Raw genomic sequence first — 494,292 nt, 5'->3', positions numbered from 1 at the left:
CGAGGCCGCTCCACGCTGGAAGCGCATCAACACAAGCGCCCGGTCGGCGCTTTGCCGATGAGTGCGGGCACTCGGGGCCCTGGAGGTGGCGCCCGAGGAGCGCGTTACAGAGCACCGCGGACACCGAGACCCGGGGAAGGGCCGGGGCGCAGCCGACGGGCGACCCGACAGCCACGGCCCGGCTGGAGCTGCCCGGCGCGGCACACGCTGCCCCGTGCTGGAAGCAGCAGCTGCCTCTGCGTGCCCACAGGGGCTGCTCCGGACACCCCTCTCTGCTGCGCGGACTTCAAACCCCTTCCTGCATTCCACACCTCGGGCCCTCCTCCAGCCCCTCCCCAGCCCCAGGCCCTCCACTTCGCTTTCAGAGGGACGGGGGCCTGCAGCCAGCCCCGAGAGAAAACCCGTGTCAGCCGCGGGCATCTCCTGGCCCTCGGCTGCAGAACTTCTTGTGAGAGCTTCATCATTTCTGATCCATGTTTTATTGGAGTCCCCTGTGAATTTAACAACGCCCTTTTCTTTCCAAATTGTCCCACGCGCATGCACCGCTCCGAATGCATGCTTTGGAGCAGTATAAATGGCGACTCTTTTTCCGCAGCTTAACTCTAAGGCTCGGGTCAAAGCTATTAACTCTGCCTTTTGAGCAGAAGCATTACTAGGCAGTGCTCTAGTTTCTCATGTTTGGGTATTTGTTACCACTACATATCCAGCTCTTTGCTTTTCTTGCACTGTGTAGCTGCTGCCACCAATGAGAATCTCCGCATCTGCACCAGGCAGGGGAAATTTCTTCCAATTTCCGGGAATGTACTCCAGTACTTTAGGTTTGTGTATGTCTCACAGAGCCCTGGCAGCTTTGTGATTTCATGACAGACAGTCTGGAGAGCCTTGCTAGTTGGGCATCCTGTCCAGCGCATACCCAGCCAGCAACTGTGGCAATGGTGCGAGCATGGATGGATCACTTCAGACACTTGAGGCACTAAGCAATGCGTAGGGAAGGAAGATTACATTTCCTCTTGCAGAGAAGCATGATCCTTGATCCGTGCTCTCTCTGCAGAGGTATGCCTTAAATTCAGGAAAAAAAAGACCCATGGAGAATGTCTGGAGGAATGAAAAAGAACAAAATAGTAGTGGTAAGCCGCATGGATAAATGTGCCCAGAAAAGAAGGTTAGGATGCACAGAAAAGCATGTCAAGAGTGCAGGAATATTGGAAAGATCATGTAATGCAGTCAGACAGAGGGTGGTGGTTCTTCTTTCTCCTTTCTCCTTTCTGCTATCTCCTTTCAGATACACCCTGCATTGCCATTGTGGATTCTCTTCTTTTGCTAGGCACCATATTCCAAATCTGGTGGCTTTGCAAGATTTGACTAGAATCCAGATACATGACGCAATCCATACTTAGATTTCTAGCACTGAGCAGCTGACAGGACCCACTGGTTTTGGGGGAGCAAACCACCACAGGAGCAATCCCCAACATTCAAGGACACTGGTGGGGAGCTGAATGCTCTGGGCAATTGTAGCCTCCCACAATCTTGTCATCCTCAGCATCCCCAGGAAGAGCAACTGACAGAAAGAGGATCTGAGTTTCACAAGCACAATTTAATTTGCTTGGGCGTGAGCAAAAGAGGAAGGAAACTCTGGCAGTGAAGAAATGAAAGACAACATGAAGGCACTGCAGAGTTGGCAGCTGATGTTATAACAGAATGTAAGAAAGAACATGTAAGGTTCTTGTTGAAACTACTAGAACAGTGGTCTGCAAACATTTCTGATTAGACACCCCCATCTTTAAGCTATTTTTGAGCACCCACCTTGAGTATAGCTTTATTTAGTAATTGAAATTATATGCATATAATACTGAATTATATATGCATATAATACTGAATTATATGCATATGATACTGAAGTTCTAATGTTTTCTATGTAATACTGAAGTTTTCTATGTAATACTGAAGTTGTAATGTTTTCTTCACACACCCCAGTGGATTGTCTAGTACACCCCCATGGGCATACAAGCTTTGTCAGCTTTTTCATAGACTTTCAATTCCAGTGCAAGTTGGGGTTAGTGGGAGTTAAAAACAGAACCCAGGAATCTCTCTGCCCTTTTGACTCTTCCAGGAAATTTAAGCAAGCCCATTATGACCAATTAACTGAGAAAAAAAGTATAGCCAGCAGCTGCAATGGCATTGACACATAAGGAGAACAAGCCCTAGCGACAGGTTGTTTCATTCCCCAAGTAGAGCTTTCAGGGAGGTTCCATTAGGGAATGTTAAGTCATATGATTGGAAGTGGGAGTGGGGGACAATGGGAGCATTTGTGTTGCTGCCTGTGGTTTTCTACAATAGGTGTATGCTGCCTGTGTGATTCAGGGTGCTCTCTCAATGGTTTTTGGCAGTTTTATAGCACTGAGATGTGCTGATAAACAGAAAAGGTGTTCTGCTCTAAAAGCAGCTGCATGTTACTGTCTGAAACTCCTGAAGATGAGTCTACAAAACGTTCCGAGATCGTGCTAGTTGAGAGGTACTACAGATATTAAATATCTTCCCAGAGTGCCATTCCCTGCCCCTGTCCTCCATATCACAGCCTATGGGGCTACCCACAGAAATGCTGCACAAAGAAGGGGTGCTTGAAAGTCTTTATTTCTTTATAAATTTTGCATGCCCAGTCCCAAAACAGAAGAAAATGTTGAGGAGAAAAAGCATATCACATAGAATGGGAGTGTCTCAGTAGGCAGCAATGGTGTCTTCGATCCAGGAGACGTAATTGCAAACCTTAGTGTAAACCCCAGGATAGCCTCTCTGTGCACATCCAATACCCCAGGAAACAATGCCCTGGAGCTGCCCGTTACAGGCTACTGGACCGCCAGAATCCCCCTGTGCACATAAAGAATATGGATGGTCAGTAAGTGGTATCAGTGTAAGTGGTGAGCCAGAGATCCCAAAAATCACTGACGTCTGAGGGAGCTCCATCGTGGTTTTTCTATACACAAGTTCTACAAAGGTCATTTCTGATTACTACTCTACATCTGATGCTACTGTGCCTGCTTTAGCTCCAAGCACACCACAGCTAAGGACGAGTAAGCTGCCTATTTTTGACAGATGCAGTCCTTGGCAGACGGTTAGGGTATGTGTGTCTTAAACATTATTCTGCCAAATATGTCCAGGGAGCTAGGCCCATGTCAAGTGCAGGGCGATTGTCAGGTATGTCCATTTGCCTGACTGCCTGGCATATTGGCTAGTTCATTTTTGGTAAGTCCAAAACTAACATTTGTGCCCTAAGCTCTAAAGTCACCATGATTACTATTCACTCTCTAGTGCAGTAGTCCTCCATTTTTAATAGCCTGAGGTGCAGGAGGCAGCATAGGCTGCTTATGGAAATTCAGTGCAGAGGTATTGCTGTCTCAGAAAGAGGCAATGACTGAGTGTTAAAAACCCAGCCTCACACAATAAGCAACTTTCATCCTAAGCCTCTGCTGCTGTTAAAAAAAGCAATAACCTTCAGACATGACAATGCAGTGACTATAGTAGATTTTCTAATATGAAAGCCTCTTCTACTGGAAAAAGGTAGGAGAGAGACATAGGGGAAAGGAGAGGCAGATACTTTACCTGGCAGGAGTCTTTTCCTCCCTCCAGGTATCCTACACATATCATGTTGCTGGTAATTTGCCCAGGGTAGGCTCTGCTGCAGTCCTTTGAGGAAAGTACAGGAGCGTCCAGGCACTGCAAGGTATCTGGATACAAAGCTGCAAGAAAATAGGGATAGATGGTTAATAACGTCTCTGAGTTCATTTCAGAGCCTGGAAATGAGCATTCTGAGCAGAAAAGTAACCACTGAATGTCCTGGTTCGGTAGTTGTCATTTCTCCTCCGAACAGTAATCACAGCATGGATGGAACAGGTCTACCCATGGGTCCACTGTTCTACATTGCAGCCACACTGATTTTTCTGGCACTGTATTCGGTTTTCATGGTAAAGTTTTGGTAGCGGGAGGACTACAGGAGTGGCTTCTGTGAGAAGCTGCTAGAAGCTTCCCCTGTGTCCAATAAAGCCAATGCCAGCTGACTCACCACTGGCTAAGGCTAGGCCTATCCACAACAGTGGTACCTCGCCTGTACCCACGGAAGGAACAGGCTGGAAAGGACCCACGCTGGAGCAGACTGTTCCTGAAGGATGCACCACGTGGAAGGGACCTACGCTGGACGAGTTCATGTGGAACTGTAGCTGGTAGGAAAGACTCACACTGGAGAAGTTCATGGAGAACTGTCTCCCGTGGGAGGGACCCCACGCTGGAGCAGGAAAAGAGCATGAGGAAGGAGCAGCAGAGACGTGTGATGAACTAACCACAACCCCCATTCCCTGACTCCCTGTGCTGCTGCGGGGGAGGAGGTAGAGAATTTGGGAGTAAATTTAAGCTCAGGAAGAAGGTAGGGGTGGGGGGAAGGCTTTGGCGGGCACCTGGCATCCAGCTAGGATCAACCACCACAGTCTCCTAGAAAATCATCAGTTGGCAGGTCTGGAGCTAAGAGCTACTTTGAAGCACATATACTGGAGGAAACCTGCTCTTCAGGAAAACCATCCTCTTGCTGCTGCAGGTTTAGTTGTTGCCAGTGGATTAGACACCAGTCACCATCCACACCTCTGACCATTGGTGTAAGAGAACAGAGCTCTCTTGTAGTGATTTTAGATCCACAATCACATATTTTTGTCTTGTTCTCAGAGAAGAGACAACTCTATTGACATTAGTTAAGTTGCTAGTGCTTGGCACTGCACAACTGATAGCTCCAGACCACAAAATCTGTGGCACTGTGAACAGCACATGGATGACTTCAGTGGTTCAACGTTAATAACACAGAAACAGAGGAAGCACCTTATAAAGGCTTGCCTTTAAAGTAGTTACAGGGTTACTGTCCTACACGGACTGATCACTCAAAAAGGCCTGTCCCACAACACTTCTCTGTTCTTTACCCTGTACTATTAACCGTAAGGTAAATGTCTCCCAGGCCCTTATGATGCTGTACGTTACCACAGGGTACTCACTAGAGGTGCTGAGTAGGTTGCCCCAGCCAGAGATGACACATGTGGTGCCTTCAGACACACAGCTGGTAGGCAGAGAAACTGTTTGGACAGCGTCGTTGAGCTGGGCTGGTGTGGAAAGCTTGATGAGCATAATGTCATTGTCCAGTGTTGCAGAGTTGAAACGAGAGTGACGGATGATTTTAGATGCTTTGATCACCTGCTGTGTCGATTCTGTGAGTGCCAGGTTATGTTTCCCAAGCAGCACTTGCATGGAACTGGAAAAGAGAAGAAATGGCATATACTTTCTGGCTACCAACAAGTTACGAGGAGCCTCCCTGTCACCCTATCCACTCCCTTCAACATAGCTGTCGTAATAGGTGTTTTCATGCAGGTTATCTTTCTTGTGTTATCTATTCGTGTCCTGGGAATCCACACTGAGATCTTACCCATTCCCAGTGCAGATGGTGAATTTCTGCAGGTTTATTTTGTTGAGCTGAGACAAGTTGAATACATAACAGTGCTTTATACAAACATTTAGGGAAAAGACAAACTGTCACCCTGAACTCATTTCTCTCCCTGTTCTCCAATGCCTAAGTTTTAGCAAGATTAATGCAATTCATAAGAAATCACAGCCTGTAACTCACTGCTAGATTGTCACATTGTCATTTCAGAAAGGGCTCTGCATTCACAGAAACGTTTGCAGAAGTGGAAAACCCCTTATGATGCTTCAGCCCAGCTTTCTGAATGAGATGCCCATTCCTTGAATGGCGTCACTTACATACTTGAATCTCACAGGTCAGAATTCCTGCTAGAAGTGAACTGGAAGAAAGAAGTAGGTTACAGAAGATTATATTTTTTCCACTTACGACTGGTAGCAGTGAGCTGCCGACACGACCCACTGGCTGGTGATAAGGGAGCCTCCACAGAAGTGATACCCAATGTTCAGGGACACTTGAAATGGGACAGAGTTCTCTTTACAGGTGTATCCTCCGACAATCTTATCATCATCATCATTGCTGACGGGGAAGGCAACTGGGAAATAAGAAATGGCGCATGTCAACATCTAGCATAAGGAATCTCGTGCCCCTGTGACTGAAGCATCTCACTTGCCTGTAGTCCAACAATTTACTGCAACTTTAGGACTTCCTCGGCCAGAGATTTTATCTTTATACTTCATAGACCTTAACAGAGAGATAATCTATTTTTGAAGCTATGGACACATTTCAGTATTCCTGGGCCAAGAACTCCTATGAAGTCATTCATTCCCCATTTTGTGACACAAGCAATTGTGATCAGACAGCAGACGAAGTTGCAGCGCTCTGCCTTAAAACTTTTGCAAGCTGAAACTGGGCTTCACTTTCCCCCAATAGAGTATCTTGCAAAGTTGCTCAGAAAATGAGCTTCCTAAGAAATTACAAAGACAGAAGTAAAAAATATACTCACCAGCCACCCCAACAAAGGCAACAAACAGTAGGTACTTCATGACGGTGACACAGGCCCAAGCTGAGACTGGTGGAATGGAAGCATGAGCTGCTAGAAATACGTTTTTTGAAATGGCCTTATCTCTAGCCCAAGGTTTTCTCCACACAAAAAGTACACAGTGGAAAATTTGAAGATCCAAATGTGGCGATTAAGAGGCATTGGTGGAAAGTACAAACCATAGATCGGTTAATCATAAACCTTTCCTAAGACAGAGAGCTATTCTAAATCATTGCAGAGGGCGGCCTTCAATTTAAAAATACATTTGGGCTTTGGAAAATGTGTAGTTGTTCGTTTGTCTCATTCTTCTATGCAGCAACTGTTGAGAGCAACCCTCAAACCCCTTTGAGATTCCTCTGTGCTGATGGTGTCATTCTTAAACATGCATATTTTTTCTGGAAGCTGAATATTCTAGATAATGGACAGTAATATACCATGCATTTATTTGAGAAAAGCAAGCAAGCAAGCAAACAAACAAAAGAAACCCACAAAACCTCCCAGTGTTAAGTGTGTTAAGTTTATTTAGGAATTTCCTTTTCTAGAGTAACGCATGTGTGTTTATCCCATAGGACACAAGGTTTTCCCAAATAAAATGATTCAAAAGTCATTTCAATAAGTTAGTACAAAAAGCCTATTATGTGCCCCTCACCATCTCCCAGGTTAAATAGTTCAAATGGAGGAATGTGCACCATGTGGCTTTGAAAGCACTACTCTCATCTAATCTATAGGATAATATAGGCCTAAGTACCAAACCATGTTTTCATTTAGCTTCGGAATGGTTTTGCCACAGTAGAATTTCAGTATTACATTGACGTTTATGGCTGTAAAGTATATGAACAAAAATACTGGGAGCACAAATAATGAGACCTGCTGAAACTCTTCTCTGAAAGACTGATAATTCCTGTCATGGTGCTGAATTTGCTAAAGCTTAATGCATTTGACGAATAATCTTTTTTCCAAGCAGCTGCCAACTTCATCATGTTAGCTGCTGAGAGACATGGGATACCCAAGTGACTGTAAACAGAACTTGTATATTCTGAGATGCTGACATGGCATGAGAAACTAAGGAGCAATCATTTTTCTTGATTTTTCTTGAAACTCCATTTCTTGATCATTTTTCTGAGAGCCTTGAGGACAGGCACACAGTGCCACTGTCCAGATGGGAATTTTCCTTCATGGTAAAGGACAAGCCCAAGGCCAGGGACTCCACCAAGGAGATGCATGAATTGTCTTGGGCTTTACGCTGGTATCAGAGTTTTGTTACAAACATGATTTATCTTGAGAAACAAATAAAGATTAGAAGCTTTCTGTGGAAAACTGAAAGATCCGTAATAGGACTAAGCATGGAAAAAAATTACCAAAGATATCTTATCCCACCATACCTATGCAGAGCATGAACAATTCCTGATCTACAATAGTGTTTAATTTGATCTCCCTGTGGATTTATAATTCCTTTGTCCACAACATGCCATTGGCAATAATATTTTTCCTGAGATATAGCTTTAACCTATTGCATAACAATTAGGCTATGAAGGACAGCTTCATTTTCCTTCATTTCAGAGGGTTTAATATTTGGTTAAGTATCCACCCAAATTTCAGGAAAATTCAGTAATTCAGAATACAAATTGGGAAGATCAACCATACCTGCCTTTATCTTGGCACTTGGTTTTTGTTTTCCCTTGTTACTTATTTAATCTACTCTGATATTTAATTATCAGTTATTCTTAAGAGCACAAAAGACATTATATGGGGGTGTCCGGTAACCTCCTTGAAGGAAAAGGTCTTCCTGAGTCTCTTTATGCTACTTGCTTGAATCAACAAGAGAAACTCTTCCCAGGCTACTGCCAGAGCTCACAGCAAAAGTCTTGGGACATAGTTCCCATGGTACTAGTGTGCCTAAGTTCTTGATGGCAGACAAATAGTGAACACATCTCATCCAAGTGCCCCTCATTCTCCTATCTGCCTCTCAGGGACCTCTTCTAAAGGACCCCATGAATCCCAGAACTCCAGGGTGCATGCCAGCAGGGCAGCTCATGGGAAAAACTGATGTCAAACAAAGATAAATGGGGCATTTGTGATACACAACTCAGAGGTCATCCCGCACTCAGAACAGCCCTTCAGGCCTTTCAGTGAGAAAGATAAACAGACTCCTTTGCATTCAGGCTGAAATTGGAACACCTCTTCCCGCCCCACTGTACTTTCTTTATGATGACAAATTACTAAATAGATGTAAATACCAACTTCTGCTCAATGATGCTAAACATTCCACAGACACATTGTAAAGTCTTTTCCAGCGTCTTTCAAAATATACACTCCAGGAGGTACACCTCCTGCTGCAAACAAGTCTCTCATTGAATGCAGTGATGCTGCAGCAGGATGCTGGCAGCTCCAGGGGCATAGGAAAGAGAAGGATTGGCGAATGGAAGGCAGCTGTGTTAGATATTATCAATGGACAAGGAATGGCAGGTTGCATTTCTAGAAAGCTCTGTTCCTAGGTCAAGCCGTATCGTCATTGGACTCAGATAAACTAAACAAATTAGCCCAGGCTGATGCAAGATCCTGGGAAAGGGGCACATGGCGAGACCATGGGCTGACAAAAGCTTCCCAGGAGCATGAAGCAGAGGAGTTTCTGAGGCCAGTCCCTGTACATCGCACCAAGCTTGGTGGCGGAGGCATCACTGATTCTCTCCTCCCAGATCTCTGCTGCGCAGGAGGAGCTGGTTGAAAGACATCCCACCTGACCCAGAAACATCAGGTCCCTCGTTGGTGGAGGCCAGCAGAGTGTCTGGGGAAGGGTTTTGCGTCTTTAGCTCTTTGTTTCTGCAATCGACGGTCAGAGACAGGCTCCTGGTTTACGATTTTCCAGTGCAGTGGTCTCCAAAGTGGGGTACAAGCCCACTTGTATGCCCATGGGAGTGTACTAGACAATCCACTGGGGTGTGTGAAGAAAACATTACAACTTCAGTATTACATAGAAAACTTCAGTAATACATAGAAAACATTAGAACTTCAGTATCATATGCATATATTTCCAATTATTAAATATAGCTATACTCAGGGTGGGTGCTCAAAAATAGCTTAAAGATAGGGGTGTGCAATGAGAAATGTTTGCAGACCACTGTTCTAGTAGTTTCAACAAGTACCTTACATGTTCTTTCTTACATTCTGTTATAACATCAGCTGCCAACTCTGCAGTGCCTTCATGTTGTCTTTCATTTCTTCACTGCCAGAGTTTCCTTCCTCTTTTGCTCACGCCCAAGCAAATTAAATTGTGCTTGTGAAACTCAGATCCTCTTTCTGTCAGTTGCTCTTCCTGGGGATGCTGATGATGACAAGATTGTGGGAGGCTACAATTGCCCAGAGCATTCAGCTCCCCACCAGTGTCCTTGAATGTTGGGGATTGCTCCTGTGGTGGTTTGCTCCCCCAAAACCAGTGGGTCCTGTCAGCTGCTCAGTGCTAGAAATCTAAGTATGGATTGCGTCATGTATCTGGATTCTAGTCAAATCTTGCAAAGCCACCAGATTTGGAATATGGTGCCTAGCAAAAGAAGAGAATCCACAATGGCAATGCAGGGTGTATCTGAAAGGAGATAGCAGAAAGGAGAAAGGAGAAAGAAGAACCACCACCCTCTGTCTGACTGCATTACATGATCTTTCTAATATTCCTGCACTCTTGACATGCTTTTCTGTGCATCCTAACCTTCTTTTCTGGGCACATTTATCCATGTGGCTTACCACTACTATTTTGTTCTTTTTCATTCCTCCAGACATTCTCCATGGGTCTTTTTTTTCCTGAATTTAAGGCATACCTCTGCAGAGAGAGCACGGATCAAGGATCATGCTTCTCTGCAAGAGGAAATGTAATCTTCCTTCCCTACGCATTGCTTAGTGCCTCAAGTGTCTGAAGTGATCCATCCATGCTCGCACCATTGCCACAGTTGCTGGCTGGGTATGCGCTGGACAGGATGCCCAACTAGCAAGGCTCTCCAGACTGTCTGTCATGAAATCACAAAGCTGCCAGGGCTCTGTGAGACATACACAAACCTAAAGTACTGGAGTACATTCCCGGAAATTGGAAGAAATTTCCCCTGCCTGGTGCAGATGCGGAGATTCTCATTGGTGGCAGCAGCTACACAGTGCAAGAAAAGCAAAGAGCTGGATATGTAGTGGTAACAAATACCCAAACATGAGAAACTAGAGCACTGCCTAGTAATGCTTCTGCTCAAAAGGCAGAGTTAATAGCTTTGACCCGAGCCTTAGAGTTAAGCTGCGGAAAAAGAGTCGCCATTTATACTGCTCCAAAGCATGCATTCGGAGCGGTGCATGCGCGTGGGACAATTTGGAAAGAAAAGGGCGTTGTTAAATTCACAGGGGACTCCAATAAAACATGGATCAGAAATGATGAAGCTCTCACAAGAAGTTCTGCAGCCGAGGGCCAGGAGATGCCCGCGGCTGACACGGGTTTTCTCTCGGGGCTGGCTGCAGGCCCCCGTCCCTCTGAAAGCGAAGTGGAGGGCCTGGGGCTGGGGAGGGGCTGGAGGAGGGCCCGAGGTGTGGAATGCAGGAAGGGGTTTGAAGTCCGCGCAGCAGAGAGGGGTGTCCGGAGCAGCCCCTGTGGGCACGCAGAGGCAGCTGCTGCTTCCAGCACGGGGCAGCGTGTGCCGCGCCGGGCAGCTCCAGCCGGGCCGTGGCTGTCGGGTCGCCCGTCGGCTGCGCCCCGGCCTTTCCCCGGGTCTCGGTGTCCGCGGTGCTCTGTAACGCGCTCCTCGGGCGCCACCTCCAGGGCCCCGAGTGCCCGCACTCATCGGCAAAGCGCCGACCGGGCGCTTGTGTTGATGCGCTTCCAGCGTGGAGCGGCCTCGCGTCTCCAGCATTGCCGGATGATCCTCTTCTGCGTTGTCATTCCAGGCTGCGTCAGCAGCTCAGCTCTCTGGGCATCCAGTCTGACAGACGGGGGCTTCTTCCCCGCACCCTTACGTTCTTTGGTCTTGATGCCGGGCTTCTTGCGCATCCGTCCCTCGGTTTTGACAGGAACTTCTTTTAACATATTGTATTATTTTGATGGTGTGAAGCAATGAGCAAAGCAGCAGGTTGGCACTGGAGCTTGCTTGGGCAAGGTGGGCAATGGCTTGTGCCTGAATCAGCAGTTATTTGTCAGTGTCATGCTGCTGCCAAAATTATAAAGCATCGCTCATTGTTGGAGACTTAGAGGTGCTGTGCAAGCCTCCACACGGCAACCTGCTATTGGCAGAGGCGGGACAGGGTAGCAGCCAAGGTAAAGGAGTGGGAGATGGAGGCGGTGTGGACAGGCCCCTGTTTCAGGAAGGATTTCGGTGTGTGCCTCGTTCTTTGGCTTCTGCAGGTGCTGCATGTGGCCTCAGTTGCCTCCCTCTTCAGGGCTGCTCTCAATTCAGCCTCCACCCAGCCTGTATTTATGCTTAGGATTGCTCTGACCCACGTGCAGGACCTTGCACTTGGGAGACAAAGGGAAGGAAATAAAGGAAATATACATAGCATCACTATCCGTATAGGGAAGTGTATTGGGTATTCACATGACTATCTTTCCCTGTATTGTCTCAGTGTGTGTTGGTACACACAGCCTCACTGGCACAGATCTTGCCCTCTTGGGAGTTACATCAAACAAACCTGACGAGTGGGAGATGGAAGCGGTGTGGACAGGCCACAGTTTCAGGCAGGATTTCAGTGTGTGTCTCATTCTTTGGCTTCTGCAGGTGCTGCATGTAGTCTTGGAGGCATGCAGCCATTTGGCAGCGAGCAGCCCGAGAAGGTGAGGCAGTTGTTGGGCTGTGTTGGAGTCTCATAGCAAAGTACTGTATGGCAGCTGAGTGAAGTGTTTACCATTTGGTGTTTCAGGTGCTCTGCAGGCTCTCTTTGGATATAAATGAGCATTTCAGGGGACTGGGGTGGTAGTGAGGGGCAGCGTGGGACCAGGAACTTCTTCTGGAGCGATGGTAGTATTTCGTCTCTTGGTATGTCAGATATCAGGAGCAATAACAGCGGCAGCATCTGCCTCTGGAACGAGCACCTCAGTGGAACATGGAGGCACTTGTAGAAGACTTTGGCATTGGCCCGTGTGAGGCTTATTCCTTTCAGTGCTGGGGGTCAGGGTCTTGTCTTTTCAGGTGGCGAAGAGGAGCCTGGCGCCTGCGGGACTGTCCCAGTTTGCTGCTACAAGGACTGCTTCAACCCATGGCACTCTGGCCTGGCTGAGAGCTAGTGTGGAGGGACCAGAGCTGGGAGGTGCGGATGAGCTTGGGAACTGCCAGCAGGGATTTTGAATGGAATGTTAAGGGGAGGGCTCCCTGAGTCTTGTCCCAGCCACATGGTGGTGGTCAGCAGGAACAAAGGTGAGGAAGCTGGAGTCCTGATGACCATATTTGAGCACCGATCAGATTCAGCTGGGGTATGAATGGAGCTCTGCTGGAGAGCCATTGTAAGCTGGTCCTCCTGGGAGCAGTGAGCCTGCAGTCAGGCACTCCCCCCTTGGTCGGGATGCCGTCCAAGCTAACTCCTCCAATAGGGAGATTGAGAGACCTCCCTTTAGTAGGGGAGTGATGTTGGTAGACCTTTACTTGAGTTTGAACACTAAATTTCATTTAGCCTCAATTTATTTGTTCTGTGCCATTTAAATTGGTGTAGTCGGCAGGATGGCACTAGAGGAATAGTTACAGGGGCACAGATGAGCCCCTTCTCCCGCAGGGGTGTAAAATGGGTGAAGAAGAAGTGGTTCGACCCACGAGCAGTCCTAGAGAGAATTGAGCAGTGCTGTGAAAATGGTGGAGGTGGTAAACAGAGCATGTGTGCCATCTCGGCACATGCGTGCTACAGGCACAGAACTATGATCATTATTTTCAGAGGTTAGGAAGGGGTGGTTTGAGAGAAGCAGTGGGAGGCAGACTGTTTAAAAGAAGAATTGAAACAGAGAAAGAGAGCTGAGTCAGTTCCAATTAGGAACAAAGAATTGAAATTATTCTGGCACGAGAAAAAAAGAGCCAAACAAACCCAAAACAGCGTTGTCCAAGTTCAGCAGTCAATTGTGGTCACAGGGAAGACTGGGATGAGGATATCTGGGGACATCCTAATGAGAGTAGTTCTGAAGAGGTGGAGGAGTTGGAGGAAAGGAATGTGTGACCTTTCACTAAACAGCAAGGCACAGGGGCCCGCAAGGCGGCAAACCCCTCAGCACAGCCTGCACACCTCCCTGCATGGGACCTCAACACAGTGTATACGCCTCCATGCTTCTTCCTCCTCAGCCTCTCCCTTATTGACCTGGGTTCCACGTCAAGCACCATCCCCAAATCCCTGGCCAATTCCTTTTGTAACACCAGGGCCATCTCCTACTCAGGATGTGCTGTCCAGGTCTTTCTCTTTGCCTTCTGGGCAGTAGCAGAGTACTGTCATTTTACCGTTATGGCCTGTGACTGCTACATTGCCATCTGCAAAGCCCTGCACTACGGGACCCTCCTGGGCAGCAGAGCTTGTGCCCACATGGCAGCAGCTGCCTGGGGCAATGCTCTGCTCGATTCTCTCCTTCACACTGTCAATACATTTTCACTACCACCGTGCCAGGCTAATGCTGTGCACCAACAGACTTCTGTGAAACGCCCAAGATTCTCAGGCTGTCTTGCTCAGACTTGTGCTACCCCAGGGAAGCTGAGCTTCTTGTGGTTACTGTGGTTTGCTTTTATTGGCTGTCCTATATGCAGATTTTCAGGGCCATGCTGAGGGTGTCTTCTGAACAGGGAGAGCACAAAGCCTTTTCTATGTGCCTCCCTCACCAGGCCGTGGCCACCTGGCCCTCAAATCCCTAGATCTGGTAATGACAGTTCTGGACGCAGTGGTGCCTGCAGAAGTGAGCCCCCTTATCTGTAGCGTGAGGAGCAAAGAGATAAAGGATACCCTAAGGAAAGAGGAAAGTATTCTAACACATACTATTTCAGCATCGTTAAGGTACACACAGACCTTGAAAGAAATCTAGGCTACCTGAGGAAAAGTCAGGACTATCTTTTGTGACAAGCTTTTTGTGAAAGCTTGGAAAATTCACTGCCGAGGTAAGGCTGGAGAGCTGGGACTGGCTGGAGTCAGAAGTAACTGCACTACTGGGAGATTGAAAGGTTAATAGGAAACCAGCTGACACTGAAAGGGAACCATTAGAGAGGTTAAGGGGCTTGATATTAGCTTAGCAGTTGCCTGGAGGAGCAAAAGCAGAGATTTCAGGAACATGGGAGAACAGTGTGCAGAAGGCTGTTTTTTCGTGGATGGAGAGCCCCCAGGTCTGCCCCTTAGATAAACTGGAAGAAGGTGGCTCTGTCATTCCTTGCCAGTCTTGCTCAGTCTCCTGTTTCCTCTTCTTCTTCCATTAGTCTCTTGAAGTCCCGTGGGGTTTGCTCTCCCTCCACTGTGTGGTCTAGTCTTAGTGTCTTCCTTGTGTTCTTTCTCCATCCTCTCACTGTCTTCTTAAAGGTCGTAATAATAAAATGATGCTCAGCATTCCCATGGCTCTTTCATTCCTCTACTGCGTGCCACTCTCCAGAGGCAGGGTTGGTGGGGATGGACAGTTTTATCTGCATTGCCCATAACCAGAAGTCAAAGCTTCAAAGAAAGAGAAAAAAACAAACAAAGAGTTGACAAAGATGAGATGACAGGTCTGTTCCCCAACTAGATGGACAATACTGGCACTGGTAAGGTCCTTAACTACCAGCAGACATTTTAAAAGACTTTTTAGCAAGAAGATGTTGGACATATTGCAGAGTACTGATGTAGCAAGATAGGAACTGCCGTGGATCCCTGGCATCTTGAAACCCAAAAGAGAGGTTGAAGATACTAAGGAGGGAACATTCAGCATGAGGAACACAGACCTAAAAGACGAAGGGCCATACTTTTGCTGCTCCTGTGTGGTGGGCTGAGCATTCAGCAGGCAGATGGTTAAAACACACCTCTTACAGGAAGACAACCGAAGAAAGGAGGATGTTCTGTAGCTCAGAGGTGCTGGATGTTCTCACAAAACCTTGTGCTGCAGAGAAGAGATAAGCTGTTCTCCCTTCCTGCACAGTGTAAGATGAGTAGCAAAGGATTTGGGATGGACTCACTGCACCTCTACAGTGCAAGCTCCCCAGCCATAACCTGGCCTGTCCCGTTTCCCCATGGTCACTGAGGTTGCTAACACAGTCTGTCCCCTGAGAGTCCCTGTACCTCGGAGCCAGGAGAGCTTTGTCACATAGCACCTCCAGCTGCTGCTTAGGACAGCACTGGGAGCATTGAACTGCTCCCTGCACCACCCTGAGGGATGTCGGGATGTGGCTGAGGGATACACAAACTGTGTTTGCACAAGGGCACTTGGTTGCAAGTCACTGGGCACTCCCAAGGCTGCAATCCAAGTCAGTAGGTAAAAGCCTTTCCTCTGTTTTCCAAGCTGTTTGAAAATCCACTCAGGTAGTGCCTCCAGAAGCCTCCAAGCACAGGCCATTAATGAGTAATCTGTTAAAATCACCTCCCTCCTGACCAACTACCTGCCAGTAACACTTCATTGCTATAGCTGGGTGTACTGAAACCCAAGAGATGTCCAAGAACTGCCTGCAGTAACCAAGTGCAAATCTTGTGGCCACCTCTTCCCTGTGTCAGGAAGCGTGTAAATACACTCACTGCCCAGCTTACAGCCTTCTCGGGCCGTTCCTGAGCTTTCCAAGCCAAACTGGTGCCTTGAGCTACAGCGACACCGTTCCCTTGTAAAAGGGAGCTGGAAGGGACTGCGAGATGCTCTTTGCCAAAGAGATGCCGCAGCAGCCAAGCAATTGCTGGTGCTAGAGCGGTGCCTACTGGCCGCTCATCAGAAGCTCTTGGAAATACTTCCACAGAGGACGAACTTACAGTCAAGTTCAGGAAAATATTCCCAGGGAAGAGCTGCATGTCCACACAGCTGCACACACGTTCATGCACATATACAGAACATAAACATTTGAACACACATAGAATCATAGAATGGTTTGGGTTGGAAGGGACCCTTAAAGCTCATCTAGTGCAAGCCCCTGAAATGAGCAGGGACATCTTTATCTGGATCAGGTTGCCCAGAAACCACATCCAGCCTGACCTTGAATGTCTCCGGGGATGGGGCATCCACCACCTCTCTGGGCAACAACCTGTGCGAGTATTTTATTTGCAGATATCATTAGTCTTCACCTAACAAGCCAAAGCACCACCTTGTACAGCTCATTTATAAACTACTCTTCTCCTGAATGCGCTGTTTCTCTCTCCAGCAGAAGGGGAGGGCAAGAGCACAGGGGACACCATCTTCTCTGCTGCGTAAACACATGGAGTTTCACCCAAACAGAATTTATACATGTCTTGCCATGCTGAAGCTGGTTTTGTGTTCCCTGTTTCCCCATGTGTGCAATGGAACATCTTGCTAGTACCTTGAAGCTGCAACTGGAGGTGAACAGAGCTCTATCTCAAGCACATGAAGGCCCCGAGACTATAGAAGTGTTACATTATAACTCAAAAATATCTGAAAGAAAGAGAAATTACTTCAAAGTACACCTCAGATTATACCTAAAAGAGAACGCGAGGGGGCTATGCAAAGTTACTGCAACAAAATCAAACTAAATGTTGAAGCTGGAACCATATACTAGCAGTGACAGCAATCTGCTGAAAGTACCAGTCTATTTTCAGAATGCATTAAGTACAGGGGGAATACCAAAAGATTGCGCAGAAAATCTTGAATTCAGCATTATCTTTCAGCTTTTGGTTTTGTCACAACAACGAAATTGTCACAATTTATTTGGCTCCAGAAATAGAGAACTGAAAACCAACCAGATGATGACTAATTATTAATATGGAGCCTATTACTAATGATTCGTGTTTCAATTCACCATGTACTTGTGTGATACCACAGTGATTAGAAAAAGCATATTAAATGAGTTGTTGCAGAGTTGGGCCAGAGGGCTCTCATATTTAATCAGCACTGTTGAGCAAAACTCATGGTTCAGAGCCAAAGGAAATAGTACCCAGCAGAGCAACACCACCCAGACACACAAAGCTTCAGGCTGCCACTCTACTACCAAGAGCTTCTCTCCTCCTTTTGAATCGTGGTCTTCTTGTCCCAGTTCGCTGGCTTGAGTGAAAGACACCACCACCACCACCAGGGACTTTCCTTAACTAGTTTAGTTAAATTAGTTATTTAGGTTAGCTTAACAGTCACTCCAAACTGAGAACTTGCAACTGGAAGTGAAACCTCTGAATATGTAATTCTCAACCAAAATTAGCAGGGAAATTCGTATCAATGGAAAGGCATGGCTCCTTTTTTGCCAGGACTACAAGATACAGCCTATTGCAGCAAAAGGCAAGCATTTCAAGAGATTATTCTGGGATGAATTTCCCCTTGGAGCCCTAAAAATCCACTGTTTTGCAGCACTGTACACAGAATTTCTGGTCCTTATTTGCACTTACCTCCAACTACCATTCATTGCTCAGTTCCCCTCAGTTCCATCTTCCTGGTCCAACTCTACACTCTCCTCTCCCTTCTCTTCCCCAGGAACCAAACAATAACCAAAAATGCATTCTTAAAGAGCACTGAATCCCCCAGTGAAGAGAAATGGCAAACAAGCATGACCAGATATGGCAAAGAAGAAAACACAGCCTAAATGGGAAAGAAACTTGAGATTTATAAGGCTAGGAATTAATTTTTCTAAGTAGAGAGGCACAGTTTGTCTCTCTAACTGCTAGGGAAAAAAAAAATGTCAAGTTTTGGGACTCTCAGGCCCATCCTCAGATATCCAACAGGGATAAAGCAGAAGGTGCATTATATAGTTTTGCCCTAAGTTTTATACTTGGGTTATATAAAACTTGACGAAGTAGAAACTTAAATACACCCTTGAGCATAGGATACACCGATTTCTGCTGTGACTGCACTAGATAAGGCACAGCGGCCCACATGGTGCCCCAGGGTCAAGTTTACTCACCACCTTTCAAGGAAGAAAGTCCCCTTGAAGTCAACCCTAAGGCAAAGTTCCTCAGAATTGCATTCATATGCTCATTAGAGCCCATAGAAACGATTCATGTCCTTGTACCTAGGCCACAGTTCATACTGCACCCAGAGACGCTGGAAGCACACAAGCTCACCTCCCCTTTACTGCTTCAGTGTTAGTGAATTAACCTGCTACTGCAGGTTGCAAGGCTGTGTTCTAGGAGCAGTGTGCCACATTGGGCATGCCATCAGCCCCTGGCTTTAAGGCATAGATACAAGTCTGCTCAGGAGACAACCATGCTGTCTGTTAGTGTTCTTCTTGTCTCCAGCTTTTACTGCTCCTGGAAGCCAGTCCTCACAGCTCTGCCTGCAAGGCTCCACATGAAGTTTTAGCTCTTGGGCACCAATGAAGTTTCTTTCAACTCACACAACTGCTTTCACACTGTAAGCTGCTAAAGATTGTTCCCAGCAGTTGCTCAGCCAATGATAAAGTGAGGACGGTGTAACTTTCCAACCAGCACAGCTAGATCCAGAACTGGGTGTTTGCAAACAACCAAAAGTTACCCTGTGCACATCAGCACAACACAAACCTGCCTTGACAACTGTCGTTTGAGTTTGATGCCCCAAATATATAACATCAATTCTACACCAGCACTTGAGCTCTGATCTCGTTCATTCTGGGGTTAATGAGGAGCAACATTCCTTGCAGGCACTGCTTCTGAAGGTTAAAGACAGTATAAAAAGGAGAGTAAGTAATCAGTTGGGGTGTGTCTTGTGACCACAAGTACTCAGCAGCAGCTTCTACTCACTCTCAGTTTCTGTTATTTCCAACAATCAGGTCTCACTATCAGCATGAGCTGGGACTCTGGGGTGTCGGAGGACAGGCTCACTTCTGGAATACAGTCAGCATTTTCTGGACTTAAGTTGCACACAAGACACAAGTAGCTGTTTGCATCTCAAGTGAGCCTCTACTCTTTGCTGTTGAAAGCTGCCTATTTTTACATTTGCTGCAAGGTAAAATCGGACACACATTTTTCACAGAAAAAGCATTTACTCTTCTTTAGTTACTGAGCAGAAGACATCTGAAGAGAGGGACATATGAACAGCACTGCAAATGCTGTTGCCAGAGCTGGCAGGAAGTCACATCAGTTTATTCTCCCAAATGTCTGCCTTCACATCCCAGTGTGGAAAAAAAAAATCTACCCATCACAAAACCCAAAGAAACAACAATGCCACAAGATCCCTAAGCTTCACCCTTGCTTTGAAAACTGCAAAGGACAAGAGGAAACAGCCCCAGGCTGCACCAGGGGAGGTTTAGATGGAGATTAGGAACAATTCCTTCCCCAGACGCTGGTCAGGCATTGGAAGAAGATGCCCAGGGCAGTGCAAGAGGCTGCCCAGGGCAGTGCTGGAGTCACCATCCCTGGAAGTGTTCACACACCGTGCAGATGAGGCCTTCAGTGACACAGGTTACTGGTGGCCTTGGCAGTGCTGGGGAACGGTTGGACTTGATGATCTTAAAGGTCTTTTACAACCAAGCTGATTTCATGATTCTATGAATACCTGTATTTCTACCAGTGGGTAGAAGTTTCTCACACACAGCAGATGTTGTGAGTTGTAGTTTAAGCCAGGCCGGTAAGTCAGAACCATGCAGCACCACGCGGCTCACACCTCCTCTTCCCCTTCTCCTCCAGGCAGAAACATTGAATGAATGGAAACCCCACAGGTTGAGATAAGAACATTTTAATAAATAACAAGGGAAGAGAATATAAAACTAAAAGGGGAAAGGAAAAACATCAATAAACACAAGTGATGCACAATACAATTGCTCACCACCCACTGATCGATACCCAACCCAACCTAAGCAGTGATTGTCCCTTCCAGGTGACTCCTCCAGTTTATATACCGGGCATGATGTGCTGTGCTATGGAGTACCCCTTTGGCTAGTTTGGGTCAGGTGTCCTGTCTCTGCTTCCTCCTGGCTTCTTGTGCCCCTCCTCACTGGAGGAGGGGTAAACATTACTGAACACACTGATGTTTTAGCTGTTGCTATCAGCATTATTCCCAGACTACAGTTGAAACACAGCACTGTACCACTTAGAGAAAAAAACCCACACCTGTACAGCTGAAACCAGGACACTGTGCAAAGGGAGTGGGTGAAAGCATGCAGTGAGACACTGTAGAGCCTGTAGTTTTTGTTCTTATGTCAGCCCGGGCTTTTCTACTTTGGATAAAGCTCCAAAATTCCATGAATCATGCTAAAAGATTTCCAGCAATGGTGGTTAATTAACCCAAATCACTTACTATTTTTGAAGGCTGTTGCTTTTTGATTTGGAAACAAAGTCAACGATATCAAGTGTCAAGGAATTTTCAAAACCACACCCTGTGTAAGACTTCTGCATGCCTTTTAGTTTTAAATTACACAGGAAGAATGATGCATACTAGAGGAACTGGTAGTTTCTGGGAGCAGTTTTAGCCAGTTCCTCCAAACAATCATTTTTTTCACCATTATTTTTCATATTAATAACAGAAAGCAAGCCTTTGTCCAAGCAGGAAAACAAGCTACAGGTTTACCCTTGCCACAATACACATCACAAAGGACATCTTTGTGTGGAAACTTCTTACAAAGAAGTAAACAGTATCATCCTGATAAATCCATTGAAGGTGCAGTGGAAAAAGAGTTGTGACTTAAATATACAAATAAATAAATCACTTCAAGTTAATGATTAGTTTTGGGGATCATTTACTAAATTTAAAGGTTAAGTAAGTGTAAGTATGTATTACAAAAAGATATAACAGGGGTTTTTTAGCTTATTTAATAAATATAGCTCCATCCCTGGCAGTATTCAAGGCTAGGTTGGATGGGGCTTGGAGCAACCTAGTCTAGTGTGAGGTGTCCCTGCCCATGGCAGGGGGTTGGAACTGGATGATTGAACTCTAACCATTCTGTGATTCTATATTATGTGTACATGTAATATATATCCAGCTCCAACCCCCCTTCCATAGGCAAGGACGCCTCACAGTAGACCACGTTGCCCAAGGCTCTGTCCAATCTGGCCTTGAGCACTACCAGAAATGGAGCATTTACCACTTCTTTGAGCAAGCCATTTCAGTATCTCACGCTCACAGTGAAGAACTTCTTCCTTATATCTAACCTGAACTTCCCCTGTTTAAGTTTGAACGCATCACCCCTCGTCCTGTTGCTACAGTCCCTGATGAAGAGTCCCTCTCTGGCATCTTACCAAACATGAGCCAGCAGTCTACCCTGACAGCAAAGGCAGCCAACAGCATCTTGGGCTGTATTAACATGGTATTCTTTTCTCTTTGGCTCTTTTTGAGCTTCAGTGTATGTATGACTTCAGTTTTCAAGTTTTCTTTCCAGTCACAAGCAGCCTAAAAACATATTGTTCTCTGTACAGCAATGGGTAGATTGACATACTTTTAGAATACTGTGAGCAGAAGCTAAGACAAAAAAAAAAAAGAACCTTAAAAGTGCAAAAAATATCAAAAGTTCTAGAAAAAAAACCCAGAGACGAGAAAAGGCATCTGGGTTTGCTGAAGGATCAAGTGTCCTTTTTCTGCCTGTAAACAAGTATTGACCCAACATTGCATAGAAAGCTAATTAGTTTTTGATTTATCTACACTCATGCAAGTGGACACGTCTTTGTTAGTTTCTAAATATGATAAAAAAGACCTTAGCTCTTACATTTTGTGTTAGTGTCATTGTCCCTTCTAAGAAAAGAAGAGCAGACACTCGAAACAGTTCAGCTGGTCTTCAAAGCATCCACTTAAAGGATGACTTCAGTGCTTCTAGGAAAACCTTCAAGAGAAAAGGTGGCAGCTCCTTCACTGTTGAATTCTACAGCTTCTCTTCCATTCTTCTTTGTTCCACAAAGCAATTACTTGCTTATGAATTAACAGCTGAAGCAAAAGAAAAGCACACAGGTAAATTATTATGTCTTCTCCTCTGGAAACTGAACTACTTATACATGAATACTGCAGGCTTTAAATACTAATAAAGTGTAAGATGAATTAAGACACTATCACATGATCCAAAGCAATCCAATTACAGCAGGTAGGCGACCCATGGTATCTGATAGCCACTAGGCATTTTACCCAGATTATCTGTATATGGTTAGACACATTTCCCTGCAACTGGAGCACATTAAGAACATTTATCCACTTACTGCCAGCCACCTGCTAAGCAGCTGGTAACATGTGAGGCTGTCCTGACTCCATGACTTTGGATCACTTCACTAGGCATTTAAGACACTGCTTTTATGCAAAGGTTCAAGTACAGTCTTAGTACCAGCTGTGTACCACCACACATGCATGTGATGCTGCTGTTATTTCTTCCACACACTAATGCCAGGTGCTTTTTGAGTTTTCTCTTTTAAGGACTCCAAATAAAGCTCTTATTTGACAAGCAAGGAAACTGAAAGTAAAGAGAAGTTACAGTCCAGGAAGCTAGAGCCCAGCAAGTTCAAGCCTATGTGCCCTACATGTCAACTTAACTCGCTGCATGCAACATGCATCAACCTCTAAGCAGGCTGATAACCAATAAAGCATACACAAGGCTCACTTACATCAGTGTGTCTGTCTTGGTGTACACAGAGAAACAATAAAAAAGGAACCAATTGGATGGGCCAAGGCAGCGTCATTCAGTCTTTGCTCCTGTTTTGATAGCACTACCCCTCCCTTCCGCTAGTCTCTAGCTGAGCATCACTCCAATCTAGGATAAGATGCCAGCAGGCAGTCTAGGAGAGCAGCATATGGTGACACATGGTACTCATCTCTGTAGATACTAAGAAAAAGAATTATGTCCCTAGTCTGGTTCTCACAAGGTTCCTGTATAGGCCTGAGGTATTTTTTATGATTTGTATCTTTAAAATCCAAGCAGATTCACTGCTTTACCTACGGTTGATTTATACCAGCTTGATGGCAGGACTGAAGAAGGTGATTGAGAAGCCAGCCTGGGGGGAAGCTGCTATTTGTTTGTGTCTATGCAGTGAGGGCCTGAATATGAAATTAGCATCCTCCTCATTTTATAGCTGTGGCAATAAATATCAGGTTTCACACTCCCTACAGAACATGCAAAATGTTCTGTCCCCACAGAGCTTGCAAACAGCACCAAAGAAAGCACAGTTACATGTGATGTCTTGACATTACATAATATAACCATTTCAGATGCTAAACCTAAGTGTGATGTAGGAGCACAGTTTGGACAAGTGTGTGCCTGTGCAAAGCAGCACATCACATAGGTCAGGAATAATTCGCTGACTTACATCATTTGGTCTTCAGTATTACCCACTGGCAACTAACAGGATTTGACTTGGATACCACAGCCTCCTCTCCAGCTCTACAGCCCTGTTTTAGGTCTGTTTCCTTATTTCCTGACAGTTTCATTGGCAGTTTCATCTGCATCACAGTCAGGTTTCTTATAATCAGTCCTTACCCGCTCCCACCCTTCCACTCATCCATGTTTTCTCACATTTGTAGATGATTGCTGGTCACCAGAGAGAGGAGATCAACACTTCCCCCTCCACTGCCCACTTTGAGCAAGGGCAAGACTCTGATGAGGACACCCTTTTCATTTTGCAAACAACAAAACCATTTTTTCCATCCATTCCTCTCTTCCCTCGCCAAGTTTATTTGCTATAGCTAACCTAATTTCACATCCCTCCAAAATTTTATTTCTTCACAGATGTTCTATTTGTCAAGTACTTTTAAAGTAGCTATGCTCTATGTAGAGCAGCCAGTACTGTCAAAGACTTCAGCTCTGGGAAATGAGCATGCTCAAAGTGCAGCAAATCTTTACAGTGCGAGAATGTAACAGCTTCATGCAACACATTTCATATGCACATCTCAGCCTGTCCTGCTATCCCTGCAACAGCCTCCCTCACCCCCCCAGCCCCTCCTGTCTCCTGCCCTTCCTTCTACCTTTGGTTCCACCACTGACCAGCATCCCACCCCTCCAGTATGTCAGCCCAGTGCTCTTCAAAGCCCTTCATGATCTGATTTAACCTATTAGTCTCACAGACAACTGCCCAGATTTTTCTGCTGGCTCAGTTTCCTGGTACCTGACTTAGCTCAACTGGCTCAGAGGGGTGTGATGGACATTACAGCTGTTCCAAAGAGCAAGACCTCCACTTTTAGCGATAGTAAGTAGCTAGATTGGCTCAAGCCATCCTACAAATTATAGTCTCTGTGGCACAATTTTCATCCATCTACAGGAAAGACAGAGCTCCCTAGAATAAGTAAAGCATGCTTGAGCTATGGTAAACTACAGCAAGCCTCTCAAACGTAGAAAAGTTGATTGCCATCATTAGATGGATTCAAAGTTCAGCAGCAGTTCTCAGTTATTACCTAATCTACATAAGCTTTGCAGACATACCAGCAATGAGAAAGTTTTATTACATATTTACCTACAGTTTTACATCTGAAAAATCTTATACAACTCCAGTGAAATTCTTTCCAAGCAGATCAATCTGCACTTCAACTATGTCCCTTGGGAATCAAGGGATTCACAATTATTGATGGCAGCTGATTTCACTTCATGCTGCCACTGAATCTGCTAGGCTGGGGAAACTACTTCTATCTCCACCACCTCACTGTCATGCAGACCAAAGTCTTCGAGATACAGCACTATGCTTTAACTATTCCAACTAGTAGCTTCCAACTAGTAACTATTCCAACTAGTAGGAGTTGAGCATAGCAAGTTGTTGGATCAGACTCAGCATAAGCTATTCAAGAGGCCTTGGTATAAGCCTGTCCCAGCAATAAATAGATCTTGTGGGCAAGTTTCATGCTGCTATCAAAAAAGGCAGTGAAAGAAAGTTGTGTAGGAATGGGAGAGGCCATAATACTTGGTAAATAGAAATACAGAGCAAAAGAAATACCTCGTCTGAAGGAGAAATATGCAAATATAAACTACATTTCCCAGTACACAAAGCCCAGTGTCTGAATACAAAAAAGTTCAGTATATTACTTCTTTCAAACCTACTGCCCTTGCCCAAGTTGCACTTGTTTCTTCTGCTGTGTTTACAATACATCCCAGAGTCGGAAACTTGCTAACATTCTACAGAAACTTGGTTCAGCAATCTTGAAGCATGTCGAGCTCCATTAGGAAGTACTATACATACCTCTTTTGTATAGAAATACTACTATTGCTGCAACTGCCATGCAAATAAAAGCTGCAATAAGACCATTTCTGCTTCTTTCATGATGGCTGCCTCCTTTAAACAAATAAAATAAGGATTGGTCAGTTAGAAAGTAACTGTGTGCTACATTACTTCAGAATAAATACAACCCTGAGTATGTTTATAGGTATTTCTTTTTTAAAAAGCAACCTCAAGAAATTAATGTACCAGAGTCAGTTATTAGCAAAACCCTACACCAGCTCTAGGAAAGTTAGACAGTAAGTTCCTTAGTACAGTGAAGGCACATCACCACTTGAAAGGCGGTGGCCATCCCATTTTTTGGCCTATGAAAGGCTGAGCCAGAAATCAGCCAAATGAAATTTCATCAAATATCTTCTATTGGGTTTGCACGGCAAGGTTTTGGTAGCAGGGAGGCTTCAGGGGTGGCTTCTCTAAGAACATGCCAGAAGCTGCCCTCACGTCAGAGCCAATGGCAGCTGGCTCCAAGATGGACCCACCACTGGCCAAAGCCAAGCCCATCACTGACAGTGGTAGCACTTCTGTTTAAGAAAGAGTAAAAACTGACATGCAACAGCAGACAGAGAGGAGTGAGAATGTGTGAGACAAACAACCCTGCAGACGCCAAGATCAGTGAAGGAGAAGGAAGGAGAGGAGGTGCTCCAGGCACTAGAGCAAAGACTCCCTTGCAGCCTATGGAGGTTCATGTGAAGCAGATATCCCCCTGCAGCCCATGGAGGTCCATGGTGGAGCAGATATCCCCCTGCAGCCCATGGAGGACCCCACACCAGAGAAGGGGGATGCCCAAAGCAGGTTGTGACCTGTGGGAAGTCTGCACTGGAACAGGCTCCTGGCAGGACCTGTGGCCCCATGGAAGGCACCCACACTGGAGCAGCCTGTTCCTGAAGGATGCACCCCATGGAAGGAACCCACACTGGAGCAGTTCATGAAGAACTGTAGCCCACAGGAAGGATCCAAGTTGGAGAAGTTCATGGAGGACTGACTCCCATGGGAGAGACCCCATGCTGGAGCAGGAGAAGAGTATGGGGTGGAAGGAGTGGCAGAGACAACACACAATGAGCTGACCACAACCCCCATTCCCATGTGCTGCTGAGGAAAGGAGGTAGAGAAATTGGGAGTTAAGTTGAGCCTGGGAAGAGGTGGGATGGGGAGAAAGATGGTTTAGATTTGTTCCTGTTTCTCATTAATTTAATTAATCAAAACAGGATAATTTTCCCCAAGTCAAGTCTGTTTTGCCCATGATTGTAACTGCTGAGTGATTTCCCTCTCCTTATCTCAATCCAAGAGGCTTTTGCCATATTTTGTTATAACACTCCCCATTGAGGAGTGGGAGTGATAGAGCAGCTTGAAGAGCACCTGCCAGCCAGCCAAGCTTAACCCAGCACATGCCTCACTTCTAACAAGTCTAACACACAATTCCAGTGAAGGAGGAAAAATTCTATACTGGTAAACCATAAAAATTACTTTTGCACTGAAGTGGAAAATCTTGCCAGCTAGGGACTGCCTTAAAAAAGAGCAAGCTGAGGCTGTCCCAAAGAAATAAGCAACCACAAAAAAACTCTTTTCTCCTTTTTTATATGTGTTTGTGAAGGAAGAAAATAATTATGCTGACTCATGCCCATGCTATGTGCATCTATCATCTACTATAATATGAGAAATTATTTTAACTAATGGCTGTTAGATGACTCACCTGAAATGACTGAAGAGTTTCGCTGCAATTCATGGAAAGCAATACAGCACAATAGTCATTAGCACTAATTAGACAAGATCAGAAGTTTTAGAAGAGATATTCTGTGTCTCTCTCTTTATTATTACTCATTTCAAGTCATAGCTGAAGGTTTTATTCTATCGTGGTCCCTGCAAAAAGTATCTTTTGGGGGGGATCAAACTGTCAACCTCATACCTTTCACCAACCTTAACCCCACTTCTAGCAGAAAAATAACCTCCGACTTCTCAGGAAGTTGAATTTAAAGACTAAAAAGCATCAGTCAAAATCTTACAGTCAAAGCCCATGCTGCTTCCCAACCTAGCCTCTCAGACTTACATATACAACCTGACCCATTCATTACCTTTTTCATCTGACAAGCATTCAGTCAAAGAGATTTCAGAGCTCTTTTCCGTTTGAGAGAATTTAATGAAGCACACAGCTTTCGTGGAAGCACCAACATCCTTCTTAGGGATGAAAACTTCTGGCACGTGATGAACAATTTGCGGTATGCTGTTCAACTTCCATGTGTAATTCAGTGGCTTTGGGAAATCTGCTGTACATTTCAGTACAAAGCTATCCCCACTGACATTGCAACTTGTTTCAGGTTTTGAAGGGGGAGCTAGAAAGAGGAAAAAACGCAAAAATCAGTCTATATTACTTTGGTTATAAACTGCCTTAAATTTTAGCACAGACAACAAAAGCAGCAGGAGGGTGCATAGATAAAAATGTATGTGTAAGGTGTGTGTGCACAGGCACATGTGTGAAAAAATCTATTTCTAAAAGCAGCCCTGTTCATGGTTCTTCTGTGCCTGGTTTGAGACTCCTCATGGTTCATTGTCAAGAGGATTAATACACACACTGGTCAAATATATTTCCTAAAGACTACTAGTAAAGCTGTGTAGATCTGCACAGCATAATACCACAGATATTTAACCATGTACAGTATGCCTGCAGGAACATCTTTAGTAGACATCTAATGCCTGGGATAACTTGGGTCAGCTTGCTCAAAGAGTTTGGTTATATACCTGAATGTACAGAGTGTGCCATCTACACCCATTCTAGAAGTCATTCCAAGGTGAGTAATGACAGGCACACGAATTAGATGCCACCTTTGGAAATTTTTTTAAAGTGCCTAAGCAACTTAATAGAGCCAAAAGAACAGCCTCCCTCTGTTTCCATTTGCTTCTCTGACAAATAAACAACCCCCTTTCTAGCCTTCTTAAAGTGAATAAAGTGGTGCAAGTTCTTTATGCAGTTCTTCCACTACTTACGTAGCACAGTAAGTGTGAAGGTTAAGAGAGAACTTTCTTTCTGAGTACTCAAGTACTCTAGTACGTATATGCCAGCATCACTGTTCTGCAAGTTAAATATAGTCAAGCAGCCATTCTCCTCATTAAGGAAGCTTCTGTTACGGAAAGAAGTAAAATACGTCGTCTTTTGTCCTTCCCATTCAGCCACTTTATCCTTGTTTTTTGTCCAAATTATCTCCTCTGGGTTTTTTCTTATATTTACTGGAAAAGAAAAATTTTCTCCCACAACGCCAAACAGGTCCCGGCAGCAGATGTTTGCTAGAGGGGAAAAAAAAAAAGGAGAAAAAAGTTACTTTAACAATTGTTTTATACACTATTGCTTGACTAATACTGTATGCACTACCAGATACATTCAAATTTAGGTTAGAAGCACAACACAATGTTGATAAATGAGGCATGTGTCAGTTAAGAATTACCCAAACCCAGCCTTTCTGCACAGTCATGTGAGAGGCACCACAAAGGGATCCAGTTTCCACATAATGGTCCCAGGTAGAATCACCGTCCAAACCTTCTTCCCTACCCTAAGCTCCTCTATCCTCAGTACTTTCCCTCTATTCACTTGAATTAGGCCTCCTGCCCATGGTCTGATGAAAAAGATGAAATTAAGAGTTGTTGTCGCCAGCAAAATCTATCTCAGCATCCTGTTGCAGAATGCCCAGACTGAAGATCCTGCTGAGCAAATAAACTGCAATTTTTCCAGCATGAGTATCCACAGAGTTAGTAAAAAGCACACTTCCAATACAAAGTTGCTACTCTGTTCAAACCATCTGCTCTGAAATCATGGGGACACTAGGGACTTCCCTTGGAAACCTCACTTCATCAATTTTGTGTTAAATAACTTCCCAACCAAGAGAAGGGCGCTGTCCAGAAACCTTTCCTGCTATGAGTTTTGAATCAATTGTATTCTGCTCAAAAGGCCTAGACATTCAATATAAACAAACAAACAACAAGAGAAAAGAAGAACAAGAAGAGATTTTTCCTAGTTTTTATTAAGAACAGCTACATGTGCTAAAAAATCTACTCATCTAACAGATGATACATTCTGCTGTGGGGAAGGGATACTGTAAACCATTAGCATCTCTGTGTCCCTCCTCTGGTTTTCAGCAACCACCTCCTACCTCTCCTACTTCTGAATGGCTCTAACACAGAAAATCACAGACTACTGCCATGGCAGACATGTCTGTGGACACTAACAAAAACATGGCAATACTGAGTTCAAGTTCAAGTTACACTTGCAATAAGGACTCGATTCTACTCCACTACTAAGTTGAAGGAAGGGCATGAGTATAAATACAGTAACTGCACGCAGTGAAAAAGAAATATTTCAGGAGCTTATTCTTCAAGACAATTGCTCCCAAGTGACAGCTACTATTTTGGGTTTGCTTTGCTTTTGTGTTTTTGGGGGATGTTTATTCCTAAATGGCATTAAGTCAAGAACTCATCAATCCCTGTATCATTCTGTGCTTCCCTCCCTTCTCATGCCATCTTCATACGAAAACTTACTACTGTTCATAAAATCAGTGTGGATACTACAGCTTTATTGCACCAGAACAAGTCACTTCACTGTGTATGAGTCCAGAAAACAAACTGTAGCCCATCTCACTCCTCATCCTAACTCCCTTCCACAGGAAAGCAGCCAGGAGGTCAGCAAGGCCAGTCATTACGATTAGGTTTCCCATGGGCAAAGAGCAGTGCTTGCCAGCATACTAGAACATTCTGCTCTTTGGCCTGGTGCCACATCACAGAAACTGTCTCAGACAGAGAATGAAGGCAAGCAATGAGAAATACACTTCCGTGTGCTCAGGTAGAGAACTCCACACACAGAAGGTCTCATCCGGGCCTTACTTCTTATGGACTTATACAACCTGTTTGCAGCGAGTACTGTTCTCATGCCATTACAGTTTCTACTTTTGTTGTCTGCACTTACACAGCAGCCTTTTCCAGGCACAGGAACTGGAAAAGTAAAGAGGAGAGAGGGCTCAGCTATCACTCCCACATCTTTTCATGACAACTCTGCTGACTTTGTCTTCTGTCCTGCTCAGATAGATTTCAACATTCCACTTGTTCCTGCTGTTCCAGTATGAGTATGTCTTTCCACTCATCTCAATTAGCAATTTCCAGAAAAGAACAGAACCAAGGATCTCCAAACATTTGTCTTCGGAGACCACAAGGCAGCAGGATGCTGTGCAAAATGAAACACTGTTTTGATGTGATGAAGCTTGGTGTCTCATTAGAGATTTGTTTCAAAAAGACAACGTCTACAACTGCATTTTCCTCAAGAAGTCCTTTCTCACTGCCCAGGGACCTATAGTGTTCCTAGCATGGATAAAAACTCCCTGCTCTACCAACTGTGAAACTCTGCCTCTCATTAACTTCAGCTCACAGACCCACAGCCAAGCTGAGGTGGCTTAATGTAGCAAGCCACAGTGGCTGTTGACAACAGCAAGGTAATGCAATTCCCTTCCGGAAAGAAAGCAGCCATTTTCCAGATACTAAAAATATAAGCAAGGAGAGCCATCACTGCTCAGCCCACCACTAATAACTTCCTAAGCCTGAGTGGGTACCGGTGCATGTTAACTCTCCTTATCTTTGCTCTCAAAAGTCAGTCATAAAAGTTAGGCTGGAGTTACAAGAGCAAGATTGTTTCTTCTTCAAGCCCAAAAATGAGACTGGAAGAAAGCAGAGCTAAAAAGAAAACACATTTTCCCACCACAGCTGCTGCTTGGTGTGGGGGATCGCTGTCCTCTTCAGTTCACTCTTGTTTTGTTGGCTGGTGAAAAAATGGCATGGCAGCAAGGAGCTGAAGAGTTCCTGACCAAGGACACTCAGGGTTCCCAGGAGTAAGACAGGATAAACGTCATCTCCTCCCCTCTAAAACCAGGGATCAGACACTCCCTTCCCTGCTATGCTGCTCTAATGAAAGTCTGAACAAACCCCTCACTCAATGCTGACAGCTTCCTTTTTTTCACGGAAATGATGCATAAGGTCTCCACCACTGTTTCAGCTTCTAAAGAAAGCAAGTGTCATCACGTACTTCCTAAATTTCCCAGGGATTTTCCCCCTCTTTTCTACTTCATTTTATAAGGGGACAGATTTCCCATTCCACAGCAGTTAACTTCTCTGCTGGACGAGCACCTTTAACCACACTTGTCAACTCTCAAGATCAAAGAAGCCTGTGCATTCAATCCGGAGATGATCCTGGCTTTCCAAGGACTAAGACCATTAATTACATTAAGCTAAGAAACTCTCAAGTAACATTTTTCACTCTGTGTCCATCCTGTAGTGTTAAATATCAATGGAAAACCATGCCTATTTGTTTCTTTTTGGTATTAATATGATATAACAGCCACAGCTCTGGAGACAAAGATTTATCAGGAGTTTTTAAGCAGGCAGGAAAAGATTTTTTTTTCCCTTTTGGGAGAAACTGGACAGGGCTTTGAGCACCTTGGTCAAGTGGACGGTATCCCTACCCACGGCATGGAGGTTGGAACTAGATGAGCTTTAAGGTTCTTTCCAACCCAAATATTCAGTGATCCTATTAAATTCAGGACTTCCTCTTTATTTAGGAAGATTCGAGAGTAAGATAACAAGACAACACAATCAGGTGCCAGCTTTATACAGCTGATGACTAATCTTTCAATTCATACCATTTAAAACTATGTTTAGCATTTCTATTAGCAACCTACTGAACTAACCACATTCTACAAGCAACCCGAATTTGTGAGAAGTCCAGATTTTTCCCCATTCATCAAAAAGGCACTGGAGCTGCCCTAAGGTCTCCCCGCAGCCTTCCCTTCCCCAGGCTGAAAAAGCCCAGCTCCCAGCTTTCCTCACAGGAGAGGCGCTCCATCCCCCTGTTCATTACGCAACTCCAGTGCATGCGAAAGGAACTGGCTCTGCCAACTACCCCCATTCAAACGGACTGGAAGGGAGCAGGAATCGCCCTTCGGCGCCGCGCTCCCAACGCCGGAGCCCACCGCAGCTGCTAAGCCGCCGCTCCCGGGGAGGCACAAGCCGCCCGGAGGGTCGGTAACGGGCGCAGAGCTCTTCCGCAGGGCGGCCGCTAACACTCACTGCCCGCCCCGACCCCGGTGAGGGGAGCCGGGCGGCAGGGAAGGAGGGAGGAGAAAACGCGGAGGGCTCAGGAAGGGTCCGCCACGCCGTCCCCCTTAAGACTTACCTAGGAAGTCCAGGAAGACCAGGAGCCGCAGCAGCAGCGGCGGCGGCGCCCGCCGCCGCATGGTCTGCTATGGTGTGGCCTGTCCTGGTCTGACCACGCCGCCCGGCCGGCTGCTCGTTCGCCCTGCTCTCCCTCGCTGCCTCACTCACAAGTGCCGCTCACCCTCACACCGCGCAAGAAAACGTCAGGAAAGGTGGAGATAGCTCGGCCGGCCGGCCCGCCCTCTCCCTCCCCTTTCTCCTTCTCTCCCTATCCCCTGCTTCTTCTTCCTCCTCTCTTCCTCTCTGCATCTCCCTCTCGCCCCCTCTGCTCCCCGCTTCCTCTCCCTCCCTCTTCCTCAGGCGATTCGTCCCAGGAGCTGGGGGCGCCTGCGGAGCCGCCGGGCCAAGGTCAGCAAAGGGGATTTCACACACGTTGCGGCTCTTTCCGGTGTCTTGGTGGGTTGCGGCTGGCGGAGAGGAGCTGAGGGGGAGAGGTGATGCTGCGAAGGGAGGCTCTGGTTCGTGGGGTGCAGCTCCAGCGAACGGTGGGAGCACAAGTTGTTGCGTTGCTCGCACAGCAGGGGGAGCTGCAGCTGTGCTGCCTGGAAAGCTGACACGAAGTCACACAGAATCTATTCGGGTCGGAAGGGACCTCTGCAGAGCATCTAGTCCAACCCCCTGCCGAGGCAGGGATACTTACAGCAGGTTACACAGAAACGCGTCCAGGCGGGTTTGGGAACCCCACAGGTTGGAGGGAGGACAAATTTCAGCAGGTAATATGCAGCTCGCTGCCTCGGAAAACAGTCGTCATCCAAACCTAGTACTTCTTGCAGTCTGGCATTTGACACCGATGGTCCACAAAAGCCTGCTGTTCTCTTCGAGGGACACCCCAGCAGTATCTCCATCTGAGGGGTGGTCTCGAGGCACAGTGCGTTGTCCTGGATGAGAAGATTCCAGCTGCCAGCAGGTCCAGCTTACAGCCTCAAAGCATGCAGTTCACGATCAGCTGCCAGCCCTGGAGCCAGCAAAGCACTGGTACAGGGCACCAAAGCTCTCACTGCAGTTTTATTTCTTGGCTGAGAGAGACCAGATTGAAGCTGGTTGCTGGGAGGATGCCACCTCCCACCTTGCACAGGTCAACTTTCCTGTAGGTTATGAGATCTTTGGGGTTAGCAGAGAGAAATCTGAGGTAGGGACTGACACTTTCACTTAGAAATAGATTATTTTAAAGTGGAAGGAACCCCAGGAGTTCACCTGCATGCATTCAAAACAGGACTAAGTTCTTCCTACCAAAGAAGAACTTCCACATTGTAGAGGGTGACGAGGGCTTCACAGGGCAGAGAAAGTGAGGGAAGCAAGAAAGCAACTTGAGCCTGGTGGTTGGTGCCCTCACCTAGGCTCCTCTGGTTTTGGGAACTATAAGAGTACTTGGCAAGGATACATTCTTCCCTCTTGTGCATAATTATACAGTCATACTAGGTAGCAGGTCCCTAAAGTACTCACGAAAGACTCGCGAAAACAAAGATTCTCCCCCTTTCCTTACTGAGTACCCAATGAGACTTGCCCATGTTTTCCCTTCCTCAGTTGCTGAGTCAATTTTTAACGTTTTCTTCCTACTATGTCATAGTTAGAACACTCTTCTGAAAGTCAGGAGTTTGAATGGCTTTTTGTTGAAGTGAGAACTAAACCCTGTTCCTCTGTCAGTCCTGGAAACAATACGCTGGAGCCTCCATGCTTCTACTCCATGGCTTCTACTCCATGGGCAAAGGACAGGAAATACCAGAACTGTGATACCAACTATTCTGGCAGTAGAGTAGATCCAGGCCTTAATATACAGTGAGCCAAGCTCTGCATGTATTTCATGCCCTCCCTTGAATGCAAAGACCACAGAAAGTAGTTTTAAATAGTCATCATTTGCATAATTCACACTTGGTTTCCTCCCAGGTCCCACGCTGCCACCCTGATGGCATTGTTTCTGGTATCAGTGAACAGTTTTCCAGGATAAGTGAATTTTCCTGTGGTCGGATATCCACTTGATTACTGGGCACTTGCAGTGCTTATATGCCTTGGCCACCTTTGTGGGCGGGAGGGTGACACTCCCAGTTGAGTTGGGCACTTTCAGCATTTGCTTGAATGTGCAGACATTTTTTCCTGAAAAGAAATCGTGCATAAAATGGAGTTTGTTTGCTTTCATAATCCCTGACTCATTCTCAAGTGAATCACACTGTAAGGAACTGTTAAAAGAAATGCGATGCAACGTCTTTGTAACTTTGCCATTATCATCTCTTCCATAGGGGGGTAAAATGAGTGACACCAACATTAAATTTCTGAACTAATGTAACTGTAGTTATTGAGTAAATAAGTCCACAAACAAAAAAAAAGAAAACCCTTCTTACCAAAATAGTTTTCACTGGCAAGAGCATTTCAGCACAGGAAACAAGTGGCTTTCGCTGTTTGCATGAGGAACCACCACAGTGTGCTGATACAATACAGAATTTCTTGGAACTACTAAACCTGAGATTACAGAAGAAAAAGAAAACCCAAACAGAAAACAAAACACAAAAACGCTCAGGAAACAGATTTTTCCATTTCATGAAAATGTTGGGGGTTTGTTGTTTTGTTTGGGGTTTTTTCTTTCTAGCATATCAGGATGTTGCTTAAAACTCTACACATACACATAGCAGTGTAAAACTAAATCAGATGTGCACATCTTGGCTGTAGTTTTGTTCTTCTCTCAGCTGTGATACCTGGTGCTGCCTTATATTACATGGCATTTCAAAATGTCCGTAGAACTTGGCAAAGAGTAACAGCTGCATCCTGCTACACAGAGTAGTGCTTATTGCCAGAATTTTAAATAAAAAAAAAAATGGAAAGAAGTGTTTACTGGTTTTCTTTAGGGGCCCTGATTTGTTTTACCTTAACAAATTAGTCATTTACACAATTATCCTGTTGCCCTGGAGCCTTGTATGGACATATCACTGACTATTGGTATTTCCTAAGTTTATTTCCTTCTTTCTTGATTGACGGATTATCCAGATCACTGGAATTTGTGGGTGTAATGAAGAAGGAGTGGGCCCATTGCAGTCTATGGGCTTTTATCTTACAGTCTGTGAAACATCTTGAGCCTAGTGCTGGGATTGGAAAGATGAAGAGCATGCTGGAAACCAGGATTTGGCTATTTGTATTGCAGCTTTCATTCTTGGAGAACTGACTGGGATGACAAACTCAATCGCATATTTGAAGAGACATTAAGAACCTACTTCTCTGACAATAAGCCAGCTTAATCATGGAGCCAAGTATTTCAGGATCAGAATGTATCTGTATATGTGTCTCTGGGATGATACAGATGGGACAGGGATTCAGTAGCCCACCAGGCCAGGCAGCTGATGCTGCCTAACTTCCCTGTGAGAACTGGACAAATTTCGCTCAGGAGTGACTTGGAAAGAAAAAAGCTCTTCTGCCTAAAACAGCCCCAATGCCTTTGGTTGAAGAAAACTAGGGCAAGGAAATGACTGCTATTGCAAATAATTGCAAAGGAAGATAATGTTTGATGCTTTTGGAATCAGCCTGATGCTGATCAGACTGAACCAATTTCTTGATTTTGTTGTTCAAATAAAGCAGCTATAGAATAGTGCCTGGACAGATTAATGCTCCTTCACTCACAGAATCACCGAATCACCTAGGTTGAAAACCACTTTTAAGATCATCAAGTCTAACCATTCCCCCAGCACTGCCAAGTCCACCACTAAACCATGTCACTGAGGGCCTCATCTACATCATTTTTGAACACTTCCAGGGATGGTGATTCCACCACTGCCCTGGGCAGCCTGTTCCAATGCCTGACGTTCTTGCCCTTTAACAATGTCAAGGGCAAAGCTGCCTTGCTCTTCTGCAGGAAGGACCAACATGCACCAATGAGACTTAGGAAACAGGCATGCCCTTACCTGAAAGTTTTAAAGCAACCAGGGAGGTGGTGCCACCACCTCCTGAATGTCCTGTGACTGACTCCCGGTTACATATTTGGTTCTTCACTTATGCTTCTCCGTCTGTTTACACCAAAGCAGTAAAGTTTTTTATTCTGAGATCTGTTTGAAGTATTTGCATGCTTATGATACTGGTGCATTACTGAGATCATGCTTTTATTTCCTGTAGTATCTGAAAACGCACTCTCCAAAGGAAAAGTGAAGAGTGTCCCCAACCTAAGAAATGTACAGTCTTAGTGTATTGTGGTGATATGGCCACCAGTTACATTTTAGCCTGTCTTTCCCCTCACTTTTCAGAAGTAATCCACTGCTTTGTGGTCTTTTAGCAGTTACTGCTGAAATTAGAAATACAGGAAATAGACAACAATGCAGTAGGAAAGTACGGAGATGCAAAACTGATATGAATCTTCCCAGCACAGACTTACTGTGAAGTCTTGGAGAAATTACTGTTCCTCGTCAGAATTTAGCAGACAGGTCTAGGTGGCAAGGATAAAGCCCTGTAACTCTGTCACTTGTTGGCACTGGTTTCACTAGCTGATCTCTGAAATGAGAAGCTTGCCTTGAGGAAAGGGAGGTGGGGAGGAAAGAAGTGTCAGCACGTTTTTTATCCAAAATGCAAAGCCCTCTGTTGACATAGACTATGGCAAATGGCCAAATAAGAGCAGAGGTAATTGCCCCTACCCTTTTTTCCCCAAAAGAGCACAGGCTGGTTGATCATTAACACAGTCAAGCTGATCAAGCAACCCATGATGGCTGTTTTTCCCTGGTACTTGGAGTGGACTAACGGGAAGATGGTTGAGGATCCAAAGAGAAAGCTGCTCATTGTTCTTGCTGTCCTCGTGCTGCTCAACTCAGCAGAAGCAGGTAAGAAAACCAGGAGTGCCTGGCAAAAGGATTGAAGGTTTTACATAGAAGGATTTGAATTCAAGTCTCCGTGAACAACTTGTGTGTCAAAAGATCCTTGCTATCATCTAGTTAGGTGCCAGGAGAAAGGGCGGTGCAAGAATGGTACTTTCTTCTCCCATGCTTTCATTCAATCAGTCTCAGTGATTTAATTCCACTAACCTGATGTAGAAGAATGGTCCAGGTTTACTCGGAAATGTAAGGAAGCACTGGCACCAGCATCTCATGCTTTGAAAGTGTAGCAAGTGTAATCTGCAGTAGCTGAGAGAAAATAAACAGACGGCATGCTTCTATTTCTTTCTTCAGTTGTACTGGCAATGACTGCTATCACTGCAGTCCCACAATACCTGCACCACACTGCTTCACAGTGTGCCTTATCTTTACTCACGATCCCCCTCATCTTACACCATTTCTGACACACACAGTGCTTGCACTGAACCCACCCTTCCTAGTTAAGCTGGCTCAGGAAGCTGCGTTTTCTCCAAATTGATCTCGGAGAAAATGTCTTTCTCTCTTGCCTTCAGTACACAGGAAGGCCAAAATAAACAACAGCAAGGGATTGTCACTTCCCACAAGAGGGAATCTGAATTTTGCATCTCATTCCTGTGAGATTGTGCTGACCCTTAGGCCAGTTCTGCCTAGCTGGTGTAAAGCATCTTCTATGGGAACAACCAGCAGTTAGGAACATGGTTGTCTGATTTTTTATCTATTAAACCATTGTATGTGCAGATTCAAGGCTGTTTCGCTTCCTCCAGTCCAGAAGCAATCCTGCTGCATTGTCATAGCAGCAGGATGCAAATATACTGGTTCATAAAGTAACACTTTTTAGGTCAGAAGCGATCATTTAATCATTTAGCTTCCTGCTCATTGCAGGTCAATAAATTTTACCCCATTACTAAGCCTACCAGTATTTGAATACAAATATCCCCATTCAGTGGTGACTATCTGTTGGCAACCTTTTTTTTTTCCCAAAGATCTAATAGCCAGCTCATAAATGTACGCAGTAGCTGGTGTGTGTGGCTGATTTGAAAAACAAAACCAACCAAAACCAACAGAATGTCATTCACATCTCGGTAAAACCACTCTCAAGTCAAAGCTACCGTGACATCTACAGTTATGTTGCCCCAAGCAGTGCTAGAATTCCATCGAAAGACAGAAACAACTTTATCAGACTAAGTTTCCAGAATAGGCTGATTATAATTTATATTCTATCCTTTTTACCAATAGAAGTGAGAATGCTACTTTCATTTTCCTGATGAATTAGAATGAGCTTTTATTTTTTCCATTGCACAGATGCAGATTGAATATGCTATTCACTCCCTTTCATTGCAGGGAATACAGACAGACTCTCAGGGCATCACTGTACTGATTTCCAGACAGCAAATTTCCTTCGGGGCAGTAAACTTAAGGTCCAGTTTCTTCTGTTCACCTCCTCAAACCCCAGCTGTGGGGAGCTAATTTTAGCTGACGATGGTATCAAGAACTGCAGCTTCAACAGCAGCTTGGACACCAAGATTATAATCCATGGCTTCAGGTGAGAGAAAGAAGAGCACTGTGACTAAGCTTTTACTGCTAAATTAAATGCTGCTGGGCCATTCCCAAGCACTGGGTGGGGCTGGTAGGGAAACTTCCTGCTCTCTGACTTTCTTAGCCTCTCAGAGGAGTGGCAGCATGCAAAACATCTAAAAATAGTCTGGAGTGCTCTGCCCCAAACTGGACCTGGGAATTGTCTGGGGATTGTTGGTGGGCCAGGGCAGAGGCATGGAAATTGCTGCTGACAACCCTCATTACAATGCAACTTGAAGTCCTTTAGTTTGTGACCAGCTGCCTATTTTTTGTGTGCTTCACATTTTTTGGAGCCTAAAAAAAAGGAAATTAAAATTTCTTTATTTCTGTCTCTCACTCTCTCCTCATTTACCTCTTCCCTTTCTTTCTTTCCACCTTTTTATTTAAGAAGTCTTTTCCTCAAGATTCTTGCCCCTTAAAATTGTCTTCTTGGAGCTCACATCCTTATTTATCAACAGCCTGGCTTAGTCAGCTATTTAGGAGCCCTGCCAGACACATTATACATTCTTGAAATGGTAGGGATTTGAGTTGGGTTTTTTTAAGCTGCCACCATTCTGCAAGCTTATTTTACTTTCCCGTTTTTCAGCCAGGTGTGACCATATAACATTATTTTGATGTGCAAAAGCCTGAATAGAAAATGCATAGAAGACCAGGATGAAACCACAGAAGATGTTGCAGGGTCTTTTCAGAAAACCAGCTTTTGCCCTCATGTGATATAGCATGCCTCTCACCAGGTGGTTATAAGGGACGTGGGTAGAACATAGCCTACTCTGTTTTCCTTGAATTCTTGTGTATAGATTTTATTGGTTTTGGGGTTTTTTTTTTTAACTGTCTACAGGTGAGGAAATGTAGCAGTGAAAGACTAGGTGATTTGGCCAAGGACTTCCTGACAATTGATAGCAGAGCAGGATCTAGATGTTCCTGGTCAGCTCACGTACTTGAGGTGGGCTCTGTGGTGGCTAACTGAAGCACCACAGCAAGACTGAGATCTCAGGCTGAGCCCTGCAAATGTTATCTCATTCATTAAAATATCTGGTTCCCTTCTGAATCAGTATGTTCTGGAAAGTGTTACTACACCACTGAAAAAAAATGCCACCTGTTGATGTCCGGACCCACAGAAAACTTTCGACAACTGTCTGGCAGCCTCCTCTAAGACATGTGAAGCCCCAGCACCTGTGAACAACATATGCCCTACTTTGGAAGGCACCTAACATACTCATTTCTGATGACTCCACAGGGCTTTGGGCACTAAACCTTCCTGGATTGAAGGGCTTGTCCATGCCATACTGAACACAAGCCTGGTGAACGTGATCGCAGTAGACTGGGTTTATGGGTCTACAGGAGCCTATCCCTTTGCAGTGGAAAATGTCACAGAGCTGGCCCTCTCCATCTCACAATTCATCAGCAAGCTCCTGGTAAGCTACTGTGCATTTCCAGTGTGGGGGGGGAGCATGGCCAAAGAACATCATTCATGCAAAAGATTCGGAGAGCTGCTCCCAACCTGCTGTCTCCAGGAACTGGACAAGCAGACTCTTTATTCCAAAGTGAGCACTGTGTAACTCTGAAGAGGTTTCTTCTTTTCCCTCTCAGTCCAGACTTGAGCATGCCACTGTTTTTCATTTTGCTCTTGAGTTTTGACATTTTCTGAAAACACATCCCTGTTGCCAGCTGCCTCTCCAGCCCAGGACAAACCAGAAGGGTGCCCTGGGTTTTCTCAGGTCCCTGCTTCACTGGACAGTCATCTTCTGCCCAGAAATTTTGTCCAGGGAGATGGAGGGGGTGGTATTTAAAGCTATTTTATATTTGCTTTGGGCTTCAGATATACTTCCCAGTAACTGGAAGGCCCCAGATGTGTCACAGTTAGTTTGTGCACAGCACAGCTGAACACCCCTTACACACTGAATGTGATACATCTTTGTGCTAACCAGCTATGCATAAATGCACCATGTAATGTTTTCACTGCAGACCCAGGCTGCCCAGCATAGGAGTTCCTGGGTATCTACACACCTTGCCGTGCCGAGTCACACTTTTCTAACCTGTTGCTGTATGGCAACCCTTGGAGCCGCTGTGTCATTAGAAGGATGGGGATGGGGTGGAGGGGGAGAGGACTGTCACACCTCATTGCTGATTAGGTCACAGAGTGAACAAGTGACTAATGGACAGTGTCCCCACTTCTCATTCCATATCTGTGCTGAGCTCTAGTTTAGTTACTTGAGGACTTTTTCAGTCTAGCCTCTCCTGCAACACTACACAGAAGACTATATTCTCCCCTCATAAGTCTCAGTACTACTCCAGGATATAGCCTCATTTAAAAGTCAGGATTTTTCATCTTCCCCTCATGCTGTCATGCACCATAAGCTCTCCCATTTTATGGTACTACATCATGCAGGCACCTGAATTCCTGTAGATGGAGTTATCTCACATCAGGTGTAAGTGGCTGTGGCAGATCAGCTCATGGATAAATCCTTAATCTCTGCAAATATAATCTGAAAGTACTAATCAGGATATTGGCACAATGGTGGTATAAAAGTGAAAAAATTTTCTTAGCTTTACCAAGAAAAAGATTATTCACATGGTGAACATGGATAACTCAGCTGAGAGAGGGAAACTCAGCCTGAAACAAGGTGTGGGAAGAGAAGCTACAGGCCATGTAGTTATAAACAGGAACATCTGACCTGACCAACTTGGTTAGGGTTGAGTTTGCATCTGTGGACCTGAATAAAGATTGAAAAACAGAAAGGGCAATACCCATCATTCCAACATCTGTTTAGTTCTCCACCATACACCTCAAAAGCAATCTTATGTTAGAAAAGTTACAGAACTGCTGTATGGATTGAGACGGGGTATTTCACCTTTCTGCTATAGAAACATTAATCTGAATTATCATCAATCTGCAGGCCCTGGGAGTCTCAGGGACATCCATCCACATCATTGGGGTAAGCCTTGGTGCGCATGTTGGGGGCCTGGTGGGGCACTTCCATGGCGGTCAGCTGGGACGCATAACAGGTATCATAAAACTGAGTTTTGGGTCCTTGTCTGCTCTTCAAGGGAGACAATGAAAGACCAAGGAAGGGGAATCATTCGTAGTGGTCTTTTAATTGCATAAGGGCTCATTAGAGCCAAGTTTAAGGCTTATTCCTAGCTTCAGAAGAGCCTGACAATCCCTTTCCAGCCATCGGTCCCCTCCACACTGCCAAAGGAATGCATGTATTTGCAAAAGAATCCTTCCACCCCTGCTCCACTCTTCAAATTGGTTGCCAGCATAAAAGAATACAAAGCCTCATGACTAATGAAAACTCACAACACCCACATCCTTTGCTTCCCCTTTATATCAGTGTGGTTCTTACAATTAAAGCCCACAGTGCATGTCATTGTGTGGAGCAGCAAGAGTCAGCTGCTCTGCAGGAAAAATGTGAGTTGAGAGCCAAGGGGACAGCCAGGTAGGCAGGGGCAGTGGCCTCACTGACAAGTGACGCAATCCTACCGTATCTGGGCAAGAAGAGCAGAGCAGGTCCAATGACAGGAACTGGGGTTGTCCACAGTTGAGTGATCACCAGGCAAATCTGTAGTGATGAGGCAAGCCCAAGGTCAGCCAAGAAGTCACATCAGCAAGATAAAAGCAGGACCAGCAGGACACTGGGCTGGACATGGCATCCCTACAACACAGCTCAGACAAGGACCAAAGGCAAGAGCCTGAGCCAATCTTGGGAAGCCCCAGATGAAGATTCTTGCTGTTCTCTCCCACAAGTCAGCTGTTTCCACAGTAGACTGATCAAGGCCACTCAGCTGTGCCAAATCAGAGCTGACATTAAACACAGAAAGCAAGACTCCTGAGTGTGGGGAACAGGTTGCAGTGGGCAAATTGCAGAGAAAGATGGTTAGAGCCTGATCGTGGCATTTAGAGCTTTTTGGCTCAACTCAGCCTTTTGGTATGCAGCGTGAATAGAGCCACAGAATGATTTAGGTGAGAAGGGGCCTTAGAAGATTTCTAGTCAACCTCCCACCACCGCCATAAAAAACAATCCAGAGCTGCCCTCTCAGATCAAGTTGTTGATGGTCTTGCCAAGTTCTGGGAATTCCCAGGGATGGAGATTTGTTTTGATAGGAGGCAAAATGTCACCCTCTCACAAATGCAGACATGTCAGCTTGTATATTGTTGATATTGCCTTCTCCATAGAGAATTAATGGGACTGAGTCCAAGGCAGTGAAACTTGGCCAGCTGGAAACTGGCATGTGAAGTAGAGCTGTTTCTTAAACTATTTATGTTACCTGGGGTGTGAAAAAAAAACTTGTGAGATTACTTTTCTATGAAAAGTGAATAGGGTAAACCTCAGCTAGGAAAAACAAACAAATATCTTTAACCTTTTCTGTGGCATTGCCAAGGATAATTTCCTCTGTATTCCTCTGACTGCTCAGAAGCTGCTTCAGGAGCAAGTTCTGGGCAAAAATGTAGATGCTTAGGGACTCAATTTTATTTGTGGGAGAGGGCTCAGAAGCCTCTTTGTTTTAAGGATGTTTGATAATATCAAACCTCTGTAATGCTTGGATTAGTTAATACCTGGGATGCTGGATTCATCACCCAACTGATGACCTTCAGTGACATTTCTCAGACTATAGTGCTAATACAAATGATAGTACAATTAGGGAGGGTTTTATGAGTTTTATTCTCTTTCACTGAAAAGCCAAAAGACACTCTGTACCCACTCTGTCAGAGCTATTGGAAGTTCAGTCATGGCTTTACGGCCTAGAAACTTGAGGTACAAAACTGCTAAGGGCAGTAGAACAGTGGAGGACACGGTAAGGAAGCTGTAGTGGGGGGGGCAGAAACCATTCTGGAGCCCGATCAGTGCAACCTGGGAATAATTTATCACTTCTGCCTAGCAACATTTTAAAAGTTTTGATAAAATAACTGGTCCAGAAGTAAGAAAGAGAGGCTGAAGAGCACTATTTGTTGAGGTGTTTGATTTTGTTACAGGCCTGGATCCTGCAGGCCCTAAATACACCAAAGCCAGCCCTGAGGAACGCCTGGATCCTGGGGATGCCCTCTTTGTGGAAGCCATTCATACCGATGCTGACAGTAAGCTGTCTTCCATCTGCTTTGGTCCATGCTTCTCTTCATCCTGCCATAATTATTGCTAAGGAGCCTGTATGTCATTGTCCCTTTTTTTGCCAGATTACCAGAAATGCAGGCCCATCTGAGGAAGTTTCTTTGTGAGATAGGATTTAATGATTAATTCATTGGCACGTACCCATACCCCAGAGCACTTCAAGCAACAGACAGGAGGAGATTAAACAGAGGGCAATCCTTCAGCAAGTTTTTTTCTTTAGCCCTTCCTCAGCAAAGTGAGTTTATGCAGAACCAGCTCAGCATGGCTTTTACCATCTGGAAGGAATTTACATGTCTAGTCTCACTTTGCTTTTTCCCACCTGACGTAAGAAAGGTGCCGCTGCGAGTGCAGAGGGAAGGTAACAGAGTCAAACCAACAGCTCCTTCAACAACAGAGTAACTTTTCTAAAGCACTTGGGGTCTATGTCAGCAGAACATGTGCTGAAGAATAACACGGTGCCTTTGAGTCACACCTCTTGCCTGGAGATCATGAAAACCTCTACCAACGTAACTCTCAACCATGCCACATTAATGTTGTGGTCAGTTTTGTTCTCCTTTACACAGAACAAAGGAGTTTGTTCTCCTTTACACAAGAGCCTGACTCACAGAGGTGGTGATTAAGCTGCAGTTCCCAGTCATTTCGGTGGCAGGGCCTGGGGCGCTTTCTGTTCCTCGCAGCAAACCTGCACAATGCAGGTGTGTAGGAACAGGAAATCTGTCCTTGCGGTCTCCAGCACCGGAGCTGTGTCCAGCACTACTACTGTTCAACCAGTTATTGGGGCTTGTCATACACCCTGTAGGGTAAAGCCTATTTAAGACCAAGTGTAAGAATGAAGTAGCATTTCACCTCCTTTCAGATTTCGGGATCCGGATCCCTGTAGGCCATATCGATTACTTCGTCAATGGAGGCAAAGATCAGCCAGGATGCCCCCGATTCATCTCTGCAGGTGAGAACACTCTGTGGCCAAGAAAAGGGCTTTCATGGCCATTTAGCAGCCTGTGAAAACGCTGTTTGGCAACCAGCTCCTGCTACAGTCTGGGCAGATATCAAGGTGATACGATGTGTATTTCTAAAGCCATACAGTGGCAGGGATTCATAGCCCACATCTCCTCTCAGCAGTACATCAAGCAGCTGAAATTAAAACCACATACAGGCCAAGTGTCTTGACAACACTGCGGTCAAGAGAGAGATGTGGTTTTGGTGACACTTCTGTATGAGCCAAAACCCTAGAATCAGCAGAGTTTGTATCAACAAAGAAAACATTTTAGCTAGAAAGGCTCTTAGGTACCTCTGGCAAAAGCTTATTTTTGTTGTTCATGCCGCAAGCTGTGTCTCTATTTAGAAAGACAGCTTGTAAGAGTACAGCCCTTTGAGAATGGGACTTTACATAGTAAATAGGGTGGATAAATATTCAAGTATGTTCTGCACTGGGGGCCAGGTTACAGGGGACACCTATGGCACCTCGCTTCCATAGCTGGGGTCCCAGTGTAGGTGAGAGTCAAAGTTATTGTACCCCCTTGCAGAGCACTTGGGGCCTCATCGATGGTACACTGATGGAGACATGGCAGCTCAGCAGTCCCCTTCATCTCAGGGACTCCATTAGCCTGGGAGATGCACTTCTAACTTCCTACCTAACTTCTTTTGCAGTGGGGATCTGGGCTTGTCACAGAGATGCTCTGCAAAATGTTATTAACGGGAAGGGGATTGCTGCAGAATCAGTAAGAGTGTTTCTTGGGAACATGCAAAAAAGGCTGAAGCCAACTGAAAGGCTCATGGCTGTTTTTCTCTGGGTGCATTTTTTCTTGCAGGCTATAAATATCTGATCTGCGATCACATGAGGGCAGTACATCTCTATGTCAGTGCCTTGAAAAACTCCTGTCCGATCGTGGCTTTCCCTTGTGCAAGTCATCAAGATTTTTTAAATGGTCATTGCCTGGACTGTGTTGACCCCTTCCTGTTCTCCTGTCCCAGAATAGGTACAGTACCAGCATGAGACCTTCCTGGAGCAGATGACAACACATTCCTGATGGGTGCCAGTGCAGAGCACAGTACTCAGTTCAGATTTCTCTGAGTAGGATTTGCCTTGAATCTCTTTGGGGATAGTAAGAAGCTGTTTCGGTTTCAGGCTTCTATAGAGAAGCTCTAAAAGCTCATATATTGCCCAAGATAGAACACCAAAATCTTGAACTTCTGGTCATTAAAGGTTTCATTTTCACAAACTAGTTGAAAGAGAGTTTCCAGAATCACCTGCCAAACAAGTGGGCAATTAACTCAAAAAGTGTCTTGTTTAGAGAAGCAGCTGGAAATTTTAGCCCAAGTCTGAAGTCCCATTCTTCTACAAACCACTCACTGTTGCTGTGTCACCGCCTTCCCATAGATTTGTGCCATGGCCACCCCAAAGATAAACTCCCTGGACTGGGAGAAGGTAATAGTTACCTCTTTTAGGCTTCTGAAACTGGGCTGTAGCACAAGGAGAGGAAGCGTCTTCTAGTGCTATTTGCAGTCTGGTACAGAGGAACATAAGGAGAGGCCTCTTCTGGGATAGGTGCTCGCACATCAGCTACTCCTTCCCCATCTCACCAAGCCACATTGTCAGCTAGTCAGTGGTGCAGGCCTCACGTTATAGTGGTCTTCTCACTTGACCAAGGAATTCAATTTCCCAGTGTTTGCATTGTCATTTACATTTGCGCTACGTTTCCTGACTTGGTAGTCTTCAGTCTTCCTCATTTTGCACACTGATAACAGTCTGTTAGCAGAGCAATGAAATAAAGCCACCAAGAAGTATTCTGATGATGATTACCTGGGGTAGCCAGAATAAGCTTTTTGAGGGAACATTAACCTGCCAAGCAGAAACTACAAACCTCTACTTGCTCTGATTTGCACTGGTATAAAAAAGGGTCTATCCTCCAAGACAGTGGGGTTAGGTGGGGTGAGTGGAGGAGAATGGGGAACAATTATGTTTCTGTTCTGGATCATTCATGGCTTTCCCTGCACTGGCTTTATTTCCTCCTGCAGGCCTGCTGGAGCAGGCAGGTGTCAACATGACAAAGCTTCCCAAGGAAGTAAAAGTGTATTTAATGACCAGTCCTTCAGCTCCATTCTGTGGTGAGTAGTATGAGAAAAAAAGATTAGTCAGAAGGTTGTTGACCAAATGAGGTAGATCCAGGTGGTTATAACCTCCCATCCCTGTTAGAATCAGCTCTTGTGGCCCAGACGGTCTGAGACACACAGCTGAAGAGCAATAACCCTGCACATCTCCCCTATAAAGCCCTTTCCAGTGGCTTTATCAGTGTGGGCACAGCCCTGGATTAACACAGCCACATGGCTTCAGGACTGAAGGGTAGTGAAAATGCATGTTTACACTGGACTGTGGAGACCTGCCCGCTGTGCTTCCCATAACACAGAGACTAGTTTCTTTGTTATGTGTGTTTGTTTCTTTCTACTGGTGGGGCCAGGGAAAGAGTGCTAGAAGACTTCTCTTGGAAGGAATAGGTCTAACTGACAATACCAGCCCTCACTTCCACATACTTTGCCTTTTGCTCAGTCCACCACAGCCTGGTTGAGTTCCATTTGCAGAAGAAAAGAAACATAGTCACCAGCATTGAGGTCACTTTCTGGAGCAACAGCACCAAGGACACAGTGAAGATCACCATGTGAGTGACAGCGCATGCTTCTGGCCTGGGGTTTTTTTTTTTCCAGCTCTATATGTAAGGCTGTTTATCCCAGTCCAGGAAAGGCACAACAATAGCGAATCTCCCTGTGGGCAGTCACTGTGTGATGAACCACAACCTTTCTTCTGGAGCCTCTCCACATTTACGTTAAGTGCTCTCAAGAATCAGGCATGTGCTGCTATTACCCTGGGTAGGCCCACCTCCTCTCTGAGTGCAGGAGGTATACTCTAGGATCCCCAAATTTGCACTTTTGTGTTGCTATGCTGCTTCCTTTTCTACACCATCCACATGCCTGGTGCCAGTTCTAACCACAGTCAGACAGTTATTACTACTCTGCTAGTCAAAGATGGCTACAGCAAGACCCCATCCATCAGAGGTTCCAGACTGATAGAATTAGTGGCTTAGACAGCTCTCTTGATGCCCGACAGGACAGCAGTTACAAAGAGGAGACAAGTGCATCTCTGCACAGTCAGGAATGTGTTCAATAGCTTGTTTCCTCTGCAGTAATGCAGCAAAGCTCTCAGGCTCTCACTGTAGGGAAACGTCCAGGAGGCAGAGGATGAAGACCATGTGTGCAGACAGACAGATCTCTCTTGAAAGCACCTCCCTTCTCCAAACTGTGTCTGAGTTAAAGGACCAGACTCAGATTCCTGTTCCACAGCCCTTGCCACAGGGTATCTCTCCACCACAGAAGTTCCCCAGAAGTCTTTCTCACTTCTTCCTATCTCTTCTTTCCCACTGCTGTGGGCTGGGAACCGCAAGGTGGACATGCAGCTAGCACACGCTGCTGGCTGCCTCAGGAAGCAGGAAAACTGTCTGCTAAAGAGCCCCAGCCAGCACTCCTAGGATCAGAGGGGTTCCAGCACTGGCTTCCACACAGTCCTTAGCGCTAAGCCAAAACACTGTGACCTGAAGCTAACTGTTCTGCTGCTTCAGTCCTGGGCACCAGGAGGTAGGGATGAGAACCAGGGAAAGGGAAGCCACGCTCCAGGGTGCTCTCCAGATTGACATAGCTGGTTGGTCAGAGATTTCCAGCCAGGCACTGCAGTCTGGATTAGTGCTCCAGCCTGGTGCAGCTGAGTCTGTTCGACCCTCCCCAACTTGGAAGCCAAATCCGCCTTTCCCAGAGATGAAGAAAGGGAGGAAATAGGAACACCCAGGTCAAGTCAGGACCTGTGCAGCACTTCCCATTTGCAGCTGTGGGACACAGGGTTTGGTGTCCAGCAGGAGTCATGTGAGCACTGGAGGGAATGGCTGCCTGGAGAAGTGAGACAGGCAGGCAATCCCCAGGCTTTGCTGTACCCTCAAGTTTTAATGAGACACTAGAGTTACAGCAGGGTAACCTATCCAGAGACACCCTCACCCTGAGAGAACAGCAGTTGTTATCTCATTTAAGTGCTTTCCCAAGAAGCACAAGGCTAAACTGAAAAATCAGCTTATGGCAATAAACCTACAGATTTGAGAGCATAAAATTGAAGATATCCCTTCTAATTCACACTGTAGCAAACAAATTTTCCCACTCCAGGGAAAGCTCAGCCCTCCAGTGCAGTCAAGCTCAGAGTGTCTAATGGGCATAGATTTTCACATAGCAGTCCAGGCACTGGTGAATCACTGACTCATTTCAGGCCATCTGACCTGCATGTCATCCTGCAGTTCCCCAGAAGTGCACAGGAACTTGGGAGCGTTCAGCCAGTCTCATACCTTCAGCAAGTGACTCACGTGGCTGTGTCTTGCCTCACATTGCCCTTCTCCTCCAAACATCAATTCCAGCCTCATTCCTTGAGGTGCCATTACCCCACTGGTTGCTCAGAGTGCCCCAAGAAACATGTCCCCAAGCCCCATAGCTGCCATGGGGCTGGCAGAGTAAGGAACTTGTTACACAGCACGCTTCTCAGCTGCACTGACATTGCTTACGCATCACACAACATCATCCCCCGTATCCAAAAATCATAGAATGGTTTGGGTTGGAAAGCACCTTAAGATCATCTAGTTCCAACCTCTTGCCATGGGCAGGGAGCCAGCAAAGAGTCCTACATCCATCCAAAGGTTGTGTGGGATTGGAGCAAATGTCAGTCCAGGAGTGACTTTCTTTAACCTGCTTAACCAACCCTGCCCTGTTTCTGTGTCCTAGGGCAGGGTTGCATCCTGCCCATGGACAACACAGTAGAGAGATGCATGTTTGTTTTCCAAACCCTCTGTTTGTTTTCCATTTGCTATCTATTACTCACTTTTATAACCACAATTTCATGATGCTTCCTATTTTTGGCAGCTTCAAGCCAGACACAGTCTGACACACAAAACCTCCAACATCTACCACTGCAGTTTAAGAGAGGGATTGGTTGTGCTGGTTTGGGTTGGCCACTCTGGCCTAGGAGGATGCTGAGCACAACTATCAGCTCACTCCCAGGAGCTATGCTAGTTAGCAGAAATGTAGGCTCTTCCTGACCCTTTTGTCACCTCTCCCCTTTCCCTACCATCACATTTCCAATCAGGCACTCACCCAGGTGCTTCTGGGATTGTGCTGAGTCAGTTACACACATATTCTTCATGAGCACAAAGAAATCTCTGATCTGCAGGCTCTTAGAGGTGCCAAGAAGATCAAGCATAAGGCAGCCCATTGGATTGACTCCACAGGAGCGGGGTGGCCCACCTACATAGAATGGCTGGCCTGTACCCCTTCGTAGCACATGACTGACTGGGCTCTAATCACTGGCTGTTTACCAAACCTCTGGTATTTCTCAGTTCATGTTACCTGGGTAAGAGTATCGGGACAAACATCCCTCTATCCAACCATCACACCTTCAACATGGTCAAAAGCAAATACCTAGGAAAAGTATAAAAAAAAAGGCAGTGTAAGCATGTAGCAATACTTCCTCAAATAGTTTCCCAGTGTCTAGTAACTGTATCTCAGGGACTTCAAGAGCCAAAGGTGGATCTTTGTCCTTATTAGCTTTTGTCTTCTATGAGCTTGTCCCATCCCCTTCCTGTGACTTGTACAGTTAGATAAACTTTCTAGCACCCACAACATCCCATAGTAAGGATTTTAAGAGCTTAAAAGGAATAGTACTCTGCAGCATGCAATCTTTCTGAGCCTGCCACCTCTTAACTTCCTTTGGTGAGACCAAGTTCAGGTACTGGAAGACATGGTGAACAACCGATCCCCATCTGTATCGTTCATGATTTCACAGATGTTGACCTTATCTACCACTTACCTCTCTGTAGCCATTTGGGCAGTGTTTCAATCTATGTGCAACAGCAAAAACAGTTCTTTTAATTGTGTGATGGAAGGAAGGGTATTTATCTATAAATATTCTTGACTACAGAAATAAATCATGGAGAGACAGCCAGATGAGTCTTCTCACTCCACTGTATTGTGTGAGGCCTTCCCAGTAATATCCCAGGTTCCTCCAGTGTTTCAACAGCTCTGCATACGGCCTGCATCTGCACATTGATTGAATGCTCTCCCTCACATTTCTCACCCTGCCTTGCAGACCTAAGCACGAGGAGGTGGGCAAACGGCTGCTGGCCCACAGAGTTCCCCTCTGCCAGATAAACAGTGTGACACTCAAGTATCTCCCCAAGAACCACTTTTGGAGGAAGGACGAGTCGTCCATTGTCGGCAAGTTCTGTGCAGCCCCACTGCCTCTTGATAGCAAGTAAGTCACTGGAAAACCTTACAGGGACCCACTGAGCCTGCAGCCTGTGGTTTGAAACAATGCATTCTCTCCCCTGGTTAGATAAACATGTAAAGAGGTCTCTCCCTCTATCACCTCGGTGTCCCTGTGTAAATCATTTTCTACCTGTGAGGGAGAAAAATTACCAAGGTAGTTTTCTAGGAGCTTTCTACACTTCTTCCCCAAGGATAAAAACACCGTGCAAGGAAAGTGGCTGTGACTCACATCACCCTGAAGATGCTTAAGTCACAAACCACAGTAAAATCTTGTACTAACTGGAATTTATTCCTTTTGTCCCTGATTACTCTCTTCATCTTTCCCCTGTCAACAATGGGCCCCCATCTGAAACATGACAAACAAACATTTTTCAGGATGAGGCAACAGAAGACCAGTAATATATTTCTGCTTCTTATACTGCACAGCTTTATAAAGCACTAAGGCTAAAGATAATTATTTGGGGATTTTCTAGGCCATGCATTGTAGAGTATATGCCTTCAGCCATGATTACCTTACCCAGAGTAGAAGCAACCAAGTCCTTCTCATCCTGAGAGAAATAAAGGTCTTCTCAATAGTACAATATTCTTGCCAGGAGTTTTGCAGATCCGAAGTTCCTGCAGGCAGGGCAAAGTAGCTGGGTCTATACTGACACATTAAACTCTGTCCATGTTGCTTCTGAGTTGAATGGTACTGTGGGGGTGGGGGGGGATGTGGAAAGAAGAAGGACACAACCCCATACAATTCATCCCAATTCGCTCTCTAGCCAAGTGATCCCAGCAAGGGCACAGCACCCTGTTCATCGTGCCCTTGCAAAGCAGCACAAGGTCCATCTGCATCTTGCTTGCCTCTGTGTTAGAATAGCAGCCACCACCTGCTAATGCCCAGCCTGATTTCCCTGTGCTCTTCCCACAGCAGGATAATGTCATGCCTGCCCTGGAACGTCACCCTCCCCAGCAACACAGACATCTCCTATGAGCTGCACACTGCTTGTGCCTAGCCACTGCCTTTGGAGCATGCAGGCATACCCCAAAATGGAAAGGATCCCTAAACCTGTTGCTGCTGTCTGCTCACACATGATGCTTTCACCATAAAACTGGATGGGTTATTTACTTCCTGCATTAGGGACAGGATGTCAAGGAAAAGAAGTGTGCGGCAGATCGGTGAGTACAAGTCTGACTGGTTACGGCAAGACTTCTCAGTTAAAAGGCTGGATTTGGACTTCTATCTCACGGGTTCTGTACCCAGCTCTGAGTGCAACTATCAGCCCGCTCCCAGGAGCTATGTTGGTTAGCAGAAATGTGCTAAGTGAGTACTGATTGAGTGAGAAGGGCAAGTAATTTAATCTCAAGTTTTGGATCTGTATGAAAGAAGAGATAATATCATTCTTCCTACAACAGGAGTGTTGGAATGATTCATTTGTGGTTTATATTAAAGTGTCCTGAGCTCTTCATATTAAAGGTGAGAGGTATTATTTTTCCTCAGCATGGAGAAATGATGCGGTTCAGGGAGTTATTCTTAGCCAATGCTCCAATGGGAAACTTAGTAGGCCCATCTATAAGACACATTCAGAGTGAGACCCTATTGATTTCATGTTAGCGCTCCTGCTAAGTAATCAGAATGGATCCCCTTCCCTGACAGGCCTGGAGCAGCTCTTCTGGCTGTTGGCTTGTTCTCTTTGAAGCTTACATAAAGTTAAACAGACACCAGGAACATGGCAGTGCTCTTGCATCTTATACTGCTTCAACCAACTGCCCAGAACAGAAGGTAACAGTAGGAGGACGGAGCATCATAGTTACAGGGCCACCTAACACAAATTACTCCTAGGAACTCAGCACAGCCTTTCAGACCTGGAAAAGTAGCTGAGGTCTGGAAGGAATTGGCGATTACAATATTACAACACAATAGGATTACAATATAAGACACATGTACATAGAAATAGCCCTTACCCATCCACACCTTTTCCACCACCTTGATGCATATGTAAATTAAAGAGGATACAAGTCTTTCATCACCTCTGCCCATAAATCATATCTTCTATAGGCTGTTTTCTCTGGTTCTCTGGACTGGCTCCACTGGGTGAAAGAAGTGCGCCAGGAACACCATGAAGAAGCCTCAGTCATTTGTCACGAACTGTCACTATTGCTCCACTAGACATTGTCACTGCAGAGTTAGCTCCTGCTGTCAGCTCATGTCCAAGCTTTTGGGCCCTGAAAGGCCAGCTAACAAACACCATCTCCAGCTCACACTCAGGAGGGGTTGGAGCTGGATTCTGACAACCTGACAGAGATCCAGGTTAGCCAGTGCCATGACTGAGGAGTTTCCAGGGAGCTCCTTGTTGAAGACTGGAACATAACCTCAGCAGGCACCTGTGGAGGGCAGCATCTAATTCAGCCCAGCCCATTACTTCAGGCAGGTGTATAAAGTAGATGGACACAGCTTCATTGAGCAGTGCAAGGAGCCATTTACACCATGGGTCCCACATACCCACCACTTCAGAGGCCTCTCCAGACCTCAGCAAGAGTGCCAGATGCCAAGGGCAGAGATCTCACCCAGCTGAAACTCGCAAGATATGCAAACCGATCTCTGGGCCACAGCCCCTGTGCGAGCAGCACAAGGCAGGTAGGGCTGCCTCCACCAGCCCAGGGCTGACATAAAGCCAGCCCCACACACAGAATGGCCGTGTCCCCACACATCTGTGCCAAGAGACACAAAGAACACCCTGCCCTGAGTGTGCTGATGGAGAGACTGATGGTCCTCACTCCTTCCCTGGATATCTGCCCTGGAGAGGCTCCTACCCTCACCGCCCAGCTTGGCTGCACCAGGCTCTGTGGGACAGTGGATTCCTCCACCAGCACTGCCATCTCCAAATCCCTGACAGAGGAGATGGCTGGGGAAGCTCATCAGCCAAAGCCCGTTGCAGCTGAACCCAAAGAGGCTGCTTCTCCATGCTATTTTCATCTAACATATTGCACTTCTTGCCAGTGGCTGCTCTCACCAGAGGTGTTTTGTACTCACTCATTTCTTCACTCAGTATGTGCACCCTGAGGTCATCCCCTGCCGAGCACACACACTCAAAAATAAGGGGGGGTAGACAGACACACACAGATTCAGGCTCTCCTTCTTGCCTACACCTGCCCCCGTCTCAATTCCTCCCCTTTGTTACTTCATATGAATTGACTCAAGCAACCAACCATTCACCAGAAGTCGATAACTTCTTTGAGAAGTGGTGTTTGTCATAAATGAGAAATCCTAACCCCTGGAAAAGTAATTTCTGGTCTTACTAGAGTGGATGCCCAGTGAGGTGCATGATATCAAATCTCCGTATCATGCTCTCCATTGCAAGCCCATTACCAAAACCATCAGGCAGCCCATCTTCCCCTGTCATTTCCCTCTGTGCCTTAAGATCACCTCAAGCTTTTCAAAGAGTGTCACCTCCCTCTCCAAATCCTCAAACACCAGTAGTTTCATCTCTGACTTTAATGAGAATCATTAAATCAAAGGGAACACAGATTCTGTGAGCAGGCTGGTACCGCTTGCAGCGGTACCGGTGTACCTTGGTATCAGAGCTGCCGACACACCTCAGAGATGCAGGACTTGAAAACAAACTGTGGAAGCACACTGGGGCAGGCAGCTCTGGTGAACAACCATGGGGTGGGAGGTGCTGGAGTGTCACACTGCAGTCTCATGCGTGTAATTCATGTGCTCCTGAGTGTACATGTCTGCAGGCAGACGTCTCTGTGCGTGCTAAAGGTGTCTCTCTGGTCAGAAACCTGTGTGAGCATACGGTCCTTTGGAGAGGCTTCGGGATCAAAACAGCTTGTTGTTCCCTAGAGTTCGGGCGTCTGAGTGGGAGCCAGAGGGGCTCGTCCTTTGCAGAGAGGGTGAGGAGAACTCCGGAGGAGGTTTCCAGATGCTGCAGAGAGAAGGAAGAGAGGAGGGAGGAAAAGGGCAGGGAGGGAAGGGAAGAGAGAGAGGGAAAGAGCACGCCATTATTATCACAGGAATAAATCTTACTTCCAAATTTTCCCAAGACACAAACCTCATGGAGCCCACCATTACCTGTCTTTCTCCTCTTCCCTCCTAAATCAGCACACAAAATGATTCTTCAACATGTGATGTATCAGAAAATGGGGCTATGCACCCATCCTCAGACAGCAAATCCAGCTTCCTCCAAAGCACCTTCTGTGGTATCAGTGAAACAAACCCCACAGGTCCTTTGATTTTGCTCTCAAAGCAGGTGTAAAATGATTCCTGCTAACTTAGAGTTAACAAGCTACAGGCCATCAAGCATCCCTCCCTCCATCCACCTCCTCACCAGGTAGAAAGCCAGCCCCAAGATAAATCCATGCAAAAATAGCACTTGACAGCAGCAAACTAGAACAAATGCAATATGAAAAGAAGAAAAAAGCAGGTGGCTTTTGCTTGGTTGAATTTTCATGCAAGGAATAAAGCTTAGTTTGCTATGGAGCATTGAGCTGTACAGCAGTACACTGTTCAAGCAAATTTTGAACAGAACCTTTACCTGCCCCTTTCAAACAGGCAGCCTGTAAGTTATTGAAACCTCTCTCTTCCTCAGAGAAACCATGTGCTCATCAGTATGGTATCACCGTCTTGCTCATAAGCAGACTAGAAACTCTTTCCAAGAACCTAGATTATAAGAATAATAGGCCAATATATGTCCCAGGAATATTTTCTTCTGCATAACTTTTGCAGCACTTTGGGCATTCAAGAATTGCCACCTGCATGTGGTATTGCAAGGTGGCCACTGCAGTGCCAGAAAATGGAAAGGAATGTGATCTATAGAAGCACTTCAGCACAGGGAATTTTAAGAGCTGGAAGTTGATTACCCAGGTTGGAAGCTGCTGGGGAAGGAGATGAGGGCATAGACCAGGGGGGAAGCCCTAGGGGAGCTCTGTTCTCTGGGACTGCAGCTGTCACTTACTTCAAACGACACTGCAGGGAATATCCCTGTTTGTTATGGACGTTTTCACCACTTCCAAGGGAAAAGTTATGAAAGTGCTTTCCCTGGGCCATGGTAGACCTGCTCAGATCATCCGCTGAGCTGCAGCACGTGCCTGGCCAGAAGGGGAAACTGCAGCCTCTCTGTACCACTGATTTTTGTGGTTAGGCACCCAAGTCACTGTGGAATACTCTCTGGATGTGAGAACTGCTGTTGTGCTGCTGGGGCCTACAAGGATGCTGGAGAGGGACTCTTCATCAGGGACTGCAGCGATAGGGCAAGGGGTGATGGGTTTAAACTGAGACAGGGGAAGTTAAGGCTAGATATAAGGAAGAAGTTCTTTACTGTGAGGGTGGTGAGGCACTGGCACAGGTTGCCCAGAGAAGTGGTAAATGCTCCATCCCTGGCAGTGTTCAAGGCCAGGCTGGACAGAGCCTTGGGTGACATGGTCTAGTGTGAGGCGTCCCTGCCCGTGGCAGGGGGTTGGAACTGGATGATCTTAAGGTCCTTTCCAACCCAAACCATTCTCTGATTCTATGTGATGTGACTAGGATACCCAAGCAGAGTAACAAGGAAGCGCTTGTTCCACTGTTACAAACACTAAACAGTTCGCGTTTCCTTGCCTAATTACCTTTGAAATTAAAATACCACACTGGCTCTTGTCTCCAAGGAAGATCATCCTCCTCTCCCACCCCAAACACTGGCCTCCGAAACATGCAGGCTTTTATCACAGGTCTACTGCAAGTATCAGCACACCTTGATGTCACCTCACACACAAGATCTAGAAAAACAAAAGCTACCAGCTTCCAACATGTTTTAAAAGGGTTGTGTGAAAGAAAGAATAGCTTTGTGCTATGTGGCACAAGCTTGCCCTAACATACACACACGCACACACCTCTTGTGTGTATGTTCACAGGTTTGACTCATTACTAAAAATGGAAACAAAAAAACAAAAACCAAACAAAGCTGTGGTGTTCCTTGCCTCCTTCCTTCTTAAACTGCACCTCACATTCCAGTTTTACTGAGCTTGATCAGCTAGGAGAATTCTGCCAGTGACCTGAGAATGGACACCCTTTGAGCAAAGCACAAAGTAACTTCACCACGTTTACAATACAATCTGCGTTCATTTTTGACTGCATGTATCCAACAGACACGCCTGACAGGGATGCTTGTCTCATAACTGACTCTTGCCTCTCTAAGTAAGGACTGTAAAAAAGCTAAGCTGCAAATCCCTCTCTCCAGCCATGTACCAGCAAGACCAGGGACTTCACATTCCTGCAACCTCTACGCTAGAAAAAAATCATCTTTTTCTCTCTGTGCCTCCTTTTTTTTAAAACAGATGAGCAAACAAATGAAGAAAACCCGAAGTGAAACTCTCGCCAGCTTTGTATCTGATTTGAGCAAAACCAAACTTGTTTTTTCCTGGCCAGTTTTTCGTATCCCAGGTTTTAAGTTAGGAGGCACGGAAGCAGTGCAGGAACAGGCACGTGACTCAACTCAAAGCAGAACTGTACAAAACAGGAAGATCTTCCATTTCCGCTTTCAAAAGAATAGAAACTGATGAAACAGGGAGAAGAGCCTTTTCCAGCAGAAGCCTACTGCGGACAGCAAGTGCAGTCTGACCCAGGCAGCCTTACACGGAGAGCACCGACGAGGGCCGGTCCCGTTGCCGTCACAGCAGCAAGGCTTGCGCACAAGCATCACAGGGTAGGGAAGATGACTGCAGGAAGTCAGTGTGTCCTGCTACCCGCTCCCTGCTGGTGAGTCCACAGCCCCAGCATTTGCAGCTCAGAAGCAGATCCAGGGAAGTGCCAGGGTGTGATGGTGCACCATGTTCATAGGTGCCTGCACCCAGCCCTGCAACTTCCTCCCTGCCACGCAGGCCCAACTGGGACATATATAGTGGTCACTTCTAGGACAGAAATCCCTGTCCCAGGCCTGGCGTCTGGCTGCTGGATGCCAGAAAGCAGCTATTATGGGGTGGCAGTAGGTCTGTAGCTGGCTAAAAGTAATGGAGTGTGGAATTTCTCTCTAGGCCACTTGGATCTGAATTTCAAGCACAAGCCACCCTCTTGCCTATTTCTGTTTGCCTGCATCGCTCCTCTACCCTCACATCCACCAGGCCAGGGAATTTTCCCTTGCAGAGTAAAGAGCGGGCATTTTGGAAGAGAGCATCTCATTCCCACTCAGCAGAAAGCAGAGTTTGGGGTATGTTAAAACTATTTTTAGCCTGTCAGTCCACTCAGAGAAATTGCAGGCAAGAGCTGTGCCACAGGCAGTGGTAGAGCTCAGCACCCTGAAAAGACAGGGCAGTCTTTTCAACACCTCACTGATCTGACTGAGATGCTCAGCAGACACAAGGGCAGAGCAAACATGGGGATGCGCTGTGGTGGGCAGGAGGAGGAAGGACTCTGAGCTTTCTCCCCCTGCCCAGACTGAGCACTTGCAGGGTGAACAGCAGCTCCTTGCTCTTTACTCCTCGTAAACCCTGGAGCTGTTTCTACCCCTGTCAGCATCTCCTGGGTTGTTTGCTCTTTCATCTGTAGACATCTTCCTCAGCTCAATACTGATGTGTCTCTAGACACAGCTCTACCTGATGGCAAGCCAGGTCAAGCCCTGTGGGGTCTCTGTAGGCACTCATGTACCACCCGCCAGCCTGGGCACCATTTCAGTTTCTCTGCCTCTCCTTTCTCTGATGGAAGAGCTTCCTATGGCCAGATTACGGGCCCTTCCACCCCACGGTGTAGCTGGAGTCAAACCTCTACCCTGCTGCTTTTCCTTGAGACAATCCCAGCACTCGAGCCCACCTCCCGGGATTTCCTGGGGCAGGAGGCAAAAAACGGCTACAGACCAGCAAACCCATGGCAAAAAAGGATGAGAGGCAGAGGCTGCTGCTCTGCCTGGGCAGCTGCATCCCGGGAAGGACTTGCTTCCACAAGCGGGTACTTACGCGGGGGTCCCACACAGGGTGAGGCGTGCCCATGCCGGGAGTGCCCTCATTTCATATACTCCCCTTCGCTCACATAGTCCATAAAAGACCCCGGCAACTCAGCAAAATCTTCCAAGACAAGACTGGTGGAATCCTCACCCAGCAGGTCACTGTCAGGCCGGGATGGACGGGGCCGAGGAGCCGGTCGCGGCAGCGGTGGCTGCGGAGGGGGCTCAGAGCCATCAGCCTGGCCAGAGGCAGGCGATGACTCCTCGCAGTCCTCCGATTCCCCCTCGGAGGAGGCTGGCCCGAGGACATGGTACAGGCTGGGCAAGCGGATGTCAAAGTGGAGGCCAAACTTGGCAAAGAGCTTCTCATTGAGGGAGTAGAGCTTCTCCGAGATGTCGTAGCCCAGGTGGGAGGAGAAGAGCCGGGCAATGTAGCGGTCCTTCCTCAGGAGGAGATACAGCTTCTTCCTCGGCCAGGTGATGAAGCTGCAGTCAGTCTCAGCCGTCAGCGTGACCTGAGGGAAGGAGCAGAATAAGCCCCGTTGTCTGGATGGGGGGAACCCACCTTGGAGCTGCATGCTTCTCTCCAGTGAAGGCCCCCAGCCCCTTCAATGCCTGCTCTCCTTGCTGACGGTGGGGCTGGAGAGCCAGATCATCCAACCTGGTCAGATACATCCTCGCTTACCTGTTTGCCTCCCCAAGAAGCCTGAGGACAGGTTTTCCTATGCAATTAGTGGCATGCCCTTGCTTAACCTAGCCACATGGCTGGCTAAATATCACTCTCTCGCTTTCAAATCATGCTCCCTGTTGACACCTGAGTGATACAACTGAAATGAGCAGGGCAGCACAGACTGGGTCTGGAGCACAAGTGTGATGAGGAACGGCTGAGAGACCTGGGGGGGTTTAGTCTGGAGAAGAGAAGGCTCAGGGGAGACCTTATTGCTCTCTGCAGCTACCTGACAGGAGGATGGAGTCAGGAGGTGGCTGGTCTCTGCTCCCAAGTAACAAGCATCAGGGTAAGAGGAAACGGCCTCAAGCTGCACCAGGGGAGGTTTAGGCTGGATATCAGGAACAGTTCCTTCCCGAAAGGGTGCTCAGGCATTGCAACAGGCTGCCCAGGGCAGCGCTGAAGTCACCGTCCCTGCAAGTGTTCACACACCGTGTAGACGAGGCCCTCAGTGACATGGGTTAGTGGTGGCCTTGGCAGAGCTGGGGAACAGTTGGACTGCATGATCTTAAAGGTCTTTTCCAACCTGGTTGATTCTATGATTCTATGATGTCCTCATCCCTCCACAGACAGGCTGCAGAAGGGGTGTTCTGCATGCCCAGCCAGTCCAAGTCGCCAGCCCTGTGGCAGGCTGCCAGCCCATCCTGAAGCTGGATTGCACAACCCCTGTGCTGAGAAGGCCCTGGGAGTGGGAAGGGCCGCCTGGAATGCTTGCCTAGTCACGCTGCACCAGAAGGACAGCCTGTCTCCCCAGCTTTGTTGGGCACTGTAGGGCTGGATGGCTTTGAAGGACGTGTGGCACAGCTCAGTGAGAGGGGTTTACTGTGTCTGCATTTAGGTAGGGAGCTCACCTGAGGCTTTGTTGGGTTGATGTTAGAGAATATTTCATTTTGCTTTGGGTTTTGCCAGTGCAAACAGAGCGATTTTTCCCCCTAGCTGTAAGACCAGACTATTAATAATAAAAACCATTATAGAATACATGAGTATATTGTTATATATAAATACAATAATAATGATAATAACAATAATAGATAAAAAAGACAGGGAGGGTCAAGCTGCTTCGGGCTAAAGAAGAACATCCGAGTGTAATGAAGACACCAACATGCGAACAAGTGCCAGAGCCAAAATATCCCAGGGGCTCCCTTTCACCCTGTATCAGGGGTCTCCTTGGCCAGCCACCATGGCAGAGGGCCACTGGGAAGCTCAACACGGCCTGGCTGCATGTGTGTGTCCTTGGGTTTGATATTTAAAGCCACTGCCAGGCGAGCAGCTGCCTTATGAAAGAAATATAAGAGATAAAACCTGAGAACTTTCCCGGGCTGAGGTGAGCAAGAAGAAGGGTCACACGGAAACTGAAGTGACCAGATTCTCATTTTCCTAACCAACTTCTGGCACAGCAGTCGAAAGCCTCCACTTCTCATGAGAGATTGAGATGTAATAAGAAAACCTGCCTCCTAATCAGGACAGCAGGGCAGATTCCACTCGTGATTCCCCTCGACACAAGTGCTCTGGCATTGGCAGAGCCCATAATTCAGTCTTCTGGGGAAAAGTGCCAGCCCTGAAACCCAACTCCTTCGGGCTCTGGGATCCAGCAGTTCTGTGGGAAGAACACATAGCCAGAACAGAAAGCTCAAGGAAACCGGCTCTCCTTGTAGACCACATCAAGTTTCTGCCATTTTTTGATGTGTTCAGGATTGAAACTGCTCAATCCAGACAGCCATGGGGTAAACTTGGGCAAGAAAAATCTCCCATGTGCTCCTCCAGCAAAGTCCCAGAGTCAAATATGCACTTTTGTAACCAAATGATTGTGATGCTAGGAATAAGGGTTGAGATATACCACAGAGTATTAGTACTTACTCAGGTAAGAGGGACTAGTGGGTTAAACAGCTGCCAAAAGCACCGCATCACCATGGCTAAGCATGGCCATCAAAAGTAATGTCCTGTCAGGAACATGGGCTGGTCAAGTCTCAGATGCTGAATGCTGGTCTCACACAGGCTGCTACTTCTTCAAAGAATCCCACACTAGTTCATGTCGGAAGGGACCTTAAAGCTCATCCAGCTCCAACCCCCTGCCACAGGCAGTGACACCTCCCACTAGAGCAGGTTGCTCCAAGCCCCTGTGTCCAACCTGGCCTTGAACACTGCCAGGGATGGGGCAGCCACAGCTTCTCTGGGCACCCTGTGCCAGTGCCTCAGCACCCTCACAGGGAACAACTTCTGCCTGAGATCTCATCTCAGTCTCCCCTCTGGCAGGTTAAAGCCATTTCCCCATCAGTAATGCTCCTCAGTGAGCAGCCGCGGGTTTGGGGCATTTCCAGCACATGGCTGCAGCCTCTCCCCACCAAGGGCTCTGCCTCCCCATCCTGGTGCCAGGCAGAGCCGACCTCCCTGACCAGCCCTGTCTCACAGAGCAGGAGAAGAGCCAAAAGCGTGGTGCTGGCAGGGCTGGTGCAGCCTGGCACCAGCTTGGTCCTGAGCTGTCTCATGCACTACCGATAAAGACACTCAGGAGGTTTGGGAACATTCAGTTCCACGGAAATTAGCTCAGAAAACGCTGTGGAGGTCTTTGCAGCTTGCGTGCCATCAGACAGCCATTTCCCTCCCAGGAGCACCAGGCAGCCATTGGTCTCTCTGCTCAACTCTGAGGCACATACAGTCCAGGAGCTAGCAGCAATCTGCTGCTGGATTTAAGCCCTGTGCAAAACATGAGACACGCTCACCCCTAGCACAGCCATGCTGTTGTTGCCCTCTCTACCCCATTATCTTAGATCGACATCACTATTTCTGCTCACAAGCTGTAGCCCTGTGACACAGTTGCACCACCAGTCATCTCCTGCAACTGCTCCTCTTGCAAGGCCATCATCACTGGCGATGGCAAAGCTTTCAAGAGCAACCACCATGACCCTTTTGTACATGGGACAAATTCAGACCTGAGGAAAGCAGGTTCAGAGAGCTGCCCTGGTTTAACCAAGTCAGAACGTGGCTGCCCTCATGAGAAAGCCTCACTGTTCTCTCATGACTGTGCCATGCTCACAAGGGATTAGCAAAACCCCTCCTCATATATCCTAACTGATTTATTCTACATAAACATCCTGACAGGGATCAGCCTGTCTTAGAATGCGAGTTAAAGGCAGAGAGATATGGGCTTAAGTAACCTCCTCCAGAAGGAAAGACAAACAAATACTGTGGGGTGTTGACAGCAAGAGCAAAATCCTTTCAATTGTGCAAATCAGAATTGGTCTGACCTCTCAGCACGGGATTCTTCTGCTCAGAAAGAACCATATTCGGGTGTGAATCATCCTTTCTGCCTCTCCACCGAAACACATCACCATCAGAAACTTCTGTGAGGAAGAGGATATTTATGGGTTTACATCACTGCTGCATATTGCAGTGGCTGCCATCTGATGCTGGAACGATGCAGCCTGCTAGCAGTGTGCAGGGCAAATGCATCAACACAGGTACTAGGGAATGCTGTAATGGAAGAGAGCCAGCAATCCAGCATCTCATCTCCCTGCTAAACTAGAAGGAGCACCATGCTCCACCATCCTGGCTGTCAGCTGATAGGAGCATGCACTGAGCTCTTCGGAGGAAGGTAGGAATCAAGGTAACACAACTGATCACACCATACTGTGCTGGCCAACCCACGAGGAAGGGGAGGAAAGCATTTGTGATTAGCTTTGAATTGCATCATGAGCCCCCTCCATCCCCTTCTCAGACACACAAAGAAGCAGCAAGGAGCAAAGCTGGGTTACCTGGAAAGTTCCTTCCTCAGAGGGTCGCAGCGACTCCCATTCTGGAGAGTCCAGGAACTGGTACGGAAAGACGTAGTGAAGGAATTGTCCGTCCTGGCTCACTCGGACCCTGCAGAGAGGACAGGCTTAGGCCACAAAGGAGATGTCACACAAACCTCATCAGCTCACACAACATGCAGGCAGCCAGTCCCACCAGGGAGGAAAAGACTTCTCCTTATCTCATGTGTGTCTCATACCCTCTCCAGGACAGCTGTAGATGCTCCAGTCTATGAGGCTGTCGCTCCTTTCTCTGTGGGAAAGGATATTTGCTGCCACTTCCCCATATTCCTTCTGTTTTCCATTTCGTAGTACAAAGCCAGCCCTCACGGGTGCAATGCTTGGTCCTAAACCAGCCCTTCTCACTCTGCAAGACTGCTGCTGCTTTTCAGGTACTTGTAAGCCAACCTGGGGCTCTTTGTGCTTGCACCTTCTTCCTGTCCCCAGGGTTGCACGAAGACGTTCCCTGACTTGATGCTGTTACACCCAGAATCCCCAAAAATCACACTGGTCATCATTCCTGACAGATCACACTGCCAGCTCACAGTTTGCTGCACATTACCATTCAATCTCTCTTGGTGTCCCAAGTATCCCTTTCCCCTACTTCTGCTACAATTGCCTACCAATGTCAAGGTCAAACCCGCACCCAGCCCTGGTGTGGGAGCAGAGAAGAGCTGCACAGGCCTGGGACAATGGCAGGGCATTCTGGAGCTCTGTTCATAGGTCTGCACCACCAGATCTGGGGCCTATTGCCTTCCTGTCACCATGTTCCCCTGTTGTACAATGCACAAAGGCAACTCAGCAAGAGCAATTCAGAAGTTACAAGGCTCAGTTCACTGCTGGCTTCCAGTCAGCTGGGAGTGCTGCCTGGAAGGGTCAGGGATCAAAAGGCACATTTCTTGATCCAGGCACATTCTGCATTTCCAAGCCCCCCTTGTCTTGCTATTGTTCAATTTCAGAGGGGGCATCTTAATAGCAATGCTCTGCTAGGTCAGCAAGGACCACACAAGGCAACAGAGTGGATACCAGGAAATGCAAATCCAATCCTGTCTCCATAGAGCATCCTGTACCAGCCAAGATACACACTTCCCACTGCAAAAGAGCAGAACAGCTACCCCACCAGCACCAACTTACTTTCCATTGCAGCACCTTCATGCCCACAGAGCAGCATCAGATTATCCAGCGGAGGGCAAGACAGCACAGACTCTTCCCACTGACATTATTTGCAGATAAGTAAACGTCAGAGCAAGATGCTCAGCACAGACGTTTGGTAAGGGGAAAGACACCTCATGGAAACACACATACCCCATTTTCTCCCAGTGCTTTGCCATTCAGCACTGGCCAGTGGTGCCAGGATGCTCTTAACACATCCTAGAAATGGGACAAACACCAAAAAAAGGAAGGACAAGCCTTCCTTACACATCCCCTCACCAGAGAGGATGGACCACCACAGTAAAACGTAAATCCTAGGGTGATGCTGGGTTTGTCTTCCTAAAGGAAAATCCTTATGAAACACACCTCCTACAGCTCAGCACTGCTCCCATTTACAGATCTCCTTCCTTTCCCACTCTCACTTGACATTCAGTGCCAAGTGCCTGGCAGCAGCTGGGAAGCCAATATCATTACTATTTGTATGCATTTGGGTTTTGCACATCATGAAGAGAAATGCTCGTAAAGGCATGCCACAGGGTCTCCGGGGAACAAATGCCAGTACTTACTCAGCACAGTTCACTCAATAATCAAATCCCCGGTGTGACTATCTAGAGGTCCTCCTCAGTGATCCAGAGGAAGGAACATCATGAATGCATGACAGCACAGGGAAAGAAAGAGGCCTGGTGAGGTGGGATCCACCACAGGAAAGCGTGCTCTCTTTTGACAAAATGACCCTCAAAGTGAGACATTTCAGAGCTCTGAGGGTTGAGGTGATGTGAACAGGGGTGGGACCTCTCCCTGAACACTGCTGTCTGGGGCAGCAGGTGGACTCAGCATACTCCGTGCACAGCCGTTCACATCACAGAGGTGTGTCTGGTACCCCCAGAGACCACAGGTCCAGACGCACTGCCTTCCTGCCTTGAGAAACACTCTCTCACAGCCAGTCTGCTCCCACCAGAAATGAGATAACTTTAAAATGGCAGAGAAAGAGGTACAGATTCCCCAGCAGTATCACAGCACGGCTGAGCTGGGTGCTTCACTGCACATAGCCCAATTCTGCAAACCATTCCCTGAAATACTCACATTGTCCCCCTTCCCAACAGATGCACATCTCAAAGCCATTTCAGAGGAAGGAAGCAATCCTCACCCCAGTTTCTACAGCGGGTGAAACCACAACAAAAAGCCATGGCACTTTGCTGCCAGACTTTGCTCAGGAACAGGAGAGCCTTTACCTGCCAGACAGCAGCAACGAGAGGCGGTCAATGGGCGTCTTGCCCTCCACCGCGTAATTCTGGTCTCTGACGAGCGACTGGACTTGCTCTTCACAGCACTTTACAATTTCTTTGTAGACTTCCAGGGGCACCTGCAAGGGCAGGTACATGGTCTTGTAGAGGAGGTTAAACTCTTCAGGGATGGTGTCTCTGCGGAGCCGGTAAGCCAGGTGAGCCAGCTGAAGCAAGCAGGCGAGGACGAGCAGCATGTTCCAGATGAAGATATCCAGCCCGCAGGCGCCCAGCCAGCCCCACAGAGCATAGCAGAAGTAACCTGGGGCCAGGAGGCCAAAGATATAGAGGGACCCAAAGATGCCACTTCCCCCCATGTAACCCAGGAGGACAATGCAGCTGGCCAGATGATAGGCTGCCCCCTCCAAAATGTCCTTCCAGGCATCACACACCGGAGGCTGGAGAAGAGCCTGGTCCCAAGAGAGGCTGCTTGCACTCATCCTTCCCCACTCTCCACCCTCCCCGGCTGTCCTGCGCTCAAAATGAATTGTCATACACAAAGGGTGCTGCAGAGGTCTGAAACCAGAGCTGCTGTTCCTCCTCCTCCTCTTGAGCACCAGCTGGTCCCACAGCAGCACGCTTCAGAGTGACATGGTAAAATGCTGCTGAACGTTTCTGCGCCCAAAAAAAAATCCCAAAAGGGCTCGTTGCTCTTTGTGTCTCACAGACTGGCGGCTGGCCCCCTCCTTAGCCACAGCACTGAGAAAAGAAACTTGCAAACAGGAGGCCAAAAGAGCTCAGTAAAAGAAAGAGTAGAGGCCATTAGCTGGAAAACTCACGAACAGGACAGAGATCTTGCACTCGCTGCTCTCTCGCCTGCCCTCCGGCGAATGGAAATAGCGACCGTGAGGGAGCAGCAGAGGGAGCTGGTGTTGAGTGTGGAATGTGTATCACTTGGCAGCGGAAAGGAGAGAGACCCCAAATGGATAACCATGTTTGGAATTGAAATCCAAGGAGCAAAAGCAGCGAGGAGAACAGAGAGCAAGCATGCAGCCGCTACTTAACATAACTCAGGCACCCAGATAAGCCCGGTGCAGCGCGAGGAGGGGAAAGGAGAGGGGAAAACAACCAGCTTATCGCAGCAAGCTCCGGCCACACATGGGGCTCCCCACCGCTCTGTGCTCCTGCAAGAGAGCGACTTTCACCCAGCACAAAAAAGGAAAAAGGTCACCCCCTTCTCCTGCTGTGGCTTGCAGTACTTGGCAAAACAGAGAGGCTGGTTCTCAAGAAATGCTTTCCAGGCATGGCAGCAGAGCCTCCTCCTTGCCCCAGGGAGCTCCATCTCATGTGGCGTTTTGGACCAAGGGGCACAAGGTAAAGCTCTGCACAAGCAGACAGTTGTGGTTGCAAGGATAAAGCTACGGTAAATGAGCCATTGGGACCCAGCTTCATCTATCACGGAGACTATCCTGCCTACAACTTTGAGAGTGTAACGCTTGGAAGCATGTTTTGTGAGGAAACCCTAGTTGAGGGAGGATTCTTCCACCCCACAGATAACAGGCTCTGTGGTGAAAGCATCCTCGGGAAACGTCATCTCACATTTTTATTTCTTCGTAACTATTTCAGACCTTCATTCAATGTGAAAAGCAAACAATTTCCAATTTGGTAACCCAGGACACAGGCGTGAGGGACCTGCCGAGTCCAGTCCACCATGGTCAGCTACAGAAAAGATGCATAAATGCAATTTCTTCCCTGCTTCGAGTAACACGTTGTCAGTCGTACAGGCAGGATCTGCCCTGTTGCCTGGAAGCAGTTACATTTCAGGCATTGACGCAACCTGCACGGTCAGTGAGCAGTGTGAAGTCAGCCTGCATGGGTCAGTGGAGTAGAGATAAGGTTTCAAGGGTGGTCATGTTTCAGGCCGAGCTTGCAGCTGCCCTGCCTAACATGCCATTCCCACTGGCACCATTCACTTAAAGACACACTAATCGCCTCTTCTACTAATAGTGCTCTGGAATAACACTGTCTACTGGGCAAGGCTGAAGCAATGCTTTATGGCAGCCTAAAAGAATTCATCACGTTCTCGGGCAGTATAATCTACCTCTACAATGATTAGTCCACATGCAACACAGAGTGGTACTACTCCTAGGAACAGCAAAAGCTGTGCCATCTTGACAGGTTGCCATGTGGAAAGAAGACAAATTAAGCTTTGCACAGAGGGTGAGTACAATCCACTCATAAAGATGCTTTCTGTTAAGGGTCAAATGAAACAGGGAACCTTTTCCCCAGTGGTCCCTTATAAGTGAAGAAATCAATCCTACAGACTGAAGCAGAACAAGGCTCAGCTGCAAGAGGCATGAGGAAATGAAGAACCTAATTTGTCTTGACCTTCGCTGCAAAGAGGAAAGGATGATCTTATAGCTGAAGCCCTACAATAAAAATCTTGGGAGCCAAGTTCTAGTTTTCATACCATTGCCATGTACTTGCTAGATAATCTCAACAACAACTTGTCTACCTTTAAGCTTCTGAAAAAAGATCAATATTATAAGGGGTCCTCTTTCTGAGATAGGCTGACATTTGATATAATGGGGAGGTGGGATATCAAGACCGGGAACACTCAGATACTTCACATAAGACCTCTGAGACAAAACTGAACTGCTGTGAACAGCAGTGTAGAACAACATTAAGAGGAAGCATTCTGAGAAGCAACATTGCAATTTCTCCCCCCTTTCCATACTACCAAGAAACTTTTGCAACAACACCAAAGAAAGAGACCAAAAAAAAAAGTTACTAATTTCACTCCCCAGGTAAATTCCTGAGCTAGAAAATACTCTGGAACACAACTTTAACAACTTGTTAGGACAAAGAAGGCACTTCCTCTGGCATCTTTCAGAAGACAGAGAGTGGTGCTCCAGTAACCCCAGAGGCACGTGCTGGGGCCGGAGTGCTGCCAGGGATGAGGACAGCCTGCTGTGACCTCCCTACAGAAGGCAGACAGGAAGCTTTAGACCCACAGCAGTAACAGCACCAAGCTCCCATTGGAAACCATACAGCTTTTCTGCTGGGGCCGAGCGTGACCTTGCAGAGAGAATGCTATAGCCTTTTAAAAGGTAGATCTCTGAGCACACAGGAGAGATTGATTTAGGTGTTTTCAGGCCCAGCTTCTTTCAAAAGAAAGATTTGTAAAGTGGTTGAACCACCAAGGCTCAAATCTTCCTTTCTTCCTCGAGAGTTCCATGGCCATACAGTCTCCACAGTGCTTTCAGTTTTCCACCCAGCACGAGTTCAAAAAGCTCTTTATTTTCCAAAGAGAAACTTTATTTTCATGCCTTGCCTTAAATTAGAACACATGCTTTCCCTCCAGGGAAGCTGGGGTTCATTCCAGATGAGTCTTCAAATGCCGATACCAGTTCAAGGGGGAAAGCCGCACAAGTATTAAAAGGGAGGTACCAAGGCTCAAAACAGTTTGCCATCAAGAGAGCAAGTGCACAGAAAACACCTAAGCAGATTAACACTCTTCCCTGGAAGAAGGCACATAGGCATTACAGCAAAATGAGTCTGTGAAGAAATAAAATAGACATGTTAAGCTTTCCAGCACTGAAACTGGCAGTCTGTAAACAGATACTCCACTGGTTTCCCCACTTACAACGAATTCGACTAGTACCATATAATACTTAGCCCCATGAGATGATGCGATCCAGGTGCAGGCTGCACTATGTTTGGCAAACAAATCCTCTGTTCTGCAGCACTTCACTGAGAGTTTATCAGTCCCAAATCTCACAGCAGCTGGCTATTTTGCCCATCCTCAGGAAGTCTACAGGTTCACTACTGATCCCATAAGCTGAAAATGACTAGTATGATCACCTGTGTTGAGGACAATAAGGCCTTGATAGCTTGTAGTAATCAAAATCCTTTTTGATTTATTATGTAGTGCATCGCTGGCATTAGTCTGCAAAGCTGTTACTTACACACTAATAAACCCTGTAGCTTCCAAATATTCACATATATAGCCACATTCGATTTACAACTGCTGGGAAAGGTCTAAAGCCTGCTCCAGACTACCTCATGGGGAATCACAAAGGGACATGTACTGTATGTACCTGAACTACTACACAGTTTAGCCCCATTTCCTACTACTGCCACGTTTCACACCCTCGCGGGTACACCAAATACCCTGAGCAGGGCAGTGTCTCACCAGCTCTATCAGTAAGTAGTAACACAGTGCCAGTAACTCCCACTCCCCAAATCAAGCCTTGAATCCTCTCTACAGGAATCCTGTAGCAACAAATTAAGCCACTCAGCAAGAAATGTGATTTGACTACAAGGTTTTCCCATTGTTGCTTTAAGTATAGAGTTGTCCAGTACCCTTTCTGTCCATGTTACATATGGGTATCACAGCATCCCACTCGTCATCTTCCTTCCAAAAGCTTTCTGTAGTATCTTACCATGCTTTTACTTTCAGGCAGGCCAAGATGTTGCATTTCTTGAGCTTACAGAATTTGTAAATTCTGTAAACCCATTTTTTCCTTTTCTTGACCCGATTTAATAGCACTGCGTTCTCACTTGACCGCTTCCGACCCCTGCCCTGCTCTTTACTCTGTAATACCATTTCCACGGTTTACCCAGACTGGACATGCTACCACAAAGCTAGTGCTTGTCCACCTTTTAATGTGCTCTTCAGAGCAAGCTCTGACAAGCATTGATTCAAGAATAAATAACATTATGTAAGTTTCCATGTCAAGATAACAATCAGTCAAGAGGAGTGCCGGGTCCTGCACCCCAGCCGGCTAGAGCACCACAAAAGGCATTCATAGAATCACAGACTGGTTTGTGTTGGAAGGGACCTTAAAGCTCATCCAGTTCCAACCCCCTGCCACAGGCAGGGACACTTTCCACTAGAGCAGGTTGCGCCAAGACCCTGTGTCCAACCTGGCCTTGAACACTGCCAGGGATGGGGCAGCCACAGCTTCTCTGGGCACCCTGTGCCAGCGCCTCAGCACGCTCACAGGGAAGAACTTCTGCCTAATGTCTAATACAAATCTCCCCTCTTTCAGTTTAAAGCTATTCCCTCTTGTCTTCTCACTACTTGCTCTTATAAAAAGTCCCTCTCCAGCTTTCTTGTAGGCCCCCTTTGGATGCTGGAAACCAGAAACTTCAAACACTTTTTGCCAGAGCTCCACCTACGTGTCTTCTCATAGGCTGGAAACCAACATGGGCACAACTCTTACTTCAAGACAGGAGAGTAGATGAGCAGCAGAGAACTAAGTCTTAACAGCCCAGCCTGTCCCCTGCAGGCATTTTAAAGTGCATTTCCTCAGTCTCCGGGACCTCCATGAAACATTCCTGGAAGCAGTCAAAACTTTCCTCATACAACTTGTGAGTCAGCAGAGACACCACCAAGCGTTACACACTAACCATTCCCAGCCTATTCATTGCTAACTCAGAACATGCAGAGCCCAGCAGAGAAACGATGACTGCACCCATCCCTCCAACAGGATCAAATCCAAGAGAAGAATCAGGACAAAGCAGAGATTTTGTACCTTCAACCTCTGAAAAAAAAACTTGGCTGGAGAAGGAAGCAATCGGTGACTCTGTCTAAGCAAAGTCAACTTACCAAAGGAAAACCACCACCACTAGGGTTTTATAGCAACATAGTATGAAACCAAAGTCCCGCCACAGGTGTAACAAACTACCAACTGCACTCTTTTGGCTCGATTGCAAAAAGGAATCAAAGGCCACAACCTCCTTCTCACTGTCCTATCACACAGGCAAGGAAAAAAACATTTAGAAAACAAAAGCCCATGCACGCCTAGCACAAGACCTCAAACACAACAAATATTGGCATAAAAAAGCTTGTTTTTCAGGCAAATTTACTGTACATACATCTGTAGTCCTCTGCTCCCTTTCCCTTTATGAACCACTGGCTCAAGAATTTGAGTTCGATAAAATTATAAATAATGCAGCTTGAATCCTAGGGTAAAGCTATTCAAAAGAAGTTAGAAGAATTCTAACAGGGGAAAGCAAATCTAGTTTTGACTCTAAGAAAGTTCATTTCATAAGGCTGTGGTCATCTTTTGGTACAAATATAGTTACACCTACCATCACAAACAGCACTACAAGCTCCAGCATGGCTTTGCAGAAAGCAGTAACAGGTCAGTGTTAGCATGATTTAGTTATTAGCATGATTTCTCAATTTGCATCAGTGGGAAAACCCACCAAAGGCCCATATGTTCAACTACAACACCGGAGGCATCAGTGTTCTCACGTCAATGAGTAAGCAGGCTTTTCTCACTCCCTCCACTCCTACAGCACGCTGTTTCCCATGAGGGGAGCACTGTCATTTCTCTACTTAAAAAGAAACAGAAGTCAGGAACACTGGTCATTTTCAGACTTTTATTAAGAGGAAAAAAATATATTTTCTATAGCAGTGATCAAGAGCTAACAGTGGAAAAGCTACAGATGTGATGCACAGTCTATTATTATTAACTCTTTATAAATAGATTCTTTGTTTATATTTGTTCTTTGAAGTAACTTGCAGAAATAATTTATTTTGCAGCTTTCCAGAACACAGTCACACCACAGACATCATCTAGAAGAGAGAGGAAAGAGAGCTTCACAAAATATGGATTTCCACTGGATATTGAAGGACAGTTCAAAGATAAAAAACAACCCCAAGCAAACTAACCACCACCAAACCCACAAAACCCAACCCCCCAACCTCAGCATTAGAAATCCAAGGTGAAATCTGGATCTACTGGAAGACAACAGAGGCAGAACCATACTCTGCTGCTGAAGAGCTACTCACAAAGACTGTATGCTGCCAGAAGGCCTCCCCACCCTCATGAGCACTCCAGTGTCAATAAGGAGTACTTTACCTTCCCTCTCACAAGACACTTTTGCCATCACAAACAGTGCTCTGGGCCTTCCAGCAGCACCACCTGAGATGCCAGGGCACTTCAGAGGCAGAGGTCCTGCAGGCTGTACTCACCACATTCACAGTCCTGCTCATCTCATATCTTGAAGCCCAGGGCTCTCATACACTCTTTGTGAGCTTCAATTAGGTGCCCACAATTTTCTTCACCTTTCTCAATGATGCTGCAAAACAAAATGGTTTCCAAGGTTCAACATGAAAATGGTTGCTTACTATTGTCAAAGCCACAGAACTGACAAGCTGCTGGGGACAATCAAAAATACCTGTTCAGCTCCAGAGATCTTTTTGCCTATCCTGTACACGGCAGTATTATACTTGCCAAAAGCTTTATACCTCTCAAGAAGTTGCCAGGGTCTGGAGCTGCATACTTAAAAATATGATGAAATGTGTAACAGACTTTCCTATTAACAGGCCAGTGTCTATTCTGGGCAAGTCTAGACAGGGATTTGTTATACAACACAAGCCTGTCACATCACTTCGAGTATGCTGATCTCACCAGCAACCAGGTTCAAATAGTTTGGTACAGAAGCAACAATATTTCTCCAGTAAGAGACCAATACAGAACAGAGTGACCAGTAAATGATGTTTTAGTGCAGCTTCAGTTGGTATTTAGGGAACCTGAAGGAAAAAAACCCCTACCCAGCTAGTGCTAAAAGAAATGTTTACCACATATGGTAACTTTTGATGTTACTCATCCGTCCAAGTGTCTAACACATATTCAAATAATGGTAAGAGCCTACCGCCACTTATATATCACGTATACCACAAAAGCGGTTCAGACTCGCTCTTTGACTGACCACCAAAGTGCTCCCTGTCCCCAGAGGCGGGGATTCCAACACTCTGCAAAGCACAGGTCATGGGCCTGATCAACCCTCATGTTCCATGTTATGTCATTCTTGCTGCCAAAGGAAGAAACTACCAAATTGTGAATAATTAAAATATCATATTTTCTAAATCATTTGATCACAGACTGGTTTGTGTTGGAAGGGACCTTAAAGCTCATCCAGTTCCAACCCCCTGACACAGGCAGGGACACCTTCCACTAGAGCAGGTTGCGCCAAGCCCCTGTGTCCAACCTGGCCTTGAACACTGCCAGGGATGGGGCAGCCACAGCTTCTCTGGGCACCCTGTGCCAGCGCCTCAGCACCCTCACAGGGAAGAAGTTTTAAGCTTTATTACAGTAAGTATGGACAGGTCTGCTGGCTGCCCTGGACAACACCATCTGACCTGGTACTTGCATCCTACCGCCCTTTTCATAGGGGTCCTGGACTCACCTTCACTCTACCACCTAACTAGACACACACCCGTAACTTTAGTAAAAATACAGTGTCCAGTGTAACCTACCGAACAACCAATGTACCACCCATCATCTTAAAAATTACAAATGCAGCTATCTACATAATTGTCAAGTTTTCAACACTATGAGAAATGTCACCCTGAGACTTCAAACCCAAAATATTTAAGAAAACGGCATTTATAATTAATTAAACAATAAAAATGTTACTACCTGCTGGTACTTGTTGCTTTAGTCAGTTAACAGTAGTGAAGATTCGTAAGCAGCATTAAAAGCTAATCTCTGAAACCTGTTTTAAACTAGGGCTATGAAATACTAATCTCTTAATTTCTAATTTATCCTTTTGAAGCATGTTCTCCTCCTCCCTCTCCCATCCCTCTTGGCTGCCCCAGCACCCTCCGCCCGGTGTGGGGAGGGCTCCCAGCATCACCCCAGCACGTTGTTAAGGGCAGGAACGCCTGGAAGGCAGCAACGCGCGGGGCAGGGAGGGGAATGCACCGGGCCAGGCCGCGCACAAACGTCGGGAGCAGGCTGAGGACGGCTTAAAGTTAAAACGCCCGTTCGAGCAGCTCGGCGACGGGCCGCGCCCCCGGAAGGCAGTACCCGCCGCCCGCCCCGCGGTGTGGGGCCACCACAGCCCACACCACCCCCCCGGCGGCGGCTGGGTGCCTCACCAGGCGTCCCGCGCTTTCTTGGTCTCCGGGCAGGCGCAGCAGGGCTTCAGCGGCTTCTTCTCCGCCCCCGGCTCCCCCGCGCCCTTGGCATCGCAGGTGGCGGCGGCGACCGTCGACATGGCGGGCGGCTCCCGGCGGGCACAGCCTGCGGGGGAAGAACGGGACGAGAGCGGCCTGGGGCGCTCAGCTGGTTCCGGGTGCCCGGCCGCGCCAGCCGCCCCTTCCCGGCCCGCCTGCGCCCCGCGGCACGCTGGGAGATGTAGTGCGGCAGCCTCTTGCCGCCGCTCCCCGGCCCCTGAGTCGGCGGTGTTGTCCGTTATCCCAGGGAGGGATCCCAGTTTGGGATCCCAAACGTGTCACCCAAACGGATCCCCTGTTCTGCAGCAATAAATGAGGTGTCCAAAGCGGCGTTTCCCCAGGAACACTTAACAGCCAGATAGAAAAGGGAAAGGGGGGAGCGGGCAGCAGGGTGGAAAATGGCGTCGGCAGCTGAGGGGACCTGTTACCAGCCGCTGTGTTAGCAGGAGCAGCAATAGAGAGGATTTCGGCTCTGCCAGAGCCAGGCTTCGTGATCAGAACGTACTAGCCAGCTACCTAAAGCTGTTTTTCCTCTATTCAAGCAGTGGGGAAAATGGGCTCAGTTCTTCATCGCAGTTGTGCACAGAAAACTGGAGCTCTGTGGGAGTGAAGGACACATGGCTAGGCACATATCACACAATTACAGGATCACAGAATAGTTTGGGTTGGAAGGGACCTTCAAAGGTCTAGTCCAAGCCCCCTGCAAGGAGCAGGGACATCTTCAACTAGATTAGGTTGACCAAGAACCACATCCAGGCCTCTGGGCAACCTGTGTTAGTATTTTACCACCCTCATTGTAAAGAACTTTTTCCTCATATGATGAGGAAAAAATGATCATAGTCATCATCATTAGCAACATGAAATATTGATGTTTCATGCCTGGCTGGTCCCTGCCATGGGCAATAAGGGAAAAGATACAGAGCTGCTTTCTTTTTGCAGTCTGTCCCAAACCAGGCATCAGCAGCCAGTCTTGCCTTCCAGGTCTCTGCCGTATAGAATCCCAGACTGGTTTGGGTTGGAAGGGACCTTAAAGCTCATCCAGTTCCAACCCCCTGCTACAGGCAGGGACACCTTCCACTAGAGCAGATTGCTCCAAGCCCCGTCCAGCCTGGCCTTGAACACTGCCAGGGATGGGGCAGCCACAGCTTCTCTGGGCACCCTGTGCCAGCGCCTCAGCACCCTCACAGGGAAGATGTTTTTCCTAATATCTAATACTAAATCTACCCTTTGTCATCTTAAAGCCATTCGCCCTTGTCCTGTCACTACATGCCCTTGTCCAAAGCCCCTCTCCAGATTTCTTGTCGGCCCCTTTAGGCACTGGAGCTGCTCTAAGGTCTCCCTGGAGCCTTCTCCAGGCTGAACAAGCCCAGCTCTCTCAGTCTGCTTTCACAGGAAAACCTTGACTATTTTGCCACAGTCTGTCAGCTCCCTAAGACAGCCACATGCTCTACTGCTTGCAACCAGCCCTGATGAAGGTTACACACACACAGGTATACACTGGCAAGCATGTTGCAGAGCAAAGCGACATGCCACACAGGTAATGTGGGAAGGGCTGCACAGCAGTGGATGTGACACTGCTGAGAGCTTGGAAGGGAAAAGGACTATGCCCACTGGGATACAGCTGCTGTGCCTTTTAATGGGGTGTACCAAGAGCCAAAGACTAACTGGCAGCTTGTATCAGATATTAAGGGGATCCAAAATTGTAGGAACACTGACAAGAACATTTGGAGGGACAGAAAGTATTAGGTATTTAATTAATTTCTGACTTTTAGGATGAGGTTTTTACACCTTATGGGCAGGTGATCCTATACTTGTCAATCACAGAAGTGATGAAGAGCAAATAGCAGTAGCTCCTATAAAACAGGTTACATGCTCTCAGACTCAGCAAAACTTAGGAACTCAAAATATCTGCTAGGGATCAGAACACTCAGTCAGGTAAAAGATTGAAAGGGGCCCTGCAAGGCAGGAAATACCAAGCAGCTCCATTGTTTTCAAGAGTCCTAGGCAAGACATAGAATTATTTTCAGTATCTACTCTTCCAATAAGCCAGGCCAGTAGCAAGATCATTCTGTTGAGAGATTTTGGTTTTCTATTTCACTGGATCACCAAGGTGAATGCCAACATCACTCACTTGTGCTACCTTAATGAGTAAATGATAGGAGAAGATACTTTTTTGATCCCCTCATTCGCACAGAGAATTCCAGAGACAAGAGGCAAAACCTAGCTCTTTTGCCAGAAGTCCAAAGCTCCACGTTTTCCTCGCACAGGTAGATGAGGCTCTCCTGTTTTCACCACCGAGGCATCTCTGTGGCAGCCTGACAATGTGACGCCTTGAAACACAGGTTCCTGAGGAGATTGCCATCCTACTTCTGAAATGGTGTCATGTAACACTCACCTAATTAGCCACCTACTTAATTATCCACAAAACTCAGCTCAGTAGCCTGTCCCCAGCCATCCCCTTTGGCTGGGAGGGTTGTTCAGACTGACCGGTGCCCACGCAGCCTCCTGGTTCAGCATGTGAGGCCAGGATGAACTGGAAGATGTACAGGTTGCATATGCTGACCAGAATATGCTTTTCCCACATCCACGCAAACATGCCTCAAGATGGAGCTTATAAAAAACACAAATCGGCTCTCCAAAGCAGTGCCTTGGTACAAGGGGGTTTTTTAACGTATTAGGCATGTTTTTCTTTCAAATTAACTAGCTTTGTCTTTTCTTCCTAAAGCTTTATCTGCTGGCCACTATCCAATGGCTTAGACAGACCTAGTGACAGCAACAGAAATTCTGAGGGAAAGTGTGTGGTAAAAAAAAATCCTCAAAGGGGGTTTCCCAAGTCTGCAACTGAACAGTATCTTTTATTTAACATCTTTTATTTAAAGAGAGAGTTTGAATGAGATTTTTTTGGCCTGTAGAAACCAGGAAAAGACCAAACAAAGCACATTTTATTTTTGCGCCTAAGGATTGATTGTTAACTTGGTGCTTTTTGTTTTCCATTTGTTCTCTGCCTGCTGACAGTGGCAGAAGAATTATATTAAAGAGTATGCGTCAGGATGAACAGATTTATCTACCAGTCAAAGAGGAATAGCTAAGGACAGGTTACTGTGCTGAGACTGCTGGAAAAATTGTCAGGTGCAGTACCCAGGAAAGGAGATTCAGTGAAAATATTGGTCTGTGAAAGAGATAATGATAAAAAGACCCTCCCTCAATCTACTGTGTCACTTGGTAACCTGGTGCCACATGTGAGAGTACAAGGACTACAGATAGTACTGGCCATTTACAGGTCTGGGGTTTGAGGAGTCATGGGTGAAATAGGAGGACACTGCCCAGTGCCATGGGGTTCTGTGCAGGCCTTTATCAGAATTCAAGAACATCCAACAGTGACTCATGATGTATAAGCATCACAGAAGCATTGCAGTCATTGCGTTGCTTTCAGTTACACCACTAAAAGAATGGTTGTCCAAAAAAAGAAGTACTTATCTGTTAAACTCAAATGGACAGACTTTTCAAGAAACCTCAAAAATATACTTCCATTCACTGTTCTGTTAGGTAGGGTAAGCCCCGATCACTGACAGTTGACAGTAGCAGTCTGGGGTTTTCCAGATTGCTTACACTTCTGATACACTTGACAGAAGGTAAATGAAGCTGTGGAAAATCTGTGTGGTGAAACAGAACTATTTTGATATTTTTTCATGCAGTGCCTATTCTGAGAACCACTAATCTGTTATCAACTTGAAAAAAGGAAACCTGTTTAATACTGGTCTGGAGAAATATTTTTGCCTTTGTCTTAGTATAAACAGGAGACAGCCACTGCCCCAGCAGCCCAGACAACCATATGTTGTGTTTAATTGTCAAAGAAGTAGCCTGTGTTTTGGGGAATAAAAGGACTTCAAACCTCTGAGCAAGACGACTTGTCAGGCCCCTGTTGCCTATTATGTTAACTGCCCAAGTACAGCACGGAGTTTCTCTTTTTGATCAGAGTTGCAGACCTGCAACTACCAAATACTATCAGCTCAGCAGTGTGACCTGAGAGAGAATCAATGCTGGGATAGAAGGGCCTTTGCTCTGGTCTGGTGCAACAGAAGAGACTCTAAAGTCATTAATTACATCTCCTCTAAGCTTCAAACTCCATCTTTGGCTGAAGGCAAGTGGTTCACTGGGATAAAATCACTTCAAGAAGTGATGCAGCGGGCCCTTCCCAGGCTGAGAAGCGAATTCCTATGTTTCAGAACTACTGCATGCAGAGATGCTCTACCTACCACAGGACTGAACCATCCCCTCCTGGTAGATAACCACAAAAGGCTGTATGGAAAGAGTCTCCTTCCATACTGGCAAGCAAGCCCTTAAAGAAACAAGCGTAGAATGAAGATGACTATTAAGGCATTTCTGTCTCTTTGAATGCCCTACAAGCTAGTACTGCAAACAGACCATCTCTTGCCACATCTTCAGAGCATCAGAGGCTGAAGGTGGAAGGTAGTTTGCAAGATTGCAGTCACTTTCCACTTTAGAGCCAGAATTTCAGTCTCTGACATTGCAGGGCTCGGCCCACTGCATCCCAGTAATTCTGGGATCTGATGCCAGAATCAGGACTGTGTGGCCTAGACTTCCACAATAAAGACTCTCTTGCAACAACAGGCAGAGCAGAAACTCTTGGCGCAGCCAAAATTTGCAGCAAAACTAATTTAAAGAATTGCACTGCTTGGTTTTGCTAAGAAACCATGGTTTTTACAGTAGAGTCAAGACACTGTTTTCTGTACATCTCCAGTTTGTGCTAAGACTGTGACTACTATCACTTTCATGTTATGCCTTTTCGCTGTCTGCTGAAAGCATTTCAAACGTATTAGTAAAGATTATAGACTTGCCATGCATGCAACACTGCAAATTCAGCATGCAATCTCCCTGGGAACATGGCAAAACGAAGGAATTTTGAACTCTGCCACAAAGTAACCTGCCTGTTCCACATGCATTGGAGGCAAAACCAGCCGAGCCTTTGGACATGTGTCAGCTTTTCCACAATGCAGATAGGCAGCAGCTAATGTGGGATGCACGTTTCAAGCCTGGCCAGGCTTACTTCAGTGCTTGCTGATCAGCTGCTCCTGTCTGTGGGGGAAACACCCATGAAAATCCAAGCATTCTGCAGTAGATCCCATTGCGCAGACTGGTGGGAAAGAAGGGCCAGGTGTTTGTACTCAAATGGCTGCATGTGCTACCAACACAAGAGAAAAGCACGGCTGAAGAAGACAAGTGTGTATTGTCTGATAGTCTCTATGCTTAGTAACTCAAGGATCAGAAAATCCTAACCTGCATTTGGAAAATAACATCACTAATCCTCCAAAAGACATGAATCTGCAAAGGTCTGTCCCTCCACTGCACTCAGACTCTGTTTTCAGTTAAAAATCAGAAAAAAATAGCCCAGGTTGAGAACTGTTCAGGCGTGAAGAAGATACACACTAGTCACCCAGGGGGAAGTTTTGCTATCCTCAAATATCTTTTTTTAGCTCCACTGCAGAGTTAACCAAGACAGCTGCCTGTATAGTTCTTTCCAAACAGGAACCCTCTTTCATTCTCACTTCTCATGACTTGAAGGAGTAAGACTTCCAAACTTCTGCATAACCCTGTATGAATTGTCAGAACTGATCAGAATGTGACCCCAAGCAACCAAACAGCTGCGCCACTGTTAATATGTAGCACCACGTGCATGAATGGATGATCTCCAATTAGTCACCCCACAAAATCAAATGCCACCTAAGGTCTGTGCTTATGCATTATACGAAATGTCATTCGGAACCCAAGTCCACTTGTCTGTGTATTGAAGAAAAATGCCTCACTGTAGTTCCTTAAAATACTCCAATCTTCTAAGCTTGATCAGTTCTGCAGCAAACCAGGCAGTGTTTCTGCGACTCCAGCAAATGATGTTAAGCTGTCAATCAACTGAGAAGCAGCAATATTCCACTTCTTTTCCAATGCACGCATTCCAGTTGTCCTTTTTTTCCCCCTAAGTGTTGCTGCTGTTAACAACTTTATTCTGCTTGGTGGCATGCCATTTTGATGTCTGTGTCTGTAGCAAAGCTGGCTTGTTTGAATCTCTACAAGTCTCTCTTGATTGTGTTTTATGAAATGTGAAACTCCACTGCAGAAAATAGTTTAACATTCACAACAAACTGTGGGAGCTAACTGGCAGCCTGGAAGGAATCATTACTATTTACAAATACATGAGTCATTCCATTTTTGAGATGCTACTGATTGCAGCTGCATAATTCTATGTGCTCACATCCCAGCATCTTGCTCCTTTTAAATACTGCATCAAGACATACACTGTACGGTGCTGCAAGCTGCTTGCAACCAGCCTGCAACATTACATATCTCCATTTAGATATCCATTTAGACTCCCTGCAGCTGTTACTCACAAAGTTACAAAATAATGTAGAAAATTCACTCTTAAGCTGTTTCTTTTACATCAGTGGTCAAGCCACGTCTCGACTTCGAACGCCAAGTTCATTTACACTAGATTTCTTCTGCTTTTCGTCTCGTTGATCTAGGAGGAGGATTTCTAAGTAAATCTAATAACCATTATTGTCACTTTCTCAAGGTCATATTTAGAATCCTTATTCCCACCAAAAATCAATTGGACTCGACTATCAAATGCTTAAGGGTCAGGTATTAAGAATCATTAGAGCATCTCCATATGCAGGTGGAGGGATTCTGAAGACAGCCTACTTACACTGACATCTTCCTAAATACATTACATAGCTGGAGTACAATTATTTTTCAAAACATGACATAGGAATACAAGTCATCTACACGGCAGAAAAATTCAACTAAACCTTCACCTCAAGCCCATACCCTGACCATTTTGCCCTAGTTTTCAATATGCTCTACAGTATGCTGTGCAGTATCTTGGGGTGGTACTCACTCTGTGTAACAAACACTAAATTTTACTCAACACATCCTGTCTGGACTGGCACATCATTAACTTCCACTACTCTAGTCCCTTATTTAAAACCCAGAATGGATTCTTTCAGGTTTGATTCTCCTAGGGGTCCTTCCAAAGACTTACTTCAGATCAAAGAGGGGGTGTTTCCAGATCAACATGCTAGATGCCAAGTTCCTGTTGTGCTCTCATGGTTGATATGTCAAGACATGAGTGATGTGCTCTAGATCCTGCACTGTGTTCTGTTCAGTCTCCACCATCTGAGAGCGGGAAGTGGTGTAGGAAGGGCAATGTGGGTGGGAGGGGAAAGCCAGGGGAACTCTCAAGAAGACAGCACAGGCTTGTTTCTTACACAAGGGAAGTGATAGTTATGCATCCTTGCCAATCCTTGAAAGGGTTCTCTTGAGCCCCCATCTTCCTACGGCCTGAATGTCCTGTCACTGCTGGCTCACCCTTTTATTTCTGGTAGGCCTCCCCCAAGCCCCTGGCTGTGTGCTGGCCCTCAGCAGACCTTCGTCTAGTGGATTGCAATTAAGGATGTTAAGTAAATACATTGGTTTTGAAAGGTTTAATAGACAGGATTCAGATCATGTTGTACTAATTGTTTAAGAGGATTTAAGAATGTTGTGCAATATAAAATGAGTCTCCATAACACTTCTGTCCAGCTATTTAATTTCCAGGAAGAGAGTGACTAAAACGGTCAGAGAAAATCAAGGGCCCTGGTGCTCCCTTTAGTTCAGGCAAGTATAAGCATTCACTCCCTGGAAAAGTCTTCCAAATAGCTGGAAGCCAGACTTGACCAGGCACCTTGGCAAACAAGAGGAGAAAGAGCAAGGAGAGGAGAGATGCTGCAGAGGTCAGCAGCAAGCTACTCCATTTCATAATTTTTGACACACCAGATAAATACATACTACATGTCTCCCTGTCTGCTGAACTGGTAAGCTGCCCTCTGCTGCTGCAGGCTTTAGTAGAAACCATCCATCAAGCAGCCAGTAAAAACCTAGCTACCGAACTCCTGAGCTTCTGGGTAAAGAGATCTCCTCGGCTCAAGGAGACAAACTTCTCTCTACAGTCCTTGACACTCTTAATCATGCTGGCCCCCTGCCTAGTGTGGGGGAAGCAGGATGGATTGGCCAGGCCAGGATGGCTGTTGCTGGTGAGAAGACCTTCCCTGCACCCCTGTAGGCTGAGCAGGCACCAGTAGTCCAGTGTTAGGGAAATCAGTACTTCAGTAGGGCCTCTCCTCGGGCTAGGCTGAGAAACACAGGGCAATTCACATCTTCCCATTAACAGGCTTCAAATGGTTTTTAGGATTGACCTTTCTTTAAGGAAAGAACTGTTCTCTCTCGGCTTAGCCATTCTGTCAGCTCCATGCTGTCACCAGAGCTAGAAGTCAGTAGTTGCTGGAACCCCCTCCACCCCCTGAAACACCTCCCATCCCACCTCAAGCTCCTTCTAGTTACAGCTGCCTCTTGCCTTCCTTCCTTCCCTCCCTCCGTGCTCTTGGACTCCCTTTTCCCAGTCAGTAGGCTTTCTCTCTTCTCCCCATTCAACTGGCAGCTACCAGCAAATACAGTTGTTAATTTATTTACTTTTTAAATCGACAGATAAGGCTGGACCCAAACTTTCATGAAAAGCAGACATGGAATCCAGTCACAACCCAGCTATAAACACATTCCTCATCCAGATGTCCAAGAGCAAGAAGTAGTTGGACTGCTTTGAAGATACAAGTTCATCCCAACTTCACCAGAAATATGGGATGAAATCTTGTCTGCTAAGTCAATGTAATACTCCCCTTCCATTAGTTGTTCCTCATGTTGTTCTCTTACCTTTTGTGCTCTGACTAGGATGTAGCATCTCCTCTGCTGATTCAGCCACTGATTGGTGCAGCAAGGAACAGAGTGAATGTAAAGTTAATTTTGAAAAGAAACATCTTAACACACTGGAACTTGAGAGCTGCAAGCTAACGTGTTGGCACTGCCATTTATTCCTCCGAGTATTGCACGGGAGGAATGAGAACATTAGGAATTCACTAGTTCCCTAAGGAATTCAATCCAAGATACTTTTCCTACCAAGGCGAGTAGGAAACAACATTCCTGACTTCAGCCCAGCAAATCATCCAAATGTCATCCCTGTTCATTAAGAAGCTCATCTAAAGCTCATCCAATCCAAGTGAAATTAAGTATATGAACGTCCTTCACAGGATGCCTGAAATGTTGGTAAACTTGCGGTTTTGCCACAAACTGGACTTCTCTGAACCATGGGCTGAAAATGTCCTTAATTCTTGTTTTTAAAGTGCAACTCAAAGCCGTTACTGAAATCTTTCATCAGGCTTTGAAGCAAATCCTTTGAACTGTTATCACTGAGTATTTTCTCTGAACTTTGACTTTTAGGCTATCCTTATCTGCAGATTGCTTTTAGTACTTGAAATGGGCCAACAGTCATACTAAGAAATGCAAAGCAAGAGAGAACAGGTCTCCTGTTAAAGACTTTCATCTGGTTTTTCTGTTTCAGCAGTTGTACCCCGAGATGCTTCTCTTAGCAGAGCTCTTAGTAAATAACAGCACAAAGAAACCAAAGATTACACCTTGGCAAAGCTCCATTCACCACATCAGTATTCCAAGGACATTTTTACAAAAGATGTTGCAAGTTACACGTGAGGTATTCCACAATGGATATGATGTCTTACTATAGCCAAAAGCCAGCAGAGAGACAAGGTCTCGATCCACAAAACATTAGATTTCACAGCATCTGTCTTCTCACACCTTCTGGAGACTTACCTCTGCTTCCTGCCAGAAGAGCGACCACGTCTTCATCCTACTCTCTTCCACACTCTCCTTCACCACCTCTTCTGGTGGGCTGGGAGGAATGCCCCCTTCTTCTGGATTAAAAACCCAGCAATCACACTGACTGCAGCCTTGTGCTGCTGCTTTCCCACTCCTTCTGAATGACACCTCTGGAAGGAGTTGCTTATTGTACACACTAAACCATGTGGGCTTACCTTGGGTGGGTCCAAGGGCCAAATTAATTTTACTTCATTTCACATTTAGTAGAAGCGCTGAACTGGTGCCACCCAGGTTAAAGACTGTGATGGACCACACATGGAGAAACGGTGACATCCTGTGGCAAGTATGGGAAATGGCACGCTAACGGTTACTAATTTTAATTACATTAATTTTGGCATTTCCTGCCGTCAAAGCCTCAACAGTGCTTTTAATACTATAGCTTGGTTGCTTGTAATGTCGATTTTTTTAATAACTAGGAAAAAAAACCACCACGAAGCATCACATGCACCCAGCACCACGACAGTGCTGTCATTTGACAGAGAGTCTAAGAGGACCATCAGTGTAATTCAGTTTAAAGCCAGACGGATTACATCATGCCAGGGGTTTCACAGGTCCTCGTGGATTACAGGGGGAAAATCACATTCAAGAAACCCAGTTCCCTCCCAGGCTTTGGAGGACAGAAGGAAGACACAAGTAGAGAGACTCACCATCTGCTTAGCTCAACTTCTTTGCCTTCTCCCCTCCTGTCCTGCCTTTCCACACCCCTCCCCACTTTTTCAGCTCCACATCTAGGTCTCTCATTTTCTTGTCCAGATTACTTCTGCTCCACTTTACTGGCTGCTCACTTTGTCTCTCCCTCCTTCCCCTGCACACTGCTACCACCCCGCTCTCCTACTCATTTTTCTTTGCTCAGCCAGCCAAGTTCTCCTCTAAAACTACACTTTCACATCCAATCCATCTTCTCTGTCCAGCTCTTCTGCCCTTAACTAATGCCTAGTCCTACCCTCCTTGCCTAAATCTTCCACTTCTCTTTGTCTAATTTTACAGTTCAAACACATCAGCAAGTCATCCCAGCGTAACAAGTCCCCCAACAGAGCACCAGTAATTCATCTTGCAGCAAATGACACCATCTTATCTCAAGGTTAATGTGAGGTAAAATGCATTTGGCTCAGCCTCTTTCACGGGCAGCTAAACTAGTGCACTTCACCACAGTTTTTCAACATGCTAAGCCCTGGCACAGAGTTACTCCACTCGGTCACTGCGCAGTAACTCCCAAAGGTGTGGATAGTTTGCTCATACATCTGAGCACCTGGTGTCCCCTCACAGCCAAGTGGCTATAAAAAAAATCAGATAGATGGCACCCCAGCTCAGCTACACAGTCTTGTTCTGGAAAAGCTATTACTGGGAAGAAACCAACCAAGCAACCAAACAAAAACACCCCAAAAAATCATGCTATGGCCGCAGGTCTGAGGAGAAAGCTCATCAGTCAAGTTCTTTGAAAACTGTAGCAAAGATCTTCTTTTTTGTTGGAAATAGCTGATCTGCATTTAAAAAACAAACAAGCAAGAAGACCAATTCAGACCAAACCTCACCACTTGGCCATTGTGGTGTATTCCACAGCACACACCAGCATGTCCTGGCCAGGTTTCACTCCAGCTGCAGGTCCACAGGAATATAAAGACTTCACGCAAAGAATATTCAAGACAGTAATAATCAGCACACCCTTCAACACTTGTAAGGCCATTCACTGTTCACATCTGTTATTCACACAGATTTCTCAGAAACGTTGATTAAAAATAAGCCAGTATTTCACAAACAGCCCCCCTATCTAATCTAAGCAAGCTCCAGAAACCTAAACCTTGAGCTTTTAGCTCAGCCACATATACCTGCCACCTCCCATGAGTAAGTATTGGTCTTCAGGCAGCTATGCAGTGACCTGAAAACCTTTATCTTTTCTTTTCTGACAGGTTAGTTTTCAGCCACATCAGTCTCCCAAAATAGTTCCCCACATAGTCTTTCAGCTGCGACACCAATAGATCAGAGGCAGTGGGGCCAGGCAGCTCACGGTGAACAAAGAAGGTAGCAACTAACATTGAGTCCAATTTAATGTGGTTAAAGTTAATAGTGGGACTACAGCTTTTGGTCTTCCACAGCTCCAGAGAGCACTCGTCTGTTACGCTATGCCCTGGCATTTTGTTGTGCTCTGTTCAAAAACTCATGTAATTGTTCTGTTGTTCTTCTCTATCTGGCTTCCATCGGGTTCCTTTCCCCATCAGAAAGATGAAAGTCCAGGCCACCTGTACCCAGTCAACTCTGAAAGCCTTAAAGTGGAAAAATGTGAGAGGGTGGAGCCCACAAAGGATAATTTTTTGGCCAAAGTACAGTTTACACACCTCATTACTTCAAGGCAGATGTCCAGCATGGAAAAATTTCAGCTTGGAAATTACAGAGTTCTAATGAAATGAGATGCAAAAAAGGAAAACTCAATCATGAGAAATTCTGGGCAACTCTATTAAAAAGTGACGTTTACTGCACCTGTCGATAATTATAATAAGGTATCACTCTGTAAAGTTCTTCAGTAAAATGAGGGCCTTTACAGCCTGCTGGGTATCCTCAGGGAATGGATTAATCCACTGTGGAAAGTAGCATCCTGCAGATGTCATTCAGCCACAAAGCTGTGACAGCATTCCTTAGTCCAGACCCACATCCGAATATTCCATTGACCCATTTTGATCAACTACCCTGAGAAAGAATTTGTTGCTTCAAACAAGTCATGGGCCTTTAAGAAGTAAACCAACATTCAAAGTTGAATTAAATGTCTATGTGTAAACTGGCAGAGCCAAGGAATTTGGAACCACAGTCTGCACATTGCTCTCCTGTGACTAAGACTGAGGGGCCAAATTTTACGTCAGGCATGACAAGCTGTGAATAATCCTTTGGTATACAGAGTTTTATACACAACTTAACATGAGAGACCTGCTTCAAGGCTACAGGCAGAGGAGAGGGCCCACTTGCAATTCTGCTTTTTAGGTCCTATTCCAAAAGAAGTCGCGCACCACTGCCTCCAGATCTCCTCAGGTTGACAAAAGTGTTTGCCCCTCCTGTTTTAACAGCATAAAGCAGCTTCCAACTTTGTTCCTCATAGAAGATGGTGAGCTCCTCCTTGCAAAAACAGCAACGTTTTTTGAAGCATGATGCTATTTTGCAATGCTTTGTGCAGGTGTCTCAAGGCACTTTACAAATGCAAAACCACCTGCAGTCTCTTTGGGCTGGTAGGTAATAAACCTATTTTCACCAGTTTATGGCAACAGAAGTTGTAAGCAGTAACAAGCAAAGCCAGGAATAAGAACATTTAGGCCTGAATCCAATCCCCAGCTGTAACTGCTAAACCAGTTTTCATAGAATCATAGACTAGTTTGGGTTGGAAGGGACCCTCAAATCTCATCTAGTCCAACCTCCCTGCAATGAGCAGGGACAACTACATCTGGTTGCCCAGAACCACATCCAGCCTGGCCTTGAATGTCTCCAGAGATGGGGCATCCACCACCAATCTGGGCAACCTGTGCCAGTGTTTTATCACCATCATCATAAAGAATTTTCTCCTCACATCCAGCCTGAATCTCCCCTCTTTTAGTTTAAAACCATCACCTCTCGTCCTGTCACAACAGACCCTGCAAAAAAGTCTCTCCCCATCTTTCTTATAGGCCTCTTTTAAGAACTCAAAGGCTGCAATAAGGTCTCCCTGGAATCTTCTCAAGCACTAAGTGAAGGCCCAGGGGAAGTGGAGAGCATCACAGCAAAAATACCTCCGCCCTGTTTCCTCCGCCGCTCCCCGTCGATCACTCCCCACCCTCCTCTAACCACAGCCAAGCCACCCCACACCAGCTCCACTGTAAAGCCCAGGACACGGGCTCTCCGCAGCTCCTCATGTGGGACACCTGCGAGACAGGGAGTGAAGCAGTCCCGGGGCTGCTAGGCGGTAGCGGTGGGGTATGGCATTAACCTGCATCCCCACCGTGCACACCGGAGCAGGGCAACGCCGGGCACCCTCGGCTCCTTCCCCGCCCCGCCTGCAGTACCACAAGATGGAGGCGGGCAGGCCTCCCCGCCCTTGGTGCCCGCGGGGGACAGGCAGCCGCTGGGTGCGGAGGAGCCGCGGCAGCATGCCGCAAGCGGCGGAACAAAACCCGGGGGTGGGGAGCGAAGCCGTCCCCGGGGAAAGGCCCGGGCAGCCCCCAGCGGGGAAAGGGGGCGCCGGGCCCCACACTCACTTCCCGCCGTAGGGTGTGTGTCATTCCCCGGCCCCGCCCGCCGGTCGCCATGGGAACCGCGGCCGGAGGCGCCATGAGCCGCACGGTGACCGGCGCGGTGCAGGCCCCGCGCCTTGGGGACGGCCGACAAATGGCCTCCGGTCCGACCCTCTATTGCCCCTACGGTACCGGGCCCGGCCGGGAGGGACAGCGGCCTCCCTGCGCTGAACGCAGCCCCCGGGGCGGGGTTGTAGGTGCTGGCGAGGGGGGGCGGTGGGAGGGTCGTGAGGCGACTGGTCTGCCCGAGCAGGCCTCTCGCTTCTCGCCGGGCCGAAAGCCAGAGCTGGTCCAGGCGTTGTCACTGTCCGACCGGCAACGAGCTGAGCCTAGAAAGCGGGTTTGGAGCGGGAGGATGGAGCAGGGCAGAGCCGTACAGCGGTAAAGCCTTAGGGTTGGCAGCAATAGCGAAGTACCAGAGGCGAGGAGAAGCTTGGGACTAGCTTGGGACTAGCTTTCCCCCAGCTCCCCCAGAATCTGGGAGCTGGGGGAAAGGCAGCACTAGCTCTTTATGCTAGAGGGAAACATCGTTTACAGTGCATTTCCACTGATTACCATGCTTGCTTTTTTCTGTGTCATGTCTTCCTTCACTTTAAGTGATTCCAAAGAAATTTTTCTTCAGTCATGTTCCACAGAACAGCAGTAGTTCAGCTCTGAGGCTTATTTGTGTGATGATGGAATTTCTTTGATACGGAGACATGTATTTCAGGTTTTTTTCTTTCCTAGTTTGTTTTACACTGTCTTATGGACAGACTTTTATAGATGGAAGTAGAGCCTGACCGTTCACACAGATTCCTCAAATATGCAACTAGTTCCATTTGTTCACTTATCTTTCAGACCCTCCGTACACACTGTCGAGCAAGACGGATCATTCAAAGTCAAATGCCCTGGTTGGTGGTAAAGTGGTAGGTGTTGGCCAAGGATAGCTCACTTGTGCACCTTTTATTTCTGTGTATATGCGTATACACATGGGTAGAAACTGTCTCAGTTCTAAGCTGCCCCCTTAAAACCAAACTACAAAACAAAGTAAGCAGTTTTATACAAAACAAGACTTAACCCAGGGAGTTACCAAGTGTGCTGGGCTAGCGTGACTCTGCAGCAGCAACCTAGAAATGCCCAGTTCCATGTCCTGAGTAATTTCCTAAATTGCGTGTCAGTATTAGTGTGATGAGCAGGTCAAGGGAGGTGATCCTGCCCCTCTACTCTGCTCTCGCGAGACCCCACTTGGAGTATTGTGTGCACTTCTGGTGTCGTCAACATAAGAAGGACATGGAACTGTTGGAGCAAGTCCAGAGGAGGCCACGAGGATGATCAGGGGCTGGAGCACCTCCTGTGTGAAGACAGGCTGAGAACATTGGGGCTGTTCAGCCTGGAGAAGAGAAGCTGCGTGGAGACCTCAGAGCAACTTCCAGTGTCTGAAGTGGGGCTGCAAGGGTGCTGGAGAGGGACTCTTCATCAGGGACTGGAGTGCTAGGACAAGGGGTGATGGGTTCAAACTTAAAAAGGGGAAGTTCAGGTTAGATATAAGTAAGTTCTTTACTGTGAGGGTGGTGAGGCACTGGAACAGGTTGCCCACGGAAGCTGTGAATGCTCCATCCCTGGCAGTGTTCAAGGCTGGGTTGGACAGAGCCTTGGGCGACATGGTCTAGTGTGAGGCGTCCCTGCCCATGGCAGGGGGTTGGAACTAGATGATCTTAAGGTCCTTTCCAACCCTAACTATTCTATGATTCTATGATTTATAATAGATTATCTCCAAATGCTGTTAACAGCAGCTGTTACTAAGATCTAAAAAAGAACTGGACTGTTGTTCAAGCAGAGCTGTTAAAATGTGTTACTTCACATGGTGCCTCCTCAGCTTGGAATATACTTAAACTACAGCTCAAGGTAGCATACTTAGGCAGTTTAAAGTGAACTAGGTAGCAACAGCTAGGCAGCCTGTAAAGATTGCAAACCCATCCTGATTCATGCTAACTTCCTCGCTAAGCCCTTAGCTAGTTAGTCCCTTCTTTAGCTCCCTGCTGCATTTGCTGCCCTGCTATCAGTATTCACCCTAGCTAGTTTAAAACCACCTAGGGCATGTCTGTGGGAGTTGCAGTCGCACCATTAGCAGCGGTGATTGGTGGCTGGACAGGCTGCATATAGGTAGAGTGCCAAAGGAAAACAGTCTTGGTACAACTGCATAATGAGTTGGATTTTAAACAGAGTCCTCTTGAAACCATGCAGTTGACTGAGCCTGCAAGGCAAGATACTCTGAGCTCTGAAACTCCATTGTTGTACAGTGAGGGGAAAATCCACGAGCAACTTCCCAATGATCAAGTCAAGAAACATTTTTAAGAATATTTCTGGATGTCTCTTACCCTGTTATCTCAGTCCCTTTCTTACATCTACATGGAAAAAGAAAAAAAGTGTGTTTGTCTGCCTCTCTGTAGAAAGATATAGAGCTGGAAACATTGGTTGTCATCACGGACATCCTTGCAACAATATGGCTGTGTTAACAGTGGAGGCCAGACAAAGTAAGGTGGCATACTGTCACTAATGTTGTCATGTCACAGGTGTAATGTGGATGGGTATGGTGACAGACTCTGACTTGCACGAAACATGTTTTAAGCATATGAAGCAGCAAGGGCACAATGTGCAATTCGAAACAATGCAACTTTGAATTCTTAATCTATAGGATCACAAAATGGGTGGACAGAGTTTGGGATAATATTAGGTTATAGGATTTTCCAAACTCCTGAGGTTGAACTCCCATAGAAGAGAAATGAAACAAAAATGCAGTCTCATGCTCAGCAAGCAGCTAGTCAGAGTAGGGAGTCCAAATCTTCATCATCTGACACTCTCTTACACTCAGGTGAGTTAGTGTAGTTAGTCACTACTACCCTGTATGCATCCAAGTTAGCACCAGATGAAACGAAAGGGGCGATTCACAATTCAAATCTGATTTCAGGCTCTAAAGAAGCTCAGGCCAGTATAGCTACATCACTCCTACTGGAGTCACGATTGCAAAGATTTATTTGCAGTAATAAATCTGGAGATTTAAGGCATATCTACCCAGGGAAATTAGTACTTAGAAGGAGGGGTGTGGATTTTTAATGTGATCGTTTTTGTGTGCTAACTCCCATCCAGGTATTTTTAACACAGGCTAAAATTGTTACCGTGTAAAATAATGCAAGTGGAATACGTTACTTCATTCCCAGAGCCCACAAAATAGGAGGAAGTTACATGGGGTAATGTGCTAGAAGTTCACATTGCTGCACATTCACAGTTACTGCACACTAACTCTTTTATGTAACAAACCATTAGGTCCTCAGTTTTAAGTGTGAGTTTAGCACTGGAAAATAGCCAGAAGACATATCTGTGTGTCTGCTGCTAGTCTGGCATGCTCCACATCTTGAGAAGTACCATCTAACCAGCTGACATCATTAACATATGTATGCCTCCTTCTTTCCCCATCCCAAATGTGTAGTTCTGCAAATCACAGCAAGCTGAAATTCTGATCTCTTCACTGCTGTTTGAAATCACTTAATCACTGCCCCTCTTCTTTGTGTCCACACAAACATTAGGTAAAGGCACCAATGCTCAGAAGTATGTTTAGTACCTTGGTCCATTTCCCAAGCTATGGTGTGTGGTTGGAAGGCAAAGATCCAGTGCCTCCATTTATTGACCGAAGATGGAGAGGGAGCGCTCAGCAGCGCCTGGCGGCTCTTCAGCAGCTTGCTGCGTAAGTGTTCTATGGATGATTTCAAAAAACCATACAAACCAACCCAACAAAACCCCATGCACACTGAAGTGGAGATGACTGCAATTTGCTCCTACTTATATTTCCCTTGAAATGAAGAGATTGCAGCTGTTGTGAAGTATGGTTGCCCATCTGTTTCTTACAGGGTGGATGTTGCACATTCCTTCATCCCCATGCTATCCGCTTTGCAGTGGTTGCTGAGAAAGAGTTATTTCAATCTTAAAGATCAGATAAGTTATGAAGACTTCAATGACTCATGTCATGTGTTACTTCAATGGGAGCTGTTTCTTTTTAGTCCAGTGCAGTTTTTAACCGGTGCAGTTGCAGCTGGTTAGATTGCTTTTGCTGCTCATTCAGGGGTGTATGGGGCCTGAACCAGGACACCACATTTTTAGTGCAGGGGTGTCTTAGTTGAACTTTCTCCTGGCATCACAATTTGGGCTTCTGATTCTGCAGATGTTTTAAAAAACTTCTGTGTGTTTTGCCACACCATGTGTTCTTTGGAATCCTCTAGTAGCTGTGCTCAAGATTGCAGGCATCAGCCTAGTTGTTTACAGAGGTTTTTGCTGCATTAACAAGCTAACTGTAGACCACGGGCTTTTCAGATGATGCTTGCTCTGGGGTTGCTTGTAACTGAGTTCTACCACATGTCAGACAGTAATCAGAGATGGTTTCAAAGTGATACAGCACCTGGTTTTGTTCTGTTTTGAGAGCATATTCCTGTAATTTCCGTAATAAAATAAGAATTTTTGAGCTTTTTTTTTTTTTTTAACTAGTATTTTCAGCATTTCAAGCTATCCCCAGCACATGAAAACCTCGATGGCTTTTTATATGTTGACTGTTATTCTGTAACAAGAACTAATTTGACACCTGCACTGCTTTAAAATTGATTTACATTTCAACAACATGTATTTGCAAAATGTCTTGTAATTAACAAAAAAATGAGAAATCCATCCCCTCTGTTTCAACCTGCATGGATTGACAGTGTTGCTGATACAGGAGATAGCATATTTCCCAGCTGTCTTCTCAGTAGTTGCATTGCCTCTGCAAGGTTACCAGGAATAAATGCCCATTTATTTCAGCAAAGTCAGCAAATACAAGTCAAGGACATGCAAGAGGCAGGATCTGTGGAATAAAAAGGGCTATTTCACTGGGTTCCCATTGTGCCTATAACTATACCATAATAGGATGAACAGCTTATGCTAATAAAGTTAGATCATAAGAATAAGTGCCCACCTGTGCTGAATGAAACACAAATCCATCTGGATGGAGCAACAGTCTGATCTGTAAAGAGTCAGCTAGTGGAACTAGCCATCAGCTCCATTATCTCATTTGAATTACAAACACAACTTCACAATAACAGGTTGATTAGTGCTGAGCAAGTATCTCAGGTTACTGCACTGCATCCCAAAACGTTCCCCTCTCTTTTGTTACATGATAGGACTGAAAGCATTGGGAAGAGATGACTTTAAACTTACCTTGGCAGTAAATTGTATGTCACGGGAGGTTAATGAAGCATATTTCTGTAGGCTTTGCTGTAGTGGATGGCTATACAGTGGCTCCCCAAGTTCCACAGTGCAGCTCGCAGGGCTTAAATGAGGTCTTTGAAGGCAACCAATCTCAACATGCAATCCTCTGGTTTGATCCCAGCTGTCAAGCAATGTTATGTATTGTTAATTGTGTCTCTGTAAATATGTCTCCGTGTTTAAAATTAGGCAACAGCAACCAGTTCCAGCACCCACAATCCTGACGTCAGGTTTCTTAAAAGCTGCCCCAAAAATGGTCTTACAAAAAACACGACCTTCAGGACTTGCCATATATATAGCCTAAGGAAATTACTTATCTCAATGGCATGGTGTGGGCTTTTGGGTTTGGTTTGGTTTTGTTTTTAAAAAAAGAACTCCTGTTTCTTGTCTTTAACCACCTTGCAGGTTGAGAAGAGAGTAAGACTGGAGTATAAAGCGATTGTGAAATCAAATAGCAGTCCTGATGCATAGCTTTCAAAGAACTCAATTCTACCTATTCTCTCACTGAGTGCCTTAACGAGGTCTACCTCATGGTCCTCTAAAGCTTTAAAATAAATGGCTCCAAGATGTTCTAGGGAAAAATTTAAACACTCTGCCTACTTTAAATTCAAAAATGGGGTAAAAAAATGAAGAAAGACTGTTCTTGCAAAAGATGCGGTTGTTCCAGCATAGGTTTTTGAAGCATTCACATGGTCATTATTATTTTAGTCCTTTATTAGAGAATTCAAGTTGAAATTGCTGATTCTAAAGTTTTCTACATTTGCTCAAAGTCTCTTCAGCTACTTTTGAAAGGTAGAAAGCGATAGTCTGTCCCTTTGTTCATTCTACTCCTTTACACAGATTTTCTGTTATGGAAAGTTCTTTACTGTTAAGGAAATGAGCTTGCTCCCCCCACTCCCAACAAAAGTAGTTTACAAGGCCAAGCATTTACAAGTGGCAAATCCTTTTCATGACAAGCACATAAGAAAGTTTTATTAAAGGCAGCAAATGACCATTTCTTGCTCACTCTTAGTGAGAAATATATATTAAGTGTCAAACTGATTTGTTATTTAGGTATGAAAAAGCAAAATATAATAACTTCTCATATTATTATATGAGAAAATAATAATAGAAAATAATTATAATTATTATAATAATCTCACAATATAATGAAGTAGAAAGATAATTAAAAAAGAAGAGCATAGTAAAAAGATCAGAACTGCTCTGAATGTACTTAAATGATATCCTGTACTTTGTCTTTTAGAGCTCAATCTTCTCTTCAGATACCTCAGATTGTGTATGAAGATCCTGAAGTTAGTGGAAGGAATCGCTACAAGTATTTTGCACGGTAAGGAATGAACTGATTTGAAACAGAGTTCAGAAGCTTGCTTTTGTGCAGTTTCAAAAGCACCTAAATAAATGCCAGAGCCTTATTTGTTTCTGTCCTTTGTGTCAGTTCTTTGATTGCTGCTATGGAAAATCTAAATAGTAACCAAATCTTAAATCACAAGGTCTTTTTAAATTCATGCTATGCCAGAATTTTCAGACAATGTTCAAGCAGAGCTGTTAAAATGTGTTAACTTCACATTGTGCCTCCTCACCTTGGTATATATTTAAACTATAGCTCAAAGTAGCATACTTAGACAGTTTAAAATGAACTAGGTAGCAACAGCTAGGCAGCCTGTAAAGATTGCAAACCCATCCTAATTCTTCATACTAACTTCCTCACTAAGCCCTTAGTTAGTTAGTCCATTCTTTAGCTCCCTGCTGCATTTGCTGCCCTGCTATCAGTATTCACCCTAGCTAGTTTAAAATCGTCTAGGTTTTAAGTTCAGATAATGAGTTACCATATAAGCACATGTACCAAGCATTCTGTACTTCATAATTATTTGTAGAAAGCTTTGGGCTGTAGATCCTCCTACACAAAGGAAGAAGATGCTCACAAAGCCCTTGTGGCTCTCCAGACTCCTACAAAGGTGCCTTCTTAAGAAGGAACCTTTTTACTCCCAGTTTCTGCCAGGAATAGAAAGGCAGCAAAGAGAATCCATAATTGACTTTCCATCAATGTCCTTCATTGCAGGACTGCTCTGCTCCTTCCAGAGTGGCACTGCAGATCACCAATGGGCTCAAGATCTGAACCAACAGCTAGCATATAGACATTGTCAACTTAGTCACATATTCTTTGAATCACATTCACTATTATAGTCAGCAGCTATTGGCAATAGGTCCACTTTAAATATAAAACAAATTGCCAAGTTTAATAAACTGAAGTTCTGTACGGCTCCTTTAACAACAACAAAAGAAGGACAAAGATGATGTTATCTTCTGCAATTTGAAATTAAAGTCTCTCAAAGGCTAAGGGAAAATGATAGCGAACTGCAATATGCAAACTATAAGAATGCCTAAGAAGGAATTATTAACATGTCATTGAGCCTATATTGCTTTCAAGATAATTCATAAAATACTGCAAAAAAAAAGAGGAAACAATCAAATTAGACAAGTTCAAACCAGCTTACCTCAGCAGCTGACTGTAGGAATTCATTTCAGGACTTCAAAAAGTTATAAAAAAAAAACCCCTCTCAAAAACTCAGAGTGAAAAAAAGTAAACTAATCAGTGAAACACACACAAAATGTTGTGAACACACTCAAAACTAACTTCTTTTAATTATTGCCTTGTTCTGCAATTCCGCTTTCTGCTTGGACAGCAGAATAACACACAGACCTCCTGGTGAAACTTCCTCCGTTACTCCTTAGCTGTGAAAGAATTATTTAATATTCAGGCACAGTTCATAAACATGCAACTACAGAACCTGAGATGTGGAAAAACAGTGTAACTCCATTGAAATTTGTGGACTGCAATTTTTCTAAACCATAATGATCTTTTACGCTCATGGTTGTTGTCTTACATTTGCATTCTCTCTCTTTCAGACCTCTCATCATGTCTTATAAGCTGCTTCCACTAAACGTTACTTATTCAACGGCAAAGTAAGTAGTGAGTTCTGGAACATTACTGTTGTAATGGGTCACATCTCACCAGAAAAAGATTGGGGAACTAGTTAGCTGGTGACCAATATTTTTCATAATGAACCAACAGGAAAAACCTGTTAAGAGGTAAGAGTTTGTTCACTGTTGAGAATTCCTGATGAAACAGGTGACTGGCTGTTTCAGAATTTGCTTGCAATACATGAGTAGTACTTTGTGTAAAGGTAAAGCACATGTGCCTCAAGTGTATTACAATTATGTGGCCTGAAACAGAAAGCCAAGTGTGTCTGAATACTAGTAGAGATACCAAAGCAAAGAAGATTCTCTGCTACAGCAATATTGTTGGAAAATCTTCTGATATTTTATTAAACTCTCTGTGATAGTTGCTATACTGTTTAGTGATGTAGAGCAGCCATGAAGGAGTCTGATGTTGTTTTCAGTGGGCATCAAATTTTGAGGAGACATAAGAAGATTTAGTTCTTAAAAGAGTCAGGGACATTGCACATGCTTACATCAGAACTGACTTTTTGTTCTGGAGTTGTTGGAAAGAGAATTATGTAAGCTAAATTGAAGCAGTCCTACTTCATTTTATGCTCAGCCATTAGTTACTTCTTGTGCCCATTAAAAGCAATGCTTTAGAATGCATACATAGGAAAGATTTGCATGTGATAACTTGTGAGAGCTGAAACAAGAAGATTTCTGGATTGTTTACCTAAGGAGGGAGGTTACAGGGACTCAGTGTAGCCTCAGTCTGCTTTTACTAAAGATAATGGAGTTAACATCAACGGGAGCACAAACACATTTGGATATCCTACCTTTGACTTAGTGTTTCTGGTTTTTTGTTATTGTTTTAAATGAATGTGACTGATGTTCTTCCATCTTGCATCTCTTTTTAGGACAGAGCCCTATGTTCATTCGGTTACAGGAGACAGCAAGGTCTTTAGTCCCATGTTACGAACTTTGGGCACACAGACAGATTACAGAGATGGTGAAGCCCAGACGGATCCCTATTCCCCAGAATACATAGTTCCTAGTGGCTCAGTCCCTGAACTTCTGACACTTGCTACACTCACTTGGGGTGAGTTGTGAAACTGAGATAAATTATAATAATCACATCACCTCTTTAGCAGGAGGTTCTTTGCTTTTTCAATGTCAGGTTTCAAGTCTATTGAAACAGCTTTGACAGCCCTTTGTTGTCTTCCCTTGGGGCACATCATTTTATCTATTTTTAAAATAGGTATGATATTTTCCTACTTAATAGCACTGTTCTGGGGCACTTCATAAGGGGTTTTGAGATCACTCAATATGAAAAGGTTATATGTTTTACAAATACAAACTAGGAGCACTTTTTCCATTCACCTGCCATTCTTCAGCTGTTCTGTGTTAAACATCAGTAGACATCAGTAAAAAACAGTATGAACACTACTGCCCCAGAATATACCTGTGATCCTCATCTCCCAGTGTCCCAGTGATGGACACTGGACATGCCAAAGAAAGTGCTCATTCTCAGAAAGTGCCTTCTTGGAAAAGTTTTTCCTCCTTTGCTGCCTGCAAATGAAGTGCTAGTGTTAATGTCAGCTAAGCTACAGCAACTGCAGGTCCTACCATTCCTCATACTGTAGAATTTTACTGGCCTTAGAATTATTTACTTGGGGCTACGGACAGTTCTTTTTGTGTTTAACATGTGAGCTTGTGCCCATCCAGCCCTCTCATACTTTTTGGTGGTGGTTATTTGCTGGATTCACCATGCGCCTAAAGAGCTACTGTTTCTTGTCCCTGTAAGGTCGGGGGCTACCAGCAGGACTAGCTGAGGTGGAGATGATTGAACGTGCCCGGGAAAAACGTGCTTGGGAAGCAACTCTTCCAGCCATGGACAGTGCCTCAAATATCGAGAAGAGGAGGAAAATGATGGAGGATATGGAGAGGAAGGAGTGGGCCTTTAGAGAACAGGAAATAAAAAAGTAGGAGTCAAATTTTGCTCTTTATTTCTTGAAATTATTGGCTGAATAGAAAAGGAACAAGAAGGTTTAGGGGATTGGCTGAAGGGTACAAGCCTTTTATTTCTGTGCAAATCCCCTGATTTTGGGAAGCGACATATTTGTTAAATTTAATACAAGACACTGCTGCCACAATACTTTTCACCAGTACTAAACTGGTGATTAAATACAAGATATGCAATATGAACTACGTGTAAATTAGTCGGTGTGTAGGATTTGATGATGACAGCATTGCAGAGAAGACTGCAGAGTACAGTAGGTCATACCTGGCCTTTCCTTGCAGGTTGCAGGAGGTTCGACTGGAAGTCTTAAAGAAGATGCTGTGGAGGAAAGAGGAGAAACAGAATGAGCTGGTTGCCATGCGCTTGGATGCCCACTGGCAAAATCGTCAGAAGGCTAAAGAAGAGAAAATAAAGAAGATTTGGAGTGACTGTGCATTGAGTGAGTCTGAAAGATGGGAGAGAGTAGTATGAGACTTAGTTTTCAGACAAGGCATTTCTATTTTCACAAGGTTGCAGTATTTATTCAAGATGAAAAAGGTTGCATCCACAATGTAGATCTGCATGGCCAGCATTTGTTCTGGTCAAACAGGTCACGTTTTTATATTAACTAGAAAAAGCTCTTGGGAATTTCCAAAGATAAGGCTGGTTCAGAATGATTTGTATGAAGAACCTTCTCACATTTTTATTTCTTTTCCAGTGCTCAGGAAACTGATAGCTAAGAGGAAGAATGTGATGGGGAAGCTGGAGAGACGAGATATCATCAAAGAGTATGCTGACTTTGCATCACAACCATACGCTCCTTTGTCTAGAATTGGTTATTTCCCAGACAACCACTCTGAACATTATGTGGTAAAAAACTTCTATCTTAACACCTTTGCAGGTAAGGCATTTTGGAAGACTTAGTTTCTATGACATATTTAGCTAAAATATTAACAAAACTCAAATTTCTCTCCCCACCACTCCGTTATTTAATCACTGTTTATATTTCTTAGGACTGTGTGAACTGGAAGCATCTCTCCCAAATTCTGTCACCCAGGTCAAGATTAAAGCTCCAAAACCTAAGCAAACTGTCACTAAGACTGGATATGTTAAAAGATCAGCAAGGCTAGAGGTGGCACTGGCACAAGTTCACCAGGTATAGAGCTGCATCTGGCAGCATGTCACTTCCTCTTAGATTTGAACTGCTCAAAAATGCAATTGGGAAGACACATGTATAAGATTTCTCCCAATTTCCTGTGCTACATTCATACTTTTTGTAAGACAACTTCAAGGAGAGAATGGATCAAACATTCAGACTGTTGTAGGCATGAGCAGTGCTGCTCTGCAACTCAGTACTCTCTCTGTACTTCTGCTCCAACCCTGTAGAAAACAAGCATAGCTGCTTCTGTCTTCCTACAGATCAGTTGTTTGTATCAGAACATATTATGTCAGTTAGAAATTCTCTCCTGCCATTTGCTCATTCTCATTTCTCCCTTCATTTTATAATGGACAAGTGGCAAGCCTACTGGTTACACTGTCAGAGTACTAATAATTAAATGAACCAAATATGAATTAATATTCTAAAAATTCTGTCCATTTTTAAAAACATCCATTTTTAAGTAGAGATTGGAAAAACGCAGCAAAACATGATTAAAATGACCCCACTCATAAAATTAGATGAGAACAGTGGATGCACAGGACTCTTGTTCCCTAACAACAGCATCTGATTTCCAAACATGCTAATAGTGTTTTGCATCTTAATTTGTCACAACTGTTCATGCAGATGAGGTGTCCATATATGCAATTAACCACTGAGGAAACAAGTGCCTCATTTGCATCTACAATCACAATACTTGTAAATTACATGTACTTTTAAGTATGCTTCTTGTGATGCTCTCGAGGGCTACCGTTTTTAAAAAATCAGGCATATTCTTGGCTGGCTGCTGCATCTCTGAAAAATATTGAATTTCATTTGAAAAGCTTGGCAACTTCTGCTTCATTTAGTGAAGAAATATTTCATCATTGGAAATTATGTGTATAGCTTTCTTGGTTTAGTGTAATTAATAATACTCTCAATGGTGACAGTTACTTTCTATTAACAAATTTTAAATTGAAATCTTGTTCCAAAAAATCAATCATATTATCTCAAATTGAAATTCCATTGGATCTTGTCAGAGAAACATTGCCTCTGATTATGATTCACAAAGAAAACTTTCAAAATCTTGAGTACTACAGGAGTTGTTGAAGAACTAAGGGCATTAATTCACAACAGATTGAGAGCGGAAGACACAGTAATATTGAAGGGGTTTGAGTTTGGCTGCGTTTTACATAAAGTTCTAGTAGTGACTATGTATAATCTGGATTATGACACAGTTCTCATAGGCAGCAAAATGTTAGCCCGAGCTTTCAGAGCTGAATTCTGTTTGCTCAAAATGCAGCAATTGTATTCTGTTTGTTCAAAATACTTCTTGTGGTTTGAAAGACTACAGTGGAGTGTCTGAACTGTAGTCAAGGAGAAGTATGCCCTAATGCTGGCTGCCTACACAATAATGTCTCTTCAAAGAAAAATTGGTGACCAAAGGGAGATGAAATGCAGAACAAAAGCAGACAATTCTGCATATTTCTTTTCTCAATCAATGTAGATCACTTGGTCTACATTGATTATACCAGCTGAGGGGCTAACATAACTAATACTCATTTCCCCACCATAAAAAGGCAAAATGTATATTCTTTTAAAATGACAAAGCATTTTCTTTGCAGGAAAAGATGATAAATCCACTATGCAAAAATCTAACTGCTGCTTTTAGATACGCAGAAGTAGACACCAGACCAGTTGGTCCAGACAAGAAGAAAGTACTGACACTGTGAAACACCCAGACTGCCTCAGCCACTGTTAGGTTTAAACAAACTTTCTGTTCAGAGCAACAAGAAATTACTGCCCTAATTAGCACTTGAGCTCTGTGGTGCTGTCACTGGTCACTTCGCCCATCAGAGTCTTTTGCTTCTTAAGTTTGGTGGCTGTAGCACGTTCTGGCTTAGCAGGGCCTCTCTGACAGGTCCACCTCATTAGGTACCGGAGCTGTTAAGAACAGGGCAGTAAAGGGTGCAGAGTACTTGAGTTAACAGAATTGAGCAGAACCCTCCTGGAGAGGACAGCTGTCTGACAACTTGGCATAAGCAGTCCCAATTGTGCCAACAACCTCCATCAAACACAGTATGAAGGAGGTTTAAAGCAGGCAATTAGGGATCATCTTAGAAGAGCCCTGTGTTACCTTGCATTATTTCTATAGCTGAGCAGCTAGACCAGTTTTCTCTTCAACAGCCTCTATTTAGTGCTGTCCTAGCACGCTTAATCTACATGTTTTCTCCCATAGTCTTCGAAATAAAGCAAAACTCTAGAAAATTCAGAGAGTACACAGTGATCTAGCACTGGAATTAGTTTATTTCATTTTCTCTGGATAATCTCTGGAAGGAGGTGGCAAACAGAGGAGGAATGCTAGATTTTGGCCTCAGAAGTAATTAATAAAGGCTTGCTTCTCTGGCCAAACGAGTGGCAAGATGGACTAGTCCTCCTCATTGTGTTCCTCTTGGTTTGCCATACTGAGGGTTTTCCTAAGCTTAAAGCTTGTAAGAAGGGATAAGCAGTTATGCAAGAAGTACAAAAAGGACCTGTGTCCTCTTGAGAATAAGAACAGCTTCTTTCAGACTTGAAACTAAGCCAAAAATAAGTGAGTTTAGAAGCAGACTTCTTAAGGACCATCCTGAAAACTTTTGCAGTATTATGTACACTCAGAATTCAGAATTCTCTGAATAATTCTCTGAAACAAGAGAACATGGCAGAAACAGGAGTGACCCAGGGGTCACTGTAAAAACAATTATCTGTATCTTAAGCCAGATCTGTAAAAGGACAAGGAAAGCTAGTTGCTAGCCAGCACAGATGATAGTGCTTTAAGGAATGTGAGCCATTATATAGAGACCCTTCTTTGAAAATCCAAGGTATTGAGGAGATAGCATACTGATGTAACTAATGACTATAGGAAAGAAATGCAACTAGGTAACTGAATACACCAACGAACAGAGGAGGTGCTAGAAGAAATCCCACTGCAGAACAATGCGTGATTTCAGGCTGACCCTCTATGCTCTGGTGTCTCAAGAGGGGTAAAGGGTCAGGTAGTTTCAAAGTGCTGGATCAAGATGATGTCAGAACAAAGAACCTCTCACCTCAACATTAAGTGCAGCTCTCATCACATCTGTTTTCCTTTATCTGGTTGCTAGAAGGAGGTGGAGAAGTAGGAGGAGGGGCAAGAATGTCTCTGGAGAAAATCTCTGTCAACTTCAAAGCATAGGAAAACCTGTTCAAGCAGTTATTTCATCAAGACCAGATCTCCACACAGCGTTAGCTGGCTCCTGCTCAGACAAAGCTCTAAGAGCTATTGTGTCAGTGTTGATCATCTGAGATGCAGCAGCCATGCTGCATTGCAAAGTAGGTAGTCAGTCCGTCCTTGATGATCTCACTGTCTTCACTCATGGGGAAAAAGGAAGAAAGAGAAACATGACTGTATACTTTGTGCTGTACATGAAATTAAAATATCCCCAGTGTCTTGTGAAAAGGAGAGGATCACAGAGAAGATACGGAAGGAATCTAAAGAATGATTTCTTTGAACAGAGAGGAGTTTCTCAAGCCATTATCTTGTCAAGAGTTCTGCTTCTATCAGAAGCTAGCAAAGAAGCTAAGGTGTATGGCCAAAAGCATGGGTGCCATTTGTTCTTCACTGCACTTACCAGGAAAAGGAGGTGAATTGGGTGGTCCTTCGCTGTCCAATCCAACCAGGCTATACCATGACTCTGAACCTACTACCTGCAAAAACCAGTGTAGTCTATCTCAGAAAAATTAGCGTGTGATATGTAGGCAGTAACATTTTAAATATGTTGTTCAGAAATTTGGCACCTTTTTCCTTTTAAAGAAAGTATTTTACAGAGCTTCTTGGGCCCTGGCCTCCCCATTTTGAAAAATGGAAACTTGCTAAGTTAGGCAGAACCAGTTCATGCAAAACCCCTTATTTTCTTTTTCTTTTCCTACATTAAAGTCTTAAAATAACTTAAAGCCTCAGATTAGAGAAAGCAAATGGTAAGCATTTTCGACTTAGTAAAGATAGCAAAGTAGGCAGTAGACTGTGCTGACGTGAAAACATAAAACTACTTCTAGGAACTGCAGTATTTCTCAAATCTACATTAACAAGGACTCCCTCTTGTCAGAAGTGCTCATAGATTTTTCTGACTTTAAAAGTTGTTATTCTGGTTGTATTTTGTTGTTCTGGTTAGCAAGAAATATTTTGGGAGGCTAAGGTTTTGTTAGGAAAATACTTATGAATGCAACATTGTACTAACAAACATAGGAGCCATTATTTTCAGAAGAACCACAATTACAGCAGCTTTTTTCTTTCAATTTCCACCCCCATCATGCAGAACACCTTATGAATCATAGCAAGCACTGTTATAATCTTCATGCCAGAGAGATCCAAGGTCATCAAATACAAGAAACAGTTCAGAAGATCTCAACATTTTTGAGCTATAACCATTTCACATGGCTTATAAGCAGTTTATAGGCCTTGATTCTTGCATTATTAACATGGTCCATTTCAGAAGTTTTTAATAATAAAGCATTTTATGCCCTCCACCTAGAAATCTCTCTCCCTTTCTGGAGCAATTAATGATTCTGGCTTGAAAGGTCAGATCCAATATGCAAGAGGAGTTCTGTACAATGACCACTGGAGTTTCAAAACTTCATTGATTTCACTATTAAATTCTGTGCAAGTGCCATCAATTTCCTGTTACTGGAGAGAGAAATTCAGCATGGGATTTTTTTCTTAAGGTTTTCTTTGGTTTTCCTCCCTAGTAAAATACTGTGTTTGAACATTTGAAAGAGAGTGATAAAAGTAAAAGGGAGCATTTTTCTTTGCTGGAATTTCTCTGTTCTTTCAGTAGTAAAGAAAGACTATAGATCCAACCCATATAGAGTAGGATTATAATTTTGAAGTAGCTTTAAATGTACATACTCGATTCCCTTTCCTTTATGAGCAGCTGTGTGATGTCCTACAGCAGGCAAGCGTTGCTGTGCAATTAGAAATGATTATCTGAATCTCTTGTTCTGAGCACCCTCTGATGGGAAGTTGGAGGGACTTTGGCTCTCTAAACAGTTTGGAAATGTCTTGAAAGAGTTGAGCCTGTGGTGGCATTTCCACTCCTAGCCTGCTTTGGCTGACAAGGTTTGGCATCTGCCACCAAATAGCTGCAAGCGAGAGGAAACCCACTCTCAATAAGCTTGTGGAGTTTCTTGGGAGAAGGAAGTTCTCTGGCAAGTTAGTTTCCTGTTCACCCTTAGTCCACTTGTACAACTGCTGTGGGTGCCACTGGGCTGCTAGGCTGTTGCAGATGAGCATTTCTAGCTTACAGTAATAAGCGTTATACCTATAGTTAAAGGCAAAGAGCGATAACCATCTTGTAGAGACATGTAAACTGTAATTAAATTGTGATATTCCTACCCATTTTTCATGTTCTGAAAGCATCTCTATCTTATAGGAAAATAATTAACTTTTTTTGTCATTGCATAAGGAAAGTAACACAAACAACTGCTTCTGCTTGCATATGGGTCAGTGTTTGATTGGTTCAATAAGATTCCTATTTTAAAATGAAAAAAAAAATCTGAAACATGCTTTTACTTAAAAATTACTTAAGAATTTACTTAAGAATGTATTATATCAGAGAGTAAGTTCATACCAAATTTGGATTAATTTTAGGTGATTCACCCAGTGCAACTGCTGATGACTTACTTGTAAATATAGTAAAATAATTCTCGCTTCCTTCTTACATATGATTTTGAAGTTCCCATCAGTATCTTCTGACCAACCCATAGCCTCATCTACTGACCATATTCAGTTTTTCAGTTGATGTGCAGTAAGAAATAGAAGCCACAAGCCTGCAAAGTGCAAAATACTTGTAGCTCCCTGTAGTGAGTGTGATTTGCAACAGTCAGCATCTAGAGGGCTGGCCTTATTGTGGTGTGCTATCTAGCCCAGTTCTGATTAAATCATATGTCTATTCCAGGCACTACTGGAGAAGAAGGAAGTCAAGGAGCAGAAGAAGCCCCTCCTTTTACTTCAAAAAGTAGAAAAGCCTGTTCCTCGACCACCCACTCCAATCCTGGAAAAGCCATCAGTTGTAAGTGGGCTGGTTTTAGCACTTTTTTATCTTATTGATACCTGATTGTTTCCTACATAGTTGTTAAAGGAATGCCAAGACAGGGAAAGAAGGGAGCTTCATCTTTTTTGTGTATATTAATGTTAGAAATAGCCATCGCTATTTCTCAAAACTCTCGTAGTTTCTCTTTCTTCTATAAAAATAATAGCAGCTAAAGAATTGAAAACCTTTTACAATATCTGTGGTCAAATCCTTAATAGACTCTATTTTATAAAGACATAAATTAATAGACATTATTTCCTTGTTCTTGGGGAACAAAAAGGCAGATGATGATGTTGTTGATAGTGATGATGATGATTATTATTATTACTATTACTACTCAGTGTATTCCAACCTTCTGATCTAACAACACTATCATACTCCACTGGAGCAATTAAGTTTAGTCCCACTGAAGTCAGTGAGACTTTGGGTGCTTAGCACTGAGCATGCACTTCGTTAATTTGCAGGATGCAGTCTTTGATGGGCCTGCTGCAGTTCACAGAAAGGGATTCTTTTACAGAGATTGAAATAGCAGTAATGATGTGTCATGGGGGATGTGATATGCTGTAGGAAAAAACCAGCTTTTTAAGGCAGCTGCAACTTCTTTTCCTTTCTTAAAGTAACGTACTTAAGAGGTGGCTGCCCCAGTGGATTGCTTTTTCTGGTTATTAACACCATTTTCATGATGTAGTAAGAATCAGACACAGTTACCAATTAAACTTGTGAATTTAAGAGAGTCAGACAACCATGAAAGTGAGAAAGAGAATGTCTTACTAGATCATCCATGCTGTCTTCCTTTGTGCAGTATGGTGTCCTGTGTTTTATACAGTCTATTTTAAGATGACTCAAACAGGAATACCTCTTTGGGAAGAGCTTTCCACAGCTTGACTACCTCCTAGGTGTTAGATATTGTATTGCAGTGGTAGATTTACACTATTCAGATTTAGCAGTTTAGCAGATTTTTGAGTACTTCCAGGTAGCATGAAAAGAAATCAGAAAGATTTATCCTCCAGTTGTAGTCATTCTTGAGTGTGTTTACAGACTAGGGGGTTTTAAAGTACATATGATAAGGGGTTTTGTTCCAGTACAACAGAATTCTACCTAAATGAATTCTGTCAAATTTGGTTTATTTTCAAGTATCTTTATGTGTGAGCACATGAAAGAGTAGAGCTCTCCAGTGAAGCTTCATCTGTAAAATCAGGCCACTTCAGCCACTGAAGAGCAGCACTAACATCTCCTGCCTTGCAGAATCCAACTAGGGTTTCTCCTACCAGCTGGCTGCAAGGAGCTCTGAAAGCAAGGCTCTCCTCTGTTGTTAATGCTTTTCTTCCTGCCATACACGCATACAAGTACCAACTGCTAAGTGCAGCAGGCTCTTCCCACTGGAGTTGAGGATCTCAAAAGGAAAGTGTGCCAGAGTGAGAGGCGGGTGACATGGACCACAAAGGATATAAAAGAAAGTGGAGATAATGGAGGCACTACTGCAGGCCTCTTCGACTCCTCTCCCCCAGTCATTTCTTATGCACTTACTAGCCACAACAAGCTCACAGAGTGCCTCTGGATTCCTTCCCTGCTTTATCACTTTCTCCCAGCCCTCTCTGGTTTTCAGCCTGCTCCTAGATCCTTCTATATCCTTAATTCCCCTTTTTTTAGCAATTTTTTTATTTTTTCCCTGCAGGGCATGATAGGCTTTCCATCTCCCCTCCTTCTCTCCTGCTGGTCTCTAGCAAGCAGATGGGCAGATGGAGAAGCTGATGATTGCCCTTGCTAAAGGCATCATTTGCAGCACTGAACAACGGAAGTACAGAAACATGCATCTCACAAAAATTAGAACCAAATCTTAGTTTAAATCAAACCAAGCAGTTTGGCTTACCTGTCCAGTATATTGCCATCTCTGTTTCCAAAACTCTGTCCTGCAGGGATTTCACACTGTAGCCAGGTGATGTGGTACTATTTAGCTCTCTAAGACTGGAAATTTATCCCTTCTTTCCAGTGAAAAAGAACATACCAAATCGTATGGCAGTCCATAGTTCTGTTTTGTTCCTCCTGGGTGGTGGGGGGAAAGGCAGGAAAACTTAATCTTCACCACCTAAGAAAAAACAGATACTAAGATTCAAGCCCACAGCACTTCTCTCATCCCACGCTCTTCCCTGTTTTTCTGACACTTCTAAAATACCAAATTTCAATGCAGACCTCATATGCTCTTTATTAAAAAAACTTCCTTGCAATTTTTAGATTTCTTTTTATCTTTTTTAGCCACCCAATGGGCTTTTGCTTTCTGCTCCTGTCAACTCCAGACTAGAAGACCCCTCAGCAACAAAAAATGTTGCCAGCTACTCTTCGTCTATTTAAAATAAGCTTTCTTTTTTTCCCTTTCTTTCTTTCTTTCTTTCGTTTCTTTTCTTTTTCTTTCTTTCCTTCTTCCTTCCTTCCTTTCTTTCTTCCTTTCTTCCTTCTTCTTTTTATTTCTTCCTTTCTTTCTTTCTCTTTCTCTTTCTTTTTTTCTTTCTTTCTCCTTCCTTCTTTCTTTTTTTCCTTCTTTCTTTCTTTCTTTCTCTCTCTCTCTCTCTTTCTCTTTCTCTCTTTTTCTTTCTTTTTTCCTTCTATGGTCATGTTCCCTTTTCCACTATGCTTCCATCATTTTTCCAAGTTGGTATCAGGGGAAGCTCAGTTTAGATATAAGGAAGAAGTTCTTTACTGTGCGGGTGGTGAGACACTGGCACAGGGTGCCCAGAGAAGTGGTGAATGCTCCATCCCTGGCAGTGTTCAAGGCCAGGTTGGGCAGAGCCTCAGGCAACATGGTCTAGTGTGAGGTGTCCCTGCCCATGGCAGTGGAGTTGGAACTAGATGATATTAATGTCCTTTCCAACCCTAACTATTCTGTGATTCTGTGATTCTATGATAAGTCACACAATGCTAGGTGAGTAAAGCTCTCAAAGAGACAAATCACAATATAATGTAATTAATTTTACTTCCAAACTATCACTTTCTGGGTCTTACGTTTACTAAGTTACTCTGATAAATGTCACCACTGGAATAAATATAAAAAAAAATTGCATATCTTCCCTTTTAATTTTATCCCTTTATTTATGGTTAACAGATCTCTTGCACCTCCTTCAACAATAGTTCTATACCCTTAGTGTCTTGACCTGTTAAATTAAATTACTGATGCTCATTTTGCAAACTCAGTTTCGGTCAAGTTACAAATAGTACTTGTAAAGCATATGGTAATTTTCTCCATCAGCATCTCCTGATCATTAGTTACTAATCTCTGAAGACCCTCTAAAATCCCAAATTGAATCTAATTATACAGCCTTTATTCCCCACCTCTTGTAAAACATGGAAGTACGTATTATTCTGACTCACCTTCCTTTTCGTAGAAATTAGAAGATTGGTGTTCAGAAACAACTGAGAAAAAGCTGGATATAAGTTAGACTTTTTGATAGTCAGATGGATAATCTATAGAAATCTCAATCTCCAAAGAAATGATTAGTTACTGTGTGGATATTTGTTGTGTTTTGGCAGGAGGAAGAGGAAAGAGAACTGGCAGTGATCTGTCTGCAGAAGTTGCTCCGAGGCAGGGCTATTCAGAACATGGTATTCTGTGTCTCTTTGTTTATGTGTCCCTTCAGAGTGATGGAGGGAATGCTGGAAAGCATGTTTGCAGTCTTTCTTCCACAGCACTAATCAAGGGTAATGAGGCTTCTGCAGCATATCCTCCTGTATGTTTTCTGGAGTCCCTCAAGGCTGAAGTCTTTGCTCTCCAGCCCACATTTCTTACAGGAACTTCTACGTTCCTACTCATGTCTGTGAGTGTCTCCCAGTTCCTGCCATTCTGTACACTCAGCTCTTTAATTAGATGCTTCATAACAGAATTATTCAAATGGCAAATTCTAGACTAGATCTGGACCATGAGTACGTTTTGCCTTGATTATGCCAAGATCCCAGGCACAAGAAGCCCCCCACATCCCAGCAGGGCAGTTTGCCTTTCATACCATCTTTCCACTTTCCTGTGATGGTGAGCTGAACCTTAGATGAGGAGCAATTGAAGCATACCACCATGATTTCCAGCAAATGCAGGACCTGTCATTCTGCTTTCAGTGGAGCAGAAGGGGATCTAGATAAAAGTTAATTGAGTAGCCATGCTTCGTGGGCTTTCTGTTAAGCAACTCTATAACTTTTGATCAGACCAGTCCAGAAGGTTTGTTTTCATGCCTGCTGAGAATATAACTGATATTCTCTCTTGCACTAATTATTTAATGTTTGTGAAGTGTTCGCATGTGGGACCCTGACCCTGAGCTTTAGCTAACAATGCAATACTGTGAAAGTGGCTTGAGGTGGAATAAGGACTTCCCAAGTCTTCTCCAGTTCTGTGGTGATGTATAAGAAATATGTTTGATGCCATTGCAGGACTGTTGATTTTCACATCATGAAACGTCCCATCATTTTAGGAATCTCCTTCCAGCTACTACTGGATCAGAAATATGTGACTCGGAAAATGATGCGAGCAGGGTTGAGTGATCCTTTGTTGCTGTTGGAAGTCCTGTTGGAAGAGAGTGGGAATGACAGTGTCAGGGAAGGGCCGGGCCACATAGCCCCAAAACAGCAGCAGTTTCAACAACCTCCCCGTCAATTTATTGCTTTGAGCTGTTGCTGGACTCCCTGAAAACAAAGGTCAGAGAATAGTAGATATTGAAACAGGAGACATCTAATGCTGGACTGAGGAAAGGGGCAATGTTCATGCTGGGAAGCTTTGACATTGAGGCTGATGTAACAGGATATCCAGAAGGCTGTTGCTCTTTTCACTTGACATTGGTGTTGCTGTTGTGCATTCCAGTGGTTTGAGTTCTGGATGAAGCCAAACAGAATTAAAAAGAAATAAAAACCATAAAGTAGCAAGGGGTCATCTATACTCCACAGCAGAAGGTCTCAACTTTCATATTCCATGCAGGAGTGTTTAGGCAAGGTTTACCTGACAGCTGTAGTGTTTGCCTAAATGCAGCCACAAGTTCATTACAGAGAGCTAGGTCTTGGAAACAGCTGACCTCGCATCTGGGAGAAAAAGGGCAAAACATGTAGATCTATATTCTCCATTTAATATGCTTGGTTGTTTTACTTGATTTTAAAGATGTTTGAAGGGAAGGAGAAGCAGCTGGGACTGATCCGAGAGCTGCGCACCACTCATGCACTCCAGGAGGATGGGCATCTGCTTTTGAAGGCAGAGGAGCAAATGACATTGGCTCTACAGCAACAGCATGACTTACGTATGCACAAGGTTTGCCTTTATTGATGGGAAGACTGATTCACAACAGTGTCCTGACCAGGGACTCTCTGCTTGCAGTACCACCAACATTCTCACATTTAATTTCTTTACGTTTCCTATTATCCACAGCACAGAAAGCACCCATAAGTAACAAAAATATTCTCCTAGCACAGGCCAAGCATCGAATGCCTGAGGGGCTAAAATTGCTCTCTCACTGCTGTGGGGGCTCTGGGGAATCTCAGGAACAGACTGAGGCACCCTGACCACAGCTGCTGCCCAGCTGCCCTTTGCTTTGTTTGCAGACAGAGCACGCACTTATATATACAGGACTCTGAACAAACTGCATTGTCAAACAAACCTCGTTTTCCCCCCATTTCAATCCATTTGACTGGTGCTGTGACCTGGCATCACAATAGACACTTGTCACTCTCATCTGTCAGATGTTTTACTGAATGTGTATTAGTGCTCTGTCATTTCCCTGTTCCTTTTCTAGCTTGACACCCTCCCAGGCTCCTCCTCGAGCATAAAACATCACAGAAAAAGCCAAAGCAGACTTACCTTGTGAATCTGGCTGGGCTCAAGACTTCTAGGACCTTAGCAATGGTGTCACATTGTTGTACTTGCCAATGTTATGGAGAGCAGAGAAATTTTGGGGCTCCATCCTCTGTCAAGGATCAAGTGAGAGCTGGGGATGCAAATTCCCATCCTATTTCCTTGCAGTACCACAACCTTCCAGAGCAAAATGAATCAAATGGCCAGTGCTGGTCTGAAAATGGGTCATAAGGACATTTTGCCCAGACCTCACTGCACCTCAGACATACAATATCTCCCACATTCCTGCAGGTTTTCTGTAGTTTTTACCACTCTCCTGTTTTTTCAGTGACCAGCTGGGAGGCAATTCTGCAAATAAAATACCAATTATGGTAACAGCATCCACTGGCCTGGTGGAGATGAAGCCAGACCACCGCTTCCTGCTGGGTGGGCAGCGACCAAATTCCCCTCAGATCTCAGTAACAATTGAACTGGGTGACTGCGTTTATAATTCCCACATGCTCCCTCATAGAGAGGGAGCCCAGGTGTGGAATGCAGGAATACAGCAATACAGAACTTTTTTTACTGAGGAATTCAGAGAAAAATAAAAGCTTGAGGCATTAGGAGCTTGGAATGCTCCATTTCTTCTGGAAGCCCAGGTGAGGGAAGGAGAGAGCAGCTCACACACCATAATGACATTCATAGAGAAGGAGAGAGAAAATAAATTATAAGGATGCTGACCTCTGATCTCATAATTTCCTTTTGGGAGAGCCACTATCCCCCCCTGCTGGTATCTACCTCCAGTACTCTTGCTTTATGGGGTTTTTTTGCTATGTCTCTGAAGACTTTGGGACTATCTCACACGTCTCCAAACATTTTGAACTTTAAAGCTCTCTGGAATGCATGTGCAGGAGCTTTCTATGTTTGTGGCTATTTTAGAAAGTCAATGATGATTTGAAGTTCTATTGGTTTTGGTGGTCACAGGTGGGGTTTTTTCAGGTTTTTGTCCTTTCCAGTATAAAAAGAGGCATTTTTCAAGAAATGCTTCCTGCAGAAAGAGGACAGAAACTCCAGATAAAATGGTCAAGGATGAGTGGTGAAAATTTCCAACCTTGCATATAACTAAAGTCTAAGGCAAGAGTATTCCTACATTGTTTTCGTCCATTTCACAACAGTTTTAGACACAGCACCTAGAGCAATAAAGACAAAGCAGCATGTTAGTTCCATGTTATCCCTCTCTGTGAGGTGGTGCAGTTGCTGCATTGCTGTTCTCCATCTGAAACACCCATGGGCTGGGCACTCTCACTTCCAGATGCATGCAACGCTGACAATCCCACTTTCTTTGAAACACTGCATGAGCAAATGACACAGCAGTGTAAGAAAGGTGATTTATTACTAATTGTCTTGGATATTTCAGCTCCATTTCGAGGGTTTTGGTTTAGGTTTTGGTTTTTTGGTTTGGGTTTTTTTTTTTCTCTACTCTATTATTGGCTGTTTATTCCAACAGAAACACAGCATCCTAGCCAGTTCCACCCATTCCCTCCTGCCAAGGACTGTGGCTTCATAGTCCATACTGGAGATAAGGAACTTACCATAGATTTTGTCTGTTTCTGAATTGCAATCACACATACTCAACCCATAAAACATGATATGCTTGGAACAAAGAATGAATGGCACAGTAACACTGAATACCTGGAATCTAGTCTCAGTTCTGTCACAGACTTTCTGATTTTCCTTTACCTGGAATTCTGAGGCCTTGTTTGTGCTTCTGCGAATGCATTATAATAACTGTTGATTTGAATTTGCTAGCAGTTAGTAACTTGTACAGTTTTGGGTAATAACTCGATACCTAAAACTGCAGGGGCTCATGGTTGTTGTATTATCTCAGCAAGTTGAATCACTTTGGTTGCATATGAATGTCCAGCCAAAGATGTACCATTTCACCAAGGTGGCTTTGAATTGTACCAAACATTTTGTATCCTTAGGAGAGGATAGAAATGTGCCTGTACTCACAGTTACCTAAATCTCAAGCTTCCTCCTCATAAAGATTGAGGGTTTACTTTCCAAATGCTGGAAAGAAGCTTCATTTGCAACTTTCAACCCTATTTTTTTGTTCTGGTCTAGCTAAGCTTGGCACAGACATACGGAGGGCACGCAGCTGAAGTAATTTCATTGTCACTTTTATACCTTCCCTTTCTTGGTCCGAGCAGTGGAGCATTCCCCAGTAACAAGCAGGTAGCCTCAGCACTTACTGTGATTATACTCACAGCCACAAAAGCAGTTCATAATACCTGCAAATATGGCACATGTAGTGCTTTATCTCCTCCCACCCACCCAAGCATAGGGGCTGCTTGTCCCAGTGTGACAGTGTTAGGGTTATTCCCACCCTGACTAATTTTGCCATCTTTTAGCCTCTATGCCATCAGAGCCTATATACAGGCTTATTATACTATGCAGAATCCAAGCCAGTGCATGTAAAACAAGAAGAATGCAAAACTCCTAGCGTTGTCCCATGGCTGGTCTGAATGTTGCAGAGCTGTTTCACATGCCTGTGGTAGTCCTGGGACTTTGGACAACATTCCAGGCATTTGTAACACAATTCTTTGCTTTTGGTTTTTTTTTAAAGCTGTCATCAGTGGAAACCCAGTTGGCCAGGGAAGAAGGAAGGGTATTGGCAAACATATTTGATTTCCTGTCCAAAGAGCTGGTGAGGCTGCAAGAAGAACGCAGGATCCATGCTTTTGTCATGCTGGCTGAGAGGCAGAGGCGCATGCGGGAGGCGGAGGAGAGCGGACGGCGTCAGGTGGAACTGAAGCAGCGTCAGGATGAAGATGAGGTTTTCAGACAGGCAAGAGAGGGAGACTGGTGGGACTGTGGGCAGTTTGTAGGAACTCCCTCCCTGTGGAAGGGTCCAGGTGAGATGGAGGTGCTTCAGCTCTGACTTCTGTGGTGGCTAGTTTTAAAATTGAGGGGGAAAGCTTCATGAAGAGAGTGCCCATTAAAGTAAGGATGATCTAAATAACCCTACAGACAGTCCTGTTAAGCATATAATGGACGCAGGTAGGTTTCTAAATTTCCACAACATAAACCCATGGAGAACAGATATACCTAGATCATCTTTAGGAATAACATTTTGTCAGTACTTGGTCTGTCCAGCAGAACTATTAGGTGCTCTCCCAGGAAGGATGCCATTAAGCAAGGTTTTGGAAAGATTTTGCCCTCCAAAAATGGACTGCAAGTAATAAGAGGTACAAAAATTATTCTGAAGTAATGATAATGGATAACATAACCTCCAGAAACAAAAATCCTGAATTACCATATTCCATAACCATTCTATAGTCCTATTCCTATTCCCTAGCTCCTGACTGCATGAAACATATTTCTCCCAGTTGAAAGGAATGAGTGGGAGCCTAATTGACTAAACCAGTAATTTTCAGACTTTGTGGGAGGAGGTTAATACCAAGAGAGTCTGGCATCATGTTTATTTTTCTTTTAATTTTAGCTGCTTCTCTTTTCTGCTACTCTGAGTGGGAAGCAAGGATGGTCAAAGTGCTATAAGCCTATATACCCTTCAGACTAGCAGAGTGAAAACACCTAGGTTCTCTGCTCTACAACCATTATAAAGAAACCAATAATTTTATCTTGGTTATATTTATGTTACTTTGACTGGCTTGATGGAACCTTTTTCTTCAGGATTTGCTTGAATGAAAGCTGATTAATTTACTGAAGTCAATACTGATGATTATTATTTGGCCGTTGTTGCTCCGGGGACCATGAGGAGACCAGAGAACTGAGGAAGCAACTGCTACTGCATTCACCAAACTGACCTGCTGCAGCAGAACTGGATCTGTGGATAAATTTTTCTTCCACCACTGGTTCTTTCCTGCTCTTGTTTCTGTTCAATTAGTTCTTAGAAAGAATTATTTGAAAATACATTTTTACACAAGTTGTTCTTCCCAGAAAGCACCTCTGAAAACAAGTCTCGGGCTGGCCTGCCTGAAGTTAAGAATCTGATGGAAATCTGTTGTTCTTGCTTCTTTATCTGCTTCCACCACACTCCTGGCACAACAACAGGCAGAGAAACAACATGTTGGTGTTCTGTTCCAGGTGGTGAAAGTGCACCAGAGCACTATTGACTCCTACTTGGAAGACATTATCCTGAGTAGCATGGAGGACACAGCTGAAGAGCAAGCCAGGGAAGAGATTCAGAGAATGGCTGTAGAAATCAATGACATTGCTTATGAAATGGAAAGTCGGTACGTTATTAAACAGCTGTTCACAGCAGTTTAGAACCTTCCTGCCCATCTGCATCTGTGGTTACATGTATAATCTAAGACATGGGAAAGGCAGAGCAATACTGTTCATGATGGCTTTGTTAGTGTGGCTGTTGTATGGGAACCACACTGTTACTATCTGGTACATACACATAAAAGTCCATCAGAGCCTTATTTCTATACAGCATGTGCCAGATTCTCTTTGCAAATCACTTGTGGGATCTGTGAATCACCCTTTTTAGGTTCCTCCATGCCAATGTGATGCTGTGACTGAGCTTTAAGTGAATCTGGGAACTGCCTAAAGCAATTCCCATTCATACTGGTCTTTTCATTTATTTACACTACTACAGAAAATCCATTTGAAAGAGATGCTAAAAGATACAGCTATACAGGAGCCTTTCATTCTGGGGTGGCTGTTCTTTAAGAAACTGCCAGTTTCTGTGGGGGTCAGTCATACTGATGGCTGCCTGACAAGGCATTTTGAGTAGAGTAAGTTGTTGAGAACTCCACAGTGTTTGGCTGGGGCATCAGCAGTGAATACTTTTTGGGACCTGCCAAACCTCCAGTTCAGTTTCTATGCTATTTTTCTGGAATTGAGCCATAAAAATCCCAATGACACAGTGACTCTCCTATGGTACAGCAGCTGTGTATTTTGTAACTAGATGAATACAACCAGAATGTTGAAATCCTTGGGGAGAATGAAGCGTAGATAATGCATGCAGCCCCTGGGCCAATTGGGAACCCACCAAACACTGGCATGGAAAAGAGCATGGGGACCAGCCAAATGCAGAGTCACAAAAGGGAAGAATTCAGCAAACTCAGCAATGGGCCAAAGACTAAACTGACAAAAAGACACAAACCCTCAGAGGTATCTGCATGTCTAACTCAGTTTGTCATCAGTGAGAACTGGGTTCCTAAATACCTTTGAGCATAAGGAGTCTAGGGTGTTCTTCTGCCTGGAAATACTGCTTTCCAATGCAGTACTGACAGTGCAGCACAAAGGGGAATAGTTACTGTCACCTATTTGTAGGATAAAGAGAGACCCAGCTTACAATTACTGTCATGACAATACACTCCCTTGGAAATAGTGAGACTATTTGCAAGGGAGTCTCATATTTGCAGAGGTGATCTGGAAAGAAAATCAAAATACTAACACCACTCTGCATCTGTTCTGTAGTCGAACTCACCTACAATCAGAAGAGATTGTAGCAGAGATGGTTTATGATTTCCTCATTCCAGAAGCTGAGAAAATGTCTATCAGAGAAAAAGGTAAGGAGTCCAGTAACTATGTTCTCTTTGTGAACTGGTTCACCCTCCTCACTCTAGCTCACCGAAAGGAAAGATGCAGTGCCAAGAGTTGTCCCATTTCTCTGAGATTGCTCTTTTGCACTCTGCAGGTAGAAAGTTAAGCCCTTTGACCCTTTTTCACCAATTTCTCATGAGCTTTAGTCTTGCGAAATAATGGTCTGACTTCAGACCTGATGTAAGGTCTAGGCCATGCTTTTCCCAAGAAAGGTTGGACCAGATCATTCTTGAGGTCCCTTCCAGCTTGGTAATCCATGGTAAGTTTGGTTTATCTGCAATAATAAACTACATGAAGAGCAGCAGCTCATTGCATCTTCAAAAACAAACTGGGAAGTGTCTTTAAGTAGCATGGCTGTGAATTGTCTATTATATGGCAATTTCTAAAAACTGTAGAAGTCTTTAACAGGCAGATTACTTAAATATATGCCACGTGTGGAAGGAAGATAATATGCTTTCCTATGGTCTGTCCCTTCCCCACACTGGTTGAGAGCTAGAAGCAAAGGTAAGGGTTTAGGATTGGCTGTAGCGGTGTCAATGTTTTAAGTAGATAATCTTGCAGTTGTAAAGGATGCTTCATTTAGCCAAAATAGAATATTATCTGGCAAAACACAGAGAGGAAAGCCCTGGAAAGCTGTGTATTACATTAAGTATAATGAATAAATGGCTGTTCTTAACTGGGATGTGTCCACTGACCAGCACGCTCAGAAGACCATGACTGAAAAGTCACCCACAGAAAGTGGATATAACCTAAGTAAAGCAGTTGTGTCACAATAGGGTCTGAAGTGGCCCTTGCTGCAGTGTACTCCTCTGACTTGAGAACAAAGGCACTTCATTGTTTTTTTTTTCCTTGCTTTGTGAATGAAAACACAAACCCTGCAAACACATTTTGTGGTATCTGAGTTGTGAAAACTCTTTTTTTTCTTCCTTGTTTGTGTATTTGTCACAACAACAGTGTCTATTCAGCAGATGGCAATTCTGCATAAGCTTAAATCAGCTCCCTCCTCCTTAGCCCTGCTTCTGCAAGCCTACCAAAGCAGGTGATGTAATTTTAGTCAATGAAGCCTGCAGCCCAGGCACTAACACGCACAGGTTAGCCTGTCTCAGAAGGAAAACCAGAGAAGACCTGGAGATGGCCTGGGATTCTGGACATACAGAGGTACCATGAAGGAAGAAGATATGTACTGGGCTTAAATGCAACAGCAGCTAATGAACAAAGCACCTCAGAAGCACTCCCAAGCAACAGAGGGGATTAAAAAAAGAAAATTCAAAATCTGTGATAACTACAATGGGTTTGCCTGGAAAGCAGAGCTAGACCCAGCCAAAAATTAAAGCGAATGCTGACTGAAGAGCCAGAGCAATAGGTGGCAAAGCACAAGAGCTCCTTCAAACGTGATCAGATGAAATTTGCCACAGTATTCTTGTGACAGAAGACATCAAATGTCAGGAAGAGACCTGGCTCATACTCTCTTCTGCTATTGTTGCATGGGGTGGAGGGTACTCCATACACTTAAGAGATAGCTGGTCTATGAAATGCACGCTGTGATGAGCACACCCTGCGATAAACCTCCTGCACACCTCCTCTGATACCTTGACAGAAGCAGAATTAGTAACTACTCCATGTAAATCCAGAGGAAATAGTATCAAAGAATGGCATTAGATATGAGCATATCAGTGTATTGCATTTCTGTGGCAGCTTTTAAAGCTTTCCCCAGTGAGACAGGTTATTCATTACAAAACCATGTTTTAGCAACCTGGGACATGCTTGAGAATACACCTTCCTTGAAACTAGCAGAGGTGATCTGAGAGCACAGTTGTCTGGCCTGCCAGAGGAGCAAATCCACTTGTAGAACAAAGATTTGCAGGCTTGCAAGTTCAGTCTTTGCCTACATTTTAGCTTCCCCTTAAACATATCTATTTTGCCATTACCTAGTCTTTTCTTATTTTTTTATCCTCTTTTTGTCATATTCCTATGCATAAAACCAGGGATTATCCAATACTGGCTCATCTTCAAACCCCTCTGCACCTCACTTCTGAAACCTCCCTCATTGGAAGTACAAGTCAATGTGCTGATGTGAAAAAACTTGCATTTAAAAGGACAATCACTCACCAGTTTGAGCCTGCTTTCTTTTAGATGGAATTCACTGTGCATGGAGGAAGGGACTGCAGCAATGGCAGGAGAGTATTCCTAGTATAGTTGATGCATGATTGAAGCCAAAATGCTTTGGGTAGAGAAAGCTTTCCTGGGAATTGAGAGTTGGCTGGTGAAGGTCAGCTTTTCAAATGCAGGTGAGATCCAGCTGCATTCATTGTTGACAAAATGGACCTGGGAGATGGATAAACATAAACAGGATGGATTAGTAAGGTTGAGCAACTGACTCAGTGACAGTATGCAGAGCTGTGTGACAGCATGCAAGGCACCAGTGGTTCAGATTCACAGTTAAAGTACACCTCGGCCTTACGACACAAACAGACCAAAGCAGCAAGGAAGTCTTAGACTTTTGCTGGGAAGTGACATAATGAGAGCCACAGCTCATTCCTGCAACATTCCCCACACCCCACTTAGCAGCATGCAGTATTTCCGCATGATTTTTTACCAGCAGCAAGTCTAGAGAGAGAAAGAGGGAACAAAAAAGAATGGAGAGCAGTGAAGAGAATTGTAGGATGAATGCTTTGGCGTGGGTAATTATTTCCCAAGAGGTGGGCTGGAAATATATACAAATGAGATTGGATGAAAACTGTGAAACACAATAAAGAACAATCCTGCAGTAGAAAAAGGGAGATGATAAGGTAGGTGACTTAATGTGTCTATCATGTCTCCATGTCTTACTCTGAACTCAGTAAGGGTTTCTCAGTGCAGGCGAAATCATAACACAGGAGAGCAGATGTCAGCTCCAGTTTTGTAAAGGTCTGCTGCAACTAACAGACACTGAAGCAGCACTTATTTTAAAGCCTAATAACATATCCTGGGCAGTTCTGCCCTAAGCCGGAAAGGAAAACGCTTTGGCTGTGTTTCCCACTGGGGGGGTTTGTCTTCAAAGTGAAATGCAAAGTTGGTTGCTGCTATTAGGTGGCAGTAGAACACTTTCAGCCAAAGTTAGAAGGGCGTGATTTCGTTTTCCTGAGATAGGCTTTTCCACAGCTGCAGGAAGGCTAAAAGCTATCCCTCCCTTCTTCCCCCCAGAGAACACTTTTCTGCACATTGCCAAGTAAAAACCTTACCTCTTTTTATGCACAGTGAGGCAGTGTCAAAGAAAACACATCTATGCTGCTCATCAGATCATCCACAGGGACACAGAGAGGGTAGTGGCTGATCTGGCACTGCACCAGGAGACATCTGCCAGCAAGATAAAGAGAGACCTTCCTGCTGGGACAGCTGCTGGCCTGAGTGCAGCTGACAGCACTTGCTCTGCCACGGTTGCAGAGGAACTAGCTAAACCACGTGAAGAAGGCCCAGGCCAGACAGCAGCTTACCCTCCCGATGGATCAGACAAGGACCCCACAGCCTCCTAAAGACAGAAGATGAGCAAGGTGAGTTTTCCTTCCCCCCATCACTGGAGCTTGGAGCATGCTGAAGGAGAGGAAGCACATTATATTTACTTTCTACAGGGTAACCGGAATGGAAGATCCTCTCCCCACCTTGGGCTGTCTCTCCTGCTGTCTGCTGGCAAGGTTGTCCTGGAACCACTCTGTATACATTCTGGTGTGGCAGTCCCAGTCCGACCCCCTCCCCAACCAGCTTTGGACCTCATTAGCTGTTTTTCCTCTTCTAGTTTTTAAGAGAAGCTTAAGTGAGAAAGCAGTGTTGGCATTCTTTCTTTGTTTTCCTGGCACAGACCAATAAAGATCTGCACCTGGGCTTTTGATGGTATATCCTTGCATCAATAACATTAAATGAAACAATATTCCAGAAATGGGAAATTTTGAGTTAAGACCATACACAGTCTTTTCTCAAGCATGTCCCACTGATTCCCTTAGTGGAGTAAAGCCGAATGGCTTCCTGCATTAGCACTGCTATTAATGAAGTGTTAAAGTTGAATGAAAACAGTCAGATATCGCATCATCTTTTCACATAATTAGTTCTTGCTTAAAGAAGAGGCGCCCTTGACCTCACCAGAGTGGTTCCTGCCAACCAGGCAGTGTCTGGCACTAGTAAGTAAGGCCAGGTGATAGCAGAATGGTGTGGTGGGGGCTGATGTATCTTGTGTAAAGAACCCATTAACCAGTGCTTATGGCTTTTCCTGAAACTTTAACCTTTGGGCTTTAACCTTCTTGCTTTTTATCATTCCAAAGGAGGACAATTCTAGAAAGAATCTTATTTTTCTTAGAACAGTGTCAGTCACCCTGGCTTTCCAGCTCCAGAGGACTGATTTTGCCCTGTTTGCAAGCATCCAGCTCAGGATGTCAGAAATCAGCAGGCTGCAGACAGGCGCAGAGCATCTGATCACAGAGCTGTCAGGGACTAGCTCAGCTCTCCAGCACTCACCTGTCAAAATTCCTGAGGTCTGTGGGTTTAGCATCTGAAAGGTACAATTACACCGATACCAACATCAAACGCAGGAGCAAGCACAGCCACACCACCATACCCAAAATGCTTACTCACTGATGGCTACAACTTCTGCAACAGATAGCTGTATTAGCTCTTAGTGCTAAGGTGGTAATGGGCTGATCTCTGTGTACTTCCATCATTTCTCTGGAAGAGACTGTCCGCTCTTTGTGCCGGGTCTGTGAAGCCTCAGGTGTGGAGGTCCAGCTCACTCATCCTGAACATAACAGCACTGCTCCTTCAAAACAAAACCAGCAGCTGGTCAAAAAATCAGGCTCATCAGTGCATTCCTGGGAAAAAAATGTGTCAGGTTTTGTTTTGTGGATCAGGTTGGGGAGGGAGAGGAAGAGAGGAGAAAAAGAACCTGAGTGCCCCTGTATTCCACTGAGCTGTGAATAAGAACTGGAGAGGGGAAGCTGAGAGCTGCACCAGGAAACCACTGCTGGTCTCCAGGTCACTAACCAGGGGGGAGTCAGAGATGGGTGATGAGTTCAGGTTAGGACTCTGTGAGGATGATCCCGTTAAGGTTTGGGGATTTGGGAAAACCCACATAGCTCGTTGTTAAAAAGGGAAGGTAGCAAATGCAAAACACAGAAAGAAACACTCCTCGCAGTGTGGGAGGAGCAGCTGTTCAGGGATCAGCTCTTTTGCCTCAGGCCACCCTGGACAAATTTAGCCTGGTTGAGAGAGGGGGGATAACACGAATCACAAGGTCCGGTGTAATAAGAGAGACATGGAAAGCTTGATGCAGCAGAAGAGAAGAACAGGAAGACCGAGCCATCAAGGCATTTACTGTATGTCTGGGATGGCATGTCGAAATAAGCATTCTCCATGGGGCTCGGTGTACAATTTGATGTGGTTCTAGAAAGACAAGAAGTATTCCAGCAGGTGTGGGAGTGGATGCAGGTTGCAGCATTCTGGTATGCTGGGGGACACAGCCCTCTGCACCAGAGCGAGAGTTCAGGGGACTCCAGATGCTATGCACAGGCTGAGCTATAAATGTGTTGGCTCCTGTTATGACTTAAGGGACACCGTCAGGCTAAAGCCATCTTTTCCACATGACATGCCTCGCGTGTAAACTGAAGGCAGGATTCCTGCAGGAATCCATGGCAGGATTCCTGCAGGAAGCTCTGCTCTAGAAACTGCTTTCAATCAGCATGGGCGGGTGTTTTTTTCAAGCTTTACAGAATGTGCTTTGAGAAGGAAAACGAGCGCGGTGAGAGGGAATTGGGATCATAAATCAACAGCACAAGAATGCACCATTCCTTCTCGCAGCAGGAGCCAGAAGAACCCTGGGGAGGAGCCTGTACCCAACACAGGCACAGCAGATGCCTCCAGAGCTGCACCAGCGCAGTGGAAACACGGAAATTCTGCTCATCCCACTATTCTCTCCCCAGCTGCCGGCCGGAGGGAGCCTGGCTGTGCCACCCTGCAGCTTCTGCATCCTAACAGGAGCGGGAGACCAAAGCCTGTGGGGTCGCTGCGCTGCAGGAATGCTGCGGAATCGGCCTCTTGGCGGGGAATGAACAAACCAACAAACGAATGAGGGAATGAATGAATGCGGAGTGTCCCAGGTCTTCCCTGCTGATATTCCCCCTGATCCTTGCTCTTGCAGTGTGGAAGGAAGAAATCCTGTAGCAGTAACTGCAGTTCAGACCAACAAAAAGGACTTTCAGTAGGACAACTGGAAACCAACACACCTTTTTAATGGAAACCTAGACTGGTTTGGGTTGGAAAGGAAGCTTAAAGCTCAGCCAGTTCCAACCCCCTGCCACGGGCAGGGACACCTTCCACTAGAGCCGGTTGCTCCAAGCCCCTGTGTCCAACCTGGCCTTGAACACTGCCAGGGATGGGGCAGCCACAGCTTCTCTGGGCACCCTGTGCCAGCGCCTCAGCACCCTCACAGGGAAGAGCTTCTTTCTAATATGTAATCTAAATCTCCCCTCTTTCAGGTTGAGGCCATTCCCCCTTGTCCCGTCACCACACCAACAAACCCATGCTCTCCCATCTCTCCTGCCTCCCTTAAAAGCAACATGACCATCATAAAAGCAATCACCATCTGCCTCCTGAGCACTTTTGCCTGGCGAAGGTTTTGGTTACAAGAATGAACTGCAGAAGGGAGGAGGAGGAGATGCTTGCCATTATGCTGTAGGAAACACAGAATCATGGAAACATTTAGGTTGGAAAGGACCTTTAAGATCATCAAGTCCAACCGTTCCCCAGCACTCCTGAGTCTACCACTAACCCATGTCACTGAGGGCCTCGTCTGCATCTCTTTACCTCTAGGGACGGTGACTCCACCACTGCCCTGGGCAGCCTGTTCCAATGTCTGACAATCCTTTGGAGAAGACATATTGTTCCTAATCTCCATCTAAACCTCCCCTGGTGCAGCTTGAGGCTGTTTCCTCTTGTCCTGTCACTTGTTACTTGGGAGAAGAGACCAACCCCAGGTTCTCTCAGCTTTGAAGAATGCTTTCAGGAATGATAATGGGGTGGCCAACGCGTTGGTGACAGGAGGGTGAATACATTTTGCTTCCTCTCAAGCCCACATGCCTTTCCCACTCCTCATCTGATCCCACCTCGCTCCCTGCAGCCACGGTCTCCCTCTGACAAGACCTGCCACACATTCCTGTGTCAGTGGCTGGCTTCTGGATGCTGCAAACGCTCACCACGTGCAGGGCCCGTGGCTCCCAGCTCCGCCAGGCACCTCTGCCTGGGGATGAGGTTTTCTTTGCCTCCAGCCACATTTCCTCACCATGCAGCAAGTGAGGGGGCTCTGCAGCCTGCCCCGGGCTTGGGCTCTCCTGACAGATCACCCCAGCCACACATAGTCTGCTGCAGCCAGTCACAAGCTTCCGCAAGGGAAGAGGTTGCTCATTCCCCACTTACCTTGTCCTGGAGGACCCAGCCTTGCCTCTGGAGAGCGCAGACAGAGATCAGTGATGCAGAGAGCAGGGAATCCCTGAAAGAGAGAACTTTAACTCCATCGACCGCATGGGAGATCTACCTGGCTGCGTGCAGACTCTCAGCAGGCAGTAGGATATACCAGGAAGAAAACATCCGTGCCAGGACACTGGGGGTGAGCTGGGTGTGCAACAAGGTCAGGACTGCACCTGCACCGACCAAAGCCTCAGCATTGCGTGATGCTCACACCAGGACACGAGCGCGGGTTTCCTGCCGTGCCCCATGCGGTGCTGCTACCTACGCCCCTTCCTTTCCCGCCAGAGCCTGGGTTCGGCAGCAGGTTGGGTCTGACCCTGCAGCCTTTGGGCAGAGTGGTTGGGCAGAGACAGCAAAGAGCAGCCCTGCCCTTGCCGGGAACGCCCCAAGGCTAGCAAGGGAACATTGGATAACCCAGCCAAGCCCTTCCCGGGACCAAAGGGAGGGAAGTGAGACTGGAGACCGGCTGGTGAGGGTGTGTACCATCTGCTGGGCTCGCTGCCTCCAGGCAACTGGGCTTGGTGCTTCAGGCACAAACGCCGGCGCTCCCGCTCTCCCTTCCCTGTTTTGAGGCTTCCCTCCTGCTCTGTGGCTCTTCTCCCACCGAAAGCGACTTGGACCTTTCTACCAGCAGCCTGAAGGCTGCCACCTTCCAAATAACAAACACCAGGAGCCCTGACATTGACTTTTAATTCCAACGCAGTTTGGTCGATAAAGACAAAGCATGTCAGTGGAGCAGACTTTTGTACCGCATTCAGCGTGGTACCGCTTTGCATTTGGATTAGCATTTTAAGTCATTCAAAGGTGTCGGTGACTGACAGCTCAGTGGATTTGAACCTGGTTTACAGGCAGATCTTGGGATGTATTCTCACATGGGGAACAGTGACAGGATAACTGTTCCCTGGAAGGTTGCGTGGGAACAGGTTCTTGATGCTAATGTGTTTCATGTTATGTTTTAAAAGGATGATTGGAATGAAAATACAGAAGTCCCATTGATAATGTTCACAAGAATTACAGCTGGAGGGAGTAATGGATAAAGTGGACAACTGCAGCCTTCACACAGAAGGGCGAATGTAGTCCTCAGGTAAGGAGACAGTGTCACCAGGTGCAAGATGCTCTCTAGTGCCTTTATTTGGGGAGACTGCTGTAGGAAACCTCTGCCTGGTTTTGGTACCTGCTGCTTAAGGAGGGCATTAAAAGCTGTTGTAGAGGAGATGAGATACAATCGGAAAGATTAGAAAGAAGTGAAGGAGCTGAAAATCCCCTTCCAGTCAGCTTAGCAAGAAGTTATGTGGTGACTAGGTCCCGGTCAAGGAGCCCTGACATTCAGAAGAGATACCTGAGACTGGAGCAGAGGGTTCCTGTGCAAAGACAGTGAAGAAAGGGAGCCCACAGCTTGCATTCACCCTGAGAAAAGTTCAGGAGAGACAGGAGGCCTCAGTGCCCGTGTGTCTGGAAGAGAAGTGCCCGAGGATAACTCACCACCACGCCGAGCTCCTGAGGATTGTGATGAGGAGTGGCAAACTTTAAGTCAACAAACTCACTTGGCGAGGTGCTGCAGTTCAGGCAGCGATGCCTTTGCCGACGTAAGTGGCCACCCTTAACACCAGCGACCAGACTGGTCGAGCAGAGCAGCTCCGGTCTCAGCACATGAGGTCGTGGGACTGCTGTAAGTGAAGCGATGGCAGTGCTGCTTCTGGTGCTGCCAGGCTGCGCTCAGGTCCCTGGTCCCCTCGCCCAGGTAACCCAGTGCAGGCCAGAGTGGTGGAGGCTGAACAAACCCAGACCCGTGCCCCCATGGGTGAGTCGGGGCTGGCATCTGCTCTGGGGGGCGCAGCTTTGCCTGGGTGCAGGCAGCACTGCCACCACACCAAGCTCTCCTCTCGGTGCCGTTTGCAGGTGGCTCTCCCCATGCCCCAGCAGCACGCTCCAGCCCCGGGCACGGCCGGGACCCCCCTTCCCACCCTGCTCCCACCTCTCCAGCCGGGAGCGCGGTGCCGCAGGGGGTGTCACGGGGAAGCGCGTGTCGGGCACGGGAACAAACCAGGAGGAGGCTCTCTGCAATATAAATCTGTTTTTATTGAAGCAGCAGTCACATGACCTCGCATCTAGCCTTTAGGATAGCGACAGAGCGGCCCCGGCCGGGTCACACAGCCCAGAACAAGGAGGTTTGTTTTATCTTTTGCGCTAATAGACACGTCATGTTGAACACACACATCATCCAGTACCGGAAACCCAACCCAGAGAGAGCTACTGCTGATTTGCTGGAGGAACGGTCCACTGGACGTGGTCTCGACAAACTTTACAGATCACCACCAAAGAACATTACTAATGGGATCAAATGAGAAAAAGAAAACCAAACCCAAACAACCATGAGTGCAGGATTCAAAGCCAGCGCTTTACACAGGTTCTTAAGTTCGTATCTATAGGTGGACGGGGAAGGAAGATTGGTTGGTTTTAATTTGAAGTTATTTGTGTCCCAGGGTTCCTCTCTCCATCAAATCAAACGGTATCAGAGACAAGCTGGCATCTCTTGAAAACCAGCATGGAATAACACAGCTCAGTTAAGAAAACATGCTTATTTCTTGTGGTTTTTCCTTTTCATTATCATTACAAAGATTCATGTCCACCTAATTCTTGCGGAGTGGAAAGAGGCGTGAGGGCGAGGAGAAGGGAAAGAAGGGAAGGAGGAGGAGGAAAGAAAGGGGCAATTGTTTTGAAATAAAGACCACACACTTGGTATTTTTTAAATTTCATTTCCAGGCTAACCTACGTTTTATTTAATGCAAATTACAGTACCAGGTAACTAGTTCCGAACCGAGTCACACAGAACAAAACGTATTTACAAGGGGGAGTGGGGCAGGGGAAATAATAAAACATTGAGCATACTTTCCACAAAAAAAGTTTATATTTCAAATGAAAAAAAAAAAAAGAAAAAAAAAGAAAAAAAAAGAAATAAAATAAAATCAGTCACAGAGGCATTCAAGTAGTAATAATGTTATACAGGTTTTGCTTCTCCTTTAAATCAAGACAGATTTGCACAAGTGTATGCAATAGTTTGTATACAACCCACAGTCCTTAATATATATATATATTTTTTTTTTTAGATTTCCGTTTTTTTAAGATGGAAGTGGTCACGCTAATTGGTGTGTACAGGCCCAAGTGATCCATCAGCAACACATGAATGAACGCAAATTTTACAGGCAAGCAAATTATATATATATAAATATATTTTTTATATATATATATTAAAAATAAATGGAGAAAGACCAACACAAGGAAGCTACTTTTCTCGAGCTAACCCCTTAGGTACTGTTTTCCTTTCCTGTCCGTTTTGCTGTTATTGCGGGGTTGCAAAACGAAGCCAACTACGACCAGAACCGGCCGAGAGCCCCGTGGAAGTGAGCGGCCACCCCGGGGTATGCGCTGGCAGTGCCCCAGGGGCAGAGCCCGGACCGAACACCCTACTGTGCTTTTCCTCATCGGCTTTTCCTTTTCCTCTGCGGTGGCTGAGGTTCCCAGTACAGGAGCACGAGTCTGACAGGCTGCTTGGATTCTACTTTTCCAAGTACTGAAAACCAGGGGTGGGGAACTTTAAGTTGCAAGTTACAGGCGCCTGCCGTTATTTTAGCTAAAGCTTGGCTTCGAAATAAGAGGACAAAGTGTTGGGGATCTTCTACCAGCCAATTTTCTTTTGAAGGTCTTTTGTTTTTTTCCTTTCCCTAGCAAGGTAGGTAAATGTAAGATTAAAGAACACCAGCGTCTCGATCAGGCGTCCACTGGGGCAGACGGACTGCGATCGAGTCCGGCTCAGAGACCCACGCCACAGCAAGGCTGATGTAAAGGGCAGATCAAGACCAGACTGGGTTAAAAAACAAGCCCGAAAGAGAGTAACAGAAGAGAGGGACAGCTCTGAGCAGACTGTCACCAACAGCTTGGCATCACTGACCTTCGTGTCACCAGAAAGAAAGTGCAGCCTCTGCTTCACTGGAATGAACACGAGATGCTTCGAAATAAAACAGCAACCTTTGGTTTGGTAAAGAGTTAAGTGTTTTCCCATTCAAGACAATCTTATGTGGAATACTAACAAGGTAGTAAAACACAAGCAAACTAGTTTTAGAAACAAGGCCTTCGTGCTGGGCACAAGAAATCAAGAGTCATGTTAAACTTATCTCAAGAAAACAAAAAGTGACTTTGGGGAGGGGTGGGGGGGGGGGCAGGAAAACAAGGAGAAGGAAGGGAACACAAAGTGCCCCTGGGCAGAAGAAACCACCACAGTCTCCTACAGCGATGCCCCCGCTCCCGCTGCGGCTGAGGGGCTCCGAGCGGAGCATCCCTGCGGGATGAAGGGGGTTCCCTCGCTGGGGGCCCGGCCGCTGCCCCCGGCACAGCCGCAGGGAGGGTGGGAAGGCCGAGCCTCCTGGAAGCTGCTGCCGCCCGGATGAGCCCCGGGTGCAGAACTGGGGGGGGATCAATGAGCAAAGTCTAAATGAGCTCTGGGGCAAGTGTCCGAACGGAAGCGGTGGCTGCTAGCGGGAGGAGGAGAGGGCAGGGTGGGCAACTTGGAGACATCCCCAAAGCCACGGCTCCCATGAAATGGATGATGGTGGAGACGGTTTCCTCTCGTTCCGCTACTGATCAGGGTATCACCGAAACCTTACAGCACTCAAAGAGTTAGAAAGCAGAGGGGGGAGCAAAGATGCGGGTTTGGGGAGGGAGGAAGGGGAGAGACATCATTAATAAAGGGGGGGAGGGGGAGGGAAAAAAAGGGAAATAAAATTCAAAAAATCATGGAAGCGAAGGCACTCCAAACTATATAGATACACTATACATCGCTAGAGTTATTGTTACAATAATACAGGCCGGTACCTACTGTACAGAGTTAAAACTATATGGCTTTAAAAAGCTCGTCTACATTTTGTCTGATTATTAAACAGAATCACTGCCCTGAACGGTAACTTTTTGCTCATTAATAACAGTTCCTGGGTCCACATATTTACATACAAAACAATAAAACTCAAAACTCAAACAACAACCAAGAGTACGAATGTACACGCTTGAATTTGGTGAGGAGCTTTCGGGGGATTTTTTTGTTGTTGGTTTTTTTTTCCTTTTTTTTTTCTTTTTTCCTATTTTTTTTTTTTTTCTTTTTCTTTCTCATTATTTACAAAAAAAGGTTGTTCAAAGACCTGGATCTGACATGTATAAAAGAGTGTGTGATCCTGCCATGATCCTTGAAAAGAAGAAATCAAACCAGAGGGGCACCCCTGACCCTCCCCAGCCTAACACACGCACGCACACGACACACACAGACACCGGCAGAGTCACCAAACCAGAGAGGAAAGCTCTGCGCTCCCCTTCTCCAGCCTTCAACCCGAAGGCTAAAGGGAAGGGAAGAGCAGCCCCATTTCCTGGCACAAGCAGCAGCTTCTCTCCATTATTTTTATTACTGTTTTTAAACGCTGTGTAATTCACTACCTCCAAATGACAGCGCCTGCGGCCAATGCCTCAGCAGTGTTGCCTACACAGCGGATCCGTCCCCCGCTGCTGCCCTGCTTTTGGAGTCTCCCGCATCTATCTGGATCACTGGGTCAGCCAAGCCCTTCCACTTACCTTCTGGGACACTGACTAGCCGAGCTCCCGCGTTCAGATGCTCTTCAGCCCTTCCTCTTCGGTTGCAGGGAAGGATTTGGAAAGCTGCCTGTTTCTAAATGTGGGTGTGCTTTCCTATGCAGCCAGCTGGGATTTAACAACAGCTAAAGAGCTTTAAAACCCCCTTTTTTTTCATGTGTGTGTGTGCGTGTGTGTGCCCGACAGCAAACATAACATGTAGGTGGTCACTCACCTCTTCAAACAGCTCCTGCCTCCCCGGAACCGCGCTGCGTGCCGGGCGGGGGGAGAGGGCAGGCCTGTTCCCAGCTCCAGGGCTGCTACGAGTGACCACAAAACAAATCCCACATCAACAGTGTAAAAAAGTCCAAGAAACGCACCAAGCTCGTGAGCAAAAGCCCTGCTGCTGCCGCGGCCGAGCGCGCCGAAGCCGCTACTGCCGCCTACCCCGGGGCCGCGCAACGCTCCCCGTGCTCCCAAAAAGCAACCGCTTGCCTCAAGAGATGCCCGGGTGGGATGGAACAGCTCGCTAAGCACCAGAGGTGACGGACTACAGCTCCTCTGAAGGGGGGTAAGGCCGGAGCGGACACCCACCGCAAGCCTACGACAAGCTCAGGTCTCCGCAAGTCCCGTTTCCACGCCGCGGCTGCGTCCGGCCGCTCACCTGACCCTTTCCCGAGGAATATTGCTTTGACTTCAGGAAGAGAGACGTGGATGCTCGCGCCACGCGCCGCCGCAGGGAGGAAACCCGGGCCCTGAACAGATGGACTAGAACAAGCATTCACCTCGCGCTCCGGGCAGACTGTTTCGAGATCGTAGACAAAATAAAAAAAGCAGTATTGTATCTATGTATACATGTATATATTTATATAATATATATACACACACACTCATATATAGCCAGCTTTCCTACAAGTCAGCAGGTACATATTACTGTCGAGAGCACTCGGATGTGTATTTTAATATTCTACCCAATGTAAAACCATAATGGCAACGTGGCAACACGCATCAATAAATAGAGATCAAAAACAAAAAAATAAAAGAAGCAAGAGGTTAAAAAAGATGAAATTAAATACAGATTCTAGCTGTGGATTTAAAATCAGAACTATCGGAGAATGTGGCATCCTGCGAGTTAAAACTGCAGTTAAAAAAAGGAAAGTATTACAAAATAAACCAGTAGACTGTTAACAGTTCACATTATAAACCCTGGTGTCCTTCTCCTGTACGCACCTTGGGAAAGGGCAGCCTGTTCAAACCGAGAGCCGGGGAAAAGTGGGGGAGAAAAGAAGAGGAAATGAAATAAACCCCGAAACCAAACCCGCTTTCACAGCGGCCACTTCCCAAAAAGTCCCTTAAACATCCCCGGCTGGGCCGAGGGTTTTGTTCGTCCGCTCTTCTCTGCTGAAGACGGGAGCTGACTGGGCGCCGGCACCGGCCACGGGGCAGGAGCTCCGGCGGGGCAAAGGAGCTGCTTCCAAAAGCTATCGGGCTGCGGTCGTGCATGTGTGTGTATTATATTATATAGAACCCACTGGGGTAAGACTTTTCCCTTACTGAAGCTGCAGGTTTCTTCATCGCTAGCACTGGTTTTTACAATGAAAGGCTTCCACTAGCGGGTCAAGCCTTTGATACACGGCAAACCCTCCCCCCTCCCCCCCCCCCCATGGCAACCTATTTTCCTACCACGTTGCCCGCTCCCCATCCCGAGCCGGGGCAGTTCTTCAGACAACCTGGGATATGGATTCGCTGACACGAAACGCTGAGCTCTGTTGCATGACCCCTGCTAAGCTCCCGACCAAATTCAAGCTGTGCAACTACATCAAAGTCCGAAACTTCACTTAAAAAGAAAATAAAAAAAGAGGTTAAAAAAAAAGAAAAAAAAAAAGAAAAAAAAAAAGAATTTCAGCAGAGAATGAGGTTTGGGTTTGTTTTTTTTTTTTTTCTTTCTTGGTTTTGGTTTTTTTTTTCCTTTTTTTCCTTCTTTCTGTTGTGGGAGAGGGCATGAGGCAAGAGTCCTGGTTCTGAAGTACACAACAGCAAACTTCCAACATGAAGAGATTGTCGAGGGGAGAGACACTGGTGTGTTGTATTGCTCCGCTTTCCCTCCTCCCCCCCCACCTAGTCCCCTGCCCCGGACACCCTGCAGAGTGAGAATACAATGAAACTGGTTTGTATTTATAGATATTTTACAAGGTTAAATAAGAACAACAATAATAATAATAAAAAATTGAACACTAAAATGAACAGGTTGGTTGGTTGGTTGTTCTTTTTTTTTTTTTGTTTTGTTTTCTTTTTTTTTTTTTTTTTTGGGTTTTTTTTTTTTTTCTCCTCTTTTTAATTTTCTTTCCAAATGTGACCAGTGTTGCTGAGCAAGACTCAAATTACTGGTGATTTTTTTTCCTGTGCAGCTGGCTGCTTGGTACTGGTTCAGGTGGAGTTGGAGGCTGATGCTGTAGCTACACTATTGGTCTGAACTCGTTCTCCTGCGTTAACATCTGCAAAACGACAGGCGAGAGGAAGGGAAGAGAGAAAAAAAACAAGCAGTATTACCTCCAAAATACAGACACATCTGGAAACAACAGCCACGACATTCCGCACAGCGAATCCCACAACGCCCGCTCTTTGGTTAGGGTGCTCTCCTGGCTTCAGGGGGTGCGGGTGGCACGGTTCGGTCTGGGGAGAGGGTGGGAAGGTGGCCTTCAAGCTGGACAAAGGCGACCTCAAGGGCTGAGGGGTGCAGGCCCGCATGCAAACACCCCGCTGGGCTCTGGCAGGCTTTGTAGGAGGTAACATTGCCCACGTTACTTTCCAGTAACTCCAAGTGCATGACAAGGCACGCTTGCATCACCAAAACTAACACATCGAGTACCCGTGGCCACCACAAGGTTTCACTTGTGGTGCTGATGCTCTACTGTCGGGCCTTCTTGTGACAAAGCTGCCCGGAAAGGGTGTGAATGAGTGCAGACAATGAAAGCTACAAGCCTGCTTCCCCGGCAGAAACAGCTTGCATGTTCGTGTGCGATCCATGCACTTGTTGCCTCAGAAAACTTCTTTCAAGTGTACTGCTTTATTCCATGTTGCTCAACCAAAGTCGGACCTGCCACCCTCCGAACTGCTGAAGCAGATTAACATCAAGGCCTGAAGCCAGTACGGAGGTTTACACAAGCAAATGACACTGTTAGAGGATCAGCTCTCTGCAGTAAATGGTCTCTAACACCTCCTCTTCTCTGGGAGTGACAGTGCTCCACAGAGAAACAAGTCACAGGGACACATGTCAAAGTGCATCTCAATAAAGCACAGGGTTTGCCAAGAGATACCAAAAGGAAATTCACTGTAACTGTGTTTTCACAGGCCACGTGCATCAGGTATTTTCTCTAAAAAAAAGTGTTCTTGGTATGTGAAAGGAAAAAAAATGCACCAACTTCACCTTAAACCACTCTACACAGGATCTAATCAGTGCGGTCACAAAAAGGTAAGTGGACGAAAGGTTAAACACATAAAATACTCAACATGACAAATAGATGCGAAAAAGATATTAAGAGAGGCTTTCTGCAAGAGACCGTCACGCATTTCTCCAGCTTATTTTAAGTAAGGTTAACTGCAAAGCCACCCATACTGCACCAGGGGAAAAAAAGGGCCAAGACTTATTGTCTTAGTGCAGAGGAGGGCAGGCTGGGCAAACAGTGCGTATGAAAAGACATGACAAAAAGGAAGAACAGGTTTAGTGACCTCAGACTGACGGACAGTCTGACTGGCATAAATAGCAGACGTGACAAAACACAGCTGGTGGGCAGTGGGGGTGCAGTGATACTTCTCCAGCACAGAAGAGCTCGTGAGGCAATGCAGCCAGGCAATGCTCCAGCACCACCTGCTATCGAAACCCTCTCCTCTCTTGCCACACTGACCTGGCCGTAGCTGGAAGCGCAGCCATGAGCAAAGGCAATGGAATGAATGAGAGTCTAGAGATGGGCAGCACTTGCTGAGTGACAAATTAAGTAACACACATAGACCACGGCAACGACAATAGGAAATCAAACAAACAGCAGCATCCAGGAATACAAGGGGCAAGTGGGAAGAGAGGACGATGCCTATTTGAAAAGGAAATGCTGCGAGGAGCGTGTGGGAAGAAAGGGAAATCCTCCTGGGGGCAGAGGATGCCAGACGATGCTCTGGGAGTTTCCCGTTCCCTTTCCTCTCATCCCAAATGTATTGCAAACCCTCCCTCATGAAGGAACGACCACCATGATAAAAATCAGCTCACGCAGTTAAAGCACCAAGGCAGTGTGACAACAGTGCCAGTGTTATTTGGAAAGCCAGCCTTGCACACGAGAGACGCCCTCCTATGTGGAGAATTTCCCTGAAGGAGTAATACCCAAATCCCATATGCATGCAGACCAACGATGACCATGGAAATCAAAAGTGACCCAGCCAGACAGCTAATAGTTACCACACTTCAAACTCTCGCTGTGCCTGTTCTAGATTAATTTTCAGGTATGGATAAGGTCCAGTTAATGCAACATCTGCCATGCCTGATGCGAGCAGTCCAGCTGGAGTCTGTACTGCTGGCAGAGGATTTCTGTGTGTGTACGGAAAGTGCTTTTATTCCGTTTGCTGAAATGAAATGTGCCTTTTGATCTCCTCTTCTTGAAGACAGCAGAGGCTGAAATCGTTATCATCATTGCTACTGAGCAGAGATAAAGAAAAAAGAGGAGGGGATGGAGCTACTTCATGTAAGGTATGTAACATATGCTCCTTCTCTATCATCACTAACGGGGGAGTTGCTGAGAAATATATAGGCCACATGTTAAAAAGGAAATAAACCAGGTGAGGCAGCCCAAGACCATTTACATGGGGCTTTTCACAACAACTTATAGAAGCCCACCTGGGCTGGGACAGAGCACTGAGCCTGCTCAAGGCTTTAGTGGCTCCAAACCTGCAAGAAAATGCAGCATTTTGATATTCCACCTTGTTCTTTGACTCTGCATCAACAAGACACCTGGGGAACCAAGAGAGAGACTTTTGCTCTTTGCTGAGGTGCCAGAGGAAGGAGCACAACTCAAGTATGAGGGTCTCTGGACATTGCTTTACTCCTCCTCACCATGAGGCATCAGTATTTGGGCACTGGAGAAGAAAATCTAGGCCTCCAGCAGTGCTGCGAGAACATCTGCTTTGCAAAGCAGTGGCCCGTGCTACTGCGGAAGCCCTGCTGGGGAGCAAAGCTAGGAGCTTCCTGGTATGGGACAGATGGCTGTGGCTTGAGGTCAGGGCAGCCTCATCGTCTTGTCACCTCTGCCTGTGCGGGCAAAGAAACCACATCAGGGCTTGAGTGTCAGCCACCTCCAAAAGTTCTTCCAAACAGAGGGCAAAGTATCTCTCATCAGTGTAGAGCACCTCCTCCAATTGAGCTTTTCCCTCTGAGGAATGCCTCCGCTTTCTTGGAGGATTACTCCTTAGAAACCTCCCGGAAAGATGGGGCTACAGTTCAAGAGAGACAGAGGTGCCAGCTCAGTCTGAGAAAGCCCATTAGCACTAATGGGAGCATGAGCTTGTTTGATCTGTAATGCTGATGGACTGTGCTGCTCTTCTGCAAGGATACAGAAACAAAGCCACCACCAGCCTTGGAGTTCTCAAAGGACAGCTGAGAACATGAGAAGGAGGAGGAGAAAAGCCTGGTTTTCCTACTGTGCCTGCCTATGAATGTAGAAATCCCAGGCCCAGAGCAAAACTGGAACATAAAAGCCTGAAACATGCAAGTTTTACTCCTCCAACTGTCATGGACTCATCCGTGTGCTGAGCTTGCTGGTGCCTGAGCTTGTCCCTCTTTTGCTTAAGGAATTAAAGTTTCCCAAAACTCCCTCAATGGGAATACTCTAAATGCACCAAATGTTGTTTTCCTGAGCACTGTGGCCTTTTTCACCTGCACACACTGGCAGGTAACACTAGCTCTAATCTGCTTTGTTGCTGAAAGTTGAGGCACACTATCGCATTTGGGATTACAAGGGATCAACGCAGTGGGATGCCCACGACGATGACCCCAGCATCCCTGCTGGCGCAACTCCCCTGCAGGTGGCAAATAAACTCTTCCCCACTTAATGCCGACTAACAGAGGTAACTACTGCTGCTGGCTGACCCAGGGAGCAGAACACGTAGTCACACAGGCAGATATGCGTTTGGCTTGGTGTGCATGCTCCTCTCGCAGATGCTGCGGCTGCACAGCGAGGAAACCATCCTCCAGCAGCTAATCAACCAGCACCCACACAGATAAAGCTGCGCTGGCATTTCTAATCAATGGCCAGTATAATTCACAGAAAGCAAGCACACCATTTCAAGCAGAGGCCAGTAACTCCCATCTTCCTTTTCCTCTGCTTTGCTTTAGACATGCCACTAATGTTTCTCAAAAACCTTCAGGTAAATTTACTAACACTGGTGCAGCAAGGATTCATCCTACCACTGCAAAACCAGGTTCTGCTAGTACAGCAAATCCAGCTTTATCACTCAACAGAAGAGGAAATTTACAACAAAAACATTTTAACACTTAAAAATAAACCTACAGCAATTCCCCTGCATTTAAGATCATGATCCCAGGAATACTGTTGCATTGGGCTGTTGAAATTACCAGTGTGAAACTATCAGTTAACAAAATGTACTCGTTTTTGCTACGTTTTAAAAATGCAGATGTGTAACATATTGGTTAGCACAAGGGCTAGTACTGCTGCCTTGATGAAACCCGTTAATGTGGTATGTTGAAAAGCCATTATTTCCCATCTCTTAGTACCACACCACTGCTAAATGTCCTGGCAAAGCCTACCAAGACTTGGGACAAACAGATCTCACTTTTGAAGTTATTCTGTAACTATGACCCTGCCTTGGCGCCTGATAAAAAGCTGTGCTTTACACCTTGTCAAAAAGCAGAGATTCTGACTTGGCTGCAAACCAACACAACAGCTCTGAAACGGAGTAACTGTCTGCAAGCAGGTAACAGCCACCCACCTGGATTATCTACAGCGATGAACTAGTACACTGCACTCCAATGTACGTGCACCTGTGCCTCAAGTTTATGGAGTAGGCAACTGTAAGAGTGAAAACTTGGACCTCAGTATAAGCTCTGCTTGCTAGAGGGAGATGCAAGTTACACACTGATAACGTGAATTACAGTTACATGTAGCTTGCTTTGCCCTTTGAATTGCCTTGAGAGCTACATCTTGTTGCTCCATCAGCACCATTGTCGTTTCTGAATTTGTCCTGCTTAGTCACATTTTGCAGAAATGTCTCCTGCCTATCAGGATGCCCTTGGTTAGGTGAGATTGCTGCTCCCATGCTGCTTTAGCACTTACTGAAGAAGTAGAAATCTACCGCTCTGGGATGTGCAGGGGCTATAGGGAAAGAAGGGACCCCTTACTTGAAAATCTCTTGCTAAGTGTGGCATCAGTATGCAAAGCACAACAGATTAACATAACTGCAGGCAGGACCTAATCCTAAAATTCACAGCTCCGATGGAATTCCCACTGCCCGCTGTGGGAACCCCATGTGAATAACCAACCAGCTGTGCTGCAGAAACACAAAGCTGCAAGTTGCCCAATATTGAACTGAATTTTGCAACTTCTTTTCCAAGCTGCAAGGGTATTTTTACGGGTTTTGAACTATGAATAACAGGTTCCCAACTCGCTGCAGTGCTTGCAAATAGAAGATTTAAACATGTTGACATCAATAAGGTGGGGGTTTTCGTTGTTCTTTCTTTGGGGTATACTTCACATTTAGGACTCAGTTTAGGACTCAGCCTAAATGCATTTCCCCCCGCACATGAACTCTTGGAAAGTGGGGGGTGAAAACAGATCTCTTAACCCCATTAATTCCTCAAGACTTGTATCCTGGCAAAGAGAACTCCTTAAAAGTCATCAAGGGGACATTAAGTGAAACAATATTTTTCAGAAGGGCTTGAAATAATTTCCCATGTGTGTATTTTGCAGTTTTTCAATCACTTTAACTACTTTATCTGCTTTTTTTCTCTCACTTGTTGAGCAACAGATGCACAGAAAAGGGAAACAGAGAACATGACTATTTGCAAAATACTGCCAAGTGTATGAAATAAACATACCAAATTTGAAAATAGCGATTTTGCTTTCTCCTAAATTCAGAGGACATACGATTGTACAGGCTGTATGTTTTGTCTACTGCTCCTACATTTTCAGGGAGGCCTCATCTTTCACATCTGGGTGCATCTGACTGTCCTGGAGTATGAAAATGCTCTCCATACAGCACAGGCTGGACCAAGCGCATCAGGTATCAGGTAACTGTCCAGCACACCAACCTGCAAATGCTTTCCTGCACGTTTCAATATTACCTTTTTAATTAGGGCTTATCAGCTATTTTACACTGAGTAAGCGTCCTGCACCTCTAAATGGGGTCACAGCCCTTCTCAGATGGGACTGACGTGCACGCAAGCTACGTAGGGAAGCACACCCATTCTGCAGCCTGCCTTGGGTTGCCCAATCCCCAAGACAGCCGGCTGGTGTGCTGACTCAGGGCTGACTCAGAGGAAGGCTGCCGTGTACTGAATCACCTCTGCCACATCCTGCAGCACCTGGGATTTTCTTTGGGAGCCTCCAAACTGATATTAGCAGGCTTTTAAGCTTTCACTGGAAACGGAATACAATATGGAGTGGCTACAGGCCAACAGTGAGCTTTTATAAGGTTTCTGACAGCAACTTGAGAGAGAGTGACAGAGGCAAGAAAGAAATTCCCTCAGTGCTGGCCAAAAAAGCATCTGCCTCATACCCAAAGATGACACAAGCAAACCCGGTAAGAAGCAACTGCAGCTGCTTAGACAAGGCAGTGAGCACAGTGACTGAACACCCTAACTAGACTTTTAAGTGCTAATGCCGTTGGGGAAGGCATCCGAGCTCCACAGAGGCCATGTGTACTGAGCTAGCTGTTTCTTCTCTTCCTGGGCATCTAGCGCAAACTCATGCTCCAAGTCAGTATTAATTCCAGACCGGCTGAAAGCTCAGAACTTAGGTGCAAACCAACCCAGGAGGATTGCTAAAACACAACAGGTGATTTTTTTAACAGTGGAAGTCTGAGCGAGACTCACCTTATAGTTTGACCAACAAACTATAAGGTAGAATGCAGAGTTTAAGTGCCCTGGGTTAGGATTTGGGTTGGGGACCACTGCTAGCACCCAAATGACCACCCACCAAAGACAAGTTTCAGGTGATGCTGGAAGGAGTCCTTCCTCCCCGTTCACCCTGCAGGCCAAGGCAGCTCATGGGCCTCAGCAGCAGGAAGGTGCCTGGGCAGGGGGAGCGAGGGTGGGGAGGGAGGCAGGCGGTTGCATGTTCTCACCTGAGGCCGCTGTAGCGTTTGTAGGGGTTGAAGCAGCTGCTTGGTTCCGGGCATGAGCAGGGATGAGGATCGAAGCCAGAGATGGGTTACTTGACAGTTCTGGAGGGGAGGTGGAACAAAAAAAGTTAGCTCATCTTCCACGAAGAGCCCTGCATGCAGTTCTGGCTCCTTGGGTTCCCCCCGTAACAGCAACCTCGGGTGAAATGCATGCCCTTACAGCCAAAGGTCATGTTACGTTTTCTTCTTTGCCAACCAGCAAGAGGAAACCACAGCGATATTCGGCAAAGCAGTCTCCAGAGCAAGACTGTCAGAACTACAACTACTACTACTACAGAACTGCAGTAGTGGTGCATGGGAATTGTTTCCTAGAGAAAGACAGCAGCTTGGGAGTTAGCAAAGAACCAGCCAAGCCTGTTCCTTATCAGCAGCCTGATAATGCTGTTTCCTTCTAAGCACTGGAAGGATTCCCTTCCCAAACCCACTTGCAATCAGTCTTAAGAAGGCTGATAACAGTGGTGCTGCTTTGGGCACAGGTTCAGCAAGCAAGCAGCTCCAACAATTGCTCCAAGAGCTTCAGGGATTTAGTTCTTAGCATCACTTTCTCGAGGACCCAGGAACCCAAGACCAGTCTCCTTGAGCGAGGCCAAGAAGAGGCACAAGGAAAAGCAACAGGAATTGATCATCAGGGCAATTTAAATGGACAACAAAATGATGCAACCATTCTTTCTGAAGACATTAACCAAGGCAAAAATAGTCATATCTTTTAGGCTCCAAATCTAATATAGCTTCAATGTGTATCGGAATGAAAAATAGGCATCTTATAGCCACAACTGTGGGAGGATAAGGGCTACATATTGCCAACAAATGACAATCTTCTGGCACCCTTTCAAGAGAATCTAATGCCTCACAGAAGGTGGAACTGAGCAGACAAGACAGGTCCTGTTTGTTTCAGAAACAGGAGTGACTGGCTGCCTTTTGAGAACGCAGCATCCAGTGAGAAGGATGTGAACAGTCACCTCACAGAAAGGAGACTGACGAATTTTGGAGCTCCAGGAGGTCATCTGGAGGAGAAATGAGAATAGACAGCTTTTTACATAAGACCTCCAGATAGCAAGGGCTATCCAAATCATACCATGTCTTCAGTTTGGTACAAAGTCTTCAATTATTTGTGCTTATTTTCAAGAGCCTATTGCTTTTCTTTAACACAAGCTTTAAACTTAGGGCCTAAAGGGATCAGAAGTCTACTCAGCAATTTCATTTTTTCCTCTGTTAAGTTACATGAAGTTTCTTTACTGCGAGGGCAAGAGGCAGAAGACTCTCACCTGCTCATTACTACACACTTTGAGACTGTGTTTCAGCACTTATGAATATAAGCTCCAGTCTAGAACGAAACAGAAGTTGCTACATTACCTGCAACCCATCCAATCTATCCTGTAATTCTCCACTGATGTCTAAACAGACCTAGCTAGTCCATCTAGAAAGCCCCAATACTCACAACATTTGTACAAATACTCATCCTCAAATTCCTGTGGGAATAATTCACAATTCATATGCCCGTAATATAGTTCAGCATTTGTAAGTCTCTATTTTAAATGGGAAAATAAACTGAAGAAACATGACTCCTCAAGTGTCAAAGCTGAACAGCAGTGATAAACCTATACTTCAATACTACCTTGGGTATTAGCTGCTCTGTGCTAGAAAATGTTGCTCCTTTAATATATTTTCCAAGCTGTTTCTCAGATCTATTAGTGGGAATCTGCTGCTTATCTCACTTTTTGAAAGTTTTTATCATCCCCTCATTATTTTCTGCTCATCACTGGTAGCTATGACCCAAACAAAAGCAGAGCTAAACCATCAAGGAAACCAAATGACATCTGCTACCTTCCAGTGCTAAGCGGTGCCTTGAGGATGCAGCTATAGACTGTCTGAACTACTGTAGCCACAGATGCAGCTGATCTAACAGAACACCATCTTTGCAAGGCACTTCAACCCCATTCTCATTCCTCCCATACATTCACCCAGTGCCATCAGAACATCACCTTTTGCAGCACCCATTATGGCACGCATACCGAGTTTTGTTGGTTTTAAGGCAAATGCAACCATTTCTCTGAAGCTACCTTAAAGAATGTGCATAGAGACTACAAGACTCATCTTGTTCCCTTCTCAAGCACCACATTATCTTTCTTGGTATGAAGTTTCTTGAAATTCAGCATGCTCTGAATGTCTTGATGCTTCACTTAAAGGAGCAGGTTAATTCAGACAAGAAATAATGTAAATTGAACTCTTGGCTGAAGTTTAATAGCAGCTTTGCTTGAGAACTTGGTTGAATTTTTGTTCTATCATATTTTGGCTCCTGTCACATCTGCAAGGATGACACATGTCAATACCAAGGAAGAAGCTTGACCTGTGGTACCTGCAGTTGATGAAGTACTGAGAAGGACAAACTGTTGAACTGTAGCTTGCTTATCTAATCAAACTTGCAATTCAAGGTTAGGTTAATTACAACCAATACTGCTGCTGCAAGAAGGTATTGTGGTCAAGGCAATCCAGACAAAGCTTTCAATACCATGATGTGAACAGAGCTGCTATCCCAATTCATTTACAAGACCCAAGCCCCATTCACATCAGCTGGGAGAACACCTCTGGCTTTCTCCTGATCAAATCATGCCATTTGCAGCCAGTTTACATATCCAGTAAGGAGATGTATGCCTGGGATGGGAATGAAAATGTCCACTTTACTTAGAACACCAGAACATCATCATCATTCCCCAAACACAAGAAAATGCTTGGTCTCAGGAAACAGTGCAGTGCTCTATCACCACGGTTAAATTTGATTTATCAACATTCCCGTAAGCCCCTGGAAAAATTAGTCTTGTATCAGTTTGCTTTGTCACGATAACAAACTTTCCATGTAACTCAGGTTGTTCCAGCAGTTTCTCCTTTACCTAGAAGAGTGCTGGACTCAGTGCAACTTTCGTTGTGTCCCACTGTCCCCTCTATGACCTGAGCAGAAATACCGTCTAAAAGAAAAACCTAGATGGCACTCAAATATTACACTGAAACAGTTTGGTTAGAAATGCACGATAACCATTCCTAAGTGCTGAATCACAGAAGAATTTTACAGTGTTTAATGGCCAACATGGAGTGACAGTAACATTTGTGACCCAGCTCAACCACCGACATGTTACAACAAGTTTAGGAAATGGGAGTCATTTCACAGATTGTTTCAAAAGTCAGCTTCTAAGAGAAAAAATGCTTTCTGTGCTTTCTGTCCTGCAAGACTAACAGCCACCGAACTGCAGCTCTGTGGCTAGTGGAGATACCTCTTTGGCCAAAACACTTTCTTCAAACCCCAATTAATGTATAATATTTGATTAAATAGCAATAGGAACTTACAGGTAAGTTACATTAAGAATGACCAGATAAAGCTCTCTTTGAGAGATCCCATCTCTACAATAAAGTAAGCACCAACATGTCCCACAACTACTGCTGGCAGCCAAAGGCCATGATCTTTATCTTCCATACACTCTCACTTATTTTTCTAGACTCTATCTGAGCAGCATATCATATGAGTACTCAGAACAGCAGATCTGCTGTGACACTCAGGTTCTTTCTGAAAATCAATCCAGTGCATTAATGGTCAGATTTATGTTGTTATTTCTAACAAACAGGTCTGCCTCCAAGCCTTCTGCAGCTACCTCCTACTTCATGGGTTTCAGGCAACTGGATATAGCCAAATAAAACACTTCTAAAACTTAATATTATCTGTTGAAAACACATGCACCTCAAAACAAAAGGATGTCTTTCATCACGTTTTAAATTACCACAGATGACTTAGCATGATTCATCATTTGATTCCAATAACTGGATCTATTTCCCAGTTGGGGTTTCTGCTCTGTACTAGCCAATTCAACAGGACCTTGCAGTCTGGCTACAGAGCAAGGATTGCAGAGTGGTCACAGCAGGAGCAAAAGCTTCTTGTGTATCTCAGAATCACAGAATCATTTAGGTTGGAAAAGACCTTTAAGATCATCCAGTCCAACCATTAACCTAGCACTGCCAAGTCCTCCACTAAACCGTGTCACTAAGCACCAGAGCTGCCTCTTAAACACCTCCACCACCTCCCTGGTTGTAATGAGGACTGCTGCTACACGAGACTCACTGATGCACATTTATTAAATACAAACGTCTTAAAATCACTGTGCTAATGTAATTACTTATTAAAAAAAAAAACCCAAACTCTTGTTATCTGAGTTTGGCTGGTCACCTACAACAGTGCTTATCTAAACATGTGTTCATGGCCAGCCTCTGTCCTGCCTTCCCTTTTTCAATGGTGAAACCAGCACCTGCCCATGACAGAAACGTGCTTTTTTGAATCTCAAGGAAATTGCTCCATGAGATCTGATTTCTCTTGTCATTTCCGTGAGTCACTGTGCAAGGGGAGAACACATCAGCTCCTTCGGAGGGCAAAGGAGCTTTAAATTTGCTTAAGCATTACGGTAGCTTTCCCAGCAGTTTCCACATTGACTAGGGGGAAACCAGGGACATGTTCCCAATACATACATTTATTTCTCCCCTAAGGATTTTTAAAGAGAGTCACTATAAAGCTTCCCAACCCTTTCTAAAATCCTGGTTTTCATGTAATATATAAGCCCAATCTTAACATCACTAAGAAGCAAGAAGAAAAAATGTCAAAAAGAACAGGGGTGAAGCGGTATTACGATACTGGGAACAAAACCATCTCAGCTATTGAAGATGGCCTTCAAGTGGGCAGAAAAGGCAATTCATGGGTACTGTGAGAAGGAAGGACCTGCAACGTAGCTACTAAATTCGTAACAGCAGATGCAGAAATCAGCACAGAGGACAGTGACCTGGAAGAACAAGCTCTTTTCTTGATCGCTTTAGGGTGTTTGTGCTCTGGAAATGTTTTAGCATATTCAATAGATTTACCTTCTGCAAGGCAGCCACCCAAAGCAAGTTAAAAGTTTATTTCCAGGCAGCTTAAAATACTACTCTGTACAGACATAAAACTTTTTGGCTCTCTCCCTGCTGCCCTTGGTTTTTGTTTTTTAATGAAAGGGTCCACATGTTGAAGGAGAGGGCTCTGTTGCACAGTTTGGCAGATGGGCACTGCATGCACTAAAGAGTTTGAAAAATTACACTGATGCTAACTGAGGCAAAAGGTGTTTTAGACTTTCAACAGAAAATGCACATAGATCTATTCTTGCTCAAAGGATGAGAATTGGCAGCTAATCGCTTCAAAAAAGCTCCAAAATTAATTACTAGCATATTTGTATGCCATACTTCTCACATTCTCTGTCTTGGCAGGCAAAACTGTTCTAGGGGGATATCAGTTTTACATTTTTCACTTGCATTGAAAAAAAAACCCCAAACCACACATCAATGGTTTTAAGAATTGACACTGGTCTGGCTTCAAAAAAAAAGTTAGTTGTCTGTCATTTTTACAGTTTCTAAATGACTGAGTCAGTGTGATGCCAGATGAACTGTATAGAACATAAAATCAGGACACTAACACCTCTGTATTTATCTCGTACCCAGAACCAAAATGGGCAGCAACACTACAAACCTCCCTGCCAAATCTAATATGCATTACTCCTCGCTATGGCATTTCAGGTACGATGGAGCAGGATTATCTCCAAATGATAATCTAATCTCTGTGGTTCGCTGACTGTGATACTTCACACAAAGCCAGCAGCCAGGCGGCAGACACTGAACTGCAAATGTAAGCCTTCTTGATGCAATCCAATAGTAACAACCCTTGATATCCCGCATGAAAACTGAATTGAAGGCACCAGGCATCTGAAAATCCCATAACTCTTTTCTCCAAAGTCCCTTTCCTCTCTTTTTGAAAGAGACAGCTGGTTATGGAACCACTTAATAACCTTAGTCCTGCTCAGAGACTTTTACTTCTGGGGGAGCGACGCCTGCATCACAGCAAACATTTACGCAAGTGCTCCTTCCTAAAGAAGGGATCCTTCAACGCTCACAGGCTACCTTGAGTGGTGAAATTGAAGAGTGCAGGTTTCTCTCGCCCATTTGGTAACTTGACATTTGGGTCCCGTAGTTCATCGAAGAAAGAGTGCGCACAGGCCTCCAGGGGAGTCAGGCGGGCAGTGGGGGTGTACTCCAACAGACGGCTACATAGCGCGATTGCTTCTGGTGGAGTGCGGGGCCGGAAGACCTAAAACAAGACAAAAAGAGAAAACAAGCCAGGAGAAACAGGTTGTCTGGGTATGTTTCTTTTCCGTGCTGACCAGAAGCAAGTCAGAGCAATTAAACCTCTCATTGCCCAACAAGCTGGAACAAAGCTGTGGTTTGTGCTAATCAAAAGTCCTCCAGTAAGCATGGGAAAATCCAGTTCCTGGGGTTGAGAAAGGGTTAATTGCAACGTCTTGCGCTAGAGTGAAGGTGCAATGCCAGCAAGAGACTTCATGAGAGCGCACTCAGAAAACAACTTTAAGAATGAAGGGGAAACTCATTCAAAAATCATGATAAACACACAGAGGTGCTTCCAGCCATGCACATGGGGTGGAGTGGAGGTGGGGAGGAGGGTTCAAATGAGCAGGATTCACTGAATGTAAAAATTGAATAAGGCCCCCGCTATGGTTTCGGGTTGGGGTTTTTTTCGGCTAGTGAATGAAGTCTTACTAACATGGACTTTTGCAGGCAGGCAGGTCAGATTGTTGCTATGGAGGCTGCTGTTCAACTTTGGAGAACAACAAGGAAAGCACGGGTGGGGTGCAGGAAATGTCTTAGCTCTAATTTACAAGTTACTTCTTCCGTGACCTTATTCTGGCAAGCCATTCCCATAAGTTTATCGGGATAATTCCTGCACATTTGGTATTTGTAAGGACAGCTGAAAATTGTGTCAAGAGAACCAACTATTTTACTCTAACAGATTTTTACCTTGAGTGACTACAAATAGGAGTTCTTCACTGCAGCTTTGTTTTAATCCTCTAAGAACAGTCCTACCCACCGCTAATCACACCCCCGTCTTCCTTTCTCATTATGTCAAAAGCAAAATATGAGCTAACATGACGTGGATGGTCCCCTCAAGTACTTCTGCCTTGCTATGTTGCAGGTGATATGCAGGCTGGGGAAAAGGGAGTGGGGTGGTTGCAAGTGTTAAATTCTGATGCCAGCATTTTTGGTAAAAATGGAGCTAATCCAAAATGCTTTTGCCCCGCTGCAGGTGAACCCAAGCCACACAGCATCGAGGAGCAAAACAAGAAAAAAATACAATTCAGTGCATGACATGCTCATTAATCACAGATGAGGAACTTGCACAGGCACTTCTTAAGTAGGTTTTAAACCAAAGACACATATGCTCTCTTGAACGAGAATCGAACACAAATGCTAAGGTTCTCCAGAGACTGAAATTTTATCCCCTTGGTGCCCAGCTGCCTCGGGAGCACTGCTGCAGTGTGTGCTGTACTAACTGGTGTGGCAGAGAATCCTGACTTGGGGAGCTAAAGAGCCAGGTACCGAAAAAGCACAATTTATTTCTACTGGGTTATTGCAAAATGAACCAAAAAAGCTTTCACACGAGGCCTATAATGACAAAAAGAAAGGTATTAGCTTAACATTGCTGGCAAAGAACTTGGGCTGACCACTGTGCTGTGAATGTACGGAGGGGCAGCAGAAGCTGCTTTTGCACGCTGCTGGCAGAGCTTGGACTGCTGACCACAGCGCACAGTGGATGCCAGCATCACTCCCAAGCCCCAGCCTGACCAGAACAAAATCTCTAGCAAAAAAACCCCCAAAACATCAGCTCTTTTTATTTTTTACCCCTCACTAAGTAGCACAAATGAGTATGTCTTGAGGTAAATCCACAGAAGAGAAGTAGCTCGGTATTTAACATCAGGGTAAAACTACCGAGATCTCCCTCATGAACCTTCACGCTGATGTTTTAACAGGCTTGATTTACCACAGCTTGAGACTGAAGTACTTGACTCTTGGCTGTGTTTTCCCTCAGGACAGCTCACATATCAGCTATTATAATGATTTTAAAAAGGAAAAAAAAGTAGTATGTTTCCTTAAGGCAAAGATGACAAGTACCTTGAGCACATTAGAAAGCAGTCACCAGTCTGCCATCTGTAGGAGGAGTGCTCCTTTGTCCACTCAAACTCATTTTCAAGCCAGTGAAACCCTAGCGCCTGTTTCCTAAACCCTGTTGAGAATTGTTCAGCCTTCCTTTGGCTCTGACATGAGTTACATGGGCTTGGCAATTCCTGAAGCCTGCCCTGACTGCTTCAAACCAGGGAGGTGGGGAAGAAATAAATGGAAAAGGAAGGCCTCACATGGCCTCCCCTACAACAAGCGGTGACTAACATGAAGTGAGTTACGGTCGGTACTCATCTCATCTCTGTCACCTTGCATGTTACAACATTTGCCTGGCTGCTGCCTCAAAGATGTGGTTTGAACTCAAATATTCCACTTTTTCAAGGCTAGGCCTAGTAATTTGAAAAAATGTTTAAGTACATACCCGTACTCCTGAGGTGAAATGTCCTGTTCCTGACGAGTCCTAAAGATGATAATGCAGTGAAATAATCCAAACAGGGGGAGTCAATCCAAAAGAGAATAGTCCAGCAAGGAAAAATATAGCCAATATTATAAGAAATCCATGGTGTGGGGGACATAGAAAATGTTTATACAATTAGAAACTTTAAACATCAGTCTCCATAGCAGCAAGTCCAACTTCACCACAGTGTATGCCAAAAAATCGGTTGTGCAATGGTGAGGCATAGTATAGAAACATTTCTATATTAAATTTATGTTCCAATGCCAGTGCATTTACTAAAAAAATAAAAAAAATTGAAATCAAAACTCTAACTTGAACTAAAAGGGTAATTGAAATTCCCATCATAAAGAATTTTCAGTCCTCGGTCCTGGATATAAACGTCCACAGACAAATGGGGCCAGGTTAGTTTGTCCCCAAAGGTGCACCCACTGGTAAGTCTGTCCCAGAGACACAATGTAAAGTCTTGGGTGGTTTTGGTTTTTTTCCCAAAAGTACCCAAACCCCTAGCAATTTGTAATTTGTGCTGAAGAGAAAGGAAAAATCCGAGAACTCTACTTTTGAATTTGGATGCTTTTAATTTGCGTGAGCTACGAGTGCCTCAGGCCGCCGCGGATTATTCTCCATTTTGGATTGACTTCCCCCGCCACTGGATTTTGTTTGCTGGCGTTATCTCTTTAGGATTCTTCAGGAACTGGACGTACCACCTCAGGAGTGCGGGTATGGACTGAACTGCTCTCTATTGCGGGTTTATTCCCCCTCATACCCGTCGCACCCGTTACTTAAGGAATTTTTTCCCCTCAATTTGTCCCCTCCCGCCTCCCTTTCGAATAACACCCTGAGAAATAAAAGCAAAACCCCCTGCGGTCTTCTAGCTCTTCCCACTCAACGCAGTTCCACCAGGAAAGCTGTCCAATTCACCCACGGAGAACTACACGAGTGGCTGCTGCCCGCGGCAATGGGTACACCAGCACTTCCATGCCACGGAGTGCCAATGTCAGGGCAATGCCGGGCTGGCGCTCCGTGGTGGGAAGGGGTGGGAGGACAGGCAGACAGTGGGACCTGTAAGCCTTAAAGCCCCTTGCATGTACGGCTCAGCAGGAGTTTTGGGTCTCTGTAGTTCTCAGTGAGGGAATTGATTCAGTAAATAATCCGCGGATTATTTTTAGTCTGCGGACTAAAATTTAGTGCACGGACTAAAATCCGGCCCATGGAGCAAAGTCTGTCTCGGTCTAAAATACATCTGGGTTAAACAAAAATAAAAATAAAAAAAAATAAAAATAAAAAAAAAAAAAAAAAAAAAGAAAAAAGGAGAAAGGAAAAATAAAGGAAAAAAAAAAAAGCTAAGTGCACAAAGTAAAGTGTTTGGGCAGACTAACATTTAGTATGCAGACTAAATATGGCCGGGCAAAAGGCACAGCAAGTCCACAAACAAAAGAAAAAAGAACCAAAACTAAAACACTGACAGGAACTTTTAAAGCATTCAAATACTACCCCACCGGCGCAGCAATTCATTTTTCTAAAATGAAACAAGACCTTGGGTAAGGCTATTTGTCCACAGGAGGGACCGAAGGCTCAAGTTTTCATTTTAAAAAATGAACCTGTTTTGGAGATAAACAAATGCAAAAAAAAGAAAAAAAAGAAAAAAAAAAGAAAAAAAAAGGCTTTACATACAATATTCTTCAAGGAAAATTTGCACTTGCATAACTCAAACCCTCTTATTTCTGCAAAGCAAATGGATTTGAGGCTGAGACCCAGGTCACTGGTTGTTTTGGTTTTTGGTTGGTTGGGGTTTTTTTTTGGATGAGTTGCAAAAATCTCCATGATTTGATCATGTCAGATGGAAATGCTGACTCACCAAAGCCACAGCTTTTGGGTTTGGGGTTTTGATTTCCATTATTTTTTTTTTAACCTTTTTCCCCTTCAGATCCCAATAAATCTATACCTCACCAAAAGGCTGAGGGACCAGTGCAAGTTCTTTCTTTGTTCAGGCATGCTGGTGACGCAGAAATACTGACAGACCATATCAGCTAGACAGCAAGGCCAGACACACTCCTCTCTCCTTTCTACGTTACGCTGCCCTCAATGCCATTTATTTTACGCTACTCCTCCTTCATTTATCTGGAACTACCACCTTCAACATTTCAAACACGACTGCCAGGCTTAACTGCCCCTGGTGCACTATGTAGCTCTCAACCCCAAGCGACTTCAATTTAGATGAAGTCTTTGTGCACTAGCAGAGCGGTCCCATTTTATCTTGCTAATTTGAAATAGTTCCTACCAGTGTAGCAGAGTTCACACCCCTTCTGAATTTCATTTTATTTTTTGCACGCATGGAAAGATGAAGGAAAAAGGATAGAAAGCAGAGGATTCTCCTATTTCACTTCACTCACATCAGCATTCAGCTCTCAAATAAAACCACATGGGGCAAGAGCTAAGTATTGTTTTAACAGAATGGTTGCTCTGACTTTCAGTTCATTGACATTCTTCAGACAGACTTCCCATGCACAACACGGAGCTCCGTCGTCTTGGTCTAATTAAGCCCCAAAGCCAAAGCTTCACAATGTTACACCAAGGTGCTCTTCTACCCAACGTGTATTAAAAGACACGATTTCATGCCATCAACCACTGTGCGCTTTGCATGCAGATTGTGAATACTGCTCGCATGCTGTGCTCCCTAAGAAAGCAGAGGCTTCTGAAAATGACATCTGTTGCTAACGCATCAAGTTTGTGACACCATGGTTAAAAATTTCCTCACCAGCTTCAGAGACTCATATGCTTTGCCAAGAACCACCCACACCACCAATTCAGGCTGACAGTCTGTGCACATCTCCTTTCCGTTTGTAAGCACATTTTTGATGGCACATGAACATTAGGTAAGAGACAAAGCTCCTCCCTTCAACCAAAAGCTTGTACTGTTTACAAGTGAAGTTGTCAGATGTAGGACACGACCCTCAAATCAACTTTTTAAATCTGCAATCACACAATACGATTACCACAACTTTATGACACAAATTATGCAAGTTTAATGTAATAAGGCTTATGATAAACATGACACATTCATAAACACAAAAGGAGAGGGAAGAGACACATACAAGACAGTTCTGAGCTCTACCTGACACAAAGAAAGGCAAAGCTGTGTCTGCAACTCTGCACTTGGGACTGGTCTTGTTCCAAGGGCCTGAGAATTTCAGAATGGGATTTCTGAAATACACCGTTTGGCTATTTTGAAGTGCCTAAAACTCATGAGATACGAATGGAAGTTAAAAAAAGTCCATGACAAGAGGCACTGGTGTTGGGAATTATTTCTAAAAAGCAGCTGAGAAACAGCAAATGCCTTTTTAGTTAAGAATGCCTGTCAGATGGCACTTAGATAGGGGAAAATGAAATAAAGACAGAAGGGTTAAGTGGCTTACAAATGAGCCAACAGAGAACTGGGAACAGCACCAGGAACCTGTCTCCAAAGCTACTTCTTGTTGAGACCACACACTTGTTATTGGGCTTCTTCCACTGAAGACCCGGCAGAGACAGAACGAGCTAGCGTTTATTACCCAGTGCATGTGCTCTGCTTCTATCAAGCTCTAAAGGAAAGCAACAAAGCTAAGCAGAACAGAACAGCTCCCCTTCTTCCCAGAGAGAACCCTTGAAAACAGATCTCTGGAAGCAGTCTCAGCCTCCATGTGAGAGCCGCTATGAACAGCCTAGACAGATGTGTTGCAATGGGACAGCTAAACAGATGGTACATTGCAGAAGACATGTTAAACATAGCATTTGATTTCCATAGTTGCACTGATGCAAATCACGCCTTAATGCTACATTCGTACTCACTCTTTTCTTGTTAAGCAGTTCTTTCTTTACTGCATGTAAATTGGGCAGAGGCAGGGTAATTTACCACCCAACAAACCTGGCTTCTTTTCTCATGCTTTAGACGGAGATAAGAGATTTTTTTGTCAAAAATCATTGTTCCTACAAAAGGATCTGGGAAACACGAGCTTGCCAGAAGAACTTGGGTCCTTTTTCTTTTAAGTTAGTCTCCAGCAGAGCTGTTTTCACTTTTTGCTTGGAAAGTCATTATACACCAAGTGAAAAACAGAACTGTACTCTTCAGAAAGAGGTCAGGGCACGGTTTCACAACAGGCACAAATCACCTCCAGTGAGTGCCCTTCTTCTGGCCACACACGTCTGCCCTGGTCCCTTATCCCAGTGCTTGCAATCTGGGTTGAATGGTCAGCCAGGTGAGAAAGGCAATACAAATCCTGAACATTCACGTTATTCAAGAGGTTTTTGCTACTATATGAACAATAATGCAGAAGGAAGGCATCAGGAATATACAGGTGGGAGGTGGAAAACTGACCTTGCTCCAAGATGGACTTAGGCCATCTAACTGCCCCCAAAGAAACACTGCATCTCCACTGTACCTGTGTAGCTCTACAAAAGATCGGACCCCAATCTCAGAAAGAAGAGTTTGCATTTTCTGCTTTAATTCAAATGCAAGTCCACTTACCAGATTTCTGACAAAAGAATTTTCGCTTTCTTTTGTCATCAGTTACAATTAGAAGTGACAAAATGAGCTGTCTATTTCTCCATTTTACTGTTTGGTATTCTTTCTCGAATCTACAGTATGAGCAGTCACTTTGGAAGCATTACAAGCAAAACAATCTGCTTAAAAAACAGACAAGAACCAGGAGAGCAGGAGTAGGACAGGATGAAGACATAAAACTGATTCTGGAGGGTGGAAAAACATGGTCATGAGAGAGAGACCAGACTCTTTACATCCCAGTCCCAGAGGGTGGGGAAGACAACAGGACTGCCTGCTACAAGCACAGAAAAAGTCAACATTCAAAGTAAAGTGATTAGTATGGTAAACGTATACAAACAATACACACACACACAGAGAATATTTACCAATTAAAATATTTACCAAGTATTTTATAATATTTGCAGAAATTATTTAATAATACAGGCAGAAATAGGGATCCTAAAGTCAATATCCAGAGCTACTGTATCATACAACCAACTGTGGTTCTGCAGAACTTCAGCTGCAGCCAGGAGTGGCTGGCCAATTGCTTTGGAAAAGTGCCAGAAGTGATGAGCTAGAGCCTGAAGTTTCATCTTAGACACTGTTCTCCTCTGCTATAATCATTTAGCTTGAAGACACAGACAGAAGAGCACCCTGAACAGTATAAATAGAGAGGGAATAAAAAAGAAAGAAAAAGGAAGCACTTATAAAGCTGGAAGAGACCTTGTCCTAATCTACTGCAACTTTATTGTGACGGCAAAGTGCTGCAGAGAAAAGTCTTTGTGTGTTCATCCACAAGAGTGCACTGCAGAAGGGCAGAGATGCTCAAACCCGATGTAGACATGACAGTTTCTCTCTCTCTCTCTCTCTCTCTTCCACTGTTAAACAAATGACTCCTGTCTTTTTCCATCTCAACACTGACTTGGAAATTATGATTCAGACACAAGCTCGCTACAGATTTGGGGATGGTGAATGAAGCCATTCCTTTGAGTACACTCAAGCTTATCTCACCAACCGTATATTTTAAAATGCCTGCATTCTTAAATAATCTTGTAAGTATCTTCAGAACACGAGAAACGAAGGCCACTGAACTACAGTATGTTTAAGAGATGCGCTGTCTATTTTCAAGAGCTGCCTGCAGTGGAAACTCCTTCCATGTCTACACAATGGAGCCAAGGCAGAGGTTATGATTTGACTAAAGAAAACAACCTTTGCTGATATACTCTGTTGAGTTGTTCTGCCATCACGAACCATGGACATGCTTGGAGCTCAGTAGATAAGTCAGTTCATTCTACTGCCATTAACAACAAATGTGGAAGTATCGTTGGGTGGGGAAAAAGAAAGAAATCCACATGAGTCATCTCCCCCATGCAGAAGAGGCCTCCACTACATAATTATACTGCATTTGCTATAATCTTACTCAAATGAGATCCTTCACTAGCTGGATGCAAGGAGAAAGGCGGGCCGGCACACACATTTTTTCATATTTCTGGAAATAACCACAGCACTGTCTTTGTTTTTCAAAGCCCCAAGGATTTGAGATCTGAAGGTAGCATCTGAGTAATGCTAGGATAAAGGCCAGCTGTACTGGGGCCATGGTAAGCAACGCCTATCTAACACAAGCTTATGAAGCATGCATTTAGACCTTTTGTCAGCCACCCTACTGTCCCTGCCCCTCTCCAAAAGGGCTGAAAAAGGCCTCAGAGAAAGCTAATCTCCAAAGCTGAACTTCCACAGCCCTGCGATGTACAACCTTGCACTTGATCTCAGATTTTCTTCTTGGCTTTCCAGTCACACATTTATAAGATATAGATGAAGCTTAGTCAGAAGACAAACAAGTATAAAGATAAATAGCAGAAATCAGACTGAACTTCCAGTAAGAAGGAAGGCTCAAGCAATTGAGGTAGCTGAAAGACACGGAAGGAAAGTTCTGACCTAGTAAAAACAGCAGCAGCAAAGCCTCCAGAAAGGGTAGTAACTTTTATTTGGTGATGTTGTGGTTTAACCCCAGTCAGTAACTCAGAACCATGCAGCCGTTCCACTCACCCCCACTCCGGGCAGGATGGGGAAGAGAATGGAAAGAATGTAAACCCCACGGGTTGACATAAGAACAGTCCAATAGCTACAGTATAATATAGTACTACTACTAATAATGATAAGGGAAATAACAAGGGGAAAGAATATAAAACTTAAAAGGGAAAAGGAAAAAAAACCCATCAATAAATCCAAGTCATGCCCAATACAACTGCTCACCACCCGCTGACTAATATCCAGCCTGACCCGAGCAGCGATCTGGGCCTTCTGGGTAACTCCCCCCAGTTTCTATACTGGGCATGATGCGCTGTGCTACGGAATACCCCTTTGGCCAGTTTGGGTCAGGTGTCCTGGCTCTGCTTCCTCCTGGCTTCTTGTGCCCCTCCTCACTGGCAGAGCATGAGACTGAAAAGTCCTTGATCGGGGTAAGCAATACTGAGCAACAACTAAAACACTGGTGTGTTATCAGCATTGTTCTCAGACTAAAGCCCAAACACAGCACTGCACCAGCTACTGGGAAGGAGATAAATGACTGTTACAGCTGAAGCCAGGAAAAGTGAGCTGATACAGTTGGAAAAAATGGACAGGTAAACGACTGTGTGTCTAAAAGCCTACCCATTTTTTTTCCTGACTGTATCAGTCAGTCAAAAGATATTCTCAGCCCTTGTAAGACAAGCCCTTGCTTCTCTTATAACTTAATGCTACTTACTCGCTGACCAAGGCAGCCAAGTAGTAGGATGTACCTCCATGAATACAAAATATTCTATACTAAGTGAAAACAAAGGAAGGTCCAGATGAAAAGAACAGCTACATTGCTGAATTAAACATTCTGGTATACTGAAAAGAACCAAAATGTTCCAAATTCCTCCTTTGGGGCTGGAGTTGTGGCGTGGGGTGCCAGGAAAAGAAGAGAGAAGTCCCATTTTGGAAGAACTATTTAAAAGATTCCTGGAAAGTTCAGATTCTCTCTTCTTTTGTTAGCCAGGGACATGCTGAACTCCCATCATCATCTGCATCATGCACAGATCTGGTATAAAAACATGCATGTGCTTGAGCAACACAGAACTATATTGGAGAGAAGACAGAGAGGCCTCTGTATGTTTTGTACTGAGACATTCCAGCTCTTAAGTTGCAAAAGTACTTCAATTTCAAATTGTCAACAGATTGTAAAACCAGTCCAAGAACAGTCTGCACTGTAAACTCGCGTTATTGCTGCAGCACAGAAAGATATTGAGTGCTAGCTTGACTTCTCTCCTAATCTATGAAGACAGACCATAGTTAATTTGAAATCTCTGTCTTCATACTACTACGTCACACTGAATATCAATACTGTATTCGGATAATACCAATCCATTTCTACTGAAAAATCTAAGACACATCTATGAAGGCAGGCTTCAAATTTCCATAAAACTTCTGCTCAAAATTTCAAGTTAGGCCTGAAACTGAATGAACCTGAGAGACAATACTCCTAAGGACCAGCCAAGGAATACTGACTCATCCTTATTCAGTCTCAAATAATTTGCTCAGTTCTTTGAAAAAGCCAGAACCTATTTCATTCTGCTGCAGCACCAGCCGCCATTCCGCTTCACCTAGCACGTCACAGCAAATGTAGCAGATCACACCACCAGATGGTAAAGACTTGTGCTTTTGAGGCTGAAACCTGAAGTTCAAGTCCTATCTGTAGCACTCTAGTTACATACACAGTTATAACAAAAGAAACGTGCACTTTCACTTCCTCAGTCATTCCTTTTCTGCTCATTAGAGAGCCGGGTCAGCAGTGCTTTTTCTCCCACGCTACAGAAGCTGCAAGAGGATGCACATGCCTGCTGATGTGCCATCACATGTTATGCCAATACAGCTGCGTAAGGCAGGGTAATGCTACCACTTAAATCTTTCACAGCTCATCATGCTCCAAGTGTTGGAAAGAAAGGATCTTTAGAAGTAACACACTGAGAGGATGAGTACCATTACCAACACTATGCTGGATAATCCATTTTGTTAATTTAGCATTTGTAGAATAAGAAAAGTACAGGTCTCATAAATGAAGTATCATGTAACACAACTGTAGTAACTGTTTTAAATGCTATTCTACACCCAGCCAACGTCAGAAAGGAGTTGTGTGCAGAATGACTCAAGAATCAGGAGCTATGTTGCAAGCACAACTCTCCAAAACTGATTCTGCCCTAATCGAGTATGCAGATTTGATCTTCTGGCAAGCTCCTCTCAATTCTTTGTAACTGACTTAGTTTCACTTGTGATCCTTTAGAATGATCAAAAAAACATTCCTATGAAGGAAGAAAGACTCTAGAAGGAAGTCTCATTTTCTTCTTGAAGCTTCCATTTGCCAGATGATCTCTGCTGTAGTCTAACTGACCATCATGTGCATAGAGATTCTTAAAAGATGATTCATGCAGAAGATAAGTTGCATAGCTAGCTTAGATGCTTAACTCTGTGTCCTACAGAACATCTTTGCACTCCTACTCCATTGCATATAAATTTAAACCACTCCCAACCCAAACACCTTAACTGCAGGAATTCAGATGTGCCCCTAATATTCAGTACTGTAAGGCTTTTGGACTTATTCTCATGACTTTTATGATGATGCAATTCAAAACTGCAGAGACCACTCCCAAGGATTTCATTTGCCCTAATATTTTCCCTTGTTAACATATGGTATTAAAAAGCCTTGCTGGATTTACTGACCTCTTATACTATTATAAATCACTTAAACAACTTAAAGAAACTCTGATATGGAAATGCGAATGAGAAATCAGTAAGTAAAAGGAAAATTGAAGTGGCATGTAACTGACTGGAGGATCTGTCACAATAATAGTGACTAGCAGTACCGGGCCTGGCATGTACCTATCGGGTACATGGCCTGCTATCAATTAGCTCTAATTAATTTATCCAGAGTTTCTACCACCGCAGAGCATTTCGTCCAAAAGAGTCTGACCTGGAACGTGTGCTCAACAAGGAATGCAAGCCTTCCACATACACACACTGCTTTCTTAGCAGAAGGAAACCTGAGTCTTTAAGATATGACAAGAATATACTGCTACTGTATCAGACATTTCTCAAGCAGCAAAGAGAAAATGTTAACTACTGCTTAAACCTCTATATTTAACTTATTCCACAGCCAAGAGGCTAATTAAATCATTAGTTTCAGTGTCCCAAGTCAAATATTCCTCATTCCTTGATATGTGGAAGATGGCTCAACTGTGTGGCAATGTATTTGTTTCAATACTCTTTAGTTTACTAAAAGTTTACTCTTTGATCATGGAAGTTATAATATTGTTTGCATATATTGCAATAGTGTCTCCTTGTGAAAGCTAGTTAGTCTTAAGAAAGCAAAACCAACCCCCTCAACAGCACCCCTATAGGAGTACAAATATAATAATATCTATGACACAACCATTTAAGAAAGTGACTGTCAGCCCTTGTCACATTATGTACCAGCATTATGAAAATGTCACACGTTATCACTGGAATATTCTCTCATTTGTAGGTGACTTTTGTGAATATCAATTTATAGCATGACAGGATTTAAATATATTGCAATCTGCTATAGACACATTGCTTAAAAATAACCCCTCAACACCTATAGGCAACCTCAAAAAACCCCAGACCAACAGATATTATAGTGCACTGCTTCAATACCTTCTTCTCCTTTTCAACATCAAAAGTTACCGGGTCCCCAGCTTAGTTAAAAGTGCCCAGTTTAAACTGAAAGCCAGCCACCAAGCCACCGAACTCCTTCAATTTTTACTTTCAGCCCACGTGTCTTTATTAGTCAGTTCATATAGACTCACCTTAGTCCATGGATGTGCCTTAATCTGAGGGAATTTGAATTCAGTATAGTTCGGATTCATTTCTCTAATTTGCTCCCTTGTAGGCGTTCCCAGAACCTAGACAGGAGAGAGGAAGAAAGGCAAATCATTTAGATATGCTTCATATTCATACGGTAATGAAGAGCTCAGTATAACCTATCATACATTGAGACAACTGAAGTCAATCTGTGTAACTAGTAAGTTAATACAGTGTTTAGAACAAAACAACAAAACTTTTGCAGAACTGGTGAAATTGGAAGGAGCCTCCCTCTCCTGGGAGCTTCTGATCCAACCCCCCTGCTCAAGCAGGGTCAGCTGGAGCCGGCGGCCCAAGACCATGTCCCATTAGGTTTTTAGCATCTCCACAGAAGGACACTTCACAACCTCTACGGGCAACCAAGCTCCACAACGTGCTTTGACCTCCCTCACAGGAAAAAGAGTGTTTTATAGCATTCAAATGAAGTTTCACTTGCTTTACTTCATGCCACTGCCTCTTGTCCAGTCAGCCAGCACCACTGAGAAGAGCTTGGCTGTTTCTTCTTCATTCCCTCCCACCAGGTATTTTATACACATCGATAAGACCCCAGGAGCCTTCTCTGCTTCAGTGCCAGCTCCTGCAACCTCTCCTATGACAGATGTTCCAGTCCCTTAATAATCTTTGCGGCCCTTGCTCCAACCTCAGTAGTCTATTGCTTGCAGTTCAGTTCATACTCCAAGCCTAGTGCCAAAAGGTTAATTATCTTCCATAGTCTTTCACGAAATTCAAGCACCTTTCTCAAACTTAGTGGTATTTCAATGGGGAAGAGAGTTCACTCTAATTAGACTGTTACAAAACAGTACTGACAAACACATTCTGGGACTGCAGCTCACTGCATATGGCTGGTTAAGGATCAGACCAGTAGCACAGACTGCATTGTACAAGTCATGAACCTCTGACGAGCTTAAAAGATCAGCCACTTACTGCTGAGGGGAGCCAGACAGGTTCTCCCCCCACCCCAAACTGTATGGTTTTGGTTGTGGTTCCCCACTCCAGTATTTCCATGTGGAAGATAAACTTGTTTAAACCTAACCTGGAAGCATCTAAAATGCATACCAGCCCTGGTCTACTTTCACAACGTTGTATTTCTCATTCCCAGAATCTGCACAATGTTATTTTTACATGCAAATGAGTAGTTGTATGAGAAGTAACACACAATCGCACATTTCTTTGTCAGGGTGGATAGATTTTGAAAGGATTTCGGAAATCCCTTCAGGGAATAAGCCAGACATATGGCAGTAGTGCTTTCTGTTCAGTTAGCACTAAGCATAAGAGAGCCATTGCCTTCTACCTATATATAAAAACTGCAAAACATGTTCAAGGAATCCTGTTGTTTTCTGCTTGCACCCAGTTACTGGATATCCTTTTGTTCTGCAGAGAGAAGTGAGGAGGGCTGCAGGCAGAGGAGCCACTCCTCTATGCTGAGCTCAGGTTCATCTTCCTATTGGAACCCTGTAGCCACGCTACTCTCACCCCGTGACAAATCCCTCACCATAGAGATTAGCATAATGTTACCACCTCATGAGACTGCACTGTCACCAGCAGGAAACGAATGATCTACAACATGACGTTAGCACTACCTTACTGCTTGATAAAGAAGTATTTGGTTACATATTCTGGTACCAAACATTTTCATTCTGTTAGAATAGTGGAGATTACACAAATGCACTCTGAAGACTCAGGTAAAGGGCGAAAAGAGCAAGTTAATTGCTGTTTAATTAATTTGTGCAACAGAGGAACTATCATCAGGTATTATGAAAGGAACTTGGCATCTATTATTTACAACACGAGCTGTACGACACAAACTAAAATACCTGCACGCAAAGTAGTCTTTTGAATAAACAGTAGCAGCAGAGGAAATAAACCCTGCAGCTTGTTAAGGCAGTTGCTTCTTGGATAACAGATTTAACTGGCTAACTGTACGAAATGAATGATCACGTAACTCTTACCTTCCCATTGCTAACCAGGAGTTAAGTCCCACCTACTCTCTCTAAAAGCCAAGGGTTAACTTCAGAGCTGACAAGAGTTTTCTGTGCATGTCTGAAAATGCTGCTTTTCTCAGGTGGTAGAAAAGGGGGTGTTTGCAGGGTTCTGTATATTTCGCTCAACTTCCAAAGGAAAAAGAGTTGACAGGAAAACATGCCCTTTCCCTGCTGGTTTTCTGCCTGGCACTGGCCACCCTGCTGCCAGCCGTGCCAGGAGGCTGCTACTCTCAAAGCTTTGATGACCACCAGCCTCAAAGTTTGCCAGTTGTAAAAGATGAGGAGATTTCACTCCTGCAAATACTATTTTCATCCTGGTTCAGGACAAAAGCCATTTTCAAAACCTTGGACGTATTTTTGATTAGTTAAATTAACTTCCTGAACCATTACGGATAACTTGTATTGGTCTCCCACCATTTCTAAGTTTTAGGCCTCCCTAGGATAAACAGGACTTTTTAAGAAGCATTTTTTACCTTCTTTACCCTCTTCCTCCTCCTCCAAAATTCCTTTAATAGCCAAAATTCAGCAAACTGGCTCAGTTGCCAAGGCTGCTCAGAACAGAAGCCTACGTGGTGCAAGTATCTGGATTTAAAGCCTGCCCATAGCACTAGAGAGAGCTCAGATTAGATAGGCAAGGGCAACTTCACGGAAGGACCCACGGACAATGTCTCTTCATACACCATTTCACTAAAAACACAGCTGTAACTCCAGATGATGGAAGGGAGCAACTCTTAAGCTCAAGCACAGGCTTCTAAGCAACAGTGCTGAAGGTCTCATGAATGCTTAGGAAAAAAGGTACTGAAGAGGGATCTTGCTAGCTGAAAGAAGGGATCGCCTGACCTTTCAGTTACATTGCAGTCTTTGACACACAAAGTAACTGTACAAAAGGAAAAGCGACTTATATTAGCCACTCGGTGTATTTACCTTATCCTCTGTGGTTTGTAAAGTCAGATTCTGCTTTCAATTTGTACTGAAGGCAGATTAGAGCAAAACCAAAAAACCAAAACCCATCAAAAACCAACCAAAAAGAACTCCCAAACAAAACAAAGCCAAGGAAAAAAAAAAACCAAGCCCCAGCCCCCAAAAAACCCACAAAAAAACCCCAACCCAAACCCAAACAAAAACCACAGAGTAAATGGGAATAGACAGGAAGAAGAATGGAAGTCTGTGTCTAATTCAAATCGCAATCCAAAAGAAAAATGTGGGATGAATCAACTGACAAGCTATAAAATTGTACCAGTACTTGACATATCTGGCAGGGATCCTGTAGTGGACCTTTCTTCAATGCACCAACACTGTCAGCTGCATGATTCTGAAATTGTACCTCACTTATTCACACTGAGTTTTCAGTATATTAGGAATACAAGTAACCTTGATGAGTAACAGCAATCATTTAAGCTATTGCAAAATTGGGCAAAACTCTCTTCTGAAAGAAAACCCTGTCTGTATGTGACTGCTCTTTCTGTTTGAAATGCAAAGGAGAAGCATAAATTTGCACATTTTGGGCAGAATTACTCCATGAAACAGCTGCTCTTGCTCTACTCTGAAAATACTATGGAGCTGATGTTCCTTGGAGAGAGGTTTCACAGTATCACAGAACTGTTGAAGTTGGAAGGGACCTCTGGAGGTTCATCTGGTCCAACCTCCCTGGACAAGCAGCGACAGCGAGAGCTGGTTGCCCAAGACCATGTCCAAGGACAGAGATTTCACAGCCTCACTGGTTGACAGGTTCCAGCGTTGGACCACCTTCACATTAAAAAAAAAGTCGTCTACTTGTGTTCACATTGAATTTCACATGTTTTAACTTGTGCCCATTGCCTCTTGCCCTGTCACAGGGTGCCAAAGCAAAGAGCCTGGCTCCCTCTTCTTTGCTCCTTCCCTTCAGGTATTTCTGTGCACTGATAAGATCCCTCTGATCTTGCAGAAGTCAGAGAGCTTTTAGGAAATGCAGAGTCCAACACTGAGGTCCATGCAGATTAGTACATGCTATTCTGCATCTTGGAGTCAGTCTTTTGAAAGGGGATATTGCCAAGGAAGAAGTTGGGTTGTTGCTTTATTTTTTTCTATTTAAGAGAGAACCAAAGCAGATCAAGTACTAGAATAATACAAATGTAGTTGTCTGATGGAATCCACCCTAGACTTTTGCATCCATGAAGGGGGTCTATGTGACATTAGAAGGGATTTTCCTGCAAATGAAGCCAACAGCTCAACTAGTTTTGCTCTTCCTTCCCAACTGTCAGAACCATCTCTTGAGTAAAAATAAAGAACCATTATCTACCACAACTAACTAGAGAATACACTTGCTGAGAAGACAGACGCTGCTCTGGTTCTTTTATGACAAAAACGCAACGGAAAAGGTTTCTGAAGTATTTTCTGGAAAGTTTTCCTTTGACTTACTTTCCTTACAGATTAATATCTGTAAATGGATGAAGCTCCCCAGATAGTTTTTATTCTAGGAACAGGTTCATGAAGAAAGGGTAATGATATGTGTATCAAGCAACTAAAGAAAAGCTACCAGCTCCAATAATGGCATCCTAACCAAAGAAGAAGCAGAGACCTATGAACCTGGAATAAACCCTGAATTTGATTACAAATAAAGATCTTCATTTTATGTTCTTCCAAGCAAATTTTCATAGGAGAAAGAGATGGATGATATTCAGCTCCAAAAGACACCTTAGTACGAAAAGATACCCCAGTACCAAAGATAGTTGCTGTCCACACCTGGTTTCACTGTGCAAAACTGCACCGAGTTATTTATGACCATACCCACACCACTGGGCAACACCAGAGGAAGGGGCAACTGCAATGGTCTCAATGAGCCCCACTGGAATAAAAGCCCTTTCTGACAAACCATCATTACTGCTAAACCTTTGCCAAAATGTAAAGACCAGTCAAAAGCACAGGGACACCAAGGGTTCAGAAGCTCCAGTTGGTAATGACTGAACTAGAGAGACGGGAAAGTGGTTATTTAAATCAGAAACCTCTAGAAAGCCATGGTTACGGTGGTACAGTGATCTTCCCTGGGAAAACAGCACAAGTTTATGAGGAATCGTGCTCCAGGAAGCCTGGTGTGCGTGGCTTACCAGATGGCATAATTAATACTTCCACAAACATGTCTGCACCTCTTCAGAAAGTTGGGAGAGGTGTGCCAAATAGTTATTGAAAAAATTCACAGTGTAGACATCTCAAGCAGTAAACACGGGTCAACTTTCAAAGTAATACGTCAAGAGGACTGCCGTAGAAAACAAACTTACCCATTTTATATACACTTTCTCTCAAAACACTCTCTTGTCAAACCAAATGAAAGCCAACTAAATATAGAGATTTCTTCTATTCACAAACACGAGAGCAGCTATACATCAGGAACAGGAAGAAACCCATTGTCACTGCTGACATGACTGTAATTGCTCATCAACGTTTTTACACTGCCTGCCTGCAAGCACTGGAAGTGACGAATTACTTGGAAGTACAGGAACAGCCAAGTTGTGATGTGGGGGGACATCAGGGAATTAAAATGCCAGGGGTCTTCCTTAGGGGCGAGGAGAGAGGATGCATGTGAAAGCCTGCTGAGACAGGTCCACATCCAATAAAATGAAAGATGTTCTCCTACTGCTTATTCTCCCGGAAGAGACAGCTCCTCTCTCCCCATTAACTACTGTGACTGAATTTATTTTATTTCAAAAACTGAGCCCAAAATAGTACCTTGACATTTGAGCATGAGCCATATATTATAATTGCAGTTTATACTTGGCATCTGGCTCAGTAAAACTGTCAGAGACCAAAAAGTTACACATGGATAAGATTCCTGATACTATTGAGTTTGTCTTTTAATACTTTTTTTCCTCCCTTCCCCCCCAACCCAGAGAACTATGGGAGAAGATTTTATTTCTCCTAAATGACCATGAAATGCCAGTTTTGGTGCAAGGAATAATCACTCAAGTCAAGGAGGAACCAAAAAACCACAAGGCAGACACCCCCCAAATCCTTTCCTCTCATTTTCACAAGTCAGTTGATGCATCTCATACAGCATATGGAAAAAATATTTCTGGTAAAGACAACACAAGGCAGATTGGCAGTTCCTGTCCTCCCCATGTCCCAGGGCTGCTCAGACAATTATTGCTGCTTCCTTCTTCTGACAGATGATCCTTTATTTATTTTCCATTTTGAGGGGAGGAGGGGAAAGATACTAAACAGAACCTTTCAGAAGATAGTAATTATCGTGGAAACAAACCCATTATGCTTTCGAGATTCCCTTTTTGCAAAGGGAATAAGAAAGTAACCACTGCCTACAGGAACTGTGGTTTAAGATGCTTTAGTTTGGCGGAGGGGGGGATATCCCAGCCAGATTTTCTTTGATAGTTTCAGGGTGCTGTAGAGCTGAGGGGGGCAGGAATGCCCCCAAGCTTTCCCAGGGGGCATGGCAGGCGTGCAGACACCCCTGCTGCACTGCAAGCTGTGTGCACAAGGTGGGAGATTTATGAAGGAGTCTGCCCTGACCGCCTCTCAAAAAACCCCTCTCGTGCTTGAAGAGATCCTTCTTTCCAGCTGCATTCAGCTCAACTGAGCACATTTCTGAAGGGGATGTCATGCAAAAGCCAGTAGGGGCATGAATTTTAATGAATGTATTGGGTTACCCACTTGAGATATTCCCAGCAGTGGGATAACCTAACATTGGAATAGCTAGCAAGAGCTAAAAATAAGAAGGAAGAGTCACCATTCGAGATCAAACTTCAGAAAAAGCACAGCACATGATTTCCCTCCTGTAATAGCTTAAGTATTCAAGAAGAATGCGCTTGGGTTAAATTATTTCTTCAGATGGAACTCCAAGACAGTATTTCCCCGTATCGAGTATCACTGTGTCAGGGTAAGTGGTCAAAGATCAATCTCTCCCAGCCAGACTGAGAACATCTGGAAAGGCTGTCTTTAAAGAAGAACAAACAAGAGAAAAAGAAGCTAAGAAGGGGACTGTCTCTTGATTCATATGAACGTGATGCTGTGGTTCTAGAGGGGCACAGTTTTTCAGAGCAGTTTGCAAATATGCCATAGGCCTGGAGAAGCTCCGGGTACAACCAGATGGAGAAGATCTTGCAAGACCATTTGAAATGAAACTACATGAAGACTGCTGAAAGTGATTCAAAATCTGACAAAAGCCAAAAATGCTTCTGACGCTGCAAGGGACTGTGGATGTTGGGCATGCAGTCTGCAGGAAGGACAAGCCATACCAAATGACACAGACCAAGAATTCTGTCTTCATAAAACACAGCTACCGAGGGGATGTCACCAAGACCTGCACGAGGAGGAAGGACTAGTTTAATGTGATGGCATTTGGAAGTTCTTCTCCAGCCTAACGCAAAAACTCCATACCCAGGTGTAACATCCAAGTGCTGTGTTGTGAAATGAATCCTGAATAATCAAAGCTGAGTAAGCAACTGAAGAGACAACTGGAATATTTATGTTGGCTCAAGTTCTATGAGAGTGACTGTGACTCAGTCATCCTGAATTGACAGGAAGCGAGAGAAAAGTTTCTAAGCTGACCTCTCTTGCAGTGGAATTAAGTAAATTTAAGGGATGAAAATCATGTTTCCAAATGTGTGGATAAATATTTTACTACAGCCCTTCTGGGGAGTTTACTGCATTTTCTCTGCCCTTCAGTTTCAGACAGTTCCAAGGAAAGCATCTGAAAAGCATGACTCCAAAATAGTCAAACAGCAGCTCGCAGGTTCCAACCTGCAACCTTCAACCAATGAACAAAGTTCACTGCTGTTCTACAACTCTCAGATCAAACAGCTCTGCTCCTCCTACAGCCAGCTTGCATTAAAATAAGTCTGTGTAACATTAAAAGCTTTAAATAGTAGTATTCTATGGCAGCAAATGGAAGAGGTGGTCACCATCTGTAAAAACATTTTTTTAAATGAATCCTAAATGAAATTTTATACAACCTCATGTTTTACGTTGTGCCCAGGACTTCACATTTCTGGCAATTCTTATGCTGCAGAATTGCATATGTCTTCAGATGTACTGAGGCTACAAAAGCCAAAACTTCGTCTTCAGTTTTCTTGTAGGCCCCCTTTAGGTACTAGAAGCATGCTATTAGGTCTTCCTGGAGCCTTGTCTTCTCCAGGCTGACCCAGCCCAGCTCTCTCAGCCTGGCTCCAGAGCAGAGCTGCTCCAGCCCTCGCAGCATCTCCGTGGCCTCCTCTGGACTCACTCCAACAGCTTCACGTCCCTCTTGTGTTGTTGCCCCAGAGCTGGATGTAGGAGTGCAGGGGGGGGGTCTCCCCAGAGCGCAGCAGAGGGGGACAATCCCCTCCTCGACCTGCTGCTCACGCTTCTTTTGATGCAGCCCAGCACACGGGTGGTTTCTGGGCTCAAGCACACACTGAAGCGGCTCATGTTAAGCTTCTCATCAACCAACACCCCCAAGTCCTTCTCTGCAGGGCTGCTCTGAATCTCTTCTCTGCAGGGCTGCTCTGAATCTCTTCTCTGCCCAACCTGTAGCTGTGCCTGGGATTGCCCCAACCCAGGTGTAAGACCTTGCACTTGGCTTGGTTGAACTTCATAAGGTTGGCATTGGCCACCTCTCGAGTGTGTCCAGGCCCTTCTGGATGGCATCCCTTCCCTCCAGCGTATCAACCAAACCACACAGCTCAGTGTCATCACAAACCTGATGAGGGTGCATCAATCCCACTGTCCATGTCACCGACAAAGATGCTGAACAAGATCGGTCCCAATTCTGACCCCTGAGGAACAGCACTCGTCACTGATCTCCACTTGGATATCAAGCCATTGATCACAACTCTGTGTGTGGCCATCCAGCCAATTCTTTACCCACCAGGTGGTCCATCCATCAAATCCATGCGCCTCCAGTTCAGAGACAAGGATGTTGTGCAGGACACTGTCAAATGCCTTGAACAAGTCCAGGTAGATGACGTCAGTTGCTCTTCCCTTATCCACCAACACTATGACCCCATCAGAGAAGAACATCCAACTGATAACAGCTTCTAGCAAACTTTGAACCCAACCACAGTCTTTGCTTGGCAAGCACGTCAATAATGAGAGGACATCTAGTTCCTGATAATTTTACTTCCACATTGTGGAAATCAAAGCAGTGGTATGGCAGAGCGCTATGGTTTTGCTGGTAAGTCCTCTCTACTCTCACATTTCTGATCAAGCCACAGAAGGACCTACAGAAATGTCACCATTATACAAACAGTTGTAATTACAAAAAACTTAATGGATCTAATTCCTCAAGATTGCAGAGATTAATAAAGAAGCAAAACAGGACTTTTTGAATATGTTGGAAGACAAACACCACAGATTATTGCACGAACTCCTGAGGAACTCTGGCCACCTCTGAAGTGTTCACAGGGACCACCTCATATCTTGCAAAAGCAGCGTAGCAGAAAGCAGTGCACTGCTCCAAGACACTTCTCAAAAGGGTAAAAATGGCACTTATGCCATCATCAACCCTACTTCTGAGAGCAGCTCTAGTTTTCCACTAATATTTCCTATGTAAACTGACCCAACTTGGATATGCTGAGCATACGCTGGACAGAAAGGCAGTAATAAGAAATCAAGAAATTCACAGAAGTAGATGCAAGACATGGAACCTCTGGAGGAAAGGTGTTGACTGGAGGATTTCCAGCGGGACAGACAGAAACCCTGTTTCTGTTAAAAAAGCTAGGTGTCAAAGGGTAGAGGATACACGGCAAGAGACTAGAAAGGTCAGAGCACACCCCACTGAGAACACAGAGCAGGCCACAGAAACCTCACCAGCCCATACCCTCTGTGCAGGAGGAATGACCATTTGGTTGGTGTCACACACTGTGAGGACAGCTACAAAGACACCAGCAGCTCTTCTAGTAACACAGACAGAAGTAGGAAGTTCTACTCTTCCACTCACATTTTGGTTTTGAGAGGGTTTTCCATGCATGCCACAGAGACACATGCATCAAGATAGCATTTAAGTGGCAAAACCAAGAAGGAAATTCTCTTAATACAGTCCCCTTGTGGTGATGAAATCGATAAAGCCAAACAGCACGTGCACACATCTTACCCCAATACTCCCATCTTACTAAGTGCATAGTATGGATTCAGAGGAAAACCATACTGTGTTCTCTAGAAATCTTTTCTCCTTCATTGTAGAAGATGAAGGAGGTGGCAGAGACCAGGGTGCTGCAAAGTCAGGAACCAATCTTTTAAGCTATGAATTAGTCTTCCCTGCCTCTAATTTGAGAATCACAGAATATTCACAGCTCACCAAATGAAACAATCAAGATGTGTTCAGACATAAGTGATATACAAACGTTACGTATTCTGAAACATTAGGTCTTTTTCACTTGAAAAACAAGACTCTTCAGGTGGAAGATCCCTTTGCCCTAAATTTCCTGATTCTCCATCTGCAAAAAGGAGTGCCCTGTCTCACCTTTCACCTCCAAGAGCTGGAAGGAAGGAAGGAAGAGAAGAGAAGAAGGCTATATACCTGGCACAAGGAGATTTAATAACACTGTTTTCAAAGCCAAGTACCAACTGCATGCAACAAAGGAAAAAGAGCCAGATTCTTAAAGAATTAAAATCACACATTAATAAGTATTGGCTCAGTATGCAAGCACTATTTCCAAGCACACTGGAAGTGCAATCCTTTAAGAGAATAAAAAACCCCTATATAGTTAAAAGACGATACATCATTATCATGACTGCAAGAAGTGCAAACAAAGATTGTCAAGTTCTCAAAAAAAGCATGAGAAGTGTTCTCAAACATGGTTTACGTACAGCACCCTGTACAATGGTGACAGAATAAGTATGTTGACAAGTTTATAACAATGCATGCTTTCATGCTGATTCCCAAGGAATAAATGCAGTCAAAACAACACTTAAAATTCCATACCTTGATTATTTCCACCAACTGATCCACACCACTGTCACCTGGAAAGATTGGTTGTCCTAGTAACAGTTCAGCCAATACACAGCCTGCTGACCACACATCTAAAAAAGGGAAAGCAGAGGGAAGGGAAAGGTATCAGTAAAAGGTACATATTAGGCAATTTATACAAACCCCAGCAATTTTAAGCTACTTACTTCATTCTTTGCCATGTTTAATAGAGTATTTAACACAGCAAAAAATAAAAAAACATTCCTCTCCTAAATGCTAATCTACAATACAGATACCTAGCATAAAGCAACGGTAAGCAGCCTTAGAAATCAAATCATGAGACAAAGAGAACTGGGAAAGAATGTTAAGTGCCACAATGTATTGACATTAAAACTTACACATGTAGGGAAAAGACCTGAGAACATTTGCCATCTGAAAATTAGGAATCTTCCCAAACCCTGTGTTGTTTTTAGATCACTGCTCAGACAATGGCTGATGTTTTTACTGTTTCTGACTGCTGAATAGACTCAATTTTTTATCCATACACTGAAAGCATGTCTACAACCAGCAGATGAACTAGTGCCGCAAGTATCACTTGTATCCTGCAGTACATGATCTGGGAGACAGTCTCTGTAACTCAGCCACACTAAGACCTAATCTTTATGCTAATTCCATTTGCAGGGTTGGCTGGACAGCAGAAGTGCAAGTCTAGATCAGGTCAACAGCATCCACAAAAGAAGCCATCAACTAATGTTCATACGTACATCAAAAGCCACAAATAGTCATTAGCAGCTAGTCCTCTACATGAAGAAAATTTGCATTAACAATTACAGATATATCTTATATAAAAATAAGACCATTACATATTACAACAGCAACTTTAGAATGTATCTAAATGCACTACAGAATACAGCATCTTATTTTTGAAACACAGTTCATTTGAATGAAAAATCTAATGAAGCAAATGCAGTAAACGCTGCATAGCAGATGTTTGTGAGAATGTGCTGGAACTGCACACTAAATACTGATTTTTAAGCTGCTCAATACTGCAAAAGTATTGCCCCTAGATGCAGAGATAACTGCTTCTCCAAAACCAGGTTGACTATTATGCTTTCTAAAGAGTCATCATTTGTTCAATATACATCTGAAGCCTTACACTAAAATCCAACCTCAAACAAGCCATCAGTTTAATGGAAGATTTGTAAAGATACTGTAATGCCCCTAAAGAGAAAAGAACAAAACCAGTCCCCCTCCACCCATCTTTCTCTGATTCCATTTGGAATCCTTGCCTACTTTTATGAGCTAACCTTCCCCCACAAGACAACAGTAGCATCACCACTCAAAACCCAGAGAATTTACGTCCTGAGGCCTGTTCCAGCCTGAGATAACTCACACTATGACAGAGATCCTTATTCCCCTACTGTATTTAAACTATGCCACTGGGAAGCAGGATATACATAACACTGTCAGTTACGGTTAAAGGCCTGTGTAAGGAAAATGTCTCTGACAGTTCTCTAAACAGTCTATTATCACTTTGTCATAACCACTAGAGACTGAAGCAAATAATAACAACAACAATAATTATGATTATTGTAATATTAATACTACACCACCAAACTTTCAGGATATCAAGACTGATAACAAAATAATCTGTTAATACAGACTTTTCCTTCCCCCATTTCTAAGTGAAAGAGAGAGGGACTATGCAAAAATACCTTCCCCTTTTCTCAAGAAAGATATGGTTCAATTGGAACATAGAGTGGACAAAAAGCACTGCTCATAACTGCAGCTTACTTTCTTAAGGCTACTAATGCCTTAGTACAAACATCGCATAAGGGTTTATCCTAAAACGACCTACAATACAAACAGCAGTCAGAAATAATGCAAAGTTTGAGTCTTGAATATCAAAAAACCAAACAGACCAGATTACGCTTTTTGATCTTTTAGACATATTTAATAAAAGCTGATATGGTCACTGATGTGATCTCTTTCAGACAACAAAAGAACATTTAATTGCATCCGACTGCTAAACGTTTCTCCCTGACAGCTCCTGCTGTTGGAGCAACACAAACATGAAGCAAAGAATCACTTTTTATGTCATCCCATGCACACTGGGTTTATAGGAAATTACACAACAGTTCAACAGGCAGCACAGATTTCTTCAGAAGTATTGAAGAAACAGATTAAATGTACTAAGCAGTCAGAGTACTGTAACTCAGAAGTCCATTTAAAGGCACCTTAAAGGGATTGGAAAGAGCGAAGTCCTTTACACTGAGTATACAAATCAAATGGTACCCCAAAGCTATAATGATTATTTACAACTTCAATCCTTATTTTGCACTGAAAAAGAAACAATATATGGGAAGGAAAGTATTTGTCAGCACATACTCTCAGTGTCAGCCCTGGGTTAGTGTAAGTCAGCATTCACAACTCACTCCCTCTACAAATGTTGAAACTATGCTAGCATGAGTTTTTTTAAATTAGACTGTGGCTTTTTAAAACTGTTTTAAATGACCTTCTGGTCTGGCTGCTCCATGAAGTTGGCTTTCTGCTGGCTTATCCGTTCCCAGGCTCCCTAAATGTCTTTGCACTCCCCCAGTCAATTTCAGCCAAATCTGAAAGGCCGAAGACTCAAATCCGTTACTGAAGTTTTGTAAAAACAGCAGGGAGAGCGTGCATCAGTGCTGCTGCTGAGGAGAGGAGGGCTCATCCCTGTGCGATGTGCCAGGCTTGCCCCCACCCTGCCAAACTGCAGCGGCCAACAAGCTGAAGGATGTGCATGTCCTCGCTCAAGCAGGAAGGCCAAGCAGAAACAGCAAAAGGTACATGAGACAGCTGAGGGCATCACAGTAGGACAGTGGAGTAAAAGAAAGAATGCTGGTCATGAGGGAAGAGGCAGGGATGTCTGAGGAATACTTGCTGCATTTGCGATGGGTTTAATCCATCAAATTTACAACTCATCCACTGGAAACCTATGTAGTTTTACCTTGTGCAGTGACACTTTCCAAACTGGGTAACCTAACTCCTTATTAAAAGTCTACTTAATTTTCCTTGCTAATACTTTAAACACACACTGAAATAAGCTACAGGCATTCCACAACTCCCAACTTTTTTCCCAGGAGTGTAATTTCACCAACTTCCAAATTAGGACTTGGACAATGTTCCCTGGGCAAGGAAGTGAACAAACCCCTGAAGCATCCTCAACAAACGCCAGAGAGCAGAGGCTAACTGCAGCAGCTCCAAGCAGGGATAGCAACAAAACACCATTTGCATAGGTGTTTCTACAGCTCTGGTGAGCTATGTAAAATAAGGAAGAAACTGGGAAATTTCAGCTCTGCTGAAACTTGATGGAATTTATGCCATTGGCTTTAAAAGGACTAAAATTTGGCTACAGAATGGTAACATTTTTCTCAAGCTTGACATAAACAATGTACTACGTTCTGTATTTAAAGACACATTACTTAAGTGATAAGGTAGTTCATATCAGTTTTTGATAGCTCCTTCCCAGATCCTTTTCTGCCTTAGCACAGTCACAGCTAAAACTATTACAGGTTAATAATCTTTCAGAGCAAGCTTGTGGTGCAACTACCTACTCCCATGGTTCTGAACTATTTCTTTTTAATATGCGCAATTTAATTAAGGCACAATATGACTATCATTCACGTGCTTTAAACTAGTTTTAAACAAGGTAAGAGAGAACCTTAAACATTGATTTGTTGATTGAAAACAAATCAACAAATCATTCTTATGCCAAACTAGTTGGAACAATGTGAAATTTTAGGACAAAATGCTGAAAACTATTAATTTTAAGTAGAAGAAAGTAGGCAAGGCTACTTCATCCATACCTTCGGTGAGATATAGTCTAAACAATATGGACAGTAAATGCAACTGCCAGCCAAAAGCAACCTTCAAATAAGCTTACTGCAGATAGCTGTCACACACTGTAGTAGCAGCTAATGGCATCTCTTTTGTAGACTGAAGAACACTTAGAGAAATACCATTATGATGTGGCCTGTCTGCACTAATTTAAGCACACAAATTCATGTGGCCTGTTACACTATAAAACTTAAGTTTCTATTACTTTCTTGATTGTCACAGTTGTGAGGTGGACATTAACTTGTCTAATAATATAATCTGTACAATGCCCTGGTTTTCGAATGCCATTCCAGCATTACAGAAGGTAAAAAAAAAAGGCAATTTCTCTTTAGTTCAGGAAGAGGCATCCAGCAGGACAACCTGCAAAATACACTCCTTAGCTTTAATTCTACAAGTGGCAATGGCCATTTCCAGTCGTCTGGGACAGAATACCCTATCTGCCAGTTTCATTTTTGTGATCTCAGACTCTGCCTTTCCAAGCTGAGAAGCTGGCCCTCTTCATCATGGCATGAGCGCCATTCATTGTATTACATTCCAGCTCCTCTAACTTGTTATCTGGAGAAGGACAGAAGCATGGAAAGAAAAAGGAAGGAAAGAAGGGAGGGAAGAAAGTTGAGCCTGCTCTCATCTCTTTCTTTAGTACAAATTATAACCTTTCCTTTATCTGACACTTTATTGGGCACATTTACCTATGTTTTTTTCCCCTCACCTATTTATCTCTGTCTCACTATTCCTTGGTCTTGATAGAATTCCTCCATTTTGGAGGTAACTCTGGAAACTGCAGACACAAACTAGCAGGGAAGAAACCAGGAGTTCGAAAAGCAGCCCCAGGAGGTTGCCAAATGCCAAAGCCCAAAGTGCTCCTTACTGCTGCTTGTTTGGAACACTTTGGGGTGTCAGAACAAGAACAGAGCTCTGGATTATGGGCATGCATACTACATCGGTGCAAGTTCTGCATATTGAGCAACCACAGATTATGGAGACAGAATTAGGCTGAAACCTGAAAATGCTTGGAAAGCCATGCTTGTTCCAGTGTTTGGAACAAAAGCTATACACATGTGTCTCTATTCTGCAATGAAGAGATGAAACTACAAGGACAAGTGACAGAATAGTTCAGTAAATTAACACACATGCTTATTTTTAGCACTGGAAGTTGCCATCCAAGACAGAGACAAACCCTTTTCACTGTTTGGCGACAGGTTTTGAACACGCCTTGTGATGGTTCTTCCCCAAGAAACTCTGAGACAGCCCAAGTACACACGCCTCCAGAGGAGCTTCTGCTCCAGACTGCTGAGATGAAATAATCCCTCCCTACATCTCAGTGCTCGCTACGAAAGTGAATGAATAACTTCATGATACCTATTTTTGGACACCCCAAGAAAAGCCAGCAATACATCCACGCAGATCAATCTTTCCCTGCCAGTGGCTATAAATGTTCTCTCTGGAACTCTCTCAACTCCCGCCAGCACAGGGACAGAGAAACACACAGAGACCAGCAGACTTTTGTTAGCCAGAAGCAGTGCCACGTTCTAGTGAGCCCTCCCTTGCCCCATCACTAACCCAGGAAAAAAATGCACGTTATGGATGTAAAGCTTAAACTGTGCAGCTTCTTTTTATACAAAAAGATCACATAGCAACAGAAACATCTGCACCCACCCCTGCTCCAGCGCCTATGTTTGTCCCAGAACATTGCAGGGGAATGTGGGCAGCTATCCCATAGTTTTTCAGCAGGCAGCAGCACCCATATGACCAGTGCAGCCAGCAGCATGCTAGCAGCGTACTCTGGGATGGCATAACACACACACAGACCTACAAGGAAGAAGCTCCAGCCAAAATGCTGTCAAGGGATAGCCGAAGGGCTTGGTTTGCAAAAAAAAACCCCTCCTGCAAATGAGCTGCTGGAACAAAACTGCGTGCCATGCCCAGCAAGCCTGAGGGACACACAGACACTTGCAGAATTCATAGTGAAACGTGAATGAAGGCCCAAACTGCACAAGCTACGAAGGCACCCAACTGACATGAATGCTTATGCCTAACCACTGAAAATATCATAGAATCGGAGTGGTTTGGGTTGGAAGGGGCCTTAAAGCTCATCCAGTCCCAACCCCCTGCCATAGGCAGGGACACCTTCCACTAGAGCAGGTTGCTCCAAGCCCCTGTGTCCAGCCTGGCCTTGAACACTGCCAGGGATGGGGCAGCCACAGCTTCTCTGGGCACCCTGTGCCAGCGCCTCAGCACCTTCACAGGGAAGAACTTCTTCCTTATATCTAACCTGAACTTCCCCTGTTTCAGTTTGAACCCATCACTCCTTGTCTTATCGCCACAGTCCCTGATGAAGAGTCCCTCTCCAGCATTCCTGCAGCCCCCTTCACACACTGGAAGCTGCTCTGAGGTCTCCACGCAGCTTCTCTTCTCCAGGCTGAACAGCCCCAACTTTCTCAGCCTGTCTTCATACAGGAGGTGCTCCAGCCCCTGATCATCCTCGTGGCCTCCTCCAGACTTGCTCCAACAGCTCCATGTCCTTCTTATGTGGAGGACACCAGAAGTGCACACAGTGCTGCAGGTGGGGTCTCACAAGAGCAGAGCAGGATCACCTCCCTTGACCTGCTGCTCACGCTCTGGGGGTGCAGCCCAGCACATGGGTGGTTTCTGGGCCAAGCACACGCTGAAGTGGTTCATGTTCAGTTTCTCGTCAACCAACACCCCCAAATCCTTCTCTGCAGGGCTGCTCTGAATCTCTTCTTAAATCCCTGAAGTCGGAAGGCAGGTAGACAACAGAGCTGCTATGGGCCTGGGTTTGTAGCTATTTGGCAACGGGGATTATTTAAGAACTTGAATAGGTCATTTCCCAGATCACTATTTTAACGATAGTCCCAGGTCTGCCGGATGGCACACACAGAGGCATCAACTGCAGTAAATGTGTTTTGATGCTGCTTTTACTATGGTGTACATTTAAATGCTGCACCACTGCAGTACTTGACAGAAAGTGCAATAAACACTACCCTGGCTCTGAGTTATTTTTAAATGGACCTTTTGGGTTAAATTTAAGTCATGCACTTTCATGAAATCATCAAGATCCTGAAAGTTAAATGCCAGTTGACAGTTCTCTTGTGACATCCAGGATGAAAAAACACATCCTGGAACCAACTTTAGTTTCTGCTAATTGAAGAGCAAGTTATGTTGCAAGGACAAATTCAGGTGCTAAAAGACAACCTAGATGAAGCCAGACAGCCTAATGCAAGTCCTGATTACAGTGCTAAACAAGATGACTAACTACTGAAAGGGTCATGATGCAAGCTGGCTGTACCGTCAGTCTTGGGCCACCACAGTGTCACTGCCTAGGCTTAAAAAGCACTTCTTGCTCAGAAACACTTCCAATAATTACTATATTGCAGTGTGTTATTAATCATAAGCCCCACAGTAATGTTAGCAGACAACAAAAACATTATGAAAACAGTGGATGCCTTGCAGATAATGTACACAAAGTTCTATGTAGAACACTTTTTGGCATCGTATTCTTCACTTATTTTTCATGTAGTTTTAAGACAGTATATTTAAACAAAGGAGTGAAGATCCCTACCTTACATGTAAGCTCAGTTTTTATTACCACACACAAGTGGATTCTTATATAGAGAAAGAGACTCAATAGCAGGAAAGGGCTGTTGTATTAACAATTCAGAAGAAAACAAGAACTAGAAAACACAAGCATGTCCATATTTTCAAGAAAGGAGACTAAAGAGTTTCGCAGTTCCCTATACTTTGAGCTATGGATAAAGTACTGATAACTAAATGCTCCTTTCTCTCCCTCTCTTGTAAAAAACCTATCAGTGCTTGTTGGTTGGTGTAGAAATAATGCTGGTTGAGTTTGCATGAGCAATCCTATGTGAAACAGGGAAGAGTTCTCACTAAGTGCTATTGCTGCCTACTTAACAAGAATGAAGGAATATCCTGATATTTACCACCACTGGAAAGAGCAGCATCACAAAACTAAACCCCTAGAATCTCCAGCATATTGCAGAAGACTGGAAAACTGCAAAGCTTGTAATAACATTTTCTTACTTCTCAGCTCCCAAATGCAAAGATTCTGTTGAGAAGGAAGAGGAAGGAGAAAAGGATACGAAGGAAGGAGTACTTGCTGAATCTCATTTTCAAGCTATTCTGTGCAAATTCTAGGCTTGAGTGGGGGAATCAGGGTTTTTTTTTGGGAGGGAACACAATGAAGTCTGAGCATGGACTGAAAGTCATGATGTTCTTGGCAAATGGAAAATGGACTCCTCACTTCAGAATCCTATTTTTATTACAGCTGTTTCAGAGACCAGCAGATAAGAAAAAAAACAAACAACTGAAAGAGCAAAACTGAAACAACAAAAAAACAACAGCTGAAAGAGCAACTTTAAAAAAGCTTTGCAAAAAAGTGCAGGATTAAAGTCATTATGCCTTTGGAGTGAGAGCAATTTACAGGCTTATCTACAGAGCAGTTGCTTGTGCTCACCTAAAGCACTCTTTTATGCAGTTATCCTCAGGAACAAGTTGTCTCAGTGCATTCTGATAATGCAGCTGAGCCAATCTATTCGCTTTCAGCTGGCAAAACGATGTCAACCAGGATCAGCCGCCTTCCTCTCACTTTGCTTTTACCTGGGCTCTGCTGCTTATCGGATGACACAGTAATGCTGATTCAACTCACTCCTGTAGCAGAACATTAACCTAACCAAACATCTCTTGTCAGCTGAAGTTGAATTGGTGTATTAAACAGTAAACTGGAAGAGCTAGGGTATCCAGAGGGAAGAAAGAGTAGGGCTGGGGCTGTCACTTTTGGCAGCAGCCAACCATTAAATAAGTTCTGCCCTTTTATCTTCATTGTGCCATTACTTTTCCCAGACTTCTTAAGGTTCTGCCTCCTTTTTCCTACCAGGGAGACACACAAGTGTTACTACAATACATACTGAAGAATAACTAATGGAAAAAAGCCACTAGCAAGAGAAGGTAAGTCTTCAGGAACACTTCTTGTTTTCGAAGAACTGGAGTTGGTATGAGCCAGCCAGCCTCTAACACTAGTTAGAATAGACAAACTCTAAGCATACTTTAACTGGTTATAAACAATATTCTGCCAAGATTTAATCATGATCTTCAAATCCTTTTGAACATATTAAACCTTGCCTAAGTGACTCAGGTCCATAAGCAAGGCAAAAGCTTAGCACAATACTGGGGAACTTGAGAGCCAAACCTTGTCTCTTTAGCCCTAGCACTCAGAAGGAGCCTGGGGAATATCTTGACTAAACACCTGAGAAGTTACTCACAGCCACCCAACACACTGCTGCTAAGTTTTATGATTCATTTTGCAATTCAGTTTTAGGACTCCACTGTAAGAAAACCTGGCTGCTCCCTGTCCTCTGCCAAAACCTCCAGCTTCCCTAGTTACTTCCATGACACAGCTATGTGCCAGGTATTAGAAAGTAGTCTTCTTTGTGTTCAACATTAACAACTAAAGGACAGTAGAAGTTCACGGAGTAAGTCGAATCAGAAAGACTGCTGCACACAATACATTTAAGCTGTCAAGATCGTTTAAAGCCAATCATAAGGCCACATTTCCCCCCACCCCCTCTGCCACTAACAACTCTTTGCTAAAACCCAAGTAAGTAACATCACAGAATTATATGTGTCTAAATAACAGCATATCAAGAGGCATTAGCTGGTATTTCTATAGTAATTCTTTACAGTTATTTTAAGTCATTGAAGTGCTTTTCTGGCTTGAGATCTCATAGGGTTATGAGATCTCTCCACTTCTAAACTACATGGCAGAATTACCTGGATTTTTTCTTTCTTGTTTGAAATCAGATTTCTCTTAAATACATTAAAAAAGCCCCTTTCCTAATGTAACTGACATGGAAATCTAAAAAGGCATAGAAATCACAGCAGCTGTCTACAAAATGTACTTCATTAAGAAGTGGTAACTGACCATTTACAATAAAATTCTGCCTCTGAGGATTATATCCAAGATCTCTGGAAACCTTAACCCTTAACTACAGAATACAAACTCATGTAGTTGGTATAGATTTTAACACACGCACATACATACCTATACTGGAGGTATAATCGGTGGCTCCAAAGATCAACTCTGGTGCCCTGTAGTACCGAGAGCAGATGTATGAGACATTAGGTTCTCCACGAACCAGCTGTTTTGCACTGTAAAGAAAACAAAATAATAATCTTTAAGTATTTAATAGTTGTACAGTATTGCAGTGCAGACCCACATTAAGCTGCTTTGGCACTCTTCACCCACTCCAATTCCTAAATACTGAAGCACCATGTTCTTCCAAGCTGATGAAAGCTACAAACCCAAATGATTTACCATGAAATCAATCCAATCCACCAAGCAGCTACCTTACACTGGACTTAGCCAAGGAAATTGTGCCTACAGATCAGGTGATAAATAGGGTCAGATTTTTGGCTGGCAGTTGTCTTTTGCGAGGTACAAAGGTTTGTTTACAAAGAAAAGGAGGACAGAATACAGTTCAGTTAAACACAGTTCCCTTTTAAGGTTCAAAAACTCTGGATACTCACCAGAACTAAGAGTGGGGTTTGTTTTGTTTTGAACATTCCATCACAATATTCTAACTCTGCTGTTTAAGAGAGTGTGTTATGAGGAGACAAAGGAAAACAACTTTGCCATTGCAGTCACATGTTAATGTGCCACAATTAACATGAAGGCTTCATTTATACTGCAAGAGATCAGCCGCAAAGGATCTAACTTACAATATTGGCCCAATCACTAACTTTGGAGTAAATAAAGGAACACAAGAGCACACTACATTCAGAACATGAGTCTATGAACACATTATACTTCTTTCTTAATCAACACCATGTGTTAGACAGAAAGAGCTGGAAGACAAAACTGCCCTTTCAGAAATATGACATTCAACTAAGTAGCACCAAACCCAGCAGAGTGGCAAGCCAGCCAGATCATACGTCCAACCTTCCAGACACTCCTCTCAGCCTTCAGGGAAGAAAGACTCCCACCACCCATTTAGCCTGTGTTAGAAAGTCTCAGTTTTCCACTTTCTATATAGAAACTACAATTAACAAATTTCCACTGTTTCTGTGTTAACACAGAGGAGGTACCACCTTTTTATGCATTGTTACTTTTGAGTTTCAGTACGATTCCTATTTCATTCCAACACTGGTGAGGTAGAGCTGGGGAGGAGATTCCCAAGCCACGAGGCATGACAATGCCCTGCTTGAATAACCACCATCTGACATTCCCAGTCAGTATGGGCAAACTAGCATAGCAACAGCAGCTTCTGTGACCTCTCATATGTATGCCCTAACTATTTTAGTCTGCAAAGTTATATCACAATCTGAAGACAGACCCTTCCCAGAGAGAAATCTGTCTCCTGTCTCAATGTGGACTCCCCAAATTTCTCTATCAATTCTAAGACGGGGGTTGGACTCTAAAGTGATTGACTTGAACAGAAACTGGAAATAAATGTGACATTGGAAACTAGGATACAGTCCACCAAGAGCTTCAATTAGAACTGTTGCTTCTGATCTTGAGCCTTTTATGGTATTTGAAATATTAAGTCAACTGGTGTACATACAAGTAGACTAATAAAGTGTAACCTTAGCCTTTTTAGGTTACTATGCCAATGTGCCTGTCCTCTTTTCCCCAAACACATTTCACCCTAATATTTGGTTATATTTTTCCATGGTGCTGAATTTCACCTATGTGACAATGTATTTATTTTTCTAATACCTTCATAAATAAAAGGCTTGAACTTAAATTCCCCCCTTCTTGATATCCTTTTCTCTCCCTTCTCTCATATGAACTGATTTTGAGAGGAAAACAAGAGTATCAATAGTTTCTCTTCCAAAACTACAGATGAAGACGTCCTGGGGAACACAGAGGATTGCTTTGCAAAGTTGTACCCAGGTTCACTTTGAAGGAAGCTCTTTTTACCAGGTTTCAGGCCACAGATGTGCTTACCTTCCGAAGTCGCAGAGCTTTAGAACAGCTGTATCAGGGTCCAGCAAGAGGTTCTGTGGTTTTATATCCCGGTGGCAGATCCCAAAGGAGTGGATATAGGCTAAACTCCGGAACAGCTGATACATGTATAACTGGAACAAAGCAGCATCGTGTAAGGCATGCTTTCCCAGCCAAAACCAGGTGAAACAGTTATTTTAACATAAACTCTTATGAGAAACAAAAACCAAACCCAACAAAACCAAAACCCACACTAAAAGACGACCCTACTGAAAGCATGTTAGTGCTATGAAGATGATCAGGTATTTGCATACCTTGCTCACCCATCCTTTGCCACATACCCACGCAAGCGGTTCAAATTTGTTCCTTTGCCCTTTTTCCAAAATGAGCACAATTCAAAAAAGAGTAATTGTGCAGCTTTCCACAGTTATAAATAATGGTTGTCATAGAAAACATACAAGTGTTTCAGTTTGCTTTTTAAGTGTTTCAGTTTGCTTTATAAATCAGCTTCTTCACAGAAATGAAGGATTTCAGCTTATTAAAGAGGAACTAAAAAACCCCATTAAACCCAAACATACAACTAAAAAAACCCCAAACAACCACCACCCCAAACACCAAAGAAAACCCTTTTGTTGATGAAGTTATTAACAATATACTAAATGTTGCCCAAGGAGTATGGTAGTGTCTCAGCCTGGCTCGAGTGAATCTCCCTGTTTCTATTGGTGAAGAGACAGACTCATTTTAATTTCAAATCTCTGGGCAAAAAGAGAAGGCAGATAAAACCAACTGTACAGAATAATCTCATGGAAGGCACAGCAAACAAGTATGCTGAGGGAAAGTTTTCTCTTCCCCCTTTCTAAGGCTGACTAATCCCTTAGCAAGGATGAATACTGCAAGTGGAGATGTTACAAAGCCAAGATAGCATCACGTGGCAAGACCACAGGACAAGGGGAGGATGTCCAGCTGCTTGACCTACATGCATTTGGCTATGGAGAACACAGAGCTGCTGGATACAATTAGGGCCATATAAGCATATACCATCATAAAGGCATGGGAAGCTCTCTTTCAAGGTTGACAACAGGCTGCCTGGTTATTTGTTATCTTTGTTGTGTCCCCCACAAGGTTCCATTTAAAAATCAAGCTACACGCAGGACACTGTGCTGGAGATGCACCTCCACACTTCCCTTTTCTAAGCACATTCTCCACAGTTCACCTTTAACAGTCTGTAAAACCGGGTGCAATTGCTAGATATTGCTATCAGGTCATGTTTGCCACACTTCCACCACTATCTTTGTCTTTACACTTTTTCTCTCCCTTGTTTTTTGCTGTTTGGTGGGGAAAGGAGGAGCGGGAGGAGAATCATCTGAATTTTGGCTCTAGGTGTTTAGTTTTCATATTTGCTTCTAAAACCCACAATTTTGCATAAAGAAAAGCAAATAAACATGTTTTCTGACGTTACCTATGTATGTGCAAGTGTATTGCAAAATAATGCAAAAGATTGCTCTAACTTGAGGAGTGAAGTTGACACATGCGGGATTTAGAAGGTATGTTTTCCACCTCCCCACAGCAAAACCAACATCTCCAAGAATTTCTTCCAGTATGTTAGAAGTTACAAATAAAAATTAACAAGAAGATTACTAGAAAAGCTTCCCTGCATTTCTTTAACAGTTTCTTTGTTACCTGGGGAAAGCACCTCCCTGCCTGCCTAGGTACCAATCAAACGTGAACAAATAGGTATGATCTGCTCTTTGCGTAGCCAAGATGGCTCAGAAATTTCAAAAGCTTTAATGACATCAAGGTAACACGATCTTTTTAAATACAGAATTATGAGAAAGGCTTTTGCTTTGCCAGACAAATAGGAACAGCCTTCCAGGTTACTTGGAATGGGAAGACCAAGCATCCAGGAAGATTAAAGAGCCGAAGCAGAATTTTCTCTCAAAGAATAAGTAAGGACAGTTTTTCCCACATTCTCATAATGAAGAGCAATTAGGACAAGAGTGCTGACAGACGTTGTATGAGCAATTTATCAGAAGCTAAGCTAACAGATTTTGGGGTACATATAACCTGAAGACACGCTGTTCACCAACAGATCGAACAGTGTGACCCTGCAGTAGGAACTGGATGATATTCTGTGCTTTCTTAAAAGCAGGCTCCAGTGGAGGCTACTGCAGGGACAAGCCATTCACAATTTATGTGTACACAGGTGTGGCACAACACTTCGTTACTGGAATAATGACTATTTGTAGCTTTCACCTCTATAACTTTCATCTTCTTTCAATCACATTCATGTTTTTTTCTTAACCCCACCATCATGTTAATCATTAGACTTTTAAAGAGCAGTCTGGAGGAACCAATATGAATCAGGAATATTTGTTGCTTATTTCCATTTAATGTTACCTTGGTGCCATGTTAACAAGTTAATGCCATGTGAAAATGTGATCATTCGCTAGCATGTGGATTGTGGTCACCACGCTATATGAAATGGAACTACAAGACCTAAATAGGTCCCATTTTTACTGAGAAAAAGGAAGTTTTATTCATTAACTACTTTGTAAAAGACAACAAAAGATGCAGACAACTTAAATGAGGTTTTGAGGCTACAATGCACATACAAGCTCCAAGTGAGGACAAAACTATGACTTTCATGCCCACAACAGAAGCGCATGAACTCTTACTCATATGCCAGGAAAAGGGGAATACAACAGATAAGAGAACATTATTCTTCTTGACGTCCTCTTTCAGTTCCTGACCTTTGTACTACTGTATCTTCATTGCCTCAGGAAACTGAAGCTGCTCATCTGGCTGGTGTCAGTCTCTAACCTACTTCAAAACCCCAGAACTCTCCTCATACTCAGCCTCCCTCACCCAATCCAAGATTTAGAGCGTGCTTTAAGCTTCCATCCTTCCTTTGCCATAACAATCATTCTAATATCTTTTTTTACCCTTGCCTCACAATGTATATGCTCCTAAAAACTTCAGGAAACCATGTCAGAAAAGAGATACCCACAGAGTTTATTCTTGTAATATTCTTCTTCAACTGATGACATCTATCAGTTACCTACCTTGACATAAATCATAGGGAGTGTCTGTTTGGCCCGACTATAATGTCTGGCAACTCTGTATACTGTTTCAGGAACATAGTCCAGCACCAGGTTGAGGTACACCTCATCTTTCTGAAAGAAAACAGAGAAGGAAAAAAAAAAGAATCAGCAATAGATTTGAAGCATGAAGTACAATTAAAGCACTCAGAGAAACCAACAGGGATGAGAAAGCTATGGACATTTTAAGTACATGTCTTCAGTGGGAGCGTGAACTGCCACCAAACTGTTTTTCCTTCAGGCTTTGCACTTGTGCACTAATACTTAAATCAAACATATGTTTAAGGTCACATTAATTAATATGGTCTCCAACACGAGGCATTTTCTGATTATAAATGGGGACAAGGGTATAATTATTCTGCCCAGTCAATATTTTCATTTGGAGATATTTCAAGGTGACATCTGCATCATTATTTAAAGCAGTCCTTTAACTCGTCAGTCCCTTACCCAGCAAAATCCAACAAGTTGCAAATTTAAAGATACCAAACTCACCCCTCAACAACTACGCAAACGCATGAAGTTTAAAAACCCTGCATCTTTTAGAACTGTTACTTAGATCTTAGTGAATTCCTAACTATTAGGGATTAAAAATACATATTAACCATTTGTAGAGCATAAGTCAGTGCCAACACTTTTACCTATTCTGTTCATGCATATTTTGACGTCCCAGTTATCTCCAACTTAAACACATGAACTTAGCCATGGCAAAAAAGAAAAAGCCAAAGGCTTGAGTATCAATTTTGATACCAATGATCAGGTTAGACCATGTGAACGTAAGGCAGAGAAACAACAAAAGTAGCTTTATTAAAAGGTACTTTGTTACAGAATACATCAGCAAAGGAAAGAAAGAACAAAGAGGAATTAAATGACAAAGTACCATAATCACATTGCCTAACTGTGGAACTGGGAATTTTCAGCAGTAAAACAGGTCTTAAAAATACTTCTGGTATTTTAATGCAGTCTTCTGTGCAAATCTCATCAGGACTGTGAATACATTTATGCTGAGGGGTGGCGGGGGGGTGTGGGTATAATTAACTGCATCAACCTGAAATATTATTTTTGAAAGCTAAGTGAATTAACCAGAAGTAACCTCTCCTGCACTTGCTGTATGAACAGCTAGATCTTTCTGTAGAGGAAGACAATACATAGAGACTTTACATGGACGGAAACAGTACAGAACTCCTAGGTCTTCAACTGAAGTCCCTTGTTAGCAGATCCACTGCCTAGTATCTTAGTACCAAACCTCATTTAGCTATAGCAATTTAACAATATTACTGTGACTTTAACATGCCACTTCAAGCATGGAGTGTGGTGTGTTACTCTCATAGTGCTCTTGTTTTCCTTACCTATGTCTGTGCTGCCTCAGCAAAGAGCAGCAGTGTCCAGCGAGTAAAGACATGGTAACACACAGAAAAATACACGCCTTGAATAGACAATATGCAAAGAACTGATGGTTTCGTGTGTTGTTGAAGACTCAGAATTCAAGATCTCTGTTCACCATTATTTGTATTTTCGGGACATTTTAATAGCTCTTACCAATACTTCCTAATAGGCCAAATCCCCTTGCAAGTCCCTGCCTACATCACTCTTCCCTACAGAAACATGCTCTTTCTTAACATCATTGCTTAAATGACTGTGGTAACAGCACCAGTACTAAACAAATGACAACGACCCACTAAGTTACATCTGTTTTATGGTACTCCAGCAACATAGACAAGGAACAGCAGCCTCCAAAACCCTGCCTATGCTGCTGCCTCTCCCAGTGCCATCCCAGGAACTGGGTAACACATGAAGGAATCTGGGGACAAGGCTGAAGAGCAAACTTTTGGAAATGGCTAAGGAAGGACAACTACCAGCAGTGCAGATGGAATACTGGATGGCTCTGGAACTCTGCAGATGTGCAAATGTATGCTAAAATACAAGTATGTAGTTCTCTTGCACTTACCCTCCTGCAACAAGAGAAGTTCTTTTTTCCCCTGACTCTTTTAGCCAATAAAAATCCACCACCACCTCTTCTTAGGTCAGAGCTTTCAAGGTATTAATTATAAAATACAGAAAACCAATGTCCTGAAAAATCAAAGTTAACTTATGCCTGCTAAGGCAACCTATTCACAAAGAGAGAAGACAGTCTCAGGAATATGAATTCTGTTTGATCCACTGTAGATACAACCTGATGCATATGTTGAATGTTTGCCTCTTAGAGGATGGGAAACTTACTGGTAACAAGTCACTGCACAGAGTACTTTGTTACTGAGGTCAATTTCTTTCATGCAAAGGTTCATGTTCCATGTATGAAAAAGATTTACATTAAAGATTAGAGAGAAAAATGAGTAGAAGTGGAATTATAGTGGTTTCATTTTCCTTTCACAGTACAAGCAAAGGGAGACATGTAAAACAGTAGTACATCTGATCATTAAAACATCTCTACATTACTTCACAACAGTGAGTTTTGAGAATTACAGAACTCTATTTAGTTCATACCACCTTTGCTTTGCTTCTCTCTCCTCCATTTTTATTTTTATGTTCTGTTGGAAATGGGACTAGTTCAATGGCATGACATAACACAAGCACAAAAAACCTCAAGGCACCAGAATGGCAGAGATGGAGGTTTTGCACTCACCCACCAATGCTTGTGAGTTTTGATGCTACCCACAGTACTTGAACAAAGAACGTGGGTTTTGCATGGTATTGCTCCAGTGTAAACGTGTATCGCACATTATCATCTAGAACATGAAGGCACACAAATACCTCTCCCCCAGTCAACAAACACAAGTTTTGGTGTACCATTTGATGTACCCAGAACTTTAACACACAACTCTAAAGGCAGGGCTTATGGTGTGCGCTATACAAGTAGCTGCATATTCCAGTCCTACCACAAGTAACTGACACTTCAGAAGTGCTCTAAATGCCCACTTTCATGAATTAAAGATGATTCGAGTGTTCTGACCTACCTCCTCCTGATGTCACCTGGTGCAAATCTGATAAACACTCGGAATACAATTTTCAAGAGCCCTCATTCTTCTCTGTGAGCATGAACTGGATGAAAATAGCATCTGAGTTACCTGGATTCCCCTGAACAAGATTCAGGACAAGCTAGGAAGCAGTCGCGGCCTGACAAGCTCTGAGGATGATGTAAGCTGGTTTGCCTACCTCATGCATTCCTCCTAAACACATATTTTTCCAGTGACCCAGATGTACTGCAGTAGGAAACAGGGTTAGCTCCAAGAGCTTGCCAAATGAGGGCAACTGCTTGAGGATCAAGCAGGAGGATCAAGGTTTATCTTTCCCTTACAGGAAACCTCACCATGTATTCCTCACAACTTGTTCCCACACTGCTATTTCAAAACTACTGGGCTGGGAACAAATCAAGGTAACCTCGGTGTCAGAAGCACCTCTGAAACACCTCTACAGAGAAGAGAAAAGTCCAGAGGAGACTGCATCATATAAATAACAGAAAGCAAACACAAGATGTCATTAAGTAACTCGCTTCTCCTTACAGACTTTGGGATTGAATAGATCCCAAGGAAAGAGCTTTACTCAGCAGGTCACATGTTTATATGCATCCATGTTCTCATATGCTTGCTGCTAAGGTTACTATAGAATCATAGAGCAGCAGGTCGGAAGGGACCTCAAGGACCACCTGGCAAAGCTTGACCTAGACTATATGCCCCAACATGCTGTCCAGCCAAATCTTAAGACTGTCCAATACTGGGCAGTCCACCACTTCCCTGAGAAGATTACTCCAATGGTTGATTGTTCTCATTGTGAAAAGTTTTCCTCTAGTACCCAACCAGAACACCTGCAGGAGTATCTTGCACTCATTACCCTGGTGTTTCCATGTGACTCCTTGTAAAAAGGGAGTCTCTATCTTCTTTGCAGCCATCCTTTAAACACTGGAACATGGTGATAAGGTCCCCCCTGAGCTTTCTTTTCTCTGGACTGAACAAACCCAGTTCTCTCAGCCTTTCCTCATGTGGCAGGCTTCCCAGTCCCTGGAGGGTCTTTGTGGCCCTTCTCTGGACTCTCTCCAGCCTGTCCGCATCTTTTTTGTACAGTGGGGACCAAAACAATATTCCAAGTGTGGCCTAACAAGTGCACAGTAGGGTGGGATAATGGCTTCTTTATCTCTGCTGGTGATGCCCTTCTTGATGTAACCCAGCATGCTGTTGGCTTTCTTTGCCACAGCAGCATGCTGTTCACTCCTACTGAGTTGTCCACCAGGACCCCCAAGTCCCTTTCCACAGAGCTACTCCCCAACTTGGGCAGAGCCAGCCTGTGCTGCACTCTTGGATTGTGCTTACCCAGGTTACAACCATGTACTTTTTAAAACAGGGCCAGATCCTGAAATACAGGATCAATGTATTTCAGTAGGATTTTTACTTCAGCAATGTGGCTCCAGTGTCTGCAACTGTCTCAAATGTTAGAAGCTGCTTTTTGTCACTTGGCAGATAAATCCTCAGCTGATAAACACTGCTCCAAAAGAAGCGACAGCAAAATAACCACTCCCTTGGCACTGAACTGCTCTGTGCCTCTCAAGAACCAATAATTCAGGCACCACTTCACTTTGGTTGGAAACACTGTGTGTAAGAAAATACTAATACAGACTATGCCATAATAAGAAGCATGAGAAAGTCTAAGACGTAAGAACCAAAACATTCTAGGAACTTCATTTTTTTCTTTGTATCAGAAATTGGAGATGAAACAGGCTGCAAGTAAACTACTCTTGAACATCACACATTACATGTCTGAAGACTGAGCGAAACTGAAAACATTATCCTACTGACACAGGAAAGGTTGCACAGAGGTCTTTAATTCCACTTCCAAAACTCTTCTCTCCTTCAATCCCCACAAGTAATCTGTTTCAAGCACCATCCATTTGAGCTTAACTGTGCCCAATATAAAGCAACAGATACTGAATTCAAAGATTCACTCTTCTGGATTGTTCCTTGCAGGCAGAGTGCAAATATTCCTTCTTTATGACCCCCTCCTGCCTCAACAAACCCCAAATTAATCCTGAGTAGGTTCTACCGGCTTTCATTACTTTTATTCATAGATCTCACATGCTACATTTGTAACTTGTATGTATAAAATTCCAATCAACATTAGTCAGGCACAGTCTAACTACACCCCTATTTACCGCTAACACAATGCTAGACCCCAGGGAGGTCATACATGCAAACACTAGATTGAGGGCAAAAGGAAAAAACAACAACAAAAAAACCCTATAAAACCCCAAGGCGTAATCTGAAGACTATGTCAGCATCTAGTAGAATGTTAGAAGTTCTCCTGAACTCCTCCTACCTGGAATCTAAGGAAAATTTCTCTGAGCATCAAGTAATGGGATAAAAAGGTTAAGAAGCTATTCTGGGCACTCCTTCTTCTAGGGTGACTAAATTTACTGGTCAGCATTTGGGCAAAGTGATGAGCATGCTCATCCAGTTTTCATCTCCTGGCAGCTCAGTAACAGTGTGGTTGCGGTTCTGATGTGGTTTGCAGATGGTTTTTCACTTTTATACTTTTTTGTTTGGTTTAATCCCAGGTCATAATTTGAGTTAGTTTTCCGATGGAGTCTGTGTGATCTGCTGTGCCAGTGCAACTGAGAGGAGATGAACAATACAGAGGTTTCTTTAACTCTGCAGTTCACAGAATCCCAGAGTGGTTTGAGCTGGAAAGGACCTTGAAGCTCGTGTTGTTCCAACCCCCCTGCCATAGGCAGGGACACCTTCCACTAGAGCAGGTTGCTCCAAGCCCCTGGGTCCAACCTGGCCTTGGAGAAACAAATGTGGGACTGCACTCTGAACAAACTCACTTTACTTGCCTATTCACGCTGAAAGCACACAGATAAGCAATAAACCTAAAATTAAGGAACAAGTCTCCAGAGTGCACTTCTCATTGAAATTATCTCAAGGCATCAGTATTGGGGCTATATGAGGTAAATAAGCCAGTCAGGTTACTCAAGGGGACTCAAGTGTTTTCTTTATCATATGACAGCAGCCCACCAATGATGTTTCAGAGGTAGGTGCTACACACAGAGCTGTTACTCACAGGATGGCAGCTACACAAGGGTTCTGCCAAGAAGCGCTAAAGGGTTTAACTTGGGAGTTGGAAAGCAAGAAAACGGATTGTAGTATTTCACGTGGATTACGCCTTCTTTCAGAGTGCATTATTTAAACACCAGTGTCAGCATGAGGTAAGATATGCCCTTCACCCTGGCTTAGCCATCTAGATTCAGACAACATACAAGGTTCAGAGTCACTCAGTTTTGGCCTTAAGAATAAAACCTCCCATTATTCCACTTTTTCTTAAAGCTACAACCAGCATGTGTTTCACACAAGCTCATCAAGTGCTTTAAGACACCCATCCTCCTTCTCTTCTCTTGAAAGCTGACACAGTACGTCAAAGATACTAAGGCTTTGGACCTGCTTTCAAAGACAAAGTGAGAATTTGCAGCCTTCCTACTCAAACTACTGAGCAGCCATGATACACTGAAAAATCTGAAAATTCAAAAAATTTTGTAGCTGACCTTATTTGTACCCAGGAATGGTGACATCCACTGACCACAAGTGCCTGTTTTTACTCACCGTTTACAACCACACCTATTTCAAAACAGAGATGTGGCTGCCACCAAAGTAAAGGAACCATAAGCCTAGAAGTAGAGCAGATAACTCCAGGGGCATAAAAGCAGTTGAAGACTCAACTTCAGTGTTTGGAAAGATACCAATACTTTCTATTAGTACTACAAAAGTTGAGCAAAATATCTCCTTTCCTATTCTCTGACTCTTCATGACCAAGTTTGAGAACTGTCCCAAGACATAACTTTGTTCCTATACCTACTTGTCAAAGCTTACAAACTGTTCTCTAATGCTGGCTGCTTCTCAACATAACACAGTCTGACGTAGGTAGGAACTGCCAGCTGGGTCAGCTATGATGGTAGTATAAGGGCAGAAGTCAAGCTTCCCAATGTAATTCAGATTTAAGAACCTTCCCAGGTCTTGTTCCAAGACAGTTGGTTTGCATTGTCTACCTCTGATCACTGGAAAGCCTTGGTTCTTAGGTGATGCACTAAGCCTTTCCCCTTCATTAAGAAAAAGACGACAGACATTTCCTGTCACAGTTTTCCCCCTCTGAAGAGAGTATAGTAGAGAAAAAGAGAGTTTACGAATCCTTGCTGATTCTTTTTTATTTTATGCCCTTCATAAAATAACTGGCAATAACTCTGTTGGAAGATGGAAATTAACGGGTAAAGTTGGGATCATGGGGCTGTCCTTCATACCTCACCATCAAAACAAAAAGCAGAGCCTCTGGAGATCCACTATTTTCTTACTTTCCAGACGCAGTGGAAATTTCTGAATCATGATATATCCACGACAGCAAACCAGGCAAGACAATGCACAACAATGGTTCAAACTGTATGGTTGCCTCAGGACGAGCAACACAAGCTGCTTTCCTAATGGCCACTCAACACAGGAAGATGAGAGCAGTGGCTAGAGATGCTACTGGAACGACCTAAGAGTGACTAAGCAGATGTACTGGACAACTCACTGGTCTAGAGCAAAACCATGGAGCTCCCCATTTCCACTGCACACATCTACCACATTGAGGATCTAGCTACTGCTGCTTACTCTGCTCTTGCAAAGCCCCACCACGAGCAGACAAAGCTGCTATTTCTATTAACACAATCTACTGAAAAACCAGAGACTGCTCATAACTACAACTAAGGAAATTCCCAGCATGTTGCAAGCCCTAAGAGCAGTAACTGATAATCATTATCTAATGACTACTGCCCTTCCTGAAACGAGCCTGGCCGGCCTCAGGCAAGGACTACAGAGATACCAACATCACAAAACTCCTCATAATTGGCATTAATTGCTCCTTTGTCGACAGCACAGCAGATCTGCCCAGGACTGAATGGAGCATAGTGACTAAATTCATCTCTAGTGCTGGCCCTTCAGCACATTACTAGAGTGGTGCAAACCATTCACGCAGGCTCTGGCAATTCAAAACTGGGCTCAAGGCTCTGCGGATTGAACTTGTTCTGCTTCTTCATTTCTTTCAATGAAGAAACCAAATCATCCAACTGCAAATACCCCATTTTAAGAGGGAACACAATAAATGGTCCTTGTGCGAGGACCTGTTTGAACACTCCTGCAAGAAAGGGTAGCGATATATCTCTTCCTAACAGGGATACGAACCTGGAGAAACATCAACTATTCAGCAAAGCCCAACCTGCAAATCAACTAGTTGCTCTCTTTTTAAATCCTACTCATTCTATGATTCTTGTAAATGTCTTCATTGCAGTTTAATACACTACTGTTAAAATGCATGCAAGACAGTGCACAGCAGCTTCTACATGCAGCTCTGCATTTATCTCCTGCGGGTTTATTTTAAACCTCAGTCTAAGTCTATTGGAGTAAATTTCCATCCTGAGTCTGCATGGACTTTTGGCTGCATGCCCTTACAGCTAAGGCTAAATAAGACTAGAAATCAATTAGAGCATGCAGAAGGGCCAGCTCAGCCTCCAAAAGAGTCAGCATATTGCCTATCTGTGATCTCTCTGTGTTTCCATATATGCTTCCTTTGAGTTCCCTGAATACCAAGCTACCTTAAAGGGGGGAGGGAGAGGGGAGGATGAGTTACATAACCAGAGATGCAATTACTCCATAAAAACTACACTTACTTTACTTTTTTATGATCTGATGTAGGAACAAATCTCTCCGGTGACTTCTTTTCCTCTTTTGGGCATGGATATGGATTGATCAGACTATCAGACACTCAAAAGCATCCACAAAAGAAAACCTGACAGCTATGAAATATCACAAAGAAAGAGCTAAACCAGAAATAGAGGTGGAAGAAAAATGGGAAATAGGTTCTCATTTCAGGTTTTGCACAGCTGAATAATTTTACTCAGCAGCCACTGATTTAAGAACTTAGGTCATGCTATAAAACATCAGGGAATACTTTCAACAAATGAACTAGAGGAATTACTGGGTATGTCCATGCCTACCCTCCCTTGGAGCATGACTTAACAAGGTCCTCAGCAGAATCAGGTTAAAAAAGACAGGCAGCAAGACCATTTCCCCCTGCTTCAGTAACTCAACATTTACATAAATATACCACGCTAAAAATTAAGGAAATTAAGGAAAAGTAGCAAAAATCAAACCAGAAATGCATGCCTTCCTAATACGGCCTGATCTCCCTCCTAGTGGCAAGCTGACAGGCAAAGCAGGCATCTTATTCAAGACAGAATACCAAAACTATCAAACACAGCAGAGCTGGCTAGCCCTGTAATCTTGCTTGTTTTCTCTAAGGATTACCAGGGAAACCACAAATCACTGAAATACAGCATGGAAAAGACTTGTGACTACTCCCACCAAGAGAATCTTCCATATGCAACTCAGCCCATTATTTGGTTGTCCTTCTTTACCCTTTCGTTCATTCCACCAGTTATAATTACATGTTCTGGACTACTGAGAAGCACATTACAGCTACACAAGTCAGTGCCCTGCCATCAAGATATCTCACACAGCCTCAGAAAAAACCTCATTAAGGAAGAGTCTTTTGAAAGAACTGTTATCCAACAGGTAGGTCTGACAAATGTCTGTAAACTTAGAACAAGGAAAGAACCAGGGAGCAACTAGTTTATAGAAGCAACCCGAATGCCATGCCTGCCAACTGTCATATATTAATATACATTACATGCTCTCTTTGAGCTCTCTTCAAGTAGAAATCATTAGCCAAACATGACTGATATGTAGTCAGTACTCTGAATAATGTTTTTATATATACACACACACATAAAGGCGTAAGTATGTATAACACCCACCTCATACAGGGCATACCTACATAAAGGCAATGCAAATTCAAAGATGCTCATATAAGAGGGAGTTATCCAATCACAGAAAACAAAGGAGCAGAAATCAGTCAAAGCTGTGTTTGGTACAAGAAATCCATGCTACTAAGGCTGGATTGCTTTTGATAAAAGCAGGAAGGAAGTTTAAGTGAATAGGAGACATAAAAAGGAGAGTTCATTGTAGGGAAAAAGAAAAGGAGGAGCTCAAATGCTTCAACCAGTTCCACAGATAGCCCCCAGGAAAAGCTAACAGGGAGCTCCAAATCTCTACAAACTAGCTACAACTGATGCAGCTAAGGAATAGTCTTACTAGCAAGTGTTATTTTGAATTCTTTTTCTATCTGATGCTATTTTATGTTGTGTCAAGTTTCCTAATCATGAATTAAACTCACTGTTTTGCTAGAATAAAGCTAGTTTTAAGGTTGCCCAGTGCCTAAAAAAATGCCTAGCAATTAAAATGAAGTGGCTGTTAGGCACATGGCATTCAAAGAGTGCCAGTCTGACTGGATTTGGAGAAATCCTTGGAAGTACCTCCAAAATCAAGACAGACTTAAGCTTCTCAGGTATTGGCCAAGAAAGATCCAAAGAAAAGTCTTTGGGCTTAGAGATGCTGGTGTCAAGCACCAGGGAATAAGGGGGAAGCCCAAGGAACAGTCTAGCTGGAACAGGTGGAGTGATCGCAGCAGCATGAAAACCATTATGCAACAGAATGCTTGATCTATACTGGTATCAAAATTAAGTTCATTGGTGAACTATTTCACTAAAAGGATCAGAAGTATAACAGTTATGTATTGAAATCTTCTCACTAATGCTAGACTTGAGTTAATTAGCAGAAATAGAGACTAAATGGCAGTGGACTGTTAAGTTCTTCATGAAGACGGGCAACAACTGCAAGCCCCACTCATCACTATGCTACCGCATAGTTATTTGGATTTTTACACTACTCTTCCCATTGGACTTAGCTTCAGTTTATATAAAGCTCTGGGTACCTAGCATCTAAATCTACAATTGCTTCCTACATGTCCTTCCTGGTTACCTTACACTTTTCTCCCTTTTTGTCCACTGCCCTAAGAGCCAGCTTCATTATGAGGGTAATATGAAGAGAAAGATGTTATTGCTTCCCAAACTGACAAAAACATGAGAAGAAACATTATTCTTCCTTCCCAGATGAGCTTCAGAATACCAACTTGCTCCTCTCTAGAGCTTTTCTCAGCCAAATCCATACACAGTTACATTCACATGCTGCAACCTATGTGAATCACAGAATCAACTCAGTTGGAAAAGACCTTTAAGATCATCAAGTCCAATTGCTACCCCAGGCCTGCCAAGTCCGCCACTAACCCACGTCACTGAGGGCCTCAAATTGGAAAATTTGGAAATTCTCGTGGGCCTCAAATTGGAAAATCTGGAAATTCTCGTGGAAAGCCTCATGGAAATTCTTGCAAGCCTATTATGTATCATTTTGTATTGAACTGCAAAGAGACCTTGCAACCTGAACTCCAATATTACAGCGCTGATGTGTGCACCTTTGCCCTAGGGACTGTTTCACATTTGTCCTATTTTGCAACAGGGCAGCAGTGGAAATCTCAAAGGCACAGAGCAGAGGCATGATGAGAGAAGAGGCGGAAGTAATGTGAAAGAAAACTTCCTACTGAAGCATTAACATTTGCTGCTCATGGATAGGGACTGCAGTTTTAAAAACAAAGCAAGTGTTGCCAAGAATCAGCCACGTGGACCTGAAACAGCAAAGTAGAAAATCCAGTCTCAAGCTCAACATCAAGTTAAAGATTCCCAAAAGAGGTTTACTCAAGTTACTGTTACACAAAGGATCCCGATTCAGTGTCTTGAGAAGTTTTAACACTTCCACTGTCTGCAGGAGGTTTCTGAAAGCCACTAGATAAGGCAGTGGTCTTCTGCTTGTTTCATTAAATTCTACTTCACCACAGCCAAATTACAGGCTGAACCCAAACCCTTCTTGATGCTATTTCCCTTCTTGTACTCATGCTGCTCGAAGAATTTCTGGTTATATGCTAAATGAGCACAATATAGTTCAAAAAACCTCCACTTTACCAACAAAACTGCAAGGGCCGTATCACATTGTGAATGCTTGCTATCACCAGGCAAGGGCTGAGCCAAACAAAGAAATCATAAAAACAGTAAATCACATTTCTCCTCGGTTCCTGCAAGGTGGCTTTGCAAGCTTCCCACAGGCACAGGCAAAGGGCAGGGCGAGGTCCCCCCGTGCAGCTCTCAGAGAGGTTAACAACAGAGCTCTTCTGATTATCCCTCATGTCCTGCACAAGACTGCAGCAACCTGCCACCAACAACTTGTCCACCTTCAAAGACCATGAAGTGGGTGGGTTGCTGCTCCCATTCTGCTGGTGGCCTTTTAGTAGCTATTAGCCTTTTAGTAGCTATTAGCTCTTGTATACAGCCCTTTACAGCACTGTGCACACGTTTACCAGCATCTGAAGAGAATGGAGGATGCAACCTGCTTTAAAAAATGAGAAATTATAAAATTTATAGAAATTATTATAGAATTTATATAAATGGTTATAACTACCTATAAAAATACCAGAGGAAGTTCAGAAGGTCATTTAGCCCATCCTAGAAAACACATCTGCACATGTGGAAAGGTAGTGCTAGAACGTGCAAATGAAGCATGGCTGTGCTCCAGTAACTTAAAAAGGAGGCCGTGTGTATGCGAATCTGTTGTGTTGTACTAATAACACTACTCCTCATCGACCACACACTTCCATACTGAAAAAGATGTGCTCCAACACGATCTGCTGGGCACCACTGCAGCATTTTCTCCATGTTATCATGTTTACTATCTTCACACTGCTGTCTCTAGAAATACAAACAGCTCAGTTATACCCCAGATGGTTGCCAGGAGGCATTGCCTTGTTCTTCATTCTTACCTTCTCTCCACTAGAGTAGAAGAAATAACGCAATCGGACAATGTTACAATGATCCAACTTTCTCATAATCTGGAGCTCTCTGTTCTGAAACAAGAGAAAAACAATCAATTAAACTCTTTTCTCACAAAGTTAGAGTACTGTAATGAACACACCTTAATATACAGCTACAGGAGCTGACAAACCAAAGAACAACTGAAGTTGTAAAATATGTCAGCCAGAATGGTTGGAAGCCTATCCCCCTGGAATACGGTAAAAATTGAGTAGGCAACTCAGTTCCCACTTTTGTTCAACCAAGGTTTAACCAGGTTCAGGCAGGCAGAATAAAAGTGTTATTTTCTCATTTTATATCAAACCTGAAAAAGCTGTTAAAATAAAATCAGTTTGTTATATGCATGATAAACTGGGGACTTTACTGCAATATCCATTGTAACACAGCCCTGAACAAATGAAGGATCTACAGCCCAGCAAATAAAAATGAGTGAAATGTTGAATTGCAGGTGTGAATAAAAACAAGCAAGTAAAATTAGCACAGTTCTGTTTGTTACACTTCATTCCACAGCTGTTGCTACAATACTCCTTTCTCCTATGGTCACATTTACACTTCACTGTTTTTCCTTCCTCAATTACTATATGACCTGCAGCTTCAAAAATAGAAGGTATTCCTATTTTTACTTGGATCACGGGGTTGGTAATCGCGCATCCTAATCACCTAGACTAACACACTGGTCCTAGTAGCATCATGAACTCTGGCCAACTTCAGGAATATTTGGGAAGAAAATTCTTCACCCACCACACATTTTCATACTCAAATGCACAAAGCTAACGCCTACTTTAGGCAGTGCTGCTGTCAAAATAAGGATTTCGTATTCTAGGTATCAGAGGGTCACACACTTGCCTATCTATGATTAAAGCTTAAGGAACTCCACAAGAACCACTCAGAGCTTCTAATGTGAACATGGCTACAAATGCCACTTTTAATTCCTCTAAGCCATGTAGCCTTAAACAAACAAAAGAAGAGAGGTGTTAGATAGGATGCAGTATCATTAATCCTACCATCCCCACCACCCGCTGACTGAAAAATACTTCAGTATATTAGCCAGCTCTTTACAAACATGAGTGACATCTCACACAGATATCAGTTGGCAATTATCCAGCTAGTAGTAAGGAGAAAGCAAGTCCTTCCCTGAGCCTGCCCAGCTTCTGAACAGATTACAGCCTAAATCTGTTAGGTACACATCAAGATAGGCTTATTCTATCCCAAGGACAAAGAAATAAGAGAAAGCAGGGGGGAAACCTTTGAGACTTTCATATATCTCCTGAAATCCTATGGAGTGAATTGGTGAAAGAGGAATACAGGCTTCATGACATAACCGTGTCAACATACCTCCCATCTCACAGAGAAAAGCATTCTCCTGGTAGGAACAGGAGCTCAAACATTCTCCACTTACTCATTCTTTATTAAATACCACCAAAAAGAAGTAAATTTTCAGAGTCATGGCTGAGGTGCCTGTGACACATGGCACAGTTCAGATTTCAGACCAACAGAAAGACCTTGTCCTCTTGCCTTGCCTGAACCACACACCACTGCTGGTGTCTCCCTGGACCTTAAACCTGGGGCAGATTTCAACTAACAAGCCAAAATAAGGATGGCTCTAGGTCCCATCAGTCAATGAAACACCAATTATGACAGGAGAGTAATTTCTCCAGATGGCTTTTACTACATCATTTAACAGTGTTACTACAAGACTGAACCTTTCACTGCATGTTCCAGCACCTCAATCAAATTCCACTAGCAATCCACAGCTCAAAGTAGGCAAGAAGTTTCTTCCTCCCTTTTTCCACTAGCTGTGAGATGGAAATTATACCTTTTCTCTCATGGAATTACTGGACAAAACATGAATACACTAAGCATTAATGTGCAAATATTATTTTGGCACTATCTCTACTAGCTCCTTAAAATACTCATATATACCCTAAGTCAGGTTATCACTTCATGTTCTTTAGATAGTATGTATATGCTGATTGGATACACTCAGCAGAAGTTGTTCTAACACTAGGCTGAAGTTATATTTATACTCTGGTATCTCATCCCAGCACAAGCACAGTCTGTGCCCACTTTGATGCCTTCCACTCTGATCCATCTCCTTCGGCTCTCATCCTGACCATCTGCTGCAGCTGCACAAACACTGCTTCAAGAGGTGCTAATATCAGGAATAACTCATAAACCAGTTACACAGTAACCTACATCTCGCATCCAGTGACTAGACAGAAGGAAACAAATTTAAACCGTCATCTTATTCAATTAGTCACCTCAGCCATCTTAAAACCAAGCTGACTTCTAATCACAGCTCCCTGGTGGAGTTCAAACTGGAAATACTCGAACAGTTGCAAACACTCGAATTGCATGTGGCGGGGGAACAGACTGATGCTTTGAAGAATTCATCTTTCCCTCAGATGAGTACATCAAGTAGTGTCGCTTTAGCATGTATTCCCCCGTATACATCTTAAATAACAGCCTTTTCATATTATACTGTGGGATATTAATTGCCAGTGCACAAATGCAAAAGGAGGGCAGGAAATGCCGGATTATAAGCAGGGAACCTTTAGCGAAGCGAACAGTGACAGATGTCTTGCTCTGAGTACAAGAGAGAAAATGCATGTCTAAATATAATGCAAACTAAAACAATTCCAAAACATGCTGATGAGAAAGGCTGACACTGCATGGTCAAAATACAGGGTGGATGAAGACATAAAGCTCGTGCTTATCCTTATCACTTTTGTCTTCCAAGAGACATGGCTGTAAAGTCAAAGACTCAAAAGGAAAGTAACTCTTCTTTTCTGTTCTCCCACCTATTCGTATTGAGCGAAGGGTTTAGTTGTCTTACTGTATGAGAGTACCAGGCCTTGTAAGCACTGAAGAAGCAATATCCTTCAGCACCAGCCTCGCTGCAAGAGAGAACCCAGCAGACTTCTATTCACACCAAACCACAGAGCTCCTGCAGCACGTGTTCCTTTGAGAAGCCGCAACCCAACGGGACTATGAACAGATTACTCAGCAAATTTCTCTTGCAGTTTGATTTCTTTATCTAAAATACATTTCTTTATCCAGGAGGCAAGGGGCTGCTGACACACAATTCCAGAAGACTGCTTTACAACTGGTGAATGACCCTTTCACTAACTACTGAAGCAAAACCAGAGTGACAAAACCCTCCCTGTTCACCACTTCTGATGACAACCTTCCTAGCCCAGACTGCCTGTATCTGTTCATTATATTGAAGAAATTTGGTTGTTCATCAAGGTTAAAGACTGCCAAGACCAAATCAGATTTATAACTTCAAAGCATAGCCAATAAAGCTCATGCATGAAGACTCATGCCTTCTCTCCAAAGTTACAACCCCAATTCCTCGTAACTGTGCTAATGCTGCAGTTGATATAAAACCACTAAAGAAAGATCATTTCTGCCTCACTACCCTAATCTGCTATTACAGAGGAGGATAGCCATCACACACGCACACACCCTTCCCTCCCCACCCAGAGATTTCTAGAGCTACGCCAGTCTGCATATTCATCACCTCTAACCTGGATCATTTTTGACTTTCCCCCTTCCTTTCTTTCTCCCCTGCCCTTTTTACAACAGGGGATAAAATGACTGGATCATCACAGATGATGCTTTATGGACTTGTAACTTCCAGAACAGGACCAGAACAACAAACGAAGGTGGAAGGTTTTGTACAGCTCAGCATGATGTTATCAATATATACCCAATGAAGTGTAGAAATACCACTTGGATCCAGTTCAGAAGAGAATTCCTCAGAGTTTCCTTAGCTAAAGGGCACGCTGGGCTTTGCCTTTTTCTTGTTTTTTCTTTTCTTCTGAAAGGCCTGTTTAAAGTCTCAACAAGTTTCTTTGAGGATTATGTTCAAAGCAGATGAAATGGGAAAAATCAGAAATTTGTATTTTTGCCTTGTGCCACACCAAGGACATAGGTGAGACTCCAAAGGTCTTGTCCTTTAAAGAGAGAATAGCTTTTTAACAGAAAGGCAAGATAAGCTACCAATCTATCTCAAGAAGCAACTTCAGCATCAGTCTTCTTGCTTAAATCAAGTAAGGCCAGCAGCTAAATTTTGTTCTCATTTTTTGCACTTTTGGAATTAATTTTTATTCTTCTTGGACTAATACGTTCAAATGCTGAAGCTTTAGTGTCTTGTGTTCTTCTATCAGGTTGGCAAAACAGAGAATGGAAGGTAATTGTCACATGGACTCTGGTATTACAGATGGCTGGAAGCAGCACACGTACATCCCAGTTTCTCAGTATACACAATCCTCCTCCTCTTGCACGTCATGTTTACAGCTTCATCCTTTCTCCTGCTTCCATCATAATCTTCTCCATTCTACCACACTTCTTACTCTTCGGTAAAGGTTTTCCCACCGTGAAGAGCCAAGCAGGGAGCCATGGGCAAAACTGGGGAAGAAACTAGTTTCAGCAGGAGGCCTGAAAGCAGTGATGGAGCAGCAGAGCTTGTGTTTTTTCTTCTCCTCCTGCTTCCTTTCACTTGAACAGCCTGAAGGACCATTCACCTCTACCCTCCTTCTCCAGCTGCCCTGCTGAGCCTGCCCAGAGTAAAGGCTCAGGCTGAGATGGTGAGAGATTTAAAGCATTTTCGTACAGCAGGAGGAAGCCTTTCTATCCTGACCATCTCCCACCACTAGAAAAAGGCTGGACCCCAAGCACAGGGCAGCAGGCACATGTTGACAAAGGTCTTTCAATGTGATCCTAGCCAGCTATGCTCAATGCTGTGCAGAGACATCTGCTTGCCCAACATTTGAGCCATACCTCCTAGACTCAGCTTTGTAAACTGTACAGAGACAAAACACTCCAGACCACAGAGGAAGAGATCATACTCACCACCAGCTGCCTCTGGTACTGAAATAGCACCTGACAGGTTACCGAGGGGTAGCGAGATCACCGTGATCAGCGTATTTTCACTAATATCTTTACTAAAGCTCCACTCCTAGTATATGTCTGGTTTATCCTAAAGCTTAGTGAGACAGACTGTAAAATAAAAGCTCTACCTTGTCTTCTCTAAAAATTCCTGAAGCTGCCTGACCTATTCCTCCATAGGTGGATTTCCAACATCATCAGTTGAAGGCTACTTTTAACACTGTCTTGCTGTCAGCAAAAGTATTACAGAAATTATTCTATGGCTCACAGAACCAACTGCCTTTCACAGATACAGGACAATCGAAGCATTTTACAGAATAAAGGCTAACTCCTACATTCTTCTGTGTTTGCCCCAACATATCACTGAAATAAACAGTGCTTGGAGGAAAAAGAAGTGCAAAAGGGGCTTAACTACAGAAGTCTGGGCTGGGAATCTGCCCATTCCAGTCATGAATAGCTAGCCACCTATGACAAGTCCATGTTGTAGGCAAGCAATTTCAAGCAGAGATAAGTGTCAACAGGGATCACAGTCTTCCTCATTTACATCTGAGGTGTGGATAAAGACAAAGCCCCGGTCTCCCTCCCCTGTCAGTCATGGCATATTTCCAACACCAGCAGATCTAAGTTGCGAAGATCTCCATTTTTAACATACCTGTTAGTCTCAAACTCATACAATCAGGTCCTTTAATGCAGTAAGAGAGGACAATACCAACAAACGAATGCTACTTACTAAATATCTGTAGCTATGACATACCAAGAGCTGTAATGCCACAACAATCACCGCTCAGTTAGTGCTGGTCCATTGACGATTGTTAAATACTTGCAGGCCAGCAGGCCTAACACACAGGTCAGAGGTCCAGAAGGACCACGTCCCGCTTCAACCTCTACCAATGTGTAACACATGCATGTGCATAGAAGTAGCTTTGAGGGTTTGCATTTGTAAAAGTACTTTGACTTCTCTCATCCAAAAAGTCCTAGAGACACAGATACGATACTAATGAATATAGTGTTAACATTCAGGGCTTCCCTAAGGGAAAATAAAGAAATCTGTGATAGCCATCAGCAGTTAACAGTATGAACATAAAATTGCTGATTTAAATACTCTCACCCCCCAGCCTTTCCTTGCACCTCTTCCTGCCTGCCACTCACAGGAATCTCAACCCTTATACAAAGGAAAACCCAAATACTGAGTGCCAACACAACATGAGAATAATACGCCAGCAGGGTGAGCAGAAGCAGCTGATGGGGGTGGGTCCAAGATACAGAATACCTGTATATGCATTTCATTGCAAACTGGTGAACCGTAGCTGTGGCACGCTCTGGTTTACTCCTTAACTAAAAGCAGTGCAAAAGCTCCAAACCCCAGCTTCATTTTGCTACTAAGTTCCACGACATTGCCAAACTCTCCACTATTCACCCTCATGTAAAAATCTGATAGTTTAAGACCCTGAAGCAACAACTGATGGCGACACACAGCAGGGTTGCACTGCAAAGTGTTTCTGAAACACTGGCCTGCGAACACTCAGAAAGAGTCAGGCACAAAATGCGTGCATCAGCTGTATTCCAGCCAAAATTTATTACTGAGCACAGCGACCTTCAGTCCCGGCACGGGTACAGATCAGGGCAAAAAGCGTCAGCTACGACTGCGGCAGCAGGCAGGACCTGCCTGAAGAGGTCACTGGGCAGAGCAAGCTGGGCTGGAGCTGGGGCCAGGCCAGGGCAAGCCAAAGGCACAGGGTTCAGGCAAGTGTAGGTGGGCCCATCAGCACGGTCCCTGCCTGCAAACCCGTGATTTATTACAGGTCAACTGAAATTAAATAGCAAACAGGGGCAGCAAGAGGAAAAATGTGCTTGAAACTAAAGCTCTAGAATAAGGAGTGGAGCAGAAAGTCATGCAGCCACCACAAATGGGGGCTGGACTCCATTAACCCCTGGAGAAGTAGGCAGATTTGAACCTCAACCATGCAGTAACGAGTGAGCTGACAGAAAGACATACCGGATGAAAATCTTGAGATAAAAGCACACATCTTGTTCCTACCCTGTTAATTCTTTTTATTGTATTACTGCCTCCAATAAACTCGAGCATTCACTACACCCCTTCACACAAAGGGACCGTGCACTTTGAACTTCCTAACCCTTCCCCGAGGCAGTCAGCAATGGCAAGTGCCATCTTATGTCATCTGCAGCCTGCTCTTGCCAATGCAGGACACAGTGCCTAAGCAGAAAACTTAAGCTTCATACAGCTATTATACATAGTTTCCTATAACTGGAGGAAGAAATGGCTTGTTTGTGTTAAGAGAACATACAACAAGCCTCAATCTCTTGGGAGGACAGAAGAATTCTAACTCTTCTTTCATTTCTTCCACATATCTCAGCAGTTAATCAAAAGGTGGAAGCCAAATCCTTCATTAGGTTGCCACTGCCTCTGAATGGAAGCGGAATTTGAGAGCCTCTCAGAGACATAATACCATCTTCTAAATTCCTGCCAGCTCAGGAAGCTCGAGACTAAACTTGGCACACAAATGGATTTCCAGCATCATGCCAGTTCTACACCACAACCTGAAATTTGCTTCATAATTCTCACGTGGTTGTTTCAAATATCATGATGTGATGAACAGCTCAGTTCTACAGCATCTTCTGTGCTCTGCAGCGGCGAGTCCAGATGCAGCAGGAATTACAGTGCAACCAACATAAAAGCTAGAAAAACAGAACTAGGTCTGAAATGCAAAGATAGTTCAAGTCCATTATAACACTGAAATAAAGCGCAGGAAGGAGAATAACTGAAAGGCAAAGTATTTTCTAAAAGGCAGCCCTATGCCTTCATGGATAATAGCCATTCTTTTCCAGTGGTAGCACAGAGGACCTCTGTTGAGAAACTCTTAACAGCAAAAATCATTTTCCTTTCAAACAAACAGCAGACTTCATGTTTTGATTTTTAACTCTTTACCTAGGAAGAAGAAAGCAAGTATAGGAATGCCTGCAACATCAGTCCTTAGGGAGTCTGCAACATCCATGGAAACTTACACCTGCAATCACAACCAGAACAGGTTGCAATTAATCTGTTAATCAAATAAGTTCCAATCTCCCACAGGCATAAGACATTTGCTGGGCTGCTAATCACTATGTTATTAAACATTAATGAAATGCTTTATTACTCTTGGCCTTCATTTCTTACATATGATGCAGCAGATGTTTCATGCAGACAAATTCCAAAGGACTTGCAAAACAAAAATAATTCATCCTCACCCTCCAAGAAAATAATTACTTATTTAGGCAACAGGTAAGTGCTGTCTCCAATGTTTAATGTTCCTTTGTCTCAGGACTGTTGCTACATGACATGACAATGTCTGATGCTAGAAGTCATCAGGGGCTTTCATTTCAGTCCAAACAAAAATTTCTGACTTCTTAAGATCTTAGAGGAAACATCCAAATTAGAAGGACACAAGAAAGGGCTGAGGGACCTGGGGGGTTTAGTCTGGAGAAGAGAAGGCTCAGGGGGGACCTTATCGCTCTCTGCAACTGCCTGACAGGAGGTTGTAGTGAGGTGGGGTCGGTCTCTTCTTCCAGTAATAATTGACAGGACAAGAGGAAACAGCCTCAAGCTGCACCAGGGGAGGTTTAGGCTGGATATCAGGAACAATTCCTTCCCCAAAGGGTGCTCAGGCATCGGAACAGGCTGCCCAGGGCAGTGCTGGAGTCACCGTCCCTGGAAGCGTTCACACACTGTGTATATGAGGCCCTCATGACATGGGTTAGTGGTGGCCTTGGCAGCGCTGGGGTAAAGGTTGGACTTAATGAGCTTAAAGGTCTTTTCCAGCCTGGTTGATTCTATGATTTTATGAACAGGTGAGGACTGAGCAGGGAGCAAAGTGGGAAAGGAACTGGCAAGTGGCATTAACTGCCTGCAGATGATTATTTGCCTAGCAGATTTAAATCTTCCAGAAGTACAAGTCTTAATGATGACCAAGCTTTTAAAAGGTTAAACATCCCCTGCTGAATTCAGGAGGAGACTGGGCAGCTCCTCCTCTGAGGGTGGGGGAATGGGAGAGTAAATTGGCTTAGCTCTAGCAGTTAGGTTAAAACAGGGACTTACACTCCTTACCTTATGCACATACACAGTAAGCCCTTCTCCCCAAATTCGTAGCAGGTTCCCCACTCCCTGGTTTAATAAGTTTTTCATGAGCAAGTATCAGCAGTTACTAGTTACTGCGATAATTTAAGAGCACACATGTGAGTATCAGGTCTGCAATAAGCCTAGAATAGTAAATACCCTACCAAATTTCAGGTGATAGCCACACGCATGTAAGAATGTTTCAACACTTGTTCTTCATAGTTTTATATACACATATATATATTTATGTATGTAAAAAGTCAAGCTTCCCTAAATATGTATCTTCATATTAAAAGGCGGCAGCACATTCTTTCAGTATTTGCATAATAATTTCACCAGTTGACCTTTGCTAGATACAATCATAGAATCACAAAATATTTTGGGTTGGAAAGGACCTTAAAGCTCATCCAGTTCCAACCCCCTGCCACGGGCAGGGACACCTTCCACTAGAGCAGGTTGCACCAAGCCCCTGTGTCCAACCTGGCCTTGAACACTGCCAGGGATGGGGCAGCCACAGCTTCTCTGGGCACCCTGTGCCAGCGCCTCAGCACCCTCACAGGGAAGAACCTCTGTCTTATATCCAACCTGAGCTTCCCCAGTTTCAGTTTGAACCCATTACCCCTTGTCCTATCACTATCTACCATACACTTGAAAGGGAAAGCCACCTCTGTCAAAGTGCAAGTCTGCTATAAGCTACTAGAAGACTTAGTGTTCAGGTTTGATAAAAGAGGTTATGAGACTTCTTGCTTGAGGGTTTTTTCCTTAGTCAGCACTAGCACTTTCCAAACACTGTCCCATTTTCAAGAAATCACTTCCTTAGGCTAAAGGGTGTCACAGCACTGAAATGAAAAGATTAGGAAATCTTTACATTCACTTCTAGCCTAAATTGCCCCAAAAGAAAGAGTACAGAGAAGAAGAGTAAGTTTTAGTAACTATTTGCACAGCAAAGTATACTTTCTATGACAAATTTTAAAAGCAATGACACAGCACTACGGTTCAATTCACCAGTTAGTCACACTAAAAAGTAAAAGGGATCTCTAAAAGAAAGAAAGGAAGAGAGAGAAATTATTTCATATGCCAGGAGAGCACCATGAATTCCAAGTGGCACGCCTTAACCACATTTCAAAAGGCTACACTACCACCTCATGGGCTTCCAATCTCAGTTTCCCAAAGGACCAGGTCCAGCTGGACCAATATAAAGAAAGGTTACCTAACTTCCATGACACCCTGTCCTTCTGTTGGTATCTGCAAGGATCTAGTAATGTTATCAACTCAGTTGCTCTCTTTTCTGACTGGGATAAGACAGCTCTGAATTTAAGCCTACCCCAGGGTAAGTGTCACAACCAACAACTTAGGACTATGTTGCAATGAAAGCCAGCCTTCAGGCCCCAATCCATCAACAGCAGCAGCTTAAACTCGCAGGGCAGAGGTAGCCCTCCACACCCAGCTGCCACCCCACTTCTCCTGGGTGCTGCTGTCCCTGCAGCTAGGACACCAGGGTGACTCACCAGACACCACCTGATTCACCAAGCCTGCCACCCAAAGCACAGAGCTTACCAAGAACCAAGTTCAACACATACACTAGGTTGCAAACTGTGTTGGTTCAAGAGCCAATTTGAAGCTTTTGCTGCAGGGGCAGCAAGTGCAAAAGCCATCCCATCTGCCACTGCCCACAAGTCCTCTCCCTTCAGCTCTTTCAAGCATCCACTTGCTGGCCCCACTGTCAGATGTCTGGGCACAACTACAGCAAGTTTTCAGGAAAGGGAAACCAAAAAGCTGAAGCTATAGCTGGGAACTTGGGCAGTAGTGTCACTGCCACTGTATAAGAGAGGGGTAGCTTCAGGAGCATCCTGGCTTCTACCTTGCTTCCAGAATAAAATGAGAACTTGCACATAACCCTGTAGCAAGTAAAGAAATGGAGAACTGGTGAAAACAAGGGACTGAGTGAACAAAGACGACTCAGTCAGGCCAATCATTCTGGCACCAAATCACCCAACAGTTCAATAACAGCCATTACCAGATGCTTCCAAGGAAGGCTCAAAAAAAGCTTAGTTCCTAGCCATCAGCTAGGAAGCTGAAGACATGGACGTTTAACCTCTTACTGAACTTGTAAATAGTTTTCAAAAGTGCATTTGTAAAACATGAGACTCGGTGACTTTGTGACACTGTGTGCCCGTTGATCACAAATTATGTCAGAAAGCGTTTCCTGCATCACCTACCACCTTTTAATAGAATACACATTCTTTTGTGTTTAACATGGAGTACTTCATGCAGGTAACTGCATTAAAACATCCACTGTTACTAGTAGTGCAAATTGCAAAACTCTTCACTGACCTTGCCACATACTTTCCACTACAAGATCTTATTTTCCATTGTTTAAGGAGGTCTCCCAGTGCATGCACCATGCAGAACAGATACGCTATGGGGGTAACCTGGAGTTCAGTAATGAAGAGTTTGTTTTTAGGATCCTTGCCTCATTTGTTAGAAAAGGGGAAAGCTCTGCAGTGGATAAGGTAAGGAACTGCAGAAATGGCAGAGCAGCATTTTCTCACTCATAGCACCTCATAATGTTGCACTGTGCAAAAAAAAGGACTTGAATCTACCACTAGTAGAAAGAATAATCCACACTAACAGGTTACATCTGTAACTTGGTATTCTGAAATACTGAGTGACCCAATATACATGACATCAATATCACCACTGGTGTTCACACCTGTCAAAAAGCCAAAATTGGCCTCTTCTGTCATTCCCCATGTCTGCACTTCAGAAGTCACATCAGGAGATAGAATGCGAGTTAACCAAGACAGACAGGGCACTTGCCTTGGCCCAAGTTATCTTTCAAACACCACCAGTAGTGAGATAAGAGCGGCTTGTCCAGGCAAGCCAAGAGCCCTTTGCATGCTAGCCTATTTCTCATCAGTTGCTCCATTTGTCCTCCACTGAGCATGAAGTTTTATTTGCACCAAATTCAAACTATACACAATCAGGTAGAAAATGTGCATTTCTGACTAGAAGGAAGAAGTTGTTCAGTATTTCTGCTCTGTGTTCAAACAGCTAAATATATTCTGAGGTACAACAAACAGCAGAACTGGTGACATCCAGCTGTCAAACAAGCTAGGCCCTTTGTTCCCCCCATATTAAGCTTCTGAAGGGCCCTCACTAAGCCCACAAAAAAAATATCAAGTATCTCTTGAACACTTGGTAGCTTCCATTGATATCAAAAACCTTTTAAGGACCATTATATCACCTTCAAGATCACAATGGTCCACGAGGGAGGAACAGTGACTCACTCCACAGGGAAGCCTTTGCTGCCATAGCAATGTTAAAGCATATCTTTGACAAAATTTATTCACAAAGAGGAGGACCTGAAAGACTAAATGCACAGGTTTTAAGCCACCAACCTACTGCTACCTAAAGCAATCAAGATAATCACAGTTTTCAGACCCTAATACAATAGTGTATCTCTATGCTAAAGCTTTTTTCCTCAAGACTTTAATTCTCTGGTTGATAAATTCTCACTCCTGCCCTGATATTGAGGGCAGGAAAACCAGCAAATCCTATCTCTTCCCATAATTTGCTTAGTTTTTTGAAGAAATGTATTTCAGAACCACCAAAAGGCCTTAACATTTAGAATAGTAACAGCAAAACTTAGCTTATGACCCCTTGAAGAAAACAAGACGTACCTCTCACCTTTATCAAACATACTGGCTCTTTCACTGGACTAGAAGTTAGGGCCTATCTTGTTCTGCGGCACCTCTTAAAACTAGGGATTAGGTGTTACTTAATACTCCCATGAGAAATCATAGCAAAGGCACTGAATTCAATTTGAAGCAGCACCTCCCAGGAGTTACCCGTCTATGGCAAGTCTTTACTGGGTACAGAAAACACTGTGCAGCTTTCCTAAGAACTACAGCACTAAAGAGGATGCTCACAAGTTCCAGCACTTTCCTAAAAACCAGGTGCCTTCAAAAGCACCCTAATACACCTATCCAGATGAAGTGATGGAACCTGCACAAGACCATCTATGATTATGTTCTCCTCCTCAGCTCAGGAGTATTACAGCTTTAGTCCATAGCCAAGAGATAATCGATAATTGGACAGGAAGGCAAACCCAGTAGGTCAAAGCACGTGTGAATCAAGATGGATTCTATGCTGTTTCTGAGAAGCTGAAATTTTTCCTGTGCTAGAAAAAAACCCAACCAAAAAAGCAAGTTTAAATAAATTATTACCCATTTCCCTACAGAATGCTTGTCATTGCCAGTTTTATGAGCTGGAAAAACTAAACTTGCTCCATAATGTTTTACGTGTATTCCTCCTGAACATTTTAAAATACAAGTCTGAACTTTTCCTCTTCACATTGAAAAGAATTACAGAATTGTCCCCCCAAATGACTACAAGACAATGGAAACGTAACTGGTCTCAATATTCCTTTAAGGTTTTGTTTTATTTCATGGACTACCTGTAATTGTCTATTTTAGAAGTGGGGACCAAGGATTGAATGCCAGCAGCTTCATCTCTCTAACTATCCAGAGTTAGTCTCTGCAGATCAAGATCAACAGTCACAAGAGCAAGGTTTGCAATATCGTTCTTTGTAGCCAGAGCAGACCTAGATTTTGGCAGGAACTTTTCAGGATAGACCCTCCTGACAGAAGCATTAAGCAGCAACATTCTCACTGAAAATGCAAAGAAATACTACCGGGTGCCTCCTGTTTTGACAGAATTGTGCCTTCCGAGTTGAATTCCTTTCCTTGCCCCACTCCTGACCAGTGCACAATGCTCTTCCACATTTTCCACATTTCCACACTACACATTCTAGTGTTTACCCCACACAAGGTTAACACAGAGCCACTGCATCTTGAGCTGCACCTACCTATATTCAGGAAAATGTAATTCAAATAAGCTTTAAAGGTGAATCAGTTAAAACTTCCAACAGTGTTCAGCTGGACAGCTGAATTCAAAAGGGACTCAGCTGATTTTAATTCCCCTCTAAAGCCCATTACCTACTCAAGAAGTCACCTATGGAATCATCACCCACAAGCAAATCCATGCAGACAAGCCAGTAGGATAGGATGCCGCAGCTTAGTGCTCCACCAGGAAGGGACTTTCTACTACCACCTGCACACAGCGCTGTGCATTTGTGCTGGGTACGGGCTGTTCCTACTAGCAAGATGGACCCTTTCCAAGAGATACTCATCAGGTTAGCTCCAAACAAGAGTCCTTGCACTGTTTATCCTTCCTGCTAATTGATGGCCTTCGTGCTGCCACAGAAATTGTTCGATGAGTACACTGACTCTGTTATGCCTCCAACACTCCAGGCAACCCTCAACGTGCCCTAGTTTTCCTGTGTCTCATGCTACTTTCTTGTTCTACTAGATCTGTTAGCCCTGTGTTAAAGCAGATAACCTTTATGCCTGTTACGCACAGCTAAAGAAGCAGAGTCATTGCCTATCAGGAAATCTATTCTATTATCTGTAAACCATGTCCTTTTTTGCCCTTTCCTAAGTTATGTTGACTTTTCAGAAAAAAAGAAGTAAGCATTGTACCAAGTTCTTGACTATTTGCTCTGGCTCTTCAAACACTGACTCCCATCACCTACTGTGGTTTCCAGCACACTGGGGGAAAGAGCATTTCTATTTTGTATTTCATGCTGCTGCTTTTGCAGGTATCTAAACGACAAATGGATAGAATTAATAACCCCAGTTTAATCAAGGAAGCCCCAGGTCTCACAGACAGGCAGTTCTAGTACGGGTTACTGTGATGCTGCACTAACAGAAGACTATAACCTAAAAGGAATAGAGCACTACTTAAAAAAACCAAAACCAAAACCAAAGCACCAAGCTTCTAAGATCACTGCCTCAACTAAAAATTACCAGCTCTTACCCTCTTCTAATTTTATAACTCAGAACTGCTTACTATTTATAAAATACATTCGGAAGGGCACGACAAAGAAAAACAGTTAAGTATTTATCCTCATTTTTAGGAATTCTTCAGAAATCTGAGCTCACCTATGGTCTCCTGCTCTGCACCCCATTAATTTCTGTCAGACTTCATCTTAAACGTGCTCACACAGTTGGCTCAATGTCAGAAGCAAAGCAAATGCACCCATGTAAGACACTGAATTGAATCTTTCTAATGTACCCTAGCCCATGCACTGTCTTTTAGAGCTGCGAAATCCAAAGTGCTCATTTTCACACCTGCACACTTATTGATTCCCATGTTGGTCAGCAGCACATCTTCTTAAAGCTTCCTCTATTACTTACCAGTAAAACCAAGCTTTTCCACTAAGGTGCCTTCTTGGGTTCACACAGGCAATGTGAACATCCACTATAAACTTTTACTTTGGGGGGACAGAATCATTCACTGTGTACTTGCGGCAAGCGCAATGCGACTGGTGGACAGCATGGAAGCTCAGGAAGAGGTATGCAAGTCCCACCACAACACCCAGGTAAGTTGCACTGTCCCATTTCAAGGACTAAGTAGCCCGCAACAACTCATTTCACTCTTAATCAACCAACATACTTGCACTGTTACACTCATCTAGTATAAATGAGATACCTGTTTTCAAGCCCAAAAACTAGGTACAACCTTTATGACTCATATGTCTGGTGATACTAAACTAGAGATGAATGTGCAACGGCCTGAAAACTCAGTCTGATGAGCAGATCCTTGGACAAATCTTCAAATGAAGAAACAGAAGCGGGTGAATCTTTAAAAGACTGTCTTCAGCCTCAGTGATAAACTTTAGGGGGGGAGACAAGGAGGGAAAACGTACTCTAAGTCTCTGTGACAGAGTGCCTTTCGAATTAAAAACTAAAATTAGACTCAGCTGTTCTTTTACATATGCATTGTTACGATGATTCAGACTGGATGTTTGTATTTTGACTAGTTAGCTCAGGCCTAAGCAGTCTAATCACGCTGGCTGGGCTTTCAAAGGAACATCACAAATGCAGAGGTGAAATGAGCACCTTTGTTGGGCCTGTAACAATTAGACCTGGCTTCAAATTTTAGAAGAACTACAGAATATAGGTGTATACAGTCTAGGTATTTGCATCATGATTACTCATAGGAGCCTTGATTACTCATCCCAGCTCACTACATAAAAACATAAGCCCATCCTGAAGAGAGCAGACTGCATTCCAACACATATTCAAAAATGCAATAAACACCACAGCTCACATTTCACTCTGGAGCAGATCCCTTCCTTGTTCCTGCCCAAAAACCAGTATGAATGCATGACAACCTCTTTATTGACATCACTGCTTGTACTTTAAAACAAGTATTAACATAGTACCTAAACATTAAGCACCATAATTGGAATTTTCCTCAATGGACTGTTTCTCATTATCTTTCCAAAAGGATTTCTTATTTTGGGTTACTGCATGATAGAACTCTTACAAGCCACTGAGAGAAAATCAGATTGTGTTTTAATTCCTGCAGTAGAGCATACAGCAGTCTAGGTCATCCAACAAAATCTGTCTCCATCATCCTTTAAATTTAGTCTTGGGCACCATATGCCAAATTTCACTGCATAACGCAGACAGAAAATGTGAGGGAAAAACTGAAGTGTGACATGAAGCCAAAACAAGCTTTTCTCAAAAACATGCAATGTAAAGTAGCAGAAAAGCAATTCCTTGTACTGTGTAGGCTAAAAATAATTGTGTTGGTCACTCACATCTCGCCTCCTCAGTCATCCCAGGGACCAGGAAGTATCCAAGTCACAGGAAAAACCAGCAGTGTTGCTAATTCTAGAATATGCCCGACAGTCTGAAGTGCCTCCCTCTGCAATATAGATGCCTCACAAAACATTTAAAGTGGTTTCCTTTTATTGGGTCTCTATTATTACTTACCTAGTCTTGGTACTACTTTTTAAAGCAGCAAGGGGCAGTGCATATTGCCCTTAGCAGCAAAGAAAACAATCATCAACTCCACAGCTCTCAAAGATTTGACAACTTCCCAGAAGGAACATGCTGGTTGGTTCTAAAACGCAAGGTCTACTCAAGAAAACGAAGTAGCAATCCAAAATTATTCCCATTTCCACATTTCCTTAAACCTTCCTCATTTTGTTTGCTGAATTTGAGTTACTCTCTTCAAGGAGGAACCAGGAATAAAAAAAGCAGCTCACTGACAAGGTTTTAAACAAGGGGCTGACTACAAGCCAGTGCTGGAGGGCACAGAACAATGTCTTCATGACACAGGAACTACAAGATCTGTCCCCTCTCTTTGTTTGAGGAAGCCTCTGTCGAGCAGCAGGTGGATCTCTTCTGTCCTTCCTATGTCTTGCACTTCATCATTTATTCCTTCTTTCCCCTCAAATGTATAGTGACCACAGCAGAGTATTTGCAAAAAACCCAAATACTGAGTTCAAAAGGACAGTTTGCCATGACCTCATTTAGAAGCCCAGTATTTTAAAAATAAAGATCTGTGTTTAATAGCAAAAGATTGAAGCCGAATTATTTGACTATATAATCCAATCATGCTCTAAGATGTGCATGTTGCACCAAAGATAATTTAACCAAGAAAGAATGAAGTAAGCAAGAGGGAGCCACAGGTACTTAATGTTGCTGGATATAAAGAGTGTTTATGCTAAATCTTCCGTAGCCAGACAATCTCCTGCTGTGGGACTTCTAAAAGAGAATACACAATGGTACAACAAAAAGCCTTAAAGTAACTGCATGCACCAAACATTCAAGTACTCTCAAAAGCACCATTTTTATCTAAACAAGTATCAGCTAATGTTCTATTTATACCTTACACAACACTTTTCTCCCTAGCTGAGAGACAGGTGTAGAAGGTTCCCACTGGGACATCATTTCCACCCAACATCCTCTTCAGTACCCAAGGCTCGCTCTCAAGAGCATTAGATGTGCTATTCTCTGCATGTTCATCTCAGCTAGAACTGCAAGATGAAAACAATAAATCTAGCTTAGTACTTATGTATGAGCTCACACAGCAGCGTGTGTGTTTGGTCTTCATGGCAATGCTCCAGAAAGGCTATCACAGATCTTTCCGTAAAGCACCACGTCCACATTTTTCACAACTGCTTTTGAACACCAACACAACACCCCAAAAATGAAGACTGTTAAAGTCAACCTTCCCCTCAGGTACACAGACCTGTATGTGCCATAAACAAGGCTCCCTCTATGCAGAAGGTATGACCAGAAAGTAAAACCTTCATTTACAAATGTGAACGATAAAGAGGTTATCCTGTCTGCATGCAGAATTCCTGCTTTTCTACGCCAGTCCTTTGCAGGCACAGAGGCAGCAAAGCTGAAAAGTCTAAGGAAAGCGTCTTTTAAAAATGGAACTTAATTTGACTAGGATTAGCAAGGAATTCTGCAGCATCTTCAACCATACTCACACAGCTACAGTATACTGATGGTACGTGGCAGAGTAACAGCTATTTATGTGCTTTAAACTACACATTTCCATACCTGAATGGGTTGGAATCCTTTTGAACTGTAATCTTCACTCTGAATATCATTATTTCAGAATAGCATCCCTACAATGCTACTCTTTTTTAACCTCTCTAACTCAAAGCACTCTCCAGCTTAATTTAGGAGCATATATATGGAATACATATTTCATGGAATGTATATAAATATATGTATTTCATGAACATCAGACATATGAACTCACTCCCTTCAGTAGATGTGAAAGACAACAGGAAATAAAGCAAAGCATGAAGAGAGCAGCTGTATGAATTATCTGGACCAGTAGAGCAAAAGGCCTTTTATAAATTTAATATATCTTAAGGTTCTTTCTGTTGGTCAGTAGATTCACATAGTCTCAGGTTACCCACTAGAAGTGGATGCGAACAGGAAATTGACCACAAGCAGCTATCTTGTTTTAAAATCCTAGCTTTGGCCCTAGTCCAGAAGAACTTATGGAAATAGAAAAGCTCAAAATCTAAATCTGAACTGCAGCATGTATCTACACAAACGCCTCATGCCAGCATCCATGGGGTAGGAGAAAAAAAAGCCCTCAAGCGCTCTTCTGATTCCTCCCTTTTCAAGGGACACATTCTTATGGCAGGTATTTCCCTACTAAGATGTGGGTTTCTACATGGCAACATGTGGAAACACATTTCAACACACACACAGAGCCATGTCTGCAGATGAAGAGCACTTCCTTGTCTTCTCCAGGCCAACTGCCTGCCAGAAGACAGATCTGATGTTCTGGGTGCTTTCTAACTATTCAACAATATAATTAAGGCATCCTTTTAAGAGTACCACCTCCATAATGGTCTTATGAACAGTGATTCACTATTCCTCAGATCTTCAAAGCAGGTAAGCTGTGCAAGTCCTCAAAGACTTAAAAGAAAGATCTTAAAAATTATTATTTCTCATCACCATGTCTTTCCTTTGTGACTTTTTATCCCACGGATGCTTCCAACTCAACTGAGATAGGGTAAAAAAATGACAGAGTAAATAAAAACAGGCATTCTTTTGAGAGAAGGTCTTACAGATCAGTGTTTGAATATTCAGTGATCCTTAGATGGAGATATGAGGGTGCTCAGCTAACACACACACAGGTTACATTAACAAAGAAAGTGCAGTCCTTAGTTCAGTGGAAATTTGTGCAGATGACCAGAGGTCACAGAGGAAGATGATCATGAATACACTGGAGCAGGTCCAAGCTCTACACTGTATTCAAGACTTAAACCACTGACTTGAGATGAAGATGGCGTTTGTTCTAAACCTCAGTGATAAGGGGTAAAGTACTTCCCTCAGATACTCTGTGCTTGAAAGAGTCTACAACTCAGGCATATGCAAAGGAAGTCATGATTTCTATGTGGTAATCTCAGCTTTCAGCAATAACTATGGCTTCTCTTAAACTATACATTTAACATCCTCATGGATAAAGCTACAATACAAAGGCACAGGAGCCTGAAAGACCGATCTGCTAAAACCTTAAAAGGCAAAATGCTTCTTGCACCCTGTCTGAACATGGTGAAGGGAGACCAAACCTACACTGAAGAGACAGCGATACTTTTTCCCTTAAAACTTTCCAACCAGGTTCCCCAACAGGTATGAACAGGCTGGGTGTCAAACTCCTGTTTGTTTGTCAGTCTATAGACATGACTGACTATAGCCCAAGCTTACAGATTAAAAAACACCCCTCGTTTCCGTCGGGTTACTAGGTATATCTCTCCTCAAAACAGAACAGCTACACCAATGGTGATCTTAGCAGCCTGAAGCCCTCTGAAAATGCAGCCTTTTTTCAATATAATGTTACTACCTGCTGTATCTTCAATGGCCAAGGATAACCAAGAGCCAAGAAATAAGCCAAGGTCAGCCAAGAGTGGAACTAATTAAACATGATTTGAAGTCGGATTCTCAGTGGTCTGTTAACTACTGAGATTCTGAGAGCAGAAGATACAGATCTCATTAGTCAACAGGTTCATACTTTTTGTACGTGCATGTTTACAGAATGGCACATTCCACCACAAGCAGATGCACAACCTATTAAAAAGAAAAATGCATCAGCTTTAAATTGTTGAATCCTTTAAACAGAAAAGCCTCTTGAATTCTGAAGTTAACGGAAGAACCTAATCACCTACTCATTTTCCAAAGAGAAATCTTCCTTGTGGATTTATATTTGTCATGTGACCTGCTACGATCCAAGTTGCTCTAATTAACACAAACAGTGGATACAGATTACTTTGAAAAAGGGTATTTTTATACTTAGCAGCTTCATATATTTGAGGCAGAAACCATAGGAAAGCTGTTCCTCTTCCAGAAGCATTTCAAATAGTTCACAAAAGTACACGTACCCAGCAGAGAAAGAGAGAAACCAGAACCTCAACGCAGACTTGTTTTTCCATCCTCTTGGTTTTTCAGGTTTTAAGGCTCAGATTAACACTGAGCTTCCATATATTAAAAAAAATAAATCATGCAATTGGTCACAACACAGATTCCTCCCACAGCTGAAAATAGGAAAGAGCACTGCCTACTATTTAGTGGCGTCGGCTTTATCATGCTTATGACCATCAGGGCCCTGATATCCTCTCACACGCCAAAAGATCAGAAATAATTCTGGCAACTAAGCCACAGGCACACACAGTTGCATTACTGAATGATTTGACAGACTGGATAGCATGAATGGCTGTTGTAACAGAATTTGGCTTTCTCTTGCTGCACACTTCGGGTCTATGTGAGCCATTAACAAGAAATGTTAATGCCCGCTCTAGATTGTCTGAAAAGATGCAGGATTATGAAGAACTCTCTTCATCATTTAGATGAACTCTCTTCTTCATTTCTACTCGAGCGCTAAAGCAGAAACATCAAGTACTGCAATTCAGATACAAAGGGTTTAAGTATTGCCAATGAGCTGAGACATTTTTCTAGCTATTCACACATTCATTCCAATGGATTTCTCAAGAATGACAGGAATAACAAAAACTAGACTAAGATAGTCCTATTTATGCTAACATACCTGCTTGCTTATTATTTCTTCTTCCAGAATGAGACAGCAACATGACTGACTCTTACTCTGAAGAACATCCCAATGAACATGCCAACAAAAGCAGTAGAAGAAAATCTATGCTACCAGTGTTTTCTTTTCAAGCACCACAATTAGGCTGACAGACGTGGATGACAATAATCGAAATATTATAAATCAATAATTTAACTGCACCTATCTTTATTAATGCTTTGCATGAGGACCTATCCTTACGCATCTGTGGGAGGCAGAAACAGTAAAGATCTGTGAAAGCTGGGACAGAGTCTTCAGGGAATTTTGCCATTTGAATGGATTTTGGCCCCCAAACCTTGTGAAGAGCTGTCTTATGTGTTTTTTCAAAGAGAAACATCTCTCTCTTACCCTTGTTAAACTTTTAACTGAAAAAAGAACCAAAACCAAACAAAAAATAAAAGCTCAAAGAAAGCATGATGTTCCATACTGACTAGAGAAAAATTCAATGGTCCAATGGATGAACAATAAACAGCATGTAGTTTGTGAGCTACTCACATATCATGTAAGTTTGCAAAACCACATTATTTAAACTCCTCACACTTAATATGGAGATCTAGTTTAATGGAGGCAGGAGAACTACAGACCAAAATTAAGCAGAAGTCTATAGTTTAGTTTATTTACCCCCCTCAGCCATTTGTCTCTATCCCTAGTGTTCCAATACTATTGCTCTAGGTTACACTGAACTCTAGACAATGCTCATTTAAACCCCAGAACGCTTCAGAGACCCTGTTTAAAACCCAGCCATGCAGGAACTGCACTGCCAAGCTGCAGAGCCACTAAACTGCAACAAAGGAGTAGAAAGAAGTAGGAGCATTGCAGACTATCTTTACCATCACAGAAACTGTAACATTCAACTCTTTAGGAAGGATTTTACAGTCACTTTGTTCTGGCGTAGTCCAATGCTGCTTCCACTTCAGTGGAGGCTGCCGAGAAACCCGTCATAGTAATGGAAAAGGAAAACAAAGACAACCCCCCTCTGGTAATTCCAGCTTTCAAGCTAGCTTTAAACCTGGGTAAGAGTATCTCAACTTCCTGTCAGAGATCTAAAAATTGGCAACTGTCATGCATTTTCCAGATGTTTACAATAAACTCCCTTCACATTCACAAGATGCAGAAGGAGCCTGTAAGTTACACTCTCTTGGGCCTTCCTGAAGCCTCTGAATCATGATCTTGCAGTTCCAAGACTTCCTGCTGGCTTTTCTAAAAGCTTCTTCTTTATATTTTTTTTGTAATTATTTTTAAGACCTAAATCGCAAAGGAATTATACTGCATGTACCAAGATAAATCCATCAGGATATAGGGATAACCAGGCACCAACTTGAAGCATACAGTTGGAAGTTCTGTTGATGATCTACAGTTCAGGAAGCAACTCCATGCATTACTTTCCTCTTCTTGCTTCCCCACCACTGGGACCACAGTGCAGACAGGTATTTCTAAAGTGCCCCCTCTCTTCCCTCAGAAGTTGATTACCTTGATTTAAATCAAACAAGCTCTTTGCCACCCTTGGCTGTCTACACTAGGGTTTTCCTCATCATTGCCAGAGCAGGGATGTACATTTTGAGAGGTAAGTGGCAGATTTCTCAAGGAAATCCACTCACCAGGACTTGGATCCAGACTTACACAGCCATGCTGGGGTGGCAACAACCCAGCTGAGTTGTACACCACAGCTGAGCTCTCTGAGCAGAAGAGCTGGTCCACTCCTACGCTGCAATCAAAATGTACAGCCAAGAGTTCCCCCTTTAACTGGCATAGTATCTCGTCCAGCATTTACAACCAATGAGTAGCATACCCCGAAGTAATTGTATGCTATTCCTGATGTAAGACACATGCCTCTTCCAAATCTATCCAGGCAGAGGCTTTCATCCAGCCTGCAGGAATTTACACCTCCTGCCAACAGAACATACACTTCCAGATCAGAATGTGAAAAGAAAGGCAGGACTAAACTGATGAATGATGTCAAAAACTAGGGAGCTGAGAGCGAAGGTAAAGGATGTTGCACAGCTGGGATACAAGTTTGGGATAAGACCATAAAACCAAAATGTGTAACTTGAGTACTTCTGCAGATCTGTGCAAATTAGGAATTTAGAAAAAGTATTTTTAAATTAATGCTATCTATCATAAATCTACATATGCATCTACCATTAATTCCACCTAGATTAGGGGTATAAAAGCCTCCAGGTACTGGATGTTCTCAGCTTATGTCATCATACATAGGCAACTAGTTCAGAGTCCAAACTGGAAACACCCTACTTAGCTTTTTAGTTTGGTGTTTTTCCTTAAACAAAAAGAGGGCTAATATTCCAAGATACCATGTTTTTTGAAATCTCTCTCCAAAATAAAGACATAACCAAACATCTCTGAACCAACTACTGCCACAAAACCAAAGCCCTGCATTTTGTTGTAGATGCCCAATACAGATTTATTGGGGAAAAACAAAAAATAAAAATTAAGATGTCACAAACTATTAGTATCTGATGGGCAGAAACTAAAATGTTCAACCAAGTTTTCATTTTGACACCCTACACACCTCAGCCATGAGACTAAAGAAATCAAAGATTTTGGTCCAAAGCACTAGCTGACATCCACCAAGCATGACATGCTAAGGGAAATGTCCTGGCCTCCCCCCTAAAACTGTACAATGGGAAGAGACCAAAATGGTCTTTTAAGCATGACTAATTTTAGAGCTTCTGTTATGCCATTGCCTCTTCCATTCTTCTAAAATAATCCGCTCTTGCATCACATTGCATGCTTCCCCAGTACTAATTGCCTTCCACTCATAATACAGTCCAGAAATAACTCAGATGCAAGAACAATGTGAGAACTTTACACACCTTTCTCAATTAGAAGTTAAATAATGCTGCATGATTAGATTAATTTAAACATATCTTTCCTCTTTCATTCTTCATCTAATGCATCTGTGATATGCTGATGCCTGTGGTGATGACAGCATTAATTTCAAGACTCAGGAAAAGGCATATACCAGTTCCTTCAAAACACTTCAGACGAATGGTTTTGCTTCAAAAACAGGACATGAATTTAAAACATGAACAGTAAAGCTAGCTGTGCTTGAAGTCTTAGGGAAAAAATTGAAAAAACTGAAGAGATTATAACAATGTCATCTAATTGCCTTCAGGATTTCTAAACCTAAGTATTGAATTGCAAAAAAGAAGTTTCAAATCACTGATTTTTCTTAAATATGTTTCAACGTCCTATTTTTAAGCTCAGAAGATTTTGTATCAAAACCATGGCAAGAAGATTATCTGTGGCACTTTCTCTATTAATTATCTTTATACTTCTATAGCTGTGAAGGCTGTGGCCTTCAGATCTCAAAACCCACACCACTGATTTCAGACACTAAAAACAGTACCTTTGCTACCATTTACTGTTTGCACAATTTTAGCTGCAGGCCACCTGACTACAAGGGAAGCAGTCAAGCACACCAAGTACCAAGCACAAGACTAACAGCAGTGGTGGGGTTGCTGATGGTCCTTGACTTTTATTTGGTTTAAACATCACCAGATAAAAATACAGTTTTTTGGAGGGCTACTTGTGCAGAAGGAAGAATTTAGGTCTAGTAAAACCCACTACAATAGATCACGTTTATAAATGGGGTAATGAAGGGAAGTAACTCGCTCTCAGTCCAAACTGCCCTGAGCTCAGTATTTGTTATCCTCTTGCTTGGCCTGAGGACTTCCTGATTTACTCAAATACAGCCTTCCACCTGTATGTGCAACAACCAAGAACAAAGCCTAAAGGCTTCTGTTTCTTCCAGCAACTTAATTACTAATGACTGGAGAAGAGTCTACGCTAGAAAGAAGTAAGCATAAGAAAAGCCTTTCTCTTGTTTTCGTCGCTTGTTGTCTGAAAAATCTAGTCTACAACCTGGAAACAGCACATCAAATCAGGATGTTTAGCTTCCTGTTTTGCACTACTCCAAATAATCATAACAAAATCAGTGACTCACTGATTTTCAAGTTAAACTATATCCCTTTATCATAAAACATCTATTTAATCTTTAGTTCTTGAAATTTTTACATGCATTTATGAACTCCAATGAAAATAAATTAAAAAGTAAAAATAAAAATAAAAACACTGCCATCAAAGACATGGAAAATGAGTTAACATTCATAAAAACATTATGAACTTATGCATAGGCTCACCTTAAATCTTTTATCCTGCAGGACTTTCTTAATGGCCACAAGCTCTCCTGAATCACAGAGTTTGGCTTGATACACAACACCAAAAGATCCATTTCCGATAACCTTGGTGTCTGTGTAGCTAACTTCTTGTGGTCGGTCCGGACCTTGTCCAGGAGTTGCCACTACTGTAGTCACTTTGCTGCCATCTTTGTCTCCTGGGAAGCAAGAGAGACATAAATAATCAAAATACATGCATAAACAAGATGAACAACAAGTACTTATTTCTACATCTGATTAACATAAGTGGTATTAAACACAGTGTTGTTTATATTACCAAAATGAAGCATTTCCCTGTGTTTTCCTGTAACTGAAGAAACCAGCCTGTCAGTATGCAAAGCAGCACTCTGCCCTTTACAGGCATGTACGTGGCAACAAAACCCAAGAACTGACAAAGTTTATTACAAACCCACTTACATGCAAAGCTTCAGCTTGCATGCATTAGGAAGCAAAACCTTTGTCAAAGCTGGCTGTGTGGACCTGAAGCAAAACCTAGGCTGCGTCCTACGGCGCGGTCCTGCTCCTCTCTCCTTCCTTGTAAAGGAAGCCATGCACTGGGGTGGGGAAAGGAAGGGGAAGGAGGATGATGATGGCACGCACTTAGCTCGCATCTCAACATGAACCAGAATGCAGTGACGTACGCTCAAGATGCAAGATCATGGTGGATGCTGCACAGGTGAATGTGCTTTGGGTTTTGTTGCCACGTACATGCCTGTAAAGGGCAGAGTGCTGTGCAGATGCAGTGGCTGTGGGTTTCAACAGTCCACTGCCAACCACAAGAGCACTTTCCATCAAAAGACAACATCGCTGTCACCTACTCTTAGCGCTACTGCCATCACCAACTGTGCTTCCTCTTGTTCAAGGCCTGATTTTGTTTGCAATAGGACCAAAGTTACAGATGTTTTGCAGGCACACACTAGTCATTTATTGCCCTTCAGTTATGACAGCTCAAGTTACAGAATCCAACAGGGCTGCAAGAAAATACACTCTCTGCTGTTCCACAGCCGCCACTCAAACTCTACAGAGACTCCACTCAAGTGCTCACAAGGCCACAGCATCACCATTACTGTTAGTGAGGTTTGTTCCGCACTTTCTCAAAAACATCAAGACTACCAAAATCTTAGAGAGAAAAAAATATTGTCCCTGGCAATACTGGTTGAGATTTGAAGTACTTGGTCTCAAGGGATCTGCTCTAAGGACACTCTTCAGAGCTGCAATTCCTTTAGCAAACCCTGAATTTCACGCCATGTCAGGTGGTTCTTCCCAACGTGGCGCTGTGACAACCTGGCCACCTTCTCCAGAGCCATCAGTTTTACATGCTTTCCTTTCAGTCCATGGAAAAACAGGTCCTAACCAAACTTAACATCTTCAGATCTTAAAAGTGTAAGCACTGACACTGTGTGCAGTTCCGGTGCCCTCAATATAAGAAGGACATGGAGCTCTTGAAGCAAGTCCAGAGGAGGCCACGAGGGGCTGGAGCCCCTCCTGCATGAGGACAGGCTGAGAAAGTTGGGGCTGTTCAGCCTGGAGAAGAGAAGCTGCGTGGAGACCTTGGAGCAGCTTCCAGTGTCTGAAGGGACAAAAACACCCTTTTCCAGCAACCTGCAGTACCTCCAAATTGAGACTCCTAAAAGACAACACCAAGAAGCATTATACCACACAGCAAGTCTTAATGAGAAGCCTAGGCAGTTTATGTCTCATCCCTTTCACCTCTAATTCTCTTTTGGACTGTGAGACATAGTGTCCCCAGTGGATAAGTAGACATTGTCAAACACACAATACCCTCAACACCTTCAATTGTAGGTCTACAATAGAACTAGAACATTAAATTGAAAAACCAAGGAAGGAAGGAAGGACCAAACATCAAAATACTAAACAGCTCTTACAGCACAGCTCACATCAGAAGGTCATTAGTATTTGTCCAGAAGCTGCTGCTTTCTGGGGCAATATGACCTAGCTTTATTGTAACAAAAACCACATTCACGTGCCTGCACAACCACCACCTGGGCAAACCACCTTTGTAACATCTAGGACAGTAGCACAAGTGAAAATAAATAGCTATCACTCTGTAGGACGCTTGGTACATTTCATGCAAACCCTTAAAGCATTTCCCCACACAACGTTGATGTTTAACAGCCATGGTGTGCTATTAAATGGATGGGTTTTGATGATAAGGTTATTGTAGTCTGACGTGCAAACTGAAAACAAAATCCAGACATTTTAATTCCCAAATGCTCTGATCTTTCTAGCTCACTTTCCACCTTTAGCACATGATGACTGTATGGGACAAATCATGAGCATTAGGTAACGTCAGTGGTTTGAAAGCAGAGAATACTCATCAGTTTGTGGGAAGAAAAGAACATACTCCACTTACAAGAACAGTTTATTAGAGCATCAGTGCCAGTTCTAACTCTATTTTCCAGTATGTTCGCATAACTTTAGAATGGCTCATGTCATCATTTTACCTAATGCCAATGGCCACTTACCCTTTCAAGCTGAATATAAATGCAATGCTGTACACTCAGAAAGAAGCTGAACATATTCAATTGTGTTTTATTTATACAATTCAGCAATTAAACCAAAACTAATATGGAGCAGTATTATTTTAGTGAAAGATTTGTATGGTTTGGGGAAAAGAGGCACGAAGCTCAGAAAAAATGCTGGTAGGTGTTTACCCAGGTGAGACAAGGGATTCTGCTACTGGAACAAGCACTTTGTCTCATCAGTACCCCACCAGCTGCAGATTCCTACACTAGGTCAAAGCTGACTGTTCAACAAGTGCACTGCACGTATACTTTTTGCCAGTGCCTAAACTAGCTGCCAGGAAATTAAATTCTCTTCAGCCCTCAGAGACCATGAAAGACGTCCTTTGCTATTGATCAGAATGCACCCCACGCTTTCTACTGAATAGGCCTGGAAAAAGTCCAAGATTATGTCTGCCCTACATCCCTTCAACTGTTTAGCTTCTGACCAAGCAGTACAAGTGCACATTAATGTACATGTATCTATGATTCGTTTTTCTTTCAACTACACACACACCCTCTTCCTCCTTTTCTATATGTTTTGAAGTTGAAAAAACAATGAATTAGTAGGATGTTTACAGCTGCTTCCTTCCTACTTCAAGTGCAATCTGTCCTTTGCACCATCTACAAACTCCTTTTCTTCTTTCTATTGGCTTTACCCATCTACTCTTACTTCCCTCCTCCTCGTTGGCATGCACACAGGTCCTCCATTAGATGTTACTTTGGTTGTTTTGCAGTTCTAAACCTACAACACACTCTCTACAATGTCTGAGGTCTCCACTCAATTCAAATATCTTTACTGATCTATTCTAATTCTCAGTGTCTCCTCCCTATTAAGATATGGCTCAGTCTTAAGTCGACATTGAGTACTTCTCCCTCTCCCAAGTCTAAGGCTTCTCCACACTCCTTCACCTTAATTTGCTCAATGTTCAATGCAGTCAACAAGTCACTTCCATGGAAAACTTACACTGCTGGAACTAGCCCCTGCCAATTTGAACAGATCACAACCAGCAGGTGACACAACTACCTATAGAGAAACAATTGACCAGAAGGGGATGGGAGTCGATCAGAGTTGCACTGGCTTTTTTCAGTCATTGATAATTGAGAAGGTCAAAAGATCCGAATACTTTGTGAAACAAATCTCTTAATAGAAAGCACAAGAAAAGTTATCTGCTGGGATCTGATGCTGACCATCTGATTAGGCTATGAAATAAAACACCTGGCTTCTTAGATATCTGTTCATGGCATGCGAAGGAAGAAGGAGGTCATCAGCTGCTCTGAGAGTCTTTGATGTGAGCAACATGCTTGAGGCATGCTGTCAGCAGGAGAAGTCACAGTGCTAGATGACATTTTTCTGATTATTTTGGCCTACATTTCTAAAAGGTTAATTTCACAAAAAGCGAATAATTATGAGCCCCTACAGGGGAGAAAGTAGAAAAGTGATATTTATGAGCAGTTTCACTAGACAACTTCCTTTCTTCATCAGTGAACTGCATGAGTGTTACCTAATGGGAGACAGTACAAGATGGAAATGAGCATTCAAGGATCAAATCAGAAAAACTCAAGGAATCTAAGAAAGGAGTCTAACAAAATACAGTGTGGTTTGGTTTTACATTTACCCCAAGCAAAAGGAGTCCATGAAACTGCAGAAACAGTTTGGGTCAAACATTAAACAAAACCCTGTAAGTGTGCCAATCATCACCCAGAGAAGCAGAAGTATTCACTAAATATGTATACAGACACACACACACACATACTTGTTTTAGACAGGAAATGTTGGCTGACTTCTTGACTGAAACCGAATACCACAAAATAAAAGAGCATCCATCAGATGTTATTTAAGATCAGAAGAATCTCACAGTTTGTATCCAAGGATTTTGGAAGAGCTAGCTAAAAAGCCTGAGAAGTGATATTGATTTCTGAAAGGAATCAGAACACTCAGAGAATAAAGGTAGACAGAATGATCCACATGATCCTGTAAGTTTGACAACAATTTCAGATTAACTACCATACCAGCTCCTTTGATAATGAATAAAGGAGTAAGGTGATTTATAGAGACGGTTACAAAAAGAGATTACAGGTTCATGTCAAAAAGAGGCAAAAAGAAGTACTGATGCAAAAGCACTGTGACTTCTGAAGGGTTTCTGACTTGCTATCACATCCTAAATTAATGGAAAAACATGTATACAGAAAGAAACATGATTAGTCATCAAATTATAATACTTTAGTCTGTAAGTTTCAAGACAACTATGATCTAATAAAATATAGAAGGAGGCCCCACTGGCATTAGCTTTTGATCTCATGCTTACTGCTTGTATCAACAAATGTGAAATAATTGCTATGAATCATAGAATGGTTTGGGCTGGAAGGGACATTAAAGCTCATCCAGTTCCAACCCCCTACCATGGGCAGGGACACCTTCCACTAGACCGGGTTTCTCCAAGGCCCATCCAACCTGGCCTTGAACACTGCCAGGGATGGGTTATGAAGCTCTCAGATACAAGATTTAGAGTTCTGCACAGGGCAGAGATCAGTGAAGAAGCAGCTGGCCTTTCTTCCTAACCCAGGCACGAATCAAGCAGAGGGATTCAGGACCTAAGGTGACAGGCCATACAGCCAAACCAAGTAAAGCCATCCAAAGAGTGGAGTCATCAACTCTGGCTTGCAAAACATCCTGGCGCAGACATAAGTGCCTAAGCACAACATTGCTACTGAGATCTAAAGCAATCCTTAGATGTATAAGCAGGGGAACATCAGCCAGAAAATAAAAACCAACTAACCAACCAAAAATGCAAAAAACCCCCACCCCAAACCAAACAAAAACCCAACAACAATAAAAAGCGGGGGGGGGGGGAGGGTAATATTATCTTTCCTATTTGGCACCCATGCAACAGCTACTGGAATAGTAGCACTCACTTTTGATAGCTAAAATTCAGGAGTGATGATTCAAAACACTAGAGATTCAGAAAGAAGCCACAGACATTATAAGGTCAGAAAAACGCATTACTTTGAGTGAGACTTTAAGTGCTCAAACAATTTAAGCCAAAGAGAGAAAGCTAGAGGATTATATCTAAAAGCTACCCATTTCAGGAACAGCCATTTCAGAGAGGGCTCTGATCTGCAGGTGGAAAAGATACTGCCCATAATTACTATAAATAGAAACTGCAGCAGTTTGGGACAGAATGTGGGTGGACAAAATTAATAAGGAAATTATTTTTTCTAAAAAGCCTCTGAAAGTTAGGGTTATTTTTGAACACAGATTTTTATTTTAGATGGGAATCTTTTCTAAAGCATACAATATAGAATCATAGAATGGTTTGGGTTGGAAAGGACTCCAAGATCATCTAGTTCCAACCCCCTCCCATGCGCAGGGACACCTTGCACTAGACCATGTTGCCCAAGACTCCATCCAACCTGGCCTTGAATGGAGCATTCACAACTTCCTTGGGCAACCCATTCCAGTGCCTCACCACCCTCACAGTAAAGATATATTTGAACTGCAACTGGTAGGCTTGAAATAAGAAAGCCTGCACTGGATAGACATGCAACTTTGGGTATTAAGAAGGTCAGAAGAGGTTCAATACTTACATAAACCATTTTTTTCTACTCAGCACTAATGCAGTGGTGTCATAGCTCAGCACCAGATATGCTGCTTTGCACAACAGTCAAAATCTGCATCCAATTTAAACAAAACTGTAGTAAAGTGATAAATGATGAAAAGGTGAAGCAGTCATTCAGAGGCTTTATTGATAGTGATGAAATGATGGTCATGGTTATTTATGTATCAATTCAGTTCAAGCCAGAGACAAATAAATCAGGACAAATTTCAGCAACAATTGCCAAGCCAAAGACCACTAAGTTAAAAGGCAGGAGGCATTTTCCAGGAGGCAAAATCTGTAACCCCAAAAAAATTTTGGGACCTCTACTTTTTGCTCAACAGCTTCTAAAATGGTAATACAAATTCTAAATACAAAAAGTGCTAAGAAGTTTATGCTGGAGACAACTGGAAAATGGAGTAAAAAGTAAACAAATAGCAGTGACTGACTCCTGCCTAGTAAAACAAACTATACCATCAGTACAGAATAAGCAGTAAGAGGCCAGAAAGGCAAGAAAACTTTTGTTACAAAGAATAAAATAGTGTGTAACTCAATTGACCTCTGTCTTCATGCCTTTTTAAGGTCAGTATGTCACAAGGAAGAAGAAATGAAATCTATTTCCAGGAAAGTGTGACAGGTAATGGCATGTCTCACATGTCTACATTTGATATAACAAACGTAAAATAACATCAAGATGCAGGGGCTTTTTCCTTCTCTATTATTTATACTGGGATAAACCCCCTAAAATTTAACTAAAGGAACAGCATGTGGATTTACTGCACCTCAGTTCAGTCATTCCAAATGCCATCAGAGCTTTACATGTCCTTTAGAGGTAATCATAATTTTTTGGAGGGGGCATTCAATACATTCTCTTTGAAAGGTTAAAATTAAATACTATAAAGAAGCCTTTAGAAAATGAACAAGGTACTCAGCAGGTCACAGAACATTCACATCATAGGCTTGTTAAAATGTCCACTACAAGGTCACATAAAGCTCCAAGGCATTACTTTCTGCATGTTTTCAGATCTTAACTAAGGAAACCAAAGCAAGCACAGCGCAACACTGACAGTTGTGCTAGTCTACCTCGGCACAAAAGCAAAACAAAAATACCAGAGGAAAAAGGATGGGAAGAGCCCTTTCGATCTAGACTGGATGCCTATCACATTGGCCATCAGACAACCTCCCATGGATCCAACGGTGGCAGATGAGATTCCAACAGCCAGCTGCTGGAACTGGCCATCACGAAATCCCAGCAGGTTACCATCCCGCTGACTTATAACCCAAGCAGCTGAATCCAAAAGGGATGTTTACTCGCAGCATCTGAAGAAAAGATTCATTTTACTAAAGCCTTCCTTTCTACCGCTGGATAAGGTGGTCTACCTTTCAGAGGCACATCTAGGGCTTGTATCAACCATCCCTGCCAGTAACACATAACTTGCTTCAAGTAGTCTATCTGTCATGGCAAAGATAGACCAAGACAGTACATTTCCAAGGAAGAGAGCCTTCTCAAGCTGCTGTTAACACCAAGGCGGGGAGGGAAAACCCTGCCCTATTACCTTAGGGAGCAGCATTAGAAGAAATTTTTTCTGTGACTACAAAAACTCTCCACCGGAATGCTTATACTTTAATTTCTGCTTTGGAAAAAAAATGCAGAAACATACAATTAAGGTAATCTAAACACTGGCTGCCAGTGGGGTTTCATAAGCAGTCTCATGCTCCTTAACAAGTTATTTTTAGTAGGCACTCTTTCTGTTCTCCTCTCTCCTCACCCACATGCAGACGAACCCACCCCACAAAAGTTATTTCGATATATAAATCAATTTTAAATTTAGATAAGATGATTCCACCGATTAGGAAGAGAGTACTGAAGCGAGCAGAACAGCATTTGTTTTTTTATAATCTCAGGTCAGGTCATTCCTACCCCCAAAGAGCTTACAGATTATACGCAGCACGAGAGACAAGGACAGAGATACGGAGTGAGCAGAAACAGTATGACAACATCACTTTAGCATGAGACTGTAGCCTCAACAGTATCCCCCTTCACTATATACCTCTGAGTTCATTTCTAGCTGAGAAATTCAGCTATACAGTACTAGGATTTCTTCTCTTTTCTTTGGTTGTTCCTCCCTCTTACATTGTCAGGGAGCATGATTTCACAAACGTTTGCCAAAGACGACTACAGCAGTTCAGCTGACATGTAATAACTTATAAAAACGCTGTAACTGAGCCCTGACAGGGCACCGGAGAACCCCAAGTTGCAAACAGATCGTATTTACCCACTTGTTCGTGCCATTCAACAGCTGACCGTCAACGAGTCTATCAGCGTCTTCTAGCAAGGCCCACCATTGAGCACCTACTGACATGCCTACTTTAAGAGCACCGTCAGAGACTCCAAACCTCCCTCTTCTTGCGGACTAACAAATGAGCACATCTGGGGAATTCCTAGGAGGCCTACAATCTTCCCGTCAAGATGACTGGTATGACCTGTAAACCCTTCGCTTAAGTAGTTTCTTGTAAACCACTTAAATAGAAGCCTTTCTACTTGCTGGAGACCTCCCTGGCTCAGTTTTAACTGCATTTGTTATAGTTTCTGAATCCACTTAAATGTATATACATCACCTAGCCAAGTACATCTTTGATCGCTGAGAACAGAGATTATCACTGTTTTTTTCCTTTTCATTCTCTCTGCATCCACTAAGAGGTTCCCAATGCACCAGCCCGTACCATTAAGCATAACCCACAGAACAGCCACCTGCAGTAGCTGCAAGTTGCCAAGACCCTCCCTACCACACACTTGCACAAATTAAGAACATCTTAATACATCTGAGAGGGACTCTCCATTCTTGCACTAGGGTTTAAATAAGAAATCTTTCAATCGTGTTTATTACAGTGCTTAAGTACCAAGTGTGAATAGGACCCCATAGTGCTAGGCACAGCACCAGGAATAAGAGACAGCTCCTGCCTGGGCAGGCCTGCAGCCCAGCCTAAAGAGCAGAGAGACAGAGAGACCTAGGCTGGAGACAGCACAGCCCACAGAGGAAACACTATAATGGGCAGTTGTTTCAGGTGAGTGCCACAGTTATTGGAAATGGAAGGAAGGAAGGAATGGAAAAAGAAAACACCTAAAAGTGAATAGACTAAAAAGAAAAAAAGGTGAAGAGCAGAGAGAGGGGGAAAAACGGGAAAACCCCACAATACCCCAGCCCCCAAAACTCAGAACAACATCAGAACCATACTAAAAAGAGAAAAAGCAGAGAGAAGCGGAAATGAGCAGAGATTCACGGAGCGAAGAGAATTTGGAGCAGGACTATTATCAGATTAACACTGGACAGAGTGAGCCCCCAAATGAGTTTGAAGCATGAGCATAGGAAGCACTTGCTGTCACCACCGCAGGCAGCGCAGGCCAGCAGCCTCTGAGGAGTTCTCTGTGGCCTCTGTAACTCCTGCCAGCCCATGGAACTGCAGAGGAAGGAGCAGGGCAAAAAGCAGGTAGCTCCCTATCTGCTGGGCTCTCTTTGGCAGGGTCCCTTCTGTTACACTGCTGCGGGTATCTGCCACAGCTTCCAATCCTTGTTGCAATGCTGCACCCTCAAACCTCCAATTTTTTGCCTAAAAAAGAGCAATTTCTCTATTTATAAGTAACATACGTAGCCTCGAAAACCCAGGTGCAATGAAAAGCAACACCCACTTGAACCTGCAGAGTTTCCCTGGGAGGATGAAGGACCAAGCTCTCCCCCCAGCCAGAGCCCTGGGTTCCAATACATTTTTCTCCTCTCCGGGACGTCATAAGACTCTGCTTTTTGCTTTCCGATTTCTCCCTTCTGCAAGTACCCCGCAATTAGTTTGTGTCCTACTAGGACTTGGTATGTTTTCTTACTCTCCAATTTCACTGAACACAGGGTAGAAATAGAGCATGGACCAGAAACAGCATCACAGACCCAGCATCCAACCTAGAAAGTGAATTGGACTGAGTGAAATCAGTGAGAAGCATTAACTGGAATCTGATACAGCAGCCAAAACCCAAAGAGAAAGACAGATGAAGCTGGTTAGGATAAGGCATTCATTTGATGCCTTTCTTCTAATGCTGTAGAAGGAGTAAGAAAATTGCCAGCTGTTCAGAACCAGTATCCACCTCAGGTGGGAAAAAGTCAAAGAGTGAGCAGCAGCTTAATCCTTAATCTGAATCCCTGCGATGAATCATGTCCTGCAGTTGAACACCATTCTAAGAAGTGAAAGGGGCATTACAACCATTTCTACAGAGGGCAAAATCAAGTTGTCCTTGTGTGTTCAATTCATACTGCAGAACACAGACCAGCTTGAAGACACTACACGTCCTCTGCATCCACCCCAAGTTACTGCTCGAGATGATGACACAGAACTGCACAGAAATGGAACGAGTCAGTTTAGGTAATAGACGGTTTTGAATTCAAGGAGAGCATTCTCTCAATTAACATTAAGAAACTGCAGGCATGCCGTCAGTGCAATGCAGATATTTTCCATGGCAGGAATAGCTATCTTGGTGAAGGAGCTCTTATTACAGATGAGGCAGCATTTTAAAAGCTAGATGTATAAAGCTTTTCATCACTGGCAAGTCTTGCTTTTTAATTTATTTTTAAGAGAATAAAAATAGTAGGGCAAGAAGAGCAAGAGAACTACATGCTGGACATCTTTAAACAAGAGCGACTACAGCTCATTTTCATGTTATACAAATCTGATCAAAGTGAGGCTACTGCCTAAAAGGATGGTCTTGTTTCCCACCTTCGTGCTCCCGCAATGGTAAATTTGGCAATCTTGTAGCCTGAGGATGAGTCAGTTTAGCTTACTGATCTGACAGACTAATCCATCTCCAAAATACATCAAGCCTCAAGTCAGCAAGCTGAACCGACTCATCCTGAGGACAGGCAGTTGTTTGTTAGATGGGACAAGGGGAAGAACGGGGAACAAGTGTGTTCCTTACTGCCTATACTCCCAAGTAAGCCACGCAACGTGTAACACAAATCCACACCCTTTGACTCAGCGCCGTGGTGGAGGTGCAGCCTGCAGAGGAGGCCGCCTTCAGAAGGGCAATGCTAGTCCTCTCATCTCTCCTTGTGTCCTGACACGGCTTTGTGCTGGTACTAGGTATCAAACAGCTGCTATCAGAGGGTGAGCTGGATCAGAACTGCTTCTGGAGGAACAAAACTCCCCGCCCTAATTCACCCCACAGCACTGTGAGTGCTCCGGATGGCAGAGGAAGGACATGGAAGCAGGCAGAAAGTCCAGAGACATTAATAAATAAAAAACAGAAAGTGTTACATTATACCAGCATGGGCATTTTTTATGGACAGTAACTATCTTGCCTTAAAATCCATACTTTAGCCAGCAGAAAGTACCATTTTCTTCTAGGGCTTCTTAAACCTATATATTAGAGTTTATTTTTCCTCTCTCAGAACAATAAACCTACTTCAATAAGACTGTTTTCCCCAGTAAAAGGACAATAGTGTAATTCAAACTACAGAAGATGTTTCCAAATATTTTATTGCAATATACAGACCTTACTAAAACAAAATCCTACACAATGGGAATTAGTTTTCTCCACAAAGAACAAACATGAACAAAAGGAATATTTCTCCTTGTAAGAGTGAGCCCAGACATCTGGGAATTTAATTCCCTTCTGCCAGCACATGAGCAGACTGAGGCTTTCAGGGCCAGTCTCTACAAACAGAGCTGAAATTCTCAAAACTGTTCCTGTAATTGTTTGTTAAGGAAGACTGCTGGAGCTTGAAATCCTAAAATAGAGACAGGTATCTGGAAACAGGGAAGAGGAGGGCAGCACTGCTTTAGCAAAACTTCCTCTCAATTATGGGGGCAAAAATAACTAGCAAAATCAGACCTTTCCCAAATTCTGCCGGTTTCCATGCCAGGCAGAGCGTCACTTTTGAAGATATGACAAAGCAGAAAATGATACTACCTAGTATCACTATCACTACTAGGTAGATGCTAAGCCTAAAAACACAGGAGTAAATTTTGAGACGTTAAATTTTTCTACATGCCTGAAAAAGTTGTATACTTATCCAGAAGAGGAGGCTTTTCAAGGGCTGCTGTTCCCAATCTATGTAGGTTTTGAAAGCACCAGCAGTGCAGCAAGTTTTCTTAACTAGAAGCTTGACAGTCTTTGAGAGAAAAGAAAACAGACCAAGGTCTTAACACTGCTGGCTATTCCTTCTCTTCCTACATATGTCCTCATCCTAGGAATCTCAAGCAAGATAAACCAGGCATTATGAAGCCAAGACTGTGGGTACATGCAAAAGATTTTCATTTCTAGAAGGGGATAATGGAGCCTATTATTTATCTAGTGCTGCTGTGACTGAAGAATAATGGCAATGCTTTATCTTGGTCCAGGTAAGGAGGCTACTTTCAAGACAGTACGAGACATCTTTCTCAGAGGAGAGTAGATAGAGGAGCACTCTAATGTTCTCCTGCAGACAAGGGTTTATTTACCTGGTTTATTTGCCTAGACAGTAACTAACAAGCAAAGCATTTCGAAGAATATGATTCCTTTATTAGAAAGGCTCAGATAGAGGAAAAATACTCAAATGTGGTAGCTATCAAGATAAAGGAAGCACATAAGCGAGAAAGCACAGCTTCATCCACCCCGTTCTCCCTTCTCTTACAGAAGCCAAGAGGAAGTGTTTAAGGGAGAGTATGAAACAGGACAAGCTTGCAGGGACAGCTATCCCAAGCCAGAGGCAGTACTTCTGGATTTTTCTTTCTGCCTTTGCGAGCCCAGCCCAAGATCTAAAGATACTACAAACAATAAACCAATCAACCCTTTCTTTGCAGACCTGAGAAGTGACATCTCTAAAGCATATTAGCGTCACAGCTACCTATTAGGAAGATGAAATTTTATCTCAACATCTACAGCAGCAAGTAGTAACAATTCCATTCAAAGTCCAGGATGGCTAAGGCACGTGCATACGAGGCAGCACCCAGGCACTTTTTACTATGCGGGATTAGACTTCACCTTGATAAGAAATTCATCTTTCACCTTGGGATTGGATGGAAACAAATATAATGTAAAATTGACTGACATCTTTAAGCAGACTAAATAAAATAAGATCAGAAACACATAGCATGAGTTTGGAAACGAGAGAAGATCACAGTAACATAAGATAAGTATCAAGTACTGTTGACTTAGAGGTGAGAAGAAAGTAATTCCTGGAAAGGAACATATAGAGTGCTTGAATGTTTGCATTTCGGTGGAGATGGGAAGTGTTGAATAAAAGTTATTTGCCACAGTAGCAGCCACTCACCTGGCAGCCTGGCATTGCATGAATGCATAAATCAAACTTAGCACAGAAGGATTTCGGCAAAGGCAAGATGAGGCTCATTATCTTAAAAAGCTACAGCAAAAAACAACAATAAAGCAGAAAACTCTGCTCATGTTCCTGTTTATCTATAAGTTATTATAAAATATACCCTTTATTCTTCCTTTAGTAAAAAGATTCTTCTGAATAAACATAGAATAGAATCACAGAATGGTTTGGGTTGGAAAGCACCTTAAGATCACCTAGTTCCAACCCCCTGCCATGGGCAGGGACACCTCACACTGGACCATGTCACCCAAGACTCCATCCAACCTGGCCTTGAACACTGCCAGGGGTGGAGCCTTTACGACTTCCCTGGACAACCTGTTCCAGTGCCTCACCACCCTCACAGTAAAGAACTTCTTCCTTATATCTCACCTGAACTTCCCCTGTTTAACTTTCTTTACGTGTTTCTCTAACAACCAAATCCGTAACTGTTCTTTATCTGCCAAGAAATGAACCTGGAATTCTGTTTTCCTTTACACTTGCATAGAAGAAAACATCTCCTATCACTTTAGATCCTTGACAAATCAAACAGCACTACAATTCAGTGTGCAATGAAGGAGAAATAGCTCTTTTCCCAGTATTTTCTTTGAAACACCGAGTGAGTTGGTACACAATTTTACATGTGTGTGATTATTTTTTCGAAACACTTATTTATAAGATGAGCTGAAAATACAATCTGCTTTTTAAACCAATTATTGCCCTTTTCAGTTTGTTACAACCAAAAAGTCTGATAGGGCAAATATGCATGCTGCCTCCATCACAAATGAAAGAACAAAGAAAAACCTTTAGATACTTTTATATACACTGCTCGTCATCGAAAGGAGATTAATATGTGGGTTCATCAAAATTAGATGGCTGGTAAACGTTAAACTCAATCTCATTGCCTTTCCAACAGCAAAGATTATGGCAATACTGACATTACTCAGAGAGGTCTTTTAATCTAATGATTGATCCCCATCTATCCCAATGATGGATCTCCATCTACCTTTATTCTTAGCTGATTTGCCAAGGCAGCAGAACTATTCCTCAGAAAGTTAGAATCAGATGAAGACGTGTACAGGAGGCATCGTACTTGTGCAGACACTTGTACATACGCTTGGTTTCCTCCATAACTCCAAGTACTTCAGAAGTTCTCTTCATCACTAAAGAATCTACACAAAATTATACCTCAAGAGTAGAAAGCCAGGACATTTTATTACAGCATTAGAAATTGTATCCTGAGGAGAGAAAGCTGTTGTTCATGACAGGGACTTGTGGACTTTAAGACTAGGAAGCAGAAAGTTGCTTATGCAACAAGAAAGCACTGACAAATTAATTATACTGTAATTTCTTAAACAGAGAAGTTCATTATCTCCTTAATATATTAGAACTGAAAGACCCACAGCTAAGATAAGAACATGCTCCCATAAAGCACCTCAGGTCTTTGCACTAGTCTAAGAAACATCCCTAGGTAAAACCTCGGTCAGCAGAACTAACAGGATTAGCACTGACAGGTTTTCACATAATGAAAAAAAGGCATCCCAAGAATACCACTTTGGTGGTTTTAAACATAAGAACCACATTATGTATGCACTGGTGTTTAATAGTTGTAAACTACTCCTTTCAATTTCAATCCATCCTCCTATCATTTGCCCCACCAGATACAGAAGTCCCCACAGAAGCCTCACAGGACAGACCAATGCAACATCATCTGCAAAATACACTCTCATTAACAGAAAAATATGTAGTCATGTTCACACAAAAATATTAACTCAGACAATCCATCTTTCAAAAAACACACCATAAGCAAGTCCAATTATGAGAAACAAAACTTCTAACAGGAATTTTCCCTTACGACAAGAATTGTTTCACGTACAGATGCTTATTGGCTTCCAACAACCAGGCTGAGGTCCAGAGTTTTACAGCCATCATTCCCATCTCCAACATGATGCAATGGCTCTGCTTCAGAACTAGGATATCTCTTGCAAGTATGCAATCACACACTGATTCAATGTATTTCAGTTTCACAAGTACACATCCTTGTACTTTCCATTTTTTCAGTTTTACCATCAGCAGGGACAATCTGAATGTAACATAAAGGTTATTTCAAGCAGAAAAGCAATTTACTATCTTCCATACTTCCTATTAGGATTCACAAATTACTGTCACCAACGCAAGTCTTTCTAGATCAAAGCAATGCCACAGGAGTTCAATATTCTGTTATTGTACCTTATGGCCACAAGCCAACATTTGCTGCCTATTACACATTTGAACTTAAACTATGACACTGTACCAAAAAAGGTAGCAGTGGGCTTCATGGAAGTACCACCACAATCATCACAGTAGCCATAACTGCCAAGTATTGTTGTGTGAAAAACCTGGTTAGGACTCCCAGCTTCCTGGTTTTACATACAGTTGATTGCGAAGCTGCACGTTGCTCTCCTCTGGTAGCTCAGTCAGATTAAGAAGTCTCCCACACACCGCAGCAGCTTAGTCCTCTCCCTGCTACCATAATTCACCACGCACTAAATCATGCTGATGAAACTGTGTGGCTATGCTATAAACATCAGTGAAGTAATGTGGGAAGGAAACCAAGCTGTGTTTTTTATTAAAAGACATACACTTGCAAGTCTGGATCATCTCACCGATTGGGTTCACAGCACAGCTGTGGAAGAAACTAGCAGGGGGACTGAATAGCTCAGGGTCAGGCAGGAAATTAAACGAGCCCTCCCACTAGGAAGGTGAATACAAATCTGTACTCAAAAAAAAGCAGCAAGGGGTAAAGAGGTTAGTCAGCCTTAACACAGGTATCTGCCACTATCAGAACAGACTTACCACGTGCCCAATTTGGGTCTAATACGGCACAGAACATAGTACAGTTAAAGTTTGCAGGACTGTTCTAGCTATAATTGAGTCTTCACGCTATCCAAACCCGTGGTTTTGTGTGTACTAGGTCAGGAGAAGATACTTCTCATTACTTGCAGGTTTCTTTTCAAGTTCTTCAATAATTGGCCTGGTGGGCTCTCCATAAAAAAAGAAATATTCCAGTGGGAACCTTAAGAGCTACCTGGTAAGTGTGATCTCCATCCATGGCAAGATTGCAGATATAGAGTCACAACAAACAACCTGCTGGGACAAGCTGAACATGGCTTTGGCAAAGAGAAACCCTGCCGGCACTCCAAGCAAACAGGTAAGCATGATCCAAGGAAAACACATACTTGGGCTTTCAAAAAGCCCAGGCTGCATCTTTAACAGTCTATGACAAGAAGTCAAGTTGCCTCGTTATAGAGGAAAGGCCCATTTATGGACTAGGAAGCAAGGCTAAGACTTAATAGTTGACTTTCCACTATAGAGAAAAGTAATAGTGGAGCTGACCTGGCAGCATTGGTAGGACTCATGCTATTTAGCATCTTCAGTGACCTGGAGAGAAGTGAAATTCTCCAAGTCTGCAGACAAAGCTAACCTTATTCAGGTCAGCCAGCTGCAATGGCAGTGACTATGCATTCTGGAACGACCTCTCTAAACTGAGTAAGCGAAGTGTGGTACCTGAGCTTCAATGCAGACATATCTAACACAATACATACAGATTTACAGCTGGAGTTCACCATCCAAAAAAGTGAAGTCCTCAGAAATTACTGGCTCAGTGCACAACATTCACTGAAAACACCATCTAGATGTTGGACATCAACAAGAAGGAACTGAGCACAAGGAAGAACGTCATTTTGCTGCTATGTAAAGACTTGGAGCGCTACAGTCATAAGAACCAAGATGTGGAGACAAGAATGGCATGCAAGCAGGGCAGAGGAGAATTCAAAAAGGTAGAGAAAAGAAAGGAGACAATTAAAGGAGTAAAGGGACAGAGCAGCTGCCTTGGGGGAAAAGACTGAAGAGGCTGGGGCTGTTCAATTTGGATGCAAGATAAGGGGTGGGATAGTGTAATATATGCAAAGCTTATAAAAACCTGATGGCAGTAGGTAAAATCAACATTGCTGGCAAGGAACTTTAGGAATCTGAAACCACAGGATGGTGAACAGACACTAAAGGGAAAAGACAAGGATTTAGCCTCTAATGCTGCCAGTCTGATGACTGGATGCTAGAACAGTAGAAGGACAGCAAGCCACAGAGTGAGCACGGTCACATGTTCTCCCTAAATAGCAATGCCAGTGCCAGTATAGAAGACCACTTATGTGGCTACTACATGAACTACTGACCTGAGCCCGTAGGGTACTTTTTACCTTCTAAATCAAAACTGGAGAGAAAAATGTTAATGGGAAATTTCCTGACTTAACATCAGGAAAGCTTTTTAAAAAACAATTTCATGATCTAATTTCCATTATATTCTTACAAGGAGACCCATTTCGAAGAATGAAAGTGCAGATGCTAAATAAGACGTAGTGAAGAACATGGCTCTCAAGATGGAGGAGAATGAACAGGAGGACAACAAGCTTAGGTATCTCAATTATACATTACTCTGGGTACTTAAGAGTCAAGAATAACTTGCTTCCAGAACAGCTACACACCTCCATGCCACAGGCTCCATCTCTGAAAGCTTCAATGTCAGCAAAGGCAGCCCAGGTTAGAAGTGGTCTGCCTGCCCCTGGCCGCATGACCAACCGTAGTTACGGTTCCTTGATGTCATCTCGAGGGAATTCCACCCGGAGTAAAACACCCCTTTAAAAGGCAACATCTATTTCTCCGTGAAGGCCCATCCTCTCCAGGCAAATCTTAAATTAGGAGGGACAGAAAAACAAAACAACTGAGTCACTGCCCTCTATCTCAGCTGCAGATGTTTCTTCAAAAGAGACAAGGCCAAGGTAAGCATTTGTACTTGGCTGGTTTCAAATACTAGCAAATATAGCAGTCTCACCAGTATTCCTCTCTGCCTTGGAAACACCATGGAAGTAGGAAGGTAGCGAGACTGTCATTCTAACTTCTGCTGCTGCAGCTACACAGTCTGCTGCTCAGACCCAGGCCTCCTGAGTACCCCAGATGCAGGTGGCTTATTTCCTTCCCATGTTTTCCTCAAAGCAGACACCTGCTCTGCTTCACTGCTTCCTGCTCCTACCACAGGGGACGGCAGAAGTGGGCAGAGACAGGCTCTGAAAGCACTGGGACTGACACAATTCTGGAGAAATACCTTAAGGTGACGAGAGATGTGCTCCATTACTGGGTCCTCCACAGCTGGGCAGAGCTGTCTCCTCCTTGAGCTAAGCTTCAGGGCAGCAGAGGTATAGGTCTCAGTACAGGACCAGTATTCCTGGGGAATATGCCTTAATATTGCTTTGGTCTCTTGTTCTTTACAAGATGGTCTGGAAGGAGCTTTTGATGCTACATGAGGTTGCGATGGACAGCTTGTAAGACGGGCATGCAACCTCTTCGTACCTCGAGAAAGAAGCTGCACAGAATAAAACTCTTATCCAGTGCTCAGAGTCCCAATCACAGTTGAGGCAAAATGGTTCAGGAGCACTGGATTGAGCTGAGACCTGGCAACACAAACACACCCTGAGCTGGTACCTGGTCTGATCAGCCCCACTGGACATGCAAACAGTGGCACATGTAGGACCAAGGGATCCAGTGCAATTCTTGCCTTGGGTCAGCACCCCGAGCCCCGCTGCAGATGGGGCTCCAGGACCCTGTGAGGCTGTGCGGAGATCAAACCAGCCACCAGCTGTAACTGAAGCACTGTAAGAACAAAGCATGGTTCGGCACTTGATCAATCAAATATACAGCAATGTGAATACCCTAAGCACTACAAAAGCACTACAAAGACCAATGGCTTCATCCCCACTTAAACCATTTCAATTGCCATTTTAAGCCATTAAGAACACATCCACACAGCTTGCAACAAGCAGGTATAAAAGCAACAAGTTTTGTTTTACTAACAAACTGAGATTAAGAGTATTTTTTAAATTACTAGTCAGTTTCTGCCCATGTATTTAAATTAAGGTACGGTAAAAGTCAACACTTCTCAAATGTCACACTTCATATAATTAAGACAAATATACATTTAAATGTTCAAAGCAGGAATCCTGGTGAATATGAAGAGTAAAAATCCTAAACACATGAACTTCTTCCTCCCATCTCAAGCTAGGGCAGTGTTGTAATTCTGGGCAGCACTGTTTGGGAACAGTTGACAATTACAAAATCAGGTACAACAGGCAATTTTTGTTTGTTTTAATGCAAAACACAGCCAAGTAGAGCTCAGCACATTTTGGTTTACTCGGAGGGCAAGCACAACTTCAAATCCCTGTAAAACTGCACAAATCTGGTGGAGTTACTGAACTTAAACTAAAATTAGTTTTTCAAACATACTTATACAATGTTTCAGACCAGTTACTTCCATCTGATAGAACCTGATTTTGCCTAGTTTCACTATATCTCTTTCCTAATTTGTACTCCCCTATTCTTTCTCTGTTTACTCCAGTTGCCTCTTGACATCTATTTTGCTTCTTTCAGCATTTCTCCTGCCCTGCTTCTTCCTTGTCTGTGACTCAGAATTATGGAAGCAAGCTCTAGTTTGCCCCCTTCCATGCCCTCAAATGAGAGGAGTATCTCTCCTTGTACTTCACTGTCTATTCGAACCTTGTATTTCACTGTCTATTCACTGTCTATTCGAAAACAAGAAGTGAGTGATGAAGTCCCTGGCGTTATTTTGGCCTTCCTTGCAGCTATACAGCCTCCCTGCCATTAAAAGCAAAGCTGAATTTGTGTACAAATCATCACTGTCCAGATACATGCACAACCAAATACTGGTCTACACAGCGTTTATCCAGCAAGCAGGGAAAAAAAAACCCAAACTAACACATATGTCGCGACTCATACTCCCACCCTTCTGCATGCAGGTGTGCAAACAGAATGATGCTTTTCCTAGAGGAGTTACTGAACATGCACCCTGCTCTACTGAAAAGTCATCAAGAAATGACAGATAGCCTGTGGTGTGCAGACACCAGTTACTCATTTCAGGCTGTAAGTTCCCTCAGAATTTAAATCCATCCCACCTAAAGCCTGGGGTGTGGAAAAAAAATCAATTCCCAAACTGCAGAGCACCACAGAGTTAAAATGAAAGTGTAGGTGAAGAGGCTGCAAGCACTGACAATGCTGGGTGGCTGAGCAACCCCTAATAATAAGAACTGCCTCACACCCCACCCTGGTAACAGCTCAGCCTTGAACACACACATATGCACGAAGGTTTGTGCCCCCTCACCTAGGCTGGCAACTCCTGAAACACAAAGGCCAGAGATAACAGATCATTCTATACCTGCAGGAACCAGTCTGATACCAGGACTGCACAGAGGGCCACAAGCTAGCAAGCTAGAAACTGCTTTCATAAAGTTAATTATTAGCCCGCCATTACAGTCAAATCCAAGTCAACTCACTTAAAAGAGCTGGACTTGGGTTTAGCCTCTGGCTACCTTTCAAAAGGTGCTTCCAGCCCCCGAAGGCAAACCACCTGAGAGCCGACATCCCATTTATACTGGTGAGTTTGGTGTCCTCTCCAAATGGTGGTATCTCCGGGTACATCACCCACTGTGTTGCTTCAGTATTTTTATGTGTTTCCTGCTCAAGAACATTTTTCTTTTTTTTCTTTTGCAACATATTTTTCCTTCAGAGGTTGAGCAAGTGCTTGTAAAGTTTCCAGAACCCATAGGGCACTTAAAAGCTCCTAATCCAACTTTATGGAAGCAATTAGAGCAGCTTTCAAATGTTATTTTCATTGCCTTCAGCATATATGCTTTTTGAAAGTATGGACTAAAAAGCCCTGAGTAAACTGTGTGTCTCTCCTGAAGAAACAGACTGAAAACAACTCAAAACATTTATTCTTGTACAGCAGAACACATTATCTTCTCTCAAAAGGGATACTAAATTCTAGAACTATTCATGTGAAGTACTCATACACACTTCTTACTTTACCCTGTAATTCACATGGCTGTTTAAAATGGCTTTATAATACAGAGGAAGTTTTAGAAAAAGACAGGCTCAAACACCACGCTGTCATATCGTGATTGCACATCTCCTTTCCACTCATTGCAGCGTTCAACACTATGTAAAACACACAAATGTGCATTTTACACACCTAAGAATACCAGGAGAATGTATTTTAAAGGCTTTTTTAAACTATTTGGGTAGAAGTAGAAACGAACAGAGCGTGAGCAGAGAGCTCAGACCTGTGCCCAAGCACTGCACAGACCTCAGTCAAATCAACTGATTTCATGCTGGAAGATTTATGTAGGCAGCATCAAGAAACTGCTAAGGAACAGTATTACCCAGCACTGACAAACTCTCCAATCTCTCGCTACTCACACAGAACAAACACTACTACTTACAGAAAACCACTTAATTTTCATGCTTGCCTAAACTAAGACAGCTTTGCACTCTTAATTGGATTCCCACATCTCCAAATGCCAGTTTGGAAGAGAGAAGCCGTTTATTTTGATGATGGCAAACAGCAGAACTGATTGTGCATCATTTTTGGAACTGCTTGCTTCATTTCAGAAATCAGCTTCTTTCAAATGATTTTTCCAAGCTGAGTGTAGTGACAAGAAACACTAGAACACTACTAGCACAAGCTGAAGAACAGCCCTCAGTGATACGGTTTAGTGGTGGTCTTGGCAGTCCTGGGGTAACGGTTGGACTTGATGATCTTAAAAGGTCTTTTCCAACCTGGTTGATTCTGTGATTCTGTAACAGGAGCGTTAAGAAAGCTAGGCTTCCCAAGTCCTGCCTTTACGTGCAAGTTTCAGCGGATAAGGCAAACTCCTCATGTGCATACAATTACTCTAAATACTAACTTACAACTGATCTGCACTAGGATAGACGTCCACCTTGCAAAGGAAAAAGCTGAAAATCTGAAGTGTCTTTAAGCACCAAAACCACTTCCTCCATAAAAATCATTCCCAATGATAATCTGCACTGTTATAAAAATAACTTAATATTGGTGTCCAGAAGTCTATCAGACTTTAAAATGCTGTTCATTTCACCTTTAAACTAGTCATAAAATACAACTAGTATACACAGAATATGAACCACATATTTTTCCATGTCATACATACAGACAGCAGTATCTGACTAGACATCACGTCTGTATTTACAACAATCCCTAAATACAAAACACGTCAATTGCTATACCAGGATTATTCTTCCAGGTACAAGAAACAAGCTGCCAACTACAGCTCCCCACATACCAGGGCTTGTCTGCATTCCATTATCTTAAAAAGCAATGGTGAGGCCAATGAACATCTTCAGGTACTGCCAGTGTTTATTTAGCAAGTACACCCATCTCTCATCCCCCTCCCTTCCTTATATTTGACACAATCTGCAATAGAAGCAGAAGCTTCATAGGCACAGAGAAAAGCACCTCACCTTTTAGTTTTTTGATTGTCAGTAGGTTGAGGAGAGATGGAAGGAAAGAGTGTATATATGTGTGTGTATATATATATGTATATATATGTAAAAGTGGTACTAACTGGATGAAGCCAAAGCCTTGCTGTTTTCAAGTCATAACGATACACTTTCACTTGCAAAAAAAACCCCCAAAACCCAGCCTTTGCCGTCTCAGGTTTCTTTTTCAATTCACTATCAGCAGGAATGCAATAGTGAAAACCCTGTTTCAGTAGCATTTCCAGCCACTGTCACGAAAAACCTTACGTCTAAGCACAGGAAGTTTCAACCTGCTCTCTCCGCCTTATGAGAAGAGTGATCTGCACACAGACCTGCGTCTGGAAATCTGACTGCAGGTTTCCATCTAAGGAAGGAAACTGCTACTCAAGGAGGGATGTCTGCCAGCCCTCCAGGACAAACATGAGAGTGCCTTTAGTCTTTAACTATGTTGTTATGGGTGTGGTTAGACAAGGCTGCTGAGATGACCTAATACTTGATGCTGTGTTGTCATCAAAAGGGACACTCTTTTCTGCCCCCTCCTCTCCTGCCAGCCATACCACCTGCCCCATCCCTTGTCATCATATCTACAGAAATGAGCCAATTCAATCTGCTACCCTGGCAGAAAAGTGTTTACTCTCATATTGAGTGAACTTCCTGATGAATAAGCAAGTTCAACTGGCTCGCGGTGTGGTCACGTAAGCTCCAGTGCGACCGCAGATAGGAAGCAGTAGGAACACGGCCTGTACGGAACCCCATTTTGATAGCAACAAGACAATTCTGCTGAACTAACAGCTAAATGCCATCCAAAGTTGTGGTAAAAGAAATAATATTCAAGAGAAGTACCTAATTAGATTACAACCTAGGACTTTCAAACAACCACCAAGTCCTCGCCCAAGACTTTTAGATGTATGTATGCACAGACACTATACATTAGTGCAAATATAAATATACCATATACAAAAATATATATCATTTACTTCAAAGAGTTTAAAAACCTGTAAGGGCAATTCTTGACCTCACGTACAAGTTACTGCTACTATTTGCTGTTTGTGAAATATCATTAAACAGAAAACGAGGAAGGTGATTCAATATCTGTGACAGAATTTCATTGACTTCTAAGACTTACTCTTAGGGGCAAACTCAAATAAGACCTGACCCGAGTACTTCCATTAGAAAAGTCATTTCTAGACCTAAAATACACTGGAGGCACAAATCTATGAGTAGAAAAACATTAAGACAATGCAGTATTCTAATTCCAATGCCTTCTTGAGGGCATCCACTTACCTGGTCAACACTTTTCAGAAAAAGAAAGGCTGAGGATAAACTGCTGTCTCTCTCCCATCTTGTGAGCAAGGCGCTGACAGAGACAAGTAGCTCATAGCTCATTGTTGTAACTTATTTCATTAAAATCCACTGATTCCTGTGGGATCTGACCCATCAAAACTGACTTTATCAGAAGTTACAGATATTATAACCAAAATTCATTAGTTCATGTGATGAAAAACTGTCTTTATGTTAGGTGTGAATATGACTCATCCTCACCTCAGGATAGACACCATGTCTCATAATCTTTACTCGCAGTGGTAAACAAGTAGCAACAGAAACAGAAATTACAGCCAATGTATCACAAACAGGCTGCCCTGAAAATAGATGGCATCCCACACACTTAAATAGAAACAAGAAAGGAAACTTTGTTAGTATCAACATAACCTGATGACAAGTCAACAAGGGAAAGCTGAGTAGCCACTGAAGCAGATACCTGAATTGTGATACTGACTGAAGGAAAAAGTGTTATCTACCCTGAGAGGGAAAGAACAATGTGGAAGACAGGCAGAGGACAATGAAGAAAAACAAGGAGAGTCAATGTGCCAAAAAGGAAAATGAAAGGATGCTTACAAAGTGAAAAGGAGAAAAACAAAACACCACGTCCTTTACTAGCATTTTAAAGTACGTAAATTATTTCCAATTAACTGGTAAGAACAAGTCATTTAAACAAGGAAGCGGGTGTTCTATGTGAAAATAGTAAGACAAAAAGGTCTAGAATCTCATCTTTTGGGGAGTTTGATGGGGTTTGCATGCTTCAGTTCACAGCATTCACAATCCCCAAAAGCACCTGCCTAAAAAAACCCCACAAATCACCATGTTTGGCAAGATGGAACAGATAAAAGGGACTGAGAAGTCAAGCTTTGAGTTCAGATGCTTTCTATTGGCAAATGTGAGCAGGCAGGACCTTTGCTTTGAAAGGAAATCACCCAAACTTCTCAGAAGTACACTCAAAAGATTCCTTCTCTTCATAAACAGATTAAAACTAACAAATGTGGGAGAGAGCAGGGGAGGAGACCACAGACACAGAATATGAAATACTTGTACTCAGCAGGGATTCAGGAGCTGGGGAGGAAGAGGATGTTTAGTCAGTACCTTCCAGAAGTAATGACATGCCCTACCTCTTCCTACCTACATTACTTCATGCTTGTATGAAACAATGCATATTGCACTACAGTGCCTCAATACTTAATTAAAAAGACCAAACAAAAAAGCTTTGTTACCACATTCATATTATTTATAAATTACTCGCCAGCTACATGATGACCTTTAGTAAAAGTAGGCCTGTACGTATTTTAAGCAACCCGTGGTGGCGTACCCTTGGTTGCACGGTGATGTCCTGTAGAGCTATATGTGCTGCAACCAGTATCTCTGTGCTCAAGGGGAAGAATTGGAGCACAGCCCCAGAAAGGTCTATAGGCCAGGGGTGTCCTCATGTCTAGGTGCAAGGGACCCCTTCCTCCCCTCACATGCATTACTACTGAAACTGGGTCCTGATGTACAAACACTTGTAGTCTTCTGCTATACTTCCCAAACCTTTACAAAGGAACAATCTCAGGTGGTCTGTGACTCTCTTCCTCACAATATGGACATGCAAACAACCCACTGCACAGAAAACACGTGATTGAACGTACTATGGAATAACTACTGTACTACAGCTTTCCATCTGCAGTCACCCTGAGGTAGTTTCGCTGTAGTTTATTTCCTTGTCTAGACTCTGAAGGAACACACACAGAGCTATCAGAAAGCAGTTTCAACTCAGCTGACCTGCAATGATTGTCCATATGCCCATACGCTTGGGTCCATATTACTGTAATACACAAGGGCTTCATAATCTGTAACTGCCCTCAGCATATCTGATAAGACAGCAAAAGGCCATTAATCATATTTTTGAACTGAGGCACTGCACAAAGCAATATTTGCCCATATCAAACAGCAGTACTGACTGAACAATAACAGCCCCACCATGGACACAATCACGAGGTTATAAAGCCATTTTTACATTGGTATAACCATTTCCACATGGAATAAGAACTGCACATAACGATAAAGAGTTTCTCTATACCGGTACAATCCATCCACACCAGAGCCTTCCGCAGCATAAGCACTGCTTCTTATAAACTCAGAGCTAGCAGGATGGCAGCGAGGCATACACAGCTTGCTCAGGGTCTCAGGACAGCAGCAGCAGGAGATGGCCACTCAACCCAGAGCTCCCAGCTCCCACATTTCCTTCACCTGTAAGGTAGTGCTGATGCCCTTCACCCTGTTCTCTTTACTCTGTTCTCTGCCAGTACTGGCAGAACCCAAACTTGCAGGACCTCTGCAACCAAGCGCTTGTTTCAAGCTCATTTCACACAAGACATCATAACACAAGAGTGGTACAAGCCAAATAGTCTCCCCACTATTAAGGAAAAACTGTCCTGTGACTAAAGAAGTACAGGAAGACTAAACACTGGGATACACCATGGGACTCTACTGAGAACCTCATATCATGGGCGAGTCTTTCTGGCTGACAGCTTCTTTAGACGGTAATGCTCCATGATAGCCTCATTAGGCAGTGCTTGCAAGGCACTCAGTGTAATGACAGGGATTAGGGTATGACTTGCAAATTGATATGCTGGGGAAGAGAAAAACCCCAAACTTTTGCCTGAAGGGACAAATTATAAGCAAAGTTCATCCCTACTTCTCTCTGGTTTGTATTCTACTCCGTTTCCTCTGCACATTCTTTATCTCAACTACCACTGCTTTTAAATTAGTTCCCTGAGCTAATTAAGCTTACGTGGTCACTATTTTGCCCAACTGTTTTTCCTCCCCACCATCAAAATTCCTGAACATCGTGGGCCATTATCAGCCTGGTCTGAAAGAGCAGGAATCTCACAGACATTTTGGACCCCGTCAAACCAGGTCATGGTCCCCCGGCTCTTTCACACTGCTTGGCAGCAGGAAGCCAACTGATCCACACACACATACCAGACATTAGCAAAAAACAGACAAGCCAGAATCCATATCTTCTCTGCCTGTGAGAGGAGGAAACCAAGGTCACCAAGTTATAACATATAAATAAAAAAAATTGGGCAAATCCTTAAGAAAGGAGGCATCATCAGTTCCACTGATGTGTGGGCTGACTCTGGGTGGACACCACGTGCCCACCAAAGCTGCTCTATTACTTCCCTCCTCAGATGGACAGGGGAGAAGTAAAATGTTACAAAAAGCTCCTGGGTGGAGAAAAGACAGGGAGAGCTCACTCACCAAACACCATCATGGGCAAAACAGGCTCCACTTGGGGAAGCAGTCAATTTAATTTATTACCAGTCAAATCAGAGTTGAATAATGAGAAATAAACCCAAATCCGAAAAACACCTTCCCCCCACGTCTCCCTTATCCCCAGGCTCAGCTTTACTCCCTGTTTTCTCCTCACGCCCAGCAGTACAGGGGGATGTGGAACACGGGTTGTGGTCAGTTCATGACACGTTTTCTCTGCCGCTCCTTCCTCCTCAGGGAAGGACTCCTCACACTCCAACGTAGGTCCCTTCCACAGGGTGCATCCTTCAGGAACAGGCTGCTCCAGCATGGGTCCCTTCCATGGGATGCATCCTTCAGGAACAGGCTGCTCCAGCGTGGGTCCCTTCCATGGGATGCATCCTCCAGGAACAGGCTGCTCCAGGCTGGGTCCCCCATGGGGTGACAAGTCCTGCAGCAAACCTGCTCCAGTGCAGGCTCCTCTCCCCACAGGGCCACAGGTCTGCCAGGAGCTGCTCCAGTGCGGGCTTCCCACAGGTCACAACCTCCTTCAGGCATCCTCCTGCTCCAGCATAGGGTCCTCCATGGGCTGCAGGGGGATATCTGCTCCACATGGACCTCCATGGGCTGCAGGGGGACAGCCTGCCTCACCATGGTCGGCACCAGGGGCTGCCAGGGAACCTCTGCTCTGGTGCCTGGAGCACCTCCTGCCCTCCTTCTTCACCAATACTCTCCCATACATTCGCACTCCTCTCTCTGGCTGCAACTGGCTGTTGCACAGTAACCTTTTCTCCTTAAACATGTTATCCCAGAGGTGTTACCATCGTTGCTGATGGGCTTGGCCTTGGCCAGCAGCAGGTCTGTCCTGGAGCTGGCTGGTACTGGCTCTGTCCAACACAGGGGAAGCTTCTACAGCTTCTCACAGAAGCAACCCTTGTAGCACCCAGCTACCAAAATCTTGCCAGGCAAACCCAAAACAACTGCTCAGAAGTCTGTGCCATAGGTGTCCACAAACTTCCCAACCTCTGCTCTAAAGCATTTCAGGGCTCTTCTTCCACTGACCTTCGACTTCATTTCTTTACCCGCCCTGATTCAACCAACCTGCTTTAAAAATCTTGACAACACAGCCTTAAGAAACTTGTAATAGTTAGAGCTAAACTCTTGTGTTTGCACCTACATAGGTGCATATTTGTACATATTTGGCCGTGAAGTAGATTCTTTATTCGTACTATGGATACTCAGACTGCAAACCAAATTACAACCACAACCCACATGTGCTTTTGTTACACCACTGGGCATCTCTGTCACCGATTATTACCTACATCTATGCATGACAGGCCATAATAAAAGTGGGGATAGACAAAAATACTACAAAAACCTTCTAAAGCTGTAAGGCCCTAAAGTCTTATTAACAGGCAGAATATTGGTTCTGGAGAGCAAAGGTGCAAGATAAATTTAATTCCAACATGAGAATTTATTTCCAAACCATATCATCATCTTTGCTTTTTAAAAAATTATTGGCAACAACCTGGTGACAGCTTAAAGCAGACCCATCTAAATTAGATACGCAATAAATCTACCTCAATTCTGTGCCCTATGGAGAATTCAAAATTCAGCTGCTGAGGGCTGACTGCTTTCATTTTCTTAATGCTACTGCCATCTAACAGGCTTCAACAGCGAAGCCGCTAATCCACCGATGCTCATGCTTTTCTGGGAGAAGTACTTCAGAGACAGGCAGGGACCAACACACACACAGCTTGGGAAATTAGCATTCACACACAATCTTGCTGAACACCACTAGAAGGGAAATAGCTCTAAATGAGAGAAGGAAATCTTTAGCAACGACTCTTAAAAAATAAAGAGAAGCCAATTTCTTCTGATCAAGAGGACAGCAAGCAGAACAAATGGCTTTCTAACCTTTACGTTTAAAAACAGACTGCTGCTTTAAGCACACAAAAGCTAAGCCAACATGTATTAAAGTGTTTAAGACCTACAGAACTGACAATCCAGTTTTCTATTTCTGTCTGCTTACCCTGCTGCGCCTGCCTGTAAACATTTTGTAGGAGGATGTGAAATTCAACACAGAGGACTCTGAACGATGAATGACTCCACAGTGGCACATTCTTAGAAGTGCGTGGTGGTGCCTATGAGCTCACTCACACATGCTAACGTCACCGGTCAGGGTCAATTCAAGCCAGCTACAGCTCTACTTGCTTACAGCTGAATGTCAGGTCATTAATGTGATGGTGCCTTTTCCCCACCCCTAGTGGTAATTTGAAGACAGAAAGAAAGGAGAGGAGGGGGTTGAGGAAAAAAAGGGGTGGGGGGAAATAAGTCAGTATTTTAGGGAAATGAGGTTAACAGGACATCTGGTAACAGCTTCAATTCTTTGCTGGTCTTTAACCTCTAGCAAAAACATGCACTGAACACTGGTTTATTTCATTAGGCCCAATAATTTCATTTACCATATTAATTTGGATTAACATGATGGCTTGAAAACCTATGGGGCGTAATTTACCCCAAATGCCTTCATTCTGGATTCCTCAGCTTGTGAAGCTCCTTTGCAACTGGTATGAAGGCACATCCCATTTTACCCACCATAACATATATAACCAGCTATGTAACACCATAACCAGCGATCTGAGCTAGTAAAACACAATACAAAAATCATCCTACAGTCTTATCTACACCGGGCTGAGGAAAGAGTAAATTAGAGAAGATTAAAGTGAGACATTACACATAGGTATTCTTACTTCAAATTAGGTATGCACAACTTGCCTTTAACATACCTTGACCTGATCAACCAAGGTCAATGTAACAGGGAAAAAGCTGACTTTAATAATCACAGTTAAAAGACAGAACTTAATAGTTGAGTAGAACATTGCCTAAACGTACCAGAACAACCATTCATTTCATAAACACATTGTTAAACAACTTTTCATTGCTTCTTCAAAACGAAGTCTTAGTTGATTCACGACATTTAACTATATCATATCTAAGACTTCTATCAGAAGAACCTACTATAGATGGCACACCATCATTAAGTGTCTGAGGAGAAGGACAGATGTAGGTTTCTACGCCACCATGGTTTCCATCAGCTACAGACAATGCACAGGGCTGCCAGTAACAGAATGCAAACTATAATAACAACAAGGGACTTGAAACCTCAACATCCCAAAAGGTGGTAAAACTGTATCTTCTTTTTTATAGAAGCACATGTGAACAGATGGAGGGGAAAAAAAATTTATTCTAAACCAAAACCAGAACCAACATCTGCTTTTAAACAAAGATGCAGTTTTAATCAACACGTCGCAGCTTTAAGTCAATTAAAGCAGGAAACAAAAAAGATCATCACCTGATCTTTTTAATTCTAAAAAAAGACCGTTGTAACAACTTCAGTACGCCCTGGAGTTGGGGTAAGTCACACCCCCCAACCTTCATTACACCATTTAGAAACAAAACAATATAAAAACATAGACCACATGGCATGAAGAGACAAAAACAGTACGAAACACAGCATCTCAGACAACCTTGCTGTCTTTTCCTCATCAGACACATACACACTCAGGCAGGGAAGTTGAAACTCCAATGTCCCCCAAATGAAACCAAGCTGAAATATGCACAAAGCTGTCGCAACACCACGAGCTGATTTTACCACAAACCTGGGCAGAACACTGGGTAATGGTTCTCACTATCAATCACCACAAGGCACAAAATTATTCACCATGCAGAGGTTTACTGGAGCTGGAACCTCCCCAGTGTACAGCACTCTGCCAACCATGGATCAATCCATCTAGCAACCCAAATTCGGGAACAACTGGTTTAGACTAAAGATACACAAGTCCAACCACTTTTCTCCTGCCTGTAGCAGGGCTTGACCAAACTGAAATAACATTGTCACTGCTGAAACAAAGCACATTTATACGGAAAACAAAATTAAAGAATTCAGGACCAGAGCCTCTTCAAGAGATAATAGTTTCCAGTACTTATGAATAAGGTGTTTGCTGTCTACACAGCTTCCGAATTCTATAAACTCTACTTTCAGCCTCAAAGTAAGTACTACCACAGTGAAGTAACACTAACTTCTGCCAAAAGAGAGCATTCCCACCAACTCCATGCAGGAAACAACACACTTAAGCATCATCCAAAGGCTTGCAGCTACTGTACAGCAACCCTAGAAATGAAAACCAAGTTCTGCATTAAAGACTCACCATGCTATAGGACAACTCTTTGAATAAAAGTTCTATATTTTACCTTGTTTTGACCTCAGGCTTCCACATACAGAGATCTAAGTCACAAGACAGTGAGTCAACAAGGCAGAAACTTGAAGTCAAGATTTTATCAACCATTAGATTCGGTATGTAGGTTGCCATACAGAGGCTCACCGAAAATTGGGCAACACTCTGATACTCCAGAGGCAACATCTTTAGGGCTGTTACCACAACACAAGAAAGAACTCTTAAAAAGCAATGCATACTTTAACACCTCTTTCCATAGTAGAAAATTAAGCATGTCATTATTTTAATATTCCAAACATAACAGAAACTCACCATGTTTATTGCTGGAATAAAGCATCCTAAGGACAAGCTAAATATACCGAAGATCTTTTTAAAGTTTAGAGAAACACCATTTGTTATTCCACACATTTAAGTATATAGCCAAATTTTTACCATTAAAGCAAGGATTCATCCACTCTGCTGTGTAAATAAACTAGTGTTGCCTCAACAAATTAACAGTGGCTTTCCCTAAGCACACTGCATGTTCTGAGAATTTCTAAGTGGCTCTATTATACATACGAAAGCAAGAAAGTCCTCTGAGAGCCCTCAAAAAGCCTAATACCACACATCAGCCAGAGTTCCCAACTATCTTGGCTCTTTAAGACAGTTTATAGAGTTTAAATATATTTGTGTTCTTTGCTAGTTACACTGAAAGACCTGAAACCTTTCACACCCTCAGAGCAGTAATTACAGCCGTCATTTAGATAACTACATTTCGAACAAAAATCTCTTCATAGGAGACTCCGTAGATAAATTACTGACTTTCAAAATGACTGTTTTTCCCCGTAAATTAAAGTCTGATGTGAAGGCGAATGCAAGGTCCAACATGTAAGATCTGATGGCAATCTAACTGTACTTCCTTCGGGAAGAGAGGAAAATGAGACATTTTGAAAGCAAGCATTTCTATTTACGTACAGTACCAGCCTCACATCCAGAACAATGGATGGCAGCCACATTATATTTCAAGGAATTCTGTGTAGAAAGGGGAAAAAAAAAAAAAAATGTTATTTTCCGGGAAAACAATAAAATTCTGAGCCCTGGATCCCAGCCAAAAATAACAACTGTAACTTGGGTGTGTATTGGGGGAAGTGGGGAGGTAAAACAGAGGAGTCTGAACACACATGGAGAAATGAGAAAGCCAAGATGTGAAGGTAGAGGGACTTACGGTCCATGTGCTCTGTGTTTCCAACTGAGATAAAGTAGCTAGCTCTTACTGCAAATGACTCAAAACCCAAAATGTTTCTCTAATATTTTAAAATATCAACCAGGAACATTAGAGTTCACATTTCTTTAATTATGATTTTTATATAATCAGGTGAAGAGCCCATTTTGTCAGTAATTAAAAAGCAAACATGTTTACAAAAGTTAGACCAAAATAAGTATTTCCAGCGTAGATGAACATTTAATTTGAACTCATGTGTTCAAGAGAGATACAGGTAAAACAACATTAATTCCTCCTTCTGGACCCACCAGCAGAAAATACACGTAGCGGTTAGGGGAAACCAAGGAGAGCCATGGTTGGCCACATGCAAAATTCACATGCAACGTTTTACACCTTCCTTGTAACTGTGGTTATTTTATGGCCTCACTACAAGGTGGAACATCACCCTCAGATACATGCAGCAACTTACATGTCTCAGCACCTCAGATTCCACCTGCAGGTTTGGTGAACCAACCCATACTCAAGTTCAAGGTTCTACATCAAAAAGGGTAAGTATTTTGGTTTTCAGGAAAAAAAATAAAAATACAAATGAAAAACCACAACAAAGAAAGAAGTCTTTAAGCCAGGGTTTAGAAGTTCAAGCCTATTTACATCCGTTTATATATGGCATGCATGTGACAGCACTGAAAGAGGCTGACACCTCATAGCCATAAGACATGACTTGCCTGGCTTTCAAGAAGTTGTGGAAGGGTTGTGCCAAGACTTGAGCCTGCTTCTTCTAAACCCTGAAGTGATCAAGCTACCAAAGAGTGCGGAAGATACTCCAAACAACCAAATGGTTACTTTGTAAATACAATTAATTTCACTGCCCAATATTGCACTTCACAATAACCAATTGCAGAAGAAACGCCCTCAAAGAGCATATTCAACTGATACGTCATTTTTATGTATTGCAGTTTCTTTTTATCTGCTACAAACAAAGTGCACACACATTCTGGACTGCTTGATAGGAAAAAAAAAGCATGTTATTTTCATTTCATGGATACCCATGTTCAGCAAGAGTTCAGCACTGATGGCAGGTCTTCCCAATGCTATTTATCTGACGTATTCTGTAGGATCTTGTAGGATGTTGAAAGAGGCATCAAGCAACACTGTCACCAAACTGGTTAAGGCATGAAGCTCAACTGTCCAAGGACAATACACCCCATGTTACTGAAGGAACGTAACAGCAATGAAAAGAAAATTCCTTGTCTTCCTCTAAAGCTGTGTTTATCCAGTTCAGAAATGTCAATTGGAGGGGGAACAAAAAAGCACAACAACAAAACAAAAACAAGAGTTTCACCAAAATGTTCGAGGCAGAAGAACGATGGCAGGAGAGTGAGCAGGGAGAAGAAAACATGCTTTAAAGAGAACTAGCACACCTCAACGGAACATGAATAATAAATAACCCGTGATAAGCAGACACTTGCATGCACTTTTATCAAAGTCCAACAGGGCTTCAAATAAAGAAAAGTTTAGGAAGTCATGATCCAAATAAAAGCTCCTCAAGGCTATCTAGGCTTGGAAACATAGCACAAACTACACTGATGTGTTACTAATTGCTTAGATTTAACTCCCTGACAAAATGAAGTTTTTCTCATCTTATTTGGGTATACACGATGCTGAACCTCCTCACTTGCAGGAGCACTAGCAAACAAATTTCCGCAATCAAACCACACTCAACACTGGCAGTCTTTAACTTGTCCAGGATTGCTGCCCAACGGCTGGAAATAAAAAGCTCTCAAGAAAAGGGTTTTGTTAGGAGGTTAGGGACCTGAGAACAGTAAGTGGAAGTAAGTGTGGCACGCTGACTAAAAGCAGGTTTTGTTTGCCATTTTTGCTTCTTCATAAAATCCTTCGAGAAAAGAGGTCAAAAAGATCAGAGAAAGAACTCTTCTCTCCACAGCTAAAATACAGCAGCTTCGCTAAAAGCAAAAAGAGACACTTAGAAAATTAGTAAATATATATATAAATAAATAAAAAGGAAAAAAAAAAAAAGAAAAAGAAAACTGGATGGGAAGGTAAAATTGCACCTTAATTTGAACTCGTGTAAGTTAGCCTGGCTGCCTTCATTATAAGGCTTACGATTTTAAGGGTCTTCTACACAAAACCTGTCCTGTACTTCCTTGCTGTATATTAAAAAAAAAAAAAAGCAACCCTAAATATGATTTAAATAGTTTTCCCACATTCTTCTCCAAGGTATTAGGTTTATACATAAATACGGCTGTCATGCTGATGGCTTACAGAAAACTGTTCTAACAGTATAATCCCATTCATCTCAAGATGAATTCCACAGTAATTTAACTGTACCTTAAGTTTCAGGCCTACAGTATGTTCAAATGAACTTGGTTCCCACTACATCTCAACGTGCAGTACTCGTTAGTACATTCTCTCAAGTCAGACATGACACCCAACTCCCTTCTAAATATCAAATAATCCAACTACAAACCAGGCTACACAAATGGTGACGGCTAAAAGCAATTTAAACTTCACATGAGACATAGTTCATTGCGTAATACTCATTCAGTCCCTGAACTTGGATTACAACCAGAACATTGGTAGTTATGGACTTTAAAATGAGAAGGGGAGTCCTTTAAATAGTCTATAAGCATTCCTAATATGCTACAGGCTACAACAAAAAATATTAATGCCTCTTAAATAATGGTGGAAAACTTGGACAAATCTGACAAATTCAATACAGAGAAGAGTTTCTTTAACTTCTTCTTTCCTCGTGGAAAACATTCAGGAAAAAAGTGGGTTTATCATATAGACAAAATACTTTTTTATACCAGTCTCAAATCTTAAAGAGGAGAGAACCTGGAAAACAAGTCTGCTCGTATAGAAAGTTCCTAAACCCAATGCAAGTCAAGACAGCTCAACATCTGATAAAGCTACATGGCTGTTCTAGTTACTGCTAGCCACAAAACGTTCCATACACGTTCATGAACAACTAAATTAGTATGCTTCTATTTATTCATTTTAGCTTTATTCCAGCCACTTTAGTGGTCTGGATGAAGACGCACAACTGTTCTTTCATGAGAGCAACCAAGGCTTTCTCTTCAAGCCACAACAAAGGACGTCTCCGTATATGCCAGAACATACCCTTCAGCATGGCTGAAATTGAGTTCTTGAGGGTTTTGTTGGTAGTGTTTTAAAATCATGAAAGTTTCTCAGCTTTAACTTCTCATATATGTATCTCATAATAAGCAGAATTAACTTATATATATGTGTGTGTGTATATATGCATCTCTCTCTATCTTGTAATAAGCAGAAAAATGAAAAGGATCTCTTAGGTCCCAAAGTCCAACTTCCTTATACTGAAGGAAACTGTATTGTACAGCCCTGAGTGTGTACTCAATCAAGGTAAGTCTTTAAGGTGTTTACCTTTCTTGAGGAAAGATATTCTAAAAGACTCGTTTTCTTTGGGTGGGGAGAAGAGAAAACAGATTAAGGCAGAAAATACATCATTTTATAACTTCAGCGTCCTTGTTTTTACACAAGCATTGCACTTGAGGGAAGTAAAAGCAATAATTAATGTTTGCTCACTCTGCCTTCAAAGTATTTACAGAGATCAACATCCTCTCTGACTATCTTGCTGATGTCAGATTATCATCAGTTTCACTTCCAGGTTCACCTTTCCCATCATAATCCTGGCTTGTGCTTCAGAACGAATTCCCCTTTTATGGAGCCCAAGTGATCAACAGGCACGCAACGCTCCACATGTGACCTCAACAGCAGCAACTATGTGCACTCATTTCCCCATCCCCACTGGAGCACGTTACCCAGAATCACTTACCACATTGACAGCTGCATTGTTCAGACGTCCCAGTCACACCAACGTCCTCATACAAAACCTTGCCCACACACGCTCCCAGAGGACAGGCCTTCAACATAGGAACTCTCCATGTTAAAGCATGCTATTTCTAAGACACCTGTATTCATGGCCACTGAAGTATTCCTGTACATTACTGTACTCTCATATTGATGAAAGTAAGAATCTGTCCCATTTTAAGAGAGGTTTAAGACTAGAAAAGGCAAGATGCACCAAAATAAGTATAAATATTACTGCTGATACTCAGATTTTCTTGAGTGACTTTAGACTTCATGTTCTTTTTCCACTGGCAGGAGTTTGAAGGGTGGTACAATGATGTATTTCTCCTTCACTCACAGCCAAAGCAACTGTACTTCTCCCCTGTAACCAAGCACTGCTTTTGGGTGCACCACTTCACTAACTAGCGGTGCTTCATTAAGAACCTTCCCAGCTGGAGGCACTGATCTGCACATGAGTTTCAGTCCACATCTGGAAACTTAGGCCATTTGCATGTACTTCTACCGCCACCTTTAAAGAGCTCCAAAAGCCAGCATCAAAAAAAGTTATGAAACATTAAAAAAAAAAAAACCAAACATATTTAAGACATTAGTAAGATCAGAAACTTAAAGTTATCACTGCTTTCTTTTTTTAACCTAGAGGTACATTGCTGTGGGTTTTGTAAACCCAACCTATTTTCAAGTTGGCCATTCCACTTACTCTTTTTCCTCAAAAAACATTTATATATTTGTAAAACATATGTGCATAAAACTGAAACCCACCAAAAAAAACCCCAAAACCAAAACCCACAAGCCCTGCGAGTAAAACATCAGTTAAACTCCAGCATTACAAACAACAAACACAACATTTCCCAGTGATAACTCCATTCCAGAGACGTGGTTCCATGCAGTTTCAAGCACAAATACTGACTAGAACCATGAGAAAGGAGCAAGAAAGTGAGATGTGATCATTTAAACCAGAAGAGTCTTTTTATGTGAAGTTTTGACAAATACGGAAGGAATGAGTACAGGGAAGAAGGGATTATTTTTTTCCATTGTTGTCATTATTTTAAAACCTCTCCCATTTTCAGAAAACTCCATTAATCTGAATGATTCCAATAAGCCAAAAAGACCACTTGGTTAGCCTCTAATTTCCTTTTTCTAGCAGACAGTTCTGAGTTCTGACAGGTTATTCTGTTGACTTCTTGCCACCATCACAGCACTGAAGCTGAAGAATGTCAGCAGAAGCACCCCAGTCTCTCACAGCTATCAACAGGGAAGAGGCACAAGTTTCCACAATACCCAAGTTGTAAACTCTTCCATCATTCAGATGATGACAGCTGCAGACAAAAAAAGAACTGTACGCCCCAACAGTCTAAGCCATCTAAGAGATGGTCTATTTTGTGCATGACAAAGCCAGAGCAAACACTAAGCAAAGCCTTAAGCAAAGCGCTGCCTAGAAATGAAATATGTAAGTCTCAAGACAGAGCCTCTTTTACAGCTAAAGATCTAATCCTTTCATCAGCCAAAGGTTTAAAATGGAAAAATAAAAGGCATTCTGAACTACTTCTGTACCTTAGGAGGCCTTTGGCATAAGGCTTCAGGGTTATCATGTCTTCTCTCTCATCTGAGCAGGTTAGAAGGAAAAGAAATTAATCTGACATCTAGTTTTGCATATTCAAAATCGCTTGGAATATGGAAGCCAGGCATCAACAGAAATTGACAAAACCAAATTATAATTTTAAAATTAGCTGTATTAAGGGTAGATCAGGATTCTAGCCTTCCACAGTAACCTCACAAGTACACTAAATAAGACTTGCTTTGAGAGGCACAGAAAAAGCAGCAATTGTTAGTTCCAGTCAAAGTTTCTGCACCAAATGGGGAACCAAGTACCAGTACAGATGATTGTTTTTTCCTCTAAAGTATCTTTAGAGTTTCTCATGTGATAACTATAGACTTAAGTTTCACACATCCCTCTTACTTGTGTGTCAAAATACTAGGTATAACTCACTTAAAATCCCTAAAAAAAAAGGAAAAGAGAATAAAGAAGTTACGAAAGCCAATGCTTTGATTTTCAAGGTCCACATCAAACCTTTGACCTTTGAGCCAGGGCACTAATAAAAATGAAAATAATCTCTCTATATCCATTCCACAGATGTACAAGACCAAGAATTTATTTTCTTTCTTGGCTCATATTCTATGCAACATCTGGTTTCTACACACAATCTTCAGACACTTGCCCATTTATGAAGTAAATCCTAAAGTAACTCCTGTGAATAGACACTTATGTATTAAGGGATGAATATTCTTCATGCACTGGCATTATATACCAAAATAATTTACTTATACTGCAAGTTCTTTTGGGCAGACACCCCCCATCAGAAGCTCGGTACTTACACAGCTACTGCAGTATGGTCCTGGACTATGCTTGAAGCTCTGAGCAGTTCTTCACTTGCGCTAAATTCTTTTGTGTTGAAGTAAGAACCACAGGAGCAAAAACTGAAGAAAAGCATTGTTTTTCCCAGGACCCACATGAAGCAAGCTCTGAAGATCCCCCCCAGACAGTCTGTGGTTCTCAAATGCAGCACAATGAGGCCGGGAAGACACTGGAACAGGATGCCCAGGTAGGTGCACTGTCCCTGGCAGTGTTCAAGGCCAGGCTGGTCGGGGCTCTGGGCGACCTGATCTAGTTGAGGATGTTCCTGCTCATGGCAAGAGGGTTGGACGAGATAACATTTAAAGGTCCCTTTCAACCCAAACTATTCTATGATTCTTCCAACATTAGAGCTACATGCCAAGGCTAGAACAAGCCATTGCATGTGCTAAATTCCCAGGCTGTAGCTAACTAACTTCTGTAAGATAACGTATCTAGCCTTTAAGTGTTAAAGCTATGGCCAGTTTCACAGATACTCATCTGCATATCCAGTAACTGCCTGCAAGCTGCCAGTAGCACGAGGTTACTTCATCCCAAGAGGAAAAGGAACAGAATTAGTGAGCTATAACTGAAACTCATCACAAGGCCACGCAGAAATAACCAGAATGACAGAAAATAATACCGTAAGGGACCACAGGCTGTCTTAATTAAAACCTCTCCAAACTTCTATATATAAACTACCTGGCAAACTTCTTCATTTTTAAAACAGGCACTACAGGGAATCTGACAGCCTTCCTAATCCATTCCAGTGTTCCCGTCGTTCTTAAAAGTTGACTCAACTAACTTAAAGCATGTTTGCTGCAGTTTAAGCCCACACATTGTTTCATCTCCAGCGGGGAGGACAACAGCTCAGCCTTTTCCTTCCAGCTATCTTTAACGTATTTAAAGAACATTTGGTCTCCTCTAAAAAAAAAAGAGAGTCATCCAAAGTGCTTTCAGCTCTCCCTTAGAGCACATTTTCTAGATCTCTGACCATTCCCCTTTGCCTGCAACTATTCTTCTCCCAGTACGATACCAAAACTAGGTGCTGCATTTTAACTTGGGACTTATTAGCATGCCAAGAAGTGAGAAGGCTAACTTCATTTTACGTATCATTCCTGTTAATACATCCCTATCTGAGTACTTTCTAGACTTGTGGATTGCATTCCCATCGGAGGCACTCCAAGGACTAAAAAGCATGTGTTCAAAATGATCTTGACAAAGCACTGGTACCTGGGTGGGATGAAATTTAGTAGGAACAGATGTAGTCCGTTAGTCCTCAGGAAGACTTGGCTTTGCCTCCGATGGGAGCGCAATCCGAAGGTCTAGAAAGTTCTCTCAGATCAGGTGCAAAAAACTTATTACTACACGTAAGAAAACTCAGCAGAACCCCCTTGACCTATCCTTCTAGTTTGACCACGAGTCCTGGCTAACTTCAAAGGAACATTTACTTTGTAATAGCTGCAGACCCTTCTTAAACAAACAAAGGCCTGAGTTTCTGCCAGGATATACAAAATAGTTAACACTGTGAAAATGAGCATAGACAATATAAAGACATTTCATGTGTAAGAACAGACATACTGTGTCAAATCAAGGCATTGCCTAATCCATTTTCCTGTCTTTGAGAGCAACCATAAGCAAACACCTGAAGAATAACACCACAGCAATTAACACGAGTTATACATAGATATACACCTTAAATTATATATACATGTCATATTTTAGGCACATTGAGTAACTAACAATAAATTACATCACTCTCCACCACTGCATCTTGTTGCCTATGTCCAACATCAGTCTACGGGAACAAAGAGCTCTTGGCTGCACAAAGCCAAAAAAAAATTGAAATGATGCTGTGACTGGATTACTAGAGGAAAAGATTAATAATATTGCCTAAAAGTACAAATTGAAGTTTTTAGTGGATGATGCGTTTTAAACAAGCACTTCCATGCCACACAGTTGACTCCATGTATCAGCATGTTCCACGGCTGATCTCCTTTTAAGCGGTTTCATTTATGTGGTCACATATCTTTTTCCTCAAGCAGTCACAAGGTGGGTCACTTGGTAAGAATCTGAGCACCATATTTTTTAAGAGGGCAGCTTTGAATAACTTCTAGAGGATTTCAGCTATTTCTCCTTCAGCAGCACAAAGGAATATTTTTTTCTTAAGAGTATGCCAAGATGAAGCAGAAGTGATTCATAACTGCACCAGTATTCCTGCATTCTACAGAGGAAAATACACTCTTGAACTTCCATCAGCATCATCAACTCACAAATCACATCACCCAACTTCCAATATGGCACTATAGTTCAGCTTCATTTGTCACACCATTTGAAGAGTTACACACCACATAGTTTATCTCAGGACATCCAAAGAGGTACATTTTACAGAAGAGAACATTTCATGTATCATTTACAAATCTGGTAGGATGCTAGTATTATTGCATTCGATCTTTGCATTTTCATTTAAAGATGGGGGAAAGTACTATCAGGTAGTTGTATGTTTAATGTTTAATGACTTACTTTCCATACAAGCACATAACTAGTAATAAACACGGCAGAGCTGATTCCACACACACAGAATAATTCTAAGTAGGGTCGAAGAAAATGGTCAGAAACAGCAATGGTCAAATAATCGTTACCTGACTTGCTGCATGGTTTTTAACTATGAATGGGTTTCATATCAATACAGGCAGCATGCGAAATCAAAGTAAAACAGCACAAGAGATGCCCAGAGCAATTCGAGGGATGTCAACAAGCAAATCTGCAGGAGTTCAGTAACATCTGCTCTCTTCAGTGTCAGATGAAAGCTCATTATTCCTCTTCATCTGCAGACAAATTCCCCACCCCTTTATTAACGATCAAAATCCTGGATGTTATCTGAATTTTTAGAAATACTCACCTTTGTTCTCTGTTCAGAGATAACAGCTCTTTCGAATATACTACAGCCAAAAAAAATTGCTTCTATAGGGTATTACGGGTTTGCTTTGGGACTACGTACAACAGTCTTCTAGAAAGTCTAGTCTTCCTTGCTGACACTGTTCTCCTTACTGCATAAACACCCTGAATCAGCTCTACAATTTAATGGACTACCGACATATTTCTCATATGCTGCTTCTCATGTTTCCCAGAAAAATATTTGCCATACTAGCCCAGCAGAGATGCCACTCCTACCAGCCTTCTTCTCTCTTCCCCCATGCCAGAATTGCTTGCTCCATTCACACAGACTCAAGGCATACCTGCTGCTCACCTCCATAGATGAATCCATCCACCAGCAAAGCCCAGTGCACCACAACTTTGGGACTTCACTAGAAACACAGCAGTACACAAGAATGCTGGGAGAGGTGAAAGCACCACAGTACAGAAGACACCAGGCTGCACAATAAGTGTGAACAGCCAAAATATGCAAGTTAAAATCTACATGTTACCAGTCTTCCCAAAAGCTCAAACAAGAATACCACGAGCAGCTTTGAAAGTTTTGTATTTTTGTACTCATACACCACTAAGGTGCAAAATCAACCTGCCCAAAATTTAGAACAAGAAAAGGCTGCAAGTTTGCAGCATTCCTGTGAGAGTATATACTGCATTAGCAGAAATCTAGCTTGAAATATCAACAGCACTACCAAATCCTCATGCTTTTTCCACATTAGTCATACCCACACTACAGTAAGAATGGTTCAACATAATGCTTGAATCACCTAGTCAAAAGAAGTGTCAGAGATTACAATTTCCTTTAAAACAAAACCCCCACACCACCAGATGTACAAGATGTACAATAATATCCTGAAAAACCCATGGGTATTGAATCCTAGTGTTCAGTACACATTGTTACAGGTCCACTAAATAGTGCTGCAAATACTTGCAAAACCCTTAAGTATGTCTCAAGCCTTCCACTCTACCAAAAACTTTAACATTTCTTGAATGAAAATAAAATCTTACTTTAAAGTCACGTAGTAACTATGTCCTTACCTGAATACTAACCTCTTAGGAGTTTTAAAAAACCCTCAATTTTATAGCCACGTACACACAAAAATCTTGACACTGTATCAGTCAGAAATCCCATTTCCTACCTTACCAGTATGTTATTTAACAATTGGCCAACAATCTAAATGCAAAATCTGCAACCAGGGGAAATGTCTCCCCATCAACACTCAAAGGGAAAAAGGCATTTAGAGTGATAGAAGACAGCACAATAGGTTCCAACACAGCTTCCTTCAGGGCTCCCTTAGCAGCATCAAAATTAAATGTTAATGCTAGTGCGATAGGACATTCCCAAGTCACAGAATGCATCACGCGAAGTCAAATGAGAAACAGGTTCACTGTTTCTGACAAAACAATTACTGTTGAAGTCTTAGAACATTACTCCCAAGTCTGGGCTGCAGAAATGTAATTAGTCAACCCGGAGCTGGCAGAACATTTTAAAGCAGTCTGTAAAGGCTTTAAAGCAGAAGCTCTAAAGCTAAGCCTTCACACATGGTCTAGGTTTAAATTCCACATCTCAGAAACCTCCATCATCTCCTCCCCTCCATATCATGTTTCTGACAACACCTATGTGTCTCTCTCCACTCACAAATACATGTAAAAAGCAATAGAGTAAAAGGAGCTGCGAGGACAACTTATAATGATTTATTCTCATCTGGAATCTACTGATTTTGGCCTTGTCTGCCAGAAACCCCTTCCCAATTGCAGTGTTTCTTCAGAGACAAACAAACCATCCCAAACACCCTGTATCAAAAAAAAAAGGACAAAACAAACACACACATACCCCCGCAGTGTCCAAATAAACTCAAGGGTATTTGCAGCTACTACGTGCCTGAAGCAACTCCAGAAGAAATGTGTACTTGTAATTATGACATCAGGTAAGAATAAAATCAAAGAGGCTTCCACCAGATTTTTTAAATGCAGCAGCATCATTGTCTCAGTATGAGCATTGCTGAAGAATCAGAATTATGAAGAGTTGTTACATAGCAGAAAGATCTCTGCACTGCTCCCTTTTAGAGTTGGTTCACCATAAAAACTTAGTCAATCCTGGACTGCTGAAACATTACCAGTGAAAAAATAACCTAGTGTATTATTAAATAAAAATAACCCGCAGGCTATTGCATAAAGCCAGAGCATTGACACCTCACAGAAACCGTTGTTTGTTGCCTCATGAATATCTATACCTGTCTGCAAAATCCCACAGGCATTTCAGATGTGCCACCTGGGAAAACAACCACTATTCTTTTGCTGTCAGATAGCAATGCCCTTGTCAGCAATGCCCTTGTCAACTTCCATGGACACCAAAAACCAGTAACTCCAGCCAAAGAGAGGTTCCAGTTCATTGAAATTGAGTCTATCATGAAATAGAAAGAGACATGCAGATTTGGTAGTATTCATTATGCTACCAAAGCAGGGTCTATTAAGTCAACTACATTTCTAAAATACCCTCCAACTGAACGACACTCAGAGAATTCCCTGGAGAACTTCATTCCTCAGACATGTCAAGAGCCCAACAAACTCAACTGCCATCCTCATGTCACTTGCATAACAAAAATCCATACCCAAACCCCAACCAACTCATGCCTTCCGCACTGACCAAGGAAGAGCAAGCTCAGAGGTGAGCTCAATCTCATGCCAGCAGTACCTTCTCTTCTGGGAGCTGCAATGAAAGCTCTCCCTGCCCTCCCACTCAAGAATATCATCTGGAGTTCAAGCCCAAAACTTCTGGAACAGTAAAGTTCTCCTGCTCTGCACAAACCTCATGCTTTTGTCCCCAGTACATTCACTAGTTGATCCACCAGAAAACAAAACCAGACAAAGGAAAAAAACCACCTAGCTTTCCAGGGGCCTTTAAAGCACTTCCACAAGGCTCAAATCAACTCTTCAGCCCATCGTGGTTACTAAAATGCACCATCCAAAATTACCGATTTTTGTAAACCTACCTCAGTCTCTAAAACTGAAATTTGATTAGTAAGGTTTCTCTATTCTCTGAAGAACACAGGAAAAAACACCTTAACTTGCAACACTATACATACCCATGGCTCCCAAGCCAGCACATACAATCATGAGTAAGATTGCAAGACTAGGAGTGAAATGGTCAACAGATACAATCTTCTCAAGGATAACATTATTTTCCACTTCTTTAGGTTTCAATTGTGCAATTGTATATATAAAGAAAAACCATTCCAGAAGCCTTACATCTACTCACCTGCAAAAGTATGCCTTGCCGGCAAGCTTTTATTCTCTCAGCAAGGCACAAAACATTCTTTCTGATGCTGATACTCAACCTCCCACAAATGTGGGGAAATTCATTTATGGCTGTGGACTTCATTCACAGGGACACAGATCTGTGCCAAATGATTCATGTGTACTTGGCCAACAACCAAATATTCTGCTTATTTAAGCTGATGAATTTGTGTCCCCTTCCTCCCTCAAGCAAACCCACTCACACAGGTCAATTCACTATGTTACTTTTTTTTATAGATACTTAAAACAAATGAAGCACACCAGAGATGGGATCCAAATAATAATAAAGGTTCTATGAAGCTGTTTGCAACAGGGTGTGAATCAAGAAAACCAAACAGATTGGCACTATCAACTGTGACTAAATAGTTTTTCCTCTTTCTACACTGCACGAAAAATCACATTCTTCTTTGCAGCAAGAGTCACATTTTAGTTTATCTTTCTGCAAAGCTTATTTTTGGCCTGTCTGAAAATTAAACAATTGCCTGCATTCCTGGCAAAAGTTACTTCTTTGAACTACAGGGCTCGTAGCCGACAAGAATTACATTCCTACTAAAAAAGTCAAAAGAGATGATGTTCTACAGTTGTGGCTGTAAGAAGTCTTGGTTGGAAAAATTCAGTGGCTACTTCCCTTCTGGTTATAACTTCAGAGCCAACACCCAACTTCTCTCCTTCTAAGTGCTCTGATCCAAAAGCCTGTGGTAACTTTTGCCACTACACATGAACACTTATGTTCATGCATGCACAGCAGCACAGTCCCATGCACCCTCTGCAGCATTACTTATCCAGTGGTATCAATCAGGAACATCTTCCCTTCCCCTTCTGACCAGTAGGTCTCTTATTACGATCATCTACTTTCATGCACTTGGACTGCTAACAGGTTCTTTCAAATCCGCCCAAATGCCTGAAGAGACATGCTGAACCATGTAAGTACGCATTCCTGTGATATATTATGTTTAAGAGATGCTTTCCAGACTCAAAAATAAAATCAACAAAGGCTATCTAAACAAAGGAAAAATACTAGCAGCTATTCTAAATGATTCAACTCAACCTTATCATAATGCCAGCATAACAGTTATTCACTACTTTCAATATGACTACATTGGTCATTGTAACCTACGAAGCAAGATACTTGAACCTAATTCAGACCCAACACAAAGTTACAAAACTATATTTTTCTTAGCTCTAAATTCTTACCTACAAGCAGGCTAAAGTGAATTTCCTATGGCAGGCCCTCTGCAACCCCCTAGCACTATTACTTCAGCTAAATTGACTCCATGTTATTGACACAGAAACCTTGCAAATCATCGAGAAAATAATCACATGGAAGATACTTGGCAACTCCCTTTAGCCCGGTTAATATTAACTCACTAGTCCAGTGCATGTGAAGGCAGCACTGCTAGAGACACCAAGTTAACAGCCCCTCAGCTGGTGAGGCTCAGCCAAAAAATACTGTGTCCACCCTTATGGAGAAGTGGCAATACTCTTGGCAAGGACTGGTGTCATCCCTTCAGAAGGAGCTGTTGCTCTGTATGCCTTTTGATTAAAAAGAAAAAGCCGCCAGTGCTTGACACTGACAAGCTAGCTTACCACTTTCTTCCATTACAAGACACTAGGTGAGAACACAAATTGCCTTAAATGCTTAGATCTACTTCCTGTCTGCAAGAGATAAAAGTACAGAATGAACTGCTTTGCTTTATTTCCTTTTCTGAACAACAGACAAGTCATCTGTGGCAGAAGCACCTAATGAAAAGATTCTTTGATAGCACTGATCATAAAAGAAAAAAAATCACTGTCCGCTTCTGTTAGAGGCACATCAGTCTGACTTCTGGCATCCACGTTTTTGACAGTTCTCAGAGAGTGATCTAGACATGCTTCCAGGAAGGTCTCCAACATCGATTTCTGTTGAGATCACCTCATCTCATCTCTCCTACCTCACAGACAGAACATCACAGAGCGGCACTGTTAGAGGATACAGGACTGAGTCGCACGTGTGCTGTTACACCAAGGTAACTGACCCTCTCTCTATGGCATGGTAAGCCAGTACAATGGGGACAGGAGGGATCCTGAAGATTTGGTGAGAGCAGTTCTTCTACCTATAGCCATTATCCAAATCTAGTTTGCTAAAGCCTCAGGAAGAGCTTCATTTTAAGCTTCTGTTTAATGAGATACAGCAGCACTGACCGCGAACACCTCGTCTGAGCACGTCTATGATGTTTTAGCCATTTCTCACAGGGGTGTATCTTGCTACCATGTCTCACACCTTTCTCACCTTAAGACCAGATTGCTGCAATGCACTCAATATATGGTTACACTTTAATTCAAAATTACAAAGTGGCATAGACCAACACATCTCCAAACTTGTATCTTCCCCACTGGCAGTATGCAGCAGTCCAGCAACAAGCTCCATCAGATAAGAAGTGCCAAGGGGGTTCATGGTTCTAAAGAGAGGGGGTTTGACCTGCACAGCACTCTATGGGTTTGAGCCTTTATGTCTGAGGGAATATCTTGTAAAAGCTGTAATTAGCAGGTTTTTTTCAACATACATAAATAAGAGAGCATCTAAAATGCATCTAAAAGCATGGCTTAGTGAAGGAAGAGCTGACAAGACAAAATGTTGGGGTTTATATGGACTTGGGTCAAAGAAAAATGAGGAGAGCTGTACTGCAAGGCATTTAAACTTGCAATAAGCTCCTTTTCATAGCTGCTTGACTTTAAAAGTTTTGTTCGTCTTTCAAGGCTGCACTGATCTGATGCTCATTAAATTCAGAAAGCAGCCAAGTAGCTCCACCAGCCATAGAGCTTCTGTAGGAGACAGCCACTTTAGCACTTCCCACACTAGCTATGGGTGACTAAAGAGTCCTCAGAGTAAAGTTAATTTTCTTTTTTTTTTTTTTTTTTTTTTTAAACAAAAACAAGAGGGAAAGAACTCCAGGAAAACGTCTTAAGTCTATAGAAGATTCTGGAAACTCAAAGACAACAGAACTTCCGATTTAAAATGGAACTCATCAAGTCATTCGAAACAAAGACTCCAAAAGCTTGAACCAAGAGGCTGCAAATGTTGTCCAACCACTTTGCATATTATTAGCTAATGTGCTCAGATAACTAAGGGGTCTAGCATTAATTCATTTCATAAAATGCTAGCGCTGGTCACAGCACAAAGCTTTAACTGCCTGGTTTTTGCAGACACAGATATCCTGTAGGTTTTCAGAATCTTCTTTACATCACTCATCCATCCAGTTCAAGAAAGAGCATGGGGTGAGGGAACAGCAATAGCCAATATCCCACAGATTTGTATCATTATGAAGACCTGTGATGAGAAAACTGGACATCAATATTGGGGAAAATCCTTTATGTTCTATCTAAAATAGCGCTTAAAGATAGATCAAAATTAAAGAACTCCTGGGGCAGTAAAGCAAAGTCCTTCAGTAATATATGCCAAAGAACTACTTCTTATCCCCCCAAGAAAAAAAATCAGAGTACATAAAGCACCACTGCTCTGCGATACCTACAAGACCCTATCAAGTTAACAGACAAAGCAGTACCACAACTTCCAGAGCCAGGATGCATACACACGAGGAATATGCTCCATTAAGCCATGTAATTTACAGCTGTGTAAATATGTGAGCAGGATAGTTAAATACTGCTAAGAAATACAAAAGGTGAATCAAGCAACACTACATAGGGGATCACCTCCAGGAAGCACTGTAGGGAAGAGGAAACATGCTGAACAGTGATGGAATGAGAAGAAAAGGTTCAGAGTAAACCACCGACCCACAGAAATAAGACACGGAGGACACAGCAGAATGAGTTAAACCATCATTTGACAGGTTCCATTGGCAGGCCTCACTTTTTTTATTCATTATTTTTCTGCTCAACTACCCCTAATAACACGAATAAAGAGAAAACAGTTTGTCAGCATTAGAATTCAGTACAGCAGACAGCCTGTTTAATCCTTTTCAGACTGCAAGGATGACTTTGGGGCTCTATAGCATGAGACACTTCTCCCTGTAGCGCACGTGGGCATTAGCTGACCCCGGGAGCGCAGTTTGTTCAAGTTTAGGCACAAGGAAATCTGTTCAGCCAGCAGCACTCAGAGAGCTGCACAGGGCTACAATCAGTGACGGCCAGACACAGACCATGCAGCAGGCTTCTGGAAAGGAATGATCTTCCTCTCTCCAGCAAGGAGAGCGAGATGGGCGGCTTCCAGTTTCTGAAACCAACGAGGCAGAAACTGCTATCAAAGCAATAGGGCCCTACCCTAACTGGGTTGAGAAACAGAAGGTGGCATTATCTCAATCGTTTCACCAGTTTCAACAGCCCCACTCATTTCTTCTCACTGAAGTTGGCCACAGTGCTCATCCCAACGTTCTTCCATACACCTACCTGGACATCGCAGTGTATTAAACTGTCACCTAGACGTCACATGCTACCTAAAAAGCAGCCACTTTTATGTCCTGGCTTGTGCAGTGGTTACCAGCAGAGCAGTAAACTCCCAGGCTTTACTCCTTCATAAATCACTTTTTAAAGTGCCATTACACTGATAAAAGCAGCATCACACTCAAATGCCAGCAACAGAACCATGTGTGAACAATACCCAGCAATATAGGTTTACCAAGCTATTGTGCTTTCAGGAGATCAGAGAGTACAAAAAACAGTGAACCCAAGAAGGAAAAAAAAAAAAAAAAACCAAACAAGGAAACAAAAAACCACCAAAACTTTAACAAAAACCATTGGCACCACTGAAACATTCTTCCAGAGTCCAAAATGAATTATTACAAGATTGTCCTTTAGATTTTGCAACCCAGAATATGTGTACAACATCCAAATTAGCTAAAGCAAACCAAATTGCCTTCCTCGCCCTCCAAGTTAACAAATTCTGCATAACCAATTACAGAGCCACGACACTCACACACAGAGCAAAACCTCTTCATGGCAAGCATTAGCCATGACATTATTTACTCAGACTAACAAGATAAATGGCTGCAGTTACAATAAGTATTGCTGTCTACAAGGACGTGGTGTTACTTGAAACACTCATTTTCCACAAGCTCAGGGAAGGGGAAAAAAAATGCTAAAAAAAAAAAAAAAAAAAAATATCAATTCCACAGTCATTAGATGAAAATCCTCAAACTGCAAACTTCAAAACTTCTATTTTTATACAGATATTTTTGGTCATGTGTTGCATGACTACCCTTTATATTTCAAGATTATTCTTCCCCACTTGGGAAACAACATACATCTGGAAGCAATGCAAGAACAACTAGGTGAAGAACAAAAGAAAGCTTTAAGCTCATACCTCTTCTCTTATACTACAACCAGCTGACTGATAGTATCAGCAAGGGGAAAACTGGAAGCTCAGCTCCCTCCTCTTGAGGGACAGTCTCAACACGAGGAGTACATGCACTTCTTTTGTGTGCAGGGAAAGCCTACAAACCCAGCAATACAGACCTGCACAAGAATAACCTACTCGAGAATACCTTCAATGCAGAAATCCATATGGTGGGCTGGAAAGAATGGTGGAGTGATTTCAAAACCACCAAAATATTAATAGAGAAAAGAAAAATAATCAGATTTCAGAAGGTACTCTTGATGCTGGTATAGCTTGAAAGAGATACAAGAAGGCCACAGGGTTCCTACTCTTGCAGAGATGTTAAAACCCTTGTAATGTCTATTACAGAGCAGTGAGAGCAGCATGCATGACAAGTCATCTTTCCCAACAGCCAGAAGAGAAGCAGCTGTAGGTTATCTCCCAGCCTTTCATTCAAGGCTCAGGCTTTCTTCCCAACTTCTGAGAACAAAGTCTCATAAATTAAGTCTAATAAATTATACAGGGAAGAGATGAAAAAATCCTTGCTCACTCTTTCTCCCCCATATACTTCAGTGAGAAAAGCAATCACCATATGGTTCTAGTACTGCTCCTCCCAGGTAACACAAGCATCAGTAAGCCTTCCTCCACTACTTTATCAATCCGTTCCTCCACACCTGGATCCGTCCTTCCCAGATAACTGTTGCAGTGCTCAGCCAGGAGCAGCAATAGCTGCAGAGACATCACAGCAAGAGTGACCTCATCATTTAATTTCACCACTACTCTGGACTTCCAAATAAAAGCAAAAAGGTTGGCATCAAACAAGTCAGGTTTCGTTCCCTAATGACTTGGAGAAGACCTGTACCAAGAAAGAGGTACTAAAGATGCATGAGAGACTCAGAAGATACCAATCCATCAATTTTCACCCACCTCACAAGGACTCTTTTGTCACAACTTCCACTTAAAAGGGCTCAGAATGTAACTAACTATCTGTAAATATATAGCAAAATGAGAGAGCCAAGCAAACTCCTTGTTCACCATACAAGTGATCTTTCCTCACACCCCCCCCCCAAACACTCAATACTGGTAATAGATAATTTGCTACATCATTCCATAAGATGCTATTCATAAGAATTCATGGGAACCAGACAAATATAACCCTTTTTGACACTCAGGAATTTTTTTCTCTTACAAAGCAAAAGGGGAAAAAAAAAACCAAGTTAACTTTATGGCCTGTCTTGCATAGATGGATGAACTGAAAATTTCAACTGCATTTCCCCCAGAGTCCTTGTATGTGGTTCTCTTGCTTTGTTCTGGTATCTTTTTCCAGACAGCAGAAGGACCAGGAGCACATGACTAGAGCGACTGTGGGGGTTATCGCACACGGCCTTTGTTTCTCCCTCGGTGTTATACACTTGGGATTGAATCATATTTGCAAACTTGTTAGTCTGCATCAGTTAGCACCCTCTTCACAGGCAAGCATCTGTCTAGTCTTTGACCTCAAATAAACGGGAAAGGAGCATCAATGACCTTTCAAGAATCGAGCTGTGGAGCTCGAATAAGACAAATACGGTTGCTGAGCATGACAGGTCTAGGTCTCACTTGGTTTAGACAGCTACCTGCAGAAATACTGATCAACAAGACCTGCTTCCTATTCCACATGCACATAAAGTAAATCAGTAAATTAAAATGGAGTCACCCACGGGTTTTCTCCATACAAATCAAGAATCTTCAATAAATGCTAATGCTGGACCCGGTCAAACCTATGCCTTTATGCTGCTAACATGGGTTAACTGCACCCATGTTTTCCGAATGCTGCAGGCACGCTGATCATGCAGATACAAGGTAGGCTACAGACCCCGAGCCAAACGCTCTCTTCAAGTCTTCAACCGCAGTGGAAGACATTTCAGTGCAGAGAAACAGGAGAATTTCTGATCTGTCAGAAAGCTCACAACCTTACAGCGCTTTGGCATGGAACACATAAACCGATGGGATATATCTGCACACACAGAGCCATGCCAGGTGTGGCTGCACGCAAGGATCAAATACATCAATCGAATGCTCATACATATCAAGCGTTCTTGATCCCATAAAGATGCCACCCTGCATTTCTATAAGAAAAAGGAAAATATCCCTGAAAACTACACTATTAGTAGGAATCTGGAAGAACAATTAATGTGAACATACTCAAATCAGGAGTTAAGAAATTCCCTATTATAATCAATTAGCCAATCTTTAGCAACTCGGAACAGGCCCTATTCCATCTGCACTGCACGTTTGTTCAGATTTAATACATATTTTTAATTCACACACACCAGCTAATCCTACAAACTCGGATACGAAGGAGGGGCACGTATTAAACACCATTTCCAACACACCTGTGCAGAATAAAGCACAAGGCCTCATTCTTAAATATATTCCTCTGATCAGAAGGCTGGAAAAGGCATGGGAAAGCCTGAAATAACTACTCCATAGGCTCACATGTCAAAATAGCCATTTTTTTACCCCCGCGATTGAGCATTTTACCAGAGCCTGGAGGATATTAGAGAAACACCTTTTGTAAGCTCCCCTCCCCCTCCTTTTTTTTTTTCCCCCCTCTTTTTTTTTTTTTAATAAATGGGCTGGACTAAAAGGTGCTCACACCCGATCTCCGGGTGCATGCAAAAATCTTCCAAGCTCTCTCCTTCAGAGCCAGGAGTGAGTAAAAAAAAAACAAACCACATAATGAACGTGAATGTCACGGCCATACCTGTGTGCCCGCAATTCGCTTCCTCCTTTCAAGGGGGAAATCAAAAGGAAATACATGCTACGGAGCTGCCAATCCGTTTCACAAAGAGGAGGGGGGGGAAGGCTTTTTAATTAGCCAGAGGCTGCTTACAACGCTGGCAGCGATCGGGGGCTACGGAAGAGGACAAACCAGCCGGCATTTTTTTTGTCCAACAGGCCCCAAACGAAGCGGCGGCGTGCGCCTATTCAAGGTTAATGGAGGGGGAAGGGGAGAGAAAGGAGCTGCCTCCGCCGGGGCTGAGGCCGAGCTCTCGATCGCTCTCTCGGCCCCCGGCCGGGCTCCCGCCCGCCGCCCTACGGCCTCGGCGAAGGGGAGAAGGGGGGGGGGGGAAAGCCCCGGCAGGGCCGGCGGGGCAGCCACCCGCGCAGGGCGGCAGGATACTCACGGCTAACTTTCATGCTGCCGAAGGCCGAGGGCTGCTGCACCGGCTTGCAGCTCTCCGCGAAGGAGGTGGTCCTGGGCCGCCCGGACATGGTTCTCCCGCTCCTGCTGTGCCCCGATCACCGCTCTCTTCCTGCCTTTCCCCCTCCTCCGCCTCGCCCCGGCGGGCCCGTCTGCCGCTCCCTCGCTCGCTCAGCTGGAGGAGACGGGCGGGACGCGCCACATGAAACGCCGGGGTCCCCCCTTCCCCCCCCCCGGGGAAGCCCCCTCCCCTCGCGGTCTCTGTCGCGCTCAGCGGCGGCTGCTGCTTCTCCTTCGGTCTTCCTCTTCTTCCTCACGCCGCCCGTTCCTCACAAAACCATCCTTCCCGGCAGCGCCGGTGGGTCCGAGACCTGCCTCCGCCCAGTCCGCAGCCCCCCCGGGCCGGCGCCGCTCCCGCTCCCGGCCGCGAGCGAGGGGGGTTGGCTAGGCCTCGCTGCCCCCACCCCGGGCGCCAGTCACATGGGGCGGCGGCTCACGGCCCGGCTCCTCTGATCCCGCCGCTGCGTCCCTTGTTTTTCTTATCCCCCTTTTCCTTCTTTCTTTTCCCCCTTCCCCTTCTTTTCCTTCCTCCTCTTTCTCCCCCCCCACCCCTCTCCTCTCCTTCCCCCTCGCCTCTGAGGGAGGCGGCAGGGAACGGGACTATTTTTTTCCCCGGCGGCGGAGGGATCTCTGTGCTCCCGGATCCGCCGACTGGAGGTGATGCGGCCGCTCGCAAGGGGATCCGGCAGTGGCGGCGGGATCCGCGGCGGGCGGAGCAGCGGTGAAGCGGCCCGGGCGGCCTCGCTCAGCTCACGAAGGTTTCTCAGTGCGGCGCTGAGGCGGCGGCTCCGGCCCGGCTCCTCATTGCGCCCGCAGGGGCAGCTGGCGGCGGATCAGGCTGGGGACGCTGCACTGCGGGATGCGGCCGGCGGCGGTGGCGCAGGCCATGACGACGGCGACGGCTCCGCGGTTCTTCCTCAGCCGGCTTCAGAGCGCTGACGGCGGCGGTTAGTGCTGCTTCCCCGGGCGCCCAAGGCACATGGGACTCGCCCGCCCGGCTGAAGCCTCCTGCCGCTCCCTCCCGGCGCCGGCTGCCTCCTGCCGGGCCCCCCCTCCCCGTTTGTGCCGATCAGTCCCTTTGTCCCCGCTGCTGCCTCCGCTGCGTGCCGGGCTCCTGCTGCTGCGCTCTGTGTGTGCGCCAAAGCCGCGCAGCCGCCTATGCTTGTCGCCGCCCTACGCTGCGGAATGGCCCTAAACGCCTTCAGTGAATACCCAGCCGAAGAGTCCGACGCATTCGTTAGACCCCAGCCCGAGGCCCTCACGGAAACATCCGAGCCTCCTCGGGACCAATCCCGAGGCCGTTACGGAAATGTCTGTAACCAATCATGAAGCCATTACGGGCGCAGCCGAGTCTCCCCGAAGCGAAACAGAGGCCCAATCGGAAAACGCTGCCACCGCCCTAGCAGCGCGTTCGGGAGCCAATAGGAAAGAGGCTTCTCTTCCGGCTATTGCCGGGCCGAGCCGAAGCTCCGGAGCCAATCAGGGAGCACGCTGCCTCCGTCACACAGCCCTGGGACGGGTTCAAGCTGCAGCCCGAGGCGGAGAGCGGGCGCGGGTTCCCATTGGCTCGCGGCGATGAGGCGGCCCGAGGACGCCATGTAGCTCTCCGCCGCGGACCAATCCGGAGGCCCGTTGGGGCACGGCCGCTCACCTTTATGACCTAACGGGGGCGCGCGCGGCGGGGGGGGGTGCGCATGCTCAGTGCTGCGCTAAGGGCGGGCAGCCACCGCCCCGCCGGCCCTAACCCCACCCCCGCCCCCAGCGGGCGGGTCCCGGCGCTGACGCGAGGCCGCACGGGCAGAGCCGGGCCGGGGAGGGGCGCGGAGCCGTAGGCTGGGTTGGGTGGAAGGGAGCTTAAAGCTCATCCAGTTCCACCCCCCTGCCACGGGCAGGGACACCTTCCTCTAGAGCAGGTTGCTCCAAGCCCCTGTGTCCAACCTGGCCTTGAACACTGCCAGGGATGGGGCAGCCACAGCTTCTCTGAGCACCCTGTGCCAGCGCCTCAGCACCCGCTCGGTTTGTGCCTGCAACCGTCAGGGGCTGAGGTCAGCCCCTCATCGAGTCGGTGTCAGGGTTCGGTGTTGTTCAATGTCTTCATTGAGGATCTGGATGAGGGGATCGAGTGCACCTTCAGTATATTTGCAGATGACTTGCAGCACTGTGTGCAGTTCTGGTGTCCTCAACATAAGAAGGACATGGAGCTGTTGGAGCAAGTCCAGAGGAGGCCATGAGGATGATAACAGGGCTGCAGCACCTCCCGTATGAAGACAGGCTGAGAAAGTTGGGGCTGTTCAGCATGGAGAAGAGAAGCTGCGTGGAGACCTCAGAGCAGCTTCCAGTGTCTGAAGGGGGCCTACAAGGACTCTGGAGAGGGACTCTTCATCAGGGACTGTAGCTATAGGACAAGGGGTGATGGGTTCAAAGTGAAACAGGGGAAGTTCAGGTTAGATATAAGGAAGAAGTTGTTTACTGTGAGGGTGGTGAGGCACGGGAATGGGTTGCCCAGGGAGGTTGTGGATGCTCCATCCCTGGCGGTGTTCAAGGCCAGGTTGGACAGAGCCTTGGGTGACATGGTTTAGTGCGAGGTGTCCCTGCCAATGGCAAGGGGTTGGAACTGGATAATCTTAAGGTCCTTTCCAACCCAAACTGTTCTGTGATGACACCAAGTCGGGTGGGAGTGTCGATCTGCTGAAGGACAGGAAGGCTCTGCAGAGGGAACTGGACAGGCTGGATCGATGGGCTGTGGCCCATGGTATGAGGTTCAACAGGCAAAGTGCTGGGTCCTGCATTTGAGCCACAACAACCCCATGGAACGCTCCAGGCTTGGAGAAGAGTGGCTGGAAAGCTGCTCATGGAAAAGGACCTGGGGGTGCTGAGTGATGGAGCTGAACTTGAGCAGCTTGTGCCCAGGCAGCCAAGAAGCCAACAGCATCCTGGCCTGGATCAGAAATAGCATGGTCGGCAGGACCAGGGCAGCGATCATCCCCTTGTACTGAGCACTGATGAGGCTGCACCTCAAATCCTGTGTTCAGTTCTGGGACCCTCACTGCAAGAGAGACATTGAGGTGCTGGAGCGGGGCCAGAGAAGGGCAACAGAGCTGGTGCAGGGCCTGGAGCACAAGTGTGATGAGGAACGGCTGAGGGACCTGAGGGGGTTTAGTCTGGAGAAGAGAAGGCTCAGGGGGGACCTTATCGCTCTCTGCAACTGCCTGACAGGAGGTTGCAGTGGGGTGAGGTCGGTCTCTGCTCCCAAGGAACAAGAGATAGGGCAAGAGGCCTCAAGTTGAGCCAGGGGAGATTTAGACTGGATATTGGGAAGAAATCGTGACACCAGGAGGGTTTGCACTGGAACAGGCTGCCCAGGGCTGTGCTGGAGTCACCGTCCTGGAGGTGTTCACATACCATGTAGACAAGGCCCTTAGTGACATGGGTCAGTGGTGGCCTTGGCAGTGCTGGGGAACGGTTGGACTTGATGATCTTAAAGGTCTTTTCCGATCAAGTTAATTCTATGATTCTACGAAAGACAATGGCATTGAACTAGCTGTTGCTACCATGTGCACTGTTGTCCGAAGGCCTGTGGAGTGGTTGGTGGGAAACCTCAGCAGCTGTAGGAGAGGGGCACAGCGTGGTGAGCTGGCTTGTTATAAAAACACAGTGACAGCACACTGGAAGTGGCACATGAAGTGATGGTAAAGCTGTTCTTCAGAAACTGGGCAGAGCGATGGAGACAGAAGATCAAGACTCCTAGAAAACTCTCCCGATTCAGCTGTTATCAGCAAGACCTTCTTAAAGGAAACACGGTTTGTATTAGAGCTACTACACTGGCCCTTATATCCAGTGCCACCACAGGTGGATTGAGCTTGGCCCTGGCCAGAGTCCCAGGCACTGTTCTGGAAGAGCCTGTACTTCATGGCTCCGAAGCATCCCTGGGGCATCAGTTCCCAGCCCTGCCAAAGCAGGCGCTGGAGTACTGCTCCCTGCTGTGACCTCACTAAAGATACTCAGGAGTCCTCAGCAAAAATCAAGCACCACTTGCTTTTACCATTAAAAAAGTAGTTTATACCAGAAACAGTTTATACCACAAACAAACTACCTTGGACTAGCAGAAGCACTTCTTGACCGTGTTAGGTTCTAAGAGCTGCTGGCATCAACATATTGCCAGATTTACTTTTTTGACTTCTTTCCACTGCCATTCTGAACCACCTTGCTATGTGAGCAAACTAAGATAAAGTTTACCCTTTACAAGAGCTGTTTTCCAAAGCAGAAAACAAACACAGCCTCTCTAAATGGTCTTGTTCAGCAGTTTGCTTGCCCCAGGGTGCTCAGTTTGCTGGAAACCTTTTTTCCTGTCAAATAAATTATTAATATCTTTACCTACTACAAAAGACCTGGGTCTCTTTAAGGTTTGATTCTCCATGAGCTACCTGTGCAGCTCTGTACAGCTGGAAGCTTGACTCTTGAGAGTGGTGTGCCCTAACAAAGACTAAAGACACAGTCTGAAATCACAGTGTTGGAGTGGCACTGCAGCCACCCCAAACCACCCCACCACAAACATCATTCCACCCCCGCTCTGAGACGCCACTGTATCAAACATTGCTGAGGCACAGACTCAACTGGCCATCAGCCATGACAATGACATCTTCTCTCCTGTTTCGGTACAGCTGTTGACTCCTGCCATGGCTATTTGTCAAAAATTAGGGCTACAGATTGGATTAGTTCTGTAAAGGATGGTCTTACACAAAAAGACAAAGTAAATATGCAACTAGGCAGTGGCTAGCTCTCCTCCACCTGAAATGCACCACTAGACATTCCACTTATAAGCTTAAAATTCCTTTTTTTTTTTGCCCTGGAGCACCAAAATGCCAATGCAAATCACATCATCTTATTTTCTAGCCAAGTTCTTTCAAAAGACCACATAAACAGGAGAACCGACTTAAGAGAGACAGATGAGGTTTTGTTACTTGAAAAAGTTGGTGATCTGAAAAGCAGCGGGGAGGGGAGGGGGAGCTCTTTGCTTTAGCATTTGTTGCTACTCATAATAGTAGTAAATAAAAATCAGACCAATGCATAATTTATACTGACAGTGTCTGCTTGAAAAATGTCCCTTCAAGCTTTATAACGAGTCTACAACCTGATAATAAACATGGGAAATCAACTTCATTCACTTACAGAGAACAAGTTTACCTCGGGAAAACAGCGTCATGCTTGTCAGTATAGCCCTTCCCTAAAATCACCCAGTTTCCTCTTTGGTACCGAAACAATCTGTATCAAGCCCAGAACTCTTGGTTGCTGCTAATGTCGCTTTTCTGAATGCCAAATCTATCCATGCACTTGGGGAATGCACAGGACAAAAATCCCAGCTGCTCCGTTTCCTATTAGGCAATCCTGCCCACATCTCCAAGTAATAATTAACCAACTCTGCAAAGCCTGTCCATTCAAGTCGTAGCGTCTGCTCATCTACCAGGAAACCACACAAGTGTGCTTAAAGGAGGATTATTATGTAGTTGAAGGGGTGGGAAACTACAAAGCATCTTCAGTTTCTGTTAGTCTGCTCACAGATTCTTTCCTTAGCTAAGTCTGCTCTCAGAAAAAACCCCTGAACACATGATAAGGGCATCTGTTAGTCTTTCATCCTCAATTTCAAAACTGGGCTGACAATTAAAATCATTTGGGAGAGTCATGAGTCTTTTTTAGACTGAAAGATTCTCTTTTGACAACATTGCAAAGTTCATATTTATTTTTGGCCCCTTGGCTGAGGAAACGACCTCCCTCGAGAATCTGCAAATATAAATAGAATTGACGTTTTAATGATCGGTTTTCACAAGCTTGTCTAATGCAGTGTCTCAGGCACTGATATTGTTCCAAACCTGGATGCAAGGGGCAGGTTTACAGCTGCCGTGTTTCTGTAACAGCCCAGTTCCTAGGGAGGCCGCCTGAATATAGGAAGCATCCAATAGGAATTACTGAAGTGTCATCTCTCTGAAATGCCATAAGGTGGCAGTGAATTGGGAAACTGGTGCTATTCCTGGGTAGAACAAAGCTTGAAGGAGCTCAGCGGAAGGCGGGGGTGGGAGATGGGGTGTGTTTTGTTTGTTTAAGGCTTTTCGTTTGTCTGTTGACTTTTCATACATCACCCTAAACTTCAAATCCAATCGTCTTAATCAGACGCTGAATAGGTCTGCTCCAACACGCACCCATAGACATGTTCCTGCACAGGGAACTCCTGCCTTGTCTTTCCCCATTGCTTCCTTTTTGGGTGTTCAGTAGGAAGATTTTCTGTTTGCTTATCTCGCAGCTCTTCCTTGGTCATTCCACCAGGAGCCGTGGTGAGAAGGGCTACCTCCACTAGCCTGATAAAGATGCAGTCATTCAAGGCTGTTTGAACTCTGTTATGCTTTGCAAATCCAAACAGTACTAATGGATCTACCAGTCTTGCATTTAATTCCTTAATATTGCCAGGGGAATTATCCACAGAACAAGTTACTGAGATATTGTAATGGCTTGTCTCTTGTTTGATTGGCATGGGCAAACTCAATGGCTGTGGTTAAACTTTAACTTTCCTCTTTTTTTACCAGTGGAAAATCAGAGATTGTAACAGTAACAGATTTACTGTCTGCCCGGGCGTTAATGATTAGACAATAAATCCTGAAAAGTGGGTTTGATTTTTGTCCCAGAACAAAATCTGAAGGAATCTGTGTTTAGAACATACCAGTTGCATTTAATTTTCTGAGCTGGACACAAGTTTCTCATCCTGAGAACCCAGCATTTTGCAATGATTTCCTGTCACAAAATATGTCATCACCAACAATTGCTTCAGAGAACAGCAGACGTTTTGCTGATCTGGATGTGTGGGGGTGAACCCGGGCCTTGCAAGACTCCAGCTGAGTTTGCCAAAACCAATAGAGCCAAGTGGTCCGAACAGTTTAATCTAACAGGAGCTACGGACCACGTCCATTTTCCAATTCAGCAGCGCAGCGGAACAAGCAGAGACACCAAATACAGGTTCACGGCAACATTGCGACACACGGAAAACATCAGTGACTCACTAGGCGTGCAAACGCATCCTGTGGAAGTCCTCCCGCTGCACAGGTTTAAGGTTGGTCTTACCCACTGGCTCTTGAAAGAAGCATCAGGTTTCCCACTGTGCCAGGAGAACATCTTGTTCTGTTGGACGGTTTCCCTTGCTCCAGCGTTTGTCTGGCCGCACCTGCTTCATAAATAACCCTGGGAAAACCACAGTGTCCAGAGCCAGAGAAACTCTGTCTTTCTAATGAGCCTTTGACATGTCTTCCAGACATTCATTGCCTGGAAAGCAAAAATTGTGCCTGTTTCCTCGGAGTTTAAATCTAGAGAATTATTGGGGTCTTCTGTGTGTATCGTCTCCCTCATATTAGATGCAGTCAAGCAGCCCAGACTGACATCCACTTGTTTTCTGTTCGTATTTTCCCACAACAGGTCTGCCTGTTTCTGTAAAGAGGATAGTAAGAAGCAGATGGGTCATTCTTACAGCAGGAAATCAAAACAACCCCATTCCCCAGAGTTTGCTGGGGCTCCCTCTATAGCACAGTATTGGTAGAAAGGAGTATGAATGTCCCGTGGTCACTCTTTCCTTGCCTCCCCAATCAACTTCCACACTGGCTGTTGAGGAGACTTTAAAAATGCAAAGGGTTAAAGCCAGCCTCATCCCTGAGGCCTTCAGTCCATTCTAGAAAATCTTGTAGGGCTAGGAAGCCTTAACCTGAGACAGGGAATAAGGAGTACTCTTTAGCTGGGCCTTGGTAGACATATGGGAGAGGCATGGGCAGGGGAGAAGACCGAGGCTGGTTTCCAAGCTGTCACAATGGCCTAGAAGTTGTAGAAGGATGCAAGCACAACAGCCAACAAAGGAGATTTCGGAGCGCTTCCTCCTTCAGACAGCTGGGGGATGTTGCACCAGGGTGATGAGATTTACTGTGCTTTCTCACAAATGCAGGAAGAGGTTTCTCTAGTTCCTATTGAAACAGTTTTGGAAAGAAAGCATTGCATACGGTGCAAGGTGCCAAGAGAAGCAGAAAAAGCCATTGGGAATAGATGCTTGCATCACCAAAGAAGCAAATAAGGCAGCAATGCGCCTGGTGGAGCGTGCCTGGGATGCTGTCCTTGCTGCAAGGGCTCCCTGCAGACCAAAATTACCATGCTTAGCTGCAAGGAAATGCTCATCCAGCTCTTGCTGTCGCAGCTGCTTTTACCCTGGCTGAAAATAACTGCATGGGTACAGGTCTCCCCAGCCAGCTCCCTAGGGGAGAAAGGGGACAATAGTGCTTGGTGTGTTAGAGCCATTCTTGATATCTACAAGGTAAGCTGTGGGGAGTAGAATACACTTACGTCTGCAGAGAGGAACAATTGCTCTGCAGTATACAACAGATAGCAAAATGGTTGAATAGAGCTGTGAAACCTTGGCCATTCTACGTACATCAGCCACAGTAGTGAGCTTGCACTGTTGTTGTATGTCTCACCAATGGACTGAGGGTCTTCAGTTTGGAATTAAAGGTGGTGATTCTCCTCAGAAGCTGGGAGAAAATGTACAGTTAATTATGAAGGGGCCAAAAATGTAACAGTATTTTCATTTTGGTTATTGAGTTTTTGCCAAGCACTCTGAGTTAATGATCCCTGTCCCTGCCTGCTCCCTAATCACCTTTGCACACTACTTCTTTGGCTTTGGCTTTTAAATGGTTACTAATTGTTGCTGCATCTTGCATTGTACATCTGGTGTTGACAGCTGTCTTGCCCTGAGATGGAAACAGCTGTTTTTAAAAGGAGAGCTCTCTCCCAAATCAGTAAAACATCTGGAAAATATGGCATTGAAACTGAGTTATCCAATATAAAAACTTGGCAAATACGTGGACAGGCTAGGGGGTCCGCAAACACAAAGCTTAAAAGTAGGCACAGGAATCGTAACAGAAAAGACACGTATCTTTAAAACATGAGTCTTGGGTGTTTCCCATAAAATCGCCCATTTCCCCTAATTCTCTGTGGACTGCTTGACACGGCAAAATCTTTTACACTCTGCACAACAGAACACACCTCCTAATTTGATCAGACTAACAACCCACTTTGCTTTTGGTTCAGCCTATTAGATGTAATTCAAAAGCCTTTCTGGAAGGCAGAATTCAGGATCAGGCAGCATGGTCTAACTGGCTGGAGACAAGAAACCAGTAGCATGAAAGCACCAAAAAGCCCTGGAAATCAATGGAAACAATTGCATTCCTTAAAAAAAAATAAATTCCAGAATCTCATTTCCTCCTGAACATTATGTGACCTGGTTGTTACAAACAACCTATTTTTTTTCCTCCTCTCTGTTTATTTTGTGTATTTAACAGCACTGAGCGTACAGTCCATTGTTTTGCTGATGGTCAGCAAAGCTTATCTGCCGATCTGGCCCAGCCGCTATCGCTCACATGCTGTTCTGCAAGATTTGGATGAGTACCCCTCTCAAACCCTGCAAGAGGCTGCAAGCCAGCAGCAAGAGCAAAGCTGAACTCAACAGGCAGCAATGAGTAGGCATATAAAGACACAGAAAGAAAATGGGTGAGTGTAAACAAGGTTAGCATGATTGGAGCAGCAGTCACTCCAAATGACCCCTAAGAAAAGAGCCTAAAAGCGGAAAAAGCCTGGTAGGATTATCAACACCTCTTTATAAAGGAGTCATTTCAGGACAGCTGACTTAAGGGAAGTGCTACATTTATTTGTTTTTAATTGGACTGGATGCAAGCCATATCAAGCTGATGATGCTGGTCTGAGTTCAAAAGGATAACTTTTTGCCTCCTAGCACAGGAGCAAGGGGACAACACAATTAACGGGAAAGGTGGCCCTTTTAGTAGAAGGAAGTATTTTTAAATTAAGCAGTTATTGTATATGTCAGGTGCTTAAAGTAGGAGTTTTTCTAGTCCCTGGAAGGTGAGAGACTTCTCCAGGAGGTGATTCTAGTTCTCAAGTGAGGTTGCTCTTAAACTTCACCTAGAAGAGCCTCTCTTTTCTCGACACGGAAGGACACTAGAAAGACCTACCTAGTAAGTGGGCTCTAAGGCAAGAAGCCTCCCGCTAGGTGACAGGAAGGCAGTTATATTTCTAACTGGACTGTGAAAGTCACTGGTGAAGCATATCACCGATGGGCAAGTACCTGGATAATACTGACCCCATAAATATATAGTACTAGACCTCCTTTTTTTTTTTTGGTGAAGGGTTTGAAACGTGCTGTTTGAATTCAAATCATTAAGTGTGGAAGTATGGGAAGGTTTATAAAACACTCTGAAACATCTTGCCCTGACACAATCAGGAATAAGATGCTGGACTAGAAACCAGGGGCTGAGCTGTTTGATAACCAAGGATCATCTCCTCAAAACTCAAGAGTAGTTTATCCTGACAAGAAGAAAATCAAGCAAAGGTGGCAAGAGGCATGCAAGGATGACCAAGGAGCTCCTGCTTAAATTGACATAAAGAAGAAATGTACAAAAGGTGGAAGCAGGGGTAGGTGACCCAGGAGGAAGCCTGATGGGTACGAGTGTCCTTCAGCAATCTCAGGCCCCTGAGCAAGGGGCCCAAAAGCGTTTGGAGAGCTGGCTAATGTCACTGCAAGACCACTCTTTGAAAGGTCATGGAGAGGTTCCTGAGGCCTGAAAGAAAGCAAATATTACTCCTGTCATCAAGAAGGAAACTACAGTCCGGTCAGCCTCACGTCAATCCTTGGAAAGGCAATGGAGTAAGAAGTCATGGAAACCATTTCCAGACACATGAAGAACAAGGAGCTAGTTGAGTGTAGTCAGCATGGATTAACAAAGGGGAAATCAGGCGTAACCAACCTGACAGTCTTCCACAGCAAGATGACTCGGTTGATGAACGAGAGTAGTGGATGCTGTTTGCCTTGACTTTAGTAAAGCTCTGGACAGCGTCTCCTGTACCATTCCAATAGACAACTGTATGGGTATGCAACAAAGTATGGATTACAGAAGTGGACAGTGAGGTGACAGCTCTAGCTGACGCTCCTTAAACAAGCACAGGTTAGACTAGATGATCACCAGAGGCCCCTTCTGTGCCCCACAATCCTGTGATGATTCTGTGATCCACTGCAGCGGTTCCCGGTGTCCTGCATGCTGCCAGTTCTTACACATCTTGCTGATTTTTCCCTGAGGTAATTATAGACATTACTGGTGTAATTAATTGCACCGAATGCATATACCTCTGAGGATGAGGTGGTTATGGAGAAACCTGAACTGAATAGTCAGAGGAATCATCCACAAACAAAATACAGCAACTGGGAATCATCATGCATGACTGTAAGGTTCTGTACACATGCTTTCAGCAGAATAAGCAAGGTGTAGGGAGATGGAGGCTGAAAGAGCGCACAGGGCAGGGTCAGATGAGAAGTGGGAGATGAGCAACTTATGACAGCCACTGCTGAGCACAGTGCATAGGAATTTCAGTTTCATTTCCCAATCTATGGCAACATGAGCTGGGCTGTTTGTGTGGTGGTGGTAAAATTCAAGCCCTAACACTGTGTTAAAACAGGGCACCAAGCATGAGCAGTTACATTGGAGGCAGTATTTTCAAGCTGAGCACCCAGAAAATGGAGAAAACACAATTAATGACTGCCTGAAAGAAGTCCGATTTAAATGCCCATCCAGGAACCCTGAAGCAGAGGCAGGTCTCCATCGCAGTTGTCCACAAGTTGAACCATGAGGCTGTCTTTTTCCCAGCGGTGTTTCCAGTCTCCTCCACAGCGTGGCCCTGATATATTTTGTGCACTGAGGCAGGATCCCATTAGGAAAAAGAATGTGATTGTGTCATTAACATCTGTCTCATAAGAGAAGATTAATGTTTGTCAAGAACAGTCTAGGAATAACTGGCCCTGCCTTGGGGGAAAGAGATGGACTGGAGTCCTCAGATGGCTCCTTGAGGTCTCTTCCAGGCCTGTTTTCCACAAAGTCATACATGCCAAAATTAAGCTAAATTAAGTTTGCACAAATTATTTTCATTCCAGCTTTCCATAACTTCAGAACACTTGATTTCAGAGCCTTTTCAGCACAGATTACAGCATGCTGCTTTTTAGGATCCAGGTTGGTTTGTTTTAAAGCCAATTCAACTTAGCAAGGATACCGTGATCTGCACATCCAGGAGGTTCATTGACAAGAACAGATCCACCACAAGGACCTCTGTCAGGGACTGGCAGAGGCAACCCGGGTGACTTGCCCTCTCCAACTAACAAAGGTAAGGGTGGCCATAGGAGGAAATTGCTGTGCTGGTAGCCAGCATCAGAGGCTTGCCTTTTAAATCCACATGTTGGCAGCAGATGAGTTGAGAGTCTCAGAACAGCCAGGTTCCCTTCCAAACTCTGGAGAACAACATGTGCCACCAGGAGCTTTTTGCTTGTTTCCATCTGTGTTCTCTTCGGTCTTACTTTTCCAAGGCCCTTGAGAAAAAAAAACCCAGCTCCTTTGCTACCTCCTCTGCTCCCTACTCCACCGTTGTCAAGTCAGAGTCTGTCCTCTCCCCAACTCTTGCCTTCACTAATTGCATCTCACCTCAAGTCACACCTATACCCCACCTCTGTGCCGCTCCTAGTCATCTGGCTTGTCCTGCTATCACATCTACTGTTTCCCCTATTCCCTTGCCTTAATTTTAGCCCAACAGCTGCTCCCAGGTCCTGAATCCTTGGTACTTTAACCCTTCTCTCTAGCCTCATTTATTTTGTTGATTCAGAAAATGAAGCTCCCCACCTTCCCTCCTCTGCCCTGGTCTCACCATCTTTCCTTCTTCTACTCCCTCCTCCCCCAGCCCCACTTACAGCAGGTTCTTCAACCAGATTTACTACTTTCCTCCCACAGTAGCTTTCACAACCTTTTCTTCTGCCATGCTGCTTCAGCATCAGCATGGTGGGCATCACCTTTATGAGGGGAAGCCCATTTTCCCTCCCACAGCGGTAACGGCAACGACTTGCAGGTGGGGTGGGCTTGGCCACCATCAATGGACAGCCCCAGTGCATCAGCAAGGACATGGAGCATACTCAGCCAGGGTGGAGTTTCCAGGCATGATTTGGGGATGGCTTTTTGTCCACTAAATGCTAAGAAGCCTCCGCAGATCTGAATGCCTTGTGACTTTTCAAGGTCATAAAGTGTAGTCCAGTTTGGATGGGTTTTGCCAAGACCCATAGAAGCTAGATTTCCAGTTTGTATGGTGTGAGGGATAAGCATCTCAGACAAAAAACTAACAAACAGGCTTGAAATGGGAACAAGTGCATTTTTTGTGAGCCTTGCTTTTGGAAATGTCCTGAATCATTTTCATTTGAGCTTTCCAGCACATTCAGCATGAATGTTTTGGTATAACACTTAAGCTTTGAGAAAATGATAAGCAAGTGAGTCCAAGATATTTTTATGGGAAATTATGAGCATCCTTTTTATGCAGGGGATATTATGAAGCCCAGTGCATGGGGGTATTAATTGTTAGATAATGCAATTAGAAAGTATTTCACTTTCTTTCACTTTTGTTTTTCTCATTTCCATTCTCACCAATTATCAAAATCTACTAATTCCTGCACACTCTGGGCCTCTAACATCTTGCTCTTCATTGGAGACCTTTTTGCTGCAGGACAAACTCCTCATTATCTGGAACACCCCCTGAATTAATTTATTCCATTGGTTACTGCAGACTTGTAAAAATAGTGGTATTAAACTGGGGGCTTGAGTCAGAGGCAGTGTTAAAGGAGCAATCTGCTTGAGCAGCCGAATTGGTCTGAGCAACATCCTTCTCAGCATAGTGTCAGGGGCTCCTCTTACACTGATCACTTTGTTTTGCAAAGATGATGTTCCAGTTTATTAAATGAATTTATGTTATCCTGGGCTTGGGCATGCTTGCTGAGTTGCTGAAAAGTGCCACAAGGTTTATGTTAGGGGTGGAAGTCACCTCTGCTCCTTCCAACAGATACAGACATCAGTAAGACAGCTATTGCTGTCTAAGTGGCATGAGCAAATAAATGTCTTTTATCTGTTTTGGCCAGCCCAGCCTTTCTTTCATACTCTACAGGTAGGTTGCAAACTTGCAAAACCCAATGAGACACTGGAAATTTCCCTGTAATGAAAGCATGTCTCACAACACTTCCAGGCATGTTGCGGCAGAACAAAGCTGTGACCTATTCTTTCATCTGCCACCCTAAGGGTAGGAAGATCTTTAAAACTCTACGTCTCATTTATGACTGTGCATTAGAACAGCCTAAACTGGTCACGGAGGGAAATGATTTTATAATAATCCTGTAAAAGCAGAGACCAAGTCTGGGTTGCTCAGCTGCTAGCTGCACAGAGCTTGGCACCAATCCTGAAACCTGATGAATAATGTTTGAAACGATATTGTTCCCAGATTTCCAGCTGTACCGGAAGGTAGGTGGTCAGCACAAAACCTACCTTACCTCCCGCTGCTGCTCCAAGATTGATGCTGTCTGGACCAGGGGGACGATAGCCCAATTCTGCCAAATAAATAGGCTCCTGCTGTGTGCAGCATAGAGGCAGCATCTCTCCTTGTAGGGCTGTGGCCCCCCTGCAGCCCAGGGTCTGATTGCTGAGCAGGGCACTCATTTTTCCCAGGGTAAAGATGCAAGAGGATTTTTTTATTGAAGTGCTTTAGCAGATGTATCTCACGTGCTTGTGGGGTTGTTCCTAATGCTGTCGTTATCTAGAAAAATCTTTGCTTACTGGTAGAAATCTCATAGTTGCTGCAGCAGATGCTTAGACTGCTGACAGGGAAAAGGGTTCTTGGCTCTTTCTAATCTATGATAGTCAAATTCCAATTTTTCTGGACAATGGGGTGATCCTGAAAAAGCGGGATGTTTCCCCTTTGTGTAAGGACACAAATATGTACAGGAACATGCACAGAATGTGCATAAATTTGATTTACTAAAACCAGCTGCTGTGAGCAAGCCATCCACATAGAGCAGCTACTGGCTACTAAACAGCAAAACCATTGGTCTCCACTGTTGATACCACAGTTTGTTGCCTGAAATCCTTCCCCCCATCTTTCCCAGCCCCTCTCCCCCTTTTTCCAGAGGGCATTTGGGATTCTCACTGAGGTTCAAGACTTGCTGGCTGAGGAAGTTAACCAGGGCCCAACTGGAAGCATCAGCTTTTGTTTTCCTGTTTTTTGATGGGTCAGCCTGTCTCTCAGGCCTTCCTGGTGAAGCACCCAAAGCCTTTTCTGCAAACATTTAGTGAAGAAGCCTTGATGCATCTCAAGGAGGTGTTCACTTGAATGACAGGTGCCAGTGAGAGATGAGCACAGCGTTTAGTAGAAGAGACAAGGCTCTTGACTCCCAAGTCTTCTCCTGGAGTAAATTAGACTCCACGTCATCCTCAGGTTCTCTTTGTTGTTGTTGAGCTTGTCTGCTTTAAAGGCTCAATTCAGATGCCCTCAAGCAGCTATTGCTGAAGGCAGTGGGGGCTGAGGGTGGAATTTAGCCAAAGGTGTAGTACTGTGACACAACAGGTACCCAGTAATGCCAGGCTTCCAGAACAGGAGAGCCTGCCTCCCTCCTTGACTGCAGCATGCTGATATCAGGTATTAGGAGAACTAGGAAAAAGACCTCACCATTGGGGACTTGTGAAGAATAGATTGCAGAAGCAGGAAAGCACTAAATGTGGTTTTGTTACTGACATGAAAAAGGCTGTAATAGCGAGGAAATGAGCTGATATTTGCAAAAGCATAATCCACCAGCAAATGAAAGCTTCACCTGTCAGAGGAAAAGAAGTCTGTATCCAGCACCTGTATTTGGGGGCCTGTTAGAAAAAAAAATAAACAACAACCAAAACCCAGCAGCTTTCAAACAAGGGCTTGAATTTGCTGTAATTATGTAGAGAGTAACCCACTGCTCATGGATCTGCCTAGCACTGCTGTAAATTCAAGGTGCGATTGCATCAGCTAATATTATTCCTGCAGTTCTCTTCGGTTTGAAATATTGCCCGCCTCATTTGGGTTAGATATGAGATGTAATTGCCTGGAAACCAGCACACAACTCCAAAAAGGTGCCTTGCTAGTTATATTCACCTTGTCCAGGCCATTCCTGCAGTGGATCATGTCATCAGGACGCTGCATAGGGTGTGCCTTCATTTTCCCTTCCTATGGGCCCCTTGACACGTACCAGGAGCTTCCTAAGGAATTTGGGTCCTTATGGATTTCCTAAGCCATGGGAAGCTCCAAGAACCAAAAGCTCTTCAGGGTTTTTGCACCTCTCAGCACTTGCAGGAGGTTTGCTGGGAGGAAATACAGATGGGCAGGCTTTCCTCTGTGAGTATATTAAAATACTGCTGGTAAATCTAGCCCCACGTCCATTGCAGACTTGCAGGGAAAATGTCAAGTTCCTGCTGACCCACAGAAATTTGCCTTTCAGATGTCCTAACTACCAATGAGTATTTCTTCTCCAGTGCTTCAAAAGGGGAGTGTGATCCTGTTCCAGCATCTTGCCAAACTCTTCATAGACTCTTCTGCAGCTGGAGGCAGGGAGCAGTGTATACAGCCATCCTCCCATCGCTGCAATGGGTAGCGATGAAACCAGGGCTCTCCCTCAACGCCTTCCTGCAGATTGAAAGAGTGGCAGGTATGAACTGCTAGAGGGAACTAAAAATAGGTAGTCTCTTCTCCAAGTAGACCAGGGATTCTGGGAAGAAAAGGCCACTTTTCATCAGCATGTAAGAGGGTAAGTTAGGAAATGAGAAGGAAGAACAGCTACTAACTAGAAGACAGCATTGGCATGAGAACAAGTAGATAAAAATAGGCTATGAAAAAATGTGGGCTGCAAATCAGAACCAAGTTTCCTTCTGTCAGAGTGAAGTTCTAGAATAACCTGCCAAGAAAATTCCCAATGAATTTTCCATCTTAAGATGGACTGTGATAAATTAACGAGAGGGATTTCATGACTCAGTGCTTGTCATAGCTGGGAAATATGATGATGGTGAGGAGATCCCTTCTAGCCCTGCATTCCTGTTGGTATGATAACAAAGGAATCTGTGTAGGGTGCAGTAAATGCTGAATCACTCAGTGCTTTATATAGCTGTCTGGCAGGACAAAGTCCTTTGCACCCATCCTGTCTGCAAGAACCTCCAGGACAAAAATAATAAATCCTTAAATGCTTGTCATCTGGCAGCACAAAGCTACAGATGCCTGAGTTAAAAGAAAATCAGCTGAGCTATTGTCTCCTTTACACAGGGGAAAGGTGGTGGTGTGGGCATGAAAGCAAGAAACTTCACTGTAAACACTGAGAGGTACAGACTCTGAGGTGAACGCGCTCCAGCAGCTTCAACACACAGTTTTAATGTGGGAAAGAAACCCAGTGCTTGGAACTGTGTGGAGGTATCCCATGCACTTGCTCAGCCAGGTGTGTGCAGGGATCACTTCCACACGGTGTGATCATACCATGTAGAGGAAAGTTCCTGCGATTAACATCAACTACTAAAACATCCACGGTTCTCCCGCCACCCCAGGACCCACAGTTCTTTTGATGGTGTTTTTTCCTGTCTCCTAGGAGTCCCCCAAGGATAAGATCACTTTCTGCGGCAGAAGGCCAGCAATCAGGCTGCAGCTTACACTGATGCGATTGATGCCTTGCAACTGGATAGCTACAGCTTTGCTGCTCTGGCTCTAAGAGCAGACCTTGGGGTAACAGCAGCAGCTGCAGTTTCAGTAGTACATAGCTAGAGGTAGGGGCCAAGGAGAAGGTACCCATGAAAAACTGGATAAGGTAAGGCATGGGTCTGGTTTCTGGGCTCAGGAGAGTAACACTGCTCGAGAAGAGAGTGCTTCTCCACAGCCCTCATGGCTGTTGGATTTAAGGAATATTTCTCTGCAGCTTCTTCTGGATCTGTGGAGGTTGGGTACAGATGTGGGTGCTCCCTCACCTCCTCAAAACCTGCAGCACAGGACACATAGGGCCCCTGACTGCTCCTCCCCATTGTGTCACAGGAGCGTCCCTGCACAGATGTGCACCACTACCGTCTCAACAGGTTGCACAGTCTGGTTATACTGGGCCAAGGACACTTGTGGGTTTTCCCTCTTGCAGTACTTTTGAATACTGCGCCCATTATTTGTAATAACTGCCCCTGGTATCAAAGCTCAGAGCGAGAGGTTCCCCACAGATCCCAGCTGCTAATGCCAACACAAGGCAGTGGGGAAAAAAACTTCCACGCCAACAGCCATCACTCTTCTCCCGGAGAGCCTGGCTTAATCCCTCTCGGCCATAGCTAACAAAGCTCTGGGTTTGTTGTTAGGTGGGGGTTTTTTTCCCCCTGTTTTAGACCAGGCAGCTGAATCACCATCAAGATCAATTCTGTTATTTCCTAAACAGTCACAAGCTGACAGGGTAACGGGCAGACTGAGCGATGGCAGGTGGTACAGCACAAGAGCCTCAAGGCTTCCTGCCTTCCTGGCTCTTGCCAAGGCCCAGCAAGCAGGCAGACAGAGATGTCTCGTACTGGCTGTGATGTGACCCTGCCTAAACTGCCGTCAGCAAGGAGAGGGCATAAAGGTGTCTGTGCACCACTGGGGTCAGGGGGAGAGGGCAAGAGGCCACAGAACTTCTATGCAGAAGAGCAGCACCTCTAAATGGGTGTGTGGGCAGGGAAAGGCTCTGCTCTGTGGAGCATCTCCTATCACACTATGCACATTAGGGATGCTGGCTGGGGTGGACTCATATCTTCCTATGGTTTGCAGACAGCAGTAGGGGTGACAGAGCTGGAGCCTGTGGAGATGCACAGCTAGCAGGGGAAGGGTAGCTTGGAAACATGTCTCAGGAACCTAAAAATACTCAAAGAACCTCATCAGCATCAACTGCTGTGGCTGCTCCATGTGTCATTGGAAGTGGCAACCTCTCTGTTGGCAGATACCACTTGGATGGGGACAGGGTACTGGGATAAGGTGTACAGATTACCAAGGGCTGCTCTGCAGCTTCTGGGTAGCAGGAGTTTCTCACGTGCCCTGAAGCACAGTAAGCACATTTGGAGGGACAGTGAGTCCAGCACTCACCTGGGAGCAAGCAGGGAACCTCCTTTTAGTCATTTACCTTTCATTTTTATTTCTGTCAGATGAAAGTTCCCGCCTTGAACTGCAAAGGGTCACAGCCTTTCCTAAGGGGAACAGATTTAGGCAGCAGATATGTTGGAGAAGGAACTGCTCATGTGGAATATGGATACTACAGGCCCCCTTGGGTGAGAGACATCTTTCTTTAAGGCTACATCCTTAGGTCCCCCCTGAGCCTTCTCTTCTCCAGACTAAACCCCCCCAGGTCCCTCAGCCGTTCCTCATCACACTTGTGCTCCAGGCCCTGCACCAGCTCCGTTGCCCTTCTCTGGCCCCGCTCCAGCACCTCGATGTCTCTCTTGCAGTGACGGGCCCAGAACTGAACACAGGATTTGAGGTGCAGCCTCACCAGTGCCCAGCACAGGGGGATGATCACTGCCCTGGTCCTGCTGGCTACCCTATGTCTCACAGAAGCTGGGATGCTGTTGGCCACCTTAGTAGGTGCATCCACATGACGTGCAGTTTTCACTTGGTGGCTGCTGGTCATCAGACAGAGAAGCAACTGTCTTAAATTCCAGTGATAAGTTTACAAACAAACCATAGGTTGAAAGTCCTCTGGAGGGTTTTTCTGCAGTCACTAGAGGATTTTAAGTTAATTTTTTATATCAGCTGCTTCCAGGTAGCTTCATGGTTGATCATTTCCTATGACCATGCTGCAATATTCCCTACCCCCAGAGCAAAGTGCTACTCTGAACATCCTTGGGGGTGGGGAGAAGTCAGTCCCAATTTGGAAAAGAGGCTTTGCCCCGTATTTAGTAGCGTCCCTAGAGCGTCCCAGCGTGGGGGACCCGAGGTTTGGTACCGCACCCGGTGTGGCAGCAGCAGCCCCTGCTGCGAGCACTGCGAAACTGCAGCCGGCTCTTCCCCAGCCCCGGGCGGGGAGGAGATGGACGAGGAGCACCCGGGCCTCATCTACGGGACCCCCCCGGGCTCCACCGGGGAAAGCGCGGCCAGAGACCCCCGCCCGGGGCTGCGCTGCACGGGGGAACCCCCCCGGCAGCCAAGCTCTGCACGCCACGGGGCTGGATGCGCTCCAACCTCTTGAATAAAAGAGGGCTATAAAACACCATCCGCTGCATGCTGGCATGCATAGAATCATAGACTGGTTTGGTTGAAGGGACCTTAAAGCTCATCCAGTTCCAATCCCCTTCCAACATCTTCCACTAGAGCAGGTTGCTCCAAGCCCCTGTGTCCAACCTGGCCTTGAACACTGCCAGGGATGGGGCAGCCACAGCTTCTCTGGGCACCCTGTGCCAGCGCCTCAGCACCCTCACAGGGAAGAGCTTCTTCCTTACATCCAATCTCAATCTATCCTCTTTCAGGTTAAAGCCCTTCCCTCTTGTGCTGTCCCTACATGCCCTTGTCAAAAGACTCTCTCCAGCTTTCTTTTAGACCCCCTTTAGGCACTGGAAGCTGCTCTAAGGTCTCCCTGGAGCCTTCTCCAGGCTGAACAACCCCAACTCAGCCTGTCTCCGTAGCAGAGCTGCTCCAGCTCTCGGAGCATCTTCATAGCCCTCCTCTGGACTCATTCCAACAGGTCCATGTCTCTCTTGTTTTGGAGGCCCCAGACACGCATGCTCACAGGGTGCTCCTGCTCCCCTGGGGTCAGGGGTTATGGTGCTTTCTAGCTCTACACAAGCTCTCTGCAGTGTTGGCATGGCACAGGGTGGATTTAGATGGTAAAAACTGCTTTTTGGGAGTGCTCAACAAAGTGGTGTGGGGAGGCGGGTTGTGGCGTGCCCTTCTAAGCTCACCCCCACCCACCTCTGGCTTGTTCAGCATCCCTCCTCATCAGAAAGGGCAGCCCACCCTTCTGCTGGCACCACAGGAGACCTTCCACCTTCCTCACATCTTGCCTGGGCTTCCCCATCTCCAGTCCCTGCTGCGGATTTGCCCTGAAGAATTAGGGGACTGCAGTCAATGCATTTCACCCCAGCCAGAGCTGTCAGTGCTCAGAGAGCTGTGAAATAAAACACGAAAGAAAGTGGTTTCTGTTAGCAAAAGGTGACCAGAAAAATTTTGGATTATACTCTGGGGTGTTTCCATTTTAGAAGCAAAGAGGGGTAATGGGAATATCATTCCCCATCAGATTATTGGGTTTGGTGATTTGCTTTAGAAAGTCAGGAAGCTTGGAAAACTGCTGAGGCAATGGGGAAAAAATGTCAGCAGTGAGGGATTTCACCGTCATACAGGATAACGGAGAGGACAGTGCTAACATGCACCATTCAAAACTGGGTTTGGGATTCCTGTGCCACCTGCCCTTTTAACAGAGCCTTTCTCCAGAGGGTTTTTTATGCTCCATGTGTCAGGTCTCAGCATCCTGAACTTCTCCTGTGGAGGCAACGATATGCTGAAATGCTTCACAAATACCCACCAAAAAGCAGGCACAGTGGGTTTACTGTTCTTGGTATTTCTAAGATAAAAATGAAACAAACCATATTAATTTAAACAAACCTCATTCCAGATCCATACAAACACATACAGAAGGGCAGAAACACAAGGCAAAAAAAACAACCCAAGAAGAACCTTTTCAGATCCTCTTTTATGATCACTAGCTTGTCTTTCCCTTCAGCTCTGACCCGAGCCTCACCTACAACTGTGCAACTACACAAAATGCAAAGACTCCTCCAGGGACATCACCTTTGGGCTCCATTTCCTCATTCAGATGCTACCAAAAAACCCCAACCCTGAAAGCCTCCTGACGAGGTCCTTGCTTTGCCAGGGAGCAGCACAGCCCAGGTGAGTGGCAGCCTGCAACTGCTTCTGGTGTCCGTGCATCTCCCATCTCCAGCGGGGTGTGATGCTGGTGGGAGGCTCTGCATCATCAGCCTCGGGGGAAGGAGTCCTCCATCTGTCTGTTGTGTGCAAGAGGCCACGCATGGTTCTGACACACAGTGCTGTTTCCTCGCTGCACCAGGGAAAGCCCTCTGAGATGATGAAGGTTGGGCTCTCCTGGGCACCCTGCCCATCTTTCCACTGCCAGCACCAGGATGAACAAACGTGCTGGGTATCTGTGGGGTGCAGGCAGCTGCCCAGAGTAGCTGGGACAAAACCACTGCCATCCACCTCTCAGCCAAAAGTGCAGTCACCACTGACCAGGCTGCGGCTGACACTGCAATCTGGAGCAGGGCAAGTTTATTCCCAACCCCAGATGCCAGCGCAAAACGCATCCTTCAGAGGCACACGTGGCTTTGAAAACGAGTAGTGTTCCAGGGGCGGGAGGGCACTTGCCTGCGGGGCAGGGCTGCTCCCCATCACACAAAGGTGGGTTTCAGATCTTCTTTGAAATTCACCACGGGCTGGGGCCCGCTCTGGTGCTGTGTCCGGTGGCCCGTGCAGCTGCTGGGCTCTGTGTCCGTGTCCGTGCTGCTGCTGCCCAGGGAGCCGCGCGGGCTCTGGAAGCAGAGCTCGCAGCAGGGCCGGTGGCAGCCGTGGAACATCTCCTCAGAGCTGCTGATGCTGCTGGAGTCCGAGTCCGGGTAATAGTACAGCGAGCGCAGGGAGGGCTCGGCAGGTCCCCTTAGGGCTCCCTGCCGCCGCTGCTGCTCCCGCAGGATGCACAACGAAGATCCCTGGGATTCCGGCCATCCTGGCCATCCCTCTGGCTGGAGGCAGGCCTCCCCAGAGATGGCTGGAGGGGACGGTGCTGGCGGGTGCAGGAGCCGTCTGCCAGCCACCTCCCCTTCCCTCCCCAGGGAGATATGTGCTGACTCCCCACAGCCCCAGCCGCTCGCCTCCTTCACCCCACACGTGGCATGAGGGGACATGTGTCCATGGCAGTGGGTAGAGCCAGGGGACAGCGGGATCCTCCGCCGCCGTCTCGCCACGTAGGGGCTGAAGGGTGTGTGGTTGCCCAGATAGCCCTCCTGGGCCCCCCACATTCCTTCCTGCTCCCTTGGGGGGCCCTGGCTGCCATGCGGGAGACCCCCAGGTAATGCCGGGCTGTAGGTTTTGCCATCCAGGCTCAGGTCTTGCAAGATTTCCCGCAGCTTCTCGCTGCTCACATAGCTGACTTTGGGGGACAGCTCCCAGGCCACACCAGCCGAGATGTCCTGGTCTGGTAGCTGCTCCGAAGGCTGCTCCTGTCCCATGGGTGCCCCGCACTCCTGGACATCTTTCAGGCCACGTTCAATTTCATCCCTGTTGTCAAAAATCATCACCCGAGAGCAAACAGGCTCGTGGCTCACATGGCTCACATGTTTCTGGAGGTCCTGGGCATTGCTGCAAAGAGGCAAGCAGGGAGGATGCCACCCATCCCGCTCCGGATCCGGGGGGCAGCAGCCACCCCGCACATCCCCACACTGCCCTGTGCTCCCGGTGCAGGGAGCTGGCGGCATCGCATGGGGGTCACAGCCGCTCTCCGCAGACATCAGCCTCATCAGCTTCTCCTTGGCGCTGCTCACTTGCTCCTGCAGGCTCTCGATCACGGCGTTCTTCTGCGTCAAACAAACACACCCGTCAAGCACCAAGCATGGGGCAGGTAGAGGGTACAAAACACCACCCGGTGCTGCCAGAAAGCTCATCACCCTGCCCTGCGTGGAGAGGTGCTCTGGGGCACCGCAGCAGCAAGCCTGCGAGAGCCCCACCGGCAGCGTGTGTGACCTCGTCCTCCCATGGAGCCCCCCAGAACCCCCCAGATGTGGGTGCAGGAAGCCTGTGGGTGCACTGGGGCAGGCAGCTGTATAAGCTGGGGTGCTCCCGGCCGTGCAGTGCAGGCGAGGGAGCAGGAGGCTGGAGGCTTTCCTGAGACGGAGATCTCCCCTCTAAATTAACCACTTTTGACTGGGCTGTGGGAACCAGGCTCTCCTGCTCTTCTCCCTATGTGATGGTTGGGTTTTTTTCCCTTGAAACCCTCCAGATTATGCTTACATTTTGGCGCTTTGGGGTGCAGAGCGCTGTGACAAAACAAAGCAGCTCTTCCCCTCAGGAGGGAAGAAGCCGGAGGGGGATTGCCAGTGTGGACGGAGTTGTTAGGAAGCGCTTCCCACCCTGCAAAGCCTTCAACCCGTGAAAGGGAAGGGGAGAAGCCAGTGAGGCTGAGGGAGGCCGGCAGAGCTCTGTACCTCGGTGAGCAGCCTCTTCATGGAGTTTTTCTCCCCTATTAGCTGATAAAGCTGCTCCTCGCTGTACACCGAGCGGCAGCTCCTGCTTGGGCTGGTGAAGTATTTTGCCATGTGGCTCATGGTTTGGCTTTCTTCTTCAAAGGCTTTCCACTGCCTGAGCTGGGGAGAAGAGGAGGGCGTTATCCGTGCGGCATGCACAGCCCCTGCCGACGCGGCGGGAGGCAGGCGCAGCTCCAGCGCCAAGGAGACAAAGGGATGGAGAGGGGAAGACAAAGGCAGGGTGTGATGGAGGAGCAGGCATGGGCAGCAGGAGACACGGCAGTGACACTGGGAGCCTCCCTCCCATCTGAGCCCTACCCTGTCCCTGGCTCCAGCTTTTACTGCAGAGAGGGTCAGTGCCTGCCTGCGCTGCAACCTCTGAGCACGCTGCTAAAAGCCCCCTCCCTCTTCTCCCCCCTCCCTGACTCTGTGACAAACAAAGACTGTGTCACACACACCTCCTCATCCCCGAATCACCAGCGACAAGCTGAAAACCAGCAATGCTTAGTATCTGCTTTCTCATCTAGTGTCTGCCTTGCACAGCCCAGCTCTAGCTGCTTGTTGATCTCGGATGAGCAATAGAAGAGCAAGCCCATTAGGAAAAATAAGCTGATGAATTAAAAGATCCAAGTTAAATAAAATGCTCAAGGCCCCCAGGCTACGGCAGAAAAATGGCACAGGCAGGCTGCAAGTACAGCTCGTCAGCTCCTCTGCCCTCACTCCGAGAGACCTCACGCTTGACAGAGCATCACCAGCAGGCATGGTGTTTGTCGGGGGAGGTTTGGATCCTGCTCCCAAGGGCTGCTCATCCAGTCAGTTGGGACCCTGCAGTTAAACTACACCTGCTGAGATAGGAAGGGACCTCTGGACGTCACCTAGTCCAACCACCCTGCTCAAACAAGGTCAACTGGAGCAGATTGCCCAGGACCATGTCCAGCTGGGTCTTGAATACCTCCAAGGACGGAGACCCCACAACCTCTCTGGGCAACCTGCTCCAGTGCTTTGCAACTTCCATAGAAAATAAAACAAAACAAAACAAGACCAAAAAGGTTTTCTGATGTTTAAATAGAATTTCCTGTGTTTCAGTTTGTGCCCTTCATTCCCTGTCCCATCAGCGGACACCACTGGGAAAAGCCTGGCTCCCCCTTCCCTGCTCCACCCCCATTGGTATTTATACACATGGCTGAGATCTCTCAAGCCCTCTCTTACACAGATGTGCTCTTTCTTCAGTTTTACTTCTTCCTCCCTTTCTCACCTCATTTCCTTGAGCCCAAACATCCCTCCAAACATTAAACTGAGTAAACAACTGTTTCCTCTCCCTGTAACAATGGGAGCATTTTTCCCACTAATGTTGTGGCCAGACACCAGGCTGCTCCTGGAGGACACAGGAAGCAGAAGAGCCTCACCTCGCCACAAAAGGCTTCCTTCAAACATCTCAATGTCCTCCTCCTCACTTGTGGCAAGCCCCAGCTTCCTTCTCCAAGAGCAGAGAGGACAGCCTTCCCTGGGGAACACCAGCCACAAAGACTCTGAGCCCGGCTCCATCCCTGCCATGGGCAGAACCCTTGGTGGGAGTGAGTGCATGGGGTATGAGGAGAAGACAACTGTATGAAGGACAGATCTCACCACCTATATAGGGGAGGAGGAGGGCAGCAGCTGCTTCGTCTCCACATGTGCCCTCTGTGTGGCTGCTACCCATGGCACACTCTTGCAGGAAGGGTTTCTGAGCAGCCCCTCTGCAATGCCCCTGCACTTCGTGGAGACTCAAGGGTCTTGCCTGGGGAAGCAGAGCCACGAGGGGCTTGGAGAATGAGGTGTGCAGGTGAGCCCAGGCATTTGGGGAAAGAAGCAGAAAAATAAGCAGTTTGGGCCACATGGCTGCAGTTCTTAATGTCCAAAACCGTGCCTGTTTCCAGGCAGCGGGTGGGACAGACGTGACAGCATACCTGTGGGACAAAGATGAAGCAGTTGATCGTGGTCGTACACACAAAGATGCCTCCAGAGGTAAAACCAAACAGCAAGTTGTGCCAAGCACGGAAGAAGCGGTGAACTAAGCAGACAGTGCTGGCAGCCAGGAAAACAAGGTTGACCCCAACGATGAGCGTCAAGGACTGGTTGACTGGCGGGGAGCTGACGTTGTCGGTCAGACCAGCCAAGTAGGTCCCATACAGCAGGAGGATGCTCTGGAAGCAGAAAAGAGAGGTTTCCAGAGTGTGGAAAATTACAGCCTGATGGTGCCAACCCCCACGTCCTGCCGAGCCCGGTGAGCTCAGATACACTCAGCACCATCCTAATTAACGCTCTTTGATCTATAATGCAGCCCTTCAGTGCGCGGTGGTGACGCTGCAGCAAACACCCCGCGTGCTGCTGCGGGTCAGAAGTGGGGCTGGGGAGGGAGGGCAGGAGCAAAGGCACTGGCAGGCCCTGGGGGTCCTGACTGAGGGGCACGAGGAGCTGAGGGTCAGGTCAGAAGGTGATGCCACAGAGCAGGACATGGGTGGTAGAGGAATGATGTGAAAACCTCTCCTTGGGCAGCCTGGAGCAGAAGCAGCAAAGACAGACAAGAGACAGAGATCCCTGCAGGGGTGCAGCGGTGCCATCAAGGAGCAACAACATGCCTCTGAAGGAGCAGGAAGGAGATTCAGAAGGACATTCAGGAGGAAAAAGCAAGGCAGAAGAAGCAGAGGTTTAGACTGGAGGGAAGAGGATGTACTTGGTTCCTCTTTAAATAGAAATCCAGGAAACTACCAGGTGCAATCCTTCTCCCTTCCCTTGGCTGTTTCCTGCCTGACCCTAGCAGCGGTGACAGGGGCTAGAGAAGTGCACCGTACACAGAAGCCCTCTCTCCCCTGGAGCAGGTCAGTTGTTTCAGAGCAGGCTCCCTTACTGTGCTGCTCCGCCAGTGTCCCACATGTGCATTTTTCCAGTGTGCCCAGGATTAAACTACCCAGCAGGATGAACCCCTCCTTTCCCAGAGCACACCGTCAGGAAATGCCGAGTATTTTTTTCCTGCCTCTGTAGCACAAGGCATGGTCTGCCTTCAGAATCATAGAATCACAGAATGGTTCAGGTTGGAAAGGATCTTAAGATCATCCAGTTCCAACCCCCCTGCCATGGACAGGGACGCCTCGCACTAGACCATGTCACCCAAGGCTCTGTCCAACCTGGCCTTCTAACAAAATCCCTGCTCTTGCAAGAACCCAGAATACAGGGAACAGGACTCCTACATTACTCCTGTGCTACCCGGTAAGTTCAACAGTTGGACTAAGAGATGTTAAATTGTTATTTGGGCATCAAGCAGCGCTTTGTGACCTATGGTGCAAATGTTCTGTAGATCCTTCAGGACCCCTCCATGCTGTGGCTGCTTGATGAGCACAATGGCCACTGCCAGGGATAGAGTCTGGAGGGACACTCTTAAAGGCAAAAGAGATTCATGCCCATGGTCTTTGGTGAGACTCCCAACTTGAGAGCACCATGAATTCTCAAGGGAAGTTGTAGTAGTGAGATGTGCCTCACTAGAAACTAGGCTGATGTCCATCCCTGCTTCATAGGATCCACACTGGGTCACATAACCACGTTCTCCCTGGCACACCTCCAAGTACATGGCCAAAGGCAAAGCCGACTCTTAATCCCTGAGCAAGAAAAAATCCAGCACCAAAGTCGCATTAAAATTCATATAATCTATCTGGGACACAGCAGCACTGCTGTCTGGTGAACCAGGACTTTCAGTAAGCACAGCACTAAGGTGTTTGTTTGTTTGTTTTAATCTTGAGCAGAGAACTTTGTTCCTAATTCCAGGCATGTCCTTGGCCAGTCATTTCTGTTCATTGCTTTGGGCCAGGAAAACCAGGATAATAAACTGAGCAGTTTCAAAAAGGGCTGAGCACATTAATGCTGTGGAAGCTAAGAAGTGCTATGTACACGCAGAGACAGAGCCTACTCTCACGTGAGTGTAAATCCAGATTAACTCCAGAGAAACCACTAAAGAAACAACTCCAGTAGGATCAGGTTCAACACAACGCTAATGAAGAGTACTTGGCACCGGCAATGGCGATGTTTGATTTCAAAAAGCACTTTGTAGGAGCTGTAGGTGAAAGCACTACCTGTCCAAAGCCTAACACAAACTGTGGACAAAATGAGAGGTGAAGACACAGCACCAAAGGCTGGGGAATGCCTGCAGTCCTTAGCACCCAAGGACTTTTAAGGACAGGCTAGACTAATGTGTTTAAAATTAAGTGTAGTGGGGAAAAGGGCTCGGCCATTTGGCGAAGTCTCTTTCTGCTCTTTTTCCTACAATTTTGGGTAGATGGTCAATGGCCTACAAGGATGCTGCAGAGGGACTGTTCATCAGGGACTGCGGCGATAGTACAAGGGGTGATGGGTTCAAACTGAAACAGGGCAAGTTCAGTTTAGATATAAGGAAGAAGTTCTTTACTGTGAGGGTGCTGAGGCACTGGCACAGGCTGCCCAAGAAGCGGTAAATGCTCCATCCCTGGCAGTGTTCAAGGCCAGGTTGGACAGAACCTTGGGTGACATGGTCTAGTGTGAGGCGTCCCTACGTATGGCAGGGAGTTGGGACTGGATGATCTTGAGGTTCTTTCCAACCCAAACCATTCTATGATTCTATATTACACTGAGTCAGAAAGGAACTGCCTGTACTGCACGCAGAGATGGAGCCATTCCCAAAGAAAGGCTGTGATCTCAGAAGCTTCATCAACATCAGCTTTCTGAAATGCGTCCAGCCTCTGCCAACCCGGGGACATGAGACCACAGATAATTACAGTGATAATTATACCTACATGGTTACATCAGCACAAATAACTCTCCTGGAATACGAATGGCCATGAGCAGAGCAACATCAGTGAAAGTGTACCTCAGTGGTATAATTTAGGTGATACACATCCTGTATGGGTAGGCACCAAGCACTTGTCATCAGCACCTCCTTGATTTGGAGTCAGAGGACTCGGGGGCTGAGCCACAGAGTGCATCTCTGCAGTGGACAATCACCTGAGGCCTTACGGAAAAAGCGTGCTTTAGAAAATAGTAAGACACAAGTTTTAAGAAGGGAGATGGATGAGGCATGGGAGAGTTGCAGGCAGAGAACTGGAGAGACAGTATGTGCACAGTGTATGTGAAAGAGATGGTGAAGCAGGGGAAAAAGTGGCTAAGATCTTTTACAAGGGAATGCAAGAAAACATCCAGATGGGAAGGGCTGGACATGGGAGGGCTTTCGAGATGAACAGGAGTAGCTGGAATCTGCAATAGGCACGTAGCTTAGGCAGGCAGCGAAACTACGAACATTGCTAAACAGTTTAAGCTGGGAGGCTGGGAGAAGAGAAATATAATGGAAGAATCAATAAAGAGGTTACATACCTTAAACCCTAAAATGAGAACGAGCCAAAGATCGGAATAAAGAGATGCGCAGGACTGCACCCGGCTCACTGAGCAGGTCATGCCTTTCTCTGTCACCTAGGAGGCAAGGGGAAGGCAGGAGTGAAGGCTGCCGCCCTGGCCTGGGAGCAGGCGCAGACCCTTGTCCAGATAGGTGCACACATCTGAGCAGGTCTCCTCTGTAAATTCCTAAGAGGAACGGCCAGAGCTGGTGCTGCCAGGGGCAGAGGATTAAAGCAAGGAAGATTCGGGCACTCTGCTGCCAAAAGGGCTGGTTAAACTTTTCTCTAAAGCATCTGCAGATGCCATGGACCTCTCCTGTGCCACCCAGGTGACCTGCGCAGGCCTGGAAATTTTGCAGCAGACCCTCATCTCTGTAACAGACTGGACATAAACCCAACCCGGAGCACCCAGACGGCTTTCTGGCTTGTTTTTCTTTCTGTTTTTAAACAGCACCTCCAAACACCTGACCATCCTCTAACTTTGTCCAGAGAGATCAGATCAGACAGGACACAGTGCAACCCTCCACTGTCCCTCCTCATCCTCTTACCCGGAGTGAGACACTGAGGCTTCGGAAGCACTGGACTGGATCAGAGAATACCCATGTCAAGAGCAACACGGCGTCCGCCAGCACCAATGCTGCCACCATCGCCAGCAGCTGGAGGTCCTTGATAATCTGCAAACACGCAAGAAGTAAACGCTACCATGGGGGGCAAATGGACACCAACAACCTCCATCCCCTTGGGTCTCTTTCTGGTTGTTTCTTCCAAGGGATGCATCCGTCCTAATACTTCTCTCAGACTGGAGACCGGTGGCTCGCCTACATCTGAGTCAGCCACAAGATCTCTGTCTCAAGCTCCCAAACTCTTGGAGACCTAACCAGGCTAACCAACACCCCTCTGATGCTAGGGCTAGCCAGTAAATGCGATGACAGAAAACAGCTCTCCAAAACAAGAGCATCATTCCTTACGCTCGTATCACAAGCAGAGATGAAAAGGGTGGGGAAAAAAAGCTGGTAGGATTACGATTGTGCAAGTTTAACACAGATCCTGGTGCCTCAGGAATGGGAGTACTTGCTGGTACCCAGTTCTCCTCATCTCACCTTTCATCTGAGACTTAATTTTTTCACTGTTGGAAAGTGGCCACCAAAAGCTGTACAGGCACTGTCACACGCACAAATTCATATCTAGGTGGCTCCTGTTTCCCCCCCAGCTGCGGTATCCCTTTCCTTCAGTGCTGCAGAGGAGTACCCAGCTCTCCCTCCCTTCTTTCAAGATATTCTTTCAGGATACCTGCTTTATTTTCATCCCACAAAACCCATCAGCCCAGACCTGGACACAAACAGTGGTGTGTAGTGTAATGAAGGCACGTGGCCAATGTAAAATGAGAACAAGATCTCTCTTGGTGATGGGAACAGGCAGCCTGGCAGAGCACTTGCTTGCCTGCAGCGTGGAAAAGCTCCTGTCTCACCGTGCAGGAATAGATGAAGAGCCCATGCCCAGCCAGGTGTGAAACCAGCGCTGTGCCAGTGGCACCCATCCTCATCACGTGCTGCTGTTCCCTGCTACCCCACATTGCCTGGGGCTTGCCAGTGTCCCCCCTCCCCGGGTGCTCTGTACTCACCACCCGCTTGTCCGGCACCCGCTGGGTGAACACCCTGTAGAGCCGCCAGCTCTTGCCCAGGACGGGGCCGAACACCAGCGAGGTCCCCACGCAGAGCAGGCAGAGCCGAACCTGCCGGGGCAGAGTGAGGGGCTGAGGGGGCAGCTCGCAGGGACACCCGCACCCTCCCACCCAGGGGCGCAATAAACATGGGTGCGCATGTGCCTTCTGGAGGGTCACACTGGACACTAGAAAGCTGGCCATAGGTTGAAATGAATTAAAAGGCACATATTGCTCCTCTGCTCTGGTGAGACTCCACCTGCGGCCAGCTCTGGAGTCCTCAGTACTGGAAAGACATGGACCTATTGGTGAGAGTCCAGAGGAGGGGCACAAAAATGGTCAGAGGGATGGAGCACCTCTGCTATGAGGAAAGGCTGAGAGTTGGGGTTTTTCAGCTGGAGAAGAGAAGACTCCAGGGAGACCTTATTGCAGCCTTTCAGTTCTTAAATGGGGCCTATAAGAAAGACGGGGAGAGACTTTTTAGCAGGGTCTGTTGGGACAGGACGAGGGGTGATGGTTTTAAACTAAAAGAGGGGAGATTCAGGCTGGATGTGAGGAAAAAATTCTTTACGATGAGGGTGGTAAAACACTGGCATGGGTTGCCCAGAGAGGTGGTGGATGCCCCATCCCTAGAGACATTCAAGGCCAGGCTGAATGTGGTTCTGGGCAACCTGACCTCCTTGAAGATGTCCCTGCTCATTGCAGGGGGGTTGCACTAGATGAACTTTGAGGGTCCCTTCCAACCCAAACCATTCTGTGATTCTATTCCTCCGTTGCCTTTTCCTCCCCACCGTGAGAGGCTTCTTCTTGTCAGAGAGGCAGGCAGGGAGAGGCAGGCAGCTGGCGAGCAGCAGGGGCACGGAGGGTCCCAGCACCAATAAATCACCAATAAATGGCACCTCCATTAATTGTCCTCAGCCAGCGGCTGAGCAGGATGGCAGGGCTGCTCTCTCTCAGTCCCCAGTGTGGAGGGTGAGGCAGGGTGGCTGCCCCAGGTCAGCACACGGGGGTTCATCACACAGGGCAGCGTTTTGATCAAGATCTGTTGTGTAGCCAAGAATCACACCTGCAACTGGGGCTTGCACGAACAGCAAAGGCCATTCAGATGGGAAATATCCAGTTGTGTTTTGTGTATGTGGAAAACACAGCCTGGCCAAATGTGCCCAGCAGTGAGGTCGTGACAGGCTGCAGCCAAGAGAGAGCACCTACAAACACATATATACATGCACATGTGTGCATGTATGAAGGCACCCATTCCAGCAAACCTCCCACTCACCTGAATAAGCTTTTCCACTGAGTCTCCGGATGGCAGGCTCTGCTCCTGAATCCCAAAGAGGTAAGCACTAGTGTAAGTCAAGCCGCTGCCCAGCAGGGTCACAATGTTCAGATTAGGGCTGGACATCTTCACAATCCTCCAGGAAACAAAGCAGGGAAGGTGGTGATAGTTACTGAGCATCATGACCTGGCAGCACAGGGGGAAGGTCCCCTTACAGAGATTATGATGGCCATAAGGGATGCTGACACACTGTCTCATCCCAGGCCCTGCTCTTCACACCTCCCTCCTCCAGAAGCTCAGCCATGGCTCCATGGGACATACCCTATCATCCCCTTTAAGGAGGGCTTCACTCTCCTTAAAGCATTCATTTTGCCCTACTCCACTACTCCTATACGACAGCAAGACCCCTTCTCCCCAAAGCAAACACATACCAGGCTTGCCCCATGGCACCCTACCCCTTGAATGGTTCTGTGGCACAGAAAAGCATCCGTGAGGCAGCTTCAGCCAGTGTCTTTATGGACAAGACTGTGCTGTGGCCACACATCCCCACAGCAGCACAGAGCCAGGGGAAGCAATGTCCCATGGCCATGCAGGTGGCACACAGCACAGCACCCAGCTCTGCCCCCCGGATTCAAGGCCAACATCTTCCTCCACTGTCCTCTGCTGTAAAGGAGCAGAAAAACCTCACCAAAGCAGCTACGGTGACTGTCCCCAACAGTAAGCTTGGGTACAGTAGCTACAAATGCCTCCAGGAACAGGCTCTTCCCACTGCTCCTTCCCTGGAGGAGATACCTCCACCCTCAGCACAGCCTCGATGTTAGGAAGCTGCCAGCAATGTTCAGGTTACAGCTTCCCCTCTGTAATTTCACCCCATGACTCATAATCCTGTAACTGTATTCAGGGAGGGGAGAATCAACCCACCAATCTCTCTCGACCTGTCACCCTTCTCCAGCAAGCCCATCAAACGAAAGCAGTGGCTCCTGCCATCCCCCCGTGTAGCTCCATCCTTTCTGCTGCTAAAAGCCATTTCATTTCTTTACCCTTGAGCTCCTTCCTGGCTTGCAGCCTCACAGACGCAGAGCCTAGGACTCAACCTGGCTCTCTCCTTCCCTGCCTTCCTTGCTGTGCTGGGAAAGATACTCATCAGTTCACTCGCTCAGCTGCACGCTGAATAAGGCCTCCTTTGCCCTCCCAGGTTCAGTAGACAGAGCAGTATTTATTTGCTGCAGTGCAAATAAATAACACACATTCATTACAGCTTGCTCTGAGAATACCTTCAGGGGCCTAAATAATTTGATAATCAGTTAAGGTGGTCACCAAACCCAGAACCACTCTGCTTCAGTAAATCACGTGCTTGAGGCCGGGGTGCAGGTCATGCAGCTACTGCACTGCTGCAGGCATAGGGCTCAATAGAAACCCTTAGGAGCAGAACCCTCCTGAATGCATGGTGATTAGAAGGAACATTAATTTCCTTAACTCAACCAGAGCACTGAAACAGCAGAGCCCAGCCCGCGCACAGATGCACATCTCTATGCAAAATGACAGCACATGGAGCACAAAGGCTTTTCCAGGTCAAGCTTGGAAAAGGGATGTATCCTGGGGGGAAGAAGTAGTTGAGAGACCAAGGGACCAGTGAAGCTGCAGAGAAGGTGGCAAGAAGGCAGGAGAGACATCCAGAATTGCTGAGGAAGGCTAAGTGCTGGCTGAGGCAGTTTGAGCTATGCAGAACTGCAGAGCCTTCTGCTTGATTTATGCTGCATTCAGGGAAGCAGGACTTTTTATGTGCTTTGTACAGACTGAACAGCACCAAGGAAAGCCTGCACTTCAACACCAGCTTCTCTTACCAATGGAGATCATGTTCCCCATCAATATGGGCAACCACCAAGATGAAAAAAGGTTAGCAATAACTGCAAACTGCAAGTGGCCCAACAGCAGGAAGGACATGTGCACACTGTAGAGAGCATGATGGCTTTGTTCATGGAGCTGTGCTGCTCAAACTGGTGATCTCAGGACTGTGGAGTGGAGAAAGAGACCAGGTCTCTTTCTGCTCAGTCGTGCTGATGGTTTTATTGAATAGCACCTTTGGGATGAGACGATGCACTGCTGCCTGTGCCAAACCAGAGGGCATCCATGCACTCCCATGTCCACAGCTCCCTGCCTTTGGGAGGAAGGCAGCAGTCCAAGCAGGACTGTCTCCACCACTGGTCAACACTGGGTGTGATGGAGAAAGCTGCAATACCCCTGGAAGTGCCCTTGCTTGTCCCATGCTGCTCCCTCAGTCTTGTACCCTCCTGACCCTTAGCCGGCCATCAGCTCAGAGCCCGGTCCTGAAGGAGCCCGACCCTACTGCTCCAGCTTGGGGGAACTCTCACAGCAAAAGAGGGAAGCCCTTACCTGTTTTTCCTGAAGCGAATGGTGAAAACAAGAAAGAAGAGTGCCAGCAGGACTCCTCCAGTCAGGAATGTCCACACAACTCCCAGAAGAGCAGCAGAGAAGGATGGGGAGCTCTTCCCACTGCGGTCAGAGGATGTCTGCAGGAGGGAAATGGGGCGAGGAGGAAGAGGACATTGCTGACACCACTGCACCAAGCCAAGACTCACAGGGCAGGGCTAGTGAGATGTGTGTAGACAGGACGCATACTCTGCCACTTGCTGAGTGCACAGGAGGAGAGGGCAGACCAGGAGCCTTCATCTTAAGGCCAACTAGCCAAATCCATAATGAAGTGACTCAGAAACCTCAGGCAGCCCTGGTCGTGGGAGAGGGGAAAATAGGCGACAGTTCCCCCACTGTCCTTCTCTGGAGAAAGACCCCGGTTTGTAGCACACTGCTTTGAGAATTGGGCAGCACATCCTTGGCTCCCACCCTCACCCCTACACGTCGAGGTACCCAACCAGCCGGGAGCCAGCGGCAGAGCTGCCGGTGCAGGAGGCACAGAGAAGGGAGTGGGACAGCGTTTGTCAGCCGTGTTAGGCAGTGACACACCGGGCTGGGCTCCACCTCTCCCCGCTGGTCCTTGGTAGACAACAACTGAAAACTGGCTTTTGAGGGACACTCCCAGCGCGGGTGTGAGGGAGGCACCTCTCCCCTTGCACGCAGGCGACTTTATGGTTTTACATCTCCATAGAAAATACTCTCTGCTATCTCCCTATTAACATAGGCTGGATAAAATGATCTTGTGTGAAAAAAGAAACCTATTTCTGTCACGGATCTAAAAAAACTCCAGCATTTTTAACAGGGTCTGCACGTGTGGGTTGGTTCACACATAGTAAAGTATTACTTTTACTTAACTTCCCTTTAAGGGGAAGGAAGATGACAGAGACTGAGCTGTCACACACCTCCTCACTAACTTCTCTGGTGCTTTCTGAGGTATTCCGGTTCACCTGCATGCAATTTCTATGGCAGGAGACTATTTTCCTGACAGCTGCCAGTGCCCCAAACTTTCAGTTCTTCCCTCAAGGTCTGAGCTGTTTCTGCTTCCAGCCTTGCTGGAAATAAATCTGCAGGAAGAAGACAGTCGTTTCAAGCCCATGCCTTGTCTCCCTCTTCCCCAGCTGAGCTCCTTCTCCTCTGGGTAAGCAAGAACATGGCACAGCCTGGAGAATTAAAGCCAACACATAATTCTTAAATCAAAAACGTGTCACTGCCACATGAGCATGGGTGACCTGCGGGCTCCTGCCAGCCCACATGCTGGAGTCACTCTGGTCTCAGGGTAAGGCAAGCCCCTGGCTGGGAAACACAGGCAGCCAAGAGCTGCTGCATTACGCTGGGATACAGCTGCGTGCTCGGCCCTGCTTTGCAGCAGTGTGAAGGGATCCCTGGGGATTCATCTCTCTCCTGCAAACCACTCCCCACCTCCTCTCCCCATTTCCTGGGGGGTCTTTTGGCTCTATGGGAAATGAAGTCCGCACCACACAGTGGAGATGGTCAGCCAGGTTGGTCCCCCTCCCCTTGCACCAGGACCTGCCATGAAAAACCCATCACTTGGCAAGAATCAGGACCATCTTCCCTCCTGCCTGGAGCTGATGGGGCTGCTCAGGGCTGGTACGAGGCTGTAATGCCATCCTATTTCTGTGTCCTGTGTGGTCAAGCCCGTGACTATCACCTGGCTTTTGCCAGTAAGACGAGCAGGGCAGACTTGGCATCCCAGGGCTCCCCCACTTCACTTCCAGCTGCATCCACCAGCAACATCTTTCCAGCTCTGGCTGCTGCTGAAAGCATTACTGCACCCTTTTCCCAGGAACCACCCAAGCATCAGAAACACCTCTGTGGTTTCCACCTTTCCTTTCCAAACACATACGTCCTGTCCCCACTCAACCACTGTTTCCCTGGATGTTGATGCTACTTGAAGTTGATGGAGCGCTTTGTTTGCCGCTGAGCTGAGTAAATCCTGGCCCTAGCAGGGGGAATATTAATTGCAAGGCAGCTGCCTGAGCCAGAGCAGCCAAGCAGCTTATGGTCTTCTAATTAAAGGTCCATGGTCCTGCAGGACATCGTGGAGAACCAGGCAGGCCAAGCCTTGCTGGTCCATCCAGCAGCCTCATGCAGAGCCAACTGCAACTAAGTGCATCCCAGCGTCATTTCTACTGGCTTAGTGGTAGGGGGAGGTACCACTTATTATAGACGATGACTTTTAATTAAATCTGGCTCTATTCATATTTGAAAAGCACTTTGAAGTTCCAGGGGATGGGAAAGGTCAAGGGCAGAGGAGGCATCCCAGGCCACTCCTAAGTGGCTGGGCAACACATGGGAGGGCTGCTTGACACAACTTGGCTGTTGTGGCTGCTTCCTCACCTTCTGGCTAACTGCTGGGTGTCACCTAGACAGGGCTTGTCTTGGAGGCTATCCCAGGAGGTGACAGCATGCTGCCTGTGGCTGGACAGCTGTGCCCGGACAGCTGTGCCCCCTCTCTATCCCTCCACCCAAATCCACACCTTGCGGAGCAAACCTCTGCCAAGAGTGCTCCCCTGCCTCCGTACGTACCACTGTGACAGTGCAGAGCTCCTGCAGCGCCCGCTGATGCTGCTCCTGGCTGCCAAAACTGGAGCTGCCATTGCAGAGCTGAGAGCAGTTGAATCCTGGCTCCATAGCACATCCTCAGCCGTCATCCAGCTGTACCTTCACCCCTGCCAGAAGGACAGGGGTCAGCTTTCTCCAACGAGAGGAAGCCTTTGGTGTATACCACATCTTCCCCCATCAGCAGGGCGTAAGGAAGGGGTCTAGCACCCCAGGGCTGAGCTTACCCCGACTGATGCAGCGCACATCCAGAGCCAGGACAGGGAGCACCCACCTCCCGCCGTCCCTCTTGGTGTCCTCTGCAGCAAGGCGAGTCAGCACGGGGTGCACGTTCCTGCGGAGCACGGTGGCATCCCAAGCCCTGCTGTACCACCCTGCAGAGCAATACACAGCAAGGTCACAGCGGCCCCTGGCCCCTACACCCCAGTTGAGGACCCAAAACCAGGAGCTGTGCTGGTCTGAGCTGGAGCATGGCACCCGGCACCCCGAGCTTGACGCAGCTTTCCTCTGCCAACCCATCTCCCCACACCAGTGTGATTTCAGGACATATCTCCACAGGTCTCTCTCCGTGCCAGCAGCTGCTGCCATTTCCTGGCACATTCACTTCTTCAGGCAAAGAACCAGCAAGCGGAGACAACAACAAACAGCAACAAGTGTTGCTGGTGCTTAATAGGACCTACACCCAGGCCCGGGTGAGCAGGGGAGGAAGGCACTTCAATTACACACGTACCACAGTGTTTTGGCTGACGTGGCCCGAGCAGCAGCCTGGCCAGCTGAGGAGCGGGCTCTTTATTAAGGAGATTTAAAAGCCTGGCACCTCCATGCTCCCCATCCCTCCCGGCGCTCTGGCTGCCAAGGTATTGTCCCCGCCTGCTCCCGCTCCCCTCGCACCACCTTTGCCTCTGTTCCCTCTTTCATTTCTCTTTTTGGTGGGGATTTTAATAGGCCTCATTACCATTTTAGACATGAGGTCATACTTATCCTCAAGCATCCTTACTCAATTACTATTGTCACTGGTTTTAATTAGCTTCCAGCGCACGACCATAAGCAAGTCTCCCGTCGTTAGCAGCTGGGGAGGAAGTGCAATAGCTCATTCCCTATTTGCTCCTAATAACTGGTGGGAGGGAAAAAAATATCCATATCGTGCTCCTCAGGGCTGCATCCCGGCTGAGCATCCCCTGTGCTCACACCCCGCGCCTGGCTGCTGCTCCATCCTTCCCTGCTGCTACTCCCGACATTTTGATCCCCTCTCCTTACAAGTCCTTTCTTTGGAAAAACTCCCGTCATTACATGAACAAAGAAAGAGTAAATTAAAATGAAATGTGGTCACCGGGACCTGGTCTGAAACTTGCTGATCTTCATGGGGGATAATCATCAGGATTCAAATGCCAGACAAGTTACGGGTGCCGTTCCCAGCTGGTGCAAACTGATTTTCAGCTTTAAAGAAGCCACTTACAAGTCCCAGGTCAACAGGCCACACGTCCAAAATGAGCAGAGCCACCTCTGGAGCAACAACCGCAACTCTTCCACTGGCAGAAGCCCTGGTGTACTGTGGGTCTGGATGCTGTCCTGCCTGCACCAGGGCTACCCCCTGCGTGAGATCAGCTCAACACGTCCTGCAAACACAGTATCACACATTACCCACATGCATGATAGAGTTTTTTCTCAAGACCACTGGTGCATGCCAGCTCCATCAAGCCTCTCTCTCTCCTCCTAGCTTGTAGCAAACCTTGGTGATGTTTTCCCTCTCCAAGCAGGGCCACCCTCTGGAGGTTTCCATGCCTTTCCTGGCTCAGGCTGAGCCATCAGGTGAGGTGTACAGCTGCTGGAGATGTGCTGCTAACGGCTCCCACACAACATTGATAACCAGGCCAATTAGCACTCATTAGTATGCAACAAAGCAAGCACTAGTGTGGTTGTTGCCACAAGGCAACTGGCATTTCCAGCCAGCAGGAATGCTGCTCCGTGGCCTGGAGAGCATCCAAGGAGGACCAGTGCTGTGGGGGGTCACTGCCCTTCTGGATGAGGTTGGCAATGACCGGGGGGGGACAGACAGCAACACGGGTAACAAAACACATCCTTAAGACATGAGGGTCTCTTGAGGACAGAGACCTGTTGGGTTTTGGGTGTTTGTTTTCAAGGCCAAAATGCCCAACAGTTCTGGTAGATCACTTCTGGAGCAGAATCCCAGACTGGTTTGTGTTGGAAGGGACCTTAAAGCTCACCCAGCTCCAACCCCCTGCCACAGGCAGGGACACCTTCCGCTAGAGCAGGTTGCTCCAAGCCCCTGTGTCCAACCTGGCCTTGAACACTGCCAGGGATGGGGCAGCCACAGCTTCTCTGGGCACCCTGTGCCAGCGCCTCACCACCCTCATTGTAAAAAATTTCTTCCTTATGTCCAACCCAAATCCATCCTGTTTCAGTTTAAAACTGTCATCTCTCATACTTTGCCACAGGAAAAAGCCTTTCTCTGTCTTTCTTATATGTCCACTTTCTGTATTAAAAAGCTGCTCTAAGGTCTCCCCTTGAGGAGCCTTCTCTTCTCCAGGCTGACCCAGCCCAGCTCTCTCAGCCTGGCTCCAGAGCAGAGCTGCTCCAGCCCTCGCAGCATCTCTGTGGCCTCCTCTGGACTCGCTCCAACAGCTTCATGTCCCTCTTGTGTTGTTGCCCCAGAGCTGGGTCAGGACTGCAGGGGGGTCTCACAGAGCAGAGTAGAGGGGGAAGAATCCCCTCCTTCAACCTGCTGCTCATGCTCCTTTTGATGCAGCCCAGCACACGGTTAGTTTCTGGGCTGCATCAGTGTGCGAGCGCACACTGAAGCCAGGTCACATCCAGTTTTTTGCCCACCAGTATCCCCAAGACCTGCAGAGGGCGGTTCTCAATCCCTTCATCACCCAGGAGAAGTTAGTTCTCATTTTGTGTGTTTCTCACTCCAGAAACATCAGGCTTCCATTTGGGTAATTTCAGAAGAAAATTCAGCTCTCAGAATGAGGAAAGGCTGAGGGCATTAACACCTCCTGTTAGCCTGGACATCACGGAGGGAAAAGGGAAACCAGAGAGTGATGCCAACTGCCAGTGAAACTTAGTGTCATTTCATTTTTGAACGGCAGACATGAGGGAACACCAAGAGAGCAGTTTCTGACAGCCTGCACACACCATGGGAGCAGTCACACGTCAGGTGAAGTAAAAGCCTTGCTCGGCCTGCAGCTCTGCTTGCCTTGTTCTCCTTCCCTTGCTCCCTTGGTCTTTGTGGTATTGCATCTGCTGGCTGGCTGGGTCATAGTGGCTAGTAGATGGCTGAGCATCGGCGTGAACGTGGGCATGATCCAAGAAGCCTGAAGCTGAAGGGAAACAAGTGACTGGGCCATATGAAAAATAATAGCACCATCATCTTCTAACGTAAAAAGGAAGTGCTGACTGTTAGAACCAATATTCAGACAAAAGCAGTTTGTGGACATCTTAATGGTTGGTCTTAAGGGCTGGAAAACCTGTTTCTTTAGCTCCTTCAAGACCCAAGATTACTTACCTACCAGTGCTGAGCAACTGGTAATGCATAAATACCCCTCAAAATAGATGCAGTTAATGATGTCTAAATGCACATCTTGACTCTCCCAAAGTTTCTTCTTCCCTTCAAGACTTTTCTTTTGAAATAACAGAGGAAAAAAAACCCAAAAGGTGAAGAAGCTGAAAAACTGATGCAGCATGTATGGGCCCAGAGCAGGCAGAATGAACATTTCAACCCAATCGGTTCCTTTTGATGTAGCACTCAAAGAACTTCTTCCCAAAGAACAAGGTGATGTCACAGCTTGGTGGAAAACTGAAGATACCCCATCACAGACAACTGAACAATTGCATTCAGAAATGTGCCAATTTTCATGAGCCCTACAATCCTGTCTGGTTGTATCAGCCCTGGCAGAGAAATGCCTCTGGCAAGGGAAGAGCAGAGCACATCTGGAGAAGCACATCTGTTAAGAAGAATCTCTTGGGAAGACAATTGTGTTGTCAGCTGCTACCTGCAGCTTTGCTGCACGCCAGAGAGACAGAGAACAACCAGGGGGGAAGGAGCAATGTGCAGAGAGCAGAGCCACTCCTGCCAACTCAGAAGGGTACCAGGAGGACCTTGGCTCACCCGTGGAGGGTATGTGCTGTTACTGACACTGCTGATGGGAGATGGAGGTCTTCTGGTGGGGACCAGCCCCAGCTAGACAGGATGCCAGGCCACACACTTAGAACAGCAAGTCCTCCGGATAACTGTTCAGCGAGATGAACGACTCAAGATGGGGTTTTGCAATTCAGAAAATGCTGGCACTTCTGAGACAGGCTCCTGCTTTTCCCTCTGCTCTTCTTGTCCAACAAGATCCCTTCTTGTTTGACCTGAGAAACCTGCAATATTGCCAACCCCAAGGCGATCAAAAAAATCCCAAGCTAGACTTACTGCAACACCCCCCACCGGAGCTAGTTAAAAATCACGAGTTAAAATGCACAGCATATCTGAAGCTTATTGTTAATTTATATTTAAAACTTCAGCATCGAAGTTTTCACACTTTCCCCTGCAAACACAAAAGGAAAAGGAAAGAAAACCAAGAAACTATGCTTATCATGTAATCCTAAAACCTGGGTTACAAAGCCCCAACCCCTGGGAACACCGGGGAGCTGCAACACTGTCACCCTAGCTCTCAGGGACTGTGCCATGCTCTTGATCCACCCTGCTCTTGCCCCTGGGATTTCCAGAGCCACCTCCAGGCCTCTCGGGTATCTTCATCCCTGGCAGGAAGACAGCTAGCTCACTGCACAGCCACGTGATGGGTCACATCACAGGGCCCAAACGGAGGCATCTTCCCATACAGGCAGTGTCCCTGGCTATACTCCCACCCAGGGACCCATGCCCAGGGTACGGGTGATCATCACCAGGAGCTGCAGGACCTTGCTGCCTGCAAAGGCAGGAGATGCAGGACAAGATGCTTTTGTCTCCCAATGTGTGGGCATCAGGTGACTCTGAAACCTGAAATTTCATGTTGACTGGAGCAAGCTGCAATTTTGAAGCCTCCTATCCATTTCAGACAGCATCTCCCAGGATCTTGAAGGCAATAGTTTCTGAACACCGATCTTACTGATTGTCCCAGAGCTGTGTGTCTGTCCCCTGTAGGTCCCTCAGCTCAAGAGGATGGCACCAGGCTGGCACATTTAGCTCTGCTCCTAGTCTAACATTTTAAATGCAGGTTGAATACCCTCCTGGCTCTTTGCAATTCCATGGGTTATGTTTTAAAATTAAAGGAACCTCCATGCAAGAAAAGTCATGACTTTTTTGAACTGCCACATGGTCCTGCGAGGAGCTGACTCATGCATCTCCCACTAGGGAGCTGATAAGGCTTTTAACTCTCTAATCTTAATTGCTATACAATGATAGACGTGCAAGGAATAGAGACAGAATAGATTGGAGATGCTCAAGGGAAGGAAAACTGAGAGACAATACCAAGAGACCAGAGGAGCATGCTGCAGATGAGATGAACATGACCAGCACTGATAGAGAGGTGAGCCAAATCCCTGGAGCTGCTGCTGAGCAACTCTGTGCCACCCAAAGACCTGAGCGCTCACACGTGTCTGGCTGTAGCAGTGGCTGAGCAGCATGTGGATGAAATGAATGAAAACCTCCAGGTCTGCCCCTCTCCGAAGTGGCTGGAAGCCCAGGGATTGGGACCTTACTGCCCGTCACGCTGAGCTGATCCCCGCTTGCACCAGGCAGCTTGGCATGGCCAGAAACCCTTGGAAAGCTCCTTCCCAACAAATATAAGTGACACTGCTGGTACCCCCAGGTGGAAGCCCACCTTCCTGCGATGAATGTGAGATGTCGGGATCCCTGCTGCAAGCCACTGACCCACCATGCGTGGCTACGGCAGGCACGGCTCCACCACCAAAAATGGGGCAGGGGACATGCTCCAAGCACAGCTCTGAGGAGATGTAGTGCTGCTCCCCAGCCCTTCCCATGCCCGAGCCTCTGCCTCCCGGCTGGAGGTCACAGTGCAGGATGCCCTGGCAGCTGCGCTGCATGAACAACAAGGCCAAGCAGAATTTTTCACCACTTTGGGCAAAATCTTGGGTTTTCATTATTCCATAACAACTTCATTCATAATTTCATTTACCAGTGGGACACCACACCCATAGGTGCTGTTCTGCCTCCACGGGGCAACCTCACTGTTTGTGCCCAAGCCCTGTGCCAGGAAGTTTCCCATCCCAAGCCCTGGGCATGTGGTAGATGACCCAGAAGTGGGGTGGCAGGCGCTGCCTGTCCAGAAACACACAGCCATTTCCATGCTGGAAAACTGGTTGGCCACCATGGCCTGTGCCCTCAGAAGCACAGCTCCTGCCCACCATGCTGCTGGGTGCACCCAAGAGAAGAAATGTGAAAACCCTCAAGCATCTACATCACAATTTGCCATCCCTGGTAGCTGCTGTAGGGCCAGCAGCGAGCCCCTGGCTGCAGAGCTGGTTAATCCTGGATCCCTGCCAGGGATCACTCCTGCATCCCTGCCCAAGGGAGTTGGCACCTTGTTGCAGAACAAGGATGCCATAGGACAAGGATGCCGCAGGACACCGTGCTGCAGCTGTGTGACACTCAGACTTGCTCACCAGGACACTGATTCAAGGCACTGTGACCGTGTCCTAGAGCAGCATCAACAGGTATCGGTGCTCAGAGCCTGAGGTCCCTGCCCATCCACGTTGCCTCCATTGCCTATATGATCCTCTCCTCCTTCCATCCATCCGCAGACATGCCCTGCCTTTTCCCAGGCCATTCCCATGAAATACTGATACTTTCTGCTTTGTGCACCTGCCCCAACCCGCTGCTCAGAGGCACAGCTCTGCCCTGAGCACTGCTGCTGGCAGCCCCAGCATCCCTTGCACCCATCAGCTCCCTCTGCCTCTGGGGTGTTTGCCCCAGCCTGATGAACTGCAACACGCTAAACAGCTTCGTGGGAAGGTGCTGCCTGCAAGTTTTTCCCTCTTAACTAACTGCACCATCTTTAGAAAGCTGCCATGAATAAGAGGTAAAAAAGCCTGATGATTTAGTATTTTGATTTACAGGAGAGATCTGCCTTGTGGTTGAGGTGTGTATGACTTAATTACAAAGCAGTGGCTCACCCCCACTGAAGCTGTTGGCTGCCGAGCTACCAAATGCAGAGGAGGAAGAGGCCACAGAGGGAGTATTTTCATAAAGCTACATTTCAGATCGAGCCTGTGCCCTCAAGAGCTCTCCCCTTCCAAAGCTGGCAGGAATCTACAGCTGCTCCTTCATGCAACCAGACACCGTCCCCTCGCAGCCCCCACAGCACCAGCACACCGTGTTTGTACGGTCAGGGCAGGATGGCCAGGCTGCAGAGCCCAACAGCCTCGAGCATGGGGACAGCTGCTGACCCCAGCAAGGCCGGCATCTTTCCTCTCTTCTTCTCTTTTTAATTTGGCGGGATTTTGGGAATCAAGCACCATGCTGTATCCCTGACAGAGGAGGCAGAACAGAGCCCCGGAGCTGTTTCACCTTGCCCCTGCTGATGGAGCAGCAGGGAATATTTCCCCCTAGGAGACAGGTTTGACTCAAGGCTCTGAAGGCCAGAGGTGTCCGCAGCTCATCTAGCTCACCTCCTGGCTACCACCCGGTGGTCCCCTGCTCGTGCTTCTCATCCCTCTGCTGGGCAAAGCCACCACCCCATCAAGGGGCAGGGCCGCATCAAGCATTCCACAGGGTCTGCCAGGCAGGGCTTCCTGCAGCCAGGGCTTGCTCAGGGGTTGAGAGGTGCAGCTCTGCAATAGGAGGCATGACCGAGTCTGGGTGGAAAGCACAACTTGTAAACTGTGCTAGCCCAGAGGTCTGCAAAAGGAGAGGCGCATGCAATGCCCCGCTATGTGGCAGGTACATCAACGATGCATAAGAAATGGCAGCTGCAACTCAACACTGACAGCTCCCGGTTACCAGCGATCCGGTTTCCTTGGCCTCCTCCCTGCCCCTCTCGGGCTGCAGAGCACCTGTGGGGCAGCGGAAAATCCAGGGCTGGGTGAGGGCTCCATGAGCCGCCCTCCCAAGACATGCCTAAGCCACTGGGTGCTGCGTGATGCTCGACTCGAGCAGCAATGGAGCAAATGTGCCAGGTCCAAGAGTGCTTCCCAGGGGCCTGTCACCCCTGGCAAGCTGGGGCAGGACTGTGGATCCAGCACTGATGGAGCACCTGGGCCCCTCTCCCCGCAAACAGGTAGTTGCCGGGTTGGTTGCAACCTTTCTTCTCCTCAAATCAAACTCCGCAAGGCATGCAGCTTGCCCAGCAGCAGCTTCCTTAGAGCAAACCAACCAGAGCTGCAACTCCCCATCTTTGCATCCTGCCAGATGCCCCTTTCCCAGTGCAAAGTGCCGGCAGCCTCCCGCTCCTGCAGCCTGCCTGGAGGTTTTGGGACGATATTTCCTAGAGAACTACCACGGGCACAAACCCACCACCGTTTCGAGCTCAGGGCTGCGCTCCGGGCACCGCCGAGCCAGCCAACGGCAAACGGGGCGCGCTCCATCCCCAAAGTGCGCCCCCAACCCCGGCCTGCCCCCACCGCTGACCCCACCGCGGGGCGGGGGGCTCGGAGTGCTGCCCCTCCGGCCCCTGACAGCCCAGCCCCACGGCCTCGCTGCTGGCTGGGGGGAGCGGGGCAGCCCCATCCACCGCTGCCGGCCCCCCGTTCCCCTCCCGCCTCCCGAGCGGAGCCCCCGACCCACCTTTAGGGACGGCGCCTGGGAGCGGGGTGCAGACCTGCGACCGGCCGCCTGCGACCGGCCGCGGCGCCCTCACCGGCCCGGCGGGGCGGAGCGGAGCGGGACGGGACGAGGCGGAGCGGAGCGGGGCGGAGCGCGGCTCCCGGGGCTCCGCGCTCGCCACCGCCCCGCAGCGCCCCGGATCGGCCCGGCCCGGCCGCGCTCCTCCTGCTCCTCCAGCGGGGCTGGTCTCCTCTAATCCGGGACAGAACAGTGCGGGGGGAGCCCGGGCGCCTTCTCACCCTGGTTGTCATCGCCCCTGCTTCGTGCAACAGCAGTGTCATCCCTTCCCAAAACACCCCCTGTCCCAGAGCCGGACAACAGGAACCCCAGCTGCGCAGCCCATCAGCCCTCCGGCCCCGTCTGACCTGACACTGGTGCCACAGCCCGTTAGCCCCGTGGGCTGTCCCGCTGGCCCATAGCTGTGCCCATCTCCTGTCGCTAGCCCCGCTGGTAATAAGCCACCTGGCTCGGGCGCTGCCTGCAGCTGAGGCAGCACAAAAACCCCACGTCTGTGGTAAAACCGGCTGGAGAAGGTGAGTAAACACGAGTAAGCACAGCTGTGTGCTCCATGACCTGCTTGTGCAGCCCCATGGCTAGGAGTAGCCAACGTGAGTACTGCAATAGGTATGTCTGCGTGAGCAACACTCAGCGTCACGCAGACAAACCCACCACCTCTCAGCATCCCCATGCTGCCCGTTGCCCTCGCCTGCCTCCCACGGCCCTGACGCCCTCAAGACATCCACTCAATGTAACTGGATTTTCTTCCCCAGCTCTGAAAGCCAACAACTCTGCTCCAGCACCAAAGCTGCTCTCCCAGCTTGCAGCAAAGCACCAGGAACTACTGGAAAGGGTCATTTGTGGCAAGGCATAAGGCCTTGCAGGTTTTCTCTCTTTATACACTTCTGTTTACCTCATTATCTGACTCTGTCAGGCCCTGGCACGAACAGTGCTAATTTTTCACTCCTACCCATTCCCAGGCCTGCAGAGCCATGGACCAGACACAATCTGAGTCCAGATGGGAGCAGAGAAGTTCGCGCTGCCCTGTTAGACATGCCGTGCCGCACAGTGCCATCAGAAACACACAGACCCATTAGTTCCCCAGCCCAGCAAAAGCATCCAGTTTGCAGCCACCAGTTCTGGCAGCAGCTCCTACCCCGTTTTACTAGATTTGACTGCCATCCCAAATGAGAAAGGACGAGTGCGCTCCCTTTTCGCATCCTCTTCTGAGTGAAAACTGAGGGATGTCCTCAGGGAGTCTGACAAACTGCCCCCCGGAAAGTGTTTTCCAGCCTGGGCACCAATGCATGATGAAGGCAGATGTGCCAGTGGTCAGTCCTTGACCTTGAGCTGCTGGTGGGGCAGAGCTCCATGTCTGGAGCAGGTGGAGGAGGTAGGAGCCTTCTTATTGCCATGTTCAAAGGAGAATAAAAAAGCCCCTCAGAAAGCCTTCAGAGACTAAGGCACAGCCCTGGTGGCCAGCAGTCTGAAAGCTGAAGACCCTAACATGGGTTGATTCTTATTTTGGCACTGAAAGCAGCATCCTGATTTACAGAGGCACAGAGCATCTGCAGCTCGCAGTGGCTGTGATGAAGGTCCCCCATATCTCTGGAAATGTGCTAAAATCTCTTTTAAAACACGCAGGCTCTTAGACTGGATTTACCAATCTGGGCTCCGCCTCTGTAAAACCAGGATCATAAACTAAAATGTCTCATGGTGGGGAGGGAGTGAAGTGGGAAACCTGACTGTTCATACAGAAGCAGGAGGTAGCTGCTTTATTTCTGGTTCCTCCCAATGCTAACAGAAAAGCGCTTGAGTTGCCCCGCTCCCTCATGCTTATTACTAAGCTCCTTGTAAACAGCGGTAACAAGAAATTGCCACTTTGTGCATGCTTTGGTTTTGCTCCTGGGTTTAGCTCTCAAAAAAAATCAAAGCTCTGGGGCATTGACATTTCTGCAGCAACTGTGGTGGATGTGTGCACCTCTTATTGCTCACCCAGCAAAAATGGGACAACCACCCCATTCTGGCGAGCTCTGCAGCCCTCCAAGGGCTGGGGTGTCCCTCCAGTTTTCACTTGGCATTGTCAAATGAGTCCTGGGTGTTTTCTCTGGAGGCAGGAAAGCATGTGCCACGCCACAGGTACACACCGAGGAAGGATTTGTGCTGCCGGACAGGCAGGAGCAGGGGTCTGGAGAGGCACGGATGAGGGCAGAAAGCCCATAGTTAAGATGAGTTGGGGTTTTTTTTCTGGATGGATGAGGACCCTTTCATGCCAAAGGATCCTGCTGTGCCTAGAAAGCAGCCAGTAACCCCATGCTGGGAACACATCACCCCATGCCAGCGTATAACTGGAGCCCAGCAGTGTTGTGGCTTAGCCCAAGGCTGGGTCCTAGGAAGGGAAAGCAAAAGCTGAACTCAGTTGAAGTTGCCGGGGGAGGCAGGATGTGTTTTTCTCCTGCTGTTTTCTATGTCTCGACTTGGCTCATTCCATCTCTTTTTAAACATCTTATTGAGAAGTTTTAGGCTGCAGAGCTACCCCGAGGGGCTCAGTGTCCACCACAACACCGCCCAACAGGAAGCTATTTACACATTATACCTGCTGGATCCTCCTTGGGAGCCGTGGCTGCCTGGGACACAGCACCTCCTTTTGGACATATGGCCTGTGTCATTTGCTCCGAGATGCATACAATGATTTTATGTTTACTTCAAGTTTGCTATTGAAAAAAGTGGGCCTGGAGCTCATTTTTGTGGAATCAGACCCCCTACTTGCCGTCATTAGCAGAAACACCGCTCTTCTGGGGTCTGGTGAGCAGCAGGGTTTCAGCCCATTTAACGCATAAACATTGTCAGTCCTCAAGAGTTCACGTTCAACCAGTGTTGCACAGAGCAACATCAAACCCAGCCTCTATTTTAACTGTGGTTTTTGGTCAGCTGCTAAACTCTTCTTAAGCAACCCACTTCTCAGTCAAATGTCACTAAATCTGTCTAAGTTTTCATCAGGACAAGCTGCCATTTGTGTTTTCCTCAGTTTGAGGAAAAGGAGTCTCTTTGAAAATCCAAATTCATATATGACTGCCTATGACTGTCCTGACTTTTCTCATGTTGATTGCAACGAGGCGAGTAACTGCTGGCAGCTCAGCAATAAATTATTCTTTACCCATCACCATGAATCTGAAAGGGAGACACCATGTGCTGGATGGACGCATCCTCTGCTGGGAAATCATGCAGCACACTTAGGATCTCTGATGGGACTCGGCTGTGGCCTGCAGGCAATCTCCACAGATGCACCCTAGAATGAAATTCTCCATGCAAATACTGTTTTCTTTTCACACATTGTGAGTGAGCCTGCAGAGAAACATCCGTCCCGGGCCTCGCTTGACGGAGCAGGCAGGCACTTATACACACATGCTGCACACAGTGCTGCCTCTTGGGCTTTGCTAATCAGCACGTTGATCTACATCCAGTCTGTTCCGAATTACCCCTCATTCTAAAGCAGGTAATGCTGCCATTAGCATAAAGCACCATCCTTATGTCTCTCGCTTGCTATCTCCTTTCTCAGCATGCGGTAGCCGGCAGTTGTAACATCTCCGTTACATCTGGCCACAGTTAGACAATACCAGTTTTACCCAATTCATTCTTAAAAGAATTTCACTTTTCCCTCTTATTGACAAAGTTTCTTATTCTGGAGTTTAAACAATTGATTATTTTCTTCTTTTCACATATCTACTTAGTTTGAATTGTTGAAGCTTTTGCCCATTTGAAGATTCTCTGTGCAGGGTTCATTGAAAATATCCTGCCTTTCCCAGGCCGTGAGGCTGGGCGCTAGGCTTTGGATGCATAGACCATCCCATAGCACCACTCCATCTCCAAGGACCAGGGCTGAATTCCCCACACTATGCAGCCTCTCAGCAAATACTAGCCACTGCTTTGACCTCCAGCAGCCTCTGTCCTCTCCTGCAGCTCACAGGAACAGGACCTTTGAGATGACCACTTGGATTTTCTTCTATTTTTCTGAGGTTCCTGAAATCTTGAATAATCTCTTGCTATTCCCACACCATCTTGCTGGCTTTGTGACCTTTCCTACATGGTCTTTTCTTAACTCCCCTTCATTCTTCTTAACAGAAGCTGCCCATTACAATTCCTTGCCTTGTTAAGGCAACTGGGGACATGCGTGGGCCATTCTTGCAAACTGAGGCAAACACCTGCACTCAGAGAGGTTCCCTCTGCTCACACCATTCCTCCCAGTGCATCATGGAAGACTGTCCATTCGGATGGTGAAATCTCTGCCAGGAGAAGTTAGGTGCAGCTAAGGACAACAGTACGGACCAGGCCACATTTCCTTTCAAGCTTGTTTTCTGCGCTTCCATGAGCTGCTTTAGGATGACTTTGTAACTCGCTCCAGCCACAGCAAATTATTAGGCCAGCTAGTGTTGCTCCATCCAGGGCAAGGAAAAAACCCACCACCTCCTTTTTAACATATGGCCCTGTGTCTTCCCAGATTTGAAACCATCTCTCAGAAAGATGACCCTGCAAACTTTGTATGGTTGATGTGGACACACCACTGTGAGATGGACAAGCCAAGATCTTAGGAGTGACTCAGATGAGGACAAGAATAGGAAAAAGTGGGGAGAACCAAAGGAATCCAAGGAAAGACTTTAAGAATATGGTGGAAGAAAATCACCTTCTAGTGGCATAAGTCCCACATCTCCTTCTAAGCAAAAGCTATGGCATCTAGGACAGCAATGTCAGCTTCAGCATGGTTTCCACTGTGCTTAGAACTGAAGCTCACTCCCACCAGTGAAAACTGGTTTGCCAGCAACACCCTACTCATCCTACCTGTCTCTCATGCAAAATAAGGCTTATCCAAGATTCGCCTGACAGGGGGTCAGGTCAGGAAGTCACAGAAACCTTGGGCTTGAGACATAACCTCCTTCCAGCCACCATTTGGCTAGTACCCTGTAAGAAAGGAGCTGCTGCTGGCTGGTCTACTTCAGCTCCCCCCGATCCTTTCTGCTCCACTCATTAAGCATGTTAAAAACCCTCCAAGAAGACTTTCTGCACCCCAACACTGGCAACCCTGGATGGGGATCAATCCCTGCCTACAGATGGGGCAGGGCCTGGATGTGCCACAAGAGCAGGGCAGCCAGATGGAGCAACTTCCCTATCAGTCTATCGGATGTGGGAGGGAGGTTGGCATCCCCTTGTAAGCTGGTTTCCCACACGCTTTCTAGTTACTGTTTTTCGGGATGGCATCAAGGGGAAAACACAAGGTTATGATTTAGGTGCTGTGTCAAGGAAAAGGGGGCCAGGGAGGGTTTTGGGGAAGCAGCACACTGACCCTACACCACAGTATGTACTCAGTGTGTCAGGGAATTGAGGGAGGGTGTGACCAAGCTTTCTGGTGGAGGAGGCACCACGCAGCTCTCTGGCTTTGGCAAACAAGGATGTTCATACAGATTTGGTCCCAAGACTCTGAGACAAATGATTGACTCATCTTCGATGAGATCCTCTCCAAGCAGTTAGGATCATTCCCCTTTTTAGAGTGATATCCTAAGGAAATGAGGCTTATTCAGTGCACGTGTTTGTCTGTGCAGTGTCCCTTCTTCACCAACAATTTTTAAACCACCTGGCAAATTGCAACCAACTTAACATTGATCCAGGAGTCCCAAAGCTTCTACAAGTTGCAGTGGCTGGAAGGCTAGAGAAACCCTGGTGAATCGTTCCCTCTCCCACTCCCGCAGGGGCAGGAGCATCTGCACAGCCTTTATTAGACATCGGCAAATCACAGAGTCACAGAATCAACTCGGCTGGAAAAGACCTTTAAGATCATCAAGTCCAACCATTCCCCAGCACTGCCAAGGCCACCACTAACCCATGTCACTGAGGGCCTCGTCTACACGGTGTGTGAATGCTTCCAGGGATGGTGACTCCAGCACTGCCCTGGGCAGCCTGTTCCAATGCCTGAGCACCCTTTGGGGAAGGATTGTTCCTAATCTCGTCTAAACCTCCCCTGGTGAAATCCCTCTCATAGGGATGGGATCAGGCAGAATCACACCTTATGGCAAGCCAGAGGGTTTGCTGATGGAAAGACAGGGCATCCTCCACTGAGCTGCCCACAGAATGGCATTTTCTTTACCATAACGTTGAAAATGGGGAACAAGAACCAAGTGTTTTTCTGCTTGTTGTTTTTTCTATGTGCGTTTTCCGTTGGAAACTTGGTTTTCACCAGTGCCCATTTTTGGTGAGTGAATGACCAATGTCCTCCAAAGTTTGATGGTGCTTCAGTGAAAGACCACACGTGAATGCTACACTTCAGAGGACTGAGCTGCTGAGGGACCAGCTGGGGTTTGACCAAGCCCAAGTGTGTGCTGACACAGGATACCAGGAGTTTAGCTAATTTTAGGCAAAGGACCAGCCGTGCCAGACGCAGTCACTAAGCCTGCCCTCTTTTCCCTTTCATACTGAGTCTCAGTGTGGGATATTTATTAAAGGTCTAGCATGACCTGGAACCCAGAGGAAGCATCTAGCCCCTTTGATGCTAGTCTGAACCACCAACCTTTCCAAGGTTCACGTAGCGCCGCCAGCAGCACTCAACCCTGGCAGCGATTCGTGGTCCCCTGGGAGGTATCTCAGCCTCTTAGGATTTGATAGGGAAACAATAGTCTGCAGTGGAGCCGAGTTTCAGCTGTGCCCGTCTGCTAAATAACAGGTGGTAAATGATAGTTTCCTTCCATTGTACCAGTTCGTGACTACTCATGAAGTCACAGAATGATCTCACCTCAGTTATTCACCATGTTCTTTCTTCTACCTGGCACGGTGAAGATGTTTTTCTTTCTAATAATAGAGAATAAAAACAAAAACAAAGCCCTTTCTATTAACGCAGAGCTAACGCACATGCAGCGCACAACAGAAGCCAATTTCTGGCTCTAGATGCCACATCTGAAGCATTTTTCCTTGTAAGAGTTGGAAGGACAAGCCACACCTTCTTTTTAACATGGTCCCTTGTCACAGCAGGGGCCTGGGACTTGCTTCCCTGGCTGCTAAGCACTCTGTTGCCAGGAAAGGACTGCACATCCCTGTTTCCAGATCCTCACAGTCAAGCAAAACCCTTGCTCATGGATGTCCTTAGAGACAAAGACTTCAGCCCGAGCCTGGCAATGGTGTGGAGTAGAGTATGTTGGTGGGACACATTCATCACTCCATGTTTGTTTCTGCGGCTTGTGGGAGCATGTTGGATGAGGAGGTTCCCACATCCATCCTGAACAGGCCATCCTGGAGCAGAGACCAGCTGCCTGCATCCTTACCCATGCCTGTGGGGACAGCTATGAAGTGCTGGGCGCCAGTGATGGAAGCTGTTCTGCTTGGTAGGAGAAAGGAGAAGGCAAGAAGCAGTAAAGACAGATGGAAGAAATGCCACCAACCACTTGCACAAGCACCATGGAAAAGCAGCTCCATGAGAGAGGGGGATCCTTGACAGAGCAGACGTGTGTGCTGGCTGCCGGAGAAGGGACTGCAACATGAGGAATGGAAAAGGAGTACGATGGGGTCATGGAAAAATCCTCATGCGAAAGAGAGAATGACGAGAGAAGAAAGGGGTGCTGTGTGGAGGCCTAAAGATAGGCCAGTGATGCTGAAAAGCTGAATCCATCTGCTAAATCAGTGCAAAGCCCTGACTTTCACAAGCGCAGCACTGTTGACTTGAGACAAAGACTTATGAGAAACAGGGTCAGGAAAAGGAAGTTTTTCCACCATCCACGTTTTGATATCTGTATTATCAAGAATAATTTAGTAAACTTGAGTTCAAAGAAGGAACTGGGGCAGGTGGGAGGGTAAAAAGAGGACTGAAGGAACTGACACAGGCCATTGGCTGCATATACCTCTAAGAAATCTGCCAGGTCAGGAGAAGACCAGCATGTCCAAAGAGCAGCAAGTGCAGAGATGGTGAGTAGCATGGAGAGGGAAAGGCAGCTGAAAGGAAGGTTGCTGTGGAGTTCCTCCATGCCCAGGATAATACTCATTTAGGGCATCAACACAAGATGTTGGGCAATGAGCTCACCTGTTGGGGAGGACAAACGCATCCTGCAGAAAGAATAGGTCCTTTAGGACTTGAGTAACAGTGGCTGAGCAACATTAAACACTACCAGTTTTAAGGTGCACGCTTTAAGATAGGCCGCAACGTTGGTGTAAGCCAGGAGTTCCTCAGCTGAAGGTAATGGAAAAGTGGAGCAGGTATAGGAGTGATGACTGAGAAACAACAAGGCAGACACAAGCCTGGCATGCAAGACAACAACCAGTTCTTATTCTTTGTAAAAGCTGCACAAACAAATTTTAAAAGCAGAACTATTGTTTCAAATGTGGCTTTGCAGCGGCTTTCTGTGGATGCACAACATCCGATGTAACAACTGCTTAAGCTCACAGAATCATAGAAGGGTTTGGGTTGGAAGGGACCTTAAAGCTCATCCAGTTCCAACCCCCTACCACAGGCAGGGACACCTTCCACTAGAGCAGGTTGTTCCAAGCCCCTGTGTCCAACCTGGCCTTGAACACTGCCAGGGATGGGGCAGCCACAGCTTCTCTGGGCACCCTGTGCCAGCGCCTCAGCACCCTCACAGGGAAGGACTTCTGCCTGAGATCTCCTACCCCTGATGGGCACAGATCTAAATATGCCCAAGTTTTACACCTAAAATACAAGCCACATGATAGATTTTCCATGGCCTTTAAAGTTATTTTGAGTCAAGGACTCAATGTACTTCAAAAGTCACAGATCTCCAGCACAGAATTTTTAACCTAGCTTTGAAGCACTTGGATAAATAAGCTCAGTGCTTTGTTGCCACTAAGAAACTCAAAGCAGTGACTGCAGATTGCTTTACCCCAACATTTAGAGACTGAGATGGGAAAATATTTAACAACCCATGACATTTTGCTTGGTGTCATTTAAAAGCGTTGCAATTACAGACTCCACAGAGCGACATGCACGAGCCCTGATGTTGTTGAACTCCTCAGCCTCTCTGAGGCATTTCAAAGCCATTCATTGTGGGCTGCTTTAAAAATCAAAGAAACACACCTTTCTTTTGGGGGGAGAGGGGGCAGGGAGGGAGAAGGAAAGGAAGAAGAGGGAGAAAAGCAGAAAAAGAACAAAAGAAAAGAGGGCGCCTTTGAAAAAGTTTCTGATTAGATATTTACCAATTAAATTTGCATAGAGAAGACACTTGTTACTGAATAAAAGATTACGAAGACATTTGTCAGCTTTTTTCACCCTGAAGAAAGATGAGAAAAGTTCATGACAAAAGCAACAGGACTTTCAAGTTCAAGAAGGTTGTTTCTGTAGGAGGAAAGGGGAGAGGAGAAGAGAAAGTCATTGCTGAAATGGTTGGGCTGCCATGTAGAATTCAACAGTCAGGTGGAAGCTCTCAGACCCGGGATGCTCAGGCATGCTACAATGAGGAGAAAACATGGGCAAGGGAGGGGGGTTTTTTAATCACCCCAACCTGGAGTGCCAGCATTGATGTCTTCTTGTCAAACACCAACTCGGTTTCTGCAATGGTTAAACTGGCAAACGTACCAGGTCTCTGGGAAGTAGGCTTGGGAAAATACCTTCTCCTGGCACCTGGAGCAGTAGCAAAACATGACTGGAACAGTCTTCTCAAATGCCATTTCAGCCTTTCTGTTGCCAGGCTGCTACTCTGGACTTCAGGAGTTAATGCACTGCAGGAACAAAGCTACCACCAACCCATGCCTACCTGGAGCAGGACTACAACTGTTAGAGTTGTCTGGAGAGCCTTTGGAAGCATGAAAAGGTTTTCCATTGGTGATGGACCAACCATCATCTTAAGGATTTGCTGGGTCATGACAATCATGAACCTCCTCCTCATCCCATATATTACTGAATGATTCACCTGTTGGTGGATCAATATGATGAATGTGAAATAACTGCGTGTGAAGCACTATCTCCATATTTCTAACTTGCTACATCCTATCCATGGAAGAAGCAATGGCTGTTACCTTTACACATGAAGTATGTTCTGCCTCTATCCATAGCCCCTGTCCACACCACTGTTGGTATGCAAGTAATATCAGGCTAGAGCAGATATACCTCATTTTGTCATGTTAAGATATCACTGGCCTCACCTTTGTCCCCAGAAAAAGCTACAGCTTGTCTGAAGAGAAATTGGAGTTCAGAAAATCCCATTAAAGAGGATGCTCCCTTCTCACTCCCCTGTAACAGAAGCCACTTTCATACCCCATGACAAATGGCACAGATCACCACTTTGCATTGTACTTTTGCCAGGAGACCATAAAAGATGTTGGAAGAAGGTATTTGCTGGTGGGACACTCTTGTTTTGGAAACTGGTATTGGGTTTGAGGAATTATCCTGGAGTCTGTGTTCCTCCAACCATGAGAAGACCCCCCAAAAAACTTAGATAAATGGTAGCATGACACAGCAGTGACATTTCTGCCAGTTATATGCTTATCAAAGACAGTTACCTTGGAAGTACAGATCCATGATTGTGGAAGCAGAGCCCCCGTGCCAACCCAGAGTAGAAGGATACAGCTGCTGGTGAACCTCTTTCTTCAAGAGAAATGACCTTATGGATGCAAAAGCTCAACTGCATCATGGCAAAGGCTCCTCAATTGAGCCTCTCTTGTTTCTGTGTGCACTGCTGTAGGCCTGAGCCTTCCCCACACCACCAGGGATGTGAACTTCCACCATCCTTGCTAGCAGCCTGGCCAGCTCTCTGGAGAGCTTGCTTTTGGGACAGCCACCCACACCACCAGCAGTAATTGCAGCAACTCCCCTCCCCTTGCAGACACATTTTTCCATGCTGTTGATGGAAGACAAACCCTGCTAATCCCCTGCAGTGCAAATGGCATTGCATAGGGGCATCTACATGCAACTGGTGCCAGTAAACAAGCACAAGCTCAGGCTCCTCCTTGCCACAGGAACATGCTGGCCCTGGGAGGTGCTCCACCTGCCTTTGCCCTCTTTCCCGGGGGGAAATCCACTAGCCACAATCCCATGCTTGAAGTGGGGAACACAGGAGCGGGAATGCACCCATCAGGGTTTTGCCAGCCACTGTTGATGCGGGCCAAATTTACAGCAATAAACCAGAGCAGACACATACTTTGAACCTCCACATGAATAGGGCTAAGATACCCATAGCCCCTTATCAAGAGATGGAGAAGCAAATGAGATGCTCCTGGGCATGCTCCACAGCAGTTTTCTTCCTTGTGGTCCATAGTTGCGGAGACCTCAGAGTGCAGGGATGGAAACACCCAGCACTGAGACCAGCTTGGAGTGTCAGCTGGCAGCATTTGATCAAGGAAAGCTTTTGCCTCCTAAGGCCATACTTCTCCCCTCCACATACACACCAAACAGATGTTCCTTTCCTAAAATCACTATGAGGTGTTTCTAGGCAGGATGCTTGGAGGGCTGTGCTCGGGATCAGGGACAAGCCATGGCCAGGTGCCCAGGCTTTGGGGTGGGCTTTCCCTACAAACCATGGCAAAGGGTCATCTCAGAACAGCTTTTCAAAGTGCAAGGCAGCCAGATGGGGCTGCAAGTTGTGAAAGGCCAACGTGAAGTTTCAGACATTCCTGGACCGTTTCAGAACGTGTTTCGACGAGCCCGGTCACATGGGGGTTTTCTGCAAGGCCTTTTATGATTCTATCTCTCAGCAGAACACTCACGACTGCATTAAAGAAAGAAAAACAAACAAAAAGATCCAATTTAACTCCAAATACCTGAAGAGAGTAACCAGGGAACCCACCTTCAGAAAACACGCTGCAGTGTTTATGTGAAGATCAAGCCCACTGCTGCCAACCACTCGGGTCTGGTTTAGGGTGCTGGGTTGTAGAAATGCAAGGGATGTTTTAAAAGCTTCCAGCAAGCCCCTTTCAGCAGCAGAAGCAAAGCACTGGGGTCAGGCAGTGCTTCCACCAGCCCCTCTGCCTGTGGGGGGGTCTGAGTAGGGGGTGAGCTCAGGGAGCCCTATGGGCCCTTCAACCAGGAGCCTGGAGAAACAAAGCACTGCCCTGAGCGGCTCAGAGGGGTCCTCTGCCGAGGAGGTACGAGAGCTGCAGTGACCCGTTCACTTGCTGCAAGGGATGTTCTCCAAAGGCCAGGCTTTTCCCACCTCCATAACAACACCCGGTGTGTTTGAAGCAGGGGGTGTTGTGAAGGGAAATGTCAGGTCCCTCACTTCCCATGTCCAGCTCTGCACCCAAGCTCCTCCATTCCCATCATCTGTCAACTTGGTGAAGATCTGTTTAGTGTCATCCTGCTCACAAGCAGAATCCACTGTGGCACCTACACCAACCCCATGGCTGTTCTTCCTGAGGAACAACGGGGCTGCACTCCCAGAGTTAATAGAACAGTTATCTGCAAAGCAAGGCTCTGGAGAGCAACCACATCATGTTGTCTGGCACAAAGGACAATGTTTGCTCAATATTACTTACGTTTGTTATAAAGTCACTTCTATGGATGCCAGGATCCCCAGGAACTATGGCAAAACGTTTTTCCACAATGGCATTTTCCTTACTTATCTGTTTACAAAGCCCTAAGGCTGAAATTTACTGTCAGGGACAACCCCAAACAAAACAATCCTGTGCCTTTCACACAGGTCCTTCCACCAGCAGTACATGCTTGTGTCCTTGCTGATGTAAAGGGTGACATGTCGATCCGCTGGGCTTCAGCTTCTGAGCTTCAGCCCCATCCAAACTATTATGCAGATGAAGGGTTTGTTAGCCCTCCTGTCTTATCAGTTCATCAGTGTCCATGTTGCAGCAGAGGCAAGGACCTTGTAATACTCCTGGTCTGTCACATTCCCTTCCTTACACAAGCAACAATGCAGTCTGGCGAAATCATTCATTTGCCAACACAGCTGCAATGTGTTGGCACATGTGTTGTTGTTACCCTGCTTCAGAAATATGTAGATGGCAGCCAGCCTCATGGGGCTTTGACACTGATCAAAGTATAATATCCAACATAAATGTACAACTTGCTCATCAGCACTGACTTCAGGTCCTGCTTTTGCCACAGTCAAGAAGGGGCTGCAGACAGGGAGTTTGGACAGCACTCTGAAAATACCTTAATCCTTTGCCAGCTTGATAGCAAGCTCTGAGCTGCCACCACTAAGTCCCACGCGAGGACAAAGAGAAAGGTCCTGGGTGTTCCCTGGGTGACCAGTTCTTGCACTGACACCAGATGATCAGCACCCTCACCTCACTCCAAAAGACCAGCTGGAAGCAGGACTCGGGTTCTGCTATGCATTACTTTCCTCTCCATCCTAAAAGGATCTTGTCAAAAGTCTCCACTTTGCTGCCTGGTGAGAGAGTAGACCACAGCAAGCTGTAGTACCACAACACGTGCTCTCAACCCTTCTCCAGTAAGTAAGTCACCATAGAACAGTGGCTATTGGAAAGGGATGAGACACTTGGGCACGGCACACCAACTCCAGACTGACTGAAGGTGCAGATGGCCATGGTCTTCTTCAACGCAGCTTCAGGACTAACTTTCTTCCAATAATGTTGTTTAAATGGTCGTCAATTGCAACTCAACCTTAGTGCAGAGGAAAAGGTGCACACATTCAGCTTTAGCTGTCTGGATCACCTAAGGCAGCCCCATCTGAGCAGGAAACGTACATCTCTACTTCATGAACATACACTTCCAAACCATCAACATCATGCTCTCTTTTAGTGCTGTGCAATTCTGCGTGAGTCTGAAATGTCAATCTGACATTCTGAGAATCTGCTTTGGGCATCTACGTAACTCAAGTTTCACTTCATTTCAAGTCCCTCTGAACCAGCACTTCCATGATTTTGTTTCTGAATATAAGGAAGGTATCAAGGTGGCACAGAAAAGGGTATCTTTAAATTAGTTAACAAAAAAGGCAAGAATATTCTCAGCCTGCTTATTACCCACAAGATCACTGCATTCCTTGGTATTTTATGTTGCTTGAAATGGGGCTGCTGCATAACTTGAGAGGTTTTTCGTTACATATGAAGTTGAACCATCTCTGAAATAATTCCTGCTGAAGTTAATATCAAGTAATTCTGGTTTCCCACTGTCCCATTTTCCAATACACCACATTTCTGCCCTGACAGCTGGTAATTGCACGGCAGGATCTGAAACATTTTGGCAATAGATCACAAAAACTCTTCAGGATGTAGGAGGAAACATGGGATTACACAAGAAATGGGAACACATTAGCCAGTTACCATGATCAGAAAATTAACATTCACAAAGTCATTCAGAGGTTTCAGGGTTAGCGTCTTAAGAGGGAAACGATTCAAGGAGTTTAGAACTGGTGATTCATATTGCTGGAAGACTCCCCTAGGACACTCCTGCCTTCTCCTGTTTGTACATTCATCTTGCCTTTGAGTTACTTCTACCTTTAAACCATGGAGCAAATTTCTGCCACACTATACCAGAAGTAAAGCAGGGAGTGGTCTGTAACATACACTTCTCTGTGGCGTGTGGGCCCCAAAAGCCAAAAGTTTCAGCAGCCCATTTGGAAGTCTCACCTACTCTTGCTTTCGCACAGCACGGGTTGAATCTCACGTGTTCCCTGACTATGTATAGCCCCACTTTTAATGTTAACAATTACCTGCAGCAATACTGGAATCAAGGTGTCAGCAAATAACAGACAGACAACTGTAGAAATAACATTTTTGGTTTAGTGTTTGCAATTTGTTTTACAGCTCATAACGAAATACCGTTAGACATCTTCTACATTCAGACATTCCTAGCAAAATATACTTTTCAAAACATAAGGCACTTTTAAGACTTCCTAAAACAAATGCTCATGATAAAAATTCAACAAGAAGGCTGAATGAGAACCCTTTCTACCCTTAACGTTCAGGTCAGTAAAAGATCAATTCTCTAGTCAGACAGGCAAATGAAACAATCAATAGAAAGGTTTCCAAGATAGAGTTACTGCTGTATTAGTGTGCATTCTGAAGTAGTCTATTTGAAGTATCTTCAGTTGGGGAGGGAGGGCATGGTGTGAATAAGATGCATTAAAATAGTTCTTTGAACTGGGTAACAAAGACACATTGCGGGGATTAAGTTTCATTACTTTCATTGGGTTAAATTCCTTCCATTCATTATTGCCAACAAGAGTAAGGAACGAAAAGGAGATGGTTCTCCCCTCCCTCCCCCCCACTCCCATTATAATTCAACACAAGATTTCAAAGACTTAAAATGACCAGGACAGAAGCTCATGAAAAACTGCATCTGGCCACTTCAGAGCATGTTTAAATATTCATTACTGACTTCCTCAAGTCTCACCTCTTACCAAAGAAAAACAGAAAAGAATTGGCAACTGTGTAAGTTGCTTCCAGTCAAATTGTTATTTTGCTTCTTTCTAACACGACCCCACTGTTCACATGAAGTACCTGCATTCAGAAACACACCAGCAGCTCCCCTTGGCAGCGCGACGGCAGGGCAGGATGAATGCCAGCAGGGTCCCAGGCCCCGCAGGGAAGAAGGAATGAGCAACTTTGTTTCACACACTTGTGTCTTAGCTTAAGAACAGTTTCAAAAGCTGGACGTGCTGGGCTGCTGTAGCAACAAGGGGACTGATACCAAAACACTGACTGAAGACTTCATTTGGAAAGGCATCTGTAAGAACTGAACTCAACTATTTAAAACTGACCAAAAGAGCAAAACCACTTTCTACTTCTCAGGACCCCTGAGAAGGGGATGGTAGGAACTAGAACTTCCCATCCATCAGCGTCTTTTCAAGTTGTGTCTTACCTGTTTTATTGCCCAGTACATTTTCCAGTCTTTGGGGGCTAACAATTGCTGAAAAACTGGACTCCTGGAGGCTCAGTATATTAGGCACTACAGTACAAACCTGCATCCTTTGTCCTTTTGAATCCACCTCTGAGGGAAAAAACCCAACCAACCAACCAACCATCCATCCATCCATCCATCCATCCATTTGTTTTTCTTACAATTCCTTGATTGCTTTAAATTCTGACATACTTGAATTGCACTTTAAAGCCCAGCAGCAAGAAGAAACCTTGCTAGCTATATTCAGGAATATATACAAAATTTTTAAGAGACAAGACATCTTATCAAGTAAAAATGCATAGAGATATCAGCTGCATGAGCTGTCAAGTTCTGACCTGGCCACAGTGAAGAAGCTGTGAAAAAACAAATGTTAGCCCTGTTAGAATTGGGGCAGAAATGGAATGCCTGTTCAGTTAGAAAAGAGAATGCACTTAAGAATCGAGCTAAGTTAGAACCAGCCACCACTGGTCTTAACCCGTCACACACACAAGTGCTGCTGTGCAAACAGGAACTGGGGTGAAGTGAAAAATTACGTGACTTCAAGACAGCTGCTGCTAAGGAGAAGAAAGGAAAGTGGCACCTTGTGGTCCTGAGCTCAAAAGATCTTGAGATCTCAACTTGTGTGGCTCACTTTTTCTGGCAGAAGAGCCAAGCTCTAGATCAACTCAGCTGCTCGGTACTGTTACACTAGCAGCCAATTTAACACTGAGGCTCTGCAATCAGTTTACTGTCCTTCAGCACTGGTATGACCACATTCACTTGGGACAGAAAAACACATCTGAAAGAGGAGATGAAGAACAAAACACAGGCCACTCGCTGATCCCAATTTACCTAACGGCATGCAGCCGGTTCCTCTCAAAACCTGTGGGTTCTTCTTCCTAAGCAAACCTCACAGAATTTGCTAAAGTGACATCCAGTTGCTCTGCACATCCACCCTAGTGGGTCTTAAAAAGATACTTAAGTTCTTTGGAAAGGCACACAGCGTGCACATGTGCAATTTAGTTCCTTGTGGATGGATCTGTGCATGTGGGAAACCTTCAGACTAAGCTGCAATGATTAATAACGGATGAGGTGCTATTTTATAACCAGATCATTTCTTTCAAATTCCAGTTCCATTTCCAGGGAAATGAGCAGTGCTGACAAGGAAATGCAAGGCAAGAAGTTCAACCTGCACACCGAGACAGACTGGAACGTACAAAATTTCATGGACCTTGTTCTTCAGCTCACATGAAAGGAAAAACTGTAGTCTGATTAAAACAAAAAATAAATCACTAAAGCTAGTTACAAAGAGTAGAATTATCAAAGTGCTTTAACATATAAAGTGTCAAACAGAATTAAACAGGAGCATTAACACAGAGCTGCCATAAGATATTCAAATAGGTGCATCTGTTTTCCGAATACAGGAGAGCAGCACAGGTTTTTAATTTCCCCTGTAGGGCCAAAGTGAGTTAAGAAAAGTTTTTCTTGTTCATTTAGCTTCTTAACAGAATGTATTTGCTCTGCTCATGCAGTCGAAGGCACAGTTGCATTTGCTCTATCTGAAACTGCATCAGAAGGAGTCTGCCATGAAGTACTAATAAAAGGGCAGCTCTCACTGAGCAAAACATACAGCAGCCCCCATAAAGTAGATTTATAGATACCTGCCCATTCATAGTATTTTATAAACTATTTCTCGGTACTTGAAACATAGTTTAAGATAACCGAATGTGCTATCTGAACATCCAACAGGCTGCCAAAGCTATTATAACAAGAGCAAATGCAAACAAATAAATAAGGAAGAGGTTTGAGAACCACCTCGTGCAAGATGCTCAGACAACAACGCACCTCTGCCTCCCTAACGGCTTTTCCTCTCATGTTATAAGGAAAAAACCCCCAAAGCATTCTCCACTGCACTTCTCTCAGTACTTCCAACCCATTAAGCTGCTGCCTACTTTAAGCAGATAATCTTAAGCACGGAAAGTAACTGTACCAAGCATAGCAGAGCTAGCTGCAGCAGGGGGACATGGCTGTTTAGAAACAAGAAATGTCAATCGAGACCTTTCCTGCAATTCAGAGATATAAAAGCAGATTTGCTCCAGTAAGCTGAGACTCAAAAACGTGATAAAGAGCATCACATCTGGTCCCTTGCACAGGCATGTATGGCCACAAGTGTGAAGTAATACCAAGTCTCAACAGAACAACCCATGTGTTTTCTAAAGGCACCATAAAGACAGCAACGCTTCAGGTGTAATGGGAAGAGGCAGAGGGAGGGAAAATGACGAATACAGTTAGGAGGAAACACTAAGAGCAGCTTGGTATAAGAAGGGATTAAAAAAAGTGTCTCAGTTCTATGATGGCTGTAACATCTGTAACAGCACAGAAACCCTACACCTCTAGGCAAAGGAAGAGTAACCAGTTTGGAAAAACCTACTCCTGAAAAAACCCAATTCCCATTTTTAGTGGATGGGTGTGAAACCTGCAACTGAAAGTGAAGGAGACAGCAAAGAATCAAAATGCTATATAAAACACTGGGGTCCATACACACTCACATGGCATCATTAGCCTGCTTCTGATTTACCACAGTGTTAAGAGATCTGGACAGTCTCCTTTGCTCTGCAGGATGACTCAAGTCCAGTCAAGTATCATATGTTAAAACCTTTCTCAATCCGCCAGTGAGAACAAATCCCTCGCCCCAGCTCCCCCTCCCCAGCCTGTACAAGGGACAGTGGCAGCAGTCTCCCAAACAGGAGATGTTTCTAGCAACCCCAGGCACCCCACAGGCAGTATGCCACCAAGTTAGTTCTCCTAAGCAGCACTGCACCAAGCAAGCCTAGGCTTGCTAAGATATTCTGCCCCTTACATAAACTTGAGGACAGTTTCTCATGAGCCCTTCAGACCAGAGGCTCACGCCTCGCTGTTCCATTATTGCTTTCCAAACACGTTTTCCTTCCTGTTATCCCAGGAGGACTTTCTGCATCCTGCGTGCAGCGACGCTGGCTTCATCCTCGGAGTCAGACTCGCTCTGGGAAGTAGAGCTCTGGGAGGCAGAGCTGCAGGGCGAGGAGCACTCCGGGGAGCACAGGTAGTGCATCAGCGGGAGCCGATACTTCCCACAGAAGTCAACAAACTTGATCTGTCTGACGCAGCTGTCGAAGTAGACACCTGTGAGGGCAGAGGAAGAGAGACAACACGTGAGGCCCCGTGCAGAGAATGGTGGTTGCAATGCCTTAAATTAGGATTTAATGGACACTGCACTGGATGTAGAAGCACATGGGATGCTGGAGTAAGAGAGGACCAGGGCGCCTGTGGAAATCCCTAATGGGATTTCTTTTCTTAGATAGAAAACAAGCCTGTAAAAATGTATTTGGTAGGTGGTTCAGACTGGCACACTCTGCAGGAAAAGACACAGGGCAGCTACTTCCCAAGAATTCGGCACTTCCTTCTAACCATTACGCAGAAATCTCAGGCTGGGAATCAAAAAATTTCTTCCATGTCAAATTCATTCATCCACGATATTTTCAAACTTGTAAAACTCCTTCTACCAGCTACCAAAGTGCATTCACAGACAGACTCTAGCTCTACTTTCCTTCTGCTTGAGTGAAGGTACCATGCTGAGTCTGGATGCTCCTTTCCATGGCAACAGTGTTGCTGTAACACACAATTACGTTCTCTTCCTGCCACACCAAGTGATTGTAGACACTGATGTTTTCAGAGGGTTCCAGTGGTGTTTTAAGTCCCAGCTGGTCTGAGTAAGTACTCAGTAGCAACACTGCACTACTGTGCTAGTTCGTAAGGACAAGCGAAAAAGTGCAAAACCCACCCACTGCTACCCAAGCTGTGCAAAACTCTAAAAAAGGAAACATTTCTTTCCCTTCCAACACAAGTTCCAGCCCTTCCATCTTGGCTTATGGAGAATGCTTTGATATTGTCCTGTAAGGAGATAACAGCCTGCATATGACTGCAGGGTAGGTACTAATTAATGACTTCTTTTCCTTAATCTTCTAAAGGCTAAATGAGCAGATCATTTATGCTGCTTAAAGATGAAGCATTATTTATTAATTAAGCTAAATTAAACCCAAGCATTCCAGACTTTTCTATGAAGTCCTCTCCTTCCAGGAACTACACGCTAGTAGACCCAAACAAGAGCTAAGCAAGTTGCTCTTAGTAACTGCCAAGCACTACAGCCTCTCTCCTCTTTTCCATCCAGAAACGAAGCTTGTTGTTCAGCAAGAGCACTTGTAACAGTTCTCCTGCCCACTACTTAGTCTGAGCTATTTCAGGGCAGATGGATTGGAAGCTTCAGCCCATAAAAGCACAGTGGAGCGCTGGGATGAGCTGCAAAGACTCCGACACAAACACTGTCTCACATTCCAATGCAAATGCAGTAAACCAGCACTACAACTCTGAATATCATTCCTAAGTGAACAAGGTTCCTTAAAGACAAGTTTGCAGGAGCCTTGGAGCCAGTGAAATACAGCTAGAATTTGGATGCAACAACACATCTAACCTGACTGAGCTAGTAAAGTCACAGCAAGTCAGAGGGAAAGAAAACCCACCAGGAAGCAGAGCAGTGAAGGTGAACTTACCCCCGCATTTAGGATTGGGACAATTGCTGGCCAGGCTCAGGTACCGGACAAGATTCTCTGGGAGGTCGCTGGGAGCATAGGGAACATTGCGAGTTTTAATTGTGCGTCCAGCCAGTTCCTGAAGGCTTGGGGGGTTGTAGGTCAGGTCACGGACAAAGCGAACCACCAGTGGGTTCCCACGCAAGCTCAGCTCTTCCAGGTGAACCAGGTTAAGGATCTCTCGAGGAAGGTAAGTCAGCAGGTTATTGTGCAGGCTAAGGGAACGCAGGGAATGAAGCCTGAACGATAGAGATGGATACCCAGTCACGACGTGCAAGCAAAATCATTCCACAGCTGCATTACACAGACCTGATCGCTCTCCCTTCTCCCATCCACTTCTTTTTCCTTGGCTTTTCTTACTTTTAAAGCATAAATTCATGGTAAAAGGGCTGCTATTACTCCAGCACACACAATGCCCTAGAAAACTTGGCTCACCTCCACATGCCTGTTAAAGAAACAGTCTTAAATATGCTGCTGTCCCCCTCAGTACTCCCCACACGCACCCGCTAAGAGAGGTAGCACAGAACAAAAGTATACAAACCGAGAGCTGTCAGGGGACATAATGTTTCTTTGCACCCAGTGCGTGCATCAGGAACAGTTCCATGCAATACTTTGAATAAGTCACCTGCCTTCACTCATGCATTAAAGGTGCTTGCTGGTAGGCAGCCAGCCCTGGAAACCCCCATGTTTTCATTGTTTGCAGCTGCATCTCCCTGTGCTGCAATACTGCCAGAGCTCAAAAGCTAAGCAAGGTCAGCACAGGTTAGCATCAGCACGGGTGACAAGCAGGGGTTTGGCTTTTGGAGGAGGTGTTCTCCTCTCTCAGGAAGCAGAGAGCAATGCTCTAACACATAATCCAGGGATGCTCTCAAACCAGTGTAAGTTACAAGACAACTGGACATTGTACATCAAGAATAATCCCACTACACCATCAAATTCCAAACTCCATGCTGCCACTCAATTGCTTTTGTGGTTACAGCTACACACTGAATTCTTCATCTGCCATTTTAGAGTCCAGAGTTTTCAGTGTCCTCTTTCCCCCATTACGAAAGAGATACAGCAGTAACTTATCCTCTAGAGCTGTGCTGTAGGATTTAATGAACACTAAAACATTCCGAGATCCTAAAGTAAGAACACAGGGAGCGGTACAACACAGAAGCACACACAAAAAGGCTTTGGGTGAAAGACAAGACAGACTAAGCATTCATCACTAAGAATATTAAGAATGTAGCATGGCAGTTTATCTGTTCTGAGTTGCCCAGGCACTTCTCAGGGCTCCCTGTACAAATCTATTAATTCACCTTAAAGCATACACTTGGTGACATATTTTTTCCATAACCCTATGATCAAGATTTCCATATTATATATTCCTGCTCTGCCTGCAGTGCACTGCTGAGGATCTTCTTGTTCAAGCCTAGTCACAATAACAAACTGAAGAACAAAGAGGTCCTCCCAGGTGCTTTTATCCACACATGCAGAAGAAAAAGTTAAACAAGTTAATTACAGCTGGTGGCTGTTGACAGTAAATACTCACTGTGCCAGCTGAGGTGGAATGCTCTGGATCTTGTTGTCACACAGAACTAGATAGCTTAGGGAAGGCAGGTTTGCTAATTCAGGTGGAATTGAAGTGATGAAGTTCCCTCCAAGGTACAGAAACTCTAAACTGAAAGAGAGAAGAGAAAACGCTGCATTATTTCATTAAGGTCATTTCCAGTTTAACTGAACACTAGATCTTCTCATCTCCTGCATTTCTTCAAGCAAACTTACAGATGACTATGTATGAGATAATGTGCTGAGGAAAAAAAACGGGCAAAAAAAAGCTCAACTGCACATCAAAAGTACAACAGAGCTTCTGCTTCACAACAGATAATGTTGAGATTTACCTCCAGCCTCCTGCAGTCACAATCACATCTGTAGGTAGACACCAAACAACTCTGTATTCCTACACCAACCCCAAAAGCAAAGCTCCTGCTCCTACTTGCAAGGAAGAACAGGCTGCACACACAGGGTCTGCAGCACTGATGCCGCTCCTGCTGCAGCCAGTGGGAGTTCTCAGTTTCAGCAGGAGCAATGCAAGAGAGCAGTGGCTCTCCCTGAAAATCCTGGCCCTGCACAAGCGCTACTTGCTCTTTATGGGATAAATCAACTCCTCAGCGACTAACTGCAACCTCTCAGCAGAAGTCAGAGGCAGCCAGTCTTGCTTTGATGCAATTTATATATTGCTAACACCATAGTTGCAACAGTGCACAGAGTGCATGTAAGACACACAAGAACATGCATGCAGTTTCTCAGGTAGACTGATTTCACTATACTGCAGTCATGGAGACCAAAGCTCCTAAAAACATTAGCTGGGCTTAACTGCAGCTTGCACCTAAATAAAAGAAAGAAAGAAAAAAGAAAGTATCACTGGATGTCCCTCAAAAACTGGTGGATGTGAGACAGGAACAAAGAGAAGCACTAAATCCTTTCTGCCAGCTGGAGTAGCCAGTATTTGCTGTGCATCTCTGCCCTTTTAGGAAGGAAAACTGGCAAGTGCTTCTCTTCAAGTGAAGCAATAGCTTCAAGTCCCCATTTTACGGACTCAAACAGTTTCTGCCCTTGTTCTCGGGTGTTGCCTGCGAGAGGAGCAAAGGCAGGCTCAGTCTGAGTACTTCTGTCTGGGAAGAGACACCATTGCTAATGGTGGTCCAGACAACACCTTTTCCCATGCCTGAAAAAGGTGGATCCCACAGTCCCATCTGCAGATGCTGGTTCAAAATCTCCGGTACACACTCAGGTTAGCTGCCTAACTACAGTGTACACTGGCCCCCTCTGATCCACCCAGCATTCCCGATGGGTCAGGGAAGAGAGAAGTCATGCAGGTTCCATCAGCCTTTCCTTAAGAACAACTTACAATCTTGGAATAGGAAACACCTTCATCTCATCCCAGCAGGCCCTCAGTGATATGGTTTAATGGTGGTCTTGGCAGTCCTGGGGTAATGGTTGGACTTGATGATCTTAAAGGTCTTTTATGACCTAGTTGATTCTATAATTCTATTCTATTGTGAACTGAGAAAGGTGATGGATACAACTGGCAAAGAAACATACCACCATAGAATGGTTTGGGTTGGAAAGGACCTTAAGATCATCCAGTTCCAACCCTCGCCATGGGCAGGGGCACCTCACACTAGACCATGTCATCCAAGGCTCTGTCCAGCCTGGCCTTGAACACTGCCAGGTTGTTCAGGACATGGTGGTCGACCTAGAGAACGTCTAAACCCTGCAACTGTGAGGAGCTTCTGGAACAGAAGAACGGTAGAAAGAGTTCATTCAGTTCTTGCATGAAACTTGAACCTCAAAGATCTAACAACAGCATCTGCTTGGGCTACAAGGGGCCACTTACACAGCACAAAGGTCCATCTGCCCAACAGCGAAGAACAAAACGACAGACCTCTGCAACACACCAGGAGAAGCTCACAGAGCTTAACTTTCCCTGGATTCACTCACCTTTTTGAAGCACAGGAAAGCTCCATAACTGAAATCTGACGGTGGGCACAAAATTAAGGCTTCAACTAAATTTGACTGTATGAAAGGAAGCAACTGTACTTGCCTCAGCTGAGAGATCAAGTGGGGCAGCACATGTGGAGCGTATTCTGAACACATAAGAAAGTACACTGGAAGAAACCATCACCAAAACCCCACTGCTCAAAAGTAGCTCCTCCTCCCCGGACAACCTGCAGGTGAGGGGTGGGGGCAGGAGGAAGGCTGATGTGCACAGACCATGCCAAGGGGAGATTAGTTTTAATTAAATTCTGATCCCTTAACAAAGCCCTAAGTTTTACCCCAAATTCCTCCTTCAACCTCCATTGTTTCCCAAGGTGGATTTAGGCTGCTTGGCTCTCATTAAGGACTTAACTGCTGACCAGCAGGAATATTTTAACTCCATGCCATTGCTGGAACCCACACTAAAAACTGTTGGGCAAGGGAATTTTAGTAATGTGGATTTCAATGTTTAAACAAGGGTTAGATATGTAAAAATTTCCACTTCCTAGGAAAAGTGAATAATTAACTCTTCACCCTCTGTGTTTGAAGGCAATAATGCCCATGAAGCCACACTGCATAAAAATACATGCAGGGAAGGGGAGGAGGGGTACAAAATATATAGTAAAAGATGTTTGGAAATTCATTGCAAGTTGTGAAATGCAAAAGTTTCAAGAGCAGCTTACTGCACAAACTAAGTGTGCAGAAACACTGGCTACAAACTGCTTAGAGCTTTCAAATCTATTCTTCATAAAGTCCTTGTACTGAGAACAGTCAGTTATACTAGCTAGGCTATAAAGCCCCAACAGCAGATTACAAACTGCCTCTAACTAAAAATCCACTAAATAAGGTAAGTCCTTCGGTGGCTACAAAGGACTTCTCCAAAATTGTTTTCTTTTTACCTATCCTCTGCATTACCTTCCTGAGGTCAGCAACTCACTGGGCCCAGTCCAGTAGAGCAAATTCAGCATTTCCAACATCAAGTTAAGATATGAATTAGAAGGTGAATTTGTTTAAAAAGCATAGGGGTGAGGTTTTGAAACTATAAAGAAACTTATTTTAAATACAGCAAAGGTATTCTTATAGCTTCCACCGAAAGACTGCTCAGAAGGCAGAAGAAATCTGTAACTCTCGTCCCCCAAAATACAATTTGCTAGTAAGAAGGGCCTGTTCTAGTCTTGGCTGAGCAAAATAGAGAAATCAACAAGAGTCATTTCTTCATCAAAGCATCAAGAATTGTCTGAGCAAAGCTAATCACGACACAGGCAAGGATTTTCAAGAGACACGACCCTTTTGTAATGAGCACTGACCACACCACTGGGGCCACAGCTGGTTCCCAGCTCATCTGCTCCTGGCCTGATTTTTATGCTGTACTAAGCCTGCACCTAGAGGCCAAGGCAAGGCTGGCTCTTGAGCTGCCCTACTCAGGGGGCAGTTTGCTGCTTGGTAAGATAAGCAAGAGCACTGCTGAGCTCTGTCCTCCTCACAGAGAGCCTGCAACAAGGCAATTGGCGACATTACCATAGTTTTTCACAAGAGATAGCAGGGAATGAGGTTAGTGACTACTCCCAACTAACCTTTCACACCAAGACCAGTTTTTCTGACAATCATTAATCTGTATAGCCACTTGGACCAGCCAGCTAAGGTCCTGTGCATCACTGTGTACACAGAGGGAGAGCTGGAATTTTGATCTACTTTCAACAGTCCAAGACCTTAGAAAAGCCAGAGAGCAACGAGCCTCAGATGAACGTAAGCTCAGTTCCTGCTTTTGAGGCTAGAATAAATGATGTACTTCCAACCTGCCACGCATGCACTGGTTGAATGAGTTTCAAGAGGGGACAAACACTAACAAAATTCAACTCGACAAAAAAACCCCAAATCAACAACAAATCCCCATTTGACAGAGTAACTAATGGGGGCTGACACTTTCCCTCCTGCCTTTCAGCAGAGTTTACAAATACACTAGGACAAGGCCAGGATCCCCTTCAGCCTCACATCCAGCAGGCCAGCACCCAGCACAGCCAGTACTAACTGCTGCCAAGCAGCAGCCAGCAGTCCAAGCCCATCCTGTGCTGCTCCTCTCTAGTGAGGGATTTCATACCACGGGGCTGCAGCGTGGCAGAGAAAACCCTTTTACATACAGGAAGGGAGTGGGGAAATGCTCAAACAACTGCGAGGCAATTCAGGTGGTGGCAGCAAAGTTTAACATGTCAAGAGACTGTACGTTCTTGCTTATGTTCTTGAGGCTTAAAGGTCATCATATACCCCAAAACAAATGGAAAAGCCCCAGAACAGTAAATAAGAAGAGCTCACTCTGAGCACTAGAGGTATTTTTGAAATGCTATCAGTTACCACAACACTTTCATAGTCATGTTTCAAGGGAAGAATGTCTCCTGGCACAGAAGATCCTCCAATTTTCAATCCACCCTGTTTCCCCACAGATGCTTCTTTGGATAAAATTTAACAGCTGACATCAAACAGCTGCATCTAAACAGGTAATCTAGAAGAAACAATGGAGCCTGGAAGAACTCCAGGTCTTTTTAAGATAAACTTTTTAGCAAGAAATTTCCAGGGCAGTTTTGAGGCTGAGGGAAGGGAGGAATTTTAAAAGCAGCCCACAATACACTCCTGTTAACCCTGTTCTACGATGTGCTAACTCCTGAGAGAGCCTTTGCTGACACGCAAATTTGAGATCAAACAGTCGTCTGAAAACTATTTGCAAAACGTTTGAAGAGGGGAAGAAAAAGGGAGGCAGCAGCAGATTTCCTAATGCTCTATCTTTATCAAAGCTTCACTTGCCGTTTTTCCCACACTGCAACAGCCGTTCTTAAGCGTATGCTTGTCTAACATGCATAATGCTACCCACGAATAAAAGCAAATACTTTGGTTTTCATTGCATCTAAGCCTTTACACAAAACTTGGATGAATCCAGTTAGGCATTTAAGGCCTTTGATCCCAGCCCTTGCACAACTGGGCTTTACTGGAGGAATCCAAGCAAGGAGGAAAGAAGCATGCATGGCAGGCGCCTGGGAAGAGCCTGGCTCTTCTCCAAGCTCTTTCTGTGTGTTCCTGGTGCTCTCCTGAGTGTGAGAGTGTTCACTACAAGAGTAAGACTAAACTCGAGATTCCCATCAGGAGATTCATTTTGCTGAGGTATCAACTGCATTTTGCTAAGTCCTTGAGAACTTTTCCCTTTATGGGGGACACTTGCAACACATTTCCCCAAGCGTGCACACTGAGGGCAGTCCATGCACTCTTAAGCCAAAAGCCATGGTTGGACAGTGGAAATCAGGGCTGTATTTTACCAGACTTGTCAAACAAGTTTTGTCCAGAATGGGCAGAAGTAGATGACCACTTTTCAGCTACAACACACATTGCCCCTTAACGCATCCCCAGCTGGATCAGCAAAGGAAGGAGACACAGAACTCAGGCAGCGGTGGGATGTCCATGCAGATCACAGTTCAGGAGCTGCTGGGGGCTGTGAAATGAGTCTGAGGGTGACTGACCATAACATTTCACACTGAAAACCCAGCAAGGGCAATGTTGGAAGGAGAACTCCAGAAAAAGTGACATGTCTACCTATGCGAAGCTCACCTTTTTTCTGACAACAAACAGGAAAGCAATGCAAAGAGGGTGAGAACATCCCATCTGGTGCGTTTTCTACTCTAGATTCACAGCAACAGCCAGTGGAGCAATTCAGGGCTTGCACAGTACTGACACTGCTAGCTGACAGGGACTGGGGTGGTGGGCATACAGAAGGAGCTGGCACAGCCTCAACATGATGAAGTAAAAGCCCTCAGCAGGGCCCACACTTACCTTTCTCAGAAAGGTAAAAGGCTGTTGCTGGTCACCCTAGACACTTACAGTGGAATCAGGAGGAAAAGCACTGCTATTTATCCTTGGTGCCAGCATGCTATGGTCAGCATCATCCTGCTGCCATCACGAGAGCTATCATGATTATCCCCTTATGAAGCCATGGCAAGGAAGCTTCAAGCATCAGAACATCTATAGCTGGTCCTTCTATAGTGGCCTAGGAGATAAATGACAATCAGGTGAAAGGCACTTGCTTTCCATGCAGGATCTTGCACTGCACACAAAGATTTGTGTGGGCAAGGACAGGGCAGATGGCTGAAGCTGGAAGGAGTAAGACAAGAAGGCAGCAGGACTGGCTGTGGCTCTTCTCACTGTTCATTAACTTGCCGAATCACTAGGAACATGATATGGAAAAGCTTTTGCATAAAATGCCTGACCCCAGCTTGCTGCAAATTTGTGGATTTATTATCTTCATGTGAATGACAACACATGGAACCCACCTCTCATTCCACAGCCTTTGCATTTGTAGCTGCCAGCATGTTCCTTCCCTTTTAGCAGGTTCAGACTCATCAGCTTTCTACTGTTTCAACTTCACCATGTAGGCTCCTTACTTGCTGTATTCCTGGCCTTCACTAGAACTGACCTGCCACCCCTTCACAAACTACAACAGGAAACGATGGAGTGCATGGGAAAGATGTGAGGCTTAGTTATCAATTAGTCATTTTGCTTTAGAGATGTCATCAGAGCTCAGACATTCCCTGGAAACATAAGAAGTATTTCTAGATCTCTGCAGCTCTGCTCTACAATCAGTGACTGGAGCAAATGGGAAGCTGCCAGGGTCACGGGAAGAGAACTGCTGGCCCCAGGAACTCTAAGTGCCAGCAGGAGGAACATGTCCGGTCAAAGTGCTGCCTGCATTCCTCTGTGGCCTCAGAGACCACAAAACATGAGAAAAATTTCTTTTATGAGAAGTTATGCATGGAGAAAAGCTCAAAGCCTTGCTTGCCAGCAACAGAGAGATGGATACTTGCAGCTTGAGTGAGAGGTTAACAGAAGCCCCACCACCAGGTCCCACCTCCCAGCCCAGAGTTCAGAAACACAACAGCTGGCTCCGTGTTGCCCTGCCACAAGAACTGGCTCTGCTCTGTCCTTGCTCAGGTTTGTTTTACCCACTTTCAACACTGTGTACGCTCACGCTGCAGACACCTCTCCTGTTGGCAGGTGGGAGGGAGGTGGGTATGGCAGCAGTTCCTCTCCACTAGGTATTTACTATCCTTTTGGCAAGGGTGTCAGGTCACTGGTTATCTGGCTCCTGATGAGTAGATAGAGGATACCCTCTGGAGGAGTATTAGATTATAAAGCACTGTCTTCTCCCAGCTCTGGCAAGCGTGCCGCTCCCTTTTGTTACTTAAGCAGCCCCAGATACAGAAGAGTCACTAATGGCACAGTGGTAAAGCAGCTGGTGATCCTGGTGGCACACGGATTCGCTATCTTGAGCTAAAGCTCAATTACATTATGGTGACACGTTAGCAGAAGTTCAATGAGTTAACAGTGCTTATGTGGGCAGCAGACACAAGCTGGGTCTAGTCTAGTTTTTCTACCTGACACATCGCTTTGTAACGATAAGCAGCTCAATAGCCTTGTCCGCATTCGCCCTCTCAGAACTGTCCTTCTTGGGTTCAGGCATGACCAGCCCAAGAAAAGCTGCGGGACAGGACAAACAGGAGCCCTGCTTTGGGGCAGGCCAGAGGAGCAAAGCCGAGTAACCATGCGGCAGTACTGTGACAGCGATGCAGCACAGAGCCCAGCACACAGCCCCCTGGGGCACCGCACGCAGCCTGGTACCTTCCCGGGGTCAGCAGCGCTACGAAGGGCAGGGCTGAGGCTTCTTTTCTTGGCAGAGAGGGGAGAGGGGGGAGAAGAGATGAGAGAGAGAAACCGTAACTACAAACGAGAGCACACAGAGCAGCAGCAGGGAGCATCTGCTGCAGAGGTGGGTGCAACATCCTGGATGCTACCAGGCATGCTATGGGGGCAATATGGATCCTCTCCTACATACAGCTGCCCTCCTCTCCTGTGAAGTTGATGACACCATCCTCATTTCCTTCATTATCCCTGAAGCAACTGCTCCTGAGCAGAGAGAAGGCAGAGTTTCCTCCTCCTCATGAGAGCCCCAACCCAGGACACATCCCTACCCTATGAAGAAGGACACAGGCACTCTCTAGCATTCAAAATGCCTCACAGCATCTCTGAAACTTAGCTTAACCTAGAATTGCTCCAGACCCTCAGCAGGTGTGTGCTGTGCCATCTGGGCAAAAGCCACATACCCGATTGTATAACACTGCAGTGGACAAAACCCATTTTCTGTCAGTACTCAAGCAGTTCTGGTACCTTCCACCTAGGGCCATGGGAGACAGCACCACACATACAACATCCTGCGCTTCCACTGGACACAGCTCTGCTGAACCATCAGCTACTTGGGGTCAAGGTTGCTGGAACTGGTGTAACAGAGATGGTCTCTGGCAACTATCTTGCCAAAGAGCTGGAAGGAAGAAAGTCCTAGCAGACCCAAAGTCCTAGCACAGAGCCACACAGGGGCTAGTCTGAGGATTGAGAAACCATCAGAACATACCAAGATGCTTGTGTGTAACACGTGCGTCAGAACGTGGCCTCTGGCTTGCCCAGGAAGATTGCAGACTTCACAAGTACCTATCCCAGGTCAACACGGGCAGTCGATACCTGGTCCTTCCCCAGGTCTGTTCCCATGCCCACCAATGTTCTCAACTGCTGTGATTCAGCCATAGGTTTCTATGTCATTGACCTGCGGTGGTTTGATACAGCTCCAGGGCCAGACGTGCTGCTGCACCTAAGCACAGCCTAGGGCTCTACGCTTCCGACCTGCCAGCTGATCTGTCAGATCTACATGAGCTCTACAGGTGGAGAGAAACACAACAAAAACCCAACCATGCCTGCGAGCACCCTGTTGAGACTGGAGGTGTATCACCAGAAAGGCCCTACTGTTCACATAAGCCATAACCAAATGTTTATTCTCCTCTGCAGCCATGAGCTGCATGAGATCACAGCTTTGATTTTGCTCTTGCCTGGGGATGTGTATTAAAGCAAAGCCAGGGAGCACCTTCTGCATGTCAACACCCATACCAACCACTGTCATTAGGAAAGCCTGCCCTGCTCCAAGGCAGCCCAAGGACTAGGAAATCCTGACAGAAGCTCTGTGAGTGCAGAAGGCCCGTCATCTGCCTGCAGAGCGGCGGCTCTGAGCTTTGGCAACTCGATCTATTGAAGAGGAAGAGACACATTAGCAGCAGCAGTGCTTACAGACACCGGAGCCTGCCCGAAGCTCGCTCCCCAAGCGGGACCGAGACCGTGTCCCGCTCTGCGGCAAGGCAATGCGGCTGGGTCCGCTCGGCAGCCGCCCTGCCGCGGCTCTCCCCGCCCGGGGCAGAGGCCCGTCCCGCCCAGCGCCCTGCCCTCACCTGCGGAGCTCCTGGATGTCGGGCGGGATGCCGTGGAGCCGGTTGCCGCCGAGGCTGAGGCTCTGCAGCCCGCGGAGCCCCAGCAGGGCGGGCGGCACTTCGGCGAAGCGGTTCCCGCTGAGGTTGAGGACGCGGAGGGAGCGGCCGAGCGGGGCCTGCCCCAGCCCCTTGGGCAGCGAGCCGGGCCCGCCCAGCCGGTTGTTCTTGGCCAGGAGCGTGTGGAGGCGCGGCAGGGCCAGCAGCTCCTCGCCCAGCTCCGCCAGCCCCGTCCCGCTCACGTCCAGCACCTCCAGCGCCGGGAACCACTGCGACAGCCCGGCGGGCAGCGGGCCCGACAGCCGCCGCGGCGACAGCACCAGCCGCCGCGCCTCCGCGCTGCGCCGCGCCGCCAGCTCCGCCGCCAGCTCCACCTCCGCCGTCTCCTCCTCGCCGGCCGCCTCCGCCGCCGGGCCGCGCCGCGGGGGCTCCGGGTGCGGGGCCGCGCCGCCCGCCGCCGCCATGCCGCCCGCACCGCCCGCCGCCGCCGTGCGTCACCGGGGGGGGCTCCCGCTCCGCGCCCCGCCCCGCCCCGGCCCGCCCCGGAATCTGAATAACGCTGCCGGCCCCTCGCAGCTACACGGGCTTATGCTCGATCCCGGGCGCGCCGCCCGCGGAGGCGTGAGCGGACCCCGCTTTAGCGGAGCGGCCAGCGCTCGTCATGCAGGGTGCGGGGCCCCCGCGAGCGGCAGGGAAACAGGGAGCCCTGCGGCGGCCCCGGAACGAGCATACGGCATAGCGTCCGTGCAGCCCCGGGCAGCGGCGGAGCCTGTTACCGTTCCTGACTCCGCGTTAGCGTTACATCCGTCCCGTTAGCGTTACAGCCCTGTGGGACCGTTGTCCGTCCCGTTAGCGTTGCTGCCCCCTGGGACCGTTATCCGTCCCGTTCTGCCCGGGAACGGCATGGAAACGGCACCTGCTCCCTGCAGTGTCTCCCGGCAGGCTCCCTGCAGGCGGGTGATGCTAAAGCTCTGAGTCCCTCCAACTGCGTTAAGGTTAGGTTATTGTGTTAAGGTTAGGTTAGGTTATTGTGTTAAACAATAACCTTCCTCATGTCCCTTTCTGTCAGCCTCAGGGCCCGAAGGAAAGGCGCTGGCTGTCCCCTGTGTGCCAGCCAGCGTTTTGTCCTGGGTTTGTCTGCTCTGGTCCTTGAGGTGCTGGTGGAGCCCATGCTCCCCAAAAGTAGCTTGGTGTATCTCCTGGATGGGAAAAGACAGCTTTAATCTTGAGCCAGGGCATTGGCAAGACATGTAAGTCAGGCGAAGAGGCCTGTTACAGACTGGTGTGGAGCTGACCCTGGTTGTTCCATATACAAACAAGCGACCTGAGATTGGAGATTTTAATTCATCGCCCTTGGGATGCAGGTTGGCGGCGGTGTAATGAGTAATCAGTCACTGGGAGAGGCAGCAGCAACGTGCGGTGACCAAAAGAACATTCGCAGCCCAAGGGAACTTTTGGCCTGACAAAGTCCGGACTTAAGAAACAGACTTGCTTCCTTGTGATACATAGAGGAACCTAAAAGAAGGGAGCGGTGATCTCCCACCTGCTTGACGTGCTTCATATTGCACAAAGTCTCCGTCATCCTAAAGTGGAAGAAATGCCAACAACCACGGCTGGCTTGTGCCAAGACTTTAAAAGCAATGCACGAAGTGGTAAGATGCTAAGTTCAAAGGTCTCCACAACACCGTGGGTGAAAAGCACGGTCCCCTTGTCCTGACTTTGGCACTCCCATGAACTCTGGATTTTACCATCACAAATGCTTTTAAGGGACAGCTCCTAAGAGCTGTCCTAAGAGCAGGGAGCTGTCAGCGCTGTGTCTGCCTTCAAGAGGGTGTGCTGGAGATGTGGGAGTGAACTGGTCACCTTCTGTTTGACTTGCTTAATTTACTTCCCAAGTCTCTATGGATTCACAGATGCAACCCTGATGTGGACCCAGAGATCGCTTGTTAAGCACAGACACTGTATCAGTAATTTCTTTTGAGTATCATTTTGCCCCCTGTGTGAAGCGTGTGCTATTTCAGGTGGATCAGGATAGTTTGTGGAGGGTTTATGGAAGCACAGGAGTCATGTCGTCTGGATTTTGCTCTTGCCCCCTGCAGTGCTTTAAGCCTGTGTTGCCCCAGACTTGTGTCCTGTGAACTGGTTCAGTTTTCTCAGGAACTGAGTCTGGTTATAAATCACTTTGCTCCTATCTTCAGAATTAAAGTTAATAAATACCCTACAAATGCAGTTCAGAGTCTTCATCAACCACTTCAACAGCCTCTTTCTCAGTTTGATGCTTAACAGGGCTGGAGAATTGTGGTTAAGTGTAGCTATAGTGCAGCTAATACTCAGATGTGCTTAACTCTATAAACAGAGAAGGAAGAGTTTTTGCCAGGCCTCTGCTAGCAGTGAGCAACAGACTTTTTGCTCTACCTCCCTCCCACCCCAAAATCATTTCACTTCAGTAAGTACGCTAGATGCACAAGGTGAAGTATTTATAGTGCCATCTAGCTAAATTCATGGCTGACACTTCCTTCCATTCCTCCTTAAAATCCTGTGAAATTCCAGCAGTAGAAATTGAAGTAATAAAGCAGACCTAACTCTGCAGTGGAGCAGTGAATGGGCAGGGAATGCGCCAGCTAAGATGGCATTCGCAGCCATTTGGTGTGAAAAGTAACATGCCAGGGGCAATATTTCGGTTGTTTAGTTTTGTTTTAAAACATCTTTGGACAGAGCACGCCAAGTGAAACGAATGAATGCAGCCATCTCTTCTGCTGGACTGCCACTTGCACAGAAGAGCTCACAGCAGAAGAAGTCACTAAGCCCGTTACAGAGATGAGTGATAAGACATTATCCTTGTGTTACATGACAGCAGTAAAGTTTCATTCAGTTCAGCAAAGGAGACATGAGCCATTCAGCCCTGTCTTCAGGTTATATCGGAAACAGGAGGGATCCCAGCCTGTGCTCCCATCGTAACGTAGGATCAGCTATACTTGGTCTATTCCTGAGAGCTGTTACTCTGACCTTTTCTTAAAATCTATACAGGGAGGTCTGTGAAGTACCAAGGAAGTGTCTTCCAGTTCTTTGCTAAGCTTGACGTTCAAAAGCATTCCCTGATGTATCATCCAGACCTGCCTTGACTGCACAGCTGAAGCAGAGTCCCACCAGTGTTTTCACCTTAGTAGCAGTCCCTACCTGAAGACAAATATTAAGAGGAAACGGCCTCAAGCTGCGCCAGGGGAGGTTTAGGCTGGGTATCAGGAACAGTTCCTTCCCCAAAGGGTGCTCAGGCATCAGAACAGGCTGCCCAGGGCAGTGCTGGAGTCACCATCCCTGCAAGTGTTCACACACCGTGTAGACAAGGCCCTCGGTGACATGGGTTAGTGGTGGCCTTGGCACTTGGTTTGACTTCCCATCGGCGGCATGACCCTACTGCATGTTCACCTTATGATCACATCACACATGGAGAGCTTCCTTTTCTTTCCCAACACCACAGCTGGAGCACGTACCACTGGAGAGAATGGTGATACTGAAAGGATTGTGGAGCCATCTCATGCCAGCACATGGCTGGGAGGCAGGAGGCATGGCGGCTGGCTGTATTTCCACTGCTGGCTCACCACAGGACAGCAACTTTCCGCTCCTCTCTGCTATACCTTAGTTTCCCCAGCTATAAACCAGAGACGGTTGTGTCTCACACTTGTCAGGCACATTGAGATCCATGTATAAATGTGCAAAAAGACAACTAATTTTTAAGGAGGAACGTGGTTTGTGAGAAAGAACCCAAAACACGTGTTCTTTTTTAAATTGTGTTCCATTTATTTGGCAGTAATATCCAACCCCCCCGCTTCAAAAAAATTACAAAATCAAGTAAAATAAGTGCACTAAGGAAACCTACAGAATACTGATAAACTTCACACACAAACAGGAGGGAAGATAGAGGGAGGAGTGGGATTGGTTTGTTTGTGGCTTAAATTTGGCTTTTTGGGAAAGAAAAAACACCCAAAGCCTTCCCTGCCCCTTGCAGTCTGTACAGCCATCGTCCCAGAGGGCAGAACCCAGCACTTCCTTCCCCGGCAGCCAAGTCACCCTGCAGAAGTCAGCAGCAGGGTACAGTCTGGGCATCACTCACCTAATGGCAGCCCGCGAGGTGTTTCCATCCCCTTTGGGTATCGCAGCCCTTGGAAGTAGCATCACTTTCCCCAGCTGTGCTTCCCTTTGAGGGCTCAAAGAGGAAACGGCTCCGCGGGCAGCAGCGCTTTCTGTGGAGGCACGTTTGCTGTTCTCCTGCCCTGCTCCCCCAGGATATGTGGCATGGCTTGTCAGAGAGCTCAGCTAGCCCATCCCTCCGCCTTCAGTGCAAGTGAAAGCTCTGTAAACCTAAACTGCAGCACCCACCCCTCCAGCTGCCCGCAGCAGCCATCCTCAGGACCACACATCCACAGGAGACAGGAAAGGGACTAGAGAACGTCTCACATAATGCAGCCTGCAGCAGCTCTTCAGCCATGGACTAGCCTCCCCTTCCTGCACATACTCTGGTTCTCCCAGTTGGAGATCTTCCGGACTGGACAGTAAGGTGTTATCCCCATCCAGGGAAAGCCTTTAAGGCAAGCTGTTGTGTTTTCTCTAAGGCACTTTAATGATCCAGGCTGGAAGGAAGTGACTTGGGAGGCACGACCTAGCTTTCAGAGCAGGGTAGGAATAAAGCAAAATGTTTATTAACAATGTTCCTATGACTCCAGATCCAGCACATAAAGCTCTTTTGCTCATGCTGTTGGGGAGGAGCGAGGGCATGTCTAATAGGTGCTCCTATTCCAACGCCCAGTGCCACGGGAACAATGACTCCATCCCAGCACAGCGTTGTCCACATCACCCTTAGCTTCTGTGGACTTATGCTCCTCACCTTCACAGGTGGCAGCTTCACAAACCCAGACCCTCATGGCAAAAGAACTAGCCCCCTTCTGTATTTATTACATCAAAACCTCTGAGCATGGTGGGGTAGATGATGACTCTCACTGGAAACGTGGCGCTGTGCCCCACTCAATGGGAATCCTCTGGGTTCACATCATGAAAACAGCTCAAAGATAAGAGCCTTTAATAAATCTGACTCATGGGCAAGATCCGAGGAGGGACCAAGCTTTCTTCTTTTCCAACACTTGGTAGGTACCAGCTCATTCTTCCTTTCCAAGGAAAGCACTGTGCGAGCAGGGGAAGGTTGGGACAAAAGTCCTGCTGATCTTCACTCAAGCAGAACATTCTTTTGCAGATGCAAGTGGAGTTTGGCTTGAGTAAGCACTAGGGACTGCAAGACACCTGGCAACAACTGTGGAGGCTGCTCACAAACAGAAAGATGGAAGTTACAAGCAGTCATCTCAGGGTACCTGCAACTGCTTGGGATGCACAGCGGGGCACGAAGGGAACATGGAAATTGGATGTTCAGGTGTGTGAGCGTATGAAGTACATTTGACAACAGCAGGAGAAAATCAGCTGGACTTGAGGCTACAGAGGTGACTGTTGACAAAACAGCATTTCACTTATATCTAGGACCAATGCTGAGACAAAAACCCATGAAGGGATGTGAGGGTGGTCAAAAATGGTCTGATTGAAGACACTGTGATATGTGTCAGTAATGAGGCTTCCAGCCCTGACTCCAACCTCAGACTTGGAATCAAAGAATAATGCTGCTGCTTTGACCTACAGGGAGATGGAAAGCCCAAGACGATGGCAAAGAGCCCAGACTCCAACTAAACAGTTTTCTATGTAGTTAAGTCTTTTAAGATACCTGACTAATGAGATTGCCTGTTCCCTCTGTGTCTAGACTACCTGGCACTTCCCTTTGGGCAATTTAGAGAGGCATGAGCATGGACTTTGAGCACACGGTCAATGCTAGCTAAGGGAGCAAGAGCTAGAGAACTGCAGTGGCAATACGTGCCTGGTGAAACTAATCACATCCAGCCCTGTCTCTTCTTCCCATGAGGGACATTGCTGTCCCCAGCTGAGAAATACTCTGTAGTGCAGGGCTGACAAGTTGCCCGTGGTGTTTGCAGTGGCTGAGCGCAGAGCGATACAAACTGTGCACGGGCATTACAGCACTGTCAGTAACAAAACACACAGGCTGGGTTTTCTTGAAAGATCTAGAGCTACGAAACATATAAAAGCTGGATTACTACCATAGGAAATAAAGTAATAAAAAACCCAAAACAAAACAAAAGGGGGAGTCAGCATGTGAATGTGCTAGGGAGAAAAAAGAATGATAGCACCTCTAAGGAGGGGGTAGGGAGAGTAAGAGTGAGATGAGGTCAAAAGGAACCATGTTGTGTTGGAGCCCACAATGTACTGGAGGAGCTGCTGGGGACAGTCCGGTGGAAAGCAAGGAGGAACATGCTGGAGTCATGCCAGCAGCATGGCACCCAGTCTTCCAGGTGTCACACCAGGCTGACCAGGTTTGAGGAGCTCGAACCAAAGGGGAGAGCAAGCAGGGCAAGGTCCTTGGCTAACGATGCCCTGCAGCACATGTGCTCAGCCACAAAACTGCCAGGCCTGTGTTTCTGAAGCCAAGGCTGGTGTTGCCAATTGAAGACCCCCTTTTCCACCCAGCACTGACCTCCGGCCTTTCCCCAGATCCAGGGGAATAAGAAATCCCTGTTAGTTCTCGGGGGGAGCTGCTGTCTGCCCTGGGAAAGTGCCCCAGAGGCTGCTGTAAGTCCCTCCCAGCCTTCCCTCCCAGGCCCCAGCAATGACGCTCCCTGAACAGTTGGGCTCTGCTCCCCTTTCCTGGCCCCATTCTCTGTGTATTACAAAACAAATAACCCATCGCTATACAATGTAAATATCTGTGACTGGGCAACTGTAGCAGACACTTGTGCATACTGAGATCAGCACTGGAGGAAAGGGTGGCAGGTTGGGCCCATCCTCCTGGGCTCCTCCGGTGTGGAGGCCCCTTACATCTCCTTGGTGTTCATTCTCTTGGTCTTCTCGGCTGTCTCCTAGAGAAGAAGAGCACAAAAGTGAAGCTCTGCACTGACCAGGAGCTGGCAGTGCACTGAAGCCTTTAGTCCATCCACAAGCAGTACCAACACTGGCTTATACCTCAAAGCCTCACACCTCTATTTGTCCCCACAGACAGCAGATCCCACTTGTACCAGAAGTCTCTAAGTGACAGAAGCAGAGGGAACCCCTCTAGCAAGGAGAGACTTAGTGCAAGCAGACCTTCCCAGCCTCATGCTAACCTGATGCTTCTGCAGTTCCTGAATGTATCTAGCCAGCTCCTCCTCAGTCAAGTCTTCATCAGGTCGCTGTCTCTGAGCAGTCACCTTCTCCTTCTTCCCTGCAAACAGAAATGGAGTTTATCGTTATCACAACTAGGGGATGCAAATTTCAGAGGCTGAACCATGTAGAACAAGAAGAGGCAGGTTGGCCACAGCATACCCCACGCTTAGGAAGGCTTTGCTGGAAGAAGCCATGGGTTGGCTTCTTAGAAAGAGAATGGGCTAATGGGCTTTGTGGCTGCCTGGGACTTCAGTACCTGGGTATCCAGTCTGTGCCCATCCTTCCTCCCGCAAATAATAAAACCATAAGGAAGAGACTGAATATTGTTTAAAAGAAGCACCTATAATTAGTTCAAACATCCTGGCCTCTTGTAGGGAATAAATGGAAGGCCAGTGCTACCCAAGTACAACCGATGCCTAATGAGGAGGTAATTTTGCTCAGCGAAGATGCAACTTGCTGATGTATCTGATCTGATTCTTTGATTTCATTATCCCTCTACCAACAGCCTCTAACCCCTCTGCTGCTCTGACATGGGCATAAAGCCAAGGAATTGTTGTTTCATTGTATGCTTCCACCATGGATGCAGGGAACAAGGAAGGCATTAAAACCCGGTGTTGCACAGGAACTTTGAAGGTTTTTTCTGGGGAGGCAACAAAAAGAGCCTCTCATTGAGTTGCTTAACCTCTGAGGCCTACCCACAGCTCCTCTGGCAGCTCTATTAGTATTAATTACAGTTATCTCGTTGAGATGAGCTCCTAGTGCCACAGCCAAATCTGAGCTGAGGTGATCTGGAAGCCTCTACTGCAGAAGCCCAGATAATCATAAAAGAAACCCTGTACATAGTTACTGCTGTTCCCCCCTCTTCTACTCTGCCCGTGCTACCGACTATAGATCTGAACTAACATACTGCTGACAGCTCCCACACAGCACTGAAAACAAAGCTCATGCAAAGGCCTGGTTCTAGGGAAGAAGGCCAGAAAAATGCAGCACAGTGCTGGGATGGTGGATGTGGCTCCTTGAAAGGACCTGCGTATTTCCCAAGGCTTTCCACTGGCCCTGGACCATCTGTGAGAAGGCAAAGCAGAGAGAGAGCTGTTGTTCACAACCCCTCCGTGACTTCTCTCAATTGTAACATGGCTGTGAAAGTTTAAGAAGGGTCTTCCAAAGGAAGAATAGACAAAGAATCCAGCCTTGCTACAAACATCACCTCCCTTCAGCTCCATCACCATTATTTTCTTCTACAGTTTTTATGGCAAGAAGCTAAAGTGCTTTCTTGGCATTAGTGGATGAAGTCTCCTATCTTCCCTTTGGGGCAAGACAGGACTTCTAGCTCCTGCTCTACAGATACCATAAACACAGATACAGTGAGGATACACAGGAAAGCTGACTTGCTTGTATGGTTGCAAACAGTGACCTATTTGGTCTGTGCATGCTCCAAGCCAGCTGGATGCAGAGCAGTTCTTGACTGGAAGACTAGGGGCCGAATTTTCACACCACCAAATCCAAACTAAACACGCCAGCAGCACTGCCCCCAAGCCAGTTACACACTTCCTGACCACTAGAACAGAACCAGCTTGGGTTTGGTCAACGTGCAGCATGGGAGGGTAATGCAGAAGCCACTCATAGAGAAGCTGAGAAAAAGCTGGAGAGAGAATAAATCTGGGTAGCTGGTGCTCTCAGAAAGAGAGAAAGCAAAAGTGCCTTTTGTACAGAACCAAACGCAGGGGGAGAGCATACGGACCCTCGCATGTCATCGCAGTGCACACCCAGTTCCCACAGGCACAGACGCAGCGGTTGCACTCCACCTGGGTCTCTGCTCCATCCTCATAGGATTCGTCTTCCAGGGCACACTCTGGAGAGGCACAAAGCAAGGGCAGTGGTTGTGAGATAGCAAGCACGCTAAAGACAATGTACTTTGGAGATGCCTTGAGAGAGAAGAGGTATGAGGTTTTGGAGGAGGCTTTCCTTTCCCTAACCTCCAAAAGTTTCCTAATGATTAAAATATTCATGCTGAGTTTGGTGTTTGAAATCAGCCAAAAATAATTTGGGAAAATCAAACAGCTCATTTTGCTTCTTCAAAAGAACACATTTCAATTTCTCAATTCCAAGTGAAATCTCAGTATTGGATTTGTTCGAATTTCCTTATCTGTTATTATATAGAAAAGAACCCCCAAAGTGAAAGTTCTGGTTACTCTGAAACAATTTCTGTTCCAGGTGGGAAGCAGTTGGGGAAATTATTTGTATATCTGCTGTTGCCCTGAAAAGGAAGGAAAAAAATTACTTCTCATTTCAGCTCATATTTCTTCTCACAGTTCTTCTGTATGTTTAAATCAAGGCCCCAAAGCACTCAAGGGCCCGTATGGTGTTAAGTGAAAACCAGCTGATTATTCTTCTTGGGCAGGTGCAGCATCCCTAGCTTGCCATTGAAATAGACAACAGAGGGTTCAACTTAATAATCCCTAGGAAGCATAGTCTCTGTCAGCTCCTCCTGCAGTGGGATGTACATCCGGCACCTTTGGACCAGCACCCCCGAGGAGACAATGAGATGAATGGCCTGGTCAGGTGCTTGCACATGAACTGTCGCACTAAGCAGGATTGGGAAGGATAGTGAACTTTGAGATGTTCATCAGGGAGGCTCTCTGTGTGAGAGGCAGAACACAGCAGGACTTTGGCCTGGTCTGACTTCCCTAAGCTATCCAGACGTGAACTCCTCACATGATTTGTCTCCACAGTATTAAATACATGCCTTGACCTTCCAAGCATACCATATCCATTTAACCTATGCCTTCGCTTCTAAAATCCAAACCTTGTCCATCACAAGAGCTGTGGGAGCTCTGGGACAGAAAAAGCAGTACTTTGGACAATGCAGGAACAAGGGGTGCTGTTGGATCAGAGGCAGGCATGTATCAACATTGTCTCTGGGAGCACAATTACAGCATCTGATGCTTGGCCCAAAGCTGGTCTCTTTTCTTTCCTCCCCTCCCAGGACCCCCTGGTTCCCCAGTATAAGTGAGGTGTTCCTACTTTTCTCTGGTGGGTTGAAGGACGGGCTGAGGCACTTGAGAAATTCATTGAAGCTGAGTTTCCAGTCAGCATTTTCATCTGACAGCTCAATGAGGGCATCTACGCAGAGTCCCCTGAAAGGAAACACACAGGCATGTTCTGCACAGGGCTGGGCTAGGCCGGTCCCTGCTCTGCTGGCTTCAGTGTGCAGACGAGTAAAACCAGGAACTACTCAGGCTCTGAGCTGCCTGGCAGAAGTGGCTCTGTAAGGAAACCTCACTGGATACAGACAAAAGAAAACTAGGCACAAAATACTCTGCTGAAGGGACGGGAAGTGGGGGGATATTCAGAACAGCAGGAATACGACCCTGCTGACATTGATGTGCTGTCACACGAGTGGAGATGCAAGCACAGCATAAACACAAGCAGCCTGTTCTCCTCGTTGTCTCGCATACAGTGGCACATACACAGAAAAAGGGAAGCCTCTCAAACTGCATTTTCACATGATGTACCAGCTCTAGCTGCAGGCTAGAGGTGAGTAAAAAGGTAAAAGGTGAGTAAAGTCCACTGCAAAAGTAATTTATTAGGGAATAAAAAAGATGACAAATTTTCTGCCCCCCAACTCACCTTCTGGTTGCACACCTACCAGATTTAAGGTAGAAGAGGGTTGAAATATGTGCTTAACATGAAGAGTAGGGGTGGGACTGCTCCTTTTGGTGGTATTCACACCTAGTTAAGTGAAAAGCCACTTCATATGGAGTCATCTTTGTTAGTGCAAGCCCTAACTGATATGACTTTCCATAAGGGGATTTTCATGCCCCTTCTACCACATCTGTCCCACCGGCCCTCCTGGCATCCTGACCTGAGCAGCTTGTTGGTCTCCTGGTCCATGTAGGTGGTGATGTTGACAGCGGTCTCATTCTGCTCCACAAACTTCAAGAATTCGGTGGAGTCCAAGCGAGAATCACCATTGTCAAAGCTCTGTAGGGAAAGAGGAAGATGTAAGAGGGTCTGAATTATCAGTTCAGGGTACCCCTTCCTTCTCCCTCTTAGCATTTTTGAAGCTTAAGTGAAATTGGTTGAATCACCCCTGTTTTGCACAAAGAACACAGGCTCAGAGAATAGCAGCAACATGTCCGTATTAGCATCAGAACTGGGAGACATGATCTGAGTCTTGTTCTCACTGATAAGCTATCCTGCCTCTCATTCACCTCCTGCTGCTTGATTTATGGCTCTAACCCCATTTCTTCTCTTTGTTCCAACCAGCTCTTAGCCCTCTTATATACCTCCTGCCTTAAAGCAGACCAGTTGCATTCAAGGAGGTGTCAGCTTCCCAAAATGTGTAAATCCAAAGCTGTGCCTGGACTCTGACAGTGACAAAAGGGGAAATCACAGGAAGCAATTTTTTGCTGCTCCTAAAGAAGGAACAATTTAATGCACCAGCACAACGCCTCGCCACCAACTTCTTCAGGTCCTGACAGGACTCCTGGCACTGAAGATCAGGACTTTTAACCCTGAAATCCTGGCTGTGCTCCCACAGAAGTAATTGCATTTTGCCTGCTGTTTGGAGATGTCACACTGCAGTGCCGGGCACGCAGCAGGAACTGCTGGACCCTCTTAGAAACAGCTGCATTGCAGTGAGGGAAAAATGAATTCTGCACACAGACTGCTGCTGGCTAATTTCTGCTGTTTGCCTTGGCTCCTCATGCAGTGCTTCCAGGAATGCTGGGAGAGACACTGCCTGTTGTTACCTCTGTGTGGTTCAGAGCAACCTGTAGGGCTAGGAAAATTACTCTGTGTGCTGCAGCCTGTGTAACTGCTCCACCAACATGTCAACTTCTACCAGGAGCAGCTGAAGCCACTATTCCTTGTGAAAGTGGCTGTGGTTCTCTTAATGACCCAGACTCAGTTAAGCTGGTTTTCTTGCCTTTCAGTGCTATGGTCTGCACTTATGTGTCTCCCCCTTCACTGAGACCCTCCAAAACAGAAAAACGTCCCACTACTGGCCTCACTCCTCTTGAAGTAATATTCTTCAAGGTCACGGCCTTGCCTGCTGGACAACCTGCAGCCCACTGATCCACGCAAGTCAGGCTTCCAGGAGGGAAACAGCTTAATGCCACATCTACAAACCTCCCCATCAAGGAGAAGAGGGAAAAGCCTCATGTCATCTTTCTGTCTTCAGTGTTTACTACCTGCAGGGCAGGAGTCAGGCCATTTGCAGGGCAGGCATATGGAGCCCCACGGCTGGGCACAGCAGAGCTGCACTGGGGACACAAACCTGCGGCTGCAGACGCTGGTGGGGGTGCCTGAGGCAGTGGGTCCCAAGCAGGTTTCCACAGACAGAGCAGCATTAATGGCTATAAAGGCAAAGATGCTCTCTGGGGTGCGGGGACCAGCTCCTCTGTCTCACCAGAGGGTGCCATTGCCATGGCAAATTTGCTTGCAGTGCGAACTGCTGTCAGGCACCATTAATCTCTCGCTGTCAACAGCTTATGATTTAAACACTCTCCTCCTTTCCCCACCTGCTCCTCCAGCTCCAGCCTGAATGCTCTGAAGTCTTTATCAGGAGCCAGGCGTGAGGGGGAGGGAGGAAGCAGTGCATGTGGCAGGAGCATGGGAGAAGCCTGTGATCTGCTGATCACAAAAGGGGATGAACTGGGGGCCAGACCGACAGGAAGGAGGGAAGAGGAATGGGATTATTGCAGGGCCTGAGACTTACAGGCAACTCCTCTCTATCTGCAGAGCACTAGGGAGCTGCCAGCTCTTAGCCACAACTGGGCCATACTCTTGCAAGCAAATATTCCCCTTGAAGCATCCCAGCATTCCCTATCCCCACCTCAACATGGCCTTGGAACTGTCTGGAACAAAGGACTGGCAGCCCCTTCCCCCAGCTTCCTGCTCTTTCTACATTCATTTCGAACGCTTTCACTCAGCTTTTCTTCCTCTGGCTACCCCGAGATCAGTTGTTCTCTCCCCTACCACAGCACACCTGGCCTACCCTCCTCCTTTTCCCCCAGGCAGGTCAGACACCAGGAGCCAGGGATGCTCCAAGTCTGGGTTGTCACGTAGCCGTGACAGTGGCTCTGTCAGCAGCTGCTGCAGGCAGCCTGTAACACATCATGCTGTAGGACATACGGGACCTCTCTGGCCCCCACCTCGACAGGCACATCACACACTGGAGCCTTTTGGGTAGGGGGGAATGGCAGCTGGTTTGCAGTGACAGGGCAAGAAATGTTCTCTGGCCACCGAGGCAGGCGCTGCTCTACTTGCCTTGAAATACTTGTCCAGGACTTCGCTGTAGTTGCTGCCCTTGGAAAACCAGCCATCAGGGATAATCTCAGCTTCCAGCCACTGGATGACGCGGCGACGGAGCTCATCCCTGTCCGACTGGTAGCAGACAACTGTAATGGGAGAAGGTGCAGCAGAAGAAAAAGCAAAGATGAGAGGAGTGAAGCTGGCAAGGAGACCACGACTAGAAAACAAAAGCCAGCCTGCTGGCAGTTTGCAGGCCCTCTGTCCGTCTGGGAGATGTGCCACTGCCGGATCAAAGCACAAGTGCCATGTGCTGAGCAGCAGATGGGCTGTGGGTGACACCATGTGGCAAGGCCAGAAAACAACACTGCTGCCAAGGTTCTTCTGCCTTCCCGTCCCTGAAGCTTGTGGAAGAACAACCCAGAGCTGCCCCATCTTGGTGTGGTGTCCCCAGGCTTCCCGATGGGTGCAGAACAGGCGTTCGGCCATCAACCCTCAAACACCAAACCCTCTATTCTCTGAAATGGCAAAGACTAGACTGAGCAAGCTTGAACTGTAGGGCCTACAATCTCAGGAGATTTCATCTCTTCAAAGCCCAGACTTGCCCACTCTATTTGGAAATGAGAGGGGGTCAAGTCTGGCTTGTTCAGAGCACTCGCCAGTCACAGGTTTCTTTAGGTGGGTATCACTTTGTGTGCTAGTACCAAACCATGCCTTTAAAGCAGAATTGAAGCTAGATCTGGCTTCTGTGAGTTGTCAGTGGAGCCACAAGGGGAATCAGTGTGCATTCATGTCACACTAAGGATCTCCTCCTGAATCCAGTGACTACAATCAGATGAAAACCAGATAGAGAAACATAAAATAAAACAAAAAAGAAGGTATTCTCCATGTTTGATTTTGAACTTCGTTCAAACCACTTTAAAGAGGTGGCCATGCTCTGACATGGTCCTTTCCCTTAAGCTTGTACGAGGGTTTGCTCTCATCTGTCCTAGGAAGTTGATGATTATACAGCGCCAGCACTTACATGGCCACAGATGGGAAAAGGGCCCTCTCTGATGGGCAGGCCACGGCCCCAAAATCCACAGTCTAAGTACACATGGTGATGCGTAAGGGGAAAAACCAGGCACAAGGAATCAGAGACTTATCATAGAATCACTTAGGTTGGAAAAGATGTTTAAGATCATCTTGTTCAGCTGTACCTCCTGACGCCCCTGACAATGTCCCATTCGTTATCTAGTGCTGCCTCTCTGCCTTTGCACCCATCAGTTAATCACTCCTAAAGCAAAGTCTCCTTTTAAAATAGTGCTCTTGGAGTTGGAGACAAGAGCTCCACAGCTCCTGTGCCTCAGATCCCCAATGAAGCAGGTGGAAGAGCCCTCAGGCTAGGTGATAAGCACAGCTTGTGTCCCCAAAGGCAAACTGGGATTCATTCCACCTTGTCCATGCTGAGCCCCTGAGACATTCCAGCACAGTGAAGAGCCCAGGAGATGTATAAGCTCTGAAAGGTTATCCGGGAGTAAAGAGCTGGGCAATTCTATTTCAGCTGATCCATCAACTTGGACTCTGCTACAGCTAGTGCAGAGGTAAGACTTTTACAGAGCTGTGCAGACGTTCCTCCCTGTCTCTTTTCCTAAATGCATACAGAGGCCACAGCCAGAAAGGAGATGGCTTCTTACCTGGACTTGCAGCTGGATTCTCAGACTTCTTCTCTGTTAATGGAAAGACAGAAGAGGATATTTCTGATGCAACATGAAACAATACAAACTTCTTCCCACCTGGGTGCCAGCTCTGTTGCAACCATTCCTGTACCTTCCATAGACCCTGCTGATCTAAGCCCTGACCTGGTGACTGTCTTCCCACCTTGATCTCAGACCTGCTACAGCCTGCATCACTATGGACTTCCCGGCAATCACTGGCCTGTGCCCGACTCTGGTTACTATCTATCACCAGACCTGATTTCATGGCTTGACTTTCAGGCCTACTTCACCACCACAAACTTGCCTGGTGATCCTGACTTCTGTTTGAACCTGGCTATCATTCCCAGGCTTGCCCTGTTTACTCCATTCAGCACCTATAGGACAAGGTTCTGGCTGGTGAGGCCTCTGCCTTGCTTTGTCATCATGCTTGGCTTCTGACTTTCCCTCCCTTAGAGTGTAGCTGGCCCTCAGCGCTGGGCTTACCTTTACAGTGGCCATCGTAGTCCACCTGGATTTTGGAGCCAGTGAGGCAAGCATCACGGTGCAGCTCACAGTGGTTCAGGTAGGTCTTGCCATTGCTACCGCACACAGGCCTCTTGTGAGGTTTGCATTTCTGTGAGAGAGACAGAGAAGACAACATTTTATCTGCCTTTTCAGGAGAGCTAGAAGGAGGCAGGTGAGTCCCAGCATCAGCCCAACTCAGTAGAAGCCCTTGGCACAGCCCCCTTGGTGTTTGGAACAGGCTGAACCCACCCGTCATCACCCTAGAAAAACCACACTGGGAAGTCTGTTGGTGTGGGTTCTAAGGCTTCACTTCATCCCAGCCTCCATGGTCATCACCACCATGACAGGAGCCTTCTTTAAAGCAGAGCCCAGCAAAGAATTCAGTGCCCAGCATAAATAATGAGTGTAATCCTGCAGCTGCTGCTCTGTGTGCCATGGACCTACTTGGAGGTGCCTCTGTGAGCCTGTTCAGTGCACCTCTGCTTGCTCAGCTCAGCTCAGCACCTCTTTGTAGGCTCTGATCCACCTTTCTGCAACCAAATGCAGAACACGCCATCAGCCACGAGCAATGAGCAGAGCCTACAGCACTGGGAGAGTTCACCAGTGCCACTGTTCAGGCTGTGAGCTTCTCCCTCGTGTGCCTTTCAGTCTGGCCAAGCCTACCCAGAGTAACAGACTCTCTTCCTGCTAACGTGGCATTTCACTCTCCAGTGCCCAGGCTGGCCGTGCCAGAGCTGCAGGCTCGGAGGGAAGTGGGAACAGAAACAGAGAGCGGCATGCCCATTCCCAGGAGCCAGGCAGGAGGCTTGAAAGCTTGGGGCAGAGTGGAGTAGGGAGACGCTGTGTCTCTACAGCTGGGAAAGATTCTTCTTATGGTCTCCGGCTCCCTGCTGGATGAAGCTATTCACCCTCACCGCATTCCACCACAAATATTTCCATTTTACAAAAGCTGGTTTTTAGTAGGGTGTTTGTAAGCTCCTCAAACAGAATGCCAGTGAGGGGGGGCTGTCTTGGAGCTCACAGACCGCTCCCTTAGAGCGCTCTCCAAAGCCAGCTGTATATCAATACCCTACTGAGCTTTCCCAACAAAAGACCTCCAGCCACGTCTCCTGTGTGTGTAAAGACCCTGGGCAGTTGCGCAAACTGCAAGCCCCAGGCATTATCTACCCTACAGGGCTCTTCCTCCACACCACGCTGGGAAAGGCCCTGCTGTTTGAAGAGCCACTGTTTGAATTTGCAGCTGCTCCAAAACAGCCTCATCCCATCATGGGATCCTTCCAGCAGTCAAAACCCAGGCGGGGGGTGATGGTGTTGACATGTCCCAGACACAGACCCCGTGCTGTCCCCATACCTCAATGCAGAGGCAGGTTGGCTCTCCCTTCTCAGTCACTGCACACTCCCGCCCAGCTCCGCAGAAGACATTGGCACAGATCTTGGATTTGCTCCTTGGCTCTTCCTGCACGATACAAAATAAGAGACACAAAATACATTAAGTTACCCAGAAGAGCAGCAACACAGCTTAAAACAAATAACACATTAAACAAGATTACAGAGGGAGACAGACATGACTGCAATAAGTGGACAGCTCAGACAATAACCAGGAGCAGACACAAGAACGAGGGCTACAGCCCCAGCAATAGAGTGCTTCCTTGAGGTCATTCCCAGAAAATCACCTAGCAGAACTGGAGCAAATATAAGCAAGAGAAAGTCTAGCACAAATGGCAGGAATAGTGTGCCTATGTCAAGGACTGCTGTCTTCAAACTGTTTTCATGAAGGGTAGGGAGCAGAAACGTCTTTGCTTGAGACATTTAAGAAGATGGTGAATATAACCCTGAAGAAAGGTGTGATACCAAACAGGCAGAAGAAATCGCCATCAGGCACCAGATGATGCCCCCATCACAAAAAACCCCTATATGAGCCATTATCTTGCCTCCACTGGTCAAGATTAAACACTTCAAAGGAAGAAATACTGTCATAGATGATTATACAGTTACCTTCTCACAGAGCAAATGTCTTCCTTGTCCCTGACAGCCAGCAGTTGACTTTTGCCCTGCAGCACAATTTATATGCTTTACAGTTTTCTCCCAGCCAAAGTCATCACAAGTATTCTTGTTCACCTAATTGTCGACCCCTTTTTCTGCATTCCCAAACTAGTGCCACCCAGCAGCGAAGATGCCACAGGTTAATCGTATTGTCAATAAAACCACCATCTACTTCGGTCAGTTTAATGTCTTTTTCTTTTGTTAGACTTTTAACAGAGAAGATGGTTCCAGGGGTTTACACTTCACAGACCCTGGTTTAATTCCCTGCTTTGCCATTAATTTCCTTTGTGACTCTCATTTCATGTAACATTTTCCACCTGTACATTAAGTGTCTGGTTCAGGCCAACTGGGTTCCTCAACAGTTTTGTATCAGAGACAGAGAACTGAGGAAAGCAAAAGAATCAGTGAGATCGGTCAACCCCATTTGCTGTGGCTCTTCTCTCTAATACACAAAGGTTTTTTTCACCTTCTCATGTGAGTATTATTCTTAACCTCTGCCCATTTGTGGTATCTTTGTACCTTCATGATATACTTTGGATACACCCAGAATTTGCCTGAGGAGCAAGCATTATTGACACACACAACAACAAATACTGAGAACATTTTTTCTCCTATTGCTTCTTTACTCTCATTCTCTTTTGTTGTTGTTTGTTTTGCTTTTAAACCACAATTTCACAGTGAATTGTTGTCTTTACTGAACAGCCCACAGTGACAGACAGATCATCTGCTGTGTGACCCTGCCCTGGTCTTCAGAGTATTTTGTCTGCTGGCCTACTGCACAGTCATCAAGCCCAAGAAGGTCTTTTCAAGGCACTGCATAGTGACAAACACCCTTCTAAATCTCTGCAAATGTTCCTGTCTTGCTGCTTATCATGTTTTATCCTTTTTGTGCCCCTTCATCCTCCTTTCTCATATTGTTTCTGAGCTATGAAAGACTCTTTAGGCCTTCTGCTGCATCCACCTCTCTTTAATTGCCTTCTGGAGGAGAGCTGGGGTAAATGTTGTAGGTGGCTTCTGGGGTGGGATGGAGCAACATGAGCACTTCACTGCACAAAGCAACCTCACACAATTCAGGGCAAGAAAAGAGGAGTAACAAAAATCAGAAAGAAAAAACAAGTTCTCCCAGGCTGGAGCCTGAGCAGGGCACTCACACACCTGAAATGCACTGTAGCACCTAAGGGCTGGTCCATTTAAAGGGTTTCAAGCAACACTTCACTGAGCCGAAGACCTGAAAAGACCTAGTCACAGCTTTGCACTGCCACCCAGCAAGGTCTGTAATCCAGGTGCCTGGCAATAGATGGCAGTACTCTGCCTCTCCTTACCCATGGCCAGGCAGCACTGCCAGCAGCAAGCTCCCAGCCTTGCCCATCGATGCCAAACCTGGCTCCAGCCTCCCAGGCAGAGGCTTAAAGGCACTGCTACAACCGGGCCAGCCTCAGCAGGCTCTGCAGGGACCTAGCTAAAGTTGCAAGACTCCTCTCCCCATGCCAGCGTGCTGGAAACCAGGCCCAAGATGCAGCCATCCTGCATCCTGCATCCACAGCTCCCTCTCCGCTAGTGCCGGAGTGCAGGCGCCGTCCCGCAGCTCTGCCACTGGCACTTGGGCAAGGTCCACCACCAGCACAGCCTCTGAAGACAACCTGCCTCCTGCCAGGCTACAAGTCCATGTTACTCTGAGTTTCTTGTTAATCAAAGCCATATGGTTTGCTGTTTGATCCTTCTTGCTGCTTTAAGCTGTCCCAGGCTGACAGTGGGTTGGAGCTGGCTGCCACATCTTCACACCCTGGGGCTTTGCCAGAGAAAGGAAGGAATCAAGTCGCTCTGCCTGCCTGCCCTCTCGCTTTGGCACAGGTTACTCGGACCCAGCTTGCTCATCCTCCCTCCCAGCAGCAGCAACCGTGGCAGGAGTTACCAGGCTGGGTGCTGCACTTTCTCCATCTACAACCTACAAACCATAGCCCCTTATACTCATGCGCCCCGCTCCCAAAACCCCTGAGACCCTCACCCCTTTCCTTCAATAGATATCACCCCCCCTACCCTACATCTACTCCACTCTGCACCGCCTCCCTGACCCATTGTGGCTGCTTTGTAGGTCGAGGTGTGCTCCTCTGCTGCTGCAGATACTGCCTTTGCCTCCTGCAAGAGCCAGCAAACACTCCTCTCCAGCAGCCTGCACACAGATGAAGTTACCGGTTGCCACTGCTACCACTTGGTACAGCCCCATGGCTTTGAGGTGGTTCATGGCACACCGCAGGCTGGGAGCTCTCTCTAGCTGGGAGCTCACTCCCAGCTGCCTCCCCAGTGAACGGCCAAGTCTCCTGTAACCATGTAACTTGGAGTGTAACAGAGACAGCGGAGGATGAACGGAAGAGTACAGTGGGGGTCTGTGAATGAGGCTTCATCTTCACTCCCGATTCTCCGGCTACCAGTTTCTTGTGACAGACATTCTGATCTTAGCTTGGACCTTCTCACATTTTCTCTTTATAAAGCTCCATTTGCTGGAGTCACCTGAGTAAGCAGGGCTGGCAGCTGCCACTTCAATATTACATAGCTTGTCCTTGCACCTACCATGTAAAAGCTTGAACATACAAACTGCAAAGGTTTAAATGCAAGATCACACACAAAAAAGACTCCACAGTGCTTCAAAGTCATTACTCTTCACTGAGTTCCAGGACTGGCAGGCTGGAATCACGGGTTTTACACTGTGTCTTCCCTGCTACCTGCTATTGCCTTTCCTGTCACTCTGGACTTGGGAAGCGTCACTTGTCCCTGTGCACAGCGCGCTTGGGCAGGTGGAAGGGAAAGGGCAGAGTCTCGTTATGAGTTGCTGCACAGTGGCATCTACACTGCAAGACACGACGAGGCAGTTCCTCTCTTCTGCCTCGGGCGAGCTGCCCAGGCTCTCTCTGTCTAATTACTCCTCTGCTGCAAGTGGGAAGGTGCAAAAGCAGCGAGCCCAAAGCCAGGGCAGGAGCGTCTCTACGGCCCAGGGATGCTCCTGACGCTTCACCCTGCAGCCTCCACAGGGGCACAACCGCCCCAGGCACCTTCTCAGGCAAACACCATGGAGAAAGCTGTTTGCCACAGCTGAGGGGACAGAGACTGAGGGCAGCCAGGCAGCACAAGTGCCAGGTATGCACAGCCCAGCCTGCCTGCTGAACGGGGATGGGAATGTACGCAGCTTTCTGGGAGGCATAACCCCATGGATGAAGGGTTCATGCGTGCAAGTGCCAAGCAGCTCTGAACTGACAGTGCAGCAAGCCACATGCACTGCTTCTGCCTCAGCTGTCGCTTCCCAAGGAGCAAGGAGGAAAACCAGAGACATTTCCAAGCACCCGCAGGCGAGGAAGCCAGCGCTGCTGGCGAGGCATCACCATGGAAACCAGCAATGCAGGGCCTCAAGGTGGAGAGCTAAAATTAGGCAGCAGGAAGGGCTGTTTCTCATCTCCAGCAGCAACCGGCGCTAAGGAGCTGGACCCCAACACAGTGTAAGTGCAGATGTTGGTAGCGTTTCCAAGCCCCTGCCTGTGGCTGGATGTCCAGGACCAAGCGTGGCTCCACATGCCAACACACGGTGCCATGTGTGGGTCCGCATGGGGTGCCAAGGTCCTGCGAGCTGCCCTGCCTGCTCCACGCTGGTGGGACTGCATGAGAACAGCGCGGTGCCTGCAGCAGGATACACGAGTGACTGCGTGCACGAAGGGAAAGAGGCATCATGGCTCCTTGGCTTTGCACAGGAGCTGCTTGCTGCACCTCTCCCTTGTCCATTCCCTCCCCTGGTCCCTGCTGAGCCACAACCGCCTGGTGTTCCTTGGTGGAAATGAGGACTTTCCCCACCAGCCTGTGAAAGCAACAAAACACCTCTGTAGGGAAGAACACACTTCTCCCTGCAGAAGAGAGCTGTGCAAGCAGCTGCACGTCCACCCTGCCCGAAGGGAGCAGAGGGGATCTCTGCCATTATGCGTGCTCTGGGAATGGAGCAGGGAAACCACCCTGCTCCGGGGTGGAGAGTTCACGTGCTTGAAAACAACCCCTCACATTGCTTTGTGCCTTCTGCACATTCTCCTGTACAAAATCTCCTCTTGAAGATCTCCAAAGCATTTTCCTCAGCAGCCCACGCTGCATTGGAGAAATACTACTTGCCATCTTGCTCCTGCTGACAAGAGGAATGAAAAGCTTTCCTGCTATCAGCAGCGACTGTAGGTCTTTTTCCTCTTTTGGCTTTTGGATATGTGCAGAATGACCTGACTCCTCACAAAATGCTCGGTGCTGTTTGCTGTAAAATCAAGGCTTTGCATTCTTGCCCTGTCTGATGTGCAAGGAAATCAAAGCGTTCTACAGTTGAAGCACTGAAAGCTCCTCCAGGAGGCAATGCCATGTATCATACAAACTTGAGTACTACAGACAAAACTAAAGGGCAGCAAAATGATGCCTGGGGTTACAGGACTTGCACAGGTTCTCACACCTCAGAGAAGGCAGCAGCAAAAGCTGGGAGGAAGTTTTCAGACATAACCAGTACAATTCACAATAGACTTCTTCCACACAGACAGGAAGAAATGAGCTTGCAGCTCTGTATTTCAGCCAGTCCTCCCTATGTCTTCCCATCCACATCTCTTCTGCCTCTTCCCTGCCATGACTGACACAGGAGCAGGGACAGAACGTGCCAAGGTGCCACCTGTAAACAGCAACTGCCTGCACAATTTCTAAACCAACTCAACATCCAGGCACAAACCCCAGCACTGGTTCAGCCGTTGTCTTGGCAATGTTTTCTTCAGTTGGAGACACGAGGTGATAGGTCAGTGATGCAGAAAGCTGAGACGAGAAGCTGTGTTTCCTGCTTCCCAAACCTCTCTCCTCTCCTGCTGTGAGGGAGAAGCGCTGTGTTGTGCTGCAATATCCAAGCAGAGAGGGCTGGGCAGCAGAGCAGCGCAGGGCAGGTCAGCGATGGCACTGAGACAGCATTTGGCTCCTGCACTTCATTCCACTGCCCAAGTGCTTCTCTGGGTAAAAGCAGCTCTTTCAGCAGCGTGCCCTCCCGTAGAGGCCCGGGGAGAGCAGGTCCAGGTTCACCCGAGGGCACGCACGGGCAGGCAGCCGGTCACCTCCGGCCGCTTGTGCTCTGGCAGCACGTTTGTGTCATTGTTCTGGTTTGTGACCAGCAAGGAAAGCACTTGTCCCTCCTCACAAACCTGACCCAATTCCTGTGGCAGCTCCCTGGATCCGAGGATGCACTGGTGTGACAGGGCAGAAATGTGGCAGCAGCGTAAACAGAGCACATGAGCATGAACCAAGCTGGCACCCCCGACACTGGGTTTGCCATAAATGGGTGAACATTGCAATTTCTCTTCCTTAAGGCTATTGCCTCAGGACATGTGCAGACTCTGGAAGAAACCCCACAAAATTACTTTTAAGCCTGACTTAGAAGGTTGAATTTGCAGTTGTCAAAGTAAGATGGAGATAAGCCCAGCATGTGGGGATTGAACCCATCTGATTCCCAGTTCAGCTCTCCAATAAAACCTACCTCCCAGGACATCACCGCTATCAGGACGATACAATGGGCTGTGGAATGATCCATATCCTCTACTCTGAAAGGATACCTACTATCAGAGGCTGCTGGGTCACCAGCTGCACCCTTCCTCTGGCCTAGTGTTATCTGGTCCCAAAGTGGCACCCTCTGGAGCTCCCTGTCCCCTTGCCTCAGGAGGCACATGGTACACATCCTGCCACTCAGACCAGCAAAGGTATGAATGGGCAGCTCAGAAGGCTTGAAAACAGGCTGTCCCCAAGCTAGTTAGTTAAAAAGGAAAAGATGGTTGTCAGGCTACGTTTGGATCAGTGCTGGATTCCCCAGGGGACTGTGACCAGACATTTGACAATGTTCCCAATGCTAACAATCTCCTGTTTGAAAGCTGTCAGCATGAGGCCTGTGCTGGATGCAAAGGGGTCCAGCGCCATTAACACTTCAGGATTCCTCCTCCCCCACATCCCACAGCCATCCTGCAAGCAGCAGAACTAATGAAGCCCAGTTTCCAGCAGCTCTCTCTGCACAGCCTGGTGTCAGCTAGTTACAGGGCAGCGGATAGACTCCGTTCTCGGGGAGGGTCTTTGCAGGCCCCTCTCATTAAACCAGTCACCTGGAGTCACAAAACCCCATTATCTGGGAGGCCTCCACTGCTTTATCAGCTGGGGCGGAAAGAGGCTGAGAGATTCAAGACTCACTGGAGGCCAGAGGCAGACAGGCAGGCACAGCCAGCCTGCTGACACGGCTTTGCTTCCTAAGGGAACCAGGCTGTAATTCCTTTGCAAAGCCACACAAAACACCTCTCTGGCTCAGCAAGCTGCTGCTTGCAGCCCCGGGGGCAAGTCCTCACTCCAGCCCCTCTTCAGACTCCCCCACGCTGTGTTCCCTCCCCAATTCCTTGCGTTGGAGGACAGACTCCATCTCTCTTCTGCTTTCATCCATCCCTCAGAGCTTCCACCACTAAGTTCAGCCATCCCGACACAGTGCCAGGAGCTGCCGCGCTCCCCGCGGGATGCCTGCCACAGAGCAGCACATGCGCCAGTCTATCAATCCACACACCCAGACGCCAGCCACCATCCTTTCCCCCTTCCCAAATCTTTCCCTGTATCTCTTCCTATTCTCAGCTGACATCCAGGACTGGCTCACTAAATGCAATTCCTTAAAGGCTTCTGAATGCTTAAGAGATGAGTATTTAATGGCAGCTGACTTGTGCTAATGGGAAACAAGCCAGAGCATTCATCTCTGCCCATGCTGGGAATCAGCGGGTGTTCCCAGAAAACCTGGATGCGGAGACAGGCAAGGGAGGAAGAGATGTACAACTCCCAGAGGCCAGAGGAAGGTCCCCCTCTGCAAAACCCGTACCTCACCCCTTTGTGTGCAATCCCTCCTGCCTCGCTGGCTGCTCAGTCATGAACTGGCCATGCCCATTGTATCAGAGCACTGAGCAGGAGAGCACTGCGGCTCTAACCGACCTCTGTGATAAAGACAGCCCATCAGGTCAGTGACCTCTGCATGGGGCCACGGGAAAACAACACTGCTAGTGGGAATTTGTCCATGGGTCTATCAGGGAGATGGAGACTCAAGGCCAGGCTGGATGCGGTTCTGGGCAACCTGACCAGAACCTGACCAGCTGAAGATGTCCCTGCTCATTGCAGGGGGTTGGACTAGATGAGCCTTGCAGGCCCTTCCAACCCAAACCATTCCGTGATTCTGTGTTTGATGCTACTACTGCCACAGAAAAAAGAAACAGCCTGCCTGGGCAGTACTACCCTGCAGAGGTTGGGGTGGATACAGAGAGCTCTGCCTCCCCACTGACCCCCTGACAGGGACTGCAGCCCTAACACACCAGCCAGGCCTTTCTCATGTCCCACTGTGAGCAGGCAGGAGCTGGTGCTGCAAGGAAAAGCAGCACGAATTGAGAGGAAGGAGGCTTTTCTCCCCACAACCTAACCAAGAGGAGAAAAGCATTTACCAAACAGCTGATCTCTGGTGCAGCGTGATGCTGCTAACAGTTACAGAGCCACGCACGGCTCTCTCGGGGACTCCACTGCGTGAGGACTCTTTTAAGCTGGAAGGAATGTCTGTGCTCTGGCCCCCACAACCTCATATTTTCCACCACAAGGCAATGACTGGTGAGGCCCCATAAGGGGAACAATGACTTGAGAGTCTGGGGAAGAGGAAATCTCTACCGCAAACAAGTCTGGAAAATGGCTGCTAGAAGGAAGGGAGCTTGTGTCTGGCAGTGCTCTCCCTGCTGCAGCCCCGCTCTGCTGCTCCCCAAAAACCGCCTTCACACTCACAGCCTCAAAACTGTAATGGCCCCAATCTGCACTGCCTCTTAGCACTCTTCCCTGCAGCGCTTCTGGAAGAAGGGGCTCGATTCCCTCCTGCTGCATCATGCAGTGAAGCTGCCAGCTCCTCTGCAGCCACCAGGAACTTTCTTGCTAGTGCCGGCTCCCGGCAAGGCACAGAGACAGGAGATCAGAGACTGATTTGCACATACCAAACCAGCGGGAGAGGCTTCACTGTGAGCAGGGCAGAGCCAGTCCCACAGGAGCAGAGGAGGTGGTGCTGCTGCTGCTGCACCACAGCTCTCTGGGGAGGAATCCAGATCATCACTTTGAATTTGGATAAGAAAATAACTCTCGTGCACAGGGAAGGATCTCAGTGCACATGAAAGGTCCTAAATGAAGTTAGTCCCATAGGACTTGTGGGATGAGACTGGTGTCATCCTCTTCAGGTGACAGACTGGAAAAGAAAGGCCTGAGGGAAGGGATTTGCTCAAGAGTGACCAGAACACAGCAACTCCCTGGTCTGGAGCCAGGACCACTTTGCACTCTGATACAAGAGTCACGCTTCTCCTTGGGGCATGGCTCTCCTTCCCAGATCCCGAGTGCCCCGAGAACAGAGTGCCAGGCTCTGTTTTGCCACGGCTGGGCTTCTGGGAACTGCAATTCTCCATCTTGTTTTGTTTAAAACACAAAAATAAACCAAGACCAGTACTGACTCCTGAATTTCAACAGGAGGAGGGTGTTCTGCATGTGGGTGGCACATAAGACAAGTCACAACACCTTAGGAGTAGCCAGAGGAAGCCCTTGCCAACAGGAGGGTGTGAAGGAGGAGGATGAAGAGGAGTTCCTTCTGAGGGCAGGCAGGCAGAGGTGGAGCACTCTCCCTGGCCTCCAGACCAGAGCACAGACTCCTCACAATTAAACACAGATGCCATCGCCTCTCTCCTCTAAGCACACCCAGGCTCAGCAGTAAAAGCAAGGTTATTCTCCCAAAGGCATGCTCCTCCTCCTGCAGGACACAAGAAGTCCAAGTCCATATAGCCCAGCACCAGAGCCCTGAGATTATCTGCCTCATTTTGGGGTGCACTCGCTCAGCAGCCTGCACCCCATCACCCAATGTGAGGCGGTTCATGCCAGATACAACCTCAAATGTTCCCTTTCGACCCCTGAATCTGTGGTGACCCACAGCTCGTTCTGTGTCATGGCAGTCCCTCTTTTTCCATCCTTCGTCCCGCTCATTTCCCACACTCGGAAGTCCTGCAGATTTTACTGGTCCTGCCAGTAAGTTTTGTTGCCTCTTTTTCCGGCCAGCTGGGATGATTTATTCCTGAATGGGATCCAAAGCTGGCACATTACTCAGCCACCACCTGGCTCCAACAGAGAGAAGGGAAAAGCGAGCTGAGCAGTCGGAGGCAAGTTAGGATTTACAACCCTATGGCATCTCCTCACCTCTTCCAGTAACTGGATACGCAAGAGGAATGTAGTGCGCAGGAAATGCTGAGGTTTACCAGCAGCCTCTGGCTTCTTGCACAAGAGACCTCAGTAGTTTTGTTCCCATCACTAATGCAATGGATTTGATGATCCCTCTTCCCAGCTCTGCCCCTTGGGTCCTTCTCTACCCTCCCCTTTTACCACAGCACATCACAAAAAAGCAATGGAAATCGCTATGCAATTGGAGGGAAGCACTGAGTCAGCCTCAGAGTGGAGGGAGAGTGAGAACAGAACTGGACATGAGCCAGTTTTGTACCTCCCATCTTCTAGCCTTGATCAAGGGTTTGCTCAGCTCCGTGCTAATGAAAAGCAGCTTCGGGGCTGCTCCACCCAATGGTTCTGCTGGAGATGGCTCTGCAAGAGCGAGGCCTCAGGGGACAGTGCTCTCTGCCACAGTCACTCCTTTCCTCTGAAGCTTTTTTACTACGTGAATCACAGAATCATTCAGGTTGGAAGGGGCCTCTGGAGATCACCAGGTCCAACCCCCTGCCAAGGCAGGGCCACCCAGAGCAGCTCACACAGGAACATGTCCATGGTGCGGTTTGAATGTCTCCAGAGAGGGAGACTCCACAACCCCTCTGGGCAGCCTGTGCCAGAGCTCTGCCTCCCTTAGCATAAAGAAGTTCTTCCTCATGTTGAGGTGAAACTTGTTGTGTTTTGGTTTATGGCCATTGCTCCTTGTCCTGTTACTGGGCACCGCTGAAAAGAGTCTGGCACCATCCTGCTGGCACCTGCCTTTGAGATACTGATCTGCATTGATGAGATCCCCTCTCAGTCTGCTCTTCTCTGGATTAAACCAGGCCCAGCTCTTGCAGTCTCTCCTCACAAAAGAGATGCTCCAGACTCCTGAGCATCCTTGTGTCTCATGAAAAATCATGAGATCCCCTTTACGTAAGTGGGAACAGTGAGGCAAGGTCAGAATTAACCCCATTATTAGGCATTATTTTGTCTAGACAACTTTTTTTGGCCTGTGGTATTGACAGGATTCCCTTCCTGAAACATATAGTCAGGAATGGTTATCAGACTAACGGGAAAATCTGAAAACAGAAGTGAGGTAAAACAATCCTGCAAGAGGGGAGACGTTTGGAAGGCTGGGGAACTAACCTGGAGTCTGCTTATCAGTGGTACATCTGCTAACAAGGCACAGCTCCAACCAAGGTTAAAGCGTGTCCCTGTAGGCAGAAGGAGCTGAAGGCTGGACTGCCAAAGCTCTGTCATAGTACTACCTTCAAAATGCAAACCAGGATTTCAGGAGGTGGGAAGATGCAAAGAAAGCTCTCCAGGTTCTTGTAAACCTCAGCTTCTACTGCTGAAGACCTGACAACCGGCAGAAGAAGATGTGCCTACTCATCTGTACTGGAAAGAGGAGAGGAGAAACACTGCTGTGAAAGCTAAGTGAAAATCCTTGTTGGGAGAGGGATGTGGAGAGGGCAGCACAAGCATACAAGACTACCAGGAGAGATGGGCACACGTTTCTCTCTGCTCTCAGAAACATCATATCAGTAACAAACAAATCCCATTAAACCCCCAGGGCAGTCACCCCGCAGCCCCACACCAGGACCAGAGAATAGACGTGTTGGGCATTCAGGCCCCAGCAGCACAAGGGGAACTGCGACCCCTGAGTGACAACCAGCTACTTCTTTCCAACTCCTGCTGCCCCTGTTATCCCCCAGGAAGCATCCAGCCCAGGCACCAGCACTGAAACAGTCCCTATGTGGAGCTAACACCATTTCACACCTATCCTGAAGAGGCTTCCCTCTGCGACAGGGGAAGTGCTGTAAGTGTATCTGACTTGATGGCTGACCTCTTCACTGAGATAGCCAAGAGGAAGCTCTGAGAAGGTGAGAAGGCCATGAGAAAATTGGTAGCATCACTGTGAAATACACTATAAAATCCAGTCACTGTGGTAACTGCCACGGCTGGGAGGAAAGAAGAAAACTTCCCAAGTTGGGAGTTTTCAGCCTTCCATGGGTGCCCCAAAGATGAGTATTGCCCCAGGCTATCAGCACCGCTGCCCCTCTGTCCTTGCACTGCTCCCTGCAGCTCGTGCTGAACCCACTCTCACCCAAGATGCTTGGCCGAACACCAAGGCTTCTTATTAGGCAAGCTGTTTGTGCTTACACTGGTGTGTCCTCATGGGTCCCCCGTCTCATTCCTGATTTAACCCAGCATAAACAGAAGGGGAACAGGAAATAAACTATGCTGTGTGGGTTATCAGTGAGGAAGATGGATGGTATTTCCCTGACACCCCCCGAACCTGTCAGCTTACAATCCATTGCTCTCACAATACACCTATTACAACTATGCTCCCTCTCACAGCACTGAAGCAGTATATAAGAGGAAGGGGAAACACAATTGAGTAGTGAATAACCTCTGCTGTGCTCATTAAAAGTGGCATGTCCCATAGCCATGAGTGTAGTCTCAGGGAAGCAGAATCAGTCACCCACACCTCTCCCAGAGCAGAGCTCCCCTTATCAGCCCACGGCCCCTGTGCCAGGCTGACAGCACAGGCTCGCCAGCATCTGCAGCCCAAAGGCAGTTCCATGATTAAGAAACAAGAGATTACTGATTTCCTATCGTTCCTAACTCAGGCTGGGACACATTTCTCAGACAGAGCTAATTCACCAGGAAATGCAGTTTGAGGTTGACCAGAGCTATTTGGAAATTTGTGCCTGGTTTGGGGAGCAGGGTCCCCTCTTAAACACTGAGTCCTGTCCCATCACTTCCCATCCCTCAGTCCCTGAGGAGCCTGTGCCTGTCTCCTGGCTGAGACACGCTGAGTTCTCAGTGGAGGAGAACATTCCTCCCCCTGCTGGCACCCACCAAACCCAGCTGGCAAGGTAACGGGTGTCAGGAGGTCTGCATGCAGAACCTCAAACGGGAGGCTAATATCTGCATTACGGTGCAGAGATACTCAGGCTCACCTTGAGAAGCAGAGAGTACCCAGGACCCATGCAGAGACAACGCGGCACTGCCTGCGGCTGGAGAACGGGTACCTGGGTCCTCTTCCCAGGTTTCTTTCCATGATGGGCAATTTCAAGAGACTTGCTGTTGTTGCCTATACACACACCCAGAGGTGACTCAGCTTGCAGAGCTGTAAAGGACCTACTTGAACGCATCACTGCGCTACTTAAAAACGGGGCTTTTGAACTTTGGTAGCCTATTTGGCCCCAAACCACTAAGGGCAGGCAAGCAGTGCCAGCCAGATGCAATGATGACAACACAAGCACTTGCCTGCCTTTTCTCATTGCTCTGGAGACAGTGGCGAGGTGTTAGGGACTTGCTATGAACTCCAGTAATGCCCTGGTCAAGAAGGAGAGGGCTCCAAGCCCTGCTAGTGACCCTGAGGCTCTCCACACCTCCCACAGCCCGCATTCCTAGAAGAGGGATCACTACTTGAATCACGTCCAAAAGCACAAACTATTCTCTAACAGTTCTTGAGCTCTTCCCAGGATGTTTTGCTTTCTGCCCTGTGGTCTGGCTAGGCCACGTTTCCGAGATGGAAGGCTGAGAGCACATACAGATGCCCTGATGCATTCCTGGCTCGCAGGCTTCCCTCAAAGCAGCTGCGGGTGCACTGCTGGGAGAGGGCAAACCCATGCTTGTAAGGTCCAAGCACAAACCCCTCTGCTTTGGGGCCAGCAGTGATGCCCTGGGGCTCCCAACTAGCCCAGCAGAAAACAAGGCAGCTCAGCTGCTTCCCCTAAGGGCTACAACAGCCATAAGGAGACACAGGGCAAAATGTAGATGGCATGCTGCTATCTGCACGCAAACCTGCTTAACAACATGTGTCTCCTCTCTTTTGTCGTTCCCCATGGCTCCCAGAGCATGTTACACACAGAGCACATGAAGCATCACCACTGGGAATGTGTGCTAGAGGAAGGAAACCCAAAGAGGCATGGATAGAAACTTCAGGGTTTGTGCAACACTGCAGTGGCCAGCAAGACCTTGGAGGGCTGCAATGCAGACTCTACATGTGCCCCGTCTCCCCTGCCCAGCTCCTGCACAAGCCAGAACAAATCCCCAGCCCCAACCACTGGAGATAAGCTTGCCCACAGTCTCAGCATGCAGCTCAGCCTCACTGTGATGCCAAAGGGAGAGTCTGCCAGGGGTCTGGCAGGAGTTCAGTCCAACATACCGTTCCCACCAGTGGTTCCCACTTAAATTCTGGCACTGGTGCAGGAGCTCAGCCTCAACTCTCACGACCACCAAGAGAAGGGGCCTCCCTGCTTGTGGCTTCTTTCTGCTCCCTTCCTTTTGGCCCTCCAAACCCACCCCTTCGCTCTGGCAGGGTGAAGCTGGCACATCAGGAGAGCTGAAGGCAGCTCCCAAGGATCACACCAGCCTGTGGCACAGGCTGCTGGCAGAGATAAGCTCAGGGTCTGGCTGGTGGCTGCAGCACTCACTGCCTCACGCAGCAAGACAAGGACTTGGAAGCATTGGGCTGTTACAGAAAACCACAGCACCACACTGAAGCATGGAGGAGAAATGACCAAACCAGCTACATCCAACAGGAAAAATCTCAGCCTCATTGAAATGAGAGGTAAAACTCCCCATCTTGGGAGGATGATGATGCCCTCATTGCTTCATGCCAGCAAACCAGAAGCACACCAACAGATTCGGGCTGGGGACCACTTAGGAAACTGTGGGACTCCCTTAAGTGGCCATTATTCCCGTTTTGTAGTGCGAGGGAGTCCCTGTTGTGAATGCCCTGAAAAGCAATGTCCGTGCTGTTTGTGGGTATCATATGGTTTGAGGCAAGTGCTCTCCTGTTTCCCTCCACCATGATGACCCAGAGTTGGGCTGAATTAACTGCATGCACTTTCTCTGTGAGTGTATAAGCTGCACCACTGCCATATGCACACAAGACAGACTACAGCCAGTAAAGGAAGATGGAGTAAAGAAATGGCTCTTTTTGAGCGTCCTCTTTAGAGGGATTCTTCTTCCCCACACCTCCCCAAGATAAAGATCATTCTTCTTTCACACCACACGGGCAGTCAAATGGCTCCCTTCCACACCACCTCACAGAAATCACAGCTCAAGAAACAGTGGCTTTGTGCCATCTGCCTGATCACCAACAGAACTCACGGCTGCTGTAGGAGCTGTGGCTGGCACAGCTCTGCCCCTACACCCCAGCACTGCTGAGCCTCGGGTCCTCCAGCACCATCCTTCCTACCTCCAGCCTTGCCACGGATGAAGGAGCCCCAGGCAGGCGCAGCCAACGCACTGGTCCAGAGGAGAGATCTGCTGCATTCCTCTCACGCCACCACTGCAGTGTGGAGCTTTCAACAAAGATGCTCCTGGTAATAAACTCAGTCCTATGGGGTGCCTCTCTGCTACACAACCTCTCCTGCTGTCCACTGGCTGTTTAATGTCACTCTGAATGCCAGACCTTCTGCTGGTTAGCGCTGAACTTCCTCCAGCTGCCAACAGCTCCCATTGCTCTGTGTTGTCAAACTGAAGACTTGCCTTTTACCCCCCTTGATTGATTTTTATTCCTGTAACTTTGTACTGACGGAACCTTCAGCTTTTCCAAAGTGTTTTGGCAGTCACAGACTTTGAATCCTTTCTAATGTTTTGGAGTAATCTGGAGTAAAAATTTGGGTTTTGGCTCTTTTGGTCAAAAGGAAACTTTAACCGTATCTCCCTCCGCCTTTTCTTTTTTAGCATCGTGCCTGCTTTCTCTCAAAAGAGGTGAGAAATAAAAGCTTTAATCTTATTTGTTGCTCAGAAGTCTCCCTGGAGACTGAGAAAAGCCTGAGTGCCACCACTTGCTGGTGAAACACAAGCCACAGAGACAGGTCTGATCGTGCCCCCCTCACTGCCGAGCTCTGGCACCCCACTCCCTGCCTGTCCAGGGGACTTTCCTTGCCTGCTTTCCCAGCTCTCTGGTCCTACTGACCTCCAACACCACCCTCCATCACCACCACTTGCCTTCGAGTGACACTGCAAAGCTCCCAATGGGATCACACACATGTAGGAAGCACACAGGGCTGGGAAGCACCTCTTGAATCTCCAAGTCCATCTCCATTGCTGCCAGCGCTCCCTTTGCATACAGCTCCTTACATGATACTCATTAAAGGATGTTATTTCTTGCCTGTCTCACACCCATTGAAAGCCTGGTCTCAAAATCCTCTTACAGTTATAAGCTTTCCCCTTTTGTCTAGGCTGTCTGTATTCATGGCCAACTCATACACATTTATTCGTACAGGCATAGGAATAAATTTTATGCTTTAAATTAAAGCATATGAATTCTGCAACTTAAACAGCACGCTTCCCTCCCTGACATTTCATTCCCTCCTCCTGCCCTGGCATAAGGAAGGAAAATAGCAGTAACAGATGTCTGTCTTAATAAATAATGCTCTTTTATAAACGTAATCTCCGTTTTGATTGTTTTCAACAAGACTTTTAAAGCAGCATGGGATCCAAAAACCTTCCACTGCAGTGGAAATTTGAGGGACGGGCCAAACCAAGGGTGAAAATATGCAGTTTAACACCATTTTATGGCCAGAAGAGGGCAAAAAAAAAAGTTTCAGAAGTGGATGTAGTATTTTTTGCCTCAATGCAAGCTTAGCCAAGATTATAGTCAGGACAGTAAGCCATGACCACCAAATTCCTGTTCCTTCCAGGGAAAAAGAATCCCTCATACAACAAGAAGTGACACACAAGATTAGGGATGGAGACAGAAGCTAGAAGGGATCTGCTCTGGATTGCATTAGCCTAGGAATGAACAGAAGAGCAGCTCCTAACGTGAGGCAGCTTTAGCTGTGTTTCAGGGAGGGAGCAGTCCCCTCCAGAACCAAGTCCCCTACTGTTCTGGAGCTGATATCCATTATTAGCCATGCTGTTATCTCAGTGGGCAGCTCAAAGACAAAAGGCAGCATTTTAAACCCTCTCCAGTAAACCAGGGCTATGTTTAGCCTGGTTTGTAATTGCCTATAAACCTGCAATTAAAACCACCATGCTCCAAGCAACAATTGCTGTGGAGGCTTGGGATCTCATCATGTACCTAAAGCGCCTGCGGGGCACAGGGCGTGTGGGGGGCTCAGGAACAATGCCTGGGGAGAGGGAGGAGAAGGAGGGCAGGGATGCTGCCACAGGCCAGCTCACATCTGGCTCTCCCACTTTGTTCCCCTCGCTTTAACTCCCACGGAAAGAAACAACTCTTTTTGTGCAGCCTTTTTCACAACCTCTTCAGTGGGCCACACGTTCCTTCTCCTCCTCATTCCTCCAACAGCCCTTGTGACCTTGGATCCCAGAAGGCTGGTTAAGCACAGAGGGGTTGATACCCACAGCACCACTTCACCTCCTGTGGTCCGGGAAGGCATCCCGTGCTCCTCCCCAGCACAGGGACCTGACCATGAGGAGCTGGAAGCCTCCAGCAAATCCTCTGCCTCTGCTGGCACCTCCAGCAGAAGGCAGCAGACCACACAGGCTTGGCTCCCCTCTCACGGATGAAGAATGATGCCTTCAGGACAAACTCGAGGCTTGTTTTGGGAATGCGGGAGGGATGCAGACGATGGAATAAAGAGAAAGGGTGGAATAGGGAGGACGATGGAATAGGGAGGGAGGGAAGGAGGCTGCATTGTTGCCTCTCCACACTTGGCTGCTCTTTGGGTGAATAATGGACTTCTCTCTCCAGGGCTGCTAATCAGCTCTCGATGCCCCCAAAGCAAGCAAACAGCAGCACAATAGGAAAGCCCAGAAATAAATACATTTCATTATAAGTTCACTTTGTTTTCATTCCATCTTTCCTGCTAGTAAAAAATTTAGCTAAAAGCACTAAGCACTTTCTTTTCCCAGCAATCTCTGCTGCCTGCCATCTAAAGCAACAGAAAGTTAAGCTTTTGACAGCATAATGGCTTTGTTATGAAAAAAATACAATTATATTATTTCCCAAGACAAGTTCTACAGTATCAAACGTCTGAGCAATGCAGCACTGCCCTTAAAGCTGTTGCTGAAGGAATTCTGCATGGAGAGATAGAAGGAGCAGCTTTCATGGGACATGTATTTTACTGCATAGATCTCCACTGCTCAGATATACAGAAGAGATTTTGTGGTGGGGATACAACCCACATGCCAGATAACTGAATTACACAAGATTTTGCCTCTACACTACTTGCAGTTGTGTCACCAATAACTAGAAGCTGTATCTGTCCCAAGACTCCTCCATGACATGCATCAAACTATGTGAATTCATCAGCGTTAGCTCATCACCATCCTAGTGCTTCTAACAAACTCATCAGCAATAGCTAAGACTACTAATCCAGGAGTAGGAGAAAGGGTTTAGAGCACTAAATGAAGTGAATTCCTAACAGATATCACAGTAATCCTCCACATCTAAGCTAATCCCAGAAAAGCTGCTTGAAGTTCAGCCGCTGACAGGAATACCCCCAGGCAGTGGGAAAAGCCATGGATGGCTGAGAACAACCCCCTCCTGAACACCAGGCAGAAAGAGCAACTGGAGGGTACTGGTGGTTCTGGGATGGGCACAGAGCGTTGAGGCTCAGAGCCTGCACTTACCCCAGCAAATTCACCAGGGCCAGGCTCCGGCAGGAAAATCCCAGGCACACAAGTCATCTATGCTGCTGAAATGGGAGCAGGGCCACCAATGTGGTCTGCAAGTTCCCACACACGGTTTGGGGGTTAGCACAGACCACTGGCAAACCAAGAACACCTCCCCTTATCAACCCACCTTTGCTGTTGCTGAGAACTTTGCTAGCACTGAACAGCTCAGGTAGTTTTCCACGCCAGGTGCTTGCCTCAGGCTGCCTTTTCCTTTTTAAAGCGTCAACAGAAAAAGGTCAGTGGTTTCTGAGAACAAGATGAAGTTGTTCTGTCTGTGTCTTGAGGAACTCTTAAAGTTGCCGTGCTCAGAGCACACAAGAGCCTTCCGTGCCTCTGCAAGAGCCTGAATTTGGTGGGAGAGTCACCCTGATACCTCTTGCTTAAGGGGAGCTTAAACCACGACACAGCCACATCTCCAAACACTAGCTGAGCATGATGACCAAACAACCTCTCTTCTGGGACTGCAGGATTTCACAGGCAGCTGCTGCTCAGGGCACAGCATGGAGAAATGAAGTGAAAAGCAGGGGACTCCATCTCCCCTGCATGGCTGATGCCAGAAGAAAAGTGTCATTTAGGACAAATCATACAAGGGTGGAGAACTGAATCAGCAGATGTTTTGCACAGAAGAGGCAGGCTCAGGACATGGCTGAGACTAGAGAGAAGAGGGCAGGGCAGGTACAACATCATCATCTCCTGGAGCTAGATCCCAATGTGGGACCCAGATCCTTTGGCAGTAGGTCTCAGTGAGTGTTTTATGTTCCCTCATCAAGCCAGCTGCATGGTGGGATCCAGCTCAGAGCCTGATGAATACCAGCACCAGTCTGAATGCACAGGTACTACAAACCCTTTGCCTGTGAAGGTGGCTGGTCTACTGCTGCTCCACTGATAAAACTGCTCTCCCTTCCAGTCACTCAGTAAGAAAGTGATGTGGATCCAAGGGCCAAGCACATGGGCAGCTCCCAACTCATCTCTGACCTTCAGCTGCTTTTTTCTTTATCTTTTCTCAAGGTAGAAGCACAGCCCTGTGCTCTCAGCAGCATGGAGCCACATCTCTAGACAGAGCATGAAGACCAGCTGAGGTAATGGCTTCATTTGCTTGGTTTTGTCTGTAGCAGGAGAGACGGAGTAACAGCCTACCTTACAGAGGTTTGATGACAGCTTAAGTAATTAACCAGCAAATGCTCTAATGGGCTGAGATAGATGATGCAGCAGATGACAAAATGTAATTATGAATGCTCTGTACCACAGAGGCAAACAGTCTTGAGGATTGCCAAACCATCCATAGCCAGAGCTCAGCACTACAGGTCCCAAGCCTCTTCCTCCCCAGCAGCAGGACAGCACCCTCCTATTGTGTGTTACCAACTCCTAGAAGGGCCAGGGTCCTTCTGGGCAGCTGGGTCTTGCCAACTCGAGGCACTGCCTCCAAGTGCCACTGATCACACAAGCAGCAGCCACCCAAGCAGCACAGAAATGAATTGTTCATGGCAGCTGGAGCTGCAGTCAGTGGATTTACACCCTGGAGCTCAGGAACACGGGATGGGGAGCATCCAAGGCAAAACAAAGGTGGTGGAGCAAGATAAATGACAAGGCAGTGGCTCATGCAAAGTAAGCGGTACCTGCACAGCAGCCATTCCTCCCTGAGCAGTGAAGGTGATTGTGCCAGACCTTGGGAAATGTCCTAGAAACGTGAAAGTTTATAGTGGCAGCAGAAGCCAAGATCTCTGCACAGACAACAGATCTCCAATTACCAAAGGCAGCTCTGCTGGCTTAGGAACAGGTTATTTCCATGGGGTTCTTCTGCTCGTTCATTTAATGATCACAGCTTTTGTGTGTATCTGTTTTCCCATATAACAGCAAGAAGGCAGACATCAGGAATTTTTGCTAGCCCTCCCTAATCGGAGGGACTATCTGTGATGCAACTAGGAAACATGACCCTACCGATGGTTTCACCACAGAGGTTCCGCCTGCATGCCTCCCTCTAACCTTGCTTGAAGAGAAAACCATCCAGTCTGCCAGGGCAGAATGCTCTCCCCAGAAGTATGATGTTCACTGATGCTGGAAACACTTCATGATAGGGAAGGGAAACAAAAGCCTTCAGCCTCACTGGAAACCCAGCCCAGAGCACCAGCCTAACACTGCCTGGAACTATCCTCTCGGACCTGGGGTGCTCAGCTCTGCAAAGTGAAGGCAGTGGCCATGCTCTCCCTTTGCTAGCAACGATGTAGAAATGGCTGAGGTAATGTTTCTCTACAAATCCCCTTGTCTGGGGAACTATATAGATCTGTGACAAGCTGAAACTTTGTGCTTTACATGCTTTATGTCCAAATCAAATCAAAGTCAGGGGGAGCACGCTGACTTTGGACATATTTTAAGTTAAACAAGCATAAAATACTTGGCAAATTTCCCTTGTTTAATGCAGTATAAACCATTTTGGGTTTTGACAGAAAATTTGCCATTTAATGAATGTGGCAAGAAACTGAAGAGAAGAAGGTCACGCTATTTTTGCAGTTTCAATTAAGCACAGGACAGCCCCTGCCTCTGCTGCAGCATTACCAAAGTCCATGCGCAGAGTTGAGTGGCTCTTTCACAGCCGGGGCTGCACTGGGGAGGTGAGAGGAGATACTCCTGTGGAACAGCAGGTTCTCCTGCAGCACCCCGTGCAGACCACTGGATTTTTGCCATTACCTTCAGAGGGGAAAAGCTGAACTCCAGCAGACATGAAACTGAGGCAGACTGAGGGTTTCAGACTAAGGGTTTCAGAAGGCTGCCTCTGGCAAATCCAGCCGCAGCAGTTTAAGACATTAGCCTGCACAGCTGTCTGCCAGCCTTGGCTGTCCACCTTATCGGCCAGCCAGAATTTATTGCTCCTCTAATAAAGTCAGCAGAAAGAAATACATGCTTGAGTCTCAGCCACTACAGCTTGCAGCCCCGTGGATCAGTCTGAAGTGCTGATGATCACTGGTTTTCAGTGAGATCGCAGACTCGCAGCTGTATAGCCAAGGAGGGGAAGAGCAGACAAGAACAGAACAAAATGTCTCCCTCGCTGTGAAAGGCTTAGATGCGTCTTGAAAGAAAAACGGCAAATAAAGGGGCTAAAGAACTTATGAAAGATGTTTATTCTGCAGAAAATGCTGCAGTGCCTCTCTTCTGCATCCTTTGCTGTTGGAAAGGCTGGTTTGGCTGTCTACTGCTCACCCAGGGGAAGGCAACTGTGGGCACAAAAGCTAAAGCCAGGTTTGCAGCAGTTATCACCACTGCTCATGCCCTGCTAGCCCAGAGACCAGTCTAAGAGTAGGAGCATCCTCCATCACCTCCAGCTAGACCCAGGTGTAAAGAAGCAGAGTGCTCTCCTGCCCCTAAGGCCTGCACTTCTGACACTGCCCTCCCCTCTTCTGGGCTCGGCTCCAGGAATCACATTGCCTGAATGTATAAGCCGTCTATTTTTACAATTCCTAATGTAACCAGACCCTCTGCTCCTATGCAGAGATTGCAGTGGTAAAATGGCATGTGTCAGAAGAAATTAAGATAGGAAACTCAGAAGGGACAATTGGTTTTCTTTTTCAACAAAGATTTAAGAAACCCCAGGAAATTCACCCACCCAAAGCTTTCATTAAAATGTATTCCTAGAGCTAGCTGTGACCTAAGCACACCAGGAAATCAGTGGCAGCCTTTTGAATACTGAGCACAAATTGCCTAAGTACATATCACTGTGTATGTGTGGAAATTATTGTCACGTACAGGTACTTGCCCTGCTGAACAAAGCTGTATTAGATGCTACCTGTACAAGTGTTCAGCCTAGAGGAAACAGAACGTGATCTGTTTCACCCCACATGATTTTTGAAGTAGCAGGTGGTATTATAACAATATACTGAGCCACAATAAACAGATGTAGGGTGCTGCAGGCCACCCTGAGGTTTTGCAATTGTGGGAAGCGCAATATCATGCAATGAAAGGTTCAGCAACATAACACTGAACTTCAGGTTTTGAGTAAAACCTCTGGGTTTGTTTTCCAAAGAAAACAGATGATACTTTTCAGCTCCCCAATAACATGGGTTAGCTCAGTCAGTTCTGGGGTTTGCTTGCTCGTTAATTTATTTCAAACATCACCCCCTAACCCCACGAAAACCCAATACCCAAAAAAGCCCCAAAAGCTCCTTGTTGCAGATCTAACAGCCCTCCTCAAATAAAACTTGCAAACCTTGCCCCAGTCCTTCCCTGCCAAACTCCCAGACCCTGCGAGGGCAAGGACACTTCAGGTCAGACACACAGGTAAGATACCAGCTCTAGAAACTTACCTCAGGGAGCTGAAGGAATGGTATGCATGTGCTCCTTCAGCCTATGGCAAAAGCAAGATAAGGTAAATAATCTCAGCTGGCAGTGAAAGGTTTACTGGAATCACAACATCTAACATCTTTATCACAGCCTATGCAAATCCAGCTCCCGGCTGTATGCTCCTGTTTGCATTGTAAGTGCTCTTCAATGCACTAGTCCCTTCGGTGTGCTAACTCAGAAGAAAACAGCCTTGACTACAGAGATGAAGTATCGTACTGTTAACATGAGTGTCTACTGTATCTGTGCTGATCTGTAAGAGCTTGTCATTCATGCGGCCTTGACATGGATTCTCACTTACTGTGTGAACCACCCTTACCACGCAACTGTTCCTTGCTGTTGGCTTGGTACCCTTGACTCTGTGAAACCTGTACAGAAACACCACCACATCCCAACAGTAATCATTCATACAAGATGCCTATAATGTTGCATTATAAGCAACATCAAGTCCAGGGTGCAGATGAAAATCAAGTGTCTGCAAGGGACACTTGCCTGTGGCCTCTGGCTGCTCCCTCCTCCCCTCTAGGAGTGAACACTCGCTCTACAGCTAAGGTATCCAGACTGGTTGTGAAGCAGCTCTTGACGTGCTGCAGTCTATTGCTCCATCCACCGTAGCAAAGCAAGCTCAGTTGTCAATGCACGCTGTGCCATAAGCAAGTCACGCTTTGTGACCTGCGTGGTCATCCCTACCCCACGATGGCAATTTCAGCCAAAGGGCAGAGCGGATGTCCAGGATCACAAAGCGCTTCAGCTGCCCAGGTTTAATTCTCCAAGTCCTTTGTTATAGCAAAACACAACTGATTTTCATGAGCCTCATATCCTCCAGAACACCAGGATAGCAGCACAGCTCTGCCACAAGGACCCTGTTCCTTCCATCACATCAATGTCCCACTAAATCTTGCTGTTTCTTCCCCTTCTCATATGTCATGAAACACACTAAGTAACAGTTCAAGGGATGCACGCTTTACTTTTGCATGCTCCATGCATGGGCTTCACTGTATTTCTTCATCTTGCCTGAGTTTTCTATCTTCATCTGAGCCAAGACATTATAACTTGCCCCCTCCCCACTTCCCTGTTGGAAATCATGCAATTGCAGGGAGATCGGACTACACCGATACTGGGACAGCAGCCAGCAGTACACGGCATGCCTGGCTTTTAACAGCTAAATCCTATAAAAAATAATGATGCAAACATAGGCATTCCTCCCCAAGACATCCTAACGCTTTCATCAACCTCTTAGGGACACAAAACGCTGCTGTATGGGACGGAGGCTGAAAGGAACAAATCTGGGACTGCTGTGAACAGCTGCTGGCTAAGTGAACAGCCCCAGGTCTGACAGCAGAGAGCTGTCTGCACGTTCGCCGCCGCTGCGTGAAATCGCTGCTTCCCAAGGGCAGGCATGAACTGTGAAGCATTATCACCTAAATGCAGTCGTGGGGTAGAAAGCTCTCCTTTAGGAATCTCATGCACGCATGTAGGACCAGGAGAATCCCTGGGTTCCACCAAAACACCCACCTTGAAGTACTTGGCCCCAGATCCCTGTCAGCGTTTAGGAGACTGAGTCCCCTGTTCTCCATGAACCTCAGAAATACTATCTGTCTTCAGTGCCCTGGGTTTCAGTGGCTTGTCCAGTGCTACAGGAAATCTGGGAAGCAAAACCGAGCCTTGCAAGCCCTGCCAGGTAAGCCCATCTCTTCCCCTCTGCCAATCACTGTAGTTGTTCCATGACACTACCCTGCCCATGTACTGCATGAACATGAGCAAGGACACAAAGCCCCTTGCTTTGTGTCCTTGCTCATGAACAAGGACATGCAGAATTAAGCTGACAGATGCAGAAGCATGTGTCCTTCTGTCATGGTACTTTGTGTCCTTGAATACTTCCACCTAGTGCCCTCTGGAGTCCACCTCTACACTAAAGGAGCACTTGACAACTCCCCTATCCCTCCACTCAACCCTGGTGAGGCCACATCTGGAGTGCTGTGTCCAGTGCTGAGCTCCTCAGTACAAGAAAGACAAGGAGCTACTGGAGAGGGTCCAGCAGAGGCCACAAGGATGCTCAGGGGTCTGGAGCATCTCTTCTATGAGGAGAGACTACGGGAGCTGGGCCTGTTTTAGTATAGAGAAGAACAGACTGAGCAGGGATCTCATCAATGCAGATCAGTATCTCAAAGGCAGGTGCCAGCAGGATGGTGCCAGACTCTTTTCAGTGGTGCCCAGTGACAGGACAAGGAGCAATGGCCATAAACTAAAACACAAGTTTCATCTCAACATGAGGAAGAACTTCTTTACGCTGAGGGAGGCAGAGCTCTGGCACAGGCTGCCCAGGGGGGTTGTGGAGTCTCCCTCTCTGGAGACATTCAAACCCCACCATGGACATGTTCCTGTGTGAGCTGCTCTGGGTGGCCCTGCCGTGGCAGGGGGTTGGACCTGATGATCTCCAGAGGCCCCTTCCAACCAGAGTGATTCCGTGACATGGGAAGCACCCCATGGACAGACACCCCTCCGGGGAGGCGGACATCACTCCCCTGCCACTGCACACTGCTGGAGGCTGTGAAGGAGAGGCCTTGCCAGGCCCCACCACAGCCCCAGCTCCGCCAGCCCCTCGCTCTGCTGACCATGGGGAAGTGCAGCAGGGAAGGATGAGCAATCTGTGGGCCACAGCCCAAGCTGTGGCATGGCTCCAGGCCACAGTCCTTGCCTCCCCTGCCAGACCCCATCACCCATTGGCCAGGCCCTGTCTTAAGAGCTGCCAAAACCTTCCCAAGCCCATTCCCCTGTGCCTACTGCACTCCCCCCAGCACGGTGGGTGCTGGAGAAGCCTGCCTGGCCACACTCCTCTGTCCAGCAAGGCACAGACTCACGTAGGTTTTATACGAGAGGCCGTAGCTTCTCTGAGCAAGAATTGATACTCTCCTGTGTCCAAAGATTCAAGCAGCCAGCAAAGGGGCCTCTCTTGTAGGGACTGTGGTCAGCCGTAGGGGAAAGGATGGGGCAGAGAGAGAGGGCACCTCTTTTCCCCTCCCCATGCTCTGCTTTCCCGTGTTTTCTCTCACACATGGGCAAAGATAAACAATGAAAAGCTATGTTCCCCTTCTCCCCATCAACTGGAGTCTTCTGGGGGCAGAGTTCAGTTTTCAGCTGCACTGGGGCAAAGGAGGAAGAAGAGGGAGCATAAAGAGAAAGCAGCTTGGGAAACGCTCACCATTCTCCAGGGCAGCTCACAGGGACAACAGCTCTCACAACTGCTCTGAAACCTCTCCTTTAAGTGAACATTGCAAAGTTTGGCTGCAAGCTTAAAAATCCCAGCCCCAAGGAACACAAGACTTTGCTGCCTCTTACCAGACATTCAGTAAAACATGGGTTTCAAGCTTGCAGCTGAACACAGGGTGAAAACATCGCTGAGGAGAGGAAGCAACCTCCTCTCACCTCTCATCACTGACCAAAAGACTTCCAGCTAGCTTGCCCACAGAAAAAGTGCATAAGCTTGCTTTATTTGAATGCTTCTGTTACCCAGGTAAGGCTGCCTTGCAGGAAGATGCCTTAAAGCTATGAAAACACAAACCTTCAGCCTAGCCCACTTGGTCTTCCCAAGGTGTGAACTGGAAGAGACCTGAGAACAAGAAATATAGAGAGCCTTCTACTTTCTCTGAGAGGAAGAGAAACCCCAGACATTTATATTTAAAGACAAAGTTGGAAATAGAAACAAAAAAGGGGTATTTTAATAACCCCTGAATCTTTATTATGCATTTTTACTGCAAGTGCTTCCCAAGGTCCAAGTCAAGATCCAGGCCCAGTCTGTGACAAACCGAAAGACATCTCAGAAGAGAGTCCGTGCCCCTGGGACAGCAAGCAAGCAAGATTTGCTCCTGGAAGAAATTCCTGTATTGTTATTTGGCTAGAAATGGATCGTTTGAGAAGGGTGAACAGGAAGAAACCTGGCTCTGCCTGCACCTAACTGTATCCAGTGCGAGCCTCATGGGTCATAGCTTGAGTTGTCTACACTCGGGGCAGCCTGCATGTTCTTTGTGCCCTCTTCAGCCGCAGGATGGATGCCTGTGTGTAAAACAAACCAAATCACACCTAGAGATAGACTCAGCCCTGATATCAGAGAGAGCTCTCTCTCCTGTCAAAACCTAATTCATCCATCAGTCTCTGCTGAGAGAAAAATCACAGAAATCAGAGCACCAGCAGGATGTGCTGACCTCAGAGTGCATGGAGACATGCTCACTGTTGTCAGCAGTGCAGTCTTTAACAGCTCTTGGGCCTGGTTCAGATGTTTCAAGTGCAGGCATGCAAGAGACCACACATTTCCTCGCTCCTGCATTAGCAGACCGTGCTAGCCGCTCTCCCCATCCCAGGAGCCTGTGCACTCGAATGGCCCAGGAGGCTGTCAGCCAACTGGCCTGGTACAAAGGGCCCTGCAATAGCAGGGACCCCGCGCCCGGGGCACTGGATGGGAGCTGGACAGGCTCCAGCTGGCTCAAGTGCTGCAGCGTGGCCCTCTGCCCACTACAGGGGATGAGCTGTGCTGAGCAAGCACCTTCCGGCCCCCAGCCCAGTCAAACCTCACCTGTGGGGTTCAAGAGAGTTGAGAAGCCTCAAAATATTGAGCTGTAAATGTGTGCTATATGGAACTCAAAACCAAGGCGTTAGCTGGCAACGACTGCAGCACATGCACTTACTGAGGGAAGAGTCCTCTTCTGAAAACCTCACCAGGTATGCCTCCCGATGGTGTGTGCATTAACATATGTGAGCTCCCTAATAATAAATTAAGGCTCATACTGGTTTTGTCTTTCTTCTTTTTACAACTTCTATAGCCCAAGGTTACACAGATTCCCAGTGACAGCACTTGGGGATGCCCTGCCATTACGTGGTGAGGGAGCACTAACAGACTGGGAAAGGGGATGCAATGCATGGACACCCGGTACTGAGCAAGGGATTAGGAGACATACCTTACCAGGGGATGGTTTGAGGAGCTCAGACTGTTTAGTTTGCCAAAGACAAGACTGGGAGTGGACCTTGTTGCAGGCCACAGTTACAACGGTGGGGCACAGATGTGGAACTAAAGGCCTCTTCTGTTGAGTGGATTAAACACTCAAGATTCAGCATCCGGAATTAAGATTAAGATTCAGCATCCGGAGATCAAAACTAGACAAATGCAAGCCAGTAATGAGATGTACCAGCATGTGGGTAATTAACCACTGCAGCAACGTACCAAAGGCACTGGTATTTTCCATTCATGATAATTGCTTTATCAAGACTAGATGTTTTTTAAGACACGCTTTAGAGTTCAGAGCAAACAGAATTAATAGAAAAAGCTGGAAATATGGGATGTATTATGCAAGAGGGCACAAGTAAAGCTCCTTCTGGCCTCACCATCTACTAATCTATGGAGAAAGCTGCCCCTTTTAGTGTCAGTGGAGTTGTTAGCCGTATTTTTAGTGACGAGACAGGCTGATGTTTACATGAAATAGTAATAATACATTGTGTCTCACCCACACATCTATTCTGAAATTCTCCAAGCTCGTTACTGTCACTATGTCAGTAAGCCTGATAACTCACTGGCTGATAAATTGACACTATCATCCCCCTTTCATCAAACTTGAACTTTTTCAGAGTAACTTAACCATCTGCTTACCATTTACGGGGGAAACAGTACACTCAGGCTACCTGCCAACGTGGGCACCTACTTTTAGGCCTCTTGGTGAGAAGACGTTCATGCAGGTGCCTCACAGAAGGTCTCAGGGTGGGAAGTGGCTCAGCACACAGACCTGCCCAGCAGCTGCCTACTCCAGATGCTTATCCCCAGTACACACTTCACAGCACTCAAAATATCTGTTCAACCTCCCTATAAAAAGATCTGGTAACAATGTACTATCTAATTCCAGAAGTCAGCAGCTAAATTGTAAAGAGGGGAAAAAAAAGGGGGGAGAGAGAGAGAATGCTTCCTAGTTGTTGTAACAAACATCTTCGTATACGACAGAGACACACACACACACAAAAAAGTGATTTCCATTAGTTACCATGACAACCAATGGAAATCACTAACCCATCTTCTTTCCCCTGTCAACCTTTGGCAGACCTCTGTCAGAAAAGCAAGTGACTGTGTCCCATGTAATATCCTCTACTTAAGTAGAGCATGTAGCTCACAAGGAAACCTACACTGCCACGATGTCATGTGCTCCCCTTACCGTGCATCTCCTCTGAGATACAAAGGACCAGAGAGATGCTTGCTGCTTCCCCCTGAAAGCAAACACACACCCCTGAGAGACACCCCAGCTCTCCAGCCTCACACTTCCTCTCCCTCTGGCTCCATAAAAACATTCAACCACCTCTCCCTTCCCATCTGTGGGCTATCATCTCAAATTTTAAACGTGTCCCATACGAGCCCTTTTTTTTTTTGCACATTTTTACTGCCTGGCAAGAAACTGCTGTATCAGACAGCAATTCTGGCCCATATTTTATCTCCCTTTTCCTTACTACTGTTATCATTGTTGATAAGGATAATGACCCTCTGCAATGCCTGCTGCACCTTCTACAGGAGAGCTTTTAAACTTTTCTTACCAGGAATGCATCAGCTTCATAAACCCTTCCGAGAGGCACAGCACCACCATTATCCTTATTTTACAGATGCGAACACCATAGCTTAGAGGAATCGGGTGCCTTCCCTAAAGCCTACATACAAATCATGGCATGATGCTAAGGGTGAGAACAAGTAAGTCTGGAGAGAAGAGTCTGTCTGTAGTATCTTGATGTCTACAGGCTCTGAAGGTGTTTGAACCACATATGCTCAGAGTTCTCTTTAGCCCCTCCACCTTGCCAAAACCCCACCACAAATAAATATAAACAAATAACCACCAAAACCCCCAACAGTTGTCTCTATTTAATGCTGGTTTACTGCTGACTTTGGATCTGCAGCCAGGATGGCCTGACCCCAGCATCTGGATGTGTGCTCCTGCACTGCAGAAGAGCTTGGCAGTGATTTGTGAGGAGGAATTAGCACCCAGCTGTTCTCCTGTCTCTTTTGGTTTTCACGTGCAGCAGGTTAGGAACAGCCCAGGCACCGCACTGACACTGCGTGCTTTCAGGCTCCTCATGTACCACAGTGAGATGCAACACTTACCCAGCAGGATCCAAAACACCCATCGACTGCAAATTTTGGTGCATTCTCCCCTTCCCCATTGCAGGCCTGGGCTGCAGAAGTTACTGACAAGTTACTCCATAACAGGGCTGAGTAAGGTGACTGTGTGCACGTGTGTGTATGTGCACACGAAGTGGAACAAACCATGTTTTGTGCCCCGTGATTAACCATGCTTTGGCTTAGTTTCCTCTACAACACGCTCCTGGGGACTGCACACAGCTCTGAACACTAAAGAGGGTAGGACAAACTATAAAGTATAAAGCCAAGCAACAACAAACTGTTCTACAAGCTGCTTCCCACAGATTCCTGTCTTGAGGCTGATCGCATCTGGTGACTATGAAGGTATGAACTACAAAGGGGAATACTCATAAAACGCTTCTCTGGTCTGTAGTAAAAGCTGATCACATGCTGGAGCTTCTCCCTCAGGTAGGGTAGTAACTAGCACAGTGTCTATTTTTACAGAACTTAATAGTATCTTGTAGGAAATAAATATACTTTGCTAAACATGGCTGTTGCGTTTACAAGTTATTTGAGGAGGTTCAAACACACCAACAGAGAATAAGAGCACATAAAGCTCCATTTCTTTAGGCAGCCAGGGAAGAATGTTCTGCTGAGACAGAGGAAGTGAGCTACAAGAGATTAAAAGAGGTGGGCTAAGCACAGACCTGAGCGACCCCATAAACCAACTCTGCGTACAAGGTGGAGCTAAGTGTATGGGGGAGGCACCGATTATCACTGAATGTGGAGGTGGAATTAGGACCATTGGGACAGAATAAAAAGATTAATGGTCTACTTGCTCATAGGACAGGCCCATGAAGATAAACCTATTGACTCTGAGATACTCCAGAGCATGGAATCATTTTTCACAGAACAAGAAGAAGGCATCATTTATTGTGGATGTGTAAAACTAGATTTGACAAGACACTAATGGCTATGGTTTGTACAAGCAGCTATTAATCCTAGGGCACATAGATAACTTGCAGAAGAACCAGCCTGTTTTTCTGAAAGGGAATGCTCTGAATGATCTGGAAAAGCATTATCATGTTTACCATTAGCCCCTCTGAAAAGCTTGGCAAAACACACGGGTTGCAGAATCATCCTGCAAGCGTGTGCTCATCTTCCTGCATACACATCTCAGATGAACAAAGGCCTGAGGACACGCCTCTTGCCCTCCTGAAAGTGCTGCTTTCAGCTAGGAAGGACTGGTCATGCTGCCCCATGCACAGCTTGGCAGCTGATGTGACCAAGGAGGCCCTGTGAGCAGCCCCCAATGCGTGCCACCCTGCCGCGGGTCAAACATGGGAATGCTGCTTGCCAGGGACAGCACAGGCCTCCTGCCCAGCCCCAGTCATGGGAAGGGCAATGTGCTGCTTGCTCCAATGTGCTGAGGCTCACTCTTTCACTGGGGACTGGGCATAAATCAGGCAGTTAAAATAAAATCAAATCATAACTTTACCCTTACTCATCATCCTCTACCAATGGGTCTAGGCCCGAGTCCTGGGGACGTGAGAAATGAAGCTCTTGTTGCAACCTGACTTTTCCACCTCCTGTCTGCGGGGCAACTGGAGAAGGGGAGCACTTGCCTGAAGAAGAGTAGGCTGATACTACTCACGTGGCATTCATCGTCTTGGGGCTGGAATACCCCAGAGCTTGCATCACACAGAGCAAACCCGCTGTCCTCAGAGAGGAATACCGCAGCTTTCCTGCCAAGTTGAAGGCGACGCCTTCAACGTGAATGCTTGGTCCCCTGCCACCTTAATCTTCCAGAGCCCTGGGTTTGAATGCATGAGCTGCAGACCGGAGCTGGGTCACAACCGTTTCGGTTATCCTTGAGGAATTTTACTCACCCAGACAACGAAACAATCCAGACATAGCAAAAATTCCCCAAGGAAACCACTTCCTCCATTCAAGACAACAATTCCAATCCCTCATACTTAAGCTTCCTCAAACATAAACATGAAAAAGTGGCCAAAACGCAAGAGGGAAAAGAAAGTCCCAGAGCAGCAAGGAGTACATATGCAAAGAGTTACATCATGCAGAAGGAAAGCTCGTGGCTTCGGGCTACGATTACCAGCACTTACATAGCAGGGGCCGCTCTAGCACGGAGTCCAGCCCGCCCAACCCCAGCACTGTCCTCCAGATCGATCCATTGTCAGGAGAACGGCAGCAGACCCTGCTGTCAGAACCATCCCTGGACAGCACGGCGCTGGAGGCCAGCCTGGACACTGGCCAGCACCTGCTGAATGCTCCCGCTTCCGTCCGTCCCAGTGGATGGACAGAAGCTCCTTGTTCTGTCCCTCTGACACTCAAGCCCCGAATTGCTTTGGCAATTCTGACACTCAAGCCCCTTGCTCTGGCAGCAGAGTGATGAGGAAAGTGCAGCCAGGGGCACCCAAATCATGGGCTCCTGCGTTAAGACAAGGTTCACCAGCACATCTCTGCAGCAGAGGCAGGTACCTTTGCCAGCCCACTGCTGTCTCCCTGCTCTTGCTTCCTTCTTATCCAGGATTTTAACATCTTCTTCTCCCCTGACTTGGAAGATTTGAGAACACTGTTTGAGTCTTACTCCTGCCACAGGTACCTCTGCAGCAAGTCCTTCCACTACCTCTCTAGGTCTCCTCACAGATAAAGACATTGTCTATGGCTATAGACAATCTTGGAAGCTATCACTATTTCTTGCAAACTTTCATTGTGGGGAAAAACTGATTAAGCATGGAAAGCTCCACCAGCATCCATATTCCCAAGGCCTCTTGATGCTATCTCAAGACTCTGAGCAAGAAGCAGGGAGGGGATCAGGAAGAACATATATTGGCTAGGGACAACCAGCAGTGGGTGACAAATAACTGTCCAACTGGTCCTTCTATGCTTGGAGCATTAGGTGTGCAAATCCTCTCCTATCAATGAAACCCAGCTGCTTCGCCTTGGTGGTTTTATCTGTTTCTCTCCATTGTTCCTTCAAGCCAGTTTGTTGCTCTTTGCATTTCGAGGCCCTCTACAGACATACAATCAAGAGGAAAAAAACCCCCAAACAAATGCAAATCCACATGCTTACAGCTTCACTGCTGTAACAAAGCTGCAGAATTAACTGAGGGATGGATAAAGGAGAAGGAACACGAAAAGCTGGTTACTCTGGGGTTCCTTACATAGTGTACAGTATTTTGAGAAAGTGGTTAGAGGTCCATCTCTGGGACAGCAGTTGACAGGGTATAGCCAAGGGAAACACTGTACAGAGAGCCACCCTGCAATGCTCATAGAGAGATGAATGAGATGGGTTCTACCAAGTTTTCCTTCTCAACCTCCTGGTTTTCCTGGTGCATTGGATATCTTCCTCAAAAGCACAGGAAAACTGGCACGCTCTCCCCAGTGTGATAAAAAACAGATCCCGGTCTTCAAGCAGTGTTTAGTTTCTTCTGCCAAAATATTTGCTGAACTGTCAAACAGTGGAAATGTGGGATCCACCTACAGCTGAGCTAGAGATACCAAATCCCTCCCCAGTCATCCACCCCAAACCCCTTGTTCTTTCCAAATGTGTTGGTCCAAGAGGAGCCTCCAAATTGTTTCCAACTTATGGACCCCTTGATGCACTCCAAACAAGAAGCGGGTATCTCAAGAAATCCCACATGTGCAGACTGGAGCATGAGCTTGCTTTTCTTCATCATCTCTCACAGGCAGCCTACATCTAATCCATTCCCCAAGCAACCACAGGCCTGGTGTCAAAACTGAGAGGGACAGTGTAATACGTGAGAGAGCTAAGGCATCGAGTAGATAGTAAGATTTCACAGGAACTCTATAAACTTCACTTGAGGGTTGATGGTTTGCACAGCAAAGAAGGGACACAGTCACTCCTTACTGCTGGCTGGTGTCTTCAAGCCCAGATCAGAACTGGAGCACACCTGAGAGCAAGCAGTAAGAAAATGCCATGCGGCACTAGTTATCTGTGCTTTACCACAGTGCTGAAGCCTCCAGGTCTGCTTATGAGCTGTTTGTTTATTTACTGCTGCAATGCCTAGGAATTGCGCTCAGAGCCCCCGAGCAAACAAGCCCCTGCTCCCACCAGCTCACACTAGCTGTGGCAAAATCTACAAGCTCTGGGAAGGTCTGGATGTATCTAACCCCATGCCTGCCACTCAGACGCAGCTCTGGAAGGAAGTGTGCTTCACAGCACAACAGCAGTCTGCTCTTTTCTTTTGCTATACTCAAGAGACAACACTGGTTATGCATAGATTAGTTTAGATACCACAGTACAGCAGAAGCCGACCCTCCTGCTAGATGCAACCCAGCTAAATAAGGCACTTCTGGGAACCAATCTCATCTAGCTCACAGGACATGTGGCAGAAACACAGTTGAAAGGAGTCTCATAAGCCCAGAAAGACACATCTGGCTGAGATTTGTGACAAACTCTCTTCTGTACAAAGAGAAACATTCCCCAGCTCATGTAACACCACACAAGAAAGATCAAAGGTGCCCCAGTGCCTCCTGATGGGTGAGCAGCTGTACCAATAACAGCAGCTGGAAAATGCAACAGGAGACGCTCAGGCAGCCCTTTCCTCCTGTGCTGGGAGCGGAGCTGCCCCCCAGGCAGCCCCCAGCAGCAGCCCCCTGTTAATTACCGGCAAGGAATTTGCACTCTGGCAGATAAAGTCACTCACTCAGTTTAAAGCACGCGTGCACAGAGCAGCTCAGATCCGGCAGCAGCTCCGCCTCAGGAGCAGCACGAGGGTGCCATGCACAGGTATGTGCTACGTGACATCCCTTCTGCTTCAGAGCTGGTGCCCTGGTCCCCTCCAAACAGGCGGCGAGGTTGTTTAAGCACTCATACACGGGGCATCGGGCCAGCGCCTTCAGCTCAACCAAGGTGCCTCGGACAAAACCGCTTCGTTCACCTCCCAGACACTGATCCAGGACTATCTGCAGCTGCCCGGTGGTACAGCATGTGCTTTGAAAACCAGGCTTTGCACAGGTGAGCCTCTGCTGGGTGCCCTGGGTAGAATCATTTTTATCCTGTTTCCCCATTTAAAATACTCTTATCGCCTTGAGACACAACTCCAGCAACACCTGGTCTGGCACTCCACGGCAGGATTTTAAGGAGGAAGATGCCTATCACTCCAAAAACAGCTCAAGGAGAAAAATGATGCAGTTTTTCCTTCCACCGAAGATGTGCCTGCTAGACTAGATCTGGGAAGCTAGTTTTATTACATTAGTGGGTTGCACGTGACTGTTGGGGTTTACTGCACAAAGCCAGTGCATATTAAAACCTGCCCAAGTTACCCACACGATTGGCACCACACTGTCTTTTCTTTCCACTGCTATGGCCAAAATACCAGTGAGAGGAGAACTGAACCATTCACAAAGCCTCTATTGCTAAATTTCAAAGGCAAACAGACCCTTCTTAGAGTGATGGCTTCAGGGCCAAATGCAGCTATGCAGTTACATCAGGATCTCAACTTTAACTTATTCAGTTTCATTTATTAAGACAGCAGGTTTGAGTTGCAAGAACACAAGAAAGGTTTAACCAAAGCAAGCTGATGATCCCGGTCAGGCTGTGTGAACAGCCCAACGGGAGGAAGGAGGTACACCAGGCTTTACAAAGACCAGCTGAACTCCCAGCTCCATCTCTCCTGGGGTGCACAAGTGCTCTGCTGGCAGAAGGGGCACAGGTCTTGGAAGCAGTTGAGTGCTGCCCTCCCTACATGCAAAAGCAGCCAAGTCCCATCTAGAGGAAGTGCTCAGGTGAGTTAAGCAAATAAAACTTAACCAAAACCTTTGTCTTTTCTCTTCCCCCATGACATCCCTTTTTAGCTTTTCACATGGAAGTTACACAAGTTAGTGGGGTGAAAAAATTTAATCCCAGGGTTACAACAGATGTAGGCGCTGCAAACACTGTGCTATTAGAAAAGGTTATATATAAATCTGCCTCCAGATGCTTCTCATCCCTGCATTGCTTGGGGATTATAGCCTCCTAAGATCTGTCAGTAGATCTCCGCACAAGAGGAGAGCCTCTAGCTGTTCTCTAGCCCTTTTTAGCCAAAACTGCCTACATAACTTTTTCCAAAGGCTGGCTCGTTTGGCCAGAAATGGGTTAAGGATAGTTCAGAACAGCTACAGGTCCCCAGTGATGAATTTGAACAGTGAGAAAACTGGCAAGGAGCAGAGGGCAGGCCAGGGCACTGACCACTCCTCTTGGCAAGGGTGGATTCAGGGAAGGACTCCTGTCCACAGCCCACACCAATATATTCATGCTGGCATAAACCTCTTTGCTAGCATCTGAAATTCATGGTGAAAATAACTTCCTTGATGATTCTGACTCAGGTTGAAGCTAAAATGAAAAGAGAAAAACCCACACTCTTATTTTGAAATAAGGATCCTGGTGGGACACATCACGATGCTGGTCTCACTACAGTGGTACCCCAAGTGGAAGTGCTCCTGCACACCCCCCTTCAGACCTCATGGACACAGTCAAACAGCCACCGGACTCCTCCCCACTGTCAACTAGGTAACTTACTCCATCAGGATGCAAACAACCGATTAACTGATTTAATACATTCATCAGACATTTTGAGCCACTCCCTTTTCCCCTGTCGTGATGGATGCTTCGCCAAAATCACTCCATCTGCTTCTGAAAGCCCCAGCTGAGAACACAAGCAGCCTCACCTCTGTAGCATCCCCGTTAACATGAGTGAATGGCTGCCTCATTGAGAGTGTGACCCAGGAAGAAAGAGATAAAAAAGGGCTGTCCAAAGCTGGGGCTGGCTTCCATCCGAGGAGCACAGTTCACCATCTATTGCTCTTGTGACTATTACCGAACCAGGCCAAGAAAAGCTCCCAAGTTTTGGCACGTCTCAGATTTTCCAGTCTGCACAAAGTCATGCCAGGAACATTTACTGAAGCAATTTCTTTCTTTCTTTAAAGACTCTAATTATGCACCTAACAATGTTGTAGAAACGTGTTGTACAAAAAACCCCCAGTACAGTTCAGATATACTTCAGCCGACAAGAGGATTAGAAGCTCAAGGCTCAGTGTTAATATTCTGAACATACTGAAAGGCATGAAGTGCAAACTGCAGCAGAAAGAGGAGAAAGAGAGAGGTTATCTCTTCCAATATCGGGAAGAGGGAAAACCACAGGGAAACGCCACACTAATCTTACTAAATGCCGGGGATGCAGAGAGTGGTAATAAGAAACGTTTAGAAAGGGGCACCCATCAAAGCTGTCTCTGAATTAGCAAGCAGCTCGCTTTCAAGCACAGCCCACTCCCTAGAAAACGAGAAGGTCTGGATATCCCAGAGGGTGGGACACTGCCTGTGAACTGATGTTCACCACTCGGCAGCTACTGGCAACAAGGAATCAAACTGAACCCCGAAACAAAAGTGGCCTGAGGTGTCAACTTTCCCTGAAACCAGACCCAAACCTCAGTCATCGCTATCAAGTTTTGCTGAACTTAGACTGGAATCGAACCAAAACATTCACTGGTTTGACACGGGGACCATTACCCCTGTAAACAGTCAAATCATTCATTTAACCAGTGTGAACTGGCCTTTAGAACCAACTTTTAAACACTGATGGCTGTACATTTTTCTTACTTCCAGTTTGCAGAGGAGGCAGGGAGACATAACAGTACTTACACTTGGGAAGCCATCCAGGCACTCCAAATTGGGGTTACATTAGGCAAAAACCAGGATTTAGCACTTTGACCATTAGCATAATGTTGCGGCACTGGTGAAATCAGAAACCAAGGGCTCAGTTTCTCTGGTCTACTGACTCCAACACGGTTTACTCAGTTGAGTGCCATCGCTGGTTAGCTGTTACTACCATGTATTTTAGGGATGCACTGCTATGCCCTTCCTTCCTACAGAGGTTTTTCTGTACATTGACCAGAACTGGTTAAGGCTTATTTAGGGTTCCTAAGAAAATTAATCAAACTGATCTGGCTTTTTCAGGACAGTGCTGGAGAGGATGCGTGGAAATGCTGAGTGCGTAAGTATGTCACGCCTTGGGAAGAAAGCACATTACTATCTTATCATGTAGAGGCAGATGTGAAATGCCAGCCCATACTACAGCTCAGTTCCATCCCCTTGGCTTTCACAAAAGACATGACTGGAGCTATAGCTTGACAGTGGTAGCTCTCACCTGCCCTGCCTCACCTCCACCCCTCACATGCCCCAGCGCTCACACTGCTCATCCCTTCAGCGAGCGGCTGGCAGTTCGGGGAGTTCTCCGACAAGCTTTGCTTATGGGGACAGAGCAACAGCGATGGGCTTCACCTCAACCCCCCTCTTTGCCACAACCTGGGCAGCACGGTCCATGGGGGGGAGGCAGAGAAAGAGGGAAGCGTTTGGAGAAAATCAGATGTGTTTATGCATTTTTTCCCTGCGCAGAGCCAAACTGTGATGTTCTAGGGTGGGTCTCGCCATCTGGGAGAAACATGTAGGGAGAAAAAATGCAGGCGGGGAGGATGAGTGGGACCACTTCCCTCCGCCGGCAGGCTCAGCCTCCCTCCCCAGCCCAGCTTGAGTTCATTTTCCTCAAATCACTTCCACATTTCCCCTGCCGTAATTATCAAATATTTTGTTTCTGACCTCACTTTTTCGGAGGCCGCCGCAACCAGGAATTCAGGCACCGCTTATTCTCCGTCAACAGAGCGCGGAGGGGTGGGGGTGGTGTTACGAGTTGGGGGCTTTCAATGGTTTTCAATGTCATTGCAGTAAAACAAGGAAAAAAGGCAGAGAAAGAAGGAGCGGGAGGGAGGGGAAAGGGGCTGCCCAGGGGACCCCAGGCTGTGGGAAGGAAGGAAGGAAAGGGGGGGGGTCCGGCCCGCTCCCCTCGCCCCAACGGAGGGACCCGCAACTTCCCTCCCCGCCCCGGCCGCTACTTTCCCCGCTCCGCCGGCTCCCCCTCTCCGCTCCGGGGTGCCGGGGCGCGGTGGAAAGCTCCAGAAGGAGCCCCCCGCTGTCCCCAGAGCCCGTCCCGTCCGCGGTGGCCGCCGGCGGGGCCCCGCGCATACCTCGGCTCGCAGGCGGGCGGCGGCCAGCAGGGCGCAGAGCAGCGGCAGAGTTTTCCAGATCTGCAAAGAGAAGGGAGCGAGGGGCGGTGAGCGCGGCCGGGCAAGGGAGCGGGGCCGGGGCCGCCAAACTTCCCGCCGGGCGGGCGCGCTCACCATGCTGCGGGCGGGCGGGCGGGCGGCAGCGGCGGGGCAGGAGGAGTTGCGGAGGCGCCTTCCCCGTCTCCAGCTCACTCGGGAAGGAAAGGGGAGGGCTCCCCCTCCCCTCGACCCGCCAGCCCGCGGCTCCACCCCCGGCCCGACCCCCGCCCCGGGGCCGGCTCCTCCCCGGGCCGCACGCCGGGAGGGGGCGGCCGCCGCTCGGCCCCCGCCGCCGGGCCCCTGGGCGGCCTTTGGAGGGGGTCGGGACCCCTGGAGCTGGGTCCGGGGTTGCAGCCGCGCCCCCGTTGTCAGAAAAGGGGGAAACTGAGGCACGGGGTGGGCTCTCCACAAGTGGGAGCTGCACCAAGCCACTGCCGCCGTGCTCCAGACCCGGGGACACGCTGGAATGCCGGCCACGGCTACAGGTGTCATCCGTGTTGGGATGGGGGGAGGTCAACAATAAGGATTTCAGCCCATATGCGTTAGGATCCAAATGGCGTTGGCTAAGCGGAACAGGCAGCCCGGGTGTTGTGCGAGGCACAGGGGGATGAAATCCCACCTGAAATGTCCCGTGGAGCTCATTTGTGTATAAATACCTGTGATCCTCTTGTTTAAGCATTTCCATCTCTGAATTTCTGAAGCAGCCGGTAGCTTGAAGGCAGGATCTGAGACTTCAAAGAGACTGACTGTCCCGAGCACGTACAGAAATCTCTGTTAGAGCAAGCAACGCCATGACACCAGCTGTCAAGGGCTTTTCCTCGAGTTTTGAGGTTGGTTGTAACCAAAATGACACTGCTGGCTTTGAAAAACCATCTCACACTGTAACCAAGCATGCCCGTCAGCCATCTATCTTCTTGCCCTGCTTTATTCCGTGCCCTCAACGCAGGCCATGAGATTCTGGTGTGGGTCCCCTCATCGTTCACCAAGACCAAAGATTATGCCGGCATCCGGCTGGAAGGAGAAAACTGTGGGGAAGAGTTATCCTAGATCAGCCCACATCTGGTCTGTTCCTGGTGGCTGTGCCATTTCCCTGTGCTTCCTCAGCCTCTGCTTCCCCACTCTCTTTTGGTTTTAGGATTGCTGTTACTGATTTTGCATTTATAAAGCATCCTCCCCAGCAAGTTCTGCTGCTGTCTGGGAGTGGTACAAGCCACTGGTGGTTTTCATTGCCTTTTGATAGAAACCCCCTCATCTTTCACAATGTACTTCTTTGGTTTGGAGTCATTGATTGCACTGCCTCATGACACAAAGCAGGCAGAATAATGGCTGAACTCAGCTGGCCTGTAGTTTGCAGAAGCATCGTAGGATCAGGCTCACCCAGATTCATCCTGATGCAAGTGCCATGATAAGAAAAGAAAATAACAAGTGGTAAGTGATAAATATGTTTTCAAAGATGAATCTGTTTCTGGCCTCTTGATGCCCAGCTCTGCGCAAGCGGTGCTACACGAGGAGGCTGTCTATTTGCAGAGGGTAAAAGTGACTTATGCCACTCTTGGGAACAGAGTGCTAGCAGGGGTCTCCCAGCTCCCACATTCCCTCCTTGGTTGCATGTCACCACATGCAATTGTGATTAGCCACTGTTCTGGATTATGTAGGTCACCATGAGCATGGGGCTTTTCCAGTGTACTCGAAGGGCTGAATATGGAACACAAGGTGAAGGGTTAAATCCTCCATTCTGCATTGGCATTCAGGTACACAAAAGCATATGTCTTCCAGTTAGTTTTTATCAATCATGTGGAAACGTGTAGAGTTGCAAACCAAAAAGCATCTCTCATGCAAGCATCAGAGAGCGTTACCACAGCAGGACAGGCACCTACGAGGGGAGAGAGGCATTTGTACATCTACCCCCTTAAACCAGGTAAAACTTCTGTGTGCAGATGAGACCTGAGTATCTCTGATAGACTGGGGGGAACAGTCCTTAGCCCTTTGCTGGAAAGATGAAGACAATGAGAGAGCCAGAGTTGTTTGTGAGAGTGAGTGTGGATGTCTGCCATGTCAGGAAACTTATTGAGGCAGGGAAAAGGTGTGTTATCTGTTCTGTCACAGGCAGCACAAAACAATCTCAGCACAGACACCAGAGTCTTAACGCTGTGCACAAAGGCACGTGTTTTATAACCAAATACACGACACCTGACAAACTGTTCACTTTTATTCCAAACTTTCACTGTGTAAAAGCATAAACTGCAAAGGAGCAGTTTGTACTACCTGAGTGCATTAGAAACATGTCTGCCAGGAATCTTTGCTCTGTCATGATGGACCCATAACAGGGAGCTTGAATCAGAAGTGCTAGAATAAGGCAAAAGCAGATGCATTTATAGTTGTGGTTTCAAGCTGTGGACTTAATGGGTATGATAATTCATCATTGCTGGCTACACAACCAAGGTAGTATCATAAAAACGCTTTTAGCTAAAAGCTTCATTATAAGGGTGAACGATGCTTGCCTGAAATTTTGAAGGTTTCAATGCTCTGGTGGGCCAAAGAAATTGGGAATCATTGCTCTATAGAGAAGATGTTATTCTGTTACATACATCAGTATTTCATTTCTGCTGACGCTTACTTTCCAGTCACTGGTACCTCTAAACCAAGCATTTTGTTACACGTATGGGATTGCAAATTGTGATATACACACACATAGGTAAGCCCAAGTGGCCACACAACTGAAGTTCAGTAACAAGCCATTGCCTGAGAAGCAGAGCAAACGAAATCCGGGCTCATGCAAGTGTACATCTCATGGGTGGACACGTTCCTGTGTTTAATAAAGTGCAGGCTCCAGCTGAAGCTTTCTCTATTCTTGGGGCACTGTCAACATCCCTCCCTTGGACTCTCCAGTGTCTCATGAGGGTTATTCTGAAGCTGCAGCCTCTCCCTTATTACAGCATTGTACACATATGCACCCAAGTGACTGTGTAAGCCTCATCTCCTAGGGAAACGAGGCTAAACATGTGCCAATAAATTACTTCTTAAGCCCTCACCCAGCCCTTGTGGCTATACCATGATATCACCCTCTCCACATTACCTCACTCCTATTCACCACTCACATCCTTCACGTCTCCTCCTTTCCCCCCTGCCGTATGAAACACCAGCCCTAAGGGATGGGGTTGTGCGTGCAGCATTGTGCTGAAGCCAGTGACGGCCCTGCCTGCACTGCATTTTAGGTGGCAATTCAAGAAACCAAGTGGTTTGGCAAGTGGCCTTCGTGACAGGGCAATAATCTATCCCACTGAAGATGTGCAGCAACATTATTTGGCAGAATCAGGAAGGAGGGTATTATTTCTGAATAGCAAATGTGTTAAGGCTGTAGCTGAGAAGGCTCAGCTCATGTGGGACTGAACTATGTGAGCAGTGACTCCTCAAGGACCAGACAACAGGTCTGAACATGAGGAAGGGCCGAGAAGAAACAGGCCAGGTCTGCAAGACCTGAGGGGGAAGCCTAGAGTGGCATGATACCCACAAAGGTGCACGTGTCAGACCCAAATGCACACTGGCATGCCCCCGAGGTTGGTGTGAGGGTCCCCAGGGCTGTCACTCGTGGATCAGGGACACCTCACTGTCCTGGGTGAGGACTTGGGCCTGCAGTAACCTTCTCCAGGTGTCCCCCTGATGGGGCAGAGCTAACTTTACATCACCCCCCTAGCATACGTACCCAGCCGGGTGAACTGACTCAGGTCTAAGGCTTCTCTGCTTCAGGGAGAGTAACTCAAGGAGATACTTTTCTAATCAAAATTAAAACTCAGGTAAGAGATAGGTGTGTATCCTCAACTGCAATGTGAGGATACACACGTGACACGCAGATAAGTTAAATCTCCTTTTTCTTACAGCACAGTTATTTGTCACATCCCTGTCCCTTTCCTGTAATTTGGTCACCTTCCAGTCTGCACTTTGTTACATACAGCTATATTTTTTCTATACTTCTAGCTTTGCTTTTTGCTTCACTTCCTTGCTCTTGCAATTTTCTTTCTCACCGTGGTTTCCTCGTTCCTTGCTCCTGCTCCACCTGCAGCATTTGTGCTAATGGTGATTGCTTAAAGCTCTGTGTCAGACCCGATGTAATAAAGTGCTGTACCTTCTGCTGTACCTTGCGGATATTATGGTGGAAGTGTGTTATAGACACAACCAGGATGAAGAGGCAGACAAAATACTCTGTCAGGAGCTGGGAGAAGTCTCACAATCACCAGCCCTTGTTCTCACAAGGGATTTCAACTGACCAGATGTCTGCTGGAAATACAACACAGCGGAGGGGAAACAGTCTAGAAAGTTTCCAGAGCATGTGGAAGGAACTTCCTGACACAGCTGGTGGGTGAGCCAACTAGGGAAGGCACCCCACTGGACCTGTTGTTTGTGATCAGAGAAAGACTTGTGGGTGATGTGATGGTTGGAGGCCACCTTGGGCATAGTGATCATGAAATGATAGATGAAATGAAATGATACTACTCCAATCCTTACATTGGAGGAGTAAGATGGGGGTCAGCAGAACTGCTGCCTTGGGCTTCCAGACACCAGACTGGCCTGTTTAGGAGCCTGGTTGACAGAGTCCCTTGGGAGGCAGTCCTGAAGACAAAGGAGTCCAGGAAGGCTGGACATTGCTCAAGGAAGAAATCTTAGAGGTGCAGGAGCAGGCCATCCCCATGTGCTGGGGAAGCCCAGCCTAGCCGAAAGTCTGCTTTGGCTGAAACTCAGCTAAAAAAGGAGAACACAACCTTTGGAAGAGAGGCAGGCAACTCAGGAGGACTACATGGATGCCATGAGGTTATGCAGGGAGAAAATTAGAAAGACCAAAGCCCAGCTAGAACTTAATCTGTTTACTGCTGTAAAATACAATAAAAAGATGTTTCTATAAATATGTTAGCAACAAAAGGAGGGCTAAGGAGAGTCTCCATCCTTTATCAGATGCAAGGGGGGGACATAATGACAAAGGATGAGGAAAAGGCTGAGGTTCTTAATGCCTTCTTTGCCTCAGTCTTTAATGCCTCAGTCTTTAATGCCTCAGTCTTGAAGTAAGAGCAGTTGTTCTCCAGGTACCCACTCCCCTAAGCTTGAAGACAGGGATGGGGAGCAGAATGAAGCCCCATAATCCAAGGGGAAATGGTCAGCCACCTGCTACACCACTTAGACGCACACAAGTCTATGGGTCTTGATGGGATCCCCCCAAGGGTACTGAGGGAGCTGGCAGAAGTGCTCACTGAGCCACTTACAATCATTTGTCACACAAGCTCAGTCTGGTTCATTTTGGAAGGGACCTTAAAGCTCATCCAGTTCCAACCCCCTGCCACGGGCAGGGACACCTTCCACTAGAGCAGGTTGCTCCAAGCCCCTGTGTCCAACCTGGCCTTGAACACTGCCAGGGATGGGGCAGCCACAGCTTCTCTGGGCACCCTGTGCCAGTGCCTCAGCACCCTCACAGGGAAGAGCTTCTGCCTAAGAGCTCATCTCAGTCTCCCCTCTGGCAGGTTAAAGCCGTTCCCCTTGGCCTGTCCCTATAGGCCCTTGTCCAAAGCCCCTCTCCAGCTTTCTTGAGGGCCCTGCTTAGGTACTGGAAGGCTGCTAGAAGGTCTACCTGGATCCTTCCTATTCTGCATGCTGAGCAACCCCACCTCAGCGGTCCTGGCTAACTGGGGACATCCCAGTTGACTGGAGTTAGCAAATCTGACACTCATCTACAGCAAGGGCCAGAAGGAGGATCTGGGGAACTACAGGCCTTTCAGTCTGACCTCAGTGCTGGGGAAGGTTATGGAGCAGACCATCTTGAATGCCACCGCATGGCATGTACAGCACAACTAGGTAAAAATCTGTCTGGATGGCCAAGCCCAAAGAGTGGTGGCCATCCCATGGCCCCTGCTGGCATTTAGAATGCCACCTTCCACCCTCATGTGGAATAAGATCTATTCCAGCTTCCAGATGTGTGCCTCCACCATTGTATAGGTGCTGGCTGGTCACAGAGATTGGTTCATAGAGACTGCCTGGCACATCTACCCTAATGCAAAGGAAATATGGCTTATCTGCTTAGCCAAGCAAGAACCTTATTCAATCCAAATGAGGAAGCCACTAGCAAGACATCTGTACCCACAGTTATTTTGTGGGGTCCTAGCCTATATGCTACTGCCACAACTTGCTGGATTTGAGTCTGACCCCAGAAAGCCCCTCAGAGAGAGGTCTGATAATGCAAGAGGCCACTGCAGGAGTCTGGCAGAGTAAGTCTTGGGACTGGCACCAAGGCGGGGTCAGTTGTCCATCGTACAGGCAGCTGAATGGGCCCATACAACTCGTAAGATGGATTTCCCAGTGTGTACTGCTAAATCACAAACAGCATGCAGGTACATACTGCCATGGAGACATACTTTAGGCAGAGTCCTGACTTGCCTCCACATCTACTAATGTCACGTGCACTTCACAGCCCATGCTGTTAAATATGACATGATTGTCCCTGCGTGAGGAAGCGATCATCACTGCTTCCCACTTCCTTCCTCATTATCTCCCTCATTGTGCAGACACAGCCACTGAGGAGTTGCTGAGGTCGCTTCTGGCAGAGCACAGAGTCAAACCCAGGGCTGTCACTGGAGGAAATTTCAGCTACTTTGTCTTTCTGCATCACTGAGCTACAAAGATGCACTTGGCTCTGCCGTGTTCCATGCCATGAGCCCAGGCACCCCATCCCCAGACACTGCTGGTGCGGAGAGGGCCATTATCCGCCACCGGCAAATCCCGATTCACACAATTAGGAGCACTTTCTCCATCAGCTGAAACAGTAGGAGACTTGTGCTCCTGAATGGAGCAGGAAATCAACCCAGGATGTCTTCAGCTCAGGCACAGGCCATTATAATCTACCAATTATACCACAACAAAACACAAGTGTTCCACATGCCACTCACTTGTCTCACCTCTCAATTGCTGTTGTCACGCAGGGGCGAGCTTCATGTCTGAATGAAATAGCCAGCCAAATTTCCCAGAGGCATGCCAGTGCCTGCCACCCTGCTGTAAAGAAGCAGGTGCTCTCTCTTCACCGACCCAAGGTCATCACTTGTGCCTTGGCTGTGGCGCCCACAGCTCTTGACTACCAAGTCAGAGAGCCAAGTGCCAGAAGAGGCAGAGGGCATCTCAAGGGCTTGTGTTGGTTAGCCCCCTTCCCATGCTCTCTCAGCCATGCTCTTCTCCTCTCCCTGCAGCATTTGAACCCCTCTCAAGCACTGCCTGCAGCCAAAGCACGGAAAGGTTGTTCCAGCGCTGGGCAGAGGAAGTGCAGAGGAAGAGCCCCTGGAAGAGGATGCTTCAGAGCTTGTTGTAAAAGTATCTGCTCATGGGGAAATCAGCTTCTCCAGGCTAAAAGAGCTGGTGAAAAAGGTCTATTAGATCTCCCACAGCTGAGGCAACAGCTCTGGGTTGCACCTGGATTAATATGAGCATCACAGGAGATGCTGGGGTGTGCGCAGCCATATGGGAAGGGAAGGCATGGACATAGAACTAATTAGCCTGGTGAGGTGCGAGGGGATTTTGTGAGAAGGCTTTTGTGTGCCTCAGCACCATGCAATCCACCTATGACAGATGGGAGCTCAGAGACCTCTGAGGTGACCCTCTGCAGAGCAGATCTGTTGGGTTGTCTCCTGACCTGCATAATCTGTCCATGGCTGGGTCATGATGGAAGCTGAGTGCACCTCAAGATGCCACAAATCCATCCAAACAATCGCCACAGCAGATCCTGGCTCTCAACACTGTTACAGGACTGTCAGAGTACATCTGGAACTCACATTTATTCTTTACAATGAGGGTAGTAAAACACTGGCAGAGGTTGCCCAGAGAGGTGGTGGATGTGCCAGCCCTGGAGACATTCAAGGCCTGGATGTGGTTCTGGGCAACCTGACCTAGCTGAAGATGTCCCTGCTCATTGCAGGGCGCTTGGACTAGACCTTTGAAGGTCCCTTCCAACCCAAACTATTCTATGATCCCATAGTTATCCCACTCCTTATCCTTACAAAATACACAAAATAGACAAAAGTCTCTCCCGGGCTGTGCAGGTCAGGCATATGGTTCAGAGCACAGAAGTTCCTGGGTTCTCCTACCCACATTCGGAATAATTTAGCTAGCTACTTCTCATCCTCCGAGGATGGGCAACTCGCTAGCAATGAGCATGCTCAAACACACTTAGCTACTTGTCCCAGCCCTTGGCAGAGCCCAGGATGCTTGCTAGAAGGCGTTCAGGAATTTTGCTGCCCAAAGTGTGTTTGAGTTGTGTGAGTCACGCCTGGGTCAGTGGAACAGCAGCTCTGAGTCACCAGGGGCCTGTGAGAGCAGGGGCAGAGGTTCCACAGCTTTGTTAAGCTACAAGCTGTTGCAATGTTCAGTACGCACACTCAGGACGGCTGTTCTGGTGTCTATATGAGAAAGCTTGGGAGTTGGCAGTGGAAGTTTGGCCAGCTGATCTAGGACACAAACATTAGCTTGGGGACTCTTAGAAAATGAGAAACTATGCTGTTAAGCAAGAAAATGTGCAATGTGTTAGTAAACACAGCTAACCCGAGAGACGAGCTCTGGTCATTGCTTAGCTATGCTGTGAAATCATATATTCCCTTCCCAGGCCTGGGCTAGGCAGTGGAAACCAATGCTGCACACGGCGGTGCAGCGTCTGCCAGAGCTACCACTCCTGAGAAGATGCTGAGCACGCTCAGCTCCACCACAGAGGCTGGCAAGTGCAGTTGCTGAGCTCCTGCAAATCTGGCTGTTGCATTAGGTTCACAGTATGGAGATAGTGCCTGGCCTTAGACATCCATATTTGAACATGTTGGCGTTTAATTGCTGCAGCCAAGCTGCCCTTGTGGGTCAGGATTGATGCCAGGCCTTTTACATGAGGGAAGAGGATAAATAGCTGTAAACAAAGCTAATCCAAAGGAAAAGGTCACTGCTTTCAACCTCTGTGAGAGAAAGCTTTTGGATTGGAAATGCTAGTGACAGGAGGCAAAGTGGGTAAGAAGCTCTCATTGCAAACTGGATTAGTTATCCCCGGAGGATGGAAACTGGAAGAGCAAGGTGGGCAAGCTTGGATGTCATACGGGCTTCTCTGGGCCAGTGCAGTGCTGCAGAGACCACTGAACTATGTTAGGTGGTGAGGCAAAAGAGGCAAGAGATCCCTTTCTGGCATAACAACAGCCTGGGAGGGATGAGCAAAGCAAGACATGAACAAAAGCACCATCAGAGGGCTTGGAAATGGGGACAGGCAGGTTCCAGATGGCACAAATTCGGGTGGCACAGATTCAGAGGGGGCTGCACAGCACTTGGAGGGCACAGATTTGTGGTGGAAGTGTAGCATCTCCTTCCAAAATCCCAGCTGGATAACTGACACGAGTTCACTGAGTTGGAACACTAGAGCACTCCCACCTTTAGAAATGGAGTCTGTTAACTGGGTGTGAACCTCTGAATCCATTTAAATGCCTATGTCCAGGAGTGCCCATAGCAAGAGATGGAGGCATTTAGCAATAGCTCTGGTAGAGCCCTAAATGCTGAATAAAATGTCTCCACTGAACCCAAACCTCCAGTTTCTTCCACATGCTTGCATCTATCTCCAGTGAGCAATGTATAAGGTCATCTGCTCCAGACAAAACATCTGGCTTGGCAGTTTTAGCTCCCGTGGGTACCTATCCCAGTCTGTTGGGAGCAGCTCGACAGCCGGGTGACGCAGGCCGGCCTGGATGGAGCCATGCTTTGTAACTCTGTCCCTGTGCAAAGCTGGACATGATGTACACAAGATCAGGCCAGAAGCTTTGGGGTGAGTGTATGAGAGGCCTCTCCCACCATCCCACTCCCCAGGAAACACAAACCTGGCAATGGCCTGGCTCTGAATTAGTGTGGAGCCTGGAAATGACAGATTCACATAAGCTGTGAACGTACATACTTTTCAGCCATTTATGGCCTTGTCTGAGCCTAAATAAAAGCTACGGTCCCTGGAAAATGTGGGCCCATTTGTCAGTGAGGCATTCCAGAGAAAACATCACGTGTGCATTTAATGAAGTGAAATGAGATCTTTGTTCTGCATGCTTCCCCCCCCGTCCTGTTTCTGAATGAGGCAGTTTTGTCCGGGTATTACCAAGCCAACGTTCCAATCCCTCCCAGACGTTTCCCATTATCAGAGCTGCCTCTTGTCCTCCAAATCGTTTTCCACAGGACTCCTGTAACAGGCAGGGAAACAAAGCCAAGAGCTCAGAAGAAAGGACCCTATTCCAGGCTTGCTGACAAGACTGAAAAATGCTGCAGGGTGTTGCTGGGACCACCCAGCCTGAAGCATCCTCAGCAAGGGAGCAGCTAAAAGAGATGCTAGTGGTGGGAGGAGGCTCCCTGTGCTGGTCAGACATTTAGTTTAAATGGTAACTTAACTTTGAGGAGGTACAATCACACTGGGTGGAATTGGTTCTGGAGGCTGGTGGTAGACAACTGTGACCGATGATCAGCTCCACAGTGTACAGCACAAAGGGCCTTTGTCTTGCGCTCTTGAGACCTACTCATGTTTTGTGAGACCCCTCTGTCTGGGGGTCAGATTGTCCCCGCTGTAGAAAAGTACTGAAGGGGGTTGGAGGAAGGGAAGGAGAACTCAAGTGAGGCTTTATGTTTGGATTCTTCTTTCCCTGCCTCAAAGCATCATCCTCTGCTGGGGTGAACCACATGTATGGAGCTGGGCCACCTACTTACTGCACAGACCCAAGCAACTCCCTTCTGGCAAAGAGAAACCAGCTAGTGGAATGAATGGCATCAGGCTTGGCTCTGCAAGACTCCCTGTCCCATTGAGCTCAGCTGCACAGGAGGTCACCAAGCCAGGAGGGCCCATCTAAAGAACCCACGGAGCCCCTTTCTGCATCCTCACATAACTTTGCCATTCTGGTCCTTGGAATCTTCTGCTGAACTTTCTCCAAGCACCATTGCTGAAGACTTTGGCATTACAGTCTACTTGACATCAGGAATTAGCTTGAATTTAGGCTACGGCTCCAAATGAGGAGCTACAGTCATTATATAATTTTGTATTCAGTCATTAATGGTGTAAACTTGCTACAAACCTAAAAATACCTTAAAATTCTGACTGAAAATGCATAAGTAACCACATTCATTCTTTTCCACAAATTCCTCCACTTGCATTTCTTTCTTCAATAGTGGGTAAACAGGCATTTGAGTGCACAGAGCCACCTCCTGCTCCTGTTCTCCTGCTCTGAGCAAGCAGAAGGGTGCTTAAAGGCCTAAAGGCTTTTTTTGTTCTTTTTGAGCACAGCCACAGCAGCAGGAGCAAAGCCTGGCAAATTTAGCTAAGATGAATGGTGCACTGCTTCACTTGGCTGATTCTCCTGCCCCTTTGGGGGTCATATCTTGTTCTTTCTTTTCTTGCAAACATTATACTGGAACGGTAGGGTAAACAAAATTAAACCCAACTTAGTTACATTGTTTGGTCAGAGCAAAGATCAGAGGTTTTCCCCAAAGCAATGGTGATTTTTCCTTGGCTGCCAAGGAACACAGCCCACATGGAATCTGTTCTGAACAGATGACATGCTCTGGTAAGGAGGCGACAGGTCATTTGTCAGTTCATATGTGTTTAAGGAGATAGGGGATGCCCAAGGAGAGATCTCAGCTCTTGCAACCAAGAAGGAAGAACAGGGAATAGAGAAAAAAGGGTAAAACCAAAAGGAAATACTGATGTTGGAAAAACCCAGGAGGCAGATCTGGGGGGATGCAACAGAGAATGTGAAGATAGATGGGGTGGCAACAGCCATGGGAAGGAAAGAACTAAACCAAGTTTTATCTGTCCTTCGGTGGGAGGGTGATACCTCGTGAGCTACGAGGGCAGCTAACAACCAGACCACACATGACCCACCTGCATGGGACTTTTCTTTTAGAATACACTGTATTTCTTTACATTTCGATGTCTTAATCACTGCTCCCTGTACAAAAGTGCAGGGTCGGGGTCTTGCCGTCCTTACAGGTTGCACAGTGCACACACAGGAGAGCCCCGCTGATACCCACCGAGCTCCATAGGGCATAGCCTGGAGGTACAGCCCTTGCAAAGCCCTTCCCTGGCAGCTCCCTCATTTGGGGAGGACACCTCTGACATATTGCTGAGGCTGTAAGAGGGCAGGGGGGGCACAGATGCTTTTACTTCTGGGCAGAGCCTAAGGTTCTGCGCATCTCAGAAGCACTGGACTGCAGGGATAGCAGGACAGCAGAGGGCACACTGCAATCACTGCAGGTACAGGGTAGCTGGGGAGCAGCCCGTGGTTAGACCACGCAGTAAGCACACACAGATGTCTCCTGCCGTACCTGTTCAGGGGAGAAGGTGAGCACGTCACCCAGAGGAGACAGACATCAGCCCAAAAAAAGGGGGGGAGAAAGGGAAGTGTGGAGCAGGCGTGTCCTAGCTGAGGTCACAGTACATGGGCTGGTAGAGGCCGTGTATGGAGCTCCTGAAGAGCAGCTGATATGAGGGGGTCACTTAGGATTTCACTGCAATGCAAGGGACAATCTGAAATAACATTCCATGTCCTGATGGTTCAAACATCTCAACTTGGCAAGACGCTGATCTGTCCCATCTTCCAAAACAATAAAGTGAAAAAAAACCCCAAACCCAACCCAAACCATAGAATCAGATGGATATCCACCACAAACATCAGTGGGGCTGAAGCCCTTTGTAACAGGGAGAGACAGGCTCTGTAAGGGGTCAGCAGGAGGAGAGGATGCTGTCGTGTGCTGACATGTCCCACTGGTGGGCAGTGGATGGGCAGCTGCTGCCCAGCCACTGCTGGTGCAGTGTAACCCAGCCCTGCCTTCCCAGTCTGATTCCTTCATTCCTACCTTGCCCTGGTCCTTCCTGTACCCAGGGCTGGTTTCTCATCCCTCTCCTCACTCCTCAGAATCGCTCCCTGCTTGCTTTCTTCACTCAGCCCCCAAAGCACATGCCTGCCTTCAGCTTTGAGGATCAGTCTCTCTTTCCTCCCTGGCATTCCTCAGAACATCCATCTCCCACTCCCAGGCTCCCTCCTGCAGCTCCTTGTGCAGGCTGTCTCCCCATGCCCAGTCTGATCAACCCCACTAATCTAGACCTTACTGTTCCTGTCCTACATATCTCTGGCCACCCTTAGCCACCCACAGTCACTGCCTTCTCCCTGTTTCAGGCCCAGGAGGCTTGGCCCAGTACAACCCCTTTTCTTCCCATCTGGTCCTTGCCGCTCTGTTCTGCATTGCAGGTAAACACCTTTCCTTCTCCAAGCTGTTTGGGCAACTGGCAAAAGCATCATAGGGGCACAGAACTAAGGTTCCCTGCCTCCAGCTGGGAATCAAAAGGACAAACTCATCCACTCCGTGAAGAAATTAATTCTGCTCCCCCCATCCAAACCTATGAAGGTCAGATCTGGTACCCATGCACCCAGCCAGCATGCTGGGAGTGTGAAGGTCATCTGAATGGCCCTCGGCTGAAGTGATGACATGGAGATGTGGACATTGTGTTCCTCCTCAGGCACAGCTCTATTTTACCTTCTCATGGTCCACTACCTCTGAAACAAAAGTACTGCTCTGCAGTGGAAATGCCTCATTTTAGTGTCTGTGTATGGAAACATAGTAAAGCAAAGCCTTTTTAAGACACCTCACTTTGTATCCTTGGGAAAAACAATAGATGATCTACGGAGAAATGGACATCCCTGGGTCATTTCCTGATGGGAGATGGGAAAGGCTGTGACACCAGGTGGTTGCAGTCTTGCGTTCCTAATGATAGTAATTAAAAGAAGTGACCTTCCTGACGGACAGGTAAGGTTGCACCAAAGCTTCTCATCATTTCACAGCTCTGTAGAGTGCCAAAAACACAAGCTAAAGCCATTTGTTTCCCTTTGCACACTGCTGGCAGGGCTGACCTCAGTAAAATAAAGGCAGAAGGAAGTGGGCTGGAGCTGGGAGGGCTGAGTACAGCAGGAGGAAGCAAAAAAGTTGTATCTGAAGAGTTTGGCCAAGGCTGGGACATGGGAGAGGAAGAAAAGGAGGGGACAGACACTTTTTGGGAACATGCTAGACTCCATCTAAAAAAAATAACTGCTGCTTCTGCACTGTAACAGCCTTTTGGAGCAGCCTCTGCAAGAGAAAATACATTCCAACAGGCATGTTTTTTGCTTTCCTTAGAAATCTGTCTGTTGATAGAGCCAACAAGTCAACCCCTCTGTTGCAGCATGTTACAAACCCCTGTCAGCTCCCAGCTGCCAAACATTCACCGTTTGTTTGTACTGAAATGTTCCATTCTTGCTCTCCGTCTCAGACATGTATTTCCTTTTAAGTTCTTACAGAAATAGCATCCTTGCTTTCTGAAAAGGAGCTTGGGAAAAGAATAGTTTGAACAGTGCAGACTTGTTTTTCCAACCATTCCAGAAAGGAGTAGAAATTCTGAGAGCTGAAGCAAGGACTCCAGATGAGAGAGAGCAGCCACCCCCTTTGGGTTTTTTCCCTTCAGATCCTTGTCTGATCATACCAGACCCCTTAGAAAACTGTGTTTGCATTTATCAGCACAAATACCAGTCTTTTGGGGCTACAGCTAACTGGTTGCTGTAGAAATAACCAGTGGACCCTGGCTGAAAAGTGTATCCTGATTCCTTTGATTTTATAGAGGAATTCACACCCTTAATTCTTGGCAGCCTGGCACATTCTTTAAGATAAAATAAAAAAGCCTCTCCCATGTCTTTTGTGACTTTTCCTTTTCTGTGGTACATGCAGTGTTGCATCAAGACAATGAAATTTGGCAGTGTCCACAAGGCAGGGAGGGAAATGTGGCCTCCTGAAAATCTGTTCACATTTTGGGTTGAAGTACAAAATGTCACAAATTTCCATTTGCCATCTGTGACTGGCAGAGCACAGCTTGTGGTTCTGGCCACTTGCCATAACTCCCTGACAGTTTTACTGCCATGTGCAACTTGTGGCCCTGTGTCTCGCTCTACCACTTTCCAGAGAGTTTTGGTCCAGCTGATCTATTGCCAGCAGAGAAGATGTGGCCAAATGGGATACAGGAAAACTCTTTGATGGCTGATGTCTAACTGCATGCATACTTCTCCCCCACCAAAAGGAAGTGTTGGGGTCCTAGAACACTGGCCCATAGCATCCTTGTAGTCAACATAGGGTGGTATGGACTGGATGAGTGGACTTCAAAGTGAGTGGAAAACAGGCTGGACAGGTGAGCTCAAAGTGTACAGGTCAACACTCCAAAGTCTAAGAGGAAGCCAGCTCTGAGTAACGTTCCTCAGAGGGTCAGAATTGGTACCACTGCCATTTGACGTCCTCATCTACAGGAGGAAAAGGAGGCAGAGAACACCTTGAAGAGGTCACAAACTTGGAGAAGTGGTGGTTACGCTGGAGGGCAGCACTGCCATTCAGGACCTAAATAAGCTGAAGAAGTGGGCTGGCAGAGACCTTGTGAAGGCCAGCAGTGCCAAATGCAAAGGTGTGCACTGCTTGCACAGCCCCATTCCCGGTGCAGGCTGGCTGCTGACTGCCTAGGGAACACCTCTGCTGAAAAAGGCCTTAGGCTGCCAGAAGACTACTGGTTGAACAAGCCTCAGAAGTGAAGCTCAGCAGCCGTGGAGGCCAAATCAATAATGGAGTGCAGAAGCAAGGGAGCAAGCCAAGGGAAGGGATTATTTCCCTTTTCTCGACACTCAGGAGGCTGCATCTGGAGCATTGTTCCCATTTCTGGTCTTCCCAGGGCATGAGCAATACTGATGTACCGAGCAGGGTCCACCAAGATCAGGGATCTGGAACACTGAAGGAGAAGCTGAGGGACCTGGGTTTGTTCATACTGGAGAAGAGAAGGTTGTGGGGGACCTACTTGTTGTCTTTGACTAAAGTGAGAATTCTAAGAGAGTCAGACTCTTCATAGAGGTCCAAGTTGAACAGATGAGAGGCTACGGACATAAGCTACAGCAAAGGAAGTTCCAACTAGATTTAACAAAAGAAAAACCCCAAACCAATGTGGTTTTTTGGCAGGGGAGAGAGGTTCAGGTTTGGTATAGGTGCCTAGAGAGACTGGGGAATCTCCTCTCTTAGAGACTTTAGTACTCATCTGGCCCCAAGCAACTTTCTCTAGCTTTAGAATTAGCAATGCTGGGAACGGGGGGTTGGATTTGAGACCTCCAGAGGTCTCTTTTCACCCAGGTTGTTCTCCAATTCTGTGAGTATGTGCAACTGTAGAACATGACAAACAACAGGACTGAGATTTGCTTCAGCAGCCAGAGTGTTACAGCTGGGGTTTGGCCAGGGTGGGAGACTGGTACATGGCTACAGTTGGGTAACCCATAACTCAACTCAACGGGCCACAAAACTTCACCCATTTCTTGCTGTCCTCAGCATTCAACTTGTACTTGATTAAAGCCTTGATTTGCAGAACATGAAGCATTCATCCCTTCCACTGCTAGTCTGTGCTGCGTTCCGGGCCAGTGCTGCACTGCATGGTACCTGCCTGCTGGGAGCACAGCTGGCCTCTGGGTCTCTGGAGGGAGCTGAACAAAGTCACCTCACTGTTTATAACCTGGAGTGGGAAGTGCATATTCCCAGGCTCATTACCCTTGTGTGACCCCCATTCTGGGGATGTGGACCTTCTTTCCCACCAGATCTGTCCCCTAAACCCAGTTCCTGAGACATCTGAACCCTCCCAGTTAAGTGACCCACCTCTCTGGGAGCTCAGCCTGTAGATATCTGTCAGCTAAACCCTTCAACGACAGTGCAGCAGGACTGGAAGCAGCAGGAGTTTCACAGAGGAATTCCTTAATCTCACTGAACAGCTTACATTCCTCAACGTCCTCCAGTGTTCAAATGACAGACCTCTAAAAACAACAACAGCCCCATGAGGTGCTGATATTTTTGGTGAGCCTGGCACTTCAGGATGGGCCAGGATCACCTTGTCTGTTGCAAATACCTATTGGATGTGATGTTGGTTAGCCCCCCTTTCAAATAAGTTCTCTTTTCTCCATCCTGCATGCTCAGATTGGAGACCAAGATTGCACAGTCCTGCTGGCCATCTCCCTCCCCTTGCCAAATTTATTGCATTTCTGTTGAGATAGGCCAAAAATTAGATCACAGCTGGAACTAATGCAAAATACTGTTTGGTGTTCAAATGGAGGGTAAAACCCTCCCATCTTTCTGCCCCCTGTTGCAGATGAAGAGCCATTCAGCACTTGTTTGTCCCCTCACGGAGGTGTGGGAAATTCAGGGGCTTCATGTTGGGCTTTCAGAGAAACAGAGGAGTTGGCCAAGTTTTCCTTTCGTCTTCCAGTCTTTGGTTCTAGCTGGGTCACATTTTCCATTTCTTGGTCCGAAACCACAGGTTTCTTCTTTGAATTAATGAATGTCAAAATTCATAGAATCACAGGATCATTCAGGTTGGAAAAGACCTTTAAGATCATTGAGTCCAACCATAAACCTAACACTGCCAAGACCCTCTAAACCATGTCCCTAAATTGGAGGACTCATTTTGATACCATATCAAACATGCAAAGTCTTGCACTGTCTTAGCTGCGACTGCCCTCAGCAAACAGTGATCAGCATTTAACTAAGTCAACATTTCAAGCCTCCCTCCCAGCCCACAGCTCAGTTTATCTCTACAGACACACACATGTACAAACAAGAGGAAAGAAGATCCCAGAATCACTTGCTGAGCCTCTCTTAAAATTTGTGTCCCCATCTTTACATCTACAGATGGAAAAAAGCTCAGAGCATGACATATGGTGGCATTTGATCCAAGTAAGGGGCAGCTGGAGGACATAGTGGACAGAAGACAGAGCTTGCCATTCCATTTGTGCCATACTGTGTCATTTAACGAGCACATTCCTTGTGGTGTCAATGGCCCTCCTGCTGGTGACAACGTTTCTAAGGGCAGCTCAGAACTGGTAGATGACAACAAGTATTCGCAGTACAACAACTTTGTGGGTGTCTCCATCGATAGCTGGCTCCCAGCTCCCCACATTAATCACACAAGACAGCACTTGTAGTCCCAGGGACTTCTGAACCATCTCACCCCACTGTGTTTATCTGGACAACTGCAGGCATGGTTGTACACTGAATGAATGTTGCCTTCCTTAGCTAATGGCATAGCTAAACAAAACCTACCTTCTAACAATGGGGTATCTCTTCTACTGAGTGCAGCAATTGTCAGTTGCTGCCCGTAACACAAACGTGATTCATCTCTTGAAGTACTGTTTCTGTTTGACCAACAATGACACGTGCTTTCACACTGTGTCCAAAAATTAGGTTCTTTTTTACTTTCCTTCGATGAAGTCCATAGAAAAATGCCCTTTACCCATCTTTTTCAGGTCCTCTGTGTCCGTTTTGCTGGGAATCACTGTTTCTCCTTGCCTTTCTTTTCTCTGCAGACAATGTTTTTCTCATTCCAAAAGTCTGCGATAGCCGAGGGACCTTGTTCTTGTGCAGGTCACTCTGCTCTCCTTGCTTCTTTTTTAAAGCCAGCACATCCCACGCTCTGCTTCTCTTGCTATTTCTGATAACTTATTTGTAGACACTATGTGTTGGATTTCTATGGATTTCTATCACTATGGATTTCTTCCTCAAACTCTTTCTCTCCTATTCTGTAAGAAACTCCAAGAAAGTAGATCACACTAGAACAACTTGTCTTCCCCTGCTTATATTTTCCCTTTCAATTTGAATCTTTCTAGTTTTGGAATTACATGCTAATAACTCGGTGGTACAGGAGCATGAGGCTTGTGAAGAACATCTGCTGGGGGACTGTGAATCACTTGCAATGTTAGCCTGCGGTCCAGCATGTGCCAGAGAAAACCCTGACATCCACACAATGGCACACAAGTGTTTTTCTAGGAATACAGTTTTGCAGCATTGGCTTCAGTTCACCCATACATTACCAGAGCTCCTTCCTACTGCTTTAGCTGTCTGACATGGTATTTTCCTTGCTTTTGCTGATTTAGCCTGATTTCAAGGCAACTGCTTTGGAGGTCTTGTTCAAGGTTTCCTTGCCTTCTTCATTTATACTCTTCCGCAGTTCACAGCTGTGCATTCATGTTGCTCATGGTATAAATCTTGATAGCTATGTCAATATTCCTTGTGCAGTTGCTGACTTCTAGAGGGAAGTTGCTGTGCACTAGCTGCTTGCTTTATTTGGAACCAAATCCAATGTCTCCTCTTTCTGCAGTGTGGGCAAAATCATTCAGTTCCTCTGGGTGGATTTGCATTTTGCTGTGACTCGGTTTTAGGCTGCGCTCTCTGCTGCTCATACGTAATGCTGTTAGGTTTTTTGGTCATGTTTTTCTCTGGGTCTGTCATGTCATCCAGAGTGACTCCCGCTCTTCCCTGGCTTTCTGTTATTTCATGAATCTTTTGGGGTATATCTCTGGGACAGGCCGTATTTTAAGAGGCAGCCACTTAAAATGCTGTCTTCTTAAAGTCATTGACATCCTGCTTTCTTGGCCCAGCCTGAACTACTAGTGCCCAGATGGAGGGTTTAGTGCTCTAGAGAGTGTATAGGTGATCTCATCTTGGGGGTGTAAAGAGCAGTGTTGTCTCTTATTGCTTTCTTTGTGTCTCAACAGCCTGTGCAGCTATAAATTATAATGACGTTTCTCTCCTTTCCTGTGATCACTGTGCAAAATCATTCCAGTGCTTCCTCCACTCGCTCAGTGGAGTCTTTAGCTGTGGCACAGGTTCTGCTTCCCAATCCTTCTTGAGTCTTGTGGTGGATGCTATGGTGCGTGTGCCCCTAGGTTCATAGTCTTAGGCAGCTGCTGCTCTCTTGCAGGGAGAGGTTGTGCTGGTGAAGGAATCCCAAGGGAGCCTGGGATGTTATCCTCAACAATTCCTGCCGATTCGATTCCCCTGCAGCAGAGAAGGAATCGCCCATCATCCCCTGCTGCAGCACAGCTCCACTGCTGGACAAGTGCCCCTGCCCCAGCCTGGCATTGAAACCACAGCAGGGAGCAGCAATGCCCAATGTGATGAGGCAAGCTCAGGGAGTTGAGACCCCCAGGCAGGGTCAGGGCTCCCATCACCAGGGTAGCAGCCTGGTGTGAACATGGCCATGGCACAGCTCAGGCAGGGGCCAAGAATGACAGAACCATGACTTAAAAGCAGTTCCTGGCCTAAGGAGGAGGATATCCCACAAAAGCATCTCAGCAGGGCTATGCAGGGGATCCTCCACAAAAGCTTCTTCCAGCTCGTTTTTCCTCACAAGCTCTGGCCAGGCAACTGGTCTGGAGCTGCCAGCCAAGACCCTAGAAGGGGGTGAGTACACTCAGGACCCTGAGAAACTGTTACTGAGGTGTGTGTTTGCCACTCCATTCCATGCCTTCAAAATCCAGGAAAGCATTTGATTTTCTCTACCGGGAGGCAAGCCTTAAGATTTTTTATCCCATTTCAGGGTCTGAAGGTTTTTGGTGCCAGGACCAGTTTTGCTGTCATTTTTATAGCACAGAATGGGAGATACTTGACATGTTGATGTATAGCTGCATGAAACACTGCATTTCCCTGCTGTGCCAAATGCAGATCTCTGCATCTTTCTACTCTTGTGATGGTGTTCACGAGGTGGCTCGGGCCATGCTTCTCTTTTACTCCCTCCCAGGATAGTGGCTACCTGATAGGAAAACCCAGTGTCACCAGCATGTCTCCTAGGTCCTGTTACCAGCAGGAGCGATGCCTCACATGTGTGGGTACCTTTCCCTCTGCTCGAGTGACAAGCTCTCACCTGCACTCCCGAGAGCCAGGTCTGCTTGTTGCTTTGTGCAGTGCAATGCACTGACGCACCTCTGCTTCACTTTAACTGCTGGCTGTAGCTCGGGCCCTCCGCTTCCTCCTTCCTCTCTCAGCAATGCCTATGGCACTCAGCTGCCCCTGGCTCTCCATTTTATGAGGTACCACTGCCCCACATTCTTCTTCTAGATGCCTGGGCTTTCTGAGCCCCCTCTCTTCAAGTGCTAAATGGCTCTTCGTCACTCATTTTCTTTGGGCCTCTTTCTGGTTTGACCCTGCTAAGACCTTCTCCTTCAGCACATCGTTCCTGCCTGTCAAAGCAGAGTTTTCCTTACAGCCTCAGCTGTCCACTCACTACCAGCCTCATCCTGCCCAGTTTGTCTGTTTGCTTGTTTTCTCCTGGATCATTTGTGTTTGTGCAGAAATGCTTTCCTTTGGAGAGCTTCCATGTGTGCACTGTTCCTCTCTAGAGCCCTGGTTACACTCTCCTTCCCCCCAGGACCCTGCTCTCATCCTCTGCCCTTGCAGAGGGTGCTTCCCCCTCTGCAGGAGCACCCATCAAAGCTTTCCTCCACTTCAGCCTCGTTCACTCTGTGGCAGGGAGAAACAGGGGCATCTGTGAAGGACAGTCAGCAAGTCAGGGTCAGGATCAGGTCTGGGGGAAGTAGCACCCATTCCCCATCACATCCCTCTGTTCACACTTTTGTTATGCTCTGGATGCCTTCTTTTGCACTTTTTCCCCACCAGACAATGATACCCACACACACACACCATTTGTGCACTGCTCCCTTCCAGCCCCTTCCCTCTGAGCTCACTTTGTCCATCTGCCCTAAGTTCCTCACCAGTCCCCACTGCCCACAAAGCATCAGGCTCCAGCTCCTCTTTTGCTGTCTTTTCAGATATCCGCCATGCTCCTGCTCTGCTCCCTCCTGCTCCTTCCCCTCCCCTCTTGCTCCCCTTTGTACAACGCCCATGGGTTTTCCTTAAGGAGAGAGCCAACATCATACCGACTACTACTCAGTGTTAGTGTTAGTTGCCAGGAACCGAATCCCTCCTGCTCCTGCACCTCTCCCCATCATTGCACAGCTGGGCAGCCACTCAGACCAGCACCTGGGTTCATTTCCAGCTGAATAAGTGAGCTGATCTGAATCACCCTGAGCCTTGTGTGCCAGCTCCATGTAGGGGGATAAGAGGTGGCCAGAAGCGCCCAGAGGAGCAGGAGAAGAGAAGTGGGACAGCCCAGTTTGTCAGCACTGCAGCATCAGGGGAGCTAAACAGGACCACACACCTCGGGACAAATCAGTGGCAAGGCCATGCTATTTGGCTTCTTTGAGCAGCTCGACGACTATCACGGGTCTTCAGCCTTGCAGGGAGAGGTTCAGACATCCTTCTTGCTGGGCAACGCTATCAGGGAACTGGCAAATGATGCAGTTTAAAGGTAATTTTGCTCAAAAGCACAATCAGAATAAAAAATGTGCCCTCTGGCTCTGCAGGCACAAAGAAGTCCAGTGTCAGCAACAGTAAATACGGGCCCTGAGCGATAACACGAATAATAAATAACAGGACCAACGAGGTTTGCTTTTCTTTTGTTAATCTGAGGAAACTCTGCCAGGACACGGCCTTGGTAGGGGTATAAAATGAGTGTAAAGTGAGAGCAGAATGAAGCCCTAGAAGCATGGCTCTTACTTCATGCAGAAAAGGCTGTTGAGGAAGAACTCCCTGAAATCAGAGGGAAAGTCATTGTATTGCTTGGCACCTGCCCAAAGTGATTTCATTTTCTGCTCAGGATTAAGATGCATTAATAGCCTGAAGGCAGCAGTTTCCTTGCCAAAAAATGCCTTTCTTCCCCCACTGCCCCCCCAGCTTGTTTTAAATATGAAGCCTTGCAGGTCAGGAGTGAACACTCAGCGAGTATTACTTGCATTATCAAATGAAAGTGGAGCAATATCATTTTCTTTCAAGCAAACACTGAGTTAATTAAAATGTGCACTCTGAACCTGGCAAATTTCAAATTATTCATGAGAAAGGTATGGGTCTGTCTATTGCAAAGACAAACTAATAATAGCCAGAGATAAAGCACCAGAACGGCAGCTGTTAAGACTAAGCCACACTAAAAGTTTTCCTGGCAAAGCTCTATCTCTGAGAGTGTCATTTACCCTCAGCCCACTCTCTATCCCAGACCAATATAGCAAAGCTGGCAGAAGCCTCCATGTAAATGTGATTATGCTGGCCAGAAGATCCTTTCAGCCAGAGAGCTGGGCTCTTTTTGAGGAAACAGCAAAACCTGCAAAGGCCAAAGCCCTCCTGCTGGCTGGACTGCGCCCCAGGAGGGAGCAGGGCTGGTACAACTAGGTGGATGTGACGTTCAAAGGCTGCAGTGAGAAGAGTTGCCACCACTCAGAGGCCTGATCCAGCAGACAAGGGCTACCACACTCCTGCCCCCATCTCACGGCCTCCTGTTCTTCCACTGGGTAGCTATTTCCACAGCAGAGCCACGATAACAGGAGGCTCATCTACTATCACCCACATCTCTGTATCACTGTGGGTACCTGTGCAGGTCTCCCTTTGGGTCTCGAGAGGCAATCAAGGACCCAGACAGGCAGTATGTGTAGTGGGACCGGACGGACGTGCAACAAGAAACCTCGAGTGCCCAGTGCCACCAGAGCTGACTCTGAGCAAAAGCAGCAGCAATTTCCATGTTGACAGAGCGAAAGCAATTTTTCCTTAAGGTTTTGTGCAAAGGACATTGCAAAGGGAGGGGGAGAATAGCACTTCTTTTGAATACCACATTAATAAAAGTCTGTACACAGACTGAAGAGATGACTTACCCTTTCTCTCCCTTCCCAAACTCCTTTCTATTGCTTTGCTCTTATAATCGGAGTTCAGTTGATTTGTGTAGTGACATCCCAGTACAAAACTTGCTTTCTCTCCACTGCATCTGTCAATCTCTGGCAGATTGATCTGAAAACACAGTCACTTTAGTCATCTGAAAATCCCAGGCAAAATATTTTCATTCCTAACTGTGTAAATCTGGGGCAATCTCATCTGCTTTAATACATTCACCTGATGGACGATGGGAGCCAAATAGCTATCTGAAAAGTACGTGGGCTGTGAAGGTTGGCCAGCTTGCTGCACATCCAAACCAGTCTGAGAGATGTGACATGGTCTGCTTGCTTAAATTTAGCCCTTATCCCTAGCTTGGAGGAATACTTATAAAAGATGCTTAGAGAGGATCTACTAGGTGGAGGTGAGGTTCTTGCAGCAGGTTGTGGCAGAAGCATACCAAATCTTTGATGAAGTATTTTGTCTAGGTTTATGTTAAGGAATAAAATGTCTGCCCACCAGTAACTCCAGGAATGCTAGTTACTTATTCCTAGCTAGGAAGACTGGCTGGCTTACCACAGATACATTTCCCAATCCTCCAGGCAGCTACCAAAGGCACTGCCAAAAGACACTGGGGCTGTAGCAGCGTTGGGGAGACAGGGGAACTGTTGCTGCACAGGTCCTGCGCTGCTGGGGCTGCAGAAAGTATCTCTGATTTCAGGCTGAGTATTGAGTGTGGACAGCGGTTGACAGCAGGTCTACTTCAGGAGACAAGGCAGGGATCCCTTCCTTATCTTTCAGAGCAGGAGCTCCAGGAGATGGCTTCTGCAATATGGGCTGGGTACCATACAGATACTGCACAGCCCAGCTGCGCCATCCTGACCCGCTGGGAAGCATCTGTTCATCTCCAAAGAGGATCACTTACGTCTGCCCTTGCCTTCACAAAGGAAACAGAAATGTGGGGGGAATTTGCTGCAGGTATTCCATGTTGAATGAATAACAGAGGAGTGTTTACCTCTCACCTGAAGGCACCATCTGCAATGAGTGTCTCTCTCACAGAAACTGTAAGACTTTAGGAGGTGTGCTGGAAGAAGTGAATTTTCATTGTAAGGAATATTTCAACAAAAAGGAAGGGGAAACAACATCCAGCTAAAAACAAAAACAACGCCAGTATGACTGAGAAAGGAGACATCTTTTATCTCTAAAGGCATCCAGAAGGGGAGGAATTCAGATTGTGCATTGAAACCCTCAAAGACTCATACCAAGAGCAGACTGGTACAGGTACCCTTGTAAAATGAAAACAAAACAGCTCTTCAAGAGCTTGCTGAAATAACAGGCAGATAATAGCTGTCCTGGGACACCCAGGTTTTAAGATGATGCTTAGCTTGATTGAGGAGCCATCTGGAGGTATGAAAGGGCAGAGTGCCTATGGAGCGCCTATGGAGCGCCTATGAAGGACACCACATCTGATCCTGACAGCCTGCAACAGCTGGAGGCAAGGGAGATAACACTGTGGTTGTAGCTACAGCCTTGGCACTCATGGCAAAGCATCTGTGTTTCCATTGAGCAGGTGGAGATCAGACCACTGGACCATGCCATGGGCAGGATATGAAAGGAGAAGACAGTAATGCTTGTTGTAGGTAGCAAGGAGTCTTTGAAACACCTCATTTCATGGAAGGTAGAGATAAAGGTAGCTCTGGTTATATGTCACCAGTATCTCAGAAACCAAACTGAAAACCAAGATCTTGTTGGGCTGGATACTGCCTGGAGGACATAACCGGGGCTATGGGTTTCTGCAGGGAGCAGAGAGCTGACTGCACCCGCTCTGTGTCAAGGAAGCCCATGGCCAGTGTGTCCATATGTTGTGGACATGTAGCAATCCCACCCCTCTTCTTGGCAGCTTTGTACCACTCCTTGAGGTGGACCTCTCCCCTTCGCGACTACCCCAGAGCATTTGGGGGCTAATTTTGTGAAGCATTATCAGGCTGTCATAGCTGGATTTGCTGCTGAAAGCTCTGCAAAGAGCAGGTGGGAGCAGAACAAACATCAGCTCTGCTCATCAACTCTGCCCAGTGAGTCTGAAAAAGACAGTGGTAGAAGAAGAAAGAGAGCTGTCCTACAGCAGCAGCTCAGCCCTGGCTCTCCTGCCTGCCTTCTTACCACAACCAGATATCCGACTCGGTGCTGGGGCTGGCACATTACCAGCTATAGCACTTGCCTCTGCTCCTTGTCACCAAGGAGCATCATCTCATCTCCAGGCTGTGCTATTTATTAAGGGTATAAGTGAGCTAGGGCCAGTCAATAGCAAGCACATTTGCTCTGCTTGAATCTCTGCCATCCTCGCAGGCTTGCTCAGCTGAATTTTTCTAGTTGGGTGAAGCAGAGTTGGTTTCCTTAACCTGATCTTCTCATTGAGAGGCTCAGCAGCCCCTGTTGCCCTCATGTGAATATTCATCCTATAATCTCCTCCAGATTTTGTTCGTGTTGAAATGTCACCTGTGTAAACTTAGGCTGGCACAGGCCTAAACCTGGCCAAGGACCACGCTAACCATTAAGCCATGCAGATGTTCATATTTACTAGTATAGACAAAGCCTCTGCTAACACAACCTGGTGCACTGGTGCAGGAGCTTTGACTGCCTGGTAACCCAGGCAAGGGCAAGCTGTGCCCCTGGAAGCAGGCTGTAACAATAAACACATTCTTTTCTTGCAACATATTTAAAAGAAAAACGAACTCATCTTAAAACCTAAAAGCTAGGGCTGTGTCTGTGCCAACCAGGACTGCTTAGCATAGGGAAGGCATAATAAATATCCCTGGCTGCCATGCTATGAGATCTCCTGGAAGCCCAAAGCTAATCTCATTCATTGTTCTGTGTGCAACAGCAAAACCATATGCCAAGCACTAGCTGCAAATTGACGTGCCTCAGCTCCCTCCTGGCCAAGGGAAATGTCCCAGCCTTCTGAACAAAGGGATTGTGTAAGACTGGAAGCAGGCTGGCACGTTTGAAACAAGGAGCAGCTCCAAAACCATTTCTTTTCCCTTCAAATGTTATCTTTTCCCTCCCAGTCAGTGCAGGCTGTTGAAACAAAAGAAGTTCTGCCCTACTTTCCTCTCGGGGAGGTGAAGAGGTGCTCATGCAGAAGCACAGGAGAGGCAGACCTTTCGCAGACTTCTTCACCAACCTCTGCTGATGCACTCCATCCCTCACCCCTGCAGTGCAGAGGCAGACACGAGGTGGAAGCACACTGGGACTGCTGAGACTCAGCAGCAGAGTAGCTCTATCTTTTACCTTTCCTCCAGCCAAGCAGTTTGGGGCTCTTTAGGCATTGCACACCCCTCTTCACCATCCTGTTACACTGCAAAAGGAAGCCTTGGAAAAAGAGGTATTTCACCCTTTGAGACAAGCCTGCCTGCCCATGTGGATGTGACAGTGCAGGCAGGTGGATGCCAGCTCTCACAAGGCCCCTGTGCCGGAGCCACAGAGAAGGGAAATGTTCAGGATGCAAGTGGCAGAGGAGCCAAGAGAGTTCCCCTCTCTAAACTCACATTCAAGCCTGGTGAGGACTTTGTGCTGCCAGCCCCTTTTGCAGAAGCCTGGGTGCATCCCCACAGCAGCACAGAGTGCAATCGGAATGGGTGTGTAGGGCAGCCTAGCTTTGCTTTAAACATAAATCTCTAGTAACATTTCTTTGTTACCTTCTCCTCTGACCTCCTTCTGTTCTCCCTCTTCTTCTCCCACAGACCAAAGTAATTCCCTCATGTCTCCTCTCCCCTGTCCCATCCTGTTCTGCACGGATCAGGCAGCAACAGCTTGGCTGGACCCTGGCTACCTTGCTCTTGCAGGACATGATGTGCTTCTGATGCAGCTGGTTGCATTGCACACACATCTGCTGCGAGAGAGGGGTGAGATGAGGCAGCAGCCAAGCCTGTGCAGGGCTTTGCAGAGCATTGAGGGCTGCTCTGGGTGTCTAGCACTGTGCCCATGAAAACACCCTCCTGAATTCAGGGTCTCATTGCTATAGTAACTGAGCCATGCAGTTCTGCTCCCTGCCTGCCAGCAGAATGGTTAGTAATATGCTGTATTACGGATCAGCAACCAAGTCACAGCAAGAGCAAACAATTTCCCAAGCACCACAAAGGGAATATGCAGCAGGGCAAGGAACTGAACCTGTTGTTCCCAGTCTAATCTTTGCCTTTTCACAGCTGAAGCAGGTGAAAGTGGCCGGAAAGAAGTGTGAACTTTCTTTCAGAAGTTGAAAGTGTTCTTCAAGAGTGAGAAGATGACACAACTTTGCAACATCGGCTAAAGAGCATGAATTTAAACCTGCCTGAGACAAGGGCTTTCTGTTGCTGCCATCTGGGTGTAGGGGATACACAATGAAACACAGGAGTCTATAGGAGCATACAGTCTATAGGACACTATAGGAAATACACCACTCTTCCTGGAAGGACTGGTCCTGTTTACTAAGCCACTTTCTAATGCCTCATGTACAACAGGCTGCCTGTGAGTGACTAGTCTGGCACTAGAAGGGGTGTTTTTGTGTGGCTGAAGCAGGCACTGCAAGTAAACACGTTCTAAGGTACCAGAACCATCAGCCATGTTACCTCTCAGACAGCAAACACCTCCCAGCCCCAGGCTGCTGCCTGCAGCCCTCCACTCCACACAGCAGCAGCATCTTCTACACACCCCTGGTTCCCCATCAGCTGCACGGAGGCACAGGCATGCTCTGTGTTTTGCTACAGCATCATTGCTACGATTCTTTGGGGACCAGTGAACCAAGACAGTATTTTAATAGCTAGTTATCTCTTTGCAAGTTGCAATGACGTAGGCCAGATGTGTATTTGGGTGGAAAAAATATTTATGCATTATTTTGTGTATTATCACGAAATAATACATAAATAATGGAAGGGATTAACATCCTGAGTGCATGTGCCAAAAATACAGTCCACAAAGAAAAATCTATGCAAAACGGAAGGGTAACATGGAAACTAGGAGTACTCTTTTCTAGTAGTTCCGGATCCTTAAGAATTGCTTCCAAAGGGCAAGAATAGCTGTTGCTCCTTGTGCAAAAAGAGAAGCTGAAAGTCCTCCTCCGATTCTGAATGCCCTGCTTTTTGTTTTCTTCAACTTTCTATGGGCAACAGAAAAATTAGCAGCATTACCACAAACATAACACACTAGTGAGCACAGATTTCAACTGAGAAGTCGTTTCTATTGCTATCAGTCCGTTAAAATGATTTTTGTTTGGTTTATGTTAAAAGAGCTCAGCTCAAATGACAAAGCATCAGGGGAATAGATACGTTTGCTAGCCTTTCGGTTCAGATCTGACAACATTCCCATTTCACTGCTGAAGCTTCAGCAAAACCTCTCCAAAGTTAATGAAACGTCAGGCTTTGCATTCCCACCTGACAGCAAAATTAAGCAGAAAAAGTATTAAACCAACAAGGCAACAGTTTGAGTCTTTCAACACACTTGGTGAAGAAATAAAAAGCCCACGATTGTGCACTCTGTCCCTGTCTGTGGGACACCTACAACACAAATCTCAATCTGATTTTATCATTTGAAACCAATCTTCCCAGGTCCACTGGGTTTAGTGAACTGAGCAGCCTCCTGTGCATGGAGCTAAAGAAATCATTTCCCAGCTAACAGCCTATTGCACCAGCCTTCTCTGGCAATTAATTTGAGGTGTGACTGACCATCTAGTCTTCTCACATGAGCTGTTTTAATCATTTCAAAGACTGCTATATGCATACCTAAGCTCTCTTGAGCTCTCCACAACAGAACAGAACATCCTAATAACCACCAAAATGTACAAGCACAGACAGCTCCACTTCGTATCTTTGCAACCACAGTGGTATGCAAACCTTTTCAGGTATCTATGAACATGTTCCATATCCCTCCAGCATCAGTAACAAGAGCTATGCAGAGCACCAAGCCCTGGGTTTGCTTTAGTTGAAAGTCAAACCCAGGGCACAGAAGTCCCTTGTGCTGAAAGCTGTCCTTGCTCTCTTGCTCCATACTGCTGGAATGCTGAGGATGAGGCAGAAAGGGGGACTCTGCATGGAGTTTTCACTTGGAAAGTCCTTTTAAAGTCAGCAGGTCTAGTGTATCCAACTACAGCTAGTGCTACCACACCACTGTGCTGACAAGGAAACAGACGCAGGTACCTGCTGCTCAGGAATTACCGTCCTCTCTCTATCCCCTCCTTACCCCACACACTGAGTCCTGGCATGACCCTTCGTGGTCTCATCTAACTCTCTGTGCAAAGGAGGATGAAGGAGGGAAGCATGAGGCAGCGGAGGTTTTGCAGCTGAAAGGGCACTGCTGACCTCCTCTAGTGGCAAAGCTAATATGAATGGGCAGTTATCAGGGTCTTCTTAGAGGCTCTGTGTGCCCAGGAGCAACAACGTCATTTCATTCAGGATTCAAGCAGCCTGCAAACTGAGGCTCCCCAAACTTTGGTTACAAGATCATCAGGAGTAGATGCACCCACAGTGGCTCCTGCCTGTGCTGTGCCATGCTGCATCTGCAGCGTGATGGAAGGAGATAGTCAACTGCCCAAGCGACATTCAGATGCTGTGCTGAGGTAGCTCACAAAATAATGGTTTTGCCACATTCCTTTAGGTGAAAAGCAACTGTAAGAAACTCTTCAGGAACTTGCAGTTCACACCCAAAGAAGCAAGTGAGGACAAAAGGAAGGCAGCCAGAAAGCTATGAAGCCACAGTCCCATGCGGGATGGGTACCACAAATGCAAAGAACCACATGGCCACCGTGCAGATTGCTCTGGAAGCACAAAGACATCACGCATAGGAAACAAAAGCTTCACAGGTTGATAAACAGCTCATTCGCCCTAATTACATGTGGTGTGACCAAAATCCATTTGGTCTGGGCTCTCCCTGCAAGCAGCAAAACTCTTCTGCTTGCTGTATGCCCACACCTGAATCTGAATCAACTTAACCTTTCAGTGTGAACTAGTAAAAGCTCCCTAACTGTGCTGTGTGGCGGACTAGTTACAAGACTCTGCGAGACAGAGCCGATAGCGAAGCACTCGAGTGCTGCGCACCTCGGAGCTGCAACAGCCGTGCTGGGCAGCGGGGCGTGCTCTCAACGAGCCGCGGGAGGACTCCTCCAAAATGTGCCGTCCCGGCTGGGTGACAGCGTGCCCAGGACAGGTAAGAGCAAGGCAACCTGATCCGCACCTCACACAGGAGCCGCTTGAATTTCAAGGGCAGTACAAGGCTAAGCGGAGGCCAAGGATTTTGGCAGGGTCAGGGTGTACAGATCCTGCCTCGGTGCCCTTGTAGTGGAGATTCGAAAACGTTTGGAACTTATTTCTCCCCTGTTCTGCCACCAGAGGGCACGGCTCCCTTCCCTGCCAGGGGACGCATCAGCCACCAAGGGCAGGGGGATTGTTTGCGGGAGGAGTTTGATGTCCCTTTTCTCTCACTTCTTTCTATACCTGCCTTTCAGCCTCTTGGCTGGACCTAAAGCTCTGTCGGAGACGAAGAAAGTACCAGAGAACTTCTGCAGAGGCGAAAGGGAAGCAGCTAGCTGCCACTTACGTGGCTTGGGAGAGCATCTGATATGGCTCAGTCCTACCTGGACCGCACCTGGGATCAGCTCCACCAACATGCAGTGTCTCCTGCTTCACTGTGCCACAGGTTTGTGCAGCCACCAGATTCCTGCCTTGGGGTCAGTGATGCTTCCTGGTGCCACAGGACAAGCTGTGCAAGCCTGTACTGTCTCTTTCTGAGGCAAAGGAAATATGCCACCCTAGGTCTGAAAAGCCTTGTTAAAACAGGATGAAGCATAAAGAGATGAAGCGTAAAGCATAAAGGCAGTGGATTCCCCCTTTTGTCCCTCGGAACTCTTGGAAATGGGCTTGTACTCAGAAGACAGCACTGGGCACCTTGCAGCTTCTTTTCTGCTTGAAGTCATAACCCTCTGCCTCATCCCTCAGGACTAACATCCCATCATCAGACTGGGCACAGGCAGGTGAGGCTTGCTGCAGCTTGACGTGCGTGTGGGAAGCAAGCTGGATACTGAACCAGATGCTCACTCCTCCTTCACTGCTGTTTCAGAGCCACACATGCAGGGCAGAGAGTGACAGGAGAGGGACCATTTTCTGCAAAGGCCATTTAGTGAACAGCAGGTTTGCCTTGATTTCTTCTTCAGCAGCCACTGCCAGCACAGTGTGACAGCCAGCACAGCCTCTGCTTTGAGGTGACGATGGAAATCCAACCAGAGCAACCACAGATTTGAACCATTTTCATCTTTTTCCCTTTTTTTTATCATAAATAAAATATAGGCTAAAATATAGGATGTTAGTAATGCCTTTGGGAAGTCAGAGTAAGGCGAGTTCAGGAATACTGACAGAAAACAAAGAAGAAACCCTGTGTGCATGGTTGCACTTGCACTAGCCTGAGGCTCAGTCCTACGCAGTTTACTGTGGGGCTTCCCAACAGCCACTGGGAAGCAGAAGATTTTAGCTTGCAGCAAAGCTGGCCCCCTTTTCTCTAACAAAAGCATATCCAAGCCAGCATGGGCTATCTGGTGTTCTGTGAGGACTCAGGATGAGTTTCCCAGCTGTATTTCTCACTGATGAGTGTTTAAAGAATTTATGCAAATCCACTTCAGGTAGTGAGGTGCTGGCAAACTGCTGTTCCTCATCAGACCACATGCTTGGTCTCCAACAGTGGCATTGTCAAGTTTTGGGTGATTTTGCTGATTACAGTAATGAAACTTTGTTTTTAAACATCAGAGGTCAGAAGAAACAAAAACTGAATCAGTGAAACTCTTTGGCTTAGTTTGAACAATGAAGATTTCATTTATCTTTAGTTATTACTAATTTTGATCATGATGAACACAACTGCTCAGATGTAAATATGTACAGAGTTCTAAATAACTGCCTTTTTGCACCCATATGAACAAAATCCCTGCAAAACAGGCAAAAATGACCTTACCGAAGCAGTCACTTAATAATAAGGAAGAACAATGATAAACATTATTTTCATCCTTTGCAGATACCATGGATATGAATTGGAATTCAGCAATTCAGTGGTAAAGACAAAAATAAAAGACACTGTAAGCTATTGCTCTGTCCAAGTGCCAGGTATCAGAGCCTGTTGTGCTGGAAAAGGTTAGGAGTCTGCAAGCAGTGACTTAGGACATCCAGTTTTCCCAAGCAACCAAGATGGTATTCCCATGCAAACGATCAGGCTTCTAAAAATAGCAGGCGTTTGAGAGGATCCACTTTATATAAGCAGAACTGTATCAGCATTTCAGGAAGGCTCACCATCACATCAGCAGGTTCTTTTTGGTGTGTCAAACATCTGCTTCATCCTCCTTCCCTGACGAGCTGTCTTTCCACATGCAACAGATGCCTCCGAGCCTGTGGAGCTGCCAGGCAGCCACCCCTGGAGACTCAGAAAGGGAAAGGCACCTATCGCCAGTGAAGAGGAGCACAAGAAGGCTGAGGGGTGCCCTCCCAGGAGGCTGGTGGAGCTCCTCCCAAAGGATGCATGAAATTTGGGCACTAAAACTGTGGGCTGCAAAAGCCCAAGGCAGGGCCCCAAGGGCACAGGGAGCAGATACCCATGGTGTGATACTCCTCCACGTTCAAGCTCCAGCCTGGGACCTGTGCTCCAGAAGCAGTCCACTCACCAGAAGCTGTAGCAATGAGAACCCATCATCATGACGGCAAAACCCCTGTGATGTGACCTGTGACTTCTTTTGTATCTCCTGCCCAACATGAGACAACTAAAGACATTGGCTCTGTCCCCTCTCAAACCTGTGTCCTCCAGTTGTCAAGTGGCTCTTAATCTTCTCTGCCAATAGCCCAATATAGATGGTACTAAGGGACTTTGTTTTGGCAGCACTGTGGTCCCACTGAATTAATCTTGGCTGAAAATGTATGGTGCTATAAATGCCTCTAGATGTCTTTCCAAGTATTAGTCACCTGAAACATCCTTGGGCAAAACTTCTGAATCAGGAACTCAGGAAAAGCTGGTCTGTCTCCTGACCTTGTGCACTAAGGACCTATATAGCTCAGATGTCAAATTCTCTTTCTACCCAGAATTTTAGCCTGGGAAGACCTGCTCTAATGGTCCTTTTGCAGTGATGAGAGGGGATCCTTTCCTGAGCTTCCCATGGATAAATTTTTGCTTCAGCTTTTAGATGTTGGGCTATGCCTCCCTTGCAACAGTAGGGTCAAGCCTCAAGGTGACTGTAGCAACCATGACACTGCAGACGTAATCCTGGGCTCCTTGGAAAACTGAACATGCAATCTCCATTAAGAAGTTCCAGCATATGGGATGTGGTCCACTTATAACTCCCCAAACCACCAACAAAAATGGATAAAATATATTATTACCACTGTAGAGGCAGGGAAACTGCAGTAGGCAGGAGGAAACACACTGGGCTGCAGCTGGCAGTGGTGAAGGAGACACAAAGGAGATGGAGATCCATCACTGTAAGTGCTCATCAGTCACATTGCTCTAATGGGTAAGAAAGACAGACATCTCCAAACCTCACTGTCCCACTGATAGTGGCAGTGGGGGCCATGGGCTGGACTGCACATCACACACACAGCCTATCGTGCAGGTTGATGGTAAAACCCTCATCCTGTGCAAAGCCTCTTGGCGTTCCCCAGCAGGCAGTCTGGCTGCACAGCCCTGCCCTGTCGAGAGCTCTCCTGCCTCAAAGAAGTGGCACTGAGCCCCTACTCACTCTTTCATAGCATGGTGTATTCTGCATGGGCCTCTCCGAGCAGCCCTAAGATGAGTTCTGACCCCATCATCAGATGGCAAAGTGTTTCAGCATTTAATAATCCACTGAGACTGGGGCCTGGCAGTGTGTTTTCTTCTCTTTCGAGCCCTCCCATTGCATCTAGCATTGGCAACTGGTCCAAGCAGAGGGACTGATTTTGTCCTTCTTCCTTTGTGCCTTTTTGCAGGGCCAATGCACCAACTTGTTCCTTCTGCTGAAGAGTCCTTCACTGCACACCTGATGAGATACCAGCCTCCCCTTGTCACCAGCACCCACCAGAGCCCTCTGCCGGGGAACCCTCTGGATAGATCCCTGGAACCCTGCTTGTTTTACCACTACACAGGAACAACAGGAAGTTCCTCTGGAAGCGATGGCACTGCATCTTCTTTAAAGTAATTAGTATTTTGGTAGCAGCTCGTTTCACCCACAGAAAGCAGCTCAGGGGTAAGAATGAAGGTGTAGAAGCAGCATTACTGATCACAGCCCCAGTCTGGTCAGTGCTTCTGTTATAAACCTTTATTTTTTCTCTCTAGGAATTTTTCCTTGAGCTGACACCCAGCATAGCAGTCAGAACCACTACTGATCCTTATTACTTTTACTGCTGCAGCTGACATGTATCTTGAAAACATACATTAAGTCTTGAATTAGATCAGAGATCCCTTCCTTTTTGAACCCTTCCACTATTATACTAGTTTGGGACTGCATTGCTCAAACCTCCCTCCCCTCAGCTGTGCATAATTCTTCCCTACCTAACGGTAGCTCTATTCTAGAGCTTAATAAAGAGCAATATTTTACCTACAAGACGTTTAATACCACCTAGAGGAGTTCAGAGCTTGTTTTGACTTTCTTTTGGTCTCTGCAGGGCAGTGTGAACCTTTGCAGAAAAGATCTCCTTTCCTAAGAAACAGTTTTGCTGCATCACTGCTCTTCACCTCCTGCCTTCTGCAGAGCTTCACTGATTTCATCTCAGGAGAGGCAGCTGAAGCTTCCCATCAGTAAGAATCCTCCCGGAGCAGGACTCAAGCAGGCTCCAGCAGACCTGGCCAGCCTGCAGCACACCTACCAGACCAGCACATGGAGAGTCTCAGGAAGCTTTGATCCTCCCCTAAACCCCTTGACCTTGTAAAGTCAACCACCAGTTATGGATGATTTTTAAGAAAACAAATGGGATTTGCTGTGTACCATTGCTTTTCTGCAGCTCTAAACAGCCAGGGATATTGTCAGGAGCCAACATTTCCTGGGTTGCTCATGTTAGTGTGCCTTTGCTGCCCGCAGGGCCACCCAGTGTAGCAGGAATTGATTAGAGGAAGCCTGGAGAACCAATGATGATATTTCTGGGGTTGGTTGAAAAATTTTATTCAAAATAACAAAACCTGAATTGTTTTTTTTTCGTTCTCTCACTTTGCTATCTTTACTCCACTGTTTTCATTAGCAACTGCTATAAGGAGGAGAAAGGGAGGTGAAAAATAAGCAAACAAAACTGTGGTTTTTAATAGAAGGGGAGAGGGTGCGTCTGTTTCTGACAAACAAAACTGAAATGTTGCATCTAACCAGTAAATCTGTGAAAGTGGTTGTTGGGGAAAATTCTGTCAGACTGTTTTCATTAGTGTTTTGATCACCATCACCATTATCCTACCGTGCCCTCAGCACTACCTCTCAGTGCTAGGAAAGACTGATGATTCCTTCAGAAGTCCTGGATCCAAAGACCTCAGTTCCTGAGACAGGGTCAGGCCATCAAAGCAGGAGGGTGTAAGCAGTGTCACAAGGGTAACCCCAGCTGTGGAGCTGGTGATTCACTTCTGCCCCTGCACTAATGACCACCCTTTCCTTGTCACATCCTGGCCTTTCACCGCCACAGCATGCAAACAACAAGCAACTCTCAAGCAACAAAATAATCCTTTGCCAGAAGAAGTCACCTTGAAATAGCTATGCTTTGATCAACTAATGTTCTACCCAAAGGAGATCTCACACAAGCCCTGATTTTTCCTTTCCTCCAAGAATAAGGTATCAGGCAAGGACAAGCCAATGATAACAACATTATCAGCCTGAAACTTCTGGGGACATCCTCCCAAAGGAAACTGAGCTGGATGCTGTGCCCCAGGGTCTGCTCAGGGCCACAGGCAAAGGCCAGTACTCTCTGTAGGAAGCTGCTTAAACTCAGTACCAACCAAAGCTGTGGCTGTGTAGACTCTAGGACCAAGAAATACTTTTGCCCATTTGCTGCTGAACAAGGTCAAGATAACACAGTGAGTGCCAGCTTCTCCCCCCAGGAGGTCCCAGGGAAAAGACTTCTCACCACAGTATCACATCTTGCAGTTGTGTACCTGTGCACTACACACAGGGCATGTAAGAAGTATCTAGGAGCAGTACGTTACATGATCAGCAAGTCAGAACAATTTATCCCAAACAAATCTAGATGTAGCCACTGGACAGGTTCACCCAATGTTTAATAAAGCTGATGCCAGCTGCAATATAGGTCCACTCAGAAAAGACAGAGATGCTGGTATTTGGAAGAGATTGTATTGTGAGGAAATATGATAAAAGCCCATAAGCTGTCAACTGAAGCTATTTGCTTGCCTGCTATCAGAGCTGGGAGGGTACAGCCAGAGGTAGCTCTGCTCTGAGACTGCTCTGCAGGCAAGAAAGACCTTTGCCATCATTGCGTGCCAAAAGTGCAGCACTGCTGGCTGGAACAGATCTCACCTGTGACCCCTCTGTAAAATTCATGTCTAAGAACAAGGCAACTAAAGCTTCATAGTCTCACTGATCCTAAAAAATGCACAGGATTAGGGGCTCAGTTTTCCTGCTTTTTTTTTCCCCCCCGAGTTCTTTCTACAGTGAAGGGTCAAGGAGTCCACATAGTTCCACAGGGCGAAGCAAAGGGATGGGAAATGGGGTCTTGCTCTGTGCTGGGGAGGAGTTACACAACTGTAAAGAAAAAGCACTTTGGTAACTTTGATGACTTTGACTTTGTACAGAGTGAGTGATTTATCATATTTCAAACTTACAGTTAGATTTGAGACAAATGGATTTTGGCATATTACCTGCTCCCATGGGTATATCCCAGACATTCTCAATCCTTGGTGTGAACGACTATCCTGGAAAAAATTAAGTGTGTTGAGAGGGGTGAGTCACTGCCATTGCTCCTTCAGATGATGGGATGTGTTCAGTCCCCATGGAAATTATGGAGAAATGCACCCTCCCTATTAATGGGTCGAGCAGAGGAGGCATCCCAGCCAGCTCTGAAAGACTGTACAGACATAACAGCACCAGTCTGTGCAATTTCTCTTGGGCTCATTGTTTGTGGCCATGTGCTGTGGGCAGCTCCATCACTGCAGTAACTGGTGGACCATGTCATGAGCAAGAGGGAGCTGCCTCCCTGGAGCAGCTTGCAGCAAGGCTAACACAGCAACAGAAGGTGGGGATACCGTGCTTGTGCCTGAGCAAAGACAAACTCACTCCTGATGGTTCAATGACACACAAAGAAAGGCAAGATTAACCATGAAAGGCCTGTACAGAAATGATCCTTCTCCATTGCATTCACCATGACACTGGTCTGTAAAACTAAAAGGCTGGTTGCAGAAACTGAGTTTGATTGTCCCTCATGCAGTGAGGAGAACCCCCAAGCAGTATGATGGCTGCTTGCACTTCCCTTGGCTTCAGGCCACAGAAGACTCCACAGTAAATGAAAGCAAAGTAGGAAGAACATGAATGTCCCTGCTGCCAATGTGCTGTGTACAGGTTGCTTGGCACAGAGAGGGCAAAAGGAATCAGGGAGCAGAGTACTAAAAGGGCAGCAGTTTCCATCTGCTAAGCATTTTGCAAGTGGCTGCCCCCACGACTGGATCTTTTTGTGAAGATGCTTGGGAAAAGGTGAATGAGATATCACCAGGAGAAAGCAGGGAGAAGACTGAGCAGCAAGTGGAGGAGGCAGAGGAAGTTGAAGTTAGTGCACAGGGTAAAAAGCCCCTCAGCAGCAGTGGGAGTCTGGAAGGAGAGGGCTGGGTTAGGCAAGAACATTTGCAAGTGAGTAGGGGGGAAGCAGACGCATGTGAGGGGATGGAGTGAGGGGCAGCAGGAGAGAGGGAAGCACTGCACCTAAAGGGCCCTGCAAGGATCACACCAGAGGTAGAAATCTTTCCTTTAGGGGTCGCAAATCACAGTTACAGTGACTGGATTAGGGAGACATGCCACTGTAAACAGAAGTGGTTTATCCAAAGAGCACATCTCTCTGCTAAGGAGGCAATTTTTAACCTTGGCGGCTGCCTCACCCTGTCTCCCCAACAAGACAGATGAACCCTGATGGATACAGGGTTCAGCAATGCTAAGGGATATTTCTTGTCTGGTTAAAGTTCCTGATGTACACAATGATAACAGGAGCCCAGGAAAGAGCTGCTTTGCCATCCTATCTCTATAGCTCAGTTTAAGGTTTTAGTATTGCCATCTTTCTGTTAAACACTGAAATACCCAGGCTGGACACCGTGTACCTTTCCCACTGGCTGGCATTCTACAGCAACAGCCTCATTTGTATTCTGTCTTTGACTCCAGCAAAACCACCCCACCCCACTCTGCATTGCCACAACTAAGCACTTCCCCACTGTGATACAGAGGTTGCCAAACAGTCACACTAAATTCAACATGTCCCTGCTAACATATTTTATTCATATTGATGGTCTGCTTCACAGTGTGTTCCCAAAGACTTCCTTTAAAATGTAAGCTCCAGACTTCTAACAAAATACACAAAGCAAAGTGAGTACCTTTTGCTATGTAGCTGTACAATGAAGCTGCCTCTCCTTCAAGGCTGATCTATCAGATTTCAGGCTGGGTTGGGTTTTTTTATCCCCAAGCAGGTCTTGAGTGTCTTCCTGTGCAAAGGAGAAATTGTGACTTCTTGAAGAGTTATTGTCTATAAAGTCCTGCTCCTTTTCCAGTTAAAAATGAATTTTGGGCTGTGGAGAAGTTTTGGACTGGATGATCCCACAAACATGAGGCTTCCTCCAAGATCGTATTCATGAGTGGACCCCACCAGGACATGCAAAGTCCCTGACACCATAGCAGCCCTTGGGGCACTGTATTTCTGTCTTCTGGTGGGGTTTATAGTCTCGGTGGCCACTCTTGGTTGGATTTTTGCACAGTAGCCTTTTCCTCACACTCTGATTTTGTTTGTGAAAGGAAATTCACCTAAACTTAGGTGGTACCTTCCAGTAAGGCGTTGCAGGGAATCTGACAGCTTTGTGGGCAAGAGCCAGTTTTTTGTAGGGCTCTCCTTTGTTGTCAGCAAGTCCAGGATTTCACCCGTGGGTCTGGGCAGAACTTACAGGAGCATCCTCCAGGTACAACAAAGGCTGTGTACCATTTGGCCCCAAGCTACATGAGCCATAGCACTCTGTCCCATATTGGATACTCCAGGGAGTGGGAAGTATCTGGGCTAAACTAGACTCCTTCCACAGCCTATGAGGAAAAGCAGGATCTCCAGGGGCTGGCTCACAGCCTCTTATACATGTTTTAGAGTAGGAGGACCCACCATCTGAAACTCCCTCCATTGTGTCAGATGCAGGCAGTGTTCACAGGGAGCACCACTACTTTTCCAATATTTAAACTGCCGGAGGCAGATCTATCCATTCTTTTGTGGGCAGAGCAAAACACCAGGGGAGAAATGGGGAAAACAGAAATATCAGCTGCTGGCAGTGATCTGCATCAGGAGCAGCAGGCCAGAAAAGATGCCTCCTCTTAGCCTGTGTAAGATATTTCCTGCAATACTTGAGTTTCCTCTCACTGACCCTTGTTAACAACTGCTTTTTGAGTTTTTACTGGCATCAATATGAGCCCACCCTTGGTGCCACATACACTCTCTACAGTCATGTCATGAACCCAGGACAAGTCATAAGGTTGAGCACTGCCCCATGAGTGACAGTGCAGTCCAGGGATGGCAAGGAAGATAAGCCGGGGGCCAAACAAGGTGATCAGGGCAGGTCCAGTGGCAACAACCACCTTCAGCCACAGTCCAGTGATGTCCAGGCAAGGCCAAAGTGACAAGGAAGGTGTGAGGTCAAGCCAGGAACTCGAGCCACTGCAGTCCAAGGCGAGATGAGACACACGCTTGACACAGCTCAGGCAAGAGCTAAGGCCGAGGGGCTGAGCTTCAGTGCTGCTCTAGGGCCAGTGGGTGATGGGGGTGCAGAGGAGGCTGGCTGGGGCAATGACATCTTGCTGCTGTACTCTGGTTCCTGATAGCCATCGTGAGGGGAAGCTTGAGAACAGCCTTATCCCTTGGCTGGTAAAGCACTTCTAACACTTAGCCATAGCAGGATTTACCCTCAGATATTCAGTTTTCTAATTACCACCATACTTTATTCTAAGACCTTTTTCCCTCCCACTCTTCAACGTTATGTGACTATTAACAGCCTCTCCTGCAAGGAGCTGGAAGCAAAGGGAGAGCTAAGAAAATGACATTCCAAACTGCTCCAATCAATGACTTGCAAAGGAGTAGAGAAAAGATGCTCACTGCCAGCTTCTCTTCTCCCACCAGAGCCTCCAAGGCAGCAGCAGCTCCCCAGCTCGGGCAGCTCAGCCACAGCTATCATTCAGTGTGAGTCACAAATGTGATTTTGTCAGGAAAGCTGAAACAGCAGAGGCCTTCTTGTCACCATCTCTGGACAAGCCCAGGAGAGGCAGAAATGGTTTGTTTAATGCCATCTCTCATTATTCCTGGCACTTTATGACTCATTAAGTGTCCTAGTTTTGTAACTAACTCCTGCTGAGCTCGACATTTGATACACATTTATGGGTGGCCTGTTGGGTGAAATAATGATTGGACTATTCATAATTCCCCTAACCATGTTAACTCCTTCCTTTGTGTACCAGGCTTCCTTTAAACAACTGTAAGATAAAGATACTGGGGACTTCAGTTCTCAACACAGAATGAATTACATTTATCTGGACCATATTAACATAGCTATGTGCTGCATTTAGACATGCTTGTTCTGAGCCCAGATAAAGTTGCCCTTATACCTTTTACACTGCTCCCCTTCTGTATTTTTACCATGAATGTATGTATGCAGACGAATGACTGATACTGATTCACCTCAGCAGAAGGTCAGCAGCACACACATCAGTATTCATACACTTGAAATGACCCTTCTTTCCCATTACAGGTGGGAATTAGAAGTAAAAGACCTCTGCTCAGGACCCTCCTTGTGATGTGAGTGAGCTTGTCAGCTTCTCCCTTGTTTTCCAGCTTGCTTCCTTTGCAAAAGGTCAGCGAGAATCCGAAACAGAGCCCAGCAACACATGGGCCATCCTGACAAATGATGCAAACATGGCAACCATGAGCACTCAGCACAAATCTGACAGACACAAGTAGTTTTCGAGATGACAGCACATTTAACCCTTGCCTGCTGAAAGCATCATATACGGTCACCTCAGAGACAGGTAGACAGGCCTGTGATTTAGGTTAATTTTTCTTTCATTCACTTAGAGCACAGTCACTTAGCCTGGCCCCTCTGAAAAGATGTGACTTTGTGTATGCAGCCAAACAAACCCAGCCTGTGTATATTTTGGAGCATGACTGAAAAGTCACCCACAAAATCACAGAGGTCTAAACTGAAGGTTAGTACCTTGGGTTACTTAAACACAAGGTGGAAGTTATTTGCAGCTTCAACCAAAGAAGCGTGCCTGATTTCAGAGTAATTTCGATGAGAATGCTCTCAGAAATTCAGTGGTGTGTAGGACAGTGTTCGGGGTGGCTTTGTATTGGGTCTGGTTGGCATGGAGTTGACCTTCTTCACAGCAGCCTTGCAGCTGTGGCTGAGGTAGCATAAGTAACACGCCAATGTTTTGGCTATTGCTAAGCAGTTCTCACAGTGCCAAGGCTTCCCCTCCAACACCCCTCATTCTGGAGGCTGGAGATGGGCAACAGCCTGTGAGGGGAAATAACTGGGACAGCTGACCCAAACAACCAAAGAGATATCCAATAGTATATGACGCCCTTATGCTCAGAAGTAAAAGCTGAGGGAAAAAAGGACAATGGGAGGACATTTGTGATGATGTCATTTATCTTCCCAAGCAACTGCTACATATACTGAGGCCCTGCTGCCCAAAAAGTAGCTGGCCATCTGCCTGCTGATGGGATGTAGTCAATGAATTCCTCTTTTGGTTTTGCTTCTGTCTGCAGCTTTTGCTTTTCTTTGTAACTGTACTTACCTCACCCCATGAGCTTTTCCATGTCATTGCCCCATCCCAGTCCTTTTGAGGAAGAGGAGGGAAAGAGCAGCTGGGTGGGTGCCTGGCAGCCAGTCAAGGCCATCCTGCCACAGGGCTCTGGACAAAGATTGACTTTCTTGACTGGTTCTATTTTGATTATTGCTGTTCACAAAGAAAACAGGTGATGTAAACTTCAAGGGCATTTTTGTATGAGAATGGTCAATTTGATTCAATACTGAAACCCCCAAACATTCAATAATCATCAGTCCTGATTAAAAAGAAGACAAACACTTGGGGTCTTACCTTTTAAGTCTCGGTGTTGGAGTCCACAAGGACATAGTTTTATGACCAGCTTATTGTCGTTCAAGTCTGTGTTGCCCTAGAGAGAGTGGCCTCACTCTCATTGGTGCCTGTTTTATATTCCTACTACTTGCCTTAGGTCAACACTAGCAGTCAGGAGGAGAGTCCAAGGAGCTTCATGATCTGGCTGGCAAAAAGACGGATAAGAAGGGTTTCATTCGTTCTCTCAAAACCTTTTGTTTCAAAGGGGGGTTGCAGGAGCAGCCAGGCTGTGTTCATCCTGCCATAGTGCAGCTCAGAAGCAGCAGATGACGCAGGAGTCCAGTTGGTCACCGCAACGTTTCTCACTGCGTGCAGCAGTTCCTGTCAGCAGGGAAAAAAACAATCACTGATTTCAGTCGAGTGCCTTGACTGCAGTATTCCTGTCTTCGTCCTGCATCGCTTTCTGCAAGGTTTAGACACTGACTATTGGTGTCTCAGGCTTCTGCTAAACGATGGTGGTTTAAAGTTAGGGTTATGAAATGAATAAAATGCACAGAATCACCTCTGGAGGAGTGAAAACAACAAATCTGCAATGCACAGGCTTGAGTGTCGGAGAACACGCTTCTCTGGAAGGGACCTTGTTATTTTCTTACCCCACGAAACAAGTGACCCCATCTCTCAGAAAAGACTCCCTGTGAGGAACTAGATCCTTTGGGAGGGAGGATGAGTTAGTAATGAGAGATGAAACGCAAAGGTGTTTTCAGCATAGTGGCTGGCTGCTCAGTTTCTAATACAGTACGTTACATTGTTCATGGAAATGTAGCTTTGCACCTTCTGCTTTGCTCCCAGTAGAATTGATTCCAGCACTGTTTGCATGCCAAGCAGCCACACTCACAGCTGAGAGCTCCAGGGAGAGGGAGAAGGCACAGGACCTGCATGGTAAGATCTCAAAGATCCCTGCACAGGTAAGATCCCAAAGAGTCTGCAACAGGTCTGGGAGCTGAACCCGCTGCCTTTGCCAAGTGACTCCACCACGAGACCATCTTTGCTCCTGCCCACAGGAACTGTCCCACACCGTCACAGACACACCTCAGAACACAGCAGGCTGGGGCTGTTTCAAAGTCATTTGGGACATCTGGAGGGACAGGAGCTTTATGTTCCACTCTGTGATGCAGCAAAGATGGGAACATCACCCAACTCCAACAGAGCAGCTATCTCTTCCCAGTACACGAATCCAACCTGCACCCCTGTTCCTGCCAGGAATCTCTCTGCTTCTACGCTGCATGTGTCATTTATTAAACAATAAAAAAGAGCAGGGGGGATCACCTTTTAAAGCAGCAGACCATGCACAGGCAGGGAAACACAGGCTGCCAAGTCTTTGGGAACCCTCAGAGATGGAAGTACCACAGGAGAGCCACATGGCAGTGCTGCTGGTATATGTACTGTGCTGCTGAAGTAGCTCTCCACATGCCACTTCGGGAGAGAGGCAGTCATGGAGTGGAGACACAGATCTCACTAAATCCAATGGTCATAAACTGGGAAAAGAAGGAAACTGTTCTGTGCAACAGGACCCACTATCCCAAGCTGAATGCCCTGGGAAGCAAAGCACCAGGGCATGTAAGCACTTCCTTGGGAGCTGACTGTGAATGAAGCAGCTTGGTTTTCACTTGGATTTGCAGCCGCTTGTTTGTGAAGTAAATGAGGGTGGAAAAGCTGGAGAAACACCAGGAGAGGATTGTGGGCTTGTACTTGAGAGAGGGAAAGGTACCTCCTGCTGTGGGGGTCTGCTCAAGGTACCCAAACTGCAGGAATGTCTAACTTGTATTTCATCCTGCTGGAAACAAGTCACAAAGCCCCAACTCCCAATCAGCTGCTCAGACCAAAAGGAAATTATCTATTTTCCGAGTGCTCAGGTAAAAGATAAGTGAAATCATAAGATGCAAGGCAGAGCTTCTGCTCCATTATTCAGTGCCAAAGCACAGCATCTTAAATAAAGTCAGCAATATTATTTTGTGTGTGCTTAGGAGCAAGCTGTAATCCCTCATCCAACATTACCCGAGTCTGTAGAGTTACCTCAGGGTAAATGAAGCCATAACTGTACATACACCGCCATTAACTTACTTGGTTCCAATCAGAATAGCTGCTATCATTGCTTTATATACTGAAAGAAGGAAAAACCAGCAGAAAACTTGTTTTACTGTCAAGTTTGTTTCCAGAAAAACAATGGTGCCTATTATTTACATGTCTGGAGAACAAAGCTCTTAATACTGATGAGACAGAAATATCCTAAAGCCAAAACCTTAAGGTCAGGGCTTGCTTTCTTCACCTCGTGTTCATCATCAGAGGATGATTTCTGAACCTATCAATAAGGTTTGTCAGGGTGGTGTGTCACCACACAGTAATCCTGGAGGTCCTCTGGTGCCTTATCCAATGAGCTTAGCCTGGCTCCAGAGCAGAGCTGCTCCAGCCCTCGCAGCATCTCCGTGGCCTCCTCTGGACTTGCTCCAACAGCTCCACGTCCCTCTGGTATTGGGGTCCCCAGAGCTGGGTCAGGACTGCAGGGGGGGGGTCTCGCCCCTTCTGGATTTGAAGCTTAAAGTCAGTAACAGGGAGGTTTTGCACCCTCCAGCCCGCCAGCAACACATCCCATAGGTAATACCGAATATTTTGTTTCAGTGTGTGTGGTTTAAGGCTGTGACAGAGAGCACAGTGATGGCCACCCCGCTATCCCGAGGGTGGCACAACACCCCTTACACACCTCAGCTCTGCCCCGGAGCCCCTGCTCTTCCCAAGGCGGAGGGGACCGTCCATTTAACCCGCTGGCATCAAGAACGGACCAACCCTCCATGGCGGCCCCCCCCAATCCGGCTTCCCCTCAGACACTGCTGAGGGGGTCCGGCAGCCCGGGCCGCCAGGGGGCGCTGTCGGCCGGGCACGGCCGGGCGGGGAGAGGCGGAGCTCCCGGGTCGGCCGGCGCCGGGTCCCCAAGATGGCGACGGGTCCGTCCCTCAGCGCCGCCGAGCGCTACCGGCCCAACCGCTTCGTCTCGCTGCCGGCCGAGCTCGACCCCAGCACCTTCGATGTGTCTCCGGAGAGGCGTCGCGCTGAGGCCGAGCGCTTAGCTATCCGCGCCCGGCTCAAGCGGCAGTACCAGCTGCAGCTGCACAACCCCGACGCTCCGGCCGTTATCGTGAGTGGGTATGGGGTCGCAGGGACGGGGAAGCGCGGGGCTCGTCCGCATCGCCCCGTGTCCCGGAGCGGGGCCCGGGCCTGGCGCCGGGCGGGCGGGGCCCTGCGCGGCGCTGCGCTGTGCTCCCCGTGACCTTGGTGCCGTTCCCGGGCTGGGTTGGCGGGTGAGGGGCACCGCAGGTCTTGGGGTCTCACCGAGGGGTTTGTTTCCAACCCAGGAAAACCCTGCCCTGACCCGCTGGGCCTATGCCAGGACGCAGAACGTGTACCCCACCTTCCGCGCGACACCGAAGACGTCCTTCCTAGGGCTTGTTTTTGGCATAGGCCCTCTGCTCTTCTGGGCTGCTGTCTTCAAGTTGGAAAGAGTGAGTTGGCAGCGTGGAATGTCAGGGAACATCGCAGTGTAAAGTGACTGGAGGCTGGATGGGTGGAATCCTCTTGCACCTAAGAATGATTTATACCATTAAAGTAATGAGGGAAGGAAGGCTGGGACTGAACCTGCTGTCTCAAAGCCTCATAACTGGTTGGAAAGTCCTGTGGAGCTAAGAGCCGTCTCTTGTACGCTGGGGTATGGCCAGTCGCAGTTTCCCTGATTGAGATATTTTGCTACACTAAAGCTCTCTCTAAGCACTGACAGTACAAATTAATCATAAAAGACCATCATTTTCAGCTGTTGACATGCAGTAGCTACGCTTTGTAAAATACATAAATAGGGAGGTTATGGATGACAGACCTTGCAATGACTCTCTGAATGCTTGACCATCTCTCTAAGCTCATGAAGTGAATGGGGAGGAGTACTTAGCTGATTACAGTGCCTCATCTCAGCAGGATGTTTAAGATGATTGAAGGTTTATCTCACTTCTGGTCTAACTCCTGAAATGTAGAGTTCAGAATGTGAGCAATTCTGAAAAAACTCAGCTATATACATACATAAGAAAATGCTACGTAATGGGCAGACAGTGGCTGTTTTCACTAGCGAATTGGTGGCTATTTCACTCTTTGGCACAAAAGTAGCATTTTTAGATCAAGCCATAAACCGAAAAGCACAAACATCAATGAAAACAAATAGAATATTTGTAGGGAATGTTGTTTGCTAGGATGAATCAAAAATGCAGGTTTTAGGAAACACACTGAGCATGTTGATAGAAACGTTTTTGAGACTTCAGCATCTCCACAGTACTTTGTCATGCTGGTTTGGTTTTGTATGTGAAGCCACAGTTGGCCTTAGCCACCACGTGTGGCTTAGCATGTGAGTGCTTGACAATAAACCTGTGTGGGTGAAATCCAGACATAATGGCCTAGGGATATTTAAGCTGAAGTCTTCAATCTAGTCTCCAGAAAAATTTGTTTTACTTTATTCCAGTTCCTTTATTGATGTCTGAGGGTTTTTCTGGTGGTATGTAAAGCACAGTATCTGCAGTGTCTGTGTTCTGTAACAACACTTGTCAGCAAGGTGTGTGGCTGCAGAGTGAGATACAAAGGAGCTCAAAGTGAACACAGGCATATTTAGTCAAGTTACTAAAAAGTTTCTTCATAATTGGATTATTCAGCCAGAAGGAGGAGGTAAAGGAATGTGTAAATTCACTAGTTGGTGAGAAATACATTGAAGGAATTAGTCTCTGCTGGCCTGTGAGAGTGGCTGGATGTGCAGAGAGGTCAATGTGAGCACAGCTTCTGCAGCTCAGAAGCCAGGTGAAGCTAAATGCCTTGTTCTCTTTCACTTTTTAACCTCATCAGCTGTTGAGTTTGTGCTTATAGAATCATGTAGGCTGGAAAAGACCCTTCAGCTCATATATGATGCCATCTTCCTCTAGTCCATGCTGAAATACTAGAACTGCTTTTCTCTTATCCGAGGCTGATTGAAACTTCTTTAACAGGATGATGATGAATGTTCTTTCTTCCACAGGATCACAAAGAGAAGCTTATCAAAGAAGGTAAATACAAGCGACCGCTCAGTCTATTTTAAGTTCCTGGAACTGCAGTGCTGCGTATGGCATGTAAATAAAAGAAGATGTATTGTTACATGCTGACATTTCTCCTTCATAAGAATAAGTCTTAAAAGCTTGTTGGTTGTCTTGCATCTGTAACAATTAAGGAAAGTGCAGAAATGCAGGATCTTTATATCTGACACAGATAGATACAGAGTGCCCTGAGCAAAACCACTCTACTCCTTTGGTCTACATACAGAGGCCTCTTAAACTGTGGAAGTTGCTGCTGTCAGAGCAGCACAGGCTGAAATGTTAAGCAGGCCCAAAGCAGTTCCTACAGAACTGCTGCTTCCCTACTAGGTATTTCTTCCTGGCATCGGTTTGACTCTGTAGTTTGCCCTAATGGGATAATAGGCAAGTTCGGTGATAATCTTTAATAACTTCAGGAGCCTGCCTGCCTGCTCTTAATAAGTCGAGTTAATTTTTCTTTCCCCTAATAAAATGCAAGCCTAAACCATGTCTTTCTTTCTTGCAATAAACTTGGGGATAAAATTACCATACCAGACTTGGAAATAACAAGCTGCATGATGTCATGCTCTAGGTGACTAGCATTTCCACTGTCATTCCTGTGAGTGGGAGACAAGTAATAAAAGATGAGGATTTTTATTTTTGACACTGATTCCTTTCACTACGGAAGAATTCCATTTCATCCCTGAAAATGCGCCATGGTTAAAAAACCCAAGCATAGCTAAACCTTGTGCCCACAAAGGTGTCTTCTCTGCTTATTTTTATAAAAGCACAAGTTGTTTCTACCCAAGTCAGCTGGTATAAGGGGCTTTGGAATTGTTAAAGTACTGAAACATGAGTGCAAGGAAAAGATTTTTAATTCACACTTGAATTTTCACATGGCCTGTAGGTGCCATCAATGATCCAACCAAGTGTCATTCTTCAGACATTGCACAGGTTTCTTCTCAGGTGTTGAGGTCAATGCCAAGATCTCAGTCTGATGCAAAAGTTGAAACCTTCCCTCTGCCTGCTGGGAAAGCAGCCTCTGTGAAGCCAGCAAAAGCAGCTCTACCACGTCCCTTTGCTGTATGAGTAAGATGCAGATAGAGGCTGTTTGCAGTCCCTCTCCATCAGAGTGAGTTGATGAGCTTTTTCATCTAACCACAAAATGCTTGAGGTGGAAAGGGACCTTTGGGTGTTACCTGGCCCAGCACCCTGCTTAACCAGAGCCCCCTAAGGCAGGTTGCCCAGGACCATGTGCAAATGGCTTTTGAGTATCTCCAAGGATGAAGACACTGCAACCTCTCTGTGCAGCCTGTGCTAGTGCTTGGTCACCCTCAAGGAAAAAGGGGGTTTTGTTCACTTGTTTCCTGCTGTAGCTCTTCCCTTTCCTGTCTGGCACATCAGATCTTCAGACTCTGAGGAGCTTGGGACTAAGCTGTTGCGGTAGCTGTACAAGGCCATGACCTGCTTTTGCAATCCCATACGTGCTCCCAGCAACCCTCCTGCATCTGTCCTCGTGGCTTTTTCTTCTGCTCGCTTAACTAAAGCAAACCCAGATTGTCCTCTCTGCAGAACAGCTTCTAAAAGACTGTCACAAATGATATTACAAGTTTCTGCTGTGGGTCAGTGCAGAGAGGCATCAACGCATGGAGAAAGTGGTATTTGGGGAAAGAAATAATTGCTTGTCTGAGCATGCTAAATTAACTATCATCTTCCTGCTGCCACAAAATAATTTGATCTCCCAGGGCCCATTTCCTGAGCTAATTGGAACTGGAGTTGCCACACATGTAAATTCTCCCTCGCAGCTGTATTTGTTTCAGGCCAGCTGAGCAAACGGTTCAGGATGAGCTGTAGATGAACACGGTGCCTCTAGTCTTTTAGGCCAGCCTCGGATTGATGCTTGTGGCACCTGCCACAGCCCTTCCCTTTGCAGTCAAGAGCATCTGATGCTATGTCCCTGCAGATTGGAGCGTGGTGCTTGGGGAAAGGCTGTCCTACTTTTCTCTCTTGTTATTTGCCGGACTCACTCTCCAAGCTGCTTTCTTGCAAGGAACGAATGTGCGATGCTGTTGGAGGTGGGGTTGGTTGAGGCAGTGGTGCAGGATGTGTAGAGGAAGGAGAGGGGAGTTTCCCTTCAGAAATGTAGGGTGAAGACAGGACAGTGAATGTGCCTCGTGGAATTTTACCCTTGACTTGATGTGTTACCACCTATGTCTGCTTCAGTGATGAGTGTATAGCAAGAGAAACTCAAGCCCGTGGGTCACTGGGTGATAATTTAGGTCCCAAACAGGAAACAAGCTTTTCCCCTCTGCCTGTGAAATATTCAGACCACATTTAGCCCTGGATCAGCCTGATTAAATCAACTTCTCCACCAAATTGATTTTTCTGAATGTTCTTTTTCTGAGCTGGCTATTTTAGAGTAAACATCTCCCTGTAGATTTTAGAATGTAATACTCTGCTCAAAGCTGATGCTATTTTTGCCCCCCCTCAAGGATCTGGTGCAGATCCAAAACTGATGATGGGTGTAACTGAAGTTAGGAGTTGCAGCTCTGCATTTCTTTCTCCTTTGGAAAACTGAGGATTGTTTCTCTTGGGAAGTAAGAAACATAGATCCTGGTGGCACCAAGCTTATTAACTGTTTACATGGGTATGTGCTAAATGTAGGCGTGAGGTTTGGGGTGCCTGGGCTGTGCTCCTGGTTCCCAGTGTAGTTGGGGCTTCACTTTCTGCCTTGACCCTGTGGACCTCGCCACCTGGGGGTAAGGCTTGCATACTCCAGTGAATGTTGAGGTCCTTTGTGACGTTGTCTGCATTTGAGCTTTCTTCAAGGTGCCAGGAACAAATGCCTGGACTGGCCAGACAAACCCTTTCACATTTGCTGTGCTGCAAATTAGCACTTTGAGTAGGGAGAGATATTTGACAAGCACTGACAAACAAGTCAATGTTGAAGGATGGCTGGAGCGTGGGATTGGAAAGGAAACTTTCCCTCAGCAGTGAAGTGTTTTGGATTCTCCCACCTTTTCTAATTTGCAGTCTACTTTTCTGACAATCAAAGTCTTCCCTTGGCAGCTCTCCACACATCAGCAGGTTGAAATGGCCTGCTGTAATAGGAGGCTTGGGTCTGGTAGAGCCTTCAGCTCTGTTTGTAAAGCTCTCCCCTACAGACAGCATAAAATGCTTTGCAGATCCCTAGCTTCTCCCTGGGAGAGGAGGCCTGTGAACGGGGCTGGCTGTCTCCTCGTGTCCACACAAGGCACAGCATTCACACCAGCTGCATGTGGTGAGAGCCACACAAATACTTCAGCTTGTCACCAGGAAAGCTTTAATTGGATACTTGAAAGTTAAGAATAATGGTGGATTTTTTACTGCATTTCCCAAGTTAAACAGGGATCATCATTTTCATGGCTCAGTGGCTGCTGGAAATGCCATTCTGTGCCGGAGCCAACTGTGCCACCACATGTAGGTATGCTGGATTTCCCTGCCTTCACTTGTGTATTGCAAGCAACAGATACTTCTCTTCACTTGTGCTTAGGGTTAAAATGGCTTTTCAGAGGTTCCCAGCACTTGTAGTAGTTTTTATCTAGGCGTTTGGAGGTCTGGAGGCCCCATTTGGTGATGGCAAGGCTGAGGGATGATTCGAACATGAAGGCCTGTTGGGAAGAGGGAAGGTAGGTAGGTTAGGCCAAGGGAGCGGGAGTTTAAATCCAGGCCGGGTGGCTTTGCTCTACCACAAACAGCTTGATTCAGCCCAGGGAGAGAAAGCTCTTTGGAGCTGGCATTGCAATGCTGGTATTAACCAGATCTCAGGAGTGACTTTGGACTCCCTTCATGCCCAGGAAAGCCAGGTCGTTCCAAAAGCCCTAGTTCAAGGTCTGTTGACCATCATCATTAGGTTTTTAGGGGCTGGAGAAAGGAGGACAGTCAGGGGTTTCACTTCTTTGTCCATAGCCTAAGACAAGAATTAAGCAGCATGAGAATTCCCAGCTTCCTGCTCAGGCAACAATGTATGTGGGCAGATGATCAAAGCTGCTGCCATCACATGTCTCCAGGGGAGCTCTTGGGAGCTGAATGGTGTAGCAGTTTTGTCCGAGTACTTTTACAACTTGACAGCAAGAATGTAGGCTGTACTTTGAGTGGCACAGCAGCACTATGCCATGCTGGACTCAAAATCTTACTAGCTCCACTGGCTCCTTACCATGGTCCCTTCTGCAACCCTCTCAGGCTCCAGCTTGGCTTTGCTCGCCTTCTCAAAACAGTCAGCGTCCGGCCCGTGAGGAGTCATCATGCTGTGCAAGCTGGCCCCTCCAGGCTGGAAGCCTTCCTCCTTTGCTTCGTAGTGGCCTTTGATGAGCCCCATGAACTCACTCATGCAGTTCCCTGCAGGAGGCAGAGAGAAGAGGTTGCAACACAATGTGTCTGGGAGGCATCACAGCTGGGCTGTGAGCTCCTTGAAACCCACAAGCTAAGCTGGGCCAGGCAGCGGGTAGAGTGGAGGTTCCTAAGCAGGGTATCCCATGAGAGGACATCAGGGAGCCTACAGGCAATGCTTGTAAAGCTGTACAGGTTTTATTCCACTCTTAATAATCTGGATTCAGAAACAGAGCTGCTGAATGAAGGTCCCTTGATGGCACTCCTGTACTTTTCCTACCACCTCGAGCTATGTAAGCACTACACCTGCACACGGACTGCATAGTATAACCTGATATTTACAGACTTGGATTGGAGATCTTTAAGCGCTGCAAATGAAGTTCTGTACAATCATCCCTGTGTTACAGGCACAAACTGCAGGGCCAACAGTCTGGCAAGAGAGCCTGGTCTGCTGTCCCAGGATATAAGCACGACATCATCTTGTTTGATGTTCTTTTACCACCTCTAGCCCAGCCAGGCCCTTGAGTACCTTATGCTTTTGTTTCATATATTATCTACCTGTTTCTCAAGAGACACTGCACTCCCAGAGACAAGGAGCCAAATTTTGTCCTTCCCTGAGGAAGAATACTTTAAGTAGACCCTCTGAAACTGCTAACTTAGGTGACAATGGCTATATCTAATCATTCTGTACTTACTATGCTCCCTGTAAGTGAAATAATACTATAACAACTGCCATCCTAAGCTTTCACCTTTAGTAGACCTGATGTGACTAAACAATATGGCAACATTCTGCTAAGTGGTCAGTTTTTGGAAAACCAGGACATGCTTCTGTAGCTATGTTATATATAGGTCTTTTTAACCACTAGCTTGGTCTTTGTTAAGTACAATCCAGGGTCCTAAATGTTTAACAAACATTGAACCACAAAACTAATTTAGCTCAAAGCAGAATTGGCCTATATATGTATGCAAACATCCATTAATTTTCACCCCAAGTTGTCAGTTAAGGCTGGCTCGTTACAGCCTTTTCATCAAACCCACTCATGGACTGTGCCTGGCACATTCAGCCTGCTGTACAGGCCCCAAGCCCTGGATTGCCAATGCTTCTGTGACAGGACTCATAATACCACTTAGGAAGCATGGGCAGGTGGGTAGGAAACCAGGCTGGGGCTTAAGAGATGAGCCGAGTCCAGTTTCTTGTTCATTTGCAGACTTCCTACATGTCCCCCAACAACTTAGGTGTGCTCCATTCCCTATCGGTAAAATCACGTTGTCTTCTACAAGCAGGACGTTGTGAAATTAGAATCCCTCAGTGGCCATTAGATCTTAGGTCCCACCTTGAGAGAATCACACAAGTACTCTCTCAGACACAGATGCAATATATGCCCACAGGATAAAAACTGCATCAGACATTTTTCAACGTGTGGTCCTCAGACCCCAGGATTACTTCACAGCTTCCAAGGAGGTAGAAAGGTGACCAAGAGAAGTCAGTATTTACGAGCTGCACAGCCACCTTTGCACGTGAAATTGTTACAGTGTCTGAGGGGAATATTTTTGGCCCACCATTGCTGTATTTATACTTGGGGCAAAGGTAATGCAAGACAAAAAATGAGTTGCTCTGTCCTGTTCCGCCTCTCTTAATGGTACAAGATTTTCATCACAGCACTAATTTTAGAGGGAAGGAACATGTGCAGTGTCTTGAAAATTGACTGTTGTGATATCTGCCTTACCCACTCAAGCTTTGCTGCTGCATGGCTGGGATGATAGAGTAGACAACCAACCTGCTCATCACTAATTCAGTGCTCAAGCCTATGGTTGAGGTACTGTGGTCAAGTGAGCAGCTGTGGTAGCTTTCTGCATGGGTACTCTTAGATCACAACATGGAGAAGAGAATGAGAGTTAATTCGTCTGTCTTTTACCACAGACAAAGCAAGGCTGAACAACTTCATGTTTGTTATGGCTCACAATGCATCCATGGAAGGTTAGCACAGCTCTGCTGATAAGCAGAAACTTACTCGTGGTTAACAGGCAGCATGTCTCACCTCCGAGGGTCTAATAAAAGTGACCTGGCACTAACCCAGCATGTCAGGAGACATGTTTCCATGGCACACTCATTATTGCAAACAAAAGCAGAATGACAGGGCAGGACTTTGCCTGTGGGATTTACTCAGACGGCTGCACAGCTGCCTGCTATGCTTGCAAGTGCCACTAATTCTGCCAGCCCCCAAGACACTTGGAAATATGTCTAAGTAGCAGGAGAAGCTGGCTATTAAACTGTGCTTAGTAAGTGTGCAGAAAGCCTCTCAGCACTTCAAAGTGACCATAATGTGACCTTGATAGCTTCTGAGATGGGGCCTTTTAGCTGTTGACAGAAAGGGTGCAGGATGGGCAAGCTTTCCCCCTCAGTCTCACAGAGCAGGGTGCCTCATCCCACCCTGGAAGGGCAGTCCCCTGTGCAGAACTGGATTTCTACTATCCATTCATGTAATGCAACACGTGGCCATGCTCTGCCAAAATGGAACCAAAAACTGCCACCAAAAAGAAACCAGCTTTGGTGATGGCAACCAAATCCCCAAAACACCAACCAGATTTCTGCCTTAGGAGCCCAGTTCCTGACCTCTGGCTTCTTAAACGTCAGAGATACCTTCATCACTGTGCAGGTGATGAAGAAGGGCTCAGGAAAGCCAATTCACTCCTTCGCTGTAACTCTGATCTCACCCTGTATGTGGGCTTGGGCAGCTCTAAATCCCTCTGTGCTTCTCACCACTTGTGATAGCATATTCCCCTTTCTCCTGTTCTTTATCTCTGTACTCTAATGAGATTAAGCAATTCATGGCTGGATGACAGGACAGTTTCTGATGAATCTGTGCAATGCCAAGTTCAATCTGCACCCAGTCTCCATGGGAGCCCCTTGAGTACAGATGCATTTATCTGTGCAGCCAGAACCAGCCTATCATGTCCGAGTTTTCCTGAGATGCTCTAAATAGGAACAAGTTTGGGTTTGTTCATTTTCCAGGGAGGACTGGCTGACTCCTAGAAGCTGACTCTAATGGTGCCAAGGGCAACAAATCAGACTGCTTGTTCCCTGCACATGCTCTCAAACCGATGAAGGCTTGTTTCTTTCTCTGCAGTCCTGTAGTCAAGCACAACCAGCAAAGAGCAGACGTACGGTGGTAGTACGGCGGCCGGAAGGTGTTGTTGGCTACCCCCCATCGCGGGGGGAATATGACAAAGTCAGCGAGTGCCACTCCAAGACGGGTCGACTTGGCTGTCAGGACAGTGAAGATAGAAGGATCCTGAAGAAAGCAAAGCAAAAGGCATGAAACAGAGCAGGGCTCCGAGCTGCCTGCTCAGGTCATCCAGCCAGCAGAGCCTGACTGATTGATAGAGCTCTCCCTTGCCTAAACACTGCTTACAACCTGCAGCTGGTGGTGTGGGTGAGATTTGTGACCCTGTGTGACAGCACCCAGCATTCTGATCCCATTCTGAACAAGTGGGATGGGACTGGATGGTTCTTCCTTTGAGCAGCTTTGGAGAGCCTTCCCCACCCCAGCCACAATGCCCTTGGAGCTGGCAATGCAGATGCAGGGGAGCGACAGCCCTGCAAGATGGGTACTGAAATTCCAGGAGGAGTCTTCAGTACTCCTCCTACCATGAAATTGTACCTCTTCCTTAGCTGGTTACAGGGGACAGGAACATCCTACTGGAGACATTTAGCCTCAAATCCTGTTAGCTTACAAGCAGGGAGAAGAAATTTGATGGGAAATTGGGGCTTGCTTCAAAGATTTCTGAAGTCTCTAGTCCACAAAGGTGATTTTTTGGGCTTTGATCCCCAAACCATCCTTCTCCTGCCAGGTTTTTCTGGAGTTTATACAATACTTTCCATTGGTTTTCTCACTAGAAGTGCTCCAGTCTCCTTGCACACCCACTTGCAGATGCCAAGAGATGGCACTGCTGCAAGCACCTCTCCCACTGGGCTGGTTTCCTTTTTAGAAGAGCTGCTCACATTAGTTTTGGCTTTAGTTATTTTCTGTAAGACCTAGAAATGATTGCAGTGAAGGCTGCCAGCTCTTCAAACGAATTTCAGTGCTGGGCTCAGAGGAACCAGGGCAAGAAGCCTGTGCAATTGCAAGAAATAAATCAAGGCAAGAATTTGAAGCAAAAGTGTTTTTGCTGATTGCACAGTGTGTTTTGGCTTCAGTATTCAGCCCTCCTCCAGGGCACAGGAATTCTATGCTAAGCTGCATAAAGCTGTTTAAGAAGCTGATCAACCTCCAGTTATGTCTTTGTACTACAAAGGAAGTTGTCTTTCTCTACAAGAGCTTGGTTTGGGCTCAGGGAAAGCAGTGGAAGAGATATCCCACCATTTCTTAGAGCACTTTAACAGGCACTGAGCCCTTGGCGCTCAGGAGGGGTTTGCCTGGTACAGTATCCACAAAGCATTGCTTTGCCTTGCCCAGCTCCAGAACTTACCGCATGGTCAAAAGCAACAGAATTAATGACCATGAATTTTTCCAGATGGTACTTGTATGGTGTGTAGTTCCCATGCCAGGCTACAACGTTGAAGGGGGAGAAATCCTACCAAAGCAAAAAGACAAAGGGTTACCATAGACAGCCTTCCAACTTGCTGCACGTATGCAGGGCACTACTCTTTCCCGAATTAGTGCTGGGAGAGGTACACCAGCAGCCTGGAGCATGAAGCCCTTTAGGCACAGCCCAGCGCTGTGGGGATGTGGTTTTCCTCAGCATTTCCACTTGGTGAGCCTCAGCCCTCCCTCTGGGGTTTGCTCTCCAAGGGCTTTTGAGTGCACAGGCAGTGCTTGAACAAGGCCAGCTGCAACACTGGCTCTCTGGTAAGGAAATCCTGGCTTTTCACAGCAGCCCCAGCTCCTCTCTCCTACTCTGTCACTGTAAACAGTATGGAAACAGTGAGGCAAAACCCATCACTGAGTCTTGGGGCAACCAAGTCTTCACAAACACTTTTTTTCCAGACTGAGGCGCCTCAGCTGGGAAGATGTTTGACCCAGCAAACCAAGGTCCATCAGGTTAAATCCTGCTCCACTTAACCTAGCAGGACCTCCTGAGACTAAGTGCAGGCTACCAAGTTGCACATCCCAGGCCACGCACTGGCAGTCGCTGCACCTCAGTGTTACCTGTTCTCCTGGTGCATCCTCACCTGCCGGGCTGCAAACAGCTTGCCCTGGTACTTGCTGATCACCGTGTAGCCCCCCGGCACTTGGCGGTCCTCGTACCATGCGACAGGCACCAAGAAGTCACGAGGGTTGGCCAAGCCATTGGCTCCTGCGAAAGAGGGAGAGATGCCAAAGCTCTTTGGGCAAACTGCTAGTGAGAGGCTGGTGCAACTCCCTGGCTTTGTGGGTGCCCTTCTGCATTTTGAATGACCCAGTTGCTGCTTGGCCCACCACGAAACCTGAAACAGTCATGTACTTCTTGTGCTCCTGTGGGGAGGTAACTGTAATACATTCTAGTGTTTAAGTCCATGCTTCCCTTATGTGACTAAGATAGTTGCTTTCTGAACAAGATTGGTATGTCATCCTCAATTAAAGGCATGTAACAAGCAGGAGTTTAGCAAAACTTCAGCAATTCTTCACTACGAGGGTGCTGAGGCGCTGGCACAGGGTGCCCAGAGCAGCTGTGGCTGCCCCATCCCTGGCAGTGTTCAAGGCCAGGTTGGACACAGGGGCTTGGAGCAACCTGCTCTAGTGGAAGGTGTCCTTGCCCATGGCAGGGGGTTGGAACTGGATGAGCTTTAAGGTCCCTTCCAACCCAAATCAATCTACGATTGTATTACAAAAAATGGAAGGTGAATTGCTCTCTGTTCCTGGATATCCTTCTGGTTGGACCTTTAGCCACACAGAATTTATGTGTCATGTCATGAGGGGGCCAAATATATTTCTGAATGCTTGCAGAAATTAGAGGGGAGGTTTTTGAAGGCCGGTTTTGCCATAAAACGGAGTAAGGTCAAGGGACCTGCACAGGAGATTCAATTTTTGGGAATAAAATGGCAAGATGGACGTTGCCAGATCCCCACAGACGTGCTCAACAAGATAACAGCAATGTCTCCACCAACTAACAAGTTGCAGAAACTATTACTTATAGTAATATAAGGGCTAGTGATACACCTACAGACTCTGGGCACACTGAGGGATTGGTTAGTGTGAGGAGAGCGTTTTCAAAGTGCAAAGCACCATATGGGTGCTGAAGTGTTCTTCATCTCATTAGTATTATTGTTACAAAGTGGTTTTGAATGTCTTGAATAAAAATGCAGACATTACTACCTGCTGCTAAGGTTTAACAGCCAGTGCTTTTCTCCAGCTGTCAGTTTTCAAGTGAAAAGTGAAGTTAGAATAAAGTAAGACTGAAATACAAAGGATCTTGGTCTCTGAGGGGAAGGTGGGTAGGTGGTGGGACGAGGAGCTCTTATAATTACCACCTCCTGAAAAGGTTTACAGGCAAGTCTATTCATTTTCTTTTCTCCAGAAAGTAAACCTTATAATAGATTCCTGCCTTCTGGAAATCAAAAACCCCAAAGTCCAAAAGTGTCTGGAAAACTAGCTAATGGGAAAGCTTGTTACAAACAGGCTGGGGCAGCAATATCAACAATCAAGCGGAGCAGGTACAGAGTGCAGGAAGTGGGTAAAGGCAGGTAATCTCATCTAGCTGAAAGGAAAGCTGCTAAAAAATCATTGTAGGCTCCTTGTGGAAAGAGATGTGCATACGGGAGAGATGGGAGAAATCCCAATAAACAGCTGCAAATCGGGTCAGTTCCCCACTGCAAGAATGACTGGCTTCAGTTTCACTATGACCATGAGATGTTTGCAAAGGCCCACTGAATGCAGATGGGCCATGCCAAGCTTGTTACTGATTGCTAATATCTATGTGGTTTACTTCAAGCATGGCCAGTCTTTTAGATCTCGCTGAGAGCTGTAAAACAAGCCTAGTCTGCTGGGGAAAAGAAACAATCCAACCTAAAATGGAAAACAACCAGTCCCAAAACATTGGTCTGAAAGTGGAGAACTATTGGTACCAGTTTTGTAGTTATTTTACCTCTTATGAGGGGAGTTTCGCTTCCCTTCCCTGAGATAATTGATAAGGAAAGTGAAATAAGCTGAGCTGAGCAGCTCCAGAAATCACAGCGGGGATGGTGGGGCTTCGATGCCGAGCACCCTCACAGTATCTTCACTGCAGCAAGAGGCTGCGCCTCCGCGATGTGTGACATTGCACAGAGCAGGAGGCAGCTGGCACAGAGGAGCTGTGATTTATGAGAGCTAGACCTGCGCTCAGTGAGCGCAGATCCGCCCTGGCAGCACACCATGGAGATGTGAACGTGCTGCTGATCCCAGTGCTGTGCAGCTCGTTTTATTGATTTCTAATTCTCCAAGGGGAACAGCTTCTGACACTAATGTGCTCTAGGCTCTTGAGCTCGAAGGTGCCTCTGTTAACAGGGATGGGGGAAAAAAACCCATGTGATTAAATCTAAAATTGGGCTTTAAGAATATCTGTTGCCTTTGAAATCTGTCTTTCCTTTTATCGGGTAAATTCTCTGCTATCACTCCAGTTTATGCCACATCTGTAAGTGAGAGGCATCAGTGATGGTGGCCTTTGGAGTTTCTCTTGGTAGGAACAGGTTCAGAGCTAGCAGATGGAGATTGCAGACTAGAAAGGAAGAGAGAAAGTGGAAAAAGGGGTGGGAGAGAAATGGTCCCTTCCCACAGGGGAATCGTGAGACAACCGGGCTGTCACATTTTTTGGAAGGTGATGCTTGCTCTGATGGGTGGAACGCATCTTTGTGAAGGAGCATGTGCATGGGAGGATGCCTTTCATAGGATATAAGAGGACAGATTTGGGCTTGCAGTTCATGCCTGTCCCTATGAAATTCACTGCAGCTGTGACTGGAGATTATTACCAATGGGTCCCAGGTCAGGCAGCTCAAAGTGTGCTCCATACACCTCCAGGATGTAGCCTCTGGTCTCTCCAAAAACCTCCACACTGAAACGCATTCCTTGCTGGAAAATAAAGCAGGATAACTAGGATCCTCCCAGGACTTTGCTGACAAACCACAAACACCTGAATGCAGGAGCTGGCTTGCTCCAGCGTCGGGCTCCAAGCCAGAGGCAAGGCGCAGTCAGCCCTTACCTGGATGACACAGATTTCATTGGGCTCCACTAGCATCTTCCCAAACTCAGTTGTGATGAGCAGTTTCCCTTGCTGGGGCACTGTGGAAACAAAACGCAGGCAGAGGAGCTAAAGCAACATGGTGATTGCCATCTTCTCTGTCCCCTAGAGCACCCAGGCTGAAAGGAAGCGCAATGGGCTCTTTCTGACCCTGCTTCACAGCAGGATCGGGCTCCCTCTCCCATGCAGAGCCTTGCAACAGAGGTGCCCACATTGGAGGGAGAGCTTTGAAACCAGCCCCATGGTCCCTACAGCAGGTACCTGTGTGATTTCTTGACGTAGGGTTTGTGCCACAGTCCAAATAAATGGGACTTGGTACATTTGGGGCCATACCTGTCTGTCTTATGATCCTTATGCAAAACAGTGCATGTACCCATCCTTGTCATGACTGTAGCAGTGTGAGATGCCTGGGAATAACTAATTCTCCCTGCTTCCTGAGGGTACAAGCAATGCTTCTCTAATATCTGCATTCTTTTCTGTCACTGTCCTGGCGCAGGAGAGCTCACATTTTCAGTTGGAAAACCAGCAGATTTACAAAACCTGCCCTGGCACCTTTACTTCACGGCAGTGAGGGAGCTGAGTGAGAACAATTTAATAGCTATTTGATGGGAGAAATGTTTCTGTTGGTGACCTGAAGGCATTTCTGCCCCTTGGTCAAGAAAGATACAAGCAAATATCAGGCTTCTGGGATACTGCTCAGAACATTTTTCAGCAGGTACACACTTCATGTGCCAACCTCAGCACTCACTGTGGCAGCCTGGTTGCCTGAGACTAGCAGAGCATGGGAGCTAAGCTGCCGTGCCAAATACTCTTGGACTGAAGCAACGAAGGCATCTAGCTATAAGCTGTTCAGAAATCCTGAGGCTGGTGTTTTCCAGAAAGCCTCCACGTGTGATGTGCCTCATACCAGCCTGGGAAGCACTGGGAAATGATCCCCGAGCACCACACCAATGAAGCTGGGTCACTGCTCAAAACCAAAGCTGAGGTCTGGCACAGGGATGTGCTCTGTGAGCTGCACAGGAGTGGTGCAACCTGCCCAACAGCCCAGCTGGTGCCAGACCACCAAATGTGGATGGCATGAGGGTAAAGCCAACCCTCTCCTTCAAACCTTGGCTGTAGGGCCAAGGGCTCTGGAAGAACAAAATGACAGGCAAGTGGCAACCCAGGTAAACCGTTGTGGGGGAAAGCAAAAGCCAAAGCAGCTACTCACCAATCAGGAAGTCACCATCCGAATTATAAAGGCACCTAAAAAGGGAGAACAGGAAGGTCAAGGTGCTGTAAGCCCCAGGCACTTGCTCACACCACAACCACAGCTGGGGATTTCTGAGCTGGAAGACTGCTGTGGCAGAGGTCTCCTTTCGGCACCAGAACTGCTGTCTGCAGGTCAGTGAACGCAATATACTGGCCAGTGCAGAGGAGACAGGGAGGTTTAATGTGCCTGGCTGACTTCCTGCATGAGCTGCTGCAGGGGTAGCAATGCCCTCCAGAGGCCTTGGAGGCATGTTGACCTCTGAGGAGCAGCTTTGGGATGAGAGCACCTGGATGCAACACATCCCCTCTTGCTGCATTCCCACGTCCATCTCCCTCCTTCTCTTGGTGGCTCCTCACCCACTCCCCCAGCGCTTGGCCATGGAGCAGAACCTGCTGTGGACACCATGACCACCTTCCCTGTGCACACAGGAGCACAGGGACACAGAGACAGCAATGCTGGGAGCAGCTGGACTCCAGCACAGCACCCTCCAGCACAGCAGTCACCGACCTGTCGAGCATGGAGGTGTTGCAGACAAAAATATGGATGGAGATGCCATTGCGTCCTCTGGGCTCGCCAGCACCACACAGGGTGTGCAGTCCCTGTGGGCAAACCCAAGCGTCAGGAGTGAGCCACAGGCAGCAGGGCAGGGGCAGCCCCCTTTCCCCCCCGCCATCCACCCCCTCGCTGGGGCTCTCCCCCTCTCCCTGCTTCCCGTACCACTGCCAGCCTTTCCATGTGCGGCCTCTGCCAAACATGTTGGTTTTGCACCTCCCATACACAGACAAACTGGGGCTGTTCAGCTGGAGAAGAGAAGCTGCGTGGAGACCTCAGAGCAGCTTCCAGTGTCTGAAGGGGGCTACAGGAATGCTGGAGAGGGACTCTTCATCAGGGACTGCAGTGGTAGGACAAGGGGTGATGGGTTCAAACTGAAACAGGGGAAGCTCAGGTTAGATATAAGGAAGAAGTTCTTTACTGTGAGGGTGCTGAGGCGCTGGCACAGGGTGCCCAGAGAAGCTGTGGCTGCCCCATCCCTGGCAGTGTTCAAGGCCAGGCTGGACACAGGGGCTTGGAGCAACCTGCTCTAGTGGAAGGTGTCCCTGCCCATGGCAGGGGGTTGGAACTGGATGAACTTAAGGTCCTTTCCAACCCAAAATATTCATGATTCTGTGATTCTATATCAAGTGTTTCTTAAAAATCCATGGAAGCTGGTATGCCCCAGCTCAGGGACTAAGGAGAGCTGGGGCTGGGGCTTTTTTAATTAAGAGTTCCTTGAAAGGCAATGAAGAAAATCAAGTCCATTGTCAGCTGGTTGGAATCTGGGATCCTCTCTCCTGCCATGGATGCTCTGCAAGCCCAGCAGTATCAAACCCACTGCTGTTAGTCCAGTGCTGAGCATCCCACGTGCCCCAGAAGCCCCCCAGGGAGCAGGACTGGAGGGCGCCCGGATGCCCTGTCCCCCCCAACTTACGCTCACAAAGTCCAACTTGTTCTGAGGGGCTTTTGGGATCTCAAAAGGTTTCCATCGGAGCTAGATTGAAGCAAACAAAAAGCAAGAAAGCGATGCCAGTGGTTATAATGCAAATGGTGGCAATTCAAAAGCAAGCAGAACCCCGTCCTCCCCCTGCTTCCCTGCCCTCTGCGAGCTGAGGTAGCTTTGTCTTTCCTCTTTGCCTTGCTTAATTTGGCTCACAGGTTTCTTTTGGTTTATGGAGCTTTTCTTCCTTTTTAATCATCATTTCGTAAAATAATTGGCAGGCCTGTGTAGTGCCAAGGTTAAAAAGAAAAACCTATTTTAAACCTGTCTCTTCCTCTGTTACTAACACCACCATTGAGAGCAAAGAAATTCAGATGAGCCAGCTTTCCACAGCCAAACTGTTACGGTCCTGTGCTCCACTCTGTGCTGAGTGATTCACTCCCTCCATGACCCGAGCAGAACATTCCTGTTTGCTCCACCTCATTTTCCCCACATCTGAAGCAGAAATATCTCTACCTGCTGAGTGGGAGCTGTGAGCAGCACTAATTATTTCTTGCAAAGCCTGTCGAGATCCTCAGGCAGAAGGTGCCGGAGGAGTCAAAAGGATTTATCATGTTAAGCTCAATATCATATTAAGGGTCTTTGCAACTCTCGGGAACAAGACGCTGCAGCTGAGAGACCCTCACTGGGGGTGGGAGTTCAATGCAGACCAAGCCAAACACCCCAAATTAGGAGGATGTTGATGTGGCCAGTTCCAGATATCTCCCCTGAATCAAGACTCTTGATCCCAGATGGAAGTGCCTGTGACTCTGGGCATCCAGGAGAACATTTTCTTGCTTTAATTTACCTGACCTGATGGTTCTTAATATGTTTTCTCATGGCCTGAGAAAACAAAGCTCATGCGACCCTGTGTCTGTGCCTACCGCTCCCAAAACATGTGGAGTATGTGAAGTTTCAGCTAAATTTGAAAGGGATTCCAAAGATACTGAATTCCCCCAAGCCTCATGGAAGGTTTCCAAACCCAAATCAAAATGTGGGTGTGCAGACGACCCGTCAGGCTCTCGTGGAGGGCCAGCCTCCAGAGGAAGAGGGCAACTGCATCCAGTGAGTGTCTCTACCAGCAAAGCTGAGCGAAGCAGGGGCTCATCTCTAATGCATCAGCTGCACCCCAGGCCTGGCCCCACTACTTGGCCCTCTCTACTCTGCTTTCCAAAGCCACCTGCTTCCCAAGGGCATCCCACCATCACGGCCTTGGGTCATCTGGGTTGGATCCATCCCCCGTCTCTTCCTCCCCTCATCCTGCTCATTTTGTGGCAGCTCTGAAGGCCAGCAGTGGCATCTCAATGTGAACTGTTCCTCTGAAGAGTGTTTTAAGAAGCCTTCAGGGTTGGGAATTGGGACCCAGTTGACAGGAACCATTGAGAAATACTGACAGAAAGGATGTGGAGGGACAAAGAGAGAAGACCTTGAAGACTAGGGGGAGAGAAAGGAAGGGAGAATGGGCAAAAGAAGAGAAATAAATGTCAGGTATAAAGACTATCAAAAGAGAAGAAGCTTTTCTCACTGAGGAATATGGAAGATGTCATTAAGTCTATAGATAAAGCAATAAGTATACTGCAGCTCAGCATTACAGCTTCATTTTGACTTTGGTCCCTGTGGAAACCTCTACAGTTGTCATTCCTGTGGGATATGGAGTGCAGGAAACCAGTTTGTCATCCAGCCCATTGGTTGCAACTGAAGATGGTGTCTGGCCCCTATCCTTCAAAATGCTTGTAAACTGCAAAGCCACTACGTGGCCCTGCATGCCCATGCTGTTCATCCCCCATGTTTCTGCTGCATTTGGGTTTCACCAATGCAAGAAGAGAAGAACAAGTGCCCTGAGCCAGAAGTCCAAGACAGGCAGCCCCAGCCTTTGCCAGGTGCTTAAAATGGGGAAGCTCTTGGTGTTCCTTCCCCGCTGTCTGATGCAAGAGACTTGTGAGAGCACCTCTGTGCTTCCTATTACATGACAGGTTTTTTATGTCCCTGAGGTTTGTCCAGTCACTGCATTCTCTGGCAAGAAGAGCCACAGTTTAGGCATTTGATTTTTTTAAACTTGGCATTTGTAATGGCTGTCCATTTTCCCCCTGCTTCTCAACCACAGCTTCCCTCGCTCACCTCTGTTCCAGGCTGGAGAGCTTGCTTTTCTTTCACCATTTCTTGCATGGATGCCACCCCATATTTTTTCATCATCTTCATCTCCTTTTCTCTTTTGTCCCCTGTGCCTTTTATAATTCTACCATTGTCTTCAGGCAACGTTAGAGGATACTTTTTTCCCATTGACTTCAATGGGCTTTGCATAAGGAACCTCCATATGGCCATCCTTTTAGATTTATGATGATTGGGAAAGCTCCTCAAGTGAGCTGGGTGAAACACAAAGCACCACAGGAAAGAGTCCATCTTGTCCAACAGACTGAACCCGGTCTCTGGCTCTGCTTCAGAGAGGATGAGAAGGAAAGCAGGAAGTTGACTCCCACTTACCGCTAGGAAATAACCCCTCTGGGTTTGATGATTGCCATTGAAAGCAGCGAGAGAGCAGGCAGGAGCTTTGTTGCTGTTCCCTTAGGTAAAAGATGTACTAAATGTAAGTGGCTTGAGCTGCTTGAGAGCTGGGTATCTTGGAATTACTGTAATCATACATAACCGTAATTGTAGATGAGGGCTGTGAAAGGGCACCAGGGATGGAAGAGGTGGTAACAGAAATCATTGGAGCTTCATCTGGGATGGAGCACCAAAGGCACGTAAATCGGAGCCTGTCTCCGCTCCTTGGTTAGTGGCTGGAAAACGTATTCCAGCAGAACTGAGAAAGTGTTTAGACAAATGGCAAGGCTGCTGGGAGGCTGGAAATCGGCTAGTGATTATGCATCAAAGGGCAAAACTGAGAGGGATAAAAACCAGTGACCACGAGAGGAGGTTAAGAGATGTTGAGAACAGCAGGAGGAGAGTCAGACTAGCAAAGCCAAAAGTTCTAGGGCTGGCAGGGAAGAAATCATGATTAAAGATGATGGCAAGGCTGTAACAGAGGAAGACAAATGCCATGTCTCTGTGAGACTCTCCAGAATGAATCTTGATTTCCCATGAGGGCTGCAGAGAGAAATGGGCTGGCAGCCAGCAGCCTCTCCAAAAGCGCAGGGAAGGAGGAGATGGATGGCAGAGACACGCTGCTGCTCTGCCTGCCGGGCTGCAGCACCATCAGCCTTTGATGGGGGGCACTGAAAAGAGCAGCCTGAGAGGTGGCCAACAGGAGCCCCCAGGGGAGATGCCAGATAGCACAGATCAAACCTTGTAACACTGCTGGGGAGCAGCACAACGATCCGTCAGGGTGGGAAGCAACAAGCATTGCATTGAGGACTACCCTGCCTTGCATGACCCATAGGTGAGGAGCAGGTGGCAGGCAGGACCCAGGTCCTGTGTTGGGCAGACCTCCAGCCCCCTATGTGTCTCCTCAGACTCTTGCAGCTCAGTGCCTTTGTACCCCTCATTAGCTTAGTATTTGACTGTCCTCCTGGCAGGAGCAGGGCTCTTTCCAGCACCGTTACCTGGTTGGGGTCAGGCTCAACTTCATCCCAGTTGTGTGTCAAGTGTCCCTCCTCGAGAGGCTCGAAGGGTTTGTGGCAGACTGAAGGCAGGATCCGATACAGCCAGCTACAAAGAAGGAAAAGACTTGGATTAGCCTGGGGAAGAGGTTAAACCCTCTGGGTGGCTGTTGGCTGATTGAGCTCCTAAAGGCATGGATAACATTTACATTGGTGGCAACTGAACCAGAAGTTGTATTAAACATCAAATACCAGCTCACAGCCAGAGACTTCCAGAGGGATGGCTTTTTATTATAGGCTTTAAATACAAGTATATGCTGTTATATGTACGTAAATGTCTATATGTGTGTTTACATATCATTACATATGTTTACATTCACACACACATACATACATGTATATATATAAAAAAAGATATAGCTTTATCTGTGGCTGAAATACAGCAATCTCTGAGGTGGAAAAAAAGCCTATTTAAACACAGCTACAAAGCAACCCAGAGAAGACAAGGATGAGATGAGCACACTATCTAACTGGAAGTGCAGAGAAGCTTTCAGGAGACAGAAGATCACAGCCAGTGCCTGAATTTGGATGGGTTACTGAAAGTAGCATCCTGTGCTGGCTGGCCATGCCCTTAGGACCACCAGCGAGCCCACACAGTGAAGATCAGTTTTATGTGGGATGACGCTTCCTACCGCTGCAGGAGGTCCCCCATGTCTCCAGCACCGCCTGGACCATTACTCTCCTCCCTTGCTGCCTCCTGTGTCCGTGGCTGCAGCCCCTGCACACCATACACCAGCGCAGCCACGCCTGAAGCTAGGACAACATAGGGATCAGGAAAGCCTGAGCTAGGCAGGGCTGCCAGTGCCTTTGATGTGTTACCAGAGGTGGCTGCAGTTTGGGTAGGTGGGAGAAGGGAGGAGGGAGCTCTCCCTTGAGAGCTGGAAAATTTCCATCAAGGACATCTTCGTGCAGCAAACAATGATTCATCCCTTTCCCACGCACACCACAAGCTGGCACCAGCCTGGAGAGCAGAGCTCTGCTAGGCAGCTCAGATGATGCATTTGCCTTTCATTCGAACCAACAACGGAAGAGAGAGAAAAGCTGCTGCAGAAGAAGCAATATGAGAAACCCCTGCTCTGCAATCTGGTCATGGCCAGAGCATGATGACCATACAGAGCATGATGATCAGGATAGAGCTCCAGGACATTTCCTGCCAGCAGGAACAAGCTGTCCCCAGAATCCCTGGGAGCATGGAGTGGTAAGCGGTCTGCTGGGTGCCTGCCACTGGTCTGAGGCCCTGGCCAGCCCCAAAACAGGTACAGCCTGAGCTAGGGCCTCACCAGCCCTAGTGCATAGGAGCATCCTTTAGCAGGAGGAAGGAGTCCTGCTCAGAGGCTTGGTTTTGATGCTCTCCATCAGGTGGGTACCAGTGCCAGCCACAGAGGTGATATTTTCACAGCAGCATCAGGGCTGAGACCCTGAGGGTTTTTCGCACTCACACCCTGCTCAGGACCATCTGGTCCCTGTGAGCATCCCCTCCCCTTCCTCGCCTCACTCAGAAAACCACTTTCTTTCCCATCCCAAACGCCATTGCTCAGCATTGTCATAACCCATCACCCTCCCAAAGCCGTTCCTCTCCCTCTCCAGTGGGCTTTTGCCCTTGCCCTTCTCCCCAAGCACAGAGAAGGCTCTTCACCCGCCCCATGGCTCCCCGATGCTCACCCCAGCACCCCATGTCACCCTCCCGCTGCCGGGGTACCTTCGCTTGTTGGTGGGCCGGGGGCAGGTGAAGGCAGAGCCCGAGAGCTGCTCCGCGTACAGGCCGTACGGGCAGACCTGCGGGTTATTCTGAATGGAAGCAGAAGGGAAAACAAGGAGTGAGAAGCAGCAGCAAGGGATTTAGCTCCGGAGCCCGCGGAAGAGCACCTTGTCAGGCACCCGGTGCCCTGATCCCATGGGATGAACCGTGCTCCTGAATCTATGCATCAGCCCTGGTAGGTGTGTCTTCTTGCTCCCATGAGGCTGGGTGCCCCTCGGGTGCCAGACAGACCCCACATCCCATTCCCACAAGCAAGAGGTCACACAAGTGCCCTAAGGAGTCGGCACAGGCATTGAGGCAACACACCTGCTGCTAGAGCAAGCTGCAAGGGCTGGTGCTCAGTAGGGTTGGCAATCGGAACGCCAGGGAAAAGGGGATTATTCCCAACACTTACAGACTGCAAAGCAGACTGTTGTTACACACAAATGTTTTTTTGAGACCCAAGTGTTCAGAGGGGTTGACCCAGAGCATCATGTCTGTCTGGCTTTCCAGAAGGCTGATAAAGACTTACAGCAGCTGTACCTTTGTTTCTTCTCTCCTGTGCACTAAACACCTTCCTCTCCTCCTTCCCTCTTCCCAGGGAAAGGGGTGCCCACAGCAGGCATTTTGGTGGTGTGCTGCTTCCTCCTGGCACTGCCATTTGCTGCCCAAGAGCAGGAGTGACCCGTGTGGGAGCCTTTGCTTTCCCACAGGGCTTCTGCGTGGTGACAACCCTCCTCTGGAGTACGAAGCGGGCACTTTCCCCTTTGCAGTCATACCCACTTTCCCTGGGTACAACTAGCACAGGTTTAGCAGCCCTTGTGTGTTCGTAACTGAAAGATAGATTCCTCCTTTACAGAGAACAGAAACTAAGTATTTTGATCTAAGTAGGCCAGCATCTATTTGTTTGAGATCAGCAAGAAGCAAAGGCATCCAAGAACTGCAGGAAGTACTCTGGTGGGACAGTCATACAGCATTCGCTATCCCCAGTCCCTCCTGCAAGGTCTAGTTTAGCATCCTGTCATCCTGCTGCGGCTGTGGGGATCAGCTATCCTTATGGAATGCCAGCCATCCACACTGGCTGGTGGGCAGAAGGAAGAGGTAAAGCTCTCATAACCCATGTAGCTTCCAGCCCTCAAACTCCAGCTTGCCAGCATGGGTATGCAGTGAAGCAGGGGGATCAATAGCCCTTGTATATTTGATCTTAGGCAGCACTACTGCAGATGCCAGTCTTACAAACACTGCAGAGGAGAAAGGATCCACCCCTGGGACTGGAGATCCTTTTTGTTGTAACTCCTTTTCAGGTTCTTCTATTAACTCTTCTGGCTCAGAGGCCAAACGCCATCCAGGCAAGAGCACCTCCTCCTGCTGCTTTGAGCAATCACATCCACCACAGCCCACGACCTGTTCTGAGCAGCAGACACTGCTATTGATCTCCCACATTTGAGGTGCTGCTTTCTCACTTTTTTCTCCCCTGATCTGCTATAGCCAGTGTCAGAAACGAGACACTGCACTGCTTAGCCATCCATCTGATCCAGCACAGTGGTTTGTCTTTCTTGCGGGCACACTGCAGGCTGCAGTGCAGACCTAGGGGACATATATACACATTTAAGGTGTCCTTGTGTTGTGTGTTACTACCCCCACTGGCACACTGTGTCTAAAACATCAGAACTAGGGAGATCCTGAAAACTCATGCAGGTGAAGCTCCCCGTTTGACCTTAATTCCACTGGCCTCTCTGCACAGAGGATGAAGAGGAGCACCAAGGGATGTCACTGACTGAGCATAAAATGCAATGCTGCCATTCAAGTCCAGGGGATTGCAGGAGATCCAAGGGAGGGCACAGTCAGCCTCACACTGTGTGCTGGTGTAAAGGAGACCAGCGCAAAGGAGATGAGAGAGCTCTAATTCTTCAGGGTTTTGTTCTTGCCTCTGCAGTTTGGGTGGCTGGCATCGCATTGGTTGTGATTTCTTTCTTCAAACAGAACGACCCAGTGTAAGTTATTTTCATCATGTTCAGAAGTTTCTTTTAAGAATGAATTACTTGGTTTATTACTACAGGCATTGATGTCCCCTCCCTACAGAGAAGCTGCTCTCCTGCCAAAGGCTCATAAGCCAGATCCATGGAACCCAGTTCCTACAGCTGCCTCTCCTGCAGGAGCATGTCTCTCTGCCAGCCTTCAACCTTTTGCTCCGGTCTATTCCAGAGCTAATAGCATCCTTCTCAGTGTGGCCGAGCCACTTGTGTTGCAGGCTCCTTTTGGAAAGAAACCTGCTCTTGAAGCAATTGAGGCAAGTCTTAACCCCCAAGGTGAGACTTGGAAGCTCACGAGTAACTTCAAAATAGGACATATGAATGGGAATCTTTAATTCTGATTTTTGCCAGCATCTTATTATTCCATAATGAAGAAGGTTTCTGGAGACTTTGGCGTAGCAGAGAGAAAGGAAACATGTTAAAATGAAAAGAAGCCCAGGGAACAGATTTTCACTTAATTCTATGTCATTCTAACAAAGCACTTTAAAAACCCTCTGTACCTGTCCCTCCGGTAGAGCTCCCGGACAGCGTGGATCCTCAGAAACATGTTCATTTCCAAATCCTGACATGTACTGTAAAATAAAGCACACAGCTCATCAATGCTTTGAGAACACAAGCAAAAGCCCTCCAAACAACCATCCACTGCTTCCCCAGGCATTTTCCAGGCTCTTTGTATGCATTAAGACTTTCTCAAATGATCTACTTGCGTATTGCTCCAGATCATTTCCATAGCTCGTGGGTTTGCTTCATTAGCTTACCACGTGGTGGAGTGAGAAGCACAGTCAGGATTTGATCTCCTGCTAAATCTGCATGTCTATTTTGACCACATTCTGCACCATGAAGGCACTTGAGAAAGAAGCCAAATATCACATATACAGTCAGACTCAAGAACAACAGGGTGATGTATAGGAAGAACTGCAACACCAACATTATGGAGGCGTGCTAGCAGCATCCAAGTTAAATCTGACTTTGCTTGAATCATGGATGTTCCAAAATCTGCAGACTGCCTTGCAAATTCATGCACTGAGTCCTCACATGCTCGGGAATTGAAACTGGGACCTGTTTGGTTGTTGGGTTCTTGCAGTACATCCCCATGACCATTAATAAAAAAGTCAGGACATAGTTGAGATGAGGGAGGAAGGGAAACTCAGCTGGGACTTAAACTGTGTCACTGATTTGCCCTAAACAAGTATTGCCCACTTGGGTGTGAACTGTTCACCATGGTACTAAGCAAGAATTAATCCATTACCAGGTGCTAATCTAGTTTTCTAGGTGATGTATCCTGAGAGACCCATGGATGGAACAGACCTGCACGCCCTCCCATGCCTGCCCTGCCTACAGCTGCTGTGGTCTGAGTGTGGCTAAAAGCCCCAGGACCCCAGAGGATGCAGCTCCCAGTTCTGCAGCACTGAGAAAAGCCCCATAATCCACCTGCGACAGATACACAGAGAAGCAGATACAACAGAGACCTTAGCTTTGCCCTGACAGAAATGTAAACACAGTCCCCTCAGATCCTACAGAAAGGCATGAAGCAACTCTGCTGAACTCTGTGTGAACGCGGAGGTGTTTTGGCAGCGATCAATGGTTCAGCTCCATGGCCTGGGGAGAAGTAAATATCAATGCTCCTCACTATCAGCTGCAAGAGCAGGCGGGCTATGGGTCTGCCTTCACACAGCAGCACTGGGATGGCAGAGCCCTGGCACCGCAGCCCTCGCTGACACACACGCGCTGTGTGATGGAGTGGCTGCGGCACCGTGATGCTGCTGCACCTCAGCAGCTCCAGCACTGAGAAACCCCGAATCAGCTGCAGATGCAGAGTGACAGCCTGGGAGGCAGAGGCCTCATGTGCAGGTGGGGTGACAAAGCCCCTGTACTGGGTTCATTATATTATGATAGCGCCTGGATTACTCCCCCAAGGGGCTCTCAGCCTCGGGCAATTTGCAGCCCCCCTAGAATCCCCCCGTGCAGCAGACACTGAGAGCAAACCTGAAACCTCCTGAGAAACCCTGTGCTTTCCTCAGGCACCTTCCAGCCCATTCCCAGGGGGAAAAGGGCTGGCTAGAAGCCCGGCTCAGCCTGGACCTGAAAACATCTCCGTTTCCATTGGCTCAGGGAGCGTATTTCTCTCCTTATAAACAAACGTACATCGCCAGGACTCTGCTCTCCAGTGGGCTCTGCAAGAAGCATATTGATATGCAAAGCAGCAGGTCACCTAAGCAGCCTTGGCTCCAAATGTATTGTACTGGAGCATTTCTTTCTCTTTTTTTTCCCCTCCTCTCTTTTAAGCGGAAATGCAGCAATATCTGATGGGACTGCAGCAGTTCCAGCATTAACTGAGACCTCTGCACTGCACCCAACAAAGTCAAGGTGGTGGGAGCATTTGGCTGTGGGGCAGCCTTGCTGGAAAAAGGAAAGAGGAGGAGGAGGAAGGGGGGCATGCTGATTTTCTTCAGTGGGCTCTGTACCCGGTAACCAGTGTGGCTCCTCGGCAGCCCCTGCCGCGCTGCTGCGGGTGACGAGGCACAGGGATTTTGCTGGGAGAAATCCATCCCTGTCCCTCAGGCTGGAGAGCCGGTGCCCTCCAGAGCTGACCTCCCTGTCCACATCCCCCAGCCCCCTTCACTCCTGCTCCTGGGCCAGGGAAGGACAGAAAACCAACTCAGCAGCACGTATGTGTGCCAGGAGCTGCTCTGTGCCCACAGCACCTCGCCCAGCCCCGCACAGGCCGGCTGGCTCCAAGTGCAGTGATGCAGGCAGCTTCCCACTGGGCTGGATGGAGAGATGCTGCCATCCCCAGCTGTGCATCCCTGGGGGCTGCAGAGCCACTGGTCATTGCCCAGTGATGCAGGAGGCTGGGGCAGGGGAGCTGAGCCAGGGAAAAGGCGGTGTTTGGGAGAAGGTGGCATCACCCCCTGTCCTGAGAGCGGGGCAGAAGCTGCTGCATTATTGTTGGGTCACAGCAATTCTTCCTTGCCAAGAAAAGAAGAATCCTCCAGTAACTGCATGGAGGGCTGGAAAATGACATTGGCAGGAGCGCAACTGTGGGGGGGAGACACCATCCTGCGGGTGATGTATCACCCGGAGAGTGGCTCCAAGGCTTTGCCTGCATGTTCCGTGTAGCTTTTCTCATTCACTCGTTTTCTTCTGTGTTTCCCTGTGGCAGACCTCTGAGAGGCTTGTCTCCTCTCCATGCCTTTAGGGGTCAGTGTCAAACAGTACTTTGGGCTGCCAAAAATAGCTGCGCCACAGCAGCTCCCTGAGTGCATCGGAGGTGTATGTGCTGCAGGGCTCTGGAACACCACGGTGGGAGCAGCAGCCAAGGGCCAGGCACACCACAGCCCATCTCCCTGCTGGCTCTCTAAGCCCACCTCCCACCTCTCCGTTTGCATTGCACAGGGTTACCCAAGCCAGGAGAACTGACCCCTTTCTGCCCGCCCAGCACCCATACCAGAGCATCCTTCCTGGGCTAAACAAACCTGGAAAGATGGAAAGCAACACTTCTCTGTGAAATGGCACTGTGTTTTTCATAGAATCCCAGTCTGGTTTGTGTTGGAAGGGACCCTAAATCTCATCCAGTTCCAACCCCCTGCCACGGGCAGGGACACCTTCCACTAGAGCAGGTTGCTCCAAGCCCCTGTGTCCAACCTGGCCTTGAACACTGCCAGGGATGGGGAAGCCACAGCTTCTCTGGGCACCCTGTGCCAGCGCCTCAGCACCCTCATAGGGAAGAGCTTCTGCCTGAGATCTCATCTCAGTCTCCCCTCTGGCAGGTTAAAGCCATTCCCTCTAGTCCTGTCCCTACAAGCCCTTGTCCAAAGCCCCTCTCCAGGTTTCCTGTAGCCCCTTTAGTCACTGGGAGGTGACTTAGTCACTAAGGTCTCCCCTTAAGGAGCCTTCTCTTCTCCAGGCTGACCCAGCCCAGCTCTCTCAGCCTGGCTCCAGAGCAGAGCTGCTCCAGCCCTCGCAGCATCTCCGTGGCCTCCTCTGGACTCGCTCCAACAGCTCCACATCCCTCTTTTTAGTCCAAAGTCACCTCCCTCTAGGACTCTGCTTGGTCTCCACAATTCCTAGCCATGTTCTAAGTATCTGGAGGGACTGTAGTGATAGCACAAGGGGTGATTGGTTCAAACTAAAACAAGGGAAGTTCAGGTTAGATATAAAGAAGAAGTTCTTCCCTGTGAGGGTGCTGAGGCACTGGCACAGGGTGCCCAAAGAAGGGTAAATGCTCCATCCCTGGCCAGGCTGGACAGAGCCTTGGGTGACATGGTCTAGTGGAAGGTGTCCCTGCCCATGGCAGGGGGTTGGAACTGGATGGTCTTAAGGTCCTTTCCAACCCAAACCATTCTGTGACTCTATGATCTCCAGGTTGGGTAGGTTTGGGGCACTATTCTGGTAACTGGGCAGGTGGCTTCTCTATAACACAAAAAGTTCTCTCTGATCTTTCGTTTTCAGTTACTTTCTGCTTTCAATTACTGTTGTCATTTTGTTGGAGATCCTGTAGCTTTTTATGCAAACGGGATGTTAGGAATTCATCTGCCTCCACTTTGTTTCTTGTTTTGTAGGTTTTCAATAAAATGGGAGAGATAAAAGCCCAGCAGAGCATAAAAAATTCAGCAAAGCTCATTGATTGGAATAACCAGGATGCAAAGCAATGGGTGTCACGCTCTGACCTATAAACCATAACCTTTTGTTGACAGGATTAGACAGCAGGTATGGCGAAAACACATTTGAAGTCTGAACACGCAGACTGCAAAATAATTAAGGCCCTTCTTCAAACACTGCATAATACATTTCTCTATCAGCTCCAGCTACAGAACACAGGAGAACAGCATTCATCTCTAGACAAAACGCATGGCACCCTGTATCAGCTCAGTCCATCAACACTGGAGTACCCAACACGAAGCCATAGAAACAGGGCCATGAGCATCTGGGCAATGAGCAGAGCAGGTCCTTCACCCTCTGTGCAGGCTCCACAGCCTCCCTGCAGGGGAAAACCAAAGCACCCAAACCAGAGCTCTGCGCTGGTGCTGCCATGGTGCCACAGCGCTAGTATCCCCCGCAGGAGCTGCCATCCCTTCACCATCACACCAACCCTCTGCTCCAAAAGTGCTGGGGATGGTCCAGGGCCAAATCCTTGCTGAAAGGACCTGCCCAGCTCCAGGGTGGGTCAGCACATGCAGTGGAGGAGGCACGAGAGGGACAGAAGCCAGGAGGAGCAGAGAAGAAGGGTGAAACAATGGCTTTGAAGAAAAGATGCCAAGAGAAGATGGGGTGGGGAGAGGTGATGACAGGGTACAGATGTACATAATGGAGTGGAGAGGAGGTGCTGGCAGAGCAGCCTGTTCCCATGGTCAGCTCTAGGAAGAAGACTTGCACTCAACCTGCAGCCACAGTCACGCCAGCCAGCAAGGTGGTAGGGTCTGCTAGGAATGAGTCAAAGATGGACATGAAAGATGCTGTCACAGCCATGACAGAAACCAGGTGGCCACTCATCTGGAGTGGTACAGGGGCAAGGATGCCCCGATGCTGAAAGGGTGGTGAGAGCTGGAGGGTGTCAGGGACAGGCAAGGAAAAGGCATTTTTTACTGTATGAGGAGACAGGATCCTTCGGAGATGAATAAGACCTGTAAGAGCACTGTAAAATAGCAAACATCAGAGAAGGTGGTGAAGGAGCACATACGGATATAACTCAGGCATAACCAGAGCTAGGAAGAGGCTTAGTAACAATGACAGCCCCAAAGCCTGGGGAGAAACATGATGGCCCGGCACAAGCTGCTGAGACCCACCGCGTCCTGGGGTGAGCTCTTGCCATTCCTGCCTGCTGCAACATTACTCTCATACCCCAACAGCCCCAAAACAACGAGGTGCTGATGGGACTCAGGGTTGCGAGTCTCATGTTCCTCCACATGAGCCATAAACCCACCACATTCCAGCCTTCTCCCTAAACTCCCCCATGCTCTGGCAAATGGCAGCAGGGAAGGCTCCCATCGGCTGTCCCGCTGGGACTCAGAGCAGAGGGCATGGTCGGAGCCCCACTGGGCCAGTGTGCCGTGCGATGGGTACTGAGAAACTGCCCTGGAATGGAGCTGCTCCTGCCCTGGCTGCTGGGAAGAGAGTGGCCAGGGTTGCAACATCTGGGCAGATGCTGCCAGCCACACTTCATAGGCTGATGGAGGAAACACCCCCTGGCAGCCGGGGAGGAGAAGGGGTGTGCGCAGAGGGTGTGTGCAGGGCAAACCCCACAACAAAGAGGTCCTATGCTGGTACAGCCTAACCAAGGGTGATTCCCAAAGGAGAAGAGGGAGAGAAAAGCCTGTTGGTAGACAAAATGCAGCAAAATCCGTTATCCCAAGCAAAACACACACTTGGAAACACAGAAGAGGGGCATGTTAAAATGACACAGACACCAAAGAACCAGTGTCAGCAGAGAAGGGGTGTCCACAGCCAGCATCGGTGGGCCATGGGTGTCTGGCCCCTTACCTGCAAGCCTGTCATCCTCCTCCTGGTCCTCTTGGAGCAGACACAAACCCCAAGCAGGTATCTGGTCAAGTTGGCTGCCAAACAAAGCTTGCTAGCTGGTGAAGCGAGCTGGGCCGGCGGCAGGTTGACAGTGCTGGAAGTGAGAAAGTCCAAGGGAGTTTTTAACCTGTTTGCTCAGCCCAGTCTGTGTTTAACCAAATGCCAGCCCTACTGCACAGAAACAAGCCCAGGGTCGATTCGAAGATAATAAACAGGGGGAGAGGGGTACAGGGTTCCCCCATAGCTCCTTTTCCTCTTTATATGATAAAAATGGGTTGTAGGTTTTTTTTTTTTTTGGGGGGGGGGGGGAATAACAAGCTGTTTAGGAAGAAAATCCATTTTTTGCAACTGTTTTATAAACTTCTTTCATAAATTATACCTCTCTCCCTGTGTATGACAACCTCCTTAAAGGGTTCTCATACACAACCCTCTAAAGGTCTAACAAATGGCGGTTTTCATTATGTTTCTGAGCCACGTTACACTGGGGAATAGAAAGGATCCCAGCCCCATCCTGGTGGAGATAGTGATATTTGTGAACTACTGTAGCAATATTAAACAGCATTTTGGAGCCCAAAGTAGGGGAGGATTTTGTATTCCTGGGATTGAAGGTAGCGAGGGGGGCTTCTAAATGCTGAAATACTCCTATTTTTCCAGGAAGCTGTTGCTGAGGAAGGAGCAGCAGCATTTACCCACAGAATACTAATGAAAGTAGCTCTGCCTTTCCAGAAGTCGCAGGGGAAAAAAATCAATCGATTTTATTTGATGTTTTCACTTTGAATTCACATCTCTCCCCCTCCCCAAAAAAAAGCAGCAGTATTTTTTCCTGTTTCTGGGACGTGCTTTACTGTAAGTCCTGCTCTAGGAGGCACACACTGAGATTCCAACGTGACCCTGGAGTTAACGTCTCCTCCTCTCCTAGCGCACCCCAGAAGCCTTCCCTGCCCACAGCAGTTAAGAGCTTGCATTGCCCCAGCACAGCCAGCAAGAGCTTGGGCTGTGAGAGGGACAGGTCTTAATGGGTTTGTCTTCTCTAAAAGCTGGCACCTCCTCACACCACCCTGAGCAATGTGTTAGAGCCACCGAGAGCTGCCACCTTTTAAGGTCTGGCAAAATAGGCTGGCTGCTGCAAGGGAGGAGATGGGGTGTATGAGGAGACATTGGTTATGCGGGGGTGAGAAGGAGAGGTAGCTTTCCTTGCATGTCCCCTCTGGATACAGGATCATAAGATAATTCACGTCAGAAAGTACTTCAGAAGGGCACTAGCCCAACTTTCAGTTTAAAGTAGGGTCAGCTCTGAGATCACACCAGGCTGCTCAGGACTGTATCCAGTCTGTTCTTGAAGACTTCCAAGGACGGAGACAGCATAGCCCCACTGGCAGCTTGTTCCACTGCTTGATTGCCCTCAGTCGAAAGGCTTTTCCTTACATAGAGCTTGAACTTCCCTAGTTTCAGCTGATGGCAGTTGTCTCTCACCCTCCTACCAAGCACTGCTGTGAAGAGCCAGACTTCATCTTCTTGGTAACCTCTCCATAGTTATTGGAAGCTGCTGGCTGGTTCCCCCAAAGCCATCTCTTCCCAGGCTGAACAAGCCCAGGCCCTCGCAGGACGCGGGCTCCAGCCCCTGACCAGCATGGTTGGCTACTGCTGAATCTGCTGCAGTTGGTCCTGTTGGATCAGTTTCCTGTGTTGGGAGCCCCCAAACCAGGATCTCCACTTCCCATATAATGCTTGTCTCCCTAGAGCAGCAGCACTAGAGCCCTAGAAGGCCACCGCCACTTCCCCTGCTTCTGCATTTCTTTGTCTGCTTATCTACACTGCTGTTTTGAGCCAGTTCTGTCATCATTTTTGCACACAGTTTTGCTCATAGCAAACACTGAGCAAATGTCAACAAAGCAGGCACAGATACAGCCCTGGAGACATGGTGTGCCAAGGAATTACTCAGAAACGGAGACAGAGAGCTGCAGGTGAAGACTTGGCTGGAAAGTAGCAAGACTTACTTATTGGTGGCACTGGCTGGAGTTGGTATCTCACAACCACCTAGTAAGAGTGCTATGGAGAGATGCCTAAAGCAAGTCCTACCCTTTCCTAAACTCTGCTGGGACTTTCTGCCTGCTTGAGAGCCACCTGGACTCCCTCAGCTTAGGGACAGTTCAGGGGCTGAGCTGGGCTCTTCTGGTTTCATGACGCTAATGGTTTTATTGCACAGTCACCAGGAACAGACTCAGTTAACCTGGCTCTACAATATTGGGTAATGTTTGCTCTGAAACAGATCACAATTTAGCCCCATTGCAATGCGGGTGGGCTGAGGATGAGGATAACTGGGAATTTCCATCAATTATTACAGCAGTATCTGAAAGTCTTGAGGTGTAGACCTGGACTCCCTTGTCTGAGGCTCTAGAAGAATATAGGCTGGGTAATCTCCAAGTTAAAAGTCTTCTTTAGGTGTCCCTTATTTTCCCATTTTCTCTCTCCATACCCTGGCCTCTTCCAGCTTTGCCATAAAAAACTGCACAGGCAGTGAGGGATTCTCCAGCTCAAGGCAGAGGTTGCAAGTATGTTAGCTCACCCTGAGCATCATTTATCACTGCCAAAGAAATAAAGTACCCGGCGCCTGCCACCTACCCTTGAGACTCCTTTCCTACCAGACAAGACTTAAGAGTAAAGAGTTCCTCTCGCTTATTTTCTGACAGTGAAGATTTATAGGTTTGAATCCAGTTTTGCAAACCATAGATGCAAGAAGTTGTGTGTTCTCTAGCTGTGAAGATGTTCAAAACACAACTGGATATGGTCCTGGGCAACCTGCTCCAGCTGACCCAGCTTGGGAATGGGGGTTGGACTAGATGATCTCCAGAGGTCACTTCCAACCTCAGTGGTTCTGTGATTTAGCTTAAACAAGCCCTCTAGTTGGTGGCTGCAGCTCTTAAATATAGATCTTCTGAAATATTAAGTATAGATGTACTTCATTAATATTTTAGCAACTGCCTTTGTTATCGGATAAATATGACTCAGAAACACAATGAATTGTTACCACATAAACATGATTCATAAACACAATGAATTAAGCATGGAAGAATGAGCATTAAAAGTGCTCGGTGTCTTCTCAGCTATCTTTCTGGATTTATGACATCTGTCTAGTGCATGCTGCACATAGCCCTTACTCCAAGAAGATTCCAGCTGAAATACCTAACAAGACCCAAAAGAGATATATAAAAAAGCATAAGACATCAATGCAACTGTATTTGCTACCACATGATGTATATGCCACTGCATGGTACCTGCATACCAGCAGCTTATTATGAACTGTTCTCACAGGCACCATGATGGAGAGGTGCAAGGAGCTCATCTAAGCCACAGGCACAATGAGAGAAAGTACCAAGGGGCTTGCTTGAAAATTTAAGAGCTGGTGTTCAACCTCTCAGTGGTGAATGAAAGATGAGGAGGAGAATGGAAAAAGCCTTTCAAATAGAAGATGAGGCAACTTATATTTGATCCAGTAGACAAAGGGACTCAAACTTCACAGCATGTGCATTAAAAGGCCTTCTGTTTCCTGCTGAATCACTTGCAAGTTCAGGTAGCGAACTTTCACTGGGAGAAGAAGGAAGGAGAGTCGTGGGACAGCAGTCCCTTTGCTTCCCTATGCTCTCCATTAGCATTTTCCTACGCAACGTGTATTTCACGCCACGGGGCAGAGGCAAGGCTGTACTTTCTTCCCTGTCCCTTTCCCTTAATACTTGGTATAGACTTTCCAGAGCAGGGCTGACACCTTCATAAATTTCTACTCAATGCTCAGTGCAGCACTTCCCAGCATGGACTGTAGTGTGCCAGGGCTGCTATGATGTGTACAATCACTGGATCACAGCTCACCATCACTTCTTGTAGTGAGTGGCTGGCCAGTCCCAAAAGTAAAGCTCTTGTGTCCTGTGCACAATGTATGTAAGAAGCAACTGAGACAGATCCTTTCTGACACGGCTGTGGACCCACTGTCACAATGGCTTTTCACAATGATGGACAGCAAAGGACCAACCTCTTCTCCTGCCTATGTTCATACAGCTAGAAAGCATTAATTGACATACATATTTATTAATACATTCATTCACTCCTGTCTCTGTAATCTCAGCTCCCCCAATCTGCATTTCTTCTCTGTTTTTTAACCCTTTACACACTGCCAAATGGGCCAGGAGCTCTCTAGAGCAGCTGTCTGTGTTGATCTGTCAGTGTACTACTAACAGGCCAGGGGATTTAATCTCATAAGATGAGAAAATAAAGCAATAATATTTACACCTTTTTACCACTGCCGACAGCTTTGTGGCAAAAAAAGAAGTCTCTTTTTAACAACATCTACTTTCTTGCAGAGTGGCTCTTATGAAATATGTCTGTGTCATTTTTCTGGGACCATTCAGCAGCAGATGCCAGACAGGTTAATTATTAGCATTTATTTGTGCAGGAAAGATTATAAGAGTTGCCTGCAGCAGAGAGCACATACTCCTTGTCGCCAAAAAGCAGATGCTGCACGAATAGAGGCTGGAGAAGCCATCTGCGCACCTTGCTGCGATGCTTCTGCCTTCAGGCTGGAAGAACCACTCCTAGGAGTGAGGAGAAAATTCAGTCACCTTGTCCTGTTGTGTCCTTCCCCACCCTGATGCAAAAGCTAAAGAGGATGCTAATTTTGGACAACCCCTGAATTTGATCATCTGACCTTTTATTCATCAAGAGTAGGACAGCCCATTAAGCCACAGCAGAACAAGCCTCAGGAAGAGAGGATGGCATCAGACAGCAAGATAAACCCCCTGACTGCAGCCCTAGCCTTCAAAGCTATTTGGCCTCTTTGTCCTTTAATAAATCTTTAACCCAAACCTAGCTGTGGATTTCCACTTTGTAAACGTTAACTTTCGGGTCAAAGGGAACATAGATGTGCATGGGTTAACGACACGCTATTTCACTTCATGTTCCTCCTAGCCAAAAAACGTGACTGAACTTCGACTTGGATTGCCCGCTCAGCCCGGGCTTTCATTTGGTTGATCTAGGCAAGAAAGGGCATATGGTTTTATTTATGGGCTTGTCTTACACTGAACATCTTCTTGAGAGAAGTCCATGGTAGTATGCTGAAAAGGAATTTCCCTGTGCAATTTCAGTAGGTATGGAGCCAGTTTCTGTGCACTGATAACCTCAAGGGGCACAACAAGCTTTATCTCAGTGACAGAATGCCAAAGCAGGAAAAAGAAAATACATTTCTAGCCTTAATGGTATTTGCAGCAGGGGTTGGCTAAGCAGCTGAACTGCCAAAGCTAGATTTCACAGTGTCTTTGGTGCCACAGATAGCTCTGATCACCTAAACCAACTTCCTTACAAACATGCCGGGGGACTTTTCCTCAAAGCTGTGCTGAAGCACGCCTTTCAGAAAGCTGATAAATCCCAAAGGATGACAAATCTGCTTTTTTCCATTAACTGTTTCGGGTGTCATCACTCCCACTGTTAGAGAACTACAGCGAATTTCAAGATCC

General features: G+C 46.2%; 12 protein-coding genes and 2 long non-coding RNA genes across 26 annotated transcripts; 3 read left to right on the top strand and 11 right to left on the bottom strand.

The window, feature by feature from the left end:
- Positions 1-2,612: 2,612 nt before the first annotated feature.
- On the bottom strand, positions 2,613-6,515 carry LOC115601507 (trypsin I-P1-like). The gene is made up of 5 exons (XM_030471597.1): positions 6,450-6,515; positions 5,873-6,038; positions 5,028-5,281; positions 3,598-3,734; positions 2,613-2,865 (listed from the first exon to the last, which is right to left on the bottom strand). Exons 1-5 carry the CDS (start codon positions 6,487-6,489, stop codon positions 2,716-2,718), a joined length of 747 nt encoding a protein of 248 aa, XP_030327457.1. The 5' UTR covers positions 6,490-6,515; the 3' UTR covers positions 2,613-2,715.
- Positions 6,516-20,192: 13,677 nt separating this feature from the next.
- LOC115601626 (lymphocyte function-associated antigen 3-like) lies at positions 20,193-33,001 on the bottom strand. 3 transcript variants are annotated; one of them, XM_030471907.1, is made up of 5 exons: positions 32,842-33,001; positions 28,623-28,919; positions 27,713-27,970; positions 25,608-25,700; positions 20,193-22,386 (listed from the first exon to the last, which is right to left on the bottom strand). In XM_030471907.1, the coding sequence occupies exons 1-5, from the start codon at positions 32,900-32,902 to the stop codon at positions 22,373-22,375; spliced, it is 723 nt and encodes a 240-aa protein (XP_030327767.1). In that variant the 5' UTR covers positions 32,903-33,001; the 3' UTR covers positions 20,193-22,372. The 3 variants fall into 3 exon arrangements, with proteins under 3 accessions (XP_030327767.1, XP_030327769.1, XP_030327768.1); XM_030471909.2 differs by lacking the exon at positions 25,608-25,700 and having other exon boundaries at positions 21,366-22,386; XM_030471908.1 differs by lacking the exons at positions 20,193-22,386; positions 25,608-25,700 and adding an exon at positions 27,285-27,355.
- A 125-nt stretch (positions 33,002-33,126) lies between these two features.
- Positions 33,127-53,202, top strand: PLA1A (phospholipase A1 member A). 2 transcript variants are annotated; one of them, XM_030471678.1, is made up of 12 exons: positions 33,127-33,230; positions 37,504-37,669; positions 39,041-39,242; positions 40,512-40,689; positions 42,172-42,280; positions 44,250-44,351; positions 45,239-45,328; positions 46,191-46,358; positions 47,398-47,487; positions 47,927-48,035; positions 51,545-51,709; positions 52,637-53,202. In XM_030471678.1, exons 2-12 carry the CDS (start codon positions 37,552-37,554, stop codon positions 52,719-52,721), a joined length of 1,416 nt encoding a protein of 471 aa, XP_030327538.1. In that variant the 5' UTR covers positions 33,127-33,230; positions 37,504-37,551; the 3' UTR covers positions 52,722-53,202. The 2 variants fall into 2 exon arrangements, with proteins under 2 accessions (XP_030327538.1, XP_030327540.1); XM_030471680.1 differs by having other exon boundaries at positions 33,127-33,278.
- A 1,984-nt stretch (positions 53,203-55,186) lies between these two features.
- POPDC2 (popeye domain containing 2) lies at positions 55,187-68,639 on the bottom strand. 2 transcript variants are annotated; one of them, XM_030471681.1, is made up of 4 exons: positions 66,521-68,639; positions 64,101-64,209; positions 59,635-60,136; positions 55,187-55,637 (listed from the first exon to the last, which is right to left on the bottom strand). In XM_030471681.1, the coding sequence occupies exons 1-3, from the start codon at positions 67,063-67,065 to the stop codon at positions 59,681-59,683; spliced, it is 1,110 nt and encodes a 369-aa protein (XP_030327541.1). In that variant the 5' UTR covers positions 67,066-68,639; the 3' UTR covers positions 55,187-55,637; positions 59,635-59,680. The 2 variants fall into 2 exon arrangements, with proteins under 2 accessions (XP_030327541.1, XP_030327542.1); XM_030471682.2 differs by having other exon boundaries at positions 55,467-55,637; positions 59,773-60,136.
- A 4,245-nt stretch (positions 68,640-72,884) lies between these two features.
- LOC115601535 (cytochrome c oxidase copper chaperone) lies at positions 72,885-75,754 on the bottom strand. The gene is made up of 3 exons (XM_030471677.1): positions 75,411-75,754; positions 73,500-73,606; positions 72,885-73,100 (listed from the first exon to the last, which is right to left on the bottom strand). The coding sequence occupies exons 1-2, from the start codon at positions 75,527-75,529 to the stop codon at positions 73,522-73,524; spliced, it is 204 nt and encodes a 67-aa protein (XP_030327537.1). The 5' UTR covers positions 75,530-75,754; the 3' UTR covers positions 72,885-73,100; positions 73,500-73,521.
- Positions 75,755-89,523: 13,769 nt separating this feature from the next.
- Positions 89,524-126,883, top strand: CFAP91 (cilia and flagella associated protein 91). 5 transcript variants are annotated; one of them, XM_030471674.1, is made up of 18 exons: positions 89,524-89,613; positions 90,347-90,414; positions 93,073-93,230; positions 96,018-96,101; positions 97,682-97,738; positions 98,632-98,813; positions 99,519-99,696; positions 100,016-100,173; positions 100,432-100,614; positions 100,727-100,869; positions 106,818-106,931; positions 110,475-110,546; positions 112,078-112,224; positions 115,370-115,591; positions 116,851-116,999; positions 118,195-118,286; positions 121,558-121,850; positions 121,929-122,177. In XM_030471674.1, the coding sequence occupies exons 1-17, from the start codon at positions 89,547-89,549 to the stop codon at positions 121,830-121,832; spliced, it is 2,349 nt and encodes a 782-aa protein (XP_030327534.1). In that variant the 5' UTR covers positions 89,524-89,546; the 3' UTR covers positions 121,833-121,850; positions 121,929-122,177. The 5 variants fall into 5 exon arrangements, with proteins under 5 accessions (XP_030327534.1, XP_030327533.1, XP_030327532.1 ...); XM_030471673.1 differs by lacking the exon at positions 121,929-122,177 and adding an exon at positions 126,768-126,883 and having other exon boundaries at positions 89,531-89,637; XM_030471672.1 differs by having other exon boundaries at positions 89,531-89,637; positions 121,929-122,185.
- LOC115601534 lies at positions 104,127-112,084 on the bottom strand. Its single transcript, XR_003989377.1, has 4 exons — positions 110,316-112,084; positions 108,823-109,038; positions 104,496-104,571; positions 104,127-104,236 (listed from the first exon to the last, which is right to left on the bottom strand). It is a non-coding gene; the product is annotated as an uncharacterized LOC115601534 (long non-coding RNA).
- A 981-nt stretch (positions 126,884-127,864) lies between the features above and the next one.
- GSK3B (glycogen synthase kinase 3 beta) lies at positions 127,865-280,033 on the bottom strand. Of its 2 annotated transcripts, XM_030471669.1 has the most exons (12): positions 277,808-280,033; positions 223,978-224,171; positions 198,291-198,374; positions 185,484-185,594; positions 182,425-182,555; positions 180,520-180,626; positions 170,583-170,680; positions 159,659-159,754; positions 149,264-149,302; positions 146,773-146,959; positions 140,758-140,856; positions 127,865-133,910 (listed from the first exon to the last, which is right to left on the bottom strand). In XM_030471669.1, the coding sequence occupies exons 1-12, from the start codon at positions 277,893-277,895 to the stop codon at positions 133,843-133,845; spliced, it is 1,302 nt and encodes a 433-aa protein (XP_030327529.1). In that variant the 5' UTR covers positions 277,896-280,033; the 3' UTR covers positions 127,865-133,842. The 2 variants fall into 2 exon arrangements, with proteins under 2 accessions (XP_030327529.1, XP_030327530.1); XM_030471670.1 differs by lacking the exon at positions 149,264-149,302.
- Positions 235,421-237,626, bottom strand: LOC115601532. The gene is made up of 2 exons (XR_003989376.1): positions 236,535-237,626; positions 235,421-236,496 (listed from the first exon to the last, which is right to left on the bottom strand). It is a non-coding gene; the product is annotated as an uncharacterized LOC115601532 (long non-coding RNA).
- A 19,376-nt stretch (positions 280,034-299,409) lies between the features above and the next one.
- Positions 299,410-324,247, bottom strand: GPR156 (G protein-coupled receptor 156). Of its 4 annotated transcripts, XM_030471910.1 has the most exons (12): positions 324,161-324,236; positions 316,871-317,030; positions 315,642-315,788; positions 315,382-315,524; positions 312,796-312,932; positions 310,402-310,537; positions 309,087-309,197; positions 308,014-308,139; positions 307,446-307,541; positions 304,019-304,255; positions 302,034-302,192; positions 299,410-301,406 (listed from the first exon to the last, which is right to left on the bottom strand). In XM_030471910.1, the coding sequence occupies exons 4-12, from the start codon at positions 315,484-315,486 to the stop codon at positions 300,225-300,227; spliced, it is 2,289 nt and encodes a 762-aa protein (XP_030327770.1). In that variant the 5' UTR covers positions 315,487-315,524; positions 315,642-315,788; positions 316,871-317,030; positions 324,161-324,236; the 3' UTR covers positions 299,410-300,224. The 4 variants fall into 4 exon arrangements, with proteins under 4 accessions (XP_030327770.1, XP_030327772.1, XP_030327771.1 ...); XM_030471912.1 differs by lacking the exon at positions 316,871-317,030 and having other exon boundaries at positions 324,161-324,241; XM_030471911.1 differs by lacking the exon at positions 324,161-324,236 and having other exon boundaries at positions 316,871-317,253.
- A 14,603-nt stretch (positions 324,248-338,850) lies between these two features.
- LRRC58 (leucine rich repeat containing 58) lies at positions 338,851-355,951 on the bottom strand. The gene is made up of 4 exons (XM_030471774.1): positions 355,423-355,951; positions 346,131-346,259; positions 344,558-344,835; positions 338,851-343,133 (listed from the first exon to the last, which is right to left on the bottom strand). Exons 1-4 carry the CDS (start codon positions 355,920-355,922, stop codon positions 342,925-342,927), a joined length of 1,116 nt encoding a protein of 371 aa, XP_030327634.1. The 5' UTR covers positions 355,923-355,951; the 3' UTR covers positions 338,851-342,924.
- Positions 355,952-359,232: 3,281 nt separating this feature from the next.
- Positions 359,233-411,773, bottom strand: FSTL1 (follistatin like 1). Its single transcript, XM_030471784.2, has 11 exons — positions 411,700-411,773; positions 411,547-411,606; positions 372,514-372,618; positions 371,142-371,271; positions 370,638-370,670; positions 368,980-369,110; positions 366,572-366,690; positions 365,731-365,843; positions 364,448-364,558; positions 362,667-362,764; positions 359,233-362,423 (listed from the first exon to the last, which is right to left on the bottom strand). Exons 1-11 carry the CDS (start codon positions 411,700-411,702, stop codon positions 362,379-362,381), a joined length of 948 nt encoding a protein of 315 aa, XP_030327644.1. The 5' UTR covers positions 411,703-411,773; the 3' UTR covers positions 359,233-362,378.
- A 45,513-nt stretch (positions 411,774-457,286) lies between these two features.
- Positions 457,287-460,084, top strand: NDUFB4 (NADH:ubiquinone oxidoreductase subunit B4). The gene is made up of 3 exons (XM_030471579.1): positions 457,287-457,643; positions 457,861-458,007; positions 459,549-460,084. Exons 1-3 carry the CDS (start codon positions 457,443-457,445, stop codon positions 459,606-459,608), a joined length of 408 nt encoding a protein of 135 aa, XP_030327439.1. The 5' UTR covers positions 457,287-457,442; the 3' UTR covers positions 459,609-460,084.
- Positions 460,085-462,878: 2,794 nt separating this feature from the next.
- Positions 462,879-488,906, bottom strand: HGD (homogentisate 1,2-dioxygenase). The gene is made up of 14 exons (XM_030471578.1): positions 488,753-488,906; positions 482,773-482,844; positions 480,201-480,289; positions 478,445-478,550; positions 474,861-474,920; positions 473,900-473,991; positions 473,351-473,385; positions 472,102-472,181; positions 471,872-471,971; positions 469,121-469,245; positions 468,418-468,522; positions 467,114-467,240; positions 463,775-463,956; positions 462,879-463,229 (listed from the first exon to the last, which is right to left on the bottom strand). Exons 1-14 carry the CDS (start codon positions 488,765-488,767, stop codon positions 463,098-463,100), a joined length of 1,320 nt encoding a protein of 439 aa, XP_030327438.1. The 5' UTR covers positions 488,768-488,906; the 3' UTR covers positions 462,879-463,097.
- Positions 488,907-494,292: the final 5,386 nt, after the last annotated feature.

The sequence above is a fragment of the Strigops habroptila genome, chromosome 2, assembly GCF_004027225.2.
Source record: "Strigops habroptila isolate Jane chromosome 2, bStrHab1.2.pri, whole genome shotgun sequence".
In the NCBI taxonomy this organism is placed as follows: Eukaryota; Metazoa; Chordata; class Aves; order Psittaciformes; family Psittacidae; genus Strigops; species Strigops habroptila.
This window is presented reverse-complemented; position numbering and strand designations above follow the sequence as displayed.

What these genes read in the sequence shown, in the direction of transcription:
- POPDC2 (XM_030471681.1), bottom strand. Translation starts at nt 67,065, where the DNA reads ATGACAATTCATTTTGAGCGCAGGACAGCCGGGGAGGGTGGAGAGTGG. An exon ending in TCGTTGCTGCTGTCTGGCAG is followed by an intron (nt 64,210 to 66,520) that starts GTAAAGGCTCTC and finishes TCCTCTCTGCAG; the next exon opens with GGTCCGAGTGAGCCAGGACG. An exon ending in CTGAGGAAGGAACTTTCCAG is followed by an intron (nt 60,137 to 64,100) that starts GTAACCCAGCTT and finishes TCCTTCCCTCAG; the next exon opens with GTCACGCTGACGGCTGAGAC.
- LOC115601507 (XM_030471597.1), bottom strand. Translation starts at nt 6,489, where the DNA reads ATGAAGTACCTACTGTTTGTTGCCTTTGTTGGGGTGGCTG. An exon ending in CAACCTACTCAGCACCTCTA is followed by an intron (nt 3,735 to 5,027) that starts GTGAGTACCCTG and finishes ATTTTCTTGCAG; the next exon opens with CTTTGTATCCAGATACCTTG. An exon ending in GAGGAAAAGACTCCTGCCAG is followed by an intron (nt 2,866 to 3,597) that starts GTAAAGTATCTG and finishes TTATGTGCACAG; the next exon opens with GGGGATTCTGGCGGTCCAGT.
- NDUFB4 (XM_030471579.1), top strand. Translation starts at nt 457,443, where the DNA reads ATGGCGACGGGTCCGTCCCTCAGCGCCGCCGAGCGCTACCGGCCCAAC. An exon ending in CCGACGCTCCGGCCGTTATC is followed by an intron (nt 457,644 to 457,860) that starts GTGAGTGGGTAT and finishes TTTCCAACCCAG; the next exon opens with GAAAACCCTGCCCTGACCCG. An exon ending in CTGTCTTCAAGTTGGAAAGA is followed by an intron (nt 458,008 to 459,548) that starts GTGAGTTGGCAG and finishes TTTCTTCCACAG; the next exon opens with GATCACAAAGAGAAGCTTAT.
- FSTL1 (XM_030471784.2), bottom strand. An exon ending in CCGCCCGCCTGCGAGCCGAG is followed by an intron (nt 372,619 to 411,546) that starts GTATGCGCGGGG and finishes TGTATCGTGCAG; the next exon opens with GAAGAGCCAAGGAGCAAATC. An exon ending in CTACGATGGCCACTGTAAAG is followed by an intron (nt 370,671 to 371,141) that starts GTAAGCCCAGCG and finishes TTCCATTAACAG; the next exon opens with AGAAGAAGTCTGAGAATCCA.
- PLA1A (XM_030471678.1), top strand. Translation starts at nt 37,552, where the DNA reads ATGATGGCTGTTTTTCCCTGGTACTTGGAGTGGACTAACGGGAAGATG. An exon ending in GTTCTCCTGTCCCAGAATAG is followed by an intron (nt 46,359 to 47,397) that starts GTACAGTACCAG and finishes TTCCTCCTGCAG; the next exon opens with GCCTGCTGGAGCAGGCAGGT. An exon ending in TCCTTCAGCTCCATTCTGTG is followed by an intron (nt 47,488 to 47,926) that starts GTGAGTAGTATG and finishes CCTTTTGCTCAG; the next exon opens with TCCACCACAGCCTGGTTGAG.
- GPR156 (XM_030471912.1), bottom strand. Translation starts at nt 315,486, where the DNA reads ATGGAGCCAGGATTCAACTGCTCTCAGCTCTGCAATGGCAGCTCCAGT. An exon ending in GCTTCATCTTTGTCCCACAG is followed by an intron (nt 302,193 to 304,018) that starts GTATGCTGTCAC and finishes TCTTCTCCCCAG; the next exon opens with CTCAGGCAGTGGAAAGCCTT. An exon ending in TGAAGAGGCTGCTCACCGAG is followed by an intron (nt 301,407 to 302,033) that starts GTACAGAGCTCT and finishes TGTTTGACGCAG; the next exon opens with AAGAACGCCGTGATCGAGAG.
- GSK3B (XM_030471669.1), bottom strand. Translation starts at nt 277,895, where the DNA reads ATGTCCGGGCGGCCCAGGACCACCTCCTTCGCGGAGAGCTGCAAGCCG. An exon ending in CGGCAGCATGAAAGTTAGCC is followed by an intron (nt 224,172 to 277,807) that starts GTGAGTATCCTG and finishes CTTGCTTCCCAG; the next exon opens with GAGACAAAGATGGCAGCAAA. An exon ending in AAGCTCTGCGACTTCGGAAG is followed by an intron (nt 180,627 to 182,424) that starts GTAAGCACATCT and finishes TTTTCTTTACAG; the next exon opens with TGCAAAACAGCTGGTTCGTG.
- CFAP91 (XM_030471673.1), top strand. Translation starts at nt 89,547, where the DNA reads ATGAGCCGCACGGTGACCGGCGCGGTGCAGGCCCCGCGCCTTGGGGAC. An exon ending in CGCTACAAGTATTTTGCACG is followed by an intron (nt 96,102 to 97,681) that starts GTAAGGAATGAA and finishes TCTCTCTTTCAG; the next exon opens with ACCTCTCATCATGTCTTATA. An exon ending in ACTTGCTACACTCACTTGGG is followed by an intron (nt 98,814 to 99,518) that starts GTGAGTTGTGAA and finishes TGTCCCTGTAAG; the next exon opens with GTCGGGGGCTACCAGCAGGA.
- LOC115601535 (XM_030471677.1), bottom strand. Translation starts at nt 75,529, where the DNA reads ATGTCGACGGTCGCCGCCGCCACCTGCGATGCCAAGGGCGCGGGGGAG. An exon ending in AAGAAAGCGCGGGACGCCTG is followed by an intron (nt 73,607 to 75,410) that starts GTGAGGCACCCA and finishes TTTGTTTTGCAG; the next exon opens with CATCATTGAGAAAGGTGAAG.
- HGD (XM_030471578.1), bottom strand. An exon ending in ACAAGTTGGACTTTGTGAGC is followed by an intron (nt 473,992 to 474,860) that starts GTAAGTTGGGGG and finishes GTTTGCCCACAG; the next exon opens with GGACTGCACACCCTGTGTGG. An exon ending in ATGAAATCTGTGTCATCCAG is followed by an intron (nt 471,972 to 472,101) that starts GTAAGGGCTGAC and finishes TTTATTTTCCAG; the next exon opens with CAAGGAATGCGTTTCAGTGT.
- LRRC58 (XM_030471774.1), bottom strand. Translation starts at nt 355,922, where the DNA reads ATGGCGGCGGCGGGCGGCGCGGCCCCGCACCCGGAGCCCCCGCGGCGC. An exon ending in GACATCCAGGAGCTCCGCAG is followed by an intron (nt 346,260 to 355,422) that starts GTGAGGGCAGGG and finishes TCTCTCTTTCAG; the next exon opens with TTTAGAGTTTCTGTACCTTG. An exon ending in ATTCCACCTCAGCTGGCACA is followed by an intron (nt 344,836 to 346,130) that starts GTGAGTATTTAC and finishes TCTATCGTTCAG; the next exon opens with GCTTCATTCCCTGCGTTCCC.
- LOC115601626 (XM_030471907.1), bottom strand. Translation starts at nt 32,902, where the DNA reads ATGCGGCGGCGGGCGCCGCCGCCGCTGCTGCTGCGGCTCCTGGTCTTC. An exon ending in CTTCACACTTACTGTGCTAC is followed by an intron (nt 27,971 to 28,622) that starts GTAAGTAGTGGA and finishes TCCTCTTTCTAG; the next exon opens with CTCCCCCTTCAAAACCTGAA. An exon ending in ATGCTTGTCAGATGAAAAAG is followed by an intron (nt 25,701 to 27,712) that starts GTAATGAATGGG and finishes ATTTGTTTAAAG; the next exon opens with GAGGCAGCCATCATGAAAGA.